We start from the raw sequence: 576,716 nt of genomic DNA, 5'->3' as shown, positions 1-576,716 counted from the left end.
TTTCTGATCTCACTAGGGCCAGCAAGCATTCCTAACAGTTTCTAATTCCTCATCATGACATCCATTATGTTCACCTCTGAGATGTCTAAATGTATTCCATGTATAATGGCAATGTTATGTAAAATGCAACATGACAGGCATACTTAGAATTGTTCAAAGCTGCACTGTGGAAACCAACCTTATTTGTGCTAGCCAACCAATATGGGATTTGCATGTTTTGGTGTTCTACAGGCACACTGAGAAACTCAACTACATAAGGGTTTAGACATTGCAGGTGGGCTAATGTTATATCCCTTGTGGCTACACTATGAACAGAAAACCAAACACAAACAAAAATAATCTATAGAGGAAGAACAGGCATGCTGACAGAGATTGTTTGACATTAGAAAAGCACAGCTACAGCTGCCTACTCTTTGTTACGATGTCTACAGTAAATCTGGGATAATGCTCACACAAGAAACAAAGAACTACCACAGAGGACTCTTAAATAAGAGAAATAGATTCTGAAAGGTGTCAATTTAAGTAATTTAACTACAGCAAAGGAAAAATAAAACAGTTCTCTGAAACCTGAGCCTTTCAATTACAGAAAGCAGCTGTGAGAAAATCTAGCCTTTCTTTGAAGCAGAAAAACAGGACAGTTGTATGATACAGGCAATAAACTGTATTCATAAAATATAGTGTGCTTTGTTTATCTATATAGCACAGTGTCAATAAAAAACTCAAATCTATTGTTCCTGTGCCTGAACTGTCAAAAGAGTTGTGCAGGGGGGAGTGGAGTAGATGATCTTTAAAAGTCCCTTCCAAGCCAAGCCATTCCATGATTCTATGATATGGTCTCCAGCATGGCAAAATGACTTATGTTCAGAGAAACATGCACAGTGCATTGGTTCATTGGCGTTATTTTGCTCTAGTGCCATACAGTAGTTACCTCATGGGTCTCACCCCGCCTGGGAAGGTAAGAGAGTAGCCATTTAATGGAAGAGCAAATTGTACTATCCAGAGGGACTCTGCAGGTTCTGATTATGTAAGAAGACTGGTAAGACACTGTTTTAGGACTAGCAGGATTTCTGACTCAGAAGATGTTTCAAACTATGCTGTAAATAAACAGTTTATTCTTCTGCCAGCTGAGAGGAGGGAATCCAAGTTTCTTTTGGATTTACCAAATGTCTAGGAACAAATGCCCAGTCTAAAAAATTCAATGTGAAGAACAATTTGAACATAAAATGAAATATCTGTGACTCAACTTTCTCCAACATATCTAAGAAAGACCTACAGCATTGCTCACACTCCAAATTCTTCCACACATTAACTAGTAATGCAACAGGAACACGCAGAAACATACCGTTTTAGCATTGCATTAATGTGTATTATCTCCCAAATATCTGCAAGCCATATCATCCTTTTTTGTTAGACAAACAGAAAAGATATTAAAAGACTCCTTATAATAAAGAATTGAGATAGAGATATTAAACATATGCTGCTTTAAGAGCAACTAGATCATTAGTTCCTCCATATAATCACAAAACATTAGATCCTTTTCTGAAACATATCAGACCAAAAATCTGTGAAGAACATCTGGGGACCAGAAATGGTGAAATATAAGGTGAGAGCAGAAATATTAAATGATTTTTTTTTTATTATTTTATTTTGGGATTTGGATCTCACTCTAGTCTTTCTCAGCAGAGAATCTGAATCAAATCAAAATGCAAATAGAAGAGGTTGTGGACTGAATAGATTAAATGAATGGCAACAAACTGTCAAGTTCATATGATAGTTATCCAGCATTTTAGCATAATTCAGGAATAAAATACCTTGCCTACTAATTGTGGTGCATAACTTCTCTACATTCACATGTGATGACTGGGAGGTGGCCAAGTATCTAATCAATATTTTAAAGGTTTTGAGGGTCTGACATCCATGGAACAGCAAATTGATAAACATACCAGGAAAATGAGTAGAAACATTATCAAGGAACTGATAGACTGCTGCACAAACAGGAAAAGAAAAATCAACACGCTGTTTGAGGGGTAAATCAGGACTCACAGATTGTTAGATTTTTTTAAAGGAGTCAAAGGCATATTGATAAATGAGGCCTTATAAATGCTAATCTCCATGAATTTCAGAAAAGCTCTCACCATAGGCTCTTAAGAAAAATACACAATAATAGGACAAATGGATTTTCCATAGATAAATAATTGCTTAAAAGAAAGGAAAAAAATATATTAGTAAATGGGAAGTTTTCATAGCAAAGTTAAAGTCCACAGGGGTCTATGCTTTTGCTTTTCAGCATAATCATAAGTGATCTGGAAAAGGGCATGGCAAGATTTGCTGATAATACCAAGTTATTAAGGATGGTGGTACAGATTATGGCTGAGTGAACCACTGATAGATCAAAGGATCACTGATAGATCAAAGGATCTATCAAAGGAGACAGTAGCTAAAGATAATCGTAGTTGAAATTCAAGATAGGTAGATGTAAAATACTGCATAAAAATAATCCTAGCTTGATATATGAAATGATCAAGTCTAAAAAGACTATTCCTTTTGGGGAATGAAATCTTGGAGGGATAGCAGTTCTAAACTGAATATTGGTGGTGGGTAAAAAAATATATATAGAAAAGAGAGTAAAACTGTTACACCCCTGTATAAATCTGTAATACACCCACAACTTGAAATTTTGTACAGGTCTGATCTTCTGCAACTTACAAAGAGCAACATGAAAGTGATAAAGGTTCAGGCAGGGACAACAAGGATGTGAAAGGCATGAAATTGTTTCTATAAGGGAACTTAATCAACTAGGACTCCCGAGCTTGAAAAGTTAAAAATAATAGGAAATGCAATAGAGATCAATAAAATCATGAGTGGCATAACTAAAACAATGAAGGAACCATTATATCTTCCCGCATAAGAACTAAGAAAATTAGCAGGTGTAGGTGTTGAGTGCAAAACACAAAACAAAGGATGTTTCTCACCGTTAAGCTGTGGAACTTCCTGAAGCAGGATGATGTGAATGCTGAAAATTCAGATGCCTCCTATGGGTTAAGTTCTTGGGAGGAAAAGTACATCACACTTTATATGGAAAGAAATAACCTCTGACACAGGCAGTCCTTGAGCCACAAACTTTTGCAGCTTGAGAGGAAACTTTGTATGTAGTGTCATCATTATACTCTTTGATCCACATCTGCTAATGGCCATTGTCAGATCCTACCTCATTGAATTTAAGTATTATCCAGTATGACTATCCTTATGTTCTTATCCTAAAAATTTCCCAGACACATTACAAAATTCAGTCCAAGGAAAGAACCATTCTTGAGAAAAGGTAGCAAATGAATCAGGGCCTACAGAACACAGGTGAAGTATTTAAGATAAAAGTAAGTGTAAGAATATTTTAGTTTACTAGACATACTTTCCAATCCATTAGTATTAGATGTTTAATGATATTTATTTACTTCCTATTTCAATATTTCTCAGTTCCCTTCAGGAAGAAGTTGAATCTGAAGGCGAAGATGCTAAGGAAGATCAGGTAACGATCACAAAGAAAAACATTAAAGAAGTATTACAGAACAAAGAACAGGTAGCCTATTCTGAGTTTAAAAGACCAACGTGAAATGTAAGAAGAATGACACAAATGCACAACTGAGATTTATAAATAGAAAGGATGAAGGAATTGTTAAAAATGTTTTTTCTTTCTTCAGAATTGTGAATCTGACAGCACACTTTTCCTACTTATACAAGAAAGGACAGACTAAACTTCCTCTTGATTTTACCACTTCTCTTAAAAGCCACAAACAATCTCTACACAGAACCACATCCTTCCAACACTTAAGAAGATGATCCCTCAACCTGTTAAACGCATTTTGCTAACAAAATTATTTAGGTAAATTGTTTCAAGAACTGTCAGAGAAATCAAATTTAAACTTCACTTCAAATTTTAGAGTATTCACACTTTCAACATTTGAGAACAAGAAATAAATAAATCTGGCTTAGCAAAGAGTTAAGCCAGGCTTTATTCTTCCTTCCAGCTACAACTTGCTTTTCATCAAGCACTTTTTAAAAATAGATTTCTGTGAGATTCTCTGCATAATCACACCACGGAAACTCCTGCTGGGCAGCTGTGTAAAATAGTCACTTAAACTATCCTGCACAGGCACTGTGGGTTCTGTACATGTGATATTTTCTATGGTAAGTTCCTAAAGAAATAATTTTCATAGTCATCACAGGTTTCATTCATGACAACAAGAACATTTAGTTTCTCTTAAGTGAAAAATTACTGCTTATGTCTTTTGTAAAGACTAAAATCCTGCATATTTCATTTGTAAATCTTAAAAGGCAGAATAAGAACAGACATACTGGAAATCTAAGGTTTTGGCTGTAACATTTTTTCAAAATATAAAATCCTTGAAGTAGGAAAAAAAAGGAGAAACTTCTTACCTTGGCAAATTCCCTCTATAGAATCAAAAGAGATAAGCCTACAAGGGAGGAAGAAGATGGAAGAGGATCGCCATAGCAACCAGTTAAGAATATATTCAACACAGGAAACAATCTGATTAATCTCCTTCTTTTTTAAGTACAGGACATACTACACCATCCAGTTAAGTAACAGGACATTTTTTAAAAGATAGTATATTACATCTCACTTCATTAAAATTTGTAGTTTATTTGCAGAGCTTTTGACTCATTCAATGTATATACAGCTTATAGGGCCATAAATGAAAATGAAATTAGCCAGGTCTTCTGTTTGTTGAAATTACCTAGGCTGTAATTAAGCCCAAAGATTTTTGGTAGGAGGCAAATAAAAGGTGATATTACTTTTAAAAGTTAGGAATAGATACACTTGCACTGAAAATAATAGTATTATAAAATTAAACTAGTCCTGAGCTAGACACTAAAGAATGTAATTCCAACTTACCTTGTTTCCCTTTTTTTTTTGAAAGCCAATCTACTATGCTACAGAAATCTCAATGACTGATGAGCAATATCTTCAATTCATGAAACCACACTTTTGTTTTAATATTGACATCAGCCATTCTCTTAGTCTCAATTTTACCATATGCAGTAATCAAATGCTGCTACATTGCTAGGTTTAAGATAAAACATAGGTACTTATTTACTTTCCCTTTGGGGATAGTCTTCATATAAGAAGGACTTATTTTCAGTTACTACATGAGTTCACATTGAAGAATTCCAGGAAAGACTCATTAGCAGATCTGGATGGAAAACATTGTTGCTCATTAGCAAAACTTTATTGCAAACAGAAGAGCAAGAGACAGAAAACTTTCAATAAAATGTTCCACCTTTTTTCAAAGAAAGCCAAAGTGTTAAGTTACAGCCAAAGCCTGCTCTTCTAAGAGAAAGTTAAAAATCTGCAAAAAGCCAAGTTTCTTCTGCTAGTAAATAGTTTTGATGGGATTTGTATTTCTCAACACAGGAGAATTTGCTTCAATCATAAGTCATTTACTATTCCTCAAGTTTTCAGAACCAAACTGCATTTCCTACAAATCCTTTCCTCTGTGTGGCTGTTTATATTTTAAAAGTCAAGGAAAAATACTGCATGAGCTAAATAAAAAGAATATTTATTAAATAACTGAAATCTACAATTATTTTCTAGGCAGTTAAATACATCTATTTCAGATCCTTCAGGAAAAAGCACTAGTATCGCAACTATTAAACCCTGCATATTTCTGAAGTCTAAATTTTTACCCTCAGGGCTTCCTTCTTCAGATTCAAGAAAACAAAATGCAGAAACTTATTCCGGTAGAAAGGATGGATTATAAATTTGATCTCACTGACTCATTTGTTTTAAAATGCTTTAACAGATCCTAAATATTAAGCCTAATTCTCCAGTCCAACCCCAGGGCAGAGCCAGTGTTTACTGCAGCATTAGGTTACATCCACTCATTTCTTGGCAGGCCCCTGGGAAGCACCCTTCAGCTCCTGGGTCAGGCAGCATAGGGTGGCCCCAGCCAGGCAGAGCAGCAGACGTGTCCCAAAGACCCACCCTTTCAAGACTCACACCTCCCTTGCATCCCAGTCATGGCCAGACCTCACCAGTGCTTTCTTTACAGCAGCTTGGAGCAGCCACTTGCCCCTTCACCACTATTTCTGTACTGCCATCTGTCCCTCACTATTGCCTGTCCTTACTGATGTTTACACAGGGGAAAGCTGTCTTCTCTGTCACATACACCTTTGATAGTGGATCAAGCTGTCCCAGCAGCCACAGCTTCCCCACGGCAACAAGTAGATTTGGTGGTAGGAGGCAAGCAAGCATTTCAGTACTCTACAGAACTGGCAAAATCAGCAATGGGTACATTTTTGATCAATGACCACCTCACTTGGTGGCCTCGCAAATATCTGGTACTCTGAGGTGGATTGAATGTCATAATTTCCTTCTCCAACATAATGAAAAAATTGAAATGAAATGAAATGAAATGAAATGAAATGAAATGAAATGAAATGAAATGAAATGAAATTAAATTAAATTAAAGGAAATGAATAGAATAGAATAGAATAGAATAGAATAGAATAGAATAGAATAGAATAGAATAGAATAGAATAGAATAGAATAGAATCTTTTCAGTCAGAAGTTCCTACAATGATCATCTAGTTCAACTCCCTGACCACTTCAGGGCTGACCAAAAGTTAGAGCATGCTATTAAGGGCATTGTCAAAATGCCTCTTAAAGACTGACAGGATGTCCTCAGCAGCTGCAGCAGAGTACTTGCAAAGCCAACATCATGTGGGTTTGCTGCCATTTGCCAGTGAAAACTATCTGAAATTCAGGGTGACAGGTCTGCTATGACTTTGCAAGGCCACCCTGTGGATGTGTACCATCCTCCATTGGAGGACCATTGTACTACTGCCAGCCAGCAGCTCCTCAAGCAGAAGGTTCCCTCCATTCTGTCAACAGGTTTCCTATTCATATGAATTTTACTAGAAAAACACCAACAAACTACATTTGAGTTTTGATCCATCACTGTTTGAGGAACATAAGAGAAATACAAGCCCTCTCCTTTACAAACCTCTGTTTCCCTCTTTCTCCCTCCCCTCTCCTACCTCCTTCTACACTTGTATGCATCTTAGACATCCCTGTTCTTGACTGGTCCCAGAAAGCAAATGAGTCACGTTTGTAGAACTATTTAAGGTTCAATTTTGAATTGTCTTACAGCAGATAACAAAAAAGTGCTGGTAAAGTACTAGTGATGGTAGCAGCTGAAACATGCCTCTTAAAACGGCAAAAAGTAGAGCTTCACCTTCCACTGTTTCCTGATACTCTCCACCATCTTTCTCTGCAAATGAGCAAGGTGCTGGCCTGAAAGTGTCAGGGCAGATGTGGGAGGCTGGGAGAGTCTGTGGAGGGGTGCATGTGTGCACATGTTGGGGGTGGAATGGCTATTTCGGTGGGAAAAAAGTACTTAAGAAACCATTGAGACTTTCAACAAAAATCCTAGTAACCCCATTCCCCAAGAACACACAGAGAACGAGAACAAGCTTTAGCCCTACAATCGTGTGATGTGGACACAAAGGCTTAAATATTTATGGCTCATACTTTAAACCGTCGGATGTCTAAGCCTCCTTATGGTATTTTATGTTCCTGACTAGCGTAGTTCTTACTTAATGTATTCAGCCTTTCATCTTAGAATAATTAGTTCATAAGTCAAATGCTCACTTATTGGATTTCAATTTCATTATTTGTTGGTTTATGTCTTCTGAGGATTTTGTTAAAACTCTTGATAAAAAGTTCCTGCTATTTTTCTTTTAATACGGGCTGCGTTTAATAAAGTCCCAACAAAGTATGTGTCGAAAGAAAATACATCTTCAGCTATTGTTGCTTTGTGTATTCCTTACCTTTCATGAAGGATAAAGTGGTATTATTTATTTTCTATATAAACACACTGATTTATGATAGATTAGAGGGATTAAGTGTTAAGTACTGAAGAAAAAATTATGCTAAGTGTCAAAATTGCAAAATGCTACTGAAAATAAAAGGTTTAAAAAGACAAAGCAGTAATATTTTTCTGCTTCTTCCCTACTTTGTGAACTATGTATTATACACACAACATATGGAGATGCTGAATCCCCAACCTGGAAACCTATAGGAAATTTAACTTTATTACAAAAATCTCAAAAGTTGGCATTCTTTGGTTTTGTTCTGGTTTTGGGGTTTTTTTACATTACAATATAGTAAATATTTTCTTTTTCTGCATTTAACCTCAGGATTACTGTCTACAAAAACATCAGCAGAAATCTGCAGTCAGTTCTAGAAGAATCCACATGCATCTGTCTCCCAAATCTCTAAACAGAGGTTAATGAATGAACAGTCGTTGAACCTACACTGTCTTGAGCATACTTGCAAATGAGGATGATCCACAAAACAGCAGAACACATTTAAACAACTTGCAAAGGGACAGACAAAGTTCTTTTGCAAAACAAACAAGCATTATAACTAAGAGTCACAGAAAGTTCAGCTGGAATGAACATGGCTACTTTAAAGAGGTCACTAATGACAAACTGCCTCCTACAGTCATTTCAGTGACAGCTTTGGAACATTTCAGGCCTATAGTTTCAGAAGTAAATAGGTTAGGCATTCGTGCATTATCATGGTGAAGATCATTAGTAGAAATAAATCAGTGGCCTATGACACTATCTATTGGCAAAATAATTTTTTAACAAAGTATGACAAAATGACTAATTTGATGAAGAATTTTGCTTTTATAACCAAGTTGCATGTATATGTCCTTTCCTTCAGTGCAGCTATCTCAAACTTGTACATTACTTTTTGACATGAGTACTTAGACTTCCAGAACTAATAAAAAAGGTACAGTAAAGATAATCAATAAAAGGTGTATAATTTATCCCTAGGAGATTTCACGGTATTCCAGTTAGATCTTGTTGAATATATTTTCACTGCTAACATTATATTTCATTAATTTAGATTTTGTAATTTTTTTTCTAAAAAAGAAGATTTTTCTACACACATACCTGCTAGTCATCAAAGCAGTGAATTTATAAGGTCTTACAACTGAGAGAAATAATATTTGAAACAAAACAGACAATGGAAAACTTACTGCAAGCTTATTGTAAGTGTAACCAGCTATATGAGATGGTATGTAAGAACACATTATAATTTCAGATGAGGAGTAAAAAAATGGATATTGCTTAAAATTATATAATTACCAAGGAACTTGAACAAACAGTCATAAAATGGTATGTGTATCCTTTCTGAAAACTGAACCAACATGAGGTATAAGGAGACAATTAGGATATTTACTTCAAAATCACACTGCTGTTCCAACCCAAAAAAGCCAATGTAGACACAGCTTATTTATCCTGTTGTGGACAGATCCCCTACAGAAACATGTATGTTTTTATACATGTATATATGTACGTAAGTATGTATGTAACACCAGTGCACAGTAACATACTGGTTTACTTCGACACAGAAAAAGTGAGCTGCTGATCAAAATATAGCAACAAAAGAGTTTAGAAGCCAACCCAGTTTTTTGTATCATATAACCTTGTTCAGAGCAGGACTAAATAATGTGGAGGTTGAGAGAGAAAAAAATACAATTTATTAGCATGAACAGAGTTACACATTACAAAATAGAAGGAAATTTTTTTTAGAGGCAGTAGGAACAAATATGAGCATTACCACAGTGGTTCCTGTGATTGGATTAGTAAAGACTGGTTGCTTACCATCTTTCAGGGAGACATCAAATGAACTTAGGAGGTAACAGGTTCAAAACTGAAAAGAAGGAAGCTCTTCATACAATGTACAGTCAAGCGTTGAAGCATCTTATTCCAAGATGTCGTAGGTGTTTAAAGTTCACTTGAACTCAGAGGACACCTAAGTAAATTAATAGAAGAGATATCGGCTGTGAGCTATTAACTATAGAAAAAAAATCACTGGTTTTGGAAGTTTTTTAACCACAAACTAGGAAAATACTTTGAGGAAGTATTATGAAATGAAATTGTGGTGGCTTTCTGTATGTGAGTATCACACCAAAGGAAATGCAAACATATTAAAATATGTTGCTGTTATCAGGTTTCTGAGTTGTCTTTATTATCATTCACCACTGTGTAATACTTCACTGGGTAATCTCAAGTGGTGTTCTGACTATGGTCTATGGACCAACAGTAATTTGTAAGTCACATGTGAAAACTACACATGCATCAACCTACAATTGCAAGCAAGTGGGGCAATAGATAATGTAGAAATAAAACACATATATAAACACTCATAATTTAGCCTCATTTTAAAAACAATGTAAATTAAACCACTGAAACAGTCTGTACAGAATTATGCAAGGGTTTGAGACTAGCATTGCTTGTTTTCTAAAAGGCTAGCTAAAAAGATTTAAGAGCAACAATCTACGCATTGTCTGCCCTAATACAGCCACAGTCTCATACATTTTCTTATTCTACACACAGACACAGCCACCCACATTAGTTACTTTTTAAGAAATGGGGACCAAACCAACCTGTTTCAAGAAGGGTGTAGAAGACATAGCTCCACATCCAGTATAAAATGACCTTAAATATTCATGTGTTTAGATCAATACTGTAAACAAGTCTCATTTCATAAGCTTTAAAACAAAAGGCTACACTGTCCCTTGTTTTATTCTGTTTAGTACAACTGATAGTGAAGTCATATTTTCTTAGTTAAGTCAAAACCAAAAGAACAAAACCAACTTGTCTTGTTTGGAGGCTTTGGTTGCTTGGAAGCACTGGAGAGCTCAGATACTTGAGTAAAACAGACAGCACAATTCATGGTTCGTTATGTCATCTCCATGTTACTCTGACCACTCAGTCATGTCTTTAAATCTGCAAATAAGAAATATTAGTTTTGTGAGTAGTAAAACTTAAGAAACTCAGCTTCTTGTGTCTTTATGTTTTATTCCCGAATTTTCACAATCTGCTAGGTTTTTCTTTTCACTGGGCATTCACACTTCTAGTGTAGATTTTCTGGTGTCTGATAAGGTAGTTGAGCTGGCATGACAGTCCTTATCAGAACATATAGGTTCATTAAACTGTTTTGGAAAGAAATTAAGGTGAAGGAAGCCAACAGGTTTATACAGTAACAATTCTGAAAATCAATCTATATCTATGTGGGTCGGGGTTTTTTTAATTTTCATCCATGTTAACTAATGGAAGATCGTGGGTCTACTTCCCCAGGATTAGAAGAATTATATCATGTCTCAAAATGAAAAGCTATAGTAAAGTTGGGCAGATGTCAGTGAACAGTGGAAAGATTCTATGTAGTTATATTTTTTTAATATATTCATGTTTATGGACATACTAGCATTGTAGAATGAAGTCACATGAGCCTTGCTTACTACAATAAAAATATACACACATATATAACATTGAACCAGGAGCTACAGGGCAATGGTCTGTTTAGGAATTAAGGCCATTTTATTAGGTTATATGTCCCATTACTTTTCTGTAATTTTGAGTTCCTAATTTCTGTGGGGTTTGTACATTAGCACTGCATTAATGGAGGACTTTTCAAAATTATCCTTGGAACACTGCAAAGCAATTATATGGATTATTACTCAGAAAATGGGTATACATAGATTATGGATTCATATGTGCATGTGTAAGTATTCATAACAATAACATATATATTGACTGATATTAATAATCTATAGATAATGTGTGCTTATACAAATGACTGCATAATGGATCTACAGGGCTTTATGTGTGGGTATGTGTGGGTGGATGGACAGATTGATAGATTTTTACATTTAATAGTAAAAGAAGAATGTTATTATGAAGGTATAAATCTCTTTTGTGTTCAAATATTTGGGACCTTCAGGCTATGATGCTGGCTTACATCTCTTTTACGTTATCTCCTGTCCCAGATTAATAAACTAATAAATAGAAGCAGAAAAGTAAAGAATAAAATGTCTGTGTTTGAAAATTCTTCTGTATTTAGGCATGTTGGGAATACTGGGCACTGATCTGATTTCACAACAACACAAGACAAGCTGACAGCAGAGAACTCATTTATCCTTAACACAGAGCACAGAGTAAATATTCAGCCTTGTTGTTTGAATGTTCTGTCTGGACACACTGCTCACATATTACATCTGACTACATTACTCTGAACAAGTTCAGCTACAACTACCAACAAACCTTTGTGATTTAAATTCCTCAGTCATTTTTCTCTTTATATCTTCCAGATTTTATGACGTCTCATCTTGAACTAACTGCCTTGGGCTACTACTGCTCTAACAATGCTCAGTCTAGAAAACTGTCTAACCTAATGGAAAAGGTAAAAATCAGAAAACAGAATCACATAGACTCTGTCCTCTTAAGAACTATAGCTTATGCTCTGCATGCTCTCCACAATGTTTTGGGTTATTTTTCCTCAGATTTCCATAGTCCATTTTGTGAAATATACAATATTATAAATGCATTTATACCCCTGACTACCTCCAGGACTGAAAACATTAAATATTCTGAAATCATAACTTAGGCCACAATAACATAAATTAGGCTGCCCAGGGAGGTGGTGGAGTCACCATCCCTGGATGTGTTTAAGGGTCGTTTAGATGAGATGTTGGGGGATATGGTGTGGGGAAGAACTTTTGTAGAGTAGGGCTGATAGTTGGATTCAATGATCCCAAGGGGCTTTTCCAACCTGAATGATTCTATGATTCTATGAACATAAATATGAATAAATATCTTAAATTTACATACATATTCTTTTCAAGTCTTTGTAGTGCTCACATTGGAACAGAAGAACCTAGTAGGTAGCAGTCATATAAAGAGAATCTCAAATGCATTGTTTTTAAAAATAATGTGTATTTTTAAGGTGATCTCTTATTTTTTCAGTATTTGAGGCCATAGGCAAAAAATACCTTGTGCCACATACTTTTCAATACAGCCTTAATAATAGAGAATCCATTAGTTCCTTCATAGCTTTGCTCCTTTATTAAAAAATAACAGCAAAGAAACAAGAATTCCCAAATAATTTATTTCTGCTTGTTCTGTGCACAACAGAATATGCCAGCATGAACTGACCTAATAGACCTATGCAGCCTTCAGTGTTGCATTTGAGGTTGGTTTTCAGTGTAAATACAAAAAGCAAGAAAAGAGAAAATAAAATAAAAGGAATTTGTGGAGAACTGGTACATTAAAGCATGACTGAATTTAAAATTATTTTTCTTTGTACTAATTCCTCTTTGAGGTCCTACATCACAGAAGGTATGAACCACTTAGTTTGCCTCTATGCTGACCGGGATTGAATGTAAAGGAAAAATCTTCAGAAAAATACTCTTAGTTCCAAACACCATTGGTTCCAAACACCGAATGGATCTCTAGCCTTAACTGTTTAGGAAGAAAATGCAGTAATTTAACACTAGGTACTCTGAGTGACAGAGTGATTGTAAAGTTAGTCTGACTGAAAAAAAAGGGAAGGTGCCTGGAGGAAAATAAACCCAACTGATAATAAGATTGAGTTCTAAATGCATTCAAGTGATTTATAGTATGTGCTTACTGTATATTCATACAGGCCACTCATTAAAAAATGCATGTCCCAAGAGTCCGGGTCTCCATCTGAAATTCCAATAACTGTACCTTTGTACAAATGCTGAATAACAAATAAAGAAACAATTATTCAACTAAATAACATTTAATGAGGTTTAAATGACAAAAAGAAACCAAGTATAGTGGATGAAGTTTAGACAAAATTCAGGTAAATCTCCATCTGGCTTTAGCATACAAAAGAAGAACAACAGGTAAATAGAGATTCAGCATGGAATAAAGGAGTATCAGTGAGCTGGAAGACAGAAATTGGTATGGACAGTGAGAAACATCTGAGCTGTTTGTGAATTAATGTACGGTGTGAATGAAGCAGCAAAATGAAATACCAGTATAAGACAGAAGAGCAGATATTAAAGAATCAGAACTATAATCAAGCTTTGTAGGATTTACTTTTAGTTGGTTTAAGGTCAGTAAAAACTCTTATTTTGCTATGCTTGTCTGTGTCTGCGTTTTTAGGATACCTATTTCATGGATATAGTTTCTGGTCAATAGCAATGACTGTGGACTCCTGGAGAGGAAGTTCTGGATCTCCAAAGTCATTACAGGGAAAAAAGGATAAAACTGCCCAGAAATTACAATCACCAGTAAGCATCAGCAATCAAACCTTGGGTCTAACACATAATTTTCAAGAAAAATGCAAAATCCAGTCCTAAGAACATTAATTATAACAAAATATCAAAGGTTATATGTACTAGAAAGTAAAATGTGAAAGTAAAGGAATTAGGGTAACTAATATAGACTGAATAGATGCTAAGTAAAATTATAAAGTGCAGCTATTTCAGGATATAATAGTAAACAGATTTGTTCACCAAATACCTACTGAGTCAGCAAGAGATGATTTTATGCTATTTTCAGATGAGGTTTTGGTAAGTGGCAAGGACAGAAAAGAAGAGCTGATTGCAGAAAATAACCTTGAATGGGATGATCATGAGTGAATTCAATTTAAACTAAGATTAATAAACTATGGATTTCCATTTTGAAAAGACAGACTTTAAGATAGCAGAGTCATCTGGACTGCACTGATGAATGAATGTAGAAAAGGCTTGGAATCCCTTTTAGTCAAAAAGTGAAAGAAAAGATATGGAATTAGTACCCTAAGGACAGGGTAAGAAGTTGTATCCATACACAAAGTGCCTCCTCCCATTTGCACTGACTTGAGTAGCTACATCAAATGTCATTCCCCGTGAACATCTAAGATGTAATGTATGTACAACCAGAAGAACAACGGTTCTGTGTTTGCAATACTCTCTATTCATTTGTGTTCATTCATCTCCAAATGACAAGATGTGCTCACAGAAAGCCTGAGATCTCTGTACGCTATAAATAGAATGTTTTCTCTTAATATTAAGAAGTCTGATCTTGGCAGATGTGCTGATGAGGCAGGGTGCCAGCCCTTGAAAAGCGCTTGATATTCATCATTATCCATATTATTGTGTCCTTGCGTACTCAGACAGTTGATGTCAAAGATATTCTCATGACTGGCCACAAAGAAAGATTTTTTCTACTTCAATATATGAGAAAGAAATGAAATGTCTGGAAATTGTCTCTAGGCTGCAGAAACACTCCAGTGTTCCAGCTGTTGCCATGAGACCTCTGGATTAACTGTCCACATGCCAAAAATTTTGAAAACCCACTAATACGTTAAAGACAGATGGAAAAACTTGTTGTAAACAAATACATTATTAGCAGATGGAACATCACAAATCGGTAACAGAAGAGGATGGTAACATCTAAATAAACACATTTATATTACATCAGTTTGTCCTGTGCTGTCAAGCAAAATGCTATCATTTAACTACCTGCTCTTTGAGAACCTAAAAATTTTAAAAATACCATTTGTGCCTACCCAATATAAATGTATACAAATACAGAAACTGACACTCTATAGTAAAGGGTTTGATTACTTGTTTTTATTTTGTTTTGTAAATCAGAGACTATCCAGCAAGAATCCAAGATGTCTAAATTTTTGGACAATTAGGAGGTTGAATTAAAGCAGAACAGCAAGTAGAGGAACGTATTTAGCCATTATCAGATAAATGAGAAAAACATTGATTTGAAACCAGTCACAATGTTATGTTTGGGGTTTTTTTTTTCAAAAATCATTATTTGTAGTTGTTGTTATTCTGAGGAATTCTGTTTTGGGTAATGAAGAATTGTATTTGGTAATGATTTTTTTTTTTTTTTAATCAAAGAAAGACCAAGTGCATTCACATGGAAGTGGACAAACTATGTACCAAAAATGTCATCCAAAATTGAGGAATTTGTTTTTCTTCACATAAAGAGAGGGACATTTCAGCATAGTTTTATATTTCTCCCAAATGGTCAAAATGTTAAATTCCATACAAAAGTATAAAAACATTTCAAAGCTCAGGAAGCTTCAGTATTGAACAGAATCACTATCCTCTGAAAAACTTAAAATTAAGACACAATCATTTTTTTTTGTCATTATATTATACTGACATAACATCAATAAGACTGAACGTGTCTTAAGCTAAATATATTAATATAGCTGATACATCTTATGGTTACAATAAGTGTGACTGTGTCCCAGCTTCAGTGTATTAGACTGATAAAATATCAGTGAGAAAGCTGTCACTGTAACCATTCCTACCCTTGTAAGTGCAAATCTATACTTGAGCTGACATGTTCTCACAACACGTTGACTGCTCCCAGGATTAAAAAAAAAGAGATAAAATGAAAAAGATAAATAAAGATAATCAAAGAAATGATACATATTTTAATACCATCTATTAAATTCCATACTAAGGCTGCATGCCAAGCAGCCTTAATTTCTTTGACTGTAGAGGTATCTACAGGTCTTGTTATATAGCTTACTATAATTATTTTAATCAATAATGTTAAAATAACAAGTTACTTGCTTTACAAAATTGTCAGCTTCAGTATTAGCAGTAATGGCACAATTCTCAAAGATTTAATGGATAATCCAAAGCTCAGTATCTAGTCCTTCATTAACTTTCACAAGCAGTGTGTGAGAGCTCTGATGGTGTAAAGTTTATATATAGTAACATTTTATCTCATAACCTATGACCTATAAAAGAAGTAAATAGGATCCTATCTTTTTGACTATCATCTTTCTAATACCAAAAGAAAATTCTGTTACGTTTTCCTGTCATAATAATGTAAATTAATTTACCATTTTATGCACTTGAAGTTGTGCAGCATATTTTATATTCCTTTGCAAGTAAAATGGGAATATTGCTTAACTCACAGAGGAGATTTCAAGCTTAGCTTTATAATCATAGCTTTGAGTAGCCTGAATGCACAATTGCAAGCAAACACATTGTCCTTATTTAATACAAAACTAAGCAATTCTTTTCAGCAGCATTTTCAAAGGTCTGCATGAGACAGTTTTCATTTATTTTTTCAGTTGTTCAGCATTTACTACTAAACCTTAAGTTAATCAATTAAAAAATACTGTGAGAGGGCCAATGTCCTTAAGTTACTAGTCCAGTTTATCTCCAGTTTGAAAAGATCGTCCTTGAAAGTACTCACTGTCTTCCTCCCAAATTGTCCTCACTGTTATTTGCTCAAGATGTTCAGAAAACAGAATCTAGTAGCAAATACTCTTTTCCCCTAAAAAAGCGGTAGCTTAATTTTTACTGCACTGTCTAGCTTCACCTCCGTTTCATTTCAATCACTTCTGGTTTTCCTAATAATGATAAAATTTGGTTTTGAATTGGCAGTCTTGTAAGTATTTTTCTGCTTTATGATCATCTTTTCAAACTGAAGTATTGGACAAAGTCACTATATGATGTTGTACTCTAGAAACCTTTTCCCCCATGCACAGAAAGACACAAAACATGTATCATGTACTTCTTTTAGGAATAAATACCTAAGTGTTCCAAAATGGCATCAAATTTACCCCTTTTTGATCTCTTTGCATTGTTTAGATCTTAGATTAATGCAGGGATTAGATGCCTATCTTGACATAAATGGCTATTATTTTGGTGCATTTAGGAGATTTCTAGATTCAGGGAGTTGTCATAAACTGACTGAAGAGAGGAAGGAAAGCTGCTCTGAGGACACAAGGAAAAGAAGGAATGAGAGAGTACTAAGCAACCCCCAGAAAGAAGTAAACTAGGATGGGAACAAATGAGAGACAAGGTGAGCAGTTTCCAAGCACTGGGGTGATATCTTCTCTCATTTAATGCAAATCCATCAGAAGAGACTGCAAGGACTTTGGTTTCATTTGCCTGTCAGAGAGAGGAACTGTCTGGAAGATACTCAGGTAGCTGCTCACAGGTAGTAGCCCACAGGTCCCATTAATGGAGGATGATTACCTCTTAGTGCAAAACAGATTTTATCACTTCTCGGTGTGATTTTGCACAGCCAGAAAGGGCCATAACAGTAACTTATGCTTCTTCATCAGCTCTCCTTGATAGGGAAGAGAGCAGTCCTCAATGATACAAAATGAGGGGGAAAATAAATGTTGTGTTAGGTGCTTGAACAAAGTGTTACAGTGTTAGCCATGGTTTGTGGGCCCAGCCCCTCTATTATAGCCCCTTCAGCACTCTGCGGGGGGGGAATGCATTCTTCCTGAGGAAAGCAGACCATGCCACAGAGGTGTCGTGTGGTGCACTCCTCGGAGTGCTGCTGCTGTCCTCGGCCAGTGGGACTCACCCCAGGGAAAAATGCGGAAGCAATTCCTGTTCCTCGCTGAGCACGGAGGCTGTAACTGTGCACACAAGTGGGGGAAAACGCCTTCTGGCACTTTTCCCATCCTCTTTCTCCTCTGACATTTTGCACCTATAAAAGGTCTACAGAAAATGAAGCTGAGGATTTAAAATTAAGCTGTTACCACTGCAGTCACACTCATGCAGCTTCTGTCCACGTCCAGTGGCTGTTCTTTGGAAAAGGACTTTGTGATACCTTGCTTGTAACTGTGTGATATAAAATTAAGTTCTTCTGCCCTTCCCTGGCAAAAGGAAATATAAAAAGCACTACTATAAATACTGCATCTATCTTTTAAAATCTATAGCTTTTAAGACTGTATAGTGAAAACAGATCAAGAAAACAGATTGAGGCTTTTTAAACCATCGGTTTTATCCTGCCAGCTGCACTTATTCCCACTGCCATTTACTATCAACATTTTAGTGTTCCAAAAAAAGTGTAAAGTCACAAACATATTCTTGAAAAATAGTATAAGCTGCATGCTAATGAAGCCACTCTTCCTGAGGGTCTGTCTCCTGCTATTTGTCAATAAAGACATTTAAGTTTCTATAGTAAATAACGTCTGCTCCTTAGAACATATTGCAAAGCACCAAGAAGAAATAGGAGGATAACAAGTACCAGCCATTGTTACTTTGTTAAGAGAAACACTAGTGACTCCCCTCCATCAGTCATCACCTCTGCCCCCACCCCCATCTCCTGAAAATAACATCTAATTAATTGATGTATCGTTCAAAAATTTGGATTCCAGAATATGGCAACACAAATATTACATAGAGGACAGATCATTAAAACAGCACAAATTTTTGTGAACTATAAATAATGAAAGAGCAAATCGGATTTGTGCCATCATTCTCAGCAGCACATACAGCAATTTTAAGAAGCTGAAGCTGACATCTGACTGACTTCTTAGCAAATATTACCCCTGGCTGCACTGGCAGATTCCACCATATCTGAGACTGAAACACTAACTGACTGCTGCCAAGCCAGAACATAGCCTTGGCTTTTATACTGCCTACTTATTGTGTTTTATTTTGGTTTTGTTTGTTGGTTTGTTGTTTTTCTTAAGAAATTATTAATTTGTGAAAGTATTTGTATTTCTGCTTTACATTATCTTAGCACACAGTAAAAAAAAAAAAAAAAAAAAAAAGTATGCAAATACTTTCTCTCTCCAGTGGGCCAAGTAAGATTTATATACTCTTATCTCTTAGCATTGTTGTTCTGCGCCATAAAAGCCATGAGAAATATGTGAGCACATGAAAGAAGGGATAGCCAAGAGGATATACAAGTAATTTAGTTTTTATCCCAAATATAAACAACAACATTGTAGTGTGCGTAGATAAGCAGTGCTCCAGTTCCATCAGGGGGTTCTGCTGCTGTCTGTATGGCATGATATTTATCATTCAAACAATGACCTTCAACCATGTACTTTGCTACACTACCAATACCCCTTCATAGAATAAAGTCCAAGTTTTACAGAATTAGAAAATATTAGTGTTTCTATACACTAGCTTTACATAGGTCTACATTTGCCCTCAGGGTAAAGTGGGGCAACACACTTTCACTCAGGTGCACCTCCACAGATCTCCCAGTGACTGAACTATTCACGAGTAATCTCAGGACAAAATACAATCTTTAAAGTGTTGACTGGAAATTTGTGTTACTACTGGGGATGAGGCACATTTCTGATCCAAAACGTCCCTGGGATGTTTGAGTACTACAGGACTGTACACAGTAAGTATTCAATCCACTGGTTCAAACAAATACATGGATGTATCCATTTAAACTCTTCCACATAGGTTTGCTCCTGAACCTTTCGTGAACCATTCCTCCATAGAGCAGCAAGTTGTCTAGCAGGAGTGTCCCACCTCTCCCTGGGTAGCAGTAGGACATGTCTGTAACTTGAGAGCATCCCCTGGCTGAAGGCAGGCATAGGAGTCTATGACTTATTTCTACCCAAACTACTCAGCTGCACTGCTGTAAGAAGGAAAAAATAAAGCCATATTTGCTGGGATTGGAGCAGAGAGATGTGACACTACCTTCAGGAGATTGCATTAAGGTGTTTTACTCAGATTAAAAGGGAAAGAAAAAGTCACACCAAACTACTTGAAACATATGAAGTACAACCTTTGCAGTTACACTAGGTAGGATAACAGTTATAAGGGCTATTAGCCTCCATATTACAGATCAGCAGAAAGAGGTCAGGGACATACTTCAGCAAAGCAATGTATCTCAGCCAGGCAGAGGAATAATTTTAATTTTCTTTGGGCTATTCACTGGGCTAAATCAAATGATATAAGCAATCATTCCAGAGTTTAGGAACCAGGGCTGCACTTAGAGTTCCTGGATTTCTATGGCTGTTGCCAAAATAAATCAAAATCAGGGTGCATCCCCAGTGCTAGAGAGAGTTGCCTTGAGAAAGACTAAGGGATCACTGAGGATACTGGATAGGTCAGAAGTCAAAGAAAGGAACCAGTCTGGTTGTGCAATACTTGAACAGACTTACGGTGGGGCTGAAAAGATAAGGAAGTCTTTTAGAGAGCTTTCTTCCACACCTTATTTTTAATGATAGTGGTAAAACGCTGAAAGAGCCTTCTATGTCATTTTTTAAAATTCAATTTGCATCCTAACATAAGACTCAGAAGAGACAATGAGGAAATATTTTATTTTCCTCTAGTATTACTTTTGGTTTTGAATAAAAATTGAAAGGTTCAAACTAGAATCACTGGGTTCAACACATCCCAGTTTTAGGCAAATTTAGATCAGAGTATGGATACAAATTCCACTTTTCATCCCTCTCCAGTAAACATGTCCCAAACTACAGGTGGGGGCAGGTAGGAGGGAGGAATTTAATACAATCCAACTAAATTCTCCCATTGATTGTGGGGGAGAAAATTCCTCTCTTCAATTCAGGCAAAAGCAGAAATCAAAATTACAATATTAAAAATAAATGTACACTTTGAGAGAGATTATTTTCTCCTGAAGAAATGTAATAAAACAAATTCCTGGTCAGTCTGGGATATTTATAAATGTGTCTATGTTTTTCTCTTCTTTTATGCATACTCCTTGCCTGTTAGGAACATTTATTCAGTTTCACAATAAACATTTTATGCTTATGTGTCCTGCAAGGTCAACTAAGCTTATGAAAACCAAGCTGCTGTCTGTCTGCCTTCATCACTGAACTTCCCAGACAGAACAGAAACTCCAAAACTCATCAAAACACTATCAGTTAGACTGGGGAGAATTAGAGCTGAATACTAATTTTAATACCTCTATTATGTATGCACAAGACAACTATACTTGAGGTTGAAATAAGCAACACATCTTGAGGGATTCTTGTTTATTCACTCTTTTCCAAAAGAAGAAAAGTAACAATTCCATCTAATGAAGTGAGAAGGTGAAGGTAGTTTTGCTTTGTGAGCGAGTTAGTTAATGAGGCAATATCCTCTTGAATCTTTGAGATAAGCTCTAGGTCAAAAGTAGACAAATTAGCATAACATTCATATTAATATATTTCAGAATCAGATACAGAAACAACCTGCACTCTGAAACCTGCCTAATCACAGACAGCTAATTTTCAAAGGAGTTTTGGCACTCATTATGGTGATGGATGACAGTACTAAAAACATCAACATTTCCTTGAGACCTGCCATGCTTTGTAGGCACTTCTCTTATGTACTCCATGAATTCTATTTTATATTTTTCATAATTTATTTAGATACTCAGAGAAGTAAAAGGAGGGTCCTTGTTGAAGATATTTTGGCATGCTGTAACACCGCATTTGTGTTCGTGCAACACAGATAATCCAACACGGTATCGTATTCTATTGCCAGACAGTTGCAGTGCTGCTATTCTAAAGCTGTCATTAACATATCACAATGAGAAATATACACAGACATTTGTACAAACACACTCACACATAAAAAATATTCTGTACATGATGCAAATGTGCTATAGTATTTATGGACTTCTTCATGCACATGTATACAGATACATAAATACAAACTCTTCTTTCATAGCTGTGTATACAGACTGTAGCCACTGTCAACATGTACCAACCCATATGCTACTGTATGCAAATTATTAAGTTATCTTCTTTTCCTGTAAATGAAATTAAACGTCAGTACACCACAAAACATTGAGAACTCTGGGTTAACACTGCTGATGCTGTCTAGTAAAAAGCAAACAAAGCAGAGGGAAAGGATGTGTGGAAGATGATATCAAAAAAATAAATCAGGGAGTTGTTTTAAAGAAAAAGGAGTCTACAACTGTTTCCTTAAGTTTAAATGGATTCCATTGATGAAGTTGGTTTAGGCTGCCTGCAATTCTATGGAGTTCTTCTAAACTAGTCAACATAGTGAGCTCGATTCTAGGATGAATTGCATTCCTTACAGTCTCAAAATTCACTGTTGCTGGAGAAAATTCATTTTGAAACATAGTATTAATCATCAATAAAAATGAAATGCAGCCCTTTGCCCTGTGAACACCAGACTTGGATAAATAGGTACTCAGGGCCCCAGCTTAGAAATGTGTTAAGCATCTTTGGAGGCAATGAGCACACTCAGCTTACACCGCCTACAAGGGAAACGGATGTCTTTTGGCATCTTCTGGGTTCAGGCTCCTTTTGATTACAGTAAAAAAGAACATAAAGGGCTCGAGCCTTAGGCAGTTCAGATTAGCCAAAAGCACATATGCCTGAAAATAAGAAATGACTGGAGAGTTCAAGGCTATGGTAGGGATGATGGGAAGATTTATTCTGCAAGTTACTGGAATACAAGCTGGCCATGGGCCTACTAGCAGCAGAAACTGGAGAGCAAGCCAAGGGAAGGGAGCACATCTTATCTGACATGAGAGCCGACAGCATGTTGGCAGACGTGGTCACAGACGTGACAGCTGTGAGTCAGGTTACAGTTTTCCCTCTCCCGCCCCAGGGGCTCTGCTCCCCTCTCATTTGTGATAGGAACAAAATCTGCAGCTCACTGTGTGCCAAGGCAGTCAATGCTACCACAGCATTTGTTACAGTGGTCACTTCCAGCTCACCACTGGAAAGATCTTTATCACCTAAATATCATTTTTGCTCCGTTTCACAGTATTGTTCCTCTTGAATCATCTTAAGGCTTTCTTTCTTGCTTACTGTTTTCTGAGCAATTTCTAGCTATGGTTACCACTCTTCTCCCTTCACTGTTTGGGGCTGTGTAAGATGTAGCATGAAACACTGAATGAGACAGTCTCTATGCTTCTTCAAGCATTGTTATGCCAGTGAAACCATTGTTCTTTCCTAAAGACCTCTCTACCTGCTGGTACCTTCTTAATCACTCATTGTTGTATTGGGTTTCCTTGGCAAGGTTTTGGTAGGAGTGGGGCTACAGGGGTGGCTTCTGTGAGAAGCTTCTAGAAGCTTCCCCCAGCTGGCCAATGCCAGCCAGCTACAAGACGGACCCACTGCTGGCTAAGGCCGAGTCCATCAGCGATGGTGGTAGTGCCTCTGGGATAATGTATTTAAGAGGGAGGGGGAAAAACCTGCACAGCTTCAGCTGGAGAGGAGTGAAAATATGTGAGAGAAACAACTCTGCAGACCGCAAGGTCAGTGAAGGAGGGGGAGGGGGTGCTCCAGGTGTCAGAGCAGAGATTCCCCTGCAGCCCGTGGGTCAACCCACCACCATGATAAACATAATACTTGGGGTCTCTTATGGAGCTTGGCTGGCATGATCTCGAAGGTAAGCAGGGAAATTGTTGGTGACATCCCAGTGTGGGGACTTACTGGCATGAACACTGCTGACAACACAAAGCAGAGTGGCTTAAACCTACTGTAAATTCATTTGGCATCCAAAGGCTTCTCTTAGTCAAGCCACTAATATTCCAGAGGGGTTTTCCCATCATCCAAGGACCAGCTGCGTGCTTTGTGTCCTGGGCTCAAATCCTTATGCCTGGCCATATTTTTGCATCATGCAAGAAGGAATTAAAGCCATTATGATGAGACCATGAACTAAGGAATTCCTCAACAAAGGAAGCCTGATCTGCTGGATATGTGACTACTGCATAGATACGAATCTAACAGAGTATTTTGATTTAGCTTTTTAAAAAAAAAAAAAAAAAAAAAAAAGTGCTGTAGTCTCTTTGCCCAAATATGGAGAAAGAAGTCTTAAATACAGGCAAAACACAACCCAACAAAAAAACACAAAAAGAAAGCATTACCAAACCAGAAAAATACAATAAATCCCCGATTTCTCCTTCCTGCAAAATTTATCTATGGCTGTAACATGGGAAAATTGCTTTGTGAAAAGCTTTTGTTCTCCTCAGATAGTAAATACTATCCTTTATTATAGGTGAACAGGTAGCTAGGATTTTCTTATCAGTTATCTAGAAAGCTCATAACCATGCCTATCCATTGCATCACGGATTCTCCTGCATTGTGCCAAAACCTGACATTTTTCAAGTCCATTCCTACCTTCCTTAGCATTTATTTACTAGTATTGAAAATTTATCTCATTTCTAGTCAGATTATGGCAGTAGATTTTAGTTCACAAAACATCTTTATGCTTTCTGTCATGTGGATTCTTATTCTTCAGAGAAGCTCTCTGTAAAACACCACAAAGACATCTCATGGTTCTTAGATGGCCCCCAAAAACTCACACATGTCTCGATGCTAGTGAACACCTTGGCTATACCTTAGTTGCTGCTATTCTGACACAACAGAATAGATTATCAATGAGATTTTCTGGCACCCCTTTCATCACTTGTCTGAGAGTCCTATGGGAGGGACTGCATTTTTATTCCATCCTTGCACACCACCTGGCACAAGGTGGTTCTTGTTCAGAAGAAACAGCAGGAGATAGCTGCAGCTTGCAGCCTGAATGACTACATCCAGCTCCAGGAATCATGTTGCAACTATCCACTGTGAGTGATGCCCACATCAAAAAATATAGCATGCTGACTCTAAGGCCTTCTCTTGGTGCTTGGCCCAGGAAACAATGTTAGATTTAATAGCTGATTATAGCCCTTATACATAGCAACTTAATTCTTATATATAGCAACTGAATTCACCTGTTTGATATCCAAGCTTCACTAGTGATCACAACTAATCACAGGGTCATATATGTATTGGCATGCAACATTAAGTGTTCAGTTGTTCAGCCTCACTTGATGGAAACCAAAGAACACAACAAAAGGAAAAACTTAATTACTGTTTTAAAGGTTGGTGGGGTTTTGTCCCTTACTCTCTTTACAGCATGTTTCACCTTGCATCTTTAAGCATTATAGATTCACAAGCATTATGCAAAGCATTATGAGGATAATCGGCACAATAGGGGTTCACTATTTAATGAAAGTAACTCTTGCTTTTAATTATAGCATTTAAGATCATCTTATTATCAAGTGGAATACAGCCTTGCTGTTTTGTGATTTGGCATCCATGGTTGGATTTAGGAAATACGCCACCATCATCTCCTTTTACAGTGAAGATCATTTCCCACATTTTCAGGTAGCTGTATACATGTTATATACTTTGTTTGGGAGCTTTCCAAACCCAGGACTGAATAGTAAACAAATCAAAGGCATTGTGTGAACATCTTAGTGGAAAATATTTTATTATTTTAACATACTGTAAATGAAGTATGTTCATTTACATAGGGCAGAAGTTCAGTTTTAAGTATCTCACACCAGAATATTTTTAATTTCTGGCATATATGGTTCCCCTCTTTTTGCAGTTTCTTCCTCTTGAAAAGTAAGTCCTATGACTGAAACAGCCCCAATGCTAGACTACTTGGAGCAGACACTTTGGCTGCAGGTAATTAGATTTCACACATGTATATTTTCAATTATTTGTTTTACACTATAATCAATGCTTTTCACATGTAAGAACGACGATATTGGACTAGAGATTTCTATCTTGCAAGAGAAACCATCAAACAAAAGAATAAAACCCATGATTAACAAAATGTTCCAAATCAAGTTTGCATACAGATATGCACTACACCTCAGCAACAGAAAAAAGTAATTGTATCCAGACACATACACATTTCAAGACTGAAAAAAATACATAATTGCTGTGTTTAATGTTTGTATCTTTTGTGTATATTTTAACCATATTTGCAATTTGTAAAGCTATTTGCCTGATGGCATTATTATAAATCTATGAAATCCATCCTTTGAACAGATGGTGCTATAAAACACAATTGTATCTGGGAAGAGGTGTTTGAAGACATAGTATATGTGTAGGCATACATGTGATGACACCTAGAAGACCACAAAAGCTATGTAAAATAGATAAGCACACCAACTGGGAGGCCCAGCTTCCCAGAGTGGCTGATAGGTATGTCTTTTTCATAATATCAAATGCCATCTTTGCAATGCTTGTAAAATAATACCCATTTGGTATAGGAATAAAGATCTCCACTGGTACCTCAGCAGTATCTTTTTCCTGAAAGCTCTATATTCCCTATGGATGATCTGTTTCAGCAAGAAAGAGATAAACAATGTGTCATGTTATTTAGTTTCTCTGCATTTTTCAGGTGAATTTTCTTTTTTTTTTCCATGGAACAATCTGTTATTGTTGTAAGAACCCAACAAGAATTTAAGCATTTATTTTCATTATAATAGTAGCAGTAGCAATATTTATTTAGTAAGTCTTTGAGGCTATTTCTTTCATTAAAATATTCAGCAGAAATAATAAAAAACCAGTAGTGTATTATTTGATTTGATGTATATAAGAAGCTGGCTCCAAGTACTGAAATTCATACAACATGTTGGCATAGCTCAAGGAGAGCAAATTTGCAATGAATGATGATAATTTGCACTGAAAGAAATTAGTGCCTATTTTGATTAGGAATTAGCCTTCTGTTCAAATTTCAGCAGAGTAATGTATTCATTCTTGGTTAGAGCATTAGCTGGGTTGAAAGGGTGAGAGAAAAGCTGGTGGACAAAGGGAAAATTAAAAAGTAAAAAGATTAAAGAGCTATTTCTCTAGTCCAGTAATCAGTTAACATACAGTTCAAACAAAGAAATCACAACCAGTGTGTTACACTGAAATGCACATACACCATGGTACCCCAAACTTTGCTGGGATAGGAACTCCTGTTGTTCAGTTTTTAGGAGTACATTGTTCACCTGGTATCTTTGCACCTACTCACACCCAAATTTCTGTTTTGGAGACAGGTAGAAATGTTACCATACCATACTATGACAACATAAAGCAGTTGAGGATGTGGTATGTACTTCATAATTACATACATACAAATATTGCACAGCTAAGATTTTGCTTCCTTCCCTTTAGCCCTGGTTTGGAAAAACAATTCATCAGTTATCTTAAAGCAATTCATGTTAAACCTACAGAAGCAGGCTTCAGAGCTACTGAAATCTTCAGCTGCCCCACTGCAGTTCCTACCCAGGGTGCCACACTAGTCTGGGCTACAATTCTTACAATTTCTAGCCAGGAAAAACACATTTCCGGAAATAATTGGCTAGAAATTCAGCTTTATGTATTGAAAAACATGGCACAGAACAAATTAATTCTGAGCAGTCTCTGCTCAGTGAAAGTCAAAGTGTTGACTGTGATGAAGTGGAACCTGGAAGGGTCTGCCATTCAAGTGCGCAAGCCCTTTGAGGAGTTAATCTATGAGATAAGCTTAAAAAATGCCAGTATTTCTGTTGTGGTGCCAGCTGTCAGGGCTCTGACAGTTTACCTCGGCACTGAATCTTCAGAACAAAGGAACTAGGTCATGAAACAGAAAATTTAAGCATATTCCCCACGAAACTTACCTTAAAAGACGAGCATTCAGGTTACTAAGTCAAGGACTGAAAAGTCAGAAAATGACAATTTTAGGGCTGTATGTTCAACTTTAACTCCTTCTTTTTATACACACACTGTTGAACTATTAATTATATGACTGCAGAAATAATTGTATGTAAAGACCATACTTCAGTTGATGGCAAAAAGGAGTGCTGTTATTTAATTTTAAATGATTAATCAAAACAGGGGTTTAAAATATCTTGGTGAATACAGTGCCTGTCCATCAGTGTTTCTAAGTTATTTATGATTAACCTGACAATTAAAACTACTCTTTTTAAAACTGAAATTAAAACAATTAAATCTACAAAAAATATTTACAAATATGCTAAAGGAATTAGACTATTTAAGTGCAAATAAGATCTTCTGCACAATGACAATAGCCCTCTGGGATTTTTTCCCCTGCAGAAGATACCTAGTGTCTACCCTAATGGCCAATTTTTTCCTCAATTAATATAATGTAAATTTAGGCTATTGAATGAATCTGGACTTAAGCATTAAGAAGGCCTTAACCTATATCCAATGAAAGCAAATCATGATCAGATGTAGAATTAATCCGAGAAAGAAAGGAGCATCTCAATAACCAGGTCCATTAAGAAGCACCTCGACGACGGCAGCTTGGTCCTTGTAGAGATGAGGCCTTTTCAGCCAAGCTGTATGTTGCACTGCAATGGCACACAAAGAGCAATGGGTCTGGTATTTCTTTGGCCCACTAAGGCCACAGCAGACACAACTTTGTCAAAAGCCATATACCCTTCTCATTCCCTAAAATCTCCAAATTCAATGAAGTACTCTAACAAGACTTTCATTTCTTTACCACAGGAGAAAGCAGAAATCTAAAAAGGCTTGTTTAAGGGGGAAGAATTGGGACTGCATGGAAAAAGGAGATAGTTGTCTCTTTTTCAGCTTTAGGAATTGGAAGACATCACCTCCTTGTGTATCCTCCCCCACATCCCCAACAAGCCTCTGTCACCTCAGAGGTCCTTCCCTTAGTCACCTACCTGCACTCTTCCACTGCCTCAGTGTCCCCCTGTCTCCAATCACAGTTCAGCTCTTTGTACCCCAAGATCCTCTAACTTCATTGGTCAGCAGTGCCTCTCATCTCTATTTTACTTTTTATTCTCTGGATTCACTCCTTCTTGGATAATATAGGGGAAGATGCAGCAGCAGAGGAAGGGGAGTGCTCCCTCTGGACAGACCTGAGCTGATAGCTCTCCACTCTGTTTTCACTCTTGGACACCAAGAACCAGTTCAGAAAAACCAAGGCAAGGACTTTGGTCACCAACAGGGAGACACATCCTGAATCTTTTTCTTGCCTACCCAGCTACTAATTTTTCAGAAGACAAAATCTTCAATTGCTTATAGCCAAAGGCTTTGACAGACATCTCCTTCATTCAGTGTGAGCCAACTTCAACTTCCTTATGCCAGACACTCTTCAATGTACAACTCCCAGAGTAAAGTGCTTATACCCAAGAGAGTACAAGTTTTCTAATGCTGATGCCTTCTACAAGAGCAGCGCTGCTCCTAGTTCCCTTCTGTCTTCCTGCTCCAGATGGGAAAGGAAGGACATAGTCTGTATCTCCCCTTGTATCCAAAAGTTAAGGCAATGCATTTGCCTTATCCCACTTTCTACCAAGCCACAAAATGCATGTACTGTGCAAAACACTTCTAAGTTTTGCAAAGTTATTTCCTGCTATTGGAGAAAATAACACAATGATACCATAAATCAAACCTCAGTCTTTAATGAATGGGCCATTTCATAAGGAGAGACAAAATCTTTTATGAGGCTAACTAATAAAGCTGGAAAAAAACACGGAAGCTTTTGGGAATACATTCTTCAAACCGTGATTTCTTCAGGTCATGGATTTATGGGTCAAGTCTATTTAAAAACACCAGCAGCGAGTGTATGGTACCATGTACAAGACACGGAGAAATAAGGCAGATTACATTGAATACGTATGTACAAAGCCATCGCTCATAAACTGCTCAGAGAATAAATGTTTCCTAAAGCCATTTTAAGCACACTGAAATATGCTCCCTGACAAACACATCCTTTACAACCTCTTCTAAGTCAGAAATGGTTTTCAGTTTAAAAACAGCAGATACTGTTTTTCTAAAGCAGTACAGAAGTGGCATATCCTTCTGCATAAAGTGCTTGCTTAGTGAAGATAATTGAGGATGGAAAATACATTATTTTTCTGTTCTATACACCATGGCAATTAAAAACAACAATTAATTGTGTCAAGGTGCAAAACAATGATTTTAATTACACTGCCAGAGTAGCATAAGAGGTTCACATGCAGTGACTGCTTTCTTTATTGGTCCAGGATACTACAGAAGAAAAGACAGAAATTCTTCCTTAGGGCAATGTTCCCCACCTTGCTCATGTTGATTTACTTCACAAATAAACTCACTAACATTTTATTCACCTCCGTGGTGGCAGGTTTCTTAAAGTAAAACCAAGATATTTTTCCCTTTTATGGAAGTTTTATTATTTCACTCTACTGTTAAATACTGCTGAGAAGTATGTGCCATATACAGCATCATATTTTACAGTCTGTTTTGTAATTCAAAATTGGTTATGAAGGTAACAGAAATAATTCTAAAAGAATGAAAAGTTAATTTTGAACAACATTCATAGTATCATTCAGGGCTCATGAAGTCCAGATTTCTTACTACTATTGCTATCATACTGAAGCACACTCAAAAAGCAGAACACCAAAAAGACCCTCTTTTCTTTAATTATGCCTTTACCACCACCATCATTGAAATAGCATGCCCTAAGGCAAAAGAGGGAGAAACAGAAAACTCTTTCCTGAAAAGTTCATAAAGCAAACATGATCCATATATCTAAGTGTCTATTCCCCTTGTACCTTCAGGGAGAGAGGAATATTATTGAAATGATTAAGTTCATTTTACTGCCTAGTGCCTTTGAATAGTATTGTTAAATTGGAAAAAGAATATCACTGCACTCTTGAAGCCAAGGTCTCTAATCCAGTGCTAGAGGCACAGGGAGCCATACTCACATGCTGCAGAAGTTTAATATATTCAGATTTATATTAGAAGTTTCAAGTTGAAGAGGGCAGTTGCACACTGATGCAATATCCCAACTTAAATGGCTTTGTCAAAACAAGTTTTTCTGTGTTTTCTGACCTTTTTTTGTTGAACTGTTACAAATACAGGGATCTTCTTAATCCCTCTTGTTTTTATTCAAACACCTGTGCTGGTGCATATTCATAAAAAAGTTTCATATCCCATCATGTATCTTCCACATAGTTTTTATTCAAGGTCTTTGGGAAGATTTTCCTCTTAGCCCTTTCCTTGCTTCTTCAGAACAGTTAATTAAAGTACTTCTACAGAGATGCACAACATGGACCCACTAACTAGTGTCAGTCGTTGTGCCAAAAATGAGCCAGTGCGTTGGGTAACTGGTTATTGCAACTGTTTTTTTCTTTCATGGCAGCCTGCATTCTTATTGTGATTCAGCAGAACTGCTGAAGCATCAATTAGTGTGTAGTTTCTAAAAGCTTTTATAATTCATGTTTAAAATGCCAGCTTCAACCACAAAGCACAGCAGTCCCATAATCTACAAAATAAAATTTGGGGCTCAGTTTCCATTTACCTAAACTTCTTCAATAATAAAAATGTGTCTGCTGAAGACATCTGTTACAACTCAGTAACATCTAATTTTAATGGCAAATAATAGAGTTCAGCTCCATAAGATTAGAGGTTATGGGCTAGGCCTTTTAGTTGGCTTGGCGTCCCTGTTGAAATGTTCTGCCAGCCAACTCAATATATGCATTAAAAAATCCCAACGACTTGATGTTTCCCTCCTCCTTCTAAGCCTCAAAATAAAGGAATTCTGTCGTCTCTTAATGTTTTGCTCCATTGCATTGTTGAGCCTATGGCAGTGTCTGTTTGATGGGACTGACAATAATATTATTTCTTTTCACTAAAAATACAGGCTAAATGAGGAGAAATCCCAAGTTAATTATATGGTGGAAATACACGTTCTGCTGGAGAGGAGATGGAGTTGCAAAAATCACTGTATTTCAGGCCAGACCTGCTTGCATTGCTGGGTTTCAGATATTGGACTTTGTCAATCCAAAGCCTGAAGTTCAGTTTTTTTCTGATCAAATTCAGTCTTCTAGCACATGTAAATCACAAGATGGTACACAGCTATTGTAGAGGATGTTTCTGGAAAATAAATATAATGACATTGCCATTCAAAACAATCAAACCGTCTGTGAATTTTAACCAAAGTTCTGCATTCCTTTTTAATCCAAAACCCTGTGACAGACATTTATGATTCTCCTGGGTGATATTTATTAGTGAAATAACCAGATTTGAAATGCCTGTGGAAATCATGAGCAGGAAAAGGATACCGTCACTTCATCTAGCCTCTAACAGAGCACCCAATCCAGCAAATCACCAAGTAGAACTGCTTGCTAGGACATGCATGAATAAAGCTGCAGAGAGCCATTCACCAGAGACGCAAATGCCACTAAATAAGTCTCTGTAAAGCTGGCAGAATCTGGGAAGATTGTGTCATCAAAATCAATCTGCTCCATTTGAAACCCGAGTAACAGAATATCGTAAGCTTGGGAAGAAAAATTATCAGACAACCCACAGATTTGCTGCTGATGTTGCAGAGGTCTAAATGGCCTGCCTGACTTTTTGAAAGAGAGGAAACCATGGGCCAGGTCACAGTTTGGGTTTTACTGCCCCTCTGTGCTCTGCTTTCCCTCGGGGCATGTGCTCTTACTCTGACTGTCCCCTTTCCCAGCTCAGCAGCTTGCACTCTTTCTCCCCCTTTTCTAGCAGGACTTATTACGATACTGTTTCTAGAGAATATCCATGTGCAGACAGTACCTAAGGGCTACAAGAATTATCAAATCTTCCACTCGCATGAGTTATACAGATAAAGAAATTGTGATCCAGGAAGGGGAGCATGCCTTGGAATAACATCACAAACCATATCCCCAGTTATCACCAGGCTTTCCTCAGCTATCGCTCATGAGTAGCATTTTAATGCCCCATGGTCCTGGTTCCTCACTATATCACTTCTGGTACAGTCATTTTCAGCTCTACAAATCAAGTGAAAACCAGGTGGCAGGTATTTTTATTAAATTTTAGTAGTGCTCTATGGACAAATCTGTAATATAAAGTTTGGAAGTGAGCGTCAAACTTTTGACCAAAAAACCCAAAATTTAAAAGGGCCAAAGACTTTGGATGAGCCACTTGCACCTTTTATTCAAACTTAAGTCCATAAAACAATCACACATTTCTCCAGAGCCTTTTGCTCCTTCCTGTCTTATCCTCTGTGTTAGGACAAGGGCTGGCCACCCATGTCAGCATGCTGACACAGCTGACAGTGTGACCACAGGCACAAAGGAGGCAAGGGGGATGCAACCAAGGAACGAAGGATCCACAGCAACAGCATTCTAGAGGCTCTGTGGATATAGTTTCAGACCTGCAACAGAGCCAACTGAATGCTTACCTCCATGGAAAGGACTCTTACCTTCCCCACCACACTCTCCCTTGTACTCTCTGACATTCACCCAATCACTAGGTACGTGAGTTGTTCACTCATTCACTTTTTTTCCTCCCCCAGTATTTCTGTCCCTTTCTTTTAGGAACAGTTACTGCAAGCTCACATGAGTGCCACACCATGCTCAAGAGCAACAGCAGGAGTGTGAGCCTGACAGGGGAGAGCTGGATGTGAGGGAGGGGGGAACCCCTTTTCAGAGATGACAAGCAATTACATCAGCTGAGACCATGTCGAGAAAACACATCTCCGGGGGGGTGGGGTGGGGGTGGTGGTGGTATGATCCTGCAAACTTAGCTGAATAGTCAGGAGGATAAGCAATACTTACCTGCTATTCACTTGTCCAAGTGCACGGCTAGGGAGCAGAAGTGGAGAAAAAGACAAGTGGGAGAAACTCTGGTAATCTCTCTCTCTCTAGTCATTAGGTAGAACAGCTGAAAACAGTGTTTATCAAATGGGCTAAAGTACCCACTCAGCACCCCGGAGTGAGGAAGGTTAAGAGGATGTTGAAATCACAGTCACAGCTCATTCTCTGTTCTGTCCAGCGGTTAACCACCCATCTCCCTCCTATTTAGGATGTGTCATAAAGCAACAGGCTAGCTCTTTACGGCTTTTTATTAATGGTGGCTTTTTTGAATGAACAAATATTAATACTATAGTTTTAATTTTCTCTTAGTGCTACACCACATACCACTTTCACTCTGTTGTCTTTAATGAAGCTCTCTGTGCTGGACACACCTGCAGAGATCTTTAGAAACAGAAGATTGGTCATCATCAAGCAAATCTTCTTTCACTTCTCACAACTCTATTTATGATATACTGATTAATCAATCATCAGAGAGATTAAAGGTCATCTTTATAAAATAAATGGCTTATGGCTGCAGCAAATCATGGCTTTGAGATTTATTGGAAAAGGCTGTAAATTGTCAGTCATGTTATTACACAAATAAATCAGATAGTTACTGCAAATTGATTAACTGATTCCAATTTTTTTAGGAACAAATTGTTGCTCCAACCTATTTTTCTCTCTTCTCGGACAAAATGATTGCTTTGTAGTACAAGTGAATGATTGCCTCTGTGTCCAAGGCCACAGTTATTGCTTTAAGTTGCTTCACACACATTAACATTTTTTGAGTGTTGTTCACCACAATTTGCTTTCACATGAGCACTGCTCCTCACTTGAAAAGACTGAATGGTACAATAGCTGTTTGAGATGTTGAAAATAATATTTCAACAGCATAATCAGCATTATATTTATATATGGAACAACCCTACAATGAATATAGATAGGCTTTTTCAAGTTTCACAATAAAAATAGGCGACTGAGGATAATTTCCTACACTGAAAGAGAAACAATTAAGACCCTCTCATTATACCTGGCTTGCTGTAAACATATCAGTATTGTGGGGTGAGGAGGGGAAAGGGAATTAATGGAATGTTTCAGTAACAGAAAATAAAGTTGGCTGAAATTCAGGACATTCATTGCTGAGATTATAATGAATTTTCTTAGCGAAAATAATTATATAGAAGAACATGAATTTAGAAATTAAGAGCCGACTAAGCACATTTAACTTACTCTTATTCTCACTACATTTGCACCATCTGCGTGTCTCAGATAAATCCCCCTGGATCACAGCTAGTAGACACATTGGTTGAACTTGCACTGTCAATTCAGATTACTCTTTGTTTCATTTCAGTGCCTTGTTGCTGTGACCAGTCTCACCCAACGCCTGTGGGATCCCTTCTGGAGAAAAACAGGTAAGATCCTCCCACCAGCTAAAACCCAGGCACGGCAACCATGGCTAGATCAGCCCAGGTACTGCTCAGATAGGCGGTATGGATAGGTCCGCACTGGGTTTTTCTCCTGCTGTAGAGACCTGTCTTATGATGCTAACAGGACTTGCATCCTTGTGCACCCTCTTGGCATGCCCTGACACAGGCACGACCCGAAGTGTCATGTTATCAGAACAGAAATGCAAAAGGCTGTCATCTCTAGCACATTGCAGAGAAGTATCAATTACTAAAATACCTTAACACAGCTAAAACATCTCAGGATTAGAGCATGCTAGGCAGGGCCAGGAGGCTCATGCCTCAAACCACTCCAGAACTGAGATTGTGTAAAGGGAAGGAAGAGGCATTCATAACTGCAAGAGCCTTCAGGGCCACTTACAGGAGGCTGTACCAGCTCAGCTTGCTGCTGAGAATTTAGAGCAATGCCACCTGAAACTGAAAAACTAAAACAATTTCACTTGAAGGTCTATGATGAAAATTAATATAGATATGTGAAAGTATGGAACAGGCAAATTTTGTGTACTGAATATACAATGGGCCAGAGGGGTCTATGGGTGAGATACAGAAAGCTGTGTGATAAGTGTGAGTCTGGCATCATTCCATGTGGCATCCTCTGGGACTAGCCAGGACTCCCTAAAAGATCCTTAAAGGGAAGGACCTGAAAATTAGTCACTTAATGCCAAGTTCAAACAGTTTGGTGGAATAGGAGCAAACTAATAGACTGATAGGTGATGACATCCTTACATTTGCAGAAAGCCTTATTTCTCTTCCTGCTCATTTCTGGTGCCTTCTTCCCAGTCTCCTTTTTTACTCTAAATTCATTCAGTGTCCAAACAAAGGCTCTGTAAGGGTAGATGAAATCTTGCTTCTGCTACTGTGGGACAATACTGTGAGTGACCAGATGGGTGTCCTCCTACAAAAGGAGGGAGGATTAAGACATGTTAAATTACAGCTAACCACAACAACCACTTTGTCACTAGCCAACCCACGACTCTGGGCTCGGTCAATGAGCCAGAGAGGTAAGACTGCAGTGTTGTCTAGATCTGAGACAACCATCACAGGTGCAGCATTTTCGGCTGTGGAGGGACAGAGCAGAGGCCCTTAGCTGTGACCTGGCATTGCTAATTCTCCTTCACCAGACAAAATCCTGGAAACCCAAACTTGCATTCAAGACAGCAGCCATGACTCTATGACACTATTCAGACAGCAGCTGAATAGTGTGCAAAGAGGTCTTCAAGCAAATAAAGTCATGAGAGTCCTCACAGTCAGAGTGTGAGTGCGATATGCATCACCCTGGTGCAGCTCTCTGACCAACATCCTAAATCCAGCAAAGGCCTTAGGTATTCCTTTTCATCCCATCTACTCTCCCTTACACCCCCTCTATAGATTTGAATACAAAACTAGTGCTTTTGCCCTGGATGAAATCTGAAGCAGAGGGGGTCCTGATGTAGTAGAGACACAGTTATGTTGCTACTTCCAAAGGGAGAATGTTGTCCCACGTCTTCAATAAAAGGGACCTAATCTTCTTGAATGTAATGTATCACTTTTGCTGGTCATTGTGTATGTGATTTCAGTCATGAGGTGAGTGGATTGCTTGGCTTGTTAATAATGAAACATGTTTTCCTGCCATTAGAAAAAGTTTTGGCCCTTTAGGACACAGGTTGATGTCAGTGTCACTGGAGGATGTTTCTGGAATTTCTGTGAGAATAAAGGGACATGTGTTGCCATTTCCACGGTGAGCAGGAAGAAAGGAGCTATAATTCTTTACAACAGTGATAAAATACAAAAAGAGTTCAGCAACTGAAGATAGAGCAGTTAAAGAAGGGAGAGGATCTTGAACAAAGAGAAGGCTGTACGATTGACTGCAAAGGTGAAGGAGCATATGTCTTATGGATCTTACATACCATAAAGGAGCTGTTCTGAACTTTGCAGGAGCTCCCATTGATTTGTAAATCTTCAAGTGGTACAGGCATACTTGTCATGCACAGGATACCCTTGAGCTGTTGTGAACCAGTCATTGTGTTGCATCTCTATGTCTTCCATGAGCACCTTTGGTGCATACCAGGAGAACTTCCAGCTTAGTTTCCCTTGAAAGGGTTCAAGTTTGCATACACCAGACTAACCCTGTGAACGAAACCGATGCCTGGGAAGGTAGGATGATCTGTAATTTGCTGTTAAACATTCCTAGCCCTATTACAAAGAAAATGCTAACACAATCCCAGCCACTTCTGTTACACACACATAATGGCTAGCAGAACTGTTTATGCTATCATGAAGCAGCAGCTCTGGCAATGTGGACAGCAGACCTGATTAGCAAGTCTGATTCATCCCAGTCCCTCATTAGTGTCTTACCCCTTTGCATATACAGTAGCACAATAGCTCCTAAAACATCCACTTTGCCAACATGAATGCAGCTGAAAATAAGATATTATTTGGTCTCCAGCATGTTGGAATTTCTAGTCTCTTGATACCGGAATGGCTCAACAGCTATGGGTTGTTGGTCATAAAGCAGACAAGTTTGAGCATAAATGTTTTATGGCAAAGATTTAACTGGCACCTGGCAGGTCCTGAAAGAAGAAGCAGAAAGATAACTGAAATGTCACATTTTCCCTTCTGAGCCTGCACAAAGCACAGCTGAGGCAAAGCAATCTAGTCCAGACAGTTAAAAGGTCTGGTCACCTCCCACCTAGGACAGGAGCATACCAGGAACTCTGTGTCACAAACTACTGCTCGGCCTCAGCCGATCATCTTTTTAGGAACTATTGCTTTCAAGGAGGTACAATAGGGGACTCGGTGATGGTTTTTCTGTAAACACATTGATCAAATGCCAATTATCAAGACTTGTTTATTACATAACAGCTCATAACTGTTAAGGGGGCTAAAAATGTTACATGCTCATTATCATATTTAAAAACCAAAAAGTAATAGGGCTATCTATTGAAAAGAGTCCACTAATCTGATTAGGAGTTCATCTCACAAACACTAATGATACACAGACAAATCAAAATTTGCTGGTCTTAAAAGGTCAGTAATACCTAGTAATTTGATTTACAAATTTTTTAGCTAATTTCTTCATGCGTACTGACTCACATGCATCCCATATGCCAGATACTTATCTGTGGCAAATCAGTCTTATCCCATCAACTCAAAAAATATTTCATTAGTTGAAGCTAGGCTGATGCTTTTGTGATAGACTCCTTCCTGCAGATGCCTGCAATGCCAGACGGTCAGTGTAAGGTTACTGAATTCAATGGAGCAAGGCTGATTATCACCAGCTGAAAGCCCAGTCCTTCCTGTAAGCATGACCAGTTATTTTCGGTATTTTTTTTAACTGTAACCTGAATGCCTTTAAAAAGTTTGACAAAAGTTTCATGCTTTTTAAAATGAGCTCTAAAACATTAAAAATCTATAAATGTTTTAAAGATTTAACAAAGCCAAATAAAAAAAGAATCTCTGCAGATTCATCCATTCCTATTCTGAAGTTCCCTGTGGACAGACTGCTTCATAGAAACTCTTTTCCCAATGTAACAGAATATCCTTTTAATGGCAAAAAGCTGTATTGTTATTCTTAACTCTTAGACCAATATTTGCTTTAGTTACATCATAATGAAGCCTTTTCTATAGAAATAAGCTGGGAAAAAAAAATCCCTATGGAACTGCAACAAACAGAATATGCCACCTAACTCACTAATTTTAAAAGATCACAGTTATTTTTTCTGATAAATCTAGTATGATGCCTGTAATACACTTTCAAGTAGCACCAAGCAGAGCTGTTGAACTTTGCTTTTCAAGTATCTTCTTTTCTTTTCTTTTTCCTGTTTTGCCCTGAGGTCTCTGAACTTTGGCTAGTATATGAAAGTCCTCAGATCCCCACTATTTTCTTTCTCTTTCTTCTGTTACTATCCATCTTCTGGGTTACCACTATAAAAACCACACTGTTGTAAGCCAGCTGTAGGTGCTCCACTGTCTCTTGACAGTCAGCGGCCCAAAGAGCTGAGCAAACACAACGGCTATTGAGCTCCCTTTAGGGTGTCCAAATATGGAAGCATCTTTCAAATGACCAGTAATAGAAGTAAAATGCAGACACTTAAAGAGAAACTTCATCAACTTATTACTCTGAGGATTTGAAGTATAAGTAATAAGCAAAACCACATCTTAGATTTCTTATATTGTTCAAGCAACTCAAAGTCTAGTATACCTATAAATCCCACTGATAGATCTCACCAGAAAATAACATATATGAATGCATATATCAGAATTTAGAAATTCAAATCCCATCTTGTACAGTTATGACACTGTGATTTGATCATCTGAGTGAGATTTACATGTTCTACCAACTTATTCCAGTTTGAAAACTAAGAGCACAGAAATAAATCTTGAGGCCATTGAAGTCAATAAACAAATTTTCATGGCTTTCCAAAAGGATAGGATCTGGCACATTGCAAAATCACTATAGAGAAACAAATAATAAAACCAAGTTACAAAAGCTACTCTTCATTTGGCTTCAGACAACTGTATAATGATCCAAAATATTTGTATTCCTTTGTCAAGCAAATGTATATCCTGTAATTTTAAAATAAGCTCCAGCATATCTTTAATATATCCCACTGCTCCCCGAAAGAGTTTGTCAGTTTAAAGAAAAATATTTTCCTTCCTTTTGTACAATGATGTGTTTTAATACTGTGTTAAGCTGTTAAAAAAGACATTATAGCCTTCCTTAGGTTCTCTTCTTGGTGACATTGCCACCACTGAGTTATTATGTAAATTATTGCAATCTGGTTAGCTCCTTCCGTCTCTTTTCTTAACAAAAGGGGTCTGCAAGTGCTAATCAAAATGTTGCAATTTACATATTAATGAAGTTTTCATAATGGCATTTACTTCATATGTAATATGAATGGTATGGAGACTCTTCACACTTCTTTTAAGAAACCACTACATTTTGATTTCCTGAGGTACATTTGAAAACAAACTGTAAGTGCATCACAGTGTATCTCTCTCTATATATATATATATCAATACTTCTATATATCTTCATTATCAGAGTGATACACTCTAGCATTTGAAGCTTAAACATAGCATCACTTGTGCCTGTGGACTGTCATTATTTACTCACATTCCCTTGAACACTTTTGTTGCAATCATTCTGCAAAATGCTAAAGGCACATTCTTCTGCTGAGACTGCTGGGCACAAATAACTAGTTAATCATTTTTGTGGTTTAAAAAAAATAAAAAGAAAAAAAGAAAGAGGGAGAGGGGGATGGAGAGAGGGAGAGAGACAAAGTTTTAAAAATACCACAACTCACCCACCCCTACGAAAATTTGAAAGGTAAAAAATTACCCTGCCAGGATAAATGTCACATGAAAAAGCTGGATAGGGAAGCACATTAAGTTTCTATTTTCCATTCTATTTTCTAATTTGCTGTTATTTTGAAATATGACAACCACACAAACTGTGTTCAGTATTAGATGTTTAGAGCTTTCTAATTCATGATCTGGGATCACATCTATCTGCAAATCAATACAGTAGACTGTATTGATTTCTACTTTCAGTTGAATAGCTAAATGTAAACAAAGTTGTGTCCCTTAAATTCCTGATAGAAATTGTTAGGGAATGCCAAACAATACATGGTATTCCAAATGACAAATTGTTATCCATATTAAAATTGAATCTCCAATTGGTTTTTTATAGCTTCCAGTCATAGGATGTTGTTCAGCTCTTTTCAGTTAGACTGAAGAGTTCTTTATCAAATTTTTGTTCCTCAGTGAATAATGGAGATGAGGTTAAATGTCTGTTTGCTAAACTAAGTAGATCATGAGGAATCTCTCAAAAGAATACATTTTCTTTAACCATTTTCTTTATTCTTATTTGAACCTTCTCCAGTATTTAACTGTTTTCTTCAGGAGAGGACTCTAAACCTGAGCATTCTAGAAATGTTTATTCTTCGTGATAAAAAAATCTGTGCTCCTCATCAGTGTCCCAGGTTTCTGCTCTAAATGATCCCATTGGCCTTTTTTTGGCCATAATATCTACTGGGAGCTTATTTTCAATGGGATAACCACTGTGACTCAGCTTCCTAAATTTGTAAGTCTGTGAGACTTTTTTTATGATATTCTCGGCTTTGTCAAGATGAGATCTAATATTGGATTACTTCCATGCTGGGTGCAAAATATTTTGAGCTTGGAACAATATATACAGATAGCAATCGTTAAGATAGATATTTGAATCTTAGAGCATGAAACTTCAAACATTATTCAGATTTATGACCCCACCAGAACACAAATTTACCTGTTTTTTAATAAAACAGCTTCAATGTAGTTGATAGATGCTCACAGTACTTTACTGTCCTCCTCTGTTTGGGGATGAGTTAGTGCTTTTTCTGAGAACACTGGCCGAGGAGCTTAAAATAATTTCTCTCCAAATTTTCAGGAATGAAAAATGAGAAATTATATTTTTGTACAGAATTTCACTCCTTCTCTTCACTCCACAGTTTGTCTTTTAGGGTCTAATACAAAGCCAACAGAGCAAATATTAACCAGGCTCTAATGGAAGATTTGATTTACATGGAACGTGTTTTTTATCATTGAAAAAGAGACTTAGTAATGGTTGTATCTGAAGCTTCATGACAAATGCTTCAAAAGCAGATTGAAGACATGTAGGAGTTACAGAATGATACTAAGGAAAGGATAATTTACACTGAATATCAGGAAAACACTTGAGAATAAGATTGATTTAGCTACAGAGAATATTCCCAGGAGTGTTGATAAGTGTTTCATTGCTTTGAGTATTTAGAACTTGTTCTAAAGAATAAATACATTTTCTTTTTTTTTTTGTTCAAAATGTTTGAAACTGAAGCTATGTTCAATTCTATTTTTTTATTTTTTTTGAAACTGACATATGATCAATATTTTTAATTTACTGAAATAACTAGTGTTTGAAAACTGTTACATTTCAATAACTGCTGCAACCATATTTTCACTAAGCAGATCAGAATTAATCCAGAAAGGGTACAAAATAGTCAGTCAAACTGTAATATTAAGAAATTAATTCTATGTTTTTAGAAGTGTATATTTTCAACCAGAAAACCCAGCCCATATGAAAATGTAGAGCACCTACATCTAGAAGAAAGTTAAGCAAAGCTTTGGAGATCACACCTGCTCTTTCCACCTCCTATCCAGTTCTCAGGGAAACATCAGACACAACAGTGTATAGGTACCTGGAAAAACAAAACATAAAGAGTGTTTTGTGGAGAGTTCTCAATCAAGCATTCCTAAAGAGAACAAATTCACTGATCCATATCATCTCTGTTACTTCTCATCCCAGATCAAATGGCCCAACAGAATTCTTTGTACAGATACTTAAAAAGACATTACAGACAAAATTATTTTGAACCCAGCAAAACTGCCTTGCAGATTTTCTATTTTTGTACAGATCTGCACTACATTCTGCCTCTCAGAAAACTCCAGCAGAGTTCCTTCTATAACATCAGTTATCTATCAGATTTGATCTGCTTAGAACAGATTTAGCAAAGAAGTGGAAGCAGAGCAGCAAAAGGTTTAAAAGCATTCCCTGGGAAATATACTCTACAGGGCATCAGCATGAAATTACAGGGGAGGAAGGAAATGGGAGAGAAGCATATTTCTAGGAAGGTGCTGCACGTGTGACATGCCTGGCTGAGGTATGGGAGGGAACAATAAAGATCCACGCTGGCTAGCTGTTACCCAAGAAAGGCTCAAATAATTTAAGCGCTCCATTTGTGTGAGTATTGTAAAGATTAAAAGGTGGATGGTAGAGAAGTGGTAGAAGTGGCAAGGAAGAGACAGAATAGTGGGGTATGGTGGGGAACCTGGATCTGTAATGCTGAGAGGAGCCTGGCAGGCGAAAGCAAAAACCCTTGTTAGGAGCTAACAAACCTCTCCAAGCTTAGGAATTACAGGATATTATGGTACATGTAACCAGTTCTGTAAAGAGCTGCAAGGGAAGATAACATAAACCTGGACCACCTGTGTTGACAGTTATCCTTACCATGGGAATTTTATTTCCCACTAAGCGTGAAAACATATCTAATATCAAATCCACCCCTGGAATAGCAATTTAAAAGTTCAAAATAAACATATTGCGTACTTCTATCACCTACCCTTCTTACCTCATAAAGATAAATAAGCGATTTGACACTAGGTGCCATGGTGTCAGAATGATTCCTAGGTTCCTCTTTGCTTTTACTTGTAATGAAAGACAATTCCACACTTCAATGAAATTGTCTGGAGTCCAGCCAGAAACTTCTTCTGCATCAGAATTTCATTTCATTCAAGAGAAAGATGGTTTTAGTTATAACATTCCAGCTATGGCCAGGAACATGAGGAAGAAAACATGTCATTGCCTCACACCTAGAAACATGTGACAGATGTCATTGTTCTAGAAATACTAGGATGCTATATAGACTTGGGGTGAACAGCAATGGTAGTCTATTAATATTCTCTCCTTGTAAATCAGCAGAAGTTATGTTTTCACATTTTAAAAATTGGCATGTCTAATTTAAGAGCAATGAGGAAATATGGAACAAAACATCAGTGGGGGAAATGTGATGTTTGGAATTTATGGTAAGGATTTGGAAAAGACAATTTACCTGGAACCCTGAATGAGCAGGTTCACTTTAAAGCATTTGTTAATTTCTCAGTTTTAGCTGGCAGATACAGCCCTCTGACTTGGCTCTACATTTCAAATATATGAGCAAGCAGAGAAGTATTTTGGGTCCATATGTCTGGAAACCAGTTACTGTCCAAAACAATCATTTTCTCCTCTTTTTCTAACACTTACTTCCCAAGTAAAGCTAAAAAGCCTATTTCAAGTCACATCACACCAGCTTTTAACAGAAATTTCTTGCTTTTCTATGGTATTTTTGTTGGAAACAATTGCCAAGGTGTCCAGACTGTTGAATCACAGGGAAGTTGAAATTTAACCATGGCAGAAGGCCATGTGATTGACATTTCCACTGCCAGAGTTTGTCCAAGCCATTTCAAGAGTCACCTAGATTTCATTTTGCCTTATCTGTGGGTTATCATTCTTACAAGAATCATCTCATTCTGGCAGGATCTTGATTTAAGGCTTTAAAAGTCAGCTGGGCTCAAACTGATTTTGCAAGGTCACAAACACTGCAGGTTTGCTCCATAATACGGAATTAGAAGATTGAGTGCCAGTCCTTTCAAGGTCCTAGCAACAGTTAGATGTGCCTCACAGTCTCATTCTCAATTAGGGCAATTTTTAAGGCTGTCAGCAGCTCACAATTTTATCTTATGATTCTCACCTCACTATTTTTTCCAGGTGCACGGTCCTGACAAAAATTTTCCTCCCTTCCATTTGCTAGCTACTTGGAAAGCCTTACTTTGTGTTATATTTAGGTAAATACATATTCCAAATTTTGACCCAATCAAATAAAATTTCCCTCTCCGAAAAATGTCTGCTCCTGTAATTGACTATCTCAACTGTGGGGGCACATAAGATGGAATGCTCACTTGCACCATGCTTGCATATGAAGGATCAGCCATGCAAAATTGATACCATGTTTGATTTAATTGCCAATTGTTTTATTAATTGACAATAATTAGTTATTGTCAAATATATTGCTACTTTTTACACTAAGCCATTCCCTGGGGAAACAAAATAAGCACTGAACTGTTGGTAAGTAATTGCAGGACATAGCTTTAATGGGTTTACTGTGAAAACACTATAAGTTAACTTGTAAATTTTACCATTCAGTATACCCCTTTGGCTAGTCACATTTTTTTTTATTAATTTCATTGAAAGAGGGTAGCTCCAGAAAATCCTAGGCAAGTAGTCATCATACATGTGTGAATTGACTGAGACGCAGAAGTCCCACTGTGAGTGCAGTTCACAATTGATGCAGACTGCATGCATATGAGCAATAAATGTGATTATGGGGTCCTGGAGTGCACTTCTTGTCTGTCTAAGTCAGATCAATTGTATGGGTCTAAGTCAGACCAATTGTATGGAGCAGGCACTGCACAGCTAAGCAGTCCTGGACATGTGAAACACTATTAATATGTCACATGTTACATGAGCACCCTCTTCTGTGTTAGAAATCTGAGACAGAAATCAGAGAACCTTTTACTTAATAGAAATTTCTTTTTTCATTTTTAATTTTGAGTATTGGATACCAAATTTTAGTTGGATGTCTCATGCCAACATGCAGCTCTGCACACATGAGGTATGTTATGTGAGGTAATGCCATTTACAGGGGGGAAAAAACACAATCCTATCAAACCTTAACTTTTGAGGTAGCAGTTACCAGTTATTTTTAAATGCCTTAGTTTATCTTTGTCATTGCTAAATTTTACTGCTAGATGTCTCCTCCTTTAGTTGTCCCACTAACTAATTGTTATGTACAAGATGCTCCTTAAGACCAAAAGAAAAGAAACTGCAAGGAAATGCTTTAACATTGTTGCAGAACCTTGAAGGAACAAGGCAAATCTATATAATTCAAATTACCAAAAAGATTCTCTTTAACCAAAGGAGCCAACAAGCTACATAAAGTTTTATTTCAATAATGACTACGAAACAGCACAATAATTACCACTACTTACTATTTGCATTGCAGTAATACCAACAACAGAAATTTACAAATCCTTCCCCACAGACCTTTGGTCCCAGTCCAGCCATGCACTTGAATAAATATACAACTTCAAGTAAACCTACTGAATTCAAAATGCAACTCACTTGCTTCAAGTTAAACAATGTGTTTAACGACTTTCCTGGGTCAGGATCTTAAAAAAAAATCTCTTTTTGGAGCTTAACAATGTTCAGCTATGAAACACTTTATCTAATGAAGAATAAAAAAGGAAGCTTCATTTATATTTTTCCTTCAGCCTTTTCCAGTAAGAGTAATTTCCATTTAGTTAGAAAATTGCTTCCTCCTAAAAAGTGCCCCACAAACATACATGTCAGGGACTTCTACTGGGTCATAAATATAACTATCCACAATATAGCCACCCAGGGATAGTGCTGTTATTTATTATGTACCATAAAGAACATCTTCTTCCCATCACTTTGAATTATCCTTTATGTCGTGCTCTGTACCTTCAGCAGGGTACTACTCTTTTTTGTTTGAAAAGGTCACTGAAACTAAATATGGTGAATGAGCTGAAGTCTGGCCAGTAGCTTGTTTTGCAAACAATAGCATTTCAATTCCAATTTCCCTATGGAGATGCCTCTATAGCTTGCTTGTCTTTTCCAGTCCCATTACATGCAGTCAGGAATTCAAGGACCATTAAACAATAAAATCCCTTTTTTGTCACTCGTGTGTTCAGTTCTGATAGCTGTTATTATTTGTCATCCATTTCCTCTTACACACACAAGCATGCACTTTAGCCTACTTGTGGCAGCTTCAGAAACTGAGGGGAAGAGGGGGTACCAAGCCCTTATTCATGATTATGAAGTTTTCTGAAGACAAAAATGTAGCAAACTTCCTGGATGCTAATAAAAGATACTAATTTTGGTGCTCTAACTAAATAAGTCAGATAACATTTTCATCTGTTTGGACCAGTAACATGACAGTTTCTGATCCTACTGAAAACTATTCCTTAAAATTTGCTTTGTTTACAGATGTGCTACCAGTAGTAAACTGTGCTAGAATGACCAGTATTATGACTGAACAGTGTTCCTCAGGCACACAGGAGAAGAGGTAGCCCATACTAACAAAACCTGAAGATGCTACTAGGTGGGGTTCAAGCTTACTACATGGGAATACAATTGGTTGTGTATTATAAGCATTTTAACATCTCTCAGAGATATTCTGTACTTGCTTTTTGATTAGGTTCAAAAATCCTTTTAGTTCAGTGTGTCTCAGTCAATAATTCATACTCATGACTAAAACACAACTATTTAAAGATTTCAGTAAGAGACTCAACTGACACTAGATGTAATTTGACAGGGTGCGGTGCCGTGTCTAACTGGGTCATGGATCCTTTGTAAAGTAGCTATTTATCATCATTAAAGCATTTTTGTACCCTCAGTGAGCCATATACTATAGAAAGTAGGAGTCAATGTGTGTAAGCAACTGATGAAAGTTTAGGACAATGAACTGGCAAAGCAAGTGGAATGACGAGCTCCTCGGGTAAGCTACGGCTCAGTGCAGTCCTCAGTGGCAAAGCTAGGCTCCAACACTAACGAATGACTCTGGCAAGTGAAATCACTGGCTAACTCATCACCCTGTATGTCCAGAATTACCTTGCTATTTTGTTGGTATGTTCCTGAAACGTATTGCTTCCTCAGGCACAAACCCCGATGCTGCATGCAAAGGAGCCACAATTTAAGAGAATGGAAACACAGTATCAGATAGAATGAATATAGAGTAACATATTTATACGAATAACAAATAACTTCATAATAGTCTGTAAATCTGATTTTCCAGCCTCTATCTGGCTGAGACTTTCTAACTGAAGCTGGAATCCTGCAACAGTCACTTAGCTCCAAGATTACTATTGGACGGGTAGCAGTCCTTGACCAAGAAGACTCTACACCTGTCGAACAGCTATAAGTTTGGTATTTTACAACCTTGTGAGAGTGCTGATGAAGGCAAAAGTCTTCTGAAACTTCAGTACCATTCTGCTGTTTGATGGACAGAGAAATCCCCTCATCCAAGTCCAGTGTAAACCGTGCCATCAAGCTTTTAGGAAGTTTACTGAAGGAAGGAAAATAGCTGGAAAAGAGAAATACATCATAAAGTTCATTACAAGCAAAAGCTGTCTCAAATTCTGAAATATTTTGACGTATTTGTTTGGACACTTCTGTTTGGCTGGTCTTAATCCAGAATTGTGCTCCTTCAGTAGTAACATGTTGCCTGATATTTTCTAGAAACTATTTGAGCAATTTGAAAACCATAAAATCATGACACAAAAAAGTAGCACTACCTTTGATGAAAAGTAATTGACCTGAAAGCTTTGATCCCGCTCTCAAAAGTGATGTGTAATACGTCATAGCCAGAAGCAATGTTTCAGCAGCATCTGACAGAAGAGGCCAAGCTGTGACCACGCAGAGCCCCATAGGAGGGACAGCTCACCTCGCCTCTCTGCCACAGCCAGAACAGATGAAGGAGTAAGCTCAAACCATACGTCTAGAAGCATCACCTCATGAAATGGTGGGAACAGGCTCAGTCTTCAAAGGAAAAGGATAAGAATATATTTGCCTTCTTTACCAAGATAACTCTTCCATGAAAATAATCACTGTCAAGGTGAAAATGGTACGCATTAAAAAATAAAATTATGTCAATTCTTTCTATACTGAATACAGACAATACCACTTAATGAAAACTAGGGAAAAAATGACAGTTGAATTAAGCAATACCAGACTCGTAAATTTATGTTACTTTTCTCTAAAGAAATTAAGTACCACAGCATGCTCCATCAATGACCCTACACATTTTTGCTAATATTTTTCCATAATTGATGTCACAGACCTATCTCAGACTAATGACATTATGTTTGCAAGTTTCTAGTGCTCTCATCAAGGAACTTGGAAAGTAATTTCCCAAAGACTTCATCTGTTTCTGTCTTCATTTTCTTGAACTCTCATAGTTATGAATTATTTGCATTCTAGTATTTCTCTTTCCTCAAGATACTAGAAATTTTCCATTATGATCAGGTCTACATCATGAAGGCCATGACCCCAAATCATTTAGGAACATAAACTTGTTCTCAACTTCAAGTAGGTGAGTAGTCTTTTTGAAACTGCTGGAAACATTTATAATTTTGAGTCATATATGTATTTTACAAGTCAGGGTCCAAATTTTTTCTCTTGGACTATACAAGTCAGTGGTAGAAGCACAGAAGGAAGGAGGGAAGGACAGAAGGAAGGAAGGACTGAAGGAAGCATGCTTACAGCCTAGGCATACAGGTTGGGTTCTGTATGATACAAACATGAGTGTTGTCTCTCCCCTAGTGAGCGTGACCAGGTTTTTGCCTCCTCAGATATCCAAAACTATTCCACATGTTCCCACTTTCTACAGGAACTGTAGACCCCCTCCTGCAAACTATTCCAGTTAGATGGAAACCTGCACCATGACTGGCTTCACTGTGGCTGTGAAAGGTTTGTAGAACTGGATAATTAATTTCCTTCCTGTTCTCTTGCTTTGCTGAGCTATTTTGTTATCTTCCCCTGCCTATAATCAGAATTCGGCAATCCAAAAAGAATGGAACAGAGAGGCAAGGAACTGTCCATCAAAAAGACTTTTAATTTCATTGGAGCTACCAATTCACTCTGCACCAGCCTTAGGTCATCTCTGACTCTCCTTCCCCGTCTATAAAATGGAACTAAGATTATTCCCCTGCATCTGTTACCAAGCAGTGCAGAGCTCTGAATGTGTTAAATGCAACATTAAGTGTTGCTAATTGGTTCAATTAGCAAATGTAATCCTTGCCCTGAGCAGCTTGCCATCTCTGGTCTCTTCTTGAAATCTATTATTTTATTAGACTTTTTTTGGTTCCCCAATCTCCCTTTTAAGTAGATCACTTTCTCATTTTATTTTTCATTTACTGTAAATACAGCAGCAGAATCCTTTGTCCGTTGAAATACTCTTTACAATTTGACATTCAATACTGCTAATTATGTTCTTGACTTACTTATGCTTATTTTCAGAGATTTCCCAATCCACCCCTCACTACTTTTTCTATATATTTTTAAAGAAGCCTTCTGTTTATAATTATTTTTACATTGCCACTTAAATAAACTTGCATCTGTTGCCTTTTTTCCCCCTAGACTGAACCAGGATGGATTTTAATTGCATCACCAACTGTTTCTAAAACACTTCTAGAGTCTCCGCTAGATTCCCTCTGCATAATAAAATCTTGACCAATAAAATACTAACCAAAACCTGTTAGGGCATTTCATTTTTTCTCAAAGTCAGCTTTCCTGTGGTCCACAATGTTCACTTTGTTTCTACCAGCTCCCAAGAATATTTTGAACTAATGATATTGTAATGTCCTGGGTGTTTCTTTGCTTCAGTCCTATTAATCATACTTGGTATATTTTCTAGGACTTGATCCAAAATAGCTTCTAACCATCTGAATGCTTCAATAAGCCGTGGAAGAAAACAATCCTGAAATACCTCTCAAAATGTGTTCTTCCTCTTCATTTTTGTATTGAGTGGCATCCAAATCAACATCTGAGTAATTAAAACTCTGCCAGGATCAAATATCCTGCCTTGTTATAGGATTCTCCAATGTATAAAAACATTTGCTGATTCTGTGTTATTTTATTTTAACTACCCTAGAGATGTAAACTCTCTCTGCAGCATCCTAGAATCAACTTACCATTTTATGGCTTTAATTTCTATACAGATTTCTATGTCAGCCATAATATTTCTTTTCACAAATCAATGTTCTGCCTAACCAGTTCACTTACCTACTACTTTAATTTACTTAACCATTTGGCAGATTCGGTATTCTTCATATTATAAGATATTTCTTTGTAAAATTATTTAAAAATGTATCCTACTTATAAAATTATAAAAAATACAAAACATAAAAGCATAATATCAGTGCACAGAAAAATATTGGCAAGATGCATACACACAACAGAAAATAATTTGAATAACTGCTTCAGAATTTAATTTGATAGCCATGATAAAGTCTGCCTAACTTCCTTAGTTGAGTTACAGGATTTGTAGTCACAGGCTCATGATTCTCCCTTGCTGTCAGTACAAATGCTGTTGGTAGAGATGGATATCCTTTTACCCTTTCAAGTGCAAAATGGGTCTTGATCAGACAGACAGAGAAACAGAGATCAGAAAACAGTTTGATTGAACTTTAGATCCCAGTCATTGAAAAATGGGGGTGCGGCTCTCAGAGTGCAATATTGGCACCAGTGAAGGAGTTGGGGCATTGAGAGAGGAATAACAGTGATAAGAAAAATATCCCAGTCACTGAAGTAAGGCAGTTAACTGAGAGATGTCTCAGGCAGTGGAAGAGTGCAAAGACAGCTGAAATTGCAGGGATCATACCTGGATAGGTAAGATGAAAAGCCTGCACGAGATAAAGGGTGTTTGTGCAAAATGCAACACTGAATGAGACAAATGTCAGAGGTTGATAAAAATGGTTGAGATTATGTACTCTGTGATCAGTGATCATATCATGATTCTTCCCTAAATTAAAGCTTTTTTCTTTTTTTACTTTATCTCCCATCAGCAAATAAGAAAAAATTATTTTATACTCACCTTCATTTTTACAGATACAATTCTACACATGAATTTCTAAAATATTTCCAGTTGCATATTTCCCATGTGATATTCATTTCAGGAATCACAACAAACTGCAGCGGTTTCATCCTTCTAATTTCTCCCAACTCACTAATCAACCTTCTCATTATCTTCACTAGCATTTGACCTGTGCTGAATAATCACTTTCCAATTAGCCTTACGTTTCTTACTTAGATGGTTATCTAAACGCAAATCAGTTAGCTCTATTCTAGCAGAACTTCCATAGTGTCCATCTTGGTTCATGACATAATCACCTTTTCTTCCTTCGCTGCATGCATCCCCTTCCTCTGAGCTACCTACAAATTGCTACAAAACCTTTAGCCACTTGGACAGTGAAGTTTTTTTATATAATTTATCTAACTAGTGTCTTCTCAGAATCCAGTGCTAACAATGAATTTGGAAATAAAGCTTCAGATGAGCTGTGAATTTCAGGGAACTATCAGATCATTCACATTAGGATCCAGATGTCCCAAACTGATGGCACCACCTTAGCTTTTAAAGCTTTAAAATTCCCATGTGTTCTATGGTAAAAGAACAGCTTATAAATACACTTGGGGAATTTCAGCATTGTGAAATCCCATGCAGGGTCGAATGAATACACGGGTTACCATTGCATTCCTCTGTAATGGCTTAAGTTGGAGTACAGAAAACCTAGAAAAGATTTAATATTGCAGCCCTTGAGGAACTAGTTGTAGCCCAAAGTGTATTCTCCTGAACCCAGTGTCCAGCTATACAGGGCACAACTGAGACTCATAGCTGCCCTCAACTATGAGGATGCCAGACCAGCATTGGTACAAACAGAGCAGACCCAGAAATGTGTCTACTTGTAGCTTTGAACACCAACTTCTTCACAATGGCCCATCAAAATCCATTTGGTGTCTTCACATTGAACTCAGCTCTTCTCTTGATGGCACACAGGTGCACAGCAGTGCCTGGAGAGGGGCATCAGAGGCTAGATGGATAGGCAGCCTTTTTTTTCCTGTTCCAGAGCTTGATCATGCATGCTCTACCACTATTCCTCCACAACTCCTTTTCACTTTATTTTGGTTTTACCAACCAGAATGCTGAAAGTAGTCTCAAATATACTGAAAAAATACTGGTAAATGTCTTAAATACAGATATCTTCTATGGAGCTCAGTTCACTTCTTCCAGAAAAATAAGAAGGAAAAGAAAAAAAGCAGACTGAAAAAAAAGAAAGAAAGACTGACCTTTATCTTTAATCTACCCTAGTTAAATCAAATAAATTTGCCAGGTACTGAGAAAAATCCTAGGTGGTAAGGGAGAGTCATCAGGACTCCTACTTTTTATCACTGGCCTTTGTTCACATGATGATCATAGTATAGACATGACCATGGAGGTCTCAGTCTGCAGATGTCCCAAAAATGACATTAATTGTCCACATTGTTCTTTTACCTATGCTGGCAAATCATCCACATAAAATAGGTGAATATTTATAATACCAAAATGTTACTGTCCTTGAAAATCATAGTTCCTTAATTATTTTAATTCAATGTATACATTGGGGTTAAGGACACAGGGAAGGAGGTGTTCTTCTGCTTTTATGTTCATAAAAATAGCTGTGTATTTATTTTGATGTTAATATTCAAGCTACTTGACATTTTGGAACAAATACATATTACTGTTTTCAAGTAGCTTCTTTCTTAAAAAAAAAAAATATTTCTAGTTATTTTCTGGAGGCTTTGTGAGCCTTATTTTAAACAATCAGTATTTCTCCTTTCTTTTTCTCCCACAGATATTTTTTCCTAAGTGAAAAAAGTGAAATATGGAGATGAAAAAGAACAGGGAAGAAAAATAAATAAAAAAACCAAGAAAAATCACCTCTGATTAAAGATGCATTTTCTTTTTTTTTCCTAAATAAATTTCTTTTCCCTCCGTGGAATATTTAACATTGATAACAACTTTTACCTGGATTTTTTAATAACCAAACAGAAAAAAAAAATTCCTCTTTTTAACCTTTTTGGCTGGGTCTTTTCTGCAAAATATAGACACTGGGAAAAATATTTCACACATTATGTCCCCTCTAATTTTTATAGCTGCATTGTTGCAAAAGATGGAAGGTACTTGTCCACCTTTGATGAAAGAAAAGGAGGGAGTGAACGAGGATGAAAGATATCTGGATTACCTTCACATTAAACAGTATTATCATTTGAAAGCCTTGTTATTTCAGCAAAGCTTATTTTAGTTAATTCTCAGTTTTCCCAGAACAGGACAACACAGTCTAGAGAGGTAGCATAGATACAGGAGGTCCCTACTCATTTTCAGCACTCTGAGTGATAAGGCTTAGCAAAAGTCTTTCTGAGATGATTAATGGCAGATTTGACTCTGGGAGGTAATTATAGGTTTTGACAAGAAGTTTGAGACTTTGGGGATGAAAGTGACTGTGAAGGTTTCACTGAGGAAACCAACCCCTGACAGGCACAACATGCTCATTACAGAAATTCTGAAAAAGCATAGAGATCTATAAAATAAGCTAGATACAGAGGAACATATTTTTATTAACCCCACTGCTGCTGATGGCAGGTTCATCCTCCTTGTTGTTTGGGGACTAAAGTGATTTGTAACCTCAGTAACTTAAGTCTTTTAAGATGCAGAGGTTCATTTGCTTGTGAACTCCCTCTGATCCTCCCTCCTTCACCCTTTTTCTTTTGAGGGTTAGGCAGGGGGAGTGGAGGGAGGGAATATCAAATAAATAGTGTCATGAAAAATAAATTATGACTGATCAGAAAGTTCTTCCCATAATGCAACTAGTTATATTTTCTGTTATCATTTTTTTATTGTTAGGGTTTCAGTGACATTATGAATAAAGAAAATATCAAAGTAGCATATGCACTTCTGATTCTCAGAATACTTATTTTCAGTATTCTGAAATATAATGTCTGAGAACTGGAGCAAAGCCTAATTAAAAGGGCTTCCTCCAATGAAAATGTCCTTAAAGACAGCAGGGCTTCTGGTAGGAGCTCTTATTGTCCACAAGTGCTTTAGGCTCTTCAAAGCAGCATCTTTCAGCTGCATCAAACTACTGTTGGGATTGACCATCACGTTACTACAACTCAAAAACTGACTGACCAGGCTTTTACTGCAGACCCTCTGACATCCCCACTCTTTTGGCAATGGAGAGGGGAACAGTCTGCATCACACAGCACAAAGCAGAGCCCTAATGTCAATTCAGAACAGAACTTTTCCCCAAAGAAATATTTTTTTTCTTCAAGTGAATAAGAGCATTGAAATAGAATCCAGCTCTAGGAAAGGCCATGAAAAGACTTATTGTCAAATCTAAATGTATTTACGATTCATACATTCTTTTATACATCTTGTCACTCTCAGGTACAGACCTTGTTTCAGTAGTACCTTCTGGCTCCTTTGTGCCTTTTTGTTGACATAAAGCAGCAGTAAACCTGCCTGCTCTGGCCAATTAATTTGTTTTGTATTTCTGGAGTGGCACAAAGGAAACCCATCCCTCCTTCTCAGTTTGGTTTAATAAAATAGGGATATATGGGGCACACAGGAATCGCAAAAGTCGGAGCAGAACAAGTCATGGGCCAGATTCCTGAGCTGCAATAAAACAGTGGCAATCCAAGGGAGAGATGGAAAATTAGGCTAGCTGGGAGTCTGCCTCTGAGATTCCACACACAGTGTTCTGTCAGAAAACAAAATTACATTATTAGGCAGCCTGGCACCAACATTCCCCACAATATATCTTCTCAAATCATTTGTGGGAATCTGTGAAAAAGGGGCATATACCTAGGTTCATTTTTATGAGATCATTCATATTACTTCATATTAATTGTGAACAAATGCCCCAGTGCATCAGGGGCTTATCAAGACAGCCTGGGAATCATCATGTACCAAAAGGATGAACACCAGACCAGAGAGTCAGAATGGCCCCATTTTACTTCACTTCAAAACATTGTTCTGAGGTTTTGAGTAAAAATCAAATCAGAAATTTGGCCTGGACTTCAGACCAGTAATATATTTAACTTGCAACACGTAATGAAAACCTTGATAAGCAGAAGTGAGGAAAGTAGCAAAGCTGTTCCCAGCGAGGCAACTGGAATATTGCTTTTCCAGACAGAATTGACTCCTTATTGTTACTATCCAAACTCACATTCTCCACTGCATTAAAAAAGTCAGTGATGTAGATTACCTCACTGTATTTAGGCACTGACATAAGCCAAGACTCACTTAACCTAAATTCGGGTATCTGCAATATAGAAATTTCCCCTTGAGCTAACCACTGCGCTGCTTCAGGATAAAATTTATCATTGTCTAGAAATGCCTATTTCACTGGTGTCCTTTACATTTCAGTTAGATAAAACCTGGGTTTAGCCTCCTGGTCTTCCACCGTTATCAGCAATGAGAGAGAGTAACATGAATAAGAGAACAATCCAGAGCATTTGTGACCTGAAATGTCCTTATGTGGTTCCTGTCTCTCTCTGTACTGATTGAAAAGGGAGCCAAAACTGGTGGCTATCATGAAATAAACACTTTCAGAGTGAGGTTATGCTCTTGAGCCTCACATAAGATCCTCAGTTATGTGTCTGGAATTAGGTGGAAGGCATCTGGGCCTATAAAATTTCTGTCCAGCAGGGATTTGTGATCTATACTTTCACTCATATATATTAATTTAATGGCCTGTCTTTAAAGAGAACACAAGAGGAATAAGAGTAGATGGAGTGCTGTAGCATCTATATTTTTTTGTGATTCACCTATAACATTTAGTTTCACCTTCACTCCACAGTGAGAGAAGCAGCTACTGGAAGATCATCATCTCAGAACCGGGCAGGTGAACATCAGGAAAAGGCAGATCACACCATACGGGGTGGAGAAAATGATGTAAAGCATGGAGCGTTGATGGTGAACTTAGCTAAAATCCTACAAGGGAAAAATGTTTGACATTTTAGAGGAAGTTATTTCATTACGTATCTGCAGTAGCCTTTCACAGTTGACCAATATATTCTTTGAAAGCAACTTCAAAGTTATATGCATGAGAATTGGCAGAAACTGACCTTTACATCTGTACATAAAATGCTCAAGTAAGAATTGCTTGAGGTTTCATGCAGCCAGAGCACAAGGTGCCAAGGGATCCATGAGGCCAATAGCAGCTAATCAAGGATCAGATAAGAAGCATCGCATTTATCTCAGCAGAATAAAAGTACATAGTTCCATTTGCAAATAATCGCTGTCAAGACATAAAACAAAAACTCAAAAAGGCATCTGTCAAATAAAATTTTAATAACATATGAATCAGAATAAGTTGTGGCCTATGGTTTGAATATTCCAATAGTAGAAAAGGAGGTTAAATTTAAATAAATTATTCATTGAGACTAGTTGCTCATCTCTAGTATCCCTCTGTATAATTTAAACAAAAACAAAGGTGTGCCACAGAATAAAATGAGATTTTTTAAAAACTTCCTTGAATCTAGATGATGCAATTCCCTATCTCATTCCAAAATAATTATTAAACATCTGGAAAAAAATATTAATTCATAAAAAATATGTTAAACTGGCAGATGAGAAATTCATTATTTATTGCTTCAAGTTATTGATGAGCTTTCATACCACCTCGTCATTCTGTTTTGCTCTGTCACTCATGAGCTATAAGATCAGTAACTCATAATAAATAATGTATCCATAGCCAGTCCTTTGGGTAACTACCCTTATTTATCTAGATATATGCACACAGATAGACACTTTCTCACCAAAAGAAATGGTCAGCACATTAAACAATGTTGATTTGCAGAGGTTTCAAACCTAGAGGCAGCAAATGAAAAAAAGGATTTGAGGACATTAAGTTTTTTTGGCTATGTAATTTTTTTCATGCTAAGAATTCATTGGTAGAATAATATGCAAATATGGAAGGTTATAACGGATCTGTTCAAATCATATTTATGATAATTCAAAATCATAATGAAAAACTATTTTAGGAGATTTAATATAAACATAACAGATTTAATATAAGCAAAGTGGACAAAATTAATACAGATTGGTGCGACTATTGAACTAATAAGCTCTACACTTTTAAGTTTATGGAAAATATTTGGTAAAGGTTAAAATGGAAAGGAAATTCAAGATGTAAGTTAGTCTTATAAAAATGACAATTACACACATTATTGGACTGAAAGGATATTAGTAAGAGTAGATGGATTCTGATACAATAATATCATTTATATAAGTAAATCTCTAATATATTTTCATCCTATAACACAAATATTCCTGAATATTTGCACTGAAATGTTGATGCAGAGTGATCACTGATGAAAATGCTCTTTGTTTTGACCTGCACAATATTTCAAAGTTATATACAATGTAGTTATTAACTCTTTTTTCAACCAATGAAGTAAGAATTGGGTTGGTTCATGTCAAATATACAATAGTATTCAAAATGGGTAACCTGTTAACCTGAGTTGCAATTTGCATTTTCAAAAGGAGCTGGAAGAGACCTTTTCTACACACTTTGTCTTTGGGCAAAAAAATTGCTGGAGCTACCCACTAGAGCCTCCAACTCTTTATGCTATGTGCTGGATTACATATTTTTCTATTGTTCTATCCACCTTGTTTTATAATTTACCATGCACAGTCAGCATTTCTGAATGACTGAGAAAAAATATGGGTATATTAGCTGCATAAACTAGATGAATTTATGAAATGTATAAGCAGGATGAACATGAACCACTGGTGCATTTTTTATATTAAAAAGGTAATACGATTGTACAACAATGCAAACCAAATATTTCCATAGGGAGATGCAACATTAACTCTATTGTATAAGAGCTTGATGATAATTTATGTAGAATACTACAGGGATACTTTGTGTACTTCCAATCATATACAGTCAAGGAAAGCTGCTTCAAACTCTAATAAAAAGAAAGATGTCTAGGTTAATATGAGGACTAAAGGGCTTACTTTGTTCAGTTTAGAGAAAAAATTACTGTTCATGGAAGTAGATATGCATATTTTGCAAATGTGCATGTGTGTGTGTGTTATGGGAAGAGAGGGATAAACATTCAAAAGAAAAGCTATTTACATTAAAAGACAGTGTAGACTTTGGCATATGAACAAAGAGGAAAACATGGCCAGGAATAAGCTTCCACCTCCAGAGTGAAGTTTTTAAGCAAATTTCTAGTAGAAGTAATAGGCAGCACAAGGAGCCTAACTGAAAAAGGAATTCAGTAAATCTGTGAATGCCATTAGATAACACAAGGCAGGCTGTGGCTGCCCTTGACAACCCTAGGAACCATTCCTAAACTCTTATAGACTACTGTATGACTTCTGAATAAAAGCTAGCACAATTACATACAGAACCACAAGGTCTTGGCTCAGTTAGTAGAGGGAAAAAACAAATAATTAAAAGAAATGCCCAATAAAACCAAACCAACCAAACAAACAAACCCCCCAAACCTCCCAGCTCTCAGCTGTTTTCCCAGCACCCAGCACTGGAGCCATACGGCTAGCATCTTATCTTAGCAAGGCACAAAGAGCTACACTACCAATTTATTCTTTTTGTATAGCACCTCTCACCACAACTGAGAGGTGAGAGGCTGCTCACCAAGATGTAACAAATACATATGGCTTTTACATATTAAAAGAGGTGCTTATGGAAACACCAGTAACTCACATCAACTGAAACCAATAAATATAGTAGTTGAATACACAGAAATAAAGAGCTTGCATGCCAAAAGTCCTCAGTGCTTCCCACTGACTTCAAAGACTTGTATTAGGAAAAGGTCCAAATTAATTTTGTATGTGTTATTAAAGTTTTCCATCATCCAAGGCAGAGATATGCTGAGGCCCTGGGGCTGCAGTGAGCTCTACAGCAGAGGGTGTGCACAGCCACTCTGAAGCTAGGGAGGATCTGAGCACTTCGATCCAGTCGTACATGATGGAGGCCTTTGCTTGACTGCCATGTAAGGCTTAGAGGCTGTCATAGGCTGAAAATCAAACTCTGCCTTAGCAGAGTGTAGCAACACAGTGCCCACATATGGGCTCATTTCACACAGTGTGCATAAAGAAATCAATTATAGCAGCAAGGCAGCTAAGTGTCTGGACATTTTTTCCTAAGAATAAAATGAACTAGTTCAATCCCCTCCCAGAATCTCATTCTTCTCCTTTTTAAATCTGACTCTGCTGTCATATCCCAAATTTTACACTAGAAAGCATCAGCCTGGAATTTCTCAAATGCATAAAGTTTTCATATTGCACTAAGACTGCAACAGCCTTACCTAACCAACTGGATCTATCTGTCACCTGCAAAACAACACTTGCAATTTGTTTACAGTCAACACAAGGAGATATATAAACCCTCCCACATGAGGCAGATGTTGAATTTACACAGATAAGTGACAAATGAACTTGAAATGAGAGCACATACAAGAATAGCCTACAGTATGCCATTATATCATGACATAAATATATGACAACTACTCCAACCAATGCCCATGGCAAATGTTGCTGTGTGTTACCACCACTAATTTCTTTGTGTTGCAGTTTTTTCCTTCTTTCCTTTTTTCCTTGAATAAGAGATTCATTCTAAAGTAATGATGAACAAAAAGGCATCTATCAGAATGATCATACTGTAGTGAATGGGTTTCAGGACAACAGATTGATTATTGCAGTTAATATATCTCATTTCTTGTGGATCAGTGTCCAGATACCAGTAATATGCTCCACCAGAAATATACATATATATACACCCCGTAGTAACTTACAAGAAGAGATAAGTTATAATCTCACTGGTCTATCATTACATCTAGACTCCAATTATAACAAACAGAATAACCTACCATATGCATCTATAGAGTAATACAAAACAATACTTTCTGTATACATGAACAACAGATTTTCACAAAAGGAGTGAACTCTGCATAAGTGTTAGCACGGAATTCAATCTTCCTTTTGTCAAGCAGCATCTCCAGTTCTTTCAAAGCTTGAAAATCATGCCTCTGTAGAGAAACAAAACAGAAATCCTCCCTAATCCCTCAAAATGAAGCTTACATTGCAGGAGGTGTTGCATAGATATTGGGCTAATCCTCTTGAAGTGAAGGGCTAACTTTGAAAACAAAAAAAAAAGTGGCATCAACCATGGCAACTTCCCCAAGCTCTACAGATTGTTATTGGAGATAAGACTGATCCTTATTCCAACCTCTAGTACATTTAGGAAGCAGCCTTTCTGTTTCAGAAGGGTAAATTTCTATAGCCAACAAAATCTCAGATCTAAACACACTGAACCCAGGAGTTTCCTAAACGAGGATCCCACCTTTTCAGGTTGGAACCCATCCCTGTCATTTGCTATTCATACCTGTGCACTGTTTTACTAGGAAGTTACAATTTATTAGAAGATGGTTGAAAAAGCAACCTACCCTTTCTCAGAACAAATATATAAACCAAATTTCTCTGCTAGAGAGTCACTGCCCAAATGCAGTCAAATCAGTACTGTCTGAAATCTAACCAAAGAGTTATGACTGAATGAGTTTGTCTGGCTGGTTTTTGTTTTAGGATGAATCCAAAACATTGCATCAGGAAATGGAAAAGTCAGCAAGAAAGTAATCTGTTTCTCAAAAGTGGTAAAATCTGAAGAAGGAGAGCTCTAGATTAGATACTGGTAGGAAATAGTGGACTGTAACCAAAGATAATGAATCCTAGATGATTCCTAAAGAGTTCAGAAGACTGAGACTTTGTCTCTTTTAATTTATTTTTTTTTAATCAAAAGAGAAAGCTGCAAGGAATTATCTGACTCCATCAACTGTTTCTAACTCTAATAAATACAATCCACAGGACACCGATATCAACTAACCACTTGGTTCAAAAAAGTTAGTTTTCTTCTCTGTCAGTAGACATGTTGATACAGTACACTTCACATTTGCTAATAGCCAAGGTTAATGATTATGCTAGTAGCTATAGTTACCATATGGGAACAATTGCTAGGTCAAGCAAGAAGAACCAGGTTCGATCTCCAGATCTCAGAGAATAGATAGAATGTCCTGGACCATAAAGACAATATCTGGGATTGTTTTGAGGATGAATTATTTGACAACTTAACAAAGTGACTATTCGCTTACTTAACTTGGCAATGAAACTAACTTTTGAGTGTCCTTAAAGTGAACTGCTTTCATTATAATACTAAAAACACCCCCACAGGTCAAAAAGATCCCTGCCCAGGTTAAGACGCTTCCCCTGAGCATGCATAGTATTAGAAGCATTAGGTAAGCTGTATTATAATTGTATGATAATCACTAACCAATCAGTATCCAATGGGCATGTTATGGAAAAGTACTAACTTCTGATTTTTGTGTGTAAAAGGAGCACGAAAACCTGCTGTTGTTGTGCTTGATTTGTGGAAAAGTCCACTGTAGGAGTCTGGGCCGCGCTGGGAGAAAGTTAGTGCAGACAGAAGAATGCAAGGACGAAGACAAGGCCAGCAAAATAAGGCTGGCAAAAACACACAAGATAGCAGATAAGTGAGAAACACCTGTGGTCAGCAAAAGCACACAAGTCTGAGCAAAACAGGGTATGAGATAAGGGAGTTTTGGCAAGTTTTGGGCTTTATGTGCTAATTGCAATTAACCAATGCAAATGCTTGTAGAGGCGCGTGAACAGCGCGTGTAGATGACCTGTAGCCTATTAGAAGATAGATGAGTGCGTGTACGGAACTTAGTAGAGTATAAATGTAACCAGAAAAGGAATAGAAGATAACAATAACTATAATAAAAAAGATGGACGACCTGATCATCACATTGGTGTTGCGTCGTTTCTGTTCCCACACGGAGAAATAAGGACCCCGGCTAATGGTGACTCCGACAGTCCACTGAGCACCCATGCCTGAATAAATACAATATCTCCTCTGAGTGCGTTAAGATTGGTTTATTGCACACAGGGCACGAATCCGCTTTTCGGGTAACAATGTCATTGATTTTTGATGTCTCGTGCAACTGTTTACTAAAGGCAAAGGAATGAAAGACCTGGAATTGTCCTGAGTACCAGCCAAGACACCTTCTCTATGCCAAACATATCACCAGCTGCTCCTTGGTCTTTCTACTCTCATGTTACAGAAACATAACCAGGGAAGGTTCCTGGGGAGGAGACATGGCACATTTGGACAAAGTTCTTATTATGGTTCAACGGAGGACTGGGACTTCATATTAAACCTTGGTGTTTATTGTTCACTCAGTAAAGATCTGACTGTAGTTTGAGACACACACCATGCATTATTGCTTATTTGCAGCAAAGGGTGCAGTATTTTCAAATCCTGAAACCCTTATGGACAAAACACACAAGGAATGTAATAGAATCATCACTTCTGCCACAGTAAAGCTAGAAGATGGACAGGAGCTGCTGTATTAAAAAATGGAAATTGCACTAAGGAGGAAGAAGCTTCATTATGCCCTTATGCAAGCCAGTGCATGAAGCAATTTTCAGCTTCAAGAATAATATAATTTACATTTAGCCTTGCATAGCCTAGAAGAGCTGTCCCAGTTGCTAGGCAAAACCAGGGTAATTCAGGCAACTAACCACTGTGCTATTTTAGATAGACTGGAGTACTGCCTCCAGCCTTGACTCCAGTTGCCACATATCTTCCTCAGTCCTACACTGTACTTGCTACCCTTGTGAAGGTGTCTCAGGTACCTAAGGGTTTCTATCTAAAATGGTCTACATACTTGTGTCTAGGCAGTTGAAGCCCACCCATTATGTTTTCCCTGTTTTTATGCTGGGGCAGTAAAGATTATAGTCCATGTTTCTCAAAAGCCCTGGGATATGTTCTATGCAAAAAAAAAAAAAAATAAATGGTTGCTCCAGCTTAACAACCCCTCTGTGTAAAAAGCAGCATAAAGAGGTCATATCAGAGCTGAAAATTGGGCCAAAGAGAGTATACTTTTCTCTGGATGCACAGTTATAATTGCTATTATGTTTAGGGAATTAGGCTTGATCACTGAATGGAAAACACTTTGCAATTAAGAGGGTTGAAAGCATAACTAGATTTGAATAATTGATGTTAATTTCCATTTGCAGAGAAGACTATCACAATGCTGAATCCAAATGCCATGCAATCTTCTGGTCCATTCCCTCATTTCTTGGTGCCATAAATTGCAAGGTAATGATAACTGGAAGGCCTTGTACAGAATTGCTATATGGATCACATCCCATTATACATCTGAAATCATGAAGAATCCACACTTGCATCACTCAAGCTCATGAAGCAAGTTCCTTCCTTATTTGGCTCTACAATTAACTTGAATGAAACTGAATGTAATGCCTTGAAAACAATGCTAAATTAAATGGTAATGCAGCAATCCATCAATTACAATGGGGCAACTAATGGCTTGAAATAGCTTTGTACAAGAGTTTCTAGTTGGATTAATAATATAATTAATGCTATGTACTCACCATTAAAGTAGGAAATAAAATATTGTTTTAGTTAATCTCTCTTTGTCATTGATGGGGAAGTGCAATGCAACCAAAATGAATATTCATTGTAATGTAGTGCCTAAGTATGCAAGTATCTACCAAAAAAAACCCCAACAACCAGAATTTGCCAACTATTAAAACATAGTTATTACTGGGATTGCTGTAAGTATCAGAAATGGTGAACACCTTTTTAATAAATATATTTGTCCCAAATGCAATGATAGTCACGCTAGCTTTCTACAGATTAGAGAGAGAGGAAGATTTGAGTGACACTGTGAGCTAGTAGCCTCAGTATTCAGCTGGTTCAGTGCTTTCAGGGACACTAGCAGAAACACAGAAAAAAGGAAAAAAGATAGATGTAAGTTATCTGTCCAGCTATAGTAAGAAGGAGCAGAACAGAATCTGTATTTGGAGAAATGAAGGGAAGCTTGCTCCTCCGCTTTCTGATGTCACACATGCAGATGACCAGTTACTTTAGATTTTCATGCTTCCTACTGACATCAAACAAAGCTTGAGAACTGCAGAAATCTGAAGCCATGTACATGCGCTTAGTGTGCCTTGCGTGACACGAATGCAAAGGGACGCACAGTAGGTATCATCCTTTCTAGTCTCCTTCATTAGACCCCAGATCTGAACTACACCAATCACCCTTCTGCTTTACTTAATTTACAAAAGTAATCTGTTCCATTGCCAACAGTTGTAAAACATCCACCAGCTCCATCTTACAGAGCAAAGTACCCCATATTTACTTAGCGGATGCCAAAGATGTGGCTTAACCACCATCGTCATCTGCCAAGGATGGTGTGGGAGGCAGAGTAGGCTCAAGACTGCAGAGGGAGAACGAGCGCCCTCTCCCACCTGGATCCCACCACAGGGATCATGCCCATAGACCTTCATGGAGGGAAGGGAGGCTTTTTTCTCTTACCCAGGCTCTCTTGCATTTTGTGCTGCCATGCGAAGCTGCTGTCTGATAGCTAAAGTGGACGGCACAGGGCTGCTCTTCAAGAGCTGCTGAGGGGGCACAGGGGTGGCGGTCAAAGTCAGAGGGAGAACAGCTGAGCCCACCCCACATTCCACTGCTAAAATCATCCTGCTCAAGTGATTTACAGATGGCAGAAATCCTAACGTTCACAGGGGAAAGCCATGCTGAAGTATGTGATGTACACGGGCACTCTGGGACTTTAAAGCCTTGCAGCCCACTCCTTTGAATACCTTCAGATCAGACAGCTCTGCACATAAGGCTGTGTTTCAACAGTTGTTTAACACTTCCTACAGACCTAAAACGTAGCTATAAAAAGGAATCCAAAACTCTGATTTCATGCTTTTTATGGAAAATTTACCCAAAGAAACTGGTTAGCATATGATGTGAGCTAAGGACTCAAAGATTTAAATACCATATCTAAAAATAAAAGTAGGAACAAATATACACACAGACACATTACGATTCATCGGGGTATGTTTACAGTGGCCTTTGAAGCAGATATAAAAAATCTCCATCGCAATAGGGATTGCTCAGAGGCTCCCCAGGAGAAATGACTTGCTCCTGTACATCTTTGGACCAATGAACTGGAAAGCAAAGATAACAGTACTGGCTCCTCCTTCTTTCACCTTTCCCTCGCCCAGGTTTTGTCTTGCCCAGTAGCTGAATGCAGTTGTTTCTGAGCTGTGGAAAAGCAAGTTCTGCTTTGCTTCCTAATGCTTTTCCCTGAATCCAGCAAAACACCCTGTAGGCAAGGTATATTCAAATAGACTGTTAGCACATGCTACAGAGGTCACTTACAGAGTAAAAAGCTATCTTGTATTATTTACAAGAAGTATTAGATAACATTTTGGCCACGGAGACACAAAGGAACATCCTGAGATCGTTAAAGCTCTAAAGTGCATGTAAAGCAGAAGGGTGTCTTTTTAAGAGGTTATCAAAGGATCCCACATGTGTATCAAGGCGACTCCAATGGAAGCAAAAAGAAATACGCCTGTTAACATTAATGGGAACTGCAGAGTAAGTAGAAAGGCATTCAATCCGACTGTCTCTGAAAACCAGGGAATGCATATTTCAGTAATGCCGAGATTTTAACTTGTGATTTAAGAGAATCTATACATTTCAGCTGAGAAGCATAGCCCATTAAACATCATGCCTAATCATTTGCAAATGTTCAACATATCCACACAGATAGACTTTTTTTGTTGTTTGATATTTAGGGGGGGGGAGGGGTGGTAAGGAAAATCAGCTTTTCTTACTGTGTTTATTTTATGCTTGTAAGGGAAATGGAAGACAACAACAACACAGGATACCATAAAACCCAAAGGGTGGGTTGAAAAAAAGGTTAAAATAACTATTAAAATATGGGACAGAGTCTCCACTGACCTTGTGCATTCTGTCCTTTAAATGTAAATCTTTCCTTTCAAACCAACAGTATTTTCTGTTTCATTAATGCCTGTGGAAGAACAATAAAAATGCAAGAAGTGTAAAAACCAGGCTTCTTCAAGATAGCTCGACTAAGCTAAATTTAAGAGCATATCCTACCCAATTAAGGGTTTCTTTTGCGTTACAGTCATGACTAAGTATTTCAAATATTGAAGGAGATGATTATAGATATTTGTGGCTATATTTCTGTTTCTCTCAAGAAGAGGAAAAACTGCATGAGAAGCTTGGGTTTGGGAGGAAGGAGCAAAGAAAAAGGAGTGTAATGAAAGCAAAGGTGGGTGGTAAATGAAGGCAAAAAGAGACCGAGAGAGAGAAAAAGTAGTTTTGAAGTCATTTGGATTTGAGGTAGGGTGAGCAAATTGCTTAGGGTTTTTTTTATATTGTCTCACTAGCTACAGCTGTCGTAGGTGTCTTAACATCTGGAACAGATTTGAATTATTAAAGGAGTGAATAACTAGCAAAAAACCCTTCATTAAATAATGAACGGATATGTTTTAATGCCCTTTAGCAGGAAAATACTAGTTCAAAGAGAAATCTGTTCAAGTGTAGAACACTGTCCCCCTCAGAAAACACAGTTCCTCTGCACTGCTTGGGATCTGTGGATAGGGGGATCAGGGATGTGAAGCTGGGAACAATCCTGTGTGATCACCTTCTTCTATAATTTATTGACTGCTGTCATGGCATGTGGTACTGTGCAAACACTGCCCTAGGGTGTTTATCCTCTAAATCAGACACAGATAATAGAAGTCAGACACAAAATACCAGGGGAGAGTCCAAACCAGATGGAGATAATCCATTTTACATCAGATGTGGATGTGACTTTCTCTTGGGCTGATTACTTCTTGTTAGAAGAGCGCTTTGCTCAAGGATTTAATTGAAAATTGGCCGTCAGTCCTACCAAGACAAAGAGGCCTCTTGCAGGAGGTGCAGAGTAAGTGGAACAACTGTAAATTAAGAGCAGGGAGCACTGGTCAGGGACACCATATGACTAAAGACAGTTGAGCTGATGTTCTGGACTCAGCATAGCCACGTCATGTAGTGCCACCCTTGAGTAATTACTACATTATGAAGTGTCTGTTCTGCATCCGCAGAATACAGAAAGCATGCCACGCCTACCTGCCACCTTGTTCAGAGCCAGATTTTATTTCTCTGCCTGGTCTTACATTGCACAGGCTATATTTTACTCAAGAGGGAAGAAGAAAACTGAGTAATACTAGTGCAGTTTTTTGCCTACTTCAGCTATTTAGACTGCAAGCTCTTCATGGGTCTATGTTTATGTATAGGAGGAGGATGTCACAATCTGATGTATGCTGAATAATTCCAGACCATAAATTTTGGCAAACTTGCTGACACACTTTTAAAATCATCATAATAAATATCCCCAAAACAGAGCCATCAGGATCCCAAGGTCCGACAGCTGCATTTCCCAATGCACTGAAAGCCTTTGCCAAGACAGTAACAGACTAAAATGAACTCCTGGGCAACGATTAAAGGACAGAAAGCCCCAGCAACTCACATGGGACTATTTCCCACAAAGCAACCACTCTATCAGTGATCGCTCAGCCCTGATCTCAAGAGAAATGTGTAAAACACTTCCAGACATGAGCTTGGGAATGAAAGTTTGTAAATCTACTGAATACCAAAAATTTCATAGCCCATACAGTTATTAGTTTAAAAACTTTGTCAGTCTCATGCTCACTTGCACATAATCTCTTCAAGTTCTAGAGGATATGAACTATCCTTTTCTTTTCCTCTACCTTATCATCCCTTCTCAGCAGTAACATATCCTCTACTTCCAACAGACCTAATACTTCTGTCTCATGGTCTAACTGAGATTCAGCTAATTAAACTCAGCTTATATTTGAAGTTTGCTTGTTTCTATTTCGAACCTGAAAGGTGTGCAAAAAGTTTATCTCCTCCGCTAACTGTACTAGAAGTTTTAGTAAAAGATGTTATCTAGCTCTGCCTAAAAACTTATTGGACAGAAAACTAAGCTCCTGAAGAATTTCTAGAGGGAAACTTCAAATTCACCAGGTTTTTTCCATATATACCTTCGTGAAAAGCAAAATAAATACTATTTTAAATGTTTCCACTATGAAAAGATTTCCAGTTACTGAACAGAGAAAATACTTCAGGCTGTATTTAGAACATGAAGGAATCTCAACTCCAGTACCATAAGATCTCATCCTCTCTGATCAACTCAGCTTTTTTGCCAAATCACATCTTTTCTGATATACACTGGTCACCCTACTTATTCAAGTGCATAGTGACCCCTGCATAGAACTCACACCTAGCCATCATGCACTGAAGTAGAAGTCACCAAAACAAAATGGTTTTATTTGCTTCAATAATTACTGCAAGCTGGATTCTTTGAATCCTCATTCACATTTGGTCTATTTTGCTCTGCAATTAGTTTCACTGGAATGAATGGGACACTTGAAATCTAATGCATTCCTCAGTGAGGGTAAGTATAGTGGAATCAGACCATAACAATGGATAAAGTAAACACATTCTTTTGTTGTCAACCATCCTGTTCTTAAAAGCCCTATTTAAAATAGCCATCAGACAAAGAAGATGATGAAAAGACACAAAATGAGGCCATGAATAACAACATAATTCAGATTAAGAATTCTAACCCAAATGGCCTTCAGAATTAATAGGCCATTCAAGGAAAAAGAATACCCTCAATAAAAACAACTATTTCTGTGGAATCCTCCCTTTATACCTTTAATTTAGGCAAAGCTTTTCCTCCTGAGCTGCTGTTTTGCATGTATGTATGTGCTTCAGACAACATCCAGGAGGAAAGAAAAACTATCTGTTGTACATACTGATATATACAAAATGAGTAAGAAATATCACTGCAGCTACAGGACACCAAAACTCAGCTATTACAACTGCATGATGCAATTTAATCAGTTGCATAACAATACGTAGATTATCACAACATTTGGAAATTACTGACTGATTTTTTTGGAAGTCACTGGTAGCAACAGTGAGTGTATGCTAGACGTGAAGAAAGCATTCAGGTATCTGTAAACAATATTATTAAAATTTCTACTTACATATAGAATCCTAGAAGTAATGCTTCCCCCCCCCCCCTTTTTTTTTTGATACAGAGTAATTATAAAATTTGTAAAATGATGCCACAATACTTTGGAAGATCGGGTGATTCACGCTTTGTTGCAGGGCAGCAAAGACTCACTCTCTGTGGTGACATTTTCCTGAAAAAATCTCTCACCATCTCCTCTCAGCTATCTAATGATTGACACTGCCCACTCCAAAGACTCCTGAGCAACTGGCTACAAAAATATCTTTTCTAACAATTTGTTATGTTTTATCCCCACAGTGTCTTATTCTTTATCTTCCTGAAAAACTTTTCAACCCATAGAAGTCTGTACAGCTTCGCTGCTACCAGGATTTTGTTTAAGTTGCACTGACTCTTACCTCAGGTATGAGTGATATTATTTCTGGTAAGAGCTATGACTTGCCCAACGTACTTGAATTTCCTTAAAAGTTTTCTAGTTAATGCAGGCAAAAGAGACTAAGTATGAAAATTTATTACAAATAAATAAGACTTACTCAGTATAAAGCCAAGTGAGTTGTTTTTTGTTTTTTTCCCCACTGTGTTATGCTCTGTTTAAAAGCACATGAATGTCTGAATATCTGAAAACCCATTTCACAACTGGGAAAAAGTAAGGGGAAACAAGAAACCAGACTGAATCTGGAACAAAACTGGAATTTTGCCCAAAGGAAAGGCCCAACTTGACAGAGAAGGAAGTCATTCTGACTGAATCAAACAAGAACAGTTGACAGAAAGTGTTCAGAAATCAAATAAGTCATTATCCAAAATGTTATAAGAAGAGGCATCTCATTAAAAAAATCTCATATGCTGTGCAAAGCTGGACTCTGCAAAAGATTGTACATGCTGGTGCAAAAGGAACATGCTAAGGCAATAGCACACCCTTAGCAAGAAGAAAGAGCTGCATTAATTTTTTCAACGGAGCAGGATTAAACAATGCAAAGAACTACAAGTGTGAAAGTCAATGGGCAAGCTCTCCTTGTTCTTGAAGCTCCAAGAAACAGAAAGCAAAGACAAGGATCAAGGGACTCAGTATCCTCCATGATCACTAAATTATTTTTTTAATAAAATAAAATATATACATATATAAAACTTGTTCACTACATACAATGATAAATAGCCAAGGGCAGATAACGGATACTTATTTTTCTCCTCTCACCTTGAGTGTCAAGAATGTCCTAGGTAGCACAAAGGATGAGACCATGAAGTATGTAATGAATTCTGAAGAGGGTAAGTCAGATGATTGCAAAGCATTGGAAATAAACAGGTCTAAAAGAAAATCTGAAGTTTATTAGGGACTGAAACAAAAGAAAACAATAAAAAGAAGATTATAAGGTCCTATATTCATCTCAAATATACAAAAGATATTTTACAGTAAAAAGTAAACCATGGATGGAGCTCTTTTGTTAGAAAAAATTAGCAGGTAGTCATTGACATTTTTATATTGGTTGTAACGAAGTCTGTCATTGTCCTAGATGACTTAAACTGACTTCCTTACTAGATAATACTTCAGTTCAACAGTTATTTTTGCTACCCACTATCCCTGAAATAGTGGGTATGACTATGCAATTTTTGGCAAATTACATGTTTTGACATAATCTGCTGAAAATCTAAATAGGAAACATGAAAAAATACTCTAAAGACAGACCTTTTTTCATATTTAGCAGTGCTAGATTACAGCTTGCAACCAGTGGAATATAGGTTGCAAGCTGATAACATCTGGTTTGGCAGAAATCAGAAAATAAGAATGTCTGCATTTATGAGAGGCACTGGGGATTTCCAGATGTATAAGACAAGACTCTCACTGTGATGTGGAGGTGAGGAAACTTCTATTAATTCCCAAAAAAGACAGTGAGTAGTCCTAAGGTCATGGACAGCTGTGGCACCAGGGAATTAGCACTGGAGGCCCATAAATTGCTGCTCCAATCTCACAGGCACACTTGAAAAAGCATATATCCCCTTCCACAGTGGCAGATAGTGGGGAAGACCAGAGGTGATGCTCCTGCCATTCTGTCAGACAAAACACTCACCGCTCAGCCTCCAGGCCTTGGAGATACGAGAAAAATAGCACTGCTGGAGTCTGTGGAGAAACATGAAGGGCTGCGAAGCAACACGTGGTGCTTCAGAGGCCACAGGAACATTACTGGTTTATAGGGAGGAATGTGTCTGAAATCTCACCATCCTTTTTGTTATTACTAGTTAATATCACTATGTTTGGTTGCAGGAAGCAGGTGTGGGAAGCTGTACCTGTAGAAAGTCGTTGCTGGAGAGCTGAACCACCGGAGCTGTTGTGTTGTTTGGAGCATTGCATTGCACAGCAGTGAGCAGCCATCCTGTGCGTGAAGCAAAAAACATCCAGCCCTCTGATTCAGAGGGACTATTAGCCAGATGTGCCATTAGTGAATGGGGGGGCAGCTCCAGGGACAGCTTAGCTCATCAAAAGCATATTGGTCCCATGAGGCGCAGGGCCCATCCTGCGCTCATTCTTCCCAGAGACCCACCCAGGTTTTTGGGGCGTTTGATTGCCATTCTTTAGCCCCTTAAGAAAGACACTTGGGGCATCTGAGGAAACCACGGGGTTAATTCCCCAAACAAGGTAAGGAGCAGGAGCCCAGGGCCAGGATTACCAGAGAGAATAGGAAAGGTGACAATGGGACCCCCACCCCCTTTCAGTACCAACGAGCTATTAATTTGCCTCAGCCATGTCTTGTGGAACAACAGCCCGCAATCAATCTCTGCTCAGCATTAACTGCAGCAGCAGAGCGTTTCTGACAGACTAAATGCACACAATGAACGGCAAGGAGAGATAGCAAGTGGTTTTGCTGTGCCATTCTCCAGTCTTCAAGTTCTGGAAACTGAAAAAAAATAAAATGTGTTACCCCACACTACTTTTGGAAAAAAGTCTCACAGTCCTCTGACCAATGCAAATCTACAAAATACTGACATTTTTCACTGGAATAGAAGCAGCAAATACTAACTATTAAACAGTTACTAAGTATGGTTGTTGTCTGAATTGTATACATTCAGCAGAGGAATCGCTGCATCTGTTATGTGGGAGGCAGACATTGTACTGTAACGGGAATGAACCGAGTGTCAAGTAATGCAGTATTCTTGTTACAGCTTCAGAACAGATGTCATTTTGTCATAGCTGCTGACATAATTTTGGAGATAAGAAGATTTTGAGATTTAGTCCATGAGGTTTTAAAGCTAAACACAGACAGGATTAAAGCTTTAAATTTAAACATAAGCTAGATATGGCCTTACAACACAGGGTTATATCAAACATATCCTAAAAAACATTTAGAAAAACCACCATACTGGTTTTAATTTATTGTAATTGTGGTACTAATGCTAATTCAATTATTATTTTACCATCTCATGTATTATTAACCTCTATTTTCACAGAATAATGTAGCCAGAAAACCTGACCCAAGATTGCTGTTCTGGAAAAAAAAAAAAAGTAAAACTAATGAGGTTTGGTTTCCTTGGATTAAGTTTTATCGACTTTCACATCTAGGATGATGTAAACTCCAATGCAAGCTTTTCTCTGTGAGTGGGACTGCTTAAATTAACATCTCCTGTGTGGATTCTCTGGTGTCTGGTACCATATGAGTTCATGCTGTAGTATTTTTTTTCAGTCAAGGATATTACAGAGGTTCTCTTCTCCACCCAGCCTTGTATTTTCAAAGAACTCTGCAGCATTAATAACTTTCAAAATTATGAACCCCGTTCAGTTTTGACTGGGTTAGTCCAATGGGTTTGGTGTAAGGAAAGAGACACTAACCCATATCAGAAGACACAATGATCACTTAAAACTTTTTTAAATAGATGATTTTTAGTGGGTTTATATTTAAAAATATAAATACTACATAACAGTTAAAGATATGGTAGAAATTTCTTCAGCAATCTCCAAGTTAATCTGAAGCTTGGCTATGGGTACAGGTAGAGACAAAGTGGGGAGTTAAGTGCACAGACCAGGTAGACCAAAGGAAGGGTAGTCCATACTGCTCTCTAGTCTACTACAGCTAACGTACTGACACTCAAACTAGTTTAGGTCAGTTCAAAGACCAGATCCGTGTTTATATCCTGGTAGGTTGAACTCACATTTTTGATCACAATGCTGTCTGTACACATAAGGCTATATCCCATTGTAGTCCTGATGTATATCAGTATAAATGTAAGACAAATCATTTCAATAAAAGGAAATAATACTTGCTTCAGAGAAATGAGTACAACTCAGACATGGAAAGCTGAACTCTTATTTTGAAAGAACTCTACTGTGTGAATTTCAGTCCAGGGAAAAGGAAATACTAAATGCAGTTGTAACTGATTTTTAAATATTGTGTGAGGATTTTCTTTTACTGATTAAATAAGCTTAGTAAGGGACTCTCATTCTGTCTAATCATTTAGACTCTACATCAAACCAGTATTTGCTTTCTGTTGAGGTTTGGTAATGCCCACATACACTGTAACAGATTTCAAATACATCAAAACATACCCCAGCCAAATAGTTTGAAACCAAATCGAAGTCTCACCTTTGCAAGACTAAAAGAAGGACTCCTAGTGCTTTTGACAGTGATTGAGCCAGGTCTTATGGAGCTTTCAAATCTTTTACTGATACCTACTCAAGCCTCTACTTCTAGACATAGAATCACTATTGAAAAAAATTACTGCAAATGCTTATCAGTCTTTATCACTTTTGATTCTTTTAACAAGACTTTCAAATGAAGATCTCCCACAGATGTGCTGCCTGTGGCCTAAGTTGCTGAAAAAAGTTTTATAAAACCTACAGTGAATAGACCGAGCTCTCTGATTATCCTGCCTGTCATTAGACACTTTAGTAACTTGTTCATGATCCCCTGACCACATAGATATTTATTGTTCGTGATTATTTCTAATGTGGAAGGCTTATCCTTCATGTTGCTTCTTATCTGCACCTGAAGACCATTGTTACTGCAGTTCAAACATTTGCAACTAAGACACAACTACTGGTCTCACATTCACAAACACAGAATAGGAAAAAATGTCAAACTAACAAAGTCAGGCAAAAGTAGAGTGGCTGGCACTGTATGGGCAAAATAACTGGCAGCTGGCAAAGTATTTGTGCCTTCCACTAACACTGCATCATATACAGTATTATACTGTCTTTTATGATAATAACATGTACAAGAATTTTCTAAAATGCTGCACGAAAGTGTAAGCTGAGGAAGATGAAGTGGAGAAAAACAGGACAACTAACTAGATATATCATTGAATAGATCTTATTGGAAATAAAGAAATCCAATCTTCTGATACAAGAATGGTTTTGTATTTCAAAATGGAAATCAATCCGATCTAAGTTACAATAGGCAAAATGGGATGTTCTGTTCAACCTCTACCTAGGTTTCAATGTCATCTTCAGTGGGTATGCAACTCATCTCTGCAGGTATGTCTGAATCTCTTTTTCACTTAACGTTTAAAATTGTCTGCAATGAATTCCTGTACCATCTGGACTCAGGTAGCACTAAACCTACTCCATTTGGATTGTTTTATCTTGTGAATCCATTGATTTATAGAGATTTAACACCACACCACGTTTTGAGAGATAAAACTTATCTCACTGAATATAATTGTTCCCTTTTCATATTAATGTGAAAGGACCTCTCGTTGGCTCTCAAAAGAAAAAGAGATTTTATGGTCATATCCATACAGGAAAAGCAGATTTGATGCCTGATATAAAGTCACCTTTAGTAAGTTCTGTTTAACCTAATGAAAAACTACTAACCAAAGTTTGTCTATCAGAGGACCATATGTGTTACTTTTCTCTTGAGAGTCATTAAAATTTTCAAGATGTAGGAGTTTGGGGTTGGGTTTTTTTTTTTTTTCCTTACCTGTGTGTGCATGTGGCAGCTGTGCAGCTGCAAAAATTTCTGTCTCCTCTAAGTGGGCTGGCAGGGAGGAGAAAGGAGTAACATCACCTGCAGGGAGCCCACTGTGGGACAAAGACTGAGAAATATTCAAGACGCAACAGCAGGTACACATCCAGATCAACAAAAGACAGGAAAGAATCTCCTCCTAGAGACCCAAATATTAATGTGTGCAGGTTTTCTGTACTTAAGAAATCTAAAGAACATTTCTGGACTGAGAGCAAACGTCCCTCTTTGCAAGGGCACGATGGGCAGGGGGGTCAGTCTTATCCTGCAGATCTTGTGTAAAATGTAAACATTCTAGTTTATCCTCCAGAAAAGCTTTAGTTCTGAGGGTCAAAATTTGCATTATTTGTACATATTTTTTTCTTGAAGTGTGATTGGCAGACCTACCTTGTATTTACCTTTTACTTGTAGCCCAGCCACAGCAGCAGCTGAGCATCTGACCCCAAATGACTGGGTTTTTGTTTGTGGTGTTTCTTCTTTCTGGACTGCTGCTCATTCATCTTTTGATGTTTTCCCTTTCATTAAGAAAATAATATCTACTTAATATTACTTTATGACCAAACAAGAACCTTTTCTTTGGAATCATGACTTTTCTCATAGTATCACATCACACACATCATCAGACTCCAGTCCTTTTTGACAGACTAATGTGATGCAAAAATATCTTAATCCACAGGGGCAAAATCTTCCTTGACAGAAACAATCAGAGAAACCAGCATGCTGCTCCCACGAACCTCTCATAGAGGAGAGACCTGGGTGAGGGTGGGGGACCAGTATCAGCGACAGGACTGATGATACCAAGCATAGCACTGCTGCTTCTTAGGTGAGTTGTGGCTACCAGAATAACTTAGCCTGAAAACTGGACACAAACATGTTGATGGCTGCAAGCTGCTTTGTATCTCTCTTATCCTGGGGGATACCGAACAATTCCTTTCTCTACCATAATTATTAAATAATTACCCCACCCCCTGAGAGCATAGAGAAACAAATCTTTTTCTTGGAAAATGACACTGTATTTTAAAAATTAAACTCTCTTAAGAATTAATAAATACGATCAAATGTTTCTGCAAATTTCAGATTTCAAAATTTTCTGCCGTCCGTAGGATAAAACCACTATACTATTCATCATATGCCTCCGTACACGTCTACATACACATACATGGTTACATGTGTTTATGTACATATCTCTCTGTATATATGTCTCTGTACACATACATGCAGCGTGCAACACTCAGCACAACATACTCATATTTCCCATCACTTCCTATTGCCCAAGAGCTGACTGAATACAGGTGGCCTCATAATAGCAAGCATAAAAATGACAACCATTTTTTTATTGTAGAATAATCCACACTGTCAGATGTACTGCCATCTGTGTTATTCAGTACTACTGCTCACTGCCTGCTGCCACCAGCACTGGCCCATTGTTAGTGAAATTACAGGAGGAAATGCTTGGCTTTATGAGAGAACTTGAAACCGGTCCCAGAGTCAAGTATGACATAAACCCTAAAGCTGGACTTACGTGTGTATCCAAACGGTGTCCCCTGCAACCACATGCATATCTGAAGGGGATGGCCTCCACTATTTCTTTGTCAGAGACCAATGAGTTAAAATAATCAAGTCCAGAAAATGCTTCGTATGGTTGTGAGAGAATTACAGATCCCAGTGACAAGCTTGCTTAAAACATTCGCCTCTGCAGTTGTCATCACTGCAGCACTACAGAAACACTCCTAGCACCAAGCCTGTGCATGAATCAGATGTTAAACCTGCACCAGAGTCCAGAGGACTGCCAGACTCCAATTATTATCAGGTGAATCCTCACAAGAGTAAAACCTTTGTCACAATTTGGGGACTATTCTCTTTCCCTTTTCTGTTGCTATAAAATCATGCCCTAATGAATGTTGGTCATCATCAATGTTAAAAAGAATATGCTCTGTGCAGAGTAACAAGTAAGAGGATGTCAAGACCTTCTATGTTTGTAGTCAGCTTTCTGTTTTCTTCCCTTTTCCCTCACAGCCCCAAGTGCTAATGAAGAATGCTTTCCAATATAATAAATATTGTGGCAGTTTCATTTCTAGTAGACTAGTACCTGTTTTTACCTTATTGTAGGCAGTTATGTTTTGAGAATAAAAAGGTTGTAAAAGCCATTATAAAATTAAAACATCGCAAGACTGAGGGATGTTTCCATAATCATAACATTCTAAATAGTTAAAAGAGAAAAAAATCTAACCAAACAATGATTTTCAGTAGAAAATGCAGTCACAAATATTTTCTCAGCCTTTGGCCCTTTTCTACATATATATTCATAATTCAAACCACCATCTACTGTATAACAAATAAAACCTGCCAGATGGACTAAAGATTGGAGGTAATAATTACAGATTAAACATGGACTAGGCATGGTCCCAGTTGTCCCATTCCACCTATGAAGGGCCTGACAAAATGTAGGAGAGGTTCCTAGGCAAATATTGCTTCAAGCGTGTTGAAAATGTTTTTCATAGCCATAATATTTTGACATGGATTTATCAGTAAAACCACAGTGAGCAAACACAATCATCTTCAGAATGGCTTAGCAGTAAGGCTACCTACTATGGGCTCTCCGTCAGTTTGTATAATTTTCACACTGCTTCCAAACAAGACTATGGTATTAGCCTTCATCCAGTCCAACATACTCCTCATCTGTGACAAACCTTATTCTTTATCTTCTTGTCCAGATCTGAGCCCTTGAACAAGCTGAAGTCAACTGATATTTGCTAGTCATCCACCAGCAGTTTTTCTAATGTAATATTTATGCTATATTGTAATAATACAATAGTGCAATAATTCCGTATGATAATGGAATTTAATAGTCTCTTTTTCTTTGCTCTGAAAGAATTTATGTATGAAGGCTAAAGTCTGACTCCAAAGTTATGTCTTTCAAAGCTGACTTGTCTCTTCACTGTCTCCATCTAGCCCTGACAGACCTCAACAGAGTAGGGCAGTGTAGCTAGAGAGACATCCGTGTTATATTCTTTCTTATGTCACATTATAATCTTACAATCATGACATCGGCTTCACTGACCATTTTGCTATTCAGAAAGAATGGAACTTTCATTCCTTCAGACTGCTGTTAATAACTTGCATTTATTTGCTGGAATCATGATAATATATCAACAACTCAGAATTAGCAGAAAAAAAGAAGAAATAAAAATCTGAGCATGCAATAAACACTATAAACGATGTCTGAAATTACAAAAAAGTACCATCAAGTAGATCATAACCCTCAAAGAAGGATGAGTCAAGAACATAAGTAAGCATAAAAAAATCATTGCAGTTCTGAAAATGTTTTCAACGGGTATAAAGTTTCCATTATATTACTGAAATATATATATTTGATGCTTTGTCTCTCACTGTCTTACTTCCTTGCAGTGCTATGAATAAGAAAGAAATAGAAAAAAGATTTTAAAAGAGAAATGAAGGAAGCATAAAGCAGAAGATTAAATTGTACTTTTTTAGTTCAGTCTTACATGAAATCAAACAAATTAAAAAATATTAAAAACTTTAAAAAATTTTCTTGAAAAACAAAAGTTGCTTTTGGTTAAAAAAAATATTGGCTAGCTACATGTAATGGATATAAAATCTTGAACCTGGTGTTTCTCACTGATATATTAAAGGGAGACTCCAGGCATTAGAAACTCCACAAGAGAATTCCTTCAGGTTATACATTGTTATGCTATAGTTATTCCATTTCCTTTTCTTTGTTTAAAAGATGGTTCTTCATCTATATTCCTATTAGTAGAAAAACATGCATACAATTGCCCTTCCACATTGTTAAAAATAAATATATTTATTAAAACTGAAGTCCTGGTAAATCTGGAATATATGTAAAATAAATTTCGCTGTAAGAAAGGAAAAACACTAATAAGAACTTCATGGAGCATGAAAATTAACTATGATATGTTAATTGAAGTTGAATTTCAAACAGAAGATGGACTCTTGTAGAGCTTCAATTACAAAAATGGTACATTCAGTTCAGCGTAATAATAGTGTTTGTTCTACCACACACTGAAGGTTTTTCTGAACTCAAAAGTCAAGAATTAAGAAATGAGAGCATCACATCACACACAGTGTCTACCGAGCACAGGTGTTTTCCAAACACTGATAGAAGCAGTATATTGTGTCACCAGGGGAAGCTTAGTGAATCTAAACTGAATTTCTAGACTGAAATCTGTCTATTGCAGATTACAAACATTACCACATTTAGAACAAATTTTTGTCAAGGTTACTTCCACAGCAGTTGTTTTTCAGGACTGGATTGACAGTTTGACTGAGTCCATAATTTTCACAGTTGGAGTTTCATGATTTGTCATGCAACAGTGGCTAGCCTGGCGCAGTGGGAAAGTCCACGATCCTGTAAATGCCCCAAAGGACATACCAGGGTTTACCATGCGTGTCCTGATCCACTGGGACGGGGTCCAAGTCACAAATCATTCCTTTCACTCACAGGCAGGATAAAATTCCTGATCAACAACAGTACGAGGATAATGTTCCGATCTGGAGGCTTACCTTGTCATTGTGCTGCTTTTTTTCTGTTTATACATGCATATATACGTATACACATGCATAGCTTATTGTGTTCATGATGCACATAAAGACAAGAAAATATTAAACTCTTGAGTAAAAATGCCTCCTTGCATGCTATTTGGGCTATAATCTCAGCTATTATTAAATCTGTGAGCTGCTAAGCACCCTCATCTCCACTGAGATAACTCAGAGAAAAGAGTGGTTGGCACCTGGAGGGTCTGGGATCTAAACAATTTATGAAAGCTCAGTAGCTGCTTCTCTAATTCAGAATAAATTGTATTGAGTATGATTTTATATATAAAAAGGATTTACCAGGCTCATAATAAAGACAAAACGGTGGACTATAATGAGGATTGGCAAGAAAAGTAAGGAGGAAGAGCATAGCATAATGGAAAAGAAAATGGAAAAAGTGAAATACATAAAAGAGTGAGGAGAGCAGAGGGAGAAGAATGAAGCTAGTTTCCTTTCAAAATCTCTTCTAGCAGGGCTTCCTTATGCCAGTTACAACATACTCATACAGTGTCCCCCAAACCTTTATCTTAGCAACCCCCATTGAAAGTTGTTAGCAATGTAGTGATGACTGAAAGCTAAACAATTTCTGGAGACCAGTTAGGTTGCCAGCCTTACAGATATTATTTAATTTTTCATTGTTACTTTCTTCAGTTATGTGCTTTTCTTTATTTTTCTTCTGGCAACATATCACCTCTACTTTAGGTTCTTTTAAGTTCATGGACCAAAGAATTCTACCTCATCTTCTTAAGAGAGACTCAGAGTAATAGCTGAGACTACCAATTTACTCTTTTGACACAGGTATTTCCTCTGGCCCAGAAGCCAACAGTAGCAAACTGCAGTGCAAAGGGGAGAGAAAGCAGGTGAGAGAGAAATCAGGGGGAGGACAAAAAGTCAGTGAGACAAATAGCTGACAAACAAGTGCAACCCAAAGGTGAAATGAGTCTGTGGGTAGCTATTGCTCGATTAATGAAAGATATAAAGCTAAAATACCAGCTCCAAGACAGCTAAGACAATGTCAGAGCTCAGGTAAGACACTTTTTCCCAGACAGAATGTAAAAAAAACTCCCTTTCATAAGCTCCGTGTTACAAGGGAGGTCTGTTTCTTCAGGAGACAAACAGTGTGCTTCCATGACCAAAAGACAATGCTGAGAGCATGATCCTGGAGCTCTAGGGTAGGTAAAAGGGATGGCAACCTCCGGCACTCCTTAATTTTTATATTCCCCAAACTGCATCTGAGCAACTATTCAGCATCGTCCTCTGCCTATCAGGGAGTGCTACATTTTGGACTGAAAACTTGCTAAGAGCCAAATGTGTAAGCTACCTACAGAAAACATTCTTTGTTTCATCTCTGCATTGCTTATTGAATATTAATGTGGCTCTGACTTTTTACCACCATCAAAATTCCCCAGCCATATTCTGGCAACAAACCTGTTTCAGGATTTTTAACCTCATTTCTGCTCTGACAATTTCCAGGTGTCTGTTTATCAAATACATCACTTTACCCTTTTTTGTGGGGACAGGTTAAGTGCCCTCCTGTTCCGTTACACAGCTATAGGATCCTACTAGTCTTCCGTAATTAAATATCTGCAAAAGAAGTGGACATGCATGATGATGGATGAGATAGAGCACAGAGGAGCAATGGTGGGATGGGCACATCAGCAAGGAGTCAGTACCAGTGGGAGTGTGCTCATTTGGAAGAGCCAGAGTGAGGGGAGATGCAGAAGCACTGCGGTTTGTCAGAAATGACTGTGCAGTCATTATTCAGATGAGATCTCTCCAGTCAAACAGAGTGCTAGAAACTTCATGTCTGTGAAATAAGTATATGGTTATGGGTCATTAAGTCTACAGTATCTCTGTTCTCTATCTGACAGGGGGAATAATATTTAACTGCAATTTTTAAGAATGTCGTCACAGGAAGGTTAGATTTCATATTTGCCAGATCTATTGTTCGTTTCTTTGTTTTCTGTATGAAAAAGATGTATAGAATATTCCTGACTTGATAGCTAAAGCAGAGCTCATGTTATTTTCATGGTCAAATGATATTGTGTACGTATACTTTTCTTGGGTTAATCTGAGAAAGCATGGGACAACAGAGCTGGCCCTCTTCCTGCAGGCTAACAATGTATTATTGACTGTATCTTTTGTTCAAGTACTACCTCTACCAACAAAGTTGTTCCTTGTACTATACAAAAAAGATAGATGCTCATGGCTTATCCTTGACTTGAGAACTTCTAGAGATAACAGTCTTTCAGGGTAAAAGTTTTTCTTTCCTTTTGTTTTAGGTATGTCTAAATGTGATAGAATGTTGTCCGTAATGATCTCATTTCTAACAGCCAAATGCATTATTTGGAGGATTAAAATTTTCATCCAAAGCACTTGGGAAGAGACAGAGATCTCTTTTGATGACTGCATCACTTCAGAACCACAGTGCAGATCTCATGCTATACTATTCTGATGTGTTGGGGTTTGTACCCTCATGATACTTTAGACTTGATTACTTACTGCAAGTATAAAAAAAAAAAAAAAACAAAACAGCTAGAGCTCAGTGTTTGGGATTTAAAGTGTCTAGTTGTTCTGTCTTAAAAAAACAGACAGGCAAAATTCCTTAAATTTTCCTTACTGCACAGATGTGCACTAAGCTTCCAGTTCTTATGGTGAATTTTTTTAGCTATTAGAAAACATTAATGTCTCTTTTGGATAATGAGTCACATAAACATTTTCAACTCCCTTACCTTGTCTGTCCCTCAGAGGAAGGAAACATCTTCCAGCTCTAGATGCAGGGCAGTACCACTAAGGGATTTCAGTGTGGTGGTAGCTCCCCAAAGCCCACCCATCAGTACAGCAATGAAACACAAACATTTGCTTTATTATTAATCCAAAATAATAATCAGCATGACCATTTTAATGTCTCCTACAGCACTGAATTGGCACTTTCCTTGCCATCCATTCCTGTCAATCACTATGGAAAAGCTATGCGTGAAAGCAGAACTGATTCTGCTCAGCATGGAAGCTGAAAATTCAGCTACGAGACAGAGTTAATATGCTACCAGAAATTACATTAAGACAGTGAAAAGTTCTGACATATAAGAGTAAACAAATTTAAAGCTGTGACAAAAATATGCTCATACATATACTTACAGTGGCTTAATAGACTGAGTAATGTGTGACTTCTAGAAGTACAGGGAAAACTGGTCTGTCGTTAAAGGCTCAGCAATACACACTGATACTTTAAAGTAAAAAACCTGAGCCCTTCTGAAAGCCTTGTTTCACAGCTTGCAATCTGTTCAGTCCTCATTTTCTCCATAATATACATACTTCTTAAAATGAAATTAGCAGGATACAGGATTGGATCTTTAGCTTAAACAAAGTCATAAGTAGATCTTCAGCCCTGTTTTCTTGTTCCTGTGCTAAATGCACACCTGTTCATCTCAACCTGTAGTGATTATCAATTAGTAAGACCCTGCACTAGTCTGCACAGAGGAAGATAAGAAAACTCTTCCCTCCAAGAAAGGGGCAGAAGACCCTTTCTTTCTATGGAAGTAGAAAGTATAGCTTCTCTCTTAGCTCAGGAGAAGAGGAAGCAGTGGAAAGTAGGTGCTACATTCCAGTGGGCCCCTGCAATTTGCTGCCATAGCACCAGGGTTGCTCCACTCTTCCCTCCAAGCAGGGCCAGGGAGCTGGGTCAGGGGGAGCAGGGCTGGAGGGCAACGAGGCCATGGAGGTGCATAAGGCAGACTGGTCCCATCGAGAGCTTTTTTGTAATTGCCTCCTAAATGAAGAATCCTGAAGTGACAGGGTCTCTGCTAACTGGATCAGACCTTGCCTCCTCCATTACGTTGCAGTGATGTCTTCAAACTTTGTAGATAAAGTTTCACCCTTTCCTTTGCTCTTACTCTTTTGCTGTCTTTTGCTCACTATTTTTCTTTCCCTTCTGCCTTCCTTTCTGCCTTTCTTTTTCTTGCTCTCTTTTTCTTCCTTTCTCTTCTTTTTTAGCTCAGTGTGGGATACATTCACACGCCTCTCTTTCACCAAAGAAATTGCTGCTGTGCGTGCAAAAAGATTCATTAATGGTGCTGCTAAGATGTTCAAGGGCACAGGAACATTTTGCAAGCTCAAGACTGTAACAGATCATTCCCTAGGAGGAGTTCAAAAAAGGAACTGGGGTTCCAAACTGTTGTGGAGATCCCTCTAGTTCATTCAGTTTTCTGGAAATCAGCTTATAGTGGCTTATCTCACACTTGTGCCTAAGTTGCAGGTAAGTTAGAAGGAGTGAGAAGATATCCAAATCCTCTCTCTTGATCACCACCCATGAGATAAACTCTTATCCACTTAAGGAAAATGCACAGCTCAGCTTTTCTGCAGAACAAATAAAAATAAAATTATTTCTAGATCATATTTTGTACAGTACACCAAACCTGTGCCTGGAGCATATTTTTACAGCTGTCATGAAACTTGAACGGCAGAATCCATAATGAAAATGATGATGGTGCCACTGTTCTGCTAATAATATAGTCATTTCAACCGCTTAAAATAATACCGTGGCACAAGAAACATAGAACTGCCCTACCAGACAGAGAGAGCGAACAAACACAAGTTGGTACAACCATATCATCAGACTCAATTCCTCACTGTAGGGTAAATATTTGAAATTATATAAAGGGGATTCAGCCACATGATGCCCAGGACATTAATGGGACCCCACACAGCTAAATCTCCCATACTGCAACCCCTATATATCTGATATGATAATTAAGCAACTGGATGCATGCTCTGTTGCATTCATTCATGCCTACACTCTTAACCAGGGAACAGAAGCCAAGTACCACTAGTACAACCAGGCTTAGGTCAACAATACACAAGTCTTGTACTACTGCACCTTATTGGTATTAGAATATGTTAGCTAGAAACATTTATATTGCTAAGTAAGCAATGTTCTGGGCTGTAGCTGTAATCAGCCCTATTCACTGCAAGTGAGTTCAGTGTTGTGAATGGAGTTGATTACTCATGGTTTGTGAGGCTTCCAGACAATCAGATTACACAGTAGCTCATGCCCATTTTATAATTATGTAACACAGCAGTAAATAGAATTTTCATCAAAAACCCAATAAATAATGTCTCTATTTTCTTTATTTTATGTAGCTAACCCTCCATCAATATTTCTACCTGGAATCTCCTATTCAATATTGCCAGGGATGAATTTGGCTCAAATTCCACAGACTTAAAAAGATATTTAACTTTGATTTTACTTCTGTGATTTATTATGGGTATCCCACTTTCACAGAACAGCTAGAAATAATCCTGTATTTTAAAATGTCCATATCCATTTCTTTTTAAACAAGCTTTATTAATTTTATTAGATTCTATTTTAGCTTCATAACAGTGAATAGGCTATAAAAACCTGCCTATGTTAATACAGAAGTGCCATAAGTAAATGCAACATAGACCTTTTTCAAGCATTCATTAAGGATGAAATAACTTTGTTTCCTTAATCACTAAATTAAAAAAAAAAAAAGTCAAAATACCAAACTATGTCAGAATCACCATCACCAATAATCGATGATAATCCACAGGAGCTCAAGTTCTGCTGAAAATAAGTAGAGGATTGTCTTCTAAGACTGCTTTGATATCTATGCTAGGTGACTAACACAAGTGGGAAAGTACACAGGATAACAGATCTAATAATTTAAAATAATTTGGGAGGCGAATATTTTTCCTGAACTATGTGATAATGCTATTAGCTCCAGTAACTCAAGCCTCTGGGTGATCCCATACTGAAGCAGTCAGACAATGCCTGAGCAGCAGAGTCTCTGACCCCAAGAGATTTGCAGACAAAGACAGACCTAAACCAGACCAAAAAAATCAAGGATGAAAGAGTGGTAGAGAAGCTACAAGCTTGTTCTGCTTGCATAACTTGAGGTTAATACACAACATTTATTCATCACCAGGTATAAATCTGAGTGACTCTGAGTAAGTTTAGCAGCAAGAGATTATTTGTCATTTAGTTATGTATCTGACTCAAAAGGATTAGTTTAATACTGATATCAATATTACTTGGTTTGTAGAGGCTGAGTGCTTGCCATGCTGTGACTGGAATTGGGAACTAGAGAGTATATCTTACTCTCCTAATGCCAGTTCCATGGCTGGTTTCTGTCAAACAGAAATCATCATTGTAAATACTTGCTGTGATTGCAATGTGAGGTACTATTATGAAGGTGTGAGGGGAGGAGTACTTCTGTTACTTGGGTCCAAAGTGAGATCTGTTCAGTCAGAATTATTCTACTGGTAAACATAACCCCAGATTTTCCATTAGTTTTTATGGCCTGAACATAGGAAATTATTAAGATGTAAACAACTAGGGTACTGGTATCCAGTTATCAAACTTGGACCAATGATACAGGATCACAGGATAGAGTGAGAGAGAGAGAAAATGTGAGCTTTCTATCCAGAGCAGAAAACAACAAAGCAATATTCACTGCACACTGTAAAAAAAATGTAATCTCTGTAGTCTTTAGATGATACGTAAATAATAATTTTAATAATCACAATGATGAGCAGTGACAATATCAGTAGTAGAATAACTAACCTAGAAAAAAATCAAAGCCAGAAAGAAATCAAAATAATTAAAAAACAGAAAAGCAAAATATTTGTGAAATAAAAGTGTAATAAGAATCCGGGTAGCAAAGAAAACCTATTAAGTGCTAAACACTAGTTTTTATGTATATATATATATATATCTCAAGAAAGATTCAGGGAAGACTTTTTTTCAAGTTGACTGCTTTCTTGTTAGTGCAGCTGCCAGCTACAGATATTATGTCAATGCATTCTGCAGTTATGCTCATGACAGATGTATTAAAAATAAATAAATAAAATGTCTGTAAAAGTGCTTAATGAATGTCAGTAGATCTGTAAATACTACTGAATTACTGTTTTTTAGAGAATCCACACAGCACAGCCAAGAATTAAAATGGAATGCCTATGAGCTATTGAAATATATTAACAAATATTTTGCTTTCCTATTGTCATGATGTTCAAAGTAATTTTGTATTAAAGTGCTGTGACTATTTATCAAAGACATCTACTGGTAATTTGCAGGGCAATCATCTATGTTTTAGTTTAGACAAAGCATTAATTTTTACATTCAAGTAAAGGTCAACGACCATAGCCAGATGCAGCTGTAATGAAAACATGTTCTGCTGAACAATGAAATAGTCCTCTCCATATTCCATGTCAAATGCGTCTTTAAATTAGCTATATTAAAACTATACCAAAAAAAGCACCCATTAATCCTTCAACTGTCAGGTATGATAAGGAATTAGTAAGATGTGAATTACAGGACTCAGACAGGAAAACAACACCAAGAAGAAAACACTTGAAAAGTCTGAATTATAACAAAGGTTGGGATTGCTTAAAAACAGCAAGGGCTAAACTGTTATGGACAGCATTTTATGGGTTTATATACCAGATCTATATGTATTTATAGGATTTATAGAATTTCAGCCAATGTTTTTTAGAACAGAAGAGTAAAATATCATGGGAGAAATTTGTGTTTAAAATACCATAGTATTTGCATTGTCCTAGAAGTAAGTAGAGTCTGCTCTAATTTTTGCATACCTTTGATGACCTCTTCACGAACTACTCTCACATAATTAGTTTGATGGGACAGTAAGAACTGGGCCAAAATTATTATGAATGTGATGCAAATTTAATAAAATTAGGATCTCATTTTCTAGCTCGTAATGAAAACATACTCTGAGCATTAAAAAATATTTTAAAAGTTATGGTCTATATCATAAAGTGCTATGTATTAGTGATAAGCGTATATTTTATAATTGCCAAGTTCAGATTGACTTTAACAAAGTGATACTTAAGAATATAGGATACCAGGAGAAAATAAAAATTATGTTAAAATTTGAACTCTAACTAAAGACACAATAAAAGCTCCCTGCCATAGTACTTTTCTTCAGAAATAAAATTACAAAACTTCTACAGATTTGCTGTTAAAACTGTCTCCCTATTGTCCTTTATGCATCACTACAGATTATGGTTCAGATCAGTTTGAAGGGTAGCCTGAAAGACAACGATACATATCAGGCAGCCTTCACATCATTACAGTCTGGAAGCTAAGCAGACCTAGATTTTGAATGAAAACTCTGCTTAGAGGCCTCCAGCCAAGATCAAGATTTCAATTGTATATGCATTTGTATGAAGCCAGAAGAGTTTGGTTGAAATTGTAGACTTTCCTAAGCCAGCATTTTTAAGTTTCAGTGTCAAGAAATCCACAGTTATGACAGAAAACTGAATTCTTTTTGAGTTTGTTTTTATTCCTGATAAGAACCAAAGGTGTTTCAAAAATTTTCCACTGAGAGGATTTAAAAAAACCCCAACCTAATAATCTAGAGAATGTTGAAATCTTTCAAATCAATAATTTCATTTTTTTTGTTACGTTAACATGGAGTGACAAAACAGAATTGATAAAAAAGAGAAATTCAAAATAACTAATTTCAGCATTTTCCAGGAGAAAATTGCCTTAGAAGAAGCACAGCTCTTTTTTTTAAGAACAGCAATTCTTATCCTTATCCGAAGAAGAATGAAGGCAATATAAGCAGCTCAAAAAAAAAAAAAAAAAAAATCAGGACTTCTTTTGAAGGAACTACTTGAGATGCTCAAATGTAAGTGTTTTGCAGTATAATGTGAATGATTATCTCAGGGGTAAAGATAAAGTTTGTATCTTAATACTTTATTTTAAAGTAAAGATGACAGGGATGGAATTAATCTCACCCAATTCAGGCATCAGCAGTCTAGATACCTAAATCTGAGCTGGTCCTCCTGGACCCCTGGCATAGACCATCAATTAAGATAAAGAGGCAGTGTCAGAGCATGATTTATCTGACTTATTTCAGATATGTATTTTAGGATGAAATGAGTCACACCAGAAAGGTGCCATTTTCTCTCCCATACAAGGAGCCAGAACACAGTCCCAGCTCAGGTGTAGACTGTTATGGTCGGGTCAGAAGACTCTCACCCATGGCGTATAGATCCCAACAACAAAAAAGAGGAAGGTATTACTGTCCTACCTGTAAAGCATGGTTTTAATCCTGGCAATTAAAAAAAGGAGAAAGGTATGTGTCCTCCATGCATGCATATGCCCAGTTTATGCAAGGTTGTTGCCTACATACGGCTGCTGGAATGAAAAATTCTTTTAGACAAGTTTGCCTCCTCTCTCTCGTTTTTTTTCTTTCTCCTGAAGGACAACATAAGATGTAGCTTTGCAATCTAATTAAATGTGACACGTGTTGCTATAAGCTACATACTTTCAAGTACAGTATTTATGCCAAGTATGAGCAATCCTAGAGTAATTATGGTTTATGTTTTACAGAGGCCATGTCACTCATCAGACAACTTTCATGAAAGGACTGAGAAAAAGAAATGCCAAAAAAAGAAAAGGAAATTATGGGCCAGAGGGTTTAAAGCTCCCAGCTGCATAAAGTGGAACTGGAAAGTCTCTTAATGACAGAGGAGCAGATATGACAATAATGATAATAAAAAACTAGAGGTTAGAGTTTAAGGTCAGAACTGCCAAACCAGGCGCTGTGCTCAGCCTGCTCAGAGGCAATTACTCCAAGACTTGCAGGAGAAGTACTTTTTCCAAAGATCTGCTCCAGAGCCTTTGGGTGTAATTCCCTTTCAACGATACAAGCTGGATAGAAAAGGCAATTTCAGAGGGTGGATGCAGAGAAGTAATGTCTACCCAGGGGAGGGTGTCTGATTGTGTTCATAGGTAGGCTCCATCTGAAAGATCATGCTACAGCTTTCGTGCTCTGGTGTATAACATCAGTTACAAAAGCCATAGGAGAGATTGTGACAGTCAACAAAATACATAAAGATATTTTGCTAGTGGATACAATTTTCAAAAACACTTAAATGCAAACTACAATTATTTGTTGTCACAGAATGGACATTCAGTTTAGAGTGATTTACTGCTCTATAAACTACCATGATTACAATTGTACTGACATTTAAGAATCACATCTCTGTAAGATAATTCTATATCAATAAAAGCTATTGCAAATCTCTTTACCCTTTCTGTGTGAGATTCAGCTATGCAGGTAGCAACACTGCTACACTGAAATATTTGGGGAGGAAGTTATCTATAATTACAATGAAATAATAAAAATTGCACAACCATCATGTGAAGGGGCTTACAATATTTGAATGTAGCAAAACATGCTCAGGGGATAAATCCTAGGCTTCTAAATAATGTCAGCATATTTGAAAATTATTTCTTTTATTTTTGCACTTATCACCTTGGGTGAAAAAGGTGTGCTCCCAGGACACTGAATCACACAGAAAGGAATCAAAGCAATATGTAACAACCTATAAAAAAGCACCAGGCTAACAAAATTCCAGGAGGAGATGAGTTGCCTCAATTAACTGCATTAAATTAATATGTGAGGGAACTCGTTTTCTACTCTCAAGTCCATCTATGGCAATTAGTGCCTGTAAGACAGAGGGAGAGGTCCTGCTCACTATTAATGCGGCATCAGAGAATTATCACCAGACTCAGCAGAGCCCTCCTTGGGCCCAGAGGCAATCTGCACAACCTTGAGAGCATCCTAGTTCCTGGTAGTTCAAACTTCTTCCCTGATGCCACGCTGATACCACTCCCATGGCACTCTTGCTCATTTGCACCTCATAGAACCCACCTTCTGGTTACAGGGTATTTATCCTCCCTAGCTTCCTAGTGACTTCTGTAATCTCATAGAGTTGTCCTCTTTTCATCCTCTGGACCATACCATTGAGCTAGGGTTTTTCAGCTTTACTTCTGGAGGGCTCATCTTCTCCCTTCTCCTCATATCCTCATTTTCATTTCCTTACATTTTACTCTGAGCTATCTCAGACATTCAGATGGTCTCAGCTGTCATCTTTGCAAACAGATTAAGATACCTCTAGTTCAGATTCAAGTTAGGGTGAAATATTCAACTTTGGATCCATCTCCAAAAGATAAGTTATTACAGGAATGAAGTTCATGATTTTCTGTCTAATTGTCTGAATAGTGAAACCAAGTTGACCACCATAGGTTATCTCAAGCTATTAGTACTCTGCCATTTCTCCAAGCCCACCAAGATAACTGTTCAGTTTTCTCTATCTTTAGATTGAGGTTTAGATGGGAAAGCCTGACTTAAGTATTAAACTTAATGCCTTGCTCTGAAAGTGAATGTGATGCTCAATCATTTCAGCCTGCTTCAGAAGCCACTGTCATGGGAAAAGTTGCATCTTGTGCTTTCATGACTTTCCTGATGAGTCCATCCATCAAAAGGTTCCTACTGAAGAGTGAGATTTCACTGGAATTTTAGACCAATTACAGTGAGACCAAATAGAAATTATTCTGGATTTTTCACATATAAACATGGCAAACAGCTTTTTTTCCATGTATCTATAATAGTTCCTATCAAAAAGTTGCGCTATGACATGATTGAAAATCTCTTTACCACAAGCCTTCAGTTTACAAGGAGCATATCTGATTATAGAGCATAGATACTTCTAGTTTTCTATAAATTCCACCACAGCATCAGCTCCACGAGCAACTAAAATTGGACAAAGCATCCCATTTGTGTTTTTATAAGTGCTAAGACAATGACATCTGCATTTCCGTTTCTTTCTACTGGAAATACATTTTATGAGATATCTCAGGCTTGCATTTATTTTGCTTTGTTTTTATTGGCATCATCTCACTGGGAGCTTATAAAACTTCCTGGGATCAACAAATACATTCAGGCCTTTTTCTTCCTCATAGTTGTTTACAACTGATGAATTTCCAGCATATTATTAGCATTCATATTAATTCCTAAGTGCATGACCTTGCATAGTGAACTACTTAATTTCATCCTGTTTCTGTTACTCCAGGCCTCAAGGTGACCCATTCCTCCTCCATACAAACAATTGCTCACAACTTTCATGATCAGCACCTTTTATTATCAGACTCCTGCTTTTGTGCCAGGTACTTTAATGAAAATATTAAATAAGACTGTCCCAAAATCAATCCTCAGAGGGCTCCACTGATAGTCTTGGAATATCATTAGGTCTTACATTTTAGTATTAATTATATTGCATTATCTACATTATGGCAGCAATGCTAGACTCAGCTGTCCTTCAACACTACACACATACGTACACAGTAAAAGAGAGCCCTTGTCCAGAGGAGCCAACCACCTGAACTGACAAGACAGGGACAGGCTGGAAGTAGCATGCTACTGTTTTGAGAGGCCATAATTTAGACGATGTTAATGGCAGCTGTAATGAAGGTTATCTGATAATTTGACATTGCTTAATATTTAGATTTCTGCTATTTGCAGATTAAGAGAAGGAAAAAAAAAAGAAATCCTGCTATATCCTACCCATCTACAAGAATGATGATCTAAGATTAGTAGAAAATTGAAATTTCTAAGCAGCTGGTAAGGAAGTAGACTGTGATAAAGATCTGCCTGTTATAATGCCTGAAGAAATACTCAGAATTTTTCTTTGACGTTCTTCACAAATCGGCATCACTGATTTGTGAAGATGCTGTCACATAAGGCTTTTCTGGATGTGTTGAATGAGACTCCTAACCATTTAATAGAAACATCTTTCAACATCAGTTCCGTATTTCTGGGAAAATTTTTAACCTACTATCTTTCACCAACACAAAATTGGTTTGATGACAATAATCAGAATCATAGAATTATAGAATGGTTTGGGTTGGAAGGGACCTTAAAGATCATCTAGTTCCAATCAGTGAAAAACTGTTTGCTTCTGATTTTTGAAGTATTGCAACCAGCAAATACTTAAGGAAAGTACCATTTATATTTTTCCTCTCAGTTTTCCTTTGATACTTTTGATGGTAATATTTGAATCAATTTCTTTAAAACTTGATGAATTTATTAAATCACTTTGTTAGGAACTTTGTCAGTATATCACTGATCACCGATAGTAATAAAATGTTCCTGTTGTTAGCTGGACTAACATCTTTCATAGTTTGCCCTCAACAAGAAGTATAAAGCAGCTGAAATTAGTACATAAATGTTTTCCTGGCACGTGGAATCTGCATTTCCTCAATGTGGGCATGATGTCAAAACATAGTGACAGTGTGCATGCACCCAAGAAAGCAAGCCTACAAGCAGCAACCATGGAACAAAACAAATATCCACATAAAATCTATTTTTTGTTTGCCTTTTTTTGTAGTATAGATTTATTGCACTTCAGTGGACTGGTTAACTAACTAAAGAAAAGCTCTCCAAAAGCTATTGAGAAACCATCCTGACTGTGATAGCAAAGCAAAACTGACAGAAGTGCTGCTACTACTTATACAGAAATATCCATATTCAGAGTGCTTGACAGACATTAAATTAATCCCACTGTATCTTAATTCTAATTGCCACAGGGATTCAGACTGTTCTGAGGCATACCTGCTGCAAAAGTTAAGTGTCTGTAGCACCTTCCTACTGCGGGAAATACAGTTAAGCTGCCGTTCGTTATTTTCATGAGAATATTTTTTCAAGGTTGTTTTCCTACACTTTAAAATGGGTCTCAGATGTCCTGGTTGGTATCTTGTTGGCACAGCCTTATTAATCTCTCAGTTGCATAAAAACTGGATGTAGCTGAAATTTCTCATTTGAAAGTTTTATGATGATTACTGTGATAGCCAAAAATGGCATTTTCCATAGGAAATATCACCTGTTATTTATTTTCCTAAGCTTTCATAAGTAGGAAGAACACAGTGTTTACTTATTCTTCTTTCAGGGCAAAACCTCCTAAAAGAAACCACAAAAAACATTAAAGCACATTTTCAAACCCCCTCCTCACCTCCTTTTGTCAATTTTGAATTTTTGTTCCAGGACATGCAACATTTCTGACCAACTCCTTTCCAAGCACTTGTGCACTCAAGTAGCTCATCACAGATCAGAGTGCCAGGAGGACCAAATGTCTGTGGGGTTGACACCCTGATTTCTTTCATGGTCTTAGACTAATATTCCTGAAACAATCACTTCTTCAGCCCCCATTGTCCTTTCATCTTCACATTGCTGACCTGCCTAACTCACTCCTCAGAGTGCAGTGGACAAAGTTCCGTGAAGGGTAGAGGAGAAGTACGTAAGTACTTGTGGATGTAAGCAAGAACTTTATCAGGTACTGCATTCCCAGAGCATCAGTAGGCTGAGCTTGTATTTGTGGCATTTATTAATGTAGAATGAAGGAAGATGCTGCAAGGCTTCAGAAACTGAACATCAGCACTGTGCTAGTCTTTCTTTGTGATTTTGACAAATTCTCAGAAGCATTCTGAGAATATACATTTCAGCTTATATTTGTATAGCTGGGAAAAAAAGCTGCCTGTCTCATGGGAATTCGATGAGGGTGCCTGCATGAGAGGTTGCAATAGTATGAACAGCTACATAGGCAGGATAAAGTGTTAGGAGCGTTTACTCTGGATTTACTGCCTGCCTGTATTATACCCAGCCAAAGTGAGCTCTCAAGGATTAGGTTCCCAATGAAGATGTGTTTTTGGTTTCATAGCACTGTGCATTTTTATTGGACAAATTAAAAATTCTCCCTGAAGAGAAGCATTTGCAAAATACTCACCAAAGGCACGGATGTGCTCAACAAACAGAAAGGGTTTTAGCAAACTAGACAGTCAATCTCCTGTACACTATGTGAAAGATGTTTCGTAGGAAAAAAGGTAAAATGCACGTGAAAAGAATGTCATAATGCAAGCATGGAAAGGCAGAAAATGTTAGTTTGATGAACAAATGTACATTCTTTTCCTTTACACCTTGTACCCATAAAGCTGATGATGACTCTTGTGAAGTCCTTACAAAGAATTCAACCTACAGTAGCAGAAGCATAATAATATCCATATTCCTCCCAAACGGATCACATAAGAATGAGGTTAGCTCAAGGAACAGAAAATAGATATATATCTGTATCTATACAAAGCCATTTGGCACTCATGTATTGTTTACATCTGCACAAATAGATTCTGTTTCCTGTAAGACCAGACTCCATTAGCCCCTTGCATTGTTATACTACCTGAACAATTATTTCAGGTACCAGTATCCAAGAAACAGACTTCAGGATTATGATGGCTTTTGAATTTTAAACTGTCTAAGCCATCAGATGTTGCCACCTTTGTAATATCTGTTAATGATTGCTATGAAAACTAATGTTTCTATTTTAATTTGTATTAGGCGAGTGATTAGTTGGGTACAGACTTGGCATGCTATTGAGACAATTGTGGCAGGACCTAGTTCTTAGATCCACTTTTTTCAGGCTTTTACTAGGTATGAGAAACTGAATTGCTCTGTACTCAGCTCAGTAGACTGTAATTTCTTTTGCAAACCTCTTGTTCAGGAATATAATGAAATCTTTGTGACAATTAACATTGAAGAAATAAAGGTTCTTTGCCATTATTTTCATGCTATCCAAATGCTTTAGGAATACCCTATTAGTTGTCATTTGTTGAAAGCGGGGTGGGGGTGGGGAGGTGTTTCACTTTTTTTTGCTTTTTCTTTTGTCCTTCTATGCATCAAAGCCCATAGGGGCTCCTTTACTGTTGTCCCTTGCTGCTGACTTTGAACCACACCTTGCTTGAAAACTGGTGGGAAGCCACAGAATAAAAGTTGATACCAAGTAGTTTTATTCTCTATTTCCTGATGTTATTCTTGCTAAAAATATCTTAGGCCTGAAAAAAAAAAATCAATAAACACAGTCTTTATTATCATGGCTTTGACTGTCATGCTCCAAAAAAATCTGCAAAGCAATTGGCTCCACTTTATGCCAGATACAGAAACTAGAGGCGAGGAGGTCCCATCCTCATCATCTCATGCAACAAGAAAGCTGAATGACATGGTTAATTAAAATCCCACTTTCCTCTTCTGGCAGCTTAAAATGAGCCCATTTGGTGTAGATTTAGCAAGGACACGGAACAAACTAAGCATGCAGCAAGGATTTCACTCTTCTTCCAGTGTTCGTTGCACTGTGATGGCTATCGTTTGCCAGTTCGCAAAGAGGTAATTCACTTCCAGGGCAGTTCAATTCAATAGGATTTTTGCCATTAGCTTCAATGTGACTTGTGTACCTCAGCTCCTCGTTTTTTTTCTCTTAATATCCCTTGATTCCCATTCTGCAAAACTGCCTTCCTGCTTTATGGCTTTCATAGAGACTGGATTCCAGTTTCACCAATTCCTTTTCTCTTTCTGAATCGAATGGAATCTTTACCTGTCCTCAATATGGACATAAAATGTAAAGTGATCCTCATTTCCATGGTGTCATATCAAATCTTTGTCTGTTTCTGTGATCCGCAATTCAGTGGCTTGATAAAAAGAAAGGAATAGTTTAAGAAATGATGTTCCCAATCTTCAAATGTTTCACTGTCATTGACAGCACAATAGTGCACTGGTTTTTGTGAATAACTTATTTATAGGCAACAGAAAAATCATCATATGCAATGAAAAAAAAGTAAAGAAAATCAAACCCACGTAAACAGTTCACACTCAGATCTATAGTTGTCAATTTTAAAAATTCATCTTGTGATTTGGATTCTGAAATTTTCGGTTAGATCAGTATGAAATGAAGATGTTGAAGGATATCCTCCATGACATGAAGATGTCCAGTGAGGATGACATCCATGGCAACACTGGGATTTACTCATGCATGAGTAAACCTCAAACATCCGCAAACATGTTCACCTTTCAGCTGATTGTTTGGAACAGACTCTCAGTTCCCAACCTTAATCTCAGCAAATACAAAACTATATACACATGTAAATCTGCATTTACAGATACCAGTATCTTCCTGTGTACACACTAAACATAATACTTCTCTTATACCTAAGCAGTAGGGCTTTCATTTGCAAAGAATTTTCATCTGTAACATAAGCAAAACAATGTATAAAAACATTTACTCCACTTGTAAGTAGATCCCTTAATTAATTTGAAAGCTTCACTCAAGGAATACAATACTTTAAAGTTTTAGTAGACGGTTTTGTTGCAGTAAAAAAATCTTTTAGAAGCTGTGAATACAGAGGTTGAAGATTAACTTTTGAAAAAGCATATTGCAGAATAGCTGTTAAGCAGGCCCTACATTTTTCACATGGCAGTTCTTCCTTAAATTTATTCAAAGAATATAATAGATTATGGAAAACTAAAGTAGAAAATGTTAAAAGCAACACACTGTGTAAAATTTACACACTAACTAAAGCAATAAATTAACTAGGTTGGTATTTTTTAGACAGCTTTCATAGTATCCAAACAAATATTATTTTACTTTGAGTGAAGTCAAATTTAACAGTAATTCATACGGGATTTCACGAACACGTTACAAGAAAAATCAAACTTCTACATCCATTATAATAATTTGGCACACAAATACTATGGATTTTCTAGTACAATACTTGTTTTCTTCAGGTATAGAGTGTAATCAAAATGTCTGAACACTACTTTTTTCTGCTTTGTTGCCTTTCTGAGTAATTCTTTAGGTAAAGTAGTAATGTGTAAATGACCTAGTTTTACTGTATCTGAATGTCAAAGACCAAATCAAGTGTGCATCAATACTGATTAACAGCAGCTATAATTTTAAGACCAAGCTGTTGTGCATTTTATCTCAGTTACAGTGCTTCTGGTAAGACCACAACGCACTGAAGACCCAGTGCGGGTGCAAGAACTGTGACAACTCTGTGATGAACTGTCTCAGGATACTGCTAATCACAACTGAATGCAATCACAAAACAATCCAAATAACTCCTTAGGGAACATCATCAACCATCAAACAAATTTAGAATAACTCTTAGTAAAAAAACTCATTGGGCAAGTTTTCCTACTTACCACTGTTTGAGGTCAGAACTTCAGCTGAAGTCTGACTTCTAGTGAAGCTACGCAGATGGACATGGACATCATCTGGGGATTCGATGCGTGGTTTCCAGTACGTCACCATGCCAGTAAAGAATGAAGGGAGTATTGTTATTTCAGGCAGGCAGCACCAGTGTTTCTGGACAGATACACCTAGCAGAGGCCTCCACACTACAGCTGCAACTAGATCCCAGTTTTGTGACGCACCACTACATCTCTGGCAGTGGCTTCAGCTTTTGTGCCAAGCAGCTGACATGCTCAGGGACCCTACCTCGAGCTCCACCTCGTTCCCCAAACCCTGCTATGGCAATGGCTTGGTCCCAAGCCATGAGGCCGTTCCCACTGCCAGGAAAGACAATCAGCTGCTGAAGCAATCTGTGCCCACCAAATCAACTTCTCCTGCCTCCTCCAAAGCAAAGGTGCAGGCCAGATGGATGTCTCCTGTGGCACAGTCTGGTCTACAGGTTCCTCTCTGGATCATGTGGTGGGTTTGAGGACTCCTCAGGCATGAGGACTGAAGACACTGAAACTCCCTAACCCAAGCAACGTAGACAAGTAACATATTTAACTTATCCTGCAATCTTAATACCCGCTTCAAAGCTACAATTATGAAAAATTGTATATGCCCTATTAAGCCTTCAAGGCTCTCGCACTCTTCTGTGGCAAGATACTTGGTGATGTAGGACACTGCAGCACCTCAGGATCTGGTTCTGCTCTGTTTAAAGCTCTTGGGAAAGGAGAAGTATGGCAGTCAAAAAGACAAGAAGCAAAAAGGTGCTGTTGAATAAAGATATAGTGGCTTTTTTTATGGAATGAGTTGGCTATCTTTATATTTTTTTAATGGGATGACAGGGGTACGGTAAGGAAGGGCAAAAATGGGGTGATCAGTAAGAGTACAGGATTACGAAAATGCAAGAGTGGAAAAGGGATCATCACCTACTTGATCATCATCCACAGAATGGCTACAGTGCAGGAGGACAGCAGGCAAGTAAGAAAACTTGTATTTGTGCAGGCCTCAACAAACATATGACTCATAATATTCATGCCCTTCACATATTTGGATCTTATTTCCTTTGTAACAAATGTATCTCACCCCTGAGGTGAATGCTTTTGTTGGTACAGATTTTCTTCATCAGCTCTCTCTGGAAATTGGCAGGCTAAGAGATATTTTCGTTATCACAGTTCATGAAGCACCCAGCAAACAGATCTTTAAGGCAATCAATTGTAATTATGTAAAATCTTAGCCTGCATCCAGCTTTCCCACTTTGCTCATGCTACTGTAACTGTATGATTTCAGCGGAACAGCTTCTGACTCTTAACACAACTAAGACCAGAGTTGGTCCTAAAATTATGTTTCAGGGAACACAAGAAATTACTCAAGAAACATAATGTATTTGAGAACATTTTTAATAAATAATGTGACAAAAATTACTTTTCTGATTATTGGATCCTCAGTATGCAAAATTATGGCTAAAATATGAGGTTTCTTACATGAACATAATGAAAACATTAATCACATGGATTGTTCCTTTAGTACTGCACACCCTTTCTATGGAACCTTTCTTTAAAAATTAGCTAAATGAAAAATTTCAGTCCTCGGTAAACACCAAAACACTTTTTTTTTCTTTTTTTTTTTTTCATTGGGGCTAGTCCTGATAGCTGTCAATAAACAAACACACATTTTTCCATTAGCACCAATGACAAAGAAATTTTATAATTACAAAAAAGATCATAAAATCTACAGACAGAGGACATCATTTGGCAAATTCAATGCAACTAATGCCTCTTTTTCAGCTTTAATGTTAATCCAATGTTGAGAGAGGCCACAGCAAAACTGGTAATTTTCTGTAAGTCCAGGAAAAGTGAGAAGTGTTTTGATTATGGCCCACATTTAGGTTTGTTACTTTACCGTCTGTCATCATTCAAATATTCCAAATACAAACATAGAGCATTAACAAAAAGATGAAAAATATCCCAAACAAATGCTTAACATTTTCAATAAGACAAAAAAAAGGTTAATAGTTACAATGGTTTACAAACAAAGTTTAGTGATTGTGCTTTTAAAACCAAAAAAAAAAAAAAAAAAAAGATAAGCAGTGCATTACAAAAAAATTAATCGCCAAGATCAAACAAAACTTCTTTAAGTGGCACTTCTTCTTTAAGGTGAATTGACACAAGTAGAGGTCTGAGATTTGGGCCAGTAACAGTTAACGATATTACCCGATCATTATTAAAAATGTCCATTCATTTTCCTGCTTATTTTCATAAGCATTGTTGAAGCTGAAAACTATAAAAAGTTTCAGATAAACTTGCTCATGCCATAATTAGGCAAATAACAATCATATTGGCTTACCTCTTGCCTATCCCAAAGGACATTTTTAATAAGAATGTAGTTAATGATGAAAATGGAAAGACAAATCAAAGTACCACAGGGGATTTAAAATGGGTACATATTTACAATAAGAGCCACCTCATCCCAAATTAATTTTACTTGCATTTGTAAAACTGTATCATCTGCAAAAGGTTAGCAAGAGACTGGCAGAAAACAAGACACACAGTCTGTATTGAGACTGCAAGATACCATTTGCACTAACTGCAGACTACAGTGAAACCCCTGGAATAAAAGAATGTTCTGCATGATGGTCACTTTGGGGATCTTTTTAATCAATGCTGTATCACTTGCAATGTTATCGATTGGCTCACTGGTGTACTGGCAGTGTACTAAGCGCCATCTTGCTGGGGAGAAACCTCAGGATCCCAGGCTCTGGAATCCCCTTCTGTTCTAATCCTGAAGCAGCAGCCAGCCCAAGTATCACGAAGAACAGTTTACCTGCTTTCTTGGGCAGCAAAGGTGATGCACTTAGCATTATGGAATAGGCAAGGGCCGATCCTAGTAAGGAGGGTTTACAAAGAAAGAGTAAAATAAAAACTAGCATTCTGACGGCATGAAGAAAAATGAAAAATTGTACACTCTGATTGCACTGAACATTATTTCTGGCGTCAAACATCATCAGACTTGAGGCATCTTAAGTGATTTTTTTTTTTTTCTGATTAGATTTTAAAAGCCTGTTACAGTACATGTCGCTGTCTTCAGCTTTCTGTTTCCTGTGTTAAAAAAAAAAAGACATAAATGACTAGACATTCAATTTTTATTATTTAAAATTTGTTTCACATACTTCTTAGAGATTTGTTACCTTTAAATACTAATAACTACTTTAAATCACATGCAGGAACATGACTGCATGATGGACACCCTTTCTACAATCAGGATTTAAATTGAATTAATATCATTAGGCAGGAAAAAAAAGAAGAAAAAAGTTCATGCCTTAATATCTAGGAAAATCTAGAATGATAAACTGTCAAAAAACGTGAAAGGCAATGCCAAGGTGTTTTAGATGCTCTATTTCTTTACTTTCACATTAGAAATAATCTGGATAATGTAAAGTGCACATTTAAATATTGTATTTCTGCAAGTTCTGTTCCATAGGTTTTAGTATGGTGACAGTTATACTATGCTACATATTACTTGTTTTTTTATGTTTTTGACACATTCTTAAAGTTTCTTTTCTTGGACTGAGCATACTGTCAATAGACAGATAAATGTACTAATTTTACTGAAGAGAAATATTTCTGTTTCAAAAGTGGTTTTTCTTGACATCTGTCTAAGCACAGAAAATAGCCTTATTCTAGTCATCTTCAGCAGTAAAACTGCAGTTACCTCCATCTCTTCTTCTTCCTCTTCTCCTTGTTCATACGCTCCCAGTACTTGCATTTCTGCAACATTCCTTCGGGCTATATTTGTTTGATCTGCCCTCTGTCTGCCTCCTGATCCTCTTGATGACATCGAGCTGGAGGAGCTGGGATCTCTAGGATTATTCGATGTTGGAAACGTTGGCCTAGAATATGGCAGGATGTCCTCTGCATAATGAGATATATACATTGTTATGTTTACAAGGCCACAGATCCTAAAATTTCTGCATGCAGTTGATTTATTTTAGTTTTTATGATCCTCGGGAGGTTTAAAGTGATGCCTGACATGAATATGAAGTACACTGTTTCCATAATAGCATTATAGAATCTTTCTTGAGGAAATTTGTAGTATTCACGTGGTAACATTCACCACAGAAAAACTAACTCATGATTACTGTCCACTTCATTTCAATTTATGATCCTTGCTCTATGTTCTACAGGAAAATTAAGGAAAAAACCCACCCCTTGTAGTATATTTTCAATATAACTGAGGAGGAGGAAATGCCAATGCATGCACAATACCCACAAGGAACTCATTACATCTAAATATTAGACTCTAAATTTCTCAGACTGAGTTTGAAACAAAATTAGTGGGCATGTTTTATAATTTCACCACCATCCTCTAATCTAACCTTCTAATAACTTTTGATTGTAGCAATCCACTGTAACCAACCTCTACTATGTGACTTCACTCAGTTCCCTGATAAATTAATTATAATTAGATAGATTAAATATAACTAGACCATAAATGTATGGTAGGGGCAAGATCACTGATCCTTACAACTCCTGACGGATATTTCTGTTTGGGATTCCTTAGCATTAGCTTTAATACATGATGGGTATAAGGAAAGCAAGATAGAAAAATCTATGTTTTTCATAAGCTTTTATTTCCATTTTACCCTAATGAGAATCTCCAATGTAACCTGTATTAGCACTGTATAATTACAATAAATGGTGACAATTCAGCAGATCTAACTTCAACTCACACCAGCAGTGTGAGACACCTGAAAAGAGCTGGCCTGTTCCCTGTGATCAACACCCAATATTTCAGTAAACCCAGAGCATGCAAAACAACCTTGAAGAAGATGAGTTTTTGCTGGTGTGGTTTCTCGTTTTGGTGCTTTATTTCCTCGCAGTTTCCCATCGTTTTGCTGTTCCTGTGATTCTCTCCTCTCTCCTGAATTTGTCCGCACATCCGAATGCTGTCTCCCATCCACCCCATCCCTCCCCTTGTAGCTCGCTCCTTTCCTTTCCGCAGATCTGTCTGTCCTCGCTTCTATAGAAGCAAGTTTTGGCAACATGACCGGCCGCACCTCCAGCTGTGATTTGGACTGAGCAGTTGGTGATTTTATAGCTGGAGGTGGCACAGGAGGGGGTGGCAAGTCTACAAAGTTGAAAAAAAATAGTAATTACGATGACATCATACACTAGTGAAATTAAGAAATAATAAACTTGAACTGAAGAAACAGATGCCCTATTTACCTTCAGCCCTCCTTCTGCCCTTCTCCCTCCACCCCAAAAATTATTGTTACGATTGCTGATGGGTATTTTCCCAAAGCTTGAGCTTTAAAAATGGAAAAAGTAAAGATCTCTCACTGCCTTTTCAAATCACAGTATTTTCTTAAAAATCATTAAAAAAAGCTGTAATAAACTTTGGGCACTTGGATATTAATATATCAGTTACGGATATCAACATAAAGATATTAACATATCTTTGCTGGTATTTATTGTTTTTGATAAATCCATTTAACAACACAGCAGCTTGTGCTATAGTTGCTCAAGGTCTTCAGTGTACTGAGTATTAAAGCAAGTTGGCTGGGGTGTAAGAATGTATATCAGATGCACTGCTGATATATGTAAGGAGAAACTACAGTAATTATTACATTCTTCTTCCAAAATAATAGGTTAATCTAACATACATATCCCTGATGTCTGTGGGTGTGTCATGAGATATAAAAAAATCCACACTCAACCAACGAGGTAACAAGCTCTCAGGAAGAATAACAAAAAAAAAAGCCAGACAAGACTTTTGAATTTCTGTCCTTAAATTAGCACAGCTTAAGGGGTTCTAAAATTCTGTATATTTTTAAGTAGTATTTATAAGGCACACATATATTTTACTTAGTTACATTTTTCTGTTCCTGCATTAAGACTTAGAACTAGAATGTATAAAACTGTTCATCAGGATACAATAGTGCTCTGTGGAATATAAAATGTGAAGGAAAAAAATGTAAAAGGCAAACAAGGAAGTGACTACAAAAGCAGTTCACAACAAAGCTGTAGGAACAAATCTCATGCATATAAGAGAACAACAGGTTAAAAAAGTGAGATGTGAAAGATGATTCCAAGGTTAATATTCTCAAATGAGATTGCTAAAAAAAACCCCTAGCACTATTACAAAATGTAACTTCAGCATTTTATAATAGTGCGCATTCATTCCTTCTACTTCCACAAAAATCTTGGAGCAGCTGTGTTTTTCAAACACCATCACTATCCATACAGCTAATTCACAGTCTATTCAAGAGCATGTTTCAACTGAAAATTAACTAAATTGGGCCAAGAATAAAGGTAGTACTCCAGAATAAGAAAAAAAAAGCATCTAACATATATGTATAAATTCAGACATGGCAGATGCCCGACATTTTCAAGAGGTTTTTCCAGTGACACAAAGCACAAGTGACTTAATCTAGCCCTGTGGAAAGGTGTAGCAATGCAGAATTCGGTGCTCTATGCAAGCTTACTGGGCACCATCCTCTATATTAAATTGGTGACATAACTTGGAACTGCCCTTGACCTGTTTTAAATAAGACCAAAAATTTTATCAGTTGTCTGGACTAGGATGATGAGGAAGAAAGATGTCGTAAAGTACATTTCCTAAGGTTGGACATATTTCAGGTAAATGAGATCTGTAACATCATTCTTGCTGCATTAACTCCACTGTCTTGGTAAAAAACACAAAAAAAAGAAAAGAGGAAAAAAAAACCACAAAAAAACCAACCAAGCAACCAAGAAAACTTCTTGTTCAAATGAGTGAACCCAACCATTTTCACTGTGTTGCTGAGTCCTGTAGAAGTTTAAATCTATATGTGCCTGCAAGTTTGGATATTTGGATCACAAGGCTCCACAGCCATGTGATCTTAAGTGGCAATACCTGCTCCAAAAACTGTTGGTCTGAGGTAGTTGTGGTGGTTTAGCCCCTGCCGGGGTCTGAGACCACGCGGCCGCTGCCCCTCCCCCACAAAGGGAGTGAAATACAAAGCCCCGATCTGAGATAAGGAGAGGTTTACACAACAAACAATAACAATAACAGTGATAACAATGAACAGAGCAAAGTATATACCGATACAGCAGTGAGAGAACCGGCTGCGCCAACCCACGGGATCACCGATTCCTCCCGCGCTGGCGCCAGGATGTGACCTCAGCATGGCATATGAATAACCCGGCCAGAGCTTCCCCCCACTGCTGGGGAAACTTAACCCTATCCTGGCTAAACCAGGACAGGTAGTATATAACTTCTTACAATTCAACAGCTAGGTGAAAAATTGTATGAAGATTGCCCAAGAACTCAGAGTTGTGTGTGATATGTCCCTTGAAAGCCCAGTGCATCAGACCACCTCAAATCCAGACCAAAGTTTATCAGGCACAAGAACCGTTCTTCAAAAGCAAGGCTGGAGATGGTGACAGTTCCCACCTTTTGCAGAATACTTTTAGTGATTATAGAACTTAGTCAAGATTTAAAAAAGTAAGATAAACTCTGCATTAGCCTGAAGAGATTCAAAGAATATTTCCCTTTCTGAGGAAAACATCTTTCTCACAACATGTCTTCTCTCAGAAAAGAACATACTAAACCAGACGTGCATGAAGATATTCAAACTCAGAAGTGTAGGCTTCTGAAACCACAGCTGTTCATGCAGTATCTGGTGTCTCACATTTTCCACTCACTGTCTCTATTAAGTTATCAGGGCACTGAATAGCCCTTCTGTTGAGCCTGCTGATGTAAGGGGTGTGCAGGTACTTAACATCAGCCTTTTCAGCCACCCTTGGAGCCAGTCTCCAACAGCTGTGGCACAGCAATGCACTGGCTCAATACCAAAGGGAAGGAACAGCATCTTTCCTGTAGCCTATAAAATACAAGTTGGAACAAACTACTTTCTTCAAGAATCCTATTCAGCTACACAGGACAATGAACAAAGTGGTGTTAAATCTTGACTATGGAAAGGAAAGATGCATTGATATAAAAAGTTTCATAAAACGGCAGCAGCTCTATGGTACAGTAATAACTAAAAAAAAGTGATACTCTCCTTCAAGAACATTTTTGCAACCTGCAGGGAGACTATAGAAATCTTCATTATAACACAGTACTCCTCGCTGAGAAGAATCCTTTACAGAGGAAAAAAAACCCAACTTTTCAGAGGTCAACACTATTACACCCCTGTGGTATTTATTTTAACAGCTCAGATCACAGAGAAAATCCAGATTCAATCTGCCTCCTTGAGTACAAACTGGCACACTTCTATTAAAAGCAAAATGGAAGCTTCCATTGTACGGAATAAAAAATAAATCACAAAGCAACATCAAACCAATATAAAGAACTCAGAAGTATTTGTTAAAGGTCAGCTGTGCTCACATGTTTCATTCATGTCTATGTATTACTGTTGTACGGCTTCTCACATAACTCAAACAATTAATGGATGCCATTTCACAGCATGGTCTAAAGGGGAAACCTTCCATATATTTTTTGAAAGGAGCAATGATAATTTTCTAAATGAAAACATATACAGGAATCATGGAATAAGCAAAACAGCAGTGGGGAAAAATAATCTGCGAAGTTAGTTTAGCATTGAAGTGGAGAAATGACAAATAAGCACAAAAAGATGGAAGTGTAAGTCATGACAAATGAGGGAAGTAGGCCTTATTAGGCAACTCAGCTCTATTGGGCTGTAGATTTCTACAGTCATACCCTTAAGAAAACAGCACTTAGAGATTTTATGCAATATTGGAGAAGATACAAAGTGAATTTTCTTTCTATTGCATATTTGTGCAGGTATGCAAAACTCAAAAGACTGTTCCTGACTTAGTAAAGCTTCTTTAAGATTATTTAAGATTCCTAGATACATAATAACTTCAACTACTATTATTCATGTACTAAAGTTACTTTCATGCCTTATCTTTCAAGAAACATGGCTCAAACAGTACACAATAATTGGATGAATAAATAGATAAGCAAAACCCGGTATGATGTATAAAAGCAGTGAGTTGTTGGGTTGTAGAGTTTTTCTGTCTGTATGTACATTTACATAATGCTTTCATCAAAACAATTTTCACTCCACAAAACCTCCCTCAGCAACAAAATCAACGTTTACAAAATATCCCACAATGGAATCAGAAGTAAGGACTCCAAAGAAGGCAGGTATCTGAAAATTATTATCATTCAATAACAAGCTGCTTTTTAGCAGAGGTAAGAAATACTTTCCTACTTAGTTTTTACCTTGCTGAAATTTGTGCAGAGTACATTTTTGTTACTGCACAGGCAGAGGGAGACAAAACCACAAATGATTCTGGCATGCACAATGGCTTAACATTTCAAAGTGAAAATTCAAAGAAATATCTGGCAGATATTCAATCACCTTTTGTGAGAAATTCAGCTGTCCTAACATCATGTCATTGATAAAACAGCTAAATAACTCAGTTACACTCTCAACCAGTTAGTTGTGAGAATGTTAGTATTTGTTCCTTTGTCACTCAGAGATTTAAAAAAGAGTAATGATTTAAAATCTCATATGAACTGTCAATGGCCTAATTTCTATTGAAAGACCTACTAAACTGAGCAATGACAAAGTACTTTTATCCTTTTTATCTAAATTTTTACAACTTTGAGGGCTTGTAACTCCTAATAAATCAAGACAGTTCAGAACAGACTCATATATATTCTTTTAAAATTTGGTTTCTTAAATTAAATATGTAAGTAGGTCAGGCAAGGTGGAGAAGGAGGATACATCTGTTAGTTGGTTCTTGTAAGGCACTCCTAGTAGTTAAGACTCTAAAAGGCTAGATGAAGAGCAATTAAAAATTCATACATTTTAATCCTTACCACTTACTGAGAAAAGATTTTTAGTAATAAATACGGAGAACATTTCACCTGCTGGATGACTATCATGGAATAAAACAACTGAGCTGAAATCCCTTTCCACATGAGGTAGAAAGTGATTTGAACTAATGTTAGCAGAAAATACAAAATTGTTACTACTGTACAATGCAGAGTAGATCAGAGAGCACTCTATTTAAAAAAGAGTAGTAGACTTTTTACTGCTACATCAGTAACAAACACACTTTCAGAAATATCAATCTCTTTTGCAAATCTTGCTGTATAAATTAAAAAAACCAGAATTTTCTGACTTACATATATTGCTGCTGATAATACTCCTGGCATTTTCAACCATTCATGCAAAGACTTAATTTATTTATATATCCTTTCTGTCAACTAACTGTGTAAATTCTTCATGACACCAGTATTTCATGAAACTGCTAGTAAATACTAATTCAGGTAATTTGGGAACAGTAGAAAATTCTTTATATGTGAAAGTAAATTCCATTTTAAAGGCTGAGAAAGCATCTCTTTTTAATATTTATTCAAAGCTTCTAGCCACCAAAAATGCTTAAGTTCAGAATATCCGCTTTGCTCTACTACAAACACACATATGTTCACCCACTATGAGGAAAAAAAAAAATCTTTGTATCAGGCACTCCTTTATAAAAAAGATAAGTAACAGTGTAACAACAAGCCAACAGAAAAACCTAAGTGTATCTAGGAAAGGTCAGTTGTGCTTAACTGTTTCATTCATGTCTCCATATCACTTTTCTCCACTTCACAAAAACAATTAGTAGATGTTATTCTATAGCTAATTCTAAAGGGACAATATACTAGATGTGGCTATTAAACTGAATGGTTGGAATCTTCAGTAAGGTTCCAAATATGCTTATGTAAATGGATTGAGGGTAAAAAATAATAATAATAAAAAAAAATCAAAACCAAACAAGACCTTCAACCTTTGAACTGGGTTTTATTGGATCTGAAGAAATTAAAGCCATAATTTGCTGTTCCCCGAATGACCACATTGTATTGCACACTAAACAGGTTAGCGGAAATTCTTACCTAATTAGAAAATATGCTGAGGTAAGCAGGTGCTATATAACACAAAACAAATATTGATCATGATTGTCAAATCTATTGCAATATCTAACTACAATGCTCTATGATTTAACTTTGTATAATTACTTTCACAAAAACCTGTCATCAAATACAGGCCCACCTCTTATTTATTTCTGTGTTAGAATAAAATGGCCACATAAAACTCCTGTTCAGATTTTATTTCTGATGTCCTAGCTGTTGTGCTTGTATCAAGGTTTGATGCTCAGCCAATTATTCATTTAAAAGCATTCCATTCAAGAGAATAAAAGCTGATAAAATGTCCATAAAATCTTGCAAAACGCCATTACAAGGGTCTCATAAACGTAACATTTCTGGTACAGTTTTGGGATTTACACCTTGTGTTGTCCTTTCACAGAAGCAAACATGCACAAAACCACTGTAATAACCTCTTGAAATCAGATAATATTCCAACAGCTCAGTTTCACTGACAGAAGGGGCCTGGGCATAAGCCAAGAGGCCCAGGTGCACTGTGTCATGCCAGTATTTAATGCAGCCTAATATCAGATAGATGCTAGTGAGAGAAAATACTCAGAATAAAGTACAGATAATAGCACGGACAACCACTCATTGCTAAATTACTTCTGCTCATCATGCTGTGAGCTTTGTATTAAATTTTTTCGTCAAGTGGCAGGAATCATAGGGAGAAGTGGCTCAAAACTCCCTTCATGTAACCCTGGATAAGGATCTATAATATTAGGCTTTCATATGATAATGGCAAATGACGCCCCTCTTTGAAAAATTTCAGACTGGTAATGAAAGTCCTAATCAGATTGTTGTTGCGGAGAACCAGGAGGTGGGGAACGATGCCTTTCTTTCCCCTCCCCGCCGTTAGCAAATTCAGCAAACTTGACAAGATGGGTTAAGTCTTGGAGAATTTATCTTACATGAATTTCCAACAAAGCCCGTGGGTTGTTTTATAAAACTGGAAGGTAGTGCTTTAATAAAAGCTGCACCACCTGAGGCATTTTCATTAAAGGCTCTCTCTAGACAACATCACAATGTTTGCATTATCCTCTTACACTCCCAAGAGAATACAAGCACTACCTTTTCAGCAAGAGTTGATATTGTGTGTGAAGGCACGAGAGAAGATGATTAGATTTTGCTTTTACTCACAAAGTAACCGTTTGCAACAATGCTGTGGTCGGGATTAAAATTCATTGATTTGTGTTGTCCACCATTTGAATGGTAAATTTTTTTTTTTCAGGAAAAGATACATTCTGAAGGTTTTAATAGTCAGTCATGTGAACGAAGATTTTAATCCTAACAGCACATTATTCTCAATGACTGTACTATTTATGCTATCTGGGCTCTTAAATAATGACAGTAATTAGCCGATTAGGACACTATAGAAAACAGGTGCAAGGCTCTGGAGTGGAAGCATCAATGTACAGTATTAAGGAACTCTGGCATTTAAAATGATTAATCTGTTCAGTGTGTTTAGCAACAGGAAACACAAATCACTGAATTCTGAAACATAATGTTATCTCTGTGGAAAAATTTCACACACACACACTGAATGCATATTTAGAAAGGTTCACTGACGTTTTCACCCATTTCAGTGGACTCACCATCTGTGTAGACTTCTCTGCGCAGATGTCCTGGCTGGTGTTTTTGCTTTTTGGCAGGTCGGACCTTCTGTATTACAACAGCACTCATGTTGCTGTCAGTAGATACAGGGCTGGTGGGTCTAGGACAGTGTGATGCATGAAAATGTCTACGGCCTGGAAATTGTTACAGAACAATAGCTATTATTTTTTCAGCTAAAAAGATGTTTCATACTTTCTTTTTTTTTTTTTTCTTCACATCAGAATGACCCAGCTATACAAACCCTGAAAATACACTGTTGGAACACTAATAAAACTCTTATCCCTCCTGTAATCAGTTTTAGAGTGAGCTGCAAATATATTGAAGCATTTGCTGTCCTACCAGTAGGCAGGCTGGCTTCGTTGCACAGAAATTATCCAACTGCTTGGTAGCTGGTAGCTCCTGCCCCAGGAATGTGAACTCCATCAGCAAGCAAGAACAAGCAGGCTTCCTGCCCAGCAACTTTCTGGAAACAATGAAGTGTTTCACTTTCAAGACATGTTTCACCTCCCCTAGCTCGGGCAGCAGGAGGTTACCCATGCCACAAGCAGAGGAAGTCACCAGCAGGTCTCAGGTACAGATGCCCCCTCCTCTGCTTTGAGGGAATTACCAGGAATGCATCGGGGATGTATGACTGGCATTTTATCACAGCTTATTTGCAGATAAGAAGTGTCACATTTTTAGGACGTGTGGTCAGGTATGGGAAATATCAATATACAAAAATCACCACATAACATGAACTTGACTATTGTAAAATTATTTACCTGTAATAGTAACGGGACATAAAAAGACCCTTTTCTAAATATATATATTTACACACACATAGACACACATATTTGTGTGAACTTATACGTGTAAAATGAATAAAATCCTGGCCCTGTGGGTACGAATGGGAGTTTTGCCACCTACTTCAATCGGCCAGGATTTCATCCAGAATTACTAAATTACCTCCCCTCTCACTCTTCATGATAAACAGCTGTGTTGAAATGAAACAAAGGACTGTTAACTGGGAGAGGATATCAGAAATGGGAGGAAGGTTGCAAATCTGTGGAGTCAGGGTGGACACAGTTGTGACAGAGTACCTCTTTTCCAGGTCTGGCAGTTTAATAGGATTGATTGGCAAAACATTCATGGATCTGCATGAAACCTGCATCCCACCCTGTAGTGTTCTTATTTTTCAGTCGAACTATAAAAATATCCATTAGGCCTAGCTGGGTTACTGATTACTTGTATATATCCAGTGTTACTATTAACCAGTATGCTGTAAAACATTAAATATTTCAAATACCATATCCCATATGTCCAGTGGTGATTCAGAAGAAAAAAAAGAAGAAACATATGCATAAGGCCATGCTGCATATGCATAAGCTATAATCTAAACAGCAACTAATAAGAGCTGTCAAATTATGAAACCAACACAAACCTAGTTCGTCTCAATAACAGAGCAGTAAGAGCTTGAACAGCATTCTCCAAAAGATAAAAACAAAATATAAAATGGAAAGCAATCTTTTTGTTTTCAAATCCAGTAGAAATACGAGTCTAAAGGTTTACTATTTATTTGGATATTTCAATACAGAGGGATTAAATCTCTGATGATGAGTGACCAAAAACGCTGGGAACCTTATACTAGGAAAAGGATAGAATTCTGTAATCTGGTTTTTTAACTTCTCATTTAGTTCTGGGTGCAAATCCACTAGCAGGGTTGAGGTTTCACCAAAACTCCTTTTCTGACTCTTCCACTAAATGTTTTAAGAACAACAGGAATTCAGGAAGTGGTTGCGGATAAACACATTTCACGATGGCCATTTTTTTTCTTCTCCCATCAAACAGAGGACAAACTCACCTCCTGATGCATCTTGCATTTGACGTCTCGCTACTTTCAGGCCAGCGTATTCTGCAGCTGCTGCAACAGCTTGTGCAAAATCTGCATCGGTAAAAAATGATCCATCGGAAGAGCTAACGCTAGACCGCCCGCTTGAGATGTTATCTTCTTCGGAGGCTGAACCCCAGCCATTGATCATGGACCCTGTTACAGAGCTCTCCAAATCCCCAACGCTGGAGGCAGGTGTCTGCTCAAGGCCACGCAAAAGGAGCCTTCTGTTCTGCATCTTGGCAACCTCTATATCTGCCTCATCCTCTTCCTCTTCTGGTGCATCAGTATCCATATCAGAGACCAAGGGCCCTGAGATATATCCATACGTATGTGGTGGGGAGATAGGCCTTGGAGGGGGTGGAGGACTCACAGGTTGGCGTCTGCATAAAAACACAAGGGTAAGAAGAACTGAAGTCACGTAACGTAGTCAGAGGAAATAGTAGATTGATGAAAGTATTTCTTTTATTTCCCAATAAGCTTGACTTGCCTTTTTAAATCAATGCAATATATATCTGAAAGGTTCAGGGTTGGTTGGTTTTTTAGTTTTTATGTGAATCAGAACTGGAGTTTGAAATCTACCACAAAGAAATATGATCTTTTGATACGGTTCCTTTATCTCTGATATTAATGAAAACTGGCTTATTTTGCATAAAGGTGTTCATTTTTCCTAAAGTAGCATATGCACAGCTAGGCAGAGGTGGTTACAGTTCATGTGACTATTTAAAAAAAATACCTGTGCACCCTTGAGAGCATGAGCAAAGGAAGTGTCTGTATATTGCTCTAAGAAGCTTGAAACTATCAATGTCAACAGATGCCTCTATCCAAACAGATTGTTCCATAAACACTATCCTCCCTCCACCTACCCCAGTGATTTAGAAAGATATGAAAAGAGATACTGTTATTTCATTATTTTTTAAATTGGTCTAGGCGATAATATAAAGAAAGAATTCTCTACCGAAACATTAGTTCTAAGTCTCAAGGACACCAAAATGCATACAGATGTATGGGTTAATTTTTTTGAGCTTAAATCATCAAGTAGTGGTGTCTCCAGCTTCAAGAGGCAAAGTATTAGGTATCATTAGATCAACGTTCAGTTTAGTTAATACTTCACTCAGAAGTCCCAGGTAGTAACACTGTCACCAGTTTTTTTTCACAGGGCCACAGGCATGCTCTTTAATTGCCATTTGTCTGATAGGAAGAAATACTTTCTGCAGCAACGGCTGCACTGTTGTCTTTGCTTACCAGGAATTTCTACTGCAGCCTGCTTTGCAAAAATTTCCAAAGTAATTTTCCCTTGTCAATTTTTCCCTCTTATTATCTCATTGACTAATGGTGAGACTCATAAATTAAATCTTTTCTTGTGGGGGGCATGATTTTTTTATTTTAATAAATGGGAATACTTACTAATTTCGAAATGAAAATTTAGTAAGAAAAAACCTAATACTTTGTGTCAAGAGCAAGCTGGAACCTCCCTGAACTACATCATCTAGCCACTGTTTTCTACTTGCTGTATTAAGTACTGAACAGAATGAAGAAAAGGTCAGTTAGGGAGATATTCCCAACAATAATTTAATAACACCTCTTCCCCTCAAATTCCAGAAGCCATTGCTGCATGGGCATCTCTACCTGCCTTTGACTAGAGACCTTGTCCATTAAAGTTTTACCGCCTTAGTTTAAAGCTGTTGTGACAACTGTCCTTGTAATATATATGCCAGTCTTCCTATTCTCTAGGTTTTGGTATTAGGAGACAGGGAACTGGTTACAAAATATGTTAGGGTTCTTGAAAATACAGCTTGCTTGCCAATCTTTAAAGACAGGCTAACTGAGAGCAGCTGGTTCATGAGCATACAGAATTAAGAATACTTCATTTGCTTTATCTGATGCAGTGGTTCTCGCTTTAACAGAGACATCGTCTCGTATCTCGGCTCTCACTTTAACACTGACATCTAGTTTTTTCTCTGCTTGTCCACTCTTCCAGAGCACAGATTTCTATTTCAGTTTGCTATACTTCTAGTAAGCTCACCGGACAGAGAAATATTACAGGACACCATCACCACCAGAATCATATTCTAGATGCCTGGTTCTGATCAGAAATTGAGATAATATTCAGCAGAACTACAAGTAAAGCTAATAAAAAGTATGACAAACAGTATTTTAAGACATTATTTTCAATATAAAACCACCATTTACAAAACCCTCGAAAATAATACAAAGAGGCACCACTAAGAATGTATTCTTAATTGGAAAGTATTGTCACACCATATTCAAAACAGAAACCCCCCCTTCCAGAATGGGCTACAGCTGCTGAGCACAGTACACCCAACTCCTAAACAGCAGTGCCATGGGTCACATCAATGCCATTAGATGGAAAAGGTAGTCAGTCAAGCCCTACAAATCAAGTAAGTAGAATTATGTGAATCTTTTTTAACTGATAAGATGGATGTAGCAAAAAGAAAAGAAACAGTGTTTGAAAAAGATGAAGAAGACAAATTTAGTCACTAACGATTCTAAGACTTTCACCAAAGCTAGACTTAGCCATTGTAGGAAGAATAAAATAAATACGCGTTTTATTTTTTCAGTCCACTCAATGGGTAAGCTGTATGCCCTCAGAGCTTAAATTGGAACATCCTTCCAGATAATTCTGTCACTACTTTTGATGACATTTATGGTGACTAGTCATGCGTCTTTTGCTGAGCAAACCTTCCACTTTCCAGGCAGTTGCTGGGTGGTTATGCATGCTTGCATACACCTGCTCCAATTCCTACTCCATTCTGTATGTCAGTGAGCATCTCCCACTCTCCAGAACATGGTAGCTCAGGTTCTGGGAAGTCATTCACAACACATCGCACACACAGCCTTTCCCTTTTCCATTAGTGTCCAGCTAGTTGAACCTCTAAATAACCCAGAAAACTTAAGTGATTAAAATGAACACTTCTGTGTCCTGACATATCAGAGCCAATGGAAGTTGCAGGAAAATATTATTAGCGCCCACTAATAAAGAGTGATTTTCAAGACTCAGGAAGACAGAGGAAGAGAAAAAGATACACAGTACAAGAAGCGTTACCATAAAGAATAAAGAAAACAAAACAAGGCAGACCAAGTAGAAGTGAGCAGCAAAAGTAAAAGTAAATATAGGCCCTTTAAAAAAAAAGATTAATAATTACTGCTTACTTAAAAAAGGGAAACATAAAATTGAACTAACTTTTCAAAAAACATCTTGAAAATACATCCATAAATGTCCAGTAAGCTATAATAATAAAATCAAAGTTTTACAGTCTACTTGGCAGATCGAATTAATTTCATCATAATAGGTCTGCATTTCACTAAAAATAGAAAGTATGACTAGAATATTGCAGGTAAGTTTGTATATTTGTGGTAACAAACAATATGTGCAAACCACAGGAGGAAAAAAATTATAAAAGAAATATAATTTGAAATGGAAAAGCTGTGCCTTCTTAACAAAAAGCAAGACAAGCATCACACATAAAAAGCCTCATTCAGAATTCACTGTTTTATGAAGAGAAGCTGTGAGAGTGTATATGCAAAGTAGTTTGTACTAAAAGCAACTCAGAGAAGAAACAAAATTTCCCTGTAACAAATATCTATCTTTATTAATGTTGGTCATTCCTTTAAATAAGGGTAGGTGGAAATGTTAAGAAAATTTTGCAAGCAATAATTTCCTATATTAGGATTTATGAGAGGAGGAAAATCTATAAGTTATATAAATTATATATTTATATATATTCATACGTATTGGTGACAAGTTAATTGCACAGTTACTGTGAAATAATGCATGCTATTTTATGGTAATAATGCAGTAAATCTATTGGAAACAATGGAACTGTAATTATATGGTAAGCTGTGTTAACGATACCACTTTAATATCCTGATGACTGTGAATTTAACTTATGTCAGCATCATACATACCGTAGTGATATACTGCATTTCTTTCCATGGTATAATAATAAAGCAACTTAATTACATATTTCTTAGGTTACAAATAGTTCTAGCATCCTGGATTAGAAGTTAAATATTAACAGAATAACTACCATGGGGAAAAATCTCGGCCTCACTGAATTCAACAGGAACTTTCAGTGGGGCTAAGATGCCTTTTGTCACATCTCTCTCGCTACATTTGTATTGACACACCTCCGGTCAGGTTGGTGTTGTATGTGTCCCAGATCCTCCTGACAGTCCTGTAACATGGGCTGGAGTTCTTCCTGGGGAGAGGGGGTGAGAGTGGCAGTTGACTGATGGCTATAGGAGACAGCGGCTGGAGAGGAAGCTGCTCCTCGGACAGGTGGAGTAGGACCTCGCTCATCTTCTTCCTCTTCCTCTAGCTCATCCTGCTGCAGATACATCCTTGCAGGTGGGACAGGACAAGGAATTTCTTGGTCATAGCTAAAATTAATTTTTTAAGAAAATAAAGACTTAGATTTTTACTGTGTAATTAGCATATCTGATAGACGTATAAAAAGCCCAGAAAAAAGCATTGTTATATGCGCTCTTGAAAACAGCTTATTAAAGAAGTACTGAGCAAATGTACACCACTGTCAGTGTGATCTCTAAATAGCCACACTACAGCTAGATGAGGAGCACCAGAATGGTACTGAAGGAAGGTCTCACTGCCAGCTTGTAGGGCAAATTACAGTTCAATTAACCAGTGATTAAAGTGAGAAATGGATGATGTATTTATTTTTCTTACCTTTCATCCACTGAAAGACTGTAATCTTCACTATTGCTATGGGGAGGTGGATGTGCTGGAGGAGGTGGAAGAAGATCTGCCCAGTTCATGCCAGCTTGTTTGGGAGCCTTTGGGGTCCGAGCGCCCTTCTTGTGCCCTTGACTCCCTGTGAATAAAAAGCAGCACATGTTTGTAATGCTTTTAAGTGTCTCCTCACCACTAGCTTCGAAAAACAAAAAACCGTAGCCCGCCCCCCCCCCCACCCCCCCCAGATCCTCTTGAATTCTCTGGGAATTTACTGTTGTGCCGAGTTGGAATAAACTGGCATTTCTCGTTTTTGCACCAATTTGTAACTGTAGCTTCTTTGTAGAATTACTCTACATTTTAAGCAGTTGAATTTAAACAGAAACTTCACATAGGATGGAAAAAAGCACATAGGAAACAAAACTGGAATTGTTAATAAATAGTCAAAATGCGATAAAACCATAAATGAATTTTACAAGCAAAGTCATTGAGAGTGAGCTTCCTACTTCTATTAATTATATTATAGATTATAATCTAAAACAAATGAGCTGTAGACAGATTTCCTGAAGTGCCTTTATACTATTTAATTGCTGGAACCTAAAATACAATATGATACAGATATGATCTATTAAAGTTCCACTGTTGCATTAAGTCACTGAATATATGTAATTTGTACTTGTCCACTGAAACATTTTAGGCACAATGAAATTACTAGTTTTAGTCTAATTGGCAGGTGCAGTTGAAAATAATTGCTGGAAGAACTAAAATAACAGAAAAAAGAAGAAACAAGATTGATGAAGTATGGTGCAAATGTTTTCAACTACTATTACTGGGAAATTATAGCTCATAATAGAACAATGCAGCTTTCACAGTTCCAGTAACTTTGAATAAGACCAACTATTCAGGTGGTCTTGAATTTTGACTTTGGACATGGTTATGATGAGAACTGACTCCACCATCGTTCCTTGGTATACATTTTTAACCGTTGTTGTTATTGTTACTACTTAATTGTCGATAAAGTCACTGTATTTTTGAGTATGTTTTAGAATTCTTCATGTTTCTCTCTTCAACTGAGGCATGGTTTTATATTACCATAGTTAAGCCTTATACACATGATTAAATATGTTGCAGTGGTATTTAGGAAGCTTGTTTTTCTCACTTCTGCCGTCTCAGATTTTCCATTCTTATGGACAGCAGTTCTATTTATTACTGTCCCATATTAGCTGCCAGATACAAATATGTCTTTGGTATGTACAATTATTTTACTGGTATCTCAGTATTTCAAGCAAGACCCTCACTATCCCAAGGCAACCATCATCTGCATTCTCTACCCTAAGCACCATGATATATAGTAGTTCAGCACAATTAATTTATTACTCTGGTCACCTTGCTTTATTCCTGCTGGAGTCCTTGGTATAGGACTATAAATTGTTAGTGTTATGAATAACCATAATAGGTGTCAGCATGGAGAATACCACCTTCTCATTTTTAATTTGCATGGCTTCATACCCCTGAGATGTTTCATGTTGGATTTTGGGTCTTAATGTCATTAAGCACAGGCTCAGCGCCACACCCTGATGTTGTAGACCTGGGAACGTGCAAAAGGCTGGCTCCCAGAAGAACACCCCTGAGCAGCTGGGAGAATCAGAAGCTGTGCTTATCTCACTGCAGTCGCTGAGAATTCAGGTCACCCAAAGGCACAGCAGGCTCACCTACATGTTTATGCCTCTGATGTGCCTCAGTCACAGTTGGTCAAGATGGATTGCAGGTTAGGATTAAGGCAACTGGACTATCAAAAGCAACAGCAGAACAGGTAAAAAGAAGAGTCCTTGTCTTCATTAGTAGATGTAATCCGGTGATTGTGACCATAACTCACCCTGTAATTGGCTTGGTATAAATAAACATAAGCTAAATTTCAGACTGACAGTAAAGCCCCAAACCAAGTAGTTTCTGGTTTAGCTCTGAACATTTCAGACATTTCTCTATTAGAAATAAAAGCTGAAAGCGAACAGGTTATACCACAATGAGAAGCAATAACTTTTGAATTAAATCATATTCTATGGTTCCAAAGCACAGAGCCCAATTTCGGTGCCCTGGTCAGCATTCTCCAGCACAAAAAGCTGTCTTGTTTCAAGACTTTTACAAAGGACTTTTAGATATTTTGCACAGCAGATGCTGATGAGAAAACAAAATTTAACTTATCTACTGTCTACATTTGAATGATGTACAAGAACAGTTTTGACACATAGCCACTAAAATCTACAAAAATTTTATGTATGCATGCATGCTTTTTTACTCAATAAAATGCATGGATTTAATTTAAAAAATGAAAAATGTCTTAATGCAATTCTGTTAGGTATCTCTCAAATGTTCTGGTACCTTGAGCCTGTTCATGAAAAAGGTTGTCTTGAGTGAGTAGACCCAAGAGATGGAAAAGAAGTCAGTAAAGTACCAGGAAGGTAATACATAAATTAAAATCCTCTTTTTTGTGACAGCTGAAAAGGAATTTCTAAGACTTGCCTATTTGGAGACCATAATACTAACCAGTAGGCCATTAACATTAGGAGATCCAACTTCTATTTGATTTAATGACTTTCACCATTTCAGACAATCAATTACTTAATTGAAATTTAGATGGCACTAAGCAATCATGAAGATGCAACAGAAATATAGGCACCTATTGAGCCAGTTTTTATGCAGTTTAACAACCCTGTGCTGTATTACTGTCGGTGGGTTCCTCCCCGTTATCCCTCCTGTAAGTCCAGTAACTAGTCTAACCATGGCTAGAGGATCCAAACACCAAAACGCTCAAGATTTGGGAAACACCGTATATACTCACCAGATGTACTACTGCCTCTGTCTGAGCTGTTGTAGGATCCACCTGTATTCTGGTCATATGACTGGTTGTACGGAATAGTTGGAGCAATATTGTCATTTACACGGTAATCTGCAAGTATAATAGTATAGTTAATGTTACCCTTCAGGAACACATCTACTTTTATATACCTGCTTTATAACACAAAGTAAGAACTGAAATAGTGAGGAAGAAATAAATTAGTTTTTTTGAAATGAAAATAATCCTATAATCGTTTTATTTTTTTCTTGTCTCTAATTTAAGTTTAAGGAAAATCATGGGAATTTAGTAGCTCCACAGCAAAAAATTAAGTAAAATGAAATCCTATGCACAGGCTTGTCACAATGCCTCTGCAACAATTAACTCTTGATGGATATATACACAGGACCTGTGTGAGTATTTTGCATATGAATAGACTGTCACCTTGATTGATTTTCCATGGTCTCTCCTTAATTTACACATGCAGGGCAGCCAATGGACTGTGGTAGCTCCTTTTTGTATTTCAAAGGTGACAAACCCACATAGGAGTCAGCCCTGTATTACAAGGGCTGAGTGATCTGCTGGAGCAACAATGCAGCTCCACTAAATTTGGTTTACAACAGAAAAGGTCTTTGTTTAATGCCTGCTGGCTCTAAGAAGATTCCTATTTACATTGGGTTATGCAGGTTCTAGCTACAGGCACTGTTACCTTAACTTCCTTCTCCTTTCCAAAGCACTTGATACACATATGTTACTTTTAAATCTAGATTTGGCAACCAGATCTGTGAAACTTTATCAGAAGTAAAATACTCATCTGACAAAACAGTACTCTCATGCCAAAAAGGCATTACAATTTTACAGAGAACAGAAAGTAGCTGAGTTACTCGTCATACAGCAAATAAAACTGCGTCATAAACAGAACCACCGGACATAAAAGTAGTGACAGCAAATCACAGCATGTAACTCATCAAAATGGTTATTTCCCATCACAACAGCTACAGGTATAATCATCAACAGGATGGTTTTAACTTAGGAAATGAGAAAACCAAGTTCAGAATATTGACTCATAAATAGCAAATCAAAACAAAAATAAACAAAACTAAGAATCCAGTCCCCATCTGCTGCAGAAATGTTTGTGATAATGTAAGCATGGGAAAAAGAGCAAAATGATAAATTCCACACCAGAGTGCATTCTGCAATAGTTTCTCAGCCTAGTTGCATTCCAGAGACCATGCTGAAGTCCTACATACCGCATATGTTTACACAGAGGATAAACAGTAAATCAACACTCTGAAATATGTATATATGGCTGTCAGCAGACAATGCTTTAAGGGGGCCTTTCCACACTACAATATGCTAGAGAATATGCACTGTAATATACACAGTTTGAAAGATGCAGTATCTTCTAGGTCATAAAAACCAAACATGTTTTAATTCCAAAACAGATATGTAATACACAGTTCATGAAAGAAAGCATAATTACAAAAAAATACAGCTTTCACCCTCTAGTGAGGAGCCACAAAAATTGAATTTTCTTTTGACATGTTTATGTCAAAGGAAGGTGTCACATTTTATATTGCCCTTTCTCCTCTGTGAGTAGATGGGTCCGGTGGAGAAATCAACATTCCTGTAATGAAACGTTATCTTTTTACCGGATAACTTATCACTGTGTGATTACCTGAGTTACAACAATCCATGCAAAAAGTTCCAAGTTAGAATGGGTCCAGTTACTAAGGATACTCTTTTGCAAATCAGGTTATTAAAAGAGGTTGCATGGTAGCCTGGAGGACTAGCAAGAAATCACATACCTATTTCTTCCAACTCCCACACATTATATTAAAGAAACATGCCCTCAAGGCCACAAAAGTACATTCTGATGTTTCCTGTTAACACTGAAATCAATTTATTTTTAGCTTCTGGATCCACAGACTTCAGTCAGGATAACAAAGGAATTTAGTTTCCAAAACTAAGTGCAGTAGCCTTGCCTCTCAATAAGTGAATCGAAGGCTTGCTAGGAACAAGTCTAAAATGAATTGGATCACTCCATTTGTGTCCCCAGTGTACAACACAATACAATTTTACAGAGTTTGATATGCAAAATTTCATTCGTTCACATGAACATGTAGATTTAATTAGTCTCCATCCACAACTGGGAAGAGTGGGTTGACCTATTTAAAATTTAAGGTAGAGTATAATGTGACTACCATGCATCTGGCTTATGAATAAAATATCTGGACTCTGTCCTAACCAATCCCTTAACTACTATTAAATTTAAATTACTCTCAAATCCATAGGAAATGTATTTTATTTAAGTCTTTTCTAAAGATACAGCTTGTTATTTTTTTATAATAAATTCAGTATCTGAAGCTTATTGTGGTGCTAATTAACTTTCTGACACTGCTAACTGTGGATTTATAAATCTAAAAAGAGAGAAGTCTAAAAGCACCACACAAGCCTGGAACTGCTGAACCTGAAAGCTTTAGACTCCCAGCACCAGAAGGTCAAAACTCCTCTGATGCCTAAAGAGGAGAAACAAGCTAAAAGCTCTTCACCTTTGTTTAATTTGTTTTGCTCCATAATGTTGTACTGTATGGGTGCAACCTCTTGCTTTTGCTGAACAGAGGGTTTCCAGTGTTTCTCATTCATATCCCCGCTGCCATTGTTAACATTATTGCTGATATTTGACTGGATGAGCTGAGTGGTGGCATAAGGAGTGGGCTGCCCAGGCTGGCTGACAAATCTTCCGTCCTTTAGATTTGGACTATTGAAGGTTTTCATCTCATTGATTTTGTTGCTCAGGTCCACGTCACCATATACAGTTGACTCAGGCAACATCAGGTTTGTTTGCTTGTTGTCCAGCTGATTGTTGTAATTTGCTATACAATCGGCTAACCACAGAGGAAAGAAAAAAAAAAAGGTCATTCTGTTCGCTTACACTATACTTTCAATGAAATTCCCTTTAAAAATTTTTTAGTGTGTAACTATATGGCTTGCATCCATGAAGCAGAGATACTGTAATTAACTAAACAATTTACATTATTTAATATTATTCACCTTGTAAACTACTACTTCAAAAGTAGTGTTCACCATTTTGATTCACTGTAAATTTAGACCTTCTGAATTGCATCTACAATGACTTACCTTGCTGGGCTTTTTCTACAGTGGCCACGTAAACATTCACATTTTTAGACATTATTCTCAAAGCAGTATAGATATCCAGTAAGTAACTGTGATTAAAATAATTTGCGTTGAAAGGAAAAATCAATCAAAACTTAATAGTGGGAATAACTAAGCGTGACAGTCATCTCATGTAATTTCAACAGCATTTAGACCTTCTTGTACTTGTGATAAGAAACAGAGATACAACAGAGTTTTATACAACAGACTGAAAAAATGATTACACAAAACAGAAGAGAAACAGTACAATGTGAAAGGTAACTCAGTACCCAGTAGCAAGTCTTTATTTGATCATCGTTTCCTTGTACAATCTTGTATTTTGGTTTGAAACAAAAAGGAATCTGGAATTTTTGCTAACTTTTAGTTGCTTTGGATATTGCAGAATAAGTAATACCATTGTCCTCTATGCTATATGTATCATATAGACAGCATGAATTCATTCATCTAATAGTTATTGCATCATAAGATCACCACTTATTGCATAGAGTAAATTAGACATGTACTGATGCTCTGGCCACTACTGTGTGAACCAGTAAGCCTGCCTTTCCGTGTTCTCTTGCCTCTGCATGACAGCAACTCCACACACTTTTTTTCCTCTCCAGATCCAGTCTATTGGAAGAATACTGAATGGATAACACAATCTCTGGGTCGGCAGTTAGAAGGCTTAGTGAAACTATCATTGAATGATCACTAAGCAAAAATTCTCATTTTCCAGCTGATTAATGCATCAATACTTACATAACAATCACCAGGAATATAGTTTTCCTCTTTAAAAACATGTGATATTTCTGCTAATGAGTTTTGATTCAAAACCTGAAGCCCATTACCTGTGGCCACCATTAATTTACTGAAGACAGTGCCGAATAAAACTCAGTACAGAATTCAGGATTTGACCATTATACTAAATGAAGTAACTACTAAATATAGATGATGTTCAATTTCAAAAATATTCCCTAATACGCACAACTTTTTTGAGAAATATTTCCTGAAAAAGAGAAGAAAAATACTACTTGAGGAAGAAAACCACTGATTCACATTTTCAGTGATTAAGGAACAGTATCAGAACATGCACATACAGCTTCTCATTGCACATTTCGTGCCTCCCAGCTTGTGTTTTTTTAAGGTTTTACTGTTTGATATATTTTTTTTCTTATGTGAGCTGTTTTTTATTGCTTTACAGTCTTCAACTTCTTATTTCTACTTTTCAAATGTTTTCATTTCTGCTTTTTCTCTCATCTACTGAAACCATGCTAGTCTTTCCTCCTTTCCAAGTCTATTGTATTATATTGGGCAAGTATATATCCAGCATATTCTTAATTTCTATTACATCATGCTTTGCTATAATAACCTTGAAGAGTCACTTATAACATATATTTTACCTCCTTCCATTTTCAGCTACATCCGATTTGTGTGTAGGACGATATGATTGATACAGTACATGCAGTAGGTACAGTTTTTACACAGACGCGTTAGAATTCCACATACAAAGTACTTAAACAAAACTGGTTTATCTATATAACAGAGATTTATTCTGTTAAGATTTTTTTAATAGCATCTACTTTTAGAACAATCCATTTCCATTCTGTAGACTTGGAACACAGTTATTACACTTAAAAGAAATTAAAAACGGACAGTTACTTAGCATGTTCACAGCTATAGTGGGGATATCCAACTTTGCTGCTTCAGAGCATAAACCAAGCCCAAGCTGAAGTAATTAAGAGTATTTGCCAGATTTTCCAGGACAGATAAGACAACTATGAGCATCCTGTCTGGCCCTCGAGTTCATAAGCTCTACTTGAATGGAAGGAATCACTTGCAACATAACCAAGCTTAACATAGAAGCTAAACTGAGAAAGAATCCACTGCACCTCATGACAAGATTTTATAATAGTTTACAACCCTCAAAAATGTGCGTTCTCTTCCTTTTCTGAATTTGGTAAGTTTCAGTTACTAGAGTGTAATGTATTTTATTACTGATATGTAGTTACAGTATGTCTGTACTTGCCACAATAAAGTATCTCTGTATCAGAAATATTATTATGTAGGTATTTGTGGACATCATGATATCCTCGGGCAGGGTAAGATACAAGTCTCTGATGTTAAAATCTCTCACCTTCCTCTGAAGCACCTGACACTGGTCACTGTCAGTCAGCATATTGCAGGAAATGAATTACCACCATCACATTATGGCTGGTTTCACATTAATTATGGGAGGTAATGCTGTTTTACACTTATGCAACTTCACTATAGGTAATCATATTCCCTCTCTGAAATACTGGGAAATGCTACTAGCAAATATCAGCTAGAGATGCTGGTAGCAGAAAAGACTAATTTTCATTCCTCACCCATAACACAAACCGGGTTAAAACAAAAGCAACCAAAGGTCCGTTTAAAACAAAATGTGCAATAATTAGTGCTTCCAGATATATTTCCCCAACCATGTTCCCATGGAACTCACGAGGTTTTCTTCAAGAGCGCTCTGAGTCCTGCCCAAGCTCCTGGGAACTACCACTTCATCTAACATTTCATAATTGTCTTTAGAGTGTAAAGTTAACTTATTTATCCTAACCAGAAAACCAGCTATCCCATTTTGTACAGAATGGGAATGGCACTGCAAGGGAGGTTTGACTGTCTGGCAAGTACTATAACAATGTTCCATTTCTTGCTTCTCATCACACTCAAACCAGAAGGAAAATCTCACTAGTGTCATTTTGGTACTTCTCCTTCTCCATCCAAGCAACAATGATGTATAAAGAAACTTAAAAATGACCTTATATGCTCTTTTTCGGATGCTGAAATGTATCAGTTCAGTGTGACTTTTGGTAACCTTAAACTTTGCAGGGGCTCCTTCAGCCTACAGCTTGCTACAACTATCCAAAGGGGACCAAAAAAAGGGATCCAAAAAGGGACCAAAAGCATAATCATGACATAGAGGAGAAACTACATTAAGTCTAAATGCATTGGAAATAAATAAACAAACCTGTACACTCTCTCAGGTATTAGAAGTATATACTCTGTAAAGAAGATTCCTTAGCAAGGTAGAAATGTATCTAACCTGGTCGACTGTACGTTGTAAGGTTGCTATCACTGTTTCCATTGCCAGAGGTGCAGCAGTTGATGGAGCAGTCATTGTGATTGTTCCCTGTGTTAGGCCAAGTATCTGCTAGCCATGGCTGAGTGGCCGGTTCACTGATGTTTAGGAGTCCTGGCCTTTAAAAAACAAAGTTTGGTCATTTCAAAAATTGAACAAAAGCATTTTCACATTGCAATTATATTAATTTCTAAAGGTTAGATATTACAAAACAGTATCACATATTTAAAGGCTTGAGCATTGGAAAATACAGCTTGATTCAATTATTTAATGGTGTCTAGTTTCCTATACAACCTGTTCCTGCTAAGACATCCTGCAGTGAACAGCCAAGGACAGCAGCAATTCAGTTTGCTAAACTACACATATACGTTGGTGTGCAACATTTACCTGTCACTTTGGGTTTAGTTTCTGCCCCTTCTTCCTTTCTTAAAGAAAGGAAGGTAAAAAAGGGGAAATTGGCAAGTCAAACAAAAAATTCACACATGGAAGCAAGATGGATATGCAGAAATAAGAGTTGAATTTGGATGTGAACACTCCCAAATTCTTGGTGATTTCTGAAGCCAAGTTCTCACCATCAGATAGTACTGCTGCAGCAGACCAAAGGGAACAGCAGATTACAGAAACCTCTGTTGCTTGGGTGTGTCTGGATCTCATTAAGCATACTGAGTGTGTGATACAGCTTTGTTAATGAGCAAGTCACTTGCCTAATCTTTATGAGGGTGGAAGTTTAAAGTAACTAGGAATACTCAACACCTTTAAAAATAGGTATCATTGCTGCATACTGGAATAAAGAATATTCCTGCCATCAGCAGAAAAAAATAGCATTCCCTGGCTTCCAAGTTGCTGAATTTTTCTAGTGAGTGTGAAAATGCTCTGATGAATGTTTTGTAGAATCACTGGTGCCTCTTCAGTTTTCAGTGCAATGGCATGTTATAAAGTCCCATATAAGTAGCATCCCCATACAACTTAAAATTGCCTTTGATAACTAAGGTGCTTTTGAAAATAGGTAATTTTAGCCACTGTATGTATAAAAAGGAACACAGTCTCTTTCATCACAGGATTTAACAGGCAACTTTCCATTTGAAATAGTGCAGAAACTAGTCTCCATAATATTAGATGTGATGCTCTTCAAAAATAAAATATGCTAATCCTCTTAAACTGCAAGTTAAGAATACAAACTGCATGCAGTTAGTTGTGGGGGATATAGTCTGTCAGTGCCACAGGCTTAAGTCATAGTCTTAGAATGACATTTAAAAGATCTATATATATATGTGTATATATATTTCTGTACTGCATATGTCATCTGAGAATTTAACATAGGAGGTGATGACGATCGACTTACTGTCAGGCTAACAAGGCAGCCAAACACATACACTAAACAAGTATTTTTTGTAAATCTGAAATAAATGTAGAGCTATGTAGTCCTGTGAGCAGGACAGATGATTTGAAATACCCTGCTTTTTTCCCTACCACTCCACTCTTACAATGAAACTATACCTCATGGCGTTTGTAGGAGACAAAGCCTTCCAGAATGTTTCAGCACTTTCAAGACCTGTGTACTGGATTTTTGGACAGAGAGTTAAAGGTTCTTTGCATCTGAAATTTCCTTTGCATTCACACCTGCTGTCACATAAGAAATGTGGTGTGACGTATATAAGTAGACAAAACCTCTACTAATTGGAGCCATTTTGGTGGAACTGTAGGCAAGAGATGTTTGCATTACAGCTCCACTGCCTGGTGATAATTTGAGATCATAATTTCCAAACCTTTGCAGCAAATTCCGTGAACCACTGTACTGGGTCTGGGGTGGACTGAGCAAGTGGCTGTGTGGGTGCCTAGCTGCTGGCTGGACTCAATCCACCACAATTACCATTACTTGAATCCTGTCTAGAAAAGGGATTGCCACAGAAATGGGTATTTTTTCAGCATCGCAGAAGTGAGGATTATGTTGAAATATATGACTGTGACATTCTGAATAACACTTTAACATGCTCACATAACTGCACTTGGCAAAAATGCTAAACCTCTCCAAAACATTGCAAATATAATGTAAGGAAGCGAAAACCTTAGGTTTGGAAACCAGAGGAAGATTTCACATGTAAAAATAACATATTTTTTTTTACGTTGCAGAAGTATGCTTCATATTCTACAAAATATGGTACATCATTCATGCTGTAAATGCTATATATGCAAATGAACAAAAGAAGCATATATGTTAGCACCTTGAATCAATTACACTGCTAGATTGTGTCACTGATCCTTAAAACTAGAACAGTAAAAAATGATGCTGCTTCTCTAGCAGTACCAGAATGACTGTATACGATGTAGACACTTCTGGGTTCATTTCTGTCCTCAGAGTCTATGTGAGTGTGCTTTGTCTAGCTTGTGCTATGGGAAGAGCGAGAAAGCACAGTGGCACAAAGAACACAAAGGATGTTAACTGCATATCTTTTTGAACAACCTTGTCAGGGAAAGAGAGGGTTCATCTCTGTTCTCTCTTATTTTCTCACTATCCTGGGGTGAAGGCAGCAACCCAGTGATTTACAGATTTGTCCATTCAAAAATCACATGGTAACTGTTGTAGAGGTTTTCCTCCATGGTTTTATGGCTACGACAACACAGCAGCATACAGTGCTGGACAGAGATATCTGCAATTGCTCTTAACATGCCAGGTTCAGCAGCAGCAGCGGAGTAGCCTCGCCTCTGCACAGCATTCAAGTAGACTGGGAATGTTTAATTTTATGCCTAATCTTTACCACTACTGAGTTTTTGTACAGTCTTGCAAATTAGGAATCACAAGATGCCACTTGTGAAACAGGAACTGATATAGGAATTTATCACCCAGCTACTCTCTGAGATTTTAGTTTATTTCAGTGTGGTGCCAAATCTTTAACTGAGATGCTTATAAAAAGGTATGCTTGAATGTGACCTAAAAAAAAAAAAGATGTGCTACTAAAGTGACACTACTCTGACCTGCCTTTTTGATAAAACTGTTATTTTACCTCCTGAAGAAAACTCCACTTCTTCTACACAGAAAATTAAATTACTGTTTTGTCCACTGCCACTCCTTAAGTAATAATGTAAAGCCAGTAAACATGTTTTAGTTAAATCTTCAATTTGGAATGGGCTAGGTTCTCAAAGCGGGGGTGTGTGTGTGTTAAATTTAAAACCTACCTGTTTCCCCCTCTTTCAGTGCCCCATCTCTTGTAAGTGATGCTTTAACTGTTTTGCATTCACAGCAAGATTTTTTTCTTCAAAAGTCACCTTATAAGCCATTTATGTCTTCAGCAATTTTTTCCAATAAACGTTTTATTTCTTTGTAGTATTTGTGAACCAGCTATATTTATTAATCTTCATAAATGCCACGACTTAATTACTTCTACTCCCTTCATCAGCTGGTAATTCAGGTCTTTATTTTGAAGTTAAAGTGCTCCCTCTGCTGCTCATTTTTTGAGATGCAGTTTTTACAGGTTAAAGCTGAAAATATTACAACTCATTTGGAAATCAACCTAAGAATTCAAACCATATATCCTCCTTCTACACAGAAAAATATATGGCAGAACTGTATAAATTAATATAATAAATTAAAACATATCTTTGCAAGTGATTATTCTTCCATCACTCACAAGGACAATTGTACTCCTAGCATCCTTAAATTTAGTTGCACATGATTTATAGCTTTAAAAATAAAGCACATAGTTACCTGCCTCCACTGCTTACAGCCTCTCCTCCTCTCTGATACGTTACTGAAATAGTTAAAAAAAGGAAATAATTTAAAAATCATAAAAAACTCCTTAGATAGCAGTATTAAATTGCCTTTGATTCATTTTAGCTAAGACAATAAATGTGCATTGTTTAGACATTAATTCTGAGTCTCATTCTGCAAGCTACTCCTTCAAATGCAAGTTTATACATAACACTTATGTTGCTCAGTAACTGCGAGTCTTAGCTCCAACAAAGTTTTATATTTCAGTTCTGTTCTGAAAAACACAAACACACACATGTATTGCTTAAGAAAGCAGGAAGCCATACATCAGGTTGAACTTATCCTTAACACAACTCTGCTGACTTCAGTGGAGTTACTCTGTGGAAGAATTTAGGTCATATATTTATTTCATGAATGGCTAGATGTTAAAGCTTTGCTCTACCGTATTATTTTGGTAAGATTAAAGAGGTATCATGATTTTATAACAGACCTGACTTCCAATGTAAACAATGGCTCATTACAGCTGAACCTACTGCTTTGAAAACACATGCTCTTTCTGAATGTTACTGCACTACACTCATGGAACAAGCACACTCTAAAAGTCCACAGAAGCTTCACATTTTATAGCATTTTACAATTGTATTTATTAATTATACTTTCTAATCTAAAAGTTTAAATTTATAAATCTTGGTAAAAAACATCTGGCAGAAAGAATACTTCCTAAATTAGAAGGAACAGTTTTCCTAGCATTTCAGAAGCATTACACATTAACAAAGTGCATGTCCACATACATTTATTTGTTGGCATGGATTGCATACCCTTCAGAGGAAGCATCATGGTTGAAAAGCTAGTTTTTAGTATGCAAACATCCAAGAAGAAACAGTGCTATAAATTCTGCTAGTTTGCATTGTGTGTGGCAAAGGGTTAAGGAGATTGCCTCCCTGCAAATGCTGATGCATTCTACATTTTCCAACTAGGAATATGTTGAAAAAAAGCAGCCAAATTCTGCTCTTTAGAAGAACTCCAAACTGGGAGTCTGCAAGAGAGAGATAAATGCTGGCAGTGATTACAATAACAGGATTAAAATGTAGGATGCATTGCTACAGGTAAGACTTTTACTATAGGTAACGCTAAAGAAGAGCGTCTGTTTCCATTTAAAGTCAATGGAACTACTGACTGGAATCCTGGGTTGAAAATGGTTTTTTTTTAATTTAAATGTTTTACATACTTTGTGGTTTTTTTTTGCATTTTCTTCTATAAAATCTCAGTGCTATTTATTTTGCAGATCTGACCTATCTTACGGAGCCCTGATATTTTCTTTTAATGTTAAGAATCCAACTGAGAAAATACGTTATCTAACCTACCAACCTCTGCAGAATTTCAGTAGTGAGCTACAATTTTGATTGCAATAGAAGCCCTCTGTTAAGCCAATTAAAGTAACAGCAAAATAATAATAGTTTGAATTTGTCTCCACTATGGATCTCAAAGGACTTCAGAAGCATTAAGGGCCACTTTGACTCATGCTGAACAATAAGCAACTCCACTGAACATAATAGGATGACTTCTGAAACAAGATACTAATCAATGTGATCAAAAGCACATGGATAAGAATCTAACCCATTATGATTAGGTCTGTGTGGATGAATGTGGACAGACATGAGATTGCTTCACTTGCGGTCCAACTTGGAAGGATGTAACTCAGCTGCTGCCCAGAGACCAAATGAATACAGTCTTGACTTTGAGCTAATATGCCCTGCTAACGTGAGTGTGCAGAGGAGGGGGTAGGTGGTTTTTACGCTGTCTGGATATACACGTCCTGCAAATCTCATAGACCTCTTGTGGAAATAAGGGATTTAAGACAAAGGAGGAAGAATCAACCTGTCCGCTCAGGCCGTAGCTAAAAGTAATGCATGCACTATACTGGTGGGTACTGAATGTGCTGAACTGTATCTACTGTAGAGGAAGAGCCACTAAGCTGCCAGACTGTGGGACCGACTGAAGGTCAGCTCTATGGAACTCACGGAGTTTGGAGGGTTATGGCTCAGGTTATGTCGTATTTTGTACATTTCTAAGCAAAAAGAAGTAGAAGATGATTTTAAACACACCCTGAATTTGAAATGCACCTCTATTTACGTAGAACAGGATGGCTATTTTAAAATTTCATAGCACAAATACAGTTTAAGGCAGCAAGCAAAGAAATCTAACTACTATAACACTCATTTTCTGTATCTTCCAAAGCAGATAACTCCTAAGTCACTGCATTATTGCAGATTCAAAGGAAAGAAAAGAAGCAAATGTTTCAACAACTGTAACCCCACTGAATCCCTTTCAAGTCAGCATCTGGGCTCTGCTAAGTCATTCCTCCTCCATCAGAAGCACCTTTTGCATCACTAGATGCAGAAGGCCACACTACTCAATCGTAATATGCAAGAGAGTCCAGGTTGTACAAAATGATGGGATCATGCTACAAAATTGCATGCTTGCATCAAATGGAATGCTACAAAATGGTACACGCAAACAGAAGAAAGTGTTGGCTACACAGCAAATATACACTATTTAGAGAACAAAATAACGATACCTGTCATTAATTAAATTGTTTTAAGAAAACCTTCAGAACAGCTGGGCTGGTTATGTCAGAAAAAGAGAAACAGTACCACAAACACATGCTAAAGTAACAAAGAAGGGGGGAAAAGTGCAAATATATATACCTGTTGGTGTGAAGGTAAAAGACGGGACTGAAAAATCAAAACAAAATACAAACTGGTTATTAAGCTGAAGAGAGAAAGGGAAACATACCACATTAGTATAAATCTAGCAGACAGCTGAACATAAAACAAATGTATATAACTAACACCGTAGTTCAGTCACATTAATATAGAAATAAAACTAAATTCAGAAAGAAGCTTGTCTCTGCAGGTACTATTCTGAAAAAAAAAAAAGCTTCATATTCTATTGTGTTCCTCAGGGGACTGGGCTGTGGTTTAGCCTTTCAAATAGCCCTCAGTTTGGTGTTTTAAATTTTTCTGAAAATCCTCGCACAAACAAAACCCCCACACTGTTAATCATTTTAGAATGCAGAATGATAAATTCCGTAACAAAGCCTTATCAAAATCCTATTGAATCTTATCTGCAGTTCACTAAGTAAATGCTCATTATGCTGAACTAACAGGCACACTTAAGTATTCAGTAAGGAAATAATAATAATATAAAGGAACAAAGAGAACTGCTCTTTTACTGTCTGAATCAAGAATGGCACCAACTCTCACTATAATAAAGGCACTAAAATCTACTGCAGCAATTAATTTTTGTTTTCATAGACAAGACAAAGTGAGTTATTATGTTTCTTTCTTAAATAATCACAAAAAGAGGTAAAGATCTCCCTAGATGTAACACCTTTCTACCTTTCAACCCTTGACTTTAAGAGGGAGAGGTTAACAACAGAACAATGACATTGCTTGACAATCTTCACTCTCACAGCTACTATAAATCCTCTTTGGATCAATAGGGTCTTCTAATCCAAATACAGAGCACTAGCATCTGCTCTTCCTATTAGCACATGCTCCCCCTCCCGTTGGCAAGACAGCATAGTTTTTCTATCACTGATGGGCAGAAAAAGGCTAACATTGCCCTTTTCGATCTAATGACAGCAAACAGAAATATAAGAGAAACAATAAAATATTCACTAAAAGTAGCCTTGGGACAGAATTTGATCAGCAAACCTGGCACAGAAATAAAAGTTTCTGGCTAAGAGAACAATTGTTTAATCTAATTTTTACAGTAACTCTGATGTTTGGGAGGGGTCCAGAGTGTCTTCTTGTTATAATTTAGGATATGCTGTAGCTTTTCCTCTGCTTTTACCAAGCCAATTTATTTCCAGGGATATGACACCAAGCATAAAAAGAAAAACCTCTGAGCATTTGCCCATTTCAGAGTTCATTTGTAGCATAGCTCTTTATCTTGGGAATTCCATTGTATTTTCTTTGAGCTAGGCCTTTTCACTCAGTCAGGCTTAATTTAGCTACATTCAAAAATATAGAACCACAGTAACAAGCTTTCATTAAAATAGAAGGTGCATTTAAACCAGAGCTATTCAAAAGAGAATAAAGCGTCTCAAAATTAATTTGCAATCACAAGGACATGAAAAAAAATCTTAAACTACTGTCTCATTACTCTTCTGTGAGCTAAGTACTAAACCTAGTTTAGTTTCTTAAGGAACTGAGGAACAAATTAACAGAGGTTCAACTAAATGAAATCTTTATTGCTACCACACGGAAGAACAACTTAATTCTCAGAGCTTCTATTAATAAACTCTTCTGAGTGTGTAAGAGTGCTAGTATAATATGTATGTGTGGGAGTAGTGAAGTATTTTAACAGATGTCAGGCCTGAAGCTAAACGTAAAAAAAAAAAAAATTAAATAAATGCAAGACTGAAGAAAGTTTGGGCTTGCAGTGATGACTTGATGCACTGCAGAGTGGCAAACTACTCTGCAATTTGTATTTCACTAAAGATGTCTTTTTTCTTGAAGAATACTTGATAATGGAGATGCAGATCTTACTTCTCTGTATATTTTCATTAAAATCCTCACCAAATTACACAAAAGATATTTTTACAGATATTGAAAAACACAGCTGTTTTGAACAATAGCTGATGTCATTAAAGTAACCATTTTAAAGGACAAATTGTATGCCTTTTGCTTAATCATAGGTACTGCTGAAAGCATAGTGATGTTAGTTTGATAGAACTGTAGAAAGGCAGTATGGCAGCATGCTATTAGTAAAACAAAACAGCGCAGGCCAATGCAGCAGTATGTCGGGTCTGTCTTATCTAAGAAATCCCAGCAGAGCAAAATCAAAGGTGAAATTCATCCCCAATTTCTGTGGTTACACCTCCGCTACAACCTCTGTGACTGAAGTCTACTGTGAGCTTTGATACTTTAATAGCATGAAGGACACCTAAACTCTGCAACACTCCAGCACTATTTCCATGTTTCCCCTCAGTTGCTATTTTTTAGCACTGCTTCTTTTTCATAGCAACACACTGCTACTGTTTAAAAACATTTGTTAGATTTGCCTGTCTTGCCCATCACATTCATTCCTGAAGTGACTAAAGAACGTAATCTTATGACGCCTTTCATACATTAAGATGTGTACACCTTTTAAGCCTAGAGCTATCTTTTGATTGCTAAATATCAAACATTCCACCTCTATTCCTTCAAAAGCAGGATCTCCCATTTTCTGGTTCATTCCAGAATTTATAGTTCTCACTCTATGAGTGCCTATGAGGTATTGCTTTGAGATGTAATGAACTGTAGTTTATTGAACTGAGTTTTAACTTCAGGGTTTAATCAAAAGATTACTGAATCAGAAGAAATCAAGTTTTTATTCCAGAAGATCTTCCAGGTAGAGATTCTAGTTTTGTCACAAAGTATACTGTAAAGCACTGCTTGCCCCACCGACAATCTGGTCTAAAAGGTATCAATTACACGAAAACAAAGAGTGCTTTAAGTTAGTCCCACTGCTGCCATTCTAACTGAATGCAGATGCAAGACGTGATAGCCCCAGAATTTAGTCCCAACAAAGGGTCTCACAACAGCATTTATGAAAGAGTCTTGGAAAGTATTATTGACTGTTGTGCTTTTGCAAACAGCCGCTTCACCACATCCCCCTGGAATACAAGGAAATTCAAGTACACGCACCAAAAGCATTACTGTAATGTACACCACTGTTAGTATCTTAGCAGCAAGCAAAGGACCAAACAGGACGGACAATGAACTACCATCCACCTGTCCCCTTTTCAGATGGTACAGTGTCAGGTAGCAAGGGCAGCTCCCAGCCTTAAATCCACCTTCACATTTGTCGTTTGTAGGAGTATCTTTATGAAAAGCTAGTCTAGGTATTTTGCTAAAGGCTTATGCTTTAAAGCCAGGTTTAACACATTATGTAAATATCGCTGCTTTCTGCATTGGCTCCTGATCCACACTTCCCAAAAAGTATTGAATTTGATAATTCTTGCATTGAGTCTTAGAAGAACAAGAGACTGATGATCAATAGCCAGTAAACAGACATTCAGCAGCCACTGGATGGAAATATATAATACGGCACCTTTTCTGATACCAGCATAAGTACTAGTGAGTCCATTTCGCTTCTTCCTGTGGCGATATAACCAGATGCTGAAGACCATAAGGATAATCCAACAGGCTGCACCAATTCCAGCAATAAAGGCAGGCTGCTTTACTACATCAGAAATCTGCTGGGCTAAACTGACTTGATCTTCTGAAGACACAGGGTTTCCATGAGAATCTGAAAAAAAAAAAAAAGACACCCAAAATAGCTAATTAATTTGAACGAGCAACTGTAAAAGGCAGCACAAAAAGAACTGACATAACCGTACTCCAGTTATTCAAGGTAAAACCCTTAAGACTGCTCTTCTTTTTACAGGTCTAGATAGAAATGGTTTGTTTTTCATACAAGACAGGTACGTCCAACTTCACTGACTTTTGTTTAAGAAACTTGCTAAAATCAGGCCGCTAGACATACAAATAGAAAGTTAGGCTCATAAATTTCAAACTTGAGGACTGCTTGTTTTTTTATTTTTATTTTAGCAAAGCAACACCAGCTTCAGAAAATTATTCAGGAAGTCAGCAAAGAACAGAGCAAGTAAAAGAAAGCTCAAGTGTGAAACATGCATAGTCTGTTCTTCAAGCTCTGCAAATGAATAGAAGTCAGTTAACCAAACATCTACTCTCATAACTGAAAATCACATAATTACAAATTCAAAGCACATTCACATGAGGTTGGTATTGAGGGATACATTTTAATTTAGCAGTTCCTGACAGATGACTTAAATCTTGTATTACACAGTCTAATGTACTCTTTGCAGTCTCTCACTTTGACCTCAGTAAAAAATCCCTGAATATTTAAAAGGATGTAAAGAAGTAAAAGTACAAAATAACCAATCCTGCCCTCTTAACATGGATGAAAAGGCTAAAGGATAACTAAAAATTGAGTTACGAATTGTTAAAAATAGTCAAGCAGTATCATTATTACTGAACAGGCAGCTCTTTTCAAAACCAGTTTATCCTTAAATAGCCCACATCAAAATAAAGAACGTGTATTTTTCCACACACTTCTAATTTCTTTTTAATAGAGAAAGCACCTGTAAGAATCAGTCTTTTCTGCTCTTTCTGCGCTGAACTTTTGCAAGAACCTTCTAGGAACAGCAGTAAGAATATTCAGCTAGGGACCAATGCTTTCTACCTGCAGTGAAGCAACTCAAAGACAAAATACTGCCTTCCTGATTTTTTACCACTATAGTGAGCGCTTACTGGAAATTTCATTACCGCCCAGGGTGAGTGCAAGAATCCAAAACCTTTACTCAGAGCTGATATTGCTTTACACATTCCACAGCTTAGCCTTCGAATTACCCATTTGTACTCTTGTGTAAATCCAACAGTTAGTTGCTTTTCACTATTGGTAGTGACATGAGATTCAGAATGAGAGATCAGTGTTTTAAGGAGAAAGGTGCTGTTATTAATTCTATTAATACAAACAATATAAGAAATGAAGACCTATTTACTTAAAAACCAAAACCTTTCCCCTAAGAACTAAGCAGTGAATAGAATTTTTTTTTATTTTTAGATGACATCTTGCATTACTCCCATAATAAGCATAAATAAAAGACAAGAAACAGCAACACAAACAGGAGATGGAATCACAACAATCATACAAACAACAAACCTCCTCTGGAAAAGGGATACCTTTTTGAATGGTAAATGGTTAAATTAATAACAGCTTCTTCCAGTGAAGAATTCCAAATTTCAGTTTTTGCAACATCAAGGTCAAACACCTATTTTGCCAAGGAATCACTGCTGCCTTTGACTTCTACCTTAATGGAAATTTTATTCCATATTTCAGGTCTCTCTATCTTCTATGATCCTAATGCACTGCTTAGTCCGAAAGTTCACCAGGCAGACTCATTCTTTTCTTACTAATACATCCTTTGTGTCTGCTGGGTTTATAGATTTCATGCCTATTTGTGCAAGGTTAAGATGGGTTGCTTCAGATTTTATGGAGACAGCCAAGTGAAGTTCCACACAAGTGGCCAGATGGGCTTAAATGTATAAAGTATACTGTGACCAATGAATTAAATCTGTCACACTCTATCTCATCTTTTGTCTCTTTGCAGCTGAGGCCATATTAAGATGTGAAAACTTGCACCATCAGTCTCTTTTCAAAATGAGGAAGCCGGCTATTTCTCTATTTTTAAACAGCTACACTACCTTATATATCTTAATGGAATAGAACAAAAGATTTCTGGAAAACCTATGGTCCTGAATAAATTTAGAAGACTGATAAATATTTTTTCTCTAATCCTTTAAATATATATATGTATTTAAAGCAATAAATTCAGAGGGCAAGAATAATCACAAACTCAAAGGCCAAATAAGACTGTTTTTTAAACACGTCAACAATTCAGCCATACAGAAAGACAGTACTTTTATATACACAAACATTTTGCATTGCTCAGTCAAAGTATGTCTGAAGATTACAAAATACTGAAGAATCTCTTTGAACATTTATTGTTCTAATTTTTAATTAAGACTCATTTCATGGTATTATTTTGCTAGCCATTGCAAGCATAAGAACAGTATAATAATATCTTTGCTTTTAAGAAACTAGGCTTATGACATGGTGCACATGGGTGGACTGTTAGAACCATTACATTAAATTAGCTGGCATATATTTACACACATGCTGAAGAGAAAAATGTGTATGTAGTCACGTACAGTCATATAAAGAGCATCACAGAAATGAAGATGGAAGGGCTTTCAAGAGACCACACTTGACCCATGTTCTTCTCCTCTTATAATTCAAAAATAGAAAGTAAGCTAAATATAAAGCAAAGGGAATGAAATCTGTGAACCCCTGATTACTAAGAATTTCCAGGAATGTTATCTTGGAATCCTTTCTTTGAGAAGGGCATCTTCCCCCTCTGTAACAGTCCTGTGAGATCCTGAGTGATCAGTCAGGAAAAAAAGCTCTTGAACTAAAAAAAGTACTTTTTCTTCATCCCAGGAAATTTCTGGAAGCTTTGACTGAGATGCAAGAGGTTCATAATCAACATTCCTGTTCCTGCTTGCACTCCTCAGGGAGACTTGCCAAAATAATAAGTGAACATAAACATTCTACGGCAAAGTGCATCTTATTGCCAGAGCAGCAGCCGCAGCATTTTATGTACTTGAAAATGCCTCAGAGTTGTTGGAGCAGGCTGATCCCACAACTCCCTGAAACAAGCATATTATCACAGTGACTCACCCCTTCTTCTGTCCCAAGATAAGAGCCTTCTTTTTCATCACAGATAATGTTGCTATGGCTATTGCTCACAAGCTACCCGATTTGACTGTGTCGAAGCTCAAGTTTCAAACTTCAATGAAAACTAATTAGAATTCACATTGAGAAGAACTGAGACCTCTAATTCTCTAATGCTAAATATTCATATAAATAGTAATACATTCAAAACTAACATTTATGTTGTTAAATGTTAAATAAAATGTTAATATACAATTAAGATTGGAATGCCAAAGATTCAAAAAAGACAGGAAATTCCAGGTTCATAGGTGTGCAAGCAACCTTAACTTTGCCCTGTACGTGTACAACCTATGGAATGGTACTTCTCAATATGCTTGTCTCATTTAGAATACAAAATGTAGAAACAGTAAGTAGGAAGATCTAAATTTTGTTAACATTGCTAATTCTGGTAATCCAAAAATTGCAAAACACCTGGAATATGCAACATAATGTCTGAGTGTTTCCTCAAATATATGTGCAAGATGCAATATGAAAACTATTTGGTAAAATATTACCAGGTTAAGAATATGCTGTTTTATCTTCTTTCTAGTTATATAAGTTTCCAAAACTGGTAAAGTATCAGTTTTGCACTTCAATCTTATAACATACAGTTTGAGGAGACAGCACCAAACTGGTTTGGAAGGGTTTGCTGCGACATTACTTTTTCGAATCATTTGCAGGCTACAAGACAAAAATATCCACAAAAAAACCTTACAACTATCACAGTGGAAGTACTTGAAGGGCTGACAGAATAATACCCCCCTGAAGTCATGCCAACTATTCACAAATTGCATCTCCTAAATAAAGCAATTAGAATAACAAAGAATCAATGAGACTTTCTTGGGTCTTGTGCACTTGAGACATCCACTGGTTCAATAATGCACTTAACATTTATAATAACTGTGCAGACATCTCTTAATAAATAACCGCATACCATATATTCATACAAATTACATGTTTAAGAGTAACATTAACTGCAGTTGTGGGGCTTCTCAGAGCTGGTACCCTGGACAAAATAGGTTGCCATATGTTCCAATTTCACTTCTTATTTGCCAACAAGCATAGATAATACCACCAAGCTATCATAGGTGGTATCCCACCACTGCACAAAAGTTAGGCTAGAGATCAGCAAAAAATAATTTGTTGTGATAATTCTCACCTTTCTGCATAGAGCATTTTGTAACCAATGTCCTGAAGTTACACATTGTGAAAAGAAAAAAAGTTGTATCAAAATTCTATTATTTTTCTTCTCCACAGCACAGTATTAAGCACAATATAGTGAGCTGTGGCTAGCTCTCATGAAATACATTTTTTTTTTCCTTAACACCAAAACTCTTGCAGTCTTTCTGTATGTAAAATATCAACTTTTCTTTAAAAACAAACAAACAAAAGGCTTTCCAAGCCCTTGGAATTCCACAGAAAGCTTTAAAAGGTCATTCAAAAGTCAAGAGGACAATTTAGCAGCCCCAAGGGGAGTGTTTTAAGAAGACACATGATTTTTCAGTTGATCTCATGATTTTAAACACTAAAAGGTGATTTTTGAATAACAAGCAAGTATATTGTTGGCTTGTCCCTGGTGGCAGGGGAAGTCTGGGGTACCGCAGCTCAGTGAGCTGCTTCATGTCAGATGAGACATGGAAAATGAAAGAGCTTTGAGCTTACAATTTGTACCTGTCTTTGTAACAGGTTAAGTGCGTGCACAAGGTCAGTTATCACAGCTCAGCTGATGCATGGGACGGCGATTGCACGCCTCAGCTCTCAGAGAATCCAATGTCTCCTGCCCTCCCTTCTTGTTCTGGAAGGCGGCCTCCGGCAGGTGAAGCTTCCTCCTGTCACACACCCAGCTGAAACTCTGCCCAGGCATTTCTCACAGTCACTAACCTGGGAGAACCCGGCACAGCATGCAGACTCAAACGTGAGGTTGCTGTGCAAGAGAACAGGCTACACTGGGGGAAAAAAGTCTTCTTTGGATGCTCCGCAGCCAGCCACAACCTAGTCTCACATTTTTGTAAGAAAAACACATTATAAGGAGATGTTTGATTTTAATGAAAGGGTTTTTTTTTTAAAAAAGCAAATACCTAAATCACATAGTATATCCTGTTTCCACATAGGGAATTCTTCATTAGTTAAAAAAAGTATGGATTATACTAATTAAGGTATCAGGAAAAGACCTCCTGAGGAATAGTTGGGATCAGCGACAGAAATGTAGGAACTTGAAGCTGTCAGTAGCAAACACGCAGTTCCTAGAGCACACAGGTACAGGGAGTCAGGACTCTTTCAAATCCTCTAAAAGTAGCAGACTTAGTCCTCTTCCCTCCCCCTTCCTGGCCTCCCTTCGCTCTGTAACCATGTAATTTATTGCTGGTGAAAAGTGCCAATTGATGACATCAACAAATTAATTTTCTTTTTTCAGAAAAGCTACCAGAAAACTCCAGTGTCTGCTCCACCCTGACACTGGGAGCACATCCAAGAACTAAGAAAGCGATTTCTTGCAGAGGCTCAAGGAGAACTTGTATCACAGGGCAGAGTTAGATAAACTGCAGCCGTTCTTCTGCCTTGATGATTTCAGGTTGATCTGTGCTACTAAAGTGTACTCCTCTTAAATTTAAGTACTATTTTCAGCAACCTCCTGCAGCTGCCGAAAGGACTGCAGCACTGTGTAGGTATTTCTTTGTGCTGCTTCTAGTGGCATGGATCTCCACAAGACTCCTTTTTCCAGGTCTTTGCCATGTAACAACCAATTTATGGGATTTTTACTACAGTACACGTAGATTTGGCCATGCCACTTAATCAGAAGCAAACAGTCCAGACTATGAAAGCAAACCCCAAACAGAAGGAAATATATGGATTCTACCACACTTGCACATTTGAACAGCCTCTAGGTGTGTGATTGCTTCATGCTTTCTAACATAGTGTCAGTAAAGGCCAGGAACCCATAAGCAGGCAAAAATCTTACCCTGACAGTCTCCGTTGTTTCTTTTCCCACTTACCAAAACCCCAAAGTGATTAAGTTCCATTATAAAATGCACCTTGATTTAGTATCTACTTATCATCAGAGAAAAGGAAAAAAAAGTAGTTACGAAGTCTTCAGCTTTGAACATCGATGTTACCCCATTATTTTACACTCATAAGACTCACTCATTTAAAATTTTCAAAATCTAAGCCATATAGATCAAACTTGACTGACTGGAAAGCTGGTTGTAGGAAGCTGTGAATGGAAGCTGGCTATCGGAAAGAACAATCCAACAAATAACTATGGGCTTTTGCACATATTAATGGAATATCATATGAGCTATGTTTAATTTTGTCATAAAATCTGTATTAATGTAATTGGGAATCATATGCCGGTATAAGTTAAATAAGCTAGTTAAAGTTGACCTTCATTTTAATAGACAAGAAAATGTACATTTAATTTTCCAGAGAACATATTAGTCGTTCAGTCTTGTTTTCACATGCAGTAATTACAGATTTTTAAATATAAAAAGTGAAATAACAAGGAAGATCTACGAATGATTCGGAGACAGACGGGGCATAAAGTCCAAAGCAACATGCTGAGTTTACTTTCACAATTGTATACAGTAATGATAAGGTATTTTGATACAGGCATAGTGGTAAAGCAGCATATGACTATACCTAAATCTACTTTAAATAATCTTCACCTAACCAACAGCAAAGATGCATTTCTCCCAGATACCTCCAGGAGCAATGTCCCTGATCTCCATTTATGACAAAGAGATGTTTGGTATAAATGAAGTTAGGAGCCAAGTTTATTGTAAATCATCTGTGTACCTCTTTTTCCTGTACTCAGGTTATTTACTAGCTTTCACACAGAGTTGATATTTACTGTGCCTAATTTTAGCATGCTCTTGCTTTTTGCTTCAAAAAGAAAGGTAAAATCTGATCAAGACAAATTACACCCCTGAAGTGAGCCAACACTTAGCGATTCATACTCCCCTACATTTTTTATAACACCAGTTTAAGTGTGAAAATTCACTTTGAAAAATCAATAAGCAAAAAGCACTGCTGAATTGGGAGATTAAAAAAATCTGTGTTGTTGTAATCCCATTTTTGGAATGCAGTTCTCAGACAAGTTTAAAACCAGAAATGCCAAATCCAGCTATTCCAGAGATCAAGTAACACTATCTATTTCACTTGTCTTGCAAGTATTTCTGGTGCCATAAAAGACAAAAGCAAACAAACAAAAATCATTGAAACCAGTAGGTAGGATTACCAGCAGGCTTACCTAATTGGATAAACTGGGGATCGCTTTTCACTCCAGGTCCTGCCCCAGTACTTGCTGCCACTTCCACGCTGTATCGAATACCAGGAACTAGGGAGGGGATGACTACAGAAAAGGTGGAACCATCTACCGTCTTGTTTATATGGTATCGACTTTCATTGCCAAGACACCAAACCTGCAGGGAAGTAAGTGTATGTATAAATGTTCAAAATTCAACACTGAAGGATAAGTAGAAGGAATGATGACACATTCTTTTTGCTACATGAAGAAATTTAGAATGCCTCTAACATCTGCAGTCATGGATTGCTGTCCTAGGCACTGTATGAATACTGAAAAGATACTTCTTGTTCCAAAGAGCAGCTCTAACTACTAAAATTATTTGATGGGTCTATTGTAATTCATTTACAGTTCAACCAGTGACATCAGTGCTAATAAAACTAAAAGCATTAGTTAATACTGAACAAATAAGGGAAGTCCCGTAGCCAAGAATCGTTCACATAAACACCAAAGTAAGAGCGTTCAGTTAAATGAATTTGCAATTCTCTTGTTCAGGAATCATTTGTCAAACAAGGCTTTCTTCACTCCAGTGCAGGGGCAAGTCTTTCATCACATGATGTCACAAGAGAACCAATGTCACACTGGAATCCAACTGTTACCTTTTTTTTAAAAAAATGGCAGCAAGAGGCAAGGATTGAGTAATATGCCATCTTCTATTGACAGACAACAGCATTATCAGATATCATTTTTTGGTTGAGATCAAGACACAGGTCTAATGACTTCAATTCACCACTTGTTAAATTACATCAGTGATATTAAACCATTGGGAAAAATAATATGATAAGACATATTTATCTCTTTAGGCCTGCACCACTGATGTAGCAAATGCTTTTAAGAATATGGTTGAACTCTCAACTGCTATTAAAGGTGAAGTAGCAGCTAATCTAGATCTGCTAAAAAATTGATGAAGCTGTATTGATTTCCTTTTTATTCCCTTTCCACAAATGTATTGCTCTACAATTAATATTTAACCAGAAAGTTAAATTAGTTAGATTCAGTACTTTATCTGTAAAGAAGCAAACTTTCCTAAGAACAGCAGCATTTCTGAACCTGTGCTGACTGTACACAGGAGGGAAGATCTTGCTTTTGACATATGGGGCTCCTAAAAGATTTAGTATCCAGAGAGCTGCTCTTAATCCCTTGTGCAATTCTGCTGCTGTGGAGATTGCCAGGTGAGTGAGCTAGAGTTTCACATATAGAACAACTGCTAGGGCCCTTTCTGTAGAACCCTTTCCACCTGGACATTGGAAATTTTATTTCACTTTCAGGACATGGTAAGACCCTTTTTCCTTCTCTGGATGCCAAGGATTGAAACAGGGCTAGTGGGCTGTGAGGATCTGAAATATATTTTAAGCTCCTTTGAAACAGAATCCCAATGCAGCATATGCATAACTGCTGCTGTAGAGCAGGTCAGAGCACAGAAAGAGAAGTCTCCTTTTTATATTCTGATACTAAGTAGAGACTGTTTCAGTCAGCAATAGTGGTGTCATTATTAGTAATATTGCTCTTAAATTGTAAAGGATGGTCCAGTAAAATGCTCTTATGTAAATAAGAATTCCATAAAGTGAGGAACAAATTTAAATCTACATTTTTACTTATGTCATTTTCACAGAAATTGTTACTCCTAACTTGTACAATGGTGTATGTGTAAACATTAAAAACAATTTATTATGTACTTGTAAATATGCACTACTAATTCATAAAAATGTTTTGTTCTCAGGTGCTCAAATACATGGAGAAATTCACAAAACAAGAATGTTAGGTTAAACATCAGGTTGTTCAGTACTTGTCATACTCTGACTGTATACCTAAATATGCAAGTGAAAACAAACTTTTAGAACGTTATGAAGGAAGGAGAAATTCACATTATATAGACATATAAGTGAAGAGAGAATTAGTATAATGAGAGTTTCTAACTTCATGCTAGGGAAGGAAGGAATGACTCCTGCTGTGATTTGAATTTTTGGCTTTTTATGTGTGTTCCTGACACTTCTTCAATTAAGATGGTATCCTCCTTCCTATTTATTTTATCCTTTAATTAAAGTAGGTACACTCGTGCCTCAGATCTGAGTCGCTGAGAAAACAAAGAACTCCCCCACGTATGCGGAACTTTTTTTCTGGGAGAAAACATACGAAATAGAAAAACAAAGGAGGAAAGAAATAAAGAGAAAATTTTACAAGACTTCTATGTGTTTTTTTCTTGTTATTAGTTCTTAATCTGAAATCACTGGTTCTGCATTTATTTAGTTTTTAGACAGAAAAAATAATGACATATAGCAACTTAAATAGCAACTACATATACATTAATTGTGTCTGTTTTCTGTCCATGGTTAAAAGCACAAAAGAAAATAATGGCATCAACACAAAAAATGCAGACTTGAATCATGCCGGTGTGCCATCTACTGCCACACAAGCACTACAAGATTCTTGCTCCTACTGATAGCCTATTACCTCTCAATGCTAGGAGGTATGTTAGGTATTATATGCACTCAGAACTGTGAATTTCCTGACTTTTATGGTTTTGTCCTTACAACCTTAACATTCCTCTGATGCAGTTTCTTGATGGAAATAATTCCATCTCTTCAGCTCAAGGTCTGTCTTTAAATAAAATAACTTTGCATTTATTTTTTTCCCCAGTTACATTATATATCTGAAACTAAGCCATAAACTTATTTTTTTACAAGTTGACCAGGTTCTGAAAGGCGTTTTAATACTCTAAATTGATCATGAAGCCTAGCTATCTCTTACCTTTCCCATTTCTACTGAGGAAAAGAAACAAAAACAGAATGAGTTTTGATGGCTAGGAATATATGTCTATAGCACAGTGTTTTAGCCTGAAAAATAGGCAAGACATACTCATTTAAAAAATTTTCTCAATAATGTGCCTTTACAGGAGACTAAAACCAAAGATCCTGCCTCTCTGTGGGTATAAAGCTTACTTGATAGCCACAACTAGACATTTAAAACATCTGTAGCTTGCTTAGGAAAAATAAGCTTCATTTACTTTGCTATGTAAATTATTGCAAAACAATTTGAATTGAAAAAAAATACAGTGCACGTTGCTAAACAAACATCAAATAATAAATATTTTATAATGTACTTACAATCTGTTAAAAATGAAATAGCATGATGAGAACTCCGTGTGAAGTAAAAGAAAAATTTCTATACACTAAATATATTTAGTATCATGCAAGCACATTCTCTACTTAAGTTTTCCATTGTTTTAACTACCCAGTTACACGTAATTTACTCAGATCTTAACACTGTTAATTATTATCCCTGAGCTTTTCAACTCATTAAGCCTCTTCATATTTACTACCTCAGCCAATGTCTTTGAGTCACAAAACGGTTCTCAAACAGGTATGGTTCCCTCTCTACTTGTGTGCGCATTTCTCAAGTTATAATGAAGGCAAGAAGGTAGTTGTTTTAATTACGAGTGTTGACCCTTTGCTTTGATTTATGGAGGCTGTTTTAATTGGCTCCTACCATCTAGACAGAACTACTAAATACAGCATTTGAGTCAAAGTGGTTTTTTCTCTCGTTTGCTCTGACTAACCAGTAGATGGAGGCAAGCATCCACGAACAACCTAACCTGTCACTCCGCGGCCCACAGCCCCTCTGCCAGGGGCTCAAGGCATGCCGGCAGTACCTTATACTCTTGAACCCTCCCGTTCTGGTTGTCCTCGGGGGGTGGCTGCCAGGTGACCACAATTGCCGTCCCGTTCCCATCGTTCTTAGTTACTGAAACACTCTGAGGTGGAGCACTAGGAGCTGTTTGTTTGGAAAGAAGGATTCAACAGTTAAGTTTGTCACATGCAGAAGTGAGTCTTCCTAAGAGGAAGATGGTTTCTGGACTATACAAAAGCATTCTTTTATGCCCACCCTTCATTGCGGTCAGCTCTTGCCCACAAGATAAAATAATACAGAAGGAAAGTGATGTGAACCTGCAACCAGGCTCCTGAGTTCTGCTGCAGTATCACTGTGCAGCACAGGATAAAGGTCACACTTGTCACCAGACTCTCCAAACTCAGATACGCATTACCTGAATGTCACAGTCCCGACAACCGAATTTCTCACTGGACTCAAATCCTCTCACTCAGGATCAACAGTTTTGAAAAATAAAGTCTATAAATTAACCCCAATAGAATGCTAAATCTCAGTTCCTGTAGTGCATACATGAGCAATACAAAACTTATTCAAATCAGGACAGAATGCGTTAATATTAACACATTTATAATAATAATACTAATGTATGTTTTTCATTTTAAATAGTCTTTCTAAAAACTGGATGCTAGCTGATGCTTCGGATGAATGCAGTTAGGCACACCTCTTGAACCACCTGCAGCAATAAACCAGAGCTACGCAGCATTTATACTGGGGAGGGAAGAGAGAAGGGGAAAGGCTGCACATCCCAACAGAGGCACTGAAATCCCTACTCAGAGGCACTGGCCATCTTGCATATTCATTATGCCTGAGCAGCAACAAAAGGAAGAACTTCATGAACCTTCTCTTTTTAGTACATGTATGAGATGGAAATACATAATTTAGTCCACTCTATCTGTTGTCCTCATTCATCTTTTCATTTTGTCTTACTGATTGATCCAGATATAAAAGCCTTCTAAAAATGTGCTTTCCATTCCCTCAGCTATAGCACTTTGATGATTTCTGTGGTGTCTGCTATCTACTCAAGATGGTGATTAGCAAGTGCTTGAATCTGACAGAAGTCACTTGTGACCAGACCATGAACTCAGCAGGGAGGAGTACATACTGCAGTGAAGATAAAAAGCGCATTTCCCATTGTGTGTTGCAGGGGATTTTTGCACATCCCTCTCTCTCTGTCTCTTGCATGTGGTTCTGAATATTTACTTCTGTGTCACCAAACAATCCACATAATGATCAGTCCAACACAGCCTCCTCTGCTGCAGATTGCTGTTCTCAAACAGCACACACTTCAAACAAAATCAAATAATGAACATATCAGAGGAAAGCAGGCCAGATTACTACTTCAAAAAGGAAAGATGAAGACAGTCTGGCTCCTACTTGCCTTCTTCCAGGGTCTTTGCGAATTTCACTTCGCTATCTGCTCCCTGAAACTCATTAAAAAAAGGGCGGGCCTTGATTTCGTAGTTTACACCTTTCTTCAGCTCGGGAATGACAACGCTGTTTTTGGTTGGAGTCCTCACTTCAAAGATTAACCACTCTGACTCTCCATAGGATGCTGGTGTAGGCCTGTACAGAATCTTATATCCTTGAATATACTGGGATTGCTGGTCCACCTGGCAAGACAGCAGAAAACACAACACATCCTTTAACAAATATGAATCAGGAATGATGTCTGTGACATTATGTGCAGTCCTTGGACTATCCATTTATTTTACTCAAAGTAAACAACACTCCCAAAGCAGATGAAAGCTCCTTGCATTACAGCAAATTACAGGCCTGATTCACAACTGCATTAATCTGTGTGATGCTGGTAGAAGTGCACTGGTTTCTGTGGATTTATGAAGGCATTAAAGGGGGATAACAGAGTGGTATAATATGCTCCAGCTCCGTGAAATGAACAGCGTTTGCATCTGCAGAGTGATGGAGCTCAGCACAGGCTAGACTTCTGCCTGGCAGGGCAGGGGGCACACAGGGCAAGGCAAGGGCAGGGGATACACAGCTCCACGACTCAGGGTGATGAATACGGAGATCAAAGAGAGAGCCTGCCAAACCTCCCGAGGTGTGGATGCCTCCCAAAATCCATGAAATGAGCACCACTTCCTGACTGCTTCCTTCTGGAGAAAGTGAATTGAAAGTGCAGCCAGCTGGCACTATCTCCATCGCTGTGATTAGGCTGGGCTCTGTCAGAGGGCAGACCTGCCCAAGCACTTCCTCCACATCCACTCACTCGGTGGGAGGCTCCTCTGCAGGAGGGGAAGGGTTGCTTGAGAGGGCTCTGAAGAGGCTCATAAAACTCAGTATGGTAACACAGATGAGACTTGGAAAAGCAGATCAAAATGATGCTCAATGGTCCTGAGTGCTTTTTGGACTGAGGTCATTTTATTTCACATGTATGGAGAAAGAGATCTTAATGTAATCCAGGGTGGGACTAAATGTGTTTGGCTATAGCTAAAACAGAAATCCTACAGAAATGATCTCTTGTGAAGCATTCATTATCTTTTAACTATCGGCTTCAATTTCTGATGAATAAGGAAGTCCAATAGCAACTACAAAAAAATTTTTAGAAGTGCATCAGATTTTCCCCATTTTCAAAATCTCATACTGTGATACAATAAATCTGTTTCCTTGTAACTTTACTCCAAAAAGCAACATGTTTAATTTTTAATAATCACATAAAGAATGTGTGTGTTAGCTGAAACTGAGGTAATGCTTGTTTTTGAAATTGCAGAGAAGTCACAGGCCACCCAAGAGACTGACAAAAACTGCCTGTCTGGAAAAGGTTGTTCTGTATGTAAAGGTCAAACAAAATCATGATAGGAACCTCAAAGATGTTTTAACATTATTAGTTAAAACAGGAGATTGCCTGCTGCAGGTGGCCATACTGCGGGTGACAGTGTAATTGCTGTGCAACACAGCAGATATTATTTGTACTCTTGCAGCACCGAGGGAGCCCTGGTTGTGGACTAGGACTCCACTGGACTAGGGCTCTTCTACAAAGTCAAAATGCCTTTTGTTCCTGTACAAAATGTTCTGCCATGGCATGGCAGGGGCTACACCCTGTTGTTATCCTACACTGTCCCTGCCAATATATTGACATATTCAGATGCAAGTCCTAAAAAGACCCCAAAGCTCATTCCCTTTGGATTTATTCCTGCACCTGGTATAATTATCCTCCATTTTTTCTTCATTCTGCATTCTATTTTAAAACTGCTCTTATTTGAATTACAATTTCTTATCTCATTGCTCGGTACTTTCAGTTTTCCTTGTTGTTCCTTCTCTTCATTTTTACCTCTTGATTGCCAAATGTGTCCCACGGTAAGCCATTTCTAATCCTTTCTCCCACTGAGGCCTCAGCCTTGTAAGCCTACTCGAATCTTTTCCACCTATGTTCCCATTCCCCTTGCTTCAGGACTCCTACATTTCCTCATTCTCTCATTTCCTCTGCTATATTCTCCACACGGCCAACTTCCTGCTTCCTCCTACCAGAGCAACGTCAACACGTCTGAAAACTGTTTGCCCTTTTCGTCTCTTCTCCTGCATTGAACGTACTCATAGCACTGTGGGAAAGGATAGGTTCAGATGAGGCTGTATGGGTTTGGGTGTGCTTCTCAGCATGTATGCAGGATGGAGGCAACACTTTCAAACAGAATTATGCAGTATTTCTCTCCACTGGCAACTGTCATACAGAGAAGCGCTCATGTTATCTCATTAGGGGACTGATACGCTTCCTACCAAAAACAGCGCAAAAGCTTCAAATGATATGACTTAAGAAGGCTTTGATCAGCGCTTTAGTTTCAGAGTCCTCCTCTGGAAGCTCTCACCATATTGTAAACAGCACTTTCTATGGAGATATAAAATGGTGAAAATGGGACAAAATTTAATGGAGTAGGGAAGCAAAGCCCAAGAAGCACTCGTTCCAGAGAAAAACATTTGCAAGCACACAAACTACACAGCTTCTTAAAGCGTGACTCCACTTCAGTCAAACAGTACAATTCAGCAGTATATATAACCACCTCCATGATACAGATTTATACTTACAGTCCAATGAACTTCAATTGAGGAGGAAGAAAGGATAGTAGGGTTGTGCAGATGTAGTACCACATCACCTAGTTCCCTCTGGACCTGCTTGTGATCCACACCTTGACTTGTTGGTGGAACATCTGTAATAATTTAAGATTCCATTCAGTATATATGATTGTTAAATTAAGTATATGTAAATACAAATTAATATATCATAAAGTATATGATGCTATCACCAAAAAAGTTTCCCCTAAGTACTTCCCAAATACGTAAGAAAAAACTACATGAAGTATTTTCCTGAGCAAATCACCAATGCTTAGCTAGTACTGAATCAATGCACTGCACTTTCTTTAACAGGGAGAAACAGGAGGGAAATGTTGCATAAAAAGAAAAACCACGCTCAGGGATGTCTTTGGTAAATGACTACAGCAGCATCTCTTTATTCTTTCCTGCTGGGAGGAGAAAACGTTCTATTACCCATTGCAAATTCCAAGAGATCAGGAAACCTATAAAGAACAGCAAAAGCTGAAGCTGTGTCTTCAGATAAATGCTTGGGCAAACTTACTGGTTTTAATTAGAAAATAAATGTAACAACTGAAGAAAAAAAAAAGAGTCATGTAGCTGTAGCTTCTCTGATGGCAAGTGGCGTCTATAAACAGGAGGCAGAGCACAGCTGAACGCTGTCTGGCTCTACTGACATTTGGTCTATCTTACAGCTAAAAGAATTGTTCATACGCATGAAGAGACAAATTCCTCTCAAAATGTGCAATGCATTGTACAATGGAAACACATATTCTCTGCATGCAGAGCCCTTGAAAAGCATATTTAATGGAAACAGAATGACTGTCAAACATGTATAAAATCTATAGGGCAATCACTAATAGGGTGTCTAAAATATACGTGTACTGTGGACAGCAGAACAATATAGTTTTTGTATTGATTTCATATCTCTGATCATTTCATTTTTAATAAATCCCATGCTAACTATGGCTAAAATTCACAGACTGGGAAATTCATGAAAAGTACTTTTATTTATTTATGTTTAAATTAATCTAATTCAAGATACAGATAAATACATTACATAAACTTTGCTCCAGCCTACTAATTCCCTGCCTGACCTCCTCTAGTGACAAAGCAAGATCAGAAAAATCTTCAAGGGTTCTGTTCTCTGAAGACCTTGGAAATTTCCATACCTGTCTGCTTACAAGTGCCAAAGAGAGAATACATAGAAATTTTGTATATATTTACATACAACTACAGCTACTGTAATAAGTAGGTGTGTAGACTACTTTGAAAGCTGAGGTTTGGATAGTGCAGTTGATGCTGATACCAAAGACACATTAAATACAAGTGCAACAGCTGTAAAGCAGGCTTTTAGCATGGTTGTCATATTCTCAGTTTAGCACCTTTTGGTCTTATCTAAATAATAATAAAACCATTGTAAAACTGCATTAGGACAAGACATGATGACAAGTTTCTTTCCAGAAATATATTTCCCATTTGGGAATACAAAGCCTATGTCACTTTGAACTTTTATCATGCAGTTTCCTCAACATATTTACAAGAAGATGGGATTTCTTCAAAGTTAAAGAAGCAAACAGGTAAGCGTGCAGTCAGTGAGTGACAAATCTGGATTTTTAGCAGTGAACACTGATAACAATAAAACAATAAAACCAAAAAGCCCTCTACTGAGTCACTGCTGTATTCACATGTATATGTTCTGCCAAGCAGTACATTTATCAGAGTATTTCCCTTCCCTCCAAGTTTGAAAGCATTAAAGATAGAAGCTTCTGTTTGAACAGTTGCCTAAATATCACCCTGCTTAGAATATAACAGGAGAGTCAGTGGAATAATTAGTTCTATTTTTGCTAGTCCTAAAAGATGAGTCATCAACAATATGAATCAAACTATTAATAGGCTCAGCCATTTGCACATCTGTGCTATACAACAATATGTGTGTTTTCTTGTTTTGGCTCCAACTTTCCAAGACAGAGACTGCCAGTGAGAACACCTAAGCATGTTGTTGTTAATGCTGGTAAAGTTTAAAGATGAAGGTAGTTTAGGTTCCTAGTCTGGACATGCATTTTGGACAAGACTATACCACCCTCTAGACATAACTGAACTAGAAAAATTTTGAACTGACTTAATCTGCAGCTTACACAAAATTGAAACGGTATTGGAAGAAGAGAGGAACCGCTTTAAAAAACTTGACACTTGATTACATTTCCTACTATTGATGAAAATTTTATCTATTGGTTGTTATTTTCACTCAGGCTTTGTGTGGTTCTCAGGTCTTCAGCTCTACTAAATGCCCAGAGGACAGTGAAGCTTTTCCATGCCATTAAAAACCATTCAGTTCTGTTGAGTGAACAGGACACTGCCTCATTCGCTCTTTATCAGAGTCAGGTCAGTGATCAGTTCATTTGGAACACTCAGACCCAATACCTCATCTCATCTCCAGGAAGGAAACTACACTGCATGAAAAAGAACTCGTGTAGAACACTGCAGCCTATCCACACAGTAACACATGTTGCTCTATTCCTAGGAATACAGAAATCACTAAAAGTTACTAAATCTCTCCTTGGTAATGGACTATGGAACTCACGCAATCCCTATTTTCCATGTGGCTGTGACTCTGCTGTCTATATATATATCCACTGAAATTGTCACCCATCAGGAGAAATGCATAACAAAGTAGAGCAATGTGAAATTGTTCACTCCCCAGGGGAGATTAGAAATACTTGCTTTCAGACCAACTTCAGAAAAAATGAAAAGTTGCCAAAAGAAAATGCTTTGTTTCCTTTAAGAAACTTCCTTACAAAAACAAACATGCACTTACTTATGCAAATAGACAAACAAACATACAACACAGGCACTATTAATAAGTCAATGGGTCAATTTCTCCAGTAAGTAGGAAAAGCAAAAAAAAAAAAAGAAAGATTCTCCCTATCACTTTTACTTTGAAAAGGAATATGCCCGGTTTTTCTCTTCTTAAGAATTTAAGTATTTCTACTGGAAAAAATGCAGGCTTCAAAGTTGCAATGCATTATTCCCTGTACACCATCATAAGCGTCATTTATTTTCTACAGTGAACACAAAGTTATTTTAAATTTTACATAGCTGAATTCAGTCCATAGCTGGACTTCAGTCATAGCTGGAGTCAGCAGATGACTTCTTCATCCACTACTACCCAGCCTTTTCTTCCGCTTGGCTATCTGTAAGCATTGCCTCTCTTCCCTAATATTTTACTTTCAATAGTTGTACTACCAAAATATTTTTAATATATTGCCAAAACCTCTTATTTACTGGCTCATGATGCCCAATTCCTTCAAATTTTAAACGTCTCTCTTTCCTAACGCAGCAGAAACCAACTTAAATCATGTACTGTTTCTTGCTCTGTCTCCGTCTTAAGCCTCATTCAATTCACTGGACATAATAATAACATTTCCATGGAATTTGAGGATTTGCACGGTAACTTAAAAAAAATCAGAGATTACTTTTGTTGCTAACAAGAGCTATTCTGCAAGATGTAACTATCTTTGGATAAGAGATACTAGGGTTCCCTTAGGCAATGAAATATGCTGTCTAAGCAGCCTTCAGAGTCTGTGTTATAGAAATACAAGTTTAAACATTCTATTTTACTATCTAGTATACGTTATAGCCAGGATAGGCAGACAGTCGAAAGCCACCAGAATTCCTGCACTTGGTATTGCTCTGTCAATTGTGACACCTAAAATGTTCAGTATCAAAAGCTTACCTTGAGTTTTCACTGGATCAGATATTTGGCTCGGGTCACTTAATCCATATGCATTAGCTGCCCTCACAAGGAATAGATAAATTGCATTAGGTTTTAGCCCTTTAACTGCAAAACTCTCTGTTTTCACATTTTCAGCTACAGTTTGCCAGCTGCTACCAGATGCATGGCTAAGGACAAAACACACACAACAGCAGGTTAGCACGTGCTTCTTTAACAGCATATTACATATAAGCACAAGTACAGCAAGATCACATTAGACTCATATACCTGAAGGCCTCAATTATGTAAGAGGTTGGTGTTGCACCTGAATTCAAATTAGGTTGCCATGACAATGTTACTGTATTTCTGCTGACATCTGTAACCTCGGGTTTTGATGGAGCACTAGGAATCAAGTTTGGGTCAGTGGGTCTTGGTGGCTGCACTGGGACTCCAAATTCTAACAAAGGAGAGAGAAATGCTGAGTAGAGACAGGAAGCAGCTGTAAGCTAAATGCTGTTCACATCCGCACTGGCAATTTATGACAGTCAGGTATCTTCTGCATTTCAATTTCTGATTTTCCTCTACGTATTTTCTCCACGCAGAGAAACCCTAATTGATTTACCTTGGACCTCTATGTATGCACTCCATGTAGCTTCGCCACTTGGGGTTGAAGCAATGCAGGTGTACCGACCAGTGTCGCCCAGCTGAGTGGGAAAAGAGAAGAATAAATATTTGAAACAATCAGGCACTCAGTGGGCTAGAAAAGTAATTACAGCTCTCTGCGTTCCCCCATGAATATGGATAAACGTATTAGGCTGCAAAAACTTCGAACCAGAAACTTCTTCCATTAGAAGTTATGATTTCGTGTGCTGCAAAATGAAAATGGATACTTATTTCTGAGTATTTGTTAAAGAACTGGAAAAGGTGCAGATTCTGATTTGATGTTACTTATTCTGTAATGAACAAACCGAAGTCCAATTCTTATAGTATTTATCCCTTGCTTTGCAGAGGTCCTAACAAGTAAATTGAGAAGGAACTCAGATGACAAGACCCCATGCAACTGTCAGCCTTATGCCTAAATAATGCCTAGGGATTGTCTGGACTGCAGCACTGGAGAGCATGTCATCCTTAAAACAAAGCTTAAATATTGCATAGAGCCTTGTACATACGGGGTTCCCCGTGTTAGTATAAATTTCACTCTACAGCAGACCCGAAAAGGAATCTCCATATGCTATTCTCATCTAGTTCTGAATGTTGGATTATTTGTCCATATGTGACTTAATCACATTTCAAAAGAGCTTTTTTCCCCAAAAAGAAATGCTATCCTCCTAAGATCCCAGCCTCAGCAGATGACCTGAACGGAAGTGCTCAAAAATCTGAGGTTCAAACTAAGGCAGTGAAACTTGTAATTGGTAACAGGGCAACTCCAGGGAACATAGTAAAGTGATACATTCAGCCCAATTTTAAAAAATTACTACATTTCAAACCACAGGAAAGATAGCAGAGAATAGTCAGTATGCTAAAACTTCACAACATTTTAAAACATTTTACAGCATGTGAGGCACGACCAGCAATACTGACCAGGTGCTTGCTACAATTCCCTAAGGAAGCCAGGTATCTGACAGGTGGTTAACCATTTAAGGGATGTTTACACTGTCGAGTGAATATGTTTAAACTTTAAAAACTGTTTTGAAAAAGCTGTGTACATGGCTCTACTACTGCAGTATGCTAAACAAAGTTTTTCTTTATAAACATTTGAAATTATTAGATCATTTTAATCTATTAGTGCTAAAGCCCAAATAATTTAAGGATTTGTCTTACTGAAGTACAAGTTTTGCTTTCCCCTTCATGTTTTAAGTACCAAATAATTCCCTTAATTAATACCTCTTAAAACCATTTTTCCTTATGAAATCTGAAATAACGTGCCCTAGGCAGAATAAGCCGAGGTGTTAAGCATAAAGAATGAACTATCCGAAAGCATGAAGTATCAAATATTTTAATACAGTTATTTAACATTCCATTAATTCTAAATTTACTACATCAAAAGTGCCTGGAGGTGAAAAAACGAAGTGAAACAAACCCATTTGCCAGTTCAAGCTACCTTGGCATATCGGATCTGTAATGCTCCTGTCTCCAGCTGCTTGATGCGAGAGTCCTGGGTAGAAATGAGGATCCCATCCTTTTTCCAGAGAATAGTGGGCATTAAAGTGCCTGTAGCTATACAGTTCAGTACTAAAGTACCATCTACAGCTACAGTCTGATTCACAGGACCCTGTCGAATGACAGGGGGAGGCCGGTCTGCAATCACTGCCAGAAGAAACAACAGGAAAGAGATTTCTGCAACTGGAAGCAATTTTCTAATCATCTAAGCAACAGCAGTTGCTTGAGGCTTTGAAACAAACTAAAGATAATTAAACAAGTAATTAAAGTTGGAGGCATGCATTATTCAGGGCAGGGTGCATTATAATAACGCACAACTACAGAATTTTAAAATGATATACAACGCAGTATTTTCAGAAAGTAAAGAAGCATTACATATTACTTAGTGGTTATCTGCTAGGCATTCCCTAATTCCAATGTCTTTATAAAGTGATAATGGAATGAGAAAGGACTTCCCAAATTCTTTGTCAAGGCACAGATTTCACCTTGTTCATCTTCTGGCCTGTATAACAGAATCCATACTTTCAGCATTCAAAGTCAGAGAAAAAGACGGTAGGCAGGTAGGGGATAACCTCGCAAATATGTACTTCTTAAAAAAATTTTATCGTGTACCATCAATTCATCTTGGTACTGTTTCCTAACTGGAAGATGCCTAGCAGTAAAGTAAACACAAAGCTAATGAATAGGACCATATTAAAAATTTTCAACTAAGAAATATTTTTCCAGTAGTTTCTGACTTTTAGTTCTATGATGACTTAATCTGTCAATATGACTTCAAAGTCACAAAGAGAATCCCACAGGGTGTTTAAATCAATTTTAATGCATCTTTCACAGAATGAAAATTAAATGTTACTGATGGGTTATGTAATAACTGTACACAGGAAAGTATAAAGTCCCAGTATTCACAGAAAAAAAAAATGACTGTCTACATGAGGGTTTTTTTCCATTATCCAGTGGATAATAAAAAAAAGATGTAAAAGCTATCTTATTGTGTTTCAGTGATCTCCTCTACCTGTACTATCCAACATGACATGGACAGATGATCTGAAAATAGAGACAACTTTAAATGACATAAATCTGTTCAGCAGTGTCATGGGGGCTCACGTAACTTAAAAACTGGTTTGGTAGCTGAAATACAAACCTGAAGTTCTGATAATTTCTGAACATCAGATATTTCTAAATTACTTTTCATAATAACAGTCAGGGTGTTAGTACTGCTTTTTTTGGCTAAATTCCAACTGCCGTAATTTCATTTGCATGTTCAGATGACACTGTGTTTTCAACTGCATAATTTATCCTTTACTTCTTGTCCTAACCTGTTGCAATGCACTGCAATGCACTGTGAGGCCATTAGCATCTCTCTGAAGAGACGGTCAAAAATAGTTTGTATTTGACAAGTTTGTAAGGAGCTTTGCAGTTATCAGTGGTTAAGAGGCTGGCCGATCTGTGCTCTACAGGAGATATCTAATGCCACTGAAATCCATGGCTTGATGGCAACTTCTATTACCTTTAGGAATACCAGGGTATCATCCTGCATATCCTGCCTTCACTTTTATAAAAGTACCAAAAAATATTGTCCCAAGACATTACATGAAACAACTACCCATCAGATCAATCCAAAGCATATAATCATAGTAAAGGAAATATATTTAATTTGATTTTTTTCCAAGTTCAGATGGCATAGTCATTAACAGAAAAACTCTTAATTTTCTTAATTTTCTTTTTAAAATTTATTTCTCACCTTGCCATGGCCTTCTCCCCAATGAAAAATGGATAAAAGTGGATTAAGAAATGTGGTTTACCACTTGTGAGAAACCAGAAAGGATGCAGTCCTATTCCTCCAAACAATCTCAGTCCGGTGGGTGTAAATAAACAATTTTATTCTCCAGGTTCACTGCACGTTTCTAGTACTGCACTATTTCTATGTTTTCTACAGGGCAAAGGCCTAGTTTATGGAAACTCTTCTCTGACAACAGCTTCTCTCCCCTCAGAGTCTCTCCACAGACTGCACTTATCCTCTTTTTCCATAAGTGCTAAGATTTTTCCTGTGTAACTTTGCTATTAAAAATATGAAGTATTTCTGATAATTGGCAAATTGGCCTCACATCAGCATATATTACTGCTTGCAGTCATGCTCCCTCTAGCTGTTTCATCTTAAATATTTTTCCCAACTGCTCCTAAAAAACAATGTATACCAATATTAATTCGTATGTTATTCTACTGACTTCCATACAGATCGAAGTTTTTCGCTTGCTATACTGCAATATTAAAAAGCAGGGAAAAAAACAGGTAAATGAAGATGATAAGCAAATGGACACACAATAATAGGGATAAAGATCTAGGCAGCAAGCAATCTGAAAGTAAACTAAATCTAGTGGGGTAAGCTAAAAAAGAGCCAGATAAATTTACAGATCTGACAGAAATACATACACTGAAGTATGTTCACTAAATAAAAACTGGAAATACAGTGTTAGACAATATCCAAAATTTTAAACCCCTGACAGTGATGGCCAAAACAGGATTTTTATGTTCAAAGACACATGCAATCTGCATTTCTTCAAAGCAGATTTCAAAGTAGTGTCATATCATTCCACTGCTGTCTTCAAATAAAAATAAAAATAAAAATAAAATAAAATAAAAGTATCATTACCATCAGTAACTTCCAAGTAGGCTTTTGTTATGATACTTCCTGCAACATTTAAAGTCTGGCAGATATAGTACCCAACATCAGATCTCTGGACATTGGTAATAGTGAGGTCTCCTGTCTGGGAAACTGAAAATCGGCTGGATGACTGAGGGGGTTGGTATGAGAAAAGCAGATTCTACAAGATGTATAGGAAAGAAAGGGGGGAAAAGGGTTAAATTCAAACATCAACAAGCTTAACTTTAATATATCTAAACAAATTAATCTTTTCACATTATACATAAAACGTTCTGCTCTTCATACCTTAACCATGTCTACACCACAACGTGAAGACCTTTAATAAGATTTTTTGTGATAAAATAGGGGCAGATATGCACACATAATTATGCAAATCTTTTGGGATTGCTCTAACACCCTCTATGGTCAATGTTGGGCTTTACATAAAGTTTAACAGGCACTAGCACAGATGTGTTATGTACAGATACCGTAATGGTGCAAGCAACTGTGGTAAACCTGAGTAATTTGCTTTAACATCCTTTTTTAGAACTTACTCCAGGGCATTCTATTTATTTTATTTAAATGGAGCTGTTGGTTTACTTATTCGTATTTCAACTTTTGCCACCTTCCTAAGAATGGAACACTTTTTTAAAAAGAGATGCTGTTCAGGTTTCTCTAATCATAGTGTTTGTGTTTTGTAACGAGTCTAATAATATAGAATTAAATCCTATGCTAGTTTCTACTTGGATAGTTTTGGTATGAATTACATAGTATTTACCAACAGCGGTCAAAAATCAGAACTGCAATCAAAATAATACAAGTCCTTTACACAAAATACTGATTCCGAATTTCTACCTATGGCTGAACAATTTGTTAATGAGAATACTTTCAGGTCACAGAGGCTATTTTTTAGCTCTCTTTCTTGCCTAACTACACTCTGCATTTCCAAAAATCATCCAAAGAAACGGGACACAACATCCTCTACTTCAGTATTAGCAAACACTATGCACTGGCCTCCTCCTCCAGTTCCCTCAATCATCACAAGTGGTCACCACTCAGCAGAGTCAAAAATGACCCAGAAATTTATGTACTAGACAACACTTGGCAATTAAAAAAAAAAAAAAATCTACGTCACACAAAAATACAAACATAATATACTGGTATAATTATGTCATTGAAGATGATAATCTAAATTTGGTCAGCAGTCTAGTTATACTTAGGCATTTAGACAGAAATGTTGCAAATGGAGTAAAGAAGCCAATCTCTAAACATTCTCAATTTCTCTGCCCTATTGTTTTGTAACACAAAGAACCCTGTCATATGCTATTGCACCATTCATTCCTTCATTCACGGGAAAACCAGAATCCCATATTCCTTCTTTCCTTCCAATAAAGAATACTTTGTGTCACATCCCTCCTTCAAAAGATGACTCTGAAAGAAAACTGTGATTCTCTTGCCGTGCTGTATTGTGTTTCACCCACTGGTTTTCAAGATCGTTTATAAAGAAGCTGAAAATATTTTTCCCTCCCATTCAAATAATGAAGCTGGGAGAAAAAGTGACCTATTCAGGTATGACTTGTCAGCCAACTGACTGAGTGGGAATGTAGATCTCCTTAGCCCCAAACTAGAGTCCGACCCATGCAGTGATCCAGATCAATACAGCAAATGGTGTAGTTTGTCACAGACAAACACATGGCAAACTTAATAGCTGCACCATAAACCCAGAACCAAACTTTCTGAAAATTTAGGAGTGTTTGGGAGTTCAAACAAACTTCAGTATTAGTCATCTCTTCATCTCTTAAAACTTCTCCCTGTTAGGTGAAAAAGATTTTCATAGTAGTGAAACATGGAATGTTTCTAGTTGTTTCATAGATTTATTTTTATACTCATGGAGAAAATGGGAGATTGAGCAAAACATAGATATCCTTTCTATTAAGGCTGACATCACCTAGCATGCATGTGACTTGGAAGCAGAGAAGAAATATCCATCATCTTGAAGCTCTAGACCTATTTTCCACATCTTTAAAACAATAATTAAAGTATTTTTTTCTCATGTGACATCATCTCTTCAAGAAACTGCCAGGAAGAAGGGACAGAAAAGTTGTTTTACCTGACTTCCTTCTCTCCGCCAAAAGATGGCTGGCTGAGGGTTTCCAGTTGCTTCACACTGGAAAGTCACTGTTCTCCCCAGTGCAGCTACCTGATCTCGAGGCTTTACAACAAACTGTGGAGGCTCTGAAAGGAAAATACCAGGGAAAAAAAAAAAAAAAAAAAAAAAATCACACTACTATCAGAAGACCAAAGTTAGCCTGTTTGAAAGCACAATTTGCCTACTGACTTTAAATGGTGTAAAACAGGATAGTTAAGTTTCTTTAAGAAGGAGAAGCAGCACAAAGACACATCACTCTCTAACAGCCACTGCTTCAGCATCATTCAGATCATCTTTTCTGTTGCTGGACCTCCCAATGAACACACTGACTGTGCATCACATGCCTTTATGACTGATCACTTATACAAGGAAGTCAGTCTCCCCGACTTAATGAGAAAACTTGCAGAGCAAGTCACCAATACAAGCAAATTTGTTACAATTTGGTTTTTAAAGGAGGAGTATGGCTATAAGTCAGAATGGTGAAATCTTTGAGGGACAATTGGCCCACAGGCCACACTTTGTCAAGGGCTGCAATAAACACTGTTGAGTAACTATGAATTCAGGCTTACATGCACAAAAGTCATCATCTTTGATTTAGAAAAGCTGAGGAGAGAAAAAGCACTTAATTGCTTATACAAGAGACTTCTGATGTAGTTGGGGTCTCAAAAAAATTTAGACAAAAGCCCCAGAAATACTACTGAATGAATTATAACCATTTAAAATCTTCAGTCCAATTACTGAACAGGAATGAATTTAAAGGAACAGCAAAGCTAAATGTCTTCCTCATTTACATAGGCAAGGGCATGTTCAAACAAAATATATATGCAAATGAAGGCAAATTTGAAACATCTGCTCAGCCTAACATTATAAATACAGACAGCATTGTCCAAACTGTTTGATTTATACAGACTTCAACAACCCCTTCATCTAGTAGTAAATAGAATGTCAAAAAATCATGTCAGTAAAATTAAAAAAAATCAACATAGATGACAGCATTAGCTATCTTGATGGGGCTAGCACATAAAAAATCTAGCTTGTTTTATAGGCTGTTAACTCTCACTTCTTGAAAAATGTGCATTAAATGAAAGTCCATTTACTTATTAATTTCCAATTCCTTCTGATCATTTGTCCAAAACTAATTATGCTCTCCCTCTTCTTTGAGTTGAGAATAAAGGGGATGTTTTGAATCTGACTTTAATAACTAAAATGGTTTTGGTGTTGTTTTTTTTTTTTTGTCTTACAAATATTTCTGTATTTACAAGATTTTCCTTTAAAAAGACTGTGAATCATATCATTTAAAGATATCATTCAGTGTGTTTTATAAACCTGAAGTAATTGTGGGTTTATCTAGGATGAATTCAACAGCACTCAAACTTCTTTCTAAAAAAATTGCTTTCAGTGTTCCCGTAAGCCAATACTTTCAGTTATCTGTTCCTCACGCCTTGTGTCTCTGCTCCTATTGAGTTCATATTGGAATATACTCTTCCTATGACCCTCCTGCTTTGGGAGGAATTTTTAAAGCACAACATATTATTATTTGAATTTGGATGCAAATGCTACCTTTCCTAGAATTGCCTTTGATAAGAAACTATCCAGAGTGAATGTCAGATTGACCTACAGCAATTAGCAGACTTCAAAACATTTAGCTCTGAAACATTCAATCAATACCTTGGAAGAAGATGTGGGAAGACTTTGACATGACAGCATGTTTAATTTAGAATGGAAGGTAAACCTGTTGGGGGTTTGCCACAGGGTTGCACGGTATGATGGGGAAAATGGAGATGAGCGTGAAGCACCTTTGTTATGCTTTTGGATGCTAATAACAAGAATAAATTTAGCATACTGTTAAATTTAGGGCTTGGCTGGTTCTGTATTAGTCTGTGACACAATGCCAGACAAAATGAAACCGAGGGTTTCTAAATCCTGTGCTAGTGCATAGGATTTATAAGGTTTCAGATTTTATTGAACTTGAGAATAGGTACAGCTGTAAAGAGATTAAAATGGTTCTGACCACTGGAGAAACAGCTGAATGCTTGTGATTCTGGTACCTGAAGATGACTGGTCAGGGTCTACCGAACACAAGAAATAAGGGGAAATTCAGTCTTTCAGGTAACCATAGTACAATTTATAAAATGTGAATAGCTATATGTTTATCTAGACATTATTCTAAATATGTATTTTGTATGTATATTACTCTAAATACATATGCATATTATGCATATGTGTATTATTCTAAATCTATTGCAATTAAGGAAAATAATAAATATCCTATTAGCTTCAATGTCAAAAGAATTACACCAGGGTTAAGTGAAACTTTGTTATTAAATTCCATTCAAAGTTCACTGTACTGGAAGCATTTTCACTGTCCTTTTTTAACTTCAGTTCGCTTTCACACCTTGGGTCACATATGTGCAGTATGTGATGAATATACTGTAAAACATGCCCAAATAATAATCCACTTAAGGAAAGAACAACTTCTATCCTTGAGTACTTTAAAAGAAAAATAATTTTTTATAGAACACTTTGAAGTTCAACGAATGCAGCCACTGAAGAAAAAAGACATTAGGATTTGTCTCATTACATCATGTAAAAACAGACAGAAAGTTAGCAACCCATTACCTTTCTCTTTGCCATTAAGTTACCCATACTTCATGCAGAATTTATTCTGTGCGATGTGTCTTGTCAATAACAAGTAAAAGATGGGAGCTGACTGGTTGAAGGACATGGAAGGGGATGGATGGGAAGGGGAGGAGAAGTTCCCGTCACAGTGATACGATGACTAGAAGATGGCCAATAAAATTTCAACTTACCAGACACAACTAAAAACAAAAACAAAACAAAAAGAAAACATGGAATAAATAAAATTGGATATGAAACAAAGCAAAGAATAAAGCAAAATTAAAAAAAAAAATAAAAAGGACCATTGGTAAGGACCTTAGAAAGTACACATATATTCTAATATATGAGAAATAGGTTCAAAATGTTGAACCACATATTTATTATTTGATTTTTAAGCAGAAGTCTCTATCAAATGCTGAAAGTAGGCTATAGAGGAAAATGGGTAACAGACTGAAATAATGTTCAGGCAACCTGTGTTCTACTCCAAGTCTTTGCAATGAACTGTTGTGTAACCTTGAGTAAAATTTTTTTTCATTTTATCATTATTTCTCTGCAAAGAGCTTTCCATGGTAAAATTAACTTGAAATCTCCAGTAAATATCAATTTGCAACATTGCTGAAATGGAACAGTGACATTTATACGCTTTCTAAAGCATTCAAACATCTACAAACGGAAAATACTTTTCTGAGGCTAATTGCTATTACAAAGGAAGTTTATTAAAAAAGTAGTAATATGCCAAGGCATTTCACCCACACACCAATTTCTTTAGTTTAAGATCACTGTATCAAGGTCAGAAGGCTCACTATTAAGCTGCAAATGCAAAGTAAACCACAATTAATTTGAAAAGATTCTTAACCCTTTTCTTCCCACCCCCTCATTTCACTAGAATGTTCAAAACCACAGATTTATTGCATCTATTAGATTTTTCAACAGAAATTGTCAGTGCTAAATTAGCTAATATTAAATTATCTTTCAACCATAGTTGAAAATTTTCATGAACTTTGAAATGGCACAGATTTTGGCAGGCTAACTTCGCTTATAAAGGAAAGGCATATTAGAAAGCATTCCAAGCACCTATCACTAATTGAAAGAACAGATTGGAATATAAAATCAAAAATCATGAGTTTTCAAAATATACACAGATACTGACAAAAAAGTCAATCAAAAAAGGATAGTTGGTATAATTACAGTAAAAGTCCAAAAATACGTAATTTTTTTAATGCATGTTACAAATACCCAGACTTTGGTTTTATCCTTCATCTTGAGAGTACAACAACTATTGTTCAGCAGGGTACACTTTCACATCAAGTTGGTAAGCACCTGCAACACACCATCCTCTGAAAAAACTAATAATATCCAGTCTGCCAACATTCATTAGACATGAGGAATACTGGCTTACTGTTCAAATAAATAGAGAAGACTCCAGGTGTATTACGAAAATGAAGGAGAAAGAGAATCAGATGTGATATTGTAATTTGGATCATGTTAAAGGTAAGAAGCTGCAACCAAATGCCCCCAAACCAGATGATATCGAGAATTTAGGTTTTACGTTATTGGAGACTTTTTTTTTTAGGAAATAATGCCAAACACAGGAAGTTGAAATTACTGTTTTTCAAAGATTTGAAATTTTAAGGAAGTATTCTGGATGTACATTAGCTTTCTTTAAGTGTGTGGGTTCAGTATTTCTCAAAGAGAAAATCAGCATGCATTATTCTGCTCAGCTTATCTGCAAGTCAATGACTTGTAAGAGGAGTGGCCAAGAAATGATACACAAGAATTCCTGAGATAAATATGCTCATTCCCAAGACTCAGCTCCTAGGTACTCTTGATTGTGTGTAAGTGTATTACACAGCAACTACTCCTTTTTAAGTGAAAAGCTCTCTACTAAACTTGCAATTACAGTCTGACCTGCTCTGGAATTAGAAATGCTTCTCCATAAAACACAACTCTCATTCTACATGAAATAGCCTGGCAAGAGAGTTAACAGGATGCAATTCTTGCACAGATGAAGTAACTCTAAATTACCAATTTTCCATTACTTAAGTAGTGCCAAAAAGAGAAAAGTTCAGCCTTCTTGGTAGCAATGCAAAGCTGCCTAAGCCCTCTACTGAAAGCTCACTTGAAAATTTCTAACAGGTAGAAATTTGTCTTGGTTGCTCAATTACATTTCTACAAATAAAATACAAATTAAATTAACTTGTAAGTGCTGAATTTCCACTTTTCTTTCTACCAGATGGTTTTGTTATTGTAGGTCAAAAATAAACCTGTCAAGCAAATGTATTTTTTTGCCCACCTGTAATATGAGAGGGGATACTGATACATGAAAATAAATCCCTGTAGAAACAGGGCAGCACATTGGTTGCAAATCTCTGGCAAAGGCAAAGGGTGACATTTCGTAGAAAAATATAAACAGTTCTGTCAGAGGGACATCATGTGGTTTAAAAGAACAACAATAATTGCATCAACTACAACAAAGACCACTTTCTCAGTTTGATTTACATCCTACTGATATCTAAGGTTACTAAAACTGAGAAGTAAGTAGCTTTTTCTCTATTATGGCACATTTTATTTGACAGCACTTTCAACTATAAAGTAAATTCATTTTCCCTGTGTTAATCGTGGCTTTTCACATGGCAATTAGGGGGAATAACCTGTTTGTAAAGATAGGAAGTTACCATGTAAAACCACAAATACCAAAGGAATAATATTTTTGCCTTTCACATAATTTCCTTGATGTGATGTTTTTCATGGAAGACGTGTCCAGTCACTGAATAAAAACCAAAAGAAAAGTGGTTTCCAGACTAGTGACGTGATCTGTTAATGCCTTATTCTTGCCAGCAATCCTATCAACCTCAGTGGGACTACTGATATCATTAAATCCACTCGCAGGAGTAGGAATTTGCAGTTTTAGAACTTAAACTACAGACTAGTATAGCTGACATATTAATGGAGCAACTGTTGTATTTGACAGATGCAGTATTGTAGGGTCATAGCATAATCAGGTTGGAAGCAACCTTGGGGGTCTCTAGTCCAACCTCCTGCTCAAGCAGGGTCAGCTATAGGGCCAGAAGAGGTTGCACAGGGCTTGATCCAGCTGGGTCTTGAAAACTTCCAAGTACTAAGAATGCACAGGCCCTCTGGGCAACCTGCTCCACTGCTTGACTGTCCACCCAGTGAAGTAATTTCTCCTCATATCCAGCCTTAATCTCCCTTGTTTCAACTAAAATCCATTGTCTCTAGCCCTCCCCACCATGCACCACTGTGACGAGCCTGGCTCCATCTTACTGACAACCTCTCTGTAGGTATTGGGGACTGCTTTTATGTCCACCCCGAAGCCACCTCTCCAAGCTGCATGCGAGCCCTATTCTCTCAGCCCTTCTTTACAGGTACCTGAGACCTCAACATACTGTGTGTAATGCCTACATCTCTAAATAACACATTTTGTCCTTCTTCTCACAAAGGTGAATGTAAATGTCAATCTAGTGTTTCTCTGTAACTCATAGGTTTCCTCATATTTAGAATTAAATATTACAGGGTTGTGTCTATTTCTTAGTCTGATATTGGACAAGCTATAAACTTCAAGTACCCCATTCTTGAAAGCTGGGGTAGTAATTACCTATCTCAAAGAGAGTAAAATAGAAATTTTCATTCATTTGTACTAGCAAGGTGCTTTTGAGATCCTGAAATTCGAAGTGGTGCTTTTACTCAACAGTATTTTGTTCTGCACGTTAAATACTCATTAATTACTGTTCTGGCTGTTACTATTTATGAATAACTTCCTGGTGCTCAGAAGACATCTTGTTATTCAGCTGACACAAGTTGAATACTTTCGATTTAAGCTCAATGTGTTTAATTTTTGATTATTTAAATAAAAAACTTCACATCTTCAAGGACTGCTTGGCACCCATGGAAGGCTAAAGCAAGAAAGTATAATTCTGCACCAGAGAAATGAAACAATCCCAACCTCAGGCCAATAATTACATACAACCATCAAGCTCATATACAGTCTTTAGTGTCTGTATAAATCCTTGGCCATATGACTAATCTAGGAAATGGCAGTCACAATGAAATCTAGATGTCTTTCAATTAATGTTGTGATACATTAATCCCAGTTTGAGCGAAAAATATGAGGTTGAATGTGCCTGTAAAAACAAACTGGTAGGAGATGGGATGAGACTATGAGCCCATGTGCTGGAAGAGACAGTGGACCTCGAGAGCAGGCATTTCTGATGCAGTTGGCCAGATAGAGACTAGACAGTGTGAGAGGAGCAACTCCAGAGCCAGCAACAGAGAGAGTACAGAGATAGAGACATTATCTGTCATGAAGCATTGCAGTTCTAAAGAATGCTTCATTCTGTAGAATGGAAAGTCAGCTGTTTATAATCTCAGTATGAAATGAGTGGGTGAGAAACCCACTGTTTATAACCTCTGAGTGGGTACAGAAAATTTGGGTACTAGAGTTATATGGAGAGCAAATGTCAGAGGCTGAGTACGTTTAGCAAACTGGTCAGACACTGACTGCTCACTCCTTAAAGAAAATAAATTCGTTCTGAACAATTTTATTTTCCAATTCCTTCCCTAATTCCAAGCAAAAATTCAGCTAAAAAGCTGCCAACTTCTTCTGTTCATAAATGTTTCATTGCTAGGCCTGCTAAACTCTGGAATCTAATTAAGTACTTTTTACCTTAAGTATCTGAACAAGGACAACTGAACGCCTTTCTGCAACATGACTACCAGATATTTATGTTGGTGTTTTGCAAAAACTATTATTAAGGGAGATAGTTAAAGACAATATGCCATGTTTCATTCCTTATCTAGTGATTTGTAGGCTATTTGTTCTTATCAAAGCAATCTGAAACACCCAATATCCTTGATAAGCACATCTCCCTGCAGTCATTTGTAAAAAGTATCACCTTCTACAGAGAAGTAAAGGAAGGCCAAAATCTCTTGTTCTGAAAAAATATAAATGCTGCCACTCAGCTGTCTCCTGGCTTCAACCTGTGAAAAATATGGGGAAATAACACCAGGTACATTACAAAAGAATTGGTGTATATCGCTTTTCATCCTTATTGGTCTCTCTATTTTCAGCTGTCAGTTCCTGAGGTCTAGCTACATATATAAATTCATATTTTCCCAGATTTTCTGCTAAAAATTAGCATTCATGTAGGACCAGACTGGGTCACCCTTAGTCACCACGAATACTTTCACAGTACACAGACCCAGATCACGAAGTGTGATACAGTGCAGTACAAACTTCTGAGGAAAGGTCTAACAGTCTGGCGCCAAGTATGCCACAGCCATATAGCTGAAGCAAAATGTTTACATGAGATTTTTGAGGTTTCAAATCAAAAGTGATGACTTGTAATTCCAAACCCTCAGCAAGGGAGTGATCATGGTTTATTACATTTATGATGACTGGAAAAAACCTGGTTTGGATTGCTGCTGATGTGTCAGATAAGCGCTTCTTAAATTTAAAGGAATATATGACTATGGTAACTTCAAAGCTACCAAAGGCAAGAAGATAGAAATCTAACCGATTGGAAAAGAAACAAATTAATTGTTTTCTATAATAGTACTATAAGTAACAGAATAAAATTAAGATAGAAAGCAGCTGACCGAGTATGAGGAAAAATAGTAAGATCACCTTTAGAAGTAGTGGAGCCCTAGATACCTGTAACAACATTTCAGGTTCATGCACAGAAAAGGGTAGTAAAAGGAAAATCTCAGTATCATTTTGCTGCTGTGTTCCTCTACATACTTCCCAATGAGTTTTTATTTTTTGTTTGTATTTATTTTTTGTTTACAATTGACCCACATTCTCTCTTCTGTCTGAATAGTGAAGACTTGTCACATGCTGGGCAGCAACTTAGAAACAGACTAGCTAGAGTCTGTGCCCTACACCAAAGTGCCACTCTTAGGGTACTGGTGGGCTGCCACCTGCACTGCTCACTGTGTGCTTACCCGGCTGCATCTCAAGCCAGCAGTCATGAGGCAGCTGCAGTCTGGAAACCTGGTAGCCACACCACCATGACACTCTGACCATGCAGGGCAGAATATATTCTCTCATTCTCAGCAGAGGGCATGTGCCTGGAAGGTTGGATTTAGCTTATGCCTCTTGACTTGGTACCTGGAGAAAAAGGGCAGGTGCCTGTGTGTACTCTGGAGAGATAACGTGCTCTGTGAGAAAGTGGTCTGATGACAAAAAAAGGCAAGTATCGTTCCTTGGTGCCGACAGCCCAAATAGTCTTGAAAATGTAAGTGCATTTAGAGCTGGTACACATACCAGGCAGAGACATAGGCAAGGATATGGCTTTAGAACACGCACCTAAACACACACAGTGTGGCAGTTCAACATCATCAACTCCAGAACCAGTTTTAGAGATCAACTTAAAGTGCCATGGATTCAAAATCAATGATTTTCCCTCCTGCAGCAAGCAGGAAGGTATCTGTTCTCAGCTCTGCGGTGGGAGCAACAAGCAATTTGTTTCAACAGTTTGTTGGTTTCATTATCGTCATTAAAATGTCACTAAGCTTCTCTACTCTCTTTGGTGGCTCAAACTCCACCCTCTGCTGATAAACAGCACCAGATCTGTACATTAACCAGACCTCCTGCTTGGGTGCTATTCAAGAGCTATCAAATGGCATTAACTCCTTATGGATTTCTGGCCATTTTGAGATTTAATTTAGGCTGAGAGGTACTTCCCTCCTCAACTCTAATTGATGGGGCTGGGTAGTAAAAACTGGCTCTATCTCAGCAGTGTCGCAGTTGTGGAACAGTATTATCTTAATGTCTGCCTCATAGCAGGCTAATGAATCTTCCCTTTAAAACACTCAAAAAGTGGAGATGAAAAGGGCTCCATATGCTCATATGCGTGGGAGGGAGGAACCTACTGCAAAAATTTGTGAGAAGAGACCTGTGTAAAATGAACTCAAGTGAGATTTTTGATTTGCAACTGATTTTCAACTATTTGCTGATACTAGCTACGAAATAAGAAAGTTTATGGTCTCCTTCTGTGGGAGTCGATGAAGATTTCTATGATTAAAATCAAAAACGTGGAAATAGACTTTGCAGTGTGGTTTTAAAAGGTAGCACTTTTCAGGTTAATACATGTAGTATGCAGTTTACAACGTTTATAAATCCTGTAGTCATTGCCTTGAGGTGACAAGAGAAATCGGAAATATGGGGGTTATAAGACAGAGGGAGGGAGGGAGGGATTTAAGGTCCTTCAGAAGTACCTCTCCTAGTTTCCCCTCCCCCTTCCTTGCTCTAGATCCTCCTAAACCATCCAATAAACCAAATACAATTTAGAGAGCACACTTGGGGCAAGTCTAATTCCATCTATTTAAAAAAACTAGAGTAATGCAGTAAACTGTGGAGTCCTGTTTCCCAGGCTTCTCTTTTTGGAGAAGAGTTGTCTTCGTCTGTGTTTAAAAAGAACTGAGGTAATTTTGGGCACTGCTGCAATCTAAGTAGTCGTGGCTACAAATATTTATACTAAAGCCTTTTAAAACAGTGAAAAAAGATAGATGAATTTTAAATAAGCTGTGCAGAAGTAGAAAAAGATTGTGATAGCTGAATACTATTTGAAGAACTCTTAGGAGCTTCCTACTGCATTTTTTGACTTACAGCAAAAGACAGCAGAACTGACAAGGAAACGGAGTGGGATTTTTTTTCCTAGCTGTTTATGATTGCACAGTTTTCTTCTTGGAAAGAAGTACCTGAAATCCATACCAACCTTCTTATAATAAGTTAAAGGTACTTGTGAAAAGTGGCGAAAGCCCCATGATCAATGAATACCAAACACACACTAAAAAATGGAAGGACAATCTCTACAGTGAAGTAACTTTTGGTCATTAAAAAAACCTTATTTTGGGCATGCAGTACTCAATAAGGAATACTGTCAACTGAAAAGAAAGCTGGACTTCTTTTTATGGGGACACCACTCCCCCACAGAGAGACAACCCAAGTTTACATATGGGACACTAATACCTGAACTTACTTTTTAAAAATGTTAACAGGAAGGTAACTGTGACACATTAACAAATTTTAATTGTAAGTAGCAAAAAATACAACATTCTATACAAGATGGAATTATCCATCAGGTACTGGGAATTTTTACTGTGATGGAGGTAGAAAAGGGAACCAGTTCCTTAAGGAAATAAACACAATGTGCAAAAATAATTTTAAAAAAAATCAGGAACATTCAGCCTGATTTTCATACCGTGAAGCAGTGGTTCTCCTCTGTCAAAAGATGATAATGCTATGAAAAACTGCTGGTAGTCTGAAACAAAAGTGTTGCTGTAGCTATGATGGTCTAGGGATTTTAGCAAACATGTTTTGAGGTTCAGTCTTTAGTTAGGTTACTTATACTCTTCGAGGAGAAAAACTGACATGATCAGAGCACCCAAGAACTCTGAAGGAAGAGGTACAGAAAAGGCCATCAGATGTTGCTGGTGAAAGACTGGACCACAGCAGAACTCTCAGGTGACTTCTTCCTCTGTAGTGAGACCCAAGTATCAATGAGCTACCTTAACTGTGTCAAAAAAGAGAGCGTCTGTTTAATTTGAGGAGATGAAAGTCCTAAGTGTGCTCTCATTATGCCACTGAAAGATGCAAAGACAAAAGAATCCCCTTCAATGCTGTGTTTAGAAGCACAGGATGTTGATGAGAACAAGACAAGTGACCTGATGGCCATCCAGAGAGCTTTGTTTTTTTGCTTCTCAATCCTCTCATCATATTTCATACTTAAATGGAAAAAAAAAAAATTAACCCAAAACTTTGGGAATTAATGTGTGGTCATAGGGACAAATGGAGCACACAGATACCTCCTGCAGAAAACAATGTGAACATACTTGATTATTTAGCAGTTTAACCTGAAGAAGCCATTTTTTCTTGCACCGTAAGATTCTGATACTGAGCCTACTAGGTGTTCTAGTTTGTGTATAGAGACTGCAAGATACTTTATTACCAGTTCTTGAGTGTTATTCAGCACCTAACAATAAAATATTTTAGTGTTCAAACGAAACATAATTCATGGTAACAAATGGTACTCATCTTTGAATGCACTGTTATTATGTCAGCTGTTTTTTTGTCAAGAACCAATTCAGATGACTGATTTTGATGATGTATGTAAACTAACAAAGAGTACACTATAATCACTGTACAGTCCTTATGAAAATGACTTACAGACTATAAACAAGGCAAAAATAAAGTGCGTATTACCTTTTTATGGATGTTTAGCATAATTTAATAAAGCCTAAGTTTATTTCAGAATGAACATATAGCAGAAGTACTGTTCAGTGAACAACCAATGAAAATTGTTATTCCTTGCTCTCTGTTTAATTTTATACATAAAACCAAAAATCTGAAAACTCAACAACTTATAGTAAAATTCTACTTTGTCTATTCCAAAGACAGAATTATTGAAATGTTATCTTTAGAACAGCAGTCACAAAATAAAGTCTGCAACAGTGAAGCCTGACACAAAACCAACTGACTCTTCCCTGGCCGTGGGGGGATTTAGGAAATTGTAGGCACTAGAAAACGGTCTTCAGATTTTCTTTGCTACTTTTAATTGAGTGCTTAAGTATGCTACACAAATACACTTTCTTCAATTCTCTGCAGCAAGTGATTAAAAGGTAGGATTTTAAAGAAATTTACAGTAAATAAAACCCTTTCAGTAGGAGAAAGCTTCTAGCTCCAACTTATTTTTGTGGTAATGTTTCTGCAAATTATTTGGACTCCTGTTCTACTTGCTCAGAAACATCTGTCTCAAGTCCTTGTTTCAAAGTACTAAATTGCAGGAAGGAATCTGAAAAGTTTTGAAGTGTTATTTCCCTGTAAGCACTTGCTATCACCATTGTGAGACTCTCTAAAAAAATAAAACTCCATTTAAAAACTTAAATACCACAGAAGCAGTTATTTATCAAAATATGTTACATGGATTTGAAACAACTATAAATCACTTTTTTTTTTTTTTATTTCTCTGAAATATTTATTGATTCTTTTTTTTACCCGTATTTTAGAAATGCTTCAGGAATCTTAGCGTTCATCAGTTGCATCAGCAGAACAAACACCTTCAGGGCACTAATCTCTTCTTCAGATAGTCTCCTCAGTTCCTTCTGATTAACATTTAAGATTTGTATTCTTTCATCAGAAATAGGTGGCAGTCAAACTCCTCAGAACTTTAACAGAAATCTGAAGTGCTGTCATAGTTTACTGCAGTCATTAAGGGGGAAAGGGCTGCCTCTTTAGGCTAAACAAATCACAAGAGATGGTTTCCCTCATTCATCCTGTCAAAAGTTTATTAATTAAAAAACCCCTGAAGTTCATAGACAATCACTATTCTTCCTTCCTCTTTCATGGGGACTGAAGACAGAATATGGCCCAAAATCAGTTCTTTCAAAAGGAGAAATACTGACTTAAAGAGAGACCATGTAAACAAGTTCAGATTTAAATCCAAATCTTAGTTTTAAAATTCAAGTGGTTAAATTCACTCATGATACTGTGAGGCGTTCACCGCAACATATAATAACCACCATATACCTCAACAGCATTTTTGTAATCCCATAGAGATCTGAATTTTGTCTTTGTTATTTTAATGTAGGTAGCTCAAACACCTATAAAGCAATTACATTTACAGCCAGTTTATAATGTGTACCAGCGGCCTGACACAGTTGAAACATTTATATGGTATCTGACAGATGAAAAACAAGTCCTATTCCTTTTCATTCCGGGTGGTACTCTAGCCCTACCCAGAAGCATTATCAAATAGCTATCTTTTACAGCATGCCTTGAAGCTACTTTGTACAAAGTACAAGGAGGAGGAAATTCCAGACCTGAAGCATGTGCCATCTTTTCAGATTAAAATTCCTTGTCAGTTGACTACTCAAAGTTCTGCTCACTATCCATCTTGCAGACAAGCTCTGTTAACCCTAAAATTAATGTATCATAAACTAAAAAACCTTGATATCAAAGATCACCACTGTAAAATATGAATTGGCCAGTGTAATTTCCATAGGAATTCTTTTTTCCTGCCAAACTGATAACACTGAATGTGTTTAGTGCCTTTGAATGGTAAAATTTACATTTTAAGGTTCAGTCACTGCTGCTGCATGTTTAGGTGCATATTAGGCAGAGCACTGTAACAAGTATTGTGAGCTCCTCCAGAGCCACTGCTTGAGGAAGAAGAGCTAAGAAGAACTCAAGAGTTTGAGGATTGTTCACTACCAACCTGCTGGTGACCAACCAACAGTCACCAACAGCCACAGCATTGGTATTATCCTGGTGAAGTCCTCAAGTCAACTGACCTACTTGACCTGTTTCTATGTTAATGTCTGCTGAGTAGCAACTACACTGTCATTGTTATAATGGTTCTTGGCCAACTGCGCAGTAGGACTTCCATTGGAGCCATAATTTCTGCTTGTATCAGAGAGTAAAGCTCATTTCAGTATAAATAATAAACTGAGTACAAAATTAGATGCTAAAAAAGCCTAATTAAGTACTGCAAATGGGAAGAAAGCAAATGGAAGTAGGGGAAAATATGTAAAACCTTTGGTTGTTAGATTTACTTCAAAGCATTTTTATGATTAAATGTGAAATTTGCAGATTCTTGAAGAAGCTCTACTTCTATTTGCATAAATGGTAAAACTAATTCTCTTTTAGAACTGAAGTTCTGAGGCATGCATTTTTGGTAATTTTGTGTGTCTTAGGAACATAGGCTTCACTTATATATATAATAATGAAATAGGTAAAATTATGATTTCTACAGTCCTGCTTCAAGGCATAAAACTAAGAAAATCACATAACAGAAATCTTAATGAAAACATGAAAATCATCTTGCATATGTATTAAATACAAACACAATAAATATATACAACTTGCTTCGTGCTAGAGCAAGAGAGGGATCTGCTGGTCCCAGAGATGCACTTTTGGCCACTGTTTGCCTTTCCTGGAGTACATCAGCTACTTGGTAAAATATAATGTATTGGTAATATATAATGTATTATACTTTCAGCTGTTTCCTGGTAGTTTGTATTGACTGAGGTATTTATTTAATAATTAATCATCTCCTGAATGAAAGGCTTCCACATGTTATTTAGCAATGTCTCTGGATGCTTTACATATGCACTGCACATTGCTGCAAAATGAAAACAGTGGACTCAGACACTCTAATTTTAGGAAAATGAAAACAACAGCAGAATTACATTTTCTTAACTATTTAATTTTCAAGGAGAAAAGAAGATAACTTGACAAACGGTTTCAAGGATGGAAATGTTTTTAAGCTGCAATAGCAAAAGACTAAGTGAAGGGTTCAAACTTCTCTGTCAATACAGAACTCCAGATTTGGTGGAACAATATGACTGAAATCACAAAAAAAAAAAAAATACAGCATCTGTACTTCATGTAGGAAACACTTAAAATCCCCCAAGGTTAGGAGCCTGTATAATGGAAAATAGTGATTCCAATAACCAGAATCTGTAATGCTGGTGCCGTAAGCAGGAAGAAGATTAAACTGGAATTGATATTCCCTCCCTTCTTTTGTACTTTCTGCGGTTAGCATCCTATTATATATAGTTGAACTATCTGAGCTGACAGTTCCTAGTCCATGGACACCAACTGGGCCCATTCGTCCGGCTCAGAGGCTGTGCAGCCTGAGACAGGGAGCACTGCAGGGCACACACTACACACTCCAACGTCTGCTTGATCAAGCAGGGTCAGAGCTGTCCTGGAGGTAATCATACCACCAGACCCAGGGCAGCTCTCTGCTGAGACACCAGGTTAGCTATTCGCCGCATTTCATCAACACAACCCTGACACCTAGGTATCTCAATTAGCCCTGGTGCTGCACACTCCACTTTTTAATAGCCTAGATAACCCTGTACAGTGCAGAGCATACACAAGTCAATCACAGTGCTTCAGACCTGAAAAGTGACGAGTACAGAAGAGGGTATGTTTTCTTCTTAGCAGTGCTATCAACCCTAAAGCCCAAGCAGTGTGCCGAAGAGCACTGCTTACAGTTCTTGTGCCATGTTTCATTCAGTGCAGCAGTTCCACTGTACAGGCACTTGGCAGATGATGACTGCCCCTTTCCTAACACAGACACCCATCTTCTGGGATTGTAATTATCAACTCCCATATTCTTTCTTTGGCATATAGTCTGGCATGAAAGCACCACAGCCTTTTGCTGAGATACTGAGGGGGAAAAAACCCCAAACAAAACCCCAAAAACCAACACAAAACCCAGACAAACCCAAACCCAAGCAAAAACCCCTCTTTGGCCTTCGCTGAATTTAACAAGTCTTCACAGTGGCAGCTGTAACTTCTGAGGCCGTGATTTGCAACACAGGCCTCTGTTTACAAATATGTAACTGAAATAACTCTATTTGGCAGAATAACTCTATATAGCAGAACACACATTTATTAAACCCAACAGTCAACAGATCATGTCACAATTACCAAAAGTGCAGAAAAGGCTTGTCATTTCCATTCCTTAAATCACCTGGAAAAAATACTACCCATACGAAAAAAAAAAAAGAATTCTCCTCAAAAAGCTGTGTGTCCATGAACAGCCAGATCAATTTTGTTTTAGCACTGAAACTAGATCAGATCTACTTCTCTAGATGGAGCGTAGTAAAAAAACAGAACCTTTCGCAAAAAAAAGTGTTTAAAACAAGGGAAGAGTGGGGGAGAGGAGTGAAGAAGAAAAAAAGGAGGAAAAAGAAGGAAAATGTGAAAAAATCTGAATAGAAAATGCATGTTTTCTAGAGGAGTCTTCCGCCCCCCCCCATAAAACTAGGTCTCCTGGACACTCTAATAAATGGATTTCGATCATAATTTACTACATTACCAACTATAAATTGGCCTTGCACATTACAGTTTCTCACATCACTCCCTTCTACAAAGATGTTAGTACAGACAAATGGCTCAGGAGGTAATACATTCACACTGGGAAACAAATTATCCCATAATAATATCTGCAGAGCAAAGCTGTTACAATATAAATATCTACTGTATAATAGAAGTACCTAAAAAAAATAAGAATCTTGCTGCAACCAGATTTAGGTTATGATCACATTCCTTAAAAGTAGCATTTTACTATAAAAATTCAAAAGATCTCACTCTAGATCTCTACCATCTACAAATTTATGTCATTTTATATCTGAGTAGCACCGCTAACCTAAATGGGATTACAAGAATGTGTTTGCTTATTACTTTGAGTAGGACTACAAAGTATTAGGTCTACCAATAGCTTATTTCTGGAAATGCAACTGCTCGACCAGTCAAAAAGCAAATTTTCTTAATACTAACATTTTACAAGATTAACAGTTGATATAAGACATGATCTTCAGAACAAATCACCATTTAAAAAATAATTCAGTCTTTTTCTTTTGAATAGACTGTGCTTACTGCTCACGTGTTAATCGTTTATTCTAAAACACTGAGTTTAAGAGCTGGTTATTTTGCAAACATAAGGTATCGGTTTTGATGTATAAACATCACGATGACTAACAAAACAGAACATCTCAAAATTCTTGGTTTTATGAGAGCTTCAACAGAAGAACTCCTATTTTCCTAACAGCTACAGATGTTAGGGACAACAAATGTTTCTGGTAGAAAAAGGAGAGCAGGTTAAGGACAAGACCTTTCCTGTTACAGTAAATGTGTCAAAATAGAGGCCTGTTACCAAAGAAAAACTTTTAAGCCTGTACTTCCCCAGAACTCCATAATGACTAATTCCCACTGAACAGAGAAAAGGACAGAAGGACATCAGTGCTTAGAAAAAAGCATCGGGATGACATCACTGCCTGTCTGCTAGCCAGGAAAGGAAGAGAGGGATTATCTGAATAGTGAACATCTGGATTGTGTATATAAAGGCAATGAAGGATTTTTATACATATTAGTTCACTGAGTTCCACTGAATTTTTATCTTACAAAGAAACAGTAGTGCTACGATACGCTTTTATAATGGAAAAGCAACAGGAATTCCAGTGGTCTGGGTTAGTGTATTAAAAGATAGACAAACAGATTTATTATTCACTGCTTCTTTACTATATTTAATTGAAAAAATTTGGCAGATACTTGAACTTATAACTCTTCAAGTTAAAGCAACGTAGTTTGGTAACACTGTTTTTCCTCTTTCTGTTAGGGTTTCAGATACAAATATTGTAAGTGACATGATGCTGATCACACCGAAGTTCAAAACATATTCAGTTTCCCATGCCAGTACCATAAAGACTGCTTACAAAAAATCTTACAAGTGAAGTGTTTCAATTTCTTAAGAATTAAGCTCAAAGAAGCAACATCAGCAAACAACACAGCATGGAGTTCCTGCATGCGTCGCAACTCTAATAGTTGTGTATAGACTCAACTACTCTGCATTTAGCAACTCTATAAAGTCACCATGCAAAAATATAAACTTTATTCTAGATTGAAGTAGCATGCAAAGAAACTTTCTTACCTTGAACTGTTAGAGTTGCTGACGCTTCAGCTTTTCCAACCATATTTTCTGCAACACAAGTATACGAGCCCATGTCTCCTGCCATAACTTTCCGGATTTTCAAGGTATGATCATCACGGATTTCATATCTTTAAATATACATAGTAATGAACAATGAACAGTAATAATAGAACTTTGTACAATTTCTGTAAAGGGTAAAAATATGGTGGGTTCGCTCTCAAATATTTTTATTCCTATATTTCCTTTAGAAATAAAAATATGTATAAATCCTTATAAACTGATAAAGTAAAAATAAAGTTTTAAAAGCAAAATATATATAAATATTTGAAAACCTAATTCTGATTTCATTTGCAATGTGAGTCAGTTTTACTGACATCAGTAGAATTTCACTGTTGTAATACAATTGTAAAGCGCTAACACAGAACATTTTAATTGATAGAACTCTTCTAGTAAGTAAATGTAATAATAGTTATTATTCTCTGTATAATTCTTCCATCTGAATGGAGGATTTTTTTAATATGGTTGAAAAGAAAATATTGTTCTCCAGAATATCAGAATTGCTTGGAAGTCAAGATAAATCACAATTCATTCAATAATTTTTTTTAAAGAACAACGTGGCCTTTTACCATTTCCTCTCCTTTCATCACCTTTTTTCTCTTCTTTGTATAATGTAGTCAATGTGTTTCTCTTTATGGGAAGTAGATTTTTCTCTTAAAAACGCTATAGTTTTTATTAAAGCTATAGACTAGATTGACAGGAAGCTGGATTTGGATGGCTGGAGCCAACTGTTACAGGGTTTCTTTTTTCAATACCCTCCTCTAAAAGGTTTTTAACTGATAATGGGAATCCAAAGTAAATAAGTAAACAATCTACCACAGAATGTATTTCTTTTTAATAAGGTGTTATACTTTTTGGTCTGAATTAGAGCAATGATGGAAAAAAATAGTTAATTGGAAACTTAGTAACAAAAACATGTATAACCAAGGCAGCTTTCTACATACATTACCAGACTACACTTTATAACAATTGCAATTCCAATATATACTTCTTGATGATCTATCTGTTACACATTCTCCATAAGTTTTAGTAATTTCAAAAGACTCTTCAGGTGAAGAACTAATCTGTATCAGATATTACTGACTGAACTTAGCTATTTTTTGTTGGATTTGTGACATGTTCTCACAACAAAAGCTCGAGAACAAGCCATTCTTAAGTTTCAATATGAATTATAACTTCAAACAGAAGTTACCTCAGTGCTAACTAGAACTGTTTTATTAGGTCAAGCCAGGCCTTCTCCATTCAAGAAAAATAAATGCTAGCTATCAGATGTTGAATGACTACATCATATACCAAGGTAGATGCAATAAAATGGTAACTCTGTGTACCACACCTTGCTTTTGGTAATTCCCCATCATCTTTCCTCCATCTTACTGTAGGGACTGGGTCACCTCTTGCCTCACACTTAAACTCCGCACTATCATCCACAGTTACAGCCAAATTACTTGGTCTCTTCACAAAAGATGGTCTCTCTAAAAGGAAAGGAAAGCAAAAAACAGATTAGTCCAGCAGTTCTGTGCCTGAATTGTGATCTTCCCTGAACTGTGACTGTTAGAGCAAGGGGAGCAGGGTGACGAACTTGATGGAGGTGCCTCTGCTGCCACTTCTCTCACTCCCCGCCCCAGGCAGAAGATCCGTAGCTCTGCAGATGGCCAGCACCGTGAACCTCAGCACAGGAGGCAGACGCTGTCAGCAGTTGCTCGGATCCAAGCACAGACTTCCTTACTTCTTATGTATCATCGTCACAGCTAATATAGCTAAAGGAAAACACAACCTACACAGAAAATCTAAATACACACTGATCCTCAGATAGAAGCACGCCTGCTGCAAGGACCCAGACAAATGTCCACTCATCTGCTGCACTGCTTCAAAAAGACAGAAGGCACAAACCAAACATCATCTCACTGGAGATTTTGACTCAGTGGTGCCTCTAAATTTGAAGGCTAAGGCCCAGCACACCATCTCTGCGAGGCTGCTTGCAGATGTCAGCAGCAGCTAGTGTTCAATGCAATCATTTCCAATGCTCCACTAGAAAGACAACAGTTTCTTTCACTAGCACACATAACATAAAAAAAGCCAAAAACCCCCACAATGTTCTCTCTATAATTTTTGTTCATAAAAATTGCTGTTATCCCTGACCCATATTGTAGGACATGCACGACTCAAGTCCTGGCTCACCAGAGTCAGACTAACTGCTGCATACTTTTTCTCAGGCTTTCTGAAACAAAATAGGATCTCAATACAGGCTGTGCTATTCTGGCAACCCAGTTACTAGCTGGAAATTTCAGGAAAGGGATCAACACACTCTGCTATTTGTAATAGGATTCAAAGCTTTATAGTGTTGGGCTATTCATAGTTCCATCATTCCATACCACGCTGGAGTACAGTGAGATTTGCACAAGCACAAGAAAGAAAAGTGTTTTTAACAATTTCTGGGATACTCTAGGAAGGATTACCCATCTAGAAAGGCAGCACCAGATGACAACAGGATGTCCATAAAAGAGCAGGGAAGTTTTAACAGCAGAGTGCTTGGCAGGTTCCTTTGCCTAAGGCAGATGACCTTTTTGCCTATAAACCTGTGAAAGATCTGAGGGAGTTGAGAAGGCAGTTGCATGTTTTGACTTGTATGTAACAAAAATATAAATATCATCTCCCTGGAACTGGAAGAGTCTGAAGCCAATGGCACAATCAGGAAGTGTGAATACTCAAAAATGCGCCACAAATTTCTCACAGGAGTACAAAAGCACCAGACAGAAGGATAAAGAGGCAATCCCATTTTCTTTGTGTCTCACATTTCTGTTTGAAAAAGGTGTTTCTGAATATTACTTTGAATTTGCAGCTAAAGATATAGAGATTCGGTATTATAAAATCTTAGTGAATGGTTCAAAAAGGACTGAAGTGGAAATGTGAACTGAACAAAACCCTATAAAAGAGCTTCCTTTATTCTTGAGGATGTCCAGACCAACTGGATGCTTGTGCTGTAGAAAACCTACCTTGGCTTGCAATGCTAGGCAAATAACATCACATGAAATAGCAAGTTGATCTTTAAGCTGTCAGTCCTAGCCTGGGTTCATATACAAGAAGTGAGAAATAAACCAGAGACCTACAGACATGAATCTAGCTATGAATTAATACAAATATAGATGTGTGTGTGTCATGTTGTCCTCCCCCCCCCCCCCCCCCCCCCCGCTCCCTTTCTTGTAGGTGCAGTAAAAATGCAATCTGAATGCAAGGATTAAACTTCAGAGTAAGAATATTTTGGGGAAGAACGTTCAACTTAATTATGCAACAGAAAAAGGACTGATCTGGTATGGCTAGGACTGCTGCACAACAGCAAAACCCACAAGAGGCACACTGTTCTCCAGATCCTAAAGGAAGAAAAAGAGTCCAAGAGCTTTTGACTGCCCATTCACAGCACTCTTATTCAAAAGCATAAATGGATAAGGGAAATCAGCACTGATTTAAGTAACTGTCTTTGTCACAAAAGTATTTGGTAAATACAAGGAAATCTTAGCAAGGATCACTTTGAAACTTTCTAATATTACAGTTTCTGGCATGCAATCCTCCCTCTGATCTAAAACAGAGACCTAAAAGCAGAAGTTCAACTTCTAAATAACCAAAACCCATAAACAGAAGATTTATGTTGAAAGATTTTAATATATGAAGTCAGCATGTTTCTCATGCTTTTTCACACATATCTAAGGCCTGAGTTGAAAGAATAAGGTGTATTAAAGATTTCTAGACACAGACTGATATGGCATTCAAAGCTTCACTGTCCTGTTTGAAAAAAAAAACCTCACTTAGTTTTCCCAGGCTGAAAATCAGAAATATGTTTGAAGGGAGAATGAGATGAAGGAAAAGGCAAAGACACTCTGCAGTGCATCCTTCTGACAGGTTATCCGCAAGAGTAGTATAGTATTTCCCAGCCTGGATTATGTAACAGTCCATACCATGATTCCTTGGTTAGTACTAGACTAGTGATGAACAATTAACTGGTACAGTTAACTAGGAGCCCAGCGCCAGGACTTTACTCAATGTAACTACAACCTTCTTTCAATTCTAGATTTTGTTTGGAAGTTCTAAAAGTCTATTTGAAAATAAACTTTCTCCCAAAGTGCTTCAAATTAAATTTTTAAAAAACAAAACACTATAGCGGATCATAGGAAGTCTTCCTCAGCTTCTAAAAGGTTACACACTATCTTGCTGCATACTCAGTTTCAACAACTTTAAGATGGCATACAATCTCATTTTATTACAGAAAACGCTGCTTCAAATAGAACTCTGAATAGGATTTCAAGCTGCTTGAGTCCTAACTCCAAAAAGTCGTGAAGACAGATAAAAATGACAAAGACTGACAAGACAGATCTTAAACCTGAATTTTAAAAAACCAAACCAAACCAAACCAAAAAAAGCAAAAGCCAGGACTACTGCAGCAGCACTGCGATGGAAACCAGTGTGTTATGAACAGTGGCTTCGATATTCTCATCCTGTGACGATAAAATACTTATTCATTCTGTGGAAACAATTCAGCTATCTCAAGTCTTCCCTACTTCAAAGTAACACAGGACACATTTTAAATGAAAACTACCAAAGCTGCATCTACAGTGATCATGAGGCAATTCTCCCATGCTGAAGGAATTCTGAGATTGCACTTAGGAGTTACAGCTTCTTTTCTGCAATAGCAACAAAAAATGCAATTTTTAGCTAAGCTCAGTTATCTTAAATGAAAAAGTATTTTTTGATACTCAGAGGAACTATCACTAGGATCACCTGAACAAGGAGACCTATTGTATCTTTACAGCAGTCACTACATACAACTACAAATGAAAGGATAATTATTTAGAATAATTTTGATTTTATTAAATGAGAGGGAAAAATTAAGCCTCTGCTTCTAGTGAAGTTTATTTTATTTTGCCATTATTTTAAATTACTGATCCAGTCAGTGGACACTGGCATTAATTTCAGTTCAATAACTGAGTAAGAAAGTGTCTTCCAACAGTGAAAACAGTCCAAGGTGGATTGCAAGGCCATTAAGTGCCACCCATTTGTTAGAACACAACCATGACAAAAACATTTTCAACATAAACACTGAGAAGGAAATAGATGAGAATGATTCTTAATAAAAGGCTTACTAGGAAAAACAGAAGTTGGACATTTTCACTAACACAGTCTTAAAGCAGGAGTTCTTACCTAGAACAGTGAGCTCTGCAACTTCACTTTCACGTTCTCCAACCATATTTGTTCCAACACAAACATATTTGCCAGCATCATTCTTTCTTGTATATGTGATCATAAGCTTTCCTCCTCTGATCTAGGACAAATCAAGGGTAATAAAACATATTTTAATATGAACTACTGATTTAATAATATTTACTAACCTGAAAAAGGTTTTGTTACAGATAGTGGAACAAAACAAGCCATCAGTGATTTTCCAAATCATACAAAAAAGTAAAAAAAAAAAAAAAAAATATTAATCTAATTTTTCTCTCTTATGCAAAAAGCTTGCCTCTTAGTTTTACATCAGTATTTTAAAACCTCTCAGATGTGGACCCCCATTACTCTTTTCTTCATTCTGCGTAATGTAATACTGGCTGTTCAACAGCCTGGTTTTGGCCACCAGCTTGTTGGTCAGAAGGACTACAATTCCTTCCTATGTACTACTGCAGCTTGCTGTAATCAGGTGGAGAGTAAAAATTAGCACTAGACAGAAATCCCATTTTCACATGAAGTGCTGCAATTACTTTTCCTTGACAAGAAATATGTGTATGTTATCCTACCATTGGTCGTGCTCTTTATTATTCATGAATTCTGTGTTTGTTTTGTTTTTCATTTCTTAAGGAAATGAAGGAAATTTTTTATTCTTTAGTTTTACACCTTTAAATAAGTAATTTTAAAGGCTGATAAGCAGCTGGACAGATGCAAATAAAGCCTTACTGGGAAATGAATAACATTCTGCTCTTAATTCTGAACTGAGTTTTTGAAAGATAATGGAATTCCAATAACCCCCAAATCAGAAAACATACTTCCCCTTTGTGATTCCAAATCATATTATTTTATATATGAAAATATATAATATTAACATAAATATACAAATAATTAAACATTATATGAATATTAGTTTATGTAAATATATGTAGTATAAAAATTAAAATGCATATGAAAATATCTCATCTCCTTTTTAAAAGAATTTATTCTCCCATTTGATTAACAAAATGGTTGAACAAGTTTCAAAGGTCACCAAAATGCAGCAAAATTTGTGCAGGCAACTGAATACATACCATGTTTACTTTAATATACAAAAATGTTACTTAATTACATTGTTAAGTGAACATAAGCTTATGAGTCCAATCACGTATGAAAACCACTGCAGTTCAAGGCATGAGTGGAAATACACAATAAATAAAAGCCACATATGAAGGTACATGAAAGGGTCTAATGTGGTCAGTGACAAGGAAGGGAGTGTTCTCAATATGAGGTATTTTGATCAAGTTGCCTGCAGTTGGAAATCCATCCCTGAAAATTTGACATCTTGAGCAGTGTTGGGCTCTTATTATCATTGTAAGATGTACACACACAAAGATGACAGTCAGTTATTGAGATAAATGAACATGCACGTGTAACGTAGATAGTGTTGCATACAAATTTTCTTCTGTTCCCTTTGGCACCCGTTGTTTGAGAACAGAAAAGATACGTCCTTTACCATCCAGAAATCTACTAATGCTGAAATTTCAATGGGGATTTGAGGCATGAAGAATGAAAAAATAAAGGTCACCTGCAAATACACATTTTTCAAGAATCTGTGTGTATTTTTAGATTGTTGACCCCTTGAATTGGTAAGCATGAGAAGAAAATGTAAAATATAACTAAAAGTCTATCTATATTTATTCCTGTTTTACATTTCCCTAAATCACAGAAAGCTATTTATTTCCAATTAATCTATTGAAAGGATTTTAAAAAACAATTTTAGAAAGATTTCCACATGCATTTTGGGTATTTGTATATCCAGATACATATGCAGAAATACATATTTTTCATGTGTATCAATACTGAATGCACTGGATTTAACAAAGAAATGTATTTACATATCACAAGAATCTACCAACTCAGCTGATGATTTCAAACCCATGTAAACTGAAAGCAGTGATTTTCATACATGTCTTAAGAGCTTAAGTCCTACTGACGTTCACTAGAATTTGTGCTCCCCTGTGATTTTAGCACTTAAGAAAATCTCATTCAAACCCATTACAATATGACACAACTGTATATTTTGCACAAATTGCAACCTCCAGCAAGAACTATCCTAGGAATTTCTTCTAGGAATCACTCTTCAAAGCATAAAAGGCGCTTTTCTTCCAAGTTATTTGAGATTTACATAAGAAAGAAGACATCCCTCATGGACGTTGAGGCAGACTTCCAAAGACTCGATATTCCTACTGAAGGAAGCTGTGCTTCCAAGATGGAATTCTGAATGCATTTGCTTTATTTTTGTTGACCTTTTTCGTTTCTTTGTTTTCCTTAAAACAGAAGAAGGGTTTAGAACTTAAGCTACAATGATGGCTACACCACATTAAATTGTGATGAATTACACAACTGCAATAAAATGTACCACAAGCGCCTGTGGAATTACGTATGTGTGTAACTAGAGCATTCACAGATGGCTAGAAGAAAGCGTACATCCGCTGTTGGGTCACTACCCAAGTTTTCCATTAAATTTTAACAATTAGGTACCCACCATCTCATTAAGATTGATCAAGCCCTTCTATTTATTAATGAGACATTGCAAATCAAATCTGTAGCTATGACAAATTTTTATGTTCTCTATGTGCAACGCTTGCCACTTTTTCTCTCAACAGGAAATCCTAGAAATACCTATGCACCGTAGATCAATGTCTTTAAGTAACAAAGTACACACTGAAATACACACATGTGAATTTTTGGAGGAACACATAAGGAATCACTGCTGCATTTCTTTGTCTTATGAAGTTCATATCCAGTAAGTCCAGTACTGTAAGTTCATATCCAGTATTTAGAGCAGTAAAGAGCCACATCACCTTTGGGGACAGTATCTGAAATCCTGCAAATCAGAACTATTCATAGTCTGTGGATACTTAACAGTTAATCAAGGCATTTTAATTTGAGCATTTTGGCTCTTCTCATGTTTGTGCCCCTGCCCCAGCTGGACTTCATAGTAGCAAATGATATAACAGTTTGAAAAAGTGACAGGCAGTGTAACATTTCATCCCAAACCTCCAGAAGAGTTGTTACCATATTGAATACAAAGAGAAGTCCTTTCTTCCACATAAACAAGATAGAGCCAACAGCTTTATTACACTACTCTGGTAGATACTGCCTATCATGGGAAAAGAATTGCTTTGCTAACTGCCAAAGCTTTAAGACCAATTTTGAAAAGATGGAAGTAAGTATCATATTTCATTTATACAGAAATGATGCCAAGGCACTTTTTGACTTTTCATGCCCTTTCAGGATTTTTTGTTCTGTGCCTACCAGCAGATTTATCAGGGCTGTGCAAGTAGAGAAGACGAGAATAGCACTGAATACTGATGAAAGAAAAAGATTGTGATCAGCAGTTCACAGATGATCTTCAGTTGCCGGTAACACGTATGGATTGTTGTATGTACGTTAAAAGAATATCTGATAGCATGGTGACTTACAAAGACTTATTGAAAGCTATTTTCTATGACCTGCCTGCCTGACTATATTTTGCTTCTCATGAGTAAAGTGTTCATTCAAGCAAGTCCACTTCATTTATTTTTTTTAAACAATAGTTGAAGATGTTCATACAGAAAACTCTAGGCACCCACAGAGTTAACTAGGTCCAGAACTGTAAATTATGGCCACCCAGCAGCAAAAAATCATATACAAATAATGAATCAACTCAGTCAGCCAATAAATCAAATCCATAAAAACTTACCCAAGGGTTCTACAACATACCACCAAGTATTCAGTATAGCTGTACACATACATATACTTATTCTAAGACCATATTTTATATACCTATGTCTGTTGTTGTGTGTGTGTGTAAATTTCTGTATGTATAAATCCATACCCATCTGTCTGTGTTAAGAAATATTTTTATATATGTGGGTGATTCATTTACTTTTCACAGAAATGTGCTATGAAATATGAGAAAAAATGAAGTCATGAGAGAAATGCTTGGGAAGTCCAAATCTAAAAGTGACCATTTTTTTAAACTTTCTTTTAGCTCCTAGTTTCATTCTATTTAATAAATGAAATCTGCTCTGTTGCAAAATAATTCTAAAGCAAACTTGGATCCATAAGAAAATTAAATTTAGACTGCAGAGTGAAATACTGACCTCTGTTTGCACAGCCAGGGTTTCTGCATATGCAGTATCACAAATTTCACATATTTCAGTCTTCTATAGTACAGCATACATAATATCACTTTTTATTTAAATGGAATGTGACAGGCATGTGATATTAACCTGTCAGACATGGTCTTTGCTTTAAAAGAGTATCAACTAATTATAAACGACAATAAAACAGTTAATGAACAAGGCGAGTACAGGCAATTGTAACGAATAGTGTCACCAATGGTAGATACAAGTGAAATGGGAGCTTTTATTTCTTAGTTAGGAAACACAGAGCTTGCTCATTTCCCTCTCTGCGGTCTAACATCCCAAAACAGAATCACAGAATCGTCTAGGTTGGAAAAGACCTTGAAGATCATCTAGTCCAACCATTATCATCTAGTCCAACCAAACAGATTAGTATATCCTATATTATGACTTATCACTGCAGCATAGACTTTAAGGCATGGAATGTCAGCAATAGAAGACAACTTTGCAGTTTTAATGAAGGAAAAGACAGTATAAATGAATACCTACCCTAAATTTATATTTAAAAATGTGCATTTTGTTTGAAGCCTTGTGAATCCCATGTATTCTTCCCTACCTATTATAGCATGCTTAAATATCAGACACTAGACATCAAAACGTGTTTGGAATAGGTCTTCAACAATGATTAAAGTTTGTTCTTGTTCAACTTCAAAGTGCAGACAGAGGAGTCTGTCCTGCTTTCAGTTCCATTTTCTGGGACCCCAGGAAGGTACGTACTGCCTCCTCCAGATCAAACACAAAGAAAGTTCTATTTCAAAGAAGTTTAAAACATACTTTCAAGTGGTCTTCCTGTGCTGTAAATCTGTCATGACAAAGTGCTAGTCAATTGTTCCCCTGTATCATACAGGGCAACAAAACAGTCTTGCAATGATGACAGGCCTGAAGGTAGAGTCTATAAAGGATGGTGCAAAACACATAGGAAGATAGCTTTACTTAAAAAGAAGGTGCATTTAAGGTAGATAAAATGACAATAGATTCAAGCTGCTGCTTCTGGCACTCCCGCCAATCCGGCCAGGATACATCAGAGTCAGCTCAGATTCAATTCTGCTCATGAGACTGCTTTCCCCTCTTTTATGGCCTCATTATTAATGGCGGTATGTACAAGAAGATGGAAATCTACAAAGGCTTAAGGGTTATCTGTGCCCTGAATTGTTTGGTGACTTCAGAGGCAGCTGAGGGTTATTCAGCCCTTGGAATTATCACAAAAAACCAAATAGCAGAATTACCATATGTGTTTGATACTTCACCCAACTAACAAGATCATGGAAACAGTCAAGATCTATGCAGAATGTTATAAATCAACTTCAGAAAAGAAAAATCCATACTTCAGAAGTTTAAAACTGTAACAATCCCACACTTACTTTCTACAAGCATTTGGCTTTTGTTAATTACAAAGGAAGATTTAATTCAAAATAGGCTGTATTGGCTCACATTAATCAGAACTAGTTTCTAAATAGACGGCTATGTTTATATGAAAATATTTGAACCAGTAAAATACTTTCCTGAAACGTTTTCACAGTTACAGTCCAAAACATCTACTGTGTAATACATCTGTTCTTATTATAAACCAAAATTAAAATCCTCCTACATCAAAAGCATTTTACAATTACCTTAATGGCCTTAAATTTGCTCTACCAAGATCTCAAAAAAAAAAAAAAAAAAGAAAGTAGCAAACACTTGTCACAGAAACTGTTTTTCACAATGCTATTTACTGAGTACAGAAACTAAACTTAACTAATAGGCAACACATAAGCATATCCTATGGGTCAGTAAAAAATACATAGAACTAACCAATCTTTCTGCCACACCAAAAGAAAGCCCAACTGAGCCCAACATGGGAATGACATGTTTTTAATGACAACTACAATACTTCTGTAAAACTGTAAATTAACCTCATGCATGAATCTCCCCTGGATGCATTGGTGCATATGTAGCTTTCACTACAATCAGTGATTGAAATCAGAAATAAAAGTGAACTTGAACTGAACTTGGTGTCTGGTATGTCTTCATTTATCTCCCCTTAAGCAAGTCAGATGATTTGAAGTATCTGTTACACAGGAATTTTCTTTTAAGCATCACCACCACTGTATTATTTACACACCTCCAAGGACCAGCTGGGGTCCACACAAAATCTCTCAGTTTTTAATTATGTTACCTAAAGAATCACAAATGTAATATGGAAAAATAATCCTAACAAACCACAAATTTTAAAACATATAAAAAATTCCTACCTGGTAACCATAAAAGAAATAACATAGCCCAAATCTACAGAGGAATTTAGTAGCCTATTTCCCACTGAGAGTGCCTACTCTGCAAAAGACAAACACAAGGCCGCTCTGTGGGGCTGTGTCAAAAAGTCACCAAGAATGAAGCCAAGGGCCGTTTCAGACAGGCTCTCCAGGGCCCATTTGCAAAACCAGACCAGACTCTGGAGTGACTCTGTATGCTGCAGGGCACTCCTAAAGCCTGCAGACAGCACCGGGGAGTGGGGGGGGGTGGTGGAGGGAGGAGGAGTACCACCACCGTGCCACTCCGGAGGGGTATGGACTCTGCTGCTGATTTCAAGGGAATTTCAGTTCCTAACTGTCCTTGTAGGTATTGACCAATGTTGGCTTACTTTTCTAAGCCTGGACTTAATGTGGGCAGGAAAACAACATGAATTTAAGACAACTCAGTATCATGGGGTGTATTTTGTCAATAGGAAATTTCCTACTTTCCCCTGAGGAAAGAGGAGCTGTGCAGAGCATGAGTCTCCAACAGCAGAGTCCTAACTTTCAACTTCAAACCTTAGAAGCATGGCTAGATAAAACTTCACTAAGACTTGTAATCTGATGAAAGACATCTCTCAGAGTGCAGATCTCTCACAGCCATTGTGCTTAAAAATGGGATTTTTCAAGGTCCTGATATAGGGTCCTCTAAAGGGAGCTGTTCTGACAGTAATCAAGTTATCAAGAGCGTTGAAATACATGTTCATAGGTCGTCTTCTATGATGACCCCCCACAAGAAATTGAAAGGCCTTTAATATGCAAAACCAAGGTTCTCCTGGACTTAAAAGCACAATTGTGAAACAACAGCAACAACAAAATCTTGACAGTCTGAGAAGAGAGAATAAAAATAAAAAACAACTATTAAAAATTTTCTCTGGGCATCAGTCTGTGCAGCAGGTCATTAGTTTCAGTCATTCAGTGACCTTCTGAGATGAAGCAGATTTGGCTCAGACTCCTGCTTGCCTCAAGGAGAGGCACATTCTCTCTGAGACTGGCTGTTCACTGCTGGCTCCTCACTGAAAGGGATGAGAATTACAGGCTTCCAGAACCTTCCCATGATGGTTGCACTTCCTGCACTCATTTGCCTGTGAAAGCTTTCCTCCCTGGAGCTGGCGCAGCAGCTTCCCAAGGGAAAGTGTGTTAACCTGAGCTCTTCATGGCATAGAATACAAGCTGAGAACCAAACCAAGCAAGTAAAATTTGTCACAGGTGGCAAAAATGCCGTGGCTTCTTTCATACGTTTCCAAGCTGGTATTCTGACAGTCTTAAACGTTGAGACAGATCTGACTTCTTATTCAAAATATTTTCTTTCGAAACTTTACAACCAAGTTCATTTCCAAAAAAGCACTGACCCTACCAACTAAACACTACAAATACACAAAAATTTTTGCAAAACGTAACCCTGAAAGAAAAAAAAATGTTTTCTAACATAACTAAGAAACCTACTGATTCTCTGACTTCTGACCAAGATGACATGTTATGGAAATGTAGCCACACTTCAAAAAAGCATACAAACCTGGATTAAATTTTTACTGCATTTATCTCTGACTGAGCCTAAGCTTAGTAGAACTCTAACTTTTAGACTATGTTGGACATACAAAGTTGGGAAAACATTAAGCCTTTCACATAATTTGTGTAATGCTGTCAAAAGAAGGAACACATGCACCACATTGTTCATTTTTCATGAACAGCTAAACACAAAAGTAATATATTAATCTGCCACATTTCACTCTTCCATCAGCGATCACTGCAGCTCTTGTGACTCCAGCACATGCAAATCATAAATCTCAGATTTCTTTGTATTTTTTGTGGTCTGCACACAGGCTTTGTGCTACAGGACTAAGGCAAAAACCTACAGTCACAGGCAACCACAAGCAAATCTGACTGTAACTTTCATTTTTATTGAACGAACACTGAAAAGTCACTGAGCTAGATATTACAGCTATAGAGAAGATCCCTGCTTGAAAGATGTTAAAATTTAAACTTACAAAGAATAAAGAGGAGAATGTATGCACAGAGAGGTAAAGATCAAATCCCCAATCTCCCCAGCTCATACAGCAGCCCAGTGTCATTATTTTAATTTCGTGCTCAACTTCAGATCATCCAGACAGACTCAACAGCCAGTGAGTGACCTGCAGATCTCGGTCTGTTCACAAGTGTCCAGTCCTCTGTTGCTATACAATATAAGCTGATCTGTAGCACTGGACAGTGAAGCCAGGAGCTACTTGGAGTCTCTGTTATCCTTAAAATACTCCAGCACAGGTTGCAATCAAGCAGAACAAAGCATACACTGTTCCCATTCTCTATATGTACTTGGATCATTGCTCCCTGATGCTCACTCATTTCCCGTCACCATCCTTTAAGTATGATACCCTCTGAGAGCTGTTTGTGGGCTACTGCTAGGCTTGCTGCTGAGAAATACGGCCTGTGTGTCAGCAGGAACAGGCTGCCTACCAGTTCTGCTCTTCCCATTCAGCCCTTGCCTTTGGAGCAGCGAACTGCTTATTGCTCACTGTATAAATGGAAATGGTTACGGTGTGAATAGCCAAGGAGAATGAAGAAACTGAAGCCTGAAGAATGGTGCCTTTCCCCTTGCCTCATCTGCTCACGGCCGGGAGCTGCCCGAGCTATTCAGGGGGGCTCTGGAGCCCTGCTGGGCTAATTGCTTCCTTTGCAGCAGTTTCTTACTATTCCTCTCAGTTGCCACGTTGGGTTTAAACTCCTGGCACAATTTTTGTTGTTGTTAAAAGGGTATTGTAAACTGAACCAATGGAAAAGGTGGAGGAAAAAAAAGTGGCTGGAAGCAGGGAGAAACTGTTCTGGACACTGGAAATATCAGCTGCTCGACTTTTTCCATTCGTATTTATAAAGCAAACTAAACTATGATCTAGCTGGTCAAGTCCTGTTCGTAGCAGTTTGTTATGGGTGGAATGGGCTTGTAAAAGTGGCAGAGAAATTGAAATTACTCAGCACTTTCATTTTCCCAGTTTTTCTTGTGGCTGCGTGCGTGCCTTTTTTAAAACTAGTACTACCCTAACATAAATAAGAAGCTTTGACATCTTCTGTTAGCAGTGTAAAAACACATAACGAATAGAAAGTGATCTTTACAGAAAAGAAAAAGTGTTACTTGATCAGATTTCAGTTCTTTTGGTATGAAATACTTTTTTCTATGACAGCAACAGGAAGGTAAAAACTGCAATTGCATTCCCACAGTAAAACACAAAGACCACCACAGCATGCTTTCAAAACAGATACAAACCCAAATGTTCAGTCTGAAGTAAACACTTAACATTTAAAGATGTTACTGCTTCTTTGCCAGCTACTTAACATGACAAACAGAAAAGAAGATATACTTTTGCATTTAAAAGACTCACCTAATGAACATTCTGGCCAATTTTTTCAAAACAGATGACAAAAGTTAGGATTCCTTGGCCAGTGGGTAAGGTAAGGGGTAGTCAACACTTCTGACTATCAGATGGACATACTGACATGTCCAGGAGGTCGAGTTTGCAGTTCCACTCTTAAAATCTGGTCCTGAATGCAGATCACCAAAAGGTGCTGCCTATAGCCTATGCCATGCAATACACTGGGTGCCATCCTGACCAACTGGGGATCATTTACAAATGGGACAAGTAAGAGCTGCCCTCAGCTGCAGTCCCATCAACGTCTGAACTCACCACTCCTGAGACACTCTATGACTCCTATCAGTGCCCCAAATACATAAAAATACTTCTAGGGAAAATATTTATGATTGGCACTTCTCTGTGTTGTTCCTGTTACCACAAATTTTTCCTTTGCTCACTTCCTTCTCATGCTGATGCACCTCAAGGAAAGGTAGGGAAAATGATCCAAAAATACACACTAAAGAATGCTGGGGAAAGTTGCCATATGCGAACAGGCACGGAAGACAGTATTTAAAGGACTGTCTTGACAGTATCTATGCAAACAAAAGACCTTATCAATAAGCTTTCTTAGTCTTCTTGCCTCCTTTTCCAACACAAACAAACATTAACAGGATCAACCACTACTGCAGTACGTAAACAAATTTCAGTAGGTCACATCAGTACCCTGATGTGTGCACTAAGGTATAACCTTACAGAAAATTTTGTTAACAATAAAGTTCACCTTCATTCATCTCAGAGGACATGTTTGTTCCAACACAGATCCACTGATTTCGCTTATTTATGTCCAGAGAAGGTGAGTAAATGATACTTGCTACCCTTGCAAACTCATTTTTAATGGAAGACTAGTAATGTGGATTTTGAAACCTGAATAAACATTGAAAAATTAAGGGAAAAAGTTCCAAAACCCCTTAAGTATGAGAAGTGTAAAACCAAAATAGTCATCTGAACTAAGACTTCATCAACTATGCATTGTACTTTGCATTATATTATTAGGGATTACATTTCATGTACTTCATACAGACTTTTGCTACGATAGCCATGTTGCTGATTTTTTTGAAGAAAAAAGAAAGCAAAATTCTACTGAAAATGGCAGTCAGTAATGACCAGAAAAGTCATAATTTTAGAGAACCTTTGATATAGAGGAAAAAAAATGTGTTTTGGTGATTCTCTTCACCTTTCAGATAGTTCCATATGTTACTACACATTTGACAAAAGTGCCATAAAACCTTAAAAAGTTTTGTCCCTTGATGAGATCCACTTTCAGTGGATTGCAATGAAATGCTACATGCTTTCCCCAAACCTAAAATTTGGCAAGAGATGTTTGATAGAATATAATATGAATATTTCCACCATATTTCAGAAAAATGCTTGATTTTTTAAAATTTCTGAATACAGAAATTCTGGAAAATCCTGTTAGATTCAAACTCTCGTTCCAGACCTGTAAGAACTGAATGCTGTACTATAGATATTATTACTTTCAAACATCCATGCAAAGAACAATCTGATATACAGGCTATTCTATGCATACAATATTAAAATATTGTATTTGCTGTATTTAGAGTTGTCTTTAATAACATGTTAGATTTTGATCTAGGCTCATTCTTCTCGCACAGCCAAGCAAATTTCATAGTGGGACTGCCTAGACATATACCACAAAGGTATGAGCTTATGATCCTAATGGTAACTTTTCAACAACTGCTTAGGAGAAGTTCACCTTGAAGCAGAGGACTGGGCCTCTGCTGAGCCTGAAATCCTTGTAGCCCAAAGCAGCAACTCTGTTCCTGAGATGTAAGAGGAGGCAAAAGCCAAAGCAGGAAGAGGGATTTAATGAGATGGCACTTTTTCTTGAGGAGTGGAAGACCAGAAGCTCATTAATTGGGGATTTGGAAGAAGGTATGATAAAGTAGTCAGCTAGATACGTAGATATTAGAGTGGTTGGAAGTATTGTTTCTTTTTTTGTACAATCATGTGGTTAAATAAACAATACTTTTCCTTTTCAGAAACTTCTTTTGTGACATTGTCAACTACTGTTCAAATGCTTCCAAAGGGCAAAACCATTGGATCACACCTAAATGGAGTCAGTGTAGCTGCTACACTATTACAAATTTCCAGACAAGTCTAAGAGAAGGAAGATGACACAAATCTAACTGAAAGGAGTGATATAAGGCTTGTTACCTAGAAGAATGTGTTCACAGTGTTTATAGCGAGGACAGAGAAGGATACAACACAGTCCCAATAATATCTCAACTCTCTCTGCTGAATGTAAAGTGGACATAGAATAACTTCACATATAGTGCTGCAGATAGGTACCTAGGTGCAATGCCTGTAGAACTATTATAAAGACTGCAGTCTGTAGAAAGTAAGGAGGAAAGAATACAAAGGTAAAACCTAGTAGACTATGTGCTGCTTAGGATTAGAAGTAATCTCCTCCATTAGCAGAAACAAAAATTGCATTGGCATTCTCCACTGTACCTGGTCATCTATACCATATAAAACTTTTCAACATTAGCTAGTATCAACTCTCCAATGAGAATATGTGGAAGTCATTTGAAACAATGTAGGAGAGAGAATAAAACTTATTTTGGTATCTATTCCTTTTATTATTTCATGTCCACAAAACTGATGGCCATTAACAGCACCCAGAAGCAAATCTGGCCAGCCAAATGGCTTATGTGTTTTATCAGAGGACAATCTTGGGGAAAAAAATATGAACTCTGCTAAGAGCACGTTTTTAGGGTACAATGTATTAAAACAATATTTTGATATGCATTTGGAAAATCTGTGTCAACAGACTTCTCTTATAAGAGTTCCCTTGGCTAGATATCAGTACCATAAACAAGAACAGTATTGGCAAATATAAATTTCTGGGTTAACAAACCAAAACCTATTTTAATTATAACCATCTAATTATCCAACATGGTACCTTGGTAAGACAATTCCAAATAAAGTGTCCTTAACCTGTCAGTAGCTAGAAATTATCCCACAAAGCCAACACTTCATGATGTCTTTTTGTCTGTCACCACACACTTCTTTGCACTGTGCAGCTACATAGTACTGTAAGCAACAGTTCCAGTACGAATCAGCCCATTTTCAAATTTAAAATCCTTCCTCATCTTTTTATTGTTGCTTATAGCCATGCTTATAGCCATTGTTGTTTATAGCCATAGCTGTTATTTTAATAATTTAGTAAAAACAGAGATAAAGCTGTAAGTTCTAAAATTTCACATCTATTTTAACACAAAATTAGGAAGAAATATAATTCATTCTCAAAAATCATCAAAACATACTCCTATGAAAAAGACTGAGGCTTCTGTTTAAGTTGTTTGAAAGAGTGCAGGTTGATAAAGGCTCCAAATGAAACAGGTATCCTGAACATCACAAGCTTTAATGATGTGTTAACCTCGGTGACAGTCAGAACAGAAGGGTCAAAGGTTCAGCTGGCATCCCTGGGGGTGATCCTTCAAGGTGAATTTGAGACTCATTGACAGGGCAGCACAGTAAAACTGACACTGCAGTCTAAGAAACTTATGTGTTACAAAGATGAAGTACTGCCTTTTTCTTGAACTTTATATTCATAGCAGTAGAAGAAATCTTTGTTAAGATGGTTAACGTAGTGAGAACACAGTTCGCCACCAGTTGAAATCCTAAAAGTGAACATTTTCAAAGGTTAGCTTCTGTTTTTGAATTGGAAATAATTAGCAAAGTAGGCTCTCAGGTTTATTTACTCTAGTTGCTCCAGCTACTCTTAATTTTGCAAATTTTAAAAGTTATTTCCCCATATCCTACTTAAAATGTTCAGATTTCTAAAATTAAGGTTTCTCTTCCTACTGAAAAAACCTGTTACAACTACCTATATTTGTTAGCTTCAAGAATAACAGATGTAAGAGACGACCTTGTATATCACCAAAACCTTTGATTTTGGATGACAAAAGGAGAGTAACAGCTGTCACTTCCAGTTGGGTAATTCCTAATATTTAAGAATGACAAACACAAAAGGTACTGGCAAGACACATAACACAGAAATTTTCTTAGTGGAAAGTCTCATTAGGACAAAAATGAGAATGAATATGGAGTATGTCCATAAAACTCCAGCTGGCAAAAGGACAGTAACTTAATGACAAACAAGCCAATAACAAAAAGTGAAGCAGCATCAACAACAGCAGCAAAAAGATGAAGAATGTCAACTCATTTAGCACTTCAAAAAGGGGCTTCTCCCTTGCTATAAATCATACTATATAGGTACTTGGAAAAGGTGAAATGCCAGCCTCCGTGAAGACAACGGTAATACTCACACTGGTTTCGTAATGCCAGAATTTCACACTCAAGAGTTCAGGAAGTATGCAAAGTGTATTTTCATGAAACATACTAACCATAGTCATTGTGAATGCAAATTTCCGAGGAGTTATAATCGTACAATGTACCTACTATGAAGATATTCTAGTTTATTAATAAACTTTTGAGATCCTTGAATACATGGGACAATAATTTTAAAATTTCAAAACCACTTTGACACTTCAGCATATAACTGTAATGGTAAAGAGATGTTTCCTTTGAAATAAAAGACAATCTCAAAATATTTGTAGCTGGGCTAGATCCTGGAAGGACTATGCAATCACAAACACCTAGAGTGGAGCATGGCCTGAGTACGTAAGTGAGAATATTACTCCACTTGTCTACAAAAAAAGAGTCCATTTATGATGTAGGATGTAATAACACTTTGCACTTTGGCAAAGTGGCACAACACAGCTTTGTTGCAATAGTGTCAGGCTGCTTTACATGTATGAATGAATTCAGACCCACAACTCACAAAATGCTGAATAAGAAGTACTGAACAACTTCAAGGCTTACCCAAAATCACACAGGAAGATTGCAGCAGCCCAGCTACCTGCTTTGCTTAGCTTGCAGACTTTCTACCTCAAGGCAATCTTTCCTTTACTGTACCATAATTTTCTCTGTAGGAAAATATTTTGCAGCTCACTTTTAAAAATCGTGTTGCAATGAATGTATACTCACATGGTAAAAACAGCTCATCTTTAATTCTGTTCAGTGTACAGGTCTGCCAAAGAGCAGAACCACCGATTCCTGGAATACCTACCATGAACCGTAAAACAGCTTCAATCAGGTACCTGCAGCTTCTATGGTAACACTTTACCCTGAACAAGCAATTTTTTTGCTACTTGATTTGCTTCAGGTCTTACTCCAAGATAAATGCTCAAACTGAATACCAGAGTTCAAAGTAGTCCTAAGAGACAAATGATTTCACATGAAGGGGAATAGCAAGATTTGCAGAGTCTGAAAAGTGGGCCGTGGTGGAGGGAAGCCCAAGCAATCGTATCAACATCTTTTGCATTCAAAAACTTGGCATTCTGGAAAAGCAATGATGCAAAATACACAAACTTAGAGTTAAGAGATCCTGAGTCATAACCATTTTGTTCAAAGAACCAAACTTCATATTTTCTGAGGGAAAGGAAGTTACCTAAGCATACATCTCTACGGCTAGTTTGAAAATTAAATATGTTCTGTGTAACGCTAACAATATTTCAAGATATATACCAGGAAAGCACTTAACTTTCCCAAGTTTTTTTAACAGCATTATTTTCCCTAGAAGGTTTGTGGGTTTTATTCTCTTTTAAACATATAGGTGGTAAGAACTCACTCATTTTTCCCCCTCTTACCTCTGTTTAATTTATTCTCCCCCATGTAGCAAGAACCAGGAGGCCTAGCAGAGACAGTAGACAACTGACAACAGCAATAAAGAGAGAGGCAAAAGCAAAACTGTTGAGTTAGAAGAAAATTAGTATAATTAGATCCACATATAACTAACCACCCACACGTCCACATTAAATAAAAGAACAATCTTTATGTGACCATGTGACAAATAGATTCTTGTTAGATAACAATTTTTCAGGAGGAAAAAAAAAAAAATCAATTAATTGCTCAATGCAGCATAAGTATTAGCAAGAATTGTTCTACAGCTAGATAAGGAAAGAAAGCAGCTTTTTTTCTTTCCCTTTTAAGGAGGGCAACCATAAGAAGGTATGCATAATATTACACAGGAGTCTGGAATAACACCCTGCAATGTGTATGTTAGTCCCACACTACTGCACGTGGTGAATATCTGAACTTGGCAGTAAGTAATTGTGAGTATATTATTACCTGGAGAGAGAGAAGTACTCTGTTGGGTTGAAGAAACCCAAGAACTGAAAAATTATTATTTTTGAAGTGCTGTGATTTGGACTAGACTTTTCATATAACCAGAAGCATCACAGGAAACTCAGTAAGGCAAAACTATCCAAACAAAGTGAAATAAGCAAAAATGAAGTTGACAGAACTTTCAAGAAGTAGACCAAAAATCAAAGCAAACCAAACAAAAAGCTCTAATCACTTACATCTGTTCAAGGCTCCAAAAATGAATACTGTTCTTCTCTACTATTTTTATTCTACATTTTTCTTTTGATTGTGAGAACATAATATGTGCAAACTCAGCACATAGATTGTTGAGGTTTTATTAAACATGCTTTTAGAGTTAGTGTCATTTTTACTTTACAAAACTAATTCCTAAAAAAAGCATGATACACAATAAAGTCTCAGTTAGCAGTTATCCGATATTTAGATTTTAAGTGACAACATGTGGCTGCTGCGGTGTGCAAGCGACTAGAAATATCAAAAATGCCAAGAACAATCAAATTTATAAGGTCCACTAGAGACTTTCAAGAACAAAAATGTACTTCCCCCCGCCTCCCCGCCCCCCAAATGGAGAGGGTTTCAGTGTTTGGAAAACAGTGAACACAGTGAGGAGCTGGGTTGCTTCACTTCACTGATAGAGACTTGCCACAAATAATCCATTGATTTCTGTAGGATATTTGTGTGTTAAAAGGTCCTTCACTCTTTACTGATGGAAATATCTCTGTATATGAGTATAAACTTAATGTAAATACAGTAAAAAATAAAGTAAAAGGCTCACAGGTCCAGGAGATTGCATGAAAGAACCCTGGAATGCAGAAAATTTCTAGGGCTTTTTTTTCACATTTGATGTGTAGGGATCCTAAATCCCACGTCCAATGGTCTGAACTCTACTCTGAATGTGCTTTCTGCCTGCACACAGTGTGCATGCTTCTCAGCATGAGTCCTAACGTTCAGTGTTTCAGATTCATAAAAGGATTTAAAAGTTTGATTCTTTGAATATTGCTTCGCTTCTCATTGTTTTTGCTCATGATGAGGAATTGGAGAAGGCACACAGCACGGCAGTCCCTAAGGGGTTGGGAAGAATGGTGTCTCCAGAAATGGATTATTAACTTAGAGGAGGACATCCACACTCTACAAGTACAATTTCCATACAGCTGATGAAGGGAGGGGAGGAGAAGAATTAACATTCTAAACCCAATCTTCATCTTTATTGTGTGTAATATAAGCAAAGGCTCCTTTCCTGACTGCTTAAAAAAACTAACCAAATAAAAATGTTTCTTTTTCATTAAGAGAATAAAATGAATGAAGAAATAATTTCCCTCCCACATCCTTTCTTCATCTCCCTTACCCATCCCAAAAAACCCCAACAACTAGACTGTCAGCCAAACAAAACAAAGAATTTACTTTCTCAGCATAATAAATCACCTTTGCTCCTAACCATTCAAATCATAAAGTCCTGCACACTCTGGATAGCTCAAGTAACCTAGTCTGAGATAACAGCCACCTGTTTTTTTTTAATTATTTTTGAAGGAGAAGATTCCCAGACACCATTTCTATAATTTCAGATGGTCCCAAAGGTTCAAAACTCTCAATAAGCCCTTTTAACAAGAAAATCCTCATAGTCTAATGTCTAGGCCTGTGGAAGTCTCAAAACTCAGATATCTCACACATACTCTATTTGCTGCAGGCATTTATTTTCTTTTACTATCTAGGTCATCAGTTCATGACTAGGGACAAAAGAAATCTGTTGAGAATTTTGACTCAATGAGGAGTTTTCAAATTCCTTTAAGTCTGTAAAGTATCTACAAAAGAACTTCATTCTTCTTCACTTTACTTTTATATTTAAAAGTAGAAATCAGTGTAAAATACAGTTGAGCATAGAAAAATAGATACGTAGTTCACATTAGAGAGGTACTTTTCACTACTGCTGGGTGAAACAAAAGAAACCATAGCTATGCATGTCTAATGCCTAACATTTTAAGTGGCAACAAAATAGCTGAAGCAATGTGCATCACTGATGCAAAGGAACATTTTTGAAAGTTGTGAGAAGAACCAGAAGGAACAGATATTCTTAGCTACAGTGACAATATGAGCAGCAATAACTTGGTTTAAAACGCCAGCAATTAATTGTCCATAACAGGCCTTTTAATCTAACACTGAATTGTGATGAGTTTCAATTGGTTAGTGTGAACTCATAACCTCACACAGTAGGTTACATTATTACCAGGCATGACCTTAGGAGCACAGGAGGTCAGTTTAGTCCTAAATGCAAAACCTAGTCTCTGTGATAGCTAGCATAAGCCTACAGAACCTGGTGTCCTCCCCAGTCCACAGCTGTTTGACACTGGGCTACCCTTTTGCCTTTCCACTAATTCCACAGACCAATATTATCCTTTGGAGATGTCTACTGAAAAGACACATCACATTCAGTTTGAACCAATGCATGGTTAACCTGTCCTACACTTTATCCAGCAACCTTACATAGAAGATTCAATGTTAATAATGAGCCATTTAAACCAATTAGAACAATGTTGGGCATTGACCATGACTCAAACACTTTAGACCAAAGAGCTTTCTCCTCACCAATTTCTTGCATCACGCTTATGTAGAAAACATCTTGCCTCCAAAAGAAGTATTCGGGACAGTTGACTGTAAGAGCTATAGAGAAGGAAAGGAATGTCCACACGGGCGTTTTCAGGCCATTTGCTTTGGCTTGGCGCATGGAGACTTCAAGCCAACGCAAGCTCATTTTGCCCTTCCCCTCAGTGCAACAGAAGCTGTGTGGCCATATTAGTACAATACTGTGCCGGAGTGATCTAGCCTGTCTCTCAGCAGGGCTTATTAGCTCAGGCTCGGCGCCACATTAACCGCTGCCATATGGCTTCTGGTCGATTCAAAGAGTGAACTGAATGAGCTCACATCTGCCTGACAAAGTCTGCATAGCTATGCTCTTTAAAATGGCAAACCTGCAAAAAGCTGTGAGGAGAGAATCTTGTAATAGTTTAGGATTTTCAATCCACGTTTATTTCAGTGCTTGTAGAAATACAAGTTGTCACTATTAACAGCTGTGATTAGGGTTGGAAACTACTCGTGGATGTCTTAAGAGATGAAAGGTTCATCTCAAAGAGCCAACTCTGAATAATGATGAGAGTATGGTAAGACTCCAAATAGAATGGAAGAAGAGGAAAATGAATACAAAAATGAAAGTATGTCTTGATATTTTCTCTTCTTTCTGTTAGCCTAGGTTATTAGTCAGATTTTTTACAGCCTTCCAAGATGGGTAAGGTCCTCTGTGAAAGAAGGCAATGTTTTTTAGGGCTCAGGCAAAAACCCTACAAACAAAGTACAAAATGTTGCGACAAATGCTAATCAAAGATTAACATATCATGGAAAAGATCTCAGATATGCCTGTGATAATAAAAAAATTACAAGCGAAGTAGCAGCATAGCAGAAGATACCCTGAGAACTCTCTGTCTTAACAAAGAAGGAGTGGTTGTGCAGATGTGGCAACTCAAGTGGTTTAGACATGGCAGGGGAAAAGGCAGGCACGCAGAGAGAATCAAGGAGGCAGATGGGGAATGTGCCCTGATGATAATGCAGGAGACAACAGAAGCACATGCCATAGTCATAACAAAAAACAAGGGAGATGATCCAGAAGACACATTTTGAATGATTTGTGGAATCTGAAGAGCACAGAGACTGCAGCAGGAGCAACAGGGACCCAGAAACAGAGCTTTAAGTGTGAACACGTTGAAATAATGCCACATTTTGGAAACAGAAGGATTTAGAGCCATTCCCCCTATCCTCTGAGACAGCTGTGTGGTTCCAAATTATTTTTCACAATCTTTTACATTTTTTTCCCCTTGGGGTGCCAGGTTAACTCACAGCAGCTCCAGCTGTGATGCCAGAGAAAGAAATATTAATAGCAGAAGGAATATAAATCATTAACAAAAACTACTCTTGATCCTCAAGGAAGCCACCATTGTAGGGATCGGCAGATGAAGGAAAAAGAATTAGAGTGGAAAGCCAACCCTCTTATGGAGTAAGAAAAAGAGACAGAATGAAGAAAAAGGACTAGGAAGAAAGGAAATTGCTGGGTGGCAACAAATACATATTGGGAATCAGAAGAAAAAATACACTTCTCTTTCTAACCCTCCTGGGGCATATAGGAAATTGCTGCTTGCCCTTTAATCTGCCCCCCAAAGAAAAACAATTAAAATGAAATAAAACCCTGAACTGTAGGTACTTGCTACTCCCTTCCCCTCACCCCCATTGCTTTTTCTGCTGTGTACCCAGGCCATGATCTTTCATGCAGCTCTCCGTAGGACAGACCATCTTACCATTACCATTACATCTACAGGAATATGCATTTTTTTGCTGTTTATCTAAGACATGTAATTTGGGGAGATTAAGATGTTAAGAGATTCACAATTAATAAACTAATGTAAAAAGAGAGCACGCCAGAAAAAAAAAAAAAGAGAGAGAAATGGAGAAGAAAGAAATAATGATAAACATCTTGAATTAATTTGGAGTGGCACTGTAAAAGTATGCTTTGTGTCAGGAGCATTGCTGTTTTTAAAGGGTTAGGACTGTTACTCCTGCACAGCAGACAGCAACAAATTCAATCAGTTTTTGTTTCCTTTTTCTTGATTCACCTCCTCTCTGCAATTTTTCCCACTGCAATTTAACTTTGGAAGAAAACGCCCCTTTCCTAAATAGGGAATTAATTTTCGCTTTTTCCACTGTTCCCTCCAATACAATCAACCCTTTCTCTTTTTCCTTTTTAACTGATAGGCATAGAAATTTCTTCCATTTCTTTCTTCTTTCTTGTTATGACCGAGATCATGCTGGGATCACCTATGTAGTTTTAAACTTGCCAAAACACAATGAGGCTGTGAATGGTCTCCACCAAGAAGAATGAACCAAGTTCTCTTTGACAATTCATTAACAGAAAATTTGGGGCAAATAAATAAAACATCTTCCTGTGGACAGTACCTTCAAGAAGGTTTTCCTGTCACAGCAGAAGATCAGAGGCTTTGTTTTCACATTTTGTAGGAAACACTTTCATCACTCACTTGTGTAAAAATAGCATTGTGCAAGACAGAATAAATGCTTCGTATTTGTGATGTATTATTTCAGGGCCAGGAAACAAAACAGGAAACAAGAATTCAAGTTACAACTTATCTAAAATAAGAGTCTAAGTCATTCAAAACTGTTGATGTCACAAGACAGTCACACAAAAAATGAATGAAAACCTGTATGCATTATTCATCCTGTAACTTTGATCTTAAAAGCTAAGAAACTTGAACAAGGAAAGATAAGTGGCTTCTCAAGATTTTCCTTTTAAAAATCAAATGAGGCTAATTCAGGATAAATGACAGATAAGAGTTAATACGAAAGAGGGGGAAACTGCAATCACAGTGCTGCACCAAAGTTTCAATGCAAAGGCTTTGCTTTTTGTATTCAGTTACAAAGGATTTCTTTTTTAGGAACCAGCATCCTTTTTCATGTATATGTAAAAGATTTTACCTATTAAAATTTCATGTTCAGTACGCATAGCTTTTTTCTTCTATCACCTAGACCATGACTTCATGTGAACAATTCAGAAGCTTTCTGAAGCATGGGGCAGGAACAGAAGCATCTGTGAAATCCTGACCTCCAAACCTGGCTCAAACATCAACTTGCTCCAGAGCTTATGCAAGATATGTATACATTCTCCCACTGGAAAAGTACTGATAATTACAGGCACTCCAACTGCATCCTGATTTTACTGAGGCTTGGTTAATTATGCAGGCACCACCCCTAAAATATGAGACAAATTGATAGAGAGATCCAAAAGCACATGCAGGTTGCCCTGTCTAGATGGGAGATCCACAAAATCCTCTGAAGGCTTTGCACTCCTGAGCGTCTGTAATTATTGCCAGGTTTTGCCTAAAGATATCCTCAAAGGCCCCACCATCTTGGTTAGATTACTGATGTCAGCATCTTATATACAGGCAACTGCATTTGGGATTCACAAAGAAGGCAGAGCAGCAACACAGTTCCTTAAGGGAGGCTCTGAGCAAACCTAACACAGACAGACAACACTGCATTCATTACAAATCACAGCACACCAGCCGTTTACATTAACAGCAAAGCCAAAGGAAAAGTGCCTTTACATTACAGCATACAGCAGGAGGTTTTGTTTATCTGAGCTTCCAAATTGTTACCTCCACACGAGCAGTTAGCACTAATCAGATGACAGAGTGGGGCAAGACAGGTGGGAGAAAAAGGCTGGGTGGACGCAAGGGCAGGTTTGAGATGAAGGAAATGGCTGGGGAATGAGGTGAAAGTTTCATTGCAGCGGTGTGTGGTAGGAAGGCAGTGGGGAAACCATTTGAAAAGTAGTGAGAGGTTTTGGGGTACAACAGGAAGATGGCTGAGAAGTGAATGGAGGCACACTGGAGGTATTCACAGGCTTACAAGCAACCAATATTCACTGCAATTGGTGTGAGTGCCCAGGCAAGTCATTGCTAATGGTACTCACAGCCACTGATACTCCTGCCAACTGCATCTAGACAAAATATATTTGGAAAGACCAAGCCTAGTGATTACAGCAGTCAGCAGAAACTAGACTGACTGTACTTCCTCCTCAGCCCGAGGGAATGCAAACTCACAGTTTTTGGCAACAAGGTAAGTGCCTGAAACAGGTGGCTACGTCCTTATGACACAGGGCTGCCATGCAAAGAGATGGCTAGACTGATAGGGCTGGCAGCAGGCCTCTTCCTGGTGAGATCACCTAGAAGCCCAGAGTCCTGGCCTAGATCCTCACTCCAATTTGTGGGTCTATGAACTTCACCTGGCAAGACAGTGATTCTAACCATGTAAGCACCACTATGGGCTGGAAACAAACCATGGAACTTCCCCACCCGGTGAGGTCCCTTCTCTCCCACTCATAGAAAAGACCTTGCATCTTCTTTCCCTACGATGTCTCAGCTCCAAGATGGGAGTCGCACAGCCTCTCCTAGTGCAGATGGAACTTCAGAATTTCAGAAATTGGAAAAATACATTTTATTTTCACATTGTTCATAGTAAGAAATTAGAGCTATTCACCGGGCTGCACCAAAGCACTCCTTTTCATTTCTATATATTATAGGAGGGATTCTTGACTCCACAGTAATCCTGGGAGAAAAATTAACTAGATGAGCCCAGAATCACACTAGTTCTGCTCTGGCCTCATGATAATTGTTTTGCAATTCAACAGATTAAGTTCAAGATAAGCATTTGCTTCACAAGCAAGACTGTCATTCCCACTTCATCTGTAATATATGGAGAGGGATTAGCCACATCAAGCATATGCTTTCATACTGTGGTATAAAGAATACACATGAGAAAGATCATGTTTAGCTCCAAATCACTGAGAAAACTGTTTATAGACAACATTTTCAAGAGCAGAGAGGAAAAAATATTTTGATGATGATTCTTCATCAGATGTACCCAGTGGACATGTGTACACTGAAGAGCCTACACAGAGTCCGATTTGTGCTAAAACTGAGCACTACTGGGAGAGCTGTGCTCAAAGAAAACGTCTGTTACTATAATCCCCATCACAGATAGCTGTGCCCATACCCTTACTTTCATTTCTTATTTGTTCCATTCACTACTGTTTATAACCTGAAAGACATAGAAATTTATTTCTCTTCAAAGCACGTTTATTTGCCCTACAAATGGACCAAAAATACGCAAAGACTACTTTGATTTTTATTATCTCACCTATATAAACATATCGATTTCCTTAACCCTACCAGGACAAAATAATATTTTCTTTTTATTGCATTCCAGAGGAAGTTGTGCCTTAACTTGGATCTTATTTAACTGTTATTTATCCAGACCTCTTGCTTCAAACTCTCTGTCAGGAACCAAGCTACCATCCCTGTTTCTCCAGCACCCTTAATACTCTGTAAAGCCCAGTACTGCTCACTCAAAGATCAACATTGTCATTGCAGATGAGAAAAAAAGCTTCTATATATTAAAAATAAGGTTGCTTCATGCACATTTTATCTCTTTGAAGAAAACATAGATATGTATCAAAAAAGGTGTCAAGCATCATCCCTTATTCAAAAAAAAAATAATTACAATTTTAATTTTTATTTTAAAACTCTTGTCAGAAAGGAAAGCATTATTACGAAATGCTTTAAACAGCCTTTGACACTTACAGAATTCTTAAAATGGCAATAAGTCAAAGATCAACAAGCCTTTAAGAATGAAAACAACTGGAAATGCTTTAGAAGTGGAGCCACTAAAGTATTTTCATTGATTAAATGCCCACTGGTATTACATATATATTGAACACCAATCCATATAGTTTGACATTTCCTGATCCGGTAATTTCATGGCTGAAAAAGAGGAAGGTAACACCTGTAAACTATGTTACCTGAAATTTAGTCTCACTGAGTCAATGGAAATTTTGCCATCAAATGAATGTAGGTGTTAATTTTAAATATAGGCACTTAAATGAAAAACTTTTTTTTTTAAAAAAAGGTTATTTCATGCAACAATGAAAACTATCACTTAAAACCCAACAACCTCATCCTTGTTTCAACTGTTGTACTCTTTTAATTCTTTATGTTCCTGTTGCTAAACTGAAAAGGGAAATGACCTAATGGAGGTAAGCTAACAGAGATGGAATAATTCTAAGTCAGGGTTCAAAATTAATATTTTTTGCCCATCTGTCCTTTAGCATGTTGTTCATTCCAGGTCCCAATCTCCCCTCGCCTCCCAGCCACCAGCAAGATAATACAGATGGTTACTGCAAAGCCATTAAGGTGTACATCAGAATGCATATTTATCCACTTGGCACGATGCTGCTACAGCTGTAAGTCGATGCAAATCTGCATTACAATGTCGCTTCAGTCTCTTGCCTGTGTGAGAAAGCGGTCATGATATTAATAGTGCTGCTTAAGACAATGACAAGCAAATGTGACGTAAATGAATGCAGTTGAGCTAGCTATCGCAGCACTGTTAATTTACATGTCGGAAAACAAACACTCATTTGGGCACGTGAAGCAAGTGTATATCTACACCTACATCAAAACTCATTTTCATTTGTTTGTTTCTGGAAGCAGAAACTGATAAAGCAAGATAACTCCACCAGGTGTCACGGTGAAAGAATACTATGTAGGTGAGTATTTGATACAATCACCAGAAAAGAAAACCAAACTGAAGTACTTTTTTCTGTTGTAAGCATGGTTTTAATAAATACAGGTGGCACTGCCAGTCAGTGATATTTGCTTTTGTTCTGAGTATGTCTTTGTTCTGGCAGCTGGGAGAAGAGCAGTTTTCATGTATAATGAAAGAAATGTACTTAAGAGGCAACACCTGAAAATCCTTCAAGAGAATAAACTACAGCAATAGAAAATGCAAGTTTAGAAAGCATTTCCTGAAAAAAAGTAGCACTGGAATCTTCTCTTTGTCTCAGGTCAATTGACTTGTCACAGTGGGAAGGAGATTTGAAAAGGAAATTGCAAGTTCTTAGCAAGTATGATTGGAGGAATGGAGTTAATAGCCAGTAATCAGTATAGGTTCAGTATGGTACTTAAAAATTTAAATGTATGCATATGCCACAACTACAGAATGCCTGAGCTTTGTCTGATTTGTAAAAACCAAATGGAACAACAGGCAATTTAAATCTCAAACAAAAATGGTAATTTTTTACTTAGGTTGCTGGGGTTTAAGTGTTCTTCCATTAAAAACTTCCCTCATTTCAGCATACAGTTGAGATATATAAGTTGTATGTGCCTCTGATCTTGTTTTACACTAGTAATCCTACCAGTACCAAGAGGATCCTACATAGTATGGGCGTTCCGATGACATGGTTTCTTACCAGATGGCAAGATGTTTTGCATCACCATCTTGGCAGCATATAAATGATTTCTGAACTCCATTTTTCATTGCCATTTCTTCAAGCCATTTAGGCTCACTAGCTTATTGTTTCACATGTCAAAAATTTAAAGTATAGTTTTCTGATTTGAGAAGCTGCTTTATCCATAGTCTTGAATCATTGCGCACTGTATTCAGCACGCTACAGATACAAACGAGTATGACAACACCTCCAATGAGAAAACAACTTAATTTCAGAGGGCAGGATAAGTCATCATCTCTCTAAAAAAATGTGACTATATCCCAGAAGTCTTCTTATCCTTTGTAATACAACACCCAACTCTTCTGCATGGATTCTTTTCAACAGAATTACAAAAGAAGGCCTCACGTAGACTATTAGTAGTTTTTCTTTCCAACCAAAGAAGGCAGATATTACAGGTTGCAAAAATTTGTAGGTGGATAGAAGGCAAGAAAATTATAGTACAGTGACAAATTTAACAAATTTCATTTCCACAAGCTTCTAATTCCTCTGAGGAAGAGAAGAACATAGGTTTTTCATGGTCCTCTTTAACAAACAAATGCATACTCTGCAACGAAGTGGTATGAAACTAGAGGACGCGTTGCAAGCTAAATGCAAATTAGCCTTGCCTCCGAAGCAAGGAAAGGACTGATCCTAGAACGCACAGCATGGCTGGATGCCCGTAAGCTCAAAAGACTAGTAATTTTAGATTAGTTGATTTTTGCGTTGTTTGAAAAACTTTCTTATACTTACTGTGATTCTCTCATCTTTGTCATCTAGAGGGGTCCCATCTTTTTTCCACGATATAGTGGGCTCTGGGTGACCTCTTGGGGGCTGACATTCCATCACTGCAGGTTCACCCACGGCTACCATTACATCTGATGGATTTTGTCTGAAGTCATCCCGTAGAACTGAAAGAATAAAGCAAATTAAGTCAAAAATTACCCAACTACACCAATAGCACAGCAAAGTGTTTTGTTTTGGCCTTTAATGGTCCCTGTTGCCGTCGTACTTTATATTAATGAACAATTCAGTTAATGAACTTCATTTGGCATCTGTGGATGGTCTCTGGTACTTCCACAGAGTAACACAGAGAACCCATGTACAACTCACATTTTACTTCCAACATACAAGCCAAGTGACTAACACTGGCAGTGGTGAAAGGCTGACACAGACATAGGACTGTCCGCACAGAAGAGCTGACTCACTGGTAGTACTTGGCATAGTGTCTGTCTAGTGTGTGAACACAGGATGCCTACCACAGCTGAAGAAGGCACGATGTCTTCTGCTCAGGTAGAACATCACTTGCGGAGAAGCAGAGATTGCTTTCTCTCTCTCTTTTTCTGAGACACAAGGTCAGCCTGCCAGTAACTCAAAGGTTTATGGTTAAAGATTGGCCACTGGCCATATGAATTGCATCCATCCCTGAATTTATGGAAAAAATGAACAAACTAATTAAACTTCCCAGTTCTTTGCTGAAATTATAAGACACCAAACATTTGTGTAGCCTTAGCCAAACTAATCTTTGCAATTTAGCTTGTGTCTTTTTAAAGCAAAAAAAAAAAAAAAAAAAAAAAAAAAAATCTTTCCTGTCTCTGGCAGTCATCCCTTAGCCTGAGCCAGGACCATATCCCTCATTTGGAAGAAGCCAATTTTAGTACCTTTCATAGAATGAAACATTTTTATTGCAGCTTCATTACTAGAATTTGTTCTTTCTCATCATTTAGGCAAGCCCAGGCCTAGGAAGTTCTAGTTCCCTCTATTCACCCTCTATGAATTTTATCAATAGCAGTGTGATTATTTTTCTTTTTGGGAGAGGAGAGACATCGTACTGTGCTTAGCAGACCACTACACAGGGACACAGTTTAACAGAATAATGGCATTCCTAAATCTTGCCAAGTAAGTGGCATTAGGTTTAATCTAAAAATAAATAATTCAAATGATAACAAATATAACATTCTAGTCCTCTCCACTGCTGTTACTCCATCCACACTGAATAAAGAATACCGTAATGGAAAAGTACATTACAGCCAAAGGACGGTTAGGATTTTGACAAAGCTATCTGTCACTCTTGCTACCCGCAACAATCTTGTGTCAACAATAAATAGTGCCAAGAATCTTCAGCAAAAAATATATCCCCCACGTCTTGGACCACAGATATATGGACATTCACTATTGAGTAGTGGTTTGGTTGTTAATGCCATTTCAAAGTGAGGTGTGATTTATTGTTAGATGTTAAGGAACATGAGAGTGCTTACAGATTGGCAGATACAGTACTGCCACCAAACCATTCCTCTAAGGTCTTTTGTGCTGTTAAGACCTTTTAAAATGGTCTGATGGCAAATGGGTCATCTACTCTGGGACAGAGGTACGTACCTTTCTCACACCTACTTTCTGCAATGCTATATAATCTAAAATGAAGGGAGGGAGCAAAAATTACTTGCAGTTCTTTGTTTTGGAGGATTATTGGCAAATAGCCCTGTTGATAATCAGTAGGACTATCTTCTATTTTTTCTCCTCAAGTCCATCTACCTTACATTCTGATACCCTACCATTCAGTAGCTACTGTCACAGGCCTATGTGTCCAGCTTGGCTCACTATAACATAATATACAAAAGGGAAAGTTCGAGATTGATGTAGAAGTGTAGATGGGAATCAAAAGCAATAAATACAGAATATTTTATCACTCTTCTAGAAACAATATATAATTTCTGGAAGTACCAAAGAACATCCATGTACCAACAAGACTGCACTATACTGTAGATCTCACCAGACATCATCTGAATTTAACAATTCCATTTCATACTGAAACATTCATACTTCAAATATTTCAGTTTATTTATTGAGGTTTCTGGATGCCCTGGTATCAGGAGATACTGATGCAGAGAAAGAGGATGATCAAGGATAAAATGTCTCTATCACTTTAATAATACAAACTAATACAACAGAATTACAGGACTTAATGAAGAAATTATAGAATAATGTAGGTTGGAAGGGACCTCTGGAGGTCTCTGGTCTACAACGAGATGCTACTGGATGAACATGTTCTCTTGGATGAAATAGGTCTCTCGAAGAGATCTAATCTAGAATGTTTATTAAAAAAACCAAACAAAACCATACACCTATTTCTTGGTGTAAAAAACCTGAGAAAGCATGCTCCACCTAAGAACAAAGAATTTCTCTCTCTGAAAATCAAAACACATGGCTATTTTCCTTCTATGGACTAGGGAAAAATGAAAATGTTTTCAGCTATGAAATTAATCCATGTTACATCTAGAGGAAATACTATGTTTTCAGAAAGGGGAATGATGTCATTTTTAGTTATTCAGAAAGGTAAGTCAAAAGACCAATCCTTTAGCTTCCCTTCCATTTTCAACAAAACAAAACAACCTGCATTCTCTTGCAGCTCCCTTACTACATTCCCCTAAATATTGATGCATCAAAATTGGATATTTCAAATTATTTTGGTTATGGGAACATTAAGATACTGCTCACATACACTGAAAACCTTATATATACTTATCCCGTTTATACTGAATATGGCATTAATAGCCAGATGCAACTTCTTGTGTTCCCAAGTAGCCCTCAAGCCATCCAGATACAGTAAATCATGTAGCATAAGTGGCTAGGCTGACACTGCTTCTGCTGAAGTCAAAGAATTTTTTCTGCTTACTTTAATAGAGACTTGATCTGGCTTGGAGCCACTGGTCATGTTATTGCTTCTTTTTTTTCACTTCTACAAACTAAAGAACATAAAAGAAGACGAAACAGAAGTTGCACCAAATTACTAAAAGACCCCATACATCCAGTTCCCAGTGCCAACAGCACATGAAAGTGCAGAAGTGTTTATTTGCTACAGCACAGTTCTATTGCAACACAATAAAAGGGGTGTTTTGACCATGAGTAAGAAGACTCTTATTACTTCTGAAGATTGTATTACTTGGATAAAGCTAAGACATATATAAAAAGAAGTGCCCTTAAGTTAAAAAAAAAAATAATTAAGTGAAGTGATCTTAATAAACCGTAAGTGCTTTTCAAGTCTGAAAGACCTCATAAATCTAAGAGGAATGCCTATCAGATAGCACCTCAGATGGCTTTTAGCACCTTTGAAGCAACAAAGAAGTCCAGTACTTGTGTAATAAAAACAAATTACTTCAGTAATTTTTACACTCCTTAGTCTTATATCAGCTTTACAAGCATAGTACCTTGTCTGTAAACCAAGACCTTTCACAAATTAACCAGTGCTTAACAGAATGCCTTAGGAGGACATCAAAGGTCCAGGCCATAGATACATCAAAACAAGGATTTTTTTTCCGTTTACTATGAATTATTTTGGCTCTAACATTACATAATGAAATGCTAACAAAATGTAATCCATTAGAGATTACTCCACAGATAGTCGTCATGTAATTATTTTTGCAGCTGTAAAGTAGAAGCATGATCTGTTTTTTTTGCCTCAGGCCTAGCAATCTTGCATGAAGTTATAAATTTAAAATTTTCTTCTCTTATGAAAAAAAGTTAATTCTTTTCTGTCCTTCATAATCAAGGCTCACTGGTAAATGAGAATACATTTCCTTTTGAAGATATATTATAAGTATACTTTGTAATCCAGCATAGCATGTGCTTTCAGTCACCAAAAGGTCAAATTTCACCACATGCACCTCCTTCTACATATATGCAGCTGGAATAAAAATAGGTAAGTTAAGAGGATGCTTGCCTTTTTTTTTTTTTTTCTTTTTAAACGAATTCAGTGTAGAATCTTCATAGATATAATCCTCCCCTACATTTCTGACATACTGTAAGGTTTTCTAACATTTTACTCTAATATTTTTGAAAATACAATAAATAATGATCATAATTATTGTCACTGCACAGCTAGGACAACTCCATGATCTTGCTGTGTATATTCAGAACTGTGAACACGTTCAGCAGCAACTTTTGTAACTCCACTTGAAAGTCAACTACTCATACAACTATTTAATACCATGTACTATTCAATCCGTAAAACAATTGCACTTTCCCCAGAGAATCTTTGCCAGAGCAGAAGGAACGAGCAATCACTTGAGGATAAATTTTTATTGACAAGCAAAGTAAGTAGATACAGCATTTTTTGAGTAAACCCTAAACAGTGTTTTTCAAAATGCAGCACCTGGTGTTTTTTTCTTAAGTTCTTCATTGGCTACTATGAAAAAGAGAAGGGAGTCACTGCTGAGTTAAATCAGAGGTAGGCAGGCAGGGTTTTTTTGGCATATACACACTGCAGATACTTAAGAAAGATTATTGTTAAAGTTTATCATTAAATAACTGTGATGTAGTTCAAAGACAGTAAAGAAAACACAAGAAAAAAAGAAATCAACCATAAAGCTCTAGTCAATATGTGAAAAGAATGATTTTGTAAGGAACACACTAATTACCATCAGACACTGTGGATATTATGCCTTAACAGGTGGTATCATTTAAGAACTGGAAATAAGTTAATCTCCTGAAAATTTTGATTACAGGTCTACTGTAGTCTAGACACTTCATGCTAGATCAGTTCAAAGCAGTGCACCACAATATATCCGGGATCCCTCATCAACCAAGATACTACAGCCATGGTCACCCAGTGAACAGAGGAGGAAGGGGAAATGAAGATGTTCGGGGTGCAGTTGCATCATCAGATCAAGGCCATCTTAATCCATTTCAATTCTTATAAAAGACATCATCCAGACTTGCTTCCTGCTAACTCTCTCACATTCTCTCAGACACAGCACACTATTTTGCAAGTCTACTTGTTAGAGAGAGAGTAGACACCCGAAGTATCACACAATTAGGTAACAGAAGAGATCCCAATGATTTCCACTCTTTCGGCATGAAGATAATATAAATGTTTCTTTGTATTGTAGCACATGTCTCAAAAATGTGGGAAAAAAAAAAGTGAAATAACTAGAAGAAATGCTCATTCCTCACATTGCTTTAGAAACCAACCAGACCTCAGCTAATGAGCAAGTTTCCACCCAGCAAACAAAAACGTGCTAACATCAAACTACAAGCTAAAGCTGAGCCATGCAACCTTAATGGCCCACTGCCCTGCCTTTTGGCTAATTTTGTTAAAAATCCCATGTAATGGATTTTAATTTTAATATCCAGCAATTCTATTATTTTAATTCTTGTAAATATATAACAAGTATTTCAATGTTTTCCTTTTCGTACCCAATGAAACAACTGTATTATAAAGAAAGCTTCCATCTAATACTTAATCTGACTAATAAAATATGAGGAACAAAACAACAAAAAATGAGTGGTTACTTTAAAATGCTGTAAGATTAGGAAAATGAAAAATGGGATTCAGGAGGTTATATAAATGTTCTGATCCCGTGAATCAAAGAGAAACTCATTATTTCTTAGTCACGATTGAGCCGTTATTCAAAAGCAGAACAGTTCCTGTAATTTAGGACCAGCAACGATCCCTTTTCTCCACTACCTACTGAACTTGTAATTCAAATTTACTGAAACACAGCAGACATTTTTGGCATTCAAATATATTATAAGATGCTTGTCAGTTGGTACAGTGCTTCAAACCAGGTGCTTAATTTTAATTACAACTAACTTAAGCATCAGTCAGAACTATGGTACCTTGTTTAAAGACTTTGTTGGCATGAAATTTATACAGATGTCAGAGTATCATTTTTAATACATGCATGCCACTAACAGGAAAGTGTTATAGCACCTAATTAAGTTAAAAAGGAACAAAAAATGCATGTATGATCAGATTTAAGTCAACACACGTCTTACCAAAATGGTTTCAGACCTTATTAAACTCTAAGAATGTTATCTGGTTTGACTAAAACTTGATCATTTACAAATGAGAAATATTCTCTTCTGAAGACAACCCCCTAAAAGTTTTCATGCAGTCATATAAAGGAAAAATTGGTTCCTTGAAAGAAATTATTTATTTTCCTTTTGGAAGATGTTAAAAACAGGTTAACACTGGTGTTAACTGTAGTACATAGTCATTAAAGTGAAACAAAAGCAGTAGGGCTATGAATAGTCTGTATAAATTACTGTTACGATCATCTAACAAGATCACTCATGTAATACAGGCAATGATTTTATGCAGTGATCAAGTCCAGCAATATGGTATTGGATGTTTCAACAGATGTCTACATTTTTATAAGGCCTCCAACAGGTATGGAGTCACTTCATTTAGCAGCCAGCCTGCCTAGGGGTCCTCACTTTCATCATTTTCAGTTCTCATCTGATTCCTACCTCGAAGTGCTTTGCCCTCAGCTATTGGATCTTGCTACACCTTTCTCGGACTAAAAGCCTTCTACAGGCAAGCAGATGCCAATCAGTGCAGTACGTAGGTCTCTAATTTTCATTCAGCCTTCTCTGAGATTCAAAACTATATAAACACCTGACACGTAGCCTAACAGTTTAACTCTCAGAGCCAGCCGTCCAGTGGCACAGGACTTCCCTGATTACACAGTCTAAGAACTCACATTGAATAGGTTTCCAGATATGAGAGTGCTCACTGGAAAGAGACTGATCATAAAGTAATGACCATCACTTAACCTCATCACAGTAGAGATCAATTTTGAATCTTTCCCTATACATTTATGACAAAACATTCAAGGCAATGTATTCGTACAGTGCTGTCTTACTTTGCTTTAAACTCTGCCCTTTAGCAAACCTTACTACCTGAAAGCCTGAAGAAACAAAACTACTTTAAAACCAAGTGGTATTCTTTGCTTAGTATTCATATGACACAGTGTTGAAATCCTTGACCTGAATCTTGCAGCTGGTTCATAAACACTTCCTCCACGATGTCACCATGGAAGAAATTGTAGGCTTAATGAACGCTAGAAGAGATTTTAAAAGGCCTTTTCTTTTTAATTTGATGCTGAAACAGTTTAAGATCTGCCTTTCATTATTATGCTCTTTCTCTTCCTAACCTTTCATTCTGTCAATGATTTATTTTAAAATTTGAAATTACAACATTTAAGACTTTGGCAGACACTGTAAGAGGCATACAGAAATTTTACCAGTAATTTAAATTTGGAAGAACTAAGAGTGCTAAAAAATAGCATTATTTAATTCGAATGAACGAGAATGAACTAATGAATGAATGAGTGAATGGTATACACAGAATGCTTTAAACTGTTCTAGGAAGAGATGTTCAGAAAACTTGCATTCATACTGCCCACCACAGCAATGCAGAATTTCCAGCAACGGGAAATTGTCTATTTCTCATCAAGCATGCAGATCTGGCAAGTATTTTACTGAATCTGGTACCACATTCTGCTGTAAGAATGCTAACAGATTAAGGGTATCAGAGAGAGCTATTAAGCTCATGTTACCAACCTATGTAATTTATTATTAACATTATCAGTACTGCGTAGCTGATGACACCACTGAAGAGCGCTGGTGGTCAAAGCAACAAAGAAACAGCTTTGTTTTAGCACTGATGAACAGAACCAAGACACAAATAGAGTTAAATATAGGTGTTAGATGTATGAAATATAAGCAGTGATATTAGATCACATGTCTAAAATGTTAACAAAATGTACTGCCTCTATTACTGTAACCTTTAAGTTGTTTTAAAATGTATTATCTCCAAAGAGTAATGTTTTTGATTGATTGCTTTTTATACAGCACCAGCAAACTGGGATCTTAATATCTACTGAAGGTCAATAGTTACCTTCTCTGGAAAAAGGTGTCATTGCCTATTATATTCAGCACTATATGTTAGCAAATACAACACCTGCATTCTTCTAATCCATTAATGTAGAAAGAGATCAAGGAGGGCTGCACCTACACAGATCACATCTTTTAAAAGGTGCTGATGACAAATACAAGTGATATGCTTGAATCAAGCAATACGCTGCACTGCAAAAGCAATTAAATGTTGAGGCATTTGTCAATAAACATACTGAACGCATATAAAGACATTAAAATAAATATATTTATTGTTATTTGTTACTGTCATTAAGAGACTTACAATTGTTAATAGAAAGAAATGAATGCTTATGGAGCAAGTCCCCCAAAAAGATTTCTGTAAAAACCATTGGCTGAAAGTTACTGACAATAATTACAAAAATTGATGGAAATCACTCACAATCAGTCTGATTTTATTAATCTAGTTGAAGATTTGGGCTTTAAGTATTGCCAGGAATCTTACTGGGCAACATAGCTGTCAGCTCGTAACAGTATTTCCATGTGTGTAAAGGAAAGCGTAAATGAATTAGATGATGAATTGGGAATCAATTAAATGACCAAATCTGATAAGTCATATAAAGAGTAATTTTAACTCCCATGGGAAGGGTAACTGACAGGCCTAAGAGAGCACACTGCACCACTGGGAAATCTAATTAAACCCTGAAGGATCTGTGATGCCTCAGGCATGCAACTCTGAAAGTATCCCTTAGGTTGATTAAAAATTGAAAATAGGTAAGGAGAAGTGAACTAATTATTAATTTGATTGACTGTGTACAAAATGTGATCCCTCTCAACATCTTCCACATATTATGGTCTAGGACAAGGCATTTACTACCAGCAAGTCAGAATTTACCTCCTGGAAGAGGCGATTCATTTGTACAGACCACAGAGACAGTTTCTGCTTCACTTGTCCTAAATATTTAAAGTTGTTTTCTTTTTTATTACTATTATTGTTATTTTATTATTATTATTTTATTGATTTCCAAACTTATGGACACAAACAAAGGGGTTTTAGACACAGCTCACAGAAGAACTGTGTCTTTGGGGCATCACAAATTAGCTTCCCCTAGGCAAGGAAGGATTTGCATCTTTAAATCCAAAGATGTTCGTGTGTTTGTAAATACAGCTTTTTTCCTGTACACTACAAATTAAGGTTCCGATGTCCAGTTTCCAATGAACTGCTAGCTGCACTAGCCTTCCCTTCAAAGCAGATTATAACAGAGAAAAAGAATCAGATTAAGATGCTGCAGTGAGACCTTGTCTTGGCCCTCCAAATTAAAGTATAAAGAAGATAACTGAAATGACAAAAGAGATATAAGGACCAAACAATGATAAGAGAAAAGGTGAGAAGACACTTCAACAGAATGCCAGTGTTTTCCTTAACTACTTATCAAACCTTATTTCACAAGCAGAATGGTCTTCCCTTTTAGGAAAGAAGACACGAACCAACTCAGAAACGCCAGTGTCCTGTACCGCAGGATTCGAGGGAGAAAAATAAAGGAAGGAATGCAGGTAACAAGGACAGAAGCAAACAATTAGCCAGTTTTCAATGAAAGCTTAAATCTAGGATATATGGCACTGGCAAATTGGAAGAGACTGCAGTTGTTTGAAGAGGTGTTGCTGCGAAATAGCAAGCTACACTGGCTTGAGATGTGAAAAATTGACTGTCTTCCCATAGTTTCTAAGCTGGAAAATCCCTGACTAGGCCAATCCTGAAGGAACCTTTTCTGTCTTAACTTGTGTTGTTAAAAGAGTAGATACAACTATTCCACAGACTTGCCAGTGAAACTGTGGCAGCACTGTTTCTGTAGTATAGGCAAGACTTAAAAGGCTGATGCTTGTACAGTTGCTTATAATCATCCTTTCATTCTGAAGAAGCCAAAAACTTATCAAAGGAGACATTTTCAAAGCAATAAAGATTCACACACCTGAAGTAACAATGTTTCTGCAGTATGCATAGCCCTAAATCTGCATATGCACTATGCTACTGTTTTGCTAAGGTCCTGCCTCAAGGCAACAATTTTAGCTGTGTCCTTCTGCTTAGCATTCAAATTTCAGCATGTTATAACTGTACCACTACCATCAACGTTTTTTGAAAGGACTCTATTACCATGAAAAAAATCCCCCTTATGCTGTTGAAGTGGTTGAAAAATATGACTTTTTAATATCAGAGAATATATAGTATCATTATCACACTCAAACAGCTAAGTCACTTCTTTACTATTCTGGAAAATGATATACCACCATTACATCTGAGGTCAAGCCTGAAACATCAGTCAGTAAGCGCAAGATGCAGGCACTTCATATGGCTGAGTGGCTAATTCTAAATAACAGCAGAGCTAAGAAAAGCATTTGCTGGCATCAGACACTATAGCAAAGCCACACTGCTCAAAAATGTTGCTGAACTATTACATACACTTTTATTCTGTTCTATTGTTCTGTTATTATTATATACAATTTTATTCTCTTGAAAGGAACTACAGATCACAGAGCTCCACCACCTTTTCTCACCTCTCCAGACTGCTATACAGCAGGATATACCTAAGTTAGATAGTGGATGTTTCGTTAATTACACTCTGCACGTCCAAACGCGTGAATATATCATTCTTGTGGTAATGTTACCTTGTTTCTTTACCTCCTAAAACATTCAGGATGTAAACTGACAACAGATTGTCACAGTAGAAACAGGTAAACCTTTTCAAAATTACAGTTATGCCAGATATCTTAAACTTTCCAAATTACTTTTGCTGGTTTTAGAAATATTTCAGGAAATCACCTCAGGGAAAAATGGCAGACAGCTTTACACAGAGGTCACAGAGAAATACAGACTTCATCTAATTCAATTAACTGCTTTGAGTTAGATCCCAAACAGTACAGGCAAATGTTTGTTCTATTTCAGGCATATACTAAGATATGAATCATTCTGCTTTCTCAGTATACAGAAGCATGGGGCAATAACATACACTCAAATCTTTTATTGTTCAGAATTTGAAAAATCTCTAGACAGATGTCTTCATGATTTACACTGATAGGTCTTCATTTAGACAACTGTCCAAAGGCTTCAAATATTGTAAAATTCTATGTAGAACATTACAAAAAGTAGCAAAGATAATAGCTACAACAATGAAAAATGGTTTTGAAAGCAAACAGACATTACCAAATTCACCAAGCTGGAACTCTGAATTGCAACTCTTGGAGATTTATACGCTATCATAAATGGCAAAAGACAATAAAATCATGCAGCAGACTACTTCTGCATTTGGACTCTTATTCTGGCTGAAATCCCTATGAGATATTCAAAGGCAACGCGCCAATTGATCAATATGTTAGTATTTAATGTGCAGTAAGTGCTACTGAGTAAAAATCCGAGAAACATTGGCTATTAGCAGAGTCTGCCTTATTGCTGGCAGGAAGGAGTGCATGAAGTTTTGGATCACCCCATGTAGTAAAACAGCAGCCAGAAGTTTGATTCAGAATTAACAAAAGGAAACAGGCTGATGCTCAGCATGAACACAAATGTGCATAAAGTCAGCCAGATTTCATTACTGAAGATTTTAATTTTGATTAAACGCTTCCTTTTATATTGGGTCACACTCATTGCTTTCAACCCTGTGTTTTCATTAATATTTTAATACACACAGAACATTAAGTTGCATAACTTCAGTGTTGCAGCTAAAGATAGCATCTTTAATAACAGCTACAAAAGAGATGCTGGCATCCATTGCTGTCCAACTTTGTAACGCCGTGAGGCACTGTGGGCTGGTAGGGACTTTGTGGCACCCAGGACAACACACCTGCATTCACCACCAAGCAAAAGGAAAGTGATGACTGTAACATTAGCTTAATCTGTTTGAAATAGGAACTTATAAGCGCATTCAAGACAAAACAAACCACCCTAACTGAAATGGCTGTTAAAGTGTAAATGGATCAAGGCAGTGAGTGCATTTGGTGGAAATGTTGCTTTCACCTCTGTTTTACACCCTGTGAGAAACTGCAGTACAGTGCAACTCATTAAAAACTTAACCAGGAAACAACCATGGTAAAGAAATTTTAACACGTAATTTCACTAATTTGATTGTTGGGTTTTTTTCCCTTGTTTCTTCTATTTCTAACTCATAATGATGAAACTTAAGTTTACACAAAATTCAAGAGATCACACTTTTTCTTGATTCCATACAAGCTGGGGTATTGTTAGCAGAAGTTTCCATCCTTGATTTCCCTTGCTATTACAAACTTGAACTGTGGGTTACTATGATATACTCTATAAAGACCTACCAGCTCTGTTAATTCAATTCCTATCAGTCCTAAGCAGCCCATATAGGTTAATTTCCCAGTAAACCACATGACTTTTCAATTTCCATTAAGAATTGTTACAGAGAGAAACAGCAAATGAGGTATTGTGTGAGACCAGAATTCTTTTTATTTCTCTATGAACTCTGAATATAACTAAATTTTCAAGTGAGTTCAGTGAACTAGTTCTTTTGTGTATGTTTAAGCACAAAAAGTAAGCTCGGAAACATTATGAGACTTGATCTAGATTATCAGTAGATGCATAAAAATGGAAGTCATATGTTTTAAGGACAGTTTTAAAAAGCAAATACATTGTGACTAATTATCATAAACAGAATACTGAGAAGACAGTGAATTTGCAAGATAAAAGCTACTGGTATCTTCTAATAATTCTCTCAGAAATAACTGAGTTAAGGGGAAAAAAACTAACTCCAGAACACTACCTGGATTGCCCAAATCCTTACACTTGTTTTACTGATATACTGTGACAATATATTTTTGCTGTTGTGGGACTTTCTAGTAAAGAAAAACTCCAGCTGGTTTGGTGCTGCTTATTTTCATTGTTAGACACTTTAAAACTTACTGGTGAATGGCTCTGTGGAGGTTATTTACTATTACTCATTACTGTTAGTGTCTTTAGTGCAAAACAACATTGGCTTCAGCAGTCTACAATCAGGAAGAATTCCAACTTCTGTTTTCCCACCCTACCGAGTTAGTGAAGAGAAGCTGTACCAGGTACGTCAGAATTTCAGTTAGTTTGTTAGGTTTCTGGTCTGCATATTTATATGGGCCTCTAGTAAATATAATAAAAGAAACGAAAAATTAATTTTGGCTTCTCTTGTTTCTCTTCAGTTTGCTTTCAAACGAGCAAAAAACCAAACTCAAAAGCAAAATGGAAGTTCCTCTATGGATGTGTTTATGTCAGTACTTGATCAGGACTGCACTATGAAGGAAACCTCCAAATCTTCACCACTAACCTGGCTTTGATTTATATCTCGGGACAAGGCTTGGAATGCAAAAACTAATTATTTGGAGGGGGATGGATGGAACTAGACCAGAACGTGAACACCAGGTTCCAACGGATGTTCAGACAGCTGACCAAACTGGAGTCCTCATGAAACATGCACAGTGTAGACTCTGTTTCTCAGGCCAACTGCTTCCCTTTATAAATACATTTCTATTGGGTTGTGCTACTCACAACTACTTGCTGTAGACATAATGTACATATAGCAGAACTAAAAACATCTGATATAGTAAAAATTCCTTGTTAGTATCCACTACAACAATCTTGTAAAGGACAGATAAGCTTTAAGTTCATATTACAGGTTTTCTTTCAGTGTATGTATCCATTTATTAGATTTTGGCTACTGAGTACAAAACCAACCAGGAGCAAGAGGGCTAACAGAAAGATGATACGCGAAACAAGAAAGTACAAACCAGCAAGTAAGAATCTTTGAAGTCACCATGTTCATTTATATATGAGAATCCAAATCAAAAAGAGAAATTCCCTTTGCTGAAGAAAGTGCTTGAATGACACTGACTGGCATCTTTCAGTAGCTTACCATGACAAGTAGTTACTCAGAAGCTTTCCTGAACTTTCAGACTGAGGCACTAGTTACTTCATGTAAAAATGCTTTTATATAGTAGACACTTCTAATGTTTATACAAACTATAAGGTGCATATAAGTTGTTGGTTTTCTTTGCTGTGCTTCTTGTTTGCTTTACAGCAATAAGATATTCATCTCAGAACTGAAATACATAGAGTGCATTACATAGTACCAAAACCACAATACTACAGCTAAATATCAAAATATATTTGTGTATTTTGGATTTCTTGGGGGGAAGGAGTATATCTGTTGTGTCCTTACTAAAGCCACAGAAATAACAGTATTGTATGTCCACAAATCCATTGCATCAGTGCACCTGATCTAAACTGGGAACCCTTAACAATGTAACAGTAAGCAGGGAAAAAAAAAGTGAGTGCTTTTAACCGGTAAACAGAAGTAAGCAGTGCCACTAGCATTTATTCCCATTATTGTGTCAAACTTCTGTTTTCACTATAAGTCTGTATGAATAATGCCTAAGAAGCCTTTGTTATATTGACATGTAAAACTGTACAAGAGACAAAACTATCTCATCTCTCAGAGGAAAATTTTTTTAAAGAGCAAAGTGGTAACTCTATACATATTCATCTAAAAACCAGCAACAAATACCTCACTAAATTCTGTCAAGGATCATGGAAACAATTGGGATTTGTATATACATCATTTGGATATAGGCCATTATCAAACTATCTAGAGAGTTAATCAACAGAGGACACTCTCAGCAAAACAAGACTGATGCTACATAATCAGAAAGACCAGAGCTGTAAACAATGGAAATGCACATTATTCCCTAACAGTATAAATAATTTAAGACTTCCAGAACTGAAATTAATCTACATACCATTTGAAGCACACAGAACCACCAATTCAGACAGAATAAAAAAAAGGTAAGGGAAAAACAGATGGATAATTAAAAAGATACTTTCCAAGTGGGAATACACTTAGCTTAGCAGTGCTGGTAACAAGTAAAGAAATAAATATCAAGGAAATCATATTACGTGCACGTATATTTTATATGATTTTATTTTTTTTTCAGAAGGGATTGGTTTTTTTTCCCCTCTGGTGTGATTGGACATTGAACCTGCTATATCCATCAACATCTACCTGATTAACTCTTCAGCTCTTTGAAGCGTTAGTGTTTTATAGGGCATTATTTGCAGAGAGATGGAAATGATCTGATTTGCCCATATTTGAGATGGACATTCTTCTTTTAGCCCCCACTGCCCGAGAAGCCCATACGTTTTCATCCCCAGACAAAGTCTCAACCGCATACTTCAAAGGAAAAAAGATACTCATGGTGTCTTAACCTTTCCTTTGAAACTGAATCTGTAGATCCAATATCATCTAGCAAGGCTAATTGCATAGTATGCAAGGGAATTACTATTATTTCACTATAACCCACCATAGAGAAATGATGAAAGCTGAGGAACTGTTGTAACAAGCCTTACATAAAGAGAACACCACAAACACACTATCAAAGGTAAATATCTTGCACAGGTAAAACAGGAAAATTTCACAAATTAGCTTTATAAACCTTAACAATTACATTCAAATATCAGCCAGCTTTCCCTGCAAAGAAAACCCTGGGAGAAGAGAATAGAGATAGAGAAAGGGGGAGAGAGAGAGATGGAGAAGAATGCAGATATGAAGAAGATATGTGATTTCATGGTTAGATATTACTATGTATCTTTCATCATATTAACTCACTGTACTCACTATTTATTTTATATTCAAATGTCCTTACCACCTGCAAATTTTATACTTTCCTAATTACAAGTTGATTTAAGGTGAAGTAGAAAAAACTATGGAAATGCAACTAGTAAGAAAATTCATCATAATTTTTTTTTTTTTAATTTTCATACAGTCAGCAACAGTGCTAAATAAAAATTATGAAGAGAGTGGCATGTGCACAAGTAGAATATGACCTAAACAGCAATTTGGAAAACTCTTACTACACCGAAAAGCTTCTACTGTACAATGTAAACAAAAGGTGACTAATTTGGAGACAACTACAAGTTTTAAAACAGAGACACCTTCTACACCTCACCATGAAATATGGTGAACCATCAATGTAAAAGTAGAAGAGAAATATTGGAACCATGTTAGAAAAGTGCTTAAGCATGACCCAATGGTTCTGGAGCAATGATTAATTTAAGATATGCTTAAAAGTTTTCTTCAGTCAGTGAGAGAACTGTCAGTTCTCCCTATAAATGTTGAAAGCAGGGAAAAGGTCTTCGATCTTGTTAACGTACAAGTATGGTGTTCCGGTTAAAAAAACCCAAACACCAAAAACAAACAAAAAAACCAACCCCAAAACCTTGAATAGCACTAACAATCATCATTTTTACAGAATGGGAGCTGCCTTCTCTATTACTTCCTTACGTAAGAGTGGGGAAGTACAATTACACAAGTTACGTTCAGCGCTGCTTTATGGTACCGGTGATTATACACCAGCGACCATGTATAATCTTATTCAGAACACAAGTTGAGCCCAAAGTCACTAAGGCCTGGTATGCAGCAAGAAGATCCAGCTCCACATGAGGTACCAGGGATTTAAAACAGCTTTATCCATTTATGAAATACGTTCAAAGATATTTTTTTTTTTTTTATGTTTAGCATATGAGGAGGTTGGAAATTGTTAAAATGAATCCTTTTGTACATTTATATATATATTCCCACACTGTCCAGAAAATCCATCAAAATAGCTTTTGTTTCTCATGTTTCCAAATAAATGTAATGTACTAGCATGTACATATATTGTTTATTGTAAAATAAAATGTGTCTAGAATTTATACATGTTTCCTTTAGGCAACATGATCAATGAATAACAATCAATCACATTTTTAAAGGCAGCCAAATTCTTCAGAAATGGGCAGGATGTTACTTAGTAACTTTAATTATTTTTCCATGTGAGTCAGTATTAGTAGCATGCACATTCAGCAAACATTGAAACAACCATCCAGTATTTTTAAAGACATTTTATGTTAGACGTTAAAGTTAGACTGAAATCTTTGACTTAAATGTTTTTGAGGAAACAGCTATGAAAAAGAGCAAAGAAAATAAGGTTCCTTTTAATTAAACACGGAAATTAATATCTAGCACAAAATAACACATTATTGATGTGGTAATTAAAATATTGAATTCTGAAAGATAAATACGTTAGCAAGCCAGAAGGATGTGGCCTTATTTTATCATAATTTAATAGAGAGGAAACAGAGTTAAACAGATGGCACTCAGGATTTCTCAATGAATTCAGCATCTGTGAGTACATGTTGCGTAAATGCCAATTAAAATGTGTCCGAGTAAATTTAAATCCCTTGTTGATAGAATGTAAGCCAACCTAGCTGGCTTAAGATCAAGGTTAAACTTAATAGTCTGCTCAACTTGTAGCAAGTTGCTCTCAAATTGTACAGAAATTCCCAGTGAAATAATAAAACAGCATTCCTATTGATTTGTATTCATTTACATTCATAACTCTCTTCCCAACCGTTGGGATGAAGCACAAAGGAAAAAAAAAAAGAAGTACTACTATGTGAATTGTTTGACAAGTCTAAATTGAAAAAATACTTCTTTGATATAAAGAGCTTCCACAGAAACGTTCTGCAGAACTTTCCTTTTGGGTAGCTTTATGAAATGATTACTTTAGAAGTGTCTTGATAATTTTTATCTAAATTTTTCATACAATGCAAAGTGAATATTGAATATCATATAGTAAAATATATATAGTAAAGGCTATATGGAAAAGTTAAACCAGTGTTATTACACAGCCCTATAGCAGTTCTGATTCAATTTAGCATTCAACCGTCTTGTAATAATGCGCAGAGATAAACAGAAAAAACAGTACCTTTGGTTATAAAAAAGCCCACCCAAAAGCAAAATGCATAGAACTCTGATATTTTGACATCTATTTTAACAATTAAAAAGCAGTTTAGCAGGTCTGTAGCCAGGAAAGCTGATCATCTGCTCTTGTGAGAAAAGAGAAGGCATTTTTCTGATGTGCTGAGCCATCCCTAACAATTGGGTATCATTAACTGATCTGGGGCAAACGTACACCAAGCAAAGTTTGGATATTTTGCAAAGCTGATCAGTTAAGTCCCTTTATATATAATCCACATGTGCAGCCTTTCCCCCTACCAATTATTTCATGCTGGCAGCATTTTGTTGAGGGAAAAGCCAGTCAGAAACTATAAAACATACAACATAACAGCAAATGAAATTAAATGCCTGAAGTGCAAATTACTATCTAGGAAATGAAATCTGAACTATTCATGCATGTATATATACTAGTAATAAATTAAATGATGGTATTCAGGGAAAAGACCTAAATGTCATTAGGAAGAGTGCAATGGAAGCACTGGTGCCACATTCAGCAACTATAAAATGAAAGCTTTCCTTGAAAGTGGGAAAACAAAAGATTTATCACTGTTTCCTACAATAGCAGGAATAAAGTGACCCATGAAGATGCATAGGCATCCTTATGTATTTTTAGATTACAGAAATCATATTGGATTTTTAACAGTGCACTAATTCAGCAGAATCTGTTTCTTAGGCACTTCTGCAAGATTGGCTGGGGAGGACATCATCACGTCTTTTATGGAAGGCCAATGCTCAAAAGAACGCACACAAGGAGACTGATTTTCAAACCTATTCATCACTGTACTATTGAAGCTCTGGCTGAGCACCATCACTGAAAATTAGGTCCCTAAGCATTTTAATAACAATAGACAATGGTATTGGAGAAGAAAGGAAATTAAAAAAAAACCAATAGAAGTCAGGGTCCACAGCAGACATGCTTTCTAAATTGAGTTATGAGTTGGGTAATGTCAGCAGAATTTTCAGATATAAATTTAAGTAAGTAAGGATGGCACACTGCTCCCGGTTGCCTTATGACTTGTAGTCTTTTAATGCAGTACAGAGTGACTGCAGTAAGAATGGTAAAATACTAAAATGTCGAGGTAGTCAAAGGTCATATAACTGACTATAATTTACTGGGAAAAGCAGCACATGGTCCAAAATAATAAAACCTGTCATCCAAAATACCATTACCAAGCAAAACAAAACAAATAACCTTCCAAGCACAGGTAGCATTCAGCACAAAGGGAGGCCAAGGAAAGGAAAGACAGATGGACAGACTTGGCCCTGCTGACCTGGTGCATACTGAGGGTGAGCAACCAACCAATGGTGGCCACTTCAGGCCCCTTCTGTCCTCTATCTTCACCTTCTGGGAGAAGCATTTTTCCTCGAATCATCTGAAAGAAGGATTATGGGGGAAAAGCAAATTCCCATGGACTAATGGAACAGCCCCCGAAAGTTAGACTTGTCTTAATCCCCTGCAGGAAAGCACCAGCAAAGAGGAAGGAGAGGTCTGTGTGCTGTGTTCTCCTTTCGTACTCCTTTTGCTCTTCAGTTATTATTCCTGATTGCACCTGTGCTTGATTTCTTCTATTGCCTAATTTTCCAACCCTCTTCAGAGGCTTTAGATCCTTGTACTTAAAAGCTTCACCAAAGTCAGGTCAGGCCCATTCCCCCCCGCCCCCCTTCCCCAATCAGTTGATAATGGCTGAATGTCACATACATCACAGCAAACTACAGACCTTTCGATGGCGGAAGCGTCTCTAGTTCACAAACAAGTTTTGCAACTGATGGTTCAGACGTATTTATCTCAAAGGTCTTGAAAAACGAAAGGCAGAGCACCTAGTAGGATTGATCAGGCCCTACCGAGCACTAATCCTCACAATGATGTAATGATACTTGGATTAGATTCTTTACTCTAGCTTGCAATGCACAAAGTAATATGATTCAACAACTGCTGTGATTCTCTGCAGTTGCACAAAGAATAAACACGTAAAGATTCAACTGAGCAGCTTTCATTGTTTTCTATTGTAACTGCTGCTCTATTTATTCAGAAGAGATGACCTTCTAGTAACCTTGTTCTGTGGCTATGAATGAATGGAAATTTGAGTTTGACCTCACTTTACGACCTCTGTAAAAAGAATTATACTACAATGATTTTGCATCTTTATGTCAATATGTCAGATAAGTATTTTATTCAATTGCTAACTGGATAATGCATTTTCAAAACAAATGACACTGCTGAATATATTTTTAAAATATATTCCTAAATGAAGGAGAAATTCCACTAATTTTTTTCATAAATATATTTGACATTTAAGAAATATTGGACATATTTTCCTTAGTGAGAAGGCATTATGCGTTAAAAAAGTTTTAGCTTCCATTAGGAAGCAGTACCTATGAATAATACATCTTTTTCCACTGTCTTTTTATGTACACAAAAACATCAATTTGTACCTAGCTTAAAAGAAATCTAAATTACAGGTAAGCCATCTAATGTGTCCCTTACTACCTTTTGGCAAGCTTAGTCTAATCAGAGTTTTTCCACTAAATTACACAGATCAACAGAAACCCTGCACAATTATATCCTGCTCTCTAAAATAGCACATGATCTTTGCTCATGTGGGTAATTGCCAGGGTGGAAAATTGCAGTGAGGATGATGGTACAGATGTTCTTTTTCAGTTGACCAAACAAAATGAAAGACAACAAAGAATTCCTGCTTCATAATGACTTCTATTTAAAATGCACTGTTTTATACACAATCGCACACATATAAACAAATAGAATGGAAATTTTCAACAGATTTTTCTAACAGAAGATTACATTCTTCTGTTGACGGTACAGGAAAAGATTAGGTTTTAAGGGACAGAAAGTATTAATAAAGCATGAACATGTGAAAAACAAATGTTTGCAAACTATAGGAATGTACACTATGATACTTACCAAGTTAAAGTTATTGAAGAGGTTTCCAAAGCAGGATAGATACACTGGAGAAAATACTTTTCACTTGACAAAAGACAAGCGATCTCAGCACTAACAGGATAAAAAAAGTTGTGCCTGCAATTGTTATTACTGCTACATGTACTGGTCTCCATCACTGAAACCAGAAATTGCACTTTAAGGGGATGAAGGTAGATCATCATAAGTAATGTCCTATGTATTCAACCAGAGACATAGAAGGCACATTTCATGAAATCTGTTTTCCAAATCTCACAACCCCCTGCCCTCTTCCTGTCTTGTTCTTCTCTCCCCACAGGTACTCCTTGCTCTATATACCTCTGGGAGCTGTTCTCCATTGTATATTTGTTCAGTGAGATTCTACCAAGCTGTGCGATTTTTTTATTTCTTCAATTAATTATTTTACATTGTACCTAAAACCCATCATTAAGTATTGCTGCTGTTAGTTGAGGCTTTTTTAACATTTAGGTTATTTCAAAAAGTGCCCTGCTTATTCTCAAATACAAAGAAAACCAAACAAATATACATGCCATAGCAATTGACATACATTGACACCAGTCTTCAGTTATGGCCATATAGAGTGATCAAGATTTTTCTATGTTACAGGGAGATGCAACATGAAAAGGAGACACAGAATGAGGAAAAGGTGGTGGACAGCTTAGAAGAGCACCTGTTTGAAGCTAGAACACCAAAGAATCCCTTCATATAAGTGACAGCAGTCATTTCTATCAAAATGAGTAAGGTAATATATATCAGAAAAGGAAGGGTTGGAACACAACTTGTGCTGACCTGAGAGAATATACTACAGGCAGTAGTGAAAACCAAATTGCCTTCCTTTACCAACCATGAGAAACATCTGGGCTGCAGATCTTCCACCAGTGTACCCAGGAGCCAGGAGAAACTGAGATCTGCACCGTGTTACGTTTCCTATCTTTCAGTCCCTCATCAGCAAAAGTATTTGTATTTGGGAAGGAGAATGACAAAAGTTAACAGGTGTCTTATACACGTAAAATTTTGCTGTTGTGAGGGGTGCAAGCATCTGCATCTCAAGAATAGCTGCATAACTAATTCTGGTGAGATAGGCACAGGCCAGAGACAAGCGATGCCCACCTTCTGTAGTCTAAGCAACAGGGCTTTACTGTTGCCTATCTTAAAGCAGACTTTCATCCTAGTTTGGGTGCTTGGACACAAATAATAGTCCTTCTTATTCCACATGGATACGAAAAAGACCAAGAGGCATCCATGTCACACTCAGACAGCATGATGCTATCACCTATTTCAAGGGCTCCATTACATCTAAGCCTACTAATAGGGAAGAAAAAATAAAGTCAACATGAGACTGGGGACTAGGTATGGATTAGCTACCCTCAGACTCATTTCTCACAAAATTTAGACACTTATGCGTCTGGATTAAGAGAAACAACTGGAAATAACCAATAAAGTAATCAACACTTTTCAAGACATACAGTACCTATTTCATGGTTCACAACTGAGTATCTTGCAAGGTGTGTGTAGTTGCTGCACAAAATCTTGTTGGCACTCTTTACAACTCCTTTCATTACTGGTTCCTAACACCATTACTGATCATATCTTTCAGGTGATTCCATAACTACTGCCTCTCTGCCCTGCTCTGTTATTCACTGTAAATATCACGTGTCAGAAAGGGAATAAACATCCCTGTATGGTATAAACTGCAACTGAAAACCAACCATATTTTTTCAGATGTCTTTTTACAAATCATGCCACAAGCCATCTGCTCAGTGTTAGGCTAGACGGAAGCAGCACTAGAGGAACTGCCTTCCCCTAAGGTTTCTGAATACTGGTAGAGAACAGAATGTGCAATTATTTTACAATAATATATGTACTGTTATATATGCATATTCCAGTATGATCTCTAACCACAAACAGGATGAAATTGTTCTTCCTATCAACCTCAAGTATGTGTTTTATTTATCCTCATTTAGAATAAAGTAATCGAAAACATCTGACAAGTGTTTAACAATAACAAATACATAATTACTGAGAGTTACAGATAAAAAGAGTAAATCCACTATTTTTCAGCACTTCATGGTGTTACCTCTCTGGGAAGAGACAGTTCCCATTTGTTTCCTCTGCAGAGCACGTACCCGTAACTACAGGCTAGGCTCACCCTTGCTTGTAGTTTAGCTTCATGGGCAACTAAGACACAAATATAGCATTCTTTGGGCTATGTTTCTCTCTAAACCAGTCTGGCAAGGTTCAGCCATACAAAGCAGGTTCCCAAGATAGTGATCATCTCTTGAATATGCAAGTGACAATGAGTCAGAAGAACAATTTCATTTCTATGTAATGGCCTAACACCCATAGACTTAGTTAATGACTAAAAGATCTGTCATCCTCTTACACTTTCAAATATTTGCTTTGTGAGCTCTGTTCTCCACAAAAAGTTAGCCATGTTACTGGAGTAATTTAGCATGCAGCAGTTTTAGGCTTCAAGTTGTTTTAAGTATTTGGTGTTGAAAATCATATTTTTTTACAGTGATACTGTCAAAATTCTTTCCTTTGGCAAACATGTCAGCATTTAATTTATTAGGTAGCACTTGTAATTTACAATAAAACATACTATGATGTGGCCTGTATTTTTGATGCTATGTTCACAGAAACAGCTAGATGTGCACACTATGGAATTTACCAGTATTCACATGATGCTGCGGTGACACAAAGATGGACTAATCTCTTGGTACTTCGAAGAAATGGGAAGTTCTTCAAAATTATTTTAATCAATAAGTATATACTTATTAGTACCACAATGACAGTACTAGTACTCAGGTTAATTTATTGATTCATGAATTTGTCTGAAAACTTCCAAAAATCAGCAACGTTAGAAATGGATCATGCAGAATTATTGCCCACTGAGTACACCAGTCTGCTCGGGCATCATCTTAAATGCCATTCCTCCTCTGCTATAAATTTCCTATACAACTTGCGTGGGCCACTCAGGGTGTATCTGCCTCCTGCAGGCAGATTGCAGAGTAACTAGTCAAATTTGTACATCCCCACAGCGTGGTACCAGTAATGTGGGGATTCTACCACAGGCCTGAAATCAGTGAAGCCACATAATCCAGCACCTGAGGTAACAAACCTGCTCATCAGCGTTTACAACTCTGGGAACAGAACCACGCTGATTGCCTATGTAGTGTGAACATGCCTCTACTTTCTCTAGTCCCAGTGTCCTGTCTGCAGAGGAACGTGGCTTGCCACACAGCTAAAGGTCATAAAACATTAGAAACATGAAGGCCATCTGAAAACCTCAGATAGATGTAGAACATGACCTAGATCTAGAGGTAAATACTGAAACAAAGATAAATACTGAGAGGATTTAGATCACTGAGCCATTCAGAAACTAAAATGGCTTTATGTTAATGAAAATCCTTCCATCCTCTCCATATTGCCAAAAGTCCATGCACATATGTTAAGAAATTAAACTTATTCATAGCTTTCTGTGGTTAAGGTCCTATTTTTGCCACAAAACCAGACACATTTTCCTTGACCACATTATCAATATGTTAACCTGAGGAAGTATTAACAAGATGCTTCACTGTATGTGTTATACCCACATAAAATTCTGAAATGAAAGCCTGCAAACTAGTCATTAAATAGATTTAAATCATACTGAAACTGTACAAATGAGAATTTCTATTGTCTGTTTATACCATAAAAAGCACTGTAATCATTTATGTGATATGAATCTGACAATTTCCATTCACCTGTCCTAATGGGAGCATGAGGTTAATAAAAGATGCCGATTTAAATGAAAAGTACCATAATTGGAATCTCATCTTTTCGTTTGCTCTCATACTATCAAATCCTGCAGAGTAAACGGCTGTCAGATTCCTGGGGCAAAATATATGAGGACTTTACATCACTGATTTTTCCTGGATAATGGGGCTGCTGCCATACCTGTGTCTAGGCTACCCTTTTATCTATGCTCAAATTAATTTTACATTTGTTGACAAGCTCCTTGAAACTCTGCTGATATGATGTGTACTCTAATTATTGCTGTACTTTAAAGTTGTAAGTAATTACATTAACTTGAATTCAAGTCAGATTGTTAAAGTTCAGGAATAGCTACAAGAGGTAACAGGAGGAAAGAGGACAGCAGTTCAAGATATTCATGGAGCTGGACTACACACAAGCATTATACTTTTCCACAGGTTTCTATGTTTCTATGTTCTATGGTTTCTATGTTCTACGTCAAACAAAGGTTTCCAGCATAGCAGCTCTGGGGTGGCCAGGGGTGCTGGACTGGGGGTCAGAGGACCTGGCTGGTTTGACTCAGCTTTTCCTGACACCCTGAACAATTCATGTCACATCTCTCTGCCTCCGTCTCCAAGAAGAATGGAAACAGTGATATCTCTCAAAAGCTATGCCTAGAAAGCCTTGATAAGGTTTCTATGTTTTTGAATTGCCTAAATACTTACAATTTTTGGTGACAGGGCAAAAATTCATAATCTTAATCAGAATCTGCACCTTGATAGATATGATTCGATTCAGACCATGAACTGAAGAAATCTTTCTTATTGCCTTCCATACCTTTTACACATACAAAATCCACAAACTAAGAATCAACAGTTCCACATGCTTAAAAATCACAGCACGTATTTATCTATACACCTGCAAACAAGTATGTATATGTTCACTGTCTGTCAGCAGTTCTGAAAAAGCAGGCGATCCACTGGAAGTCCCGGTACCTCCCAAGATCCCAACGACGGCTTTGTGTCCTTCCGATTTCAGAGAAGGCCTTGAGGTCATAACAGCTACACTAGCACTAACACAAGAATCTGCTTTCAAGCAAACCTGCTTCCAAGCATACTATGGGATTTTTTTGCATGGTTTGTTGTCGATTTTTGAAAAATAATTTTAAAAACCTCACGCACAGGCCAGCTCCTATGTAATCTACCTGAGAACATTTTGGAGCTAACTACCATGACCACTCCTGTGGTTGTGGCTGTGATTCTGTAACACTGCTACAAGCTCACCAATCACAAGACATATCTGGATGCTTTTCTGAAAGAAAAGTATGGGGCAGAGAACAACAAATGTTAAAGGAATGCAAATCATCAAGCTTATACCAATAAAGCAAATTCAAAATTTAAGATGAAATGTAATTCCTTGTTTATTGCACTGAATAACTATTGATGATTTTATATTTGGGTACATTGGAGGATGGTACCAAATTTCCAAGCATTATATAGAATCACATCCACAAAAAAGACAACTGTTCTCCTTTTTGTTTTCATCGGTGTTAGCCTATTCTGATTTTGAAGTGGTTAAAAACTGCTTCCTGAAACAAACTTGTAGGTCAAGTACAGACACAGTACTATGTATAAGAAGTGCAATGTGTTTTTAACACAATCAGTGAACCTCTGTGTTGAAGTACTTTGTCATCACTAGTAGATCATCTATATTCTACAAATGAATTCATTTAATTAATTCTAGTATGAAAGGATTTTTAAAAATTCAGACTCTAGTCTACACTTAGGTTTTCATTAGACAGTTGTAATCACATGATTGAATAATTGTCTGAACTAAAATTAAACTTACACCTAGATAATATGAGTGAATCTTGGGTCTGTTAACGTGAGAATCTCCATGGAAGGAGAGCCAAACTGGTAATTTATGAAACTGAACTCGATTTCAGTGACACTAAAATAATAGAAGGATTTATGAATAGTTTTCCTCCTTGTTACACCCAGATTACTATGTCATCTGTGTGAGGCTGAGGACTGAGGACTTAAGAGTATTTCACCTAAACTAATAAACCTATGTACTGATTCTGAACCAAGTGCTGAAGTTTACTTTTAACGAGTGATGACTGATCTTGGCAAATAAAGTGAATTAGATGACACATAGCTCAGCCAGACAAGTCATCACTAGTCAGCGTGTCCCCAGGGGACAGAATGAATAAAAATTGTTTCTCAGCTTATTTTTTTGAAGGATCACCACAAACGCTCATGTTGATAGTAGCACTATCTTGACATCCTTTCAGAGTTGTTTTTAGCACTGGTAATATCTTGTCTTCTTGAGACATTTTTTACAAGTTAAAAAATGGAGCCATTTTAACAGTTTATTTTATCTATCCAAACACTTACAATGCACTCATCACCCCTGTGTTTGTAAGCCTGAGATTTGAGTGTTGTCACACGAAGGATTAGTGTGCAAATCCCCCAGAGCCTGGAGTGCTCCACGTCAAACAAAGGTTTCCAGCATAGCAGCTCTGGGGTGGCCAGGGGTGCTGGACTGGGGGTCAGAGGACCTGGCTGGTTTGACTCAGCTTTTCCTGACACCCTGAACAATTCATGTCACATCTCTCTGCCTCCGTCTCCAAGAAGAATGGAAACAGTGATATCTCTCAAAAGCTATGCCTAGAAAGCCTTGATAAAAATTCTGTCTCTATGAGTATTCTTCTATGAAAAATGCACAACATACCACTATAAGGTTCAGGGTATTCTCATATCTAATTGCTCTACCAAAAGCAATGCTGTAATGCCACCACAGCTGTCACTCTCATGAAATGAAAATAGGAACAATAATCCTGACCTAACTGAAAAATAAGCATAAAATACTGTGCATTTGAAAGTTTTGCTGCTTTCATTCAGTTGAAGTGAGAACATGAAAAAGCATTTTCACTTCCCCAGTCTCATGGAAAGTCACTTGTGGCTCAGATCAGGAACAAACGTTAATACGTGTCCTATGCATCTATGCTGATCTCTTGACCCGAGTGCGGCTGGAAGAAGGGAAAAAACAATCTCTTCGGATGTACCTTTCATCACAAAAGTAACTTGGCAGAATTACAAACTTATTGATCCCTGGACATCTTTTCTCCTGGATGTTCTGACTGCTGGGTTCAGAGCATGTGAGTGCAGTAAGGGGCGCAGGGTGCCTTCCCTCACCGGAGGCTGGGCTGCAGGGGCTCAGGGCCAGCCCGGCCTTGGTGGGGCTGAGGGCAGCCCGGCCCTCCAGGGCCCTGGGAGAGGGTCCCTGGCAGCACAGCAGGGAGGCTGCGGCCAGGGCCAACCCCAGGGACAGAGGACTGCCTGCCCCACCCCCTGGCACAGGAATGCAGAGGGCCCATGCTTTTGGAGAGAGCAATGAAGGGTGCCTGCACTTCCTTGTGCCAGAAAGACTTGGGAGACACATACTCAATTTCTCCACATCAGTAAATGCAGAACTGCATCGCTGGCGTTCAGTTCCTGTACCTAGTTGTAACTCGATTTACTCTTTCAAGGGCACTTACATTTGTGCTGCCTTTAACCTGCTTTTGGTAAATTTTACAGCCACTGACCTCCCATAATTTTCTCCATAGTTTAGTTGTCTTTAAAATAAATAAAATTCATATACTGTGTTATAGAGAAGTGTTGTTACAGCCAGATAAATCAGGCCTTCTGTAAAACTTTTTAGGTATGAAATCAGAATGAATGCAAGATAAACTCTTCCAAAACAACGTACAAAGGTTCAGTCTTATTTTTCATCTGCAGAAATTGCAAACTTCAGTGACATTAGGTTTCAAAAAAACCCCAAAAAACCCTCAAACCCAAACCCCTCTTTTTTGGTAAGGATGCGTATTAGAGGCAGGTGCTTTGGAACATGACACTGCTTGGACCACATCATGCTACGGATTGTATCACTGCACAGGAAGCTGGAGCTCTTCAAAGGTTATTTTAGAGACAGCAAAAACATTTGCAGCCTAATATAATAATAACACCTCCTTAAAAGTGACAGTGCATCTGCTAAACCTCTTTGTGCAAAGGACACGGCTCATTTGCTCCCTGGAGGTTTTCAGCTGTGCTGTGTATTAGCTTGAACGATAACTAAAAAAGCAAATATTACCTACCATATTTTCTTCTATAAGTGCACTGTGAGATGGTTCCGAAGTTTTTTTTAACTACATGTTTTGTGACCTATATGTTTCCCAGATATCGAGGATCTGAGGCAAAAAAATGCTGATTAACTACAGAAAAGAAATCAGTGTTGGTGCAATGTTGGAGGAGAAAATTAGCATATCCTTTGCATACATGCTTCAGACAACCTCGAAAAATTAGAAGGAACTGGGATTTCCTCTAATTGAAACCTAGTATCCAGATAAACTTGCACACATCTAACCTTTGTTCTCTTACTATAAACCTGTTCAATTACACATGAAAAATGGAGCACAATAAAAGCTATGGTATCTATTCACACCACAGGAATCTAGTTTAATTATTCCCACTAGGAGATATGAAGTATTTCCTAATGCAAATACTGGACTCTTAGAACACTGACATCAAGGACCTGCACTGTATTTTCCCCCACAGGGAAGAAGTATAAAAAGTGTTGCATTTTACACTTGGTTTAAGCACAGCATTTTCTGATGATTCTGCTATGAAATTAAAAAGGCAAATCTAAGTTCTCAGTAAAGTCCTTGCAGATTTTCTGACATGAAATATGAATCTGCATAATGGATTACTGCAAAATACAGCTATTTCTGTAAACATTGTCAGAAACATAACACAGTATGCTTTGCATTCATTCACGGACCTGCCAGTAAGATATAAGTAACTTCTTGTAAGCACCAAGGATTTCAGTGCTGTGTTTCACCATTAGCTCTGCAGTTACAAATTAGTACCAGTTACAATCAAAATGGGTGATAAATTTGTAAAACATATCAAAGACCAAAACTTCATTTCTAAAGAAGTGCCTGATGAGTGGCTTTAAAGAGGGTAGATTGATTTGCTGATGGCAAGATTTTTATGGCACAGAATTCAGAACTGAAGCTTCAATCTAGGCCGAATTAGTATTTACTGCCAAACACTGAATCCAACCTCTAAGTAGAGAGTTTCATCTCTGTTCTCTGCTAGTGCTCCACCCTTTGACCTTGCCCATGGTTACCTCTGTGTCCCCTTTCATCAGGTGCTCTCACAGGCCTCCTTTTCCACTTCCAAGATATTTCCAGTGCCTTCTGCTGGTATATAAACTGAGGCAGTCTCCAAGCAGCAACTGTAGGCTGGTACTGCGCTCCACCAGAGCTCAGCTGCAGCACAGCTTATGGTCCTCTACATTATGTACTCGAGTACTACAGAAATTAAAATTTATATTTCCTATTTTAAAATAAATAAAAAGTAAATATGAGGGAAAAAAGGTCCTGAATCTACACATGACCACACAAAGTCCCTTATCTCCGGAGAGTCTATGGATTTCATGTGAAGTCCCTTGAAACAGCAACTGAGTCCCAAAGCACACATCTGTCACAACCAACAGCTTTTATTCCAGCAACATAAATAGGAAATAGATTTAAAGAAAGTATCTGTACATTTTCATGAAAAGTCTCTGTCATTTGATCCTGGGAGGAAAAAGGATCACGATTAAGCTATAGTAAAAAAAAAAAAAAAAAAGTCACAAAGTTTAATTTTGGAGGAAAATTGGGATTTACATTGTCCTCCATGCTGTGCTAGCAATGCAAACATTCTCACTTATACCAGAAATGGTTGGGTTGTAGATCACACTTGTAAACAGAAGTAAATTGACTCTCAGTGTATAAAGTGAATAAAATATACGCATATGTGAATTACATATACGCATATATATATGTCCTCATCCAAAATACCAGAGCTAATGTAGGGTCTTCTTTCAGCATTATTTTCAAAGGTATACTTAAGCACAAAAAACCCTTTCAATATAACATTTTAAATGATATATAATTTTTTAAAAAGCTGGATAAATGAATTGTTTTGGACAAATGTGGTAGATTCACCAGTTTAACTTCTACACAGAGACATATACACATCTTTGCCATACACATAGCTTAAAATTGCTACCATGTGCCAAGTAAGCTTTTACAGATGTTCAGCAACAGAGTTCAAAGACACTGCATTGTGTCTTCCTGGAATATACCAGCCAAATATATAAAAACAAAGAAATGTCAAGATATCGAATCAAGTGTCCATCTGCTGATGTTCAGATAAATGAGAGATGACAGGACTGCTAATATTCTTTCTTTCCCATTACTTGAACTACATTCAAACGATGCTCTGCAGTTATTTTGAGCTTACATCATGAGGCATTCCAGTTAAACTATGACATGTTTTAAAGTGACTTTTCCCCTTGGCTTTCAAAAGGATATTTCTACATCACAGTACATGCATGAAATCCTCCTCTGAGAAACTTTAGTGTACACACATAGAAACTGTCTCTCTTTCTCTCAGCATTATACATGTTATCGAGAGAAAAACATACTCTTGTTGAGGTGGGACTTCTGTACATTTAATCACAAAAACCATTCAAGTATTCTGCTTGGCAGAACTAATAATGTCCTAGATAAGGTATGCCTAAATAAGGCATCACTTCTGCCCCAGAGCCTGCTTTTATTTTTTAGTGCTTTAAATAAATGTTTTGTAAATTCATTAATAAATCTAATAAACTTATAATGAAGCCTGTAACTCTACAGTAAGTTTAATTCATCATGTCCTGTTGACTGCTCACCTGTTCTACACTTCTGGGCCCACTAATCCATTTTCCTTAAGGCCATTTCTAACATAGCTAACTTTTAAACATTGGAACATCTCCAATCACTTCTTAAAAATAAAAATAAAACCTCCTCTACCAGGAAATTTCCTTTTTTTCTCCATTGTGGAATTTCCATTTACCTCTTTATCCCCAAAACACCCCCATGCACACACTCCAAATTACACTTCCCTAAAGCACAGGACAAACAATATTCAGTCCCGGAACTATGACAGGTTTATAATATTTCACAGCCCATTAGGGCTGGAAAGAGAGGCTTTTTAGCATTTAGTGAGCTACAAATTCCCTTTCCAGTAAGATAGATCCTGCTCCTACTCTCGTTTATTCATTCACTATCTCTCTCCATATGCATGTACATATATATACAGGTATACAGCCAGCCTAATACATATCTCTTTATATATATCACTCACAATTTTTCAACAGCAAATTTATGGAAAAATCTATGCTGGGTAATTTTTAAAGGTTTCTACAATTTATTGCTTATAATTTTTCTTTCTTTACTAGTTCCACACAGGTGGATTTGTTCTATGAGAGGAATTCAGTCAAGCAAAGGAAGAGATGCGAAATAATGTCAATGCAACTCAGAAATAATTCAAGTGAGTTTTATGAAACTAGATTTTTCTTCCATGCAAGTTATGTGGTACATAGAGAAAATTCATGGTGTTTTGGTATAACACAAAGGTTTTATTCGCCTTTCCTTAGGATGAACTGCAGAAGTAACTTACAGCTTTCACATACAATACTTCCAAAAGCTCTTGCCAATAAAAATTACTATCAACCCTTCATGCTTTCTTCCTCTCTTAAATCTAAAACTTCCTCTCCCATAAAATAGTTATACTATACTATAGTTATTACTATTGAAAAATGATCAGATTTTTTTTTTTTAATAAAAAGACAATTCATTAGAACACACAATTTTGTGAACAGTGAAATTAATGAATTTCTTGCAGATTTGTATCTTATAACCAGTTACTCCAGCATCTAACAAGGTGGTAACTTAAACTGTAGCTTTTCACTAGTCAGGTCATTTACAACAGCTCTGTTCTCTGGTGTCTTGTAAGGGCTGAACTCATGCACAGTACTTCCTCCAAGGTCTCTCGCTTTCTTAACTAGGTGTCTGTGTTACAGGAAATTTGTAGGAATGGAGTATCTGAGAAACTGGGCCCTCTCTCACCCCTTCAGATTTGGTTGAAACTGGCCAGTGAGTTAAAAAAAAATCTGTCATTGTGGGAAACACTCACATGCACGTGGATGCATGTGTGCACGCACACCCCGATGCACACAGTGTAATCACATAAACCTCATTTCCTTCGGAAACCAGGCTAAAAATGACATAGCAACAACAGATGTGAGCACAGTTATGAAAAGCAGCTGCAAGAGTTTTCCATGAAACAAACAAACATAAGGTCAACATCCATACAGGTTCCTTTAACAAAGCTCAACTGGCAAGCCTTTCAAATACTTACATAAATATTTTAAATATCCTCTTTCTGTGGGGCAGAGGATGTACATCTTGACATCAGTTCATGTAAGGCATGTTTCTTATTTTCTCTGGGTCAAATTCTTACCCACTGAAGTCAATAGAAGCTTTATCTCTGACTTTTAAATCTACAGTCAGGATTTCTTTCTCTGAATATACTGATATAATTTATCTGGGTGTGCTCGTACATCCCCTTTCTCTGTCTGCACTTACATAAATAAGAACATTTTTATATCTTCTCCATGTCATATGAGTATGTTTGAGTAATTCCAAAAACGACCACTGACAAAATACGTATGAAAATATTCACAACAAAATGAATTAGAACCCAGAGACATTTGGAAACAAGTATCACCACAAAATAGCTCTAAAACTAAGAGAGGAGCTTTTCACTGCTTCTGACAACGAAAGCAGTTTGGGCTCTTCTAGACCAATATGAGAGCCATTTAGCAAACACTTTGTTTCATCCAACTTCAAAAGCCATCTGGAAATTAAACTGTGGCATGTGTCATCCTGGTAACATAAAAACATAGGATTGTGAGGGATCTTGAGAATCCAGCCCCATCATCCCCTCTGCAAGAGACACTTAATCCAGAGAAGTCCACAGAATACCTACCTTTTATACTCCAGATTTCTTCTCTCATCTGTTTCAGAAAGCTCAAGAAAAAACAAAAGCTAATGCTCTAATTAATCCTCCTCCCAAAAAATCTCATGTTCAAGAATCTGTTCTAAATATTAATTTATACATGGCTTAGACATTATTAGTTTCCAGTACATCACAGGAGTTACATTTCCTCTTCAAGTACTCCTCAAAGAAAGCTTCCTGTACAGAACTTGCACAGTTTGAATGTTTCAGCTAAAGACAGTATTAGTTGCTGGCTTTATACCACTTCCAGAGGTAAAAAGGGTTATCCTAACAGCTTCTATGGCAAACGCAGTAAAAGACTGAAAAATGCAACTAGATTTTGAAATACTCTAACAAGGGCTCAGTTTTGCAGTGTACTGACCATATTCATACAATCATAGAACACCAAGTTGGGAGGGCCCTCAAGGATCAACTGGTACAACCTTTCTTGGCAAAAGCATGGTCTAGACAAGATGGCCCGGCACCCTGTCCAGCTGAATCTTAAAAGTGCTCAATGTTGGGGAATCCACCACTTCCCTGGGGAGATTATTCCAGTGGCTGATTGTTCTCACTGTGAAAAATTTTCCTCTCGTGTCTGATTGGAATCCTCCCAGGAGTAACTTGTACCCATTATCCCTCATCTTTTTCATGTGACTCCTTGTAAAAAGGACGTCTCCATCTTCTTCATAGCCACCCTTTAAATACTGGAACATGGTGATAAGGTCTCCCCTAAGCCTTCTCTTCTCTAGGCTGAACAAACCCAGTTCTCTCAGCCTTTCCTCATATGGCAGGTTTCCCAGCCCACTGACCATCTTTGTGGCCCTTCTCTGGATCCTCTCCAGCCTGTCCACATCTTCTTTGTATAGCAGGGACCAAAACCAAACACAGTATTCCTGGCCTGGCCCGAGAAGCAATGAGTAGGATAATGGCTTCTTTATCTCTGCTAGTGATGCCCTTGTTGATGCAATCCAGCACCCTGTTGGCTTTCTTTGTCACAGCAGCACACCGTTATCAAGCCTGTTGTCCACCAGAACCCCCAGGTCCCTTTCCACAGAGCTGCTCCCAGACAGGTAGATCCCAGCCTGTGCTGCACTCCTCGGTTATGTTTTCCCAAGTGCAAAACCTTACACTTGCCCTTGTTAAACTTCATAAGGTTCTTGTTAGCCTGCTCTTCCAGCCTATCCAGGTCTTCCCCCAGGGTGGCTTTCCCTTCCAATGTTAGACGATTCTGTTAGACATTAATGAAAAACTCATACAATCATAGAACGGTCTGGGTTGGAAGGATCCTTTAAAGATTACCTAGTCCTATTTTATAGAAGGGTTTTATTTTGCTAAACTCTAATTTCACTGGGCTTTGTAGTGGGTTTAATGTAACCTCTCCTTTGAAATGCAGGACAGTTTCACAGGAGATGAAAGTGTTTGGGCTGTTATTTTTCAGATGTGTGGCCGATCCCTTGCTGACTAAAACAAAATCACCCAACTGAAATACTGGATCTAGAAATAATAACAACTAAAAAAAAAATCAGCAATCAAAATTTTAACAGCTACCTCACTGAAGGGCTGCTTTCCCAAATCTAGCGGTTAGTCTGCTTTTTTATGGAGTAAAACTCAATCACATCTGCAAGGGAGATCTGGGTAAAAATTTAAAGACATGAAGAGCTATATGCATCTGATACTGAGTGCACTGGCAGTCATTTATCCTCAGGCTATGAACTGAAAATAAAGACTATTAGGAGGTACAGTGAAGTACAGATACCCTACAATATAGGTAGGGCTGGAGCCCCTCCCTTACGAGGACAGGCTGAGAGAGTTGTTCAGCCTGGAGAAGGCTCTGGGGAGACCTTATAGTGGAGGGAAAGGCTTATATCCAGGAAAAATGGGGAGGGACTCTATCAGGGAGTGTAATGATAGGATGAGGGGTAACAGTTTTAAACTGAAAGAGGGTAGATTTTGATTAGATATAAGGAAGAAATTCTTTCCTGTGAGGGTGGTGAGACACTGGCACAGGTTGCCCATAGAAGCTGTGGCTGCCCCCTCCCTGGCAGTGTTCAAGGCCAGGTTGGACGGGGCTTTGAGCAACCTGGTCTAGTGGAAGGTGTCCCTGCCCATGGCAGGGGGGTTGGAACTAGATGATCTTTAAAGGTCCCTTCCAACCCATACCATTCTGTGATTCTACACTTCTATGATATCACAACTTCTAAATGTTCAGAAAACAAATAGCATGTCTAGTACAAACTTGGTGATTACCAGCCTCAATGCTATAACCAGAATTAGTTATCTAAACTGAAATGTTTTCAGCTCACTCTGAAGTTTCTAAGCACTGCCTCGCTCTTTTCAAAAGAAAAATGGACCACGTACTTTTGCTGGCATAATTTCTATTTGGTAGAACAGATGGTATTTTTCCACATTCGAATGAATGAATAAAGCAGTTGTTGAGACAAGGCCTCCTAAACTGAGTGCAACTCTGTAAATGTCTGTGTGCATCCCCGTTTGAAACACCATTCTCAGTTTTACCAGTTTTTCCCATTCTGTCACATCCGATCTTTCTGAAATGCTGGGGACGCAATGATGACTGGATTCTTATTAAGAATTTGCATAGTAAATGTTTCTTACAATATATGAGATTTAAAGTATTTCAGTGGAGATGACAATGCAGTAACTGCTTTGCCTGGTAAAACACATACCACCTCCAAGGTGAGCACTGTTTCATTTACGTGGGAAGGGGAGGGAGAGGCAAGTTCAAATGAAGCCAGAAAATATGAAATGCAAGCATCAAAATTAACTCCATCTAGGATGATTCTGCTAACATTTCAATTGTATTTTCAACACACAGAACTCATAATTAATGACACCACCAAATTTGCAGAGACAGAAGTAGAGTGCCCAGATTAATTTTGAAGGCTTATTTGCTGCCAGTGCTTATCTGATATATCGGGAATATAATCAGATGCTAGTAATCATGGAAGGAGGTCGATCTGGGAAGCTGGTCTCTAGTGTGCATACTTAAGTGATGTTATCGGTGCTCCTTGTTGAGAAAGATTACTAGTACCCTACCTTGTTTAGTGCTTGGGATTAGAATTGTGCTCTAATTACATCTTGTTAATGTATTTTCTTTTCAGTATCAATTCTAATTTTCTAAGCACATGACTATTCTTTTACTTTGCTAGGATATACTTCTTTGTGTCTAGAATCTTGTCATAAAAATAAGCTTAACATGATCTGATAGCCATCAAGCACATTATTTCTTAGAAAGATACTCCCACCCTACCCCTTGAAATATGTAAATATTACCTGGCGGCTTTTGTGCTCCCAGATGTGTTTTGTTACTCTTCAGAATCAGGTTGTGATTTTTAATCTGAGACTGCTGTCAGATCAATGAAATGCAATCTCCACTGCAGTATACAAACTGATATACGATTGCATGTAACAGAGAACACAAAGCCAGATCACAATGCCAGGAGCACCCCATTAACTTTGCAAGACAGTTATCTAGCACTCTGAAAAGTCTAGCAACACTTGCTACAAGTTATTTGAAAGAAGACTGCCTCCAATTGTTTCATCATTGTATACACATACATACAGAGAGCACTAGGAATTTTCATACTATGCATTTCTCTGCAGTAAAACTCACACACAGATGCTTTCATGCATCAAAATGTTACTTCAGCCCCTCTCTAAAGAAGTAATGACTGCACTTTTTTCTGGTTTAAAAAAGCAGAAGGAAAAGAAAATCTAAAATGAAAGAAAAGTTCTGTTTCCTCAGTGAATCCTTAAAGTAAAACCAATACAACTGATTTTTGTTTTCCATCTGCCTCAGGATCTGGCACATCCTGGACCAGCCTGCCAGTGCTTGGCTGCTTAGTTCACTAGAAATAAAAAAAAGAATATTTTTTTTTTTTTTAAATAATCTTTCTGGCTTCTGGCAAAGTTCTTTTCCCTCCTGGAAGCCTTCCCAATAGTTGTGGTTCCTGACACCTTTTTCTATGGACAGCTCAGCCATCTCTGGGCTAGCTTGCTTTCTGCAGTCCTCTAGATTTCTTTGCTGTGCTACTTGGATCAAGTTCCCAAACCCTTACACTCATAAGCATTCTCACAACTCCTGCCTTTCGTATGCTCTTCTGGTTTTTGGCACCAGTTTTTTCATAGTTCCTTTCCAGCAATGAGTCAATCTGTGGTGCAAGTCTCAGCACAGCAGCTGCCTTCATCTTCCTCTTATTTTAACTAGCAGTACTCTGCTTAGCATCTTACACAAGGACAAGCTTTACAATGAGTTGCAGAGGTCAGCAGCGGCTCTGGTCCCTTTCGTCTGGAAGTCAGGATTCCTCCAGGGCTCATTCCTTCTCTCGAGCACTGCGAGTAGTCCTTCAACACAGATAGATTCTCTTCACCTTTCCAGCAAGTTTTCAGATGTAGGTGCTTACTTAGGCAGCAAACCCACCCGCTGGGAAAATGGTTGCAGTTTGATAAGAAAATATGGCACGATGCATTTAAAAGATGGGAGCTTGCTTTAGATTTCATCTACTGAAAAAAATCACTCACTTGCACATGCACACTTTCTCTCTCTCCTTTTTTAACCCCCAAAAGTCAATGCAGCTATGGAACACTAAAATGAATCTGACTTTGGATCCTAATGAGCATGATAAAATGGCCTAATCCTTGTCCAATTCTTCTGATTTGCATCTACTCAGCCATAATGAAATGTAAGGAAGCCAGGAACTCTTCCATGAAACCCGTGCTGCTACTGAGGATACACAACATAGGGGAAAAACCTTTAAGCAAGTCAGGAAAGGAAATTTATTTGTTGTAAAGACAAGATACCTGACTTGTAAATCCAGCAGTATTTATACACAATAATTTTGCTTACTGCTGTTACAGAAATACATCTGAAGCAGAGTCAGATTCTTAAATAATTTAGAACAAAAAGCATTCTTACTATCATTTTCCTGTGCTACCAAATATCTGTCAGCTTTGGGATTTAGTGACAGTCACAAAGCCACTACTGAAACCCTGAGATACAAAGGAACATTGCATGCACCTAACTTCAAGAATGGCAGGAGCCCATTCTTCTTAATGTGGAGCACAGGTTACTATAGCACATGTTATCAGATCAACTTCCTACTTTATGCTTTTAAATACTGAAGATATTAGTACCACCACAAAGATCTAAACAAGTCTTTCTTTACAGTTCCTTCCACAGCTTTGTCCATTTTTGTTCATTACAATGCAACAGTTCATATCCTATCAATCTTACTTTCATGCATTCCTTATTAAAATGATGCAACTATTCCTGAATAAAGTATTTTTTAAATTAGTCAGTCATTTCTGTAAACGTGAAGTATCATATCATAGATGTGTATGAGATTAGGAGTTGAAGGGAAATCTAAAATAGGATTCTGGCATTTGAAGGTTGTTTGTCATATGGAGATTCATGCTATATCAGCCATTTTATATATGGCTACAAGGGAAACATCTGCAAGGTCTAACAGCTGATAAAGAGTAACCTGCCCTCCTACTAAAAAATAGAAGACTGCATTCTATTCAAAGGCTGCAGATAAGACTTAATGAACTGAGATTTTGAAATGGAGAAATGATGGATAACATAAACGTAATACATTCCACATACACAAAGCATTAAGAAAACGTTAAGAAGCTGTTTTGTTTGGGGTTTTTTGTTTGTTGTTTTTGTTTCTTTGTTTTTTCTTTTTTTCCCCCAGGTATTTGCAGCCCTGCATAAAATAGGAATTTAACAATTTTAAACAACTTTCAATATCAACTTTTCCAGAGATGCTATTTTTAAATTAAGATCATGTGATTCCCTCCCCCTCTCCCACCCATGTTTTGGCAAGCATTACTAAAACACATTATTTTAACCAGGACAGAGCATGCAGGCTCAGAAATGGCCTCGGGATATTAGCTTTGCTGGCCATTTTCACAGAGAAGAGGTTAAGCCACGTAAATTTTAACAGTACTCTAGCTGGTCATTTCAGAGAGAAGCAAAGCTAGTTGGTGGCATGGAAAGGAAGGATGGAATTAGATGTTAAAGAAGGAAAAAAAAAAACCTTTTTCACTGACAATAAAACAACAAGCTTGACCTTTTGGAGGAGGGTACTTTTTCATAATACTGTAGCTCAAATGAGCTGAAAAGGAGATCTTAGCCCCACAGAATGATTAGAATGATTTATAAAACAGTGAATCCTACAGCAGAAGAAAAGAGGGAGCCTAAATGACAATGGACAAAGGAATTAATCCCCATGACTGCAGGCAGTGTTTCACTTTTAGCTACATCTCAAACCAAATGCATTTGCATCTGCATGCTGATTTAACTCCTTTACAATTCTGTTAAGCAAAGGCCTAGCATTGCCTCTTACTGGAATGAAACGAAACTCATATATTGTCAAGTAAGTCCCTGACACTTCATGTGTCTAAAGGCAGAACTATAGGCTGAGGTATTAAGACATATGATTTTCAAAGCTAAGAGAAATCTCAGAGACAAACAGAACTTCCACTCCAGATCAAGCCTGTCGCACCACAGCCCTTCACAATATTTGTAGCCTTGTCAACAGTTTTCCTTTCAAAATATATTGCTGAATCCAAACTTTAATCTAAAACATTTTATTTGGCCGGGAGCTGCTACTTCTCAACCAAATGTTAATTGTGCCAACATTTTTTTCTTGTCTCAGTAACTCCGAGTTGTATTCTTGAAAAGATTGTTAAGTATGTTACAAGACTTGTCCTTCACAGCAGTGATATCAGTCTACTAAGTAAAGAGGCTTTCATCATATAACAGCTCTTAGCTGCCAGCTTTCTTTACTGCATATTAGTGAATAAAATGGGATAACCATGTGTTGTACAAGTATAATTGGCTGAAGCGATCAATATGATTGGCTTCCACTCATGCGGTTTTCATAGCCACACAAATCAGTATACATTTGCCTAATCGCTCAGTAGGTGTTAAATAACTGAATGTGTGTTTTAGGACTGGCATTTAAAAAACATTAAAACTATTTAAGGTCAATAACTGCTCCTAGGAATGTCAAAGAGGAAGCACGGTACCAAGATTTCTACATTGTTTGAAAAATTAAAAAAAGAAGAAAAAAACCCGAACAAAAACTACGTAAGCAAAGGCATCTGGTGAAAAAATTATTCTGTAAAATGCATTGGAAAAGTAACTTTATTCTGTAACTACTTTCATAATTCAGCTCTTATGTTGCCTGTAATGCTCCCAGGCCTGCACAGGCCAAAGGGAAGTCTGCATCCAAGAAAGTGATACATATGGTTTTAATTGCTTTTTGCAGGGAAGTCAGGGTCCAATGTAAAGAAAAGTTATTCCAAACTCCAGCTTGCAAACCAGGTTTTCATGTGAAAATTTCCAATAAAAAAGCAGCAACAGATGTGGCTGAGGCTATTAACTTGCTTGGGACATTTTTTTCAGTCTATCCACTTCCAATCAACTGCCATCTCCTTCCTAATCAACACTGCTTTCACTTAGCGCAGTCAAGATTTCCCTCACAACATCTTTCCCCACAAAGAATCAGCTCTACATACAGCAATGACCAATATCTTCCTTTTCCTTCTTTTTAAAAAAATTTCCTCTTTTAAAAAAATAACATATGCCTGATTTTTTCCTTTTATTCCTGAAATCATAGATTTGATACAGAGTATCATATTTAAATGAGGTAATGAAATATGGTATCAAGCTACTGCACAGCTACGAAGCTGTCTGTGCTAACACTAGCCAGAGCAAAAGAACTCAACTTTGAACTTCTATTAAATATAACCCAACATTTTCCTAATTTGATTCCTTGGCCTTGGCTACAGCAACTCAGGGCATTAGGCACAGTAAACCTTCACTTACAGAAATTGTATGCAATGACACAGTACAATTTTAATGCCCTCAGAATAAATGCTACCTTTTTCTTAAATTAATCTATGACTTCTGGGAACTGAAGAGTATCTGCTGCTACATATTCTACTCTTCCAACTACCTGTGAATGTGTTTCTGCACGGGAACCATTTTTCTGTGGGTGGAAATCAGAGGAAGATAGACTATGCAAAGCTAAATGTTGGGGCTAATGTAAAGGTTAGCATATGATACAGGAAGAAACATTTTAAAATTTAAGGAAGAAGAAAGATGATGTGAGAGACAATGAAGATACTGACAGAGAGAAAAAAAAAAAAAGGTAAAATAACACCACATAATATTCTGTGTGTAAGCTAAGGTTTTTAAGTCTGAGTAAATAAATAAATACATCAAGCACACCAGAATGAAATAAAAATAAAAACAGTAAATAAACCAGCTTAGCTAGGTGAAATTTTACAAAGCACTCTAGTTTTATAGAAGATAGTTATTATTAGGTCAAAATTTCTTGTCAATCTATACATATAAATATTTTGTTTAGTCCTTATGATTCACAGAAGATCTGGATTGTTACCATCTGTGATAGATACAAAATGAACAACTAATACACAAGAATTCAGTTAAAATGCTAATACATTTTGGGGTTGCAAGCAACCATTAGAAAATGGCATCTGAATGAACTCCCTCCAGAACAAATCTTCACTTGTACTTTCAATAGAAGTATAGATGTGATGGTTGAAGCATGGAGTGACGGAAAAACGTTCCAGAAACCTGCACTGATCCATGTTTTTGTTTTCTTGTGATTGCATCTTTTGACTGTTACATACTTGGGGCAGAGATTATACATCTTTCATGTCCTTTATATCAATTCTTCTGATATAATATTAAATCTGTCCAACATTTGGGCTTTCAAAACAACATTCCATTTATAACCAAGACACACACACAAAAAAAAAGATTAGAAATCAAAATACTGCAAACACTGACCTAATATGCAACCCCTTGAAAATATATAAAAGAGCTTCATTTTAATCTGTGTCTACTTAATGCAATTTAGGTGTCTTGCATTTAATGAAAGAACATTTACCAGTAAGTTCCAAGTAAACATGAGGATATGAAATGCTCTGAAAACCATCGAGGCTTTCCGTCTGTGCATATTCTTACCACGACATACCACCATGTAGATCCTTGATTTGGCAAGAGAGAGCTTTTCAAATTAGAACCCCCGACTATACTGAACAGACCCTTTAGTTCAATGATATTTTTCAGCGACGAAAATTTTTGGTAAAGACGTCATCCCAATAACAAATGTTAAAAACTGATTTTCTCAGTTTCAATACTGAACTCAGAGACTATTTTATGTGAAAAGATAGCCCAAAATTGATTTGATGAGTTGTGCAGTCTAGCAAAACAAATCAATGGGAGTACTATATTTAAAGACAATCCGAGAACAGTTTTTTGCTGTCCTTCTTAAGCGAGTTTGCACTCTTCTCTTAAGCCTTAGCATAAACAGGAAGAAAGGAACAGACAAAATTCCCAAGGTTTTCAGATATTTTCTATGTTAACGTTTCATGTTCTTCAATGGCGATTCACAACGTACATACAATTCTTCTATAACTCAGGGACTTACAATTGTGAATCCTATCTATGCTGACATCTTCAATCTGTAAAAAAAAGTCTGTGTGTTGTTAATAATTATGTTGTCAACTAAGTATTCTCAGTTGATTTGAAAGTACAAGTAGAAGTAAATCAAATTAATATGCTTTGGCATATGTTAACCCAGTGCCCAACATAGACTTCTTTCAGGTTGTTCAGGAAACTTTCCTAGTAACTTTAACACACTTTCAAAAGGAAATTCCTGGATGTAACTGGGTGATATCTAGCTCTTTAGAGACTGCAGTCACATGTATCCTCTTGAGCATTAATTTGGCTGGGAGGTTGGAAATATCAACAGTTTATGGACTAAAGCACAAGAAGAAAAAGAAAAAAAATCCTGTTTATAAGCACACGGCAGCCATCAGACATTTGTTAATGTTTTACAAAGGGCTCCCAAAGTTCATTAAAAATTATATAAGCCTTTCTGGTCCCTTCTTGAGAAAAGGCATATTGCCTCTGTACGTAATAACAAGGACATACTGGACAGGGATTTTGGTATCCACAAATTCTTTCATCAAGAACAGCAACATTGCCTCCACCATGCCGTCAGACTGAGGTTAGAAATTACTGGACCGATGGAATTTGCTTGACAAATGATGCAATTAAAAAACTTTTGCAATACATCCCTGCTTTTGTTACTTTTGTTTTCTGTGCCTCTTTGTTTCTCCTCTCTGTCACCCTTTTTCTGCTGCAACATTCACATCTCCATCTTCCTAAACAGTAGTAGGAAAGTGTCACACGGGAATGGACTTCAGATCTGAAAATAAAGTAAGTGTATAGGCAAGGGTCTTATACTTCTGCTTTACAGCCACCAAGGCAAATAATATAAAACTAACTACCTAAATAATGTTATGTCATGAAAGCTGTACTAATGCACCATGCCACCTGCGAGGTTGGTGGATTAAATATTTACAGTGCTTATCTATATGATTTCTTGAAGCAAACAGCAGCAGAAACCAGAGAAGATAGTTTTAGAGCAAGAAGCTTTGCAGGGTCTAACTTCAGGGGAGAGAACCAGGCTCTCTTCTGTCCATAGGAGTCTCTATTGCCCGCCAGGGAAAATATGCAAACAAGAAATCTTGCTCCAATATCTGCCTATCTACCTGCACATGTTTATTTTAAGGCAACTGCTCAACTCTATGCATCTCATTTTATCTGAATACAAGGCATTTTCTCTAATCAGAGATGAAAATAAGTTGCTGAAAAGAAGAAAAGAATGTCCTATCATTTAGAGAAAAGTCAAAAGACTTGAGCATCACCTGGGTGAAAGGATTAAGTCAAAGAATGGCTGGGCAGTAAGTCAAGTGTATAAATTATTATTTTTTCAATTCTTCCTCTTCTTACATGAATCCAATTTCTAGACATCTAAAATGTGTGCAACTGCAGCATGTGAGATCTCCCATGGATGTCAATGTGCCTACAGTCAGCATCATGCTTGAGAAATTCTCTTGAACACACTTAATAAAAGCCATGAACTGAAGTATACCAAGAAAATGTTTAGTTTTCTCTTGTTTTGAGACTGTCATTATGTCTGATATAACCAGCTGAAAACAATATACAAAACTAAGCAGTTCAATGATCACAAAAAAGGACGGAAGTAGTTCAGATAATTACCACAAAAACAATTATGAAATATTGGTGTTACCATGTAGCAATGACAGAGTGGCTGAAACAATGACTAATTTGCACTTGTACTGCTGAAATATGGAATTCAAGATCCTGATGCTGTTACTGTGAACACTTGGGTTCTGCGATCTAGCCACTCTCTCTAAGTAAGTTTCAGGACATGTGTTGGGTGACCACTTTCCAATTTTTGGCTTTCTGCTAAAACGAAATTTTTTTTTTTTGTTAATATAGGTTATCATATGCCCATTTATTCACAATATTTATATTCCAGTGATATGATTTACTTGAAGAGTTTATTCTGATTACTAAAGCATGATTTTGTTCCTGATTACTTTTGTAACCCATAGTCTCCATTACTCTGTGATCATCATCATTAAAGAGTGTGCTTTGTTCTTTTGTTGTTAAAAAAATAATTCTACAATTCTGTCTTTGTTGGGTTTGATTTTTGTCTTTCTAGTTAACACTCAGGATCTAATAATCTCTTTTTTCCTTCCCTAACGTTCTTTTCTATCTGAAAAACTTAATACTATATCATTTCTCTATTTCTCATGTGGTTGTAACAAAATACGGTGGGAAATCTTTAATTTTACAGCTTCATAATTAAGATAAGTGAAGCTGAATAAAGAACTGCTCCTATAAAACTAAAGAACACCAAAGAAAGATTTGCAATTAGTACGGGATCATAAAGAATCTACAGAGAAAAATGTACATTTTTGTACATTCTAAAACATTCTTCCAAGGCCAATGCAAATTAATATTTACAAATTGTTCTGAATCTTTTTCTCTAAGTATACAATAGTTCACTTGTTAACACTGACATATTTATCTGGCCTTTCCTAGTTGTAGGAAAAAATTATGTCAATTTTCCCTCAGACTGCCTTCCTATTCTGTCACACACATTATTTCATGAAACATGAATCCAAATGTTCTGTTTCTTTTCAATTTCCTTTCACCACAAATTCCAGAGTCCCCCTCTCCATGGCTTTTAGTAACAATTCAGCCTTTCTAGTCTAATGGCAAAAACTCAATACTGCTGTCTTTAATCAGGCTACTTTTCACTTCAATGTCTTCAATACTGAAGATTCAACCCTTTGTTAGAACTACTTCTTTCCAGGTCAGAAGTTATGCTTGTGATTCTACATTAAGCATCTATTCTCATAAGAAACAGCAAGGCTTGACAAGATGTCTGAAAAACACAGAACACTCACACACAGAAGGAAAAAAAAAAAACAACCTACTAATGGATTTTAATAAAGAACATCTTTTATGAGTTGTAATAATGAAGTACTCAAGCACTTCTAAAAGACTCAGGTGACTTTGTACTGGGATACAGGCCATCAGCATTATAGTTAATGCAAAGGTAACCCATATTACTTGGAAAAGTAAAAAGTAAAAAAACCAAAAAACCAAAAAAGGTGATTTTTAAATAATTAGAGGGAATATGTTTTGTCTCTTTCCTTTCCAAATTAAAGAAGCATGCCTTAGCTGGTTCAATCCATCTATGACCACAAGTCTGTCACACTTCTGACAGCTGAATAAATGAAGGTCCAAAGAAGTTGGTTGCAAATTAAGATCCCAAACTGACATGATCCTGAAACTTTCTATCCTGAAAAGCTCACAAATGCAAGATGTGACAAACTGTACAAATAAGGAGAAACCCTTTGCTGATGCACTGAGAAAAACATCATTAGTAAGTGGATTTTCTTTTTTCACTACCTGCAGTTTTTGAATGGTTTGTCCTGTGGACAGCATAATGCGAACTCTAACCAAAATGTGTTACAAAATGAGTCACAGGTACACAGGTGAATCCTTATAAAAGTAAAGAATGGAAAATCATTTGATTAGAAGAAATAGCTGTCTTTCACAAACTGCAGAAAGGCAAATCCCTAGCCTTTGATATAGTTTGATACAGACTGAATAGGTAAGTCTTACACATTGTTTAACTCATCTAAGAATACCCTTGATTGTGAAGAACCACCACCCTTGATCAGCCACGTCTCTTGATCCCGAAAGAGTGAAATACTCCAAAGGAATGCCATACACCGCTAGAAATTACACATGTAAATAGAACACAGTAGCAACCAGTATGTAAGAGACATAAGAAAATAAAACTCCTCTGGATCTGTGGTCTAGCTGATGCTATGAAGACTAATGTTCTAAAAATCTTTTATGATCTTCTTTTTGTTATCAAACAACAGTATATATAACAACCCAACTGAGCCATATAAGCAGTGAGACATGGGGGATAAGCATTCTGAATTCTGTGCTCATATGAAAGATTCAGGTCCCCCTTCCCACTGAGAGCTGAAGAAGGACAAACACCTATGTGGATGCTTGAAGCCCACTTGGGTGGACTTTATATACACCAGCAGAAACCCGCTGCCAGCTGCAGATTCTGTTCAATCAGTAATATAAACTTTAGGTTCTTTAGATCTACATCCCACTGTAGGTGGGGAATATATTGTGAGGAAATACATTCTAGAGATAGCCTACACTACAAATTGAAAATAGCACAAGAAGTAGATCTCAGGATAACTCAACATAAAAAACCAGGAACATTGTCTGTTCCATTGGATTTGTGTACATTTTAGGTCTGTGCTCCAAAAGAACCAGATGTCTGGTTTTAAAATATATACATTAAGCTCAAAATTGGTTACTGAAATGAACAGCAGTTCCGATTCAGATGTGTTTATAAACATAGAGGTTACGCTGAAAGATATACAGGCATTTAAAAATGTTATGTATATTTGTGTATGACTATCTGTATGTAAACTAGCCTCAAGTGTTATGCTTTGATTAATCCCTAAAAGGCAAACTTTCAAAACTAAGGACAATTTACAGTAACAGCAACCACAGAAATTCTATAGAAAAAAAGGTTTACTTATGGGAAATACAGTTATTTCTTTAAAATTAGGCGTTTAGCTTACACATCCTTCCTTCCGCAATACCACTCCTTTCTAAGGACACAGATGGTCGGCACAGATTTGCATCAACAGTGTCAATACCAATTGAACATGTAAGCAAGTCACAGATTGGAAAAACCGTGAAAAAATATGGCTCTTCAGTCTTGAAAAGATGTAGCACCTCCCAGAGCCAGTAGCAAACAAAACCACAGTTTGTCTCTTAAATGAGTAGGACTACATATGGATTGGAAATTACCTAAACTCCTCTGGGTTTTATCTAACCATGTGACCTGGAAAGCTGGTTAAATCAAAGTATTCTTGCATGGGATATAAGCAAGGAAATGCTAAAAAGTGGTTTTAAAAGTGCATCAGATTAGGTAACAAAAATATTCAGCCATGCTTATCCTGTCCCAAGGGGAAGACAAGCAAAACAGAACACAGCTGAAAACATTTCAAGATAACTCATCATGGAAAACTGCATAGCACAGATTCCTAATGGGATACACAAACTACACCTCTTAATCACTGGTGTGCATAGAGACTGGATTTTCGGTGGCTGAAAATTCTTGACCTGTGTTGATAATTAGTTGCTTTAGCACTGAGTTTTAAAATCAGGTATATGATCCTGATGCATAACTATAACTCCTTTATATGTACTGATAACTATTTGCCCATTTAACTTTTTTATATAGTTACGAACAGCAAAAATTAAGGGTTCCATTTTCCTCTGAGTTGGTGGCAGTGAAAGGCTCACATTGAGAAAGCTGTTGGAACACTGAATGTTCATTTAATAAGAGAAGGGAGCCACCAGAGAAAGACAGAACAGTTTTCTCAGTGTTGAACTTCACATCGAGAAAGACGGACATTGGAGAATGTAGTTTTCTTTCTAAAGATATTTTCCTATATTTAAAAAGAAAGAAAAAATTTTAATATGGAACTGTGGAAGCTGTTTTGGACTGAAAAGTACTCCTGAGGTCAGCGCTATGTAAGAAAGATGACTCTAATGAGTCAAGGAATTAAAGCAATGAAAGTGAGATACTGTAACCAGGTTATTGTCCTTAGATCTGATCCTAAGAATGAGGAAGAAAGAAACTTTTCAAATGCTAGCATAAATAACCTTGAAGGCAGTTATTAAAACGTATAGAATTTGTACAAAACTCTGTAAGAAGGCTGTAATGGAATATACCAAGATTCTCTATCTCCTATTAAAATAGTAAAGGGATATTTTGACAAGACCAAGCACCTTTTGTTGGGGTGTTTAAACAGATTCTCACGTTTCCAATCCCCTGGTAGAAATTAAAGCACCAAAGTTCCAGGTAAATCTTAATTAGGCTACGCAATTGAATTCGTCTCACGGTGAACAAAAGAACAGAAATGCTCTTCTAGAAGTCTTATTCAGTCCTTAGGGAAAGAGTTTCACAGAAACTGATGCCTGAATACATAGTTAGAGCCAAATATGATTTTCACAGTATACATCCAGGGGATGCGTAACTCACGATGTGTGATCAAGCAATTGTATTGTTCTGATCTTGCTGGTCATGGTACTTGAAGGCTTCAAAATAATACTATGGCAAGGAAAACACTTTCATATGCTTTCTACAGATAGAGAACTGAAGCACAGGTGAGTCAGCATGTCCACAGTCACACAAATTGTCAATGAATAGGGAAATCAGGTCAACCAAGCATCAGATGAGCCTTTTAACTCTTCTGCTTTGGAGACCATGGAAAAGGACCTCAGCACCCACAGGGAAGCAAGTCTGGAGAGTACTCACTCTGCTATTTTAATTCCTTTTACTGTAAACTGGTACTATGTACTATCCTAACCTGGAGCTAAACTAGATGTAAAAGTGTGACTGTAAAAATACTCTTAGTCTATTAAGGATTGAATTAAGCACTGTATTTGGAGAAAGACTGAACAGAGTTCTTCACAGGGAAAAATTCCATGTTCTGTTGATCCTACAAACCCAAAAGCAACTAAGATTTCATCCAGAGTTTTTAGCATATTCAGCTATGACAAGATTCAAGGCAGATTTAATGGATTTTGTCTCTTCTAGTTACCTGGCATCATATGTGTGTACAATACACCTTTGTGCATTGTAGTCTGTGCATGACTAAGAGACTCGAAAGTGTATTTTGTCTAACAGGTATGGACAGAGACAGTGACTTCCTATTTAACTTGTTCTAGAAAGCTAAAATCTCACCGTATTTACATATACACAGCTTAACTGAAATCAATGAAGCTCCCCTCTGTTTGCTTAGGATAAGAATATGGGCCAAGATTTATAATACAATAAGCCTCTAAGTACCTCATCTCAACTGTGCAAAAACACTTTTACTAGTACACTGATCATCGATTCCTTTTTGAAGTATTAGACCTTGTCCATACAAATTACCTCACCCTGCTTCCTTGTTTTTACTTGGATTTTGCTGCTAGCAGACCAAAACTTTTCTCCCACCATCTCTTACTCATATTTCTGGTACCAGGAACACCAAAGCCACTCTATAAAACTCGATGCATGTCAAAAAAGCTATTCTGAGTGTTTTGACTTGGCTTTAAGCCAATAAGATTATTTTGCAGGAAATGGACAAAACTGGAACATATTTTCTATTTACAGTGATAAAGTCAGTCAGCTGGAATATATTAAAGAATTTGCTGGAGCTAAATTAAATTTTCTAGTAACTGCATCACCTGATATAGAAGTAACAGAACTTCTCGATTATAATGGGTTTATCCGAAGACCTGTTTCTTTCAGATTTTATGTCCAAAACGATGACAAATGAAACAACTTCAACTCTGCTTGATGCTGTACAGCTCAACATCAAGCTCATACTCTTCTGTGACTGGGAGTAAAACTGCACTCAATTTTAAATTATCTCTAATAAGCAGCATGTGCTAGTGTACTTGTCAAAATTGCTTTGTTTATGGCAGCAGCGGAAATAAGTATTTTTCAATAATTGACTCACAGATGCTGAGTTTTAATTATGATATACATTGGTAATTAGGAAAAATGTGGAATGCAATACATTTAATAGAAGATTTGATTTTCTGAGAAATTAATGAGACTCCTTAAGGAAAAGATGGAACCACTGAGACAAAATGTAGTGATTCTATGTAAGTCTTTTTAGACATGTGTTACTGAACAAAGATGTTAAAATCTTCTATCTTAATTTCTAACTTATCTATTTACCTTTATGTCTAAAAATAATTTAAATTATTAGAAGAGGTGTACTAGTAAAAAAAAAAAAAGGCAGGCAAAAGAAAAGTAAGCCAAGGAAATACTACTACACAATAAAACTCCAAATACTCAAAACCTTGGAAACTATAAACAAGTAAAGTAAATTCATTGTTCTAACAATAAATAGTTAGGACCTACAAATATCAATAATGTCAACCAGCAGGACTAGCAAACCAACCTGTTATATTTTTGTGATGGTGTTAGTGGTCTGTGTTGTGTTGATATCCTAGATTTTCATTTCCAGTTTAATAGCTGAACTTGATTTTATTAAATACCTGCAATATATGTTTTTCCTTTTATGACTTCTTGGCTCACAAAGAACAAGCAGAAGTGCTTCAAGGTCCCCAGGGAACTGTTCTTAGCACACTGCTATTTCCAAGTGTTTTGGGTTGTGGGTTTGGGGTTTTTTTTTTGAAACAATGACCTAAACATAAAATCTCTATTGCAAGCATGCAGATGACAGAAAGATTAGTAAGTACCTAAATAATTAAAGAACTAAAGCAATTTGGCTACTGCTACAGAATAATCCTCCAGGTTAAACAACTTCAAATCAACAAAATATATTTCATACTGACAAATCAAAAATAACACCTTTGAGATTAAAATACAATTTAGTGTAATAAAATATTAAAACCTAAAGTTTGGAAGGTCTTCATACAGCACAGCTAGAACAATACAGATTGCAAGCCCCCAAATAAGCTACTGTTGGACAGGGAAGTACAGCCACAGCAGTATGGCACCATGCCAGAGCCCGACTAACCTTGGCACAATACTGCTCCGAGAGACAATCTGGTCACAACCAAGCGAAACTAATCTAACGTTATGCTACCACTGAAAAAGGGTTACAAATTTCTCTACTTCTGGCCAGAGGCCGCTGTAGTGCTCTTCGCTGGGACTTGGATCACCTCACTGATTCAAATAGAGACAAGAGTGGGTTTTTTTCCCGTGGTATATTTAGTCAGATGAGCAAACTTGATTCACCATGCTACAACTCGGGTACAAGAGCCAAGGCAGGGGGAGGAATGGAAACGTGTGGCTGTGGCTGAAGTAAGAACAGCCCGTTCCCTTCAGCAGCAGCGCAGGCTTTGACCAACTTCTAAGCCAATAAATAGCTACACTGCTTCCAGAACCACATCAAGAAAACATGCCATATAGCAATGCTTGCAGACAATTGCCATAACATGTGTTTCTAATGTAATATGGTGACCAAAAAAAAAGGCAAAAAAAAGCAGCAGCAATACAACAATCATTGGTTGTATACAAAGAGAAACTTCAAATACAAGTGAAGAACTGGCTACACCTTTAACGCAGCAGTAGAAGGCAGCCTACCAGTTTTGGCTCCCAAAGCTCAAGACAGAGAGGGAGTTGTTACTTCTGTCTTAAGAGAGAACCTCATCTTCCAGGCTAAACTTAGGGCTGTAAGGAAATCCCATTCTTTCTTTGATTCCCAGCAAGTCTAGATCACACTATGTAAAAGTGATAATATGCATTCTGGTCTGACTGCTTTCAGTTTTCACATTTAATTATTCTTTTTCCTTTTCTCAGAGATGGAAAGCAGGAATAAAAGGAAACCTTAATTCCTTTAAAATTTTGCATACTGGTCACCAACTACTGAAGAATTACTATTCCTAGATACCAGCCTGTGTGCATTGCTTGCCCACATGGTGACACCCCCACACATACTCAGATAGGATGTATACTGTAGGTCTGACTGACAGGAGGGGAGGGAGGAAACAAATCATCTCCCTTTTCAGCATGCATAATGACACACCTGCTGAGATCATCTTAGCAACCTAATCATTTTGCATAGACCTTAAAAACTGGTAATGTTCTAGTCTCTGCTGTTTTCAGCTGTTCTAAAAAATATTTTTTTTTAGATAAAGTTGCCAAGTCTTAGCACGCAGATAACTGGGTGAAATTTAACAGATGTGACATGCATGATCCCAATGAGACTAAATGGTTTATTGATCCTTCCCAGCCTTAAACGTTATGAAAGCCAGACCTAGTGTGCACAGCAGACAGATCTGAATTATGATGAATCCCCAGGTGAAAACAATTGTGGCTAATGACAGTTCGGGGGTTAAAAAAACCAAGAATCAATGCAATATAAAATAATTTTCACTTTAACTAATTTCATTTGGCTGAGTATGCCTGAGCGTGCATCACACAGAGTTTGAGAAGATCTTTGCTGTGTGTATGCTTACATGAGTATATGCAGATATGTATACCATCAGGTGGAATTCAGAAACCATTGAGTGTTCCATGCTTCCTCTAATGACACTCATCAAAGTAAAAGATCTGAGTCACAGCCAGAGGCATAGGGGACAGCAAAAGACTTCCTTCATTTTTCTGAATATATGCCAGTTCATTTTGGTTCAACATGTGCAAATAAAGCAAAAAAATTAAAACAAGAAAAAGACAATTTACAATGACATTTTTCTTGCTCCTGGTTTGATATCACTCTAGCCATGGATTGCTCTTGCTGCATTTGTACAGTATCAAGCATAACAATGTCCTGGTCATGGCAGAAATCCCTAAGGTCTAGTGTAATATATTTAATGAGTAATAATGCAGTCTCCTGCTGTTTCCTGTGTCTCTAGCTGCTACGCTGACCTTCTCCTCTTGATACTGCACATGTCAGCTGGCTCCATTTGCTTCTGGAATTAGCATTAAAATGGCAATCCTTAGAGATTATGCTACAGCCAGAGGAATGACAATGGAGATTTTGAAATAATTTCTTGGGTCTTTAAATTGGATATTTTAAAATACAACACTTTGCCTCTGACAATATGGAGCAAAGCTAAAACTTACTGTTTTATTTTAAAACCAAATAATAAAAGCTTACGTGAAGAAATTTGTGTCAGTAGATATATTTCTCCATCTCTTATTGCCAAGACAGCCTGTGGATATATTTGTCAGAGCAATGCCGTTAACGAGATTTTATTGCAAGTTTATCTTAATTGAAAGAATAAATGTTTTTCCTTTCTAAAATAACTGCTACAGACATGAAAATTCCTGCAATCTTTGATCACATTTTAAAATGAAAGACACACTAGATTAGTTTAAAAATCTGATCGATAGTTCTGAGATAGGTGGAAGGAACACAATACTTGATAAACAATAATTTTCAGATACCGAAGTGATTGGCTAATGAAATTTTGCATGAGTGTCGCATCTTGTAGGAGTTCCGTCATGCTATATGTCAAAGTTGTTATATATTAAATCTAATTCCTTCTGTTGAACTAAACTGTGTCTTCTACACTTATATTGCCTGCCCTTTACCTGAAACTCAGTAGGAAGATATTGTCACAATAGATTTGCAAGACCATATGGAAGTTCAGGGAGAAATAAGATTAAGGAACAGCACACAACACAGCCTGTAAAATAAAAGCTTTTTTGTTCTAAGATGAATCCAATTGTTTAACTCTGAAATCAAGTTTACGCTTATGTTTATAGTTTTTTTTCTGGTGAATGTGTATAAATATAAATATATAAAAGAACCCACATATTTGGATTCTTTTGTATATATTTATGATGCATGGAAAATATAAGGAAATACACTGATTTTGCACCAACAGCTATTAACAATGTAAAGAAATACAGCTGAGTACTGCACTTTATAAATATTTTTTTAACATCATCCTGATTATGTTTGCTGCATGTCAAACCTAAAACACTACTGCCTAGTTAAGTATCTAAAAATATGCATATTTATAGTAAAAAAAAAAAATGTATATTTTAATCTGGCAAACAGAAACATAAAGTTCAATCGCTGAAAGTTGTAATCGAACAAATTCAGTCCAGAAAATACAGGGAACTCTCAACAGTCAAGGAATGTAGTAGATCCTCCCTCATTTTAAACCATTTAATTAAGGCTAGATGTCTGTCCTAAAGATGCGCTCTAGCTCAACCAAAAATTGCAGGTTGGATGTCAAAATTATTGAGTGAAATTCTAAGGCCTGTGATAGGCAGGAGGTCCACTCCTGGTCTGCATTTATACTGAGATTAAAGAAACTCTAAAACTAAGTAGCACTTAATTTGATTTCTGTGAATTTTGAAGTCCATGTGTGTTCTCGGAGGTCAGAAAGAAAGAAAGAATGCAGCCACACAGACTGCAGTCTCTTCTAAATAATGAGGGTGATTTACCTTTCTTGTATGACAACACTTTTCTAACTGTAGTAGCACCTATACTGTAGAAAATATGCCAGTTCATTAGAAAACCTCAGTTATTTACACTATTTTTTAAATAGGAATAAATGTTACTTACTTGACTGATTTGTCATCGTGTCATTCAGACACCATCTCAGCTTACTATTCTACAGTTCTGTGGAACAGTTTAGAGTAATATTACTACCATTAAAGATGAAGGAATTTTTACCACTTTAAATACCTACTTATTAGTATGTATGCATTTTCCTTCTCATTAACACAAAAGGGAATTAAACTAGATTTCTAATAAAAGCATGCAAAACAGTTTCTGTGACATGATACACAGATTTTATGTCTCTATATGTAGTGCTGGGCATGTTACACAGAGAACATTCCACACGATAACTCAGAAGTACTCAACAAACTGATGAGAATTTAAGGGCAGCAATAAAAAAACGAACTTAAAGACTTAGAGGAACAGTTTACGCAGAAGTATGCAGACATACTAACTTTTGCCTTTGCTAAGACAACATGAAATGGAACTATCATGAAAACTGTCTCCGCGTATCAAAGGCAGAAAAGAGTGGATCTGCTTAGACTGTACAAGTCTAGTAGCCTTATTTACACCAATAGTCATGCTGAGCTTTGAACTTTAAACTGAAGCTCAGAATTTGCACACATTATTAAACATCGGCTATGGAGCACAGAGACCCCAAGATGCTGCAAGGCCAGAAACGAGCCAGGCTGGGCTGACTCAGCGCTACGTGCTGTGTAAATAGATGCCCTAAGTCCACGGGGTTACAAAACCCTTCCCTCCCCCTCCACTCCTGTTCCTGTTATTAGTGGGCTGGCACCAGACTGGCAGCTGCAGGCAGCTCGCCCCTGTTCAGTTGTCAGAAGGATGTGGAGCCAGGATAAGCAACTCCAGCCTTGCAGGGAAAGGCAGGCTGCTTCAGGGGAGACCTTGCCCATGTAAACAGCAGCACTCCTGAAACAAACAGCTCAGGATAACCTGTTCTCCCAGGTTAACTTCCCACGCTGCTTGCCAGCCTCCCTAGCAGTGACAGGTGCTCATCTGTGCCTCAGACATTGCAGCCCAAAAGCCTTCCTTTCCACACCACCCATCCAGGGTTTTTTCCTGCTGCTTCCCATCTCTGATTGATGCTCAGTATATCAACTTTTGGTATACATTGGAGTACAGAGAAAGAGAACCTGCTGTCTGAACAAAAGAATCAGAGGGACAAAGATTAAGGTTTAGGGTTGAATGTGCAGGCGAGTCTTCAGCCCTGGCCCAGCCTGTGTGGACATGCCACCAGTAAAACCGGCGCCACTTGGGCAGTTTATCAACCCCTCACATGCTGGCACTGCCTTCAGCACTGGCAGCCTGTACCAAGCAAGGCTTTTGGCCCACGTCACCCAGTCTGTTAGGGGTTGCAGGCTGTGCACAGAGAACATCCCACTCTTGCTGACAGCATTACTTTTTCCAGCTCAAAAGTGATATGTTGGTATATGGTCATTTTCCAAATAGGCTCATATACATAAAAGCAAGAGAATCAAATAAACCACAGCAAATAGAAAAAAAAGGGGGGGAGGGGAGAGTGAAGCTATCAAATAATGCTCAATTAGCTTGTAGAAAGCTGCTCCAGGGATGTCAAAGGTGCACCACTGTTTAAGTAATGTAAACGTTAACTTAATTACTCTCCTTTGGGAAGTAACTGCATTGGTGATGGGATGATCTAACAAGTTTGTCCCTCTGTGAGCCTTTGGAAGGAAAAGCACTTTATTTTAAAATGCTTACTTTCCAGTGCTATGCCATTATCACCTCTGATCATTCCAGCATCATTTCCCTATTCCTACCCAACTTTCAACTAAGATGTCAAAGCTGTAATTTTCATCAATGAATAAAAAAGCAATGCATTTTTAAATGGCAGAATTACTCATTAACTTCACAGACTCCCTTATCTCCTGCTGAATGACCATCCCTGAGCTGTCTAAGATCGCCTTAGGGAGTTGCTTCGCTATCAGCTGAAGTAGCAGAAGTCTTTGAAGTCATTCTCTTGTAACATCAAGTTAAAAAGAAAACACTGCCTCCAAGGAATTCTCATTACAGTATTTCATTTCCAGGAACATAGTTTTACATTGACCCGACAGTTCAAGGTACACACATCTTTTTCTTGTCTCTATGATAAATTAATAAAGTAAAACATATATTTTAAATGTTTCCCATGCCACATGCCAGAAGGTTTTAAAAATGTGGTTTAAAAAAAAAAAAAAAAATCAAGGTCAAAAATCATCTCCAATAAAACAAATTAAAGTGTAATGAGGATTAAAAAACAGGTCATTCATCCGCTTTGCAGTTCTATTTACAGTGTGTCTACGTAGACTATTTACTAAATTGTGTATACGAACAGATTAATGGGAGTGGAAAAGAATCCAATAAAATCAGTAACCAGTAACCAATAAAATCAGTATCAACAGTTTGGGTTACAGTTTTTGTTGCTATAGTTAAATACAAAGCAACTAAATAGGTTGTATAAAGTTTTATTTCTTTTTGAAAAGCTACTTTACCCTTATTTTTAACTACAGTCAGATAATGGAAACATGTCTCATTAAAATCTACACACTTGGTAGTCTGGAAAACATTTTAGCATTTTATTTTGCCTTTCTGAAGAAATTGAGGAAAAATTCTGTTCATTAAAGCTCCAGAAAGGCAGTCACAGAGCAATGACTTTGTGTGGACAGGTTCTAGTGAATAGAAGTAAAGGTTCACTTAGAAAACATTACTACTGTTTGGAAACTTTTGTCCACCAACTTTAGAAAAAGTCATTCAGTATCATATGCTTCACAATCAATTTTATGAATATGGCAGAAATACAAAGACAACTGAACTAAGTCTACACAACAGTAATCTACACTGTTTACGTTACAAGACTACATTCTTATTTTTCTACAGGGAGCACTTAGTGTTAAATTGTAAAGCAATAATTTTTTACATAAAAATCCTACTGGGAAACGATATAACCTGAGTATTACAGAGGCAGTATGTCTAACTGATTAATTATACCAACTTAAGAATTCCAAGTTGCCTGTATTTAACCGACTGGGAAATGCACATTTCATTGTATTTTTAATGCTGTATTAATCTCCAGTATTTCACTTTAACCAGACAGTCAAATTAAACATTTTGGAACAGAGCAGTGATATATCTTAACTTTGTGTTAAAGACATCCCCTGCTATGAAAGCTTAAGTATTCATTAGGAATTCAGGTGCAATAGAAAGACTGATTAATGAAAAGACAAAAGAGATGTGGTTTTACTACATTTTGAATGCCATTAAAGAAAGCAATAGGTGGCAATGGGATGAGATTACTTATAGTTAGCTTGCCACCTTGTTTAAATGACGCATTCTGCTGAGCAAACCCAGCTCCCCAGAAATTCTGCCTCACTCCCACCATTCTTCTGGTCTTACAACTTGTACCAACCTGAGCATAAGGAGAAATCATCTGATTGCGTTTCTGTAGGTTTAGGAAGAAAACTTCTCTTTATTGTCCCTCTGGGTAAAATGGGCCTGGGTATCAGCAGGTATCCTTTTCTAACAATGTCACATGTAGAAGACCTATGGGACAGCACTGCAGAATCTGCATCACAGAGCGAGCAAAGTTGGAAGTAGGCAATGGAGGAAATGAAGAAGAATATGGGAAATATTTAGGAATCTCTACTTCTAAAGGCATCTTCCTACATATATGCTCATGGACTCAAGTGTAAATGGCCTGCTAATCATAAATTCTCCATAAATTCTGACGAGCATGTGGCAATATTTACCAGCTATGATATTATTCATATTCTTTAGAGATGTTCATGTGCATTTAGGAATATACTAATCAATAAAACAATTTGAAGAGTAGTATTTCATAAAATAGCAGAAAGAAGACCAACATAAACAGGAAATTTCCATCAGCTTTATAAAAAAAAAAAGTCCCTTTCATCTCTCTCCCCCAAATCCCTGTCCATACTGTTCTCTCAACTAAAGCATTCATTAATACATCCATATTTAATCCAACTTTGTCATAAATTCAAATACTTTGTCTGTCTCCTGAAACTCCTTAAATATTTTAATCAATTAGTCTGGCAGGGTTTTAGCTGGAGATTGAGCTTTGCCATCACACTTCAGAAAAGATGTCAGCTTATAGAGTTAAAAAGAGACCAGAAAAGGATAAACAGAGAGTCTAGATCTGTCCTCAGAGGAAAAGAAGCAACAGTGCTCTAAAGAACGGATAAGACTGAAAGGAAGACATGGTAACAGTCCTTGTTTATGCAAAAATTCCTTTCCTGTAACCTAGTAATGTATCAGACACATTTCAGTTTCTTAAACGCTGCTGAGAAGTTTTACTTGGACGTAGTTATCTGTTGCAAGATTTGGGAGCAGACTTGATGTGAATGGTTGAAGAAAGGTTATCTTACAACTCCTGCATGCTATTACAAAGCATGACTCCTCTGACTTACATGCAAAATATGATGAGCAAAATTATTGTACAGACAAAATTATGTTGGATTACATCCTCAAGTATCAAAATCTCTGCTTTTGATTTGCTTAATTTTAATTCTTCAAGCTCAAACTTTCTGTCAGGATGACAACAGGATGAGCCCTTGAGACTTGTTCTTTCTGGAGGTATCGATTAGAAGAATGATCTAACAAATCTTGATCTAAAAATGCTGCCACAGGATAAATTAAACTTTGGTATTGTGTAATGCAGAAACTGTGACTTCTGTGCTAATTTCTTTAAGTGATCTTCATATCTTCACTTTGAATCACAAACTGAAAAAAAAGTTATCTAAACCCCTATTTTTTAAACAAACAAGTCATTGATAGAGGCAGTCCCAACTTCCATGAACTGCATCCCACAATTCTTTGCAATGACTCCAAGTAAACTTGGTTTTGTCTGTCATGATAGCATCTGGGGACAGGAGCCTCTTTTTTTTTTTTTCTTTTCACTCATTTTTTTAAATTTATTCTGGATGAACGTGGAGATATGTCAGCAAGTTAACAGATGTTAAATGCTAATTTCAGAGGTTTCACAATAGTTTGCAAGATCACTACATTGAAAGGTTTAACAAGTTTTATGTAGAAAGATATGTAACACAGCAGACTGGCAGGGATGAGAATTCCAAATACTTTCTTGATATTACTAGTCACTAATCATAGTGAATAAATCTTTCCATTTCAGATTTACGTGTGTATCTGCATGATTACAAAGTCCCAAAACATCAGTAGTATGACGATGGAAAAACACAGGACTACACAAATATGTATATATGAATGGCAGAGTCAAAGTTACCTGGAGAAGCTAGCTCTTGACAAATATAGCTCCCTACTCAGATTTGGGGGGCTACTCCAATGAGGCCCTTCTGCATCCAAACACAACATCTGTTTTCATTTGGCATTTGCTTTGTTACTGCTAATACGTGATAAAAATTAATTCGTAAAAATAACCAAGTCAAATATGGTATTTGCTACACCATCATTTCCATAAAATAAGAAAAACATTGTAATTTTGCCTAATGCGTAACCCAAAAACACTTCAATGGTAAAGGCACTACGAAAACTTACACAATGTAGAACTATTCAATATTGCAGTCTTAAAATATTGCCATTGCTGCAGGGGATATTTCTACCCTACAGGATGCTGTCTGTAAGAACAAGTTCCTACACAGTTCCTACCTACCTGCAGGACATAATGAGATTTGAAAGATTCAACGTTGTGTGAGTGATGCTTTTAAACAGAAGTAGCTTTCCTAAAAAGGTTTATATGGATAGATTGCCTATCTATCTGCTTACCTGTCTCCTCCTAATAACTTTGTGGAATACAGTCACCTTCAACCAAATTTAACATCAGGCTAGGGTCCCCGAGATAATTACAGTCCTATAAGTTCTGTGAAAATGAGCAGCTAGAGTCAGAAGTCTAAATCAGTGTTTCCAGCAAGAAAAAGGCAATCAAAGCTTTTAGGCAGTAGTTCTCTCACCAATCAGCACAAACATACATTAACCACAATAGCCTCATGGCTGACCTGAGCATCACAGACTACACAGAAATTAAGTGGGGTTATATGCGTACCTATCCATACGTTGAGAAAGAATCAGGAAACAACCATCAGAACTTGGTTCTCCCCTTTGAACTGTATTTTTCCTTTGCCTGTAGATTTGAGGTTTTAACAGAACTCCAGGTATCAGGACAGAGCACTCCACTGTTCAACCCTGATGTCAGGAAAGCTTTCCATGATGCTTCTCTACAGCTGCCATGGAGAGGCAGAAAATACCTCTGACCCACTTCTCTTCCCAACCCCTTCCTCTGCTGTAAGAAGCTCAGCTCCATACACAGTGACAAAGTCTATGGCAAATGGAAGGTACCATTATATAAATGTAAGATATTCTTGACATTTCAACATCATCAAACCAATACAACAGTAAAAACATTTTGGGTTTAATGATCTAACTGCTCTCTGTTATTCATGTGCTATAAATAATACAGAGTTTCAATGAGCAAATGAAACGAGAAAAGGACTGGACAAGAAGGAAAATTTGTGTCCCTTTCAATGCAATTATACATACAACAGTTCATATCTACCTAGCCCAGTTTTCCATTTCTTCTAATTAAAAGCAATAAATCAGGACAGTCTATTGCCCTGTTTTGTTGTTGGGGGTTTTTCTCCTTAAGAAGAATGTTTTGACTTACCAGTTTGACATCTTCAGTGTCAACTAGCAATTGGACCTCAAAAGGGCATCTTCTGCCATGAAGTTTAATTTCAGATCCATTCCAAAGCCTATTAAAAAAAGCCTGAGGACTGAAGCCTTGCTTACATTCACAACAAGCAACAAGACTGATAGAGATCACAGAATAGAGATGGTTACATTTTATCATAAAAGGACTGAATAATAATGAAAGATCAGATTTGAGTAAAAGCATTATTTGCTTTTTTACATGTTAGGCTCTGTCTTTCCAAAAGACTATGCAGGAGATACCCATAAACTAGCCTTGAATCAAATGGTCCTGTTGAGCCCTTAGCGTAACACAGCACAGAGATGCCAGTTTGGGTGTCGAAAGCAAGAGTATGCCTCATCACTGCAGTACTGTGCCCACAAGAATAATTCTATCATCTCCATGAGAATAGAGATTATTTTAAGGCCATACGGTACTATCATTGCTGACAGCACTGTGTCCCATCACTCAGACATACAATACATTATTCAAGGGGTTTTTCCTTAGTCCATATCTCATTTTAACCATAATTAAGAAATTTACATTAATAATAGAAAATAAGAATAGGAGAAAACTATTTCAGTCAAGTTTAAAACTTGTAATACTAACATCCTCTTAAGAGTACAGATATAGTTTGATTCAACCATTGAACTGAAACACTGCTTTACAGCCCATGAAAAACTACCAGTTTAAAAACATCTCTGGAGTAGCACTGCTTGCTTTTGTATTTTTTTAAGCTACACACAAAAATTGTATCAGGACCTCATGCTATATTTTACTTAACTTTAAAAATTACCTTTAATTACTTGGAAATTTATATTATTAAAAAGTGCAGTGAACTTAAATTAAAGCAGTAAAATTACTTTATCTCTTAGTACTATAGCATCTGAAAAAATCCTGTTTCAAAAACTTCCAATTTTACCATGCCAATGCACTTTTGCTGAAGAAATCAAGATTAAAGCAAAATACAGTACGTAGCCAAAAGAGGTGAATTTGCTCAAGGTGCAAAAAGTTCTATGTTTCTCATTTGAGCAAACACAGAGCTCATTTTCCAAGTCCCTTAATGAGTAAAGTGTTCAAGGAGCTGAACGTAGTTTTAGTCATTTGACTCTGGTTACAGTCAAGCAGAGTCTTGTTGCTAAAATCTCAATTACCACTATGAGAATTGAAGTGTTGATGGAGGCTTTGTTTATACCATGTGTCTTCTGAAGGCTGTCTATAGTTGTCTATAGCAAGACACTTTCTTCTTTATGGAGCAAGTAACTTGGATCCAAATGACAGCAGAACACTAACTGTAGTATTTTTCATAAACCTGTTGATAGCTTTTTTAACTGCTCCAGTCAGTGCTAAATATCTCAAGATAAATTCTAATCCTGGATACAGAAATGTAAAAGCAACACTAACTTGATGAAAAGTCTCCCAAATTACTAAATTGGAAAGTCACTTCTGCTCCTGGTCTGTCTTGAATGGAAAGCTTTAGCAGTGGCAGTGGTCAACTCCAAACATGTGGGAAACCATCTCTGCTGAATTTAATATAGCATATTTGTGAATCAAAAAATAACTCAAAATATGTACACCACTCCAAGCACAAAATATCTGAGTACAAGGGTGAAATAGGCAGTAACTACAGTACTTGACTAGCTATCAATTTAGCAAATATTTCTACAGCAGTACAATGAAATTAAGTATTTGGCACTTTATCTTTGTCCTTAGATGAACAAATTACAATGATTCCAAAAAGCAAAATTACTCTCACAATTTGTTATGACATACCACCGATCCTTTAAGTGCTGCTATAAAATGCATTCTCTTATTCAGACTTTGTAGAGTGATAAAGACAAATGGACACGGACAATAGCTAAAAATAGCTGAGCTATGTCTAACATATATAAAAATATGTAACATATACTCACAGAGAAATACGCAGAGATATGTATATACAAAGAAAGCAAGTTAGCTTTATGTGGTTGTCTGATACTACCTACTGCTGAAATAATAATAAAGTAACCAAACATTATACTTGTTTTGCCAGAGCAAAATTTTGCTCTTTTTTCCCCGCTCACTCTTCCAAAAGAACAAGTGTACAAACATACACCACAAAACCCAAACATTTTATTCATTGTGTATTTGGCTCCACAGACCAAATCTGTTTGTGAACCTGTCATTTGAGATTGTCTGTGACTGGATACAGCAAAACAACAGTACTCAATATAAAAAATAAAAAAGTCTGCACATCATCACATACATGATACATCTTTTCTGTGTTATAGTCCTACTACAAGTACAAAGGACAATGGGAAACCTAAAGTGATGCTTTGGACATACCTGATTTATTTTTAACTCCTCTGACATCTACTCTTTATATAGTCATAGTATTTACTATCAAATTAGTATGGGGTTTTCAAAAGCTCTCAATGTTGGTTAAATCTGCTACCACTGAAGTTAATGGGGGCCAGATTCACAGATGGTGTAAATCGGCTTAATCCTATCAAATCCAGATTTAAGTGTTTTATCACTAACTTCACTGAGTACAGATTAGGCCACTGCTGAGTCTTTTCAAAATCCCACTCCTAATTCTTCAGCACACAGTAAATTTAAAAGCCAGTAGTTTAAAAAAAAAAAAAAAAAAGAGAGAGAAAATATAATTCTAGGCAAAATGAGGCTACTAGCTTCATAGGAGTTCACTTGTCCTCTCAATGAGCATCCCAGCTGAGGCCTGTAATCCCAGTTTTCAAAGACACACAGCCTGCATATACACAGCCTGCATATATTACTATTAAAAAGAATCCTGGCTCCTAAGGGAAGTAGCAATATGCTGACTAATTCACAACCAACTACCCACTTGTGAACTAAATATTCTCAAAGCTATTTGATTAAAACAGGGGAGGCTAACAACAGGTACAATAACTGATTTTTATATTATCTTCATCAGAGTAAAATTAAGACTGTAATTATAAAGTATTCATCTCATGATGCCACTGTACAACTGAAAATATTGGTTTGGTTAGTTTGCCATCAATCTTAAATTGTAAATCCCTCTGTAAATAATACACTGAAAGCAAAAAAAGGGACTTTTTGCCATAAGAGCAAGATAGAAGATACCATCTGCAAGGTTATCAACTTTTAGGGGTATAAAATTCATAGTGTACAAGTTCAAGAGAACATTGCATGGGTACTATTAATTTTCACTTGTATCATGTAATAACTAATCCACTAGCTTCAGCTATGCCAGAAGATTTCCATTTGTTAGAAACAGTTTTGCACCACAGACAAAGAACTGGAGCAAACAAACTACTGAAACATCAAAGAACTGATTAGGCAATGCCATCAGAGGACTCTATCAGGTAGTTTATATTTCACATTGTTTGGAAAACCAAACCCCTTTTTGAAGTCCCTACCCGTCTTGTTTGCAAACCCTCACTCTGTATGAGGCAATCATTTTCAGCTTGACTATTAGACTAGAGCCTAGCAACTAAACTTACAGAAAGTGTGCGGTTTGCACCATCTTCTTTAGTGCTCAGTGCCTCTCTCTGACGATATTCTGATGTTACAGAGCCAAACAGGAAAAGACAGACAGAAAGACAGATGGACAGAAAGATAGAAAGACGGACAGAAAGACACAGAGAAAATGCATTTGATGAGCTGTGTATCAGGGAATAGTCTAACCCCTGGCTGGTGACCAGACAGAACAGTCATTGACTGAAGGGTCAGGGTTATGAGAAGGCTGAAGGCAAGACAAGCAACTCTGTTTTCCCCAGGTTCCCTGACAGTGCCGTCTCTCTTGGGAAAAGCATAATATCAAAATTGTAAGCATCGCAAACCAGTATGTTTTCTTGCAGTTAGAAGGACACTGTTCCTGTTCTGCACACCTTTCTTACACTTCTGTGACATTTTTTCCATGCCATATATCTCTAAACAAATTGAAAAAGTTATGCACGTGACAGGTTTCCATGTTATAAAGACACAGAACACAATAGGAAAATTGTTTCTGAGGTTTTTATACTCATTTAAACACTGTCAAAAAGAGTCAATGGCATATCATCATGTCTCTGGCACATAAAAACAACATACTTCTTAACTGAGACCAAAAATATGAAATAACAATTTCAGTTTCATTATTCTTTGAGACTGGAACCCATCCCACAACTTGTTTCACAAATGGAATCAGATATTTAGAAAAACTCTGCCCCCTTTATCCCCTCGTGAGTTCAGTCACACAACTGAAGGGTGCACGTGTAGACCATTTTTGCAGTTTTATTATGACAGTAACGGTTCAAATGCTATTCTCTATGATAACCTTAACATCTTAAACACCTCCATCTTCTGTTTAATCAAAATTTATTTTACTCCATTTTTTTTCCCACAACTAACTGATTTCTAAACAGCATCCCTGTAACAGTACTGCTTCCCACAAAAGTCTCGAAGTCACAAAGCAGTTTTATTGAAGTTGTCCTGTTGCAATATTTACACAGAACTCAAAAATTGCTAGGCTGCTGATGGGCTGTCATCATCACTTACCATTTACTTCTTTCATTATTAGCTTATATTCCCTCTGGCTGTTTTTTCTTTACTCATCTACTACCTCACATCATAGACCTATCTATCATATACAGCACACATTGCACACAGTTTCTTCTCCTCCTGTTTTCCTTCTCTATTTAGCAACTGAAATGACTAAACTATAGCAACTGTTTATTGCAGTGTTAATAAATGATAGAGGGGCAAGTGCCCCTCCCAAAAGCAAGAACCATCTTTAACACCCACATTCAAAATGTACTGTCTAACCTTTCAGCAAGTTAAAAATTCTGAAAATTATCACACAAACAGGTCATACAAAAATAGAGCAGGAAGAGGTGTTTGGGTTTTATTTGTAAGTGTACCTTTGCACTTAATTCCAGCAAGTAACAAAATAGTGCTTTCATATCTCATGTTCTGCAGCAACACATAGTAATGAACACTCAATTTCTTTCTTCTTTTCGTTCCAGAGAAATAAGGAAGAGCAACAAATCTAGTTGCAAAGGAATCAAACAAGATCTCTTCCATGGTGCACCCCTTGATAACTACATATATTTCAAAACTGCTTACAAAAGGTGGGATTTCAGGAGAAGATTGTTGAAGGTTCCTCTCCATACGAAAATACAAGTACAATAAACTCCACTATAGCGTTCATAGGGATTTACATACAAAGTCCAGAACAGAAATTAAAAAAAAAAAAAAAAAAAAAAAAAAATCCCTCTCAGGCGTTAAATCTTTAATCCTTGATTATTTGTCCAGCAAGGTGACAGATGGCAAATCTACTGCTATTATTAAAGCTCTTCCTCTGCATTGGCATCTGTTTTCCCTGGGGTAAATAGAACGAGGGAGTTTGCCTGCCTAACCAAATCAGCCAAGTCTAGATAGGACTCCTTTCAGTATATTAATACTGCACAGAAGTACATATTCTCACACTGTCTTCCAGCATCATGCCGGCTAGTTATATATTAGGTTGTCATGATATTCTGTTCCAGTCTTTGCATAAAGGAGAATCTAAACTGTTACTAATTTACACTTATCTACATATTTCTAGTACATGAACTGCTGACATAAATAAGCATCAAATATTATCAGAGAACTGCAACTGTAGTCATGGAAACAAGATCCAGGCATCAATTTGAATTTGGAATTCAGAATGAAAGATCATTAAAAGGAGGTTAGTATTGACAAACTCTTTGATACAGCTGTGTGTTCCTGCAAGCATATCTAATCCCCTAGATAAAAATGAAGCTGCAAGGATATCTGCATCTACGGATGGCCAATCTGGGGTGGGGGCAAGGGGGGTGCCCGGATATTCAGAACACTGCGTTAATGACAGAGTCATTGTTCAATAAAAAGAATATACCCGAAGGTACTAGCGGTTATCTGTGACATATAACAAGAGTTTGCCATCCAGCTTAAAAGAAACAAAAGAGCATTTTTTTTTCATGTAAACTGCATAAAAACATCCAGGGTAACAAAGGGAACTTGCTGAGCTTTCCTCATAGTCAATCCTTTTGCTTTTTTGAAGCATATGTAAACTCGTAAGTGGTGTCTGGCAGGGACATGGGACAGTCCTGTTTTCTACTGTTTCACAAGGAGAAACTATGGCCTAGTTCAGAACTCTAACAGTTAAGGCTTTTGTCTTCTCTAAAACCCAATGACATTCTTTCCTTCAGAATAGAAAAGTTAAGTTTTTTTCTGAATGATATTTAGCAACATTTTGCATACCCCAGAAATTTTATTCATATTTTAATGGAAGTACTTTCCATTAGTAAATACTGAATGTTACACTAAAATCGTAACCTAAAATATAAGAAGCTTTGAGAGTGTGATGATTACTACATACATAGTAACATACATCCATACATCTCCAACGATAATATAGCAACATACTTTGCAGAAATAAACAACTGGTATACAATGTATAAAACTTTTTTTTGGGGGGGTGTGGGGTGTGTGGGTGTGTGCATGGGCAAGGACTGTGATTCATTTCGATTAGTTCCATTAATGGCTTTTTACAAACAGTTTCAAACAAACCAAATAAAGACAAACCAAAGAAAAGAAGCCATCTGCACAATTAAATGGTCAGTCAGCACATTTAACTTATATAAGCCATATTACTGAACAATGTAAACACTATCTCCCTGAGCTGACATCCTGGCAAAAAAAATATGCATCTTTCATGTGTTTGAGGTTAAAGTTGCTGTGAAGTGGTATACCTTGCTGTAGAGAAGAAGGCAAACATATACTTTATCTGTGAAGAAATGAGAAGGAAACAGACCCTCTTAGTGGAGTTCTGTTAGCAAGATTGAAAAGGAGGAAGCTTAAAACATGAAAAATGCAGCAATCAGGATCTTGTCTGCCACCTCCCCCCCCCCCCCCCCCCCCACACACACACACACTTGGTACAGATCTGAGTTAAAAGACAAGCAAGAAGGAAGAAAAATGCATGTGATAATAGAAGGCAGCTACCCATTGTGAAACATGCACATTTACTGTCTCCTCAAAAAAACTACTGTTTAATTCTGAGGAATCTTTTTGGCAGTCAGGTTTTCTGAACTTCTTAATTATGGACAATTTGCTTTCTCCTGCCACCTAGATTATTAAACTGTCTGATTTATTTAGAATGAGCCTTTTGGCCTTCTGAATATAGAAAAAAACCCCTATTAAACAGTATGACTCAGGCATGTACCATAATTTTTTCAGCAACAAAACAAAAGGTCAAAGGCTGAGCTTAGAATTGACAGGTTAGCTGTGCTGTAAATCAATACTAGCCTTTGTTGACCACAAGCGATCGCTTTATGGATAAAGGTCAAATCGTTTAGAAGGTTCAAAGAATAGTAATGAAACCTCATGCTCAAATTCTTCCGTTTTTCTACACTCTCAAAATATACTTCTCCTGTATTAGTCCTTCACTGAACAGAACGATAAAATGAGAAACCATAAATCATTCAGTTACCAGTCATAAATGGGAGAGAGACAGAAATCATCATCCATAAACTCCAAAAGTTCCCCTGACACCAGAAATTAAGAGGATGATGCCTTTCCCTGCTGGTCTAAGAGAGTGATTACTAGAGCTGTGCTAGTGCTGTAAAATACCACTTAATTTGGAATTCACCATGAGACTACTAATTGGGTCAATATCCAGAAAGTGAAAGTCGGCATTGACAGTCTGTCACTCAAGCATGCTTTTGCTATCTGCTTAGAGAAATTTTATGCATCTGCAAGGAGCCACTAGCAACAGGATGCAGCTGCAATTACATGACAAGAAGCGGTAACTGGAGCAACACTAGCTGAAGGTGTATGGAAGGGTGTGGGGTCTTTACACTGTAAACCCTTCTAGTACCCAGCTAATGCCGTCTATAGTACTGCCTCCCTGATCGTCCCATCACAAAGCAGTGCTCTGAGACAGGTCAAACAGGAGAAAGTTCAGGGCTAGGCTAGAAGACAGCATCTGTTTTGAAAACAGAAGCATCTCAGTGAATCCAGAGTAGCTCCGACTGTCCTTTGTGAGACAGAAACATGTTCATTGTCTACACTGAAAAGATTGAGCTAATTCACACAGATCTTTTCGAACAGACACATCTTATCTTGAGATAAATTGCTGCAAATAATTAGATAAAATTAAACCATAAAACAATTAATTATATAAACTTCAGAGAGTCATCACTGGTTCTTTTTTCAGTACAAATTCTGTAACAAGAGTTTCCAGTGTTGACTTTGCGAATGCATTCAGAAAGGCAGTGCCTTGTCTGATCACTACTTTTGATCTATCAAAGTTTTATTAGTTTCAACAATTTTTTGCTACTGAGTTCACATTCTGAGTAGTTACCACTCAGCTTCTTTCCTATTGACAGATTCCTATTAGCAAGCCTGTAAGCCACTTTGTCACTACGCTGCAGGGGTGAGAGAGGCTTTCCTGTACTTTGTCAGCTTGGCAATCACAGATTTAGGATTCAGAAGAAAAGACAAATGCTTTTCTCTCAGTTTGTTGAAGGTCAGCAGCAGGAATTTGTCCCTCCTGGAAAGTCCCATACTATTACTATTTTGCAGTTCACTGGAGTCAGTTAGGAAAGGTTAAAAAGTCTGAGGTTCTCTCTGAGGTCAGAAACATCAAGAAGTGGGTAACCCCCATGTAAGCGCGTGGTCTTATCATGGAGTCTCAAAATCTCTCCTCCCACTGCTTTGCTGTTTTTTAATGCATTTCTGCCCATCCTGTCAATGTAACTTATAAATATTTGCGTCTTTCAGGAACATTATCTTCTCTTTATAGCAAAACTGTGTCTGAAATACAATTCTGCGTGCAACCTGATTCAAAGGTCATACCCTTATATGCAACTATCAAAAGGATTTAAACAAACCTCTTAAGCTCAGTCTTTATGTGCCATGTGCCCTGAAAGAATCAATGCATTTTTTTTCTTTGTTTAAAAAACAGCAACAAAACTCCTAACCTGGCTCTGGGATGGGTCTGTGAGTTCACCACAGACATGCATAGATTACCTTGGAATGGAAACATTCATTTAAAATGGACAGGCACTATTTAAAAAAGAAGAAGAAGAAAAAAATCTTCCTGCGGTTTTCCAAAAGCATTCCAATGAGGTTACTTACATTGCTTTGAAATTGGTTTGAGTTATGGGAAGGCCACAGCCTGAGACCAGCAGCTGAGACAGCAACAGAGATGAAAGTTTTTTAGCTTCCAGAGTCAAGGGGTAACACAGCTGCTACAGCTGGTCCTCTCAGATCTCAACACTTACTATAGTGATCAAGAAAGCGATAATGTTTTATGTTTCAGTTTGAAGAATGCATTAATAAAAACAGTCCTAAACTGAATGAAAAAACTCCAAAATAATCAATCAAACACTAAGCTTTTAGCTGTGGAAAGTGAAGTGGGCTGATTTTAGGGAAACTGGGTACTGTTACATACTGAATTACCACCTCTGCATGAAACTGCCCTTGGTATGAGTCAGTACTTTTTTTTTTTTTAATGACAGTCATTTGTTTATGTTAACCCCACAAATTATTTTAATTGATACACAGCAGCTTATATATATATATATATGTATATGAAATCGCAGTTTCTTGTAGAATGCTAGGAAAAAAAAATAAATTAATACCATTAAATGTGGACCAAGGCAGATATAACAGGAGAGTGTGATATGAAGCACATGTTCAAAGAAAACCAGCAGTAGTAACCTAAGTGGAAAGGACTGGAGATCTTTAAGATCACTGTTCAACAGTGATTGTGTGAACAGGGACTGTTGAACAAATGATTGTGTGGTACTTGTACATTCCCCTCTGGGAACTTCATGAGAACGCTGGGGGGTGGGAGAGAGAAAACACATATCCTGTTCCATACATGTAATTTCAATAACACTTCTAATTTCAGAAATTATCTACAAACAAAATTTTAAAACAAAACGGTATCATGGTTACAATTGTTAAAGTATTCAAGTCTAGTTAACCAGCATGAAAGTTCGTAATATTTTAACTGAGTTTATCTAGATCCTGGAACAGAAAATAACTTTGTTAAAGCATAGAGGAAAGTACCGAATGAGAAACTCAATTTAAAATTTTCAGGCTTGGTTTACAAAAATATTTCAGGTCCCAACTCAGAACAATGCAAACTGCTGAACATAAAATAATAATGATGATGACACTAGTTCAATTTAGGTGTTTAAATATCAACAGAGCAATTTTGGGAATTTGCCTTCCCCAGTGTTGTGTTCTTGGTCAGTGTGCCGGTTTCGGCTGGGACAGAGTTCATTTTCTTCATAGCAGATTGCATGGGGCTGTGTTTTGGCTCTGTGCTGAGAACAGTGTTGATAAGACAGGGATGTTTTAGTTACCGATGAGCAGTGCTCGCACAGCGCCAAGGCATTTTCTGCTCCTCACCCCACCCCAGCAGGGAGTGGGCTGGGGCTGCACAAGAAGTTGGGAGGGGACACAGCTGGGACAGCTGACCCCAACTGGCTCACAGGGTACCCCAGACCACAGGACATCACGTTCAGCAATAAAAGCTGAGGGAAGGAGGAGGAGGGCAGGGGACGGGAACATTGGGCGTTACGGTGTCTGTCTTCCCAAGTCACCATTAGGCATGATGGAGCCTGCCGGTGGGAAGCAGTGAATGAATCCCTTGTCTTGCTTTGCTTGCACACGCAGCTTTTGCTTCAGCTATTAAACTACCTTTATCTGAACCCACGAGTTTTCTAACTTTTACCCTTCCGATTCACTCCCCCATCCCCCTGAGGGGGGGGAGGGAGTGGCTGGGTGCCTACTGGGGTTAACCCACAACAGTCAACAACCAAGTGTTTGTCAAAAAATAAACAGCCTCTTCAAAAAAAATAACAGCACTGGGTTCTTTAAAAAACACCTGCAGTCACTGGTAGAATTACTTTGTACTCTGTTGTAGACGGTTTTATGAAGGAGAATGTATTTCAAATGTGGCTTTTTTTTAAATACAAAAAAATCATCTTTTAAAGGAGATTGGTAATTATTTTGGTATGGAAATTTTTCTGGAAGAAAATGATAGAAAAACTTGCGGACCAAAATGGTAGAAAAACTTGAGGACTGAAATTCAACAGTTGTACTTGAAAGATGATATCATGATATTGCATCAGATCTATCAGAAAACTGTTTTTTCTTTCTTCAGTCATCTAAAATATAGCTTATGAAGGTGACGATTCATCGGCCATCAGGCAAACTAACAACTTGTTCTTGTATCTTAAATTACCCCTAATTAGTTTTAAATCTTGTGTGTTTCTTTTTCATAAACTCATTGCTGGCTATGATAAAAGGTATCCTTCAAGACTTTATTCATAAATTCTCTCTCTTTCCCAACAGTGAAAAAGCTGAAAGCAAATAACCACTTGTATCGATGTAGTCGTGGTTCTATTAAGTTAGCTAAACCACACAGGCAGTTGGAAATCAATATGAACTAAAAGCTGCAAGTCTGTAATGCATGAAAACACAGATTTAGGCAGTCAAAAATCCAGAACTATTTACTGACAATTTGCTTGTTAACTGTAATATGATCAGTGTTAGTTTATGTCACAGGATAGATAATGGAATTTACAAAATCATGATTCTTGATTGATGATAACTAATTAAAACAGTAAACAAATTAAAAGTCCTTCTTCACAGCAAACCTAATTTAAGAACCACCAAGCCAGATACAGCATAAACTACTGTTATAACACAAAGAAACTTCATATGTTTAATTATGTATCATACACATGTCTTAAGTTATGTTTTGATCAAATATCCTGAAGAAATCTGTCTTGTCTGAAATTAATCCAGTCATGTTTTTCCTCCATAAAGCAGACTTTAAAATAAACAGAAATCAAACTTTTTTCCCTTTGTTACTAAATTATATATATTTTTTTTTAAAAAAGGCAGAATCTTTGTGTCTACAAAAGGATTTTGTACATTTCATTGCAGATGCTTAAGAAATTAACTTCACAGAGAAGTTAGTGATAAATAATTATTATATACTTTCAAATGCAGGTGCTTGAAGCTTTTGTTTCTGCAGTGTGAGAAGTGATTAATTTTAATGTTGCTGGTTTTAATTAGCTGATATTTGGAAAATGGATTTCAGACAAACGGCTTTCAGAGCTTTCAGATACATCCCCCAATTTTAAGAGGTAGTCAGGAAAAAAAGCACAACCTTCCATGAGAAATGTGGACATAGAAGGCAAATATTAATTCATTTACAGTAGGATTCTGGACCTAGTTATGTCAACAATTGGCTATTGCAGGCCTAGCATTTCTTTTTAAAGTATATTACTTTCTAAGCTAGCAACTGGCCCCTGTATTTTGGACTCTCTCACATCAGGCTTTAGAAGCTTCCTGTATCAATATGAGCAGCACTGCTGGTACTTCAGTGGAAAAGACAAAGCCTCCACTGAAGTGGATTCAGCAATCTGTAAAGAAGTACCACATCATTTATTTCAGTTGTTCTATACAGCAAATGGTTCAAATATCTAAGCAGAGATCATGAAGCATTAGCTACAGCCAGAAGCAAGAGAGAGTGTCACAGAGTCAGGGCAGAGCAGGTCCTACAGACCAGAGAACATCTGGTCCTGACAGGGAGAAAGCTGGGAAGTCCATGAAAGCTTGATCTACCATAGGATTCATGTGCAGTTTCATGCCGCTCATGTTATAACTCCCCTGGAGGCAGACTAGACTTCAGAAAAATCTGGCAAAAGACTATCACACAAAGCACAGATCACACCCAACAGCTATTTAGCCTTCCTACAGAAGACTGCTACCCTACTCTAATTTTGTGTTTAGTTAAAACATAAGTTTTCAGTAGTGGCCACAGTTGGTTCTCACCACTTGTATTCCTGGTCAGTCAGGGATCCCTATATAGAACAATATAGAACAATATTATGGTGACAGATATTCATGAAAATTTTTTAAAAAAATAATCATTTTTCAATCTCATACATTGTGTTGTATATCTAGACACAGTTTCAAATCTCAGATGAGGAATAAACATCCACAAAAAAAGTCTTTTAATTCAGAGGACTAGAATATTAACACGTAACCTTAAAAATCCCTTTAATCATCTGGCATTAAAATACTACCCCTTAAATGTCCAGCAGTGAAGCAGATTTGAAAAAATTACCATTGAAATTTTTCTGCCTTACCAGAAACAACTGTTACTTGGCTTTTATATTCCTTCTGCAAATCAAGGGTAGCAGCAGCAGGTAATTCCATTTGGCTACTGAAGATTAAATGTGGTATTTTCACTTAGGAATGCTTCAAGACAATTACATTATCTCCTTCTTCAGAACTGACATTTGGGATACATCCAACAGTTGACTGCCACAACTGCAGTAAGAATACCTATTAGCATTCTGAACCAAAACAAAACCTCCATGACTTCAGTGAAAGCATTGGTAGATAAAATAGTAAGAAATACTTGTTTATTTTCTCAATCCTTACTTATATCTATTTATATTAATCTGTTGCATTATTATTAGATCATTTATTTTCAACAAATGTTTCCAAAATAAAGCACCTAATCTTCCTAAACTTAAAATAACTGAAAATAATGAGGTTAGAGTATATGACAATGAAATTCATGTTTTTGAGTGTCGAACATGTTAGAAAAATTACAACTTCAGCACGGTTGGTAAAACTACCTGTGAATCTGAGATGAAATAATAGGAAGAACTAATCTCAAATGATGTTATTTAATTTACTCAATTATCAGAAGTCAGAAATTAGTATCAGCCAATCTTCAGAAAAATATCATATTAACTACACATTTATTGGAATTTTAGGTCAGAATTACATACCTATGAGGCACTATCAGCAAAAAGACAGACAAGAGGTCATACCATTTATATTAAGAACACTTTTACATTAAGGACAGCTCTACTTAAGAACTTGTAAGTGAGAACACTCAGGGCATTTTTTTAAAATGGTTTTATACTTTTACAGTTAAAATATACAGCTATTTTTGTCTTTACTAGATAAGGCCTTTGCGATTCGAGCAGCACTTCAAGAAGTGTTAGACTAACTTTCAAAATTCCTTTGCGATTCACAAGAGTTTCAAATTCACCTCTCCTACATCTTATGATGTTGTTACCTGAGCAAGCAGTCTAACAGGCTACCACGTAAAACAAATCAGCACAATGAAAATTGGCTTTTACAGCCATTACCTTTATAAAATGAGGGTCACCAATGATAAAGCTGCCATGCTTTAGGATCCATCCCACAAAAAGGAGATAACCCCGGGACTCAAACTTTTCCTACAGCATAGCAGCATTTAGTTTGCATGTCCCAAGCATTAATTCAGAATGAGATGCTCACTTTATCTGGGACAGTGCTAACTGTGAGTACCCACAATAATAAAAAAGTATACAGCACATAAAAGCATGGGCTACCTGCAACTTGACAGAGCTTTTTTGAAATATTTGTTCAGGTTAAGAACAAAAATTCTGCTGAAATTTTGCAGATCTGGCACTTAGACATCACCTGCAGAATTTAAGCCAGTGTTTTAAAATAACTGTACTCCTTTACTTTTTGGTAAACGTAAGCTGGATTTTAATTAAAAGTGCAACATCACCCATCAGCTACAGCACATAATTTGTGAGAATTCTTTCTATGAAGTTAAGAAAAATCTTCAAGCATTGCTACTGCTTTTACAGAATCTTGTGGGTAGCAGTAAAACTGTAAATAATTATGCCAATGCCACGCTATTGCTGACTCAAATGCCTGAAAATAAATCCAAGCATTAAGAAAGCCAGGAAATACCATTATTTGTGGAGAAATATGACCTAAAATCTGGTGTTATTGTGGGCAACCATGACCAAACACTTGAAACTGGGGGGAAAAAAAGTCATGGACTGGTAGATGGAGATGAATAGCAGACTCAAAACTGTGTCTTCCTTCTTTATTTCTCAAGAGGTTTTGCCATGGGAAAGCAGTTGAAAGCTCCTTCTCATCTCACCCTCAGTGTCAAAAGATAAATACTAGCTAAAACCAAATCTACGAAGTGCTGAACAATGACCTCATCAATGCTAGATGCCAAACCTAACAACTGGTAGGTATCACAAGGACACTGGGCTTTGCACGAGGTTAGAGCCTCCAGACTTTGTCTACCATGTTTTGAAGATCTCCCTATAAAATTACACTTTTTATTTAGACCAAGCAGACTGTACTCCAAGTGGGTGATCTCAATGTTTCTTTTCTAAGAAATTCATTAAAATAAGAGTTGCTCTAATAAAATGATGTAGACTGAAGTTTAACAAACTAATGGAGAAGTACTTGAATTAAAGTCAATATTAAAGGTGCTACAGACACTGACTTTATTATATTTTTGCTTCTGTTCATACAAAATCTGCTAACCCTAACAGATTACAAAAGCGAATGGGATAAACCAATTTGCCATAGACTTATCATTGACTCCAAATATGTGCATTAAGATCAGAAAAATAAAAAAGCTTCAAATCAATTGTTAGGACAAAGGTAGAATTATAGCAATTACATGTCAGACAGACTTTCTCATTAAGTATCTCTTACTTTTTTTTTCCCCCCATGCCCCTTAGAAAATCCTACAGTATTGAGATATTCTAAGTATGTAGAGTCCCAGCTCCATTTCCAGGCCAAACAGAAGCCATCTGAAATACCAGACATTTAAAAATATCATCTCTAAAAGAAAGTTACATAGAGAACTAAATACAAGATAATCTTACTGGTTAATATGTTGTATCTGTAAGTACTTTTTTCAAAGTTCTATGTCAAAAAATACAACATTAAACAGGTATGTATTTTTCATAACTAAGCATTTCTTATAAATATTACAATTAACTCACAAATGTTCTGCATTATATATAACAGGAGTCTAAAGCCTATTCCTGTGGTTCAAATGGCCTTTCTGCAAATCAGTGAAGGATTTTAATTTGGTGCAAGAAGCTGGCAAATGAAACGCTACTTCTGGTAGGCAGTCAAACTTTCTAATGCTTTCTACCAATTTGCAGCCACCCCTGAAGGCATTTCAGGTTCTTATTTAGAACTGTGCCACATTTATATTTAAGGTAAGTGTTTTAGTATGTTTTAAGGAAGGTTGAAAAGGACATTTATCAAAACACTGTTTTCCACTCAAAATATATTTGGCTGACTCAGTCATTTCCAATTAAATCACATTCATTAGCACTCTGAATGTTCTCTTTTCTTTTTAACTGTTATTTTAATTTTTGTTCTATGAAGAATATTTTTAAAATATCATTAAGGCTGTAAACGATACAGTAAATATTTTTCAGCACAATAACAACAGAACAACCTATGTATATTTTCAAAGGAAATGAGTTCTGAGAGAATATAAGTGATGCAAAAGTCACCAAATTAATAGCAATACTATGGCTCAGGTCCCTGACTTCAACCCTGGAAAATACAAATATTTTAAGTTTTATATCTCATTTTATTTGCCTTCCTTTCAACAATCCTCTGACAATGATTGCAGCTATTCAATGAAAGCCTGCAAATGAGCATTTTCTATTCACTCATTTACAACCAAAAGTTCATCATCATCTAAATAATTAAACTGCATGCTTTCACTAGAGATAATAAAACTATCATTAATTTCAATCAACAATGAATTTTAATCAAGTAGACCTACACTTATTTCATAACTTACCTTCAATTTCAAAAGCATTTATCACTGTCATCATTTATGTATATTTTTAGACCTCAGTCCTGTAAAGATTTATGCACTAGAAACATGCTCCAGTGTTGCTTTTTAATTCCCTTAGAAAGAAGCCACGATTTGTGTTTCAAGTTTGTAATACGTACTTAAAACTCTGAAATAGAATTAAATTATAACAGAATGTATTCCAGTTTTTTAAAGTAAGTTAAAGTAAGTTCAGTAAACTTTTTTCCGGCGGTTTTTGGTTTAAAATACTTAGAAGGTCTATTATTTCTCTTCTTGGTTTCAGATGGTAAGAACACAGACATGGAGACCATGGCTGCTTTTGGCTATGTACTGAAATGATGATCAGTGGTTTGATGTGGACTCTGAAATTTACAGAATGGGCACACATCTTGTAAGTTCAAACAAGAAAGCCGGTTAAAGATTCAGAGACGCATTGCCATTTCGCAGCCTGAAAATCTAGTCGCTGATACAATGATATACCAGTGTCAGCAGCTGGCCCACAAGGCTAAGGCAGCTGCCTCTTCCTAAATGTGGAGGAAATCAACTCACAGGTGGCTCTTGAAAAACAAAGTTACCCCTTTGTTATTTAAAGGCAGGCCCTTTTTCCATCCAGGTACTCTCTAGCGATAGCCAAGAATCCTGGATCTCATGGATCCACAAGTTAAGTGTCTACACTGCCCTTCACAAGGGAAACATGGTAATTTATTATGCACAACTAATAGAAACCATTGGGACTTGTGTACAATCTATTAAAACATTCATACGACAACGGTGATTTTATGTTATCAAAATAAATGTTGCATTTAAATTAACAGAAAAAATACCATTCATGTAGTACTACTGTAGGTATTTAAAAATATGATAGTCTGACCACACTCCTTTGAAGAACATAAGTACTGTTTTGCTAGTAAGTAAAAAGAAAGAGCAGAAACAAAACTGAATTTGGACATGCTGTTTCTTCTAAATGATTTTATACCTCAGCTGAAATTCAGCCCTGTGAAGCACTATGGTGAAGACAGGTGAACGTAACCATACTAGAATAACCACTTAAAACAAACACTGAAAGGCAAGAGAAACATTATGTGAATATTTCAGCAAAACAAGTCTGACCATCTCTCATAATTATCTGTACAACTCAACCAGATAAGAAGATAGAACCTGCATTGTTTAGCAAAGGTTATTATACTCTTTGCTTCAGACTTGTAAAATAACCCAACCCATTTATTTTAATTTCACAAAAAAATGTACGTAGCATTAGTGTAGGGTATTTAAGGGATTTTATCTCTTAAAGATTATTTTGTACAGTATTACATTTTTTTAAATTATGTAATTTGTAATTATAGACCATTCATAAATAATCATATAGCAGAAATTATATTCAAGGGAGGTAAAGACCAAAGTCCTTACGATACTGTGAACACATCAAGGGAAAGAGAAGGGAAAACAGATCTATTTTTTTTAAATGAAAGGTTTGTGGTCTGTGGGGCAAAGGGGTGCAGATCTAAAGGGTAAAAATGGGGAGGAAGTTAAGACATGGCAAAATGGAGAGTGGTTCAATGGAATACCAGGATAAGGTGAGAGGGACAGTAAGTCTTGCCAAGAAAACGAGATGGCCACTAAACAGGGAAAATGACAGGATGTGTTTAGAAATCAGGTAATAGGCATGAAAAGAAACTATGGGACTACAATGTCACCTGTTCTCTCACAGCAGACAGGGGACAGAAGACAGGCAGAAGAAAAATGGAAGAGATATCTGTTCCTGATAAAATACTGAATGCTAATTTTCTTTTTGGCTGAGTCAATCACACATAAATTACGAGTACTGTCTCTTCCCTCCTAAAAAGCACAGTAATGTGATTAATCTGTAAAATTTTAAAACTAATCCAAATAAAACCAAACATAGTTGAGAATAACTCAGATATTTGAGTACTTTCCTACATGAGAGTAATAAATTTTATTTTTTTAGAATTTGCAGCTCGGAGTAATAGCAATTGAGCTCTGTGGCTTACATTTATTGTATGTAGGAAAGTGGTTGTACTGATTTGAAAAGAGCGCTAAGTGAAAGTTATAGCACTTTCATTAAAGCATGTCATGGCTATTGTCCAAAAGGACTTGAGCATTGCTCATATCTCTAATTAAAATGTAACATTTGATTCTCTGTATCTGTCAATTTAGAAAGGATATGACTTCTGAAGCATCAAAGGATACCGCAACTAGAAAATGCATTAGAGTTCAGAACAGCAACTGCCAAAGAGCCATCCTGCACTTCATCATCTCAGAGTTAATATGTTGTCATTCCAGCAGCAGCATACAGTGAGCATACTTGCAAAAAATAAACCAGGCAAAAAATACTTCAGAAAACAAATGACAGTTGACAACATACTTTTCTTTTACATGCCTATATGAGAGAGAGCAAGAGAGATGGAAAGACACATCAAGAGAGTTAATATCCTAAGAAAAAGAAGGCGAGTATGTATGTTTTGCTTAGCATTCATGATAATTTTTCCTAAAAGGCAGTGTCAGTCATACAACTGATTTGTGGAGTTTTGCCAAGGACTAATGAGCCAAAACTTTCACGCATGGGGATACTATTCTTTTTGGGTTAAAAAGAAATAGAAAACTGAGAAGTGGTCAAAAAACCTGCCCCTCCAGCCAGTCTTCAGCAACATCTCCACTGCAGGACACATCAGGGTGGACTTTGCCATAATGTGTAACAATTTTATATGCAAAGCACCTCATGTGCCTATGAATATTAGGCTATATCTTGAATTACTGGTAATTATTTTCTGTAACAACATATTTCATAAGATTATAATGTTGCACAAGAATCTTTTACAATGGTGTAAATATTTGAACATGAAGATGCCTAAAAGTACAAAGGAATTGCTACAAAAGCAAGCTGGCCTACCAGCATGAAGCGGGCCTCTCTCTCCCAGAAAAACCTACAGTCCTCTAAGGTTCAAAATGAGTAAAGGCCATTTATCCCACTAATAAAAGGTTCCGTTCAGATCCGCACAGATCAGTGATTTTACACAAAATATTGGAAGTCTAATTCTGTGCCATTATGGATGTGCACAGAAATTTCAAGACTAACTCCATGATTGCCTGGAGGACTCCTCCTCCATCCAGGAACTGGTTAGAACGAAATGTTGCAATATTTACATTTGCTGAGACGATGAAAGAGCAGTCAGGGATGATGGAGTACATGACTCTGGAATTTAGACTGTGATTTAGTGGATTTTGCATGAACAAAGCATTCTGAAATCAGCGCCTGCCACATGGATCACTGGTGATTCAGAAAATATTTCAGTGGAAAAGATACACACATAGGCCCTTGTTAGCATTTTGGCAACAGATCATCGCAGTTTTTCTGCCAGACGTGCAGAAGCTGAACTGGCATAACATCATGCTACACACTGTACATCCTGCACGTATCTTTCAGCTGTGATTGCTCTGGTATAACAAACTGCTTCTGAGAACTTAGAAATATCAGTAAACAGTTCCAGCCTACCAATAGCTTGTCTCTCTCTTTAAATTGGCATTTTATACAAAAAGCATCAGGCCATTTCTGCTGTTCTGAATAGGGAGCATCTGCTTTTCAGAAAGACCGACAGAAAGATATTTAGAAAAAAAAAAAAGGACAAAAAAGGACACAATTCACAAAGAGAAAGATGCACAACTTTATTTTTCTAGAACGACTGAATATATGCAGAATTCAACTCCTATGCAATAGCTTTACAAAGTAACTGAGGGATTGAGTGCAACCAGGATAAAACAGATACTTGACTTTTTGCTGCTACATCCAGGCAGGAAACATTAACAGCCACACGCTCTCCGCAGGCTGCTAGGAAGTCCAGGGAAGATCTGTGGCAAACCCTCTACTTCTTTAGGACATACTTTCATTTTTGTCTGCATTGCTGTTGCAAGCCCAGTAGCATGTATACAAGAAGTCTAAATCTTCTTCCATCCAGTGCTCAAGCTCATTAAATGTCACAAAATGTTTCCAAATGGAGAAAGCGGAAAGGGCAAGGTTCATAATAGGATTTACAGAACAAAACATCCCTTTCACTCACTGTAACTTGGGAGAACACTTATACCAAAAGAAAAAAAAAAAAAAAACCAGAACACAAACCAAAATCTAAATAAACAGTGGAAGAAGCTCAGTCATCTGACTGCCCTAAAAGCTGTTAAACAAAGCCGATAAAGCTAAACTATTAATCCTCCACCAGGACTACTGTAGAAATAATAATTTATGCAACCCCCCCCGGCTACTCTGATGTCTTTATCTGTGGAAGTGTAGTGACCCCTAAACGTCTTTGACCTACTAAGTGCTAACAGATCAAACACTCAACAGCCTTTAATATATTTTCAGATTTGAGTCCTTCTAATCAGATCCTGACTCTCGAGTTCTCCAGCAATGAATATTTCATAACATTCAGCCAAATACTGTTAAGAGTCAGAAAGTACCAACTCCTGTGGATTATATGCAATATATTCTCTGCATACAATTCTAACAATTTTGTTTCTTAAATTCTCATCACTTGGCAGCATTGAGTGATTGGAGGGAATAAGACCAGGCATGGTACTAATACTTAAATAATAAATCACTATGAAAAATATATGGAAATTTTTAGTCTGTATCATTACGTACACTTATTTCTTAAGCAATATTTCTTTATATATGAAAGGTACGCTTGCTATATTACATTCAGAAGTTTATATTGACAGGAAGTATGAAATGAAAATGTTGAACTCTTTCACTGAAATTCTGTGTCCGTACATTTATCATAAGGGCAAGTAAATATACTATTCTTAACATAGCTCCAGATGTGGCATCATTTTACAAAAATAAAGACATTTAATTATTAATTGACCTACTCTACTATATTAAAATGAAAAAAAAGATTTAGTAGTGCAATCAAGCAAAAGCAGAGGGGCAATGAATGGTAAAGATTATCCAATACGAAAACCTAATGACTGTAAAAGAGATTATTTTCTTAGATTGTTGTCTTCAATCGCCAAAGCAAAAGTCACAGGATCAATCTAACCAAGGACAGTAACAATTTTAAGTTTTGTAAAAAACTTATTTGTATTAATATTCAGTTCTGCAGGTTTCCTTTATATGATGACCAAAGGTTATAAAGGTTCCATAAGGAAGAATAAAGAAAAGATCAAGATAAAGATTCAATAGAAGCCATTAGAATCTGTACTGAAGAGAAAGACTGCCATTCACTGCATTTAAATATTCTAAACATAACCCAGCAGATCATCCTTCCTTTGGTTCACTTTTACTGTCACAGGAAGTACAATGTTATCTCAAGCTTGTCTCTACCCGGCAGAAATTAAACGTTAATAATGTTTAATGACTCATTTTCCAGTTAATCTATTACTTGAATGCAAAAATACTATGCTCAGTAAAATCCTTCCAAACATGCAGAGTTAATAAATCCACAGTATTCAAAATAGGGATTGAGAAGGCAAACATAATTTGCAATGTGTGTCAGTAAGTAGCTTACCTTCTCATGAACCCAGATTTGATGATTGTTTCCTTGGTTTTTCAAGCCAAAAATTGCTTGTACTTGAGCAGCTTGCCAGAGGGAAAACAAACTCTAGTACCTTATGAAGTGCAACAACTGAAGAACAAGCAAGTGCATATTTGAACAGAACAATTATACAATGTCACTAAGCTAGCAATAAATAATCAGTCCTTTTTAGAAGATGCATTACTGTTCTCTCATTTTTATTATGGAAAACACAATACTTTGCAAACTATGTTTTATTAAATTATTTTTGTCCAAGCAAATTTTAATAATACCACTTAAAATGGAAAAATAAGCTTGAACTTTGGGGTTTGTTTCCTCTCCACACACACTGGGAGGATTATGAAAACTTCACAAACTGACTTATCCTTACTGTATCACCTTGCTGACGAAACTAACCGCTCGCATTTACTCACAATAACTGTCTAAAATGAAACCTGTTAACAAAAGCCTTCAACACATGATTTGCCACTAAGTACCTCACATTGTGACTTGCATTGAACAGGCTTACAGGCTCCACTGAACCTCCTTCATCCTAAGTGTAGATTTAGCGTCCCAGAAGAAAAGAAACAGATAGCAGTAGTCATATCCTCTCTTTCTAATGTACAGAATAAGCACTACTTGGAAGCCAGAAGGGGAACCTGAGTTTTGATCTTTCGCTGAAGAATCCTCTCTCTGAAACCTGGATTTATAACTATTTTCAAACCAATAAGTTGTCCCAACTTGTATTAGAGGAAATAGTACTCTACTTCCTACGATGGTAGCATCTTCTGCGTTTCTGGGATTTTTATGGAGTGAGAAAACAGCAGGAAATACAAAGTCCTGAGATCTATATCGAAACAACAGTTACACATTCTCAGTAATTAAATGATAATATTCAGTTGGCGTAAGAAAACTAGCAACGTGAAAAGTAGCCTGTAAAGATGATAGTCATTTCCACAGCTATCTACTCAACACTTCACATTGTCAGTGTTTAAAATATAAACTTATTTTTAATTGTTAGTGTTTAACTAAAACAGAGATTTCCCTAAATGTAACCAGTTGCACAGGAAGATTTTCTAAGGAAAAAGGGGAACTTCTATTGAAACCAGTAAGCACATAAGTGTAGCCACCACTTCTCCATTTGAAAGTACTACTCCAGTAAAGACCTGATAAAAACAAACATGAAATTCTTCTGAACATTGTTGTTCACTTCTGTGAAGAAGGGAATTATATATTTCACTAATGCTACAAACAGGACAATTCCCATACTAACCTAAAGGAAGACTGCTGAAGTAGACTTGTCATAGGAAAAGTATGATGGCGACGAAGTCCAGGCGCTCTAATTGTTCTCCCCCAGAGCTGCAGGGCTCGACTGGACGAGTGGAGTGCCACCCTTCACTGAGGACAACTGCTCTGCCTTGTGAATGGCAGGGAGGGATTGCTGCAGGGCTGCGGGCTGTGATGCCTCTCACTCACAAGAGTTGCCATCACTGTCTGCAGACTTCCAAGATGTTTTGGATTTGTATAGAGGTGGAGGAATAAAAGCCAAATGGAGGAAAACAGCACACAAGGAAGTCTTACTAAACAGTAGATTTCCTAGGCTGTCATTTTATTAACTATGTCTTTAGCTAGACACAAAGAAAGAACAATAAGATTTGAAACCAGCAATACATCACATATGGCATTACTCTAGTTCTTACAGGTATGGAATCAGTTTTAGATTTACTGGATGGAAGGCTGTAAAAAAATTCCTTCTAGATTGCCTTCTCAGGAGGTACGTATGTCAAGAACTACTAACAGACAAAGAAAGGAAAAGCATACCAATGGAGAAGAAACCAAGATAATTTCAGCAAGCCAAGGACAAAGGGCTGGGTGTCAAGCAAGATACAAACAAAAATATATTTGTGCAAAACCTCTTTCTTGCCATGTTAAGTAGTAATTGCATCTTGGCAGTGTTCATATGCAGAAATTAGACTTGTTTACAGAAAAAAAAAAAAAAAAAAAAGACACTGTCCAGTTCAAAAGCAAGGCAAACTTGTAAAGTTCTGGCTTCAAGGAGGTTGTTTTGTTCTGGCTCATTCGAGATGGGCAGCTGGCAGGAGACTAAACTGGTGTCTCTTCAAATATTTTAATTCAGAAAATATTTTTTTGGACTTGAAAGAATGTACTTTACAAATCCTGGAAAAAATGGCTTTTCCTCTAGATGAAAGGAACAAAGCTTAGAATAGAGTAATAGACTTGAAACATTTGGCTTTTCTGTCTAACAAGCAGACATCTTCTAAAGTATTGCTAGGGTGTAAAAGACGGTCTGGTGAGTGCTAGCATTGCAAACAAGTGGTTGAACCTGTGTTCTTAGCCAAACATCTTAAAGCGAGTCCCAGAAAGTGGTATGACAGAATTCCAGAGCACAATACAAAAACCTTCATTTTTTTTCTATGTATTAAATCTCATCCAATATCCAAACTGGTTTTATATTCCGTTTGAAAGCAGATGAAACAAAGAATACTTATCATTTATACCACCTCTACTCAGTAAAGCTTTTTGACCGCTACCTTAGCATGAAGGATGATACTGAAATAAGATGCATCACAAAAACACTGTTAACACTGTATGTGAAGCAATGCCTTTTGCGCAAAAGTATAAAATACCATCAGTGGTAACTATACAGTAATCACATTTCTTTTGCGTTGTTGATTACTCTCCATGATGTAAAAACAACAGCATCCATTCTCAGTGCTTATATGCTAGTATCAGTTTCTTTCAAAAATACATTCAGATATAATTGACACAAGCATTTAACCTTTAGGTAACAAATTTGGATTTTTATCTGTAGTAAATGGTATTAATTCACTGATAAGCAGATTTTCATGAAATATGACTCTGAAATAAGTAAGAAAGATAAAGAAAGGCAAATACTACTTGTATTTGCCTCCAAGTTGAAGTACTTCTGAAACAGGCTTTAAAACAATTTTAATAACAGAAAACAATTATAAAAAAAGAAAAAATCATCTATGACACTAAAGATTTGTCTTTAGTAAATGAAAATTATTTAACCGTATTAAATGAAATTACAAACATCTAATTCAACATTTTAGAGATATCGGTCATGAAAGGCTCACGGTACAGATTTGGATAGCTTTAGTGTCCTCGTACTTACCCCTCTTTTGCAGCAAACAGAATTATTCTCAGTTATGTTAGGAAGAAATAAAAATCACATATATTTCAGGATAATTAATAGTCTGGAAAAGTGGTCCAAACTATTATGTGCTTTGTCTTTCATATAATTTTTAAATTTTCATAGAATCATAGAAGAGAGTATCAGGTTGGAAGTGACCTCGAGGATCATCTGGTCCAACCTTTCTTGTCAAAAAAAAGCAATCATACTATAATTTTAAGAATCGTACTATAATTTTCTCCCTCCACTGTAAAATAAATATGAAATGCCTTCATCTGACATTCAGCATCAGTGAAACCATTCAGATATGAATCGATACTGTTGAGATTTTCCTCTTCATTTCAGTAGGTGATGACAAGTCAGACAGAAAGCAATTGCACTAAGTTGCAGACATGCTGAAATTGCAACCAAGCTCAGTTTTACTGTACTTCAGGGCCTGCAGTGTTTACACCATACCATCAATTTTATATTATTACAATGTCATTATCAAAATTCAAAACACAACGTTGAGGTTCTTCAGACACGAATGCTACTCAGCCTAAACAGTAATACTTCATGGTAACATGTATATTTTTATAACAAACCTAAGCAGGAAAAACATAATAAAATCTTAGGTAACTTCTTTATACTTCAAAAGACAAAGATATTTCTTTTAGATGAGCCCAACAAATCCATAAAGAACAAGCTGAGCCAAATGAAAAACTGGCAAGGAAGCTTAAAGGACATAAATTTAGCAGAGGTGAAGAATGCTTACTCTGAATTTAAGAGTGTGTGCACAGGTGCATGGGCACACACATACACACACGCACAGAAGATCTTTTCTTTATTAGGCTTGTGCTTCATTCTCCAGCCTCACACAGGGCACCTCCCTGAGTGACAAGCCATCACATCAAGATACAATGTCTCTAGCTTGCCCAACCAACTATTGCATACACTCTGAATTGCCAGAAAATAGGTTCTGCAAGATGAAAATCTATCTGAAATTGCTAGTTGAAAATTCTATCTCACGCCCAGTGAGCAGACAAAAAATACTGAACGTGCTGGAAAATGAGCACGTTCAGCTGTGTCTTCCCTGCATTATTTTACATAAATATTGGATTTGAGGTTTTGCCAGTGTTTATTTGTGGGGTTTTGGCCAAAAAACTCATTAAGTTCAGAGAAGCATGGGAGACACAGAGATGGACAAAAACCTACATGTGCTCTTATAAACCAGAATCCACTACTTGAATGCAAAGCATTCGAAGGAAATGGAGACATCAGATTCTCATGGGATTATTTCATACCATAGCACCTTCAAACTTTATTCAATTCCTTGTAGGCAGGTTCTTACAGTTCAGTAATGAGAAACAGCCTATCTACATGATACAAGATGAATGCCAGTCATGCACTGAGAGCCCTACAAAGAGAGCTACAAGAACCTAAATATTCATATAGGTATGAATACGGATTAGTTGGCCACACCCTTTCAGAAGTAATTTTGTCCAGTTTAGATAACTACCCACTAATTACCCACTAAGACATTTCTGGAGTCACACAAGACATCCTAGTATAGCAGGAGGCCCCTAAGTGTCTCTAAATACCTCAACCTTCCACCTTAAAGTTCACCTTTGTTTGTGAAACATTTGTGAAACTCCATGATTACTCTTTCAGAAATGTACTTATCAAAAATGCTCCATTTACAGGGATAACAGACAACAACCAACCAACCTAATTACTGGAGCTACAAAACCAAACTAGAATCTAACATCCAAGCTCTAGATTCTCCACCTTGCATATGCTAATCAAAGTTTTATGAAAAGTTGTTTTTTTTTTTTTCCTCTCAGTGATAATTGTATAACTTTACTGTCCACAAAAGCTTGCTGCTGTGATGCTGGGAATAGCAACCTTGATATAAGTGAAATTAACTAATAAAAATTCATGTTAATCTTGCTGGCCCAAACCAACCTAGCTCTGACATCTAAGTTCCACAAACTACAAGGTAGATTTGAAAAGTCTATTTTTCTGGGAGTAAGGATCTATGCAAGTTCTGTGACGTACTGAGACTCAGAACTCTGAGAAGTTCATAAAAGCAGTATATAGGAAAAGCTACTTAGTAGAAAATACCCACAGGCATTAAAATTTAACATTACATTAAAATTTAAATTTTAACATTTACATTTAAAATTACATTAACAGTAGCATTAAAATTTTGGAATACTTCAAAACATGATTAGGTCTATCTAATAGATCAATGCAACCTTACTATCTATGGAAGTACTATGTTTATTACAATGATTAACAATCTGAAATTAGTTATTAATAACTTGGAAGATTTAAGAGTATAATCTGTAAATATAATCTGTATGATTAAAATATATAAGTAATATATAAATATATATTACTTATTTATATATAAATATATAAATAATATATTTAAAAATAAGTAAACTATGATGATAACACGAGTTCTAACTGTATTTTTAATTATCTTATTCTGCAAGTTCTTCTGTTAATAAACAATCATGTATTCTGACACAGAAAAACTTTTACAATGCACTTTGTAAAAAAAGTCTGGAATTCAGTAGTGAAAATAAGATTTTTAAAAATTACAAATATTCTAAGAAAAAAGTTTTGGAAGTTACTTCTTTATTTTATATATTTTCTGTCTTAAAGCTTTCATATTCTTTAGACTGAATACCTCTATTATTCCTATCCCTTGGGGGGGGGGGGGGGGCAAGAAAAAAAATCACAGAGGGAGGGAAGGAGGGAATGAAAAAACAACAGCTAAGGAAAAATTCCAGAGTCTGTAGCCTTTTCACCTGGATGGAATGGAAAGGAGAAGGAAAGTTTTGGCTTTGTCGTTGTCGTTCCCCTTACCCTCCTATTATGAATGATTGAGCTACAAAGAAAATAACTACACGTGCCTCTACATATTTGGTGTTTTATGTATCAAGCATACACCTAAATGCCTAGGTACACATTTAGCATTCCCAGGTGTCTTCTATTACAGTTATTGCTCACAAATATTTCCCACTGATTTTAGCATACATATCACTAACCCCAACAAAAGGCCTGGATCTCATGAAGATTTCTCTTCTTTTCTTAATTCTCACAGCATAATCCTCCTGGCAATGAGCTATTCAATAAAACAATTCTCTCTCCCTTTAAAAAGATACCAGTCAGGAAGTCAGATATTGCATTAGGCAGCTACTAAACCAGACCACCCTCCTAGCCACCACATTAGATACCAGTCCTTTGGAAGTTGCTACTAAAATGCTAAAAGCCAAGTCTGCAAAAAATTGGTTCCAGCAGACAGGAATGGAAACATCTGACTTAGTCTTGCTGTGGAGCAGAGAACCAAGATTTTTCCTATCATCTCACCCGAGTCCATGCTGCGCCAGCAGACAATGGGACTATTCTGAGAATGACCCTATTAAGCTGTGCAATTATAGCAAACTGCCAACTGAAAACCAGATTTTTTTATGTGTAAGTCCAAACATTATTTATCAATCAGATGGGAAGTATCCTGCAGATAAGTTTTCTCTCTAGTTCAGTGTACTAGGTTTGCTCTTTCCAGAAGACTTTCCAAAAGCTCCATTTAATGTGATCAAAATACAGCACTTCATTTTTTCTGTCTGTAAACTCTCTTCTGTTTTGTAAAGCAGCTCACAAAGTCAGTTTACTGTGCCGGCTTCAGCTCCAGCTTTGCTTTCTTGACATGTCCAAGGCAAAACCCAAGTACCCAATCACAAAAGGCATCAGCTCTGAGATGGATGTTTTATTATGTTTGTTTATACAATTTTGGTAACAGTTTAATTCTTGCTGGTTTAACCCATCAGCTGTCCTCTCCACCTCTGCATGTTTCTTTCTCTGTTCTCAAGAAATGAGTTCACAAGGCTTCAGCACATCAGGACAAGTGTCTTTTCTCATTTAATGCCTTACTAAAATAAACATTTTTTTCATGACATCCAGTAAGGTTAATTCCTAGACATACACTCCACCCGTGTAGTAGGGAAAAAAGCAGGCATTTGAAAACTTATTTCATTTAAGAAATTCAACCTAAGTTAATTATTTTGTATAAGTCTTCCTACAAGATTTGTCTTTCATTTTAGACTTTCATCTCTACAGGTCAAAGATATTCTAGTAGCTGGGTGTCAGCCAGGCACACTACCAAGGCACTGTGAACATCTCATTAAATAATCAACAATGTAAGCTGTTCCTCTTCAGAAATGAACAGTTATCATACTGCCTTGCTGGTTTAGTACAAGATAGTCTATACCCTAAGGAGACAAAGCATTAGGATACAGACAGAAGAAACTCAGGTCATCTCAGAGAAAGCACCACATCAACAGGAGTTGAATCAGAGATAAGGAAAGAGATTTAATAGTCTAATTTCAATTAAACAATTGTATTAAAAATTCCCTATTATACCTTGGAAAATACTCACTGGAACAGGATTGATAATAAAAGGAGAGACTTTTAAAGAAAGTTCTCTGCTGAGATGCGTTCCCTGCCACTTATCTCTGCTTCTGAAGTTTCAGTTTTGACATATAATTAACGAAGCAAAAGCCCACAGTAAATACAAAATTTGAGTCAATGGCACTTGTGAGATGAAAAGTGTAAATACAAACACAAGGGGAAACCAGTAAAGAATACCGCAATCAGACTGGACTTTTTTTCTTTGAGTTGGACAGTCTCAGCACTAAGTGAAGCTATTTATCATTACCACTGTTGCATACTAGACTATCCTGATACTCAGATAAAGTAACAGCTTCCCTACCTTTAACCCACAGCTTTAGCTGAATTTGTGAACGGGAGACCTTAAAAAAAACCCAACAAAATACCAAAACCCAAACGAACAAAATACCTGATGCAGATAAGCCTGAAAAGGAAAGTTTTTCCATTGAAAACAGCCAAACAAAACCAAAGTATCAAACCTATTCCTGTCTAAAACTTACTTATTTTCTTTGTCATAAAAAATGGTTACCTTTTCCTTCTAAAGATAGTAAGGTAATTGCTACAACTGAACTAGATTCTATGACATGAACAACTGAGTGCCAATGTGAATTTAGCAGCAGGCTTCCCTCACTTCGGAGGAAACAGTTTAGGGATACTTACATACTTTTTCTATTTCGCTTCTCATGCTCAAACTGAAAGCTTGAGAAGACTCTGATTTATTTAAGAGTATCGATCACCCTCTCAGCTAGAAAATGCGGCATGTAGGAAAGCATTCAGCATACAACTAGCTGCAGATGCATTTCAAAATATAAAATATTATGAAGGGGGCATATATGTACACTCACAGACAAAACCACTAAAACTCTTCACAAAAAAAGAAGAAAGTGTCTCAGAAGAAGTAGCCTTTTAGTTTAACTTTATAAAGTTTAGTTTAACTTTATAAAATGGTGATTAAACAGAAACTAGGCAACCATACTAAACTTAATATTCAGAGATGAATAGGAACAACCAGGTCAAATTTTACTCGTATATAACAATTTTCTTTGAGATTTTAATGTCTAGAATATGTATATGTTGGATTGCATCCATTTTAGTAAATCCTCTGCCACCACGCAATTTATTAACTTTACCTATTAACTTAGCTAATTGATTAACCAAGACATAGGTGCACCTGTAATATAGTAGGATATAATTGTGAGGTAACCATGGTAAATTTAAAGTTTGGTAAGAAAGAATAAATAACTATTTTGATTAATGGTTCATTTTCTTTTTACAAACACGCAGAAAATGAAAAGCACCTGGAATCTGCAGCATGGCTCTGCACATAACAGTGTTCTTAATACAAGTTCCATCAATGCAAAAAGAATTTATCTTGCACTTTATTTGACAGACGTGACTAAACTTTGTGACTGAGGTGACCAGGTTACTCAAACAGTTATCCAGACTTCCATTAACATGAAACAAAAGAAATGCCTGGCCCCTGAAATCTCTGGTTTTTTTAAAAGGATGGACACCACAGATGGACTGGACTTATATAGTAGATTAGTACACAGAAAGCAGAAACAAATGCTTTAACTATCATCTTGAGCATATACTGAAAAAAACTACTTATTTATTTAGTTGACAACATGCATCATAAACGTTTGAGAGTTACTCAAAAAACAGGCACATAAAGACTATGACAGTGCCACATAAATTCCCCCCTTTTCACATGAAATGTCTCTTTTTAAAACATTTATAAAATAACTTGGGTATTTGGGGTCCTTGATGCACACTACTCCAAAATTTTAGAGTATGCTATTAAAAGACAAAGAAAAAAGTAGCAACCTTGTCAAAAGCAGCAAAAGAAAAGTAAGGAAAAAATATCAGGCTTAAGCTCCAAGGAAGAAATCTGTAAGTGAATAAACCAGAGATTTACAATGGAATTTGAGTTGCAACTTTTAACTATAGCTTTCACAGTGAGGGACAGGGACAGTCATAGACATTACCCACTCACACAAAAGATAAAAGAGAAAAAGAGTATGTTTGATATATCACAGCTGTCTTCCATTACCTGTAATTATTCATGTTCAGACCACACTAGGGACAAGAGATACACAAGGAACAATAGCTAACTGCATGTTACAAGGCAACAGTGAAGTACTCTTTCCAGTACATGATGTCCATGTGCAATGAAAAACACCAAGCACCCTACTCACAGGATACAAGGTTTTGTTTTACACTGTGGATGTTGTAATTAAATGCAAGTTAAATTGTGTAATTTTAAAAAAAAAACTATTATTTTTAAAATATGTCCTGATAACTTTCGTTCAGAGATATATACTTACAATCATGTACTTCATACCAACAAACGATTAGTACAGATGGTCTGAATTAATGAGGCTAGTCCTTAGTTCCAGTACAAAGTATATAAACTTTCTAATATATTTATTGAGATCTGTCTTGGAACTTGACACTTTTGCTCACATCTCTTATAATTAAACACCATTTAAAAATTTCTAGTTATTTAAGATCATTTTCTATTAATTTGTTCTTGGGTAAAATCTAGTCTTTTAACAGTAAGGAAATACCTTCCTCTTATACTTCATTCATACAGTCTAGATTTTTCAGCTCTAAATTTCACTAAGTCAAGCAAAGCTGCTCTTACAGTCTCTTCTAAGAACCCTGATTCATCATTCTTCCAGCCATTCTTGTAGCTCTCCTTAGCGTCACTTCTAGTCTCAATTCATGTCTCTGGAAAATGTGAGATAGAAGTTGTGTACAGTATTTCAGATAAGGTCTCACCTAGTCTTTCTACAGTGGCACAGATGCTTATCTACTTAACAATATTTCTAAGCTGAATCTCACCAGATAATCAGTCACCTTCTGATACCCTCATAAACTTTCTCATTTTCAGTCACTTTTGCTTCATAAGATCATTGTTTGTATTTGACAATTCTGTTAATCACCTTAAATGCAAGATCTTCTGTTCATCATTCTAATACAGGGCTATGAGCTTCAGCCAATACTGAATTTACAATTATTTTTTCCTCTTTGCCGGATGAAGTCCTAATACTATTATCTGTAGATTCATGCTCACACAAGACCAAATGTGACAATGTTTTAAAGTTAAAATTATGAAAAAATGCCATTTAATGACAGATGAACATGCCTTTCTATATATAGACTACCATTAAAAGGGTGAGGGAATAAAGCATGATCAAATATTTACCTGTTAAATGAAGAAAAACCTCACCATCCCAAACAAACAATTTCCAAAACTGAGAACAAATGACCTTACACATCCACTTTCCCTCCCACTTATCTTCCACACTATTTGATAGTCCCACTACCATATTCATTATTGAAACAAAATCCTGAAGGTAAGAGTTATGGGTAGTCAGACATTTGCAGTGCTGGCTTAATCTCTTTTCCCTAACACCAAAATGCTGCAGTTTTCATCAGACACTACTGACAGGGTAAAAATACATTCACAGCAGTATGCCAAAAAGCCATCATGCTGAATACAAAACTTTAAGTCAGTGTGTTCAACAGAAAGTTCCCTATCATTAGGTAACAAAATGCTGAGGAAAAGAATCTTAAACTCCACCACCAAAGCAGGCACCTTGGCTTCCCCTTTTGTAAGGAGGATCCTAGCCAGTAGCTTACAAAGATGTAAATAATGGATCATTACCATAAACCACAGACTAATTTAAAGACAGACTGGTCTTTTGGGGTTTGCTTCACTCTTGAGAACATAAAACTGACATTTTTTCATGCTATCGTTGCTGTAGAGCAGAAAAAGATTTGTATGTAACATCACCTCTTCATAAGATATGATCCCAAGACATGTAGTACTTTCCATAAAATTCTGACCTACTTAGTGGTTTCAAACTTGGCCTTTCTGCTTGTTGAATTATGATCGAACTTCTGTTGTTGCAACTCAAAAATTTTCAGTATCAAGAATACTATAAGAATTACAGAAATTGTGTGCAGGACATCTATTTCTTCTCACACTTAATTTTGAAGTTTTTCCACCAGAAACCAAGTGATATTTCTGCTGATGCTGTACACTTTTCAAACTCTGCTTTTTAAAACCAGCTTCTTTGTAGCTTTCCTTGCTGTTGCATAGGATTGAAAATACTTTTCTCCCCTTGTTCCTTTACACAGTATTGAGCAAGAGCCAATATGGTTTCCTTTTTGTGTAGATGATTTTATAATTTAGCCATCTATTTTTCCTTTGAACTTTCAATTTTCCCATAATATTTTTCAGTATTGCAGGAAAAAGGATACAGAACTGAAGAAAAGGATTTAGTCATGGTCCTTTCTCACTTTGTCTTCAAAATTCTTTAAAGATCAAATTACTCATAAAACCATTACATTAAACTATCAGACTCAATTAAAAATATCTTCCCTCTTTTATTTTCTTCAATCCAAATGTTCTCCTTCCTTTACAAAAGAGAAACCACCTGACAAAGTGTTATTCTTACATGTCTGATTTATTTTATTCACCTTTTCAAGAGAACTGAGGTAACTGTGACATTCAGCAGGATTTATTGTTTCGTTTGCACTATTATCTCCCTCTGGAGAGATCAGATTTTGCTGTCTCTCTTCCACCAAAAGAGAATAGATGGGCTAGCTAAATTGTTAGATCTTATTTCTGGGTTGTCTGTATTCCTTTGTCCACTGACTGAAGCTCTGCCTGCAGTAGTATGCCTGCACCGGGTCTCCTTCTTTTCCCAGGCTACTGTATAAACATTTCAGTACCCCCGGGATCACTAAACAATTGCTTGAAAAGTTCATCAGTTTCAAGGTTCCTTTCATGCTTATATCCAGCCCTGATAGTTCTTCATTGAGATTAAAAATCAGACACCTAAATAGCGGATGCCTTGCCAACAAGCTTCTGAATCAGCAAAATCTGATCTCTTAACACAGTGATCTTCCTCTTGCCCAATGTGACTACATCCGAGCGAGTTAAGTCACCTTCGTGCAATGCGCCTGCCCCCTCAATGAGTGATTCTACGACTATGTCATAGTCCCATGTTATTTTCTGTGGCAGAGGTTTTGCTACTTTTTCACTTACGGTGTTTGAAAACACCTGTCTGTCTCCCTGAAGTGACTTAAGAAAATTGTTGCAGTTCCACTCATCAACTCACTATACTGAGAACTTCTTTTTAACAAAGTAGTTTCCTCTAGAATATTTTTAGTACTGGTATATTACACAAGAAGAACATTCTGGAGGGATATGGTCCTACTATGAAAAGGAGTGCTACATTACATACCTGGTTCAGTGGCACTCAATAACAGTGTGCACTGTCATTCAATATCAGCCTAAGGAGAACACACGCATCTGTGTGTTTTAATACATACTGCCCCAAATCTCTCTTTCTAACTCCATCTGGTATCCGACTCATCTTTTCATTCTTTCACCTCCCTTTCTGGTAGCTGGAGCAAACAGAGATCAGGACATGTCCCCTCTCCCACTCCAGTATGTCTCTGACATGGCATAAATACCATAGCTCTACCACGGTGGTCATGCTTCATATGCAGCATGCACCCTGAAAGGGCACCATAAGATAACCACTCTGTTATCTCAATGTGGAGAGCAAAGACAGTAGCAAAGCTGGAATAATGGGCAGGGCAAACAGTGAAGGCCCTGCTGCCAGTAGAGCTGCAGGGCCATTTTTACCTCACCAAAACTCCACTGTTTCTCACATCTTACCAGATGATCACAATTACAAACCAGAGTTGTTCTTTCAAAAGCTTACTTATTTTAGTGCTTTTGCTATTGTAATCACTGCACAAAACTTAGGAAAATAAGATTTATGCAAATGATATTAATATCTCAAAATCCACACCTGGGAGAAAAGTGATATGGGGACATCGTAACAGTTTTTAAATATGCAAAGGTTGCTGTAAAGAGAAAGAGAACAGTTCCTGGTGTCCCTAGTGCACTGGACAAGGAGTAATGCATTTAATTTACAGCAAGGATAATGCAGGTTAGATGTGAGGGAATAAGATAATGAAGCAGTAGAATGGATTACACTCAACAAACAGTGAAGTCTCCACATTGCAGGTTTTTAGAAGAGACATTAGACAGACATTTACCAGGACTGATACTGGAGGCTGATTCAAGAGATCTACTTCGCAATTCTTCCTCAACCATAGTGGAGAATGTCTCCTGTTGGCACTTTCTCCCAGGCTTACCCTTCAACTAGCTGAAGAATATGGCACCGATATATACACTCACAAACACTGTTCATTCTCATTTCTTTGGGAGACAAGATAATCTGGAGGATGAGTTTTGTGCAAGGCTTGCTGCCTATAGTACAAGTGAAAAACTGTGGTAGTATGCAGCAAGCTAACAAAAGACAGGCAATGCCAACAGTTATCAAATGACAACAACAACAATATAGTCACAATAGCCATGTGATAAATATCCATGTTAAACAACATATTCCACACCTCTACTTCAGGGGCACATAAACCACCAAAACTTACGCATTTTAGAAGAATCTATGGAATGACAGAGTACATTTGCTTAACAAAAATAGCTTCCTTCAGCCTCCTATACTTTTTTTTTTTTTGCATCTGTGATGCTAAGCAAAGTAAATACAAAATATCTTCATAAATTTCACATAAGGAGAGTATAGAGTCACTTCTTAAAAGAATTTATAGTTCTCAACACAAATGTTAGCCTTTTTCTTCTCCTACTAGAGAACCAGTAACTTGGAAACCAAATCCAGTATTTTCAGATGTGGGACAGCACACATACCAAGACTTGAAACTTGAACTTCATTACATGCAACTTATCTTTCAAACGGAAACTATCAGCTACCTATTTCTAGTAACACATGAGGAGCAGGGAGCCTGTCTACTAAGGAGGGCACAGAAGGAATCACCAAGTCCCTTCTGTGCATAGAAAATTTCAAATATAGGACAGCATTTCTTAGCCACTCAATCCTTTGCACTAAAATGTTTAATATCTTTATCAATAATCTGGATGATGGGATTGAGTGCACCCTCAGTAATTTTGCAGACAACACCAAGTTGAGCAGGAGTGTTGATTTGCTGGAGGGTAGGAAGGCTCTACAGAGGGATCCAGACAGGCTGGATTATGTGCTGAAGCCAACTGTATAAGAATCAACAGGGTGAAGTGATGGGTCCTGCACTTGGATCACAACCCCATGCAACACTACAGGCCTGGGGAAGAGTGGTTGGAAAAGCTGTCTGGTGGAAAAACACCTGGGGGTGTTGGTCAACAGCTGGCTGAACAGGAGCCAACAGCATCCTGGCTTGTGTCTGAAGAAGCGTGGCCATCGGGACTAGGGAAGTGATTGTTCCCCTGTACTCAACACTGGTGAGGTCACACCTCGATTACTGTGTTCAGTTTTCGGCCCCTCACTACAAAAAAAAGACATTGAGGTGCTGGAGCGTGTCCAAAGAAGAGCAATGAAGCTGGTGAAGGGTCTAGAGAGCAAGTCCTATGAGAAGCGGCTGAGAGAACTGGGGTTGCTTTGTCTGGAGAAAAGGAGGCTGAGGGGAGACCTTATTGCTCTCTACAACTACCTGAAAGGAGGCTGTAGTGAGGTGGGTGTCGGTCTCTTTTCCCAGATAACAAGTGATAGGATGAGAGCAAACAGCCTCAAGTTGCACCAGGGGAGGTTTAGGTTGGATATTAGGAAAAATATCTTCACTGAAAGGGTTACCAAGCACTGGAACAGGCTGCCCAGGGAAGTGGTTGAGTCACCATCCCTGGAGGTATTTAAAAGACCTGTAGACATGGCACTTTGGGACATGGTGTGGTGGTTTAGCCCCTGCCGGGGTCTGAGACCACGCGGCCGCTGCCCCTCCCCTACAAAGGGAGTGAAATACAAAGCCCCAAGACTGAAATAAGGAAAGGTTTAATACAACAGTGCAATAGCAACACAACAAACAACAATAACAGTAATAGTGATAGCAATGAACAGAGCAAAATAGCTACCAAATACAGCAGTGAGAGGAGCAGATGTACAAAACCACGCGTGCACCGCGCTCCCGTGCCAGGAAATGTGACCTGCCAGGATGTGACGTCAGTCTGCATGGTATCTGAATAACCTGGCTAGAGCTCCCCCCCCACTGCTGGGGAAACTTAACCCTATCCTGGCTAAACCAGGACACATGGTTTAGTGGTGGAGTTGGCAGTGTTAGGTTTATCTTTGGACTCATTGATCTTAAGGGTCTTTTCCAACCTAAATTATTCTATGATTCTAAAATATATTGTTATGATTGTAAAGAATTTAATGGCACCCACAAACACTCTGTCTGTGAATCTGGTCATTTAAATAGCAATTTATTTACTTTTAATATATGCTAATTCACCCATTAGTTCTCAGACACTGAGATGATGCAGATAATATTTTCTCACTGCTATTATTTCAGTTCTAGATGAAGTTTAAAAAGTTTAGAACATCACTGTATTACACATTCTCGTGAGGTCCCTTCCCAGCCTTCAACTTTCTGCTATTTTTAGCACTGTATCTGAGCTGTTTGGGAAAAATTAAAAAGACAGACTGGTGGCCACATCCCTTTTTTCCTGTCCCCTACACTGTTACTGCTTTTTCTGCCTCACTGTTATGTGAGATAATACTCTTTATTCTTAGCTAGAACAGGATCTCTCTGTTACTCTTTTTCTCCACCTGCATCACTACTCCTATGTTCACCTAGAATCTCCACTCTCTACTGTTAAAAAAATACTAGAACTTACACCAGTCTCTCAAATTCTGTTAGCACTGGATTCACAATGTTTTGTTATAACCGTTATTTCTGGACTTTTCTTTACCTCTCCTTATCTTCTGGTTCTGCACTCTGGATGTTACTTGCATGTCTTTTTTTCCTTTCCTTTGTTCCTTTGAAGTTCTTATGAGAATCTCTTCAAGACTTCAAATATGTTCAGTAACAAAACACGGTAAATCAGTGTTTTATCAAAACAATGTGGAAAGATCCCATTTTATTTACTGAAAGGCCACCTTGGACAATTTAAAAGCTGCAATTTGATTCCAATTGCACCATATAAATGCCAGACAGAATGAGAAACTGTCACTGTAATTGGCAAGTTCAATATAAGACTTAAACACAGCAAGTCTAGGCTTTTATGATGGCTTATTTATGTGTTATTTGTTGGTTCTATGGGTGATGCAAAAGAAAATACAAAACACTTCCATGACTGGAGTAATTTTTGAAGCAAGTATGCAATTCTTCTCATACATAATATTGGGGATATTTATGTGATAGATTAAAAAAAAAATTGTCTGCAAATGACTTCCCAATACAAGTGCTTTGCAGTAATGCATCTCCCTGACATATACATTATATAATCCCTTTGTCCAAAATGTTTAAATCATTCTATAGAAAATTAACCTACTATTTATTTTAACTTGAAAATTCAGTATGTCTTTGTCAGTGTTTATTATTCAAAACAAAAGCAAAGCATAGCTCCTTTATAACTATTGGCTGTAATATTGGAATAAGTGCAATAATGCAAACTTTACTGAATTTTACTTTTTGGGGTCAACAATCAAGATAATGAAAAAACTCGTTTCATTGTCACAAATACCACTAGCGTGGTGCAAAGCATTTACTTATTTATTGCATGCTGTAAAGTGATTTGGTAAGGATTTCATTGTGTATTTAGGTTCAATTTCACATTTGTTTCCACCCAGTGGTCTGGCCCAAATACAAGGTTAAGAAATATGCAAGCAAAACCTACGTAGCATGTTTGATCTTATAAAAATTCATGAATATTGTTACCACATGCTTTCTTCACACACAAAAAGGAATCTAAATACCATCTGCGCAAGATAGTCTAATTAGGGGATTAGGACCACAGAAGTTCTGCTTGCTCACGTGTTCAAGCGCCTGCTCCCTTGGCCACTTAAGAAAAAACATAAGTGAAGGAGAAAAGGGATGGCAGCACCCTCCCAGATTCAGGGTAGACGGGAGTTAACTACCCTCACAGAATTTAGCTGCCCAACGCTACCCACGGGAGTTTGCATTTTTTTCCCTTGATGTATAATGCCTGGCCCAGCACAAGGCTTGTGAATAAACTTGGCACTAGATGAATCACATTTTAATAAGTTCAAATGATATTCTGCAACCAACTGGTATTTAATGGCTGCAGCATACTACAGGGACCAATTTTTCAGGATTTGGCACTAACAATAGAAAAGTAAATGATAAAAGCACGTAAGTAGTTCTTAAACAAAATAAATGAGGTATAAACATAAGTAAAGGCCGTACTGAATATATAAAAAGAGTCTGACTACACACAAAACCAAAGATCCATTTGGAACCACCTAATTTTAGAAATAGAAATGATAAATGTACAAAGCAATCTTCTATTAAAACAGAGTCACTAACTAACATGCTTCACCATCAATTTAAAAATGTTTCTGTTTCCCACGTCATTTTTCTTTATCACAGGATAATTTATGAAGGCTAGTAACAACACGCAACCCAAACCCTTAAAGGAAAATCAGATCTTTGTATTTTGAACATGAATTCTAACAAGTTTCAACAGCTTATATCATATTAAACAATTTGACAGAAATTTGTAGAGCTAAGCAATGAACTTGCTCAGAAATATGTATTCAAAACATTTTTTTCTCTTTGGCTCACTGAACGCTCATAAACAGATGGGTTCTATTTGTTTAACCTATTTAATAAATTATTTTTTTTATTTTATTTTTTTACAATTTCTGTAGTGGCTGCTGATAGTTCACTTTGACTAAAAAAAACCAAAATGTGAGACTGGTCATGAATCATAGTTATGCAACTAGCCTGCTTCTGGACTGAATACATGTGTATATCTTATCTATCACTGACTAAAATATGTATTCTGAAAACTTTTTCCAGTTTGAAGCTAAGTCAGAACATCTTTGTGGGAACAGTATATATTTCCAGACTATGGAAATATTAAATGTAATGCCCACTGCTATCCTGATCTTATAGCTAGGAGAATGCCATACAAAAAGTCAGAGTGATATACCAATGTTGTGCAAGATAACCAAGCAGGGAGGGAATGCCTGGTCTCCAAGACCTTGCAGTGGCATTGCCAAGACTGGATCAGGTCTTTACCAGGGTCCATATAAAGTGCAAGTACCTTTTAAAAGCACTTTCTGATAACAAAGATGATCAATGTTGTGCAATAATTAAGCTGCAGAAGGAAATTCCTCAAGTCAGTTAGTGTTGAGTTATGCAATGTGATTACGTCATTGAACCTAATTTTGATTTTCAATGTTATTCCTTGTTTAGTCTAGCACTGTCATGGAGGACCAAAGACTGATTACAAGGAATAATGTTTTAAAGTGAGTTGGTAAGATACAGCTGGCCATCAAGAAGAAAAGCAAGTGCCCAAACATAATTTAATTACTTAAGCTAGACTTTAAAGTAGCTCTGAAAAATCAGGGCTCTACTAACTTCCCTAAAAAGATTTGCCTTAAAATTTCAGTAAATTCACTAAAATAAGAAATATGACTTTAATCAAGTAAATATTCAGGAACTGGCCAAGCCAGAATGGGCAGGCTTCTCTCAGCATAATGATCTTTGGTCTTCCGCTACATAAATCCTGGAGAAACAGAAGACAACAAATACCATATCCATATTCTACCATGTGAGTAGTTGACTGGAAGTGTTCAAAATCAGAGCTCTTGCTTGTTAGTGACTAATATTCCCTCTCCCATTCCGGACACTGTAATGTCTTCTCAGATACTGGCTTCCGCAATGAACTCACACTCTCAACAGATGTGAGGGTGCTGCTTACTCAGCTTGCGAATGGTTGCCAGAAGAGATTTGCTGCTTCAGGCTGCATTAAATTAATTCCAGTAAAGGCAAGGTTTGAAGAAAATACTGATGGCGCAATTCTGAGCAAGGCTAAGGACAACTGGGCACTGGGATAGCCTTGGAAAATCCAGAGCTCTGCTGGAATGTTCTTTCAAGTCCACATTACCTACAGGGTATTCACCTCAGAAACTCCACTTACCCTTTACAAGATAATGCTGTTTGCTCTTCAAATGTTTACCCAGAAAGTTGTTAGTAACAGTGTATATATACATTTAAAGTCAAGGACACAAAGCTAGCCAGTGAAGGTAATAAAATCAAATAAAGTGCAAGCTACGGAACCTTTTTCCCAAAGTGCTAAACTAGAAGAAAGACAATTTCTTTCAGCAGAAATTCTTTCAAGATGACTGCTATTCTTACAAATTCAACTTCTGCATGGCTGATTTTGTTTTAAAATTTTATGATCGTAAAATAAAATCTAAAATAACAAAGGCAGACCAATTTTGCTTCCATTTTCAATACCTCACCTAGAAGAAATGTCTTGGTCTATATTGGAAAAGTAAAGCTTTCTTTGCTGTTCCGAAAGCTAACTCAATACTACAGAGCCAAGGTGGTACTAAACTGATTTTTTTTCCATTCATCTGCCTGGTGAGTCAAAGAACTGCTACAAACTGGGCACTTCCTACACTGTTTCCCCCTCTATCTTTTGTCTACCATATTACATACATTAAAAAACCTTAGCTACACCACAACAAAATTCTAACAGCTACTTAAAAAAGCCAGTGCAGCAATACTTTTTTTTTTTTTTTTTAAACTTAATAAAATTATTTTAAATACGATTTTAGCTGGACAGCCAGAGTCAGGGACACAGGAAAGAAATATCAGGAACTTAGTACTCTACATATCTAATTGCAAATGCTCAAAAATAACATGTACTAAGGAAGCTGCAAAGTGATCTTTCAAGTTGTAAGTACCGCATGTGAGACATTCATGTAACATCCAGTTACATTCATCCCTCTTATGCTGATAAAAGCATTACTGCCAGTGGGGGTATTCAAGTACTGAATTGTGAGCTAGGCAACATTAAAAGGTTTGTCTGCTTGGGGTCAGCAGAGCAAGAAATAAATACGGAAAGTTCTAAACTCAACTTTTACTTTCTCTATGTAGGCATGGATTTTCTACACCCAAGTCACACAGTTCCTTCACAAAGTATGTATTTGTACAGTATTCAACAGTGCAATATAGAACTTGTACAATATTTTGGGTTCCAGAAAATTTTCAGCCTCAGTATTATTACTGATTTTTTTTTGTCCAGCCTTGACCTGCATTTTCAGCTTTTCCATGGATATTTATAAAAATTAAAATCATTGAGAAAAAAAATCTCTGAAGGACACTGAGAATTTACATGTGGCAAGAAATGGAAATCTAAGTTCTGTCTGCAACATAATTGAAAATCAAATAATAATCCTCAGTGGTGCAGACACAAAAATAATGTCATGTTTACTGGTAAAGTATTATTAGGTAAGCTCAGGAGTTTCTGGACTTGACATATCCACTAACTCAAACCAGTAGATGACTCAGAAACCTGTTAGAAGTTGTTATTTTTAACTCCTAAAGTTTCTACACAAAAAATATTCCAAGGGTGAGCTGCCAAGCATACTTTTCAACTGACACTTTTGGCTTTACACTCATCCTCACTGAACTGCTCATTACAATCTCCACCAGTTTGAGTCTCCTGATATTTACAACTTCATATTATCATTTTTTCAGAAATACACCATTAGAAAGCTCTAGATAAATGAACTATTTACAACTAGAATAAATCTGCTAGATTCTACTTCCTCCAACACTGTTTGTTGAGTCCCACACTCATGACTTGGTCACAGTGAGCCTTGGCAGGGTCTAATGGAATGTCAAGTGTTGGTACTCAACCCTTGTAAGCAGGAGCAGCAAGAGTGAGCAAGGTTTACTTCATTCTGTAACTACTACAACCATGTCCAGGAGATACAAACAAAAGAAGTTGGCTGCAGAATGGCAAACACCAGAGTTGGGTTATTCACTGTAGCCATAGATTTGAGCAGACACAGGAGCCTTGTTTTCCCTTCTCCCAAAGGCAAATTGGTATGAGAAAGAAGAGTTAGGCTTAATTTGTTAAGCATTTACTGGAAAAAGCCAGAGGAAATTAAATTCATGAGCAACAACAGAAGCATGGGAGAACTTCAGCACTTCTCCCTGTAGATTGCCTCTACCAAGTCATCAGTTCCTTAGTTTTAATAATGTATCCCATCTCTTTCTAATCATGTTTCTAACATACCACTTTTAAACTTTCTTTTTAAAAAAAAGCTACTATGTTTACTTCAGTAGCTGACAATGCTGTAGAGGTTCCTGAGATTCTGCAACCTTGGGAAAACTGGTGCATGAAGTGGACCCAACAGGCTAAGTAATGAAATGGAGCCCAAGGCAACAGAGCATCTGGAAAGCTCAAAGATGGTGTAAAGCCACTTCAGTTTGGCTCCAGGCTGTATTCATGACCCTTTCTGAACTCTGTTGAATATTTTAAAAATGCCACATACTACAATTGTCTTTGTTATTTCTCCACTAGCCTCTACAGCAAAAATATCTCTACTTACTTCTTCATAGGAGCAGAAAATATTTCTTTGCAGGACTAGGCTCAAGGCCTGCTTTGCCCAGTATTACGCTCCCATTAGTAGTGAGTTGCAGATTCTTAAGTAACAGATGTAACAGAATTATTGTTTTCCTAATACATAGAGTTCAGCTTCTGGCAGCCAGAAACTGTGGTCTGAAAGAGTCTGCATCTGGACTTACATATTTAGTAGCCATTGACAGATCTATTCTTCATAGTTATTTATCTCCTTTAGGAAATATTTCCTCAGGAAATAGTACTAGTATATTGCACCAATGAAGACATTTCATCATGCTAGAAGGAAAAAAAAAAAAAGGTTGAGAATTTCCAATTCAGTAAGTTGGTAATTTTCTTCAGAGTTTTGCCAGAACAATACCTCAATTAAGCAAAATGATACATCATTCTCCATTTAATGGGAGCAAGAGAATAGACACAAAAATCTTTTTCTGACAGCCATCTGAGAAACCATGAAATCTTTAAAAATTACACTCTCATTAGAATGGATAACTAAAAAGGAGTAATGGAATTTTTCTGGATTGTTACATGCAGGTTGTCAAAACGCAAGAAAAGCTTAGAAAATATACTTTCCATGCCTATATTGGACCCTTAAGCCTTTTGCTCCTGATGACTGCTTGATCTGTCCAAATGAACAAAATCTTCCCTTCCGAAGCATTTCCAGGAAGAAAATTACCCAAGCTCCTCCTTAAATAGAGCTTTTTAAAAATGTTATCATGGTTGTTATTCCAATGAAAAAGAATTTTATCAATTTACCTGGAAGCAGCCAGTTAATAAATCATTCATTGCAGGGCTCTGCAACAACCATTTCATATATTAAAATTTTAGGTTTTATGAGGCAACCAGTAACATAGGACAGGATAGGCAGACAATGAAGAAAAGAGAAAGGTTCTTCATCATAGTTCTATGGCTGTCCCCTCCCACTTTTAAAAAAAAAAAAAAAAACAACATACAAAGTAATGAAAACACACCCACAAACAAACAAAACATACAAATAACCAAATCAAACTAGCTGAGTTAACGAGGGCAATGGTCTAATACAGTGGTTCTCAACCTGTCATCCACAGACCCCTGGGGAGCCACGATGTCGTCACAGGGGGTCCATGAAGGCTTAAAGCAGGGGTGGGGAACATCCAGCCCAGAAACATTTGGTGTGGCCTGCAGTAAGCACTGTACCTCCTTCTCCCACAGCCCCCTCCCCTCAATGCTCTTCTCATACTCAAGCCCTCCCCCCCTTCACCTGCCCTGACGTGCTAGTATATTAGGTGCTATTATGGTTGGTGGGACCCACTTTGACTAGGTGTTTTTTTCTCTTAAAGACATTTTCTTAACCCTATGGTCCTCTTTAGGGCCACAACAGGGTTGAAGTCTATTCCTCCAAGTGGTGGCCCTGGACCCGTAAACAAAAATATATGGTGACTGAACACAGACAAACAAGGGGGGAGGTGAGAAGAATTGTAAAAATTTTTAATCAAATTTTAAGGTAAAAATTGGCTTCAAATTCAGAATTAGCACATTAAAATATCATAAAATGGGCCATCTGAGCAAGAAAAGTGTTGATGTTATTATTTTAAATTCATATGAAATCCTTGCAATAAAGACATTGTATTAGGAGTGTGTGCATTAACAGATTAACTTATTTCCCCTTCTCTCCAAACTTGGAAGACCCTTCATGAGAAATCTGAAATAAATATTTAATGCAGTCTAGTGCTTTAAACATTGAATTAAGTCTTGGTGGTCTGCGGCCACAAAAGGTATTTAAAGGGGGGTCCGTGGTGAAGGAAAGGTTGAGAACCTCCAGTCTAACACTTCACACAGCAGAGTCATTCAAGATATTCCTAGTTCTCTTCCAGAAGAGAAAAAGGAATAAAATTTTATCAGAGTTACTGTTCAGCACCAAAAAGTTAAAACTGAGTAACTGACAGAAATGTGAATTTTTACTGAAGATGTGTCACTCAGATTTGATATACTATTGGCTGGTTTAACTGCCAGTATGACTGGAAGGGCTGAGTGCTACCAGAAAACTTCCGACCTCTCATGGTAGCCTAGAATTTTGACTACTAGAGCTAACAGAATTACCACAATTAAAACCCCTCCAATAAAATCCCCTTAGCTCAAGAGCTGATTCTGAATACTAATTGTGCCTATTCTATCAATGCCAGGACCTTTTTCCCTGTTCCCTTCTAGTAAATTATATTCATTTATTATTTTTCCAGCAACAATACAACTGTTTCTACCCTCAGCTTCTTTGTGATGTAGATGAATAGCAGTCTCTAAAACAACTTCATAGATATTCCCTTAGAACAGGTACAATTAATTTTACAACAATCTGGACAAATCCTGAAATGAGTTCCTTAGGAGGCACTGGCTAATCTAAAAGAAAGAACCAAAACCCTTCCCAGACCTTCTCAGGGTTTAACCTTTCTAAAACCTTGCTTTTGCGTTTCAAATTTATTGTGAGAGACAGAGAAAGGAGGACAGTTTGTCAGCTGCCTTCCTGGACACACAGAGTTATTTAAATGCTTTATCAACATTTTGGAAAAGACCTCTCTTTCAAAACCAAGTTCCACCACTTCCTTTGTGGTTCCACTCAAACAGTGGGCAACAGCATTAATTAAAACCAGGCGGCCAGATTTAGAGTATGGGCTCTGTTTGTTGTTTTAAATTGTTGAATATCAATTACCTTATTATTTTGTGATTAGCATGAAACATATGCATCTATGTCTTGTGGCTTTTGGCAGTGATTTAAAAAAAAAAATCAGCAACTTTGCATACGGCTGTAAAACAGCATGTTTCCAGGCATTTTTAGCGCTGACTAGAGCCATTCTCAATCTGCTCACCAGCATGGAGTTAATTAGGAGAGGCATGAAGCTTATGGCTGGGTGCAGAAATCAGCAATGGAGCAAAATTATCCCCTTTTTGGCTTCAGTCAGTAACTGCCACTGCATCTACATGATTTTTTTTTTAAGTGCTTTCACTGTTAAGTATCAGTTTAAGCTTTAACTTTGTATCTTATCCAATTTTCTAAATCCTTCAATGAATGCAAATTGATGAACATATGAAAACGGAAAGGGCTAATTATGTAGAGCCTGGGGAGGTACTATAATGTACTAATTTACAGAAAATCCAGTTTCAGACACAGCCTTGGGATTCCTTTATGAAAGTCCATTTTCAGCCAGAGTGAAGCTGGCCATTTTATTCACAGAATGCCAAACCAAGCTTGTGCTGCAATGCATAAATACTTTACAGGAATATCCACGTAAGAGGGAATCTCCTTTAACAATTCACAAGACTCCTGAGTCATTATAGTCCACACAAGGGAAAAAAGAAACTACTGCCTTGGATAAGTGGATTTCCTCAAGGCCCTGTCTATTTTTCTCACACAACAAGATCGCAGTGAAAGCAGAGGAATATGATGAAAGAGAAATAGAGAGGAAAATCTTCCTACCTGTCTAAATAATAGATTTCATTCCTTATATGATAGGAGGTCAGGGATTTATTAGGGAAGAGGACACGTTTAAAAGACCCAGAAAAGTAATCTAGGAATAGATAAAATTCAAACTCCTTTATTTTTCTTAATTTTGCGAAGAATGTATTTCCTTGTCTAGATCACCTTCCACAGTAAAAGGACTGCCCAGCTACATAATAGGGTATTTGTTAATCCTGATATGCCTCAAACTGCATGCATGCGTTAGTTTTCCAATTTAGATATGTCTGCTTTTGAAATTACTCCCAAACGTCCCCACTTACTGCATTTTAGTTTTCATCGCATAGTAGTCCTGCAGTGTGTGAACCTGATTCCCTTCAGATGAAGCTAAGACAGAAAACAGGGTCCAGGAAAGGAGCATCTGGATCAGAACTAGTTTAAAGTAGAAGCTCTGAAGCCCATAAACAGCTGCTGTTAGGGCCTTACCACAAACCTTTCCACTCTACTCCTATTACACTGTAGTATTAGTCAACATCAATATAATCACAGTCTTGCTAAGTGTCCTTTGGCTTATCCTGGCAGAGTTTAACCAAAGATAGTTCAATCTCATACCTATGAAGTTGTCAGGCATCAAGGAAACAACATTAGCTAGGTGCAAGAGGAGACATGGGAGGATGGAGTAACAGCAGTTCAGATGCTAACGACAGGAGGAGGCTTGGGATATTCCAAGTCAGCCCCTTCTTTCTCTTAAGTGAGAGTAAAGAAAGTCTTTTGTGGAAACTGCTATTGTCTCTTCTGACACTGACTTAAGTTTCTATTCAAAGTACTTTAGGAAGTGCCATGAGCTTGTCACATTTAAAAAAAAAAAAAAAAGAAAGACTGTTTCATTAGGTGAACCTTTTTCTCACCCTTTTCCCCCCTCAAAACAATTCTCCAGAACAACATCCACATTCTTTGGAACTTTGATTCCAAATGACACAGAGTGCAAAATACCAAAAGCCAGGAGATGTGAGCTGCAGTCCCAGCCTCCCAAAGCAAAATCTATTCAGCACATTGCCGCCTCTTGCATCAAACATGACCAGCGCACTGAATAGTACAAAAAAGGACATACACTTTGAAACTAGGTACAAGTTCAGACAGAACCATTGGGTATTTCAAAACTTCATAATTATAGCATTCCATCATGTCAAATTCACATTAAAACATAACCAGAACATTAACATTTTGATAGATAAATACAAAAGATGGCTTTTTATAATGGGCACATCAATCAAATATTGGTATATCAGAGACTAGCTTTTAATTTTCTCTACTATGAAGATTTAAAGACACAGTCAAGATATCACAATCAAAAAACCCCAAAACACTACCCACAAGTGGAAATCCAAATGGTCCTATAAAACATGGAGGTTTTCAAAAGGAAAAAAATGTCTTCAATAGAGCAGATGAATGCTGAAGACTAGAGAAGGGAAAAGGAGTAAGAGTTTAGAGTTACAAGCTATATTTAAACTCATTACTTTTACTGTGTCTTTTTGTGACAAAAAATACCTCTGGGAAACTTTTGCTAAGAAATACAAATAATTCCTTCTTTTACTGAATATTCAAACAAGAGCTTACTGAAGACTCCTGGATTTGGGTACAAGATGAACAGAGAGAGGAAGCTGCTACATTTTTCTGTATTCAAATTAATGTTAGAAGTAGTTGGAAGAAGCAAAAATTAATTAAAGAGTGAAAGCACATCCCTGAAATGGTAAGAACTTTGGGATCCAGTGAAACTTTGGGTTCTAGTGAAAACACCTTGACAGTGTTAATTCTTCTGGTGGTAGAGATTAAAAAAATGTTAATGTATACTCAAGACAATAAAAAAATTATATGACTGATGAGTACTAAATAGTAAGAAAACACAATATTTACATCTATAATTATAGTTACTAATTCCAGCAGTTAATATTTTTGCCTATAAAAGTGATGGAAATGCAAAAATAAACACAATTTGAGTTCCATACAAATACAGCATGAAATACTTTATAAGTACACCTACAGTACAAAAAAGCATGCACTTTACTGATCATAGAAAAATTACATTTCAGACAGCAGCTATTTCTAATTAGCATATGGGTTTTTTTAAAGATACTTCTTCATTGTTTATTCTCTTGTCATATCACACCATTATTTTACAGTGGAGTAGCAAAAGGAAGAATTTAAGCTGTTAACTGGTAAGGTGAAAAGTTTTTATACTAAGTTCTCAGCAGTCTGAGGAACAGTTTTCTATATGCCAACTATATTGCTAATTAAAAAGTTAAAGGGTAGTTGATTTTACTAGACAATCACTAGTTTGTAGCAACCATTTTACATTCAGTAAGGAACTGCCATTTTATAGTTATTTTTACATATATTTAAATTCTGTATGAAGACAATCAAAAATAAGGTAGTGGTAGGCATGGAAGAGTTTTAAAGAGTAACAATACTCCTGTTCTGTGTTGGCTTTGCTCCATTAATTGGCAGAATTGTGCAGGATTGCTCAGAAGATTAATTGAGGCTAATGAACTAAGCTGCCTCCCAAAGGCAGGAAAGGCTTGTCACAGGAGTTGGTTTCAAAGAAGCAGACGTATACAAACAACTGCAAGTTAGGAACAGTAACTTGTCACAAGGTAAGTGAACTGAACTCACATATCCTCATTTCCTACCTCTGCACACTCTTCCAAGCCTGAAGTAAAAACTGGCAAAAAAACCCCCAAACCAAAACTAAACATCTCACTCTAAATTTAGTCTTAGCCATTTAGCCATCTGCCAACTGAAGCTCATTATCCATATTGACAAAAGATGTATTACATATTAAATACAGCCAGTGGTCCTGAGCAGTCAGTGGCCTTGTGGCTGTGAGGACCATGGCCGGGACACGTGCCGCTGGCCTCTCCAGAGCTGAGTGCTAGACTTTCCAAAGGCTCTCATTACCCCCGCCCAGGTTGAGGCCAAACTCAGTCTGCCTGACGTTCTGGTAATCAATTAGCTGAGGTCCAGGCCAGCCCTGGAAGGGAATCATTTAAAGCGAAGGGTGGGGAGCATGTAGGACAAAGCTATCTCTGGCACTAGAGGAGCTTTTCATGTGCATATGTGCCTTGAGCATTGTTCTGCCACTGAAGAGTCACATTAATCAATGTTCAGGACTGCTTTAAATACAGAAGTACAGAGCTGGCTATTCATTGGTGATTTATTGCCAGGCCCAACATGCCATCGACATGAAACAAGTTGGTACTTTGGAAGCTGCCACCAACAGACAGAAGAAGGAGCATGCGGCAGTGGGTGTACTGAGGCACAATCAAACCAGTTCCATTTAACTGCCACACGAGGGAAATGCGATGTTGGCAATCACCTCAGCAAACGTCCACAAAGCATCCCAAGGGACTGAATGCCTCATTTCGATTAGCAGAAGTGTATAATTGCTGAGACTCCAGAAAATTAAAGCTCACGCAGTCATGAATACTGCCATTATATATACATAATGTCCTAAATGTCATTGAGAAGTGCCTGAAACTGAGGTTATAAATTAAGATATCTACACTTCCCTCAGAAGGCTATGGAAGTTTTAAAGCTGTGTGTCCTTAAAACAGAGGAAAATAAAACCAGTTTTCCATGTTCCTATAGTTCTAGAATTCTTGAATAAGTCCTTTCAACTTAACCCAGAGATGGAAGTTTCAAAAGTATCTTTCATTTTTAATGACGAAGGAATTTCTGTTTATAACTTCAACCAAAATTATCTCTGAAATCACCTCTTCTCTGGGTACGTCCTTATATCCCAGAGTACATATGACAATGTAGTATCTTCTCAACAAGTCCAGTCCTCTTTAATATTACTCAAGAAGAGAGGAAGGACAAAAAGCTCTCTGACCAAAAAAAAATACACATATGTAAAATTCTAATTTCTTATTTTGCCTCATGACAAATGCTAGAAATAACAACGGTGCTTTTCTATTATTACAGGGCAGTTGATATTTAAATTTTATCTTGAGATGTACAGATTATTTTTAAATCAAAAAATACTACCATAGCACAGCTCACATTTGGGTTTTTTCGCATAAAATACAAATTACTGCAGTGTGAACAAAAAGAACAGAAATTACATGGTAGAATTCTTAACACGCATACACTGCAGAAAGAAGAAACAATAAGAAATTGTTTCAGGAAGAAAAAGGAAATTACTGCAACTCAAAATACAAAGACTATGATAATAGCCAGAGGTCACAAGTTTAAAAGTGGACCCAATAAACTCTGACACCAGCCCAGCATACATGTGTTGCAAAGTGCCATCTGTGCAATGCATGTAAATGTAAATGTTTTTTGTGATCTCTTTGAAAACTCCAGGGGAAATATAACCACAACCTGTGGACAATTACACACTTTCTTCGCTATTTTTAGGAAATTTATATTTATGATCTCCATTAAAGGAGTAAGTCTTCACATTTGTTTGAGCAATCTGTTATTTTGTTTTAAAGAATACAACCTGTCCGATAATTCTGCTTTAAATACAACACACATACAGAGTCTTCAGTGCTTTCATTGGCGGTTGAAAGAACACTGCAAAATCAGATGTAGCATTTGGCATTAAACCTATTAATATTACACTAACTGGATTTGTCTCAAGTGTCTACTGGGTGTCCTTAAAGTAAAATTAAAAAAAGTCCTCTTCTTCCCAAATACTACATCATCTGAGCCAACATTTTCAACCAAGTAAAGTGCTCTGAGTTTCTGGGAACAGTCTTCACAATACCTTTATTTTTACAAAGCTTTATGGGAATACTCTTTATTATACATTCTAAACAAGTATGTCTTAGAAAAATCTGAAAACTTTTCCTAAAGCAACAGCTTCAAATTTCAGAGCCTAAAGAAACATTCCTAATCCATGCATTCTCATCTACATATTCTCTTCAAAATTAAAAATATTTTACAGAAAAAAAACCCAGAATTTCTCTATGCTTTTTGTTTCTAAGTTTCACTTGCAAAAATATTGCAAGTACACACAAGTATACATAAAACACAATACACAATTATTTTTTTTTTTATTGCACTGCAAGTATATTAAACGAGACTGCTACAATTACATTAATCTGAGGACTAGGTTTCAGTGCAATGGCTGGTTAGTGTAATATTGTACTTCAATTGACCTGAAGGTTTAAAATATTCCCCAAAGAAGGGACGTTGCTCAGCATTATAAAGACAAAAGCAATTTAAAGTTTATGACATTTTCTAAAATTACCCAAATTAAATATGAGAAAGTGAAAAAGTACTCCGAGTATTTGGCTATGAACAGTTACATTATATATTTATCAGTAAATCCTAATATATACACATATATATGTATATGCTTTTAAATACCTTAACCTACTTGACAGTGGAAGCATAAAAAGTATAGCAATTAAAAAATAATAATAAACATGAGTTACAGAAACTAGAAAAATTTACCTCCCTGAGGAACAGCAAACTTAGGTCTCATAAAGCCCTGGAAGAAAGCAGGACTGTAATCATTTTATTTGCAAATGACGTGGAATCAAGGAGAGTAAAAGCACTGAAGAATGGAAGCAGAGAGAGGCATCACATCTGAAGAAATGTATGAATAAAATCAGGCACGTGGGTGGAATATATTTGGCACTGAGGTTAAAAAAAATGTATTCACTTTAACTATATAGGGGAAAAACTGGAATGAGCCTGGAAAACGTTCAACATATTCACAAGGAAAACTCACATGAAGAAAAGAAGATTGGTAATTCCAGGAGTAGTACAGGCTTCAGAAAGCCATAAGGAAATTTATGAACGTATTCATTAACTACAATACTATTTACTTGGTTCAAAGAGAAACTGAAAAGGACACATCTGTAAGATTCTCTAATATAACTGAATATACAAATTAGAATTATAATGAGACAAAATGCAGATAGTATTATTTGGGTCAATTTGCAGTTGATGCAAGTCTGGATAGAGTTATTCACTATGGTATTTATTTAAATACTCTACTTTTTTGAATGATGGCAACACAAAGAAAAAGGGAAGAAAACCAGAGCAAGTCTGAGGCCTATCATATATAAAATACACAGACTTTGAAATCAGCCACAAAGAATTTATTATTTACTCAGTGACAGCAGTCTGGGGAAAAAAAAAGGCAAGAATGATGAGAAGTATAAAGAGCCAAGAAACCAATATTTAGCTAGCTGTGGAACAATTTAAAAACAAGCATCCTTTTCAAAAACAGATTACAGGATGAAATGACAAGAGAGTATAAATTTTATTAAATCTCTCATAATGCTTAGAAATCAAAGCTCCAGCCACAGGAAATCAAGCTAATGCAATCTAAGTTTTTCAAAAAAATCCCCATGTTTACCTCACTTAACTAGTTAAGTTAGTCTACTAGCCTTAGCTGGTTGCCTAGCTCACTGCTGAAAGTAAGGGAGCAGGATAGGCAAACTCAGGGCTGAAGCTTTGCACACACACAGTTTACTGATTTACTATAGGAAGAGTCTAGAAAAGTAGTATTCACTAGACACCATTCAGATGGTCACAGTTAGATGATACATAGCTCCTAGTAACCCTTCAGAGGATCATGTTTGCCTCACAGTTACATCATGGGTTTTCACAGTGATTAATAAATTTGGGTAGATTAATTTTTCTAACTAGTAGGCCATAACGTAGAACACAACAGGTAAATACTGTGTACCCCTGCAAATATGCCCTGTGTTTGCCCACTGAAGTAAATTCCAAACTTAGGGGCCCACAATTACCACTGCAAGAGCAGTAGACTCCACAGTGCTCCTTGGCCTCCACTAAGTCTATTGAGAAAAGCATTTGTTATAATGACAATTTTTTTGTAATGCAGATGAGGGAGTGTCCAAATCAAAGACCTCTTGTCACTCAAGGAACAGGATTTCTGTAAAACTGTTAAATTTGAGCACCATTACTGTGACTCCAATTTGAAATGGAAACCTAGGGGCTAAAGATCCAAGATCCTCCCAACTGAGGTTCTAAAAAGAACTTCTCTAAATCGGAGAGGTACAATTCACGATTGTCATGACATAAATTTCCACTAGAATAGCTGTATCATGCCAGTGTGAGAAGAAAAAAGAAGAGCAAATCACATAGACTCAGATTTTTTTCTGGAAAAAAAAAAAAAAAGAAGAGTTAAGGTATAATCTGTCATCCATAGAGGTGAAGTTATTACAACATCTTGTATTTTTTTCTATTTACAGCTAGAGGCACATCAATGTTTTAGTGATACTTGGAAGGTAACAAAACAATTTGTTAATAAAACTCTGAAATACCTTTCATTGGAGAGTTGTTGAAGAAGTAGTTTATATTTAAAAATTAAAATCTCAATATGGTATGTAGTTTTTGTTTCATAGCATATCGAGATTTTTAATTTTAAAATATAAATAATTTTTATCCTCAAAGTACTGGTTACACAATTATGTGTCCCAAGAATATTCCTGAGTAATTTTACTGAAATGCAAAAAGAACCTTCTCAGATGACATTTTCTAAAGAACTGCTAAAAAAACCCTACAACAAACCCTGAAAGTAAACTTTTACCTTAATGTTTGAGATTAAAAAAAACATAACAAAAAGCCTGTTTCAAAGAAAATTCTCAATATAAATTAGTGATAATTCCTAAATGGGATTAAGTATGTATTTCAATTTAAACTCCGTTAATTTAATCCTGTCTCTTGATACTATAAATCCCATTCATTTGTGGAGTTGTCTGGTTAACAGGGTTGATGCCCTAGAGGAATCTTTGAAGACATGTGATCTATTGTTACTGAATGATACATAAGATCTCTTCCAAACCTTATAAATCTCCATGTAAACTGTCCTTTAAAAGTGAAATTGAACCATCCATACACTTAGACCATGCTTCATAAGATGTTTCCTGGGTCAACTAATGCTCTTACAACACATTTTAATTTAAGGAATTTGTCTTAATCACAATACTGCACTAAAATCAAATCAATGGTCGTCTCTTAATCATTCAAATGGGATTTAAGCTATAAGAACCCATACGCAGAATAATTCTCTTCCAGCCAATGAGAACTCAGGAGAATAAATTTACACAAATAAAAATAAGTAACTTTTTGGGATAAAGGAAGAAACCTCCACAAAGCATTTACACACTAGCTTTAGTCTAAGTGTACCTAAATTTTTTAAGATTATACATCAAGGATAAACAGTGGAGGACTCAGAACTCTAGCATGTAAGTGATGATAAACAGGACACTTTGTGCTGTTACCTCAGGTGTGAACTCACATGTATGCCAGAAAATCTTTATATTCAAACAACACTTTTGTTTCTGCTGCTGTACCTTGCATTGAACTGGTTTTAGCCAATTAATTTCTTTTAAACGGATATAAATCATTTTCTTCTCCCTTGTTTTAAGGGATTCTCTTGGTGCCTCACAGCCTGATTTGGTTCAGTTGTGGATCAAGCAGACGGTTCCCACTGTATGGACCCAAATGAGAAACAGGGCAGTGAGGCGGTTCCCAGGCTGCGCAGGCTGTCCAGCTCCAGGTCTGCAGTCAACCCACGGTCTCTCTAACAATGCTTTCAATTAAAAGCTGAAATAATCAGTGTGCCCATTGGTCCTCATGAAATCTAGATGGTTCATTATTGGCCGTCACTCTTACTGTTTCACCCACTGATGGAGAAGTTAAAGGGGCCATGAGGACAAGCAACCAGCACAACATTCCCCAAAGTAACTTTAACATGGCTCCACATACATGCTGTTTTTTCCAGTGTTATTAAGCCTTAGTCAGAAATGAGGTGGGGGAACCCACTTTAAATCAGATACTAATCTTGTCTATTTGGCTTGCCTATTTTCTGTTTGGGCTGATCTAATTTTTGTGGAAGAAATGCATCATTTGAAGGGAAGACACATTGATCTCCCAGTTTCTTGAAGTTGTTCAGGAGTATACCTGATCTAGTGGAAGGTGTCCCTGCCCATGGCAGGGGGGATGGAACTACATGATCTTTAAGGCCCCTTCCAACCCAAACCATTCTGTGATTCTGTGATTATGGAACCTTTAAATAAGGCCCAAAGAAACACTTTAGAAAGAAAAAGCAAATGAGGCATTCAAACGGGCATGAAATTCTTTTTTCTCGTGCCACAACTGTTTGTCACATGACAACTCTGTGAGAAGCACAGTTAGTCACAGTGCACATATTTTACACACGTAGGCGTGGTTTTAGCTCACTGGTTGACAAAGGAATCTAGAGTTCCTTTTCTCCCCCTCTGCCCTTTTTATTTTTTAATGGGAGTCTGTTTACCATTCTCAAACTTTAAGGAACAGTGATGCAGCCTCTCAATTTCAGAACTGTTATTAGTTCTTGAATCAATGTCAGTAATTCATAAAAGCTGCAACTTAGTCTTTATTACCTGGGCTGTCATGGGAGAAGCATTACGAAAGCACTCACCGCAGGCATACACTTGGGTCACAAAACAATTCAGACGATTTTACTGATACTACTCCGAGGAGTAAGAGTTATAGGAAGATTGCTAACCCTGCCTGTAAATCAAGACTACCATAACATTTCTATGTGTAAGGAACACAGAAATAAATTAAGTAATAAAAAATAATCTTTCAAAAACAGAACAAAAGTAGCTACTGGCCTTGCCTCATATCCTGCCAGCGCAAAGAATTCCTGCTCACAAGAAAAACAGTCCATGTTGAAAGCGAGCAGAGGGGCCTGTGGGAATTTGAAAAGTGTAAGGCTATTATTTCTAGGCTTTCATAGACAGAAATGTGATCAGAGCTCCAGGAAAACGCAGAAACCAGTAGACATGGCAATTTCAATTTTAACCGCAAGAACTCTGAAAGTGCAGTTATGCATAGCTGCAGCTCTTGAAATTATATCAGTATTACCACATAAGCCTTCATAATACAGTTAAATTATTACTTAATTTTATTCCAACCAAGGTCCTTTTGACAAGGTAAGCTGTTCTTCAACATGCACAAAATGAATTCAGATATGTATCCTGAAAAAAAAAAAATATCCATTCGCTGATTAATGAATGGATGACTTTTTTATTTTCCTATCTGAACTTTAGGACAAAAATATCTTGACAGGTACATATCTGAATTCATTATTTTATTCTCAGTTCTGGTACTACCAGCACAGATTTGATGGGTGGGGAGTGAGACAAGCAGCACAGGGGGAGTTGTCCAAAGAATATCCTTAAGGAAACCAAAGTCTGGTTCACATACAAAGTTAGACTGTTTTAATAAATCAGTTCAGCTTCACATGTTGACACACTTTAATGGCTCTGCCACTGACTTGTATATTTTAACATGTGTCAGTAAATACACAGAAATAAGCCAAGCTGACATAAGCAGTTTGAAACCAGTACAAATATTCAGTTGGGACACTAAACTTACTCAGTTAAGTCAGCTTCAAAACCTACTTTAAAAAGTAAACAAAGCATAGCAAGTGCATACACATGAATGTATAACACTTATAAAGCCCCCATGAGTCCAAGTCCTAAATGCGCCAGAAGTCCAGCTAGGGTGCAGCTTCTACAAAAGTGAGAAGAGATTTTTTGTTTTGTCTGAGTGCATTTCAAATGAATTTAAACAGAATGACAAAGTACAGATATATGGCATCCTTGTCTCTAATTTGCTGTTGGAAGACTACAGAAATAATATCAATTTCAAGTTTATCTTCAAAACCGTTGCTTTAACAAGCCTTTGGCAAAGTATCATCCTTAAAATACACAAAAAACAATTACAGAAAGTGATATTAAGATTAGGCACCGAATCTCCTGAACACCTCTCTGCTTTATTTAACATTCCCTGCAATCATCCATGTTATTTGTAAACACTTTCATGATTTCTCCTGACTTTACATATAGTAATCACTTTTTTTTTTTTTTTTGACTGGGAAGATGGACAGTGTTTCCTCCTCTTATCAGCTGGCTTTTTAAAAAACAAAATCATTTTAAAAAAAACCCAAACCACCATAAAAAACCACCCACATTGAGAGACGGCAACACCAATTATTCAAATTTTCTTGTTTTATACAGATGGTTCCTGAGTTTGAAGATGTAACTTGCAACAAGACCCAAAACCTGAGACTGACTGGCCAAAGGAGAATTCTATTCACCTAATGTAATGGAGACAAAAAAATATTTCACTATCATTCAGTTTTCACATCTGCAGAGGATATTTCTAAATTATGCAAGTCTATGAAAAACTGTTGACATTATTAGATTAAATCATAAACAAAAGCACAAAGCTATTATCTGAAAACTCAGAACAAATATTTGTATTTTCTATGTAATCTTACAAAAAAGACAGAAATAAATAAAAGTAGTGACCATCATAAATATCCGCTTTATTGTCTTACGTTTTCTCTTTCTCTGGCAGTATTGTCCCCTCCAATTATTGTTATATAATTACAGTAGAAATTGCTTAATATATAAATCAATGTTTAATAAACTGTAATTTCATAGATGCATTTTATTCCTTCTAGGAAAACCTAATATACAGTGTACCTATTACAGCAAGATCTTCAGGACCCAGAGGCCATCATGTCTGTAGAAGTCAGCATGGAAACTTAGAAGTTCCCTCTGACAAGAGCTCATGTACAGTTCCACGATGACATGATGGCATGAGAAGTGACAGTCACCTCTGCACGTCACGGAAAGTTAATCAACCAGCTCCATTTCATTAAAGTATAACCTTGCAGTGGCATACATTATCAGAACATAAAAGAAGTCTCAACTCATGTTAAACACAGTATTTTGAAAAAGACGACATTTTGAGAAAATCACAGTAAAGACAAAACCACTTTTGTTGAAGCACTGAAATTTGAAAGGACTTTTTCAAAGTGATGCTATGAAACAGCAGCATCTAGGAACTAATCAAAATTCAGCAGGGTAGCACAATACTGGTGATTTTAATGCCGTAATACTTATCGCAAAAAATTTACCAGTTCAAATCAACTTTTTCTGTTGTTAAAGTGGGTAGGTGGGCAAAATACTGTAAAACTGACAGTGAACAAAAATTCTTGTTAAGGTGCTGGAAAACAATCCTGCACAGAAATTATTTAAATCTATAAAATATTAGCCTGACAGGCATGAATTGGGTCCTGTCTTCTGAAATGCAGAAGACACATTAGCTATCATTTCTTCACACCCATACCTTTGGCAAATTAGAGCACATCAAGTGTCTCCTCTAATAACTTCTGTGATAGCCCAATTTACCCTCTGCAATGGCCATTTTAATGCTTGTTTTCTTCATCTCATTATGTCAAGTTTTTCCCTGGTCTGCATCCTCCTCCCCCAGTACTGCTTTAATGAAATTAAACAAAAAAATGCAATAGTTGATGGCCATGTCCAAGGGAAGGTAAATATGCTGTTTGATTCCTTTATCCACAATTTAAAACAGAACACAGAAAAAATGTACTTTTTTCTAGAGTCACTAAACACTTTTCCTATTAATCTTTCATTTGAAGATCTTCTGCAATATTTTTACCAAGTTCAAGAAGAAAAAGTAAACCTACTTTTCAGAAAAAGTCCAAACCATCAAAAGGGGTCATTAGAAATTATATACACAATAACTGCACCATGTTATAACTATTAAATTGGTCTAAAGAAAACATATTTAGTCAAAAGAGTTTTTAGAGCTGGATTTTTTTTTTTAAATCTAGTTAGAGTGCACATACTAGAACAGGATGTACTTAGAATTAAGAAACCTTATTTCAGATCAAAGGATTTTAGAGACATTTCTAGCCAGAGAATGACATTATTTATACTACTGTCTCCACAGAGGATAAATCCATTTCTTGTTTGAAAAGGTTAGGCAATAAAGAGAGATTTATAAAACTAGTACAAATAATTGGTTTCCTTTTCCTTATCCTCTGTTGGCTTCAGTACACGTTGGATAACCTTAAACCTCCACCCAGTCTGGAGCAAAATATTTTTGCTAAGATTTTACATTACTGTTTTTCTAAGAGATCTTTGTAATTGTAATTAGGTTTGTACTGAATCAAACCCATATTTTAATGGGAGATCTATCTGTATATATTTTTTCATACTGTTCTAAAATTCACAGTATGAAAAGCTGATTTTTCACAAAATCAGTTTTCCCATTTCACTCATCTGTGGAAAATAATAATTACAATTATCCAGAAGACAAAAGATGGGAAGAAATTTCTAGTTTATAAACACTGATATTAAGAATTAATTTAAGAGAGTGAAGACAACAAAAAATAACAAGGTAAACACTGGCCTTAACTACCTCTGAAATATGCAGACTGATACTAGTTTTTATTATGGTTTAATTTTTAGTTTAGTTCTTGATTAATACCAGTGTTAAGTCACTATATCTAGCCATGCTTTTGTATACTGCAAATACTATTTCATTATCCCTTAAAAACCACAATAATAAAAAAAAATTAATTAGTTAGCTAGAGGTAGCCCTTCTTAAAAAAATCCTTTTTGATATGCTGTGACAGTCATTGAGATAATTTCCTAGTAGCATTTGTAAATCAAGGGTTTCAAGATTTTATTGCATTTCACACAATGTCATTGATACTATCATCAATAGCTACAACCTAGTTTTAAAAGCATGTTACACTTGCTGATGACTATCACTGACCACACTACGCAAATAAAACCACTGAAAATTACTTTTATATAAAAATGAAGAGATGAGACTTAGAATGAAGTCTTACGTATCTTATGTTCTATTTACCCACAACAGAAGCAGAACAGTGCCAAAGAACAAGATTTCTTTTTCTGTGTAATTAAAAATTAAATCCGTCTAAACCATAATTGTAACGAAGGGATTTCTCAGCAAAATGTTCCAGCGCTAGTTTTCACGCTCTAATTTAGTAATTTGATCCTGTTAGGCAAAAGACTTGGATACACACTTAGTAACAAGTTTCACATATTTAAACCACTTTGACTTCAAACATTTTGCAAAATTATTGCTTAAATATTTAGCGTTTCTTTGATGACAGCTTGCCAATTAATGCAAATTACTACAGCATTTAATATACAACTTTAACACCTGGGCACCAGAAATCAGTGAATATTCACTTATTCATTTCACATAGGCCACTGAGCAATAAATCAGGCCTAATGGTTAGAATGTAACTTCTTACCTAAAATGGACAAACTGAATAGAACAAAAGAATATTTATCTTGCCTACAAATAAATGCAGTTTTAGAAACTTTATTATTCTCTATTGGAAATACACAATGAATATCCAGCCAAAAGGAATGGTGTAACATCACAGAAAGTCACAGAAGATGTCAGAGGGAAAGTGTCCCCCTCCACAGAGTAAGTAAATAGCCAATTGCCTATAAAACACATTTTTACCATATACAACCCCAAATATCACATGCAAAAAAAATTATCAAGAACTTATTTTAAATGTTGTATTTTTCCCTGTGGTCCTTTTTAATCAGAGCTTCATATGCTGCTCCAGCAAAAGTAATGAATCAGATAACATTTGTGGGATTGTATTTTCAATAACTAGACTAACACTTTCACCCTGCTACCCAATGCAAACATTAAAAAAAAAAAAAATTAAAAATCACATTTCAGGAAGTATTAATTAATACAGGCTCATTTATCATTACGTATTGTCCTGGTTTAAGTGGCTCAAACCTCAACAGGCATACAGATACTCTACTGATGAAATGCCAAACCTAGTCCTTAGCTAGCAACAGCAGCAGCAATGGAAGCTATAGGTACAATTTCGTGGCATGCAATCTGCAGTGAATGAAGGAAAAATAAGGCTTGGCTCAGAAAACTGTTCTACTAAAATGATCACACTATATAAGTAAACTCAGCTTTTACAGTGAACACACTGAACTGCCAGACTGAATGCGAATTCATTCAAACACTGTTGATCACAACTTCTTGTATGGTCCTTATATAGTGACACACATCAATAAGCAAGTTTTGAAGTCACAGACTGAAAAGTGATCTTTTCTGTACAACTACGTATCTATGAGATCCACTCTTTTCTTCCCCATAGTGTCCTAACTCTTTTATAATCTGGAATCTTTTAAAAGAGTCTGGACCTGCAAGGGGTACGAGGATGAGCCAATTAACACAGTGCTGCTGTGAGACTAGACACATTGCGTTAGTCAGACTTCTGCTACAATACCGTGTCCGATTTTGGGTTATCGCTCATCAAGAAAAAAAGTAAAAAAAAAAAATAGTCAGACATCAGAAAAGGCAGTGTAACATGAATGACTAGAAGGTATGAAAAACTCGATGTAAGAGGAAAGATCAAGAGAGCTAGGATTTCTTAAGCAAAGAAAGCAAAATTTAGGTGCAACAAGTAATAATGGTCTTCAAGTAGACAAAAAAGTTCTTGTGAAAAAGACACTCGGGCCCTCCATCTCCATGAAATACTGGACAATGAATAAATTCTCGCTATTTTGGTGATAATGACACAGGTAGTCAAAGACTATGAAAATATTTGTAACGTTAAAGACTGCAAAGTGTTACTGACTGCCTGGGGAGTTTACAGACTTCTCACTAGATGCCTCCAAGAACAGGTCAGGCAATCATCCATCAATAACGATGCAGGTACGACTGGACAGGCTTTGGGGTAATGAGTTAGGACTAGATGGCTTCTGAGTTTTACAGAAGCACAGAAAACAAGAAAGGCATTTTAAGTTCATCCATTCTAATGGATAATACTTTGCAACCAGCTAACAACTGGTTAGCCAAATTAAGAGAAATCTTTTTACTAAGAGTCAAGCACAGTTGATATTAGATTCAGAATCCTTAGAAAAGTGGTATTCTTCTAAAAATTGTAAAGAAACAACTGTTGACTTGGTCTAAAGCACAAGACCATCACTAATGAAGAACTACTTAATACAGTGACCATAACACACTACAGTTAACATCCAAAGGGGAAATAATGAACTAGAATAAAAAGGGGAACTACAGAAATCAAAGATCACATGAGAGATTTATCATATTTTGTCACTTCTAACAGAATAACTGGATACATCAACAAAAATATCAGGCAGCTTATTTACTTGTGTCTTTTTCAAAATAAGTTTTGTGGTTCTGTTTTGTTTCTAAACACAGTATATTCTGTAAATAGCTCCAGAATGCTAATAATCATTGAGGGTGGAAGGGACCTCTTGAAATCTTCCAGTCCAACCTCCCTGCTCAAGCACAGTCAGCTAGATCAGGTTGCTCGGGTCAAATATCTCCAGTCAGGCTTTGAATATCTCCACAGATGGGGACTTTACAACCTCTCCAGGCAAGCTGTTCCACCCTAACAGTAAAAAAAGTTTTTTCTTGTGTTCAGATGGAATTTTGTGTGTTTTAATTTGTGCCCATTGTCTCTTCTCCTGTCACCAGGCACTACTGAGAAGAGTTTGGCTCCCTCTTACTCATTCTTTTCCACCAGGTATCTACAGACATGACCAAGATCTCCCTGAGCATTCTCTGCTCCAGGCTGAGCAGTCCCAGGTCTCTCAAGACTTTCCTCATATGACAGATGCTCAAGTCCCTTCATCATCTTTGTGACTCCGTGCTGGGCTCATGCCAGTAAGTTTGTATCTTTCCTGTACTGGGAAGCCCAGCACTGGACCCAGCACTTTACATGTGTCTCACCATGGCTGAGCAGAGGGAAGGATCACCTCGCTTGACCTCCTGGCAACACTCTTCCTAGCATAGCCCAGGAGGCTGGTGACCACCTTAGCCAAATGGGTACATTGCTGGATTATGGTCAAGTTGTTGTCCACCAAGACCCCTGGTCCTTCTCTGCAGAGCCTCTTCCCAGCTCGTCAGCCCCCAGCATGTAACTGGTATATGAAGTTACTCTTCCTGAGGTGCATGATTTTGTACTTCCCATTGTTGAACTTGTCTTTGCCCAGTTCAATTTCTTCAAAGTAATATGAAAGGCCAAAACGTAAGTGCATTCAAAAAACAGACAAATTCTAGCTACAAGCTTCTGTTCACCAACCAGAAGTTGGAAAGTGTACCAAGCACACCAGGTGTTTATTAAATATTTTCCCCCTTAACATTTAATACAGGCTAGTTGGACTTTTGGTCTGATCCAGCATGGCCCTTTCGCATTGACTAAGTTAGCATAAAAGCTGTGGTAAAGGAGAAGGAAAGGAAGATAAAAAAGGAAAAATGGAACAAAAAAAAGGTTCTCTTGACAAGAACTCCTTTTGCATTCATCCTATTATCAGCATACACTTGGTAAGAAATACCTCCAGTCCTAGTCTCTTCTGAACACACACAGCTTTCACACATTTTTAGTGATTAACATTCCCACCTGATCTGTAGTTTCCAATTACACTATCCTATTGTTCTTCAGTAGCAATTCCTAATGATCCCACTATTTGTCTGAACTATCAAAGCCTCTTCTCACTCATTCAGTTGTTAAATACTGAAGAATGTCTACAGTGCCTATCCAGTACTATACAATCTTGTTCCAGTCCACCTTCTTCAATGTAACATTAAATCATCAAATCTGAACAAAAACTGAAACTGTAACCATGGACAACATATTACATGGTATCTCCAGTATATTACACATGGGACCTATTTCTGATATTATATTTTACTTCAAGAACTCCACCATTTAGACAAAAGTATGCAGGACAGTTACTAGCTATATGTTTATTTTTCTTCAAATATAAATTGATGAAGTGGACTATTTTAAAATTTATAATCAAAACCATCAAACGATAGTAAAGGATATTTTGTGAGAGATTACTAAGCAAAAAAAATCAATTTCCCTTTTTAATCCCATTTTAATTATCTTTCTAATCTCCCATCTAATGGAAGTCTACTCTAAATGCTATTTTATTCTATTGTGTTTCCTTTCAGTTATACTGCAGTGCTCATCTTGACTAATGTATGTCTGCAAATCAACTAGGCTGGCTGTCTCTCTCAGTATCTACTGACCAGAAGGCATAGCCCAAAAGCTAATGAGCTGCTAAACATTGCTGCCATTGAAGAGAGATGTATTGTGAATTTGCAATTTTGCAAAACACCATGCACATAACTGATGATTCCTGTCAGTAGCTGTAGTGTGAGATCACGATTGACTCCAAGATAACAATTAAAATGGAATACATTAAGTAACTCGTTATGGATAGGAGAAGCATAAAGCTTGTCACTGACTGTGGCTTCATTTCCCTGATGTGACACTTCATGAAAGCCTTAATGATTTGTCAGGTATCAAAGATGATGAGTCCATGTATAAAACTTCTTTGGAACAGTCTATAGCTTTGCTCTACTGCAGGCAAACCACAGATTTTATTTACTTTGGAATATAAAACTCTTTTGCCAGGATGCCCAGACAGGACAAAGGCTAAATGATTCAGAAGAAAAGTATTACCATACAGTCATTTCACTCATACAAAATTAAAGATTCGATTCACAGAGGTACTTCTTATTCTTCAAGAACCTTAATTCTACATTGGACTTTACTGCCCTGTGCCTTAGATCTCATTTCACTGTAGAAGAAGAAGAAATGGCTCAGAGCTGGAGTCACACAAAAGAATTTTGACAATTGCCCTCCTGGACTCAGTATATAAATGCTGCTTATGATTTCCTTTAAACACTGATGCCTTTTTGTGAATTTAGACTACCTATTCACTAAAGCTTTCAGGGCAGAACCATTTTGCTGTAAGTAGTAAACGCTGAACAGGGAGCACATGAAATCTCATCCCTTTAGAGACTTAGTCATATGTTTCACCACTGAATTCATAAACCATAATCCTGTAGATTTAGATTATAAAATTCCTCTTTTAAAAGAAAAAGGGGGTGATTCTTTCCAAATATAGCAACATTTGGAAATGTACCTTTACATTCAGTAGTTCAGTGGTCAAAGTTTTCTCGCCCATGTAACATCACATCCTCATGGACCATCTCCCCAGTCATCTGGACTGTTTTGAAGTGGATTCAGTGGTAAATTTGTGCATTTACATAAACATAAATAATAATTATTGTTGTTATATTAAAAAATCAGTTAACTGTTAACTCATGACCAGCTTAAAATACATTTCACATTTACTTTGCTCTCTTTCAGCAAACCTGCTTTTGCCACCTTTGAACTCTCCACCACCTGACTCATTTCTCGCATAAAATCATTTAATTTATTAAACCAAACACCAATATTTCTATGACACCCTGAACCAATGTGACTATTCTTCTAGTTACAGCCATGTTCCTTTGTGACTAACAAAGTAAATTTTCACTGACTCTGCTTTAAGTGGATACACATTTGTGTGTACTGACCAATTGAAGTATATTAATTCAATGAAAATACAAGTGACTTTACACGTTCTTACAGTAACATTTCCAGCAGTGCATGCCAACCAATTCTATAACAATAAAATCTGTCGAGAAAAGCCCAGAATGTCAGGCTGCAGATTTCAATATATTATTCTGATTATAACTTTTCGTACCATTTCAATTCTGAGGTGCAGTGAATTTTATACGACAAAAATAAAGCTACACTGGTTCAAGGCTAAGGCTTCTTGGGAAGGCTGCTACTTTAAATGACAAATGAAAGCAAGACATCATTAAAATTAGATGCATTCTAAATCAGACATAGAAAATAAAGCAATATACCAAGCCAACTTCAGAAGTTTTCTATTTCTAATGTCTAATTTTACTCGTCACACTAGAGCTGACAGGTCTGGAGGCCTTAAAAATATATATATATTTTTTTTACTAGCTTGCTGTGATTCATTAGATAAATTCCAAGCTTGATTTTTTGCAACTAACAAAGCATAAAAGACTAAATCTATGAACCACTGCTTTCATTGTACTCTCCCTTTTAAGGCCAAAATCCAGCTTTCAAGCAGCACTGAACATTATTAGCATCTAAGTGCATTGGCTCATGAAATACAGGACATTAAAATCAATCAGAGTTTATCCTAGAATCCTAGACAGAAAATGAGGTGTTTCTAATGTAACTTTTAGAAGTAAAAAAGGAAAATTTTCATCACTGTAGCTGATCATGGGTGAAAAAACACATGGACAGGACAGTACATTTTCATGCTTAGGAAATACTTGCTAAACGTGGATCTGTGAGCAGTAATCAGACAGAAAAAAAAAAAAGCCATTCTCCAAGGTCACATATGATTAACAAGCTGGAACCAATTAAAATCAAGTGAAATCCATTAGAACAGAAGATCCTCAAAGTTCTTCTCATGCCTCCCTGGGTGTCTACATGATGCCTTAATCATGTGCAACACAGGACAGGACAACCAGGAGTAAAAAGATATTTGTGCACTGTTCACATTGGAGAAGAGATTGTGTAACATTACTTCCAAAAGCTTCAGTAGAAGACAATGTAGTGTATCACTAAAGTATATTTATGAGTCAAGACAAAAATATTTCTTTGGCCATCTATTTAGGTTTCCAAAAACTGGCCATTTGAAAAGCAATACTATGAAACAATCCCACGTCATACTGTGTTTATGCAGGAACACTAATTTGAGCATGTTCAAAATGTAAAATATCTCTCTTTTGTGATATGAAAAACAACCCTATATTTTTATGTATTCAATAAAATAAGATTTGTTAATATTCTTTTTATTCCAGGCTGATTCATGTTATATATATATAAGAAGATCTTTCTTTGGGAATATCTTCAAAAGGTTAACTTGAAAAATTTGGGATCTATTCCTAAACTTGAAAACAACATTGATATTTTCTAACTGAAGTCGCTTAGGAGAAAACCGTATCTACAACGGTTGTCTACAGCGAAGGTTTGTTTCAGTAGTTCTTCTATCTGATGTTTCTTCTACCTCTAATTCAAAAGAAAAACACTTTACCAAATGGCAATTAACCAGGCAAAATCCTGTCAAAACTGTTGATTTTCCTAAGCAATTTAGTTTTATCTCCCCTACTGTAGATTCTCTAGTTAATAACTTCACTCTAGTAAGGCCATTAAAACACTTTTTTCAACTCTTCTGTAAGATAATGCATTTGGCTGTTAACGAAGACTTCAAAATTGAGACCACTTTCTCGATTAATATGTAAGTTTCTAGTTCTAAAGTTAATTATCAGAATTTCTGAAGAGTTTCTGCTTCTACCTGTCCAGTCTTTAGAATTAGAAATTTAAGCCTCGATAAGAACTATGCTTGGACTCACTGGGCTACAAATTCACACAGCTCATGCTCCTCTTCTGGACAGAAGCCTTCTACAGTAGTTTCAGATCTAGGCTGTTTTTTTTCCTCCAGTTTATTACATTCATTCTTATTAGTAAGGAAAAAAAAAAAAAGTCTAAGCATAAATATCGTTTCTAAATCAACCACTACCAACACGACTAACCACTTTATTCTGATAAGGATGTGAAATTCTGTTATCCCTTACTAAAAATCAGTGTTCAGGCTAAGTGTCTGAACATTGACCTCCCTCAGGCTTTGCAGTCCCTGCACCTCTCTCACCCCACCCTGTCTCATCCTTCAGTAGATGTTCATCTTTCCCCTCCTTCCTCCAGGATTGGTGTTAGCTCATTTGGCTTTAAAGAACCACTTCTGTGATGATAATTCCTAGACCTTCCTCCCCACTCCTGACCCACCCATGCTGTCCCCTGTTACACTGCTGTCCCTTGCAGTAGCTCAACATAACCAGAGGTTGTCTGGGACTCTAATATCAGGTGTGATAGAGTAATAACTTCAAGTGAAGCTACAAAACCTTTCAGATTCTCCTAATTTAAATGAAAGGGGGTTGGTTCTCAAACGTTCCTTCAGTGTGGAACTTCATCAGACATTTAAAAAAAAAACTATATGAATTATAAACTCTAAGATTTTTATCTACTATCTACTGATAAATGTCATCACAGTAATGCATGTAAAGAGGTCAGTAAGACAAGCTGCATGCATCTTAAATTGCTAGAAACATTACACCGCCATGCTTACGGACAGGCAATCTGATACTTCCCCCTTTGGACGTCACATAGGAATAGATAAAACGGTTAATATATACTTGGTATTGTTCTAACAAGCAAGATATCAGCTGGTAGGTGAGACCATGCAGAAAAGCACCAATGAAACCCAAAGAAAATACCAGCTGTCTCCGCTCAGAGAAGACAGATTACCACCTGTCCAGTTATCTTCCACACACAATACAAGGCACGTTGGTCATTTTAACAGGGATAACTGTACCCATATGCTATTTAATTTTGCACTGCATTCTGACTACTTGCAAATATTCGTGATGGATCATTGTAAATCATAGATTAGCCCAGTGGTGATGTTTAGCCAAAGGCTGAACTTCATGCTTACTTTAGCTCCCTGAAGCCTTAAGCTACAGTGTGATATGTTAGCATCACTACTTTAGGCAAACTGAAAGCAAACACATATGCATGTGTGTACACACACACACAGACGCACAAAGGGAGGAAATTAATTTAAAAAATATTGACATTTAAAACAAATTTTAGGGAGGAATTGTTATAAGTCACATCTGGCAAAAGAACACTTACCAAGCTTTGTTTTATATACACTTGTTATCACACAAAGTGATACAAGATCATACACGGTGTTGTAGCTTTGAAACCAACCATGAAATAAAAAAATAAAAAAATCTTCTCACATTCTATACAGCTAGGAAAAAAAAATGATCTGTTCCAGTAAGTTTTACAATGATAGTAGAACATGCTATTTATGATATAAATACATGATGATCAGCACTTTTTTAAGAGCAAATGACTAGAAACTCAGCATCAACTTTTGCTGATTCAGACACTGATTCTTACAAGTTAACTGTTTTTATGTTTACAATGTGGCTCTGAATAACTAGTTTTATAACATAATCTGAGTTTTATAAAGAAATAAGCAAGAGAATCATCTACAGTGTTACTCTGCCACCTTCACAACCATAGCTCTGTCACAAAAGCAGACTCAACCTGAATCCTCAGATCCTACAGGAGCTGCAAACTTTATCAGAATATTCTGGTTCTTCGTGTTATTCTTTTTCTGCTATTCTCTGTGTTGAAAAGACAAACACACAAAAAAGGCCCTTGAGAGTCACTGGCATGGAATACAGCTGACTGCTGTCTGTCAGCCAGGTGTTAGTGGCTAAAAGATGCATCATTTGAAAGAAATAGGAGGCAGGAATATATCAACGGGGAGCGTGATGAAGGATCTCAAATTCTGAGTGTCTCTGAAACTTGCTCAATCCCTGGAAGTACTTTGTCCTAGCAGCTGTTCAGATGTTTGTTTGAACAAATGTTTGTAAAAATACTGAAATAATTATTTTGTATGAAGCTGTTGCATCATGGTCTAAAACTGCTAGTTATTGCAGGGCTCTAAGACAATGCATTGTGGTTTTGACCCAGAATCAAGTATCCACTTATGCTGCTTTCAGTTTTAAGAAAAAATTAAAGCCCCAGAGCCTCAAAAGATCCACAGTGAAAGGAAGGATCACAGAATGCCTGTGAAAGCTCCGCTCACTCATACAAATCTATTAGATCAGGTGCAAAATTTGAGATAGTTGTTCAGAAATTTAACACTGTATCCATCTCTATGTTTTTTGCTAAAATAATGACACAAATACACCATCTAGCCTTTTCAGTATTTAGAAATTCTTAACTTTTCAAACAATAAAATGTCACCACATATTTACTCATGTATTTTAATTCCTTCCTTGTCTGCACTTACTTGGTATTAAGTTGCTGAGTTAGCAAAATAAAAATCAATAAATAAATGATTTCGCACCCCAAAAAAACCAAATCCACAGAACATGATTTTCAACAGTGACATATGATTTTTTAATTAGAAATTCCAGGCTAGAAAACATAAAATTATCATAAAATTAAACCGAGGGAACTTCCAATTTTAAAACATGTTATAATATAGTTCAACATGCAAGAGATGCACAATTTATGGACAAATCACCTTGAAATAGCTAGCCATTTAATTAGCTTCCACTTCCTTCAAGCTGATAAAATTTATTTTATTCTCAGCTGAAGCAAGTCAAGGCTTTTCTTGTGCTGATCTACATAGCAACTGAGATTTGCATGTTGCTTTTAATAAAGCCTCAAATGCTCTGATGATAAGATTCTTTAAATATAAATTACCTTCTTAAAATTGTTTCCCTATTTTGTAAAGGAAACACACATTCCTTAAATTAATTTTAAAATAAAACTTGTAAGTCTACTGAAATACAAAACACCTTTTATATCTGAACTTTAGATATATTATTCACTCATATCCTATCTCCAGGTATATGCAGAATTTTGTAACTTAATTACTGTATGCTTGCTCTGAGCATATTCAACTGCATGTAAAAAAGATCATATACAAGTTAATCATATAGCTATCAATACCCTAAGTCTGACCAACTGCTAAGTCAACTTCTCAGTCCCAGTAGTGTGTCACCCCGTCTGTGCTCCTGCCACCTGTGCCAGAGTTAATACTTTAACATCACAGATACAGCTCTGCTTCAACTTCAAAATGGCAGCTTTTGCAACTCCAACTATGTCTAACCACAACAGTCCATTAAACAATGGTTATAATACTTAATTGCACTCAGCAATCAGTCTTGGATTATTATAAATGGACAAAAAACCCCCACAGATAAAAATAAGCTACATTTTACAGCAATTTTTACAGAAATTAAGGAATGCCTCAAGGCCTTTTACACATAGGAATTTCTTTCAAGAGCAAACAAATTAAGTTGACCATTAAAAATTTTATTTTATGTTATTTCACAGGTTTCATACATAAGTTTATTCCCTATACAATAGTCTAATATTTTACCTAAAACCCTGCAGTAGGATGTGACTGTATTATGCTTAACAGTAAATACTGTAAACACAAATTTATTCTGTTAGCTACTACATTAAATGCGTAAGTTTTTTTAACAGTTCAAACTCTTTCTAGAACATGGACATACAAATAAACAAATTATTTTTAGTTTAGGCACTTTGAAAGAATAAATCTTCTATGCAGTCAAAATTTCACTGCTTCAGTCTGATTAGACCTTTGTTTCAAGTAACCAAACAGTTGTGTCATCCAGGCGAGAAACAGCAGTTCCTACCAGATGTCATTACTTAAGGCTAATACATCAGGTGAAAATAAGAAACATCCATAGATGGAATTTTAAAAGTTCAGTTGATCATTAGGTTAAAGTCTAGCAAGAAAAAACACTTACAGGCACAAATACTGTGTAGGAAGACAGATGTCACAAAAAGATGACAGAGTCTGAAGGAGTATGATTTTTTTCATACCTTTACCAAATACCTCATTATGGCCTGGCAGCAGTATGTCATAGCCCAGCATGCTACCCTGGCAGCAAGAGGAGATTACCACCTTCAGCTGCTTATTCATACGCCTTTACCAAAAGTTATCCTCTCCAATAAAGATCCATTTAAATACGTTAGCCTAAATACAGGCTAAGTAACAGCTAGCATATAGCCTTCCCCTAAGTTAGTTTTGTCAAAATAATTCTGTACAGCTTAAATAGCATGGTTTAGTTCAGGTTTTCTCAAAACAGATCGTCTTGATGATGGCTACACATGCAGTTATGCTGCATCTGAGTGGGACTACAGCAACAGTAGGGGAGGACAGAAGCGAACAGCTGGGACCAAAACCTCTTAACTTGGCTTAACTGTAGCCAGAAGAGCACATCTGACCTAATTTGACAGAAAAGCAGTTAGTGTCACACCCAGCCAACTCCCCACCTCTGTGGGGTTGCATATATGGAGGAAAGGGATGAGGTTACCCTCTCAGCCCCCACTTTCTGAGCCATACAGTAATGAGAGCAATTGTCTGCCCAGGATAACACACTAGTACCTCAGCAGCTGCAATCTGGAGAAGGAAACCCCACAGTACTGGAACTTCTTTTTCCATGCACGCAAAATAGCCTGTGCTTGCTGCTCTTCTGAATTTCTAAATGTAAGAAATCTTTTTTTCAGAAGACTTACGAACAGTGGTTCTTTTTAGAGTCTATATAATCTCTCAAGTATTTAACTACCTATTATATTATGCAACTATTATATAGATTACACCAGGTTTGAGTTGCTGCAGTGTCATGATTGAGATACAGCAACCCAGACCAGCAGCAGGCTAGAACAAGTCCCTTACTGGTAGGTTTTCTCTGCAGTCTTAGTGAACAGACATCCAGGCTGATCTATCTCACATAAAACTAATACTAAACCAAACCCTTCCAAACTATATTCAGGTTATTTATTTTAGATGGAGACAAACTCATTCATATCAAGATCTACTGTGTCTTCTCATTCATTACAATGTCTGTCGATGTTAAGACTACATGGCTGTGGGGCTCCACTTCCCCTGTGAAACTACACAAAGACTCGCTTACCTTGCCGTGCACAAAATGAGTTGTGGCACAGCATCACAAGGCCTGCAACAATAGCGTGGTTTAGTCTGCACCTGAACTGAAAAATCCGGGAGACTCAAACCAAGCAGTATGCAGCTTTGGACCATGTCTGTGACTCAGTTCAGACCATCAGCTCAGCTGTCAAGCACTTTTCACTGCTGACTGGTGGGAAGAAGTTTAAGGGAAAAGCCCAAGATCAATATCCAAAGAGACTCATCTACTGGCACTTGCTACCTCTGCCTGGGAAGGTGTCTACAACAGCACTTTTTAAAAGTACAACACATGCGCTCCGTGCAGCTTATTCATCTCTTCCTACTCTGTTTCTGTATGTTAACTCCTATGCTAGGTTTTAAACTCTTTTAGTCCTGTGAATGCTGGATTTCATTCTATGGTCAGTATAAAAAATGGTGAAAACCAAGTTTTCTTAACGCCTTCCTGACTTGCTCAGTATCTATGCCTATAAATTCTGATTTTACAGGACATATTAATAAAACACTATTCAAGAAAAAAAAGATACTAATACACTAGAAGAAAGTTAGCCACACAGTGATTTATATTTTCATACTGAAGAATTTCCTTACAGATAAAAAGAGAGATAACAGTGTTGTCAGATATCATATGAAAACAATAAAGTAAATAAAAATAAGCCAAGCAAAGATGTTACAACCAGGATAAAGTAGATTATTTTTCTCCTTGTAATATGTGATTTTGGGAACTCTGGAAAATATTACAAATCCTTTTTTTGAAAAACTTCATCTAGGAAATTGATTAAGCCTTTTCCCATGTTGCCTAGAATAATATAGGCGGAACAAAAATATATTTGTAAGTGGTTTATGATTTCATCTATTTTATTCCTTTGAAATATTCATTATAGGTTCTTGATCAAAAATGAATATATTTATAAAGACTTTTTAAGTCCTACCAGTAATTAAAAGGGGCCTAAAGGAAAGATGGGGAGGGGACTCTATCAGGAAGCACAGTGATAGTACAAGGGGTAATGGTTTTAAGATGAAAGAGGGCAGATTTAGATTAGATATAAGGAACAAATTCTCTCCTGTGAGGGTGACAACACACTGGAACAGGTTGCCCAAAGAGGAGGTGGCTGCCCCCTCCCTGGCAGTGTTCAAGGCCAGGCTGGATGGGGCTTTGAGCAACCTGGTCTAGTGGAAGGTGTCCCTGCCCATGGCAGGGGGGTTGGAACTAGATGATCTTTAAAGGTCCCTTCCAACCCAAACCATTCTATGATTCTATGATTATTTCATTAACAGAAAAGGTAAACTAATCTCACATTGCATTTACCAGAATTTTCATTTTCTCTCAACTGTGTGCACAACAAAATCCACTAAGAAAAATCTGAGAGAGTACAACTTTAAAAAGACCTATGCTGTGTTGATATTGACTTTTCTCAGTGCATCTCTTGCTTTCCCTCCCAAGTAAGAAAGTAGCAACGTAAGCTATGAGCAACAGCTAGGAGAGATGCTTTATTGCACCAGATTTATGACAACCTGAAATCTATTGCTTTCCCTTATAAACTCAGACATAGCTCGGCATTGACATTATTTTGAACTCTTTCCATATGATTAAAAGCTGACAGGTTTTGAGAAGGGGGCGTTGGACTAGGTGGTCTCCAGAGGAACCTTCCAACAACAGTGATTCTGAGGCTGTTTTAGAAACAACGCTTCGCTAAGTGTACATCTTTAAATATTTCTATTAGTAAAAATATTTCTAGGTTTATTTTCTATTAAAACTTTAATAATTCAACTACTATTCTTATTAAGTGAACCTTGCAGCAAGAGACCTTCATGCACACTAGACAACAGAATATTCAACTACGTTCACAAAGGCAATAAACATACAAGGCCACTTCACACAGACTGCAACAAATCATCTTCTCTAGATACTTGTACAACCAACCTCTGTAAAAGTCTCAGAAAAGGCATTCACTTATTTTTAAATATAAACCAAACAAACCTGTAATACTCCTTAAATTTTTATTCTAGGCTCTGTGTTCTTTAAAAGGGACTAACACATTGCTGCCTGTACACAAAAATTTACATGCCCTCAAGGAGTATCTTTAACTTAAAAGTCTGAAAGGGTATAATCAAGGATGACCACCTTCCAGAAGAGACCATACTTTCTTTCTGAGATCATGAGGCATCCCAAAAACACTGAAAATGTTAAAGGTTTTTTTGTTCTCTTGAAGTTCATCTTTATATACAATGAACTAGGAAATCAATGATTGCAAATTAAGAAAAAATAGGAATATTATTTTAAAACATAATCATTTCACCTGTTTCTTAACTTGAAATCCCTGCTTAAACTTGTAAGCCCTGATATCACAGCATCTTGAAGAAATTAATGCAAACCTCTACCAGATCCTTGAAGTTTAGTATCCTAACATCTACTCTCAGTAAGTTTCTCTTACAAGAAATTTTGTATATTTTAGTATGATTCTGTGTCTTTACGGTAAGGAAATAAAGGCAACCAACACAACGCTTATCTTTGTAGTCCAGGAGAGTTTTTTGATCACATTCCAATTTGCAAGCATCCAGATTACAAGAAAGTAAAACATTATTAAAATGTCCCATTTCTAGAAATTTGCTATATCAACACTCTACTGAGTTACAATTCAAACCTAAATTTTGCAGGCTTTTAATTTAAAGGACAATTATAATATTTTTAAGAAGGGATATCTTCTTCTTTTTTATCATGAGTGTATGTAACCAAGTAACTTTTTGGTATTTTTTCTAAAGAAAATATCAAAAAGAAGCTTGGAAATTATCTATAGGTAAATAATGCATTCCTTCTTTTTTAACCAACTACTGTGGTTTTGCGCATTGATCAGACTTGCTGTACTTTTGCAGACAAAGAACAAATTGTTTGCATTAATTTTTACAATCTCCCCAGCCAAGTATTTCCAAATTAAATCCATTTCCTACTTCAGGCTCATTTCTGTGTTGCTAGTTCATAGTTATTGGAACTACAACTTTTGATCTAACAGGGAACATTAAACAATAAATGACTGAGGGAAACACTCAAATGACAAATCTTAACTGTACCTGACACAAGAATATCAAAGGCTTTGTTGAACTTTTCCAGTTACCTGAGTTCCAGCACAGCTCATCTAAAACAGGAATCACTTCACCCTGTAAACTAAAATGTTTTTCTGTCTTCTACAGTTGTTACCAATTCCAGTGTTGAAAATTTAGCATATCTCTTTAAAAAAATACATGCGCTATACATACAAATCCCATGAACAACTATTATTCTTTAATTCTCAAACTTAGTTCTTGTTTCTACCAATTTTTTTAAAATATTTTACTTGGAACAAAACTTAAATTTTCCTTAAATCCCACAATAAGCGACATTATGATGTTAATCTGCAAATCTCAGCAAAGCTGCCCTAGCAGAATGGCCAGCCTGCCCCAAATACTTGTCAATAAAGACTCAGCTGGCACTTTTTACTCAAAGTAGTCAATAAGGTGCTGCCTTTGATGTATAGAACTCCTACGCAAAGGCATTTCTATATGGCCATAGATCTCTTTGGATATATATTCTACTGAGGCCAGGGTAGAAAAGCTATACTAGTTCAGGGCCACGAAGCACATTAATTCAATTCTGGAATACAGTGTGTCTTCCTGGCCTCAGTACTCTCTGACATAACTCCTTTAGACTCCTTGTCTATTATACAACCTGAAAATTAAAAGCAAGTTGTGTTACTTTTTAAATATGTAATAATACACTCCAATGTATATTGTCATATTATCTTTAAATGCTAATGAATTTGTCACTTTTTAAGACAGCAAGGACACATGGAAATTATTTTATGGTATTGTTTGCTTTATAGAAAAATCTTAAAAGAAGACGTCTAAGATTTTAAATACCGTAACTTCTGCTGTACGTTCATATGGGCAAATGTTTGGCATAATGAATGTTAAGGTTGTACATGCACATATAGTTCTTCTTCAAAGAGGGAAAAACACTACTTCAAAGATGTGACAGGTAGTGTAAATATTGGGTGTATGAATTTATTTATAAAAATTCACATTTGTACTAGTGGTTCACAAATCAAAGAACAGGCCAGCGCTGACCACTGAAAACACAGACCAGAAAGTAACTAGGATGTTTTCGCTAACCATCTAAAATGAAAAATACCTCCATTACTTAAGTTTGTGAAATGATGACTGATGCTATCAAAATTACACTGAACTTGACAAAGTCAAGTAAGCAAGCTAAGTTATCAAGCAATTGCACCTCCATCAGGTATATCTGCTGTTTAAGGAAACTGTCAACATACCATGTAATGAAGATGCTTATGGCCCACCCAGACTAACAGCCCACAGATCCGATACAATACCACCTCTGTAATTAGTATTATCCTAATGATGTAAGCTATGAACAAACATGCAGCAGTTTCATTGAACTTTGGTGTAGACACAGTCTTCATTCTTTGTTCATTTATTTTTAGTTCTTTTGCAAATATTCCAGATCAAACCAAGACGTAGTTTGTAGCCTTTCTACCAGTCTATTCATACAGACTAATTTAACATAGATCACTTCATGTAGAAATAAACTCCAGTTTGAGGAAGAAAAATCGGTAAAAGAAAAATAGCAAATGAAAGTGAATTTAAGGACAAATGAGTTTGAGATGACCGGGCCTTCAGAAAACAAATGAAAAATAGTAGTAGTAGTAACAGAGGTTAACAGCTCTTTTACGGGAAGCAGGTCCAAGGCTGAAGTAAAACCTGGGTACAGGATTCCATGGATAAAAGGCAAATATTCTCCCCATCATTAAAATAAAAGAAAATCTTTCACATTACGGTTTCCCATTCTTAACTAAAGAGGGAAAAATCAATGTATTTCTGTTTTCTGCCTACCAGAAAGTAAATAATTGAAAAGTTATTGGATTTAAAAAGAACTTTCTTTCCACTCACTAACAGAAGAGCACGTCTGTATCACCAAAAGACTGCATACAAATCAGTTTTGTCTTCAGCTACAGCCTTTTTGTATTTCATCTTGAACTAGAATCCAGCTATGTTGAACAGATTCCCTGTCTCCTTAAAATTTTCATAAACTGAAATGGTTAAATGACAGTCAAAGGAGACTCTTCATATTGCACTCCCTCCAAAATCTTCCTATGCATTATAAACAATCTATGTAGCACTGCAGTGATTTGGCTTTCGCTGCACTGAAGTTCAGGTGCCTCCAATCACACCATAAAGCTGACTTTCCCCAGGACATACACAGACGCTGGTACTGGTATGTAAATGGCTAGAGAGATAACAAAACATTTCACTGATAAATAGAAAACTGAGTATTTTCAAAATAATGTGCAAATCCTAGAAGAGAACAGAAGCCTGAAAAAGATGTTGCAGTCACAAGACATCAAATAGTTATGAAAAATATTCTAATTAAAAAAATCCTTTTTAAACAAAATCTCTTTAACCTTCACTGGAATGAAAGGCCCTTACTATCTACACAAACGATCACCATATTTAACACCAATTATATAAACTGTATTGCAGAGACTTTTATTGGCTAACAAGTCCTATTTTACATCACCAGTAATCCTTACCATAGAACAAAGCTGCAAGAGAAACAATAATGCTCTACTAGGAACCTCTTACTGTGAATGAGTTCAAAATTATTGTGACTACTATTTTTCTAAACAAAATGGCAAAGCGTGCTCAGTAGGCATTTGTGTATTTTGACTATCTTAACAATAATCACTGAAATTGCATGCTTAATATTTAGAAAATAGTTTACTACTTTGCCAAAAGAAAGCATCCTACCTTATATTTTATTGCTGTCACAAAGAAACAATTACCTTCCCATCACCATAAAGCTTACTTCGCCCCACCCTGACGAAACACAACATCTACCAGCATTAACTTTATTTCTAGCCATAAAAAGGATGAGGGCTTTCAGACAGTATTTTCCAATGTATTTTGGATAAAATCCTCTTTCATAAAGAGTACTTCTTTCCCTCTAATTAGCCCTAGTTTAGCACTACTCCTTCATGATTCTTGTTGTAGAACCTTTCATTTCCAAGTACACCTTGAACTTCCTCAAGAAGGTGAAGTCAGTACCATTTCCCAATCAGTGCCTTAAAAAATATAGCTTCAAAGCCTGCCATAACTTTTTATAGTGGCCATATTACTTCCTTTATAGATGATACAGTAAATCTAAGATACAAAAATAAAATGCACAGGCCCATAAAAGATCTTTATTGCATGCAATAATTGAAAATATATTTTGTATTTTATTTTTTAAGGTAGAGTTTCTCTGTGTTTTAAATTCATAGAGCTTTGAACAAGATGCCGGAATAAATTTGTGGAGAATTTTTATTTCAAGTGACATATATATTTCAGGAGATATATATGAAACCTATATAATACACACACGTATGTTTAATTATATAGAATATATAATCCCAAGCACAAACACAGGCTGGGCAATGAGTGCATTGATAGCAGCCCTGAGAAGGACTTGGAGGATGTTGGTTGATGAGAAGCCCAACATGACCCAGCAATGTGCACTTGAAGCCCAGAAAGCCAACTGTATCCTGGGCTGTATCAAGAGAAGCATGATCAGCAGATTGAGGGAGGTGATCCTCCCCCTCTACTCCGCTCTTGTGAGACCCCACCTGCAGTGCTGTGTCCAGCTCTGGGGCCCCCAACATAACAAGGACATAGACCTGCTCGAGCAGGTCCAGAGGAGGGTGACGAAGGTGCTCAGAGAGTGGAGCACCTCCCCTATGAGGAGGAGGTGGGGAGAGCTGGCTGAGAGTTGGGGTGGTTCAGCCTGGAGAAGAGAAGGCTCCGGGGAGACCTTATCGTGGCCTTTCAAGAGCAGCCTACAAGAAAGCTGGAGAGGGACTTTTTACAAGGGCATGTAGTGCTAGGACAAGGGGCAATGGCTTTAAACTGAAAGAGGGTAGATTTAGATTGGATATAAGGAAGAAATTCTTGACTGTGAGGGTAGTGAGGCACTAAAACAGGATTCTCAGAGAGGTTATGGATGCCCCTCCCTGACAGTGTTCAAGGCCAGGTTGGATGGGGCTTTGAGCAACCTGGTCTAGCAGAAGGTGTCCCTGCCCACAGCAGGGGTTTGGAACTATATGATCTTTAAGATCCCTTCCAACCCAAACCATTCTATGACTCTATGAATTAAACAAACATTTTTTTTAAAAACTGCTAGTAATGGTTTTATTTAGAAGATCAGCACAAGAAACGTAGGGTATGTTATCTAAAGTTAAAACATCTATTACTTAAAAGAATTGAATCTACAGGAACACCAACACGCCTTAATATTCTGTTCAATTGATTTGTTTCCCTTGCAATTAAAAAAAGCAATGTCACTTGTTCCAAAGTCTGACACTCTGCCACGCTTATAGAAGAGCCTACCTGTGATTATTTACTCCCACTATGCATACATACTTCAGACATAATTTCTACTCATCAACCAGAAGAGCCTCCAATACATCTATAGTAGGAACAATCAGATACAAATAATCACCAAGCATTAGACACACGAATCCATGTCTCAAAAATCATCTTAGCAGAGTAATAACCTTGAAGGGAAGTAATTTTTATTTCTCAAAATCGTTTAAAGAGAAAGACAAAAATCCAAATTATTAAGGACAGGCATAAAGAGGTCATTAGCCTTAATTCACCTTCCCGTGCTTCAGGTCTCAGCCACAATGCAATGCCGAACTCAGGGCCAACACCACATACCAGTGGGAAAAATCTGCTGTTTGCTTTCATAGAGGAAGAAGTTACCAAATTCCAGAGAGGCCATTAACACAGTTTAAAAAAAAAATGTAAATCTTTGGAAATAACAGATGGAGAAAAACTTACCTAGCTTGGACCGTTAATACCAGCTTTCATGGTTTGTTGTGGGTAATGATCCTACTTCCAGGCCAGCACCACAGCTGCCTTTCCAAGCTGAGCCTGTGGGAGGTCTTCCCTCCCCCAACCCTCCATTGGCAGCACCTGCCCAAGGAGCCCGTGACCAAGGTGAAGCCACTGTGGCTGCAGTGCTGCCAAAGTCCCATTTCTACACCCTGAAGGGTATAAAAAACCTGAGATCCAGAAGAGAAGACAAAGGATGGCTCATTAAGGAGTACGTTGTACTGCAGGTACAACAAACAGCACTGACAGAAAACAGATACACCTTTAAGAGCCCCTAGAAATGGGGGATAACGGGAGGAAAGGAAGGAGGCATAGAGCCCTGAGGGCCTGGCACCTTCTGCCACTAGGCAGAGCACTTCATTTTCTTACAAAAGTCCAGTTGGCAGATCTGATGTAGTTAAGTGACCATAGGCAGAGGTGGTTGAGGAATAAAAAATTTGTTATCTGTGTACTGTGTGCACATCAAGATACTTTTAAGTGAAACTGCTAAGCAAGACCAGTGCGTAACCATCTACTTTCAACTGTTTCCTGCTCTTTTGTTGTCTATGGATTTACAAGATGCCATTGAGATGAATTACAGGCAGAGACGGTAACCAAAGTCCAGTGAATAATGTCTTCAGATTTAGACCACAGATCAATTCAAACTTTCTACTCTCCTCTTTAAGTATAAAGATACTGCACAGAGCACTCATCCAGTCTTGCATATCATCAGCTCACCTCAATACAGGAATATTTCAAGTTAAAAAAAACCCAAACAAACGAACACCAAACCAAAAACCTAAAAACACATCTCCTCGTTTCAGTAAAATATGACCCAAGGAGTCTACATTTCCCACAGAAGAAAGCTTATTAAAAGCTACTACTGTTTTCTGACAAGTGCTTCTGAAGTTTCAACTGCAATTCTCTTCTGCCCCTTTTACTTCTCTTGGATTCACTAATTTGTGTACTATACGAACAACTACGTATTTCTTCAAAACACAGATGTTACTCAGGAAGTCAAAACAGTTTGAACAGCAAATTGTATGCTTACTTTCTTACCCTGTAACTGCCTTTACCGTGTTCTTAATTGAAGTATAAATGACAGTAATGAAATAAACTTCAGCGCTGATTTAAGTTCCCAGAGCAGTATGAAAGCCAAAGTGCAGCAGAATTAGCTATGTTTTACCTACTGATTTACTTTGTAGGCACAAAACCGTTTAAACTTTCTTCAGAGCTGTAACTGTCGTCAGGGTAGTACACATATATGGAGAGCTTCTTACAGACAGAATCCCTGCATCTAGTTTCATGTAAATATAGTACTAATTGGAACTTCTATATAGTATGAGTTGACCTGTAGCTTCAAGTTACCTCTCAACATTTGCTTTAATAAAACCATATAGAATACTCAAATATACCAAGCTTTTCAAATTTGGAATCATTTGTGCAACCATTTTCTGAGCCCATTCCAACTTTCCAATGTCCTTTTTTGTGTGTGTCTGTGGACTCAGCATTCCAGTAATAGTCTCACTGATTATTCACCTTCACTCTTACTTCCCAGCATAACCTGGAAAAATCTTGTTAGACCATCTGATGTGATTCCAGGTCCTTTTCAGCATCACTCCCTTACAGACTATGGTCCCATATAATGCTAAACTTCTGAACAGATACCTTTCACGTTTAGACATACAATGTGGCATTTGAATGCAAGCATATATACTTGTCAAGACATTCAGTCCAAACATGGGGAGTTGACTTAGCTTTACCACTATTATCTGGTAAGATTTCTCTTATTTGTAAATCCTGCAAGCTGTGACTAATGATTATTGGGTAAATCCATTCTGAGCTATGTACTTCTGGTCCAGTGACTCTTCCTACATGTATCTATTACCTTAGTGGGTTTGTGTGTGCGTTTAGAGGAAATGGTCACTGCTTGATTCTTTCTATAAACTAGTCAGATAATTTGAAGAAAAGGAAATCAGTTTTTCACCATTAGTTTACAATGTTTTTCTGTGGACAAGCTCTCCTCCCACTCATCTAATCCCCTATAAAGACTGGTTTAAATCAGGTTTCTTTTTTGTCATAAATGAAGCCAGGAAAAGATTAAAACTTACTTTCTTCTTTCCAGTAACAAAATATTTAAACGATGACAGCATACTGAAGGAGCAAAATCAGTTACTGTGACTCCTAATTACTGCTCCCATTTTCTACCCTCTTAACTTTGAAGCTCTGCATCTATTCCATGACATAGAGCAGAAATATGCATGACTTAGAATTCTCCTTCTAGAACAGGGAAAACTAATTGACAGCCTGAAGGCTGAATCCAGCTCCGCAAGACAGTCTTACTTGGCTCCCATGATGGCCTAGAGCAAGACTGCACATCGTATACTGTGCTAAACAATTTGCTTAGACCACAGGAGAGCGGAAAGAAAGAAAAGGGAGTGAGAAGAAATAGAGGGTGGGAGGAACAAAAGAGCGTGGGTGATGACTGGCAGGCTAAAAATGGAAGTGCAACCATTCCAGGACCTTTCCACCTTCTCGAGTTGCCTATACGGAGAGCAGCTATCATGGAGCAGAGTCGGAGCAGGCTGGGTCCTTCACAGGGTCTGCCCTGAACTGGGCTAAGCCAGAGGAGGCATTGCTTCCTGCTGCAGTGACTGGGACAACCACACCAGCCTCCTGAGCCCACATGCGTTTTGTAACAGGCTTTTAAGAGGTAGTTTTGCTAGATTTACTAGATAATTTGGGTAGACCAGGAGTGAACCAGTGTCCCAAGAACCCCTACAAACAGAGGAGAGGAAGGCAGCACCATTCCTGCATAGAACCTACAATCTCTCCAAAGAGAGGTCACCACTGGAGCAGAGAGACAGTCTGGATGTTCCTGGTCTGGGCACAAAGTCCTCTTCTTTGCATCAACTACATATTCAAGCAAAGTGGCTGAATTTGACTTTATAGGCTTTCCCTGAGCATGGGTTAAATTAAAATCAGTGACACTCATCTGTTTCTGCAGAGGCAGTCCCGAGTCCAGCTGGAACAGAACTAAACTGAAGTCAGAAAAACAAGTATCCCTGAACCAGGCTCTCCAACACCTTGTATAGCATCTATACATTATTAGGATTTCTCTTTTGTAGCTGGCTCTCTCTGTATGATTAAGGGTTAAATATACAGTCATCTTGATATATTCATCTGATCCATGAGCAGCTGGCAGGGAGGAAAAAAAAAGAAAAAAGGTGGTCCATAACCATAGGGAATCATCAATCCAGGCTCTAGAGGAATAAATCCATAGAAGGAAAATCAAAAATTACAAGTTAGATAACTCAATTTGCATCCCAGCACCACCCAAAAGGGATAATTTTTTGAACATTTCAAAGGACTTCCAAAGTTATTTGCAATTAGTGCTAAAAATAGCTATGAAACATTTCAAACAGTCCCTAAAACAGAGTGATGAAGAGCAGTCTTGTGAAGAACAAATGTAACAGTGAGTTCCCGATCTGTCCATGGCTGACAGACGTCTTTGTGACCCTTTGAGACCAAGATTTGATTTCTTCCTGCCTCAGTTTTCTGTCTAGAGAACAGCAATAGTAAGACCACCATCTTTCCCAAGTATGGGCACATTTGACCATTCATAAAATGTTTTCAAAAACTTGAATTGAAATACCTGTAAACAGAGGATATTTAGGGTACTCTTGCAAAAGGAAACATCACAAAGCAATACTAAGATACTAGAATCAAAGTACATGCATGGATTCCCTTTCTTCTGTACACAGACAATATATACTAAAATTAGCTTGCCTTTATGATTTTTTTTGGAAAACATTGTGACTATTTTTGGTTTAAAAACCTAATCACTTCAGTTAGCATTTTAAAATGAAGTAATTTGCAATGCTTACCATTACACCTTTTAGGTTCAGCACATTAATAGTGAAAAAGCTACATATTGAGAAGATTTTTATTATTTTTATTATACTAGCTAATTCCATTATGGCAATTTTGAATATTTCATTGTCCAGTTCTTCAAAAATCGTAAGTCTAGTAGATCTTACTTTATAAGGGAACTTTGCTATTATATCAAGTATCTTGCCAAAAATGATGCTTGATGCCTTTTATGAAAGGACAGACCTTTCCACTGTATTTTATTTTATGTTTATTTAGGAAGTGGTACATAGGTGAGTTTTCATATATTTTGAAGAACATTTTATCAGCTAATAAATCAAAACCATAGTTGTTAGAAAGAGCAGTATAGAAGAAGACAGTTTTATAAAATATCTTAAAAGTCACATTATCAGTGGAGCCTTTCCTGTTTCAAAACCTCACCACAGACTACACAAAAGAACTAATTCCACTAATAAAACTGGAGCCAAACAAATTATCTTCAGATAAAGATGTCTACGAGAGAGACTTGCTAGTGTCTGATGAAAAAAATTAAGAGCAGCATGGTATTCAAGGAATCTGCTTAATTATTGCCATCTTACTCTTGTGGTATTTTTAGTGTACATATTCTGTATACTTTAGGGTGAAAAAAAATATTCATTTTTTTGACATCAGAGGAAAACCTGCAGGTTTTTACTAAATAGTCTATGTGTAGTACATTTGTTGAGTAAGGATAAGGCATTGAGCTGAATACCAGACTTTTAACACTAACAGTTTTTGCCAGTAAAGCATTTACTAATAGGAACTAAGGAACAAAAGCAACCAAGAATGCCTTTGCATCTGGAAGTGGTTACAGAAACCAAAATCGTAACTGTGTATAAATTAGCATAGTCACATAACCATATGAATATTTTTTTAAAAAAACAAGGGTTAGAAAAAGTATTTGACACTTTTGCCTTTTTTTAATTGGAATACTTTAAATTTGTAAATTAATTTAAAAAGCTCATTTTTAGTGGTTTTTTTTTCCACTTTATTATGAACCTTTGGAACTGAATTATAGCTCACATATAGGTAAAATATTAAATTTCAGTCAAGCCATCTCTAGCACAGAGCTCCCCTCCAATCACTTTTGATAGCATAGAAGCACAAAGAAGCCCAGTTTAGAGTCCACATGTGTTTAATCTTTGATTAATTGAACAAAACCTAAGTGCCTCCAGACATATTTCTTTTAATCACGGGAAAGATATCTTTTCAGTTGCTTTGCTAGTAGGAGAGAGTCAGCAGATGTCTGTCTGGTCTAAAGGGAATTTCTCTTTCTCTGGAGAAAACAGTTTAAATAGGAGAGTAGCAGCCATATGCTGACTATGCACTGCTTAACAGATGACGTAGAGAAGCATCTACTACCGCAGGGAGTGGAACAGGGCAGTTTTCAAATTAAATTTCTTTCAAATTCAAAGCAATCAGCTGAAATCAATTTACATACAGGATGCAAGTTAAGTCAGACAGTTCTCATCAAAACAGCTCACAGACACAGAGATGCAAATCTGTCTTTGCCAGCAGTATGATTTTTAAGAAAGGTTTTAATGTGATGACAGTAAAAAGAGAAAAACCAATTTCTTCACAATTTTAAACACAGCTACTACTTTTGTTTTCTGGGGAATGATGATTCAAAATAAATCTCATCAATATGAAGTATTTGCCAAAGGTTCTAAATTCATACACAAAATGGTATTGGCACAATGCAAATTTATCTCCAAATTTAGTTCAGAAGCAAGTCTTTCAGTACTTCAGGAAAATATATTTTAAAATGTAGTATTGGGGAAAAAAAGCATCAGAACAACCAATGCATGAGGATTACTAGTCAGCATTTTATTTGTCTGACTTTATTATTTTGTCTGTATCCTTTTGCCTACAGGCTTACGTCCTATATCATCATCTAGGAAATGTAAACACTTACAAAAATAGGAATGATCTCCTTCACTTCATCTAGTTCTACCAAGATGTCTTGGGGGCTGGAGGAGGAGAGATGGGGTGGAAGGAAGAAAGATCAAGAGTTTAAAGCAGAAACTAGGGAAAAAATATACTAGACATCTATTAGTTGAAAACGTCATATAAACTCCCTTGAACCAGAGGAAGCTCAGCAACCAGAAAAAAGAGGAGACAGCCAATGGTCCCATTTCATCTGCTAACTTCCACCAAGGAGCTCCCTCTGAACTCTGCTTGAGGCTCCATCTTTCAGAGCCCACAGGACATACAGGCTTGAGATCTATCAAACAGCATGTTGCCTAACGACATGGGAAGGGGAGTATGCAGCAGAGACTGAAAACAGACTAAGGTATCAAACCATCCATTTCCTTCTTCATATAATTAGGATGCTTGCCTTTATTGGTATTTACACTTGATGTTAACAGTCTGAATTGTCTTCCACAGACTTCTGAATAGCAACTGTAAAACTAAGGAGAGATTTGGTATCAATTCACTATGGTGGTTGGATTCGGAAAATGACTTACATGTCTATCTCAGGCTCATGCTTGGAAAGGTGGGGCCCTTTAAACCTGAACAATTTTAATTCAAGGTTTGTTGTTTTTTTTTTTTTCTATGAAACTAACAACTGATCAGTCTAAATCTGCAAGGCATGGCTTCCACCTTGTTCTAAGAACCAACTTCTTCAGTTTTGGTTCAAGGTTTCAGATAATCTTTTACCTGAGAGTCATCATTCCACAGAAAGACTGCTACTACATTCTTTGATTTATGAATTTGCTGAGCTACATGGCAATTTCTGGTAAGACTACAAAATGCGTAATTTGCTGGATCATCCATCCCAGCATGGCCACTATTACATCCTAAATTAGTCATCAGTTTATGAATAATCTGTATAGTCACAGCATCATAACTGATCAAGAACTCTGTTGGCTAAAGGCAACCTAAATTCCTCTGTTCAGCATAGTTTCTGGGAAGACACAAATATCTAAGAACAGCTTTCTTGGGTTGGACAACATGCTCATGTAGCCCTATCATTTTGCCCTGACCTTATCAGGAGTAGATAATTGCATTGAATAGGAATCTTTTATTTACATGCTCTGTTTTCACTGTAGTTGTACGTAAGTCTCATATGTATCAGCATCTAGGAAAAGGTTTCATTTGTTGTATTAGTATCAGTGTTATCCACTAACAGTAACACTGACCTGTAAACTGCTTTGAGTACAGAATTAGCTATAACGCTCAAACATGTTAACACACATCCTTGCTTCCAAAATATACTGAATCTTAACGCTTTAGATTAGGATGAAAGATATAAACAGTACAGGCTTCCAAACACCTCCATGGAACAACCAAAATCCTAAAACACTAATCTTACAACTGTAGACCTCAGATCTTCAGATCTTTAAAAATTATACTTACATATTCCCAAATACATACAAGTTGTATTTTAGATAGTACACATAAAATTTTCTTTTTAAGAATAGACTTAGACATAACTACAAAATGAAGTTTCACCATACCAAACTGTGTCAGTTAGGAAATGTATTTAAGCTATGGCATTTCCAGTCAAGCTTTGGTGGTTTGGTTTTCTGTTGTTTTTTGTGTTTTAAATCTGTACATCATTTTATTCCTCGATGCATAAATTAACCTCGTAACCCTCTCTACAGCATGAGCATCCAGTACTTCTGATACGGTACATTCCTTATTTTATTCATTTATTTCATAAAGCACAGGCAAGAATCAAAACTTCACCAAGCAGTACTAAAAAAAGTAACTCTTCTTTTTGTCTCCCCCACTGCCCCTGCAAGGGTGGACATCTGCCTGAAGAAACCTAGTCTTTGAACAAAACGATAAATGAAAAACTCAAAAAAGACAGACCTTTTGTGATATATTAAAACTAACCGCATACTTGAAACAAAAGCCATCCACAACTTTTATGAGACTTCGCCAAATAAAACTGTAACCAACATAAACAGCACATGTTTGCCATACGCAGGCTTTCATTATATCTTGCTGCAAAGTACTACATACAGCATGGGAGTGCAGCAAGTCGGTTCTTTCTAGTAGGAAGCCCTGTACCAGCATACTCTGAAACCTATCATCCAAACTCAGCAGCCTACAAGTGGAGGGGAGATTCTCTTCCCAAAGAATTTACTGTGGCATCATCAGGCTGCTGACAAAGTTCAGAAAGAAGCTTCAGAATCTATGGTGGTAGTAAAAAGAAATAACAAGATAAAATAAAGTAAATAAATAACAAAGACCTGCTTTTGATTTGGCATGAATACATATTCTATCAAGTGAGTCTCCAGGCAATCAACTAAATCTTAGCTATCTTCACTATAGGAGTGTTTGTTTCAGATTCCATGTAATAGATTTGGTCCCAAACAATCAACATGGAGTCAACACCTTTAAAGCCAAAGAAGTCTTAATTTATGAGTACTTTGTACACAGAAATTATTTCTATCATCACTGAAATGGAAACAATTTTAAATATATTAATATTTCTAGAAGAAATGTAGTTTGAGTTACTGTCTATCATCAAAGTATTGATAAGTATGATTTCTTCCCATGTTTATCAAGCACTAAATGGAAGCTGCAGCATGCACCATAGCATGTCTACTGGCCCACTGCACAGAGGATGCAGAGCAAACAAAATAATCATAGAATCATAGAATTATAGAATCATTCAGGTTGGAAAAGACCCTTAGGACAGTCATGGAGGGCTCTCAGGGCAGCCATGGAAGGCTCATGGAAGACCATTTTTTCTAACCCTGAACTAGGAATATAATAGTGATAAACAACATGATTAAACCTGAGTACCATAGGAACCATAATATTTAAGCATTTCCATTTGCTGCACTGCTGGATTTCTGTGCAGCCTCACTTCCCTATCTCCTTTTATGTTTGGTTGATTAATATTAGAGAAGGTGTACAGAGCAGAAATATTTATAAAAATATGAACACAAAACTTCTCTGTTTTGTTATAAACGTTTAATAGGACAAAAAAAATTCCTTATCTTTCACCCTTTTTATAGGTGAAAGACAACTGGGCAAGCCTTCTTTAAAATATGGGGGGGTTGTAGAGCATCTGCTATTCTCATATAACGTAACATGCAACAACATCATTTTCATCTAACAAAAAAATAGAAAGAAAAAAGTACAAGGTTCATTTCTCAAACTTTCAGCGATGCAATACTACTGTAAGAAAGAGAGTGCGCACATGCAAACACACACACACTAGCATACAGAAATATGACAGTAAGTTTCAAGTAAGTTATTGTTTACTTTCTCCGCATTTTCTAGTTCACTCTGAAGTCTCATTAGGACAACTAGTTTTCCTAGCAGTGACATTTAGTGGAATTTCCTAGTAGTATTAATAAATTACTTCAGTTCCACAATTACCAGGGAGTTGGTTAGTAAAGGAAGCAGAATATCTAAAGAGTAAAAATAAGACTCTACAAATCTTCAGAAATTAGGTGGGGGACTTAAAGGACTACCTTGACATTCAAATTCTCTCAATGTTCTTCAACTGACTGTAATGGCAGAGGAAAGTAATACACATAAACTTGTAAAAGTAGCTAAAATAATTGTTCTTGCTTTCCTCAATCAGAGATAACTAGATTATAAAAAGTAGCCCATTTGCATGCAACTTTGACCTCATTGCAAAGAAATTTCTCCTAAATCATGTTACATTTTTGGTAAAATATGCTTCAGAGGCAGTTTATAGTAATCCAGGCTTAACAGGTAGCTGCAACAAGCACTGAAAGAGTCAGGTTCAAAGAAACTGATAAATGGTAGGTTTTAAGATGCATCAGCAACAACACTACTGTTAAAATCTTCAATGCCTCAAGCAACATTGGTAATGCCATTGTTTGTGGTAAGCAATGGTATAGCTTCACTAAGTCTTTTTATATGTATGCAGGAGCTTAAGATTCTTGTAAAATTGAGATTCACCTTTGTTATATATGCATATAAGTATTCAAATTAGGTCACTGGTTTATCAGCAAGACATTAACAGCTCAAGTAACAACATCTGCAAATTTGGTCATTGACCTCAGCTTGGCTTGAAACATTGATGCTGTACAATCTCAGCATCAAGGTCAGGAGGGCAAGTTTGCTAACGTAGCCTAACACCACACAGACTGAACATACGATGAAAACAATACACAAAGAAATATGACTCTTCATTTCGAGAAGGATATTACTGGTTTAGAACCACTGAGCAGACAGAGCTGTTAACTCATCTTTCATATCAATCCTGTGCTATGTAAGGTTTTTTGTTTGTTTTTAAAGTCACAGCATAACAAGTCTGTAACTGGGATGTTCCTGGGATCTGATGTAGAAAGTATCTGGAGTATTATCCATTGTTAACTGAAAACAAATGTGCGCAAACTTTTATACACAGCAGCTTATTTAATGTAAGATATCCTGTTATTGAGGTTAGAGGTTACATAGATGTGTACACACTTTACAAATACTTTTGAAAAAGCATTGCTCTTGAGAAGCAAATCCATATATCTATGGAAAATAGAAACATGACAAAAGTTATCCTAGAACTTTCATAACTAATGTGAAATAAGTTTCTCTCAGAGAAACATGATTTCAAATAAAGATTCACGAAGCCACTGACCAGGAAACATAACCAACTTCTATTTGCATTTGGTTTTTCTTAACATCTTCAAAAACTTTAGACTGGAGAAAGATAGATGAATATACCCTGTAGCTATTGTTGCCACTCTTGACAGAGGTAGGCTTATACATAATGCTACTTAACAGACACCCACAAGATCCACAGATACAATTTTCCTCAAACAGGAGTAACTGGAGGAAAACAAAAGAAAAAAATAAACACTGAATCAAACTATCACACAGCAGTAACTGAATTTGGTCTTGATCAGGGTTCACTAGACAATCCCGAGAGATTCAAGCATATCAAGCAGCTGCAGCCTTCTTCCAGCCTGCTAATGGGTAACTTTCCACTTTTCCAAAACTGCTTCTATTTCTCTACTGTGAAAAATGACTTTTGTTTCCCAGCTGTTTACGTGATAGCCAAAACGGTCTCCAGCCCTTACTCTGAGGCTCAAGCATCGTTCCATTTTTTGCTCCCACCTGTAAAAGCTGACATTTATAGAGAGAATCACCCAGTTTCATTTTGACAGGGACATGCCCTTTTTCACGTTCTTTAGGACCTTTCACCACTGGAGAATGTGTCACTGGTAGGCAGTAATCCAAAACCAGTTACATTCCTCAAAAAGAAAACATGGGGCTAATTTAAGTAGGTGTCCAGTGATCAAAAGGCTGAGTTCAGGAAGTCAAGAAGAGGGAAGCAAATGGACTCATAGCAGCTTAAGTCTGAAGAATGACTACAGACTATTACCTGATTGTCCCATCATACACCCTTTCTGGGCTATCCTACTGAAACTTCATTCTCCTCCAAATTAAGTTTGAACACATACAAGTCTCCATTTCAGAAATTTTGTGAGAATGTTTCAAATACAGATGAAACCAGTCAACTAGAAGAAAAAAAATCCCCCAAACAGGAATTACATCCCTTTTATTTAATTGACTTGTAATTTAGCTTTCTGCTGAGCTCCTATTTAAGCAAATTTATATCCTTCCTATTTATGAAGATCTTACAGATTTAAATTAAGCTACTTTGCACAGGGCTGTGTAGCTTAGAATAGTTTTACTAGTCTCTAAAGTGTCTGAGATGTTTTAATTCTTGAAATATCAAGTGGCTAGCTCTTTGATTAGGCAAAGTTACAGTCCCTGCAACATAATCAAACAGAATATAGTCAGTGGGTGTTCAAGTACTCGTTTTGTAGATTTAAGAAAGATACCACTCTTCACCAGCCAGAGGGATCACCTTTTTTTTAAGTTTTTTTGGGGGACAGGCATGGGGCACAGTTTCAAGAAAATAACCACAGAAACTGCAGGAAATACAGCTGCAAAAAAATATTTTTATATATATAAAATAACATTATGGAGAAGATATAAGAAATCCTCAATGCTATGAGTAGACACACGGGATCTTCAAACATTTTGGAAGGGCCACAAGAGGCAGAGATTGAATAAGTGAGTTAATTCAATTTGTTGATAATAAATGGCATTTAGATTGTGTTCAGTGGTATTAACTGAGGACTAACACTGTCATGACCGAGATAACATATCAGTGGAAGAAAATGGAGTGTCCTTTGGATTAAATGACATGCACACCTCAGTCAAGTCACCAAAGAAAGGCTGGTGAATAGAAAGAGACAAAGCAGAGGGAAAACTCTCTCTGCAAATTTATTATTTTAGTCTCTCCCCCACTGTGGCCATCACATCTAAAGCTACATCTAAAGTTCTTAAAATACACAGGTATTTAAGAAGATGAAGCAGCTTTTAATATAGTGCACTTCTGAATTTCTTGTAGATTTTAAATCCCGCTACATCTCCTTCTTTGCAACTGCAAAATCTATGCACAGCATACTTAAGGAAGATGTCCACCTTATTACATAGGCAACAAATTCTCCTTGTGGACTATCTCAAAGATGAACATTGGAACCGCTTAAAAAAACCTGATCTGCACAAGGGAATAACAGACATGAAAATTTATTTTTAGTATTAACCTGAATCTGAAATCAAAACTATACATCCACTGAACAGTGAAGGAACATCATCTAACTGATGTTGTTACTATAAGAGGTAATGAAAGAAGATGTGATAAATTCCCTATCACATTATGAAACAAACTGCTGCAGACAGAGGCTGCTTCTTCCAGTGAGAGCTAGCAGTTACAGTGCAAAACATGCTTCTGTTTCCTATGTTTCACAAAAGTGTTTTGGTTAAAATTGCAGCATCAAAACATATATCCAAATGAGTACTCTAAATGATCTTCTGTACTTTGTAAATGGAAACCAAATAAAGGCAATATTATTCCATAAACATAGAAAAATTAAACATAAGGATTTCTAAAACAGCAATTGCATATGACTACATGTATACAAATATAAATGCTGTGGTGCTCAAAACAGGTGTACTGAGAAGCTAATGAAAACAGTTGGCTGATTTGCACCAATCCACTGTGAATGTAGCTACAGTTTATAATGACAATAGTGTTACAGCTATAGTACACCAATTTTTAATTTAATGCCAATTTATTCAACAGGCCTTCAACTCTCTCCTTGTTCCTCACCCCTTCCATTCTATTTAAAGTGTTTTGGCACTTTTGCACTGCCGTATCACTACCATTTCTATTAAAATCATAATCTTTTCTGTTAAAATTCTCTGTCTATAATCTCCTAGTATACAATTAGAACCGTATACCATTACACCTACAAATCTTATTTCCAAATACAGACTGTGATTTTTTTTTCCCTTACAGCATTGTTGGTGTTTATTTTCTCACACTAGCCCTCATTATGAAGGCTATTTTGAGCTGGATTAACAATTTAATGCTATACTATTGTTAGGTGGTGTACATTTGAAACCCTTTAAGAAGATACTAGGAATTTTTTTTTTTTGCCCTTGAGTGTTGGCAGAGGCTCTTGAAAAAAAATTGTGGCAATATCAGTATTTTGCATTCAGACCCTGTCAGTTACACACTCTAATCACATGAAGATGACTTGAGGCAGGGGTGACAAACACATTTAGCAACTATATACCAGTTAAATTGATGCACGTCATAGTGTACCAAACACTGAAGTCTACCTCGTGTTTCTGGGTTCATGATGAAAAATTGTGGCAGACACAGAAACACTACATGCATTTAAAACATTACTTCAAGATATATCACAAATCAAAATAACATGAAATAAGCACAACTGTCCATGCTGCTTTGCTGCATGGTCAGAACATTAAAACTCATTTTAATAATCAACAAGCAGTGCAATAAAGTAAACAAAACCAATTAAATAAAAATAAAAATCTCTTAAATATTAATGCCCACTCAAAATTACACCTACAAGATAGTGGATATAACATCTGTGAGTAACCAATCAACAGATGATTTAAACAGGTTATACATTTACTGGATAAGCATACTTCCAGCTAGTCAGACACTGATTACTCTTACCACTAAAAGCAGTAACAAGGAAACAGCATGGTCATAGGTCTTAACCATGTGTATTTACTACATTATAGGCGATGCTCAAGATCCTTCTCGTATAAGAACTATGAAAGTTCTTGGGATTGTCTGTGAATGTGAGTGAGACTAGGCAAAGGGCTCAAGTAAATGCACAAACTTATAGCCTACTTCCTTTGCCTTCTGGCAGTCATGAAAATATAGCCCTTCTTCTAAAGTTATACACCAACAGTGCCATTTAAATTATCTAAAAGTTAGGAGCCTCATCAGAGCTAGTTAACAACAGGAATTGTTTAGTCAGAGACATCAGTGTTTTCAGAGAGCAACTCATGCAGTTCTGTGCTAGCTCTTCAACATGACACCAGATTAATCGCTACAGATTACAGAGGAAGCCTATAAAAGCCATTTAAAATAGATACCTAACTTTTGAATTGCAAGGTTTCCTCTCATACTTTAGTACCCCAAAACTGGTACTTTTTGACCTATACTTGGCTATCCATATGAATGCTTACAATGCTTTCATGTACAGTCTCTTCCTCTAAAATAAGTATAGTTTAAAGGATATACAGGAAGAGATAAGAATTACAAAGCGATGTGAACATACTTGACTGCTCCTTCTGTTGGTCAAATACTTTGACCTACAGGTATAATTTGTGGGCCAGCTCTCTTAAAGGAAAAAATAAATAAATCTGTGTTTCTAAATCTGCCATTATTTTTTCTAGTATTTGTTTGTGCAACAACAATTCCAAATGTACCCTATTAGATCAAATCGTGGCTATCCTGTGTCCTACCACACATTGTATTTTGCATAGTTATCTGGAGAGCAAAGCACATCTACAAATTGAAATTAAGTATACAAAATATAACAAACATTAAGTAATCATAACTGCCTGGAAGCATACAAATAGTGAGAACACACAAAGATACCTAAATTTCTACAGCAATATTGTACCTCGTGACTATTTTTCTATTCTCCTCTCTCTATATGAATAATAATTAACCATATAATTCCTTTATCGCTTTTAAGTCAATGACTCAGAAGCAACTCACTTTTTTTTTTAATCTTCAAATAACATCAAAGCAATCAGCTGTTACCAAAGAGTGAAAAAAAAAAAGATGCACTTACTTGCCACCTCCAGTGATGCATTATGACTTACAGCTTCCCCAAGGTAATTCCTTGCCACACAGACATAGACCCCTTCATCTGGCCTACTCTTGCGCCCATGGACTATGCGTAAGAAAAATAAAGATCCACTGGGCAGCAGCATGCGGTGGGAACGCGGATCATCCTTGTCCGTTTCCACTCTTTCCCCTCCCTTGTACCACTCAATGGTGGGGATCGGCCTTCCTTCTGCTTTACAGTTTAAAGTTGCTGGTTCTCCTTTGGAAACAATTAGATCAGAAGGGTGTTCGACAATTCGAGGTGGGAAATCTTCTTGCCGAAGACGGGAGCCTGCAAGATAAGAACACAAAGTTTTCTTAGGAGTTTATTGCCAGGTACAGTCACTGTGTTTTGCAATATAACTACTTAACCATTACCCTGTAGTATGGGATTTAATAAGAACAGCTATTAACATCATCTTAAAGTGGGAAAAAAACCCTTAATACACTTCACTGTGGGCAAGGTTCTCCAAAATGAATACATACAAAAGCATATTTTCCAAGAGGCAACCTGTATTAGTGACCTAAACTGCTATGTTCCTAAATCACATCCATTTTCATATTGATCTGTTTATGTATATAAATTTATACATACATGCATGTGTATATGTAGAATTATGAAAAACTAGTCCTACAGATACTCTACAGACATCAGATCATCTCTACGAGCAGAACTGGAACAGCTCTGATTAATAACACAAAGTCATAGTCAATCTCATTCGACCTTTCGGAAAGCCCATTAATTCATGCGATGTCTGCAGAGTAAGTGTAATATCTCAAGCACTCACAAAGTTGCTTTCTTTTACTTGTACTATCGGCTTTTTAGTCACTTGTTAAACTGTACCATCGAGGTACAAAGCATGGAGCACATGAGTGCTTCTTACACCTCTCAGGTGTCAGGGAAAACTAGAGCAACTTTTTGCATTATAAAATTTTTACTGTCTCCAATCTAGACCTCTGATACAACATAAGACAACGGTATTGGAGATAAAAGTCACAAGCAAACAAGATACTCTTCTAGAAAAGCATTCAACTTCAAACTAATTCAAACTGCAAGCTGATAATTGTGATGAAAAAACCTGTAACAGTCTGGATAGATATACAATACAGAAGAATATGGCATCCAACTGGGTGCCCAAGAATTCCAATTTAGGAATAAGCAGCTACCAAAACTTTCAGAGTTTTAAATTGTTGACTCAATTTTAAATTACTATTTTCCTTATTTCCCTCTCTCTTGATATACAATTTTGCTATGGATAAAATTAGTCTCTTGGGTCACTAATTCCCAACTATTAAAATTTTAGATGCCAAGATTCTTTATTAGCATTAATAACACGGGTTTTGAACAGCTGTGAAGCCTTGGAAAGAAATACAAGATCTATTCACTGCAGGTTAATAGACCATAAATTGGTATGGAAAAAGGGAAGGAGACAAGGAGAGAAGAGTCCCAGAGACAGCTCCGTTTTCAATATATACTATTTGTGTGTGTGTGAGCGTGCATATTTTTTATATATATATATAAAATAAATATATTCTAAAATGTAGAATTTTCATGTGAAGTTTATTTCACATTTCCTTCACTGCAAAATAATCAATGCAAATTAAATGTTACACTAATCAGCTAGCACTAACCACCCATTCCCAAATCTCCGGTTGACTACACAGAAATATGTTTGCATTCTGTATGCAGTAAAAGAAGATAGCTTTATATGAGTTTTACTGATCATTAAATACATAATAACTCACACAGCTATAAACCTACTCTTTAGTCCTGAGAGGAAAGATAAGTAGTATTGTATTTAGGACTATATTCCTAAATCGTAAGAAATATTTTATCTTTTATCTAATTTGCTGATTTCCATTCAGATATTCACAGTATTGCAAGATTTTCTAGTACCTAAAGCAAACAAGTAATTATATTTTACATTTACTTTTACTTGCAACAACTGCCTGAGACATGAAAACTAAAGTATGTGCAGATAGAATGAAAGCCAGGAAACTCCCAAATCCTTTTGCAGGCTACATACCACCCTGCAGAGCAGCCCTGCACATCACTCTACAGTGAGATTTTGAGCTGCACCTCCTAGAGGTAGGGCAAAGGCCAAATCCTTTTCGGAGAGCTAGAAGTACAAGAAAAGAAAACTGTGCCAACAAGCTCTGGTCTTTTGCAGTAGCTAAAGTAGTCTCTAATATACCTCTGTTTGCCCTGAGAGCACATCTTGGTCACTGCAAACTGCATTTGTCTATTCATCCTGAACTTTTACACTGCTTTTGGGAAAAGCCCCTGATGCAATAATGCTGCCCTCACAACTGGGGTGATCAATTTTAGATCTCTCTTTCCAAGGTAAAAATGCCTAGAAAGGGATATAAACCTTATTTTGTTTATACTTTTACTAACTTATTATGTACCTCACAAGGAAAGGCACAGAAACAAAGGATTAGAGAGCTAAAATCAATTGTTCTAAGTCAGTCGGAAATATAAAAAGCCAAGTTCAATGTAAAATGTTAAAAGACAGTTAAGAATTGTTTTTAAAAAAATTGCACATATGCCAGTATCACGTTTGTAATTTCACAGATAATGCTAGCCAACCAGCACACAATATAATACAAGCCTCCTATTGTTTCTGTCCGCCTGACCCAGACCACAAATAAATGAAATACCGTTTTCAGATATGTTATATGCACACTTTCCATACTGACAGTCAAGTGACTGTACACCAGCTTCAAGTACTGTACAGAATGAAAGTTTAAAGACTGACCTCTAAACTTTCTTGAAAACTGAGACTCAAAACTGTTAGGGGGAAAAAGTCCTCAGGAAACTCCAGGAATGCTCATATACTTTTTAAATTTCTTTGCTGGGTAACATTGGAGGAGTTAAAATGATAGAAATGTACATTAAAATATTTTTTTTATCCTAGCATTTTAAAAAGTAACATTTCTCTAGAAAATTTCATAGAACTGCTTAAAGCAGAAACGGACAAAAGTTGCACAAGTAGTTGACTGGCACACAGTGAGCGTTAACCACAGATTTAGTGATAACTGCCTGAGGGATAGAATGGCCTTGACAACCAAGCTATAACCTCTCTACATATCTACACATTTTTATTTTTATTTTTAAAAATCTTGCTCTCCTTTTAGCCTAGTTATTTAAGCTGCATTTACATTTTATTGAGAAGAAGCAGCTTCAATTATCAACATAAATCTTACAGTGGGCACCAATCCTGTAATTTTCCTGTCAAAAATCTTTCCCAAGGGGACATTTGGTAAAAAAAATAGAAGCAGAACACCTATTACATGCTGGATCTGCCATTAAATATACAAGCAGAGCTGCTTCTTCTTTCCCCCAAAGATGACAGCACTGGGTTACAGCGACGAACCAAGTTGTGTTCTCTGCTTTTATTATAATTCATAAAAAATCAACATGATGCCCCAATTAAAGTATGCCATACTAATTATTTCATGCTGCTTCTTAAAAGAACAATTACATGAAATCATGTTTCCAGTTTCTTGGACTGTGCCACAACTATTTTTACAAGAATTCAAACACTGAAATAAACAGATGTGAAGGTTCAAAGAAAGCTACCATTAGATGAATGCTAAACTCGTAGAGGCAAGATTTGCCTTTATTCCCACCTTAAAACTGCCTGTCGGTAGCGTACACGAACGTAATGTATTGAAAAACAGTAGGGAATGTGTTTAAATGGGAAAGCTGCTGATATCAGCGGTACAAACACTGTGCTCTTCTCCTTTAGGGGGAAAACAAAGAAGTTACATGCTACTGGAACAAAGTGCCTCAGATTTGAACCATGCCGCCTAAGACAGTTAAAAAATCAAGACCATACCTACAGTCTATCTAAATTTCATCTCAGATGGATATGGAAAATGTGATTTCCCAAGATCTATATATTTAAATAGTAATTTATCCTATGTCTTATAAAAATGCTGCATGACAAACTGTGCCTATACCCGGCCTTGTTTCTTTTCCATCTCACAAGTACAGCATTTGACACTGATTTTCAGAGCGCAAGATGTCCTCTCTTTTATTGAAATGCTTTACATAAGATCTGAGTAACTGGCCTGATTGCCATCAAAGTTATTAGTAAAATGTTAACAAACAAAACCACAGGCTTAAAATCAGTGTTAGGTGGTTCTTACAAACAATTATACTTCATCAGAACATAAGAATGTTCCCAAATCCCCAGTGTTTCCACTATGTATAACATAACCTCTTTCAGAAACTTTTCAGAAAGTGGGGGGAATTTTTTTGTGGTTTTGTTTATGTTGACTGGAAAGATACTCCATAACTCTCTTGCTCTAGTGGTTAGAAATCTTTCTCTAATCCTCAGGTTAAACATATTCCCAAGTAGTAAATACCTCATTCTTCCTGTGCTTGACCTGCCCCTTTAATTCAGATCTCTCCACACACTTCTTAGGATTTTATCCCTTTCACATGCAGACTGCAACCTGTTCCTTTTTTACCATCCTCTTGGATTTTGTGTTCTTGTAGCCATTAGAATTCAAACTAATCTCATCCGGTTTTCCCCTCATAAAATTTGCTCACCTTCTCCTTGTCTTAAAATCTAGTTTGAGTTCATCCTCTTTGAACATGGAAGACCCAAACCATACACACTTAAGATGCAAGCAGGCTTTGAATTCTATTTCAAGCACACACTGCAAAGCAATGTCACATCACGTTACTGGGGAAAAATAACTAAAGAAAAAAGCAAAGTATTTTTCTGAAAGTGGCTTTTCTGCCCCAAGACAGGCAGCTAACCTAACCTATTGGGTTTATGTGTTCTCACAGACAAAAAATAATTTTCAAGGAAAAACAACAGCACAGGTAAGATTCACAATTTATCCATTCACTTTCAACTTCTCCAATTTTTAAATATTCTTACTCTTTGTATAGTACCCTTGTTCAGCCTAAATAAAACATCTGATTTCCTGAGCTTTGTAGCCTGCAAGAATAGTGTATATTAAAAACCAATTATTTTGAAATTTCCTTTACAGGTGTTGCAGTCTTTCCTCTGTAACCAAAGACATGAAGTAATTAATGGAGCCAGTAATGCTGTTCCTATTTGGATTTTCCCAAAATAGTCAACTGTGTAAGAACAGAAATTTCATTTTTTAATTCTATTTTGGCATAAAGCACAAGAGCCAAAACTGCATTTAACTGGTATTTCTGAAACACTGATTTGAGAATAGCATTGGTCATTGTATCACTTTGGACTCAGAAAGTAGTTCTTTGCACAGAGAGTTTTATTTACAACAGCTGCACATCTCTAACAACTAAGTATTGAACATATAGTCTAGAAAAAAAATAGCTACACTTTTTACCTAAATCCTGCCATTACTTTGCACAGTCAGAACTGTGAACATTTCTGTAACTACGTTAAAAGGATGCCACCTTTATGAATAAAAATGTCAGGCAACAGAGGTGTTACAGTCCTGCAAGTGAGCCAGTATTGGTACACCAAAGAGAAAAATGAACATTTGGAATGTACCAGCACTGTTACATCAGTTGATTAATGCCCACCCAGGACTACAGGTTTATTGAAATGCATTTTAAGATGTGTTTAATCATTCCAAATACTGATCTGGGAATAGGTCCAGTTCTTTCCAATAACCTAGATAACATAAAATGTGACAAGCAAGGCTCTCACTTTGGATCAGTAGAACCTGCAATTCCCCTACGTGTTGCCAACGAAGAGTAACATCTCCCTTTCGTTTTCTAAGCATGCAATGAAAAACAAGATGTAACTAAAAAGAAAAGCACTGATCATTCCTACCAGGAAACCACTGCCATGTTCCCTGAAAAAGAAGTTGTTCTTTACACCATTATGTCAAGGAATCCTTTTGTTTCTCTCCTTTAATTGCTATTGGAGCTTCTGTTCCTTATGAGAGATGAAACTGTTAATACATGTCCTTTTTTGTTATTTCTGCAGTAAAGCAAGTTGTACTTTAAATACAAAGTCTAATTACAAAACATAAGAAGAAATTTTGTGGGCTGTGGCTTTTAGACTTAAGTTGTAGGTACCCACAAAACATTTTTCCCACTTAGAAAGATAACCTTAAAGTATTTTATGTTGCTAAGACACCATAAATTACAATTACATTTCTGTCATGGCTACCATACTATCAGGATATGTCAGAAACCAATAATTTACTGTACACTTACGGAGGGAAAAAAACCCAGAATAACCACAGAGAGCCTGGAGTTTTAAGCCATATCTGTCTCTCCGAAACAAGAGAATAAATGTCTGCTGTACTAAAAATGCCTCAAATCCAGACTGATCTTGTGCCTGGCTCTTATACTGAGAGAAGATGTAACCCAAACATTGGAAGCTACCAACATTCAATTTCCACAATACTCATGTCCTGGTCAACTGAACAGGAGCTAGCCGAAGTATTATAGCAATAAGCTAAATACACAAGGGAGAAAAAATAAAACACATTTATGTATCATGTTCATTTAAATTGTTTGTTTCTGTTCCATATTCTGCAGTAATTCTGAACATACATGAATAGGTCAAAAAAAGCCATAAATTTTTAGGCAAAAAGACTTCTGGAAAGATGTACAGCATCTTATAGTTATTTAAATACTCTGCCTGGTGGGAATGAAAAAAAATATTGGCAGGTACTGTATTGCACAGATATTAACACTGAGTCTTTGTTTTAATACCTAAAGACATATTTCCCAGGAGATGCTAAGGGAGACTAGCTCTCTGAAATAATCCCTATTAACACAGAAGCTTAAAGTGGCAACAGTAAGAGTCATGCTTTAGTTTCTTAATCAAAAATTAAATACAACTCCTCAAAAACTGCTCTTGAACAAACTGTTTATTTTCAAGAGACATAGCTTTACAGACAATCTTTGTTACATGAACACATGCTACTGGCTTGTCCAGCAGTTAGCATAAGTCCTGACCTGGTTATTCATTAAATTAGCTAGAATATAAATTAAAAATAATAACATTTATATGGAGCTATGTAAGAGGCTGACATTTACAAAAAACCTCAGGTAGGAGGTAATGTTCAGAGCTAAGAAACTGTTCAGTTTTATTTTTTCTTTCTGAATAGATACTGGACTAGTCTGAGATAGCAGTATCTAGAGCACTGACTTTTGAAATCAAACCTCACTCAATGAAAATTACAATATCCCACATCAAACTGGTAATCTGGGAATAGTATTTTCCCTTAAAGAAAACATTATTGAAATTGCAGGAGTATTTTCATTAATAATGTAAAATCAACTATGACCCCGTGAGCAGCCACGCTCTATTCACAGTCAAACACAATGGTAATAAAGCCTACGTCATTACTCATTTTGGTTTTGAAATGACTGGACTAACACTGGGAATGTCTTCTACAGCAGGATGATACTGAGAAGAGTACAACAACAAGACTGAGAATGGCTGAGATGCATCTGAAGACAAGCTCATCTTTGGAGGTCTGGATGTGACAACCTGGCACTGACAAACTGCTCGGAGATGATCATACTAAACTGCAAGATGAGTGAAGCAGTGGGGTCAGGCACGTACAGGGGGAACACAGAGATGACCGTGACATTGTGAGAGCTGCACAGACCCTGGAACGGCAGTCAAAGTGTAAAAAGGATGGCTGGGGAAAAGAGGTGGCAAAGAATTAAGTATTAGGTAGAGCTGAAGTAAAGGTGACTGGAAGACCACTAGGGAAACAGATACTTGAACTATATTAAAGTGATAGGATTTGATGATAACTGGATAATTCTGTGGATAACAGCCGAGAAGATATTGAAAATGATCACAGGTTAAACAGAGGAGTTGGGATATGGTAGGAAGATCTGGGACAGCTCAGAGCAATTACTGCCACCCTTTTCTTCCCTGAGAGATTGTGTTCCCTACAACAGAAGGCCTGACAGCTCTGATCTGTTGTCAGCAGCTTCACCGGCATACCTAAGAAAAAAAAACAGACACGGGAAATGGGAAAGTGTGAAGACAGACACTGTTGTGAGTCACGTAAGAATTGCCATTTCCAGGGCTTGTTTTTCTATTGAGCAGTGAGGGAGGGAGGACTAGGAAACAAAGAAAAGTCAGGCTCTTCTCCTGTTCATCCTTGATCCTTGTCCTCAGTCATGTTTTATGCCAGACAGGAAGAGTATCTTCTTGGCTGTGAACCACTGGTTTGCCATTTGGGACAGAAAAACAGAACTTGGAGAAAAACAAAGACAATGCACCAAAACCAAAGGAGAACTCTTAGCTGCACTGCAGGAACCAAATAAACTGCCAATTTAGTGAAAATGCCTAAGACTTAACAGATATTATTATATAAAATATTATCATTAATATACTGGCATATTTTGTATGTTATATATATATTTTTATATATTCTGTGTTGATAATTCAGATGTCAGACATAGTGATACAAAAAAATTGAACTTCACCTTGAGGTTTGTCTGTAGTGTCAAAGATTTCACCTATTTGTGGTGTGATTACAGGCTAGGCTATTGTACTCCAAAGTTTTATCTACAGAGACCAACAAATAAAACACAAAACATCCTTCTGGATGATCATACTCATTCATAAAAAAAGATATCTATATGTGCTTTTTGGGTTGTTCTTTTTAAAAATCATTTAGTCATGAAAACAAATGAAACATATTATCTTCATATTATTTCAGATGGGTTGACCCCACATTCTTCCAGCCTTTTCAAAGCCATGTCCTACCGTGCTTAGGACTACCAACTTCTAATTCATTTCCAATTCCAGATTCAGTGTGAGACTAATCTGATACTGATCAACTGAATGTTCAAATGTCTAAGAGATGCTGAGAGAAGGGAAAAAGGATCCTCATTTCCACAGGGCTTTCAGGAAGCCAGAGAAACAGCAATTCTCAAGGGTTTTCTCTTCTCAGCTGTATCAGGCAATGCTTCTCAACTCTGTGACAACAGAAGCCCAGAACTGTAACACCACAGTCAGTAGCATTCCTTGGCTTATGCCTGTGCCAATTTTGGTACATCCCATACAACTGATACTGCCATTTATTCTTGTTTCTACAATAGATTTAAAGAGAAATATGAGGCTTCAAAACACCTATCCAAAATCATACTTATTAATATGATTATAAATTTGTTTCAGATGCAAGGGTGAAAGAAATATCAAAGCTGCCTTCGTGAATCCGAATGTTAGGTATTAATAGGAGGGTTATGTCAGCTCAGAAATAAGTTTGAATTTAATTACTCAGTGCTCATAATTTAGAAAAGATCAACAATGGAAAAAAGATTCACTAGTAAGTAGATCAGTTTCCTTATTTCTATTGTTATTATTTTAATGTGTTAAAAATTTGGATTAAAACACTTTCACTCCATTTAAATCAGTTTGACTTTTTCTACAACCTTAAGTCTGGACAATTACAAAAAGGCCAGCATTTTCCATTTCAGGTTGTTACAGCAGTAACACAATACTGTCATGTTTTAGTTGCATAAGGAAGAATCAGTATTAAAATATTTTATAATTAATAGTTGTTAAAAAAAATAACATCAAATACTTATTTAAAAGCCATCTATCCCCATCCTCCTTCCAAAACATAATTCAAATATAAAGTACATTAGTATGAAAAGCATAAAAGACAACATGCTCTCAGGGGAAAGCACTAAATACCTCCCTCCTGAGAGGAGGAAAAAAAGGAACTACAATCCCACCAGTTTAGAAATTAAACATCTACTGAACTCGTAAAAACACTGCTAGTCAAATCAGACTGTACTGCTGGACACTGACATCTCAATGACTCGGTGAGAGATGATTCTGTTTGCAGCAGTAAGCTAGAACCAAACCAGTATTTTCAGAGAACTCATGAAATATTTTATCTTCCCATATAAATGCAGATTAATCACATACTCGTCAAAACATATTTCAGCTCATTTGCATACTAAAAAGCCATGAGTAAGTTACCTGGCATAGCAATCGACATGACATTCACTACATGATGACTGAAGATATTCTTCTATTACTATTTTTCACCAATAGAAAGATATGTCAAAAAAGCAAACAAACTTTCACCTAAAATAAACTTCCACCTATCAATGCCATCAAAATCATCTTTTTCTGAGCAACTGTACAATGTTTTCCCTTTGACTGTGTTTGAATTTCTTGTCCCTCAGAAAGTCCACTGGATCTGTCTTTTGTTTCTTGAAAGGTTTCTTCAGTTCCAAATTCAAACTGAAAATCAGAGATCTTCCACATGCCCAGTTCTTTTACAATTGTTTCTAACTACTCCTTTGCATAAAGTGTAACTTCACAATGCTAACATTGAATCCAACTGCAGATGAATGGCATTACACATAGAAAGCCAAGTCCCAGGACTTCCTTAAATGTACAGTAGTATGGGCCCAGAAGACTATCACTCGGTGAGTTTTCTTCTCCGAGGAATGAAGAATTAATGCTGCCATTATCATCTGTGGTCTGATTTCCCATCCCAGAGCATGACTGCCAAAAAATCATCAAAGATTTCAAACAACATCTCTGCCACTCCTATACTTTCCCAACTGGATTTCAGTTCTGGTTGTCATGAAAATGGTACAACAACTTGAATACAACCACAGCAAAGACTTCAGTATCCTGCAGTGGCTACCATAAAGTTTCCTAAAAACGGGGCCTGGAGAAGTTCCATTAATCAGGTTTGTGTATTTACTCTTGCATAAACCTTAAGTCATCTTGATCACCTACATCTTTGCATCTAGAGTTCTCACACTTTGAGCTCTGAATGATGTTACAAGGAAAGCTCTCTGGAAGATGCCAAGAAACAGAGCCACACAGGGAATTTCTCAGCTCAGTATACTCCTCTACCAATTCACACTGCAAAATTTCTCAGTTACCCAAATACTAAAGTAAGACACATACAGAAGAAAAATTGATTCACTGTAAGAGCTATGTTAAAGTGATTGTGGTAGAAAACATCACCCTTTTACACAGTGGAGAAGCAGAAACAAGCAGCTCAGTGAAATTTCTCCATGATCTCATAGCTGAGCATGGGGAGATGTTTCAGCCAACAAGCTGAATGTTACCCATAGGAAGAGTGAAGGGAAAGGCAGACCACAGTACCTGCTATGAGAGGCACTCCCCCAGCCAGCAGTTTGACACTCTGCCAACAAAACATATGGGTATAAATGGAACTGAGAAAAGTACAAAGGACTTTCGTTTTTACTTCACAATCTCTAGAAGATTGCTGAACAATCCTCTCAATTTCCTCAACAGCACACATTCTTCATAAAAGACTCTACAGTATATATACTGTACAGAGCTACATATAATACAGTTAGCAATGTGGCTTTTAGTGTTTCTATCTCATTTTATACTACAACACAATCTGTGAACAAAGAAAAAACTCAATGGAAATAGTTTCAGAACAAATCTAAGTTTCAAAGCACTCTGTAGACACTAACTTCAGTCTTCAAATATGAAAATTATATTTAACATCTCTGTATATAAAATTAGCAGGAGAAAAAGAAAAAGCATACTTTATCAAGTCATTACTGCTAAAAGAGATAAAAAGAAATGTTAACAGACTATTAGTGAATTCTTCAGAAAACCTGTAGCTAATAGCTTAAGTGTTCAGCAGCCTGAAATGTATTTGAACATTTAAAACAAAGCTTTTGAGATGTCCTATGATAAGCACACTTAAAGAATATATTTAAACAGTACCGTTTTAGGTGAGTTATTAACTTCAAGAAAAAGTACTGAACCACAATTTTAAGGATAATTGTCTGGAGTCATTTATACTTTAAGAAAACAAAATATTTGAAATGGCCTTTTAAAGGATTAGTAACAAATCCCTAGATGAATGCAGCCCACCTCAGTCAATTTTCAACCTTAAAAGTGAATTCTGACATATCCAGAACATTAACAAAGACAATGTTTATACCTTGCATAGCATGCTAAATGTGAGAATTTTACAGATAAACAAAAATGCTGTTGACCCTGTCTACTAAAACTTATAATGGAATGAAAAAAGCGTTCAAGAAGGACAGTAGCTTATGGTTGTGGAGGGTAAGATTTAAGGGAGTGAAGAACATTATTAACAGTATGAGAAAAAGTTAGAAAAAAATAGTTGATCAAAAGAAAAGAGGAGTGCGTTTTTATTTTGGATACTTTTAAATTATTTTAATTTATAATTATTTTTTAATAGCTAGTTTAAGAACTAGCTTTTTAATTACTATTATAAGGGGTTGTGGTAAAGGGATTAGAGTGCTTCTAGAGAAACACAGATGAATATTCAGAGGTCAAAAATGGAAAAAGGAATGAGAGTGGAGAGGTAAGAGAAAGGCACAGTGCTACATAACCATGAGGCTGAGTCAAAAGTAGAAAAGATGAATATAAGAAACAAGCAAGGAAAGACAAACAGATCTTAAGAGTTCTGTAGAGCTGCACAGGGAATACAAGAAAAAAAACAGCAACTGAAAATAAGAGGAATGGAGCTGTATGATTTGAGATTATAATGCACAATACAACACCACCACAGGCAAGCAGGTAGAGAGGTTTGTGGGGTTTACACATATAAATGCAAATGATGACAAAGCCTCAAAATTATTAAAGAGAGTAACTGTTTGAAAACAAGGGAAAGGAATCATTATTGTTATTACTTCTAGCAGCAATTACTATGTGACAGGGGAGGGGGTTCAAACAGCAAAGAAAAATAGGTTATGCTAGGAATTAATAAGCCTTAGAGGAATCTGTATGCCTGGAAATATTATCCATCTTATTTGCAGCTTTATCAGTGGATCTAATAAAGGAGATTACTTCTCCACACAAGGCTTGTTTCACAAGTTAAGATAGCCCTGTATAGAGATGCAAGTAGAAAAGCAGTAGCAACAATCTATAAAAAATAGGCAGCCAGATTCAAAGAATTCAACTAAGTATGCTCCTTCATCAAAGGAAAGATATTTTTCTCCAGTCTGTAACTCTAAAGTTATGATTATATTATTAGAGGTTTTCTTCCAATTTTACAAGAATGTAGAAATGTTGAGGAAAAAAGTTACTTACATTAATATAAAGAAACTAATTTCATCTCAACTAGAAGTATCTTTTCTACTACTCAGGATTATGGTCATACTTCCTACTATGCATGGAAGGTACCTGTTCACTAAGTCTGTAATAAATTACAGAGGAACATGAAGAGTGGCCTAGTTTTAATTACCACCTCCACCCCCTGCCTCACTCTCTCCCTCCTCCCATGCTGCTCCATGCAGGAGTTGCTCAATCCCTCCCGAGAGATGGGACCTTTACTGCCAACATGTAACATTAATCTCACTAGAAACTGACACTGTTCAAGTAGCTACATCCATCTCTGTTACAGGACAGGTACGTTATCAAACATGACTTGAGAGGTGGATACAAGGAACCAGAGGTTTTGTTTACTTTCATCCTTGTAAAGGACTATCCAAGGTTTTAAGCAGACTTTTCTGCAATAGGGTTTTCAAGGCTAAACTACCTTTCTGTGACATGAATGTAAGTACAGCATAGTTTCTAAACGCTAAAAGGCAAGCAATATATGGACTTTTCCACTTTATGTAAACAGCTACTTGAAACAAAACCCCTCAACCTAAATCAAGGCTTCCTGAATAGGCTGCAAGCCTTCAGTGGGACTAATTAGACAGAACCACTAGGCCTTGAGGCTCACAGCTGCTCACTGGTACACTCTGCAAAGGCTGAGAATTAAATGCATGGTTAGGGGGCTAAATTGATTAACAGGTATTAGTTGTGCCTTCTCTACAGGTAGAGCCCTAATCTCAATCTTTATTTTCTAATATACCATTATATGACTCATAAGTAGGCATTATGCCACCTGTATCAGTTTAAAGGAATTTTTAATGACAATTAATCTGTCCTTATTTTAAATTCTTACTTTAAATACACAGGAAATTTTCCTGCAGTGTTTTATTAAAAGCAAAAGCTAAGCAGTGCTAAAAAAAAGGTCTGTTAAAACTGAATGGGTCTTTTCTTGAGAGATTGTACTGCAAATTGTTAGTCCTCTACATGTTACATAGGAATTCTACTCTTAATTTGCTCTATAATTTGGCAATTGCTGCAAGTACTTATAAACTGGCATATCTGCATTAGGAACACCACACTGGAATAGCTACAGGACTTTATAAACAGAAGTGAATTATAAGTAGTCAAGCTACGTAGGACAGATTCGACACTATTTGATTCTTCATCAGGACAGTGGTGAACAGCTCACTTTCAAGACTGTTAGGAATGAAACACCACGGAAAGACTAGGAAGTCTTTATTTGCATCAGCTGCTTAAATGTTTCAGCAGAGCACACCATCACCATTGAGAAACGCTACCATCAAAAGAGCAAATGAGTTAATTCATCAAGTCTGAAAATGATAACCTAATGAAAAATAAGTGAAGAAGAAACTGAGGTGTAAGACTTAGTAGAAGGGAACAAAAATCCTATGTTTTATCATCGGGAAAAAATTAATTGGGCTTCAAGGAGAGCTCAAAGCTCTCAGCAAAGACTGTGTGCCACTCCACCATATGTTCTTCTTTCAGCTTAGAAGTGATGTGGTGAGAAGCCACTCAAGGTGAGGACCGGGATATATCCTTAAGTGAAACCATTATATGTAAACACCAAGTGGTTGGCCCTTGCAGTAAAAAAAAAAAAAAAAAAAATAATTCTATTAGGTACATATAACCATATAACCCCTACAGAGTACAGAGGAAAGACAAAATGACTCATAAAATAGTAATTTTTTTTAGCATTCTAATCAGAAAATGACGTAGAATCAGCCTACTTCATGTGAATCAAGCTGAAGTCAAATCTCTTGCTTCTTCACGCATTGCCACTTTAGTAATGGTAAATTAGTCACCTCCTTCCACCTGTAATGAGCAGCCCACAGACTTCAAGTGTCTTCAGGGTTTTTATGGTTTTTCTTTCAAAACCACCCAGTAATAATTTTTCCGCAAAGAAGCTGAGGAAGTTGATGAGGAGGTCCATTTGTATCAGTAATTAGAGAAGATCAGCAAATAGAGAAGTCTTCACACCAAGGGCTATCGAGTAATTTTACATAAAGCAGTTGAAACACCAATTTTAGAAGAAAGCAATCATGACTTGTTTATGAAACCCAATCTGGTAGGTCTGAGACACACAATTACACAACATGTTAGTGGACTGAATGCCCTCAAGACCATAGGAAGAGTAGTATGCATAAAGAAAGGCACAGAAAGTTGAGAAGGGGGGAAACCTGTCTGACAGCATTTAGGCTTCCCCGTGGTTGGGAGACAGATGATTTAAGTTTCAGACAGCAGTTCAGACACTGTTCCACTTCAGGCAGGTAAGTCCTTTTTGGATCCTAACTTTGTCCTGGGTGCTTATTTCAACTCCAGAAGAGAGGCAGATCCTTATCCACTCATTCATGGAAGCTGCTAGCAGCCAAATCTACTAACATCTGCTTAGCACTATTTAAATACTACTATAAATAATAGAGAACTAAACCAGAAACCTGAAAGCAGTATGTTAGGTGTTGAATCCAATCAAAATGATTGAAATTTTTCATCTCCCTTATCTCAAATGATAGTTCCATGATGGTTTTAGTGTCATTTAGTCAATGTTGTAACACTAAAAGGATTGAGAAGCACTTTTCAGAATATCCAGAAATCGCAAGTCCCGGCAGAAAAAGTTGAGCTGCCAACACATATTCACAAAGCTTAACTACTGAACAGTAAACATGTTGGGGTTTTTTCTTTTTCTTTTAATATTGGTATTTAATTATCGGTAAAAATCAAACAACATAATTGTAATCTGTGCAATCAAACAATTGTTCTTACAAGTCAACATTACGATTCACGACTGCTTTGTTAAGTAGCTTTATTCCCTGTGCAAAGATATTTGGCATATTAAGCAGGCTTTCCCAAAATAGCAAGATACCATACCACTTTTAAAAACAATATGGGTTTTGGTTAAAAAAGAAAAGCTGATGAATTAGCAACAATGTTACAGAAGTCCACTCAAGACAGATTTCTATTTAAAAAGACAGAAAATTCTGAGCCAAAGTTGAAAACTTCTTACGTCAGGATACACAGCTTCAAGAATGAAAATAAAACTTCTGCCTTTCTCTTGTTTAAAAAGGACCATTTTTCATGTAGTTGCTGTATTAGTTCTTAATTGACCATGCAGCATTATCAATGAGACAAGAAAGTTCAAATATTTGTATTTGTAATTCTCCAGAAAGTCATCTGTTAACTGATGAAGAAAGGCATGGGGGATTGGGTTGAAGCTCAGCTAATGGAGCTTTGACCTTGTATTATTTACATGAACAGAGACCAATTTTTGTACAAATGCTTAGCTACTAAAACCCTGTAAAATGGAAGAACATCTTACTTGGGAGATAAACTGAGAGCATAGAATAAAATGTTGAAACAAACAAGAGTTCCTAAGTTACTCTGCAAAACATATCAGAGAGGTGACTGGGTTCCAAATCATGTACAAAAAAATATTTAAAAAAAAAAAATCAAACAAAAGACTTTTTTTACGTGAGACGAGAGCACCCCGAAACTAGAAAAAACCCACACAGCATTTATTTAAGTCTTTTCATCTAATGACATAAGCTGGATATACTAAATAATACACATTCAAGCTGTCATTCTATATACTTTACACACACGGTCTCTCTAAAGGTCTCGAAATGCACTTAAAAATGCAGCAGACCCTCAACATGTCTGTTCTTACCAATTAAAGTAATTGTCATCATTGTCTGGGCCTTTGTAATCATATTAAAAGTACTATTTTCTCAAGAAATTAGAATAAAGTTGCTCACAGACCTATTCTGATATCATCAATTTATGAATTTAGGTAATAAAAAGGTTCTACGAAGTAGTTAAGTCCCAGTGTATTTCAATGGGATTTAAGTGCCTAAATCCTTAAATCTGATTAGAAAACTAGAAAACTTCATATACTGCCAAGAAAAGAGTGTAGGTTTTTGCTTGTTTTTTAGATCTCTTGACCATAGAACTTTACTCTAATAAGAGTATGCCTACATACATGCCAAAACAAATGGGTTACCTCAGCGAGCATCTACCAACATTCACACAGGTTTCACTGGTCAACCTCTAAGAACATAATATTGTGTGATGATGACTAGAAGCAATAAACTATTAAACAGGAAGCTATACATCAAGTGTGCTGCACATGTATTTAAGTAAACACTGTATCTCAAGTATCTCATCCCATCCTTCTTATAGCCTAATAGGGCTAATCTTCAAACAAGATTGGCTAAAGGAAACTGAGATATGAAATATAGTTTTCTAGTCCTCATTTACTAAATGCAAGAGATCTCTCTTTCCTCGACCTTGACAAAATATCAGCTTACAATTCTCTGAAATTCTACCTGTAACAAAAAAAACAAACACAGAATTGCAGTTCTTCAGCCTCACTTAATTACACTCCTTAACTAGATTATTTTCTTCTATGTCACAGGAGTTTGTTGGGCCAACACAAACTACAGTCTCTCTCTTACCTCCCCATAAATCCAACTCTAAAACAAAACACAATCTTAACCACTGTTCTAAAGGAAAACAACAGATCCCCAAAATATCTTCCATCCTAGTTTAAGTAAATATCCTCCACGATTAATTGCAAAAGTAATACTCATATAAATATGCAGAATCAAGCTATAGTAGAGATCATCCCTGACCTTGAAAAAAGCCTTTCCTGGTATACTTCAGGAGGAAAAGTCCCCATTTTCCTGTTAATGCTATCTTAAAGCCCAGAATGAATTACTAAAAATCATTACTTTTACTTTAAAAGCTCTCAACAATGACAAGAATGAATTAGCAGGGGATGTGAAGTAAAAAGACAAATAATGCTAAAGAGACCATCTCTACAAAACCTGCTGTGAATGCAAGTGCCTAAAGCCTGGCACACTTATTAGTATTGCTCATTGTAGTCCCTGCTCCCTCTCCATCCAACAATCTACTTGCTCTTCTCCACTAATGTACAATCCACCCCTCTCCCCCATTAAGATGACTCCCTTCCCTATGAATAGCTATCACTCACTCTACAGCATGCTGGCTCTCCACCAAGACCGAAGTCTACTAATAACTACTGGAGGGAAAAAAAAAAAATAATCAGCAGGGTTAGACAAAATTGTAGTGGTAAATAGTGCATTGCTTCCAGTGTAGATAAGACAGTACACTACTTGAGACAATAACCCAGAGGAACTGACATTCCCATCCTGGAAAAAGGAATCTAATCCTCAGGATTATTTCATCAGGGGGTGGGGGGCTGGGGGGTGGTTGTGTCACAGTTTAAACCCAGCCAGCAACTAAGTCCCATGCAGCCGCTTCCTCACTCCCCTACCCACGGTGGGACAGCAGACAAAAATCAGAAGAGTAAAAGTGAGAAAACCCATGTGTTGAGATAGAGACATTATAATAGGTAAAGCAAAAGCCACATGCGCAAGCAAAGCAAACCAAGGGATTGATTCACTACTTCCCACCAGCAGGCAGGTGTTCAGCCATCTCCAGGAAAGCAGGGCTCCATCCCATCTAACAGTGACTTGGGAAAACAAACACTCTAACTCTGAACATCCCCCTTTCCTTCTTCCCCCAGCTTCATATGCTGAGCATTATGCCATATGGTATGGAATACCCCTTTGGCCAGTTGGGGTCAGCTGTGCCAACTGTGTCCCCTCCCAACTTCTTGTGCACCCCCGGCCCACTCGCTGCTGGGGTGGGGTGAGAAGCAGAAAGGCCTTGGCACTCTGTAAGAACTGCTCAGCAGTAACTAAAACATCCCTGCGTTTATCGACACTGTTTTCAGCACATAGCCCATGATAGCTACTATGAAGAAATTTAACTCTATCCCAGCCAAAACCAGCACGGAGGGAAAGGAAAACACAAATTCCAGCAACTGAAAATAGGAATCATCAAACATTTGACGTAACTGGTATCCCTCCTGAACTGAGTGCTGTGTAAAAAAACAAAACAAACCAAAAAAGTTTCCTTAAAAAATTATGCAGGCAATGTAACCATACTTGAGCAGAAACTATTGGAATCAAATATTAATCCATACAACTTAAGAATTCTATAAAAGTAAACATTATTAAAATAAAACATAACTTAGTTAAAAAAGTAAAGCTGCCTTGCCATTTCCTCCAAGTAATTATGTTAAGTTGAGCTTTCCATCAAATTTTAATAGGATGGCATTATAGTTTTACAAAATGAGGTACTATTCTCAAGATGCAAGATTTCTTCACACAGCTAAAAAAGAACAGATACATATTCACGACAGGGAATCCTTTAAAAATCCCTAATATGTTGTTTGTACATCCTCCTTTTCTATTTTTAAGGTCAAATTGCAGCATACAGATGACAGATTTTTCTGTCTTGCATATGAAGATATGTTCAAGACACCATTTCATGAAGGAGAAATAAATGAAGACAAGAAGTCTGAAAGAAAATGTGGTTGAACTTGTCAAATGACTATGCATATTTTATAAAAAAATCCATATAATACTGACAGAAGTCTAAGTTGTATTTTAAACATAAAGTTCAAAGTTATATTGCAACCAAAGTAATACAATGTGATGTTGAAGATAATGTTACTTATTATTACACTATTAATTTATTAAATTGTCAAACATTCCATTCCCTTCTGTGGGCTTGAGGCTGTAAGCTTTTCAGTATGTTTGATGCAGCCACTGTTGGTTCACTTTTGCTTGTGATCAGGTCTCAGCAGAAGTGACGACTGAACACCGCAAAGCCATTTTTAAAGAGCAGGAGTATTCTTGAAACAACAACTGAATGCAAGACTAAAAAGAAAAGCAACACCCTTCTATAAACCAAAACAAATTTTGTTTTTTTCCCCACAAAGCATTAGCTCCCTCATGCTACAGATTTGTAAGTTATTCGAAAAATAGATTTTTATTCATTATACTAAATCTTTATGTTTTTTAAAAAAATCACAGTTTTTCTCTTCATCCCCAAAAGGCTCCCAGCATAACTGTTACAGGACCTGCCCAGGTCTGCAGAATCAAATGCAGTGCCTGAGAGCTGTGACGCATCCATTTTTCATAAAAGATTTCTAAATACCATTAAATTACATGGGTCAGGTGGCTCAGCTCAATTGAGAAAGTACCTACAACATTAGTATTGCCTTTATAACTTAAAGACTCTGATTGTTTAATATTAACTCAAGTTAAGCATTACAAAAATAAGAAACACGCATCAGCTGAAGAAACTTGTTCATTATGAACACTTAAACCTCAAGTCATTACCTGAGAGAAGTTAGCTCCCATTCCCAGAATCACTAGCAGTTGCAATGGCATCATCAGCTCACTGTCATTCCTCAGTTGGCCCAACTTGGATCTTTACCTAAGGTTCTTTTGCCTTTTTTTTTTTTTTAATTTTAAAAAAATCTCCTCAGCTCAACTCATGATAAAGCTATTCTCCTATCTTGACTAGGTCCTCATTTACAAACTACAAATTTTGCTTTGACTTGCTAGAACTTTCAGCAAGCACAAGCAATCACTATTGCTCTAGAGACTGGCCTTACTACTTTCGCTTCATGGATCAGTGAGCCATAAGCTAAACCTCCACCATGCTTCAGAACATCTTCTTTACAGAAATCTACATTTTAATATAAATGTATATAATTGTCCCTCTAAATCATCACCATTAGTAACAAAATTTGCCTTGAGCATCATGCTCTTCTGCCAACCACAAATGGCAAGACTGAGCAGCGTTAGTTACTACTGGAACACTGTGTATCAACCTATGCGTGCTTTCCTCCTCCCAAACATCCTCATACTACTCATCTAGAATAATTTTTAAAGAAATGGATATTCTAAGTATTAAGTACAATTTAACTCCCCCAGCAGAAATAGGTATTTCTATCACCAAACAGAAGCATTCCAGAAGACACGCTATTAAAACTGGTTAATGCACCATCAAGTTCAGTTCTAAAAACATTAGCTATATACATCAAATAGTTTCCAAAAGAACAAAACGATTTAAGAGAATTATCTGCAAAATGAGCTACTCATGTTTTATTTCTGTCCAGATTGCCCTACAGCCTCTATTCTGTGCCAACATATCATATAATACTGGAGAATCAACAGAGAAATGTACTGGATGTGCAAAAGGAAGTCAGGGCGGGGGTGGCAGGGGGAAAGCTGTGGGAAATTCCAGTATGAATCACCCCTGAAGATCCCTGGGAGGGGAAACGGAGCAGAAGAGAAAGAAAAGAGGAACACCGAAATAATTCCTCCTATAAAGAATGATTTTCAATTGAAAACTAAACCAGACTACAAAAGAGCGACTGTGGATTCCTCAGACAGATGGTGTCAATAGATCTGTCTATTAGTCACTTTGGCAGCAGCAGTATGGTAATGGGGTTTGTAAAATGTCACTTAAAAACTCAGTATCAACACAAGAGAAGTACGTTAGGAAGTTAATTCAACTTCCCAATACATGACACTTTTTCCCACGTATCATGCAAAACTCACTACTGTTCATGTTTGAGTTTGCAGTTTCTGCTGCAGTTTTACAGACTACAGTAGTAGACATGGACTTAAACCAAAACCCCACGTGGGACTCTCATGTGAACAGGTGAAAAGCTCAGACCTAATGGCTTTCCTGTCAAAGTCCTTCTGCATCTTTGCTTTTGCTTTCTTATAGGAACTGATGACACATAGTGCTGTCTTCTCACTGATATACCATTTAAAATTGGAAGTCATGGCTGTTCATGCTCCACCCTCCCCTACTGCAGGGTGTCTACTTCCTACTAACGTGATCTAACATTTTAAGTAATCAACTCTTAAGTCTTAATGCTCTAATTTTAAATGTATCTGGTTTAAATGTCGGTCCAAAAATGTTTGATGCCACAGATATGAGGCATTCTTAAGGCATTCTTAAACGAAAACACATGAATTTAGAATTCTTCACAAACCCTGAAACCAACTTGATTAGCTTCCACTGAGAGGAAGTCTTTTGCAGGGGAAAAAACCAACACCAAAAATAAAAACCAGATTTTGGAATTAAAATATTACCATTGTAACACGATGTATTTTCATAGGACCCGATAGGTTAGAGATAGCTAGAATTTGATAGGATTGATAAATGCATTAGGAACAAAGTCAACTTTGTATCTATGCAGAATCCTGTATTAGCAATCACATGGCATCCATCTGGCTAAGTTCAACAAGTATAGTATCATCACTCTATTAGAAATTAATTTTAAACATACATATTCCTAGGATTACTCTCTTCCTCACTGTTGGTTCACTAATTAAAATAAGCTGTAGCAATAACATTAAACAGCCCTTTTGGTGGCAAGGAGCTCAAAGATTCACTTTTATTTCTCAGAAAAAGTTAAAACATTCAGAAAGTTGAAGACTATCCCCACTGTCCTACTTTATTTCTCCAGTAAGAAATTTAACTGAAAGAAGCAATAGCTGAATCCTGTTCTTTTAACATAGAGGCAGATGCTTAACACAGAACATCTATCCTCAGAGAGGACAGTCATGTAGTTCCAATAATCTTGGTTTTTACCCATGTAAAAAGGAATGCATAAGCCACACAAAGACAAGGTTGGTCTTATCACATGTAATGCATATGGTGGGAAAACTCCTTGGAAAATAGTTAAGGTCTAAGAGCAGAAGAATTGTAATTTAACTACCCACAACAAAGCATTCCACCTGCTTAGCACGAAATCTGAGTCATACAGTTGCTGGTTTAATTATAAAAGATTCATTGGTTATAATTATGCCTCCACTGGCATGGCAAACGTGTCTTCAAGAACTTTTTCCCTCTTTGTTAGTGTGCTAAAGGGAGAGCATGTCTGAAAGAATCCTTGAAGACAGGCAATAGCTCCCAGACGTGAATACACCGTCATGTTCAGATTAAGGAAATCAGCAAGACCTTAGCCTGCTTATAAGATCTAAGTCTGACCAAACAATACTTATATATGGAGAAAATAGAAATATGTAAAGTATCAATGACACAAAATTCCAAAAGTCGTTTCCGCTACTATCTGTGACTAGAAAATAAGCCCATTTTTGGTCTTCCCTTGAAGATGGATCATAAACTGTAATCTGCAAGCCACAACACCCCACATGAGGCTGTTTTAAGAGGTTCATAGTTGCACATAATAGAACCATATGGATAATGTGGAACCATCATCACCTTTACAGTATTTTCCATTAAATTTACTTCTAATGGTATATATATAGTAATGTATAAGACTTTTTTTGCATTTACATAGTATCTTAATCCAAAAAAGGTGGAAACCACTTGTCATTCTGTATTTAAGACTAACGCTGGAAACAATTTGTAAGATACTACACTGTGACTTTAATCATTCATCTTATAAAACTTAATTCCAAAATTCCAAGACTTTTTTTTTTTTTTTTGAGTCAACTATCTTTACTTGAAAAATAAAATGCTTTCTACTGAGTACCACAACCTGGCAGAGACAAAAAAAAAAAAAGAAGGCAGCTCCTGGCATTTAATGCTGTTTATATAAAAGGCTAGAGCAATACTGACCAGTAACCAGTATGTTTTAAAACCAGTAAAATTTAAATTCAGAGTTTTATGCTGTGGACCAGCACTTCCTTTACAGAAAGAGAATAGGAACAGTGTGTCCTGTTCACATAGCAGAGTCAAACAAGGTAGAAAGACAAGAGAAGAGGGTGTAGATTCAAGGGGAAGAGTGGCATTTCCTAAGGAAACTAGCATTACCATAGTGATGTTCCAATTAGTGTCTCAACAGATGTAGAAGGAATAAAACAAAAATTCTTAGAAATGCGGATGGGAAGGGCAATAAATTGTTTGTCGTTATATATTTTTAAAATGGCATTTTCTATTCTAATGGAACAGAAAATACATTTTATAAACAAAATTTTCCTCTTTGAAGCTTCCCAAATTAAAACAAGCTGTTTAAATACACACGTGAAAGATCATACCCTTTTTTTTTATAATTATATATAAGCTTCCTTATTTTAGTAACACCCTAAGCACTTCATTTTTTAAGGACTAATATTTTCTCAGAAAAAACATTCCCCCCTTCTCCAGCATGCCTAAACTTGTATTTTGATGGAGACAGGCAGTAGGTGAGGATTAAAGGCCTGTCTAAAAGGAGTTGCTGAAAATTGTCAAAACGATTGGCTATTCATGAGAAGGATGAATGTCCTGGGGGGGGAAAAAGATCATGACAGATTAATATTTGTATGTTATGCAATGATGAATCTATTTCAAACTCAGTAAGTAGGTATCCTGAATATAAAATATGGCAGTTTGTGATCTGGAAGAACAGGTTAATCCTTTCACCTACCTCAGAGAAGGAATTTGAAGGAAGACAAAGATTTTGGAAGGAAGAAATAGACACTTTATCTAGGACAATGAATTGTCTTTGAGTTTGGGATTTAATGATCCAATAATAATAATTCAGTGCTCCATAGCTAGAACAGAATGACACCAAAGTAGTAAGCAACATAATTACTATTATCTTTAAGAAACATTCCTTATTATCTAGTAAACTGTGCTACTTAAATGTATGAAGAGCAATATATGTTTATGCTCAGGATACACCAAAATAATTCAGTAGGATTCATTTCCTTGGTATAAAAAGCCTTTGGAGAAAAGAAAGGAAGATGTAAGTGAAGAAAACTGTCCAAGACTCTGTCACGAGCATCTGTATTCAACTATCAAAAAAAAAAAAAAAAAAAAAAAAATCAATGATAAAAAACCAATACAATACAAAGAAAGCTAAAACTTATGAAGGACCTGAAACTGACAACCAACCAATAACTGGCTATTTATGTACCTGTTAAAAAATACTATAAAACTTCAGCTATCTACCCTGAATTTTGTTGGAACTGAAAACTCATATTATACTAGATTAGTCATGTTACTTGTATTTCAGTAAGTGTCAGAATTGAGAGAACTGGATTTGGGAATGAGTGCACCAAAACCATTTGCCATATGGAACCTCTGACTTGATTGCTCTAACAAGTACTTAATGATTTTTGCATGATTTTATTCATCAAATTTACAGACTTAACTTTGAAGTCTACTCCCATGACAAATTGTTTTTATACCCTAGAAAGCAAGGAAGGATAGAAAGCTTATCTTCAGAAACTAATATAATCTCTGCTTACAAGGTTTACTCCTTAAGACTGTTCAAAGTGGAAAAAGATGAAAAAATATAATTAAAATAGTTAAGATTTTATCACTGTGGTGAGGATATCTCAATCCAATGAGAGAAAAAAAATGTTCCTGAATATAACCTAGAGAATCCTCTTCCTGCTGCTGCTCAAATTGAAAAATGCCTTCTTTTTAATTATGTTGAGAAAATGTCTAATGTTGTAGACTTCATTCACAAATATTTTACTAAAAGTTACATGATTAATACTAACACATTTCAAGCAGGTGTGACACTTCCTGTACAATTCCAAAATAATAAGGTAGTAACAAAAACTGATACGTAAAAAACAAGCAGTAATTTTTGTCATTAGTAATACTTCTGCCTATGGTAAAGCTAACTTCTTGCTAGCTCTACCATGGACAAACAAATCTGACTGATATTCCCAACTCTACCTTAAAGCAACTGAACCTTATCACAGGAAGAGTACTTGTAACATTTCAACAATCGAATGTCAGTAGAGTTCCATATAATACACACCAGCAGGGAAAATTAAGTGAAGTGAACATCCAATACTTCTCAATAATCTATGACAGGTGATAGATGCAGTGAGCATAAAGAATTCTATCAATTTTTATTTTAAACACCGAGTCAGATTCAAATGTACATACATACACAAAAAAACAACAAACGAAACTAGTGCTTCATTGTTAAAGGATATATAAAATATTTATCCCTAACACAACATTCCTCCAACTGTGAGACTTAAACCACTTCCTTATGATGGCAAGATAATATTGGATACACTTTGTAATTTTCCCTTCACGTTGTTGAATGCAGTCTTGTTCCAAGGCTACACCCAGAAAGGTAAAATATGATGTCAAAAGCCAATATGTAGCTATTTTAATAAATCTTGTTCTTCAGACTTTCTATCAATTTTATTCATGCCAGAAATATTTCCTTAAAAAACAAATACAACTTGAGTTGCACCTACTTTTTATTGAATGCACATAATTAAAGTTGGCCAATATATCAACAGCCTAACGCAGAGGCATTAATTAGCTCAACTACTGAATACTTCCCAGACTGCTATTGCTTCTGATGGTTGGGTGCTGTGATCCTCCTCTCTGGCTTTCATGGTGTCCTAATTAGTGATTTCTTAATCCCATTTAAAACAAACAAACAAACAAAAACCAACCAAAAAACCCAAACCACAACACAACCCAACCACAAAAAACAACACAAAACCAACCTGAACCTGAAGTTAGACTTTGCCATTGCAGGAACAGGTGGCCATTTACACTAGGTCAAACCAAATGAGCCCACTAAAAGCATCTTTTCTCAGTCAACGTGAAACAAAACCGAAGAAAAATCCTGCTTACTTAATCTTTCTAGATTCCAGCTAATTAAAACATACAGTGTGCTTACATTACAGATCTGCACATTAACACACTAGCAAGAAGCGGTGAATACATGAACTGAATAGCTGTTGAAATGTACAGTTTCCAAAACAAGCTATTTAAAGATTTTGATTCCCTAGTCAGGTTCCAATTCAGAAAGAAACTCCAATTTATGTTCATATTTTTCCCAGAATTTTTGCTCACTTATCTAATATTAAGTCTATATACTTACAAGCCAGATATATTAATCTCTGAAGCTGAGCCATATCCATGAATACTGAGCTTTACTCACAATCTTTCAGGGGTGTGTGCACACCTGCACACCTTCTGACACTTTTCACAACCAAATTGTGGAAACACTTCTTCCTTTAGTTTAATTCACCCCCAGATATGAATAGGCCTCTACTATTCTGACTTGGTCAGTAATGACATAGAAAACAGAGTTTAGGGGGAAAGAGTCTGGTCTAACACCTGCCCAAAAAGCAGGTATTAGCCCCCAAGACTGACAAGTCATTTCACTGGGTACAAATATTAGCAAAACTGCAGTATTAACACTGACAATATTTAGCCCAATTTCTTAAATAGAAATGGCTTTTGATCCTACTTTATCCCCAATGGTATTACTTAATATTTTTTTTAAAAAATTAACTCACTATGTAACTTAAGAGTAAAATAATAATTTCCTACACTACAGCATACTTAAAGGCACAATTTTGCTTAACAGTTGCCAGGGAACTATGCACATTCCAAAACATACCAGATACATTATATAATATCTGACTTTAAAAAAATGCATATGTATTTTAGAGACATACCTTAACATGTTCAAAGAAAAATTAACTCAAGCTGTAATTAAAATAAATCCCTATAAGCAGGGCAGGGCAAGCAAGACGTCTGGATAGACTGTTTAAAAAAAGAAGAAACTGAGCAATGCATTAAATGACAGAGCAACCACACAACCATGTCTAACTAAGAAATCTTCTCTTGCAATCTCCCACAACACTATCAGTGCTAAGGAATCTGAAATCAGGAAGGAACTGCTGAGAAGTCCTGCATACAAGGCCTGTTTCTGAATAATTAGCAGAGCTCCCATGTTGCTGACAGCCTATAGGTGTCTAACCCTCCATCTCCATCACCCTTACTATCATGCTTGCTGCTTCTCAATCTGCTGACACACAAGTGCCTTCAAATCCCCACTGACCTGGACCTAGAAAATTACTTCCTAATCAGCAGGCACACAGTTCAGGGCAGACCTTTGGACTGCCACTGCTGCTGTCCAGCTGATGTACAGAAGGCAAGAGAATTCCTATGCTGTGAGGGTGATGCTGAACAAAATAGGTACCTGTGCTGGAGTATGCCTGCTCACCACAGACAAATGTGATAGAGACCTGACTTATCTCAGATGTTTGCAACCCTTGAGAATTTAAGAGGAGAAACTGTGCTTAGGTTACCCTAAACACAAAACCACATATGATCCTCAGTTTTCCTACAAAGCACATTACGGATCCAGTAAAAAGAAATATTGAGGGATCCTTCTTTGTATTTCGCTATGTCTTTCTTTACATCCCCTGAAGTCATACAGTTGGTACATGAAACATCCAATGATTCAAAGATCCTCTTATGAGTCCCAGCTACAAATGGCAACTAGTCTTACAGAATCAACCACATTTCAACCATGCCTTCTGCCTGGGATTATCAACCATTCACAAAAAAACCTCAATGTGATGATACTTGCTACCATTTGGAAATATCCTGAACACATTCCAGTCTAAACATTTCATCTGAAGTGCCTGTGGATGTGTGAAAGGAGCAAAGCTCCACATACTCTTGGTCTGATACAAGAGGTAGTATTCTGCGTATGGTAATTCTTTTGCTTATTGCAAAGCTTCCCTGATTACATGTTTGTGAATGTTCAAAAAGTAAAATATTGCCTTATTCCTGGAGCTATTTGATCACAAAAACATTTTATGTGGCTGCATCTAGTGTAAATGCAGAGCAATTGGTATACAAAACACGTCATGTATGAAACTCCAATACATTTGCTTACAGGAGGAACCAAAGTACTGGGCAGTGAAGAGCTGCAATTCAAACTGAACAAAATAAATTTCTCCAGTCCTGCAAACACTTAGAACAACACTAAATCTAGGCAACCAAATAATCCCATCAGTTGGAAGGGTCTAGTCTCTGGGTAGCACTGACTTGTAAGGACACCACCACCACCAAAACAGTCAACTGGCATTTTCTTTCCTCATTTACTGCACACTCTTACAATAGATGTGTATGCAGCATGCTACAGAGATAAGACTTTCTCTCTTACTTGCACACCTTTTTTAAGTAACACACAGTTCAGTACTAAAAGCATCTGACTCCTCTCTGAGACTTATAGACTGCATTAGTTGATAACATTAGATGAGGAAACTAATGGCTTAGTTACTGTGATGTGGTTTTTGAAATCACCAGCTTTGTCATCTAGCTTGCTAAAAGGGCCAAAATTTTTATTTGGTCTGTAAAGCTATTCTTTGAACAATAGAAAATTTTAAGTGTTACCAGTCTTGCAATTCTCTGTAATAGATATTTGCATCTATAGGGACCAGACTGATCCAAGTCTGTCTTTGGTGAAGTAGTTTTGAATGGACAGAGCACCCATCCTCCTGAGCCTCACCAAAGGCATAACTAGTCTATATTCTGTTCCTTATGCTATGTAAATGTCAGGTAAATACCAACTATAACACAGCAAAGTAAGCTCCTGTTGGAAGTGTTGGACACGTTCCACAAAACAGTGGAAAACTGCAAAGCCCACATTGCTAAACACCTGGTGACCACAGCAGACACGGGACGGCATGAAGATCCAGTGGTTTGTGTTGCCAAGGCATTGGGGAGGAACACAAAGTGAGGTGGTCCCATTCTTCAACTTTTGCAAGAAATGTTTTGCACAACGGCTCAGAAGTTATACCAAGAAATGTTCTGTGCTACAGCTCAAGGAACAGTGACTTGACCACAGTCCCACCCATACACCCTTGACACAACAGCATGTAAATACTACCCCAAATTCTACCTAACTTGGATGGATGAGAATTCAATACCAAATTGGAGGGACAGATCAACAGGTTTGTTCTCCTTACCCAGCCCCAGCAGGGACGCCTTTTGGTAAGATTTGTGACCTTGGCTACACACAGTGACTGCCCAGGAAATTAAGCTTGTGATTGCAATCATTTTTGTTTGTAGAGCTATATAGCCATTCTGCAGTATAGTGCATTTATCGCTGGCAATCTCAAAGATTCTATAGATGTTGCATAAGAATAAACCAAACTATTCATGAGCCTTACTGCTTCTTTTGAATGCCAGCAGAACTACAGCACATGGGCTGTTCGTGTATCTGGTGTCAGGCCTATAGTCACAGCAATAACTGGCCTACCTATTAAGAGGTAAGTCCAGCCATCCCTAGCCCCTTTAATCTTTGAGGACTGGCTAGAACACAAGGGGATTCATCTATTACCAAATTAATTCATCATCTTAAAGACAACAGCTCTTTCAGGGCAAAACACAGTTTATTTAATTTTCACTAGACACATCAAAAAACCTGGGATACATGATGCTTCTGTTCTGTAAATGGGACACAGCAAGTGTTAGCAGTCTCCACTAAAGGTGATCTTCAGCCTCCTCCACCTAGAAGCTGCTAATTGTGTCAGTCATGCTGAATGATGACTGACAGTTTTGTGATCTCACCTATTCTTCAACTAAGCTCAGATCACCCACTCATTTTATTAGTAAAGAGAGGATCTGGAATGAGAAGAAATACCTATTATGCCTTTATTTCCAAAACAGCCACAGTTTATAAACTTTCATTTGTGAATAAAATTCTACTTGCAGTAAACACAGTAAGATGTAGGAATGTTAACTTCTTCCTCAGAAGAGAGGGAAAACAAATACAAAACACCTGATTTCAACTTCTCTTGTGGGATAAGCACTTGCCTTTGAGTTTGACAAGTTGCTCATCTACTTGGGCAGATTCTCAAGCAAGTAAATTAACACCGGCTCATTGACTTCACTAGAACTACACTCATTTACAGCAGTTAAAGCTGACCTACATTAAAGCAGCATTTCACACCAGGGAAGAGCTGCCTAAAGACAGCTGGAGCCAGGAACAGCGGTGTGCTTCTTCCACACAATCGTTATGCTGAACGTTAGTCTTCCTCTTCTCCAAGGGCCTGAAGCCCTCCTTATGCTGCAGTGATAACGAAGTGACAGCTTATACAACCAGCAATTTCCAACCGGTCAGCCCCAGCCACTCAGGGCTAGGGGATGACTAGACAAAGTGTGTGTGAAAGCCTGAGCAACTGCCTTTGAAACTTCTGGGAGGGAGTGGTGCCTGTGCTTGCTGGTGTAAGTCACAGAGCTTTGTTTTCAATTGAATTCTTACGGGTTTTGCCAGCCATCCTTCTAACAGCCAGGGACGTGTTCTGTCTGGAGCTGGTGGTTCCTTCTGACTAGCAAGTACCATAATGAAAGAAGGCTCGACACAAAGAGTCAGAGATGAGGCAGGGAGAAAGAAAGAAAATTGGTGCAATTCAGAAGGGAGAACTGTTAGGATACTTCCACACCCTCCGATTTCTTTTCTACCATGCATAAATGCAAGTCTGAATACATAATCCACACCACTAATGAAGGGAAAAACCAAACAAACCCCACAACCACTGGAACTAAATAAAGATTTAATACACTTGGGGAGATATACAGCACCATTCAAAAGTGCAAGAAGGATAAGCACATGAGCTCTACAGCAAAAGAAAATAATACTCGATAGAAGTAACCAGAAATAAAAGTTCTAAGAAGTCTCATTTTGAACTGGAGGCAAAAATGAACAAGTGCCTACCTGTGGATTTTAAGCTCTGGGAAAGCTACAGAGATGTTATTTTACAAAGTCTGACACCACAGAATCACTCAGTAGCAACAGGCATCCCCAAGCAAGCATAAATAGAAGCCTGTACTTCTCACTTTTCTCTCTTCACTCTTCCCCATTAACTGGTTAAACGAGGATATAGAGACTGTACTCAAATTTTGATATCAAATGAGTCCACCTTTAGTGTTTGTTGGGTTTTGGGGTTTTTTTTTGTAAATTAGCTTAACCTTGTTAAATCAATTCTTATACTTACCAGGGCATGACACTGTTTACATAAGACTAAGTGCAAAACCCTGACCTCTGTATTTCCATCATGACCTCAGAGAATAGAGCCTACTCACCCTACTCCAGTTCTTACAACTTTAATTATGTTCGACAAGACTGCAGTGCTTTAAAGGTATCATTTACCGAGACCAAAAGCTGTTTATTTTTATTCCCATTAATCTCTTCCATTTTGTTTTATTCCATCTAGACACCCTGGCTTTTCCAATCAGAATTGCTATCAGACTGGATCACTTCATACGCAGCTGAACAGCTTCTTACACTAGTATAAAAATCCACACCATTTAGCTTTCAGCTGATGTAAACTGAATCAATCACAGAAATTCAAAAAAGCTTCCAAATTGCTTGGTTCTTTAAGAAATCTTTAAGGGGGCAGTGGGTGGTGCACAGGCAGAGGACAAGGACAGGTCCTACCTGTCTCATTAATCTTTAAAAGAAATTTCAGCCTTTCTGTATAACTTCAAATTTTCAGGAATACAGGAAGTCAGAGAACTGAGTGAAAAGCCAAGTTACCAATGCAACTTTAGAACTATCTAGAAGGAAAGCTTAAACACACCAGGGGAGTTTTATTAGGGTTTTATCTCAACAGGTTCTTCAAATTATTTAATGACATATAAGCAAATCTACAGAAATGCATTAATGTTAAAAGTTAAGCAATAATAGTTTAAAGCCATTAACATTTAATTTATCATTATCACTTAGTTTAAAGCCTTTCACTTTACATGTAGAAGATGAACAACCTAAATAAAAGTTGTACTTGATTCAGTTTACTTAATGGGATTTCTAAATTGAAATAAAAAGTATGTAGTTTGAACTTTATGGCAAACTACACAATCTTCACATTTTCTTTTCTGTACCACAAGCTACTTGCTCACTAGACATAAATGGGTAGAAAACAAGAGTTTCTTTGTTTGCGTACATTAACTTAAAGCTGTAAAACTAATTCAGCCAAACTTTCACCTTTAAACCTTAACCTGACTTGTAACAACATTTGTAGCCTCTAAAATTACACTGCATGCACCCAGACGGAGTTAATCACCCTTCACTTTTGATGCGTAGAATAATGATCTACCACTTAAACTTGAGCCCTTAAAAGCCTGAAGAAAAATACGTACGTATCTATGTCTTAAATCAGTATCGAAATAACAAAACTCTACCTAGCATTGCCCTGTTGAAAAGGGAAACAAAACAAGACATACAACTTGTAGCTCATGAAAACTGAAAATAAGTGCATTTAAAGTCTCCTCAGAGATTAAATTCATGCTTCCCAGCACATGCTATTGATCAGACACCTGGTACTTTTAGGAAAAAAAAGACTAGTCACAGAGGAAAGTCTGGCTTTATTTTTTCCCCTCATTTTAAACTTTCTGGAAAAAAAAATGAAACTAAGTAGGGGTTTAGAAATAGCATGTTCTAAAAGCAGATGAGCTTGTTATCACTTTAAATGACTGGCATCATTCTTTCATTAAACAAGTGATCTGCGCTTAACACTTTGTTTATAGTATACTATGGCTCCCTTCAAATATTGTGCTAGTAGGAACCAGACTATTCATTTTCAAACCTGAGCAACAGCAAGAGTTGAATATTTTTGCTATCTACAAAAATCAGAACTATGTAAAATAAACTTAGATTTATGTATTATACTTTTCTCACATTCCCAGCAAAATACCACAGAAAAAAAGGTATTATACAGCACAGGAAAATTCAAAGCCAAAAATGCTTTGAAAAGCTATTAGACATGCAAACAAAATCAAATAAAGCAGGTAAAAATGAGAAGCTAAAGCTAAACCAAAACCAGTTCGGGTGTTGAGGAAGCAGGGGAATGACTGACTACCACAGGAAAGACACCAACAGCACCAACACAACACAATAAATCCAACCTTGCAATCAATGACGAAAACAGATCCTAAATTGCAGAATTTGATTAGCTTCAAACTTTCCTCACTTTTTAAGTTTAGAAGTGACATTATTAATCACCTATTTTTCCCCACTATTAAGCTTTTCTATGTAGTATCACACAGTGGAAAAGTGACACACAACATAGGCCTTTGGAAGACAAGGAAAAAACTGAAATCAGTAGTTAAACTTCCTTCGACTTTAAGGGGCTGAGAATTCATCCAGGTTTTGTTTTTCTTCTTCAGGCCACAAAAGGAACGAGTTGCTGTTTCTCTTTCATTTACGCTAATAAAGAACAGGGAGCTATTTTTATTTTCTCCTTATTACTGCTTTTAAAAAAAAAAGGAATCCTCATTTTAAAGCAAGTTTTAACAAGTACGTTACAGTCTGCACACATAATGCATTGGGTGGAGTAAAAGCCCTCAGAAACAGTGCACAGAGCCAATAATGGACTTGTCGCCAACACCCTGTGATTTCATGTCTGCTAGAACAAAAACAAATGCCACATTCAGTTCAATGCAAAGAAAAGGATTCATTAACTTGATGTGGCTTTTTACTTGACCTGTGTAAGGTGAGTAAAATAACATTTCATTTTATGAGATTCAAAATGATCAGCTGCAAGCCTACAGGAATTGTGATGAAATGACCAAGTTAAATTACTAACTCTGTTTAATTCTAATTAGTACTGGACCGTAGGTCACCATGAAGTTTTAGCTGTGAGGTGGTTGCTCTCCTTCCCATAATAAGGTAACAGGCAAACAAAATGCAAATGTATTTCTGTAAGTTGAAGTAAAATAAAATGTAAATTCCTGTCAAAGACAGAAATATCAGTCCTGAAGACACTGTAAGCTGAGTGCAGACATTAAGCCAGTCTTTTTGGAATAATAACAATTTACTTCATTGACACTTAAATAGGAATTTCCCCCCCCGCCCCCCCCCCCCAAAAAAAATCATAGTTATCAGTCAAAATCAAATGTCCACAGTATCAATAATCCTTATAGTCAGAGAAAAAAAAAACACAAAATAAAATCTGCCTGTGTAAATATTATCTACTCCTTTCTGGTCACAACACTAAAGCACAGGGTCAACCTAAATCTTCCAAACTTGCTAGCTTGGCTGTCCCAGCAAAAGCAGGGAAAAAAAAAAATCCCCATCTGATATGGAGTATTGGGTGGGTGAGTGGGAAGGAATTAAATAGTCTCATTCCACATCATGGTAATGGCTACCACATAAATGTATGGATGGCAAAGAAACAACCATTTAGCTTTAAAAAGTGTGACTTCCTTGCTTTCTGCTGGACACACCACAACACACCACCACCACCACCCCCCCAAAGAAAAAGAAAGAAAACCAAGACAGACATTAAACAAGTAGGAAAACTGGCAATCCAGAAGCCAAAAAATGTTGTGAGCAGAAATTTTTCAGTAATGCAGTTTAGGGAACCTCAGCCCCTAGCTGGTAATGATTAAGGCTGAAATCTATTTTAGTATTTGCAGCAATAAGCCCCAGAGGGATAATGTCTTATTCTAGAAGGGCCTAGCTCCCTTTTATTTTCTACCCCTATGAATTGGCTGCAGAAAGGTCAAGCATTTTAAGCAACAGCATCACAAATGATGCCACTGTTTCTTTTTACAGTTCTAAAAAAATAAACATTCAAACACATACTTCATTGGTTTCTCTATTCCCTCCACTAAAAACTTGAAAGTAAACAGAAGTGTATTTATATCAGTACTATAACCCTCCTACAGAATGACAGCCTTTGAACATTTCAAACATTATTCCTGACATGATACCAAGCTACATTACCATTCAGCTCAGTAACTGCCAGAATCATGCTCAAGAAAAGTTAAAATAAGTACTCTGTGTGTCTCTAATCTTGTTTCACTTTATGTGTTTCAATATTTTGCTTTCCCTACAGGCAACACAGATTAACACTCATGAGTGAAAGAGAAAATAGAAATAATTATTTTCTGAAGTTTTCTAAGCAGCAAAGTACTCACCAGAAGCAAAATTCCATCCTGCACGCTCCTTCCCATTTCAAGGCTCTGTCTGTTGTATACACATTTAAGAAGTCACAAAATGTTCCTCAGAACAATTGTTCAAAAGTTAATTTCTTAGTTTATAAACTTAACAGCAGCACTTAACAGATTTCTCCTGGTATCAAAAGGTAGGGAAGACTTTATTCTACCTTCTGTATTCAAGTAGTCACAATGGTGCCTTCTTTCTGCTTTGCATCCAGTTTTAAATTATTCCTTTTAATTTTTAAGGGATGTATAACCTAAGCAATGAGTCTCATTAATCACTACTGAATGATTGAACCCAGCCATTCAGTTCCAGATGCCACTCAGTGCTACAGACATGCTAATTCATTCCAAGGTTTACCTCTTTTTGCAGTTGAAACCATAATTTTTCACACTGGTGGAGACAGGATTTTAATCCTTGCATGGGGGCCTTCTGTCAATCACTTTTATGCCTGAGCAGTGGCACAGTGCAAGTTCCGTTCCCCGGTTACATCAGGCACCTTTTTGTTAAACCGGTTCATTATATACATCCTCTCTCCAACATTCTGCTGCTACAGCATCATAGTCCCGAACTCTACCCTCGCCAGTGACAACTTCTGGTTTAGGTAACAAAAAGTCAAGTAATTTGTTACTACCCTTACCTTGTTTGTTTTCTCCTTGTTTCTCCACACTACTCTATTTTTTTTTTCCTTTATCACCTCCTACCATTAAACACTTTGATTGTGAAGTATCTGTCAACTGCTGTACCTAGGGCATCAGCCATATTCCAAAACCATAAAGTTGCACCGACAGAGCTGTTTTGTGCGTAGGAGGTGAGGGGGGAAAACACTCAGAATTTGCAAATCCCAGCTCTGAACCTGCCTAGCATCCAAGAGATTTCCCAGCACAAAGCCAAAGCAAGCACTGAGTTTAATACCAGGTGCCAAGAGGTTTTGATAGAAGAAAAACAAGAAAAAGAGTAGTGACATTGCTGAACATTTGATCCAAAATGCGTATTTTATGACTCTGATTATGCATTCACCACATAAATATAGGCACAACCTATTTTTAGATTTGAGGGCTGCTATCCTTACCTTGGGGTTACATGCTTGGGCTTATTTGGCCAACAGGAGATGTCTACATTGAGAAGTCTGCATTTTGACTGATGTCAGTAAAATGCACTACAAAAATGACAAGTCAAAAAGATTATAAAAGAATACTCAAACACATCTTTGATTGGCTTCTCACCCTACACAGAGCTATAGATGCACATGCAAATTCAAAGGTATACAGCTTTTTTTCAGTTAATTGGCTCTTAAGGAAATGTTCCCCACAATCTCAATCTTCAGATGGGCTAAGTACCCAACAGCAAACCATAAACCTTGGCAACTGAATATAAAGTCAAACACTTTATGCAATTTAATTTAGACACTAGGATCAGGTTTCAAAAGCCACTGCTGATTTTAAATGCCCCCAAATTTAGGTTGTAGGTTTCCAACTCACAATGTCCTAGATTACAAAAATCTGAGTTTTAATGTTTACTGAAAATCAAACCAGTCTTTAAAGCATGTCCCTCTGGTCACTATCAAAACCCCATTTCTCTCTTTTGTTTTGGAAGTAGGTAGAGGGGGAAGGTTCATCCCTTGCACATCTTTAGGCCTACATTATATGCTTGGTCATACATTATATCCTAATTTCTAAGATGAGAAACCGTTAATGTCTATTATGCTACTGTAGAAGCAAACAGGAAAATTAAAAAGTCTCCTATATATGAATTTAAAACCATGAATGACTTTATATGTCTAATCTTCAATGTAAAGGCAGTTAAGCAATTAGATAAGAGCCAATATAACTAACCCAGAATGCAAAATAAAAATCTTGCCTGGGGATATGCAAATTTCAGGATGCACAAAAATGCTAGCCAAGCAAGTTTCAATGCAATACTAGCATGAAACAGTTTAACAGTACTAAAGAAATCACAATTCTGATTTATGTACAAGACAGTTAAAGGAGCAGAAGACAAAGACGACGATACTGAATAACATCAAAAGTATACAGACTATACATTCTCTCACATGGCTGTTATGGATGACTTCAGATTGCACTGGTTGCCAACCAACCCTTGCTATAACCTGCACTGCATGTTTGAGGAGACAGGTTGTTTCAAAATTGAGCTCATTCAACTGTAATTCACTATGCAAGATAAAGAAAATAAAATATTAAGATTTTAAACCTGGTGCTCAACACAGGCTTGTCAGCTTTACATATCTTTAATCTACAGTAAGGGGTGTTCATATTATTTTAATCGTTTGCTATGTTAGCATTAGACTTAAGGTAATGCAAAACCATACTGAGCAAATACTTGCCAACAGGAAAGGGCAGCTTGAACACTTTTGCATATCTGACTATACATTTCTTCAAAGAAAGTATATGTATTTCAGGACTGCAGCAGTCCAGAAAACATTCTTGTTTTCTGATTAAAAAAATATTCATACCATTTCAATAATATTATATTCAACTAGCCATTCTGGTCTAAGCTCAATTTATAGTAAGTTATATTTAAATTAAATGTTCTATTCATTTAACTTACAGTGATTTAATTAAATGTAAAGAAACATAAACATTTAACATAGTACAGAAAGTCCTATACCTCCTTTAACGGTGTAAAGTCTGGTGGCAGAAAAGAAGAGGTGAATAGTAGTACATTGTGGACTTCACCATCAGCCAGCAAACCCGGTACTCTCCTCTTGTTTAGATATGGAATCCATTTGTTTGTTATGGAATTTCTTTGAAAGCCAAGTAAGAAGGAAATCTCGAGCAACATATTTACTACTTTGTGGAACTATGTATGTCAATACAAGCATTTTATGTATGTTATCCTTCTGAGAAGATGAATACCTAAGATGTCCTTATTAAAAAACCTGATGTTTTTATGCACTAGCTGTACAGATTTATATTTTTTAAAAAAGTTTTTAGATAAAACAAAAATGTGTTAAAAATAAGGTTGAAGACGATATAAAAAATGCCATTGCTCATGTATTGAGCATCAACATCAGAAGGTGAAATGCACACCCAAGTTACACTATCAGGGGCCTTCACTCCTGTAGCAACACGTTGACATCATTTCACGAGAAGCTAGATGGAAAAGTACTCAAGTGTGGTTCTTTGGATAGCGGCACTGAAACCAACTACAAATAAGCTTGAGGACATGAAATGCAGTTGACACAAAGGTGCTTTTTAAACTTCTAAAACATGCTGATCCTTTATTTAGATCTGCAAGTGCATTCCCTGATGATTAACCATAGATCCTCCTTCCTAATCTTCTAAGCTTCTCTTTCTGGAAAACACAAATAACACTACTTCCCACTAAAAAAAGTGAAGGCAAAAGGTCTTCTATTCCCCTTCTCAGCTCCTTTTGGTAAGGCCACTGTAACGATGTACCATTCAATAAACTGTTCTGTCAAACGACTTCTCTGTTCACCGGTGCGAACTGAGCATTCTGCATCTTTCCCTCAACTGCAGCTGCTCAGATAACAAGTAGGCTCTAAATTAAAAGACTGGCTTGCCACCATTCACAAATTACCTTACTGTCAATTTATCTATTTTGTTTTAATCAGTTATACGCAGACAGACACAAACACACACACACACACCAGTCTTGGTCAGAAACTTTCCTAACCTCGAGAACAAGAGAGGCATGGAAAATATCTACAAATCCCAAAGAACCCTAGAATAGTTCTCAATATTTGACAGTATTTAACTTCAATAGTTGTTGATACACTCCTCCATTTTCCCACTAAAAGTTTCCTCACTTTACTTTCAAATGACATGGAAAGAAATAGAATATACTTTCCTTAAGCCTCTCTTCATTGTTTTATTGAAGGGTAGGACATTTCCCTTACTACTTATATCTGAAATAGATACTCCAGAAAAGTTAAATGATAATAAACACTTGCCTACCTCTCCCTCTAGCTGACTTTGTGATGTTGTTTTAACACCAATTAAAACATATACAGTCCTGGTCTGAGAGGCCTACCCTCATACCTTTTAACAAATGTTCCAGAACTGTATATTGTAATTTTTTTGTGAGTAAATCTGGGTAAATGCACATTTTTTCTAATGAAATCATTGTCACAACTAACAAAGAAATTCTAGCATCCAGAATTAAATTCACCACCATCTTATTTCAAAAAAGTTTACCAACATCATCAGGGAAAGGTAACTTCTAGAACCTGGCCTAAGTCTTCCAGTATCCTGATTATTAACAAGTTCAACATAGCTTGCTGCCATCTATGGCCCATGTCTGCAGACCAAAATACTTGATCTCATAAGACATTTTCTTTCTTCACATAAAATGCCCTTCTACCCACACCAATTTAGTGCTGATTTAAGGCTGACGCAGTAATCAGCCAAGAGGCACTGGCATATGTGTGAAACATGCTATTATAGTCAAGCAGCAGTATTGGGACCTACGTAGGTAATCCTAAAGAAGGTATGAAGAAAAGGTATAAACTAGTAAATTATCTACCTTTAAAAGCACCTCTAGTTTTCAAGATACTTAAGAATAGTAACTCTTTGCAGACTTGCACGTCTTGATCAAGTTTCTAGTCACTAAGAGGAAAATAGACTTATTTCCCCTGTTACTGGACTTAAAATACGCCTCTGTCACTACTTCAGTTATTTCACTATTTACAATTTTATGAAGAGGCACAGAGGTGAAAAGGAAGGTTATCACCACCAAACAAGAGTATATAGCAGAAAACACAAATAACGTGTCAGGACCTCAGCATATAAAATTCTTAAGTGCCCTTTAGTTTGCTTGGAAAGAGCAAGGTTCCTTACGAACTTTCTGACCACAAAATAACCTCAAAATATTATGAACTATCGACAACAAAAGGCCTTATTCCTAACCATTCAAGTACACAAAAAAACCAAATTCACACCAATAACTTATAGATTGGCACTGATCTTCACTACGAAAGAGAAATATTTTGAAGAAAAATCTAAAACTTCTACCACAACACCAAGCCAAGTGACCGTTATTCACACAACAGATTTAATGATGACAAAAATAATAAATTGTAGCAGCTGAGCAGTGACTGGACTTGATAGCCCCAGCATATTATTAAATTAATTGGACAAAGCTATCCCCTGATGAGACATAATATTACACTTGTTTAGGATTGTGAAACAAAGCTCTCCCAGTTATTTAGGAAAATTAAGTGCCAAACCAAAAACAGTATTATTTGAGAGCAAAGGAATAGGTTCTCAGATTCTGAAGTACAGAAGTAGATTCTCCATCTTGGACGTCTAAATATTTTCTCTCTCTACTTCCTATGAAAACAAGATTGGTTTTGATGCACCATTGGACATCTTTGGCCATCACTTCCAAAGCATTTTGTATTAAAACACCATTTGGCATGGATATCACACGCTAATACTTGACACTAAGAAACCTTTTTACTTAAGTGTCACTAGTTTCTGATAATATTTGTAATGGTCCATCTATCTTTGTAGGTACAATCAGAAGCTTTAGCCTTTAGACTTTGGACAGGAGATTCAGGAGTATCCTTCACATAAACTCATGTTTTCTAATAAAATCAGTACATAGCAATCCTTCAAAATTCAGTACCCTGAACATTACAGATGATCCCTGCTAATAAAAATACTACGTTGCTTCAGGACAATGGTATGGGACTACATGACATAGAAGCAAGAAAACACCTGACAACCAACACTGACTGCGGTGAGAAAAAGTCAGCTTGAGCATTCTTCTGTTTTTAAACAGGTATCCAGAGTAACTGCTAAACTATATGAAGTGTCACTTTCTAGCTGAAAGGTAACAAAACAAAAACAAAAAAAAAACCAAACCAGATACTATAATTACTCACAAGGATAAATGGTTCTGAATCAAACACTTGCATACTTGGAGAATATTCCATCACAAGTAAGGAATTGCCAATTTCACTCCATGCGGTTATTTCTTTTCTAGTTTGAAGTCTTCAAACAATGCAATCATGACCAGCTTCTTCAACTGTAAGCAGCTGACTCAATCTTTCTTAAACATTCTCGCAGTACAATTACTTACAACAGCACACCATGCATTAGGGGTAGGTGAAAAACACCTGGTTTTTATGTTTTCTTGGGTGACTGACTTGCTTTACAGACTATGCACTTAGACATTCATAATCCTTTGAATTACTGTGTAATTTTTTTAAAAATCTCTCTTATTTTATTACTATTAGACAAAGAATGTGGATAAAGAGCATAGACATTTCCTGAAATACTCTACCACTTCACAACGGGAATCTTCCTTCTTTAAGTACAAACTTATGAGACAAACAAACAAAATACATCAAAGAAATGGCTGATGTATTTACTCCAATAGGTAGGCTAGCCAACTGGAAAGGACTTTGCGGACATTCCATGGACACCTTTAAACTATTAACCATCAGAAGATAACTCTCCCATGAAGGAATACAAGAGACAATTTTGCCCTCCACTGGCTAGAACTATCACTGGATACCATGCCTGCCTCACTGCTGTCAGAGCTGCCTATTTCATACAGCGTGAAAAGCTCTCTTGAGCAAATGTACCAGTCCCATTTGAAGGACGGTAATTAGTACAGGATATCACAGACAGGAAAGGGGGGAAACACATTGAGCAGGTTGGAATCAGCTATGCCATGAAATACCTTGTAGAAATATAAAGATTTCTGTGGAGGGATCAGAAAAATCAAACTAACATATTTGGCCTTGAAAATTGCTAGATGAATGAACACACACCTGGAAAACCAGAACCTTGACACTCATTCCCAGCAAAAGCATTCTGCATGTTACTCTCCACATAACTGAAAGCTTTTATTTTCCAAACATGCTGATTTGATGCTGCTGTTTCTTGGGGGGGTGGAGAGATGAAGACTCTATGGTGATGAAGGAAAGACTGCCTCAAAATGCAGGAAAAAGGGCAGAATGCAGGGAAATTCTCAAGAAAACAAGGATACCAGAGAAGTACCCCTTAAAGCAATTTTTATTCTTATCTTTATGCAAAGAAGCACTGAAATTACACTGGGAGAATAGGGAGGAAAGCTGCTATATTCCAGTGTTCAAAATTATTCAAGCTTAAATTTATTCAACGTTTATTAACCACAGCCTCAGATGAAAGAAGGTACTTCAGAGGATTGCACAGAGGCAACACCAGAGTAAAAATTAGGGTTTTTAAATTCTAAGTGGTTTACCAATTACTGTTTTAACAAACACTAACCCACTTACCTTTCTCTTATTAAGATCTTCCTCCTCCTCATCCCCCAATTATTTCTCACCTCTCAGTAGAAGTTTCTAACATCCTATTTAGAGCGTGGCCACACAAACCTTTGATTCAGTATTGGGTGTGAGGGAAGTGAAAACCTTCAGTGAAAAAGGGAGGAAAGGATCAATCAACTTTCAAGCAGATCAGCTGTCAGTAGAACTCAAAGGATTTCAGTGTGGAAACTGCTGTAGATGACTCCCGTCCTTCCTTCTGCACTGCAGCCATCTGCCCTCAAACTTCATCCTGCCAAAGGTTTCTGGCATCTCCATTGTTCTAGACACAAGACCGACTATTTGAGCACACTCTAGCTTAGGGGAAAAAGAAACCCCTCTTGGTGAGGGAGTTGGAACAAAGTTACTCTCTGGTGTTTGTCTCTATCTCTGTTACTGACTTTGCTTACAAGGCAAAATTAAAAACCACCATAAAAAAATCATGTTTTCTTTTTTTTCTGTCCAACAACTCAGCTGGAATCAACATTATTAGAGAGAACATCCCCATCCTGAGGGGAAAGGGAAAAGAAAAAAAAAAAAAAAAAAAAACCTTACACCCATCTTACTCTATTAAACATTTATGTGAGAAATAGATGAGAGAATTACAAAAAAAAAGAAAACCACAAAACTTAGAGTTTAAAAACACTTAACTTAGAGTTTAAGATACCCCAGTACAGAACTGAGTTACTGGGTACATTGTCTGTGAAGTCAACCTTTCCACGGTGGGGGCAATTGGCATGAAAGATTTACAAAGAGCAAACCAGTGAAAAGGCTCTTCCCCATTCCAATTGTTTCTTCCATTAGATAAAGAAGTAGAGAAAAGCAAATTAAAGACGGCATGACTGACATGGTCAAAAGTGAACAAGGTTAGAGTTACTTTCTTTTAAAATGGAGAGGTGCAAAGCTTTCCACATTCAAAGCCACAAGAAGCAAACCTAATACCTAACAGCAAAAATGTAGTAGTTAAATTTATGATATAATCTAGAAACAGACATAAGTTATTGCATTTGGTGACATAATTAAGACTTAAAGCTTCAGGCAGTGTACTTAAGTCTTTCAAAAACTTCATTCATTCATTTACTGACCAGGTGTCTCTCGCTACCACAACTTTAATGACTCAAAGGGGTCCTCAGCAAACTTATAAAAATCAATTAAGGTAGAAAAGTTAGCGCCCAAACTAACCTTAACTATAACACAAGGTTTTACTGCATTTACCCGCAGCTGAATGCATGACAAAAGGCGTTGTGGAGAACGGGAAGGAATACTGCAGGCAGGCAGGCAAACCCGGCCCCCTCAGAGCAACAGGGAGCTTAGGCAGACACAAAACCCAAACCCCCAGCACCTTCACGACGCCCCCGGCCCACGTTCACTCCCCCGCGGCGTCGGGGCTGAGCACGGCGGCGACGGGCACCGCGCGACGGGCACCGGCTGGGCCAAAATGTGCTCCGCAGGGGCCACGGCGGAGGGCTGCCCACCCCTTCTTCAGTCACGACACGCAGCCCTCTACCACATTCCTCGACACCCCGGTTTGATGGGGTGCTTACACGGAGCAGAGCCTGCTATCAACATTACCCTATTAGTACGACCCTATCTTTAATCTACAGGCACGATAAGATGCCCCGACAGGCATAAGCCCCGTGCAAACAGTGACTAATGACCATTAATCCCCCCTATCTCCTCGGCGATCTCTCCTGCTCCCATTTATCACGCTGGCGCTTCACTTCTCACACGTGGGTAAACTTTAACCGCCAAGGTGAAGCAAAACCTGTCCCCAAGCCCCCCCCCCGCGTGCACGGGGTTAACCCCGTCACGCGTGGCCCAGCGGCCCGGGCTGCCTCGGCGGCCGGGAGGGGTGAGCGGCTGCCCGGGGCGGGGGGGGTGCGCAGTACCTGCGGCCTCTCCCCCAGCGCGTGACCCGTGGGGAGCCCCAGCCGAGCGGAAGGTCGGGGTCACTTCCCGCCCCCTGACCACCGGGGCTCATCCATCACCAGCCGCCGTTACACCACACGGCCCTCGGGAGCTGCCGGCGGAGGAGCGGGTGCTGGGGCCGCGCCCGGCACCGCGAACCCCCCCCCCCCCCGTCCCCGCGCCCAGCCCCGGGCAGCCCCCACCCGCCGAGGGGCCACGGCCGGCGGCAGCTTCTGACGCTGCGCCCGGGCCAAGCGTAGTCTGGGAGCCCGCCGGGGGGAAATCAAGCTTCGTTTCCGAGGAAAGGAGGGGGGCGGGAGGCGCGGAGAGGCCGGCTGGCGCATCTCTTCCCCCCCCCCCCCCCCCCCCCCCCCCCGCCGCCAAACCGGGAGCGCTGCCACCGCCGCGGCCTCGTATCTGACTCGCCTACGTGTGGTGGTTACCTGAGGTGAGACATATGAATCCAAAGAGGTAAAAGTGAGCAAACTCCGCGATCATTGTCCTCGGGTGGCGCCTGCAAGCAGTCTCATGCCAGAAGAGCGGGGGGAGAAACGAGGAGCCCCCAGTTGTAATTCCACAGAAGCTTAACGTAAGCGAGGCTCCCTAATCCCGCCGGGCTCCCGGGGCGAGCCCCCTCCGAGGAGGGCGCTGCCAGGTCCGCGGGGCTCCAGCAGCACACGCCGGCTCCGGCCGGCCTCCCCTCTCCTGGCCCGGGCTTCCCTCAGCGGCGCCTTGACACTTCCCAGGACCATCCAAAGCGACAGGAGAAAACAAAAGCTCCCCGAGTTCCCGCAGCTGAGCTCCGCCGCCTCCCGATCACAAGTTGCCGGCTCCGGCCCGAGACTTCGCTTCGGGTGCCCGGGACGAGCCCGTAACGGAACGCAGCCGGGACGGACCGGCCACCGCCGCCCTCCGCGACGGCGAGAGGCGGGCGGGGCAGGGAGCGCCCTCCGCGGAGCGCCCCGCCAAGTCACTGGGCGCCCGGCGCGGGCGAAGGGCGGGCGGCGGCGCGGGGCGAGCGGCGGGCAGAGCGCGGCGGCGGAGCGGCGGCGGCCCCCGCTCCCATGACGGGGGAAGGAGGCGGGCGCGTCGGGGGCCGCGGCGGAGCCCGGCCGCAGTCAGGCGGGGCGGCGGGCAGGGGAGCCCCGGCGGCAGCCCCTCGCCCAGCCCAGCATCGCCGCCGCCCCCTGCGCGCGGGAATCCCAGACTCGCCCCCTCCCCAGCGCCGGAGGAGGGCACAAGAGGGGCGAAGGAAGGAAGAAAGAAAGAAAGAGAGAGAGGGCGAGCAAAACTTCCCCGGGCCAACGCCCCCAGCCAGCCACCCCACCCGCCCGCCCTCGGTGCGGCGGGAGGAGGAGCAGCAGCAGCTCCTCGCCTTCCCCCGCCGCCGGGGCAGGGGTGCACGAGTCAGGCGGGGCTGAGCCCGCCGCGCCTGAACTTTCTGGTGTCACGTCGAGCCGGTCGCGGCTGCCGTGGGTTTCCCCTTCCCCCTCCCGGTCGCCTCCGCCCCCTCCCCGCGCTGCCGCCGCGGCAGGTCTGGTGCCGCCTCAGGACACCTTAAAGGAGCCGCACCCACACGGCCCCCGCACGCCCGGCACGGCACGGCCCGGCCCGGCGGATCCCGCCCGGCCCGGCCCCGGCGCCGCCTCCCGCCCGCTCCCCCCGCCGGCCGCCGCCGAAGGTAATGCGGGGGCCGGCTGCCGCCCCCACCGCCCCTGGTCGTTCCCCGGGGCACGGCGCAGCCCCCCACCCCCCCGCCTCCGGTCTGTGCCCGGCGCAGCGGCGACAGAGCCCGGTCTGAGCCGGGGGGTAGCATCAATCACAGGAAAAGTTCAGCTTCCCCCCGCCCCCCCAGGGGAAAAACAAGCGGACAAACAAAAAACCCCAACAGGGGTGTGGGGAACCCCCGGCCCCAGATGGAAGAAGAGCGTCGGGGCCTCCCTCGGGGTTACCGACCGCTCGGCTCCCGATGAGCGGCCCGCGGCAGGCAGGGCCGCCGCACGCCTTTCCCCTCACCGGGTACCTGGCGGCTTCCCCTTCCGCAGCCCTAACGGCCGGGGGCACAAGCAGGTGGCACCGTGGGCAGGGCCGGCATCGCTGGGCCTTCCCGGTGGGGCGAGGAGACGGTGGCTTGCCGGGTGACCCCTGGTGCCCGCGGGCTGGCCGCGTCCTCCGGGCGCGGAGCGAACCTCTGGGACCAGCGTCCTCAGATCCTCGCTCCTGCGGCTGGGCCCGCGGACAAACCCCGCACAGCTCCAGCGGTGGCGTCAGCTCTGCCCCACGCCACGAGAGGTAGCGGTGGGGCAAGAAGGCTGACCGCTGGAGGTGAAAAGGGAAGGTGGACGTGGAGGAAGGACTGCTGCCCAGTCCGTCGGTCATGGAGGAGCGCTAGCACCTGGCAGCAAAGCTCCAGCTGTTCCTAGGTCTGATCCATTAGGTTATGAGAACGGGACGAGATGTAAAAAATTTCATTTCCAGGAAGCATATTAACCCCATTGCAAGTGAGCCTTTTCTTGCAGTGGGATAATAAGACGCCAGAGAAAGAACCTCCCTTCCCTTCGCAGGATCTATATGCGCCCCGTGTTGTTGTCGGCCAAACAGGTTTGGATGCTCTCAGCCGCCATCAATCGACCCGCGCTCCTGCTGACATGCCACTGCGTTTGCCCCATTTTGCCTCCCTCAGGGTGACGTAGGGCAAACTCCGGCTAGAAGTCCAATAACGGAAGGGTCCTGTGGGCTGCACTTAATCTATTTTAGTCTACTTTCATGTGAGATCTGCAAAGACAAATTTTCAGTAATGTAAAGCAAAACTGGTTTACATTACAAAAGGAAGTTTCTGGTTATATATATCCAGTGTATATATATCAGCAGCAACCAAACTGGCAAGATATTCCACCAAAAGTGATGAGAATAGATGAAGCATACAAACACTCAAAAGTTAGAAAAATAATCTAGTGTTTTCACACCAACCAGGCTTTAAGAGAAAAAGAAACTAGTATCCTACTTCAAACACATTTAAAAAACAATTGTAACTGTGGAATCAGTAACAGTGAATACTTTTGGATATGACCAGATCTCTTCAAATTGTACCTAGCCAACAATTTCTGTTCAGTGACCTCATGCAGTCATTCTCCACTTTATGAAAGAAAAATGTATTAGCACCTCCAGAATTAAAACACAGCAAAACCAGTGAAGAAGTCCTAGATAATCCTTGAACCTTAGTGAGAAGTTTGAGATTTCAATAAATTAGGTTTGGGGTTTTTTAATTAAATAAACAGGAATCACAGGCAGGGCTGAAAATGAGCCTCAAGAGTCCATTTATTTCACCTCGCTGTTCTGAGATAGGGTCAAATATAAGTAGACTCCCACCAGCAAGTATTTTTTAATCCCATTACTATACATTTGTAATGACTAGAATTTCATATTCTCTTTAGGTAATCTGTTCCAGTTACTATATAGTCAGGCTTTTATTTTTTTAAGCCTAGACTAAATAGTCTCCAGGAAGAAAACACACCACCACCACCAATGGCATTTTGAAGGTGTGGTTTTTATTCCTTCTGTAGTATCAATACTTGACAGACTCATTTATATTGTACCGAATTACATATTTTAATGATTGCTTCTGTTAAAAAAGCAAAACCACAAATGCACAAGTAGATCACTCTGTAGGGAATAAATGAGTTTACATATTCTGTGAATGTACATACACACATACATTTTATATATATATGTATGTATTTACTTGTAAAGTGTCACTTTCATGTATCCCTATTTTTATATGAAGCTGTCAATATTCCCTGTAATCTTTAATTGTAAAAACCTAACTTTTAATGCATTTCTATGACATAGGTATTATCTAGCAACATAAATTAATCCATTTACTTTGTCAACAAGTATATATACAATGTGGAGAGAAGGTAAATAAAGCATTTAGCTAATTCCCAGAGCTTTTATTCTACTCAAGATAAATCTGTTTCCTGTACATTAGTGAAACAGTAGGTTTCTAGATTCACACACTCTTTTTCTTAGGTCATTCAAAAAAAGGGTCAGTAAAATTTGATGCTGTGTTGAAGTCTTACGTATGCTGGATGTTAATTTTCTGATTTCGCATTTCAGATACAGAGATAGTCTAAATACAGCTGTGGATTAAAGGTCTGGAGCTTGAATAACCTTACCATATGATCATGAGGTGGCATAAGTTAAACAGCTTAAAGCTGTTGTGTCACAGTTACCCCATCTTTAACAGGCATTTAAGATTGTTTCTATCGCTATAAAGAAATCTTTATCCTTTGAGAAGAACAGATTCATTCTACTTTAGGTACCTATAGTGAAAGTAGACTAGAGCTTCAAAGACTTGTTCAATTTGGACTATCTCAGATACTTCATAACATAATGTTTAGCTGTCAGTGTTCTTACTTCAGAAAAATTACTAGGAGTGGATATATACTGCTCTAATTATCTTTTTTAAAATTCATTTAGATTGTAATAATATATAACAGCTGCACAGCTGAGTTAATCTCTTCAAATTGTAAGCCTACAGAAATTCATCAGAATATCTTATAAGTAATTGACATCATCTTTAATTCTGCAGATGTTCTTACAAAATGTGTGCTATTCAAGCATCCTTATTGTCCTTGATACTGAGACATATATACATATATATGAGATACACACACACACACACACACATATATCTCAGAAAATGTTTCTAGGAAAAGATATATGGCTTTAACCGCTTCAGATTGGGGGAGCACTTCTATGGGTATTAAAATACAGATGTACTTGCTGTGTTAATTCTGTAATATGTGAAATGTGAATGCCTGAAAAATTATCAGATAAGATAAATTTGGTGACATCTGAAAAGGATAACACAAAAATATCATAAAATTATATTCCACTCTGAATTACATCAATGTATAATTTTGACGCCAAAAAGCATAGAAAAAAAAAAATAGCCCACTTCCAGTGACATAAAGTCATGTTTTTAAGTGAATTTAAAACTACGGAAAATACAGTAATGTATGCATTTGATTGTACAATAACATACATCTACTGCATTCATCAAAGTGAAGTATTAGCTCTAATTCTCAGCATCTATCTTTTTATTTAAATTGCTTACAGTACTGAATGCACAGCAGTTGAAGGACTGAATTTTTAATCTGGTATTTATCTTCTTCTAAACCTCACCTCCCCCACCTCCCACCATTTTTAAAATTTACACAAACATGTCATTTCTGAGAGAATAGGACTACTCCTATGCACAAAATTACACATGCTGACTGTGTTTGAGGCACAGGACTCTGGTTGGGAAACGTCAAAGCAAAAGAAAAGGTTCTACAGAACTGATAGTTGTGATTCAGCAGATGGCACTCTTCCCTCGAAGTGGCTGAAATCAGTGCTGCTACAGGGGACAATGTGCTTTTGGAGATTATCTTTTTCCCGTTACCCAGAATAACCTGAATTTCTGTAAGTACTAAAGATCCCAGGGTACTTTTCTCTAACGGCAGAGACATGCACATGATGTGTTGGATGTGTTATGGGAGTAACTGCACTCTCTCTCCACAAACCTTTTTGAACTTCATATGACTCTTACCTTCCTGATCTTAAAACTCCTTGCTTAGCCTTCCAGTTATCCCCAGGAGCTGGCTGCCAGAAATACCTATGTGCGAGCGTGTGTATATTATATGATCACACATGCACGTGTCTGCATATGCGCACAGAGTTTATCATTCTGAGCGTTTTGAGGCTGGCAGCAAGGATGACTAAATCAGTAACATTGTTCTATATCTGCAATTAAGCTTCCGTTGACATCACAGAGAACTAGTTTAGATAAGAGTGCACTGTTAGTGATACCAATTAGACTATTATGAAGATGTCTGTACAATTTATCCAAACTAGAACTATTTTCACAGGTTTTTGTTAAGATGTGCATGACATCCCTCACAGGCTTGGGTCTGCTTTATATGATCAACCATACAGGGTCAAGAATCCCACAAAAACAGCCAATGCACTTGCACACTCACTCATAGTAACTCATGTGATTCCATGTGTCCTGTCCTTTGTGGTTTGTTTTTTTTCTTTTTCCCAGTTAATCTCTTAATCACTTTAATGTTAGTTATTTACCTACTATAATCTAAAATATATTTAAATTACTGTATCACATTATGTTACCCTCCGAATGTAATACTCATTAAAAAAAGTCAGCCACTTAAATAGTCCACCATATTCCTGTCATTGCTCTATCAGAGCTCCATAACTGAGCTTCAAAAACTGCTTCTTCCCAGACTGTTTAGGACACCACATAAATGATCTGTTTGATTATTTAGTAAACTGTCTTAAAAAAAATGTGAAAAATCTTTTTTCTAAGTGTAAGCATTAATAAGATGAAATGAAATTAAAAAATACAAGGGATTATACATCTCTCAGTCTGTTTGTGCCTAAGTGTATAACGGGCATCTATAAGGGGAATCCTAACTGTGGTCAATAAACATACGTGACAGCAGAACAGCGTATAATTTTTGCAGGTTTCAGTAGTAAAAAAAATGATTTTGAAGTTTAGAACTTTAGAAGAAGGAGCACTGTAAAGTGTAGCTGAATGTAAAAACTGCATGGATAGCAAAAGTTTGGAAACCTACAGTTGCTGTATAATTAATTGGGATAATTATTATGAGTAAACAAAAAATGTTGTAATTTCCATGCCCATATAAGTTAATTTCTGTCTCTTCTTCAACCTGGATGGTTACTGTTTAAACATGCTATTCAAAGAAATTATTGTGTTTGATTGTTAGGGCCTTAACATGATTTTGCTTTTATTTACATTAATTTTTGGATGTAATTCTTATTTCTTTGATGTTACTCTTAATTACACCACTAGTGAATTCAGACTTCCAGTGTCTTTCACTACATATAACATTTAGAATAGTATTCATAGTCATTTCAGAATAAGGAATACTAGCAATAAAGTACAAGATTTTATTTGCTATGTTGAATTCGTAGACAGAGACCCTAAAGAAGCTCAAGCCTCATTATGCTAGGTGTATAAAAACATGACAAAAGATCCTTTCTTCAAAGGATTTATAAAGCATCGTTAGCAACATAAAGAACTACAAGAAAAATTCACCACTGGCATAAACACGCAAAATTTCTTGAAGTTTATCCCTTAATACTCCTTTATATTAGGGGTGAATGTAGCTTTTCATTTCTGTTTCAAAGATGCTATAGCACATCCCCACTGGGAAAAAAATATCACTGAAGCTATATTCCTTCTGTTCCCCCAGTAAAAAATGCTAAGGGCATATTTTCTATTTAGTCTACTCAGCAGACTAGCTCAAATGCTTTTTAAAAATTATTATAATTATAGGAAATATTGCGTACAACTTCTGCTCTGTGGTTTTGTTCTTGTTAATGACAAAATGCTAATCTGCTTAATATGTAATTTATATACAAACAACACAGTATTTATTGCAAAACCAGTGTTATCTCTGATATTACTAAACAAAGAGAGACCTGTCCCTGAAATCTCAGTATTTGCTTTAAATGTTTAACAAATGAGCCATTCATATCTCCTTGTTTCTACACAGAGCATAGGAAGAGTATGAGGGTGTCACCTAGTGGATTGTTCGGACTGCCTATAAGAGAGCTAACAAGCAAAAACATCCAAATGGCATTGAATGAACCAACAAAATGAAAGAGAAAGGATTCTTTTTTCTTTATTTAATTACTCCCGGAATTGTGAAGGCTTCAACAGAGCATTATTGTTCTGTAATATCTGCCTTTGGGTTCCCATTCATGTCACAGAATCTATTGGCACTGAAAAGGGCTGTAAGAATGATGCATCCAAAATTTTGAAGAGAAAATTACCTATGTTCCTGGCTCAGAGGAAAGGTTTAATATTACCACAGATGACCGTTTTAAATGAGTTGCACAAAACTTTTGTTTAAGATTACAAATAATTGGAAGAAATGATATACAGTGCCTGTAGGTTCCATCAATTATATTTTAAAAGAAGGAACTATTCCATGGTTTTCAACAGGCCATCAAAAAAAGGTTTTCTACATGTATTAGTTTGAGATTGCTGTATGCATTTATAATTCATGAATAGTTAAGGTTAACCTTAGCAATCTGGAGATGAAAAGGATTACATAAACTATCCATCTTACTTCTTTGATTGAATTACTGCACATATTTAAAGCAGACGCCACTTAAGAACTGAATACCTGCAGTGAATTAACTCAGTCAAATGCAAAGCAGATACCCAAGCCAGCTCACCCAGTACAATTTCAATTGCATGTTGAAATTTAAAATAACCAGCATACAATTTATAATTGCATGATGAAAGCCTATCTGATCCCATATATTTAACCTCTTTTAATTAAAAAAATGCTTACTACAGTTTTAATATTGCATTCTGCCCTTGAGTGGAGGAAGGGAAAAAAGTAAGGATGGAACTACAAATGATAGAGGCATCCTGTTTTAGTGCCTAGAGCATACATTTTATTACACCCCCGAAATTTTTCAGTGTGTGTTGTGTGACCAGCATGGGAAGAGGAGAAAGTCTTTGCCCCATGATGGTATGCTTATTTGCTGGTGTCAGAAGTACGTACTCCCTGTCAGCAGACACAGTATGCTACTGGAAGCAGCAGCAAAAATCTTACAATAGCAACACGCTTTGCTGGGCTTGCTGTTCGTACCCTGCTTGAAGCGGCTGTTTTAATGAACAAGTGGAACTGCCTTCCTCTGTGTATAAGGACTAGCCCAGCCTTAGCCTTATCTGCACATACAGAATACATACAGACAATCTGAAATTCCTTGTAAAATACCCTAGGTGAAAAGGTGTAAAGATCCCAGCAATCCTTATCCATATTAAAAGCTCTCAAAACCACACTTCAAGAGAACCATGAAAATGTATATTACTTATTTAATTACCAAACCAAAAATGTGTATAAATGTATTTCAAGTGTTTGAGTAAAACCAAACTACCCCTACTTTTTGAGGTAGGAAATAAAGGAAAAAAAGAACAAAAGATGAGTTAAACCCCTCACCCCCAAAAGAGAGAACAGAGTTCTGTTGATCAGAAGCATCTTATTCTGCTAGATATTAAATGTTTTCTGGCCCTTAGAAGCATTTCTCTCCTCATTGGGACTTGGAGTTATTTCAGGGTTTACTTTTTGCTACCTCCCCCCCCCGCCCCCCCCCATCCCCACCAAACTGTTGGTCTAGGTCATAATGGATTCTGGTGTGAAGTGCCCAGGTGATATATATTGTGAAGTTCAGTGGTAAACACTGATAAAGTACAAAATTTGCAGGGCAAGTAAGGATTACTGCTGAGGGAGCGGATGCTGTCAATAAGTCTTGTATACCCATTCATACAGCAGGCTATTTTTTTTAAATAGTTCCTTCCAGCTTTGTGCAGGAAACATAGGAAACAGCAGTACCAGGCTCCCATATTGCATACATCTCCTTTCTCACAGGTCAGGCTACCTTTGGATTTAAAAAAAAAAACCAAAACAAAACCAAACCACACCAACCAAAAAACAAACTAGAGGGAAGGCCTTAGGCCTCAGTTAAATATTTCATTAAAAAGAAAACTGGTCTTGCATGTGTTCTCCTTAAAACCTCCCAAAGGACAAATCTGTCAGGGTATGTCTACATAGTTAGGAGCATCCAGGAACAGAACTATTCCTCCCACTCTCTGAGACAGCCTGACACGAGCCAGCTCCAATCCAGAAGCTGAGTAAATATGCTATCATAGTGCCAAGCCTGAGCTAACACAGGTTGTGTCTCAACAGGCCTTATTAGCTCAGGCTCATTACTATAATAACATGGCTATATGGCTGCTGCACTGCAGCTGGCTCTGTGTGCCTGGCTTGCCGTGTGCAAGGAGCAGGCACTTAAGTATCTGCTCCTGACTGTGTAGACATGCCGTCAGCGTGTTCCTCCTCTTCTTCCCAGAGATTTTTGTCATTTAATTTAAAGCCAGCAGCTGCTCCTCTCAAAAAAACTGTGCTGGCATAAAAGAAGACCATTTTAAAAATAGCATGTTTGTGAAAGGTTGTGGAGTGCTGATTGCCTCTAGCAGGGCAGAGGATCACTTCTGTTATACCATGATGCAGTTTTCCCCAGTAGAAAGCATGACCTTAAGGGAGGATCACATAGGTATACAACTTGACGTTTCCTCTTCTCTCACCTCTTAACAGAAAAGATGCAAGAGTAAATTGCACACTGAGCACTGGAGGAGGCCTAAAAAAATGCAGCAATCTGCTTTCAGATAAAAAGTTAAGAACTCACTCTTCTCTTTTATATAAATGGACAAGTATTGTAGTTCCCAAGTTGTTACTGAGTATACACTATTTATCTGCATTTACCCTCAACTACACTGTTGGATAAACATCCTACTTCTAGCTGGAGGGCACCGTTGGAGTTGCATGGACTCACAGCTAACCTCAAAGAATGCAACAAGAACAGAAAAATTGCTTTTAAATCTTAATGCTGGAAAGGGACAGAACCAGAATGATAGTTCAGATAGTAATATCAGACTAGATAAATACTCAGACCAAAGAAAGTCTTAGGCGAAGTTCTTATAGACCACAATAGGGGAGGATATTACCTGGGACCTACCACTTCCACATATGTTCCCTGTAGTTGTAATTCTTAGGTGGGTAAGTAGAAGAGCAACAGCAAGACATTACGTGCCAAAAACTTAATTCTAAACCTACACCTGCACACACACAGAATAGTATTCCTGATCATTCTGCGTTATTCATTTAATACATTTGGTTTTGTTTTAGCTTTAACTGACATTTTAAAATGTTGCTTCCTAATGATGGAGCTAGGAAACTATTACTTTTGGGTATTCAAAGTCGATAGTCTTACACAGAGATAACAACAACCTCAGGCCAGGGGGAGATTGCCTTGGCATTGAGAGGGTTTGCAATATTGAAACTTTGCATATTGCCATGAAAATGTGGCACTACCATGAGACCTCTTCTTAACTGGTAGGGGAAACAATTCACCCGAGTAAAAGTTGGAGAGTTTTCATTCAAACATACTCAGTTGCTTCTTTTTACGAATAACTTTATTTTAATGGTAAAATTTTAAAGCTACTTCCCAAATTTTAAGAAAATATAGATGGTTACTTTTTGTGATGCACTTTGGTATGCAATACTGTTTGTGTTGCAACATTTGCATTTGGATTTAAAGAAGCAAACCGGGTTTTAAAAACCTGATTTTTATGATTATAATGGGGAAATCGTCTCAGTCAGTTCAATGTGATCATTAAAGAGTCTACATGTCTTTCAGTAAAGTACTTATCAAACCTCCAGTGTACTTTGTCTGTTCTTACCTGGATTGTTTCCAAAAGTAAGTTTTTATTTTTTAGTGAACTAGGCAGTAATGCCCTCTGCTGGTATTTAGCTGGTAAAAGCACTTTAGATTTCCATTTTAGGTGATTTAAAGAGGTATAAAAATGGCTTAAAGACAGAGGGCTCAAAGCACTATTAACTTCTACCAGTACCCTTGGTTGGTGAGACTTTGTAAGAGGCTTTTAAGTGAAAACAACCATATTGATCTTAAAACAATACCAAATTTGATATAAACTTTTTATAAAGTTGTCAAGACCTTCCAAGGATTGTCAAGAAAGAATATTTACTAAATTCGCAAAATTCTATAAAAATTCCAGGGCTAAAGGAAGAGACTATTAAGAGCATTAACTGATGTCCATTTAACTTCAAGTTAATTCTGCATTAGCAAATCAAGGCTGTAAAAACCTTATCAGAATGGTCATGTTCAATATCAGTATTTCAAATGGAATTTCAAAGGTCTTGGCTTACATTTTACCCAGCCAAGACATGACAATAACCATCGACTGACGCCACAGTTAAAGTAAGGAACTGACTATATGCACTAGGACTTACGTGATAATCTTGGTCAATATTTTGATTAGCTTTTAAGAAAATGGGAATGACAATTTAGACGGTTAAGTACACAAGTACTGAAGAATCCTGCTTCAATACTTTTATGGCATGAATACATGGAAAGAAGGAATTATTGAAAATCAACTTACGTTTTTTCTTTTCCAACTTGCTACTGTTTTACAGAAAGCTTAGTGAGATGCTACCCACTCCCAAGGAGTTAATTAATGCTTTCTATGAATAAATATTAAACACACAAACATATTCTGTGCAGCAAGATTGATCAAGTAATGGTTTTTAAGGTGACATATAATTTGAAGCATGTATTTCATAGTGGCTTGGTTAAAATTTCCTTAGATAGGGTACTGACAAAAATAAGGTCTAGGATGTTCTTGTTTTTGTCTTATCAGTCCTCTCTGAGCACAGAAGAAAAATTGCAAACCTGGCCTGAATTTGGCATCTTGGAAACATGAGTGAGAGTTTCAAAAGTGCTTTGCACAGAAGGATGTTCAACTGCCATTGAAAGAACTCCCCTCGGTATTCTTGAAAATCCCACCCTTAAACCTTTATTAAGAATCCCTTGAAAGGATTTTTGCTTGAAGCCATAAATCTTCCCATCAGATATGCAGGGCAAATCACCAATTAACAGGAGACATGAAGGATTTTCTTGATTACAGTTGGACATGGATTTCTCTGGAGAGCTGCTTTTGTTCAAAACCAGCCTGTCTCCTCCATGTTTGAGCACACAGTATGTTTCACAATCAAAACCAGGACAATTTTAGTGCAACAGAAATACAGGCTTGACAAATTGTTATACAATAGGTGACATACTATTGTTTGGACACAACATTGTTTCAGATGGCAAAAACATTCTGCTTGTCTGTGACATTGGATCCAAATGATGAGTACATGTAGATGTGGTAATAAACACATTAAAGTCAAACATTGGCACTCAAGACTATTGTGTAGATTTAGGCTAATCCTTAGAGGATTTTAGGTTCTTGGATCTGCTGTGCCCTAAGCTGGCAGTAGCTTGAGGTGACAACCCACAGCCTGAGAGCAGGTGTGGGAGGCATGCGTGCCACTTTTCAGATATGTATGAAAAGCTGGAGTCCATCTGTTTTCTTCTCCAACATTTTAATGATTTGCCATATCTCTTGATTATCCATGTCATTTAAGCCACAGTGAAGACAACAGTGGAGACAACTTTTAAATAGCATAATGTAGTTCTCTTTGAAATCTGCTTTGCTCTGATGAGGATTGTAATTGGTTTTATATTGCCTGTTTGGGTTTAGGTTTTAAACGTAACATATTAACTACAGGAAACAGTTTGATCAGTGATCAGAGTTCCTATCAGTGAAATAATGTGATGCCTAGCCTTTGTGAAATTTGCTTTATTGCTTTTCTGTAAGACATTGCCCAATGTAGTCTACCAAAGTAACATTCATGAATTGTCTCTTACCTCTCCTCTATTAAACAATATATTACAGGTAGTGTTAGTCTCAATTATATGTAGCCATTTCTTACTAAAGAGGTCAGTATTGCATCCAGTGGCTAAAACAAGACATGTTGAAGAAACAGTATATTCTTTTATTACCCATTGGATTCAGCATAACCTATTGATTTGACACTGATTTCTCACTTGGATAGTGGAAAGACTGAAGTAAGCACACAGTGAAAAACCCATCTTACAGAGAGGAGAGGACTTATTTCTAGAATCTAGTACACAAACATACATAGATCGTTGCGGAACTTTAAAAATGTAATTAAAGTATAGTAATCATGTAATATCATTGCCCAAATGCTCCCATGCTTGCCATGACACTTTACATAGAACATAGGTCTCAGTTCTGAAAAAAAAGCTGTCTTGGTAAGGAGCAAACTTAAGCTATTCCAGGGATGGCACCCATTTCCATGGCATACAAATCTTCCCTGCATCTCACAATCAAGCACACGCTAACCACAACAGGCAGAAAGGAAAACTGAAAGGCCTTGTCTCTACAACGCTCTATTGCTGCGCAGGTGATAACGCCATAAGTCTGACTGAGATTCCATACCCATGAAGTTGGATCCAGGTCCATATATAAACTGACAATAAAATACTTATGTTCTGTCCACTCATTCTTCAAACACTTGCTGTCTGAAACACTACCATGTCAAAATAAGAGCACAATTTTACCACATGAGGCTTGAGGTCATGACTTCTGGACTGATGTGAATGTCTTATTTCTGTCATATCCTGGAAAAAATAGGAACCTTATATTTGTACTCACAGAAAAAAACCAACAGATAAATAGCTTTTTGGGTGCCTTTATGCCAAACTGTTAACAAGTTTAGTAAGACACATGACATAGATCTCTACTTTTGGAATCAGATACCAGCTTCTGGAACTGATATTTACAAACAAATTATTGTTATTATTACAAACAACCTGTAATAACATGGTACTGAAGAGTCAAGGAAAGAAGTGGACTCATTTCTTGATCCCTGCAAATTAAGATAAGGTGCTTTTCTGGAAGCCTTAAGCGAATACAAGCATATTTTATGGAGCCCAGTACAGGGGTTAAATGGGTGAAATGGCTTTTATAAGATTATACTTGTTAATCAAGTCATCTTTTCTATCTTAAATGCTATAAATCATGCAACTGATACTAAACAATATATTATCTAGGAGATGAACATCAGTATTTTAAAGATTTTATATACTGCAACTAATTTAAAGGTTTTATTTGTGTCTGCAACTATAACCATGCCACAGCTTGCAAAAGATTCTTTTCTATTCTATTGACAAAAATGAACATAGATCCAAAATATGATAGTCCATACCCACAAAATGGGAATGAGTTACTCCTTTAACACCTCTGCAGTTTGTGGTTTATAGACTACAACACAGGTTGATTACACTCATGTTCCTAATTATAAAAATTAAGGGCATTTTCATATCTTTCAATGAAGTAATGTCTTCAGTTGATTACAAATAAGATTGGAAAACAAATCCTTTAATTAAATATATGACACAGTTGTACTAAATACAATCACACATTGCTCAGCAAAGCTGCCAGTAAAGTGAAACAGATACAACTCCTCAAATGTTTCCATGAAATAAGTAATTAAAGGTTTTCAACTATGCAGCTTCATGGAGTACAAAGAATAAATCACATAAAATAAAAGCAAGACACTAACAACCCAATTTCATGCAGAATTCCAACTCCTGAAAGGTTTGAAGCCTCAGGCGCTTAGAATTTACTGTTCTCATTCAGAGAAATGATTTGCAGGCCTAAATGAATATTTCAGTTTTTTTTTTCTTTGAGTCAAATGATCCATCTGTTTACTAAAACAATTCACTGCAAAGCCAAAGAGGTCATTTCAGGGTAAAACCTCCATCTTAGCAAAGGGTAAACCAAACAGTGTGTCAAGTTGAACTATTTGAAGTATAAAGTGACATCAGATAATGTTTGATGATGGTCAGATTGTATGATCTTTCTGCTTCAGCATTTTTAAGACTGGGATACAAAGAATCATTTTTTGGGAAGGTATAACATCAACAAAGGTTTATATTTCTATGTCATTATCCTAGTTGTATGCTGTCGAACAGTGTTGGTAAAAAGCTTTATATGTAAAAATGCATATACTCTCCAACTTACTAAACAACTTACAGCCTCACCATCAGACAAAGAAGTGTTTGTCAGTAGGCTATGAATTTGTAAGTTAAATCAAGCCAATAGGCGTATGCCAGAGAACGTTTCTCATCTTCTCCTATTTTAGAATGGGAGATTCCATTTATTTCAAATCGCTAATTTGTAGTAAAGTTGGAATGCTGTGATGGGGGACTTGGTGGCAGGGGGAAAAGAGTAAAACCAGGATAGAATGCGTTCTTGTGGAATCAGCACACTGAGTAAGAAAATGTTTGTCTAAAATGAAACTATACCATATTACCTAAATTTAACATTACCAAAAATTTCAGTGGTATTAGGTTTACAATACAGCTTCTACTAAAATCAAGGAAGAGCTCCCTTTAAATAGATTATATTCTCAAAATTAAAATTATTTTTGCTTCCTAAAAAGGAAAAATAATAGAGAAGTTGCCACGATTCTTCAAATGCCATCACTGTTTGCAAGAATTAGCAGAATATATAGAGAATGAGAACTGTTCTCACTGAGGTGATTCCCCCCACTTGTTTTGCGTTTTTTTTCCCATTCCATGCATTGGAAACAGGCAAGTGGAAATGCTGTATTAGTGGCTCTGCAGATAGTCCAGAATCTAGTGGAGGAAACTGAATTAAGCAAAAAAACTGTATTGACAGTATTGTGTATACTCTTCCAACTCATAACCTTATCCATTGGATGAAAGTACAGTGCTGGGTCCCAACCAGAGTTTAATGATGTGTTTGCAGCATCACATACAGCACAGCTCTGTGGAGCCCAGGGCTCAAAAAAGAGCCTTTTCTGTTGAATCCAGATTTCCTTTCCATGAACATAAATATTAGTCATACCTCTACCAGAAAATTCAAAGATCATTTGTTTTACTCATATGTTTTGCAAAAGTTTTTCTTAAAGCCAAAGTAGAAATTTGTAGAGCGTTTTGGTTTCTGCACTAATGACTTCCATGTACCTGATCTGGAATAGCGTTTCACAAAAGGTCAGCTGTCTAAAAGCTTCTTTCCCTATTCCATCTACAGCCAACACAGAGAAATGGGCAACTCCAGAGGCTTTCTAATGGATGGATTGTAATACCTTAGAACTGATGAATCATCTTCTGGAAGTGCCTGTTTCTGCCCTCTTACTGCATGATTGGGTTAGACTTGGCCTAACAACGTTCCATACACCTGAAGTTAGGCAAGATAAATCAAATCTTTACATGTAATACTAGAGGTCTGCTTGAGTGAAGGACCTTGTTCTGCTTGGAAAAGATGTTCACACAAAGGCATCTTCAGTATCGAGCTTTAGAGATATTTAACGCAGGTCTTTGCATTAGGAGTCTCTGCTGTTGACAAAGTCTGTGAACAAGCAGTGAAACCTCTAAGAGCTCTGAATCTGAGTGGTTTGGCTGAATCATCAGCCATCTGACTGAATCATCTGAACCAAGCAGTTTCCTTGATTATTTTTGCAGAAAATTCTAAATCAGCTGTTTGCATACATAAATTAATTAAAAACTGAAGTGGCTATAAGAAGGGGATAGACTAATTACTCTGCAGTTTCCTTTAACACCATTACATTTCTCCTACAATTATGCAAGGACAAACAGACAAATGCAACTATATTTCCCCAGCCAGCAGTTCTGTAGTACAACAGGAAATTGCTCAAGCCACAGTAAAGGACCTCTGTTGAGTCTTACATGTACACAATGTGTGTGCTCCTCTCTTTGTCCCCTTTGTCAGTTCCCCATTCTTGTATTTCAGAAAGAAGCCATAATGAACTCTCTGTGCAATTAAGATCTTGTCCTAATGTCTGTATTAGAGGTCTTGACTCCCTTTAAATTTCCCTTTGAACAAAATGATTAATTAAACTTGCTTTCAGGTGGCTGGCTCCTTGATGCTGAACATCATAATAGTCTATCAACAGAAAAAATCTCTTCATGTTTTTCTATAAACCTGCACGACTTCTTGGTTTATAGAAATTATATTCTCAATGTGCAAAAGTTGCATCAACAGTCTAATAAAGCAAACAGGGCACATGATGGTACTGTTCATTCTTCCAGTATAAACTTCTAGGATGACTTTTTATTTCCATGAGCCTGGAACTGCAGGAGATCCTTTATCAGGGGAAATGTTGCTGCTTCTTCCCATTTTGGAAGACGCATTTTCCTTTGAAATTTGTGAATATGACAGAGAACTTGTAGTGAATCTATGGAAAATACCAGCATCAAAATCAGTCTTATTCTCCAAACATGCTATACATAGACAGTAAGAAGGTGAAGAAAAGAATAATAAATCTGGCTATTCTCAGTGGAAACCAGTAGCGTTCCCCATGTTCTGCTATGTTCTGTCCAGTACATATAACATGTGATGATGCTGACAAAAAGCTGCCTTTTGCTTTACTCTGTTTTCACATCTCTTTTGAGTTTTAACACCCAAGCAAGTGTTTAATCCTTACTGCTTGTTTTCCAAGCCATGGATAAATTCTTCCAAAGCTCTTTAGATAAACAGTGAAAATGCTGTTGTGAAAACATATGTGTTGCTGTCTTTCTGTTTCTTCGTTAAAATCCATTCCTTTGTACGTTTCTTTTATACTACTTCTGAGATTACGAGACACACAGGCTAGAGGTAAAATACTGATATTACATAGATTTAATCTCATAAGAAAACAGATGCCATCTTTAAAATGATGTAAAGAGTACAGGTGCTTTATATTAATCAAATTCTTTTTTGCTTTGAGTATAACTATGTCAACTGAGTTGCTTATCTGTTCATGTTCTGTTCAGATAAATTACTGTTAATCATGTTTGAGGGCATGTTAAAAAGTTTTTAGACTGGTTATAGATATCATACCATTTCAAAACTATTATAAATATTATACTCTAACAGCTATGATGCATGTGGATAACATTCAACCTGATTCATAATCATTGCCGCCTACTGTGTTACAGTAACCAATCACAACAGCATGTTGTTATTAGTCTGTGCAGACTACACTTGAACCATATATGTAGTACGTATTTCTGAGGTGGATATTACAGCCTTAGCTGCTTGACTATCACTGTATATTCACATATTACAATTATTAAGAATTTATTGCAAGATTGTAGCCCGTGCTATGTATTCAAACCTATTCCACTTTCTTACGGGAGTAGGTTGTTAGCAGGAGAGGCAAAAGAACCAAAGATATTATTTTCATTTCTTATTAAAATAACAATAACAAAATAACAATTACAAAACTGAACTTTTTTGACTCAAAACATAGAGTTTCAGCTGAGGTACACTTCCAGTGAGTTGTAAGCCCGTTACTTTTCAATATCACCAACAAAATTAGTTGCAGAATAGAAAGATAATCAAGCTGAGACCACTGAAAACCTTAGCCAGTGGCAAAGAACACACTAGAAAAGACCAGGTGTGACTTGGCTGACGTTGCAAGGTATAGCCATACAAAGTGCTCACTGAAAGCAGGTAGTACAAGTGAGCAAAAGGAATCAGAAAACTCGGCTGTGTATTTCACATGATGGTATTATGCTACCAGAAGGAGATAAGGGGAAAAGTGAGGGAGGGGAAAAGGGGAAGTAATACTGAAGACAGTTCAGATGGAATGTATTGAAGGAAACCAGGGAACAGGCAGATGCAGAAGCTGAGAAAAAGTGACAGCAATGCTCTAATGAGAAGTGGAAAGGATTAGAATAGCTTCAGCAAGTCTAGTAGCATAGGAATAACCCTGAGAAACCTAATGACATTTGGGAACTTAAAACAAGGCCTTGTATCTAGTCTGGATGCTATCAAGGTAAATGAGAATCTTTAGCAACAGCACCACTTGAGTTCTTATTCCAGTGTTATGACAGTTACTCACTGTTCATCAAAAGACTGCACTGTTGAGAGGAGGACTGGGTTATGCATTAAATATCTGAATAGGAAAAAAAAAAAAATCCTCTGAGCATACAGGAGTTCCTATCCATTTCTGAATAATACTCCCCTCCTTATTTTCTTTGACAGGAGCCAGAATGCTCGGTGTTTGACAGGGATGGGCCTTAAAAATCATCCCCAATCATCACTGTCTTTATATTTTCCTCTCTGCTGCCTATCTCGTAAAATATGATTTCCCAAACCCAGTGCCAGCCACCACTCTTCTTCAATCAAATTCTTCCTAGAGACTCACAAGTGTCACATCAACCAGTCCAGCACCTCATTATAAAACAGGGTGAAACATTCAGAAAAGAAAGCAAACAGAAAAGAAAAATGTAAATAGCATCACTTCTTGGTTACCAGGTGCATCTTATCTTATCTCTCTCTGTCTCGCAGGCTGTAAATTCCTTAGGGTAAGGGCTGTCTTAACAAGTGCTTCATAGAGTCTTTATCACAGCATCATGCATGTGTTCTAGCACAGTGAAAAATATGTCATGGAGCTACTTTTCAGCTATTGGATGTCATTTTATGCAATACTATTTTGGGATTAATATCTGTCTCATGATTTGTGTTTTGCAACAGCAAAACAAAAATTAAGATATTTGGATTTCATCGTCACCAAACCCCCAGAAATTAGTGCCAAACCTAACTTCTAATCAGACTGCAACATGAGGAGATGCACGAGTAAAATAAGTAGTTAATTTGTTTACTCTCAGTTTCTTTATGATGAGATTTGCTGCTGCTTTGTTGAATTTCAACACGCTGGTGAGATTACATGAAACTTGGCAAACTGAACTGTCTTTGTATCAAATTGCAAAACAGATTTCTAAAAACTGTCCTGAAGTCAGGACTTGCCATAGATCCCTACATTCTGATCAATACTATTCTGACACCAGACATTCAAAGCATGTGTACTTATATATGTCCATCCAATTTCTGTCTGTATTCCCGCATGATCTTTTCACTTTAAGTGTGCTGATTTCTGTTGATATCAATGTAATTTAAGTCCAAATTCATGGCATATTTGCTGTTTTTAACCTAGCCCTTTCAAAGATTTTCCCAATGAGCAGAGGCACGTGGGTGAGCACTTTCTTTGCACTGTCTGTAGCGTAAGTTTGCATTTTTCCCTCCGCCTAGGAAGAGGTGATACTAAAGGAGGAATCAGTCATTTTTGCCTCTTCTGGTGCACTGATCTTTTATACTTTCTATGCATACTCCAAAATTACAGTGGTAATACTTCTCATTTACTTCATTCTTTTCTGCAGTTTTCTAATCTGCTTTTCTAACAATCTCAGTGAAGCAGGTAGGTTGTATAAATAGAAAGATTTTTGCCCAGTGGCTTAATACATTGTGTTGCACAGTAAAAAAAGGATTGTTTCAGGGCTGGGATTAGACCTGAGAGATCACAGTTTACCTTCTTAAACTCCAATCAAATTTTACATCGTAATCTACATCTATATAGTTGAATTGCAATTTGCATACAAGCCTAATAGTCCACTTACAAAACTACATGTTTTATTTCTTCAGGTAAACCAAGGCACGTTCATATTAGGACCACATGACAACAGGTCATATGTCTTATATTCCAACAATAAACCAGAGCAGTATTTCACATTTGAGCTAACAAGACGCAGAAGAACTGTTCAACAACTCTTGGTGTCTTATTTCTTGTATATATGCAGTGTGGTCGTCACGCACTTAATAGTAGCTAATATTAAGAACAGAGCTAAACCCAAAGTTTCAGTTAGCTAACAAGCAACGCCACTCTTGTCACTCAACTTCCCTGTAAAAGAAATGGGTGTGCTATTGCATAACTTCTCCCCACTTCCATGTGGAACAGAATTGCAGTCACTCATTATTTATGCCACCATTAGCACTAGAACATGTCAATTCACTTTTAAAGTAAAGTGATAAAAAGTAGCAGGGAATTTGGGGCTACATACATTTTGCTTCCTAAACCTCAGGTTTTAGAGTAGTAGTTCTTCTAGGGCTACTTTAAATGAAAACTGTCGCTGCTAAGCAGAACTGCTAAGTCCTACTGTTAGCCAAAAATAGGAGGTCTGAAATTATCGATTAAAAGAACTGCTTTGGCACCAACTACAGGCTACTGAGAAATAGTGCAAATGCAACAAATGGCTTATTTTGTTAGAGTTCAGCTGGAGTTATTTTCTTAGATGCTGTGTATGAAGGATTTAGGCAGCTGTAAGGAAGGAGCTGAGATTACCTCTCATCTGGTGGGGGGGAACCCAGCCAGGGAGTTAGTGTGGGGTGAAACAGGCTCTCCAGTCAGGTCTTCTTCAGTAATTGCCACAGGGAAGTAAGGACTCACTAGAATCTACATTTTGCTGTACATTCCCAGTGCAGAAGGGGTAACACAAAGGTAACGCTTATTTAATGAGGAACCATGCCTATGAATAACATTTTTGGCCTCTGACTGAATTCCAAGTCTCCAAGTACATGACAGAAATATATCCATTTACTACAAGATGAAATATTACACCTAACCTATAATCACTTATTTTTTAAAATTCTCCATTCAGTATTGAAATAGACTATTTTAACCTTTAAAATAAGAGTAAAGACATCATACTGAGGAAATTATGCAAATTAAACAGAGTCCATACAAACCTATTAGTTTCAAGATCAGAGGTGACATATTTTCTAACTAATACCTGTTTAAGATCTGTTTTATGAGCCTATAAATAAATATACGCTCACAAAAACATGTATGAAAAAAGATAAGAGTATCTATAGAAGAGGACCAGGTTAATTTTCCATACCACTAATACGTTATATTAATAAACAACAATCTCTGAAAAAGAGTTTATTTATAAATTACAGAATTCCTATTACTGTCCTGTAGTCATGAGTTTACATAGGATTTACAGACTAAAAATTTGCTGATACCATGGACATAATAGCTAGATGCCTGGGGACTCTTATAACAGACCCTTTGATTCAGAATATACTAGAGCAAGCATTCATTTGGTGGTTTTCCTTGTGTCCACAATAACACCACCTGCCTTAAAATGGCTGCTTTGAGTCAGCTCTCCCCCAGAGCAGACAGTCGGCTAGTGCTCTCCAGTGCATTGCATGCTCTTAATAGCAATGTACTATTTTTTCCCAAATACCACAGCATCTATTCATTTGGGAATCCGTGGCAAGCTGGACTGAGGCCAGAGAGTAGTCCCCCTGCTCTGCCTGCTTCTGGCAGAATCACCATCCACAAACCTGCTGCTTCTAGCAGAATTACTAGAGGTGCGTGGAAATTGTACTCATGACTTCATAAGGAACTTCGCAACTCTGTTTTTTTTCCTATTCAGAAATCAAATAAAAATAATATACAAAGCCTGAAGCATTTGGTTGCTGAAGAGGACATTTTCTAATTTTGTCTTTACAACTGAAGTATATGATAAGTTCTGTGAGAAGCAATTAAAACCGGAAAATTTAAATGTCTCACACAATCCTTATTAACACGCTTTATTTTTTATTTTCTCTTTTTAACTGATTTTTTTCATTCATGTGAAATGTTTTGATTTTGATAAATCACTATTTCAGAGAAAAAACTGTTTTGCTAAACATTAACTCCCATTTCACATATATTAACTTTCCTGCAAAGGATTACATTTTAAGTTTGATTTTGCACCAGCTATCCCTATTGGAAGGCTGTGCCAGAATTTTACTCCTCTGATGCATAGACGCCTTTTTCTAGGTTATAAGTTTATTTATAGCCACTTTATGCCTTCTTAGCATTGTGCCAACATCATCTTTATGTTTGATCATTACCTTCTCTTTCCCTGATGAATATCTGCTGATGAATGCTTTTGGGAGCAAGCCTCCCCTCAAATTTGTTTCTGCATCACTGTTTACCAGTTGTCATTTTGTGACTGATGTGTACACTCAGGTGTTTTTCCTTTATCATTCCACAATCATGAATCTCAAATTTTTGGTAGATAATCTAAGTCTCCTAGTTTATGACCTTGTTCTTCACGTACTCAGTCCCACTTCAGTTTTGCTAGTTCTTATGGTCAATATAGCTTTCCCTAAATGGTGTTCTGATATTCTTTTGTATTTATATCTCCAAATCTTACCATACATCATGTTCTCATATAGGGATGGCTAGGAAAACTAGTAATCTAGGGCAGAGCAAAGACAAATATTTGAAAGATTCCACTGTTACTTTGCTTCAGCTTCAATATTTCTATAGTTCTCCCTTCAGCATCATCTATTGAGTTGCTTACTCAATTTACTGATCTTATACTAGTTTCAATCTTCTGCAGTGTACTTTAATTTTTGCTTATGTAGAGTAGAAAAAAATATGTACAGGTATATCAAATATAAGCTTTTCTTTCATCTCAAGAAATTAGTTATCAAAGAAAAATATGAAATCTCATCATAAGTCTTCATAGTCATCAAGTATAGAAAATCTTATTCCACTTTCCTTTTCCCCCCTCCCTTTCTCAGTCATAAATATGAATCTCATTTAACACCACTGTGATCACAGTGTTTTTCACAGTAAAAATCAATGTGCCTGTCAACACAGTCTTTTTCCATCCACCATACTCTAAACACAAACCATGCAAAAACACAGTTTCTCTCCAGTTTAGACCTAATACTACGAGTGCACAGCTGTGAATGTGTCAGGCAAGTGTGGGTAACTGAAGAGCAGGACATGTCACACCTTGGGTTTTTAACACTGACTTCCAGCTTCCTACCAAACCCTTCCACACTGTCCCTAGTCTTCTACCAACATCTCCTTTCTACTGTGTTTTCTATCTCCCTCAGAGAACTCCAAGCCAATGTCCATTCCCTCCTGCTCCATTGGCACTTCTACTGCACATCTCTCCTCACAGGAACCATGCTCCACACCTTCTGCATTTCGCTACCTTGCCTTTTCTTTCTGTACCCTCAGCTACCTGTGGAGCTCCTCAGAGTGACTGAAGGGCAAACAGGAAAGCCATTGTGGGAACAGGCAAGCCCGTGCCCTTTGCCAGAACTTACTCTGCTTTTAAACATCCTTTTGCCCAGAATGAGTATCTTCCATTTTCCAGGCATCAATGCTAACATTTGTGGAGTGTGGAAAAAAAATCTGGTAAATCTGTTTGGAACATAAAACAAGCTGAAGATGAAATACAAAATTCAGCTTTGTATTCTTTCCAAATTTGGTATTTCCTGGAAGGCCACTTCTCTCATACCAGGTCCTCTGTAAATCTTCAGTCAAAACCAGCATATCAAAAGGAATGAGCCTTAGCATCAGATTAGATCTTTTTATTATTCTTTATTTGAATTAGCTAAAAATAATTTTGAAAAATTTCAGCACAGAAGCAAATGGAAATAAACAGGCTAGATAATGAATCCTTCTCATAGCTGCTATAACTGTAACCACAGTACTTGAATACTGCATCGATATTTTCCCCCAATAGTTTGTTTTTAATATCCGCCAAAACTCTAGAGTTATTCCGAGGCACCTTGTGGTCTTTGCAATGTTAGTTTCTGTAGCACAGTGCAACAGTTAAAACTTCTGAAAAAGCCTGATCCTTTGGGAAACAAATAATCCATGTTTGCTTTGCCTGCCTGAATTTGTATTCTTGTGAAAGATGAGACTCCAAGAAAACTCTAAAGTAACCCCCCCCCCCCCACACACACACTAAAACACTGTCACTGGTGTCTGCTTAAGGACTGATAGAATAGGCCAATGATTTTGGGGGCATCACGTCCTTTAAAAAAGTTCCCACACTCAGATGCCTGTCAATGGTGGTGCCAGTGAACCGTTACGCAAAGTCCCCCAAACACTTTGTAAACTAGGATCCGGGAGGACAATAGTAAAGTTCAGTACTGGAAAGAGATAGTGTACTGAATGCACAATGCCAAGCTTTGTCTGCGGGGGCTTCTGTCGAGGGAGAGGGCTACTTAATCTCCCCACTTGCCCTGGGGATTCGAGCTGTTTTAATGTGTCCTTTTTGAGAGCCTGTGAACTGTAGAATATAGGCTGGTAACAACTTTCTTTAGGACTGCCTCAGCAGAACCAAAAGCTGCCAACACAGAATACCAGCACAGTGGTGCTAATGAGCACAAAGAAGACCTTTAACTGTTTTTACAGCTACCATGGCTAGGGTTTCATGTCATTCCTTGGTGAAGGAACTAATTCTTTGGCTTGTTTTATATGAGCCTAGCTTCTATCACACTGCAGAGGATGGCCTCTTCACCCATTTTTCTTTTTTTTTCCTCTTTTTTGAATAATAATAAAGCCTGATGCATCTTTAATGAACTGTGGGGCTTTCAGGGCTTTTTTCTTCCTTCTTACTACACAGTGTAGATACACAGTGCATATGTACTGACTGATTCAAAAAAATATTAGAATTATTATTGATTTGTCTAAGGATGAGCAGCAAATGCAAATCAAAACCATTGACATAAATTTTAACATTCAGGGATAAACTCCTGAAGTCAGTGAAATTCCTGAAGCGAGAGTAGAATAAACTGATAATCCTTACTTCAGGAATGTTCTAGTTTTTGCATTTTTAGAAAATGTTAATGTTTTATTTTATGTAATTTGGGCCTTTGGCTGTTTACTATATATTATGAATTAAACTGTTCTGTAACTGGGAAAAACAAAATTGTAAAAATGGTGCCATATATTACAATGGATGCACAGTGCAAGCACAAAGATGTAGACCCTAAAACAAAGAACAATATCAGAGATACCTTTTAGAGGAATGAATGACTTGAAGTAATTAAAGGAGTCCTGTGTATAAACAGATGAACTCAAGGGCTTTCCATTGTCCAACCAAAAATGTTTTCTTTATTATCTACATACTACATTACCTATATGTGGACATAAGAAGTATAAATCATTTTCAGTTTAGGCTTTGTGAATGTTGTCTCTGCATCAGTCTAATTACTGCACTTATCAATGCACTCACAACAGGCTACATGAACATTTGTATTTGACTGTTATCTCCTTCCCTCTAGGTATCTAGATACCATATACAATCTGTATGTGCATATATACATATTGGTATCTGAATATCCTTTTGTTTCCTTTTTATCCTCCTTCAGTTTCCTTTTCCTTTCTACTTTGCTCTGAACTGTTGCATTAAAAATTAAAAAGATACAGCGCCAACTAAGGTTGAAGTGTTAATGAGCTACTCAGGGCAAAGGACATGTTCAAAAGCTGCAGTTAGCTGCTTTTTGCTGCAGTAGTGTAGGACAAAGCAGCACAGTTCTTTGTATGTGTATTAGTACTTCATATCAAATAATAAATGGACCATAAGTAACAGACTCTTGCATATGCAAGCCCCAAATGCAGCTGCATGTTTTGAAGCACACTAGCATGCTGTAGTCTCTTTGTAAATGAATGTAATTTATGGTCTCATGAAAAATCACAGATATTTACTCATAGAACCAAATCAAAACCAGGCTGATCAGACTGAATCCACGAGAAATGCACGTTAGTTAATCTGGAAGCATTAAAATAACTTTAGTTTTAGTACTTTGGGGCTTTCTCTATCTAGAATCATTTCTGCATCACTGACTTTTTATGTGGAAAGAACTGCTGTGAAGCAAACCTGCTTTATCATATACTGATGCCTCCTGAGATTAGCCAACAAGGTGAGAACTCATGCTGAGACACTAGCTTTACACCTATATGTCATGAGCCAAATTCATGACCCATTTTAGTAAATTGTTGCACGCTTTGCACATGATGTCACAAGATGGTCAATGAAGTCAATCAAATAACATGCTTTAAGGAGAAAAAAAATCAGAAATAAACAGCTGTAATAAGTTTCATTCTAAATTATACCAAAATCATGGGATACAGATTTAGCAAAAAGATAAACTATGCATGGCATTTTACAGTCAATGGAGTTTTGCTTGGCAACAAACATTTGCTGAGAATCAAAAAGTTCATACAAAACCAGTAACTCAGTCCTGCTCTAGGAATCAGATGAACAATTTTGCTCAAGAATTTCTAGGGAATTAAACCAAGTTCTACAGGGTCAATATTCAAAGATTTCTTTATACAGCTAGGATAATAGATTAGATTTTCCCTAGAAATTGTGGACTCAATTCAAGCCCAAGCCAATTGCTCTCATTTACTCTTTCCCAATGGTATTTTGAACCAAACCTGTTCTTACAAAATTTAAGTGACTTTCAAGGATGACTGCAAAATACATAACTGAGATAGCAATGGTGTTAATGATGCTAGCATTTAACTAGCTACAACCTCAAACAAAATAGAACAAAACAGAGATTTGGAGTACGTTGGTTTTTGAAGAAAAGTGGAAACGCACAAACATGCTCTAATACAATAAACTACTAATGAAAAACATGAAATTTATTTCAAATTTTTGCAGGTAATGTAGGGTATCCAATCCATGCAAAAGCTGTAGGATGAACCTGCAGAACATGTGGGAAACACTTATTGTTTAGCCACCATGTGGGATAAAAAGTCCTGAAGAACTACAAACCCAGTCAAGTTTGCTTTGACTTGCTCTAATAGCACCAGCTTGGCTTATATCTATCTGGAGCAAGTGAACTCCAAAAGATGTGATAGGTGCATAAATCATCAAGTGGCATAATATTTCTAAAGGCAGGTTTTATGTCGTTTGTACTTGCTCCCGGTGTAGTGGAGCAGAAGTAAATATATGGTGAAAGGAGGATGAATGTGGCTGGAGTAAGGTCATGTTCACCGGCTGCCAGAACAGAAGGATGGTGGACTGATACATGGCATAATGTTTGGTTACCTTGTGGAGGAGAGACCACTTTGGATAGGAAAGGCTAAAGGAAAAATCTGTTTTCCTGGCTTCAGCAGAAAAAATTAATCTTTATATTAGCAGTTTAATTTCTGACTTAAAAAGAAAACTTAGCTGACCACAAGAGATTGGTTTTGGATTCTCATGAATCAAGTAAAAAAGTGAAGAGGCAGAGAAAGAGAAATTAATTACATGAAAGCTACATCCACATTTCCCTCTCTGAAGCTGAAGTCCAAACAGAAAAGCTTCCGTGGCTTTGCTGAGTGTTGAGCCAATGCCTGTAGCTCACTGTGGATACAGGGAGCCCCTAGGTGACTATAAATTGCAGATCCCTGCATTAATGCAAATATAGCTACATTCACACATCTGTGTTTTATTAGGTCAATATCGGTTGCCAAAATAAGTATTATCATTTCCACTAATAAATAAATAGTATTCTTAGGACTAGTCAAATGCAAACAATTTTACTGCCACAGACAACCCTGCTAAGGTCTTGTACTTTAGGCACATTATTTTTGTGTACAGAGCATGATACAATATTTTTGTGTACAGAGCATTTGATAGTGGAGTAATTCAGTTTCCAGAAATTATTTTGTATAGTTGCAGCAGAATCTTACTAATTCATCCTAATAAACAACAGTCCCATTTCTGAGTTACATCTTGTCTATATGAGGAAATGAATGCATTGTGAACTAGCATGTGAATTAAAAGTATACTTGCTACTCAACACCAATTCCTTGTATGGATATGCTAAAATCTAGATTTGTCCACCTAATTCTGAGCATGTAACCAAAGAATCCAAGTTAAGAGTGTAAGCATCTTGCAGTTTTTCTACTGCCAGTAAAGAATCCATTTGAGATTTCACTTACGCTCTAGAAGAATCTCTCTTTAAGCTATTACTTGCATAGAGTAAGCAAATAGGTTGCCCCAAACTAAATACCAAAAGTTAGGTGAGATTTGTCTTGGTGTAAGGGTGCTCTGAAATAGTGAGCCAAATGTATGCCAGGAGGCATCTTGCATAGGTGTTGCTCTGGCTCCATAATTGTTCCCTTTGTGCCCAGGTCAGCAGTGAACAGGGGTTTGGTACTGTGACTGCTTATGTTGTGCTGGCTCTCTATATAAAAAGAGGAGTTCTATCTTCACGGCTGTCAAATCAATATTTTTTTTACAAGCTTTAAAAGTTCACAGTTTTCTAGTGGAGAGGAGAGAGTATAAATAAAGAAAATGTAATCCTTAGGCCCTTTTCCTCTCCCACTCCCACCCCAAAGGACATCAGTATGTTCTGTCTGGTCTCTTTCAGCTTTAACATTTCCTGCTACACTCAATGAAATTTAAACAAAATCACTTTTACAAACATTTAAATGGAAAAGTATGGAGTTTTGTCATTTCCCTCCTTGTGTAGCATTAATTAACAAAGCCTTTTTGTGAAAGCAAAAAGCTTTCCTATTTTAGAACTGGCATGCTCCTCCTTACTGATTCCCAACTGTGGTGGCACAATCCAGTATTTTTGAACAATGATGAGAACAGAAATAGATGGAATTCAATAGAAGCATGAATAATGGCAACCAGAAACAGAGTGGTGACATAATCTGTCTTCCAAACTGCCTTGAGATACATTCAAGAAAACACCACATTGTAACTTGTATGTTGTGATCGCCTCTGATAGGTATCACCAAATAATTTTCAGGACAGATTTATCCACTCTGGTTAGCCATTTAAACATTTTTTAATGAAAGCTATGCTTACATACTTATGTCATATATGCCTTCAGCTCCCACATCCTAATGATTATCAGCTGGTTATTTTCCCTCTTGTGCTTGAAAAAGTGGAGGCTCTACAGCGTTTCCCATGTGGTGGTTTATGAAAACACACTTGGGAAGGATATGCCGTGTGAAAAACATATTGAACAAACATGTTCAAGAGGGCAAAAGAGATGTAATGCTCTGTGAGACTAAAGATGCATGAATATGCAGAGAAATACAAGGGAACAACCTGAATGTGGTGTGAGGCTGTTAAGATTTTTAAATCGAAGGAGGTGGATGAATTCATATTCAACAGAACAAACTCTATTTCCAGCTGATGGGTTTTTGTTTCCAACACCAAGTTGTAAGCATCTTTGGTCAATACTATATTGGGGTATCAGAAAGACAAATATGTTTTAAAAAATGTTGTTTTTACAGTTTAATTTTAAAATTTAAAAAAATTATAATTCATTACTAGTAAAACAATCTAACAGAGTGAAGATGCAAAGTATTCAAATACTGATTAAATTTACGGTCCTCAGAGGGATATGACCCATTACAATTTGCTTATTATTATAGCTTTTGGGGGAACAAGAGATGCATGGCTGTTAAAGCTGTGCCACGATTTATCACAGTCTTCTGTTTTCATTTGTTTGTGACTTTCTGAAAGAGTCTTTTTTTGGGCTGAGACCTCTATAATTGGTCTCAGCACAATGGAACTCCTCCTCACTCATCTTTCTTCCCTCCCCATCCCCCTGCCTTCAATCTGTTCAGCATTTCTGTGTTAGTGGTGAGTGGAAAAAATAGCACTTATTAGAGACTTTTTTTTTTTTTGGCTTCACCATGATTCAAAAGCTGTCTAAAAAGAAACCGAGAATTTTTATTTGGCACAGTGAACAGCACAAGCTGCCCAGTTTAAAGGTGCAGTTGAAGTGGTGCTTTTGAAGGGTACTGGCAAAGTGCCTTAGGAGGCATTTCACTTGTCTTTGCCACAGGCAGGTAAAATCCTTCCAGTTCCTTCCTGCTCGCTGACATAATGCCATGCCCATAAGTCTAGAACATTTCCCTTTGCAATTGCCAAAAAATAACTACTAAAAGCACACAAAAGTCAATACAGCAGCAAGATCAAATAGAGTATGGTGGAAGGAAAGGTGGGTTTGGGGCTACTGCAATGGTTTGCGAGCTCGTTAAATAAAGACCTCTACCCCTTCTTTCAGATAGATCAGTGCATGATTTTCATCTCCATTTCCTTTATATGCAGCAATGAGCACTACAGTTGATCTGTCCTTCTCCATCTCTTCCCTCTTCCCATCATTTCTTTCTGATCTTTCTTTTCCCTTTTCCTCTGCCCCTCCGTGAGATTTACTACTTGGAGTTCAGTCTTTTTCACTTGCAAAACCCTTCCGTTTGTTTTTGTTCTACTGCTAGTGTCAGTTCACTAGGGGTTACGTGCAGATAGTAGTAACACACCCTCCAAGAACTGTGAAGCTCTATTGTATTGACAAAAAAGGCAACCGTGAAAGAGAGCTCAAACCCCTGCCAAAGTGAGAGCTACAGTCCAACTGTACAGATCTAGCACAGGCCTGCATACCAGAGGGCTGTCTATCAGAAGTATATGTTCAGATGGATTGGTAACTTTTTTTGCACCTGTAAGCATTCCCTAACCTTTAGTCTGAAATAACTGGAAACTCTGGAATGGTTCCTCAGTGTATGCAAGTGAAAGGTTTAGGACAAGATGACACTGCTTTTAGTTGGGATCCATAGATATGATTTCATAGACTATAATTAATCAGTGTAATGTCTGATGTGGGCTCAAATATTCAGACTTGCTCCTCTTTTTCCTTCTCTTGAGTTTTGAGAAGTCATCTGGGCAAAGATGGGCCCTGGATTCTCTTTGCATGCCAGGTCCACATCAGTGGAATGCCCCTCATTTCACTCACATTCCTCCTCAGCTGGACAAGGTCAAGGGGAGAAATAATCACAACCAACCAGTGCTGTGTTGCTTGCACTTGATTAAATATACTGACACTATCATTAATCAAAGTTATGTTTTAATGGTATATTCACAGTAAAATATATGACTGATGCTATTGATACCAGAAGAACAACATTCTGTTATCTTGCAACTACTTCATCTTCTTTAAAATGATTGGCAATTTGCATCTGAGGGTATACGTGAGTGAATGAATGCACATGTGTATTTATTCCTGGCTTTTATGTGTTTATCCATAGTATCCATAACACAGATTTGCTTCTCTACGTATAAGGCTGCCACGTGTAATATCTGCACAAGTAATTTTGTTATTTACATATGTGAATTGCCAGTGCATGCTTTTAGAGCAGCTCATCATACCATTCACTGCCACCTAAGGAAAGCCTGGGACAGCCGAATAACAGCACTCTGCAGCAGGAACTGGAAGACATTCTGCATTAGAGAACTCCACTTGTCTGAAGGCACAAAACATGGGTGTGAGGGGAAGAGCATATTTGGCATGACATTGATTTATGGGGTGCAGTGTACTCCTCCTGCATACCAAACACAGCGTGCAGGCTGGTGTGGAGATTAGACGAGGTGAGGCCGTACTTTATTTCCTATCCCCTTGAGAGCCTGCTCACCCCATAAGGATGAGGGATAAAGAAGTCTCTGTAAACACCTGTTTCTCTATTTTTCCTTTCTCCTTCTGCACTGTTGCCATATCTAGGAAGAATCTAGCCCATATATTAATCCAATTTCTTTAAAAAATTAAAATTTCAATCCATAAGGAATGGGTTTAGCAAGCAAACAAATTACATTCATAGCCATTCTCTAATGGGCCTTTGAGTTTCAAGGCTTTGTAATTCCAGTCTCTGTGTATAGTACATACTTTTCCCTAAAGGAACTGACAGAATTTGTCTTGATTACTGAAAACAGATGTTTGTAGCATACGCATCATGTATTATAGCTATGTTGCATGAAAAACTGTAGAGAGAAATTTGTTTCATCGCATGCAAACTTATAGGTCTCCACTAGAGGGAGATCAGCAGAAAGCAGAAAAAACCTTCTGTTTCCAGAAAGGATGATAGCATGATCCTATTTTTCCCTAAATTGGTGGTTTTAGGTATGTTGCTGTTTAGGCATTCTTAAGTAACCAGAATCCATCTATACATGCTTTTCAAGGTATTTGCATATTTATGCTAGAATTTATGGATTTCAGTTACTTCAAAATTGTCTTCTGTATGAAACATGAAATTTCTACATTGAACTTCATGATATTATTAAGACCTCACGTTTAGCTTTTTATTTTGCAATTTTGGTTTATATGTGTCTTATAACTGAAAAATATACGTAGATACTCAAGAAATACAACTGCAGTATCACATTGATGTTTTGCTTTTGTCTAAGTTCTCTACATTTTATTGCATATACTGTAATTTGATATCTCAGGAAATATTTAAGCATGTAAAATACCCTCTATTTATGGATTTCAGATTGTTTCCCTCACAAAAAGAAGATAATTCTCTGAAGGAGAAGAAAGCAGTTCAATCATTTTAGCATTTAGAACATAAAAACATCAATAAGAATTTGAAATTATGTGAATAACTTAGTATTTTACAGTTGATAAAAAGAAACCAATACAATGCAGACACAGTGTAAGAAACCAGAGGATGCTGTATAATGTCATGTCCTGGAATTTATGATTTTTTCTCCCTGTTACCATTCAGTTATAACCATGTTGTTGGTACGCTGCCTTTTAGGAGCAGACTGTCTCCCTAGATTCTGTGTGTATTTACACATGTTTTTCCAATGTCTATGCAAGACTAACCTCCACTCTTAAAAGTGTCGTACAGGCCTCACTATAATGACCCTGTTGGTTCATGATGTTACAATAACCCTGGTTATTCTATGCATAGGAACTGGAAACTAAGAGTGAAACACTAACGATACAGAACATACAGATACAGATATTTAGCCAACCTTGACAAAATGGACAAGAACACAGCATATGTATCATGCAATGCACATCTATACATAAACACACAGATTTCTTTTAATACATATGATTCAAATGGATTTCATGACAATGTGCATGTAGTATAAAAGATTTTCTACCAAATGGGTCATCACAAAACATCACTCGGTGACAGTTTGTAAAAAACTATGAGTTTTTTTCTATTTCATAGATTTTACAAACATTATTTCGGGAGTTAAAAAAGTTAATTTTCCACAATCTTTTGCCTGTTACATCTGAATACATTAGGTAATAGTCTGAACATTGCCCAGCTTGCACCCAGAGCAGCTATAATTTTTAAGATAAAATTCCATAACTGGAAGAAGGAAGAATTCTTTCTTGAGCATTTTCAAGCTAGTACCTTTGCCCACCAACAGGAAATAATTCCTGACCTTTCAAAAATGTAAGAGTTTCTGTATTCTTATCAAACATAGCCTATCTAGTCCTGAATCTGGCCTCTGGGATTGATCAGTAACAGAGGTCAAAAAATAAAACAGTAACTTTGTATTAGACAAAACTTTTTTTTTTTTTTTTAATACGCTATTTCATTTTATTCAATGCTACAGAAGAAAATATGGGCAGTTAGTGGTGCAGCTTGGGAACCATGATCTAATATTTTCAAGCAACTGCTGCTTCTAAATCTATTATCTAAAGGTATTTGTGTATTTTTACATTCCATCTTAAAATAAGCGATTTTTATATAGTCTCATGCTTGTTTAATCTTTATTTCATCCAACCTGAGTTGTTTTACCAGAACTGAAATGACATGTTTTTAATTCTAATGTCTTAATACTACTGTTTTATTTGAAATATGTATATTATCATACAAATACCACAATCTAGCAGATCTATCCATTGTTACTTGACTTCCTGCAAGAATAAACCAGAATAGACTATTTCAGTTGGAAGGGACCTACAATGATCATCTAGTCCAGCTGCCTGACCACTTCAGGGCTGACCACAAGATAAAGCATGCTATTAAGGGCAGCGTCCAAATGCCTCTTAAACACTGACAGGCTTGGGGCATGGACCACCTCTCTAGGAAGCCTGTTTCAGTGTTCAGCCACCCTCTCAGTAAAGAAATGCTTCCTAATGTCCAGTCTGAACCTCCCCTGGCGCAGCTTTGAACCATTCCCACGTGTCCTATCTCTGGGTACCAGGAAGAAAAGCTCAGCACCTCCCTCTCCACTTCCTCTCCTCAGGAAGCTGTAGAGAGCAACAAGATCACCCCTCAGCCTCCTTCTCTCCAAACCAGACAAGCCCAAAGTGCTCAGTTTCTCCTCAGATGACATGCCTCCCAGCCCTGTCAACAGGTTTGTTGCCCTCCTCTGGACACATTCAAGGACCTTCACATCCTTTTTGAACTGTGGGCACCAGAACTACACACAGTACTTGAGGTGAGGCTGCACCAATGCTGAATACAGCGGGATAACCACCTCTCCTGACCAGCTGGTTTTGCTGTGTTTGAGGCACCCCAGGATGTGGTTTGCCCTCCGGACTGCCAGGGCACACACTGCTGACTCATACTGAGCCTGCTGTCAACCAGCACCTTTCTGCAGGGCTGCTTTCCAGCCACTCCTCTCCCAGATTATACTTGTGCCCGGTGTTACTCCATCATATGTGAAGAAACTGGCATTTGGGCTTTCATCCCATTAATCATTGCCCAATACTCCAATCTATCTAGATCCCTCTGTGAGGCCTCCTGTCCCTCCAGAGAATCAACAGCATGTCTCACTTTGATATCATCAGCAAGCTGTTTTGTTCCTTCTTCTACAAGTTCCAGTAGAGATGAGGGACTCACTTCCCTGCACTGCGGACTACACCTCCCCCAACATTGCCAAGTCCTTTCTATCCTCCTTCCAAGATCCTTGGTAGAGACACCATTCTTTTTCTAATAAGTAATATAGCACAGAGAAAAAAAAAGTTTGTTATGTGAGGATGTAAAATTCCAAACTTGGCAGGCACATTGCTTCAAAGTACTGTCTATCATGTGATTAATGGTACCTTGTGTCCATGGTGATATTGGTTTCCCCCTCAAAATGACTTTGGCTGCCCTTCCTTCTCAGAGGTACAAGGATTCAACTTGCTCCTGTGCAAGGCAGTGACTCCAGCCTGTCCTAGGCATCAAACATTAGTGCCACTAATAACATTAGGACACTAATGATGCCACGTTCAGATGGTTTAACCCTCCTCCTGTGCCTCAGAGCAGCTATAGCTGCGTGAAGGGCAATGCACTTTATTGTATGTTCTTCAGAAAAGTACACCAACTAAGTTAACTAGAGAAAATTCACAATTTATATTGAAGTGTACTGGAATTTTATCACCAGAGGCAATGCATTCTGGAAGGGAAATGGCTAAAGTTTTGTTGAACAAAACTATGTGATATCAATTTGGTTCACTTACTGGTAAACAGATGTATTTTTCAGAAGCTGACATCTCTGGCTGTCTTTCCTTGTCTCAATCAAGCAATAACATGCACTTGGTTAGCAGTAGATTTTGCTAATGTTTATGCTACTTAGATCTAAGAAGGCTGATATTCAAGTGGTATCCTAGATGTTGATTTCTAAAAGTATAAGCTCTTGTTTCTTAATAACTCTTATTTAAAAAATCTATTTTGAAACTTTTCTTGTATTTTCAGTTGCAAATTTGATTTTATGGATTCAAAATTACAATCTTCTTAGAATTTCCTTCAAATTCAGAAATACTAAGCTAGCTGTAAGTTTAAACAAAAATAAATCTTGAAAACAGTTTCTTACATCATACGAAATACTGCTTTCCAGGGTACAACAGACAAGCTTTAAAAAGAATGCCAAGAAGAGGAATTATCCATCTAAAGAGTGGCAGTTGTAGCCTAGAAAAATTAGCATGCATATATACAATGCAGATTCATTTTTACATCTACTTCTGTTCACATGCATTTACGTTTACAGTCACATGGATGATTCAGCAAGCATTTTCATTCCACCAAGTATGTTGGGAAAGTTGAGATGAAAATAACCAAAGTACAGCTGAAAAAAGGTGTAGCTTTTGTGCTACAGATGGTGCACAGATATTTTTTTCTGTCCCTTGGGAACTGCTGTCTTTAGAAGCATGAAATGTGCATGTTCTCCACTCGCTTGATTCCTGAACATATTTATTCATAAATATGGTGTATTGACATTACTGTACACTCACAGAGGTGTCTCATAATTTTGGATCATTGCATATAGTACTCTACTGTAGCTTACATACTTGAGAGCGCACAAAACGTCTACCACAGGCCACTGCAAGATATCGGAGGACAGAGTAAAAGTTTCAATAATTTGTTTTAGGAGGTGTAGTAAATTAGTTTAACTTACATAGTGGCTTTCCTCCAGCTTGCACTAGGTGTTTATTCACAAATCTTTCAGCTGAAGCTGTGTCAACTGAAGAAGTTTTATCCATGAGTCACTGCCTAACACCTTCCTGCTGGAAGTCAGGTTCCTATACAGGTGCTCTTTAACCTGTTCAGTGAAAATGAATGACGTGAGCTCAAGCAGTGACTTGCACGTCTCTGTCACTCATCGATTCAGGAGCATTTGCAGGAGCAGCTGAGCTAGCAGCTTGCTGGGGGCCATACGCTTTATACCCTCCAGCGAGGTGAAGCAAGAAAAAGAGAGGGAAGAGGAAGGTGCTAGCTGAAGATGATGTACGAGCAAATCTGACCATTTCAGGTAGATTCAGTTGTCACCACCAACAGACTAAGACTAATGTAAAGGTTTAAGAATAGGTACCTCAGTGAATATCCCTACCTGTTCAGCAGTATGTCTGCGTGGCATTCTACAGGGAAGGAAGTACAAGCCGGGTGTAGGCTGGCTGTAGAACATCTTGCCACAGTCTAGGTCATTAAAACTTAACGTGAGCACAGGAACACTGACTGGAATTTAAACTTGAAGACTATGAAATCATCTAAGTTACTTAAAATACAACAGCCATGTAATTTTATGCCTTTTTCTTCAGCCTGTGCTTAATAACCTGCATCACTGAATGAACTGTACTGTCATGGCCTCGTGTTTCAAGCATTTAAAGACACAGAACGATGAAGAATTCAGTGCTTATTTGGCCATTATGTTAAAATGTGTTGCTTCTTTCTCAATCAAATGTCTGGTTTTAACCCTCATTCACTGTTCTTCTATATGCTGCCACCTTCCACATCAAGAGCCATTTAGTGAGGATGGTAATACATTGTGATCAAATTTCTCCTTGATCTTATTTTTAATAATTAAGCTAAACAAATAAAGCTTATTAGTCTTCCAGTGAGAAACACAGTACAATATGACACTATTCTGCATTCATTTTTTCAGTATCTTCTGATAAAACAAACATTAAAAAAGCAAAATATAGGACTCCTTCCATCCTGTAGGTTTGCATCTAAAACACCAATCTACAGAATACCAATATATCACAGGCAGCGTGAATGGCCACAGAAGGACAGTTTATCAGGCTTTCTATCTGTTTCAGATTCTGAAATAAGCTTTTAAACTGGAGACATTTGTTCCACTCATCCACCTTCTAAAGCTACAACTGGGACACTGGGTCATATATAAGCTATAGTGATTAGCATTTTATGGAAATATAATTATATTGTTTAATATAAAATTAAAATAATCAAACATATGGGGTGGATCATTCTGCACTTTAAACACAGAAGTGCCATTTAGAATGAAGACTGGGATCCTAGGCTCATTGAAATCAATGGAAAAATCCTGTTGACTTAGTGGACTGAATACTTAGCATTTCTAATTTCCCAGAGAAGGGTTAACAGCAAAATAATTACTTTTTTCAGGGTTTTTTTGTCCTTATTGTGCTACATAAGAAGGTAAGAATGTTCACAGATTTGTCAAAAAAGATAGACATTGAATACTGATGAAGGAAACTCACCATACACATACAAAACCCTATGATTTTACCTGCAGACCTTTCACAGACAATTTGAAATGATAGGCATTACTAATAGAGAATACTGGTTTTGCCATAGAGGTGCTATGCAGGCTGCAACACTGCGAATTTTGTGTAATTTATCCTGTTATGAACTCTGCTTTTATTTATGGCAAAATTAATTCAGCATATCTTCTTAGCTCTTAAAATGGAGACTGTCATTCCTACCAGATTATCCAATATAAAGTGATTTGATAATATGTACTAATTTCCAAAATGAATTAGCTGAGCGATAAATGCTGTTTATAATTAAATTGTTGCCATTCAATTCTGTACCAACCTCTGGAAATACATCAGAATTTTTTTCCAATAAGTCAATTTTTATCCCATAATCCAATTGAACCTCTTAATATAATAAAGGTGTAATCCTGTTTTAATCTGTCAACTACACACAACATTTTATATGAAGCTGTGAAAATTCTAGACCACGAATAATATGATGTGTCTCTTGTCCCCACAACAAGAAGGAAGAAGAACACCTGTATGACTTTTAAGCCACAACAATGAATCATTTGGCAAGAGATCAAACAGAACACCATTGTTTTCATTTGCTATTCATTTATGTGCTGCCAAAACACATTATACAGCTTTTAAAAAGTGTCATGCTGATTACCGCTTCCAAAGAAGATTGCATTTTGTTAGGTGATGAGCTCTGCTTCATCGCCTCTGTCAAAAATGAACACTTGCATTGTTAATACTCTCTCTCATAGATTCTGCAACACATAAAGGGTCTTACAAAGTTTGTAAAAAATATGACTAATATTATTTAAGTGGTAGTTTTGGTTGGTATAAGATCTAGTAAGCTTAACCTAAACAGCACCTAGGTAGGTGTTGATGATGTAATTTTCTAGTTTTCTAAAAGACTGTGGGTTTGAGACAACTATGACTGACATCAACAGATAATTTATCAGCACATTTCCAGTCAAGCCCAGAAAACTCTTTTCAAATGAACAAGATACTTATGTGTGTGAATGGATCCATTTTATCTGTATGATTTAAGTTGTACATGGGAATTGGTCTTTTGGTGAACTGGGCCTTTTCTGACTAGCCACATTTTCAGAAGTTCAGCACAAAATCCATTTACCTATACATAAATTAAGATTATTCAGACATTCATAGCTATCCACTTACATAAATTGCAATTACAGTACGCCTATGATTTTTTGGGCTTGTTAGGGTGGAATCTGCTCATCACTCTCCCAAATTACAGGACATCTGCCTCTTGACTAAAGGCTTAATGTTAAGAAGTGTCAATTGAATAAAATTAAAATACAGCATTTCAACACTAATTTACACATTGTAGCGTAAGTCATTTTCATGAGTAAAGTGAATCTTACTATAAAGCAGGTGTAGCTTTCACGTCTACATTATGTCTTTTGAGTCAAAGTGAAGAATATGTCAGTGAACAAATTGCTATGACATACAGAGCATCAGGAAGGATTTGTGATGAAACATAAAATAGGTTAGTTACAAAATTTAATAAAGAATTCAGTAACAGGTTTTCCATCTAAAAGCACTTTATGCAATATAGACAACATTGTGAAACAATGAGATCCGTCTTTTCAAAACAGACCTTCTTTTGTTTACTTAAAAAAAAAAAACCCACCACCAAAAACCAACCTTACCAAAATGCATTGCTTCCATGGATTTATGAAAGATTTTTCTGAATGCACATTTTATAGTATGAAAGAGGACAGAAACCCCGCGTCGTTTCTCAGTAGTCCAAAGTTGTCCAAAATTCTTAGCAAGACTTTCAAAGTGTGAAGAAGACATTATAAAATGGTGTCATAAGCGTAGTGAAATGGTGCCATAAAAAGGTGTCCTAGGTGTTTTACAAAATAAACAAAGTTATGATTCTTGCTCTACAGACTTTCTAATCTTTGAGACAACTAAGTATGAATAAGCAATGGGGGAAGAGAAAATGAAGCTTACAAGGAGAATTACCATATGGTCTCTTTGCCACAGTATGTTTCCACCTGTCTGAACAACATTGTTGTAATATGTGAGAACCTATAAAGCTTATATTTTTCAACAGGGTTTTTAATAAGAGCCAAAATTTGTATGTTCATCACACAAAGCTGGTAAAGCAAAACAAGTTAGCAGAAATTGATCGAATTGATGTAATCTCATATTTTCCTACTATAGTTAGGTGGCTCTTGAATTTTAACAGAATCTCACTGCCATGTTTATATGAATCAGAAGTACAGAACATATGCAGAGACAAACAAAAACCACACCAAAACATGTGCTAGAGAAATTCCTGCAAATGCAAACCTTGCACAGTTGTTTTGACATAGACATGAGTCAGCCATTTGAATTGGTTTTTGTCATAAAACGTTTGTTCTTCCAGATAGATTTCACCAATGGGAGTGACCTTTAGTAGGCAGCATTGAACCTCCATTTGTTGAAAAATGGGAAAAAAGAGTAATAAAAATAAACCAAGATTTTACATATGCCTTTTGCATGTATCTCTGTCTTCCTGCAACCTGCCATTACACTTCAATCCCCTATTCCTGAAGATACCCAAAATGAAAATAATAGATTATAGCCATTTCTAAGAAGTATATTACAAATTCAACTTAAAGTTCTCATGATTACGTTGATTAATCTACAGTTCTTTTGTAGATCTTAGTTGTTATTCATCACTTATGCAAACAGCTTTAGTCACACGGAATAATTGTTAAATTATTCCTCCTTATGAAGTTTCTTGGGCAATAGGTACAGTTCTCAGCATCATTCTTCATTTAGCATTACAGACTTGCAACAAATCACTGAATTAAAATTAAAAATTGGGGTGGTAAAATACTGTTCTCACTATAATTAATGACAAACTTCAGCCACTTAGATTTTTATTCACAGTATTTGCACTGGATATGCAGATTATTTAGTAGGCTCCTTTACCTCTCTATGGTACTAGCGTAATTCTACAATTCATGTTTTCTATAAATACATTTATGAAAACAAATTTTCATTTGTGTACATAAACTGCCCGCTTAGACCTGATTTGCTCCTATCATTCCAACATAAAACCAAATAAAAACTATATATACTAGAGTATCATTGAAGAGTAGCTTAAACACAGTCAAAAGACATCTTTTTGACTACAATTTTAATGTTTTCAATAAGAAGTCAAAGATTTCTTCAAGAGGCAATTTCTATCAAAAATAGCTGAAAACACAATCTTGTTTAAAACAATGTTGCAAGAAAATTTCAGCCAGACAGAATATTAGCATAATCATACTCATCAAAAATGGATATGCATAAATGAAAGCAGAGTATGTCTGTTCAGAAAATAATCTGGTTTTGGACAAATCTAACAAACAAAGTTTAATGTTTTTCAGAAATTTAAGGTTATATACAGCAAGCTCACTTACACTGAAACACTCAGATCAGTACAACCAGAACTATTTCTCCCACACATTTAATGAATGGTTTTGGGGAAACTACTTTTAATTAACTGTTATAAGCCAAAAATAGGATCACAGTCACAGTATGGGGGTTCAGATCTAATTTCCCTTAAACATAGTGTGCATCTAGATGCATTCATCAGAAATGTTAAATATCAGAGCCTACCCTAAGGATTTTTCTTCTGGGACCTACCCAAATGTGTATGCAGACTCTTCTCCTGATCTGTTTTGGCCAGCTGTTTTCACAGAGTTTCAGACTAAGATAAAAGGAAACTCAGAGGAATAGATGACCTCATGAGATTTCCACTCCTTAGGGTAGAAGCCTACTAAGAGCAGTTTATGATATTTCCCAGCTGTCAAAGTCATAAGGAAAGCCTTGCATCAACTAATTTAATATAACGTAAACAAGTACCTCCAGACTCCATTGACTTGGCCAACATCAATTTTGCATTTAAAGATCTTCCAAAAAAACAAAATCTGAGTTTATTTTCCACAAATCTATGCGTGCAATGATTCTACAATGTGTACAATGATTCACTTTACAGAAAACATTTCACATTTCTTTCCAGAATGCATCTGTTTTAATTAGCTGAATGTGATAATGGAACTGTGTCAGTTTTCAGGTTTCTACCATTTAAACCAAATATTTTAGTTCACAAGGATGGGAGCTGCTCTGTGGGATATTTCTGTGGCAGGTGGCAGCCTGCTTTCTTTCAACACACACCATGCATGCATTCATTTAAAAAAAAAAAAAAAGAAAAAAAGAAAAGGAGAAAGCACTGAATAAATTCCAATTTGGCATGATTATGCGATGTGTGGCCTTGTGTGCATGGAAACTCTCACCTATTGGCACTTGCAATTTTAGTATCCTGTAATTAAATTGATTTTTTTGTCAAGTCAGTTTTAAACTATGTCTTTGAGGTAAAAGGCCAGTACATTAATCCACTGTGGTATTTATTATTTAAATACTAATCAAGAGGTCAATTAATGTTTTCATTGCTTTTGTAAATGAGTAATGGAGTACTGCTCAGAGCTCTTGGGAGAGTCTACTGTTAAATAGGAATCTGATTTCATTCCTTCTTTTCAAATGGCCCTAAACTTATTTATTATGCAGCTCTTACCTTCTATGTAGCGAGTGGAGTGTTTCACTTGAACTCTAATCCCTATATTGCACATCCAAAAGCCCAAGCTTCTCAAACATGCTAGGATTCTAGTTCCGCTCTGCAAGTCCATATCTATTTTGCAGTAAAAGGGTGTGATGAATATACAGCTGATTTAATTATAAGAATGAAAGTCTCTCCACGTGCCAGACATGAACTAGGAAGTTTCCATTTCATTCATGTTATCTACAATAGTGAACAGGAGGGGAATTAAGTCAGCAAAGGATGATTAGCCACTTTGCAAAAATTGATTCCTGTGTATAAAAAACCAGATTTTGATATATTCCTTCCTGAGTTTACTAAACACCTATATAAGCTCTATTTCCCCCACTCCTTAGGGATAAAATTATTTAATGCATTTTGTGTTAAAGCCAGACTTCCTTTATCCTCTGGCAGTCAGACCTAAACAGCTACTTCATCATATAATGAAACACCAGTCTGCTATAAACTGATCACGATGTAATGTACTTTTCCTCATGGCTATCTGTTTCATTGTAAACTCTAAAATTCTCCTGTCCCAAAAGTGTGCGGGCTATCTCAGCTAGGAGCAGAGATGCCAGGTGTCAGCATAGGAAAGGAGTGGTTCAAGACCTTCATCCTAGCACTGTCTTGCTCACTGTCTCTCTGGCATCTGTTACTTTTCACTCTATTTTCTTTGGTCTCTTGTGTGAAGTGGAAAAAATCAGATAGGGAGAAGGACACTGTCATACCAGTTTCTGTGAAGAATATATAGAAGAAGTGATACTTCCTGCTGCTGCATTTAGGAACAAGGTAGGTTGACCAGCTAAATTCTGATTTCATTACTGCCTCTAATGTTATACAAGCAAGGAAGAGCTATAGACATGGCCTCTTATGTTGTTCAAATGCATTCTTCAAGTTAAGTCTCTAGTATTATGTGGACTAAATGGGCAGTTAGAGTGGATTTTTTAATCTAAATGAATAACAGTTATGGCAAGCAAAATATGTTTCACTGTGACATCTTAGTGATCAAAACTAGTTTTTAAAATGCCATAGCATACAGTTTAGAAGCCATCATTACTATACTGATAAATAACACAAAAAGAGAAATACATACCTACAAGAGAAAGCTTGGGAAGAATTTTAAGAATGTAATTTAAGAATTTAGGCCCTCAGAATATAAGCTTTACACCAATAGAGAGGAAAGTAGGACCCAAGCATGACCGTTAAAAAAGAAATGGAAAAAACCATGAACACTGAAGAACAGGGAACATGACCGAGCTCTGTACTTATACTGAAAGAAGACAGAAAATTTCCTTCATGTCCTTTGTGTAAAACAAGCCCTTTTACTTAACTCAAGTTGCAGACTGTCTGCCTCTTTTTTGACCTTGCTCATCTAGTCCTCATGTCTCATGCATGAAGTGAGAAGCAAGGTGCTGAAATGCAAATAGGACTGCAAATGAGGATCACGTATGTGCATGTGATGCTGGGACCTTCAAAGAGGCTTTAAAAGCAAATCTGCTACAGAAATCCTGCATTACTGCTACTCATCAAGACAGGCATGCACTCAAGGCAATCAAGTAGGTGGTCTATTGCTTAGCAGAGGTAGTTAATTGACAATTCTCCACATCCATTTGAAGAAGGGTGCTCAATAATAGCATTTTCTGTCTTCGTATAAGGGATGCAGCTCCTTCACTGTGCAACTGACTTTCTTATTTTTTGCATTCGACTTTTATCTGGAACTGAAGCTTTGAAGTCTAGAGTCCCGCTGTCAGGGCTTTTTTCCTTTATTGGCTCTTACTCCTTCTCAGAAAAGGCAATATAAAAATTGAAACTGACAATTTTTCATTACTAATATATTTTTCATAGTTTTTGAACTTCATATTCAAAGGTTTCTTCTCACAGGAAAAGAAAATCACATGTTTAGTTTATAATACAGTAACACCCAAAAGCTTACTTTGAGCCAACTACTATGTGATGGTCTTAAAAGGACAATTTCTGCTCCAGAGGCCTTACAATTTTATGTTATTTCTAACAGTTCTATTTCTGAGTGTGCTGAGCGCTTAGCCAAGATTCAATCTAACAAATGAGGTTCAGAATATGACTACTGCTAATTAGCAGCTGTTAACAACTGAAAAGATGCATGTGGTACCAATGCTTCAATGCCAACAGAGAGTAGGGCTTCCTGCGTGATGAGAGGTTATTCACAGGGTTGCACTGGTTCCTGAAGCAAGTCTATTGTTGCTGGCACCCATACTGCAGGGACAAAGATCTTATCGGCTGTGTGCAGGCACTCAGCCATCCTGACAGATGGCTTCTGTTGTGGGTAGAGCATGTGTGTTGTATGCAATATGTTAGGGCAAGCATGCCCACGTAGGACAAGTGAAGTGCCTGCCTTACCTTGATTTTCCACACTGCCATTACTGACTCAGTTCTGAAGTCAATGCATTTTAGAACCTGCTCATACAGAGATTTTCAGTATTCCTGGACTCTGCAGAGAGCTTGAGACGTAAGAAGGGTAACAGTAATGACAATCCCATCACCACCTTTCATCCTTCAGCTAGAAGAATCCAGCGGTATGAGCCAAAAATTTTTTGGTAGGTCTGCCAAGGTTTGTAAATATGTCAACAAGGGGAGGAAACTCTGCGATAGTCCCTGTGCTTGAATGAAAAGCACATGTGTGGACAATTGAATCTCCAGGGTTTTTAAGTAAGAGAGCTTTCTCTGTAACTGCTGCTGTACTCTGGCAAAATAAGTTTATATACTGGAGGTATTTTAGCTAGATGTACTTACTTCCCACTAAGAAACAGTACTTTACTGAAAGCCTTTCTCAAATGACAGCAAACCAACTGATTTATCATTAGGTCGATTCTTGACATTTTGTCTATTTCCCTGCTTCACAGCAGAGTAACATAATGCTCCTGGAAAAAAAAAAAAAAAAAAAAAAAAAAAAGTCCATAAAATTGAGAATGGGTAAGCTATTTTCCTTAGCAAGATGACAATTTTAGCTTTCTTTCAAATTATGCAGTAATTGTGCAGTGTCATCAGTGATTAGTGTAATACATGACTAGTACAGCACATGGCATGAGAACAAATGGTCTCCTGAACAGCCAGATCAATGAAGCTGGATTTCCTAAGGATTTGTTTCTTGCCTCCTCTCCCAGAATTCACATTGCCACAATTTGGTGCTCACTTTTCTCGTGATCTCTACATTGTCCACAGTGTAACGCACTATCATCAGTTCTCCTACAGTCTTCCTTGCACACCGTGGTATCTCAGCTCTCTCCTGTGTCTTCTGTTAACTATTTTGGAGATGTTGGCTGGCCAGGAGTCAGCCCATGATTGTAGGCAGTCCGAAGCTACTTATCTGTTAATTTCTCAAGCAGTCCAAACAGAATAGCACCTGCCTTTTGGTGAAAAAATAGAATCTTTCTCCTCTGTCCAATTTAGTTGACATTTAAATGATAAAAGTAGGGCTTTGATCACAGATGCTTTGTTCAGATAGGAGTGCAGACAAATAAAGACTGCTTTTGCCCATAAATCTAAAATATTCATATTATTTTTATGTATTATCCTACCTTTGAAGAAAGTACTGCATTCACTTCTTTTTCTTTACTGCTTAATGTGTCATGTTAACATTTTATTGACTCCAAAATGTCTGATTATTATGGTTTATGGTCTGTACAGAAGCACCCCCTGACCCTCTTCCTTCGCTTTTCAACAGAGATTTACTAGTAAAGGCTGAAGTGCATAACAATGTTAGGGAGGCCTCATGATTTCCAGTATATCATGCTTCTGAGCATTTATTCTGTTTTCATTACTTAACTGTGCTTTCTAAAATAACTGTCTGTCATTTATCAAAATGTAATGTACCTTTAATAAATATTATCCTTTCATTTTGATTATATTTACTCCAATATGCAACATTTGCAACCATCATTTAAAATAGGGTTTTCCTTAAGGAGTATGAATATGAGAAGCTCTTTCCTATTCAGTTGGAATTACATAGGTCATAAATTTAAAAAAAAATGGAAACAACTGTGATCAAATTAAATTGTGAAACACAACCTTCTTATGAACCCTTGTAGTTCATTTCTTGCGGAGCTCAGTCTTTTTTAACTAGAACCAAAGAGACAGTATTCTAGAGACAGAATGAAAAGCTCCTCATGGCATACCTTGCTGTGGAACATGACATTGCATAAAACTTATAACATCATCAGATTGCTGATAGCTTGTTGAAGTCAGTAAGGACAGAAGATGTTTTCTGATGTTTGTTTCACTCGAGAAACTTATTCTTGGTTTGTATTGATTCATTCTGATGTATGGTAGTAATATGAAATGTTCTAGTGTCTTAGTTCCAAACAAAGGTTATTTAGGAAACTTCATATATTTATCTTACAATTTCATGTGATTATCTATGAAAACCATGTCTCATATTTTTAATATAAATAGCCAGGCATTCTCCATCCACTGTAATGGTTTCAACACCGAAACAAAATGTAAATCCATTCCTTCTGACATATGAAGAAACAATAGTTGTTTCATCATTGATTTCTCTTTATGTTTACATTTCATCAATGAAAATGTAATGCAGTCGTCTGTGAAATTCAACATGTTTTAATCCACAACTTCATTTGTTTAGTGTTTTGGACCAATAATGTGTGTACCTGTCTTGTAATAAAGAGGATGTGTGAAAATTAACTACTAAAAATCCTTATTCATCTTATATAGAGGTTATTTATCTACGTATTTATAATTTGCCTTCCATATTTTTATTATTTTTCCTAAAACCCCCCTGTATTTTAGGAGGGAGATACCTTATTTAATCTAAGACAAAAATGTTAGTTTACTACTATACCAGTTAAACAGATGGTTGGGCATTCATTCCTCTGTACTCTTAAAGGTTGTTAGAGGTATAGAGTCCTGGTAGCTGCAGAGTAAATGAGATGTTCAGTGCTTGAATCAGACAACTAGTTAGTCTCATATTTGCACATCTATCTCAGTAGAATTCCTACTGATTTAAATCCAACCAGACCTATTTCCACTAGTTTCACTATAGAATATATTTGAAGACGAAGGGTGGAGTTAGGCAGAGGTCAGATCCACAGCTAGATGGAATTCTAGGCATGGATCCATATAAAACTTTATAAGGCTTAGTCCTTGCTTTGAGCAGTACTGAGTAAAGGACTGGTAATCAAAAGCAATATCCCCTGAATTGCTGGCCACTGTGAACTGAACCGCATCTTCATAAACAATTGTGAATTAATTTGTAACTCTATAGGTTAGAATAATTAATATAAATGGGACCACGGCATTTAGTAACATGCATACAACATTTTAGCATGGAATAATTTAAGACAGCACTTGGCAAAAATCAACAGGCCGGATCCAGCTAAACTTACCCAGGCCAAAGGGGGTCTTTAATGAGATTTGGATCCTGTGTAATTAATTTTTGCCAAAATAATACTTCATCTACTGACATTTCATACGAATCATAATGATTTGCCAAAGATATAAAAAATTGTATCCCCATATTCAGCATTCTATTTTTTCAACTGCTTGAAAAAGAAAAGAAAGCCCCAAGAGTTTTCTTGAGAAATCCTTGTATTCTTAAGTGGTAGCTAATAATACAATCCCTTCAATACTCCACCCACTTGAATGTAATGAAAATCTCTAGGGAGATCATTTAAGAAAATGAATGATATAGAGCCACCACATAAAATTCAGAATATCCTGAATGGGTTTTTTGAAAGAGCTTTTTGATATGTGTCAGGTGTTACAGTAAAATCTCTTTATTGAATTAGAATTTTCCACCATATCACACTGAGTGCCATACAATGTGGAACAAAAAAGTATTATACTTGATTTGGTACTCAAGAGGAATTTCTATCTATAAATCAGAAACTGACTGAATACAACACACATACCAGGTACCTTTGGGGAACATAAAGCTGTGAAATGTAGTTAGAGTGTGGTAGTACAGTTAATTTCTACTATTTTAGTATTATATTCCCAGGCTTTCATTAGATGATCATTCTTTAACGGAAATTTAATTGTGTCAAATCCCTTCTGATTCTTGCCTGTACGTGAAAGGACACATTGCAAATAAAAACAATTTCAGAATGACACAAAGTCTGTGCAGGAAGCTACTACTTACTGCTTTTATTCTCTGGCATTTTTTTGACTTGTGTTGAATGGAGGTACTTTAAATTAGAAAGAACACATATAGGAAATCATTCACAGATTATATAAGTATTGAAGGCACGCTGGCATATTTTTTTTTCATCCTTAGGCTTTGCTGAAAGACGTTTCAGTGCTAAAGCACTGAATGATCAGCTTCAGTGGGACTATTTTGAAGAACATTTATGTGGTAGATCCATTTATGGTATTTAAAAATGAAGACCAATAAATACTTAATATATTAATATTTTATTTACTAAATGATATTAATTTAATACATTTAATGTTGTTCCATGTACATTTTTATATTTTTATAAATAATATTTAGTTCTTTCACATAACAACCTTGATAATGAAATGCATAAAATGTTATCATCTTAAGATCATAGATAATATACTTTACTAAGTCTTTACTCAGATTATTATCTGAATGCTAATCAAGGAATTAATTGTTTTGGAAAAGAAAATAAGCTATGGTTTTGTTTTTATTTAGGAGCTAATATTAATATGATAGATTAATAGACTCCTTTTTAATGAAAAAGTATCAGCTGTGGAGAAATTTTTTTCATTAATGTCCCAGGAAACTAGTGCTTGCTGTGCTAATGGCATCATAATTTAGGTAAATCAATTAATCTAATATCCTTGCCAGAATAAAGAAAAAAATTGGCAAAGAAGATAAAATAGAGGAAAGGGTCTACTACTAGATGTATGATAAAAACATCAGAGTAAGATTTCATTTCCCAAAAGAATCTAATTGTTTCTACTTCTCTGAAAAACTATTTAAATGAGGCCTCATTAGCGTCAGTGGTTGGTGCTCAAGGTGTGCTGCTAGGTTTGCTAACCTTTTCATTAAATCCCCAGAGGTCTCTGACCTAATTCTTCTGTGCTGACCATCTAAAATATGTTCTGATGCATACTGTTGTTAAGGTAGTCCCAGAACCACTATAATTAGTGAGCCTTAAGCTATTCCGAGCTTGAAAAGGCGAGAAGCCATTCATATGGAAACTCACACGCTTGGTGTCTCTTCACATGGAATCAACAATCATCAGTGGAACCCTGGGAGCCTTTAATATACCTTATAAGACTACTTTCCTACTTAACTCTCTTGCAGGTTTGCTTAAATAATATTGAATTTTATCAATAAAAGAAATTGTGAAGACAAGAACAAGAGCATAGTGGGATGTTACTAATAACGGTGCAAAGGAAGGACACAAGAAGCTGTAATTGTCAGTACTTTTTCAAATGTAGTTGTTATTTAACTCTGTCGGGAATAGAAGATGCTCGCATATTATTAAAATATTTGAGTTTTGATACATTTCTTGTATACTGTAAAGAAGCAGTCATCTCTGACTAATTAAAAAGAAAGTTCCTTTAGGCTTTGTTTTGAGCAGTATGCACTGAACATTACAAATCATGCAGGTCAAGCTGTGGTTTGTCCATCAGTCCGATTTATAGAATCACAGACTGGTTTGGGTTGGAAGGGACCTTAAAGATCATTTAGTTCCAACCCCCTGCCATGGACAGGGACACCTTCCACTAGACCAGGTTGCTCAAAGCCCCGTCCAACCTGGCCTGAACACTGCCAGGGAGGGGGCAGCCACAGCTTCTCTGGGTAATGTGTTTGTTATAGGGCAGTGTGTTCTTAATAATGATCTAAGAGCCCAGGAAACAGGTAGTCACTCAGTGGCAGCTAGTGTCTGGGAGCTCTCACTTCAGCTGAGACCAGCTACCCTTTATCTGCTGCAGTATATTTTCTGCATGTCCTCTTCTCCTCTCTGCTACCAACAGAGCTGCTTCTGAATCTGGGTTTGATAAGTATAGACAGGAAAAGCGCAGAAGCGAAAAGAGAGGAACGACGGCTGGCAGGGACGCTGGGGGAAGGCTAGCAGAAGTGGGCACTGGACAGCCCAACAGCAGGAAAAGAAAGAGGGTAGTTGTGGTGTGCCAGCCCTCCCCCATTACCTTACATTGGGCAAAGACCCTTGATTGAGAGCAAAAGCACAGGCCCAGGACTTAGGCACTTATCTGCAGCATTTCTGGGGCTCTACCGAAAAATACAGAATCTCTCAGCTTAGAGCCTCTACTGTGGCAATGCATGTGTGCTCGTGGGTGCTTGAGAAGGAAACAACCCAGTGCATCACTCCTTCCCACCTCTTCTGCTCTATGTACGTAAAGACATGTAAAGAAGAGCTGTTCTATAACCAGAGCAGTACACACAGTAAAGGGGCACACGAGAATATGAAAACTGATTATGGCCCTTTATGCCTCAGGATGAAATTTGAGGACAGGCAATCATCTAGCCTATTGGTTAAGAAATTCTTTAACCAAGAAATCTGCAGTGTTATTTTTAAAGAAACACATACCAATACCTGTAAATCAGAAGACTGCATAAAATATGTGTCATGTCATGACTCTCAGTAGTTTATAACCAACTCTCTAATTGGACTTTTACTCGAATACAGAAAAGTACAGGAAACATTCAAACTCTTCCAGTCCTTCTCATTTTCATCCCCAGACTCCCATTCTCCTTCTCTCCACTTTCTTCCTTGACTGCTTGTAGTGGCACTAAGAATCCAAGCTCACTGACTCAGCAGGAAATACTGACTAAATCATTTATAAGGAGCCCTTCTGCAGGGAAAAGGCAGGCTAATCACTTAGGATCTCGTAACTCTCCACTGTTGCTCCATTACAGTAGAAGAGACAAGCAGCCAGTGGGTACTTGCAGTGCTTCACCCACTGACTTCAATGTAACACTTATGTAAAAATATTCCATTTATATGGAATATCCACTTTATTCCAAACTACAGGTTATTTCACAAGAGAGGCTCATTATCATCCAAGTCCCAGACCTATGTACTCTGTGTGCATATGTTGGAATCAGGCGGTTTCAGAAGAATCCAGAATAAATTTTTATTCCTATGATCTCATCTCGTAAAAGGATAAACAAAACCTGCTGATTCTGAGATTCTGAAAAGTAAATTCAGAAGAGGCTTTTATCTATTTCTTTAAAAAATTTCTTGCAAGAGAAAGACTTCAAACTTATCTTTAACCATACTGATAAATGACATTTAAAAATCTACTTTTTCTATTATTTGAGTGCTCTAACTTATCACTGAATATAATTAAGAAATGGTCCATACTTCACAGGACTGGACTCTCCACTATCTTGGTAGAAAAAAGAAGGAAACTACATTTCAAAAGCTACTAGAGGACTTAAGATGTTGTTCTAGTTGGACTCATGCCCTTAAGTCAGTTTTTAGCCATTTTTTGAAATCTTCCAATGAATAGTATTTATTGGATTCATTGCTCAAGTCAGTGGACTGTAGTTGGATGGGCATTGGATCAGTCTTACCATGAACAGATGTGTTGTAGCTAGAGGGAAATTAGTATAGGCAGCAAAAGATTGCAGTGAATCATAATTTCTCACTATATTCAGTTCAAGCTGTGTCCCGATGGATGTACAACACTTTCTAACACTGTGCTACCCTGCCAGCACCACTACAGAGCCTATCACAGGGACACAGTTTTAGGAATGCTAACTCAGCCATTTCAAACTGCATCACTTTGATACACTTGTCTGACTAAATACAGTCATCCCACTTTGATCAGGCTGCCAAAATAAATGTGTCATGACGCTTTTTCTTTATCTCGGTTCAGCTTCTGGACAGCAGATTTTAAGAGCATCTGCAACTACAAAAAGACCTTCACCTTTATACAAGGACATTTTCCAACCAAATAAGTAGAAAACTCATAAAGATGCCATCTGGGTATTACAAAAGAATTAATTATTCAGATTTTAAAACTAGCTGCATCCACTCTTGAGAGAACTTTTATACACCTATTAAGGAAGAGTATATTCTTTTTGGGTATTATATTTACAGTCACATGGGTTTAAAAAAAAAATCAGTTATCGTCTCTATTCTGTTCTCCTCTGAGCCCCTACTTTCTTGATAATATTTGTAGCTGTCTTGGTTTGGATATTCAGCATGTCGGCAAACACAAAAACACAGAGAGAAGCTAGCCTGACACACTCATGTGTATACCTGTGAATAAGCTATAATTATCTTATATTGAATTTATATATGAATTAATCAGTTTATAAGGCACTTAAACAACAGAAGTGTATTCTAATACATTTGTATGGCAAAAGCACATTCTTGTCAATAACAATAGGGCTCTAAACTCTAGGTTGTGATCAGGGAAGAAAGAGCAAACATCAATCTCAGTGATGTTTTTCTTTTTCTGGAAAGATAAAGCATCTGCATTCTGGAGTTTAAGGGCAGCCAAATAATCTTGCTATTCCTCACATCATGTAAGTACTAGTTTTTCAAGGAACATTTTTGGCCAAGAAAATAGTTACCTTCAGGTAGGTTAAGATCAACAAAGCTTTTTTGTTGTTGTTGTTAAAGTTCTTACATTACAGTATCACAGACTGGTTGAGGTTGGTAGGGACCTCTGGAGGTCATCTTGTCCAGTCCCCCTGCTCAAGCAGGGCCACCTAGAACTGGTTGCTCAAGACTATGTCCAGGTGACTTTTGAATATCTCCAAGAATGGAGATTCCACAACCTCTCTGGGCAGCCTGTGCCAGTGCTAAGTCATCCTCACAGTGAAAAAGTGTTTCCTGATGTTCAGAGGGAACCAGCTGTGTTTGAGTTTATGCCTATTGCCTTCGGTCCTGTCACTGGGCACCACTGAAAAGAGCCTGGCTCCATTCTCTTTGTACTCTCTCTTTAGGTATTTATATACAATGATGAGATCCCTGACTGTTATTATAAACTTCAGTGAACGTTTAACTCAATATTGTCTATTCTTAATAAGCTAAAAAAAGGCTCGCTATGTTGATATGCTGAAGTGAAGCCTAGATTATGACTGCCCAGCTGTTAGCAATGTGTTACAAGAAAAGATGCACACCGCCTTCACCTAAATAAACATTTCCTCTGAAAGTTCTTCACTTCGATATAAAGCCTTTCCTTTGGGATGATTATGCTGTTTGCCTGGCTTGTATACCCTTACAAGACCTTGAATTTTGAAGAACTTCCATCAGGGACTATCTGAAATCAAAACATTGAGATTATGGAGAATTTTTTTTTTTCCTCCAAATCTTCAATACATTCTTGCAAAGCCCCCAAAATGTGTGTGTGGGGAAAATGTTAAGTGTGATACCTGTATCAGCTCTGTTTTTAAATTATTGGGGCTTTTTTTTTTAGAAAGGCTTTATTTAATTTCTTGTTCTGTACTTTGATTGTTTTGATTATGTTATGGATATAATTTTATTAAGTAATTCATAATAAACCCAGATGTAGGAGTATTTACATTTATGCATATGAATTTTGCATAAAAATCCAGTTATCACATTGGTGATACTGTATGCTCAACAACTGAAAATCATGTTGACAACAATTTGTGTGCATATCGTGCCACAATATTCACACTATTCCCACAAATTCCTACGGTATCTTTCCCAAATAAACTTTCTTTCTATTTTATCCATTGCATAAGAAAGGAGGTCTGGAAGGTATAATTAAACAGCTACAATTTTGGAGGAAAAAATAAGCCCCAAGCCATTTTCAGCCTCCTGTGATATATTTGCTGTTAATTAAAAATGGTCTCTAAACTCTACATAGTACCTAAACATTGCACAGTAGTTTTTTACAGAGAAACAGGCATCTTCCTGCCCCACCAGACTTTTATGCTAAATTTGCCATTTGAGGTTTTGCAAGAAATCCAGAACACTAACATTGTAATCACTTGATCAGTGAGTTCATGATCCTTTCACCTTCCTTTTCCTTTCTTTTGTGCTTCCTGTCAAAGTTTACCATTCCCATTGATGTGAAGACTGCAATATTATCCATTTGTTTTTAAGCAAAATGAAGCAAATGATACTTTGCTATCCAAAAGTTGAAATCTACTGAAAAGGAGTTTGGTTTCCCTTGGACAATACTTACTTCTAACACTGTGCACTAATCCAGAAATGAGACAGAGAAATATATTCTGCTAAAGATTAGGCAGAAATAAGTACAGAATATTGTTTTTCAGTGGGTTTTGAGTAGGTAAGTTATGAATGTTTGAGTGGGCTGGTTACCCCATTCCAAGTTTAGCCATATTACAACTGTTCTTTGCCTGTTGGATATTCAGAAATTAACTATGAAATTAGGGGGAGTGAAAAACCCAAAGAAAACAGAATGAAGCAATTGCATTTTACTTTACAAGAACCATCTCATGGGAAGAAAAGGAAGAGTCTAGGAAGAAGCAGAGAATCTAGTCAAAAAGCTAGTGAAGCTTTGGAAGAGATTTTTTCATAATATTCATAGTTTGAAAAAATAAAATTAGGGTTTTGCCTGTATTTAGGAGTGCAAAATAATTTAGGATTTTCTGCAATAAAGAAAGCAGCAGTGAGTTTTAGTAGTAATTTTTCACTGCCTTTTAGGAAATATTGGACAGAAACCCTATAAGTAATATATTGTCCAGTAAAATGTAAATTGTACCACAGAAAAATGCCTCCTTTCTTATACAAGTGTCACTAAAAATCAATACAGTTCCTTCTAAAAAGCTCTCTACAATGTTTTAACGCTTGTAGGTGACGGTTCAACTTGTTATGGTTTATGGATAAGTAATGTACAAGAATCACACACATAAAGCACTGAAATAAATGTCTGGTAGTATTTCCAGAAGGATCTGATAAAAATAACTCTGAATCTTCTGATAGATGTTGTTTTTTTCTTTTTTTATTTAGTGTTGATGTATGAAGCTGTGATGCTGGGACAAGAGTTGCAATTATAAACAGTGCTAAAAGGAGAGATCAGTTTTGATGGGAAATCCTAATTTGATAGATTCTTTATTCTTTTTATATTCCCACGTATTGGGTTCAACACAGTCTCTCACAATATTCCTGTATCCAAGCAGAGACATTATGGTCTAGATGGGTGAAATATCAGATAAGTAAAAACATCTCAGAAGGTTAATGGGCTGGAGCCTACCTGGAGGACAGTAACAAGAAGAAGGACCGCCAGGCCTGTCTTGGGACCTGGCCTGCTTAAGATCTTTATCAGTGACCTGGAGGAGGTGAGGGAGGGCATGCTCATCATGTTTGCAGGCAAAACCAAACTGGACGAACCAGCCCACACGCCCCACAGCAGGGCTGGCACCTGGAGGGAGCCAGACTGGCTGGAGGAATGGGTCAACAGGAACCTAATGAAATTTAACAAGGACAAATGCAAAGTCCTGCTGTGGGAAGGAAGGAAGAACCCCCTGCCTCTACACAGGCTGGGGACTGCCAGGCTGGGGAGCAGCTCTGCTGGGAAGGCCCTGGGGCTCTGGGCTGGCAGCAAGCTCAGCCTGAGTCAGCAGCCTGCCCTGGCAGCAGAGGTGGCCACCAGCATCCTGGGCTGTATGAATGCATAGGTGGTAGATCAAGGAAAGGGATTATCTCCCTCTACTCAGCACTCATCTGGAGTACTGCATCCAGTTTTGGGCCTCCCAGTAGAAGACAGACACTGATAAACTGGGACGAGTTCAACAGAGGATCAATCAGGATGATCAGGGCTGGAACACTTGCCTGGGAGGCCGAGGGACCAGGGCTTGTTCGGCCCAGGGAAGAGGCAGTTACAGGGGGACCGAACAGCTACCTGCCCATACCGACAGGGAGCTCACTGAGGAGATGGAGACACGCTCTTCACAGTGGTCTGTGGCAGGGTGAGAGACAAGCATAAGTCAAAAAAAAAAAGAGGTTCAGAGTGAATATAAGGAGAAATTTTTTCCTTATGATGACAGTCAGGCAGTGGAGCAGGTTGCCCAGAGAGGCTGTGCCAGCTCCATCCTTGGAAGTTTTCAAGACCTGACTGAACAAGCCCTGAGCAGCCTAGTCTGATCTCACAGCTGACCCTCAAACTGACCCTTGTGCAGGAGGTTGGACTAGAGACCTCCAATGGTTGCTTCCAACCGGAATTATCCTGTAAATCCATGATCCTATATAGTAATTATTATGAAAAATGACCAGCGATGCTAATATCTGAATTATAAGACGTTACCTTTCAATGTTCTTCTTTTCGTATAATGCTCAAGAAATTGCAATATTTTAGACACAGTAAATGAATGCTGTCATCTATACAGTGCATTTCACTGCTATGCATTTAATGAGACCATGTGCATTACTAACTTCCTACTTCTTTAAATAAAACAAATTGTCTGATTAAATCAAAAGACTAACTGGATGAAGACGGGGAGTGATCTCCTCTTACCTTTCTCATCCTGTGATAATTCATACTCTTTTGACCTACTGGCAGAAATTTGCACTTCTGAACATCTTCACAAATTGCTTTGCATACTTAATTCACTGAACTGTCAGCAGTGTCTGAGAGTAATTTGCTCTGTCTTTACTCTTGCTAGCAGGCCCTCAGCAGAAAGCCTCTCATCAACTCCAGGGGTTCCTGTCTGTGACAGTCCAAATGGAAAAGAGAAAGTATAATATGCTGTGAACGCCTTTTGTTTTGATTTTACTTGTCTCATGATTAATTAGGAACACACGAACTCAAGATTAAAATGCTCATCCTGGGGAATCAAATCTATCACGCATAGCCTATCACAAATGTAAATCTTTGGAAAGGGGATTTCAAACTCTTGTCTGAAAACTGCTCTAGAATCTGCTACTGTAAAACATCCTAAATTTCTATCCTAAATTAACTAGGGCCCATTTTATGTCTGCTTATGTTTTTTTCAAGTAGTAACGTATGAGTAAAAGCTTAGAAACACCCATTATAAGAGCACACATTTTGAGCACTGTTTGAAGATAGGCTATTTACCAATAACCGGATTTCTTAAAGTTGTTAAGTCAATGTGCTCTGTAGCTAATTTTTTTCTATGTGTTCTCTCAGAACATAAGGCTGACAACAAATGCCAATCACATCCCCCTTTCATTAAGGCCTGTCAAAATAAGCTTTCTATTCCCTGATTATTTTAGTAGTTCTTCCTACACCTTCTCTAGCTCAAATTCATCTTCCTGAGATATAGTTGTTCAGAACAATCCCTAGTATCTCAGTTATATAGGGGCATACACTGCTACTAATGTCATTATTAGACAAATTCTTCAAACAATGTTTTGATTTTTTTTTTGGGGGGGGGGGGGGGGGGTAGGGGGAGGTGTCATTTTAAACTGGAAAACTCACTAAATGGCCAAGAAACATGGGACATTGATTTAAACAGGAATCAGTGGCAAAGCTCTAACACAATAAATAGAAGAGGAGATTTTCTATAAACTTTTTCATAAAAACTGTCAGTAAAAGATTTATGTGAGTGGGAGTATCTGTGCTCCAATATTGCTACTATATGTTTTAATTAAATTATTATTGCCTGAACATCGCTACAATTGACAGGCAATTCTATTGATTCATGCTATGTTTACATCTATATTTTAATACATATTTAAAAAAAAAAAATCCTCAGTATCTGTGTCAGAAGAATGCTTGCAAAGAGAAGCACTAAACTGAAAGGACCTTTCTGGCAGTTTAGGTTGACATGGGGAACAGAGAGATTGCTGACAGACAAGAGCAGGGGATTTTTTTTTTTTTTTTTTTTTCCAAATAAGCATAACAGTATCCATCTGTTCCTGGATTTAGAGTGCAGATGTACTCTAAGAAGTAACTTTGTAAAATTGGTATCACGGGGCTCTGTGTTCATTCTCCCAGTGACTCAAGAGCACGCTTGCTCAGTTGGCAAGTTTTAAAAAAGACTATGAAAATGGTCTTAACTGCTAGCTTTGCATGTATCCCGAGATGTAAAAGTCAAGCAGAATTCTACTGTATATTACCCCTAGTAATAAGGATTCTGTAACTGCAATTAAATTAATGTTGCTGCTATCTAATCTAGTGATTCATTCAGCTCTGTCAGAAATCTATTGGTTCTGCAGTGCCAACAAGTGTTTGTTTTTCTCTGCAGCTTGTTGGACATGATGAACTCAGTGCAATATGAGACATGCCGATAGCTTACTTTGAATCCTTGTACGGAAACAAGATCTTTGTTTCGTTCAGACATCGCTACCTACCTGCTTCACATCTGAAATTACAACCCAAAATATCCAAACTCTACAACGTACATCTTCATTCACCACTGTCTGCATCCCATTAACCAAATTCTGCTTTAATTCCATGTGTTTTTTCCCAATATTGTTCATTCTTTCCAACTAATCCTTAAATAATAATTTAGAAGGAATGTTAAATAAAAGAGCAACTATTTCTTTACAACATTCTTATTGCCATCCTGTTGTATATCATAGCTTTTTCTCCTCTCACCTCTTCTCCTCAGCCACAGAATCTGTATGTGCATTTACTACCTCTACTAATCTGTCAGAAAAGAAATGGCTGAAAAATACTCCATTTCTCACAGGATAAGCATTACTGTAGATTTCCACCTCTGATGTCAAAGAAGTCTTAGAAGTATTTTCTTTAATGTGTTTTGAGAACTACCACTTTTCAAAACAAGCACTCTATAATACATAGGATAACCCATGTAAAATTACTAGAATAATAGAAAAAGAAATGTCTCAGAAACAGCCATGTAATGAAGAGAGATTTCCCCTTCATTTCTTGAAAGGCATACCACGGGCAGTCTGTCTTTTTTGACACAGGACAAGTAGTGATCCACTATGAACAATTCTCCTGATCACATAAGAACATAGTAGTAAAAAAGAAAGGTAATGAGAGATGGGATCCCTTGTCATACAAAATAACATCACCGCAATGATTTCGTGATTAAAATCGGGGGAAAAAAATAATCGACAGCTATCTTTGAGTCACAAGTGGGAACCACAGGATTTCTTGGCATACTGGAAGAGTCTTTTGAGAAAACTATGAATGAAAAAGTTTATTTGGAAAGATTCCCTTAAAAAGCCATGAATATACTTAATGAGAAGTGGTGATCCTTGTCTGCAAATGTTTGACTATATAGTGTTAATTTAACAAGCCATCATTCTGGTCTCTGTAACACAAGCAATACTCTGTGATCTGTTAAATGATCCCCGATATTTATGTCACAGTTGATTTAACAGGAAATGTGCTACTTCCTGGAATATAATGCATGTGCACACTTCAACAACAGAGCACAATGCAATCTTAGAGATTATTCTGCAGCCACTGATTATGTGGAAAATAACTGAGGCTCATACTTGACGCTTACTGCCCTTGCACTATTTTGGGGAGGAAAAAAGAAGCACATGAGCTAAGAGTGAAGAGTTACTTTACTTATCAGGCTGGCAAACCACATATGAAATCTGATGTGGAAATACTAATTACTCTTTTCCTGAAAATCTGCTCTAACAGGTAAATATTAAACAGAAAAGTATGTTTAGTAGGATAAAACTGTCTTGACTAAAACTATGCTCTTTGTCAGGTTTCCTCACTCCCTGCTGCAGGGTTGTGGCTCTCAAAGCTCCTTGGGCACTAGGGGACATCATTCAGCACATCATCTGCTCCATTTGACCACTAACCACAAGCTCTTCTCTTAGAAGTCCTGATGTTATTTAAAGTCCATCCTTCTATGAGCTTTTTTCCAAATTCTCCACCTCCCGAGTTCCTCCAGTATCTTATTTGCAACCTGGTGTAGCGGAAGGTGTCCCTGCCCATGGCAGGGGGGTTGGAACTAGATGACCTTTAAGGTCCCTTCCAACCCAAACCATTCTATGATCTATGATTTTCCATATTTCTCCTCTGATATACAGTGGGAGCTCTCCTAGCTCTTTTTTCTCACTTTCCTTCCTTTTCTGTTTGTCCCTGTACTTATCTTCAGGGCTTTAATGAAAAAAATAATATGGATAACTTAAGGGTTTCATAGCACTCCAAAATAACTGTCCAAACAATAGCCTTTGTCTGACATCTCCACAGCCTAAACTTGACGAAGAACTGAATTCCTACATGAATCTTCCATTCCCCTGCCTTCCTTTGGTGATCAGAAAAGATTTCATTAATATTCTCTGGGCACACTCCTATCATCTAGTTCTGCTTTCAGAACTTTGATCCAAACTGATGGAGAGGTGGGATTACTTGCAATCATTTTTAGGTATCTACATTACTGTTAGTCACTTGAAGTTCCCTTAAAGTCTGTAGAAAGGGAAACAGGCATAGGTATAGAGCATATCAGAAAACTACTTTTGATGTCTTCCCTAGGGCAAATTAAATACAACACAAACTATCTAAATCATATGCTTTTATCCTATTGAATGTCACTGTGACCTGGCCTGTTCTTTATACACATAGTTAAAATAGTAATTTAAATTTTTAGTATTACACATCTTAACTATGCAATTATTTTCCAATCTGGCCTTGACAGAGTAGAATTGGTCTTCTGTGAAGATGTAGACAAGATAATCTTCCTCACTCATTTCTTTAAACTGACAGAGTTATAGTTAAAAGTTTTGGGGTTTTTTTAACCTTAAATTCTTTGCTGAATCAATCCAGATATATCTACAATCTTTAATATGCTACCTATGTGGTCACATCAGCTTTTAGATGTTTTTTATTCTTAACATTTCTCTCATATCAAATATGAGAGAGAAAACCTTCCTATAAGCTCCTTCAGTCTAACATCAATGTCATGCATCTGGAACAATCCTCAGCAACTGAACTACCTTTTTTGACTTGTTATATATCCAGCCCTTATTTATTTACATTACAAATACTTTCCAGAAGTGATCATCTTTAATATAGATGTGTATACAGCCTCTCCATTTGGGTCTACAGTTAATAGCTAATAATAATTATTTTGATAATAAAAACCCGATGAGTGCAACAATCTATTGGATACCCCATTAATATATTGATTATGGAGACAAAAAAATCTAGTTTGGTCCTGTAACATACCAAGGATCATGAAAAGTCAAATACAAGTTCATCATTTTCCCATAATAGCGGTCTTAAAATATAACAACAACTTCAATCTTTATCTGAAATAGCTTGGGCTAGCAACTCCTCTCTCCCCCTGAAACCGATGTGTTTCCTGTTTGGTACGAAGTTACTTCTCAAAGCAAGTGTTCACATCCACAGTGAAGACAACAGAATCTAATGGAATAGATTTAAAGTGGATTTTAGGAGAGAACACACTGAAACACCCTCTAGGAGTCATGTACCTCCACTTAAGAACAGTATGAAACAGCTGCATATATTAATCCTGAAAAACATATATGGAAAGAAAAATATGTAGGAAAAATAATAATCTTTAACCCTGAAATTTCCCATACTAGCAAATGCTTTCCTTATTTACCTTGCAGCTAAACTTATATGGAACTGAAAGGAAGATGTGTCCCACAGATGTATTACTGCTCTTAGTGTGAGTAAAAATTTATGATCCTACTGTATGACAGCAGTTATTAGCTTGCTTGGTTTTGTCCACTCAGACACCACCTGAAGATAAACACAGGATTAAAAAATAAACTATTGATTTTTTTGCCCATGGATTCAGACATCGTAGACTTTATCTGAGTGATTTTGGGAATGAGTCAGAGAATTTTCTGTACAAACAAGCTTCTGGAATGGTTTTCTTTTGGAGAATGAAATTCTATAGGTAAGAGATAATAAAAAATGATCTAAGAATACTTCTATAAAATCCAGGAACTCCATATTAGGCCCACATAAATGGGCCCATAAGTTAGAAAAAAAATGTAACTTTACCTATAAGATTGTATTACAGTTAATGTTATTTTTAAAAAATCCTTACTGATTACTATAGAAACCTGTTGGATTAATTTTAATAACTACCTCAGGGCTTTTCCATATAAACCAAGGTATACACATAGTGCTACTGATTAGTATTACATAGAGGAGAAAAAATACTGGATCATTAAATCTTTAAACATGAAAAATTTGGTCTTTCCTTCATTCAGTGCTCATTCAAATAGTGGCAGAAAAAAATCCAACTAAACAAAACCAGCCATCTTCTCAGTTTTCATTTTTGTTCAGCTTGTGTTTGCTTCTAACTTGATCCTGACTTCTCTGCTTGCTTGGAAAACATCTATTAAAATAAAGCCCGGAGTTACGATCCGGAGCCTCTGGGGAACTAGATAAGGGTTTGATTTTGTCAGTCTTCCCAAATGACCCCACATGTCTCTGAGAGGCAGGTGAAACAGCTGCAATACCCCACAGAGGCCTGTCCTTGGACGCAACGCCCCGATGCACGTGTGCGCCATGATACCAAGGGTCCTCATAGGTGGACAGACGCAGAAGGGTCTGTGCTCTGCTTGGGAAGCCATCCCACAATCCCACACTCAGGAGGGAGCTACTGTCTTAAACACTGCCTCATATGCCTTAAATACTGCCCTGAAAGGCAGGGGCAAAGTCTCTGCTGCGGAGCAGCACTGCCTGCAGCCCTTGCACCCTCTGCCTGCCATCACCCACCCGGCACGCTTGCCATGGGGGGTCCTGCGCCAAGCCTCCAGCCTCTCTCCAAAACACACCACCAGGAAAAGGTGATGGTGTCTCTCCCTGAATTCTTACCCCCCACTACTCCTGTAGCTAAGGGGGCTTATGGAGGGCACGTGCAGGGCCCCCTCTCCCACCTCCGTGGGCAGATGTGAGGCTGTCACGAGAATCTGCCTGTCAGGCACCAACCCCAGGCCAGGGAGGGGCGAGGGGGTTGGAGGGGAACTGGTTGCTCCTCTCTAGGTAAAATTAAGCAACTTTATTAATAATAGAGTCTGACTCGTGGTCCCAAGTAAATTAGTGGCTGTTTAAACACAAGACCCAAGGATCACCACTCCCAGACCTGTTTTCTAAAAGCAAAAATCCAACTTAGAGTAAGTTCAAAACAGCATTCTTTAAGCTATATTAATTTTCATTTTCTCAGTATGATGATCCCATATGCATCAGGGAGAGTAGATGTGCCAAACTCAGAGCATAGGTTCAAAATTTAGAAAAAAAATCAATAGAAATATTCAGAAGATAGAAAAGTCTAAATAATCCACATGCAGCGGGGTTCACACTAAGAAGGCATCTATCTTCTTGACTGAGGGGAAATTTATATTGCTTTGCTTTTTTACCTTTCAAAAAAAAAGTATTTTAAACTGGAATAAAATTATGTGTCAAGGTTTTAAACCACATGCAGGGATGATTGCGAGGGGTAGGCGATGAAAGCTGCAATCATTGTAAGTGGTGTATAACAGACTTGAAGTTTTATGAATGGACAAGAAATTAATCCCTCTCTGTTACACTTGCCTCTCCTCTTCTTGTATCCTGTAAGACTGTCTTAGTTATGAATATCTGATTCACAGACTTGTTAATAACTTGACTGTATGCAGTTTTACACAATGTGAGCAGTAGTAGCACTAGTAACCCATCAATAAAGTATTTCAAGAACATCTTCCCGTTAAATGTCCAACTCATTCTCCCTCCTTCCCTTCCCAAAAGCTGCTACCACCAGAAGAATTAACACTTACCTTTACAACCTAGAAGTTATTTAGATCCACTGTACTGGACCACCAGTAGCTCATGAAAACCCTAGGCTCAGGGAGTCTGTAGCTGAGCCCAGGCTATGGTTGGTGGCGTTACCTCTGGAGCTGGGTATCATTTCAGTGTGCACAGGAGCCACAGAATTAGGTCCCTCAGAGATCACTGCTGCAACACACCGTATGGTGCTGCTTGTCCGTGGCTTTTTTTATTTGGCCTAGAGACAAATTTCTCTAGTTTATGCAAAGCAGAAGTCAATGAAACAGATTGTTCTCCAATCACACTTTAGTTTCATCTGGATTTTTTTTCCCTGCTGCATTATATTTTTACTTTTGTTTATAACGGAAACAAAGCAAAAAAAGCCAAAAAACCAACAAGATAAACATATGGAAAATTCCTTGCCTTTGGTATTTGGAAAAACTTCTCTGAGATGATATATTGCCTCATGCACTAATATATGCAGTTTGAAGGAAAATAATGTGTGCAGTGTTTCAAAAACAGAAAATTACTTTAAACATTTCAGTAAATTAAATGTATTAACACACACAAAAAGACAGTAATCTTGGTTAGTTAAAAGGCAAAACAATATTTCCCAACAGTACTAACAATGTTGAACTTCGAGGGTGATGGTGAAAGATAGCCAGTTGGCAAAGATGATTAAGAAACCATGTACAGGTGGTAATGGCAGAGGTAGGTGGAAAGTATCAGAAGTAGGCAGTCAGGAATATTTTGGAAAGATGCACTCTACCTGTGTAGCCCAGCGAATTGTCACCATTATCAGAGGTGGGGAGTGGTGTCCCGCTGTCGTTCCCCCTCTCTAGGTCTTCGGAGTCTGTCGGAAACAACACCAGAGCTGCTGATGGGGTCACAGGAGTAACAGTAGTTGCCATTTCGATCACAACACGTCCAGACACAATTAAATCCACACATGACAGCCAGAGCCACAGTGCCAACACACGGCACACTTTGTCCTTCCCCTGCCTGCATGGTGGCACCCAGTGAAAGGTGTCCGGGAGCATTGCCTGGGGTCCCCAAAATGCTGCCTGTTGTCCCTCTCTGCCCACTCCACGCCTCGCTCTGCAGCCCGCCAGGCACGGTGGCCACCCTGCCAACCAGCCAGCACAGGCTGTGGCGAGCATATGGGGATGGGAAGGCAGGGGAGCTGCTAGCATTGCTAATTTTCCACCTTATTGTTAATCAAAGCTATTGACTGTGATCACTCCCCATCATCGCTTCATCTCCTGGCAATTACAGTCTCAGGGGACTTCACCTCTTTGTGGGGAGGAGGAGGGGGGATGACTGTGTCTTGGCAAGCACGGGGGGGCTGCTCTACCTCTTCTGGAAGATGGAGCAGGGGAAAGGAGTAGACCCCCTCTACTGTGAAAAGGCAACAGTTTAGCATCATGAGTAAGATGCATTTTTTGACTTGAAAGATGCTTGCAAGGAAACACTCAATTTTAATGTCATGTAAAAAAAAAAAAAAAGGAAAAAAGCAAGGCAGCTGGCCAGCTAAAGACATAAATGAACATGTGCTTTAAGACCCCAAGATAAATTGCTGATCAAAACACCACAAAGCACTGTGAAGATAACTCATAATAATGAACTAAATAATTCAAAGCAAAAAATAAAATAAAAATCCCAGTGGCTCTGAAAACAAAACAGCACAACCCAAAGGAATTTGTTGTCAATATCACTAGATCTTTTTACTCTTGTCTGTACAGCTTACTGCAAAACTGTTTATTAAACTTAAATTCTATTTTTAATTTACTTTTGATAGTGCACTGTCCCACAGATAACACCTAAAAAGAAATATTCATATTTTGTTTAGAAAAAACTGCAAGAAGCAAATCTCTTTGCAAGAATATCACTACCACAACAATAGGCTGCTTATTTCTTTTTCCCGTTGACAGGTGTCAGATAATTTATTAATCATTGTAAAGGCCCTGAATATGAAATATATGTTTTGCTCCTTCACACAGAGACATATTCTGGATTTCTATAATGACTGAAAGTAACTGTTCCTTTTCAATAAAATGCACATGCTGCTAAAAATCATTCTGAAGTTTCACAAAACACCAAAAGCAACTATGTATGAAATTAAACTAGAAAAAAACATAAGTGGATATTTTTTCTGGATGCTTAATTTTGCTAGCTCTGTCAATCTAATTTTTAAAATGTCATGCCAAACATTCACATTCTCCTTTTTTTTTTTTTTAAAAACAATCTTATAGAGACAGCATCCTTACAAATTGAAATCTTTTTAATGAATTACAAAAATTACAAAATCAAAAAGAAAACCAAAATCCTCAAGACCAGTTCACTTAAGGGGACTTACTGGAAAAAAGATTTCTTTAAAAACATCAATTAAAGAATTGGTAGCATGCCTTTTAAAATACTGTTGTACAAATTAAGAAAATAAAAGACCAAACAACAAAAAACAACCAAACACCAAGATGGTGATTCATCTCGGTAGATGAAAAAAGTGAAATATGTTCATTTATTGGTCCATTCATCTTTGCTGGCTCACTAACGCCAACATCACGTACATCTTTAAAATCTGCTCTGAAATGGCTGTAGAGTGACTGGATCAACATTCTGCTTCTCCAGATTGCTCACTTATTTGCATTCAAGGGTTGATTGGGTCAGAGTTTTAAATTACAGCAGTAAAGGACAGAAGGACGGGACTTTTTATTAAATTAAAAGATAGAGGCTGTGCCTACTTTTTTTAGGGCAAATGTTTGTAATTGACCACAGAAAGCTCAGGACAAGATTTCAAGCAATGAACCTGCTGATCATAATTTTGAAAAATTGATTGCCTTCTAGGAGATTTAACCACACGCTACTCAAAATGATGAAGAAGGAAGAAGATGCAGTGAAAGCTACTGGAGTGTTCCACGTGTCAGTGTAATGTCTGACATCATGTGCAAAATATAATTGCATAATGAATTGATCTTTTTTACCCAAGATACTCCCTCAGACATGGCATTCCCAGCAACGGGCCACCCTCCTCGTAACACCTCACAAAACAACCAATGCTAATACCCTTTAGTGAGGCTCACTAAGGAGTTTAAATAGGAGCAGTCTCCATTTCAGAAATGCTGTGCATTCAATACAGCCAACAGGACATGAGAGCAGCAGCTTTAAAAACTAGGCTGCAACTACTTGCAGCCATATAGGCATGAAAATCTTGGCTTCAATCACTCCTGACGGAAATGAGGGGATTAGTCTCTTTTTCACACTACTGATAGTTACATATCTGTTAGTGACAATGCACTTGTTATTTACAATCCAAAACCACACAGACATTATTCACTCTCTCCTTCTTTGGGAAATTCTACTTTTCCACCTGATATCGAACATAGTATTCAACTAACGTTAAATTATGGTCTCTGGCTGGAAATTACTTTCACTAACGATGATCGCTGAAGTTCAGTTCTTGCTGTGAGTGAATTCTACCCATTTCACTGAACGGTAAGTCTGTGCCCAAGTCCTACATTTCAGGCTGTGGCCCCCTGCACTGGGCTGAATTTAATTTCAGCTCTGTCGCAAGATCCAGCTTTGCCTTTGCTTGGGAGTCCCTGTTAAAAGTTAAAAGAAACAAGTACTATTGACTTAAACGGCATGAGACTGCTGTGAAGGCGCTCTTGAATGGGTGATAAAGGGCCTGAATGTTAAGACATAACGTATGTCTTCTGACTACCATGCTGTAGGATAAGGCAATTTTCCACTTGGCTTTATTAAACATAATGAATGATTTTACATCGTTACATTTTTTGAACTAGTCACCATGCCAAAAAAAGTGAAGGGAATGAATTATGCAACCTGGAATAATTCACCTGATGTATGAAAAATTTACAGCTCAGTCTGAGTGAAAGCAGAGGCTGAACTTGGTGCCTCATCCCTTAGAGAAATGCCATAATCACTCTGTAACAGGTTTCACAGAACTGACAGAGAGAGAGGTCCCTCAAAGCAGCTCTCCAATAAGGTTGAACATCTTGGTTGAATTATTGTATCATGTAGGAGGAATATAAACCAAGGTCTCTGATATGCTAGCTGCCCAGAAAAGCCTATTTTCAGTGAAATAAAACTTACACTTTAAAAAACACCTAAGCAGTAATTGGTTGAAGTGAAGCTTTGACTGCCAAAGAGAAAAAAAGGAGCAAGCCACCCCTTATCAATTGCTACTACACTTTTCTTTCACAGAAGCATTTGAGAGAGGCCTCATTTGAGAGGGATAACCCCCTCATCATGATGAAAATTACCTCATTCCTTCTTTCTACAGTCATTTCCAGAGCCACCATTCATTAAATTGGGCAAGTACCTGAAGTCATTAAAAAAAATAACAGCAAACATCTATTTTGATTTGATAGAAGAGTGCTAAGTTTACCAGCACTGTGTGGTCTAGCGTTTTGGTGGAACAGTTTCAGGTTTAGCCAGCGCAGCCCAAGCACAGACAACACCTTCAAAGCAGCAAGAGAATTTGGCTTAATCATACAAGTTCAGAACAAGTTTAGGTGGTCCAATGGCAGTTGGATAGCACCAAGGATTTATGTGAATGTGGGGAGCCTTTTCCAATTAAATTTCCACTGAAATCTCTAAGTTACTCCATTTTACTGAACTGCAGCAGGAGCTACTAACATCATTCATCCTTTAATTTACGTATCTTTAACTCTTCAAAATGAACAGGAAATCCAAACACTAAATATTTACTATTGTTATTCATTGTCTCAGCTCCTATACCACCTCAAACCAGACAAATACATTTATTTTCACAGCTGCTTACATTCAAGTGCTTTGTGCAATCCTAACCCCCAAAATTGTATCAAACATGCTTTTAACCATGGCTCTGCTATTCATACAAAAGTCACCAGTGATTTTTTTTCCCCCAACGGTAACAGAAAGTGATGCCATCAGTTATTGCTTCTTTTGTACCAGGGAGGTATGTCTGTATGACATGTTTTATTGACGATGCATTCTTAAAAGTCCCCAAATGATTCAGTATTGATGCCCTGGCCCATACTCCTGAAGGACATAAAGAAAAATTGAAAAGACCTAAACAGACAAAACTTCTTACTACTGTAGGAATCTCATGTATCTGAGTTTCTACACTGGTCACTTTTTATATGAAATTAAAGCCATCTACTGAAAAATGTCTGACTACAAAAATAGCATCTGTTGCCATATTCAATTCCAAAATACATAACTTCATTATTTCTTACGTTTCTCTGACTTTCATTATCAGCAGCAGCTTGGGGGTACAAAATTGGGAGGAAACAGCATGAACAGCATTTTGCAAATGAACATTAATAAAATATCAGGGTGAAGCAAATGAATATAAACTACTATCAATATTGGAATTGTGTTCTACAAATTGGATCAATTCCCATTGATTCCTTTCTAGTGATCTAGAGGAATTCAGGAAGAGACATCAGAAAAAAAAGCAACTGTGACCGCATCAAACCACAACCTAAGATGAAGAACTAAATTAGTAGCCTGTTTTTTTTTTCACTATTTTGATTTATTCTAGGTTTTCCTTGGAGTTACAGTAGAAATTCACTATAATACGTCTTAAGGGATATGTGATTTAATTCTATTTCTTCATTTGGTTATTCATAATGACAAAACATTTCATGCTATCAGAGTATAAGTAAGGATAGTAACCATGGGAGAACTACCATTAAATTAATATATCTGTGAGAACTAACTTTTGTAGAGGGAATTACTATCTAAAATTATATGTTTACTTAGAAAAATACAGACAAGCTTTTGAGAACGTAGACCTATTCTTCAGACCTGTAACAAAAAGGAAAAACTTCAAGCTATGTGCAGAACTGGAAATAATTAGGCCACCCTTAGACTATCACATCTTGGTAAACACTTACAGGTTTGTATCAGAATTCTATGTAGCATATGGCTGATTAATTAAACTAATGTTTCATACTAGCTGAAAGGAAATATTCAATTATTTTTCATAAGACTTAATAGAGCAACTTTCTTAAGACATTCACATTCAGCCAGCTACCTTATTTAAATTGGATAACTTTAGGGAGTTATGACCATTTTCATCAGCTAAGAGTCTTCACAAGTAATTAAGAAGTTCTTCATTAAAAGTTTACACTGCTCAGCTGCCTCATCTTAAAAGTTAAGAAAGGTTTAAGCTAAGGGGAAAAGGCAAGAATTGTTCTCACATAATGGCTTTAATCTGAGGATCTGGCACAAGTAAATTACAAATAAATTCATAAGGATTCTTTTTATTAATAGTTTAATATTTATTGATAATAAATATTAATTAATATTAAATATCAATAACATTTGTTAATAATTCTAGCAATTCAATATGTGATTCTAAAAATACAATGCACACATGCACAGGTACAGAAATATTGTTCATTATCATAAGAGAATTTTCTGATGAGAACAGAATATTTTGTGGTGTAAAAGTATTAGATTAGAAACAGATTTTTCTAAACCAAGGAAGAATACAGCTTTTATTTAATGGTTTGAGCATCTTTTTTTTTGGTTGTCTTTGAAGAACAGTGTATATGACTGAAATCCTGACACAACCTTAGTAGTGGATGCTATTTAAACACCTTTCCTTCCCTTCATTTTCATAATTCATTCAATAACAGTCTTTAACTAAGTAAAAAGTAAATGAGGACTTCTAGTTATGCAAAAGCAGTAAACAACCTCTTTGCACCTTTATGCTGCTGGTAAACAACCTCTTTGCATCTACCTTATTTATTTAGGAAGTAGGTAGTAAACATAGGTGATAGCAACTTCAAGACAGATCCAGCAAATATCTTTTACAGAGTAGCATAACTATGATTGTTGGGTTTGCTGGTTTGGGTTTTTCTTAATCTGCATCACTAGCTTTTGAACTCTAAAGCCGAAGTCTTATGTAGGATCAGTCATGCAGGAAATCATACATATATAATTACATAGCAACATTTCTGACGAAGCACTTAAATTCTCAAAACTTGGTATTTATCAGAGAGCATGTAAACATGCACTGTAAGACTTTGACACTCCTAAACCTGTCTATTGTCCCCTCTCCAGTTCCTCCCACACCTTGATCTCCTAGCTCTCCTTGCACTTCTCGGGCCATCCCTTGTAGCATTCTCCTGTTCTGCATCTGCTCCCATTTCTTTCCCTGCCAGATAAACCCAAAGGTAACAGCCATTCAGACTAATTAAATGGTGCTGGAAGTGAGTTAACAGGTGGTGGCCCCAGCTGCTTTAGTTGCAGGGGTAGATAAGAGGCCCATCACTAGCCTGTATAAGGCACTATGATTAATTAGGACAAGAAGCCATTTTCTAAGGAGGTACAACCAGATTTATATCAGAATTTTCTTCTCTAAGGCAACAAGCAAACTTTTTCCAGAAAATACAGAAATAAATTACTTATTCTGAAGTGCTCACCAGTCATCTTGACTGTGTTCAATATGGCATAAGCATAAGACCTATTTGCCATACATTTCTTCATATCAATAGTTTGTATTTTCTTTTTACCCCAAGCTCTGAATTTGACCTTACTTTAAGAAATTTCCTCTCCCTTAGAAATTCTCTTATTTTGTTTTCTTCCAAGTAAACTTACATGTTTCTCAAGAGAGTTCTGATTACTGTGGGAACGAGTATCGAGACATTTGAATAATAGCAACTAGCACCATGTACATTTGAAGAACTGGCTATACAAGCTTCCCATGCAATCCTCCAGCTCCTCTGGACTTCTTGAATAATCTCCTAACCACTGTAATCAACTCTATGGGACTATACCCAGTCCTCCAGGAATTAACCCCTGGAGCTGCTGCTTCTGTGACTTTAGCCCTGTAAGGTTGTTTTGAGGCTGAATTATGCAGCTGCTTTACAAGTAGCTGCCCTCAAAAGAGTAGCAAAGAACTGGGTTCTTTTTACTGTAGAACTGAAACACAGCAAGAAACTCACCATGCTTAATTACCCATTATTTTATTCAGCTGACTGGTGAACTTAGAAAAGGTTATGAATTTCCCTCATTAATGACTATTGCAGACAAACAACGAAAATGCAGGAAAAAATTCAAAACGCCAACCCCAACAGCTTTCCAGTCATATGATTTGAAATTAAAACTACCATAAAAATGAACATTGAAGGGGATGTACACAATTCAGGAGCTGAGAAAGCCTTCTCATTCCCTTGATTTTCTGTATATGCAAAGTCATCTTCTGAGTTGTCAAAGATATATCTGCAACACAACTGTGTCATTTACATTTTACTAGTTTATCTACAGAGCTCAGCACAAAGAATAATATTAAATCAATGTATCCCTGTTTGTAGAAAGAATGGACATCCTTGCACTAATACACTCTCCAGCAAGGGAATACATGGGCACACTAAGTAAGCCTCTTAAAAGTGCTATATAAGCAAGAAAATCTCTCCGATATCGCAAGAATCCCAGGTCCTTTTTTTCAGGAGACACTCCTAGCTACCTCTCCAGCTGTCCTGGTTTGGTTCCCCTCCCACCTCCTTTGAGAAGGACAGCATTTTGAACCTTTTTGCTGTTGCCAACACATGTTCTCTACTTCTCAACAATGACTTCAGCCACATTGTGATTACTGATACCCTTAGCATATAGATTTCTCAGAGGAAACGTGTCTGGTTGTTGCTCTTCTGTGCTTTCCCTTCCTTTTTGCCTTTCACAATCCCAGCCCTTTGGCTATGACAGAGAAGCCAGCAGACAGGACAGGCTCTGAAGATCCTCTTTGTTTTGTACCTAAAGACACTCACATTCTATTTAACGTGTCTTCCACACAAAGCAAAAACCTGATGATGCTATATCCTATGGGGTGATTCAAGGATTTAAAAAAAAAAAAAAAGGTTTTAACTCTGTCATAGTTTATAATTAAAATCCTTGTGGTCTAACAGGAAAGTACTTTATAGTAAGTAATGTACAGGGATGATTCTGAAGCGAAATGAAAAGGTGAATTACAAGGTAAACAAATATTCACACTGACTTGTAAAAGGCATGGAGTTGGAAAACATAGCATGTCAATCAGTACAGCTCTACAAGAATAAATATACAGCAAGCTACAAGGATCATCAAATCACAACTACATATCCCTGCAAAGTAGTAGTAAATCGAGTTTGTCCAGAATTCCCTTTCCCATTCACCTTTCAAGACAGTGAATTATCTGCAGATATCAAACAATACTCACTTGCAACACAACTTCTTTTTTTTTTTTTTTTTAAATCTAAAGAATGTTTTCTTTTATTCATACTAAGTAGAGGTAAGTACTTCAGGGAAGTTTTTGTCTTTCGTTATTAGATCACAGGGGTTCTTTCTGAAAAGCTCTTCCTAAGAGCTTTTGTGCAGCGTAATCAAAAGCATTCTACAAAGGAGGTTTTTAAGTTTGTCCCTTGGAGAAAAGAGAAGCCATACAACAGGTGTTCCTCCTTTCTTTGTTTACCTGAGCTGACTACTTGCTGCTCAAAATCATATCCTTAAGAAAACAAATGATGGAGCATGTAAGCATTTGCCTGGAAAATTTGATATTAGGCTGAAGTCCTTTCTTGTTAAAGCAGCAAAATGCTCCCATTGACTGTATGCAGGGTTCTGTTAGCACAGCTGTGAATACTTCAGGGAAATGGGAGAAAGAGCCACAAATAAAGAATTAGCAATTACTATCTAGCTCATAATGAAACATACACATATGTCCCAATCAACTTAATTCTCACTCTAAACCAGGAAAGATTCATAAAATAGTGGTAAGTTAATTTAATAGTTCCTAGTGGTTCTTTAGCATCTTCCAGCTGGGAATCTCATTTCTCAGTGTGATTAATGTCAGCCTCAAAAGAAAGCACAGGGTCAAAAATTACTCCAAGTTTATGAACTCAAACTCCAGACAGAATAGAATGACAATGAAATGAAATAGCCGAGGAGGAGAACAATAAATAACTCTTATATCTTGTCAGAATTCAGCTCTGCAAAATTAATACCAGATAAGAAGTCCTACAACACAGCAAGGGGTACTTGGGTTTACAAGGATCTACAGATTTCTCTAGATATTGTCAATTTGTAATATTGTGTACATTGAGCATGGGAATTACTAGCTAGAGGCAGTAATTTTGAAACAAAATAGGACCTTCAATAGATCCATGGGAACTCCTGAAATAATTAGAGCTGTAACTGGAAGCACAGAGCCCAAAGCAATAAAGTACGAACACTGAAAAATGATATGTTATAAACTACACAGATATGATGAGAACAATGCCAGTGTAAATAACAAAAGCTGCCACATCAAAATTTTGATGGATAAGACTATCAAGATGGCAAAGATGGACCAAATCACACATCTATGTTCAAAAACCAACCAGACCTTTGAAATAAACTGCCCAATAAGACATAACCTTATCAAAAACTTCAGTTTGTGTGTTGGTAGATACAGAACAACATCTAAATAGCAAATGGAAGGAAACAGTTATGCCACCCTTAAAAAGCAAAACCAGAAAACCCATAGTGCTAGAGATCAGGAAATTAGGCTTCTCATAGTAAGAGACTCATTTATCATCACAGCAATGAATTGAAAATGGGAGCACAGATGACTAAGAATGCATTGTGTTAGATTTACTTGTAGAAAGTTTCCCAAGTATATCATTGCTGACTAGGTCACAGCTTTAATATCTCTGAACTAAAGTACAACACTGTAAGAGTGACAGCTCAAAAAAAGAAAAATTTCTTTAGCAAACCCCGATTGTTTGTTTGTCCTAACTTCATTAAACGTGTTGGTGCAGCTGCTTTGGGCAGGAAATAAAAAATACTTCTGAAGCAACATTATACATATCGTATGTTTCTAGCGTGATTGGTTCCATATTGTTGGGGCCCTCAAGCGCCTCTAGCAGAGTTCCTCAGCAAATTTTAATGTGTCAAACTGGATAAAAGTCAGAAGTAGATGCTTTATCCCTACAGGCTAAGACGACTGCTATCCAGCACAGAAACTCGCAACAGGGAAGATGATGCTCAGGCTTCGATCTGAGCACTGCATGCTCCCACAGGCTACTGATAAGAGCACGTGGCCTAAACCCTGAGGTGGCCACCAGCAGCCCCCCCAAACTCCTGCACACCCGGGTGCCCTCAGAATTCCTCTCTCACTGTTCATGGCTGAGACCTCAGCCCAGGGGTGCCCCAGCTCAGCAGCAGTGGGGCCAGCAGCCCCCAACCCTTGCTGGGTGCCACAGGTGGGCAACAGGCTATTTGAGCACAGCAGATGTGACAATAGACTAATCAAATGTCCTTCAGCAACGTTTTTACTACCTAGTCAATGGGGAAGGTTATAGTCAGGTTAGGTCTCAAGCTGAAAACTTCAGCTCACTGCAATGAACCTTTAAATACACAGAGCAGAATATAACTATACCACATAACAGAGTATATCAGAAGATCAAGTCACTGATCAACACGGAGCTGTTGAACCAGATCTGTACACATAACCTATCAATTACAGATAACCTGTGGCTCACAATTCAGTGATACGTCATTAGTACTACTGAATTTAAAAGACTGCATGCTGTGTCTAAAGGTTTGCTAGTTTGGAACTTCATCATATTATGATATTAAATACTTCTAGGTATGTCCAAGATTATTACAACTAGTATACTGATCTTTTACCATACAACAGACCAAAATAGAAAAAACATTTAATAATTTTACAGACTTCAAATTTATTTTATTGATTTTAGTGGGAATACAGGTATGAACTATTATGGAAAAAGGAGACGAGAACAAAACAAATACACAAGAGCCTAGAGAAAGAAAAAGCATATTTAGCATATTAAAGGCAATTAATCATCTTTCATTTTAGGAGGCCAGACTACAGAAAATTCCTGGAAAAACACTGTAATTTCAGAAGGTGCTAGATATGAAAAAAAAGAGACTAACACATTGGATCAAATGACATATCCAGCTAGAGACAGATCTGACATTAAACACTAGCTTAGAATGTAAAACAACACAAAGCAGAATGGTATTGTTTTTATTACACTCATTCAATATTTCTGATAGAAAATATTACCTCAAAAGATGGTGAGGAAATTTAAACTTTAAAACAAAAGAAACAGTACTGAGTTTACCACATCATGCCCATTACTCAAGTTTTACAGTTTATCTAACTCTACTGAAACTTGTAGTGGTGTTCTACAACTGGGGAGTGACCAAGGAGATGCGATATGATCTTGAAAGTATAGCATTGGACATAAATAAGCTGTAAGTGTATGTAAGTTCTCAACACTGAATACAACTGAAGCATTAAGCAAGTCAGTGAAAAAGAGCTTACATCTGAGATGAAGACTGTTTCAAGTGCACTTCAGCAGAAGCTTCTAAAAGTGTTAAACATTTGTAACTTTTTCTTAGTTACAAAAGACTGAGCAATGAGAACAGAAACATTTGTCACTAGAAATAACATAATTAAAAATAATCTGTTTTCCCTATAGTTTTCATTTTTCTAAGTGACTATAGCAAATGGCTGTGTTTTTAAAAATGCATTTAGTCTTAGAAAAAAAATGCACTTACACACACAACATAAAGTTATGTTCAGTAATGAAAGGTAAACTGGGTTTTGGAAAAATTGAAATAAATAAATAAAATCTCCCATAAGCACTGCCTGAATGTTAACTAGTTTTATACTGATTGGCACTCATGACAAAGAAGGGTCCCTTGCTCCTATTTAAGCTTTTCTCATCATTTTGAAACTTGAACATAATTATGTTTGACTAGATTCCAGCTGAGTGTGTCTCAGGGTCCTGCCCCCCCAAGTCATTCCAATCAGAGCCAAAACCTTCCCTGGTTTCCTTGCAGCCTCCCACCACAGGTATCTTTCTCAAGACAACTAAAGGACAGAGTTGGTGTATAGCAAAACCTTGTCCTAATATGAAGACAAAATGTAACTACATCTCACATCCACTTGTTCAGACGTAGCTTTGAGACTCCTTCCATCTTTATTTAAGATTTTGGTTAAGATTGGCAAGTGAATTCAGAAGACAGTAGAGGAGGACACCCAACAGATTCAGACTGTGATAACAGAAACCCTATTCTGTAGAAAATCAGACTAAAGTAGAACACTTCAAGCCCTTCCCCATCCCACTCAGCTGAATTTATCAATATATATTTCATAATCTGAATATATTTTTCATAAATCTGAATGACTGACTCCAATTCCAAAATTTGAACAATTATAAGGATTCTTGTGATTGAAAATAAAGGCCATTCATAAGAAGAAAAAATTCACTTGATGAAAAATGCTATAGGCACATGAGTTTTCTGATGATACAGTATCAAAGAAAATTTAGTTGAATTTAAGATGACCCCTCATTTATCATATCCTGTGGGCAAGTCAGTTAATGACTATATTGATTCTCTTTTGTGTTCATTCTTAAATACATCATCCAACCAAGGTGAAAGCAACCATATTAATTTTAGAGAAAAATATTTCAATGATAAATGCTTGAAGTTGCAGTTAAGAACTATTATTATACAATAGATTTGCTATACTGCAATTATAGGACATACTCATATAATCACAGTGGGAAATTTCACATAATACACACTAGGTGATCCCTGGAAGTAGTGTATTGCTAGTAACTAAAATGGACTTTAACAGAATTGTATCAGCTGATGATTAAGTGCCACTTTTACACTAAGCTCAGGAGTACTGGACTGCTTGGGAACCTTTGAGCATTCAGAGAACAATGTGAAATAGATACCCAAGACGATGGTTTCGCTAGCCTACTAGTATCTGAAGATGAGAAGAGGGAAAAATATTCCATTTCTATGCATATCTGATTTCATAGGCATCTTACGACATTTGGTTTTTTACTCGTACTGAAATGTAAAAAGCAGAGCACGTGACTCCCACCCTAATGTTTGTCTGTTTTGAAGAAAAGTTGATCAGTGAGGGAAATGATCTTTCTTCCACAGGGAGAAAGGATGCTCTGTACTTTGTGCAATTGGCTTCAATCTGCAAAGAAAGGTATAGAGGAGACTGAACTGGTATCTAAATACAATACAACACAACATATGTAATACTATCCTATCAACACAGTATGTCTTTTAAAAATACTGGAAGCAGTGTTGTTTTTTTCTTTGACCTCCCTTTCACAAAACGTAACTATTTGCTGTCTTTTTTGTACAACTGGTTTTCATTTTCCAACTAAACAGCTCAATCAATGATTAATTCTTGATTACTAGACCAAGTCAATCAGTTATTATTTTATTGCTTGCATATTTAGAAAGTTTAATGTTTGCAAGGATCTTTTCGGAATTTCTTCATTTAAAAACCCCTTTCCCAATAGCAAACTTTTCCCCAATCAAGCCTAAAGTCTCCTGGCATTTTTTTGTCAATGTTTCAGGTTGTTCAGTGTTCCAGGTTTAGTTAGCAGGAAAAAAAAAAAAAAAAGTTGAAGATGCGTCTTTGTGAAAACTGTGTTCGCACAGGCTTCTGTTAGCTGCTGAAAGGACACTGTGCTAAGGGAAGCTGCAGGGTGGTAAATTTATCTTACAATTTTATTTAAGCTCTTGGAGAAAAGAAAAAGAGAGAGAGAAGAAAGAGCACACATTTGGTGCAGTCTGTGGCTCCTTTTAAGGAAACCATTGATTTCTTTTGTATTTTTATTACTAGAAAAACTGAAAACAGATATCTGAGGAAAGCAGAACCAGATCTCCCATTGCAAGGACGCTCAGTGAAATCCGGCTGGCTTCTCATGCAGTGCTCAACCACAGGGACAACCTGGGCTTGAGAAGAGCCCCCGACTTGCTGCAGCTGGGGCTGGTGCCCCGCGGAGGTCAGGGAGGTGTGGCGGTGCCTCCGGGGAGAGCTTCTGAGGGGCCCGGCAGAGCTGAGTTACAGCTGCTGCTGCTGGAAGGGGAGGAGATGAAATTATAGTGTGGAGGGGGGAGGCAGGCAGGGGAGAAAAGCAGAGCGGCTGAAGGGATGAAAACACCACAGTTTCACTTTCATCCCTCTAATATTCTCAGGAATCGCTTTAGGGAGATGAAAGCCATCCCTTGAAAGTCTGATTCCTCTCTTTTTATGCTTTGCAGGCATCTACAGACAGTAGAAATAAAGTGATAATGAACAAGCATTGAAAACAGTATAAACTGTTGCCTGAATCCCAGTGAAATGAGTGCAGCCAGATACACGTTCCTTCAACAAACATTGTGACCAGTCATTTTAGTCAGTAGCATCAAAAAATAGGCAGTTACAAGATGACACCCCACGCCCTAACCAAAATCCTTGCAAGTAAAAAGACTCTTGCACAGGCTTATGGTTACAAAGACACAAACTTGAAACTTAGGAAACTGTAGAAGTGAAGCTGCAAGACTGATCTTACTACGGCTTCCCCAGTCACGTCTTAGTCATTAATTCCATGACCATATCAAAGTATTCTCCCAGTGCAGAGAACAGATGATGTTCAGCCAACAAGCAACTATGTATGTAATGTTTGATTTCTCCTTATTGTTAATACATATTCCAAACATCACTCTAATGATGGTTTCATTTTGCTAAGTGACTTTGCCTTATTAAGTCCAAAGCGTTTGAGGTACATAAATACCAAATGCTGATTAGGAATCAGACTTCAAAACCAAAAAACTCACAGACAGCACTGCTGAGTGTTCTGCAAATATGAACTAATACATTTTCCCCAGGAGCCTGCAAGCCGGAGGAAGTACTGTTAACATCTCTATTTTAAAGCTGGAGATCCGAGATGCCAATGCTGTTAGAGTCAAGTTCTCTGAAGAAAGTTACTCTCTTCAGCCTTCCACCACCAAGGCTTCCAGCTTCACATTTAAAAGCCTGTAATGCTGGAGCTAGTACAGGGAGAAAAAGACACCAGTGATCTCCCAATATCCTGACAATTTCTGTGTTTTGGAGCTTTTAGTCTGCTGTCTGATAGTCTCAAAGTTTTAGCCTAACTAGCTCAAGGGACCAAGCAAACCAAAAATGTTATAAAGCCCCAATGGGGACAACTCCTGCCTTCATGAACATTACTAGACCAATAAATAATTAGTTGATTAACCTATAAGGGAGGATTTCCAATTCTTAGGAAAGGATTAGTAAGCATGAAATACATTTTTTACTTCTACTGAATGTGTTTAAACGATATAATAGTTGATCTGTAATATTCTGAATAAGACTCATTTAATGTCTACTTTTGCAAAATACATTTAAAGGTTACATTCGGTCTTTAAAAATCTGGGTTTATGTTTGCATGGCTAATATGAAATCAAATATAAAAGACAGACTTTGATCACTGTTTTCTGTTTTTCTCTTTCTTCTTCCCAGTCCCTCTCCCAGCAAAGCAAAAATGTAAGCCCTATTGCCACTTGTAAGTATGCATGTAGAAGAAAATTGATTGCTAAGGCAAAGTTCTGTATGTGCTGCAGAAAATGTCATGCTGACAAAGGTTCATTTTATTTAAAGGAAACAGTTTGTGACTGATTCCTTGGGAAGAAAACAAAGGGAAAGTTATTTTAGAGAATGTTTTGGCTCCTGGAATCAAGACAGCTTAAAGAAAAAGAAATCTTAAGGAGAGATAGACATTTTGAAAGAAAGATTACTAAACTGGAACCTATCTCAGCTGCTAACTTTTGAAATAAAGTATCTTAATCTGTCACTTTCTTGCTGGGTTACCACAATCAGATCAATAGTACTCAAATCCAGACAGGTACTAAGATGCCGGACACCTTTGTGGATCTATTCCCAAGTCTCTCTTTATCCACTTTATAAAATGGGAATAAAAGATTCTTGAATTACAAGATATGCATGTCCGTATCCAGTTGAAATGTGTCTTAAAGTCTTTGCTACTACTATAAATTACACTACCAAAAATGTTTCACTAGTAATCTCAGAGGGTTTCACAAGTTATGAGGCGTGAATTTATCTAAGATGTTTCTTAACCACTTAACCACTGAAAGTTTAAGAATTGTGTAAGTATAACTCTTATGTTATTAATCCTACAATTTGAAGAGAACATTGTATTTGCATAGAAAATATATCATCAGAAACGTCAGCTGCTGCACCCTGTAAAAGAAATAGTTTTATTAAGCCTAACTTCACCACTACTCCTGAAAGCTGGCACTTTGCTGACTGTGTATAGGTATTCAGTATTCTGTAAAATAATGATTTATCTCGCATAAGATCATTCATGTTTTAGAGGCAACAACAGGAATTTTCTTTGACATAAAGAGAAACACTAATATGCTAAGTATTAAAAATGTTCTTCCTGCGAGTCTCTTAAATGGTCAAGTGACAACTTATTCTTACAAACTCAACTTTCTTAGTATGAGACTCCTATGCCTAACAAATATGAACACCACGTCTTAGTAGATTAGTTTTTGTCATTACTAAAAACCAGTGTCAAAATTGTTTCTGGTATTGCTAGAGAAGTCCCTAGCAGCATTTAAATATGACATTTCGCAATACCACTCAGTGCAATCCTGAAACGATACAAGCTGGAAATACTTTCCTTCTTCCCAGTGTCTCACTGAATGCAAAGCCCACATTTGCAGAATCCTAATTAGCAGCTTCTAAAATTGTTGACTCAGGTTCTGCTAATTTATATGAAATGAACTGCAAAATGAGTGGGTTTTTATTCTTTATTACGTAGAAGCATCCTTTGTCACCAAACCAATTTCTGGGATCATGTGTAGGTGAAGAAAGAAAAACAGCTTGCTCTTCTGTAGTTTAAGGAACTAGTGACATTTTAAATATATCAAAAAGTCTAATTGGGAAAGAGTAAATAATGATGTGGTCTAAATATTTTTGCTTTATGAAGCTGGTCTAGCTGAAGCATGCCCAGGTTATTCTCAAAACAAAGAAGTCCAGACAAAAAAAATCCTGGCATCTACAAATGCCATATGGAGTTTCCATGTGTCATTGTTGTACGACAAAATTATCTCCCTTTTTTTTTTTCCCCGAGTTATTTACAATATATTGACATTCTTGCCAGTTCTTTTTCTTCCAAATCTGTGAGGAGGAGAGTTAAATTATTTTAAAGTCCAGAAGCAGAGAAAAATAATTAGCTTAAACTCTAGCTATAGTCTGAAACGGCTTTTCCAGGCAAACCTGCACATTATTAAGGCCTAGTGTTGTGGGACTTTCCATGGCTTGAGGCTAATGCTCTCCCCCAAGCGAAGCTGAAGATCCGTCCTTTCTCATGGTTTGATGCTTCCATTTCTAACCTTCATGGTTTGTTAGCCAGGTGACCTTCAACTTTTGATCCTGGAAAGACTATTAGCAGTGACTTCAGGAGATTTGCCTCAACAGCATGGCTGTAGGGGAACATTCCCAGGTGCATTATAAATGCAACTTATCACATCATTCTGCAATTAATCAATGGCATATCACAATACACTCAGAATGTGTATATATAAATATACTATAAATACATATGCATATAAATAAAAATTGGCATTTAGTGGAGATACATCAAGCTGCATCCATTATGCTGCTGTAACCCACTTTTATGCATGTATTCCCCACTTATCCTAATCCAAAATAGGATTTATGCAGGTACTTTCCTTCAGGTAAAATCTTAGCATCATGACTGGGGAGTGCTCTTTAAACAAAACTATGGAAATTAATGACACAAACTACTAGAGAAATTATCTATGTGTTTCAGCAGCTTTTGTTGAATTGGGGTCTAATCCCAGCTCTTTAGACTACAAATTAACATTTCAAAATTTGAGACAGGATTGACTACCTGTCAATTATTTGTTAGGTAAACAATTCAACACCTTCCATGTTTGGGACATTATTGTAATATGAATAATAAATAACATCCAGATCTTGGAGTTGTTTAGTGAGGAATAATTTTTTTTTTCTCCCTCTTTTTTCACTGTAATTCCCACCAGTTCTTCTCTTCAAGATTCTCTGTTGCATTCCTCATTGGTGTCCTCTAAAAGATTTCTTTCAGGATAAAAGGCTAAAAGGAAGCTTTCTATGGTGAAAATGTATCACTAGTTAAATTCTGCTGTGTTTGATGTAGTTGTAAAACAAAGGCATAACTTATGTAGTAATGTATCTAGATACAGTATCTGAAAACAAACCTTACATCATAATTTTTTTTCTATTTAAATCATAATTAAAATGAAAGTGTATGCCTGAGACAGGAAACATAAGGGTTATGACAACAGAAGGTCCAAAAAAGATGCCAAAATAACCTGTTCTTTAAAGCAAGATAAAGCAGTATTGTTTTACTGAGTTTATGGAATTTGAAATATATTTCACACATAACACAACAAGATTCAAAACAGCTGACTTTCCTTACAAAGAGTTAAGAAATTACTTTACTGACAATTACAACTTTAAATGGCTCCATTGACATAACTGTAACATGAACCAAAAGCCTCATCTTGCAAAGACTTTTGTGCTTTCTATTATGTGCTGTGGGATGTCCCATTGACCTCATGGCTTTGAAGGTTAAGCAGGCAACTACGTCTTCTCCTCTTTATAGTTTAGTTGACTTGTGGTCTAGCAAATGAAGAACTAAGAACTGCCAAGCTTAAAACTAAGCATTTTTATTTGGGGGGGGCAATAATTATGTGGACTCAAAGGACAGGAACAACAGATAACAAGAGTAGCGTCACAAGGATGGAAGAGGGAATAAAATTTTGGTTGAGAAATGAGCTCCAGCTGCTGACTCATAGAAACGTTTTTCAATAAAGTTCATGAGGATGTTGCTTACGGATTCAGTATGTGTGTGTAACAGCTGAATAGTCCATGGATTAAGAGCCACAGTTAAGATCCCTCCTGAGCTTTTAAATTCTAATGATTATCAAGCCTGAAAGTTTCTCTTTTTTTTCTCTCCAATAAAGTTTATGGGTTGTATAATATGCACTTAAAGTCTCTAGAGGGTTCCCATACCTATTTTGGCTGTACAGTACCCTTTGGTGATATTACTAGATAATCAATCATAAAGAAAGGGGAAAAAACATTTTCCAGACTACTTCTGTAAACTTAAGTAGCTGAAAAATAAACATGGAGCCTGCATAACAAATACCTTCATCAGTACTAAGGGAAAGATATAAACCCTAAACAAGCATAAGGCCTGCCTCCAACTTTTTACTCCTCTCATTCCATTTAGGACAGCAACACAGGCAAAACCTTTCTTGAAATTTCTCCATCGTTATTACTAATAGAGCTGCATCACTGACAACAACACAGTATAAGGCACCAAGAAAATCAAAGCCTTCCTTTGTTACAGTCTCCAAATACTTAGTAGTATGATAGGATGCATGAAATGTTCCAACTTCAGCAGAACATTGAACAGATATTTAGGTTTATCCCTTAAGCAGCAGTTAGCATACACTCCATTTAAGCATGTTTAAGTTACATTCATTTCAATAGGACTTAAGCATATAGTTAGTGGCAGTTACATGCCTTGCTGAATGAGGATAAAAGTGCTATGAAACGGATATGGGTTCTACATTTGAATTCCCTGGTGTCTTTTTAAGACAGACTTTGAAAGTGGTTTGTAAATATGTTCATTTATTATTAAATATTCACTAAGATTTTGCTAGGGAGTCCTATAATAGTACAGTGTAGATTCCTCAGATTATACAGAAAATCAAAATACCTATTATATGCAATGTCTTTCCTGTAAAATGATATGCCAACTTCCATAATAATTTGCTATTCTCTCTTTAGAAAAATTTGATATCTTTTAAACCTCTTAATTACAATAACAAATAAAAAGTCCTTTTTAGTAATAAGGACGGAAACTGGCACTGAATCATAATAAAGAAAAGCCAGCTGAGGAGCCTGCTAGAAAACAATACTATGTATAATTGGTGTTTAATTATGCAGAATTAACAAATGGCAGCAGCACTGGTTGTATTACTTGACCAGGGCTCTTTGCCAAGTCAACAAGCTGGTTTTAATATAGGAAGTAACCCATTCAGTTATCTGGCGCCTTTGAGCAGGGCCCTGACTGCTGTGTTCTCCATCTGTGTTGCCAAAAACATTTAGCAGAAGAAAGAAATCTGTTGATTTGCTAAAGCAAGATAAATTTCGGTCATTGATATGGGTGAATGCACCAATAAGATCATAAAAAAGTTTTCTAAACATTTTATTCATCTGGTGCCAATGATTTAGTAACACCATGAGACCTCAAAATACTAATTAGTATAAATTTGCAGGGTTGATATATTCTACAATAGAATATCAAACATGTTTATTTGAATATATTACCTCCACTAACCCCTCCCCTCTCCATACACACATCTTTGAATGTATTTAAAAACATGTTTAAATATTTACGTTCTCTAGAGCCTCATTACATAATTTTCTCCTATGGTAAGCAATTAATTTGCATTTTGAAATGAACACAACTATGTTGATACGTATGAGAGGTTCCTGGAGAGTGTGCCTGCCAATGTACCCACACTCACAACTGACCCCTGTAACAAATCTGAGCACTGACTTCACCAGTAGCTCCTCCTGCTTCCCCACTGCTGTGGTCTGTCGTACTCAGGAGATCTGGCCTGGAACACATGTGACAAGGTGTGCTGATTTGGGGGACCTTGGATTCAGTTTGAAAGAAGACTTTTTGAACTAAATACAGATAACAAAAACCTTTGGTGGGAGAAGGCAACAAAAACTCTCGGATATCCCCAAAAGCATGTAGCAGTCTGCTCCTTCTGAACTTCTCTTTCATGTGTAGGTTTCTTTGAGGGTTGTCACTATGATAAAAGTAACACTAACAGACGTACTGTCAAATGAATGAGAACCTTCAATGAGAAGTGCATTGATACATGTATTATATTTATGTTGTATATTTATGCTGTTTGCAGGAAGGCAGAAGACCTACTGAAAACCATGGAGAGCGAAGCAGAATTTGGGTTTTGATAGAACAGAGAATATGGATTGAAAGTAAACAATAGGAAAGTCTTATAGATTTGCATAGATTCAGGTTCAGCTGAGTAGCTGGAGCTTGTATTAAAATCCTTACTAGTTTTCTCTTAGGTCAGACCAGGATTTAGATTACTGCTAAATACAGTGAGCCAGTCTCATCTAAAATCCTGGGAGAAAGGTTAATTTTGCCCAATCTTTCTCACACAGAGTCACTGTCACAGGAATCTGGTTGCAGCTGAAGAGAAACTAAGAACAGAAAGATTGGTCTTTGCTTTCAGTGCTTCTCAGGACGAAAGGGTGCAATGCAAACCAAGGACACCAATCTGCGGAGCACCAAGCATGATTCAGAACTAAATAGGGGCCTCTTTTATATACTTAAAAATAATGGGCTTTAGAATTCAATGCTCATTTTAATTTCCACCTTTACTGGCAAAGAACAGCAGTTTTCTCCTTCCTTTTTTGCCGTACTTTTTCAATGACATTCAGCATCATAAAAACAATTCTTAAATCCACAGCATGTTATGTTTGGAAATAGAAAGTTAAATAAAAATGCCCCTCTATGAGTGTGTATATCAGCACGCAACTGCACAAAGTTGAGCTATTTCCAATGAAAACACAAGTAAATCTGGACATCCTCATATATTCGATATTTTATAGGCCCAGTAAAACTTGATCAAAATCCACTTATACTTGTCGGTTGTGTGACTTAACCTTTAGGGTAGATTAATTAGATTAACAGACCACATACTGTAGATTCCAGTACTTCCTCAATGGCTATTAAATTACACAGAAGGAATTATGTTTTAGAGTCCTGCTTCCTTAAATCAAATTCCAGCCCCGTCACCTTTCTTTCATTTATTAGACTGCAAAGCTCTTGTTCCTTTTGTAATAAAAACTGAACCTCTGTTAAATTCCATCCCTAGTACTTGAAGTTATTTGTGATTACTGTGCTTAGGATCAGATAACTACAGAATCTGAGTCTACACTGGGAGAATACAGTTCATGACAGGTATCCTACCAAAGGAGTGAAAAGGTGCCACTTAATTTGTGAAGAGGCAGGGAGTAGTGGAGTATTCTTTAAAGAGACCGGCTACAATCCATGCCCCATGCAGACCTCAGCAGTGGAAGCGCAGAGCGGCCGCTGGCATGGCAAAAGAGAAGACGGGTACTGCTTGAAGGAGGCCAGTTGAGCTCTCACCATCAGGACAGGTAACGCTAACATGCAGAATGCTTCCTGGTTAAGGCATGGAGTTGGGTAAATAAGGCTTAGGAAAAACCGCTGCAGCTTTCCCAGCACGTTCACTTTTTCTTTCTCAAAATGTTGTCCAGACAGTGAGCAAAGATTTTGTAAACTCTCCCTTTATTCCCAGACACCAGGGAGCCCGGGTATGCCCATAAACATAAGCAGAATATCCAGAATTTCCCAGAAAGCACAAGAGAAACTATATAGCACAACACAATGCAACTAGTAAGCTGAAGGAAAGGGACAAGGTTTTGGGCTTTCTTGCACTTGCATCTACATATAAACTGTTCCCAGGATAGTACAAACAGCACAACAACTAAGAAACCTAGGTAAATAAGTCAAGCTTAAAAATTAAGGTCTGAGTTCAGATCTTTGCTCTAAAAAGGCTGTACAGCTGAGAGGAATATAATAACAAGCAGTGCCAAGGGCAGGTCTGCCCTCTGCACTCTCGAGGGGGAAGAAGATGGAGTCTGTGACACAAGAACATGACTATGGATATATCATCTACTGCACAGCTGCTGATGCACACTCTTCCAGCATGCTGCTCCTGTCAAAATTGCTGGAAACATTGAAAGAGTTAGTATGGAGAAGTCAGTGACTGTACTTTTCCAAGCTATCGGGATGCCTGGACTAGCTCTGAAGCAGTGCCACACAACCCTGTGCTAAACATAGTGTGCCCAGCCTCAGTCCCCATTAACACTCCAGGCATTACAAACAGCATTCGGGACTGTCCCATTAGGACATCAGAAAAGCGTGTCATCATCAAGACACCACAGTCTCATTCTTCTTTCCCTGCAGCTCATTTCTGGCATGCGATATTAATTCTACACTACACGCCTGGCTTTCTTACTGCATTTACTGCTGATGTGGTTCTTTCTATGCTCCCCATATTGCTGGAAGTATGTGCTGGCAAGTCCCGTTACAGTTAGTACAGTTGCTTTAGTAGCTCGGGCAATCCATGGCTCCTAATGACATGCCAATTATCTTTGAGGGTAGGAACTTACCCACAATTGTATTTCTCCAAAAAATAGGTAATTAAACACATATGGTTTCAGTAAATAGCAAAGCAGTCTTGGAGAAAATGCTTGATGAATAAAGACAAAAGAATCTTCCACCTGTATTTACAATGTGCTAAAAGCCACCTACTTGCATACATTTTTAAGACAGAAATTTCACCTCAATCGGAGCAGGCAGGCAGGGCCTTTAAGCAGCCTGAGACAAAGCTGGTTTGGAACAATGGATGAAATAGCAAACCCTGACAACCCGCATTTGTGATCAGGTAGCAGAGCCCAGGAGGGGAGCCTGGTAAGGCAATTAGGAGCAGGTGATGCTTGCCAAGAGACTTCAATCTTCAGGCAACCCATGTTAGAAGTGCTTCGACAGAGCCTACAGAGAAATCCAAAGCTGCTCAAAACTTCTTCAGGATATGAACTGAGCCCAATGTCTGGTGCAAAATATGACGAGCTGTGAAGACTTCTTACTATAATCATAGCAGTGCATAAAAACATTATTTATATAGTGTTATTTTTTTGTATTGGACTTTATGCCCTGCTGATGCTGACATCTTCATGCTTTGCACAGCAGGAAAAGGAAGAGTGTACATATTTTACACTATCAATTCTTGCCATCCTAGTTGAATACCCCTGAGGATCCTTCCATGGTGGGAAGCTCCTCCACAGTGATTTAAAGCACCTTAACTACAACTACAGCTGGAAGAGTCTGTCCTCATTCATTAAGTACTTATCAACTAAAGACAAGCAACTAAATTGCATGTCTAAAATAGGTGATATGATACTGTACTGTAAATAATGCTAGAAGGTTTCTGCCCCAAAATGCTTACATTTCTAAAAGAGAAAAGAAAGAAAATGGACAGAGGCTTCATTTGCTATATGTCACAAGATATCAGCAGAGAAGGAAACAGTACCCAATGTCTGTTCTCCATTCACTAGACTTCATTTGCACAGCTAGACTTTTGTATTACCACCTTTAGAAGTTAAGCAAAAATCTCCTGCTAAAGAAAATTCTACCATGAATATTAGAAAAAAAGAAAAACATCCTTCTCCCTTCCTTGAATCTGAGAACAATAAAATTCTTTATTGCCGCCTTCTTCTCACTTAAGATATAAATCTGCATTCTGAACTCCATTTTTCTCCCATTTGATTACCATACTGAATCTAGGGGGAAAAAGCACCCAGTGAAAGTTACATTCTTTGAATGAAAAAAGGAAAAATTCTTAGTGTCACAGATGGCTGTCAGGATGAAATGAAGCTTGTGTCTGCTGAGGGAATCAGACCTTAGTGTGAAATCTGAATAGAAAGGAACATAGCAGAAGGCAACATTTCAAAAGGAGCTCAGCACCAACTGGCATTGTGAGGGTTAATTTACTGCCAGGAACTGCTGGGCTTTTCATTCTCAGTAGACACACAATAGACAGATCCCAAAAGTACCCATCATAATCACAGATGCTGGGGATTAATGCTAAAATGAAAGCTTCATGAATATTAAAAATATCAAAACTGCTAATGATGTAGCAGAGTTTGGAATAACAACCAATCTGAAAATCTAAGAGTGTGCCATGCAGACATAGTGAGACACTGTCTTTTTAAAACTGATTAAACCTACTCAATTTGTAACAGAAAGAGGCTTATGCATATTAGGAGCTGAATTGACTGCCAAACTTTACAAATTGCACAGGCTAATTACCATAATTAAGCTTTGGATTGAAGAAGAAAATTCCATTTATCTCAGAATGACTCAGTGGAACTTCAACAAAGAAGGCAAAGTACATCAGATGGTTTGGCCTTCCCCCCCCCCCTTTTTTTTTTTTTTGCACCCCCTAAGTGGTATTTCAAAAGCAGTTGTAAAAAAAATAATCAGAGTGACAGCACAGAAATACTTTTACTGGAATATCAGAAAAAATGCATAGTTTAGGGATCTGATTTTGGAATTTGTTGCAAACCCTCCCCTACAAACTAGTACAGTAAAATATGTTCTATTTTTCAAATATAAAGTCTGAATCGGGGGTAATGCAAAGCCACGTGTCTTTTATAACCTGAAGCCACACATAATTCCTTTAACTATGCTTCAGCAGTTTCCTGGAGAGGACACTGGGCAGTGTTTGATCTGCTGGACTCTCCTGATGCTATATATGTCTGCTGTTTGCTGTCTCATGCCGATGCAGAGAAGTTATCTTGAAGGATGAGATAACAGCTACCACATTTTAAGATAAAGATTACATGTTATTCCATGACTTTGAGCTGGATCCAAAGACTTCCACTAATCTCAAATGGGATTTGGATCTTTTCCTTAGGGAATGCTTAGTCTGCAAACAATAAAAGCACAGCTGTGAAAACTTCATTATGGGATACAGAAGAATGTCTTACTGTATTTCCTTTCCTATCCCAATTTAGGGAGAAAACATAATATGAAGGTCTTCCTTAAGCTTACCTACATTTTTAAGTCACATATGTATGAGACCATACATACATAGAGACATGATGCAAAGGAGAACAGTGAGATATTGGGGAAGTATTAATCCTCCTACATATAATGTGCACTGACTTTTTGCCCATCGGTTACTTCAGTTTTGCTTGCATTTACCTAATTTTTGCTTCTGTGATGATGCCTATACATTTTCATGTCTCTTTACAGAATGCCTTGAACAAAACAGTCCTGAAAAAAAAAAATGTACAGGTTCATTTCTAGAAAATAAGCTCTAAACGCATTAAAAAAATGAAGGCAAATTAAAAAGAGCTGCATTTTATTCACTGAAGAACTCAGGACAGTTATATCTACCATTATGGGCATGCTGTAAATACTTGTAAAAATAAATGTGAATTAAAAGCCTAGGTAAGCATATGAAAGAAAACCAGGCAAAAATAAAATGATCTTCAGGTTTAAATATGATTTTATTCCTCTACTTTAGAAGAATCATGGGACCATCAGAACAGAACTCTGCAAAGACAAACCATGAACAGTTTCAAAATATAGACGACTAGAAGTGAAATATGTGACACAAAAGAATAGAGAGAAGAATGTAGTGATATTTTCTATAAGCATGGATGCTTTTAAGAACCACCTGAGTTTTCTGGAGCACATCTTTATTAAAGATTCACTAACGTTATAGAAGAACATATTCATATGTAAGCATGTAAGAGAGAAGAAACTACCAGCTAATTCCAGTCCAGGATTTGCATTCATCAAGACCGATTCAAATTTTTAATGTGATATTACTAATCTCATTTACACAAACCATACATATGTGCTTTGATGAGAGTCTAATCTCGTATAACAGCTAAGACACAGAAAGTACTACCACATTTACAACTTGAGGAATCAACAGAAATTTTACTGAACCACCAGATCATGGTACTTTTACAAAAATCTTCCATCTATGCATGCCATGCCTCTCCCTCTTTTATATGGCTGTGAATACAACCAACTCTGAGATAGCCATCAGCTGAAATGCCCCACTATGCAAACTAACCATCCTAGCAGAAACACTACTCTGCATTCTGAATAATCAGAAGGCATTCACTTCACATGCTCAAAATTAAGCTTGTGTTACTTTGTGTGGTGGCAGAAGAAAGAAATACAAGTTGGTGGAGACTCTCTTGTCATGAGGAATTTCGAGGTTTGGGATATGAAAGAGATTATCCTGAAAAATGTATGTATGAGAGCAATTTTGTCTGTTACTAATTTTGTATATGGAAATGTATCAGTCTCCTTGTATAAGTTAGAAATAAGTCCATCAGACTTATTAGAGATGCAAGTAGTAAAGGAAGAAGACAATTCCAGATTTACACTGCTTTCACTCTTTCTTATGCTTATCATTAAAAAAGGCAAACACACACATTCATTGTTAACAAATATAATAAGGAAGATTATCCCTTCACTTTTTACATCTTTTTAAGAATCTTTTCTTGTTCTTGTATGGAGCTATTCTGGAAACACATGCAGCTGTTACTGGATGAAATAGCAATGCAATAAACCGCACTACAAACTGTCCTAATGTGATTACGTCAGATTCTTTTTATATCAATCTGTTATCAGAGACTTCATTTTCTCTTTTTTCTCAACAGTCCTGTATGCAATGGAAAGCTCTGCGGCCAGAAACTACACATGCAGCTTGAGGCCCGCAAACCACTGAAATGTCCAAGCCCTGCTTTCAAGTGTTCAGCTGGCATGAGAGTTTTCTCCACAGCAGAATAAAGAGGTACGTGGCTCCTAAAGACAAACAAAAATACATTATTCCTTCAGTAAGTCGCTTGCTGACTGAACTCAAAATCGCCATTCACAGTTCACCACCTTGAGTGAGAAATGCCAGCACTGAAGATGTCCATGCTTCACCTGATTTTTGTTTGATGGACCATTCCTTGAGTACTTATGGCTAGAATGAACCTCATATAGATAACATACTACTTAATAAAACAATCTCAGTGCTTTCTCAGAAAATTTTTCCTTGCTCTCACTACAAGGACAAGGAAAAATCTTTTTATACATAGGTTTGTAAACAAGCTCTTAAAACATGAATTACTTGGTATTTACAACCTTTCCAACAAGAATACCCATTACCTAAAGCAGGTCAAGCACAATTGTGTAAGGTGCCCATGCTATGCAAGATGTCCTACTGTTCATACTCCCTATTGTTTAAGCCTCAGATAAGAGCAGGAAAGATAAATTCTAAATATTTGAGTCCTGAGTGAATGAATGTTCAGTTGATGATTCAAGATTTCACATAGACTGTTCCCTTTCATTTGCCTGTTTGTTTTTAGTTTCTTGTTTAAACAAACTAACAAAGCCACTTAAAATATGTCAATCCAATCTAAAATCTTGGGGGAAAAAAAAACAAAGGAAAGAAAAGCTACAGCTCTGTCATTTATTACGTGCAGAAAACAGATGTCTTTAAAATATTTAAAATTAGTAAGTACAAGTGTTGTGTATTACTGAAACTACATTATTAAAATAATTTCATCCAAATAATTGTTCTGTATTTTGCATTTCTAGAAAGAAAATAAAGCTGTATGCAAATGTTTTTTAGACTGCAAGGTAAAGAAAACACAAGCAAGGTGGAGTTCCTAAACCACTGATGTTTCACCAGCTTAACAAAACATTAAGGAACCTTAGAAACTACTATATTATTACTTGAAAATAGTTTTTATTACAGTTTATAGTATGTCTGCTATTTCTAAAGTCACGCAGGACTTTCTTACGTTTTCTTTACATATATTCCTGTTCTGTGACAGTGGGCTAAAATCTTCAAGCCTTACTTTGGTGTTAGGAATAAAGACACTGAAGAACCTACCCCTGACCCTTCAGAGGGCTAAAAGAACCCAAAAGATGCCTTTCTGAAAAACTCTCGTTCTTGTGCTGGGCTAGGAGGAACACAATAATTTTATCAGCTGATGAGGCTCTAGAAGTCTTCTGAGAAGCACACTACAGAATTGCACGCCTGGATGTTAATCTGTCAGCACAGTAGAGCACAGACATACAGGTTTTAAAAATCTTTCTTATTTTTAGAGTATTTCCAGATACAGAATAGAAAAAAATGTCACTGAAGTGACCTTGAGCCTTTAGTATGGAAATGTGTAGACATGATCTAAAATATATCTGTAATGATTTTCAGAGGGAGAAATTTGGGAAATACCCCCAGGTTGACCTGTAGAGTTTGGAAAAGAACATTTCTTTATATTGAACTATGGAGTATAAATGTGCTGCAATTTCATTTATTCTGAATTTTGAAATATGAACAAAATAGTGGCAGGATACAAATACTCAGAGAATTAAGGAATATATTGCCTATCACCTGTAGGTTACTGGTTCAAATTCTGTCAGATGAATAGTGACAGAAAGTCAATACAAGGCAATGGCTGTTTCATGAACTACATGTGAATCAGGTAAGTAGTCCAAGAGCAGATCCTGGTACAGTGTAATTCCTGATGAGGAACAGCTGGTAGTTGTAGCAAAACAGCGAACTGAACTCCTTTCTAATAAAGACTCATACCATGAAAGTATGCATTTGAAAGCCCGGGCTGTGCATCATTTGTGCTGTAGATTCAAAAGATCCATTTGCCTTCGAATACTGTTAATGTGGCATGAGCACAATACACAAAATCAATGTCACTAGGCACCATATTCCAGAACTCTGCAGAAGCATCTCTGCAGAGATCACTTTTGCTGCCCAGGGAAATGCATTCACTTCATAAAAATATGCACTTCAACAAATGGTATTCACGCATGCTCTTTCTTGCAAAGCGATAGATGAAAATGATAATTTCAAAAAGACTATATTGGTGTTAGATGACTGAGTATTATTATATTACTTAATATAAATACAATATAAGGATAACACTATTAGACTTACTAGATGGTACTACTATGTTTTTTAAAAACTTAAAAACTTTGAGATGATCAGTTCTTAGGAAGTTTTCTTTTAAATAAGTTTAGAAAAAGGGTGTGAAGAAAAGGCAGGAAGATGCTCGTTAACATTCTGACTCCTTTTTTTTAAGAAGAGCTGATTATTAGGCACCAATTTTCTGATTTTAATTTAAGATTTTTCATTCTAGAAGTTCATTTCCGATATATTTCAATGAGTGATAAATTATAAGTTACTTTAACTCCCAGGAACCCCAAAGTGCAATTTTTTTGGTGCTAGTGTAGCTAGAGCCACAGGGAATATGTCCAGGAAGCAAATTCACTGCTGCAGTAAATCAAGCTGCTTTCTAAATTTAATTTCCCACACTGGCCAGAGTTTTTAAGAAAATAGAAAAGCCAGCTCTTTACCACCTACACTGTAGATAATGCAAAGGATTCTGCTAGTACCATCTGGCAGCATAGTTAAAAAGTTAAATTATTTAAGTCATTAGAATTTAAAGGACATGTTTTTTGAAGAGATTTAAGTGGCTCCCAAATAAAATAAAATAAACATTAATAGGTTACACAATAAATAACAATCTAGAAAATTCTATAGTGATATTATCTATGCTTTTATTCATACTGCACACATCACTGTCCTCTTCATTTGTTATTTTCACTTTCAATTTCTCTCGGATTTTTATAAAATGCTGTCTGTTTCAGAACCATAATCATATGGCTAATATAACACAACTCTCCACCAACTTTATTTAAGGCACCAACGTTCATTCTGTACATTTTTAAAAGAACCTCAGATATCTACACTGTGAAAAGATTTTTACTCTAAGTTACTCGTTTTCAGTAGATCTAGCTTCTTCTAACTGAAGTACCTACCTCTTCCACATCTTTATTTTTCATTAGTTTGAAGACAAACCTAGAAATAAATCTCTGCTGTACTTTTGTCACACATAACTTCTTCCACCGTGGCTGAGTTGCAGTTTGACCCATACAACTTTCTGTACTACAAAGAGAGGCTAAGTAGCTTTATCCTGGTTATAGTATAGTAAGAACGTTTTCTAGGAGCTGAGGAGCATTTGCAATGAGTTTAAAATAATAATGCAAAATACTTGAAATATTTAAGAAAACCCTCCAAAAAATCAAACAGCACACCCCCTCCACAAACACTTTGTTTTGTGGAAAACAACAACCTATTTTGTAATACCGTGGGAATTCAAAGTGCATGTACTTAGCAAAACCTCTTTTCAAACTACTCAAAATTGCGGCTGGCTACTATTCTCCAATATTGAACAATAACATTACACACCTGCTTTTACAGCCTAACGGATGAACATGGCTGCTTTTGACAGACAAGTACTAGGACTAAACCATCACGTTACAAACCAAGTTAATCTAGGGAGGGATAGAAGAGGTGGAGAGAGTTAAAAAGGATTCAAATATCTGTTCGTGTGTAAGCAAGTGATAAATCATGGAGCACAACGTTATTTCCTCCATCTTTTTATAATGTGGCTAGAGACTGATGAAATACAGGACCAGCCATAGTAAATCTGATAACTGGTTCTATCAAGCCCAGATTTCTGTCTGTGCTGGATGTTCAGAGGACTAAAATATACCCAACCTATCAGACAGCCTTAGAGATGAAGGAAGACTACTTATAATCCATTTATGGTTAGAAGAAGGAGTTAGCTTATTTTTTTTAAGAGAAAAACCTAAAAAGAAATTAAGATATATAGAAACAAAATATACTGCATATCAGAGGAACGCACCAAACATTTCGGCAACTGTTGCTAATAGGAATCTGAAACAACACACTTGGAGTGGAAATCACTGCCACATGTTAAATGTATTTAGGATGTGATGCAGAAGGGCAAGATTAGCACAAAAATTCCAAATATGTACAGGGAAGGAGATAACCCCTAAGGAATTCCATTTCCACACAATAAAGGTGAAACTGCTCTGCTCAGGTTTCTCTGGACTAGCTGTAGCTGTGTTGCTATTCCCACCATTGGTTTCATGTGCAGCAACACCAAAACCTAAATGTAAGGAGAATCAGAGAACCCATCTGTGTTTAGCATAATATTGCCACAGGCACCAGAGTGGCAAACATGCAAATGAGCTGATTAATCAGGAGGTAATTATGCTTGGGTTACTCTTTCTGTCACAGTACTGCTTTGATAGCAAGATTAGGTATTATACATACGAGGAGCTCATAGGGGAAAATATTACAGTACCCTGTAAGGCAGTTTAAAGTCCTTTACAAGCACATTTCTTGTAATATGTAGATGAACATTTCATTTATGAGAATAGGTTCATATGTCATTAACTAAGTGATTCTTGACAGTGAAAAGCAAGTCTATAAAATACTGATTTCTAAAATAAAACATTTACATGGCTCTTTCCAGCTGAAGTAATTCCCTGGCATGGGGTATTTACTAATTTACTTCAAGGACTATTTTCTCAGATTAACTGATTCTCAGATCTTTCCATCTCTTAGGACCGTGCTACTGCAAAACAGAGCAGGAGTCACTACAGGAAGATTATCTTAGAAAAAGAGGCAAGATGGATTGAGCATCTTCACTGACTATACAAAAATTCTTGGTTTTGAATTCAGATGGGTCAAATAAAAAACAAAAAAATCTGTAGCACTTGTGTTGCAGAGTGACAAGCAAGCTTGTTGTGCCCAGAGTATAACTGTAAGGCAGTGGCGGATTTCTATCTCCAACTTCGAGAGACATTGCTCTAGAGGATGCTGGATGATGGCAACCAAGGAAAGCTATCCCAGCCTGCAACTCACGGATCAGCAATTCTGGGTTACTGACTGACACACCTCCTCCGTGGCTCCTCTGCAAGCAGTAGGAATTGCTCCAGTTAGGAACTGGGTGTTATTCTGCAACTGTACCAAATCTAAGTATATTCTCAAACTGTGTTATTACACTACTCAGTGTTCAGAACACAGCTGCCATTTTAACATTCATTTCAGTATGCTGTTTAATTCCCTGTATGTTTACATGCACGCATTTCCTACTTTTGAACTTCTGTAGCATCTGGTCACAGACTGTCAGAAACAGCAGAACAACATGCATGCCAGAGCTAAATCACGATACAAGGACTTCAATGTTTAGTTGCACTGATGATAATAAATCTCTATGGACTCAAGGCTATGTTATCTCTATCAGTTAAGGTTATTTTCCCCGCTGAGAAGATTTAGTACACTTCACTGAGAGGGCAGTATGCCCAAGTAGGAAGCAGACTTTCACAGATGTCAAACACAATAGCCTGTTCACAGGTGAGAGTTACAGGATGATTAGGATCACAATACTGGAGGTTCGTATTTCTGGAGGGACCACTAAATGCCTCAGGATCCATTATTTATACCAAAAATATTTATACGTGCACAGGTATCATGTGTCCAGCTTTCACCTCCTGAAGGGCCCAGCTTAGCATAGCCAGCTGAGCTGAGACACAGGGAATTCAGCACAGCCAGAGCCAGCTTCAGCATGCCCGTTCCTCACTACCCAGGCACCTGCAACTCTCCATGATTTTAGTGTGAAGAAACCCTGAAAGCAGGATTTGCACCTAATATTAAATATTACAATAAACCGAGGATGAGAAGGGTACACCTAAAATATTTTTTCTCTGTAGGAAACTTCTCTGTCTCACACCTCTAGTGAGCTGTTTATTGAAGTGTGTTTAAGAAGTCACGTGTGATTATTGCACTCTACCATTCCTACAAAGGCACCCTGTACAGGTTAACTACAACATTCCTCTAAGATGCTGCAGTGTGTCCCTTTTCCTGTTGCCTGGCCTGCTTGCTAATGTGGCTGATTACACCTCGGATGAAAAGCTCTGCCAGTGATTTTCCACTGGGCTTCTTCAGAGACTGGATGCTGGTTGTAAAAAACAGCCAGTGTGGAACCTAGCTGATTCCAGCTGGGTTTTGGAACCCCATGTTCATCTTGGATCAGGCTTATTTTGGAAAAAAAAAAAAAAAAAGCGCTAAAATATGTACAGGAGCAGTGGGTGCTGACAGTAAATGGCAGCCTGTGTTGTGGACGGTCTTGTGGCAGCTGGCTGGCTTAGGAGTCATTCAGTGCCTGGAAGAGCTGGCTGTGGATCTGCACCTCAGGTGCCTAGGGGAGGACTGATGATCCCCTAGATCCTTGCACACTAAATAAGCTCTTTCCTATTCAGAGACAATTCAGTCCTTTCACCTGAGCACCTAAGCATTAGCCTGTTTCCCACAGCACGCTACATGACTTTGGGAGCTGAAGTAACACTGAAATCCAGTGTCAAATTCAGAGCCTTTGTTAGGGAAGAGGATGTCACTGCTCACAGCTGCTCTCCAGCACCTTCATCTCTCTTGAAACAATCCTAACATCTGTATCAACCAACAGAAGAAGAAAAGTAGCAAACAAAGCTAAAAATATAGCTTCTCCAAAATATCATTCAGTGCCGTGTTACCAACTGTGACATTCCTGTGACATTCTAAGGTAAATGGACACTCTTATAACTCACTGCAATTCCCTAACAACCTGAACCAAATCACAACACAAAGATAAGTAAGTAAATAAATAAATAAAAACTAACTCACTTCTGTACATGAAACAAGTAATGCTGCACAACTGCTTTAATATCCCTGTTGAGTAGACATGCCAGGATGTCTTACAGAAACTCAAACAACTTCATTTTGTGGAAAGATGAAAAAACAATAAACTTGAAGCTGTGGTGTTACATCGCTTGGGCTTTTTTCTATTTCTTGTGTGGTGAGATGGGGCTCTGAATGGGTCAGATCTTTAGGGTGAATACACCTACACCCTTCTCTTATGCTGAGTACCCAAAGTGGACCAGAGGATCAAAAAAACAGGTTTTATTCAAATAAAACCTTTAGTACTTAACTTCTAAAAGAGAGAAAACTCCACATACATAAAAGACAGAAAGGTAATGTAAAAAGTCACAGACTATTCCCAGTGTTCACTTTGCCTTGGCATATTTGCCTTAGCCCTTTCTTTCACTCACTGTTTCAAAGTGTCAAGTCAGCCAAAAGGATAAAAGTTATTATAGTCACAAGTCATCCCAGAAAATACAAGGCTTATAGTTTACCTCTCTCTTCATTGACCATGTATAAATTATACTACTTTTAAAATGTGGTGCATTACATGTATTCTTCCTTATTCAGAGACTTCTTCAGATTAATTCTGGATATAGTAAATCACAGCACATACCTTAGGTTTTCAGTTCTCCTGAAGAATAATAATGATGTGATTACAATGGCTGTAAAATAATATGATTAAACCTTTTAAGCAATCTTTCGAAGCTTCACTAAAGCACTCTGAAAGCACTCAAGCTGAAAATATGTTCCTGAAAAGCATACTGAAAATATATTATTTTAATTTAATTTTTTGGCTTTTAAAGAAAACCTGTAACACACACCCACGCACACCCTCCCCCCACATTTCTGCTGTTTTATTTTGCTTTCAACAAATGTAGCTTTCATCAGAAATACACGGAGCTGATACAAATATAAAGCTGACATAGGAAGACAGTTGGCAATATTTATTAATACTTTCCTTCGAGAGGACAGTTACAACTAAATTTGGGTATATTTTTTACTGGAAACAATAAAATTTGTCAGTATTGTTAACCTAAATAGTGAAACAGTTACCAGACTGTAAAGAGTTATTAAGGAAGTGGTAATGAGGCAGCTCCAGGAACAACTGCATGCCATAATATTTGCTATTTATTCTTAACAGGCTGAAATGATGTGAAAATGGAACTGAAACCATACCAACATAATGGCCCAGGGAAGGCTGCCCTCAAGTGATTTTTTTATTAGCATTATAAGCAGCTTCTGATACTATGACTAAAACATGCTGTTGATTTGCCTGCGAATTTTAGTAAACCAGACAAAATGCTCCCTCAGGTTATTGATGTCAGAGGCCTCAAAGGAAAATTTGACATTTTTTCACCTTCTTACATGAATTAGAGTTTAGGTCCTCCCAGCGTAACCTGTTATGTACTGTTTACAATGTGCAAATACGCAAGTGGAAATCCGTGAAGTGTTGGTCTGTACAATTCTCGGCTTGAGCAGCATCTGATGCTCAGCTGTGTCATTCACTCAGTTTCATGTGGTTCAGCTGGTGGACCTCAGCAACGCAGCATTTATTGCCTAAGTAGCAGACTATGTACTGAGCATCTAATATAATACATCAGTGATTATGGTTTTGTTTTCTCTCCTATGACTGGCTTTTAATAATGAAAAACTGGAAGAAAATTCTTAGGTCATCAAGTACCGTCCCTCGGTATTACAGGCAACCACATTTTGTAATCCCTTATGTAAACTGATCAAGCTCCCTCAAATCCGTAATATTTTTATGACCTTCAGAGATGGCAGCAGCAAGGTATATTTATTTTGTTTTACAGTGGATGAACTCTTCCTAGCTTTTATTTTAGCCAAAGACTTAGCTTCCCTGCAACAAGCGCAATTGAATTTAAGAAAAAAACCCAACTCAATATATTAAAAGAAAGCTGTCTCAAAGTTAGCCAAATCCTTTTGTGTGATGAAGAAATCTAATGCCATGCTATCCTAAAATTTCTTTTAAATTATAATAGACACACACCTATAATCACAAATTCATACTGAAATGTGATTTTTACTTTATGCTAAGCAACTCTGCCATACCAAACTGCGGTTACGACTGTAACTTGGGATGGGACCGATCATCCAAATTTAATTCAAAGTGTTTGTGAAGCTGAAGTTGATCAAAGAATATGAGATTTGTCAAAAATACAGCTTAATTTGATTTTGTTTAATATGTGGGATCATGCCCACTGCAACTAGAAGGATAAACAACATGCATTGCATAGCAGAGCAATTCAGCATTAGAAAAAGAGCCTAAGACAGCATTATGACTTAGTTGTGGATAACTCATCTATACATGTAAATTAAGCTTGAACATCTTGATGCTGTCTTTCAAGCCAAATCTATAAATCTGTTTAAGACATGAAAATAGGAGTGGCAGAAGATACTTCTGATCCGCAGCTAAATAGCATTAAAAACCAAAAAGACAACTGGAACAAGTTGTATATTTTTTCCATTGGCCATGAAGATCTCATAATTATTGGCAGTAGCACATCAGACATTCTTTAAATAAAGAATGTTGAATAGAACATTTGGTTGTATTTTCCGATCACACTTTTGTGTTGTTCAGAAAGCTGTCTTAAAATCACTTGCCGTACTTGGGTTTGCAGAACAACAGCTTTATTTGTACTCTCATGAAATACCTCATATCTTGCTGATGACAGACAAGTGCCTGTACTTCTTGTTCAAAGGCAAGCTGGAAATCAAGATTTTGGATCAGAAAATGTGTAATTAAATAGTTAAGTTCAAATTATGACTGTAGCAAGCACATGCTCAGTTTTCAATACATAAGCTCTGCTAAGGCTTTCTTAGCTGCAAGGTAATTAGGTATATATTATAGCCTTCTCCAAACAAGACTGACCTGGAAGAATGAAATGGCCTCAGACCCAGCACCTGACTGCGGGGGGAAGGGCCGGTGGAGTGTGGGTAGCGACATCTGCGCTGTATTTAGTTAGCAAGACCAGCTTCAGAAACAAATTCAGAGGATCAAGCTGAACTTTTTTGCAAAGATCTTGATGCTGTGCTGGGGAGACCAAGACATTTGACCTGGTGGCTGTTACTGTCAATCTCTGGACTTGCCAAAAACACAGCGTGGCAGCAGTAGTTACAGCATCTCTTCCTTTACTCAGTTTTTCTTTGTACTTCATCTCAGACAGTCATTTATGTATTTGGGAAGTGAGGGGAGGATGACATTGTTCTAATGCAGTAACGTTTACAGCCACCTTTACCTCGAACCCTCAGTATATCCAAAAGCAATAGTTGTGAGTGCAAAAGAGCGTGCTGAACCATCTGATAGAAATTCCATTTCTGCACTACTATCAAGTACTTCAGACGTATTTAATAACTAAGCTATAATAGCCCTATTTCTACAGTTCCAAAGCTGTGAAAACCACTTTAAAAAAAAAAAAAAAGTGGTATGAAAACAAGGACCAACAGCCAAATTCAGGCCACTGCAGCTCTTGAAATACCAGCTCCAACATTTCTTGAGAAACACAGATATCTCACCCAGAAATCGGGCTGTATTTGTTTTGCAATTTGAGTGAGTCAGACACATAAATATTTAAGTTTTAATTCAATTGCCTCTCCTGCGGTCGATGAGTCACTACTACTCTGATATCTGAGGAGTCTCACTAGGGGAGGTCCTGGAAATGTGTTATGACTCCCAAGTGGGTTCCAGCCGGAAAGTCTGTGAGCTGCACATTTTAAATGTATAAACTTATTTTCCTTTCATACACTCCAAATATATGTAATGAACTAGAATGTGTTTGCTTCCTGGACAGCAAACAATCTTGCAGCCAGAAAAAATGTTTACTTTGTAAACACTATTTTCTTTTCAGAAAACTGTTTTAGCAATAGGTTCCATGATGAAAAACAGTTTAGGTCATAAAAGACCTAAAAGAAATAGAAACTGTAACACTTTTCCTTCTCTCTCAACTCCTAAAATTAACTTACAAGAAGTTACATTCTCTAATGTGCTAAAAATACTGAGAACATACTTTATACAAATGAATGATACAAAATAATTTCAAAGCCTTTGATCAAATAGAGTATTATGAATATTTCCATACACAAACTGAAAAGAGAGACTAATTAAAAACTAAAAAGCTACATTCCATTGCCATGCACCTTACAAATCAAGTGGGGAAGTCAGTTGCAACTGCAACGTAAAAATAATTAATGCGAATGTGTAAGAGAGGCACTCCCTTTCCTATGTGACTCTGTAATATTCCTGTAACCTTCTAGAGTCATCTTACCACCATTTAGCATGAAATGTGCCATCATTTACTCACTTCTGACAGTTCCTATTTCGACTCATACTGGATAAAACATGGGATCAGTACCAAAGAAGCAGATGGACACCAAATTCAGAATTCATGTGCTTCATCCATGGAGGTACAGGCAAAAGAAGAAAAATCACCATGTCAGAGCTCAACAGGTCCAAAACAATGGCATTGGCAAAGCAAGACAAATCTTCAGAACCTTCATGGCCTTGTGAGCCTTACAGCCCCTGAGAGACTCCTGACCCTAGCTGTGAACCAAGCCAGCTACTCTGTACATGAAAAGTAAACCTGCTGCAGATGTCCTGACACAGACCAAAATCCCCAAGTCTCCAGCTACGAGTTATGGAACCTGTGCAAATGAGCTCCCCATAGTCCACATTTGACAACTCCCAGTCCTCAGAAAGAAGATCTCTACGCAACTCATGGGGATGAAGCCCAAAGTAGCGTAACTTTGTTGCACAGCTGTTAGTGTGGAAATATTAGGTGTGAGCACAGTATTATTAAATCTCTCTCCCCCCCCCCCATCCCCCCACCCCCCAGCCTTCTGTTGTTATATCCTCTATCCAAATTCTATACTTGTACATGAAATGCAAGGGTATGCATATACACAAAGGTACACATATTCCCCCCTAAAGCAGAGACAAACGCCTTTAGTTTTCACCAGTATTTTGAAACTAGAACTGGTATTTACACAAAGTCCAGGCTTTTGCAGGTTGGTTGGTAGGTTTTCAGGCAGCTCAGATAGGTGTCAAAATCTTAATGGCACGTATTTAGAAAAACACTGTTGTCACTGATCAGTAGTGATAACACAGAATAGGAAAGCTATTTTTACAGTATGCAAAAGCCCCTTTTACTATATGTAGCAAGCCTTGCACATTCTTCTTTTTTCTTTTCCTGCTGCCAGCCTGTATTAATGAGGTGGTAGATATAGAAGGAAATGACATACTGCCTACATATGTTGTTTCAGAATAAGGATTCCGAGAAGAACTTGGAATAAAATGTCCCCCACATGCTTCAGTTTAAACCCATCAGCTCTCTTCTCTAATGGTTGTTAGACTGGCTTCTCTTTTTCACTTTGCAATAAGCATATCAATTTTCTGGATACTACACTACTCTTATATGGCATTTTGTTAACCATTGCATCCACTTTTAAATAATTCCATTTTTCTGAGATACTGACAGAGGGTGGCCACTTTCCTACAAGTACCCTGAACACCAGGATTTTTGGAGGGGGAAATACATGCCACAGGTGATTTCATGGGCATGGAACGACATCATGCCACTGGCGCCTGAAATTGAGCAGTTAACTGTGGGTGCTGCAGGGCTGCTTTTTATCACCGGTGTCATATTTACAAGAAAATCACCACAGAATGCCTTTAATGTCAGCTACAGTTTTCAGTTCTGGAAAGTATCAGAGGGATGCAAGGCAATGTATCCCTTCCCATGTACTGAGATTTATCTTCCAAAGCTGAAGCAATTATGGATGATGGGACTGTAGTTTGCAAACAATCAAGATGTCACTGAACTACAAGGCATTTTTTTCTTTGCATGTCACGTAAGAGAAAATTGAATTTTAAAGAAAATAATCTGTTTGTTTTTTTTTTTTTTTCTTTCACTAATTTAATGTTCAGATCTTGATAGTGACTTGTGACTCCACAGACTAAAGAAATGAACTGACATCACGTTATCACTTGGGACCTATACAGTCACAGGTAACTCGTCCACAATGTTCATACAAACAAAGCACTTGATTTCAGATTGTAAACTATGCTCTGAATAATGTACTTTTATTCATTAGAAATACAGGTCTAGAGTATTATCATGTGCAAATTCGCATTTTTCCATTAATAATTGCAGGCACTGTACAATTTAAAATAAGAAAGTAACTAGTTTATTACCTAAATATTTGTATTAAAATGGTAGCAAAAAAGTATTTGAATATGACTTATTACCAGTGTAGCAAGAGTAAGTATTTTACATGCAGCAATTTGGCAAGATTTGACATACAGTAGTTGTATTTTCCCAAAGGGAGAGCCAAAATCTGGCCAGATCTGTCATGGTTTTGTAAGCGTGCCAGATATGACACAGAATAGATGTGATTAATTATCTGAAGAATTATATGTAGATGTATTTCCATGAAATACTCACAATCCTCCCCTATACAAATTATACCAACAACAGCCGTCTTGCTGGGCAGTCTGAGATGAAGGAACAGATAGAAATCTCACAGAGGCAATGAGGTTCTACCAAGTACTGAATCTTAACTGGCATTTATTTCTCATTCTAGAGTAATTTTTAAATCTCTTCCTTGCTCGGTCTCTCCTGACTTTGTGCAGGGTATAAAACTATACCAAGGAACTCAAGATTTACACAAGCATATGGCCATTGCTTTGAAAACTAAATGACAAAATTTAAACTTCTGAAACAATCTTTAAATATATAAGAAGTGGCTTGAATTTTAAAAAAGTCAAGCAACAAGTATGTGTTTCAAAAATTTATTAAGAAAGAACATTTTAATTGGCAGCTCCTTTTTAAGTTGCTTTTTTTATTCTTTCCTTACCAACTACAATAACAGAAAATACTTTTTTGTTGTCTCTAGAAAAGGAGTACAATAGCTTTCCAAACTGAGCCACTGAAATAACTGTTATAATAAATCATAAAAATTACAACTGAAACGAAATAAGTTTAAAGATCATATTTTAGTATATCTGGCACCAAAACACCATGTAGTATATATACTGTCAGATGATAATTTCCAATTAAACTTGAGTCACAGGAAAGCATTATTTTAGACACGTTACTGTGCAGCCTCAGTGTTGTTGCGACTATAAAGAAATTCCAGAATTCCTTAGGCACAGTTCTGATTTTTGTGCCTTGGGGAAGACATAAAACAATTGCTTTATGGTCAATCAGTAAAGTCTTTAGAAGGCCTTGCTGGGGAAACTGCTACTGCCATCTGTAGTGAAACTGTATAGGCATAACTAAAACGGAGCACAAGATATTCTTCCCTTATAAACTCAGACCTGCTGGAGTAATTCCTGTGAACAGCCACCTGCTCCTACAAGCCATTTGTTCCATTTGTAAAATAGATGTTGGCTCGATACTAACTTTTGAATGAGAAATTCATTAAGCTAGCCAACCACTCACACAGCCATTCCATTACAAAAATTACGTATGTTGCTATACTTCAAAATAATAAGTGATAACCTGTCATTCAGATGTCATCCCTCTTAGATGGTACAATTAAAACACTCAAACTGCAAGGCAGAAATATGCAAGGTAAAAGGGTATTATAAAGACAGATCTTGCAATTATTCACATTTTTTTAACTACACGTTGTATAATAGTCCGTATCCAACCTACATGGTCATCTCATGGCCTCTGAAGCCATGAGAATATCCAGCAGCCATGACAGTCATGAATTTTCATGCTATTTCAGACAGATCAACAAGCAAAAGGCTTGGCATTTTTCTTCCCCTAGGGAATGACATCATAAAACTGCCTTGAGGCACAACCAGTTGTTTCCATCAGACATTGTGAGGTCACTTTGGACCCAGATTTCAGCTGTCTCCATGCTGAACTGCATTGCTATGGGTCCTCTCATAGTGCCAAAGCTGTATTCCAAAGTGGAGAAGAAAAACACACTTGAAACAGGTTAATTGCATAAGTTACACCTTGAGTTTTGCCCCTTCTGGATATACAAAAGATGTCAGAAATAAGATGGGAATTTTAAGTAGGAATTTTCTGACTACATTCTACAGTTAGCATGTAGTACACATCTACATTATGTGGTAGGGGAAAGCACGAAGAACAAACTACCAGGACAAGGTATAGCCCATATCTAGAATGGCAATCCATGTCTGCTGCAGAATCCTTCTGGGATTGTGGGCCAAAAGTGAAATCTAGCACTTCCAACCAGTCCCAAATGCACCACAGGAGCTGGAAACACTGCTGGGCCTGAGAGTGCCAAGTCCTGGCACTTGCTCTCTGTGCTGTGGATGTGCCAACAGCACTTCAGCGCCAGCGTGTGAAGAAAGATCATGACTTTGTGTCACCAGTCAAATAAAGGTGAAATTCATAATTACACGATAGCCAAATCCAGTAAAACAGAATCTTTAACCAAGGCCCAACTGTAAACACAAAACCGTTCCTTCACTTCATCCAGACTCTCAAAGAAATGAATGCCCCTTTTTGTCCAGTTTCTGCCCATATATACTCCTCTGATGCCCTCGAATTAACATTGTAAAATCACTGTTCACCTTGCAGTATGTTCTCTTCACGAAGAATGCCCAGGCATTTTGTACTCGTATGACACTGCTTTTTAAGTGGTGGAATTAAAAAAGATGGAAAGGAAATATCAATTTCATAGCTTTTGTTCAGCGAAACACACTTAGAAAATCAAAGCTATGAATTCAACAGCGCATCTTTAAAATGTGATCTGATGCAATGGATAGATTTGATGCTAGAAGTATGTCATGTGTTTTTGATGTCCATAATGTGAAATATGCATTTCCAACTCTGCTGATTGTGGCCTTCCTGTCACCTAAACAGGTAAAGAGCATTTTAAATCCATTTTCCGCTTTTGTTATTTTTATTGTGTGCTCTCGGGTAAGGAGGTGAACACTCAGTCCCAGCGGGCTACCAAATCACATTCATCAGATTATTTTTGAAGTAGTAACAATGTCACTTTTTTTTTTTTTTTTTTTAAATTAAACAGTAGACAGTTTATATCTTCAGAATTAACTTTTTAAACCCTAAAATATTGTTCTTGTTTCAGTGCCTAGATGTCTGGGTTTATTTCTAGACACTAGTCTGAATACTTGAAAAAGCAACAGAGGTGAGTTAGCAGACCATACTTAGCCACCAAGTAATGCCTTCTATAAAGATCTTTCTATTCTGAGCCTATTCATAGTCAACAGCCTCACTGTTACTGTAAAAAGACATAAGATCATGCCATTTTGGGGTTTGGTTCATTTAGACTTGTAACAAACATTAGATGTACTTTCACGTACGGTGGCACAACTGGGAACTTTTGTACAGCTCTTTCTGCCTTGGGAAGGGCTGCCTGGCAGCAGAGCCCAGCCAGGTTGGCCCGCAAGAAGCTGCCCACTGGAGCCGAGTAGCTATAGATGTCAAGACTAAAAGCAGGTTTCTAAAGGCCCCCTTCTCCCTCCCCTTTTTTAAAATGCCTCTGTTTTTCTCTGTTCAGCACTCTGCAATTGAAGAAAATGGATTATCAGGTCACCCCTAATTAGCTACATGAATGGTTTCTGGCACTGCTATATCTTTTTTATATTTAGGACATCACCCTGGTGAATTGATCCTCCTACATACATGCTGCAACTACCACTTTTCTATTTAAGTTATGAAGAGTTTCTTTTTCCAGCAGGAACAGCGCCCACTCAAGCGATGTGTGGTGCATTTCATTCAGGAATACCTGTGTCACTGTTGTGCAGAAGTGTCGAAATGATGCCCCACAAAAGGAAGCCTGTAATACCGGGACCCTTCAGCAGCCCTGCTCAGCAGGTGTGTGATAGAAAGCAGGATGTCAGGAAGGGGCGGTTTGGGAAACACTGGTAATGTGCTTCTGCTTTGCCATGTCACTCCAATAAGAGCCATAACTGTGGGGAAAGGAGGGAGATGGGATACCTCTAGATATGCCAAGGGTGTATCAGTACTCATTGCCAGCACCTTTAGTATGAAAAGCAGAGGATGTGCTGTGTCTTCTCCTCTGAGTCTGAATAAACAGCACCACCCTACTCTTCTTCTTTTGCTGCGACGTGAATCGGTAGCCCTGTTTCAAAACACTTTAACCAGCCACAACACAAACCAAAAGTTTCCAAATTATTTTGTTAATAATTGTTTTTTCATTGAGCACATCTGTACTGCTGGGATAAATTAGAGATAGAATGTGGAAAGGATCAGCAACACTGAGAAAAATGCTAAGGCCACCTTCTCCTCACAAGAAAAGAGTAAAACCGCCAGGATTAGGGCCTTAGCCTGATGAAATCAAGAATTAAGACACAGACATTCTGTCTGACCTTGAAAAAAATCACTTTGCTTCTAAATCAGATCTTAAAGTCAAGTATTGACACATTCTCCTTCATTATCAATAAGTCCTGCAAGCCTGTCAGATACCCTGGGAAATAAACCATTAAAGCATATTAATATCGTTGTGACTTTTCTGATATGGATGACTTTAAATGATGGATCCCCACTTTACACACCGGGGGTTTACTTTTAAATACATACAGATGTACATGCATCTCTATAAAAAGTACTTTCCTCATGTTTACGTATTTGTGTTTAGTTTGAGAACAATGGAAGCAAAACATTTCCACTGATAACTGTAATAATTTCTTCTGAAACTCTCTCTGAAGTATATTGTTGCAAATGAAAGTATGAATTCTCTTCTGTGTTTTTTTTCCTCTCTCCCTTACCTTCTTCTGAGGCATGGCATTAACTGTCACTTACATGCACAATTCTAGTTATGTTTTGTTTATGGCTTTTCAGCAGCTCTGTAATCCTAGAGGATGAAAATATTTTCCATTTGCCACAGTGACACGTGCTGCGGAGAGAAAATATGAACAGCTGCAGGCTTCCCTAATAATGGGATCAGATAACACACTGTTCAGGATTTTGGTTTATCATTTTTCCTTAAAGGAAAAAGCAAGTCGTCTGTTCAGGCATCTCAACGTGAGACTATGTAAGGACCACCATACTCTGGATCAGTAGGGAGTGCTTCAAAATGAAAAGTCTCTACACTGCCTAGGGCTGAGCGACTTTCACTGACACAGAATCAGCCTACGTTTACCATCATCTTCTGAACCAAACTTACTGACTTTAAATTAGCCATATGTGCTGTGAGTACTCTAGAGTTCAGTCCTTTGCAATTAAACAAACTCTTCAGAAGAAAAAGAAGCCTGCAGGTCAATGAAAGCGAGGTGGTGAGTTGCTATTCCCTTACTGGAGAACTTTCAATATTTGTCAGTGATATATTAGGTCCATAAAAAATAAAATATCATTATTTAGGATGTTTACTTTAGCTTGGCTGTGAGAGGCATTTGTGACCTTACAGAAGGATTTCATTGGAGGTCATTATTTAGACTAAATTCCAGATAGAGAAAACAAAGAGCTCTATTCATAACAACTAAGACAGCAAAGTATTCACAAGAGAAACGAGCAAGAATTTTAAAATGTAGACTAAATAGGACTGTGATTCAATAGAGGTCCCAATCCAGGAAAGCACCCCTGTAAAGCTAACTCTTTAAGCATGTACTTATTTCCATTCTAAGCAGCAGCGTATTCAACACAACTTTAAAAATACTTTTAAATTGTTTCTTGACTTGGAGCCTAGGATTCCTCTCAAACAAATTCCTTGATTAAGTACAGGACACACTTTATTAGAGAACAAAAATAACCACTACAGTCTCGGTCACCACTGCAGCTATCAAGCACATCTTTTTCATGGTTCAGACTCACAATTGTTCTTACTGAATGGCTAGAAACACACAGGTCAGAAAGGGATGAAGCCTGCAGACAGGCAACTTGAATTCATTGAGTCAACAATAAACAAGTGAGCCAAAAGAGGGACCTTTGTATTCCCAGGACACGCTGTAGGAGGATAGCCTGTAATACTTGAGATCTGAATAAGCAGATCAGTTTTTAATTAATAGTTCACCTATCTTTTTCAGCAATCAACCCTACTGAAAATATTGAACATGATGAACAAGCAATATTGGTGCAAGGATACTATTCTGTTTTGTCATAAAGGATACATCGGTGTTTCCTGAGGAATACATAAGCATCACTTACGTCAGGTGATCTCAGAAATATTCATGTATTTCAAGGGATCTACAAACATTCTCCAACCTAACAAGACAGATGGAACAAAATGTCGAGAAAAGAATTGCTAAAGGCCAGAAACTGTACAAATAGAATGAACTTTTGACTGAATTCATGTCCATTTGCAGAAGCTATGAAGAATGGGTCAGTGGCTGGAGAGGTGATGACTGGCTTGTCAGTGAATATGAAATCTAAAAAGAGTCGATTATGGGATCTTTTCTGACAGTCACCTGGAGTAAATACCCACTGATCTTCATTAGCTTCCTCTTATATGCAATGGGGATCCTTATTAGGGCTGTGCTGTCTTATACAAAATGATCTGGTCATGAAAAAAGTGAAACCGTAAATTCCAGGTTTTCTTCTTAAAGATATAAAGGAATAGTGGAAGTTCTCACTGGCATGTTAAACAAGGCTAGCTTTGAAATAATCAAACTTTGTCATTAAAATATTATGGAAGACTTTCAACAAATAACATAGTAAATGTCAGTGATTTTAAAATGGAAATTTTTGGCCTCTTCTTAAGTTGTTTCCTTTTCCATTCCCTCTATTTTTTGATGCCTTTATAATGTAAAGTCTTTGTACAGAAATGGTTACTACATATACACCCTGTACCACAGAGCTTACAAAGCCTTGGAGATGTTTGTGGTATTGTACTAATAATTAGTGAGACATGATGCCAAGAAAGAATGACTTTCTTCAGAACATCCTTGGAAAATCAATCCTCTTTCCGTATCTGTTGAATGTGGAGGTTGAAAAGCATTACAAATAAAATACTTTTCACTTTTACAGAGATGGTACAAATAAACCCTATGTAATACTCACTTATGGGATAGACATTTCTGCATCTGTATTTATTATTTTTAAACCTTCACAGTATTTAAAGATGATTGCTCTAACAATGTGACCTAGTCCTCTTTCTGGATTGAAGAACAAAGTTGATTCCATTTTAATGAGGTTAATTTGTTTAAAAGCATGGAAATTTTTTTCTCACAGCAGGCTTAAAGGGAAGAAAGCCTTCTATTTCCTCTAAATTAGGTGTATATATTACATTAATATATTTTATTGTATTATTTGAAGCCATTGCAGCAGATCTCCTGACCTGCTGGACCTTTGTGTATGATCATCATTCTAATCTCTGAAAAGCTGTTGATCCTATAAAGAAGGAAAGATCTCAGTTTCCAGAAGTAATGCTCACATGAAATTGAAAAACATCTTTTTTCTTGCTTTGAGGAGAGAGAGGAAAAAATCTTTGCAACAGTTGGGATGTAGCCAAGAATGTACTTTGCCCTGTACATTGTTCATCTAATACATCATTGTTTTGTTGTTACAGGCACAAGTCCATTTGCCATTGTTTTGGTTCACATACTTACCAATAGGCTTACACTCACAGCTGAGGAAACTCTGACATCACTTACAAATATTAAAAAAAATGTAAATCCTGATTTTGTGCAATCATCTCAGGAAATACATAAACATAGATATATAAATTTTTAATCAGCCTCATCTTCTGATAAGAGTACTATAAAAAAGCAGATTTTGAAAAAAACAACCTTGTTTCTGTTTAATGGCAATATTTTTAAATTTCTTGAAATGTTATTTTCCTGAAGAACCTGAAGTTGGTTGACATACACGTGTATAGTCACTAATAAAGTATATGCTTGGAGTGCAATATGATGGACTATAAGCAATGTAAATACATTTGCAACTGAGTATTTACATATAGTATTATATAGTATACATTGTATTATATATACACTATATATGTATACTATATATAGTATGTGTGTGTATATATATATTACAATTCCATTTGAATCTTTCTGAATAATCACTACAACTATGAACTTCTCCAAACCAAACCCTACAACTCAACTGGACCTGATCTTTGCCCACTTCACCACCACACCTAATGATGATTGGTATTTACACTGACTGGGGTTATGGGTAGACCTTCTATATATCAGGGAAGGACCAAAGCCTACAAAGGATCAGATACCATTGTCTATAGATTGCTTTTGCACTGTCTGGACATTTCCTGAAGATTCAAGATTCAGCATTCTTAAACTGAAGGAATCTTTTTCCACCTTATAAAACAAAATAAAAATTCAAACCAATCCTTATCAGCTACACCATTCTGATAGAGATTTGTATGAAAACATCAAATCCAAAAGGAAAAGTGGACTAGAAAAGTAGATTCCTATACATACAGGAGCATGGGAAGCTGAAAAGCGTGGAACTCATTCAAACACAAATTCACTGTAGAGCTGAAATGTACAAAAATTAGCTGAAAAATCTTTAATCCTATCTTGCAGTTATTTCTCTGCCATGTGAAGTATGAATTATCAAAGCACATGACACTAATTTTAACCTTGAATCATATCTTATTCTCATGTTCAAGAAGCCACAAAGATTTCAATTTTTTCCTATGCTGGTGTGTAGAACTGCTGAATACAGATTCAGATTTCCAGATACCACTGTATCTATTATACATGCTAACAGGATTAGCTAGCATTAGACCGGCATCCACAGGAAGCGTGATACACAGTGAGACCTGAGGAATTCTCTTGGGAGGCAAAAGGTCTAAGTTGAGGCATGCATGATTTCAAAGCAATTCTTGGCACAATTAACTGCTTGACCTGCAAGATGAACAAGCATATCATTTAATTAATTGCCCAGCTTTTTTTGAGCCGTGCTGCTCATTTTTCTCATAAGTGTATGATAATATACTGCTACCAGTTTTTATGGAGATGGTCAAGGAAATTATACATTAAATTGCCTGGTGATGAATCAGGACTGCATTTCACGTTGCCCTCAGTCTCTCTCATCGACTCTGCTGATGTAATATAGATATATATATACACATTTATGCAACTTATTATTGGTGTAAAGATGAAGCAACACTAATACTACTAGAAGTTGTTCTGGTTCTTACAGAGGTTCCATATGTTTTTGTCTCATTGATAATATAGGTAGAAAAATAAAATAAAAATTAGAGAGATTTTAAAATCCTTAAGCAAGGTGTGAAATACCCAATTAATTCTGTTGTAAAAATAGTTTCTGTGGCTTTTGGACTACATCAATTATACTTTATGCAAACATCTGTATAGTCTAGACCCTGCAACTTAGAACAAGAACAAATTATCTTTCTCCACATATAAGTAAACGTATGGATTTTTATCTTTTCTTTCTATATAATTATCCCTTTTAGTTGGTATCTGCTTAGAAGTAGAAACAGACTTTCTTTGAATTAGTGGCAGAAAATGCATTGGAAAATCTATAACTTACAAGGAAACACATATGCTTTAATAATTTTAAACAGTAACTTTTAAAATGATGGTCATGGCACATAAGAAAAGCCGCCTTCTTATGGAAAATGACAGCTTCTTGTCTATACCTGTTCCTTCCTGCAGTGTGTTCACAAATAGACGACCTGCGTTACTGAGCTCTTATGATTTTCACTTTGGCAACCAATCTGATGTATGTTTTATCAATGTATTGGAGAATTCTTAGAGGACTTTGCCCCTCTACTCTGCTCTGGTGAGACCCCACCTGGAATACTGTGTCCAGCTCTGGGGTCCTCAGTACAGGAAAGACATGGACCTGTTGGAGGGGGTCCAGATGAGGGCCACAAAAATCATCAGAGGGATGGAACACCTCTCCTATGAGGACAGACTGAGAGGGTTGGGGTTGTTCAGCCTGGAGAATAGAAGGCTCCGGGGACACCTTATTGCAGCCTTTCAACACTTAAAAGGGGCTTATAAGAAAGATGGGGGCAGACTTTTTAGCAGCGCCTGTAGCAACAGGACAAGGGGTAATTGTTTTAAACTAAAAGAGGGTAGATTCAGACTAGATATAAGCAAGAAATTTTTTATGAGGGTGGTGAAACACAGGAACAGGTTGTCCAGAGAGGTTGTAGATGCCCCCTCCCTGGAACCAGGTTGGCTGGAGCTCTGAGCAACCCGATCTAGTTGAAGGTGTCCCTGCTCATTGCAGGGGGGGTTGGACTAGATTGACCTTTAAAGGTCCCTTCCAACTCAAACCATTCTATGATTCTATGACTTAAGGAAAATAATTCTGAAAATCTGTTTTACTCACGTAGCTGGAAAGATCTAGAGAAATGGTTCTGTGCTATTAAGAAACTGAATTTTTTATTAGACAAAATTTTGCCTTGTAGTCTCTATAATTACGTTAGAAGTTCTAGGCATCCCTATAGTACGCATATTAACTCTTCGCCAGATTTCATATTAATTGTATGTAGTTTCTTGGTCAAATTCATTTTAAAAAGGCTGTTTTTTAAAAAACAACTGTATTTTAATTTTCAGCATTTCTTTTAATTCTTCTTGAAATATACTGTTGCATTGCTGTTCTTTCTCTCCACCCCCAATCAATAAACATATAAAATTATTAGTTCATACCACCTATATGAAGCCCATTATAAATATAAGTGAAATAGTATTTAAACAACTAAGAAAACAAATGTTTTTACATGACCAAGCTAAGCAAATCAAAAATTATGGCTGCTTGTCATTCCCTTCCCTAATTCTCCGAAAAGGCAAAGCAGAGACCCATCTGTATTTTGTTTGATTTAATCATTTAGAATAGGCTACACTTTCTTCCTCTGTTTTTTTAAATAAGTACATCTTTGTATAATTTAGATGGTAACTGATGAAATAGTTTTTTCCTTTCTTTGTAAAAATGTGTATATTTATAGAACCGTATAAATAATAAATAATAGAACACAAGAAGCCTCTAGTAATAATTATTTCTTCTAACATTAACTTTTTCATCTAAGTGATTTCTCTTTGATCAAACAGCATCAATGTGTTGCAAAATCTGTTGCTTTTAACAGTTGGTGAAAGTATCACAAATTTTCAGGATGGCTTAAGAGCTTACTAGGGAATCTATGAGGCTAGGGCAAGTCACATAGTGACTGAACAGAACTACAGTAAAAATTGGGTGGGGAGTTAAGCTGCAGGGCTGAATGGGAGTGTATAGGTCTTTAGAGATGGAGGATGACAGCCTTTGTACCTTGGTCTCAGAACAATTCTTCATGACAGCAAGAGATTTGCTATTAAAAGCATTTCACTCTTCTCAGTATTTTTCATCTACAAATTGTTAAATATTTTCTATGACCTTATCAAGTCTCCACTTGCTCACATTCACCTCTGCTCTAAAAAGTACCAACAAGAGTTTTCTCTTTAATTCCCCAATATAATTAAGTTAAGCTTGAAGCAACTCTTCTCTTCTGTGATTAGCTTGAAGTTTGCTGTTTCTGACCTTGGTGCCTGAGAGCCAAGGAATCTATATTTTCCAACTGTGTCACCTAGTCTAATAACATAATGTGAGAATCCCCAACAAGCCTTGTCCCCTGAGCCAAAACTCTCACCCAATTCAAACTGATTTATAAATATACATTATTTCTGAAAGTGGAGCCGTTAACACACTCTGATGCTTTGAAACTAGTCGATTAATTATCTGGAAGAGCAGCCCTTCCACAGCTAAATTTTCATGGAAACACAGACACATCAGGATCCCAGCCAACTATACCAGGAACATGTAAACAACACAGGGCAGCAAAAGGCAGGAAGGTTCCTGTATATTAAAGCAGTTTTCTATATAAGTAAGTACATTCGAAGTAAGAGAAGCAACACCTTCAAACACAAAGCCTTTTTCTCAGAAGTCAAATTTTTTCCTCCTCCACTTCTCTTTGTTCACATATACTTAATGACAGGACCTACTGATGTCAGAGGAGATTAGAAATTATCAGACTGCCACTGCTGCTCCCACTCCGTTTAGCATGTAAGTCTGATAGAGTTGAGACAGCCACAGAGAAGGCGTAAGACAGAAAAGCAGCCCTGGGCTGCCTCCTGTTCTCTGGTCTTTGGTGCCTTGTCATCAAGAATATTCATACACAGACAAACCAACTAATTGCATGCAACTCATCCATACCTATCTGTCAAATATTGAAAAGATAGTCCATTGATTTGTACAGGTCACTGGTCAACTGTTTTAGCAATGCAATGTCACACAAAGAAGGACAAGCAGGAATTCTGACAGATGAGCCAGATATATTCTGCTAAAATAGTAGAAAAGGGAATAGTATTTTCTAATGCCTACCTATCCAAGCAGATGCCTTTCCCTGTCTTTGAAATTATTGCTAGCAGGTACAAATATCATCATAGTAAACAGAATATATGTCAATTATCAGATTTGTAAATTTATTTCAAATAGGTACAAATAAGATGAAAAATGACATTTACTATTTGGAAATCCTATGTACATATGAAATACCATATGAACTACTCCTGACGGCTTTTTACCTGCCCTTAGGCAGATGACCAAAACGCGTGCTGCAAAATTTCCACAAAGTCCACTACTGTCCCCATCCCAAGAGTCTCAAAAACACAAGCCAAGAAAGGCCACAGGGAATGACGTGGCCCATCTTGAACAAAGCAAAAAACTATTTGTTTCTTACTACAGAAATAAAGGAAAATATTTTAATTTGATGCATGTATGTTAACTGTCTTTTGATATAAAAAATAACATCCTCACATTATTTTTAGAAAGAATAATGATTAGTACATTTAGTCAGTTAAGGTAAGAAAATTTCCTAAATAGCACAAATTTATCTGTCTGCTATGCAACGGTCTCTATGTTTTCATAGAAATCGTAGCAGACCTCCCTACTTTCATCCCCTCAAAAATCTGGGGAAAGGTAAACATGATCTTTTTATACAATCTTTTATGCTTTACATTTTTCAGTGGAACTACTGACATTTTGTGCTCGGGACAGGTGCCCCGGGGCTGGCAGGGGGCTGCAGTTGGGCGGCTGTGAGGACAGGCCGGGGCTGCCCCGTGCCAGACACAGCCGGTTCCAGCCGGCTCCAACCGACCCACCACAGGGCACGGCTGAGGGGGCCTCTAGAAAAGCATGTGTAAGAAAGGGCAGAAAAAGACAAAAAGAAAAGAGGAACAAAAAAATCATGAGAAACAGCCTTGTGATCACCGAGATGAGAGAAGAAGAAGAAGGGGGAGGAGGTGCACCAAGTGCTGGAGCAGGGATTCCCCTGCCTCCCTCAGAGAGACCACACTGGAGCAGATATCCACACTGTAGCCCATGGAGGACCCCGTGTTGCAGCAGGTGGATGTTCCCTGGAGGAAGCTGCAGCTCATGGAGAGCCCACACAGGAGCAAGTTTATCCTGAAGGACTGCAGCCCATGGGAACAACCCACACCGGAGCAGAGGAAAAGTGTGAGGAGGAAGGAGCAGCAAAGAGGTGCCCTTCTGGACTGACAAGAGCCCCCATTCCCCTGTGCTGCTTGGAGAGAAAGAAGTAGAGGAGTCAGGAGTGAAGCTGAACCTAGGAAAATGTGGAGGAGAGGTGGTGTTTTAATTTTGGTTGGTTTTGTTTGTTTGTTTGTTTCTCACTACTCTGACTACCTTCTTTCTCATTATATTAATTGGCATGAATTTACTTTTCTCCAAGTCAAGCCTGTTTTGCCTGTGACAGTAATCAGTAAACGATCTCCCTGTCTTTATGTGATCCATGAGCTTTTCCATCCTATTTACTCCCCGTCTTGTTTGAGGAGTGAGTGAGCAGCTGGGCAGGCGTTTGGCCCTTAGCCAAGGTTAACCCACCTCACTTTTTCTCCAGATGATGCTTCCATGAACAGCATATCTGTCCAGAACCAAGATCTTGTATGAACCTCAACATTACAGAATTTCAACTACATATTTAGTAAAATTTTAATATCCCATGAGGCAAGACCCATCTTGTCATCCCTAATTTATTTATTTACAGAGAATTGATTGCTTGACCCCCCCCAACATCACAGATTATTTCCACTGCAGCAAAACTTGAACATACATATTCCACGTCTGACTCCTGAGCTTCATGAAGTCAAATTGAAATGATACAATGCCTCACAATGTTGTTTAACTTCCTGAGGAAAGCAGCAACTACTGTTGACATCTTTATAACAGCTATTTCTACTACTGCATGATAACAGCATATTACCAATGTTGCTGAAATATATTTCACTGAAGATAGGAAAATAATTTTACAAACACTATCAAGTTGTCCTTATTCTTACTAATGTCACCTAAATAAACCCTTAAGTTGAACAATAATAGTACCAAACCACTCTCATTACATGCAGACCATGAAGGAAGTATGAGTACGTTTGGCCATAAAGACATGAGCTGTATCAGGGGATTATAGAATATGACTTTGCCAAGAACAACCAACCTACTGATGATTTCTATTATTGAAATGGTCTCCCAGCCATAGTCTGTGCTAAAGCAGAATTTATCTGTGGAAAAATGTGTTTCTCAGTTTCGAGTGCAAAGAACTACCACTATGAACAAACACTAACCTGAGGATTTAAAACAAAATTAAATTAAAACCTGAGGGATCTAAAGTATAAGAAAATAGGCTCATCCAGTTACATATTTATTTCACTAGGGAGATTACTGTAAGGACATCAGGACTGGCAAGTTAAAAGGGCAAAATTATACAATTTTTAAAAAGCTCAGAACATAGGAATGAAAGGTCTACAAGCCTTCGTTTTAGGCTAAATTTACTTGAGAACCTTCAGCCCACCAAAGGCAGCTCGGCTGCTTCTCTTCACTCTTTCAACAGATCCAGCTGAAAACTAATCTCAGACCCTTAAAAAAACCCCAACATAAAACCCTACAAAAAAAACCCCCAACCAACCAACAGCCATAACTTTGTTTTAAGCTGGATCAGGTCCCTTATGGGGCTGAAGATGCACCCACACAGTACTAAGTCTGGTACTGGGTAACTGCTAAGAACCAAGTTTGCAGACCAAAGCAAAAAGAAGGAAGAGTTGGATCATTTCCTCTAGTGGTCTATTTTGCTTTTAAAGGGACCCAAGCTGCCTGTGAAATCTCCTCCCCACAAAAAGATGCCAGCTACAATTTTGAAAAGGTACAAAGGTACATAAATCTTGTGAATCTGTATGTGTGGTTCCCAGGCAGAACTGTTCATCTTCAAGTTTGTCACCTGCATTCAATCTACAATACCTGGGGAGAGCTAAGTTCCTCACAATAATATTTACAACAACCAGTAGCAAGAACAGTGTATTTTAAGTACGTAATAGGAAATCCTGAAGAAGTCATCTCCATCCCTGGAGATAATCAAAACCCAACTGCACATGGCCCTGATCCCCTGCTCTGGCTGACCCTGCTCTGAGCAGGGGGTTGGACCAGGTAATCTCCAAGGGTGCCCTCCTGCCTTAACTAGTCTGTGACTATCAGTGAAATTCACGCTACTGAGACAGCTTTAGACTGCTGTACAGGGGTTGGAAACCCACATCCCACAACCATATGAGTTTGGGTTTTCCTATCACTTTCATTTTTAGAAATATCTTCTGCCTCACATAAAGTAAATGCTTTTCTAAAACTCCTCAGGAATTATATATTTTGTTTTCTGACAGATAAATATATCATTATATTTCAAGTAGGAACATTTTGACTTTATTTTGAATATTGGTACAACACATTAACTGATAGATTAAGAATTAAAAAACAAAGTTATTTATATCATAACAGATTGCAAACAAAATAAATCTCAATGTGTTGTCAGTAAGACTGAAAACTTTCTGGCTATGCATTCTTTCTCAGAAAGGTGCAACGATTTAATGTTTCCATGACACTTTTTAGTACAATTTCTAATCTCAAAAAACTATTATTTTATATTCGGTACTTTTTCTGGCAGTCCTTTAAAATACTCTTTCTTTGACTTACAGAGCTATCAGTCACTGTTTAAAAGTCCTCAATAAACTAAATCGACTGCCCTGAAAGCAAGCCATCAATCATATTGACTAGCAGTAAGAAAGGCCAACACCGTGTTAATTGTGCTCAAAATTGATAGGAATTTGCAAGTGATTTTCTCAAACAGAATCCCTCCTATCCTTTGCATGTGTTGAATTACTAAGTATTCTTACCACAGAAGTAGTTCAGGAAATCACTTAATATTGTCAAAACAGAAGAAAAACAGTAGGAGATGAAGTTGGTTTTCTTTTAAAACCTTAGTTGCATCAAATAATAGCTACCACGCTCCTCTTAGGTTTTAGGGCAGGGCTGCTCGCAGTGACTGAGCACCTTCTAACATCCCAAAAGCTGCTACAGCTCTCGGGCATTAGGCTGATGGAAAGCCCTGGCTATCTGAGTGTCAGTGTTCAAGGTGCAAGAAGCAGTCGCGTAACATACCTAAGCAAGGACGACATGTTCAAATTCACTGAACAAAAACTCCACCACTACTGCTGTATTTCTAAATTCCAGAAATGTCCACTTTGGTGATCACACGATTCCTTTTGTAGAAGTCTTAGTGTAATTCCTTATGAACAGTATTCAAATTGTACGCACAGCTGTATCCATTTTAGTCTGACAAGCCTTTGTTCTTAGTTTCAACCCTCTACTTTTTTCACTTTATAACTTGGGGGGATATTCTCATATTGATGAGTTCACTGTTTCTTATATAACTCACAGTGCAGAAGATAATTATCCCCTGGGTAAGGTCTGACACCTTTCTTCCCCTTTCCTTTTTTTAAAGAGTGGGTAGATGAAAGCATGCTTTTTGAATTTTATATTGTATGTAAAATAATCATACTTCTTTCACATTTGATCTATACAATCTGTATCTAGCATCAGTCACATAAGCTTAAAAAACAACAGGGGCAGATCACATGAAAGCATTCTAGAGGGGCAGATGTAGAGATTAACAACTATGAGAAGGATACATTTTCACCAGCCTTCCAGACAGATCATAATATCTTTTAAGACATATTTTTAATCCTGCAAGTAACAGACTGATGACCTAAAACATACTCAGTGTAATATTATGTATGACATCTACACATGTTAAGGGAGTTGGAATCCAAAAACATACAAAAACAAGTGTGGATTTTGGATGGTTTGGGCTTTTGTTTGCTTTAAAAGCAGCCTGTCAGCACTTCATGGTCCATTAAGAGTCGTCTTGCGTTCTCCTTCAAATACTATTCCTTCTGGGAGACTTTTCTCAAGAATATGAAGGGCCAGATTGTGGGTCACAGTCTATTCACGCTGCATGTCTATGTTGGCATAAAAAGGCTATAAAATTCAGAGTGATGGCAGGCAAGACAGCTCAGCTGACCTAAAAGGCTACTGTAAGTGGCAGTTCACTTACTCCTTCGCTGTCTCCTGATTCTACCTCTTTTCTCTTTCACTCACACACGGCTCTTGTGCCTCTCTCACACTGACTGTAGTGCTAATCTGATTTAATGGCAAGCTCATGTGGCTCACGATGGTCACAGAAAGTCTAGTTCCCTCCTCTATTACTTTTCTGTTCTCCTCTGAACTGCTTTCGTTTACCAAGGAGTCAATTAAGCATCACGAGAGAATAAGGAGCACTGGGAGGAGAACATGGGACCATCTCTTTCAGTGACAGTGAACCCTTCAATCAGCTACACCCTTGTTGTCCAGTTACAGCCTAATTCACCGAATTTCAATAGCTAAGAACCTGCAAATGGAAAACACTGGCAACAGAAGTCTGCGTACCACTCAGCTCTCTGAAGCCCATCGCTGGGTGCAGTCAGAGATCATTACTGTGCTCTGAAGTTCCTTTTAAACTAATTCTCAGAAAAAAAAAATAATTTAGAATAGCATTCAAAACTTTGAAATTTAGTCTGAAAGTAGGCCTCCATACCTAGAGACCAAGGGGTAATAAAGCTGATCCATATTGCATCCTACAAGCTCAGCTTGCCTGAACCCAAAAGTGTGGAGTTCTGCATCCACCCATAGTAAGAGGCATTGATTATATTACTGAGACATGCATTTGTTAACCACTATCAGGAATTTATCAGGGGGCAAGGGAAAGGGAAAGAAAAGAATCATAACCCTTAATGGTAAAGGGCAAGAGAAGCAGAGTAAGTGTTTGCAAAAGTTATGACAGTCTTTGAAGGACCAAACTGAAGATATGGTCTCCAAAAATCCAGCTAGGTAAAAACTCAAATACATCCACAGGATGTCTTGGATACAGGCATTGTATTTATTACAAACTGAGTAAGAAGTGAGCCTCCTGAGAAGCAACTCTGCTACTCTCCCAGGTAATACGAACATTTTTCCCCCACAAAGGTACATGACTTCTGAAGATTACGCTGGTACTGGCTTTTCTGGGGAGCAGAGTAGGAACAGCTGAATGCACGGATAATATCAAAGTATTGATTTGTTGGTCTAAACAAACTCACTACGCAGCAATACCTTTTGTGCAGCCATTTCACGAGCAGGAATTCTGCCTGATCACTACATTCAAACCTCAGTTTGCCAAGTAGCAGCAGCAGCACTGACCGAAACAGCACCTCTCCTCCCATCGTCGCCAGACAGCAGTGCTGACACCTTGAAGAGAACCATACTCGAGAATGGACTCAGGCTCATAGTAATCTGCTTGGAAGTTCTGTGCATGTCTTTTTTCTTTCTTTGGATCAATTTTCTTAGTAAGTTACTTAATCCAACAGAACAAAATATATCTAATATGGTTGAACTAAACCAGATTTTTCTGACATGAATAAAAAGCTGCTGGTTCAGTCCCCCTCCCAACCCTTACTCCCAGCCCCTTTTTAAAGAAAATTGCAAAAATTTGGTTTCATTATTGCATTACTAACTATATGTACCCTACTAAGAGCTCAGACAGGTAAACTGAACTTTAATTAAGGATTTAATTAAGTATCCTCTTTAACTTGTTGCATGTGTATTTTAGCCATAGTACTGACTACATAAGACTGACACATTTTTAACAACTCCGGAGTCTCCTTGAAAATACTGACACCTTCAGTGAAATACTGGAAATTGAATAAATACAGTATACTGCACAGAGACTTTCTCTGCTTTAATCCATATATGCCTGAAATAGAGTAAGCATAGATTCGGAATAACAAAGACTACTGTTTTGAGATAACTAAAAGTTAAAAAGATTATAAGAAAACAGGATAAAGTCCGAAAGCTGAAATCACAAGAGAAAATGAATGGAGATAGGTATTGGGCATTAAAATTGTTTAAAAAATGCACAATGTTTTTGAATGCCATACTAAATATAATTCATAGTAGTATTCAGTGCAAACACATGTATTTGCAATAAAGGGTTAAAAACTAAATAGCAAAGGCAGGCTTATATGAAGGTGCATGCTTAATTATCAAGGAAATGTCTAGACAGTGAACTTGAGTCACAGAAACCAAAACATATGTCCTAAGCACCAAGAGCCCGAGGAGGTAATGATTGATCAATTTGCAAAAATACAGCAAGATATTTCAGTGAAAAAGTACTGAAGAGGAAAATATTAATTTGGTTAAAATGTTTTTTCCCTGACACCACTCATCTACTTTCTATCAGATATTTAAATGTCTTACTCTCCCCCCCCCCAAATAATTAAATTTACCAGGAGGAAAAAATGAACAAGTTGAAGGCAAGCATACAACTTTTACTGAAAATCCTTTATTTTTCAGAACTTCTGATTTCTTGCTGAAAAATTCTAATAAAAGCACAAGCAATATGGAAACCAGCGTTAAAAGGAAGACGTTGGCTCAGAAGAGACTCATGCTCTTGAACAAGCTAGACTTTACTTCATCTTTGTGCAAGACACTTAATTGTATTTTTAACCATGGCCAGTCTAGCTATAAATAGGGTCAGGTACTCAAAATAAGGGTCAGCTAAGCAGAAACAAAGCATTGTATCTGAGAGGAGCTAGCAATATGTATGCTGATTAACTACACTTTGTTTAGCTAAAACATTGTTGGAGGACTCAAAATTCTTCTGATTATCATTCTCTATGCGTAAAATTAAGAAAAATCCCACAATAGTCATTAAGGCAGTAAGCATGTGAACCTCTTTATGCGTGCAGTTTTACTACAGCCACTGGAAGTGGAGAAACTCACTTTGATGGATCAGACTTGTTCTGACTGTAGCATTTGTCACTAAGTGTGCTGCCTTTCTCCGGCACCTGTGCTTGAAGGGGAACCTCCTACTACAGGCATTGTGTTATGGCACATAAACATCAGAAATTCAGGTATCCCAGAGGATCCACTTCTACAGCAAACAGGGGAGCTCAATCTTGAGGGTCACAAATGCAGGACTGCTTGAATAAAGGAGGCAACTCTTTCTACCACCTCTTCCGTGTAGGAATTCAGTGAAAAACACACTAGGTTACTTATTGAAGTTTTCCTCCTTTAAGATAACCCCCTCAAGCTTGCTTTTGCAATAGCGAGAAATTTGAGCCTGATGAAGGGCAGAGCTGGCTACAGTCAAATGGAATCCACATGCTTGTGCGACATGAAAAGGCAGAATAATAGAAAGAAGTTACTACATGTCATGACCGTAGAGTTTCCAGCCCAACTTCCTCCCATTTTCCTTACTGTCTGTCTCATTCTCATTCACATCACAACTCTCTAAAAAATAAATAAAAGCAGCTGGGCTTCTTTCTGTAGCATTAAATCCAGGAAAGTATAGCTAAGACCAGTGTTCAAGTTACACAAATTTAGATCAGCTCAGGATGAGGTCCATAAAACTTCTGAAGTAACTCACCAGTATCATAAAAGCTCAAAACCACTGGCCAAGCCAAAAGGTCTAAAAACACTGGGAAGCAGCTAAAACTGGCAAAATTATAAGCAATTGAAAACAGACGTGGTAACAGAAAGTGTTAAGAAACTTTAGCTATAGACATTGTTGCCAACTCTAGCTATAAATCAGACAAGTAAAATGGGAGGGGAACTTTCAACAGTCTGTTCAGAGCTTTTTAGAATAAGAGCATGTCTGTTTATATACTTTTGTACAGTGCTAGAAAAATATGGTAATTAGAATGGAAATACTATATTTTGCTTTACACTAAGAACAGATTAAATAAGGGAACTCCAGAATTTACAGAAAAATACAAAATCACATAACTAAATATTTCCACTCAATTTTTCAGTGTCCTCTAAGGTTTTGTTAAAGTATCAAAATTTGAAACAAACTACATCTCCCAACCAGCTTTGTTGAAAATGTCAGCAAGGCATGCTCATCTCTATCTAGAATATCAGCATAATTCTCAATGAATTTCATTTCAATCATCAAGCATACTTCTTCAACAGTAGGAAAATATTTTGTACAGAACTATGGAACGCTTTTTGAGTATCACAGGGTTAAGAGGTTGGTGAGTGAGTGAGGCCCCTCCTGATTTTGGTCTTTGTGGCTAACCTTCCTCAGATATGTTCTAGAAGTTCCTTCTTTCCACCTTAAGCCCCCAGAGAAAACAATACTGCTTGCCTCTTTCACAGTGTTTTATATGTGGGATATATTCACTCATCACAGAAACGCTGTCATTCCTTAGCTTACAGATGAGGAAAAGAAGTTATTTAGCCTGGTACCACAGCAACTCAATAACTAGACTGAACGGATGGACCAAAATAATCTGAGCAAGGGAGCCACAAACCCCCTCTCCTCTCTGCTGAGCTCTGCCACTCCTCACACTTAAGATGTGCCACATCCCAGCCCTGGGCACCATGTCGTCTTCTCACCCCCTGCTCCTTTCCCAAAGCATCCCAGCCTTCACAGGATCACTCTCGTATTATTCCTACTGTTGCTGCCTCCGCAGCCCACTCTACTGATAGATTTTTATGACTTTTGATAATGTTAGTACTAGATAATCAGTTGGACTGACACTTCAGCACTGACAAACTTTGTTCCATACACACAGCCTTGAGCTTCTCCAACGAGCCAGAGGCAGGTGAAGAAAAACTGTGATGAGGAAGACAAGAGAGAGTAGGAAGGAAGTGAAAAAGGAGGGCAGAAGCCTTGCTGTTTGCTTTTAAGTATGGGTGATGCACTGTTTACAATGTGTATGTCAGCTTCCTTATTCATACAAATAAGAGGTATTTCTAAAATGCAATTTACCCTCACAGTCAGGACTTGTGCTACTAAGGCCATTTTTTAAAATATATAAAAAAAGGGACTGTAGAAAAACAGATGCAGTTAAGTTTTTGAAAACTGTTTTATTCACTACTACTAATGACTTAATAGTAATATTTATTCTCCCCTAGATAGCTTGATAGTAAAATGTACTACTAGTTTTAAATAATTCCAGATTATCCTAAACATTGTTTCTGTAAAAGCTAAAGTAAATCTGTTACTGATTTTGACAGGAGATATAAACCAACTAAGCATTTTATTCATTTTTCAAACTCTTACCTTATTTCTTCTCAACTATATCTGTGTGTTTGACTGAATGGCTAACTAAAAAAAAAGGCTATGCAGTCTATCTATTGATTTCAGCCAGTTTATCTGACAGACCTGCTGTTACTTACAAAGTTTCTTGCATACAGTTTTGAGAATCCAGTATTTCTTGCTCTAAGAACTACTGGAAATATAAAACAGTTGAGCAGCTCTTGTTTACTGTAGTATGGAGCCAGGACAATAAATAAAACAACAGTTCAATGCTTCATAGACACGTTTGAGTTTCTGTTGGACACATTTCAGTATGACTTCAAGAATACATTGACCTGTAGACTAATTTTGGGCTTACTCAACTAACACAAGCCCCAAAATTCTCTTACATGAAGCATATTTTTATAAGGGACAGTTTCACTTTGATTTAATCACATGTTGACTCAGTTTTGTTTTATTTATTTTTTTAGAGTAAGCACTGAAGAAATTAAAGTATAGGAATTTTTGGAAAATTTAGACCTGAAAAGCCTAAAATTCACTTTGAAATAAATAATGTAAATTGTAGATGTCCCAGCATAGAGCTCTTTTATCCAGATGACTAAGTAAAAAAATTGTATAAAAAGGAAAGTAGAGGTACATTACTATTGCTAGATTTGAGTATCTATCTATATATTAGAATACATGTGTTTATCTAGAATAGTTATAGTTAGAAATGAAGCATGAGATTAAATTACAATAGTAACAACAGAAACATGGCAGGAAGTACACACTCATTTTATATCCAGACACAGTTTAAGAGTTTCTGTTTTATAAAAGCATAAAATAGGAAAATAAGGTATGAAATGCTGCTTTAAAACACTTAATGTTAGCGAGCTATCCTTAAAGCTGTTTTTCTGGACCATGTAATACCTTGCTTCTGGCAGGCCTAGTTAATGTAAACAAGACATACAGCTAACTTGGATCTGAAGAATAAAGAGTGCTAACTCAACCTCTAGATTTGTCCTTATATGAACCTATACTTTTGCTGTAAAAACCCCAGAGTGATTAGTTAGATATGAATTGAAAAGGTAAATATGAATTGATTCACATCTAATCTAATAAGGAGGTGATCAAAATCTTATCGATATTCTTGCATAAGTGTTCAAGAGTCAGTATGGAACAAAACTTTCCATGCTTTAATTCACTGCAAAAAGATGTGAAGTGAGGTCCTTGGTAGTGAGAACATACAGAGTAAAAGGGCTTGCAGTGATAAAAATTAAACAGTTAGGGTGAGGCAGGCAACAATGAAATAATGAACTGTATTGTTTTCTTTAATTTTGAGCTTGGGAATGTCTCTTAATGAGCGGGAAAGGAGAACCATCAGACCAGCACGTACTTAAACAATTGGCTGGATCAAGGTCAGCGTGCTCAGCATTTGCCAGTACTGAAAGGAATTCAGATACTAAATAGAACTATTTTCCTTCCTAAATTATACTTTCCTGAAATCTACAGCCATAGTGGTGGGAAATCACAAGGCAAGGTAATATTGAACAAGAATGAATATATAATAGCTTGCCCATTTACCACTTATTGCTGATTAGAGTGGCAGTTGATCCTGACCCAGTGGTGATTTAACATGGTTTTTAGACAACTATACTATGGTTTCAGACACTCATGCCTGCCTTGGGTCATTATTATACATCGTGAGCACAGCTACATGTGACAGCCACTCTCACCTGGTACACAAAGCTGAGCTCGCAGGACAAGTCAGTGGCAGCAGGCAGCTGCCGGGCAATGCCAGCACCACACTGAATCAAATCAGGAGCCACCCTGGCTCTTGGGTGGAGAGTCTGGCTTGGCCAAACTCAGCAGGAAGGGCAGGTTTGCACCAGGGGGGAACAAGAGGATGCCTGGCACTGTGGTCCTGTACTGCATTAGCGCAGAGACAGGGGGGCATCGTGTCACTGTGAGCAAACACAAGGGGAAGCATAGTGCAGAAGTAATCAAGTGGCTCTGCAAGACAGCTCATGGCTAGCTAATTAACTTTCCCTCTCAGATCTGAAGTAACTCTCTCTGGGGGCAACTGGGCTTTGGCCAAGCACTACATAGCACATGCCACAGTATTCTGTTATCCTGAATAATGGAACACACAAATAACATTACCTTGAATGATAGAAAACTCCCCCCCCTCAAAAAAACCCAAAAAACAATGAACTTAGAAATATTTTCTAAACTTCAGGAAAGGGTGGAAGGTAATGTGAAGGACGAATAGAAAAAAGTGGTCTGAAAGCTACACATTTATTTTTTAAGTTCGTACTTTTTATTTTTCTTTTTTATACTAACCAGCTGCTTACACTTCTCCAGGATGTATTATCAAATGTGCTTTTCACTTGGTCAAATATCCTCCTAGGATGATTAGGCTAATGGAATCCCATTATATTTATTATTTACAGAGTACATGGGAATGACTTAGCAAAAGTTCAGGTTGAACAAAGCTCAAAAGATGACTTTATTTTTGGCACTTGCCATGTTTGCAGAAGAAACAATACCCAAGGAAGTGCAATTAATGAAAGCAGTCTGTTTAATCAGCATAAAATAAACAGCTAAAAGCAGGTTGCACAGGGAGAAGCAATAAAAGAATAAGTGACTCGCTATGGTATTGTTTTCTTTTCAAGTTCTGCTCACAACAGAAGCTTTTCAACAACTGTACTTAAATGCCTGTTTCAACACTGAATTCCATAAAGAAGGAAAGAGAAAGCTTTCAGTCCTTTCTACTACAATGCTCACAAGCAACCCTGGATCTTCTGTAAGCTTTATGACATGCTCCTCAAGTAAAAGGTAAAAGCACAAAACTGATACAAAAAGAAAACAATTGATAAAAAAAGATAAAAAATTGATAAAAATTGATAACAAAAGAACACCAGCTACATGTAAAAACAGTAATGAGGCATAAAGACTGTATTTAACTAGAAAGCTATGTTCACTGACTAAATAAGCTTATTTAGTAGTATTGAGTCTACATACGTAGACTCAAGAGTACACACTGACATTGGGAATGCGCTGCCCTGCTGAAAAACTTTATATGATCAGATTCTTTTACCCCAGTGGGACTTACAAAATGAAACCCCAGGTTTTCTTGCAATAGTAAACAGATATTTCCATCCCTAAAAGAAGTGTGCGCTGTACAAAAACCGCTTTCTTCATCTGCTGTGTTCTCTTTGGAGGCATCACACACAGGAGTCAGCAGAATCAGTTGGAGTACCCAACTGAGTTATAACAACGTGGTATACATGCATTTGTTCTCTTACTGATGTAATCAAATAACAATCTGGTTCTGTAATCTAGAACAACAGTTTCATTCTAGAAGACTCATGCTTCTGCAGCATGTCTCGCTTTTCAACTGTAGTATAAGCTTTTAAGTACAGTGAAACTGGTTTCACTGGCAAGATGTCAGACTGGCATGTAGAAAAGGTAGGTAAAACTTTTTCTTTAAAAACTGTTCAGCAAAGAACTACGAAGTAGGGCCAAGGATGAGGAGTGTGCTCATCTTCAAAAGAGATGAACCAAAAGAAGTCATAGAATCGAATCACAGAATGGTTTGGGTTGGAAGGGACCTTAAAGATCATCTAGTTCCAACCCCCCTGCCATGGGCAGGGACACTTTCCCCTAGACCAGGTTTCTCAAAGCCCCATCCAACCTGGCCTTGAACACTGCCAGGGAGGGGGCAGCCACAGCTTCTCTGGGCAACCTGTGCCAGTGTCTCACCACCCTCAGAGGAAGTAATTTCTTCCTTATAGCTAATCTAAATCTACCCTCTTTCAGTTTAAAACCATTACCCCTTGGTTCTATCCCTACCCTCCCTGATAAAGAGTCCCTCCCCATCTTTCCTGTAGCCCCCTTTAAGTACTGGAAGGCCACTATAAGGTCTCCCCAGAGCCTTCTCTTCTCCAGGCTGAACAACCCCGACTCTCTCAGCCTGTCCTCATAAGGGAGGTGCTCCAGCCCCCTGATCATCTTCATGGCCTCCTCTAGACTCGCTCCAACAGGCCCATGTCTTTCTTGTGTTGGGGGCCCCAGAGCTGGACACAGCAGGTGGGGTCTCATGAGAACAGAGGAGAGGGGAAGAATCACCTCCCTCAACCTGCTGGCCACACTTCTCTTGATGCAGCCACAGATACAGTTGGCTTTCTGGGCTGCAAGCGCACATTGCTGGCTCATAGTCAGTTTTCTGTCCATAATACCCCCAAGTCCTTCTCCTCAGGGCTGCTCTCAATCCCCTCTTTGCCCAGCCTGTATTTGTGCTTGGGATTGCCCCGACCCATGTGCAGGATCTTGCACTTGGCCTTGTTGAACTTCATGAGGTTTGCATGGTCCCACCTCTCCAGCCTGTCCAGGTCCCTCTGGATGACATCCCTTCCCTCCAGCATGTTGACCGCACCACACAGCTTGGTGTCATCAGCAAACTTGCTGAGGGTGGACTCAGTCCCACTGTCTGTGCCACCAACAAAGATGTTAAACAGCAACGGTCCCAACACCGACCCCTGAGGAACACCACCTGTCACTGCTCTTCACATGGATATCGAGACATTTACCACAACATTTTGAGTATGACCATCCAGCCAATTCCTTATCCACCAAGTGGTGCATCCATCAAATCCATGTCTCTCCAATTCAGAGACAAGGATATCATATGGGATAGTGTCAAATGGTTTGCATAAGTCCAGGCAGACGATGACAGTTGGTCTTCCCTTATCCAGCAACACTGTAACCCCATCATAGAAGGCCACCAAATTTGTGAGGCACTGTTTCCCCTTAGAGAAGCCATGTTGGCTGTCACCAATCACCTCCTTATTTTCCATATGCCCTAGCACAGTTACCAGGAGGATCTGATCCATGATCTTGCCAGGGACAGAGGTGAGAATGACTGGCCCGTAGTTCCCCAGGTCTTTTTTTTTTTTTTTTTTCCCCCTTTTTAAAAATGTGGGTTATAGTTCCCTTTTTCCAGTCAGCAGGAACTTTCCCAGACTGCTTACACAACAAAGGAAAACGGTACAGGCAAAAAACCCCCAAGCTTTTCAGTTCATCGTACCTCACAATACAGGAACAAGAGAACAGTCAAAGTGCTTAAGAAGTAGGAAGCTGAGAACAGTTGCAAGAGAACTTATTCAACAAGCAAAGAGACCATGGAGATTACTGCCAAAAGGCACAACTGAGAGTGCACTTAGGAAACTCAGAGATAAATTTCTCTATTTTTTTCTAATAGTTGGTGAAGATGATCACGTCCATTGCTAATGTTGTGTGATGCTGCAGCCACTTTTTTCCTGAGGCCCAGCTTGCAATTGCTTATACCTTTCATTACTCAGGCAAAAGATTTTAACACTGGATATAGGTGGCAGAATGAAAGCTTTGCAGGTTCATAACAACTTCAAAGAGTGTCAATATGATTCTACATCCTGGAATTTAAGATTTCTGGGTTTTGTTTTCAGATTCTTTCTTTAAAAGCCACACCTTAACAAAACAACCTCACAACTTTCCCTCAAATCACTCGTGACACCTAAATGAATCACTGATTATTGATGCATTCCATGGTCCAAGGCAGAACCAGAATAAAGGTGAAGGGGACTTCTGTCAGCTTAATGTTCACAAAAATTAAAAGCTGTATACTGAATATGTCCAGAAATGTTTATTCCTTTTATTCCAAAACAAATGTTTTGCAAATAGGAATGAATAAATGAATAATATTCTGTTCATATGAATAAGGATTCTCACATATAATCTATAATTACCCAGAAGAGCCCGGGAGAAAAAAAGGTAAATGCCCAACAGCCATGAACACAGCATAGAAGAAATGAGAACACTGTGATGTTAAAAGAACCACTGCTTCAAAGTGCTTCTGTTCTCTGAGGAAGCTGGGGGAGGGGGGAGGGGGTAGTACATGATGACTTTTTTCTAGAAACTAAAGACAGGAGAAATAAAACTGACTGTAATTGTAGTGCTTTGTATTGATTGAACAGGTGCAGCACTCGGAGAACCTGGGACCATGGCTGTAACATGTACAGAAACGCAATAGTTCATAGAGCAGTTGCTATGATGTGTAACATCTGAGAAGTAGTCCTGAAATTTAAGTAGAACTTAAAATAAAGCTGTGTCACAGATAAACTATGTTCAATGTTCTTCTCTAGTTCAGAAGTTCTTCTAGTTCAGAAGTTATGCCATATGGCATAACACTGTAGCAGCATGTTGATGTAGTTTCACAATGTTCTTTTTTTTTTTTTTTCATTAGGAGATGGATTTCTAATTACCATCTGGGATCTTTGATTTAGAGGTATTTTTATATGCTGAGCTAGTACAAAGTTATTCATTTTGTGGGAGGTGACAGGAGAAAGATAGAGGAATGAAGGAAGAGGGATAGAATTTATTTTGTTTAAAGCAAAACTTCCAGGAAAAGATCTTTCTTTTGAAGACAATTCCCATTGGGAAACATGTCTTAATTTTAAGGTTTTACTTTAGGAAATTAAGGATTTCATAATTTTGTACTTCATTATACCTTCTATACAGAAAAAAATGTATTACCATACATTTATTTCTGATCGTGCTTGGTATGTTTACACTTGAAATGTATATACATATGTACACAAGCAAGTTCTTGTTGTTTCCAGACCAAGTCAAGTTGTTTCCAGACCAAGAGATATTCTGGAGAAAAAAGAAGGGATGTTTTACTCAGCAGCATCTGTCCACAATGATTTCAAAAATGTACTAAAAAACAGAAAACAACATTTTGTGATATTCTGACACGATGGCAATAAAAGTGTGCTATTACTACTGCTATCATGTAGCGATACATAAAGAAATAAAAATGTCACATGTATAGAGTAAAATAGTAATTCAAAAATCTAAAAACCATTTTTTTTCAGTAACATTTTTTAGCTTTCTCTTCTATCATTTCCTTTTTATGGAAAATATAAGCATCTCCTTTAATTCTGAGGGAAAATTAGAATACTGACAAACAGTATTTCTAACAGCTGCATCTGCATTAAATGTCAATTTTTAAATTTATGCATAGAAATATTAAGAGGCTTACCAAAATCCTATCTGACTACACCGCTTTAGAAATAAAACTTTGTCTTATAGCAATGCATCTTATCAATTCAGTAATTGATGAGATCTTAAAAGATATATAAGTAACTAACTCCTCAATAAGTATCACTAACTCAGGAGTAACGCATACCAATTTAGTAGCTACATCCTTGAAAAAGGATCTGGAGGCAGACCCTGCTTTTGCAGTCGTGTGCAGAAGAGCAAGCTCATAAGCTGGAAGAAAGTCCCCTACCACACCAGTGGTTTGCCTTACCAGCTTAAAACTCTCTTAAAACCACAAGAAGGAGGCCTGCTCCCAATGTAGTCTTGCATCTTAATGCTGCTGATACCAGAATACAAGAATTGTCCAGGTCCCTTCTTTTAAGACTTGTCATATCATACCTGTAAGGTTGTAAATTAACCCGAAACCAGCTCCGACACTCAAGACGTGTTAAGGTAGAGGTAATGAAACAATTTATTAATTATATTTAAAACATCAGGTATAAGCAGGTCTACAGAAATGCATATGAGGAAACAACCCATGCAGCTACATGTACTTTAGTTAATTTCCAAGGAGCTTTATTCTTGCTTTATCCAGCTAACCAGCTACTATAGCAGATGATCAAAGACTCACAGCTGGGATACAGGCCTACCCAACTTAATCTGAAGAACTTCTTCTACCGGAGCATATCTTTGCTAGGATACACCCGACCTGTTATGTTCAAAGTCTCTCCATGATGCTTCACAGACTCAGACCTTTCACCAACAAATATTTCACAATTCATAACTCAATCAGGTCATTTTTATCGCTTTTCTAACAAAACTACTAACTGTTTTGGCCTAATTTAAGAAATATGGGTGCCCATTTGAAATGGCAACATGGAACCCATAAATCTGTAAAATGTTGAGAGATGTAACTCTTTTTAAAATTGAAATCAATATCTCATACTAACATATATTAATATAACATACTGTATAGTCATATGATGAAAAATATACATAGGCTTCATCTTCAATCCTTTTGGGAGTTAAAGGCATTAGTTAATTTAGGGTAAATAATCTCTTAAGCAAATTTGTATTTATACTACTACCCTGTAATGTTTTGGTTTAGATAACTAGAACATTTGGTTTCCACAGGAAATACCTGTATCATGAATTTTGTAGATTGATGCAATTTTAGGGAGTGTCAGAGTTCACTGCATAATTCTTATTAAGTTTTTCAGTTACAAAAGTAATTAAAGAAAGAATCTGTAGAAGGAACTGAGAGGTTAAAAATCTCAGACTGTAATTTATAGTGTAGTAGGCTACCATCAATGCAAAAAAGACTCATAATTTCATACCATTTTGTAGAAAGAATAACTTACGAAAGAAAGTGCTTTGGGAATTTACTAGAAATGAAAGAGTATCTTTGCCTTGTAACTATACTTAATGAAGGTATTAAGTTTTTCTCTTCTGAGGCTGTCAACTTACCTTGCTGAAGTTCACAAATTTTCCCTTAAGAGACATTTGTACAGCATGCATTTCAAAAATATGGCCTGAAAGATGGATATGAAGAGGGTGTCCTATGAACAGAACATGAAGAGCTGAATAAAATGCTAGATTTGGCTGCTGCAGAATTGTTTTCTTCCCTTAATTTGTTAAGATATCATCATTGCTCTTGCACAGACTTGAAAAAAAGGACCAGATGAAAGTTAGGAAAAAGTGATGTAGGAAATGTGATGGGAATATAAAAGGAAAAAATAAAGCAAGCTGACTATGCCAGTGGATTTGGGGTTTTTTTAAAGAAAGAGGATACAGATACAGAAAAACCTGGGAATTATCATGAGACACAAATGAAGAAAATGGACGTGAAAAAAACAGACTATGTAGGAAAGAAAGTAACAGGAAGGGAGAGAGGGAAAGAACTAGATACAACTGGGAAAAATTAAAAGGCGGCAAAATTTTAAAGATTACAAAAGCGAGTTTGGAACATAAATCACTTGAAGTGATTAGCTTAATATTTAGTTCAATAATTCTCAAACAGAAAAGACTTTGAAGTAATTATATCTTCTGAATATGGGACTTGAGCTACTTTGAAAGTTTTATTCAAGGACAGAAATTATCTTGAGGAAAGGGAAGGGATTTTTGGAAAGAAAAACAGCTTTAGACAACATGTACAGCTACAGAAAGGTTAAAATTAAAAAAGGAACTAAAAAAAAAGGATCAAAGAGAAATTAAGATAAGAAAGTCAGTGAGAATAAGGGACTTTTCAAGCTTTTACCCAAATGCAGAATGAAGAAAGGAAACAGGAAATGAATACAAATCAGGGACTTTCTTGACAGAACAAAGTTGAGCATTAAAGGCAAATCTATCATCTCAAACCCATGTGTTTGCACTCAGTTTTGGTACTTCAAGTTTCAGACATGACATTGAAATAGAGAATTCTCATTGAATTAGTAACTTTGAGCAAAATACATCTCTTAAGTCATCATTTTACAAGGGCAAAATTGTGTTTTAAATTAACCTAATACATGTGACAGCATGTAATTGCATTGCTTCAAAAATCAGTCCAAGAACAGGAGGGTGGCTCAGCCATGTAAGCCCTTCCTATTTTCTAGTTAGCCAGTGGTAGTACCTTGCCCTGTGTGCTATTTTAAAAAAATAATTTTTATCACTGCATTTTGTTGTGTAGGAAGACACAAATTCAGACAGCCTTAGCCTGCAATGGAGCAGAATAAACACGTTGCTTATTGTCCACAGTTTTCTTCGATAGTTTCCAGAGCACCACGAAAAATAAGCGAGAAGTGCCAGCCAGGGAGAGCCTATTCCCTTTCTCCTGACTTCAGGGGATGCTAAAAAAGGGACCACAGAAAGGCACCTTTGTGGAGTCAGTGACTTTTCTATCTGCTCGGAGAAGACAGTGTGGGCATAGATCAGGAGAGCGCTGTGAATAAGAAGATGTAACCAGGAGATAGAATAAACTTCCTGGTTATTGGACATCATCTTCTCCTAACCTTACATCATCTTACTGGGCTGGTCCTATTGCAGGTACCAGAGGTCTGGAGAAGGGCAATAGGAACAGTGAAGAAGTGGGGGGGAGGACAGACTGCACACTCCTTTCCTGTCACCCCGCTCTTACCAGCCCAGACCTCACCTGAGCTACAACAGATCCACGCAAACTACAATGGGACCTGGCATTATAAAATACTCTGTAGCTCTCTCTGTTATACGCCCACTCCTAATACTTTGCTTCCCATTCCCACCATTCACAATGACTTCTGGTACTCATCTTTTATGTGTATCCAGCACCCACTGTAAGTGGTATATGGGCAGCCACCCAATCCATTGGTCTTTGGAGACCACCTTTAACTCTCAGGCCTCAATCTGAAGCTATGTACTCTAATGAATATATACTTATCTAAATACAGACATAATTTTCCTTTGCTTGTAATACTATACATTTCTCAGTACTGAGGAGTCTGCAAGGGATGGTCCCATCTCTAAATCTAGGCAGTTAAGACAAAGAAATACAAGAGAAAAAGACACAGAATAAAAACCAAACCTGCTCTTCCTTCTATTGACAGCAGAAGTGGGAGACAAATCACTGCCAGCACAGTGATTTGAGTCCAAGTCCCCCGTCCTGTTCTATATTTTTGGAGTATTGTATCTTGGTCAGCCTTACAATTTTATTTTGTCCCCACCACAGTTTCGACAGGAAATATTTAAATGGCTATCTTGGTCCACGGACTGGCTGCAGATCACTGATTTTTTAACTTTGTAGTCAATCATAATGCTGAAAGACCTTATTTTTAGAAAGCAGAAATTAAAATAGCTCTTTGTTCACATAACAACAATGCAGAGACACTTTAAAGACATTCTTTAGGTCTAAGCACCGAGTTGAATTTTCATTCAAGATCACCATTTAAGCAGCAGATTTCTATTTATTTTTTGACACTCAAAAAAATTTCCATATTCTCTTCTTTAGTCACAAAATTCAGTAATGGAGGAGAAGCTGTAAACCAAAGGCTGTAAGAGGTAAGTCTTTACAGCATTTGTTGAAGTTCACAACTAACACTTCAAAACGTCAGGCCAAACAGATCCTGGTGTACCCAAGTGAAGGTATTTTATTCCAGTAAAAATTTCAAACCGTTTCTGTCAAACTAAAATTCAAACTATCTTAAAAAATATCCCATAACAACAATCAGTTGTATTTCAGAAGGATGTTTTGTTCATCTACGTTAAAGTGAAGGATTTAGGTCAGGGACCATGATCAGGGATAGCAGTCTTGGTTATAATTTGTAGGGAAATAGGAAAGAGCCAGAGAATAAAAAAAGAAGATGGGCAGAGGCAGTCTTAAGAAGAGGCAAACAGGAGAAACCACGATCTGCAGAAGGCAATGGCAACTTACAGCTTCCCAGCTCAGGAAAAGACTTCCCTGTCTCCTGAAGGTGATGCAAACTCGGTAGGGTCTGTAGAGCCATGGTACAAAAAGCAATCTGTATGTATGTATTGTGATTAGACAGTCCACCATCAGGGCATCTGCCATGATGTCAGTCAGGGCTAAGAAATGATACAGCAGTGTAGGCAAAACTTTTATGTACAGTAAGACTTCGATCTCCCCCTTCCTCTGCTTTTTATTTTTTAACAGCTTGTGTGATTTTTGATTATCATTTCCATCTGTCTTAAAACTGCTTAAAACATAATGTTGCATATAAAAGCACATCTAGAATTAGTTGAGTCCTGCATCTGTAATTATATTTTCACTGTATCTGAAACCAGAAGCAAAATCATGATGACAGAATTCACAGAGAGAAATCTTAGTTTAACCTTGGAAAGATGAAAATACCTTAATTTAATATGCATTGACCCACCATCTTAGTTTTGATCAATATTAATTTCTGATGCTAATAAATCTTTACACTATGCCAAGGACAGGGGAGTCAATAACTGCTTATTATAGTGAGAAATTAAAATATAATCTTGCATTTTTATTCATTTCACACACAGCAATTATCAGCCAGCATTAAAGTTTATAATAGCATCTGTCTCAGGCTCCACCAGGTAAAACAACTTAAAACTTTCTAGACAGCCATGGTTGATTTGAACACCACAGAAAATTCAAGTTTTTTCTCAATGAGCCACAAAGTACCACTTCATTTAATTCCCGTTATGTTGCGAGGAGATTATTCCATATGGACAATTGATAGACACATATCCCAAACAGCTTCTCATGAAGAAACTCTTCAGTAGCCTCAGAACACTGTTCAGTAGACTGAACACCATTCTTAAATTTTTAGGTTAAACATTTATTTTCAAGATTTCATTCCCTTACGTTCACTGAGGTGTCAGGCATCAAAAGGGAGCTCCTGACTGTACTTAAGGCAGTGCCAAAATCCCCATTGATTTCAACTGGGACAGGGTATCTCCTTAGGGAAATGAAGACAACTGTCAGTAATATTGGGAAAGCAGCTGAAAGGCTAAAATAGCCAATAGTTAGTAACTGTATTTAATTTCAAAGTATCCTAGTTTTGCTTCTAAAAACTGTGCCTGCTTTACCAGTTTCACTTCTTGCCGGCATCAGTGAATGAATATGCTTAATGGGATGGTGGTGTCATGATAACAGGTCATGCAGATGAAAAGGCAATACATAATGACATGACATATTGATGGCTTGGTTCCTCTAATTCCAGTCCTAAAAGGAATTTTTAACCCCATACGTAGGCTGTACACAAAGCTTACTGCACAATTAACTTTAACTAGTAAATCCACTTTTTAAATCAGATTCCATACAAGTTAGTGACTTTTGACTCTGATGATTAAGCTTTCTAATGGGATGCCACACGTTCACAGGGGCAAACAATCAATCAGTGCAATATTCAAACCTCTTCATCAATGACTGCAGCAATCGCTCTTTATCACACAGTCAGCAATCTCCTGCTTTTAGCCATAAGCCACACAAAAGCAGCTTTAGTCCACTGCCATTTTTGCCCTGACACAAGATAGTGTGCCATTTATATATAGCAAAAAAAGAGGCAGCCATACGTTACTAAGTTTTCTGATACTTTTCTTTCAATTGTCTTTTTGCTAAAAAAATGAAATTGTCATCTGATTTTATTGAAATCTAATTTATACCTATGTTAATTATGCAGCCAACAAGCCTCAAGGAATTATGTGGGAAGCCAATGGTACATTCTTTATCATCATAAATATTGTATTGCTTCAAATGCACTGTGAAAATTCCATTCTCAGCATTTCTTAATGATATTCAGAATTCCAGGACAGAGCAGACTCCAATCATCAAATGTTAGAACAAGTTCTACTGCTTTTGTATTATTTTTTTCAACTACTGCAATATCAATTTTCCTTTATATTTCAATAATCCAGTAAAAGATAATATTATGTTAGTCAAAGGGTTGCTAAAATTTCTATTTAAATGCTTTTGATCAAAAAATCTGTACCAGTTGCAAAGCTTTTACCATAGTACGAAAGAGCCTGCACACAATATTTTAGGCCATTAAAAAAACCAAACCACACAACAAACCAGCAAAAACCCAGCAGCATACTTCCAGATATGTGTATTATTCTGTCTTATTCTCAATACACTAAAATGCTACTAGGTTTGTACATGTCTTAAAACAAATCCACCAGTTGTGGAGGAAGATTTTATTTCATGCCTGCAAAATAAGAACAAAAAGTAATTTAAATGCAATAATTATTTCCATCATTTAAAAGTCTTTCTTTATGGACCTCTATTCACAATTGCCTTTAGGATCTCTCTCTAGCTGACTTGCCACAGCTCCTTCATTTTTAAGGATGTGCTTGCTCCTAGAACTGCTATGCTTCGTAACTACTTAAATGCTTCACTGTTAATTGCCAAGTACTGACGTTTAAAAAAAGCCACCTTGATACAAACACTTGATGTGCATTCCTTTCCCTTATGGCCCTTAGTCTGTAAAGGCACAAATGGAACTTGTTCCTACCGAAAATCAAATCGTGCAAGTGCTCTAAAAGGAAAGAGCCATGCAAATCACCCAGTCCCAGGCAGAAGACAGAAATCACTTTGTATTTTCTGTTTAGTGACATTGCTGTTCATTATGAGGATTCACAATATAAAAATCTGAGCCAATAAATGTAATGAAAAGGACACTGAGCATGTCACAAAATTCTACCTGCGTGTTTGGTGACGGATTACATAGAGGACACAAAGTTGTGTGGTTGAAGGGTCACAAACTCTTGCTGCGCACTGCAGACTACTTTCATACTCTACAGTTTATGTATCTCTCTTACTACAGCTATATAGCTGCTGGTTTGCCTTGCCGTAAACAACATTAGAAACCCTGACCCAGAGCTGAGGCTTTCTTTTTGATTCTTCAGGGGCTGGTCAAGGGTTGGGAGTGGAACGGGACTTTGTCTTCGTGACTTCCCTCCCAGCCCCACAGCACATACATGTGGTTTCCTCTCAGGTGCACACAGGTCTGATAAGCACAGCTAGCAGAACTAATCACATCCCAAAAGCCATGTGTAAACAGTGCTGAAAGGTTCTTCAAATTGGCGATACCTCCGCTTCCGTTTCAGGAACAGTATGGGGAAAAGACTATCAATGTATAAAGAACATCTCTTTTTATGAGGTTAACATGGATATACCCTTTTCCCCAAACCAGCACAGAACAAGGTTATAATCCCAAATTCAACACTGCATCAGAATGACAGCTTGTCCTGGTTTCAACTAGGATCTTTAAGATACTGCCTCCCCAACATAACTAGAGATGCATGTAGAAGTCTTGTGTCCCAAAGAGGAGATGGAAAAAATGAAGCATGCAGCATTCCTGAAATTAAGATAAAGTTCCAAATGGTGTAAGTTCTTAAATAGCATTCATTTATCAATTCTTACTCCTGCTCTATTTGTATCAGCATATTTCAAGTTTTAAAGTAAACTGCAGATAAAATATAGTTAAGTGTGATAACTACTATTACTCATGTGTAATTTAAAGTGTGTTTTAGGTCTAGATGTGCAATAGGAGATAATAGATAAGGAAAGTATAATGATAAATGCAAATAGGTTATACAAAAATGCAGATCTATTTTTTCTAAATTCCAGAAATAATTCCTGTCCATTAGTTTCAGACAGATCTTTTTAATGGGCCTTACTTTATTGCAAACATTCCTCAAAACCAATTTCTTTTATTTGTTTTTAAAAAGAGGCATTATTAATTCAAGTTTAGAAATTGATCAAAGTAGACTTTTTTAAAAGGAGCTTTTCTTCCTTTAGTTAAACATGTTTTCCCTATACTTTTGAATACTGGATGCTACTTTACAGATTTTTATAAGAGAACCACAGTCAATATTAATCACATGGAGACTTCCATGACACCGTTGAGAGACTGCATTGTAAAGAGGTGGAAAGTCTTTTTTTCTTTTTCATCTTAGGCATGAAAAAACCCTCTTAAGGAATTTCTCACAACTTACATGATGGTTGATCAACTGACAAAAATGCTATTGACAGGCTAAGCTTACTAGTACCTTAAATGCATGGTAGTTTCACTTTTGGAAGGTTCTTGTACTGTCCTTAATTTACTGGGAATACCATATCGTATTTCTTCATCTCTGGAAACCTTAGATCTATTCATGTGGGGACACCGTCTCATGAAGACTATCTGACACAATACTGTCATCTGTTACTTTCATGATCTAGAGCAGTTTTTCAGGATTCTCCTCTCTAATTTATTATTTATTTGCTAGACGTGCTTTACTAAATCAGTATGATTTTGTTGCGATGGCTATTTTGGCAGGGAAAGCTGCAACTAAAGAATCATCTGGGGGTTATTTGACAGGTCAATTGGGATTGAAAGTCCTAAAATCTGCAGAGATAAAAACGAACCTGAGCTACACAGCTGAAAACAGCTGAGGACTCCTCAAATTCCAAGGAGTTAAGAGACTGGGAAGCATTCGTTTCCCTTCAGAGTGGTTCATTGATAATCCACTCAGTTCCTTACTCTGTTACTTAAAACATGCATTTTATCTGTGGGAAGGGGGAACTTTCCATTTAAGCTGACTCCTACATTCAGCTTCACCTCTAACTCCCTTCCTGCAAAAACATCAAACCAAGCACCAGATCCAGTCCATGCACTGAAATAACCTGTCCACATGCACCCATAATCCCAGTGCCTAAAAACCCCAAGTGTTTATATCAAGGGAACTTACCCAAAGTCAAAATTCAACCAGGAGGTTTGACCAAAAGAGCAGCAATTCTGCTGTTTCCTATCTAAAGTCTTCATGCATGGTGCCTGGTGGCCACGTTGCCCTGGGCTAACAGATCAGGCATTGTACCCCTTTGGATTCAATTGCTTCGAGTTCATGTCAGATCTCATCTCACAATACCTCTGGTGGCTCAGAGATGCTTAGCCTCTATGGAAAATGCAGCTATTAATGTTTCCATCATGCACCTAGGGCTCATCAGCACAAAAACCAGGAGCCTCATCTATGATCATACGTAACAGTAACCTTACTCACTGCTAACCTAATGTTAGTTTTCCTAAAATGAAATTAAGCTTAAGTTCACTGATATAATAAGGAAAAATTTCTGCTGACCCATTCATTGTTTGTCTAATATTAGAACTTATTAATAAAATACTGTAGATTTACACAGTTCTTTGCAAACGTGACTTTTTAATGCCTTGTAAGAGTTGTATGACTATGGTCTGAGCTACTTATCTGTCACAGAACTGCTGATTCCACATACTAAAGCTCTCCATAGGTTTTCAGCATCTTTCTTGATTTGTGCTGACATTGTGCTTTTTATACTACATACCTCTTCCTTTATTATATATTGATTTTTATTCCTATTAGCTATACAATTGTTTTCATCTTTTTTATTTTCCTTTTTAAGGTACTTATGTCTCATGAATTCATCTGTCATAGCTGGAGGCAGTCTACTTCAATAAATTATACGTAGCTTCTAATATACGAAACCAGTGGTTTCATACAACATTCAGGTTATATGAAGCAACAATATAAGTTAAACAAATTATAAGTGCCTTTATACAAATGTAAATAGTTTCAAACTGCATTCTTTTTTATTGCTTAAATATTCCATTGAGATACTTTAAAATATAATGAAGCTAGCCACATATAAACACCAAGTATTTTAAAAATTGTAGATTGATAGGAATAGGATCCACAAATAAAGTCAATTTATTTGACTAAAAGGGTAATTTCTCTCAAGATTTCCCTCAGTGACCTCCATGGTTACCTAATGGAAAAAGGCTCCTTTATGGTCTGGGCAGCTCTTTGCACAGTATGCATTGTGTATAAATAGGACTTTAGACTACCCTAAAATCTGTGGAGCAGCCACCTACCCTAGGTGTCCTTCTACACCCCCACAGCTGTACCAAGCATACTGTAGTCACACTGAAAGGCTGCACCCCACAGAATGCAAAGACCAAGTCCTACTCTCTACAGACACCAAGACACAATGATCTAAATTCTGGCATTAACACCACAACTACGTTGTAGTGAGCATAAGATAGTGCAACATTTCTGAAGAGAGATAAATAACTTTGGCATTTAAATCACATCAAATTATTGGGTGCTAAGCTCTTGAATACCTTAAAATGTAATGCTGTAGGGCTGTCTTTGTGAGGCAGAAATTGAAAGTGAGATGGGATGGGAAATTACAAAGCACATACTATTCTGATACTAATTCCACCTTAAGAGCACTATCAGAGTGCAGTTAAGGAAGATGATTTTCTGAAGTGAATGGGCCTGTAAGGTAGCACATGGGGAGACAGCAACGAGGAGAAGATACCAGTGAATGACCAATTCTCGTTCGAGTGTGCTTTGCAGTAACTCCTCTCCACTGGTTCTGAAGTCAGCTGGGCCTTCTCAATTGCACCATTTATAGCTTTCAACTTTGAACCCTCAGCATAAGCAATACGTGTCTCAAAACACGGGACATGAGAACCTAGATAAACATCCGTGAATAAGGGAAAAGACTCATCCGAAACTTAAACAAAATGATCTGTTTCATTGCCTGCTATGTGGCAGTATTGAGAAATGAGACTATAAAATTACCTCAAGTGTCCCTGATCTGATTTGGGGTGAACATGGAATATGATCTTTGTACATTTGTGACCGTTTTCTCTCTCTTCTCCAAATCTGCACCAAACTGAAAACCCTGAGGGGAAGGGTGTTTCTTACTGGTCCAGGTGAGCAGGTCTTCCTTCTTCCTTTCATCCAACACACCTACTCAGCTGTTCCCACATCCCTTAAAAAGCCAGGCTTGTGTCACGCTCCTTTAGATGTCAGAAGGCAAACCTTGTCTCTGGACAAGGGAAGTGAGGGCTGTTCCCTCGCTCAGGCTCACCACGCTCTGGCCTTTTAGCTCCCATCAAGACTCATTTATTCAAGACTCCATGGATCACCAAAAGAGCTGTGTCCCAGGGTGCCCACCAATCTAAACTCCATGGCATGAGACTCCTAATTTTACTCTAAATGAATTATCCAGTGTTTCTAGGCTAATAATATCACAAAAGTACAGACTTTTAAAAATTCTGAATTGCCTGACTGGATGTATTTTATCAGCTATTTCTATCATTTAAGCAATTACAAAAATCACCTAGACTAATGCAGTTTAGTTAATAATTTTTTAGGAAATTAAACTTGGGCATCTCATACTGCAGAAGAGAAGATTTTTTGAATAAAAGCAATATCCTTCTTTGAAGAGTGTTTTGTACAGTAAATTGTACCAAATGATTTTTCTTATCTGAGAATTTTCCCATTACAGGTGGAACCTGCACAAGAGGATATTTTAGCAGTTCTCCACATTCAAGTGCCTTCGAGGACACTACACCAAGTGAATGAAAACATAAAGAAGGCAAAAATCTACTAATCAGAATGCCTGCTAGGCACAGACTGAAACAGCTATGGCTTCTTTCTGCTTACAGGGCTAACACAGATAGGCACTATACAAAACCATTATTTGATACCAAGAAATAAAAATTCAAAACCATCTATTTTCGAGTTTGGTGTCAGGAGAACCAAGTTGCAGAACTGGGAAGGGGACGTTTTGTATCGTTGTGTTTGAACGGGGTTTTTATACCTCTCTTTCCTCCCCCCCCTCCCCGTAGAGGTGTAGCCAATTCAGAAACCTTGCTTATGTCATAGATGGAAAAAGAACAAGGCTAGAGCCTGACTAGGGCATCACTTCCCTGCTACAGCTATTTCAAATTATATACGTACACATATAAAAATAATGACGCTTTCTATTCTTCTTTAGCAGCCTAAAGGACCACCTATGTCCTACTGATATCTTAAGTCTGACTGACCCAACTTTAAGGTTAAGACCATTTTTGCTGGAAGTTCCATCAGCTTTCTCACTATCTGTGGTCAGGAGCTCAAATCTTACCACTTTGATTTTCAATGCCTTTAGAGCTTGAATAGCATCGCATAAATATTTGGATTAAAATCTGTGGTCATGCAGCATAGTCCCAATTTCATTTACTAATTACGTTCCAGATGTACATTCCACGCAGATACTTACCACTAATTGAAGATATTTAAAATAATTACTTTAATGAATGCACCATTAAGAATTTCATCTAATAATTCTACACCCGATTGTTTCCAAAAAAACCTCTAGAGATACAACTAATGATTGCATCTACATCAAAACCACTGTTTAATATTTAGTATTTGAAAGGTATCCTAAAGCCTACTATAACAAAAAATAAATTAGTTTAATTCAACAGTATCCATCTCTAATTATGCCAATAAGATATTAACAGGAAAGAATTTGGTTCTATGGCTCTTAAAAGCTTGATTGTTAAATTCATAATGACATGGGAACTGTCTTTCATTCAGCAGAGCAAAAAGAAAAACAGCAAAAAAACAGATCCCCAAAATGAATATGTACTGTTGAGAAGCCTAGTTTACTGTCACTGAATTTTATTCGCCTTTTCATTTTCAGTAATTGCAGTAAAATAGCTGCTCTTCAGGGACATATTAGGAAAAGAATAGTAATTAAGCTTAGGAAGGTATAATCTGTATAAAAATGAATTAAAACTGACTCAGTCTAAGACTAGCATATTATAGATTCAAATGAAAACCTAGTTGGACCCTGTGAATAGCTTATTCAAAAACGCTTCCAGATTTCTAGATGTCAGCTCTGTCATTCTGGGCACATTTATTATCCTCCTCAAAATGTGTAACCCTTCATTGTGAAAAACGGCATCACTGAGGAGTCAACACTTTCCCTTCCCTAAGGAGCCATGCCTGGGAATACAAGCAAAAATCCTAAAACCAGATAAATAGAAACTCTTTATAAATGAGCCTGCAGTTTATCAACACAAGCACTTAAATTGCCCACATTATTTTAGCAAAACATATAGCCCATGCTCTATTATTTTTAACCAATCCAGCAGTAAAGAAATCAACTTCTCAAGGGCTTTTAAAAGCTAGTTTTGCAGCATAGCTTTTTGAATTGAAGAAGTTCACTAAACATAAATGCACTGCTGAATAGTTCCTATACTTTGTTTCCAGCTAATGAACAGAGGAAGGACGACTAGCAACCCATAAACAATTGCTTTTTACATGGTGTGCTTGACAGAGTAAAGAAGTGAAAGCTGTGGTTGGATGTATTTTGTGGAACCATCTCACACAGTCCAAAGATACTAGACAAAAAAACTTATGGACCATTGGAACATACATTATCTACAGAATTTTCATAAAGTGGCACAGGCATTAGTGAAAGATGCATCAGGTTCACTGGACTTCATGTTGCTGCAAGATCAGAACCGGTGTACTTCCAAGTTATACGATATTGTTGTTTTCCTCTCTTCCACTCTCTCCAGTGTTAGACCTTTCCTTCTTGAAGGGATTAGAAATACACAGTTTATTCCATCAAGCCTAAATACTAGATTTATTGCTAAAATTATTTTAGTCAATATTTGCACAGAAGAAAATAAAAGGGCTTTAACCAGACCTCTTAGATTTCTTCACTGTAAATTATAAAACTAGAAATTAAATTAAACAGAAAGCAAAATAAAGCATGACCCTCCCTAACCACTAAATCATCTGTGGCAACCTGTACAACTGGATGTATTTTGGAATGTTCCCAAAGTCAAACTGTTGAAACTAGCTTTAAAACAAGATGTGAATTAGCTTGCCATGATCCGCCCTTGACTTAACCCTCAAGGATATGGCCAAAAATTTCCTAGACAAGCAGGCGGGGAAGCAAGTACAATGACACTGAGAAGAAGTCATACGATTTCTTTCCTATAATTTTGCAAAGCACTGCTCTCTGTATAGAAAAAGCAAGAAATGTGGCACATGAAATGCTCTGCTACCCCCAGAATAGTCTGTTGTGAGATAATATTACTTCCTTATTTTTAATCAAACATTATATTTTAATGATTATCACGTTACACTGCATTTCTGAACATCATTCAATATTTTCAACTTCCATCTTCCAATGACATATGAAAGTCCTGTATATAAAAATTTGTAAGCCAGTAAACAGGTAAGAACAGCTTCTTCTAGGATACAGCCCTAAGACTTGGAAAATGCATGACAGTTGTGTATGGAATGAATGCAAGTAAGGAGGGTTAGTAAAGATTTACTATCAAACTAGAAATACTGGTTTTAATTAACAACATTTGCAACAGAATTGTATAAAAACAAGAAGATCTGAAATACTGTGCAATAACATTCTGGCCTATGGACACACACACGGAGAACAGCTCCCTGTCATGCTCTTAATGCTGATGGATAGGACGCTGGCTCAGTTCCAATCTGACACACATGGGCATGCATTACAGCATGTCCTGGAAAACAGGCAGTTGGTTTTGAGTATGCAGGGCTAGAGAAAGACTACCTTCTGTAGCATGCCAGACAGAAAAAAAGGTTTAAAATCTAATACAACAAGGAGTTCATAAAGTAGTCTCCATTTTATTTATGAAACACTTGACAGTGCATATCAAATGCTGGAGGATATCACAAGTGATTTACATACATCATTTATTTTGTAGTGCAATACAAAAAAAAAGAAGCATGCCCCAGCTCCTTATTGTATGTTAATATTAAACCATTACACATGGCAGCTGTTTTGTGTTCCATGTGGTTTTCAGTTTCTTGCTGACAGGTGTCCAAATCACAGAAACTATCCCCACATGTAGTGGCAGCTGGCCACACTGTCATCTCCAAGATACCAGAAGTGGAAAAAGAGGGAGTTTGTTTACTGGGGTGATTGATACAATCATTAGATAGCTCTCTGTTTGGTTTGAAAACCAAGCAGAATTTAGAACAGTGTATTTTGAAGTATTTCAGAAAAACAGTCTTTCTAAAATTATAAGCAGGACATTGGTTTTGTATGGAAAAAAAGGATAACTGAGTGAAGTATTTGGTCAAAAAAATTGAAATATCATTTGCAGAATTTTCCTTTAATTTAGTGAGCATTCCATAGCATGGCTGTGTTCAAGTCAGGTAATCTCATCATTGTAAGGATTCAGTATAGTACACAAATAGATCATGTCATTCCTACATACCTGAATTCAGATTGTTATGTATTTTTGGACGTTTTTCTGATTTTTCTGATAATAAGCGAGAAGAGTTAAAAGACAACAGAGGTTTAATTTACAGGGTATCATTAGGTCAAACATGTATTGTCATGTTTTTACTTCATTTACACTGGGAACACAAATCAACAATACTTTTTTCAGCTGCTCGTTGGAGTGGCAGTCCATCTAATTGTACAAGAATTGCTGATATGCACTAAAAGATATAATGCAATAACACTTGCAACCCTCCAGAAGGCAGAAGGTCAGCCTCCAGGGGCTGGTGGAACCCCATGGCATGCCACTGCCCTTGCAACCAAGTGATCAAATGCCATCCCACTAATAACAGGACAGACCTCGACTGGCTTTATAGAAACATCTCTCAATGAAGGAACAGTGGCTGAAGAGCAAACGTTGAACTGCTTCACTAAACAGCCTTTCCCAAACACCAAAGCTGCCCAACATGCTGTGATCCAAGCTTTTCCAAAGATTACAATTAGGAAAGAGAAGCTGAAGTCTGAATGGGCTTCATCTCACACTGACGCTCCTCTGTTTTCCCTGTTAACTTCCAGGCTTTAAAGGGTTTAGCAAACTATTAACCATCTTGGTTGCAGTCCCATTCCCTTAAGAAATTCTAAACCTGATATTGCAGAAAGGCATGGATATTTCATCCTCACACCTGCTAACCCTGAAGGGAAATATCTTTAAAACAATCTTCTGGGAATGCTTAAAAAAAAAAAATAAAAATCCTTAGAGCACATTCCCCAGAAATTTTAGAAATCTTCAAGAAGCGCTGTGCCTTTGAAAAGAAAAGGAAGCAAAAACCCCCAGCAACAAACAAGACAAGTTAATTCAAAACATATTTTCAAGTATCGGATGTGCTCAACTGTAGTAACTTTTACTTCTATCACATAAAGTTACAGTTGCGCACCACTGAAATGTACTCTATTGAAAAAAAAATCACAATGGAAAAAAATAAGGTTTTTTAAAGTAGTTGCAAGAGATAGAAGTGGCTTTTTTTAAAACACTAGATCTAATCTTGCTAATAAATGTGCGTATAAGCATTAACAGATTCTGATTATCTGTAGCGCACTCTGAATGCAGCTCTTTCTGTTTAAAACTACTTTTTAAAACATACAGTAATTTCTACAACTATAATTCAGAAAATATGTTTCCTTTTACCTAGCATTATATTTAGAAATTATATGTATTTATTATTCTGGGGAAGTTTTTAATTAAAAGGTATCTACATTTATAATCAGCAAGGAGGAATCTCCTAAATATGCCAGAAGCCCCAAAATTACATAAATGGAGCTCAGCTGCACACTAATTGCAGGTCATTGCTAGTAAGAGAAGAGAGAAGCAGGTCTCCCTTTTTTCCTCAGAAGCTGCTAGGGCAGATGGATGACACATGCAGCAAGCTTCTTAGTGGCGTTAGCTTCCTTCCCTCAATCCAGCTCTAGCTACAGCTACATCAGAAGTTATTCCCCAATACGCTATCAGCAATTTAGCACAGCAATCAACACTTGCAGTGCAAACGCACACTATGCAGACTGACAAAATCACAGTCCCACAGTGCTTCTGTGTCTGTGCCTTGTGAAAAAGATAAATTATCTACCTACATAAGACAGAATGAAACAATCTCAGATGGGAATTGTTCTTCAATAGTGTAAGTCATGTGCTGATAAGCAATCCAAAACTCCGATTTTGGATCCATATGAAACCAAAGAGAGCAGATGCAGAATCCACTGGTCTGGCAATAAATCTCCCCTGCCCCCCAGCACTGTGGTTTTCTTTATTGAACCGGCTCCCTTAGAAGTTCACAGCTGCCCCCCGAGTCCGACCTTCAACCTTCTGCCTGACTTGGTGCTGCAAGGATGATTAACATTATATCTTCTAGTGCATATCAGCAGTTCTTGTCTTTTTCTTTTTTTAAGTTACTCTTTTCTCTTTCAAGCAGGAACATAGCTGTCGAACATACAGGGATGTGAGATACAAAAATTCAACCAATTATTGCTGCGATACTCATGCTTGTGTCACAAACAGGGGTACTGATACTTGGTACTTTTTTATATCGTTGATCAGATTAAATGCAGTGAGAACTGCCTGTTACATGATTAACAGAAGCCTATTCCTACAGGCCACCGAGAACAAGATGTGCAAATGCAATACAGAATAAAATATATAGATCCTTTTCCTGATTTGATGTACAAACTTATTACTTTATTATTTTAATTAATAAAAGGATACACAGAACAGACTGCTGACTCACCCACCCAACCCCCCAACAAGAAAAACAAATGCATAGAAAACAGTATTCTCTTTCATTGGCCTTCATGTTGACACAGATACAGAATTTGGGACAGATCAGTAAATCTTGCAATTACTATTCCTAAACAGTCTGGGCAGGTTTCAAAATCTACCTGACCACATCCCATATCTGGTCATGTTTCAGTTATGAGATTTTCTCCCAGTAGTGCAAATCTGTTTTACCTGACAAAGCTGGAGAGGCTCACAGCACTACCTAATGAGGAGAGACTCCCTTTTTTGCTATTATGAAGTCATCTTTGTGGTTTCATAAAGGTAGTACTACTAAGTACATGTTAAATATTGTTAGTAACCATTTAAATGTATTAAAGAGAAAGACATAAGTAAAATTTATGCAAGAATAGAAAGATTATCATCTGTGGTTCTGTTTATTTAAACTGATTGGTAATATAATCTAGTTATGAACTATAAGTATTTTCTCCCATTCTGAGCATGACGCTTATTCGAATTTTGTTTGCAATATAATAACTATCCCTGTGTATCCCAGTATATGCTTTAAAGTGTATTTTTTCCTCATAACTACTACTTAAATTTCCACTTTCCATGAATGCATAATTCAAATCTGTTTACTAAATATTTTATACTTGTAGTCTGTGACCTGGAGAAGGAACAGATTTAAGCAACAGTATAAGGAAATTAATCTTTAGACCCAAACTGCCATTTTAAAATATTCCAATATATCTCTATTAGGCAAAAGTCAAAAGTCAACAGAAGTGCAGTCTGCCTAACCTCCTTATTCCTACATTAATCAATCTCATCCTGCTTCATTTTGCTTTTGGAATAGGGAATAAGAGAAATAAGAAAGTAGGGGGAAAAAAAATAAATTAAAAAAAAGGACATGATTACACAAACATACACTTCAAGGAGATACTGTTGAAAAATGTTCAATAAAATAAGGTAAGATAATGCTTTCTTTCTGTAAAAGAAAGATCAGTCATATTAATGAAATAGCCAAATGGAACCTTCAGGCCTAATGTAGTAAATCTCCAGTAAATTTCAATTAGTATTGAGGTAATAAGTCTGGAAATAATTTTTCTCTAAGTAATGCATATACTTAAAGAAAAAAATGCTACTAACTTGGATGCCATCAAGGACCAGGTCATTAGATAGCTAAATTAATTATTTATATGTACTATATAATTAATTGATACACAGTTTTCAAGATAGATGTATTTATTTTTTAAAAAGACCCCACACATCAGTAAATCAGAACCACAATATGTTGCCCTTCAATAGAGGGGTGCCATTTGATGGCCACTTTCAAGCTGGCAGTCCCTTCCACCGACAAATCACCATGAAGCATTCTGTATCCGAGAGCAGAAATCTCAGCGTTGTAAATGGAAGTCTTCACCAAAACAAAAATAAGAGCCACACTCTAATAGTGCTTTGTGAAACAGTGTATGAATAAACTAAAATTAGCTCAGAGATTGAGGAGAGATTTTTACAAAAATACTTTGTGCAAAACAAATGCATGCATTATATTAAGCTAATATTGAATTTCCCTAAATGTTATTAATTAAGGATATTTTAAAATGCCAAAGTTGGAGACCATTACAGTAGGTAAATGATGTAGATTTTTGACAAAAACTATCATGAATACACTTTACCACATGTGAACCTAGAATCTGATCCCATCTGTATCAAAGTGACAGTGTAACCTGAAGACGGATGCTTACCACTTTCACCTATTCCTTCTCCATTCTTATATGCATAACACAAAGGTGGAAAGAAATCCTGGATTCACCTGTATCAGAGAAAAAAATCTTACAGACTTCATAAGAATGAAGACTTCATCCCCAGGTCTGGACACTGGATCTTAAATTGAGAGGTTCTACTCAAGGCACAACTGATCCTTCTTAACTTACTGTTCTTCATGATTTTACACAACACAGCACATTCCCACATGACATACACAGTAAATAATTAAACAAATCACCTCAATACATTTGATCAGTAAAACAAGTAATAAAGGTGCCTTCCTTTTTTTTCTTTTTCTTTTTTTTTTTTTTTTTTTTTTCCTTTCCACATGCTGGCCAGTAAACAAGAGCTAATGTGGAGGAAAGGCCACCCAGGAAAATCTGCCCCTAGAAGGGACAAAGAATACTCTATACATCCTTCCCAAGACACCCCCGTAGCAAGCTCTTCTCATTTCCATGGATTATGCCATGAGAGCAGTCCAATCACAGACCAGAAGAATAAAGCAGAATTTGTTTACCTCTTCCCAGCTGCTCTAATAATTTAGTTTAGGTAGTATAGATTGAAAACCACATGTTGCATTCATTTATCTGCTTCTACAGACATACTTAACACCGAAAAAAGTGGTTTTAGCTCTAGCTACTACTCAGAGACTCATGTTTACGGCAGTTCACTACTGCATGCTTCCAAAGACCTGGTCACTCAAAGATTGCATTTTTCTGCCAGTATGATTTACTGAGTGCGAGGGGGACAATTACATAACTGTTTACTTAAAGTCATAATTTCTCGGAAGCCCTATACAATCCTTTTGTTATCATAATCTCTAATGGGCATATGTAGCATGAAAATATCATGGCATGAAACTGGATATAGCTGACTGTGCCTGTCTGACTGGTGACTTACTGAGTCCTGCATGTCTGAACTTCTGGGAAACAGCTGCTGGTCCCACACTGAAATTAGAACATTTGAGCTCGTCTGATTTATGTTAATTCCCATGGGAACAATGACATGAAAAATGAACACCACTTGTCAATAAAGTACCAGTTCTCTCAGAGGTGAAAAAAACCCGAAATAATCTATTTCAGAACACGCTGATCTATTTACCACCTTGCTACACTGAAACATATACAGAGTAATGGTATCATAGAAAATGGAGCCTTGAGTATCCAGCTATTCAAAGGAGGAGGTTATCTGTCCCTATCTTGCCATTATTTGAAGAATTAGTTTGCTACAGTTATTGGATTGCTTTTAGTCGAAGATGAAATATTCTATGTCATGGGGCATGAGGGAGGTGAGTAAAAATGAAGTTTATGTAGAAAAAGACGATGTATAGGAAATATGTCCAGTGATCCACTTGTCACGGAGTTCATACTGTCCAAAATTTAGAAGCCATTACAGTTTATTTAGTTCTGATTGCTCAGCCTGACAGATCGAACATTCAAAATCTGCTTTTTTAACATACTGGACTCTCATGGGAGACTCCACATAACATTACACTGCCCACTGATCAAGGCTGGTATTCATAAGACCAAAGCCAAGGCAGCTGAAAATTGCTCCTGGAGGATTTCATAGTTTTTCTGGTAGATGGGAAGAATAATCCCTCTGAATATTTAGTGTAGTTACAAAAATTGGTTTAAGCAAAGGAATAACTAGTTGTCTCTGTCACCAGAATATGACTGGATCATATAGCAGCATAGCTGAGATGCTTCTCAGGTACACATATGTAACAACAGTTATGTCTTATATCTGATGACCTTTTATCATTCAGGATTTATTCCTTTGGAACCTCTAGCAAAAAATGTCATCAATGGGCAGAGTCTCCAAGTTTTAACTTATGAGCACAGACAGCCTTTAAGCATATAATCAACTCTGGAGATTCTGCTGCTTGAGTTACATGAGGTAGCAAAGCACAGGCAGGGTTACTTAACAAGAAGTTACGTTTTTTTAAGGAACATCTCTTCATGACATTAAGTATTTTGCTAGACTAGCTTCAAAAGGCATAGTAATAGGAGATCAGGGGAGGAAAGAGGTGTGGTCAACGTCTTTACAGAGAATCAACGGCTAGAGCCATTTCAAAGGACAGAGCACTAACCTACTCTTACTAGTAATTTCCTTACAAATTTTACAACTGGGGTTTGGGAAAAAAAAAAAAAAAAAAAGGCAAAGCAAAAATCCCTCTCCCAGGTTTTTGTTGTCAAGATTTCATTTCAATTGTCAGCTTTGTGTCTGAAAAGGCATAAGATATACAGGTAAAATCTACATTAATACATTTAAGAAAATTGCAGATTGTTTACTTAAGGAAGAACTCCACCAGAAGTTCTTAGTTTTTATGTTTAAAATTTGAAAGTGACAGACAACAACTCTATTGTGGTGTGTAAATGCTAATAGGGAAGTGGCCACTGAAGCCAAAAAGCAGTTATCAAAAGTGGTATCTTCATACAATGTGCTCATAAAGTGTAATGCTCCAGAAAGCCCCAGAAGAAAATATACATGTAAGACTGACTGACTGCTGGAATATCTCCACATTCTGCAGCTCTTCAGATGAGACTTCCATTTCAGGCACAGGGTGACCTGGATTTAAATTCTGATACGTTCTTGAATGGTATAATTTGAAAACCTAGTTGACTAATCTGCAGTGGTATTAGCGCAAATAGCTCTGAAAAGGGAAGGAGGAAAGGATGGCTTTTACCAAAGAAAAACTACAAATATCAAAGGACTGAAGCAAGGGCAGGGAACCAAGATACAGCACTTCATACAGATGTTTCATTAGCGATTGCCAATCCAATTGTGTCCCTCCTCAATGTGCTAAAGGAGATTAAAGACTTTACTACAGTCTTCAGGGTTTAGAGGTAAATTAATGTGGAATAGGACTTACTGGAACTGGGATTTGGTCTAAAGCAAAATATAAAATAAACAGATGAAAACTGCTATCACTAGAAGCTATTAATAAGAACTGAAATTTGGATTTTTTTTATTTTTTTTTTTTAAATAACTGTACTGACTAAGGAAGATGAGGAAAAGAATGTACATGCTGGAAAGAAAACTAAACTAAAAAGGAAGAAGAATCTACTGTCACTTAATGTCTCAGTGCCCCAATTTTTCTCAAAAACATAGGAGTGTCAAGACATGACAGAACTACTTGGTAATCGCAGGACAAAAACCTTGGGGATTCAGATAGGGTACAGCATTATTTCGAATTTTGAAATACATAATAGTAATTTGTAGCCTTACTTTAATATTTACACACTTTATCCCAGAATTGACAACAAAAAAAGGTGGGTGGGAGCCCATACAAACAAACCACATCAGCTCTGTTTCACTAGCCCTATTCTGCTTTTTCTACTTTCCATGAAATTACATTCCAAACTTCATGAAGTCAGCTTTCCAATCTCTAAAACTTGTATGAAAGGGTTTTAACTTCAACGTGTTAAAAACTCTTAAAGGAGTATTTCTTAAGCCATGAGTATCAGTTGTTCTCATTCTTTTTTCTGGCTGCATCATATAAAAAATAAAAATTGCCACCTACATAGAAACTACATAAATGTCAAAGTATGTCACAGCTGTCAGGATGCTGTTTCTGGGCAGAGCCAGCTTCCTTACTTGTATCCACAGAGGAATTCCCCAGGAACTTTATGAGATAAAACTCTCCAGAAGCTTAATTTGGAGCTTTTGTGTTACCACTGATTTTAAGGGAATGCATTTTGTGCTTGGCTGTCACATGCAGCAACCTCTCATTGACAAAGCATTCTAGTCAGCAGCAAAGCAAAACAGATACTTCACACATATATTACCCGTTAAGCTAATAGTATAATAATTCTCCCTTCAGCATTCTTCCTAGTCCGAAAGTACAACAATTATGGTTTATGATAGAGCTCTTCGTTAAGTAAGCAGGAGTCCAAGCTTTTGCTTATCAAAAATGCAATAGCTACAAATCTGAGGAGTAAAGACTGGATTTGTTTTTTCTGTGTCCTAGCACTTTGTTATTCTGCAGAGACAATGCTCAAAAAGCAAGTCTTACACAAAATATACCACCACTTCATCAACTCTTGCATGATGCACAATAGAAACAATTGCATTGCAGAAATCTGTCTTATTCTTGTTGTTTCTAAAATTGATGGATCACAAACCAGTTATTTTTGAGCAGAGGACAATGAGGCATTAAAATCTGAAGTCCATAAGTTGATAACACACTTGTCATACTCAGTTCAGAAACAGGAATATCAAATTCCATCTATCTCATGGCCAATGGATCCATACCACTACAAGTATATTCATGCAGACAAATCCTGTTGCTGGATGAACTGAGGCAAAGTCAAGCAGACCTTCAGCATGTAGTATTTCTAGCTTTACTTGAACTACTGGACTAGCTAAACAGAAAAATGGATTAGCAAAATGAAAATAACAAGAGAAAGCAAGCCTTGTGCATAGCAGATAATGCCTTTGTAAGGTATTCATACTCAGAAACTGGTTAGAGATTTCTGGGCTGTAAGCTAACAGAGTTGAAGGTACCTTTGCAACAATCAAGATGCTGAACCAACCACGAAATCAGAAAAGGTAAAGAAAAAAAACCCATCACCCCCAAAAAATCCCACCAAACAGAAACCCCCCCACCCCCAAATGTTTGGCTCAAATTAAAGAAATAACCTTCAATATTCCTCCTTGTACAACAGGTATTTTGACACCCTTGTCTGGGTAACACTACACAGCAATAGTACAAAGTACTCCCTTCTCTCTCATTTTCCCCATTTATACTCTACAGGACATATTTTCTATAACACTCCTGAAAAGTAAGTTAATAGTATATTTTTGCTTTTTTTTTGAAGTATAGAGGGCAAATTCTAAAATCAAAATACTGATAAAATGAATTAAAATATATATACACATTAGCAGTTAGGCTACTTGAGCATTTTTTAATCATAAATTGACAGGTATGTGTGCTTCCATTGTGCTTGCTTTCAGAGATTATTACTTAAGGTAATTGAACATTGAACACTTTCTCCTTCAAAGTGTGAATAGTTCTCCATCTGTGACAAGGAATGTCAGTTACTAGGAACATGACTGATTTTTGGTTTGGTTTCGTTTCCAATACATCTTGGGACTGTGATTTTTCTATTATTTATTTTTAAAGTAGTTATGGCTAGGATTATTACTGAGAAGGTAAATTATTTTTTCAAGTTATTTTCAAATAATTTCTTCAGCTCAGTAAGACACTCCACGTCTTCAGCATGCTGCTCTGCTTTAACAGATAACGTAACAGCTTTTACACAAAACCCTTTTGTGTAAGGGATGTTTTGTTTGTTGAGATGAGAGACACTGCCGTGGTGGTGGAGCACACGCCTGTATGACACACTATCCTCCTTTCCCTGCTCTCTGCTTGGCGAACAGTTGTTCACCCAAGACGTGCCTTCCCCGAGCCCCTGGGAAGCCACACTGGCATCTAATAGTGCAACCAAAGTTCAGCGACTCACTTTTCCTTCAAGAAAGATGGGAACTCCCTCCTCTTTTCTTTTTTTTTTTTTTTTCTACCATTTCTTATTTTGCAAATCTATATGAATCTTCACTTGAGAGTTGATAAGACTTCCAAGGAAATATGATTAACCACACCTTTTTTCTGTATTTTTCACATCTTCGTACTGTTTCCTGGAGCAAAAAGAAACAGATGCATGCATGTAACTAACCCACTGATATTTCTACTTTGTCCTGACCTATCATCCTAGCATGGCTACTGTAATTCATTATATTTATGATGTGGCTGTAATCCAGTTGCTCCCAGCAGAGTAACATCTCGTTTCTATTGTACCCCCATAAATAGGACTACTTGGATCCAACTGAAAGTAGTCCAGAATGTACGGGAAGAGGGGAAGATGAGCCTGGTCTGAAAGACACAGAAACAAAGCCCTGGTGAAAGAAACTTCAAGGCGAAATATGTTAGATCCATCCATTGTTCCATTAGCTCCTCAGGGCCTTGAGTTTTGACCAAAACCAGTACACTTTTCCTACGGATTAAGAACACTTAACAACTAACTGCTTGTACATCTAACAGCATTCCAGGTACTGGCTTGTAAGGGAAATAAATACAGTAGATCCTTAACCTGATCTGTAGTTTTTGCATACAGTGCTATCAGCCATTCCTCAGAGCCTTTCCCTTTCAAAACAAAAATTAATCTTGTAACCACTCTACAGCCACAGAGCTAGTATCAAATATTGTGCAAACTGCTTTTAGAGTGATTCTTTTTGGCATGGGTGTCCTCAATAGAAAGATGATCAGGACAAACCAGTCCATACTTGAACAGAGTCCTCATTTTCAAACAAACAAACAAACTACCAACCAAAACAAAAAATATACCAAAAAACCCCCCAAAAAGCCCAAACCTCCAAACACACCAGTGAAAAAAACAACATTCAGAAAGAAGCCTGCTGTATCAGCCGAAATCCTCCACACATATTAAAAATTTTTTCCACAGTAATCCGCCAAGGCAAAACAAAGTGCAGTGGAAGGAAAACAGAATAG

General features: G+C 37.2%; 1 protein-coding gene across 1 annotated transcript; it reads right to left on the bottom strand.

Moving 5' to 3' along the window:
• Positions 1 to 99,298: 99,298 nt before the first annotated feature.
• ROBO1 (roundabout guidance receptor 1) lies at positions 99,299 to 481,045 on the bottom strand. Its single transcript, XM_074816706.1, has 29 exons — positions 480,904 to 481,045; positions 370,291 to 370,617; positions 211,857 to 212,014; positions 185,183 to 185,303; positions 181,326 to 181,464; positions 179,936 to 180,063; positions 161,817 to 161,941; positions 159,716 to 159,887; positions 157,007 to 157,212; positions 155,528 to 155,609; positions 155,194 to 155,362; positions 154,927 to 155,093; positions 151,188 to 151,309; positions 148,531 to 148,762; positions 147,136 to 147,257; positions 143,433 to 143,604; positions 135,944 to 136,141; positions 132,550 to 132,576; positions 129,839 to 129,881; positions 126,100 to 126,254; positions 122,420 to 122,755; positions 119,874 to 119,981; positions 117,032 to 117,176; positions 116,476 to 116,727; positions 112,297 to 112,706; positions 110,438 to 110,590; positions 102,735 to 103,043; positions 101,628 to 101,827; positions 99,299 to 101,014 (listed from the first exon to the last, which is right to left on the bottom strand). Exons 1-29 carry the CDS (start codon positions 481,043 to 481,045, stop codon positions 101,000 to 101,002), a joined length of 4,935 nt encoding a protein of 1,644 aa, XP_074672807.1. The 3' UTR covers positions 99,299 to 100,999.
• Between the last annotated feature and the right edge of the window lie 95,671 nt (positions 481,046 to 576,716).

Source organism: Strix aluco, chromosome 2 (genome assembly GCF_031877795.1).
Source record: "Strix aluco isolate bStrAlu1 chromosome 2, bStrAlu1.hap1, whole genome shotgun sequence".
Taxonomy (NCBI): Eukaryota; Metazoa; Chordata; class Aves; order Strigiformes; family Strigidae; genus Strix; species Strix aluco.
The sequence above is the reverse complement of the archived record's forward strand: the minus strand, read 5'-3'. Positions and strand labels throughout refer to the sequence as shown.

What these genes read in the sequence shown, in the direction of transcription:
- ROBO1 (XM_074816706.1), bottom strand. Translation starts at nt 481,045, where the DNA reads ATGGCAACTACTGTTACTCCTGTGACCCCATCAGCAGCTCTGGTGTTG. An exon ending in TACATAATTGAGGCCTTCAG is followed by an intron (nt 155,094 to 155,193) that starts GTATATGAGTCT and finishes TTTTGTCCTTAG; the next exon opens with CCATGCATCTGGTAGCAGCT. An exon ending in AGTCTTTCAGTGGATGAAAG is followed by an intron (nt 116,728 to 117,031) that starts GTAAGAAAAATA and finishes AATTAATTTTAG; the next exon opens with CTATGACCAAGAAATTCCTT.